A 576,716-nucleotide genomic window follows, 5' to 3' on the forward strand; every position below is an offset into this window, starting at 1 on the left:
GTCATCTCCCTTATATATAGTATACACCTGTATGTCATCTCCTGTATATAGTATATACCTGTATGTCATCTCCCCTGTATATAGTATATACCTGCTGTGTGTCATCTCCCCTGTATATAGTATATACCTGTATGTCATCTCCTCCTATATATAGTAAATACCTGTATGTCATCTCCTCCTATATATAGTATATACCTGTATGTCCTCTCCTCCTATATATAGTATATACCTGTATGTCATCTCCTTCTATATATAGTATATACCTGTATGTCATCTCCTCCTGTATATAGTATATACCTGTGTGTCATCTCCCCTGTATATAGTATATATCTGTGTGTCATCTCCTCCTGTATATAGTATATACCTGTATGTCATCTAATATATATAGCATATACCTGTATGTCATCTCCTCCTGTATATAGTATATACCTGTAGGTAATCTGCTCCTGTATATAGTATATACCTGTGTGTCATCTCCTCCTGTATATAGTATATACCTGTATGTCATCTCCTCCTGTATATAGTATGTACCTGTATGTCATCTCCTCCTCTATATAGTATATACCTGTGTGTCATCTCTCCTGTATATAGTATATATCTGTGTGTCATCTCCCCTGTATATAGTATATACCTGTGTGTCATCTCCTCCTGTATTAGACCTCGTTCACACGTTATTTGCTCAGTATTTTTACCTCAGTATTTGTAAGCTAAATTGGCAGCCTGATAAATCCCCAGCCAACAGGAAGCCCTCCCCCTGGCAGTATATATTAGCTCACACATACACATAATAGACAGGTCATGTGACTGGCAGCTGCTGTATTTCCTATATGGTACATTTGTTGCTCTTGTAGTTTGTCTGCTTATTAATCAGATTTTTATTTTTGAAGGTTAATACCAGACTTGTGTGTGTTTTAGGGCGAGTTTCGTCTGTCAAGTTGTGTGTGTTGAGTTGTGTGTGGCGACATGCATGTAGCGACTTTTGTGAGATGAGTTTTGTGTGGCAACATGCGTGTAGCAACTTTTTGTGTGTCGAGTTGCATGTAACAGGTTAGTGTAGCAAGTTGTGTGCAGCAAGTTTCGCGCATGGAGAGTTTTGCACGTGGTGAGTTTTATGTCTGGTGCCTTTTGAGTATGTGCAAGTTTTGTGTGAGGCAACTTTTGCATGTGTTGCAAATTTTGTGCATGTGGCAATATTTCCGCGTGTGCAAGTTTTGCGTGTGGCGAGTTTTCCATGAGGTGAGTTTTGCACTTGTGGCGAGTTTTGCGTGAGCCTAGTTTTTGCATGTGGCGAGTTTTGCGCGTGGTGAGTTTTGAGCGGCGACTTTTGTGTTTCGACTTTTATGTGGCGAGGTTGGTGTATGTGTGGTGAAATGTGTGCTGAGGGTGGTATATGTGTTCAAGCACGTGGTAGTGTGTGGCGCATTTTGTGTGTGTGTTCATATCCCCATGTGTGGTGAGTATCTCATGTCGGGGCCCCACCTTAGCAACTGATCGGTATATACTCTTTGGCGCCATCGCTCTCATTCTTTAAGTCCCCCTTGTTCACATCTGGCAGCTGTCAATTTGCCTCCAACACTTTTCCTTTCACTTTTCCCCATTATGTAGATAGGGGAAAAATAGTTTGGTGAATTGGAAAGTGCGGGGTTAAAATTTCACCTCACAACGTAGCCTATGACGCTCTCAGGGTCCAGACGTGTGACTGTGCAAAATTTTGTTTCTGTAGCTGCGACGCCTCCAACATTTTTCCTTTCACTTTTTTCCCCATTATGTGGATAGGGGCAAAATTGTTTGGTGAATTGGAAAGCGCGGGGTTAAAATTTCACCTCACAACGTAGCCTATGACGCTCTCAGGGTCCAGACGTGTGACTGTGCAAAATTTTGTGGCTGTAGCTTCGACGCCTCCAACACTTTTCCTTTCACCTTTTTCCCCATTATGTAGATAGGGGCAAAATTGTTTGGTGAATTGGAAAGCGCGGGGTTAAAATTTCACCTCACAACATAGCCTATGATGCTCTCAGGGTCCAGTCGTGTGACTGTGCAAAATTTTGTGGCTGTAGCTGCGACTCCTCCAACACTTTTCATTTCACTTTTTCTCCATTATGTAGATAGGGGCAAAATTGTTTGGTGAATTGGAAAGCGTGGGGTTAAAATTTCACCTCACAACGTAGCCTATGACGCTCTCAGGGTCCAGACGTGTGACTGTGCAAAATTTTGTGGCTGTAGCTGCGACGGTGCAGATGCCAATCCCGGACATACACACACACACACATACACACACACACATACACACATTCAGCTTTATATAGTAGATTTGGATTGGGGGCAGTACTGAGCCAAGTCGGGCCGGACGGCCAAGAACACCCGGTAGCTTATCTGTTATGATAAGGTAATTCAGTACCACAATGGACATAGAGGTCAGAGCACATACAGTGACCTGACAATAACCCAAAAACATAGAACGAGCTCTGAGACGTGGGAACTCTGCTGACCGCAATCCCTAATCCTCTCCAACCACACTAGAGGCAGCCGTGGATTGCGCCTAACGCTCCCTATGCAACTCGGCACAGCCTGAGAAACTAGCTAGCCTGAAGATAGAAAATAAGCCTACCTTGCCTCAGAGAAATACCCCAAAGGAAAAGGCAGCCCCCACATATAATGACTGTCAGTTAAGATGAAAAGACAAACGTAGAGATGAAATAGATTTAGCAAAGTGAGGCCAGACTTTCTGAACAGAGCGAGGATAGGAAAGGTAACTTTGCGGTCAACACAAAACCCTACAAAAACCACGCAAAGGGGGCAAAAAGACCCTCCGTACCGAACTAACGGAACGGAGGTACACCCTCTGCGTCCCAGAGCTTCCAGCAAGCAAGAAAAAACAAATAGACAAGCTGGACAGAAAAAACAGCAAACAAAATAGCAAAGCGGAACTTAGCTATGCAGAGCAGCAGGCCACAGGAACGATCCAGGAGGAAACAGGTCCAATACTAGAACATAGACTGGAGGCCAGGATCAAAGCACTAGGTGGAGTTAAATAGAGCAGCACCTAACGACTTCAGCACATCACCTGAGGAAGGAAACTCAGAAGCCGCAGTACCACTCTCCTCCACCAACGGAAGCTCACAGAGAGAATCAGCCGAAGTACCACTTGTGACCACAGGAGGGAGCTCTGCCACAGAATTCACAACAGTACCCCCCCCCCTTGAGGAGGGGTCACCGAACCCTCACCAGAGCCCCCAGGACGACCAGGATGAGCCATATGAAAGGCACGAACAAGATCGGGAGCATGGACATCAGAGGCAGACCCAGGAATTATCTTCCTGAGCATAACCCTTCCACTTAACCAGATACTGGAGTTTCCGTCTTGAAACACGAGAATCCAAAATCTTCTCCACAATATACTCCAACTCCCCCTCCACCAAAACCGGGGCAGGAGGATCAACAGATGGAACGATAGGTGCCACGTATCTCCGCAACAATGACCTATAGAATACGTTATGTATGGAAAAAGAATCTGGAAGGGTCAGACGAAAAGACACAGGATTAAGAACCTCAGAAATCCTATACGGACCAATGAAACGAGGTTTAAACTTAGGAGAGGAAACCTTCATAGGAATATGACGAGAAGATAACCAAACCAAATCCCCAACACGAAGTCGGGGACCCACACAGCGTCTGCGATTAGCGAAACGTTGAGCCTTCTCCTGGGACAAGGTCAAATTGTCCACTACATGAGTCCAAATCTGCTGCAACCTGTCCACCACAGTATCCACACCAGGACAGTCCGAAGACTCAACCTGCCCTGAAGAGAAACGAGGATGGAACCAAGAGTTGCAGAAAAACGGCGAAACTAAGGTAGCCGAGCTGGCCCGATTATTAAGGGCGAACTCAGCCAAAGGCAAAAAGGACACCCAGTTATCCTGATCAGCAGAAACAAAGCATCTCAGATATGTTTCCAAGGTCTGATTGGTTCGTTCGGTCTGGCCATTAGTCTGAGGATGGAAAGCCGAGGAAAAAGACAAGTCAATGCCCATCCTACCACAAAAGGCTCGCCAAAACCTCAAAACAAACTGGGAACCTCTGTCAGAAACGATATTCTCTGGAATGCCATGTAAATGAACCACATGCTGGAAGAACAATGGCACCAAATCAGAGGAGGAAGGTAATTTAGACAAGGGTACCAAATGGACCATCTTAGAGAAGCGATCACAGACCACCCAAATGACTGACATCTTTTGAGAGACGGGAAGATCTGAAATAAAATCCATTGAGATATGTGTCCAAGGCCTCTTCGGGACCGGCAAGGGCAAAAGCAACCCACTGGCACGAGAACAGCAGGGCTTAGCCCGAGCACAAATCCCACAGGACTGCACAAAAGAACGCACATCCCGCGACAGAGATGGCCACCAAAAGGATCTAGCCACTAACTCTCTGGTACCAAAGATTCCAGGATGACCAGCCAACACCGAACAATGAACCTCAGAGATAACTTTATTCGTCCACCTATCAGGGACAAACAGTTTCTCCGCTGGGCAACGATCAGGTTTATTAGCCTGAAATTTTTGCAGCACCCGCCGCAAATCAGGGGAGATGGCAGACACAATTACTCCCTCTTTGAGGATACCCGCCGGCTCAGATAAACCCGGAGAGTCGGGCACAAAACTCCTAGACAGAGCATCCGCCTTCACATTTTTAGAGCCCGGAAGGTACGAAATCACAAAGTCAAAACGGGCAAAAAACAGCGACCAACGAGCCTGTCTAGGATTCAACGGCTTGTGTCATGATCCCAATGGCAGGGGATCACAAAAGGACAAGCACAAAAAACAGAACAAGCTCTAGGGTGATGGAAACTGAGCTGACCGCGATCCTGAACCTAATTCACACAACTAGCAGTAGCTGGGGAACGTGCCTACGATGATTCCTAGACGTCTCGCGCCAGCCGAAGGACTAGCTTCCCCTATTAGAAGAAACACAGACCTCTCTTGCCTCCAGAGAAACACCCCACAGAAATAGCAGCCCCCCACATGTAATGACGGTGAAATGAGAGGAAAGCACATACGTAGTTATGAAAACAGATTCAGCAAAATGAGGCCCGCTAAAGCTAGATAGCAGAGGATACAAAAGTGAACTGCGCGGTCAGCGAAAAACCCTACAAAAAAACATCCTGAAATTACTTGAACTCATGTGCCAACTCATGGAACATGAGGAGTAATATCAGCCCACTAGAGCAACCAGCAACAAGGAATCACATAACTGCAAGCTGGACTAAAACAAAAATAAAGCAAAACGTGGAACAGGAAAATCAAAAACTTAGCTTGTCCTGAAGATTACCGAAGCGGAAAGCAGAGGTAACAAGACACACTGATTACATTGATCGCCGGCGAGGAAATGACAAGAAAGCCAGGTTAAATAGGAAACTCCCATATCCTGATAGAACAGGTGGACACCAGAGACCGCAGAGAACACAAGTCACCCAGTACCATCTGTAACCACCAGAGGGAGCCCAAAAACAGAATCCACAATACGCTTGGCAGACTCGAGATAAGTCAAGTTCTTATGATCAGTCAAGACCACCACGCGATGCTTAGCTCCTTCAAGCCAATGACGCCACTCCTCGAATGCCCACTTCATGGCCAGCAACTCTCGATTGCCCACATCATAATTTCGCTCAGCAGGCGAAAACTTCCTGGAAAAGAAGGCGCATGGTTTCATCACCGAGCAATCAGAACTTCTCTGCGACAAAACAGCCCCTGCTCCAATCTCAGAAGCATCAACCTCGACCTGGAATGGAAGCAAAATATCTGGTTGACACAACACAGGGGCAGAAGAAAAACGACGCTTCAACTCTTGAAAAGCTTCCACAGCAGCAGAAGACCAATTGACCACATCAGCACCCTTCTTGGTCAAATCGGTCAATGGTTTAGCAATACTAGAAAAATTGCAGATGAAGCGACGATAAAAATTAGCAAAGCCCAGGAACTTTTGCAGACTTTTCAGAGATGTCGGCTGAGTCCAATCATGGATGGCTTGGACCTTAACAGGGTCCATCTCGATAGTAGAAGGGAAAAAGATTAACCCCAAAAATGAAACCTTCTGAACACCAAAGAGACACTTTGATCCCTTCACAAACAAAGAATTAGCACGCAGGACCTGAAACACCGTTCTGACCTGCTTCACATGAGACTCCCAATCATCCAAGAAGATCAAAATGTCATCCAAGTACACAATCAGGAATTTATCCAGGTACTCTCGGAAGATGTCATGCATAAAGGACTGAAACACTGGTGGAGCATTGGCAAGTCCGAATGGCATTACTAGATACTCAAACTGGCCCTCGGGCGTATTAAATGCAGTTTTCCATTCATCGCCTCGCTTAATACGCACAAGATTATACGCACCATGAAGATCTATCTTGGTGAACCAACTAGCCCCCTTAATCCGAGCAAACAAATCAGATAACAACGGCAAGGGGTACTGAAATTTAACCGTGATCTTATTTAGAAGGCGGTAATCTATACAAGGTCTCAGCGAACCATCCTTCTTGGCTACAAAAAAGAACCCTGCTCCTAATGGCGACAATGACGGGCGAATATGCCCCTTCTCCAAGGACTCCTTCACATAACTCCGCATAGCGGCGTGCTCAGGCACAGATAAATTAAACAGTCGACCTTTTGGGAATTTACTACCAGGAATCAAATTGATAGCACAATCATAATCCCTATGCGGAGGTAGGGTATTGGACTTGGGCTCATCAAATACATCCCGGTAATCAGACAAGAACTCTGGAACCTCAGAAGGGGTGGATGACGAAATAGTCAGAAATGGGACATCACCATGTACCCCCTGACAACCCCAGCTGGACACAGACATGGATTTCCAATCTAATACTGGATTATGGACTTGTAGCCATGGCAACCCCAACACGACCACATCATGCAGATTATGCAACACCAGAAAGCGAATAACCTCCTGATGTGCAGGAGCCATGCACATGGTCAGCTGGGTCCAGTACTGAGGCTTATTCTTGGCCAAAGGCGTAGCATCAATTCCTCTCAATGGAATAGGACACTGCAAGGGCTCCAAGAAAAACCCACAACGCCTAGCATACTCCAAGTCCATCAAATTCAGGGCAGCGCCTGAATCCACAAATGCCATGACAGAATACGATGACAAAGAGCAGATCAAGGTAACGGACAGAAGAAATTTCGACTGTACCGTACCAATGGTGGCAGACCTAGCTAACCGCTTAGTGCGCTTAGGACAATCAGAGATAGCATGAGTTGAATCACCACAGTAGAAACACAGCCCATTCAGACGTCTGTGTTCTTGCCGTTCAACTCTGGTCAAAGTCCTATCGCACTGCATAGGCTCAGGTTTAAGCTCAGGTAATACCGCCAAATGGTGCACAGATTTACGCTCACGCAAGCGTCGACCGATCTGAATGGCCAAAGACATAAACTCATTCAGACCAGCAGGCATAGGAAATCCCACCATGACATCCTTAAGGGCTTCAGAGAGACCCTTTCTGAAAATAGCTGCGAGCGCACCTTCATTTCATTGAGTGAGTACGGACCACTTTCTAAATTTCTGACAATATACCTCTATCTCGTCCTGACCCTGACACAGAGCCAGCAAATTTTTCTCTGCCTGATCCACTGAATTAGGTTCATCGTACAGCAATCCGAGCGCCAGGAAAAACGCATCGATATTACTTAATGCAGGATCTCCTGACGCAAGAGAAAATGCCCAGTCCTGAGGGTCGCCACGTAAAAAAGAAATAATGATCCTAATTTGTTGAACTGGGTCACCAGAGGAGCGAGGTTTCAAAGCCAGAAATAGTTTACAATTATTTTTGAAACTCAGAAATTTAGTTCTATCTCCAGAAAACAAATCAGGAATAGGAATTCTCGGTTCTAACATAGAATTCTGAACCACAAAGTCTTGAATATTTTGTACTCTTGCCGTGAGCTGATCCACACATGAAGACAGACCTTTAATGTCCATCGCTACACCTGTGTCCTGAACCACCCAAATGTCTAGGGGAAAAAAAAGGCAAAACACAGTGCAGAGAAAAAAAAATGGTCTCAGAACTTCTTTTTTCCCTCTATTGAGAATCATTAGTACTTTGGGCCTCCAGTACTGTTATGATAAGGTAATTCAGTACCACAATGGACATAGAGGTCAGAGCACATACAGTGACCTGACAATAACCCAAAAACATAGAACGAGCTCTGAGACGTGGGAATTCTGCTGACCGCAATCCCTAATCCTCTCCAACCACACTAGAGGCAGCCGTGGATTGCGCCTAACGCTCCCTATGCAACTCGGCACGGCCTGAGAAACTAGCTAGCCTGAAGATAGAAAATAAGCCTACCTTGCCTCAGAGAAATACCCCAAAGGAAAAGGCAGCCCCCACATATAATGACTGTGAGTTAAGATGAAAAGACAAACGTAGAGATGAAATAGATTTAGCAAAGTGAGGCCCGACTTTCTGAACAGAGCGAGGATAGGAAAGGTAACTTTGCGGTCAACACAAAACCCTACAAAAACCACGCAAAGGGGGCAAAAAGACCCTCCGTACCGAACTAACGGCACGGAGGTACACCCTCTGCGTCCCAGAGCTTCCAGCAAGCAAGAAAAAACAAATAGACAAGCTGGACAGAAAAAACAGCAAACAAAATAGCAAAGCGGAACTTAGCTATGCAGAGCAGCAGGCCACAGGAACGATCCAGGAGGAAACAGGCCCAATACTAGAACATAGACTGGAGGCCAGGATCAAAGCACTAGGTGGAGTTAAATAGAGCAGCACCTAACGACTTCACCACATCACCTGAGGAAGGAAACTCAGAAATCGCAGTACCACTCTCCTCCACCAATGGCAGCTCACAGAGAGAATCAGCCGAAGTACCACTTGTGACCACAGGAGGGAGCTCTGCCACAGAATTCACAACACTTATCTGAGTCAGAAACTACTGCCCCGTGAAGTAAGCTATGCGGCCATCGAGAAGGAGTGCCTAGCGGTAGTATGGGCATTCAAAAAGTTACAACCATATTTGTATGGACGACAGTTTTCTCTCCTATTGGACCATAATCCCCTAGTCTGGCTTAATCTGGTCTCCGGAGACAACGCCAGATTTCTGCGGTGGAGTTTAGCCCTACAACCTCTGGACTTCACCATCCACTACAGACCCGGCAAACAAAACGGTAACACCGATGGACTAAGTCGACACACGGAACTTGTACCTACCCCATAAACTTCGGTCATCCCCAAACCGATCCATTAAGGATCAGACTGTGTATGCCGATCGCGTCGCTGAAAAGGGGAGCCATGTTACGGAACCCCACCGCACCAAGAATATGTTGTGCAGTTATATGTATGTATAATAGGTTCCAGGTGAGATTCATGTCCCTAATGCATCAGCCCACAGGCTGTGCCCCTGGGCAGAGTGGACCTCCTGAAACATGGGGTGGTACTGAAAGAGGTACTCCAGCACGGCAGACCCCGTTACATACAGTATGAAGCATCATGTGGTGCCATTATACAGTATTGAGCATCATATGTGGCCATTATACAGTATGGAGCATCATGTGGGGCCAATATACAGTATTGAGCATCATGTGTGGCCATCATACGGTATAGAGCATCATGTGGGGCCAATATACAGTATGGAGCACTGTGTGGCCATTATACAATATGGAGCATTGTTATGAAAGGTAATTCAGTACCACAATGGACATAGAGGTCAGCGCACATACAGTGACCTGGCAATAACCCAAAAAACAAGAACGAGCTCTGAGACGTGGGAACTCTGTTGACCGCAATCCCTAATCCTCTCCAACCACACTAAAGGCAGCCGTGGATTGCGCCTAACGCTCCCTATGCAACTCGGCACGGCCTGAGAAACTAGCTAGCCTGAAGATAGAAAATAAGCCTACCTTGCCTCAGAGAAATACCCCAAAGGAAAAGGCAGCCCCCACATATAATGACTGTGAGTTAAGATGAAAAGACAAACGTAGAGATGAAATAGATTTAGCAAAGTGAGGCCCAACTTTCTGAACAGAGCGAGGATAGGAAAGGTAACTTTGCGGTCAACACAAAACCCTACAAAAACCACGCAATCGGGCAAAAAGACCCTCCGTACCGAACTAACGGCACGGAGGTACACCCTCTGCGTCCCAGAGCTTCCAGCAAGCAGAAAAAAACAAATTGACAAGCTGGACAGAAAAAAACAGCAAACAAATAGCAAAGAGTAACTTAGCTATGCAGAGCAGCAGGCCACAGGAACGATCCAGGAGGAAACAGGTCCAATACTAGAACATTGACTGAAGGCCAGGATCAAAGGACTAGGTGGAGTTAAATAGAGCAGCACCTAACGACTTCACCACATCACCTGAGGAAGGAAACTCAGAAGCCGCAGTACCACTTTCCTCCACCAACGGAAGCTCACAGAGAGAACCAGCCGAAGTACCACTTGTGACCAGAGGAGGGAGCTCTGCCACAGAATTCACAACAGTACCCCCCCTACCCTCACCAGAGCTCCCAGGACGACCAGGATAAGCCATATGAAAGGCACGAACAAGATCGGGAGCATGGACATCAGAGGCAAAGACCCAGGAATTATCTTCCTGAGCATAACCCTTCCACTTAACCAGATACTGGAGTTTCCGCCTTGAAACACGAGAATCCAAAATCTTATCCACAATATACTCCAACTCCCCCTCCACCAAAACCGGGGCAGGAGGATCAACAGATGGAACCATAGGTGCCACGTATCTCCGCAACAATGACCTATGGAATACGTTATGTATGGAAAAAGAATCTGGAAGGGTCAGACGAAAAGACACAGGATTAAGAACCTCAGAAATCCTATATGGACCAATAAAACGAGGTTTAAACTTAGGAGAGGAAACCTTCATAGGAATATGACGAGAAGATAACCAAACCAAGTCCCCAACCCGAAGTCGAGGACCCACACAGCGTCTGCGATTAGCGAAATGTTGAGCCTTCTCCTGGGACAAAGTCAAATTGTCCACTACATGAGTCCAAATCTGCTGCAACCTGTCCACCACAGTATCCACACCAGGACAGTCCGAAGACTCAACCTGCCCTGAAGAGAAACGAGGATGGAACCCAGAGTTGCAAAAAAACGGTGAAACCAAGGTAGCCGAGCTGGCCCGATTATTAAGGGCGAACTCAGCCAAAGGCAAAAAGGACACCCAGTCATCCTGATCAGCAGAAACAAAGCATCTCAGATATGTTTCCAAGGTCTGATTGGTTCGTTCGGTCTGGCCATTAGTCTGAGGATGGAAAGCCGAGGAAAAAGACAAGTCAATGCCCATCCTACCACAAAAGGCTCGCCAAAACCTCGAAACCAACTGGGAACCTCTGTCAGAAACGATATTCTCTGGAATGCCATGTAAACGAACCACATGCTGGAAAAACAATGGCACCAAATCAGAGGAGGAAGGCAATTTAGACAAGGGTACCAAATGGACCATCTTAGAGAAGCGATCACAGACCACCCAAATGACTGACATCTTTTGAGAGACGGGAAGATCTGAAATAAAATCCATAGAGATATGTGTCCAAGGCCTCTTCGGGACCGGCAAGGGCAAAAGCAACCCACTGGCACGAGAACAGCAGGGCTTAGCCCGAGCACAAATCCCACAGGACTGCACAAAAGTACGCACATCCCGCGACAGAGATGGCCACCAAAAGGATCTAGCCACTAACTCTCTGGTATCAAAGATTCCAGGATGACCAGCCAATACCGAACAATGAACCTCAGAGATAACTTTATTCGTCCACCTATCAGGGACAAACAGTTTCTCCGCTGGGCAACGATCAGGTTTATTAGCCTGAGATTTTTGCAGCACCCGCCGCAAATCAGGGGAGATGGCAGACACAATTACTCCCTCTTTGAGGATACCCGCCGGCTCAGATACACCCGGAGAGTCGGGCACAAAACTCCTAGACAGAGCATCCGCCTTCACATTTTTAGAGTCCGGAAGGTATGAAATCACAAAGTCAAAACGGGCAAAAAACAACGACCAACGAGCTTGTCTAGGATTCAACCGCTTGGCGGACTCGAGATAAATCAAGTTCTTATGATCAGTCAAGACCACCACGCGATGCTTAGCTCCTTCAAGCCAATGACGCCACTCCTCGAATGCCCACTTCATGGCCAGCAACTCTCGATTGCCCACATCATAATTTCGCTCAGCAGGTGAAAACTTCCTGGAAAAGAAGGCGCATGGTTTCATCACCGAGCAATCAGAACTTCTCTGCGACAAAACAGCCCCTGCTCCAATCTCAGAAGCATCAACCTCGACCTGGAACGGAAGCGAAACATCTTGTTGACACAACACAGGGGCAGAAGAAAAACGACGCTTCAACTCTTGAAAAGCTTCCACCGCAGCAGAAGACCAATTGACCACATCAGCACCTTTCTTGGTCAAATCGGTCAATGGTTTAGCAATACTAGAAAAATTGCAGATGAAGCGACGATAAAAATTAGCAAAGCCCAGGAATTTTTGCAGACTTTTCAGAGATGTCGGCTGAGTCCAATTATGGATGGCTTGGACCTTAACAGGGTCCATCTCGATAGTAGAAGGGGAAAAGATGAACCCCAAAAATGAAACCTTCTGAACACCAAAGAGACACTTTGATCCCTTCACAAACAAAGAATTAGCATGCAGGACCTGAAACACCGTTCTGACCTGCTTCACATGAGACTCCCAATCATCCGAGAAGATCAAAATGCCATCTAAGTACACAATCAGGAATTTATCCAGGTACTCTCGGAAGATGTCATGCATAAAGGACTGAAACACTGATGGAGCATTGGCAAGTCCGAACGGCATTACTAGATACTCAAAATGGCCCTCGGGCGTATTAAATGCAGTTTTCCACTCATCGCCTCGCTTAATACGCACAAGATTATACGCACCACGAAGATCTATCTTGGTGAACCAACTAGCCCCCTTAATCCGAGCAAACAAATCAGATAACAATGGCAAGGGGTACTGAAATTTAACCGTGATCTTATTTAGAAGGCGATAATCTATACAAGGTCTCAGTGAACCATCCTTCTTGGCTACAAAAAAGAACCCTGCTCCTAATGGCGACGATGACGGGCGAATATGCCCCTTCTCTAAAGACTCCTTCACATAACTCCGCATAGCGGCGTGCTCAGGCACAGATAAATTAAACAGTCGACCTTTTGGGAATTTACTACCAGGAATCAAATCGATAGCACAATCACAATCCCTATGCGGAGGTAGGGTATCGGACTTGGGCTCATCAAATAAATCCCGGTAATCAGACAAGAACTCAGGAACCTCAGAAGAGGTGGATGACGAAATAGTCAGAAATGGGACATCACCATGTACCCCCTGACAACCCCAGCTGGACACAGACATGGATTTCCAATCTAATACTGGATTATGGACTTGTAGCCATGGCAACCCCAACACGACCACATCATGCAGATTATGCAACACCAGAAAGCGAATAACCTCCTGATGTGCAGGAGCCATGCACATGGTCAGCTGGGTCCAATACTGAGGCTTATTCTTGGCCAAAGGCGTAGCATCAATTCCTCTCAATGGAATAGGACACTGCAAGGGCTCCAAGAAAAACCCACAACGCCTAGCATACTCCAAGTCCATCAAATTCAGAGCAGCGCCTGAGTCCACAAATGCCATGACAGTATATGATGACAAAGAGCAGATCAAGGTAACAGACAGAAGAAATTTCGACTGTACCGTACCAATGGTGGCAGACCTAGCGAACGGCTTAGTGCGCTTAGGACAATCAGAGATAGCATGAGTGGAATCACCACAGTAGAAACACAGCCCATTCAGACGTCTGTGTTCTTGCCGTTCAACTCTGGTCAAAGTCCTATCGCACTGCATAGGCTCAGGTTTAAGCTCAGGTAATACCGCCAAATGGTGCACAGATTTACGCTTGCGCAAGCGTCGACCGATCTGAATGGCCAAAGACATAGACTCATTCAGACCAGCAGGCATAGGAAATCCCACCATGACATCCTTAAGGGCTTCAGAGAGACCTTTTCTGAAAATAGCTGCGAGCGCACCTTCATTCCACTGAGTGAGTACGGACCACTTTCTAAATTTCTGACAATATACCTCTATTTCATCCTGACCCTGACACAGAGCCAGCAAATTCTTCTCTGCCTGATCCACAGAATTAGGCTCATCGTACAGCAATCCGAGCGCCAGGAAAAATGCATCGATATTACTTAATGCAGGATCTCCTGACGCAAGAGAAAATGCCCAGTCCTGAGGGTCGCCACGCAAAAAAGAAATAACGATCCTAACTTGTTGAACTGGGTCACCAGAGGAGCGAGGTTTCAAAGCCAGAAATAGTTTACAATTATTTTTGAAACTAAGAAATTTAGTTCTATCTCCAAAAAACAAATCAGGAATAGGAATTCTCGGTTCTAACATAGAATTCTGAACCACAAAGTCTTGAATACTTTGTACTCTTGCCGTAAGCTGATCCACACATGAAGACAGACCTTTAATGTCCATTGCTACACCTGTGTCCTGAACCACCCAAATGTCTAGGGGAAAAAAAAGGCAAAACACAGTGCAAAGAAAAAAAAAAAATGGTCTCAGAACTTCTTTTTTCCCTCTATAGAGAGAATCATTAGTACTTTCGGCCTCCAGTACTGTTATGAAAGGTAATTCAGTACCACAATGGACATAGAGGTCAGCGCACATACAGTGACCTGGCAATAACCCAAAAAACAAGAACGAGATCTGAGACGTGGGAACTCTGTTGACCGCAATCCCTAATCCTCTCCAACCACACTAAAGGCAGCCGTGGATTGCGCCTAACGCTCCCTATGCACTCGGCACGGCCTGAGAAACTAGCTAGCCTGAAGATAGAAAATAAGCCTACCTTGCCTCAGAGAAATACCCCAAAGGAAAAGGCAGCCCCCACATATAATGACTGTGAGTTAAGATGAAAAGACAAACGTAGAGATGAAATAGATTTAGCAAAGTGAGGCCCAACTTTCTGAACAGAGCGAGGATAGGAAAGGTAACTTTGCGGTCAACACAAAACCCTACAAAAACCACGCAAAGGGGGTAAAAAGACCCTCCGCACCGAACTAACAGCACGGAGGTACACCCTCTGCGTCCCAGAGCTTCCAGCAAGCAGAAACAAACAAATTGACAAGCTGGACAGAAAAAAACAGCAAACAAATAGCAAAGAGTAACTTAGCTATACAGAGCAGCAGGCCACAGGAACGATCCAGGAGGAAACAGGTCCAATAGTAGAACATTGACTGAAGGCCAGAATCAAAGCACTAGGTGGAGTTAAATAGAGCAGCACCTAACGACTTCACCACATCACCTGAGGAAGGAAACTCAGAAGCCGCAGTACCACTTTCCTCCACCAACGGAAGCTCAGAGAGAGAACCAGCCGAAGTACCACTTGTGACCACAGGAGGGAGCTCTGCCACAGAATTCACAACAGAGCATCATGTGGGGCCAATTGTTATGAATAGGTAATTCAGAACCACAATGGACCTTGAAGTTCAGAGCACACAAGGTGACCTGACATTTACCAAAAACATAGAACAAGCTCTGAGACGTGGAAACTCTGCTGACCGCAATCCCTAATCCTAACACACCACACTAGAGGTAGCCGTGGATTGCGCCTAACGCTCCCTATGCAACTCGGCACAGCCTGAGAAACTAACTAGCCCTGAAGATAGAAAAATAAGCCTACCTTTCCTCAGAGAAATTCCCCAAAGGAAAAGGCAGCCCCCCACATATAATGACTGTGAGTAAGATGAAAATACAAACACAGAGATTTAATAGATTTAGCAAAGTGAGGCCCGACTTACTGAATAGACCGAGGATAGGAAAGATAGCTTTGCGGTCAACACAAAAACCTACAAACAACCACGCAGAGGGGCAAAAAGACCCTCCGCACCGACTAACGGTACGGAGGTGCTCCCTCTGCGTCTCAGAGCTTCCAGCAAGCAAGAAAAAACCAATATAGCAAGCTGGACAGAAAATATAGCAAGCAAAAATAACACAAGCAGAACTTAGCTTATGCAGGATAGAGAGGCCACAGGAACGATCCAGGAGGAAGCAAGACCAATACTAGAACATTGACTGGAGGCCAGGATCAAAGCACCAGGTGGAGTTAAATAGAGCAGCACCTAACGACTTAACCTCATCACCTGAGGAAGGAAACTCAGAAGCCGCAGTACCACTCTCATCCACCAAAGGAAGCTTATAGACAGAACCAGCCGCAGTACCACTCACGACCACAGGAGGGAGCTTGGCCACAGAATTCACAACAGCCAATATACAGTATTGAGCATCATGTTTGGCCATTATACGGTAAGGAGCATCATGTGGGGCCAATATACAGTATGGAGCGCTGTTTGGCTATTATACAGTATTGAGCATCATGTGTGGCATTTATACAGTGTGGAGCACTATGTGGCCATTATACAGTATGGAGCATCCTGTGGGGCCATTATACTTTACGCAGTATCATGTGGGGCCATTATATAGTATGGAGCACTGTGCGGCCATTACTGTATAATAATAATTTTTCTTTTTATATAGCGCTAACATTCTGCAGCGCTTTACAGTTTGCCCACATTATTATCGTTGTTCCCGATGGAGCTCACAATCTAAATTCCCTATCAGTATGTCTTGGGGAATGTGGGAGGAAACCGGAGAACCTGGAGGCAACCCACGCAAACACAGGAAGAACATACATACTCCTTGCAGATGTAGTCCTTGGTGGGATTTGAACCCAGGTCTCCAAGGCTGCAGTGCTAACCACTGAGCCACCGTAGTATTGAGCATCATGTGGGGCCATTATACAGTATGGAGCACTGTGTGGCCATTATACAATATTGAGCATCATGTGGGGCCATTACACAGTTTGGAGCACTGTGTGGCCATTATACAGTATTGAGCATCATGTGGGGCCATTATACAGTATTGAGCATCATGTGGGGCCATTATACAGTATGGAGCATTACGTGGGGCTATTATACTGTACGCAGCATCATGTGAGGCCATTTACAGTATGGATCACTTTGTGGCCATTACACAGTATGGAGCATCACATGGGGCCTTTATAATGTATGCAGCATCAAGTGGGGCCATTATACAGTATGGAGTACTGTGTGGCCATTATACAGTATTGAGCATCATGTGTGGCCATTAAACAGTATGGAGCATCACGTGTCACATGACTTACGCATGCGTCACTTGCGTGGTGATGTATGCAGTCATGTGACCCGGAAGGAGAACGCGGACGACGCGACCTGGGAAACCTCTGGTAAGTTGCAATTTAGCTTTAAACCTGTCTGCCCTGCACACTCGCAACATCCATGCCTTCCGATGATGCATGAAACATGCATTATCGGAAGGCATGGATATATCCGACAGATATCGGGATTATCCATATCCGTACAGCCAGTTATCCGCTCGGATAACTGGTCTGGACGGATCTATCCGCTTATTCCTAGTCACAATTACAGAATTACATAGTTTTGAAGTTGCGTATTTGCTTTAATTTATAATTTTTGAGAAGTATTTTGCAACATAAATGTTTTCTATTTGCATTTTCCTATTTGTCTTTGTTCATTTGCATTTGCATTTTGAAGAATAAAAATATTTCTAACGATTAAGGCCTTCATCAGAGTCGGAAATTGCATTTAGTTAACTTTTACCACCATCATCTGCTGGTCAGAGTCAGAATTCTGTGACTCAAAGTTACTTTTACCAACACATGCTGGTAAATGTAAAGATTTACCATTTCGCCCAGGTAAAAGTCCAAAATCGTTCATTTATATGGAATACATCTGACGTTTACCAACGCTGTTGAGAAATGTTAACATTTACCAAGACTTCACCGCTAAAAGTCCAATTTTACTTTTCATTTTGAGCTTTTACCGACGGCCTCGGTGAATGTCCAGATTGACCGGTAAATCCTAGGTTTTACCGTTCTTCTGACTTTTACAGTAACATATACACCTTCTACCTTGTTTTACAGTACCATATAACGGTTGTTATTTTGGTTAGATTTTCCAAAAAATAAAGAAGTCAGGTGGAAGAGCCCGTGGGCGGTGGTTGCCAGCTGGTACTGATGGTGGTGGTGGTGCATCTGGTGGTCGTTGCAAAAGCACTAACCTTCATTAAAATGAACCAATCATGGATTTCAAATTATTTTGCCCCACCTTCCCCTGCTGACACGTAGCTTGCCTGAAAAATGTCTTGCTTTTGGCCTCCCCTTCTCCAATTCCTCCATTTGCAGCTGCTGAATGTCCACCATAGGCCATTTTTATACATCCCTAAATGGGCTGACTCCCCCCACAGGGCCGTGGTCACCACCGGGTGTAAGCACCCGTGCGAGTGCCGTTTGCATGGACAGGTGGGTGGGCCCACTCTTGGGCGATGGCACTGGCACAGGGTCCCTCATAGTACAATGAAGTGTCTCTAACGGTGGTGGTGCACAACCAACGTCAGACACACCGTCGTAATATGAGGGGCCCTGTGCCAGTACCGCCGCCCATGAGAGAGTGTTCCCCCCCAGCTCGAACTGTGCTCTACTACTTGCAATACTTACCTCTCCCTGCTCCACCACTGTGTAGTCTGTGCTGTTAAATCCTTCAATGGCACTGCTAATAAAAATTTGTTGAGATGATAGATGATAGTTAAAATATACAGGGGCCCTGGCCTCCATTTAGACCAGTTAATACTTTGCGCCAACTACCACTGTCTGCTACTCAGCAGAGGAGCCCACCCCTGTACCTAGCTATGCCACCTGTTTATTCATGAACAATTTTTTGGCAGACATTTAGCCCACTTTATTATTTGGGCCTATTAACTGTCAGCCACTCATTACAGTTGTCCTCCACTGAATAAAGCAATGCCGCCTGTTTAGTCCTGTTACCAATTTTGAACTGCATTTAGCCTACTTACTTATTTGGGCCTAGTAAATGTGTCAGCCACTCCTTACAGTTGTCCTCTGCTGAACAAAGCACTGCCGCCAGTTTAGTCCTGTTAGCAATTTTGAACTGCATTTAGCCTACTTACTTATTTGGGCCTACTAACTGTGTCAGCCTCTCATTACAGTTGTCCTCCGCTGAACAAACCAATGCCGCCTTTTTAGTCCTGTTACCAATTTTGGACTGCATTTAGCCTACTTACTTATTTGGGCCTAGTGACTGTGTCAGCCGCTCCTTACAGTTGTCCTCCGCTGAACAAAGCAATGCCGCCTTTTTAGTCCTGTTACCAATTTTGAACTGCATTTAGCCTACTTACTTATTTGGGCCTAGTAACTGTGTCAGCCACTCCTTACAGTTGTCCTCTGCTGAACAAAGCAATGCCGCCAGTTTAGTCCTGTTAGCAATTTTGAACTGCATTTAGGCTACTTACTTATTTGGGCCTACTAACTGTGTCAGCCTCTCATTACAGTTGTCCTCCCCTGAACAAACCAATGCCGCCTTTTTAGTCCTGTTACCAATTTTGAACTGCATTTAGCCTACTTACTTATTTGGGCCTAGTAACTGTGTCAGCCACTCCTTACAATTGTCCTCTGAACAAAGCAATGCCGCCAGTTTAGTCCTGTTACCAATTTTGAACTGCATTTAGCCTACTTACTTATTTGGGCCTAGTAACTGTGTCTGCCACTCATTACAGTTTTCCTCCACTGAACAAAGCAATGCCGCCTGTTTAGTCCTGTTAGCTATTTTGAACTGCATTAACCTACTTACTTTTTTGGGCCTACTAACTGTGTCTGCCTCTCATTCCAGTTGTCCTCCACTGAACAAAGGAATGCCGCCTGTTTAGTCCTGTTACCAATTTTGAACTGGATTTAGCCTACTTTCTTATTTGGGCCTATATCTGTGTTTCCTCCTCATCCTGCCCATTGGCCAGCCACTGTCTGCTGGTACATTGACCCAGACCACTACATTCCCCTTGCACTCTACACAGCCAGAATCTGACCCTGCTGAAAGTCAGGTTCCCCTTCCCGCATACTATACCACCTTACACGGGGACAAAGAGGAAGGTGCAGATGAAAGTGCAGGTTCCTTTATCAGGTGGGGGGGCCATACTCGTTGGCGACATCACTGGCACAGGGCCCCTCATAGTAGGCAAAAGTGTCTCTACCGGTGGGAGGCGCCACCCGCCGTCAAACACACTGCCATACTATGAGGGGCCCTGTGCCAGTGATGTCGCCATACATTATATAGGTGATACTGCTGTATATAATCACTGTATCACCTATATAATGTATGTATAGCAGTCTATATAAATTATATAGTGAATAATGCTACTGATGTGTATATACGTTATATAGGTGATACTGCTGTGTGTATACCGTATATACTTGAGTATAAGCCGACCCGAGTATAAGCCGACCCCCCTAATTTTGCCACAAAAAACTGGGAAAACTTATTGACTCGAGTATAAGCCCAGGGTAGGAAATGCAGCAGCTACCGGTGATGTTGTGAGTTCTGTTTTTGGGCTCCCTCTGGTGGTTACTTATGGTACTGGGTGACTTGTCTTTCCTGGGTTTCTGGGTTCCACCTGTTCCATCAGCATATGGGAGTTTCCTATTTAACCTGGCTTTGCTGGCATTTCCTCGCCGGTTATCAATGTATCCAGTGTGTCTTGTTACCTCTGCTCCCTGCTCCTAGAACCTTCTGGACAAGCTAAGTTTGGATTTTCCTGTTTTGTGTTTTGCTTAATTTGGTTTTTAGTCCAGCCTGCAGTTATGTGATTCTCTGCTGCTGGTTGCTCTAGTGGGCTGAAATTGCTTTTCATGTACCATGAGTTGGCACATGAGTTCAAGTAATTTCAGGATGGTTTTTTGAAGGGTTTTTCGCTGACCGCGCAGTTCACTTTTGTATCCTCTGCTATCTAGCTTTAGCGGGCCTCATTTTGCTGAAACTGTTTTCATACTACGTATGTGCTTTCCTCTCATTTCACCGTCATTATATGTGGGGGGCTGCTATTTGCTGTGGGGTATTTCTCTGGAGGCAAGAGAGGTCTGTGTTTCTTCTGATAGGGGAAGTTAGATCTTCGGCTGGAGCGAGACGTCTAGGATCATCGTAGGCACGTTCCCCGGCTACTTTTATTTGTGTGTTAGGTTTAGGGTCGCGGTCAGCTCAGGTTCCATCGCCCTAGAGCTTGTTTGTATCTGTGCTTGTCATTTTTGTGATCCCCTGCCATTGGGATCATGACACGGTGAATTTCAAAAATAAAAAATGGATGCTCCATACCGTTCATTATTGCCCCATAGATGCTCCATATAAAGCTGTGCCCCATATAATGCTCTGCACCGTTCATTATGGCCCCTGTTATGACCTGGTGGTTAAGAGGCCACACTGAAATGACCTGGTGGCTAAAACGCAACATGGAACGAGCTCTGAGAAGGTGGTATCTCTACTGACCGCAGTCCCTAATCCTAACAACACAACTAGAAATAGCCGTGGGATGTTCCTGACACTCCCTAGACACCTCGTCACAGCCTCAGATATAGCTACCCCTAAAGAAGGAAATAGAAAGCTATCTTGCCTCAGAGAAACCCCCAAAAGGAAAGAAAGCCCCACACAAATATTGACTGTGAAAGGAGAGGGAAATGACGAACTCAGAAATGAAATTAGAATTCAGCAAAGGGAGGCCAAAACTAAACTAGATAGACAGAGAGCAAAGGATACTGTGCGGTCAGTATTAAAAACTACAAAATCCACGCAGAGTTTACAAAAATGAACTCCACACCAACTCACGGTGGGAGGGGCAAATCTGCTTTCCCAGAGCTTCCAGCTAGCCTGAATAAGACATAGTGACAAGCTGGACAAAAGAGACAAAAATGCAAAGCAATAGAGTCCAAACAAATGGACAAACAAAACTAGCAAAACTTATCTTTTGCAGACAAGGACTGGCCATATGAGAAATCCAAGGGAAGAATCAAATCCAACCAAGAACATTGACAGCAGGCATGGACTAAAGCCCAGAGCAGGTTTAAATAACAAACCCAGACAAGGCGATTAGTGAAGGCAGCTGCTACAGCCACCTAACGGAGCAGCAGTTCCACTCGAAACCACCAGAGGGAGTCCAAGGGCAGAACTCGCAAAAATACCATTAGCAACCACAGGAGGGAGCTCCAGAACGGAACTCACAACAGTACCCCCCCTTGAGGAGGGGTCACCGAACCCTCACCAGAGCTCCCAGGCCGATCAGGATGAGCCAAATGGAAAGCATGAACCAAATCGGGAGCATGAACATCGGAGGCAACAACCCAAGAATTATCCTCCTGGCCATAACCCTTCCACTTGACCAGATACTGAAGCTTCCGCCTCGAAAAACAAGAATCCAAAATCTTCTCTACCACATATTCCAATTCCCCCTCAACCAACACCGGAGCAGGAGGATCAACGGAGGGAACCATAGGTACCACATATCTCCGCAACAAGGATCTATGGAACACATTATGAATGGAAAAGGAAGCTGGAAGGGCCAAACGAAAAGACACTGGATTGACAATTTCAGAAATCTTATAAGGCCCAATAAAGCGAGGCTTGAACTTAGGGGAAGAAACCTTCATAGGAACATGACGAGAAGACAACCAGACCAAATCCCCAACACGAAGCCGGGGACCAACACACCGACAACGGTTAGCAAAACGCTGAGTCTTCTCCTGAGACAACGTCAAATTGTCCACCACATGAGTCCAAATTTGCTGCAACCTGTCCACCACGGAATCCACACCAGGACAGTCAGAAGGCTCAAGCTGCCCTGAAGAAAAACGAGAATGAAAACCAAAGTTACAAAAAAAAAGGCGAAACCAAGGTAGCCGAACTAGCCCGATTATTAAGGGCAAACTCGGCCAACGGCTAAAAGGTCACCCAATCATCCTGATCAGCAGATACGAAGCATCTCAAATAGGTTTCCAAGGTCTGATTGGTTCGCTCCGTTTGGCCATTTGTCTGAGGATGGAATGCAGAAGAAAAAGACAAATCAATGCCCATTCTAGCACAAAAGGACTGCCAAAACCTAGAAACGAACTGGGAACCTCTGTCAGACACAATATTCTCCGGAATACCATGCAAACGAACCACATACTGAAAAAATAATGGAACCAAATCAGAAGAGGAAGGCAACTTAGGCAACGGCACCAAATGGACCATCTTAGAAAACCGGTCACAAACCACCCAGATGACAGACATCTTCCGAGAAACAGGAAGATCAGAAATAAAATCCATGGAAATATGCGTCCAGGGCCTCTCAGGAATAGGCAAAGGCAAAAGCAACCCGCTGGCACGGGAACAGCAAGGCTTAGCCTGAGCACAGGTCCCACAGGACTGCACAAACGAACGCACATCCCGCGACAAGGAAGGCCACCAAAAGGACCTAGCCACCAAATCTCTGGTACCGAAAATCCCAGGGTGACCAGCCAACACCGAACAATGAACCTCAGAAATTACCCTACTAGTCCATCTATCAGGAACAAACAATTTCCCCACAGGACAGCGGTCAGGTTTATCAGCCTGAAACTCCTGAAGTACCCGCCGCAAATCAGGGGAGATGGCAGAAAGAATCACCCCCTCCTTGAGGATCCCAGTCGGCTCAAGAACTCCCGGAGAATCAGGCAAAAAACTCCTAGAAAGGGCATCAGCATTCACATTCTTAGATCCAGGAATATACGAGACCACAAAATCAAAACGTGAGAAAAACAAAGACCACCGAGCCTGTCTATGATTCAACCGCTTAGCAGACTCGAGGTAAATCAGATTCTTGTGATCAGTCAAGACCACCACGCGATGCTTGGCTCCCTCAAGCCAATGTCGCCACTCCTCAAATGCCCACTTCATAGCCAACAACTCCCGATTGCCGACATCATAATTACGCTCAGAAGACGAAAATTTTCTGGAAAAGAAGGCACAAGGTTTCATCAAAGAGCCATCAGAATTTCTCTGAGACAAAATGGCCCCTGCCCCAATCTCAGAAGCATCAACCTCAACCTGAAAAGGGAGAGAAACATCTGGCTGACGCAACACAGGGGCAGAAGTAAAATGACGTTTAACACTAGAAGTCCCAGAGACTGGTCATTTGACATTTCTACCTTTGAAACCCAGAGAAGGGTCAAATGACCTAAAGGATTTTATCTATAGCTTATCTTATTTTTTTATTTTATCTTATTATCTTTATTTTTTCTTATTCACTGTCTCTTGTTCTGTAATTAAGGCCATTACTGTTGCACCACAGGAGGTTGTTTGCTGTTTTCCATCCAGTTTACCCATGTAGTTTCAAGTTTCAAGTAATTAGTTCTGTTCAGTTTATTGTATTTGATAATATAAAGACTATACATATTGTATTTAGTTTAGTATTATTTGTGCAAAAAAGCGCTGAAACAATGAATCATTTTTTATATATTTTAAATAGAGAATTAGAAATTTTAGAGCAAGGTACAGCTGTGAGTAATGACCAGAAGCATTTGTATCTAAGGCTATGTGCACACTTTGCGGATTCCACTGCGGATTTTTCCGCAGCGGAATTCCAAAATCCGCAGTGAAAACCCGTTGCGGTTTTTACTGCGGATTTATCGCGTTTTTTACTGTGGTTTCTTCTGCGGATTTTCATCTGCAGTTTCCTATTGGAGCAGGTGAAAATCCGCAGAAAAGAAGTGACATGCTGCGGAATGTAATCCGCAGCGTTTCCGTGCGGATTTTTCCGCAGCATGTGCACAGCGTTTTTTGTTTCCCATAAGTTTACATTGTACTTTAAACTCAGGGGAAACTGCTGCGGATCCGCAGCGGTCAAAGGTACCGTTACATGTTACGATCTCGTCGACGATATAGTTAGAAATGTCACGTGATCACATCGTTCGTGCAATCAGTTTCACATCGTCCAAGAGGCGTCACATGCAACTATCTTGTTAACGATGTAAATTTTGGCTCCGCGTTAGCCTCGTTGCAAACGTTTGCAGAACGATTTTTCACAATGGCAGGAATAGGAGAATTTAGACCAAAATCGTTCATCTCAGCGTTACACTGAACGATGCTGCACATCTTCTGACACATAATTGGACGAGGATCGTCAGATTTGAGATCCTGACCTCAAATCTGCGATCAGCGATCCAACGATGTGTTTGTCCGATATCTTCACGTTACACGCAACGATGTGAAAACGACATTGCATGAACGACGTGATCATGTGACGTTTTCAAACGATATCGTCAACGAGATCGTAACCTGTAACTGTACCTTTAGGCCTCAATCACACCAGCGAAAAAAAATCGCAGCATGTTCATTCTTGTGCAAATTTGGCGCGCAAAAAATTGGCACAAGAGGACTGAAATTTTAGGGTGAAAAATATACAAAAGAATAACTGTTATTTGTTTTGATGCTTTTTATTTTTTTTTAAAAACCAATAAGATTTTTTTTTCACTAAAGGGTTATTTCACACCAACATCAAACAAATAGTCACATTTTCAAGATGAGCAGTGTATAAGCGGCATGGCCAAACAAATGCGATAAAACAGTGAACAAGAAAACAATATAATCAAATTATACAACAGGGAGGGATGTTGGTGGAGGAGTGGGAAGAGGGGAGGGGGAAAGGGTAAAGACAAATACATGGGGGTAGGGGAGTAAAGGAGCACGCATCAAAGGATGCTTTTTATTTTTGTTATAAAAATGTTAAAAAAATACAAGGAATAAAACAATTCCACACATATTTTCCATAGGCTGCAGTGGGGGGCTGTGTGTGTGTGAGTGGCATGTCCTTGTGTGACTAGCATTTCAGCACTCACTCAGCAGTCTGTCTGAACATGTCGGAACATACCTGGAACTGCCTGGGTATATCCCTGGTACATTTGCCACACGTGTATTTGTAGCAGTCAACACATCTCTCAGTTGCACAATTGTTCGTGCATCGATGGTTGACCTGACACTTCACCCTTTTGCCAGGGCTGGGTGTGGAAGGAAGTTGCCAAAGGAGTTTCTCCTTGCGTGCCTTCTTTTCAGTCACATGACGGCCACCTAACTCTTTTGCAAGCTCAACCAGGAAGTACACCCGTCTCTCCTGCACCCCAGTGCATGCCTGATAAAGAACATGAGCATTGAGTGCTGCCATGTCAATCATGTTGTAGAACACGGCGACTGGCCATCTCCGTGTTCCTGCACACACGCTGTACTCCCGCACCATTTGGTCCATTACATCCACACCGCACTTTGTGTGGTTGTATTGTGTGACAGTGTTTGGCTTCCTTTTGTTGGTATCCTCAGTCTCAACCACGCTGTGCATGCTGCTGAGAATGTAGACGGCCTTCTTTCGTTTGGGTGCATACACTGTCAGTGTGGCACCAGTGGTTGAAAACACCTGAGTGGTGAATTCAGTGCGGTCCATCTGTCTAGCGGATTGAGGAATTTCCCAGCGACTCTTGTTGACTGTGCCGAGGATAGTGGTTTCCCGGCTAAGCAGTCGTTGTGCAAGTGACAATGATGTAAAGAAATTGTCCGTGGTTACAGTTCTGCGGTTTCGGGTCATAGTGGCAATGATCCTTGGGTTTCCCAGGTTTGCTGACCAGCTGTCACGTAGTGATGGAACCTTGGTCACCCCCCGCAAGATAATGACTGAAATAAATGCCATTAGTTCCGGGAGACCCATGAACCAATCCACCTCCTCCGTGTGACGTGCATGTTGAGTAGTCCATTCTTCAATGCTACGAAGCATGTCAAGACTGATAAAACAGAGGAAGCTCTGAAGTCGACTCTGGACACTTCGTCTGGCTTTAGCACTTGGCTCTCCATCTGTAGGGTACGGTTCTATTGGGGTCAAATGGAGATGTTTCCCCACTTGTACTTCATGCCACACTGTGCCATCTTTTGCGGTCTCTGTCGGCTCACTCGCCAACCGAGCTCTCTTTTTTGGTAGAGGCGGAGTCTCCTCATCTGCAAGATAAATAATTTCAAGTAAGCATTTTGTTTTGGTTCAAAATAAAAAAGATAGTCAGGAAATAAAATAGGTAACTCACACTGCCTTTTTTGGCATCCTGTTCTGTCCGTTTTTGAAGCAAGCAGAACAGGATCCCTTTTGGCCCCCATGCACCGTGGGTGATCTTCGTGTGCTATCCGTCAATCCACAGATAGCGCTGTCTGCTGTCACCACATACTCACCTCCCTCCAGCGCCTCTTCTCCTCTCACTTCCGGTTCACTCTTGGGCTCAGTGAAGTGAATATTCATAGCCTAATGAGCGGCACCGGAAGTGAGAGGAACTGTCAGCGCTGGACTGAGGTGAATATGAAATTCTTTATTTTTAGGCTTTTCACTTTCCTCCGTGGTCCGTGCACACGGAAGTCACACGGATGACATCTGAGTGCATGGACGTTTTCGGCAAAAAGTGGTCCGTGCTTCCGCAAAACAACGGACATGTCTCTGTGTGGAGCAGACGGACACGCATGTGCTCCACACAGAGACACAGTTCGTGCAGAATGGGGCCATAGGGGAACATGTGTCCCGTATGTCCGTGCCTACGGCATGTGTCAGCACAGACCCCACATGTGCCGGTTGAAGGACTATGTCTTCTCCATCTGAGTCTGAAGGGTTTGTGTTGCTTAGAATCAGTTCCAATGCCTCTTCAATGGTGTGCCTTCTCTCCATTTTCTTTCCTGTGAACAAAATAGGTTTCTCCCCCACACTCAGGGAGAAACCAAAATAGGTTTTTCTTATGAGCAGCAACCCCCACACTCAGAAATAGCTTGCATTCTTCTGTTTACACACTCTTATCTTAGATAATCCCCCCTGCAGATTCCTCAGGCAAGAGCACATTTACAAATGAAAGGATGCTAATTAAGGTGTCAATATGGACTGCGGGTCATTTGACCCTCTCTCAGGACTTCAGGGGGGATCTTGAAATTCCCAGGACTTCTAGTGTTAAGCTCCTGAAAGGCCTCAACAGCCGCAGAGGACCAATTCACCACATCAGCGCCCTTCCTCGTCAAATCGGTCAGAGGCTTCACAACACTAGAAAAATTAGCAATAAAGCGGCGATAAAAATTGGCAAAGCCCAAAAATTTCTGAAGGCTCTTTACAGATGTAGGTTGAGTCCAATCATGAATGGACTGGACTTTAACAGGGTCCATTTCAATAGCTGAGGGAGAAAAAATGAAACCCAAAAAAGAAACCCTCTGAACTCCAAAGAGGCACTTAGACCCCTTCACAAACAACGCATTAGTACGAAGGACCTGAAACACCATCCTAACCTGCTTCACATGAGACTCCCAATCATCGGAGAAAACCAAAATATCATCCAAATACACAATCATAAATTTATCCAGATAATTCCGGAAGATATCATGCATAAAGGAATGAAATACCGATGGAGCATTAGAGAGCCCGAATGGCATTACAAGATATTCAAAATGGCCTTCAGGCGTATTAAATGCTGTTTTCCATTCATCACCTTGTTTAATACGCACAAGATTATACGCCCCTCGGAGGTCGATTTTAGTAAACCAACTAGCACCCTTAATCCGAGCAAACAAATCAGAAAGCAAAGGTAACGGATACTGGAATTTGACAGTGATCTTATTGAGAAGGCGATAATCTATACAGGGTCTCAAGGAGCCATCCTTCTTGGCAACAAAAAAAAATCCCGCTCCCAACGGTGACGAAGACGGGCGAATATGCCCTTTCTCCAAGGACTCCTTTACATAACTCCGCATAACGGCATGCTCTGGCACAGACAGATTGAAAAGTCGGCCCTTAGGGAACTTACAGCCAGGAATCAAATTAATGGCACAATCGCAGTCCCTATGAGGAGGTAGGGAACTGGACTTGGGCTCATCAAATACATCCTGGAAATCCGACAAAAACTCAGGAACTTCAGAAGAAGGGGACGAGGAAATGGACATCAAAGGAATATCACTATGTATCCCCTGACAACCCCAACCAGTCACAGACATAGATCTCCAATCCAGCACTGGATTATGTACCTGTAACCATGGAAAACACAGCACAACAACATCATGCAAATTATGCAACACCAAAAAACGAATATTTTCCTGATGTGCTGGAGCCATACACATGGTTAACTGTGTCCAGTACTGAGGTTTATTCTTGGCCAATGGCGTAGCATCAATCCCCCTTAAGGGAATAGGACTCTGCAAAGGTTCCAAGGAAAAACCACAGCGCTTGGCAAATTCTAAGTCCATTAAGTTCAGGGCAGCGCCAGAATCCACAAATGCCATAACAGAAAAGGACGACAATGAGCAAATCAGGGTAACAGACAAGAGAAATTTAGGCTGCACAGTACTAATGGTAACAGAGCTAGGGACCCTCCTAGTACGCTTAGGGCAATCAGAAATAGCATGAGCTGAATCACCACAGTAAAAACACAGGCCATTCTGACGTCTGAATTCCTGCCGTTCTGCTCTAGTCAAAATCCTATCACATTGCATAGGCTCAGGACTTTGCTCAGAGGACACTGCCATATGGTGCACCGCCTTGCGCTCACGCAAGCGCCGATCAATCTGAATGGCTAGAGACATAGACTCGCTCAAACCGGTAGGCGTAGGAAAGCCCACCATAACATCTTTAAGGGTTTCAGAAAGACCTTTTCTGAAAATAGCAGCCAGCGCTTCTTCATTCCATTTAGTGAGCACAGACCATTTTCTAAATTTTTGGCAATATAACTCTGCCGCTTCCTGACCCTGACACAGGGCCAACAGTGTTTTCTCAGCATGCTCTACAGAGTTAGGTTCGTCATACAACAATCCGAGCGCCTGAAAGAATGCATCTATATTCAATAATGCCGGATTCCCTGTTTCAAGAGCAAATGCCCAGTCTTGAGGATCACCATGCAGTAAGGATATGATGATTTTCACTTGCTGAATGGGATCACCAGAAGAACGGGGTTTCAAAGCAAAAAACAATTTGCAGCTATTTTTAAAGTTCAAAAACTTGGATCTGTCCCCAAAAAAACAAATCAGGAGTAGGAATTCTTGGCTCTAGAGCCAGAGTCTGAACAATATAATCTTGGATACTCTGGACTCTTGCAGCAAGTTGATCCACACGAGAAAACAAACCCTGAACCTCCATACCAGAGCATATATCCAGCACCACCCAGATATCAAGAGGAAAAAGAAGACAGAACAGAGCACAGAAAAAAAAATGGTTCAGAACTCTTTTTTTTTCCTTCTTTTGAGATGCATTTAATTCATTCTTGGCCTGTTGTACTGTTATGACCTGGTGGTTAAGAGGCCACACTGAAATGACCTGGTGGCTAAAACGCAACATGGAACGAGCTCTGAGAAGGTGGTATCTCTACTGACCGCAGTCCCTAATCCTAACAACACAACTAGAAATAGCCGTGGGATGTTCCTGACACTCCCTAGACACCTCGTCACAGCCTCAGATATAGCTACCCCTAAAGAAGGAAATAGAAAGCTATCTTGCCTCAGAGAAACCCCCAAAAGGAAAGATAGCCCCCCACAAATATTGACTGTTAAAGGAGAGGGAAATGACGAACTCAGAAAAGAAATTAGAATTCAGCAAAGGGAGGCCAAAACTAAACTAGATAGACAGAGAGCAAAGGATACTGTGCGGTCAGTATTAAAAACTACAAAATCCACGCAGAGTTTACAAAAATGAACTCCACACCGACTCATGGTGTGGAGGGGCAAATCTGCTTTCCCAGAGCTTCCAGCTAGCCTGAATAAGACATAGTGACAAGCTGGACAAAAGAGACAAAAATGCAAAGCAATAGAGTCCAAACAAATGGACAAACAAAACTAGCAAAACTTATCTTTTGCAGACAAGGACTGGCCATATGAGAAATCCAAGGGAAGAATCAAATCCAACCAAGAACATTGACAGCAGGCATGGACTAAAGCCCAGAGCAGGTTTAAATAACAAACCCAGGCAAGGCGATTAGTGAAGGCAGCTGCTACAGCCACCTAACGGAGCAGCAGTTCCACTCGAAACCACCAGAGGGAGCCCAAGGGCAGAACTCGCAAAAATACCATTAGCAACCACAGGAGGGAGCTCCAGAACGGAACTCACAACAGGCCCCATAGATGTTCCGTAGAAAGCTGTGCCATATAGAATGCTCTGCACTGTTCATTATTGCCCCATAGATGCTCCACATAAAGCTGTGCCATATATAATGCTGTGCACTGATCATTATGGCCCCATAGATGCTCCATATAAAGCTGTGCCATATATAATGCTCTGCACCATTCATTATGGCCCCATAGATGCTCCATATAAAACTGTGCCATATAGAATGCTCTGGACCGTTCATTATGGCCCCATAGATGCTCCATATAAAACTGTGCCATATAGAATGCTCTACACCGTTTATATGGAGCATCTATGGGGCCATAATGAAGCTGTGCCATATATAATGCTCTGCACCGTTGATTATTGCCCCATAGATGCTCCATATAAAGCTGTGCCACATATAACGCTCTGCACCATTCAGTATGGCCCCATAGATGCTCCACATAAAGCTGCGCCATATATAATGCTCTGCACCGTTGATTATTGCCCCATAGATGCTCCATATAAAGCTGTCCAATATATAATGCTGCAATAAAAAAAATCACATACTCACCTCTCTTGCTCAGGACGCCGGCGCTTTCAATATTTACCTGCTCCTCGTGCGGCTCCATCTCCAGCACTGACACTCAGCAGAGGGCACGCACTGACTACGTCACCGCGCCCTCTAACCTGAGCGTCACTGCCAGAGGACGCTGGAGACGGAGCTGCACCGGAGCGAGGTAAATATCGCGCAGCGCTCCCGTCCCCATATACTTACCTGCTCCTGACGCAGTCCCTGCTTCTCCCGGCGCTGCATCTTCCTGTATTGAGCGGTCACAGTTACCGCTCATTTTCAGTCATGAATATGCGGCTCCACCCCTATGGGAGGTGGAGCCGCATATTCATGACTGTAATGAGCGGTACCATGTGACCGCTCAATACAGGAAGAAGATGCAGCGCTGGAAGAAGCAGGGACTGCAGGGACTGCGCCGGAGCAGGTAAGTATAACTAGATACCCCCCGCTCCCCCTCCCCTGCCGACCCCCGGGTATGACTCGAGTATAAGCCGAGAGGGGGACTTTCAGCCCAAAAAATGGGCTGAAAATCTCGGCTTATACTCGAGTATATACGGTATGTACGGGTGTGTGTATATAAATATATATATATACACACACACACTGCAGTGTCACCTATATAATCTATATACATCAGTAGCAGCATTCCCTATATAATGTATATAGACTGCTATACATACATTATATAGGTGATACAGTGATTATATACAGCAGCATCACCTATATACTGTATATCTAGCAGTCTTTCCACATTATATAGGTGCAACTGCTGAAAATACACATTTAAAAAAAATCATCTTGGGACTTACCCAGGTCCCTGTGATGGGGAGCAAATCGGTAGGATAAAGGGCTGAGGTGGGTCGAGTCCCAGCATTGGCGGTAGAGGATCCCAGGCAGCATTGGTGAGAGCAGTCTTCTCTAACACTGGTTCAGGCCGACCAGCGTCACACACAGGTGGAGGCGCCCTATGCGCACCAGCCTTTTCAAATATTTCTGTGTGCACGCGGGATCTCCTGCTTGCCCAAGCTGGCAAGGGCAGCAGCAGCAGACGAGCACACTCAGCACACGCAGGAACAAGGACCGCGGCCGTGCTCATTGCTTCCGTGACCAGCACTGACGCCGGCCACCATGGCCCTTGTCAGTTCGGGCAACTAAACGTGCGCATACAGGACCATTTAAAGGGCTGGCTGGAGGGATGGTGCGCTATGTAGTAAAATCGCTGCCGGTCTTCCAGCGGCCCTGTGCAGCTGCTCAGGCACCGGCCCAGGGGGGCACATGCATTCCTGCCACCCGGCCTGCAGACCATTCCATCTAAGTCTGCATTCCAAACGGTGCTCTTTCCCTTCCAAGCTCTGCCATGCGCCCAAACAGTGGTTCCCCCCCCCCCACATATGGGGTATCAGCATACTCAGGACAAATTGGACAACAACTTTTGAGGTCCAATTTCTCCTTTTACCCTTTGGAAAATACAAAGCTGGGGGCTAAAAAATAATTTTTGTGGAGAAAAAAATAATTTTTATTTTCACGGCTCTGCGTTATAAACTGTAGTGAAACACTTGCGGGTTCAAAGTTCTCACAACACATCTAGATGAGTTCCTTGAGGGGTCTAGTTTCCAATATGGGGTCACTTGTGGTTGGTTTCTACTGTTTAGTGTCATGCCCCTGCCCCTGCCGCCGCTCTCCGCGCCCTGTCATACTTACCTGTCCTCGGCATCCCGGCGCGGCTTCTCTGCTAAAGCATCTTCTCTCCAGCGCTCGCCCCCGACTTCTGCAGCTCGTCGGGTGCGCGCGCACGTTGCATTCAGCTCTGCGCGTGCGCACCTCTAATTCCCCTGCTGGCGCTCCTTCCCGTCCTCTCTGTCATCCTGGAGGACTGTTACCCGGAAGTGTCTCCCACGCCGGTATGTAAGCTGCTTCCTGCTGCTCCTCAGTGCCTGTTGTTCATTTGTGCATTCAAGTGCTTCGGGCCGCCTGTGATCTCTGTGCGTTCCTTGTCCTCTGACCTTGGCTCTCTTCCTTTCTCTGCAGTGCCTTGCCAGTTCCTGTTTTCCTGCCGTGTTCCATCTGTTCCTGTTTCTCTGCGGAATCTGCCCTGCTCCTCTGTCCCTGCCTTGCTCCCGTCAGCCTGTGTCTCCGTATTTTTCTGCCAGTCTCTGTGTCACCGTAGCGTTCCTATCTACTCCCTCGTCTCTGTAGTACCTAGCCATTCCCTGTGTCTCTTCCCTGCTCCCTCGGTCCCTGTGTGTGTGCAGTGTACCTGCCAGGCCTCTGTCCCCGTTATACCCTCCAGTTCCTAGGCTCTGCAGTTCCCATCTACCCTGAGTTCCTGCTGTCATCTCCAGTCCCTAATTTTTTCCCTTTTTTCGTCTCGATCCTCCAGCTTCCGTGGCGATAGTCCCTCACAGGCCTGCCCCTAACGCTCCCTGTATAGGGGGCGGTCCATCTGGTCAGCTCGTCCGTGAGGGGTTCGTCGTCACGGTCCAGAGGGTTCACTTTTCATTTTTTATCTACGAAACGCCACAGTAACAACAAGCCATGGACCCCACTAGTGTCTCCACCACTCAAAAAGAGCTGCTCTTTTTGCGGGAAAACCAGACTAGGATCATGTCGTTTTTAAAAAATATGGAGTCTCGCCTAGTGGCCCTACAGCCTTCTGATCCTGGTATTGCCCCACAGTTGGCGGCCCTTCAGCAGGAGCTAGGTCAACAATGGGACACTCAGTCCCATATTTTGAATTTTATGGCCTCCGTAAATGATCAGCTTCTCTCCCTCCAGAATGTTGCCTCTGTTTCTACTCCAGCATCTGCACCACAACCCTCACCCCGACTTGCCAGACCTCCTCGGTATGGTGGGGACCCTAAATTATGCCACGGCTTTCTTAATCAGTGCCAGTTGCATTTTGAATTGTCTCCGCTACTTTACCCTACCGACCGAGCTAAGGTAGCTTTTGTAGTGTCCCATTTGGAGGGTGAGGCTTTGGCGTGGGTAAATCCCCTCTGGGAGCGTGATGATCCTTTGGTCTCCCAACTCAATCCATTCCTTGATACGTTTCGCAAGGTATTTGATGAACCTGGTCGTCTGGTCTCAAACACTGAATCCCTCTTTAACCTTTACCAGGGTATTCTCTCTGTAACCCAGTACGCCATCCGTTTCCGGACTCTGTCCTCAGATCTAGGGTGGAACAATGAGGCTTTGGTTGGAGTGTTTTGGCGTAGTTTATCTTCACGGATTAAAGATGAGCTGGCGGGACGAGACACTCCCACCTCTTTGGATGATCTCATCTCCTTGGCTATACGCATTGATCTGCGCTTTCAGGAGCGCACTCACGAGCTTGTCAGAGAAAGGAGACCTCTTCACCAGACCACTGTTACACGAGGGGCTTCTTCTTCCCAAGCAGCTCCGGTATCCTCTTCATCTTCTCTTGAACCCATGCAGGTTGATCGCCTTAAGTCCTCTGAGCAACGCCGCAAGGAAAGACTCGCACAAGGCCTTTGCTTTTATTGTGGCAGTGCCTCTCATCTCTTACGTGCCTGTCCTCAGAAGCTGGGAAACGCCTCGGCCTAGGACAGGTAAGAGAGGTCTTCCTTGGTGGTTATGATTCCTCTCCGCCTCTGCTTTTGTCAGTTATTCTACATTTGGGTTCCAGTCATTTTTCTCTGGAGGCTTATGTTGATTCAGGAGCAGCTGGGAACTTTGTTCAACTCGAGGTTGTTAACAGGCTTGGGATACCTGTTAGACCCTTGGAAACTCCTAGACAAATAGCTTCTGTTGATGGTCAGCCTTTGCGGGAGACCGTCAACTTTGTTAAGGAGGAAGTCGAACTTCTGATTGGAGCTTTACATCGTGAGAAACTGGCCTTTTATGCTTTACCTTCTTTGTCTCATTCTTTCCTTTTTGGTCTTCCTTGGTTAAGAAATCACGAACCCACTCTTTACTGGCGTACTGGAGACGTTTTACCGTGGGGACAGTCTTGTCTTAATCGGTGCCTGCTTCCCGTCAAGCCTGCAACTTCCTCTCGGCCTGCTCCGGAATCCGTGGGAATTCCTCCAGCCTATTGTGCTTTCTCGGATGTTTTTAACAAGAAGGAGGCGGAGATCTTGCCGCCGCACCGCTCTTATGACTGTCCGATAGACCTTGTTCCTGGTTCTATTCCACCTAGAGCTCGTATTTACCCTCTGTCTCCTACCGAGACACAAGCCATGTCCGAATATGTCCAAGAGAATATGGCCAGGGGCTTTATTTGAAAGTCTTCCTCACCTGCAGGAGCTGCGTTTTTCTTCGTTAAGTGATTTTGCACAAAACCTGAAAAAGTCAAAAAATCTAATACCCGGCCAAGCTAAAAATGGCTGATTTTCAGCCAAAAAATTTTTTTCCGCAAATCAAACACACAATTCCCCCTCTTTGGGAACTCTTTTGGGATGCTTTCCAACATAGTTTTAACACTCTAGATGTAGAAGTTGAAGAATTAAGTGATTTTTCACAATACCTGAAAACGTTAAAAAATCTAATACCCAGCCAAGTCAAAAATGGCTGATTTTCAGCCAAATTTTTTTTCCACAAATCATACACACACTATACCCCCTCTTTGCCAACTCTTTAGGGATGCTTTCCAACATAGTTTTAACACTCTAGATATAGAAGTTGGAGAATTAAGTGATTTTTCACAAAACCTGAAAACGTTAAAAAAAATCTAATACCCGGCCAAGTCAAAAATGGCTGATTTTCAGCCAAAAAATTTTTTTTTCCACAAATCATACACACACTATACCCCCTCTTTGGCAACTCTTTTGGGATGCTTTCCAACATAGTTTTAACCCTCTATATGTAGAAGTTGGAGAATTAAGTGATTTTTCACAAAACCTGAAAACGTTAAAAAAAATCTAATACCCGGCCTAGTCAAAAATGGCTGATTTTCAGCCAAAATTTTTTTTTCCACAAACCATACACACACTTGTTAGGTGTTGAGTTCCCGCCTCTGCACAGGGGGAATCTCAAACCATCTCTGCTGCGGTCTCCCATTCCTCTCCAGCCGCAGTGGAGTCTGCTCAGCGGAGATGTCGTTCCCAGCGTCTTGCTCAGTCTCACTCTGTGCATAGGATTACTGCTACTTTGCCTGCTTCTGCCATTGAAGCCAGTGCTGGGCAGCGGCGAGCAGACGCTTTTGGGATCTAAGTCCTGCTTTTTCCATTCTGAGCATGCCCAGGGTGAGATCTCCCATTGGAGATCGAGGGTCACATGCTCAGATGCTGCAGCGGTTCCCATTGGTCCTTTATTGGAAGGTCCTGAACGTGCTGCAGCTATATAAGCTGCGCATGACCACACGGCCATGCGCTAGTGTACATTTGTAAACGTGTGTGTGTTGTGAGTGAAAGTCGTTCATTAAAATCCCCTCCCTATTGGATGACTGTTCACGGAAGGTGGGTGATTGCTATCTAGCGCCCGACTTAGCTACCAGCACGTTACACACCATACATCGTCTATTGCTGTGACCGCCAGTGCGGCGCCGTGCGCTTTCACAGCGCTTTCCTGACCCAAGCCTGGGTGGTTAGTGGCGTCCGCCAGTGCGGCACCGCATGCACTCTCGTGCATCTGTTATTACTTTGGTTACGCTGACACCCCCTTAGCGGTGTCGAGCGCAAGTAGTCTAGTCAGACTCGGATCCCAAGTCTTGGGACTGAGCTTGGTGACTCCTTGCTTGCGCTCTTGTGTACGGTACCGCGGCCCTGTGACTTAACAGGGTTCGCTTCCTTCACACAGGGTGAAGTTAACCCATGTGTGTTTTCACATTGTACCGCCATATAGTCCGTCATTACTTGGCAGCAGGTTCCATCTCTGCACGGTGGACCCCGGGCTGCGAACACACCTTAATCTATCTTATTATTTGGTGCATTCCGCTAGCCCTAACATTACACTAGCGCCAGGGTCTGGCTAGTAATGACGGACATACAGCAATCCTTGCGGTATATCCAGCAGCTGGAGAGTAGGTTGGTGGCTCTCGAGAGCTCAACCTCAGCTGTGGATGTTACCGCAGTTGCTGTACAGGCTGCTAGCGTGGCTGCAGCAACCTTGTCCACTGCCACCCCTGTTCCGACATTATCTTGCCTCCCGCTGCCAGAAAATTTTTCTGGAGATAGCAAATCTTGTAGGGGATTTGTGAGTCAGTGCTCTATTCACCTCGAGCTCCTGGCTGCACGTTTTCTCACAGAGCGGGCTAAGGTGGGATTTATTGTCTCTCTTGTCGGACAGGGCGTTGGAATGGGCTACGCCACTGTGGGAGCGTGGCGATCATGTGGTGCAGAGTGCTCTGCTGTTTCTGAGCACTCTGAAACAGGTCTTTTTAGGACCTCAAGTCACCCATGATACTGCGCTCCAACTGCTGGCATTAACTCAGGGTGAGTCCTTGGTCAGCCATTTTGCCGTCCACTTCCGCACTTTAGCTTCTGAGCTGGAGTGGTCGGATAAAGCCCTTATCCCCATATTTTGGAAGGGGCTGGCTGATCACGTGAAGGACGCTCTGGCCACTAGGGAGATTCCTGCCACACTGGAGGAGTTAATAACTATCTCTACTCGTATTGACCTCCGTTTTAACGAGCGGAGGTTAGAACGAGCCCAGTGTAGGCAGAGGTTTCGGCTGGCTCCTACCTTCGCCAAACCTCTGGAATCTCCGATCCTGGTTCCTGAATCACATAAGGCCATGGAAGTGTCACGAGTGGGATCTAAGTCCCGGACTGCTTGTGCACTCAAGGTCTGTCATGTTTGCCAGCAGTCAGGACATCTTGCCACCAGATGTCCCCAGTGGTCGAGGAAACATCAGCGTCTAGTGGTAGTGGAAGGAAGTACACTAAACACGGCGACGTTTGCCTCCAAATTGTCCTTTAACACTAGAAGTCCCAGAGACAGGTCATTTGACATTTCTACCTTTGAAACCCAGAGAAGGGTCAAATGACCTAAAGGATTTTATCTATAGCTTATCTTATCTCTATTCACTGTCTTTTGTTCTGTAATTAAGGCCATTACTGTTGCACCACAGGAGGTTTTTTGCTGTTTTCCATCGAGTTTACCCATGTAGTTTCAAGTTTCAAGTTAGTTCTGTTCAGTTTATTGTATTTGATAATATAAAGACTATACATATTGTATTTAGTTTAGTTTTATTTGAGCAAAAAACCGCTGAAACAATGAATCATTTTTTATATATTTTAAATAGAGAATTAGAAATCTTAGAGCAAGGTACAGCTGTGAGTAATGACCAGAAGCATTTGTGTCTAAAGGTACCGTCACACTTAGCGACGCTGCAGCGATACCGACAACGATCCGGATTGCTGCAGCGTCGCAGGTTTCGTCGCTGGAGAGCTGTCACACAGACAGCTCTCGAGCAACCAACGATCCCGAGGTCCCCAGTAACCAGGGTAAACATCGGGTAACTAAGCGCAGGGCTGCTGGCCGTAAAGTGAAAGTGAAAGCACAGCACAGCGGTGAGTCACACAGCAGTCAGTGCAGGAACCAGACGGCAAGGGACAGACAGCTGAATGTAAGTATGTACTGTTTGTTTTTTTACGCTGGTAACCAGGGTATACATCGGGTTACTAAGCGCGGCCCTGCGCTTAGTTACCCGATGTTTACCCTGGTTACCAGTGAAGACATCGCTGAATCGGTGTCACACACGCCGATTCAGCGATGTCTACGGGGAGTCCAGCGACGAAATAAAGTTCTGGACTTTCTTCCCCGACCAGCGACATCACAGCAGGGGCCTGATCGCTGCTGCCTGTCACACTGGACGATATCGCTAGCGAGGACGCTGCAACGTCACGGATCGCTAGCGATATCGTCTAGTGTGACAGTACCTTTAGGCTATGTGCACACTTTGCGGATTTCACTGCGGATTTTTCCACAGCGGAATTCCAAAATCCGCAGTGAAAACCCGTTGCGGTTTTTACTGCGGATTTATCGCGTTTTTTACTGCGGTTTCTTCTGCGGATTTTCATCTGCAGTTTCCTATTGGAGTAGGTAAAAATCCGCAGAAAAGAAGTAACATAGTAACATAGTAACATAGTTAGTAAGGCCGAAAAAAGACATTTGTCCATCCAGTTCAGCCTATATTCCATCATAATAAATACCCAGATCTACGTCCTTCTACAGAACCTAATAATTGTATGATACAATATTGTTCTGCTCCAGGAAGACATCCAGGCCTCTCTTGAACCCCTCGACTGAGTTCGCCATCACCACCTCCTCAGGCAAGCAATTCCAGATTCTCACTGCCCTAACAGTAAAGAATCCTCTTCTATGTTGGTGGAAAAACCTTCTCTCCTCCAGACGCAAAGAATGCCCCCTTGTGCCCGTCACCTTCCTTGGTATAAACAGATCCTCAGCGAGATATTTGTATTGTCCCCTTATATAGTTATACATGGTTATTAGATCGCCCCTCAGTCGTCTTTTTTCTAGACTAAATAATCCTAATTTCGCTAATCTATCTGGGTATTGTAGTTCTCCCATCCCCTTTATTAATTTTGTTGCCCTCCTTTGTACTCTCTCTAGTTCCATTGTATCCTTCCTGAGCACCGGTGCCCAAAACTGGACACAGTACTCCATGTGCGGTCTAACTAGGGATTTGTACAGAGGCAGTATAATGCTCTCATCATGTGTATCCAGACCTCTTTTAATGCACCCCATGATCCTGTTTGCCTTGGCAGCTGCTGCCTGGCACTGGCTGCTCCAGGTAAGTTTATCATTAACTAGGATCCCCAAGTCCTTCTCCCTGTCAGATTTACCCAGTGGTTTCCCATTCAGTGTGTAATGGTGATATTGATTCCCTCTTCCCATGTGTATAACCTTACATTTATCATTGTTAAACCTCATCTGCCACCTTTCAGCCCAAGTTTCCAACTTATCCAGATCCATCTGTAGCAGAATACTATCTTCTCTTGTATTAACTGCTTTACATAGTTTTGTATCATCTGCAAATATCGATATTTTACTGTGTAAACCTTCTACCAGATCATTAATGAATATGTTGAAGAGAACAGGTCCCAATACTGACCCCTGCGGTACCCCACTGGTCACAGCGACCCAGTTAGAGACTATACCATTTATAACCACCCTCTGCTTTCTATCACTAAGCCAGTTACTAACCCATTTACACACATTTTCCCCCAGACCAAGCATTCTCATTTTGTGTACCAACCTCTTGTGCGGCACGGTATCAAACGCTTTGGAAAAATCGAGATATACCACGTCCAATGACTCACCGTGGTCCATTCTATAGCTTACCTCTTCATAAAAACTGATTAGATTGGTTTGACAGGAGCGATTTCTCATAAACCCATGCTGATATGGAGTTAAACAGTTATTCTCATTGAGATAATCCAGAATAACATCCCTCAGAAACCCTTCAAATATTTTACCAACAATAGAGGTTAGACTTACTGGCCTATAATTTCCAGGTTCACTTTTAGAGCCCTTTTTGAATATTGGCACCACATTTGCTATGCGCCAGTCCTGCGGAACAGACCCTGTCGCTATAGAGTCACTAAAAATAAGAAATAATGGTTTATCTATTACATTACTTAGTTCTCTTAGTACTCGTGGGTGTATGCCATCCGGACCCGGAGATTTATCTATTTTAATCTTATTTAGCCGGTTTCGCACCTCTTCTTGGGTTAGATTGGTGACCCTTAATATAGGGTTTTCATTGTTTCTTGGGATTTCACCTAGCATTTCATTTTCCACCGTGAATACCGTGGAGAAGAAGGTGTTTAATATGTTAGCTTTTTCCTCGTCATCTACAACCATTCTTTCCTCACTATTTTTTAAGGGGCCTACATTTTCAGTTTTTATTCTTTTACTATTGATATAGTTGAAGAACAGTTTGGGATTAGTTTTACTCTCCTTAGCAATGTGCTTCTCTGTTTCCTTTTTGGCAGCTTTAATTAGTTTTTTAGATAAAGTATTTTTCTCCCTATAGTTTTTTAGAGCTTCAATGGTGCCATCCTGCTTTAGTAGTGCAAATGCTTTCTTTTTACTGTTAATTGCCTGTCTTACTTCTTTGTTTAGCCACATTGGGTTTTTCCTATTTCTAGTCCTTTTATTCCCACAAGGTATAAACCACTTACACTGCCTATTTAGGATGTTCTTAAACATTTCCCATTTATTATCTGTATTCTCATTTCTGAGGATATTGTCCCAGTCTACCAGATTAAGGGCATCTCTAAGCTGTTCAAACTTTGCCTTCCTAAAGTTCAATGTTTTTGTGACTCCCTGACAAGTCCCCCTAGTGAAAGACAGGTGAAACTGCACAATATTGTGGTCACTATTTCCTAAATGCCCAACCACCTGCAGATTTGTTATTCTGTCAGGTCTATTAGATAGTATTAGGTCTAAAAGTGCTGCTCCTCTGGTTGGATTCTGCACCAATTGTGAAAGATAATTTTTCTTGGTTATTAGCAGAAACCTGTTGCCTTTATGGGTTTCACAGGTTTCTGTTTCCCAGTTAATATCCGGGTAGTTAAAGTCCCCCATAACCAGGACCTCATTATGGGTTGCAGCTTCATCTATCTGCTTTAGAAGTAGACTTTCCATGCTTTCTGTTATATTTGGGGGTTTGTAACAGACCCCAATGAGAATTTTGTTACCATTTTTCCCTCCATGAATTTCAACCCATATGGACTCGACATCCTCATTCCCTTCGCTAATATCCTCCCTTAAAGTGGACTTTAGACAAGACTTTACATAGAGACAAACCCCTCCTCCTCTCCGATTTTTACGATCCTTTCTAAACAGACTGTAACCCTGTAAGTTAACTGCCCAGTCATAGCTTTCATCTAACCATGTCTCGGTTATTCCCACTATGTCAAAGTTACCTGTAGATATTTCTGCTTCTAGTTCTTCCATCTTGTTTGTCAGGCTTCTGGCGTTTGCGAGCATGCAGTTTAGAGGATTTTGTTTTGTTCCAATCTCCTCACTGTGGATTGTTTTAGAAATGTTCTTACCTCCCTTCTGAGTATGTTTTCCTGGGTCGTCTTTGTTCGAGTCTAATGTTTTTCTTCCCGTCCCCTCTTCTTCTAGTTTAACGCCCTCCTGATGAGTGTAGCGAGTCTTCTGGCGAATGTGTGTTTCCCAGGTTTGTTGAGGTGTAGTCCGTCTCTGGCGAGGAGTCCATCATACCAGTAATTCACACCGTGGTCCAGGAATCCAAATCCTTGTTGTCTGCACCATCGTCTTAGCCAGTTGTTTGCATCAAGGATCCTGTTCCATCTCCTGGTGCCATGCCCGTCTACTGGAAGGATAGAAGAAAAAACTACCTGTGCATCCAGTTCCTTTACTTTCTTCCCCAACTCTTCAAAGTCCTTGCAGATTGTCGGTAGGTCCTTCCTTGCCGTGTCATTGGTGCCAACATGTATCAGAAGAAATGGGTGGACGTCCTTGGAGCTGAAGAGCTTTGGTATCCTATCGGTCACATCCTTGATCATCGCACCTGGAAGGCAGCATACTTCTCTTGCAGTTATGTCCGGTCTGCAGATGGCTGCTTCGGTGCCTCTCAGTAGTGAGTCTCCCACCACCACCACTCTTCGTTGCTTCTTGGCTGTACTTTTTGCTGTCACTTGTTGCTGTGTGCCCTTTTCTTTTTTGCTTGCTGGTATTGCTTCATTCTTAGGTGTGCCATCTTCATCCTCTACAAAGATTTGATATCGGTTCTTCAGTTGTGTGGTTGGTGATTTCTCCATGGTCTTCTTGCTTCTTTTGGTCACATGCTTCCACTCATCTGCTTTTGGAGGTTCTCTGACACTTTTTGCACCTTCTGTGACATGCTGCGGAATGTAATCCGCAGCGTTTCCGCGCGGATTTTTCCGCAGCATGTGCACAGCGTTTTTTGTTTCCCATAAGTTTACATTGTACTGTAAACTCAGGGGAAACTGCTGCGGATCCGCAGCGGTCAAAGGTACCGTTACATGTTACGATCTCGTCGACGATATAGTTAGAAATGTCACGTGATCACATCGTTCGTGCAATCAGTTTCACATCGTCCAAGAGGCGTCACATGCAACTATCTTGTTAACGATGTAAATTTTGGCTCCGCGTTAGCCTCATTGCAAACGTTTGCAGAACGATTTTTCACAATGGCAAGAATAGGAGAATTTAGACCGACATCGTTCATCTCAGCGTTACGCTGAACAATGCTGCACATCTTCTGACACATAATTGGACGAGGATCGTCAGATTTGAGATCCTGACCTCAAATCTGCGATCAGCAATCCAACGATGTGTTCGTCCGATATCTTCATGTTACACGCAACGATGTGAAAACGACATCGCATGAACGACGTGATCACGTGACGTTTTCAAACGATATCGTCAACGAGATCGTAACGTGTAACTGTACCTTTAGGCCTCAATCACACTAGCGAAAAAAAAAAAATCGCAACATGTTCATTCTTGTGCAAATTTGGTGCGAAAAAAATTCGCACAAGAGGACTGAAATTTTAGTGTGAAAAATATACAAAAGAACAACTATTATTTGTTTCGATGCTTTTTATTTTTTTTTAAAAACCAATAAGATTTTTTTTTTACTAAAGGGTTATTTCACACCAACATCAAACAAATAGTCACATTTTCAAGATGAGCAGTGTATAAGCGGCATGGCCAAACAAATGTGATAAAACAGTGAACACGAAAACAATATAATCAAATTATACACCAGGGAGGGATGTTGGTGGAGGAGTGGGAAGAGGGGAGGGGGGAAAGGGTAAAGGATGCTTTTTATTTTTGTTATAAAAATGTAAAAAAAAATACAAGGAATAAAACAATTCCACACATATTTTCAATAGGCTGCAGTGGGGGGCTGTGTGTGTGTGAGTGGCATGTCCTTGTGTGACTAGCATTTCAGCAGTCACTCAGCAGTCTGTCTGAACATGTCGGAACATACCTGGCACTGCCTGGGTATGTCCCTGGTACATTTGCCACACGTGTATTTGTAGTAGCAGTCAACACATCTCTCAGTTGCACAATTGTTCGTGCATCGATGGTTGACCTGACACTTCACCCTTTTGCCAGGGCTGGGTGTGGAAGGAAGTTGCCAAAGGAGTTTCTCCTTGCGTGCCTTCTTTTCAGTCACATGACGGCCACCTAACTCTTTTGCAAGCTCAACCAGGAAGTACACCCGTCTCTCCCGCACCCCAGTGCATGCCTGATACAGAACATGAGCATTGAGTGCTGCCATGTCAATCATGTTGTAGAACACGGCGACTGGCCATCTCTGTGTTCCTGCACGCACGCTGTACTCCCGCACCATTTGGTCCATTACATCCACACCGCACTTTGTGTGGTTGTATTGTGTGACCGTGTTTGGCTTCCTTTTGTTGGTATCCTCAGTCTCAACCACGCTGTGCATGCTGCAGAGAATGTAGACGGCCTTCTTTCGTTTGGGTGCATACACTGTCAGTGTGGCACCAGTGGTTGAAAACACCTGAGTGGTGAATTCAGTGCGGTCCATCTGTCTAGCGGATTGAGGAATTTCCCGGCGACTCTTGTTGACTGTGCCGAGGATAGTGGTTTCCCGGCTAAGCAGTCGTTGTGCAAGTGACAATGATGTAAAGAAATTGTCCGTGGTTACAGTTCTGCCCTTGTCCATGAATGGTTCCATCAGCCTCATCACTACAGTTTCGGACAGTCTCTCCCCGCTGGGACGACTGGGGTCCTTGCCAAGATATGGGAGGACATTACAGATGTTCTTTGATTTCAAGTCGCAAGCCACCCAAAACTTGATGCCAAACTTGTCTGGTTTTGTTGCAATGTATTGCAGAAAACAGCAGCGAGTCTTTGACGGGAAAAGCTGTTCATCAATAGTGATGTGTCGACCAGGGTTGTAGGATGCGATGCAGTTGGTGACAAACGATCTCCACACATCGGAGATTGCAGCAAACTTATCGGTCTCCACTCGCTCACTGCGCGTGAACATGTCATCAAAGCGTAGGTGTTGCATGATGTCTTGAAAGCGGTTTCGGGTCATAGTGGCAATGATCCTTGGGTTTCCCAGGTTTGCTGACCAGCTGTCACGTAGTGATGGAACCTTGGTCACCTCCCGCAAGATAATGACTGAAATAAATGCCATTAGTTCCGGGAGACCCATGAACCAATCCACCTGCTCCGTGTGATGTGAATGTTGAGTAGTCTATTCTTCAATGCTACAAAACATGTCAAGACTGATAAAAACAGAGGAAACTCTGAAGGCGACTCTGGACACTTCGTCTGGCCTTAGCACTTGGCTCTCCATCTGTAGGGTACGGTTCTATTGGGGTCAAATGGAGATGTTTCCCCACTTGTACTTCATGCCACACTGTGCCATCTTTTGCAGTCTCTGTCGGCTCACTCGCCAACCGAGCTCTCTTTTTTGGTAGAGGCGGAGTCTCCTCATCTGCAAGATAAATAATTTCAAATAAGCATTTTGTTTTGGTTCAAAATAAAAGATAGTCAGGAAATAAAATAGGTAACTCACACTGCCTTTTTTGGCATCCTGTTCTGTCCGTTTTTGAAACAAGCAGAACAGGATCCCTTTTGGCCCCCATGCACCGTGGGTGATGTCCGTGTGCTATCCGTGAATCCACAGATAGCGCTATCTGCTGTCACCACATACTCACCTCCCTCCAGCGCCTCTTCTCCTCTCACTTCCGGTTCACTCTTCGGCTCAGTGAAGTGAATATTCATAAGCCTAATGAGCGGCACCGGAAGTGAGAGGAACTGTCAGCGCTGGACTGAGGTGAATATGAAATTCTTTATTTTTAGGCTTTTCACTTTCCTCCGTGGTCCGTGCACACGGAAGTCACCGACCCTTATCTGCACCAACCCCTGCAAAACATAGGATCCAAATGAACAGGCAAAAAAGGGAGTGTGAAGCCAGCCTAACCTGAAAACAGCTCAGAGTCCGAATCCGGTTGAAGGACTATGTCTTCTCCATCTGAGTCAGAAGGGTTTGTGTTGCTCAGAATCAGTTCCAGTGTCTCTTCAATGGTGTGCCTTCTCTCCATTTTCTTTCCTGTGAACAAAATAGGTTTCTCCCCCACAGCACATAAAGCTGCATGCAAATTTGCTAATGCAATGCAGCTGGGGGGCTGGGCAGACACTCAGGAGCTCACTTTCTCACAAGCAACCCCCACACTCAGGAATAGCTTGCATTCTTCTGTTTACACACTCTTATCTTAGATAATTCCCCCTGCAGATTCCTCAGGGTACCGTCACACAGTGCCATTTTGATCGCTACGACGGTACGATTCGTGACGTTCCAGCGATATCCATACGATATCGCTGTGTCTGACACGCAGCAGCGATCAGGGATCCTGCTGAGAATCGTACGTCGTAGCAGATCGTTTGGAACATTCTTTCGTCGCTGGATCTCCCGCTGTCATCGCTGGATCGGTGTGTGTGACACCGATCTAGCGATGCGTTCGCTTGTAACCAGGGTAAACATCGGGTTACTAAGCGCAGGGCCGCGCTTAGTAACCCGATGTTTACCCTGGTTACCAGCGTAAATGTAAAAAAAACCAAACAGTACATACTTTCATTCCGGTGTCTGTCCCTTGCCGTCTGCTTCCCGCACTCACTGACTGCCGGCCGTAAAGTGAAAGCAGAGCAGCACAGCGGTGACGTCACCGCTGTGCTGGTGCTTTCACTTTACGGCCGGCAGTCAGTGAGTGCGGGAAGCAGACGGCAAGGGACAGACACCGGAATGAAAGTACCGTATGTACTGTTTTTTTTTTTTTACACTGGTAACCAGGGTAAACATCGGGTTACTAAGCGCGGTCCTGCGCTTAGTAACCCGATGTTTACCCTGGTTACCCGGGGACCTCGGCATCGTTGGTCGCTGGAGAGCTGTCTGTGTGACAGCTCTCCAGCGACCACACTACGACTTACCAACGATCACGGCCAGGTCGTATCGCTGGTCGTGATCGTTGGTAAATCGTATAGTGTGACAGTACCCTCAGGCAAGAGCACATTTACAAATAAAAGGATGCTAATTAAGGTGTCAATATGGACTGAGGGTCATTTGACCCTCTCTCAGGACTTCAGGGGGATCTTGAAATTCCCGGGACTTCTAGTGTTAAGGGGACAATTATTATAGGCTCACCCTCCCACTCGGTAGAGCTCTGCGTGGATTCTGGGGCGGAGGGCAATTTTATGTCTTCTGCCTTCGCCCAACGTCACGCAATACCCCTGGTTATGCTAGCTCAACCAGTAACGGTACGAGTGGTGAATGGGTCGACACTGCCCTCACAGATAACACACCAGACCATCCGTTTTACTCTGTCCATGTCGCCATCCCATCAGGAGATTATATCTCTGCTCGTCATTCCTGAGGGAATTGATGAGGTCCTGTTGGGAATACCTTGGCTGCGGTACCACTCTCCTCATATCGAGTGGTCCTCAGGCAGAATTCTGGGATGGGGTGAATCTTGTGGGGGTAGGTGTCAGAGGGAGTGCGTTCAGGTTGCTACTACAGAGGTACCCGCAGATCTTTCCTCTCTCCCCAAGCAATACTGGTCTTATGCAGACGTGTTCTCCAAAAAGGCGGCGGAGACCCTTCCGCCCCATCTCCCCTATGACTGTCCTATTGATCTCTTGCCTGGTGCTGAGCCTCCCCGGGGTCGAGTCTATCCGTTATCTCTCCCGGAGACGGAGGCAATGTCACAGTACATCCAGGAAAATCTGGCAAGAGGATTCATTAGGAAGTCAGTGTCACCTGCTGTGGTAGGGTTCTTCTTCGTGCAGAAGAAGAATGGGGAATTGCGTCCATGCATAAACTATAGGGGTCTTAACGCCATCACCGTTAAGAATAAGTATCCTTTGCCCTTGATATCTGAGCTCTTCGATAGGCTTCAGGGAGCAAGGGTATTTACTAAATTAGATCTGCGGGGTGCTTACAACCTGATTCGCATCCGTGCGGGGGACGAATGGAAGACGGCTTTTAACACCAGGGATGGGCACTATGAATATCTGGTGATGCCCTTCGGGCTCTGTAATCCCCCAGCCATCTTCCAAGACTTTGTGAACGACATCTTCCGGGTTATGCTCTCCACCTCAGTTGTAGTCTATCTGGATGATATTCTCATCTAATCTCCAGATATTGACTCCCACCAGAGAGATGTTTGCAAAGTCTTCGACCTCCTACAGGCAAACTCCCTCTATGCCAAGTTGGAGAAGTGTATGTTCGAGCAGGAGTCCTTACCTTTCCTGGGCTATATCATCTCCGCTCAGGGATTGGCTATGGATCCTGCCAAACTACAGGCTGTGATGGACTGGCAGGAACCCTATTCACTTAAAGCGGTGCAGCGCTTTATGGGGTTCATTAACTACTATCGCCAGTTCATCCCACACTTCTCAACTTTGGAAGCTCCCTTGGTTGCCCTCACCAAGAAGGGAGCAAATCCCAAGTTGTGGTCAGAGGAGGTCTCCAAGGCCTTTCTCTCGATTAAGTCACACTTCGCTAGCGCTCCCATCCTACATCGCCCCGATGTAGATAAGCCATTTGTCATGGAGGTGGATGCCTCTTCTGTTGGTGCTGGATCAGTCCTTTTCCAAAAGGATGCTCAAGGTCGGAAGCATCCTTGCTTCTTCTTCTCCAAGACCTTCACACCAGTGGAGAGGAATTATTCCATCGGGGACAGGGAGTTGCTAGCCATGAAGTTAGCTTTTTCAGAGTGGAGACACCTCTTGGAGGGAGCTCGCTTTCCCCTCCAAGTGTTCACTGACCACAAGAACTTGGTGTACCTGCAGACAGCCCAGCGGTTAAATTCTCGCCAGGCCAGATGGTCCTTGTTCTTCTCCCGGTTTCATTTCACCCTCCATTTTCTTTCTGGGCAGAAGAACATTCGGGCCGACGCTCTCTCTCGCTCCGTTGTGTCATCTGTGGAGGAGGAAGAGGAGCCTTGGCTTATTGTCCCCACCAAGAGCTTGAGAACTGTGGCCCCGGTTTCGCTAGAGTCTGTGCCTCCGGGCAAGACTTTTGTACCATCCAGTTTGCGACCGCAGGTTCTCTCTTGGGCACACTCGTCCAGGGTGGGTGGACATTTTGGTTCCAAAAGGACATCTGAGTTACTGGCGAGGACATACTGGTGGCCCGCATATGGCTCGTGATGTCTCAGAATATGTTCGGGCGTGTGTCTCTTGCGCCAAGAACAAGTCCCCTCGGCAACGGCCAACTGGTTTGCTTTACCCTCTGCCGGTGGCGGACAGGCCCTGGGAGATGGTCGGGATAGACTTTGTAGTGGGCTTACCCAAGTCTCGTAACTGCACCATTATCTGGGTGATCACCGACCATTTTTCCAAAATGGTGCACTTGGTGCCTCTTCCACGGCTACCTTCTGCACGGGCTCTGGCTGTGTTGTTCATCAAACACATCTTTCGCCTACACGGTATGCCAGACAAAATTGTTAGTGACCGGGGTCCCCAGTTTGTGTCTCGATTCTGGAGAGAGCTTTGTCGTCTACTCAGTATTGAGTTGAATCTCTCTTCGGCATATCATCCCGAGACAAATGGGTTGGTAGAGAGGGCCAACCAGACCTTGGTCACATATTTACGACATTTTGTCTCTGCCAGGCAGGAAGACTGGGCATCCTTGCTACTGTGGGCAGAGTTTGCGCTTAACAATGCCGTAGCTGACTCCACTGGTCAGACTCCATTCCTCCTAAATTACGGCCAGCATCCGCGTGTCCCTGTGCCCATGCCTGTGTCTTCCGCCGACTCCAGGGTGGCAGACTGGGCTGTGGAGGCACGGGACATTTGGGACCGCACTCAGGATGCCATTCGGGCCTCCAAGGAGAGAATGAGGTCCTCCGCCGATGCTCATCGGCGCCCCGCTACGACCTTTGCTCCTGGCGACTTAGTGTGGCTCTCTGTTATGAATAGGTACTTCAGAACCACAATGGATCTTGAAGTTCAGAGCACACAAGTGACCTGACAAAAACCACAAAACATAGGACGAGCTCTGAGACGTGGAAACTCTGCTGACCGCAATCCCTAAACCTATCAAACCACACTAGAGGTAGCCGTGGATTGCGCCTAACGCTCCCTATGCAACTCGGCACAGCCTGAGAAACTAGCTAGACCTGAAGATAGAAAAATAAACCTACCTTGCCTCAGAGAAATTCCCCAAAGGAAAAGGCAGCCCCCCACATATAATGACTGTGAGTAAGATGAAAATACAAACACAGAGATGAAATAGATTTAGCAAAGTGAGGCCCGACTTACTGAATAGACCGAGGATAGGAAAGATAGCTTTGCGGTCAACACAAAAACCTACAAACAACCACGCAGAGGGGCAAAAAGACCCTCCGCACCGACTAACGGTACGGAGGTGCTCCCTCTGCGTCTCAGAGCTTCCAGCAAGCAAGCAAAACCAAAAAAGCAAGCTGGACAGAAAATATAGCAAAAAGTAACACAAGCAGACTTAGCTTATGCTGAGCAGACAGGCCACAGGAACGATCCAGGAGGAAGCAAGACCAATACTAGAACATTGACTGGAGGCCAGGATCAAAGCACTAGGTGGAGTTAAATAGAGCAGCACCTAACGACTTAACCTCATCACCTGAGGAAGGAAGCTCAGAAGCCGCAGTACCACTCGTGACCACAGGAGGGAGCTTGATCACAGAATTCACAACAGTACCCCCCCCCTTGAGGAGGGGTCACCGAACCCTCACCAGAGCCCCCAGGCCGACCAGGATGAGCCATATGGAAGGCACGAACAAGATCGGCAGCATGGACATCAGAGGCAAAGACCCAGGAATTATCTTCCTGACCATAACCCTTCCACTTAACCAGATACTGGAGTTTCCGTCTCGAAACACGAGAATCCAAAATCTTCTCCACTATAAACTCCAACTCCCCCTCCACCAAAACCGGGGCAGGAGGATCAACAGATGGAACCACAGGCGCCACGTATCTCCGCAACAATGACCTATGGAATACGTTATGGATGGAAAAAGAATCTGGAAGGGTCAAACGAAAAGACACAGGATTAAGAACCTCAGAAATCCTATACGGACCAATGAAACGAGGCTTAAACTTAGGAGAGGAAACCTTCATAGGAATAAAACGAGATGACAACCAAACCAAATCCCCAACACGAAGTCGGGGACCCACACAGCGTCTGCGATTAGCGAAACGTTGAGCCTTCTCCTGGGACAAGGTCAAATTGTCCACTACATGAGTCCAAATCCACTGCAACCTGTCCACCACAGTATCCACACCAGGACAGTCCGAAGACTCAACCTGCCCTGAAGAGAAACGAGGATGGAACCCAGAATTGCAGAAAAACGGTGAAACCAAGGTAGCCGAGCTGGCCCGATTATTAAGAGCGAACTCAGCCAACGGCAAAAAGGACACCCAATCATCCTGATCAGCAGAAACAAAACATCTCAGATGTTTCCAAGGTCTGATTGGTTCGTTCAGTCTGGCCATTTGTCTGAGGATGGAAAGCTGAGGAAAAAGACAAATCAATGCCCATCCTAGCACAAAAGGCTCGCCAAAACCTCGAAACAAACTGGGAACCTCTGTCAGAAACGATGTTCTCTGGAATGCCATGTAAACGAACCACATGCTGAAAGAACAATAAGAACAATAGCAACAAATCGGAGGAGGAAGGCAATTTAGACAAGGGTACCAAATGGATCATCTTAGAGAAGCGATCACAAACTACCCAAATGACCGACATTTTTTGAGAGACGGGGAGATCCGAAATAAAATCCATAGAGATATGTGTCCAAGGCCTCTTCGGGACCAGCAAGGGCAAAAGCAACCCACTGGCACGAGAACAGCAGGGCTTAGCCCGAGCACAAATCCCACAGGACTGCACAAAAGAACGCACATCCCGCGACAGAGACGGCCACCAAAAGGATCTAGCCACCAAATCTCTGGTACCAAAGATTCCAGGATGACCAGCCAACACCGAACAATGAACCTCAGAGATAACTTTATTCGTCCACCTATCAGGGACAAACAGTTTCTCTGCTGGGCAACGATCAGGTTTATTAGCCTGAAATTTTTGCAGCACCCGCCGCAAATCAGGGGAGATGGCAGACACAATTACTCCCTCTTTGAGAATACCCGCCAACTCAGGCAAATCTGGAGAGTCGGGCACAAAACTCCTAAACAGGGCATCCGCCTTCACATTTTTAGAGCCCGGAAGGTACGAAACCACAAAGTCAAAACGGGAGAAAAACAGCGACCAACGAGCCTGTCTAGGATTCAACCGTTTGGAAGACTCGAGATAAGTCAAGTTCTTATGATCAGTCAAGACCACCACGCGATGCTTAGCTCCTTCAAGCCAATGACGCCACTCCTCGAATGCCCACTTCATGGCCAGCAACTCTCGATTGCCAACATCATAATTTCGCTCAGCAGGCGAAAACTTCCTGGAAAAGAAGGCGCATGGCTTCATCACCGAGCAATCAGCATCTCTTTGCGACAAAACAGCCCACGCTCCAATTTCTGAAGCATCAACCTCAACCTGGAACGGAAGCGAAACAACTGGTTGACACAACACAGGGGCAGAAGAAAAACGACGCTTTAACTCTTGAAAAGCTTCCACAGCAGCAGAAGACCAATTGACCACATCAGCACCCTTCTTGGTCAAATCGGTCAATGGTTTAGCAATACTAGAAAAATTACAAATGAAGCGACGATAAAAATTAGCAAAGCCTAGGAACTTTTGCAGACTCTTCAGAGATGTCGGCTGAGTCCAATCATAAATGGCCTGGACCTTAACAGGGTCCATCTCGATGGTAGAAGGGGAAAAAATGAACCCCAAAAATAAAACCTTCTGAACACCAAAGAGACACTTTGATCCCTTCACAAACAAAGAATTCACACGCAGGACCTGGAACACCATTCTGACCTGCTTCACATGAGATTTGTCATGATCCCAATAGCAGGGGATCACAAAAGGACAAGCACAGATACAAACAAGCTCTAGGGCGATGGAACCTGAGCTGACCGCGACCCTGAACCTAACACACAAATAAAAGTAGCCGGGGAACGTGCCTACGATGATCCTAGACGTCTCGCTCCAGCCGAAGATCTAACTTCCCCTATCAGAAGAAACACAGACCTCTCTTGCCTCCAGAGAAATACCCCACAGCAAATAGCAGCCCCCCACATATAATGACGGTGAAATGAGAGGAAAGCACATACGTAGTATGAAAACAGTTTCAGCAAAATGAGGCCCACTAAAGCTAGATAGCAGAGGATATAAAAGTGAACTGCGCGGTCAGCGAAAAACCCTTAAAAAAAACCATCCTGAAATTACTTGAACTCATGTGCCAACTCATGGTACATGAAAAGCAATTTCAGCCCACTAGAGCAACCAGCAGCAGAGAATCACATATCTGCAGGCTGGACTAAAAACCAAATTAAGCAAAACACAAAACAGGAAAATCCAAACTTAGCTTGTCCAGAAGGTTCTAGGAGCAGGGAGCAGAGGTAACAAGACACACTGGATACATTGATAACCGGCGAGGAAATGCCAGCAAAGCCAGGTTAAATAGGAAACTCCCATATGCTGATGGAACAGGTGGAACCCAGAAACCCAGGAAAGACAAGTCACCCAGTACCATCAGTAACCACCAGAGGGAGCCCAAAAACAGAACTCACAACAGTACCCCCCCCTTGAGGAGGGGTCACCGAACCCTCACGAGAACCACCAGGGCGACCAGGATGAGCCCTATGAAAAGCGCGAACCAAATCATCAGCATGAACATCCGAGGCAACCACCCAAGAATTATCCTCCTGACCATAACCCTTCCACTTGACCAAATACTGGAGTTTCCGTCTGGAAACACGAGAATCCAAGATCTTCTCCACAACATACTCCAATTCTCCCTCCACCAGCACTGGAGCAGGAGGCTCAAGAGAAGGAACAACAGGTACCTCATACTTCCGCAACAACGACCGATGAAACACATTATGAATAGCAAACGATGCCGGGAGATCCAAACGAAACGACACAGGGTTAAGAATTTCCAAGATCCTATAGGGACCGATGAACCGAGGCTTGAACTTAGGAGAAGAGACCTTCATAGGAACAAAACGAGAAGACAACCACACCAAGTCACCAACAAGAAGTCGAGGACCCACGCGGCGACGGCGATTAGCAAACTGCTGAGCCTTCTCCTGGGACAACTTCAAATTGTCCACCACATGACTCCAAATCCGATGCAACCTATCCACCACCATGTCCACTCCAGGACAATCAGAAGGTTCCACCTGACCAGAGGAAAAACGAGGATGAAACCCCGAATTACAAAAGAAAGGAGAAACCAAGGTAGCAGAACTAGCCCGATTATTAAGCGCAAACTCGGCCAGCGGCAAAAAGGTAACCCAGTCATCCTGATCAGCAGAAACAAAACACCTTAAATAAGTTTCCAAGGTCTGATTAGTTCGTTCAGTCTGGCCATTCGTCTGAGGATGGAATGCAGACGAAAAGGACAAATCAATGCCCATCTTAGCACAGAAAGTCCGCCAAAATCTAGACACAAACTGGGATCCCCTGTCAGAAACGATGTTCTCAGGAATCCCATGCAAACGAACCACATTCTGAAAAAACAGAGGGACCAACTCAGAGGAGGAAGGCAACTTAGGCAAGGGTACCAGATGAACCATTTTAGAAAAAAGATCACACACAACCCAGATGACGGACATTTTTTGAGAGACAGGGAGATCCGAAATAAAGTTCATGGAAATGTGCGTCCAAGGCCTCTTCGGGATAGGCAAAGGTGACAACAATCCACTGGCCTGAGAACAGCAAGGCTTAGCCCGAGCACAAACCTCACAAGACTGCACAAAAGAACGCACATCCCTCGACAAGGAAGGCCACCAAAAAGACCTGGCCACCAAGTCTCTAGTACCAAATATTCCAGGATGACCTGCCAACGCAGAAGAATGGACCTCGGAGATGACTCTACTGGTCCAATTATCCGGAACAAACAGTCTCTCAGGCGGACAACGATCAGGTTTAGCCACCTGAAACTCCTGCAAAGCACGTCGCAAGTCTGGGGAGACAGCAGACAAAATCACCCCATCCCTAAGGATACCAGAGGGCTCAGAATTTCCAAGGGAGTCAGGCACAAAACTCCTAGAAAGAGCATCCGCCTTCACATTCTTTGAACCTGGCAGGTATGAAACCACAAAATTGAAACGAGAGAAAAACAGTGACCAACGAGCCTGTCTAGGATTCAGACGCCTGGCAGACTCAAGGTAAATCAAATTTTTGTGATCAGTCAAGACCACCACACGATGTCTAGCACCCTCTAGCCAATGACGCCACTCCTCAAATGCCCACTTCATGGCCAAAAGTTCCCGATTACCAACATCATAATTCCGCTCAGCCGGCGAAAACTTTCTAGAAAAAAACGCGCATGGCTTCATCACTGAGCCATCGGAGCTTCTCTGTGACAAAACCGCCCCCGCTCCAATCTCGGAAGCATCAACCTCAACCTGAAAAGGGAGCGAAACATCTGGCTGACGCAACACAGGAGCAGAAGAAAACCGGCGCTTAAGTTCCTGAAAGGCCTCCACAGCCGCAGGAGACCAATTAGCAACATCAGCACCCTTCTTAGTCAAATCCGTCAAAGGCTTAACAACACTAGAAAAATTAGTTATAAAACGACGATAGAAATTAGCAAAGCCCAAGAACTTCTGTAGACTCTTAAGAGATGTAGGCTGCGTCCAGTCACAAATAGCCTGAACCTTGACGGGATCCATCTCAATAGTAGAAGGGGAAAAAATATACCCCAAGAAAGAAATCTTCTGGACTCCAAAGAGACACTTTGAGCCTTTTACAAACAAGGAATTGGCCCGCAGGACCTGAAACACCTTCCTGACCTGCTGAACATGAGACTCCCAGTCATCAGAAAAAACCAAAATATCATCCAAATACACAATCATAAATTTATCCAGATATTCACGGAAAATATCGTGCATAAAGGACTGGAAGACTGAAGGAGCATTAGAAAGTCCAAAAGGCATTACCAAATACTCAAAATGGCCCTCAGGCGTATTAAATGCGGTTTTCCACTCATCACCTTGCTTTATTCGTATAAGATTATACGCACCCCGAAGATCAATCTTAGTGAACCATTTAGCTCCCTTAATGCGAGCAAACAAATCAGTCAACAATGGCAAAGGATACTGATATTTTACGGTAATCTTATTCAAAAGACGATAATCTATACAAGGCCTCAAGGAACCATCTTTCTTGGCCACGAAAAAAAAACCTGCTCCCAAAGGGGACAAAGATGGACGGATATGTCCCTTTTCCAAGGACTCCTTAACATAATCCCGCATAGCAGTATGCTCTGGCACTGACAGATTGAACAAACGACCTTTAGGAAATTTACTGCCCGGAATTAAATTTATAGCACAATCGCAATCCCTGTGAGGAGGAAGCGAACTGAGCTTAGGCTCCTCAAAAACATCCCGATAGTCAGACAAAAACACAGGAATCTCAGAAGGAGTAGATGAAGCGATAGAAATCGGAGGTGCATCATCATGAACCCCCTGACAACCCCAGCTTAACACAGACACTGATTTCCAGTCAAGGACTGGATTATGAGTTTGTAACCATGGCAGACCAAGTACTAGAACATAATGCAAATTATACAGTACCAGGAAGCGAATCACCTCCTGATGAACGGGAGTCATACGCATGGTCACTTGTGTCCAGTACTGAGGTTTATTCATAGCCAAAGGTGTAGAGTCAATTCCCTTCAAAGGAATAGGGACTTCCAGAGGCTCCAGACTAAACCCACAGCGATTGGCAAATGACCAATCCATAAGACTCAGGGCAGCGCCTGAATCCACATAGGCATCGACGGAAATGGATGATAATGAACAAATCAGAGTCACAGACAGAATGAACTTAGACTGTAAAGTACTAATGGCAACAGACTTATCAACCTTTTTTGTGCGTTTAGAGCATGCTGATATAACATGAGCTGAATCACCACAATAAAAGCACAACCCTTTTTTCCGCCTATACTTTTGCCGTTCACTTCTGGACTGAATTCTATCACATTGCATTATCTCAGGTGACGGTTCAGACGACACCGCCAAATGATGCACAGGTTTGCGCTCCCGTAAACGCCGATCAATCTGAACAGCCATAGTCATAGACTCATTCAGACCAGCAGGCGCAGGGAACCCCACCATAACATCTTTAATGGCCTCAGAAAGGCCATCTCTAAACTTTGCAGCCAGAGCGCACTCATTCCACTGAGTAAGTACCGACCACTTCCGAAATTTTTGACAATAAATTTCTGCTTCATCTTGCCCCTGAGAGAGGGCCAACAAAGCTTTTTCAGCCTGAATCTCTTGGTTAGGTTCCTCATAGAGCAAACCCAATGCCAGAAAAAACGCATCTGCATTAAGCAACGCAGGGTCCCCTGGTGCCAATGCAAATGCCCAATCCTGAGGGTCACCCCGCAGGAAAGATATAATTATCTTGACTTGCTGAGCAGGGTCTCCAGAGGAGCGAGATTTCAAAGAAAGAAACAACTTGCAATTGTTCCTAAAATTCAGAAAACGAGATCTATCTCCAGAAAAAAACTCTGGGACAGGAATTCTAGGTTCAGACATAGGAGCATGTACAACAAAATCCTGTATATTTTGAACCTTAGTGGCAAGATTATTCAGGCTGGAAGCCAAACTCTGGACGTCCATGATAAACAGCTGAGATCAGAGCCATTCAAAGATTAAGAGGAGGAGGAAGTAGCCAGGCTGCAATAAGGCTAGGCAGCAAACTCTGAGGGGAAAAAAAAAAAAAAAAAAAACTTCCTCAGACTACTTATCCTCCTACTTCAGCCAATACAATTAACACTTTGTGGGCCGGTTATACTGTCATGATCCCAATGGCAGGGGATCACAAAAGGACAAGCACAGATACAAACAAGCTCTAGGGCGATGGAACCTGAGCTGACCGCGACCCTGAACCTAACACACAAATAAAAGTAGCCGGGGAACGTGCCTACGATGATCCTAGACGTCTCGCTCCAGCCGAAGATCTAACTTCCCCTATCAGAAGAAACACAGACCTCTCTTGCCTCCAGAGAAATACCCCACAGCAAATAGCAGCCCCCCACATATAATGACGGTGAAATGAGAGGAAAGCACATACGTAGTATGAAAACAGTTTCAGCAAAATGAGGCCCGCTAAAGCTAGATAGCAGAGGATACAAAAGTGAACTGCGCGGTCAGCGAAAAACCCTTCAAAAAAACCATCCTGAAATTACTTGAACTCATGTGCCAACTCATGGTACATGAAAAGCAATTTCAGCCCACTAGAGCAACCAGCAGCAGAGAATCACATATCTGCAGGCTGGACTAAAAACCAAATTAAGCAAAATACAAAACAGGAAAATCCAAACTTAGCTTGTCCAGAAGGTTCTAGGAGCAGGGAGCAGAGGTAACAAGACACACTGGATACATTGATAACCGGCGAGGAAATGCCAGCAAAGCCAGGTTAAATAGGAAACTCCCATATGCTGATGGAACAGGTGGAACCCAGAAACCCAGGAAAGACAAGTCACCCAGTACCATCAGTAACCACCAGAGGGAGCCCAAAAACAGAACTCACAACAGAGATTCCCAATCATCCGAGAAGACCAAAATATCATCCAAGTATACAATCAGGAATTTATCCAGGTACTCTCGGAAGATGTCATGCATAAAGGACTGAAATACTGATGGAGCATTGGCAAATCCGAATAGCATAACTAGGTACTCAAAATGGCCCTCGGGCGTATTAAATGCAGTTTTCCATTCATCGCCCCGTTTAATACGCACAAGATTATATGCACCACGAAGATCTATCTTGGTGAACCAACTAGCCCCCTTAATCCGAGCAAACAAATCAGATAGCAGCGGCAAGGGGTACTGAAATTTGACCGTGATTTTATTTAGAAAGCAGTAATCAATACAAGGTCTCAGAGAACCATCCTTCTTGGCCCAAAAAAAAAAACCCTGCTCCCAATGGCGACGACGACGGCCGAATATGACCCTTCTCCAAGGATTCCTTTACGTAACTCCGCATAGCGGCGTGCTCAGGTACAGATAAATTAAACAGTCGACCCTTAGGAAACTTACTACCAGGAATCAACTCGATAGCACAATCACAATCCCTATGCGGAGGTAGGGCATTGGACTTGGGCTCATCGAATACATCCCGGTAATCAGACAAAAACTCTGGGACCTCAGAAGGGGTGGATGATGAGATAGACAGAAATGGAACATCACCATGTACCCCCTGACAACCCCAGCTGGACACAGACATTGATTTCCAATCTAATACTGGGTTATGGGCTTGTAGCCATGGCAACCCCAACACGACCACATCATGCAGATTTTGCAACACCAGAAAGCGAATATCCTCCTGGTGCGCAGGAGCCATGCACATGGTCAGCTGGGTCCAATACTGAGGCTTATTCTTGGCCAAAGGCGTAGCATCAATTCCTCTCAATGGAATAAGACACTGCAAGGGCTCCAAGACAAACCCACAGCGCCTAGCAAACTCCAAGTCCATCAAATTCAGGGCAGCGCCTGAATCCACAAATGCCATGACAGAATAGGAAGACAAAGAGCAAATCAAAGTAACGGACAAAAGAAATTTCGACTGTACCGTACCAATGGTGGCAGACTTAGCGAACCGCTTAGTGCGCTTAGGACAATCGGAGATAGCATGAGTGGAATCACCACAGTAGAAACACAGCCCATTCTGACGTCTGTGTTCTTGCTTTTCAGCTCTGGTCAAAGTCCTATCGCACTGCATAGGCTCAGGTTTATGCTCAGATAATACCGCCAAATGGTGCACAGATTTACGCTCACGCAAGCGTCGACCGATCTGAATGGCCAAAGACATAGACTCATTCAGACCAGCAGGCATAGGAAATCCCACCATGACATCCTTAAGGGCTTCAGAGAGACCCTTTCTGAAGATTGCTGCCAAAGCACATTCATTCCATTGAGTGAGCACAGACCACCTTCTAAACTTCTGACAATAAATCTCTATCTCATCCTGACCCTGACACAGAGCCAGCAAATTTTTCTCTGCCTGATCCACTGAATTAGGTTCATCGTACAGTAATCCAAGCGCCAGAAAAAACGCATCAATATTACATAATGCAGGATCTCCTGGCGCAAGGGAAAATGCCCAGTCTTGAGGGTCGCCACGTAATAAAGAAATAATGATCTTAACTTGTTGAACTGGGTCACCAGAGGAGCGAGGTTTCAACGCCAGAAACAGTTTGCAATTATTTTTGAAACTCAGAAATTTAGCTCTATCTCCAGAAAACAAATCAGGAATAGGAATTCTTGGTTCTAACATAGAATTCTGAGCCACAAAGTCTTGAATATTTTGTCCTCTTGCAGTGAGAAGATCCACACATGAAGACAGACCTTTAATGTCCATCACCACACCTGTGTCCTGAACCACCCAAATGTCTAGGGGAAAAAAAAGGCAAAACACAGTGCAAAGAAAAAAAAATGGTCTCAGAACTTCTTTTTTCCCTCTATTGAGAAGCATAGTACTTTGGGCCTCCAGTACTGTTATGAATAGGTACTTCAGAACCACAATGGATCTTGAAGTTCAGAGCACACAAGTGACCTGACAAAAACCACAAAACATAGGACGAGCTCTGAGACGTGGAAACTCTGATGACCGCAATCCCTAAACCTATCAAACCACACTAGAGTTAGCCGTGGATTGCGCCTAACGCTCCCTATGCAATTCGGCACAGCCTGAGAAACTAGCTAGACCTGAAGATAGAAAAATAAGCCTACCTTGCCTCAGAGAAATTTCCCCAAGGAAAAGGCAGCCCCCCACATATAATGACTGTGAGTAAGATGAAAATACAAACACAGAGATTAAATAGATTTAGCAAAGTGAGGCCCGACTTACTGAATAGACCGAGGATAGGAAAGATAGCTTTGCGGTCAACACAAAAACCTACAAACAACCACGCAGAGGGGCAAAAAGACCCTCCACACCGACTAACGGTACGGAGGTTCTCCCTCTGCGTCTCAGAGCTTCCAGCAAGCAAGCAAAACCAAAAAAGAAAGCTGGACAGAAAATATAGCAAAAAGTAACACAAGCAGACTTAGCTTATGCTGAGCAGACAGGCCACAGGAACGATCCAGGAGGAAGCAAGACCAATACTAGAACATTGACTGGAGGCCAGGATCAAAGCACTAGGTGGAGTTAAATAGAGCAGCACCTAATGACTTAACCTCATTACCTGAGGAAGGAAACTCAGAAGCCGCAGTACCACTCGTGACCACAGGAGGGAGCTTGATCACAGAATTCACAACAGCTCTCCGCCCGTAACATCAGGCTGCGTGTTGAGTCCACTAAGTTTGCTGTCATGATTCCAATGGCAGGGAATCACAAAAGGACAAGCACCAACGAGCTCTAGGGTGATGGAACCTGAGCTGACCGCGACCCTAAACCTGAACACACAAATAACAATAGCCGGGGAACGTGCCTACGTTGATCCTAGACGTCTCGCACCAGCCGAAGATCTAACTTCCCCTATTAGAAGAAACACAGACCTCTCTTGCCTCCAGAGAAATACCCCACAGAAATAGCAGCCCCCCACATATAATGACGGTGAAATGAGAGGAAGGCACATACACAGTATGAAAACAGATTCAGCAAAATGAGGCCCGCTAAAACTAGATAGCAGAGGATACAAAAGTAAACTGCGCGGTCAGCAAAAAACCCTTCAAAAAACCATCCTGTAATTACTTGAACTCATGTTCCAACTCATGGAACATGAGGAGCAATTACAGCCCACTAGAGCAACCAGCAGCAAAGAAACAATTATATGCAAGCTGGACAAGACAAAAATAAAGCAAAACGTGGAACAAGAAAATCAAAAACTTAGCTAGTCCTGAAGATTACTGATGCCAGAAGCTGAGGTAACAAAACACTCTGATAACCTTGATAGCCGGCGGGGAAATGACAAGAAAGCCCGGTTAAATAGGAAACTCCCAAATCCTAATAGAACAGGTGGACATCAGAGACAGCAGAACACAAATCACCCAGTACCATCAGTAACCACCAGAGGGAGCCCAAAAACAGAACTCACAACAGTTTGCACCTCGCTACTTGGGTCCCTTCAAGGTCCTCGAACAGGTTAACCCTGTGGTCTACCGTCTGGCCCTTCCTCCACGCTTGGGTATCACCGACACCTTTCATGTGTCCCTCTTGAAACCCGTATACATGTCCAGGTTTTCCGAGTCATCTGCCGGGACATCGGGTTCGTCTACGGACGATTACGAGGTGAACGCTATTTTGGGGTGCAAGGTGGTACGTGGCAAAAAACTCTATTTGGTGGATTGGAAGGGTTATGGCCCAGAGGACAGGCCCTGGGAGCCAGTTGAACACATTCAAGCTCCACAGCTCATTGCTGCCTTTGAGCGTAGTGAGGTCCAAGGAGGGGGAGCCCTAGGAGGGGGGTAATGTTAGGTGTCGAGTTCCCGCCTCTGCACAGGGGGAATCTCGAATCATCTCTGCTGCGGTCTCCCATTCTTCTTCAGCCGCAGTGGAGTCTGCTCAGTGGAGACTTCGTTCCCAGCGTCTTGCTCAGTCTCACTCTGTGCATAGGATTACTGATACTTTGCCTGCTTCTGCCATTGAAGCCAGTGTTGGGCAGCGGCAAGCAGACGCTTTTGGGATCTAAATCAAAAACTTAGCTAGGCCTGAAGATTACTGAAGCCAGAAGCTGAGGTAACAAAACACTCTGATAACCTTGATAGCCGGCGGGGAAATTACAAGAAAGCCCGGTTAAATAGGAAACTCCCAAATCCTAATAGAACAGGTGGACACCAGAGACAGCAGAACACAAATCACCCAGTACCATCAGTAACCACCAGAGGGAGCCCAAAAACAGAACTCACAACAGTACCCCCCCCCCTTGAGGAGGGGTCACCGAACCCTCACGAGAACCACCAGGGCGACCAGGATGAGCCCTATGAAAAGCGCGGACCAAATCATCAGCATGAACATCAGAGGCAACCACCCAAGAATTATCCTCCTGACCATAACCCTTCCACTTGACCAAATATAGGAGTTTCCGTCTGGAAACACGAGAATCCAAGATCTTCTCCACAACATACTCCAATTCTTCCTCCACCAGCACCGGAGCAGGAGGCTCAAGCGAAGGAACAACAGGCACCTCATACCTCCGCAACAACGACCGATGGAACACATTATGAATAGCAAACGATGCCGGGAGATCCAAACGAAACGACACAGGGTTAAGAATTTCCAATATCCTATAGGGACCGATGAACCGAGGCTTGAACTTAGGAGAAGAGACCTTCATAGGAACAAAACGAGAAGACAACCACACCAAGTCCCCAACACGAAGACGAGGACCCACGCGGCGACGGCGATTAGCAAACTGCTGAGCCCTCTCCTGGGACAACTTCAAATTGTCCACCACATAACTCCAAATCTGATGCAACCTATCCACCACCATGTCCACTCCAGGACAATCAGAAGGCTCCACCTGACCAGAGGAAAAACGAGGATGAAACCCCGAATTACAAAAGAAGGGAGAAACCAAGGTAGCAGAACTAGCCCGATTATTATGGGCAAACTCGGCCAGCGGCAAAAAGGTAACCCAGTCATCCCGATCAGCAGAAACAAAACACCTCAAATAAGTTTCCAAGGTCTGATTAGTTCGCTCCGTCTGGCCATTCGTCTGAGGGTGGAATGCAGACGAAAAGGACAAATCAATGCCCATCTTAGCACAGAACGTCCGCCAAAATCTAGACACAAACTGGGATCCCCTGTCAGAAACGATGTTCTCCGGAATCCCATGCAAACGAACCACGTTCTGGAAAAACAGAGGGACCAACTCAGAGGAGGAAGGCAACTTAGGCAAGGGTACAAGATGAACCATTTTAGAAAAGCGGTCACACACAACCCAGATGACGGACATTTTTTGAGAGACAGGGAGATCCGAAATAAAGTCCATGGAAATGTGCGTCCAAGGCCTCTTTGGGATAGGCAAAGGTGACAACAATCCACTGGCTCGAGAACAGCAAGGCTTAGCCCGAGCACAAACCTCACAAGACTGCACAAAAGAACGCACATCCCTCGACAAGGAAGGCCACCAAAAAGACCTGGCCACCAAGTCTCTAGTACCAAATATTCCAGGATGACCTGCCAACGCAGAAGAATGGACCTCGGAGATGACTCTACTGGTCCAATTATCCGGAACAAACAGTCTCTCAGGCGGACAACGATCAGGTTTACCCGCCTGAAACTCCTGCAAAGCACGTCGCAAGTCTGGGAAGACGGCCGACAAAATCACCCCATCCCTAAGGATACCAGTGGGCTCAGAATTTCCAGGGGAGTCAGGCACAAAACTCCTAGAAAGAGCATCCGCCTTCACATTCTTTGAACCTGGCAGGTATGAAACCACGAAATTGAAACGAGAGAAAAACAGTGACCAACGAGCCTGTCTAGGATTCAGACGCCTGGCAGACTCAAGGTAAATCAGATTTTTGTGATTAGTCAAGACCACCACACGATGTCTAGCACCCTCCAGCCAATTACGCCACTCCTCAAATGCCCACTTCATGGCCAAAAGTTCCCGATTACCCACATCATAATTCCGCTCAGCGGGCGAAAATTTTCTAGAAAAGAACGCACATGGCTTCATCACCGAGCAATCGGAGCTTCTCTGTGACAAAACCGCCCCCGCTCCAATCTCGGAAGCATCAACCTCAACTTGGAAAGGAAGCGAAACATCAGGCTGACGCAACACAGGAGCAGAAGAAAACCGGCGTTTAAGTTCCTGAAAGGCCTCCACAGCCGCAGGAGACCAATCAGCAACATCAGCACCCTTCTTAGTCAAATCCGTGAAAGGCTTAACAACACTAGAAAAATTAGTTATAAAACGACGATAGAAATTAGCAAAGCCCAAGAACTTCTGCAGACTCTTAAGAGATGCAGGCTGCGTCCAGTCACAAATAGCCCGAACCTTGACGGGATCCAGCTCAATAGTAGAAGGGGAAAAAATATACCCCAAGAAAGAAATCTTCTGGACTCCAAAGAGACACTTTGAGCCCTTTACAAACAAGGAATTAGCCCGCAGGACCTGAAACACCTTCCTGACCTGCTGAACATGAGACTCCCAGTCATCAGAAAAAGCCAAAATATCATCCAAATACACAATCATAAATTTATCCAGATATTCACGGAAAATATCGTGCATAAAGGACTGGAAGACTGAAGGAGCATTAGAAAGTCCGAAAGGCATTACCAAATACTCAAAATGGCCCTCAGGCGTATTAAATGCGGTTTTCCACTTATCACCTTGCTTTATTCGTATAAGATTATACGCACCCCGAAGATCAATCTTAGTGAACCATTTAGCCCCCTTAATGCGAGCAAGCAAATCAGTCAACAAAGGCAAAGGATACTGATATTTTACGGTAATCTTATTCAAAAGACGATAATCTATACAAGGCCTCAAGGACCCATCTTTTTTGGCCACGAAAAAAAAACCTGCTCCCAAAGGGGACGAAGATGGACGGATATGTCCCTTTTCCAAGGACTCCTTAACATAATCCCGCATAGCAGTATGCTCTGGCACTGACAGATTGAACAAACGACCTTTAGGAAATTTACTACCAGGAATTAAATCTATAGCACAATCGCAATCCCTGTGAGGAGGAAGCGAACTGAGCTTAGGCTCCTCAAAAACATCCCGATAATCAGACAAAAATACAGGAACCTCAGAAGGAGTAGATGAAGCGATAGAAATCGGAGGTGCATCATCATGAGCCCCCTGACATCCCCAGTTTAACACAGACATTGTTTTCCAGTCAAGGACTGGATTATGAGTTTGTAACCATGGCAGACCAAGTACTAGAACATCATGTAAATTATACAATACCAGGAAGCGAATCACCTCCTGATGAACGGGAGTCATACGCATGGTCACTTGTGTCCAGTACTGAGGTTTATTCATAGCCAAAGGTGTAGAGTCAATTCCCTTCAAAGGAATAGGGACTTCCAGAGGCTCAAGACTAAACCCACATCGCTTGGCAAATGACCAATCCATAAGACTCAGGGCAGCGCCTGAATCTACATAGGCATCGACGGAAATGGATGATAATGAGCAAATCAGAGTCACAGACAGAATGAACTTAGACTGTAACGTACTAATGGCAACAGACTTAACCTTTTTTGTGCGTTTAGAGCATGCTGATATAACTTGAGCTGAATCACCACAATAAAAGCACAACCCATTTTTCCGCCTATAGTTTTGCCGTTCACTTCTAGACTGAACTCTATCACATTGCATTGTCTCAAGTGCCTGTTCAGAAGACACCGCCAAATGGTGCACAGGTTTGCGCTCCCGTAAACGCCGATCAATCTGAATAGCCATAGTCATAGACTCATTCAGACCCGTAGGCGCAGGGAACCCCACCATAACATCTTTAATGGCCTCAGAAAGGCCATCTCTGAACTTTGCAGCCAGGGCGCACTCATTCCACTGAGTAAGCACTGACCATTTCCGAAATTTTTGACAATATATTTCTGCTTCATCTTGCCCCTGAGAGAGAGCTAATAAAGCTTTTTCAGCCTGAATCTCCTGGTTAGGTTCCTCATAGAGCAAACCCAATGCCAGAAAAAACGCATCCACATTAAGCAACGCAGGATCCCCTGGTGCCAATGCAAATGCCCAATTTTGAGGGTCACCCCGCAGGAAAGATATAATAATCTTAACCTGCTGAGCAGGGTCTCCAGAAGAGCGAGATTTCAAAGAAAGGAACAGCTTGCAATTGTTCCTAAAATTCAGAAAACTAGATCTATCTCCAGCAAAGAACTCTGGAATAGGAATTCTAGGTTCAGACATAGGAGCATGTACAACAAAATCTTGTATATTTTGAACCTTAGCAGCAAGATTATTCAAGCTGGAAGCTAAACTCTGGACGTCCATGATAAACAACTAAGGTCAGAGCCATTCAAGGATTAAGAGGAGGAAAAAAAAAAAATCAGCCAGGCTGCAATTAAGGCTAGGCAGCAACCTCAGAGGAGAGGAAAAAAAAAAATCTTCCTCAGACTACTTTTCCTCCTACTTCAGCCCAAACATTTTTGGGCCAGCTATACTGTCATGATTCCAATGGCAGGGAATCACAAAAGGACAAGCACCAACGAGCTCTAGGGTGATGGAACCTGAGCTGACCGCGACCCTAAACCTGAACACACAAATAACAATAGCCGGGGAACGTGCCTACGTTGATCCTAGACGTCTCGCACCAGCCGAAGATCTAACTTCCCCTATTAGAAGAAACACATACCTCTCTTGCCTCCAGAGAAATACCCCACAGAAATAGCAGCCCCCCACATATAATGACGGTGAAATGAGAGGAAGGCACATACACAGTATGAAAACAGATTCAGCAAAATGAGTCCCGCTAAAACTAGATAGCAGAGGATACAAAAGTAAACTGCGCGGTCAGCAAAAAACCCTTCAAAAAACCATCCTGTAATTACTTGAACTCATGTTCCAACTCATGGAACATGAGGAGCAATTACAGCCCACTAGAGCAACCAGCAGCAAAGAAACAATTATATGCAAGCTGGACAAGACAAAAATAAAGCAAAACGTGGAACAAGAAAATCAAAAACTTAGCTAGTCCTGAAGATTACTGATGCCAGAAGCTGAGGTAACAAAACACTCTGATAACCTTGATAGCCGGCGGGGAAATGACAAGAAAGCCCGGTTAAATAGGAAACTCCCAAATCCTAATAGAACAGGTGGACATCAGAGACAGCAGAACACAAATCACCCAGTACCATCAGTAACCACCAGAGGGAGCCCAAAAACAGAACTCACAACAGTTTGCACCTCGCTACTTGGGTCCCTTCAAGGTCCTCGAACAGGTTAACCCTGTGGTCTACCGTCTGGCCCTTCCTCCACGCTTGGGTATCACCGACACCTTTCATGTGTCCCTCTTGAAACCCGTATACATGTCCCGGTTTTCCGAGTCATCTGCCGGGACATCGGGTTCGTCTACGGACGATTACGAGGTGAACGCTATTTTGGGGTGCAAGGTGGTACGTGGCAAAAAACTCTATTTGGTGGATTGGAAGGGTTATGGCCCAGAGGACAGGCCCTGGGAGCCAGTTGAACACATTCAAGCTCCACAGCTCATTGCTGCCTTTGAGCGTAGTGAGGTCCAAGGAGGGGGAGCCCTAGGAGGGGGGTAATGTTAGGTGTCGAGTTCCCGCCTCTGCACAGGGGGAATCTCGAATCATCTCTGCTGCGGTCTCCCATTCTTCTTCAGCCGCAGTGGAGTCTGCTCAGTGGAGACTTCGTTCCCAGCGTCTTGCTCAGTCTCACTCTGTGCATAGGATTACTGCTACTTTGCCTGCTTCTGCCATTGAAGCCAGTGTTGGGCAGCGGCAAGCAGACGCTTTTGGGATCTAAGTCCTGCTTTTTCCATTCTGAGCATGCCCAGGGTGAGATCTCCCATTGGAGATCGAGGGTCACATGCTCAGATGCTGCAGCGGTTCCCATTGGTCCTTTATTGGAAGGTCCTGAACGTGCTGCAGCTATATAAGCTGCGCATGACCGCACGGCCATGCGCTAGTGTACATTTGTAAACGTGTGTGTGTTGTGAGTGAAAGTCGTTCATCAAAATCCCCTCCCTATTGGATGACTGTTCGCAGAAGGTGGGTGATTGCTATATAGCGCCCGACTTAGCTACCAGCACGTTACACACCATACAGCGTCTATTGCTGTGACCGCCAGTGCGGTGCCGTGCGCTTTCACAGTGCTTTCCTGACCCAAGCCTGGGTGGTTAGTGGCGTCCACCAGTGCGGGACCGCATGCACTCTCATGCATCTGTTATTATTACTTTGGTTATGCTGACACCCCCTTAGCGGTGTCGAGCGCAAGTAGTCTAGTCGGACTCGGATCCCAAGTCTTGGGACTGAGCTTGGTGACTCCTTGCTTGCGCTCTTGTGTGCGGTACCGTGGCCCAGTGACTTAACAGGGTTCGCTTCCTTCACACAGGGTGAAGTTAACCCGTGTGTGTTTTCACATTGTACCGCCATATAGTCCGTCATTACTTGGCAGCAGGTTCCATCTGCACGGTGGACCCCGGGCTGCGAACGCACCTTAATCTATCTTATTATTTTGAGCGTTCCGCTAGCCCTAACAACACTATACCCCCTCTTTGGCAACTATTTTGGGATGCTTTCCAACATAGTTTTAACCCTCCAGATGTAGAAGTAGGAGAATTAAGGGATTTTTCACAAAACGTAAAAGCGTAAAAAATCTAATACCTGGCCAAGCCAAAAATGGCTGATTTTCAGCCAAAATTTTTTTTTCCACAAATCATACACACACTATACCCCCTCTTTGGCAACTCTTTTGGGATGATTTCCAACTTAGTTTTAACCCTCTAGATGTAGAAGTAGGAGAATTAAGGGATTTTTCACAAAACCTGAAAATGCCAAAAAATCTAATACCCAGCCAAGCCAAAAATGGCTGATTTTCAGCCTAAATTTTTTTTCCACAAATCATACACACACTATACCCCCTCTATGGGAACGCTTTTGGGATGCTTTCCAACATAGTTTTAACCTTCTAGATGTAAAAGTAGGAGAATTAAGTGATTTTTCAAAAAACCTGAAAACGTTAAAAAAAAAACTAATACCCGGCCAAGCCAAAAATGGCTGATTTTCAGCCAAAAATTTTTTTTCCACAAATCATACACGCACTATACCCCCTCTTTGGCAACTTTTCTGGGATGCTTCCCAACTTAGTTTTCACCCTCTACATGTAGAAGAAGGAGAATTAAGGGATTTTTCACAAAACCTGAAAACGTTAAAAAATCTAATACCTGGCCAAGCCAAAAATGGCCGATTTTCAGCCAAAATTTTTTTTCCATAATTCAAACACACAATATACCCCGTCTTTGGCAACTCTTTTAGGATGCTTTCCATCATAGTTTTAACCCTCTAGATGTAGAAGTTGGAGAATTAAGTGTTAGGAGTCGAGTTTCCTCTGCTGCACAGGGGGAATCTCGATCCGTCTCCACTGCGGTCTCCCATTCTCCTCCAGCCGCAGTGGAGTCTGCTCAGCAGGGACGTTGATCCCAGCGTCTCGCTCAGTCTGACTCTGTGAGAAGAGTTACTGCTGCTTCTCCAGCTTCTGCCTTTAAAGCCAATACTGGTCAGCAGCGAGCGGACTTCTCTGGGACTAAGTCCTTGTCTGCACACACTGAGCATGCCCAGGGCAAGATCTCCCGTTGGAGATCGAGGGTCATGTGCTCAGGCTCTGCGGCACATTCCATTGGTCCTCTTGGCAGGTCTTGGAAGGGCAAAAGTTCTGTGGCCACTTCCTGTGCTGCAACTATATAAACTGCGCATGACCGCACGGCCATGCGCTAGTATTGTCTCATAATGTTATATGTGTGTGTGTAGATGAATGTATGTCGATGGATGAAAGCTCCTAAATATCCCTCCCTAGAGTTGTTGTCTGCTCGCGGATGTTGGTAGCTATCTAGCGCCTGACTAATCATCTGCACGATACACACATTTCAGCGTCCTCTTGCTGTGTCCGCCTGTACGGCGCCGTGCGCTTGCCTAGCGCTTTCCATACCCAAGCCAGTGTGGTTGGTGGCGTCCCTCAGTGCGGCATTGCTCGCACTCCTGTGCATTTATATATTTATATTTAGTTTCCTTTCACACCCAGTTGCGGTGTAGTGCCAGCGAGGGTCTAATCGGACTTCAATCCCAGTTGGGGTTAAGTACGCTGACTACTCGCTCGCGCTTTAGGTGCGGTACCGCGATCCTGTGACACAACAGGATTGCTCCCTTCACGCTGGGTGAGGTTGAACCCACGTGTATATACTTTAGTGTACCGCCACATAGTCTGTATTTACTAGCAGCAGGTTTTCACCTGTGCGGTGGACCCCGGACTGCGAACGCATCTATATCACCTCTCTTGGTGCGTTCCGCCAGTCCTAACAGAATACTAGCGCCAGGGTCTGGCTAGTAAATGATGGACGATCAGCGTTCACAGCGGTACATCCAGCAGCTGGAGGGAAGGTTGGCGGCTCTTGAGCGTTCAACCTCAGCTGTGGATGTCACTGCTGTCGCTGTTCAGGCTGCTAGTGTTGCTGCAGCCACCTTGTCCACTGCCGCTCCTGTCCCGACTCTAACTCGCCTCCCGCTTCCAGAGAAATTCTCTGGTGACTGTAAGTCTTGTAGGGGTTTCGTGAGTCAGTGCTCTATCCAGCTCGAGCTTCTGGCCTCTCGTTTCCCAACAGAGCGGGCTAAGGTGGGATTTATAGTGTCTCTTCTGTCGGACAGAGCGTTGCAGTGGGCTACGCCGCTATGGGAGCGTAGCGATCATGTGGTGCAGAGTGCTCCGTTGTTTCTGAGCACTCTGAAACAGGTCTTTTTGGGACCTCGTGTCACCCATGATACGGCGCTCCAATTGTTGGCATGGACTCAGGGCTCGTCCTTGGTCAGTCATTTTGCCATCCACTTCCGCACCCTAGCATCTGAGCTGGAGTGGTCGGATAAAGCCCTCATTCCAATATTTTGGAGGGGGCTGGCTGACCACGTTAAGGACGCCCTGGCCACTAGGGAGATTCCCGCCACACTGGAGGAATTAATAACTCTATCCACTCGTATTGATCTCCGTTTTCACGAGCGGAGGTTAGAGCGAGCCCAGTGTAGGCAGAGGTTTCGGCTGGCTCCCACCTTCGCCAAACCTTTGGAATCTCCAGACCAGGCTCCTGAGCCCCATGAGCCTGTGGTAGAGTCTCGAGCAGGATCTATGTTGTGTGTTATGTAGGCAATCCAGTGACACAGTGTGCCAGCAATCAGAGCACATACAGTGATCTGACAATAACCCAAAAACAATAGAACGAGCTCTGAGACGTGGAATCTCTGTAGACCGCAATACCTGAACCTATCCTAACACAACTAAAGGCAGCTGTGGATTGCGCCTGTCACTACCTATGCAACTCGGCACAGCCTGAGGAGCTGACTAGCCTGAAGATAGAAAAACAAGCCTGACTTGCCTCAGAGAAATACCCCAAAGGAAAAGGCAGCCCCCCACATATAATGACTGTTAGCAAGATGAAAAGACAAACGTAGGGATGAAATAGATTCAGCAAAGTGAGGCCCGATATTCTAGATAGAGCGAGGATAGCAAAGAGAACTTTGCAGTCTACAAAAAACCCTAAAACAAAAAACCACGCAAAGGGGGCAAAAAGACCCACCGTGCCGAACTAACGGCACGGCGGTGCACCCTTTGCGTCTCAGGGCTTCCAGCAAAAACGAATAGACAAGCTGGACAAAAGAAGCAACAAAAGCAAAGAAGCACTTATCTAAGCAGAGCAGCAGGCCACAGGAAAGATCCAGAAGCTCAGGTCCAACACTGGAACATTGACAAGGAGCAAGGAAGACAGAATCAGGTGGAGTTAAATAACAAAGCAGCCAACGAGCTCACCAGAACACCTGAGGCAGGAAGCTCAGAAGCTGCAGTACCACTTGTGACCACAGGAGTGAATTCAGCCACAGAATTCACAACAGTACCCCCCCCTTGAGGAGGGGTCACCGAACCCTCACCAGAGCCCCCAGGCCGACCAGGATGAGCCACATGAAAGGCACGAACAAGATCTGGAGCATGGACATCAGAGGCAAAAACCCAGGAATTATCTTCCTGAGCATAACCCTTCCATTTAACCAGATACTGGAGTTTCCGTCTAGAAACACGAGAATCCAAAATTTTCTCCACAATATACTCCAATTCCCCCTCCACCAAAACCGGGGCAGGAGGCTCAACAGATGGAACCATAGGTGCCACGTATCTCCGCAACAACGACCTATGGAATACATTATGTATGGAAAAGGAGTCTGGGAGGGTCAGACGAAAAGACACAGAATTGAGAATCTCAGAAATCCTATATGGACCAATAAAACGAGGTTTAAATTTAGGAGAGGAAACCTTCATAGGAATATGACGAGAAGATAACCAAACCAGATCCCCAACACGAAGTCGGGGACCCACACGGCGTCTACGATTAGCGAAAAGTTGAGCCTTCTCCTGGGACAAGGTCAAATTGTCCACTACCTGAGTCCAGATCTGCTGCAACCTGTCCACCACAGAATCCACACCAGGACAGTCCGAAGACTCAACCTGTCCTGAAGAGAAACGAGGATGGAACCCAGAATTGCAGAAAAATGGAGAGACCAAGGTGGCCGAGCTGGCCCGATTATTAAGGGCGAACTCAGCCAACGGCAAAAAGGACACCCAATCATCCTGGTCTGCAGAAACAAAACATCTCAGATATGTCTCCAAGGTCTGATTGGTTCGTTCAGTCTGGCCATTAGTCTGAGGATGGAAAGCCGAGGAAAAAGACAGGTCAATGCCCATCCTACCACAAAAGGCTCGCCAAAACCTCGAAACAAACTGGGAACCTCTGTCAGAAACAATATTCTCAGGAATGCCATGCAAACGAACCACATGCTGGAAGAACAAAGGCACCAAATCAGAGGAGGAAGGCAATTTAACCAAGGGCACCAGATGGACCATTTTAGAAAAGCGATCACAGACCACCCAAATGACTGACATCTTTTGAGAAACGGGAAGGTCAGAAATGAAATCCATCGAAATATGTGTCCAAGCCCTCTTTGGGACCGGCAAGGGCAAAAGCAACCCACTGGCACGTGAACAGCAGGGCTTAGCCCTAGCACAAATCCCACAGGACTGCACAAAAGTACGTACATCCCGTGACAGAGATGGCCACCAGAAGGATCTAGCCACTAACTCTCTGGTACCAAATATTCCAGGATGACCAGCCAACACCGAACAATGAAGTTCAGAGATAACTTTAGTAGTCCACCTATCAGGGACGAACAATTTCTCCGCCGGACAACGATCAGGTTTATTCGCCTGAAATTTTTGCAACACTCGCCGCAAATCAGGGGAGATGGCAGACACAATGACTCCTTCCTTGAGGATACTCGCCGGCTCAGATGAACCCGGAGAGTCGGGCACAAAACTCCTAGACAGAGCATCCGCCTTCACATTTTTAGAGCCCGGAAGGTACGAAATCACAAAATCGAAGCGGGAAAAAAATAACGACCAACGGGCCTGTCTAGGATTCAAGCCCTTGGCAGACTCGAGATAAGTAAGGTTCTTATGATCAGTCAATACCACCACGCGATGCTTAGCTCCTTCAAGCCAATGACGCCATTCCTCGAATGCCCACTTCATGGCCAGCAACTCTCGATTGCCCACATCATAATTACGCTCAGCAGCCGAAAACTTCCTGGAAAAGAAAGCACATGGTTTCAACACTGAGCAACCAGAACCTCTCTGTGACAAAACCGCCCCTGCTCCAATCTCAGAAGCATCAACCTCGACCTGGAACGGAAGAGAAACATCTGGTTGACACAACACAGGGGCAGAACAAAAACGATGCTTCAACTCCTGAAAAGCTTCCACAGCAGCAGAAGACCAATTAACCAAATCAGCACCCTTCTTGGTCAAATCGGTCAATGGTTTGGCAATGCTAGAAAAATTACAGATGAAGCGACGATAAAAATTAGCAAAGCCCAGGAATTTTTGCAGACTTTTCAGAGATGTCGGCTGAGTCCAATCCTGGATGGCTTGGACCTTAACCGGATCCATCTCGATAGTAGAAGGGGAAAAGATGAACCCCAAAAATGAAACTTTCTGCACACCGAAGAGACACTTTGATCCCTTCACAAACAAAGAATTAGCACGCAGGACCTGGAAAACCATTCTGACCTGCTTCACATGAGAGTCCCAATCATCTGAGAAGATCAAAATGTCATCCAAGTAAACAATCAGGAATTTATCCAGATACTTACGGAAGATGTCATGCATAAAAGACTGAAACAGAGATGGAGCATTGGCAAGTCCGAACGGCATCACTAGATACTCAAAATGACCCTCGGGCGTATTAAATGCAGTTTTCCATTCATCTCCTTGCCTGATTCTCACCAGATTATACGCACCACGAAGATCTATCTTAGTGAACCAACTAGCCCCCTTAATCCGAGCAAACAAGTCAGATAACAATGGCAAGGGATACTGAAATTTAACAGTGATCTTATTAAGAAGGCGGTAATCAATACATGGTCTCAGCGAACCATCCTTCTTGGCTACAAAATAGAACCCTGCTCCCAGTGGTGATGACGATGGGCGAATATGTCCCTTCTCCAGGGATTCCTTCACATAACTGCGCATAGCGGCATGTTCAGGCACGGATAAATTAAATAATCGACCTTTAGGGAATTTACTACCAGGAATCAAATTGATAGTACAATCACAATCCCTATGCGGTGGTAGGGCATCGGACTTGGGCTCTTCAAATACATCCTGATAATCAGACAAGAACTCTGGGACCTCAGAAGGAGTGGATGACGAAATAGACAAAAATGGAACATCACCATGTACCCCCTGACAACCCCAGCTGGATACCGACATAGAGTTCCAATCCAATACTGGATTATGGGTTTGCAGCCATGGCAACCCCAACACGACCACATCATGCAGATTATGGAGCACCAGAAAGCGAATAACTTCCTGATGTGCAGGAGCCATGCACATGGTCAGCTGGGTCCAGTACTGAGGTTTATTCTTGGCCAAAGGTGTAGCATCAATTCCTCTCAAAGGAATAGGACACCGCAAAGGCTCCAAGAAAAACCCACAACGTTTAGCATACTCCAAATCCATCAGATTCAGGGCAGCGCCTGAATCCACAAACGCCATGACAGAATACGATGACAAAGAGCATATCAAGGTAATGGACAGAAGGAATTTGGATTGTACAGTACCAATGACGGCAGACCTATCGAACCGCTTAGTGCGCTTAGGACAATCAGAAATAGCATGAGTGGAATCACCACAGTAGAAACACAGACCATTCAGACGTCTGTGTTCTTGCCGTTCAACTCTGGTCATAGTCCTATCGCACTGCATAGGCTCAGGTTTAATCTTAGACAATACCGCCAAATGGTGCACAGATTTACGCTCGCGCAAGCGTCGACCGATCTGAATGGCCAAAGACATAGACTCATTCAAACCAGCAGGCATAGGAAAACCCACCATGACATCCTTAAGAGCCTCAGAGAGACCCTTTCTGAACAAAGCTGCCAGCGCAGATTCATTCCACAGAGTGAGTACTGACCACTTCCTAAATTTCTGACAATATACTTCTATATCATCCTGACCCTGGCACAAAGCCAGCAAATTTTTCTCAGCCTGATCCACTGAATTAGGCTCATCGTAAAGCAATCCGAGCGCCAGGAAAAACGCATCGACATTACTCAATGCAGGGTCTCCTGGCGCAAGAGAAAATGCCCAGTCCTGAGGGTCGCCGCGCAAAAAAGAAATAATAATCAAAACCTGTTGAATAGGATTACCAGAAGAATGAGGTTTCAAGGCCAGAAATAGCTTACAATTATTTTTGAAATTAAGAAACTTAGTTCTATCACCAAAAAACAAATCAGGAATAGGAATTCTTGGTTCTAACATAGATTTCTGATCAATAGTATCTTGAATCCTTTGTACATTTGTAACGAGATTATCCATTGAAGAGCACAGACCCTGAATATCCATGTCCACACCTGTGTCCTGAAACACCCAAATGTCTAGGGGAAAAAAAAGACTGAACACAGAGCTGAGAAAAAAAAATGATGTCAGAACTTCTTTTTTCCCTCTATTGAGAATCATTAGGTAGGGCTCCTTGTACTGTTGTGTGTTATGTAGGCAATCCAGTGACACAGTGTGCCAGCAATCAGAGCACATACAGTGATCTGACAATAACCCAAAAACAATAGAACGAGCTCTGAGACGTGGAATCTCTGTAGACCGCAATACCTGAACCTATCCTAACACAACTAAAGGCAGCTGTGGATTGCGCCTGTCACTACCTATGCAACTCGGCACAGCCTGAGGAGCTGACTAGCCTGAAGATAGAAAAACAAGCCTGACTTGCCTCAGAGAAATACCCCAAAGGAAAAGGCAGCCCCCCACATATAATGACTGTTAGCAAGATGAAAAGACAAACGTAGGGATGAAATAGATTCAGCAAAGTGAGGCCCGATATTCTAGATAGAGCGAGGATAGCAAAGAGAACTTTGCAGTCTACAAAAAACCCTAAAACAAAAAACCACGCAAAGGGGGCAAAAAGACCCACCGTGCCGAACTAACGGCACGGCGGTGCACCCTTTGCGTCTCAGAGCTTCCAGCAAAAACGAATAGACAAGCTGGACAAAAGAAGCAACAAAAGCAAAGAAGCACTTATCTAAGCAGAGCAGCAGGCCACAGGAAAGATCCAGAAGCTCAGGTCCAACACTGGAACATTGACAAGGAGCAAGGAAGACAGAATCAGGTGGAGTTAAATAACAAAGCAGCCAACGAGCTCACCAGAACACCTGAGGGAGGAAGCTCAGAAGCTGCAGTACCACTTGTGACCACAGGAGTGAATTCAGCCACAGAATTCACAACAGATCTAAGTCCCGGACCGCTCGTGCACTCCAGATTTGTCATCTTTGCCAACAGTCTGGACATCTTGGCTCCAGATGGCTCCAGCGGTCGAGGAAACGTCAGCGTCTAGTGGTAGTTGGTGGAGGTGCACTAGACACGGCGACGTTTGCCTCCAAATTGTCCTTTAAGGGGACAATAACATTGGGCTCATCCTCTCACTCGGTAGAACTCTGCGTGGATTCTGGGGCGGAGGGCAATTTTATGTCTTCAGCCTTCGCCCAACGTCACGCAATTCCTCTGGTCATGCTATCTCAACCAGTAACGGTACGAGTGGTGAATGGGTCGACACTGCCCACACAGATTACACATCAAACTATCCCTTTTACTCTGTCCATGTCACCATCTCATCAGGAGATTATATCTCTACTCGTCATTCCTGAGGGAATTGATGAGGTTCTCTTGGGGATACCTTGGTTACGGTACCACTCTCCTCACATCGAGTGGTCCTCAGGCAGAATTCTGGGATGGGGTGAATCTTGTGGGAACAGGTGTCATCGAGAGTGCGTTCAGGTTACTACTACAGAGGTACCCGCAGATCTCTCCTCTCTCCCCAAGCAATATTGGTCTTATGCAGACGTGTTCTCCAAAAAGGCAGCGGAGACTCTTCCGCCCCATTGCCCCTATGACTGTCCTATTGATCTCTTGCCTGGTGCTGAGCCTCCCCGGGGTCGAGTCTATCCATTATCTCTCCCGGAAACGGAGGCAATGTCTCAGTACATACAAGAGAATTTGGCAAGAGGGTTCATCAGGAAGTCAGTGTCACCTGCTGGGGCAGGGTTCTTTTTCGTGCAGAAGAAGAATGGAGAACTACGTCCATGCATAGACTACAGGGGTCTTAATGCTATCACAGTTAAGAACAAGTACCCTTTGCCGTTGATATCTGAGCTTTTCGATAGGCTTCGGGGAGCTAGAGTGTTTACTAAACTAGATCTGCGGGGTGCTTATAACCTGATTCGCATCCGTGAGGGGGACGAGTGGAAAACGGCATTTAACACCAGAGATGGGCACTATGAGTATCTGGTGATGCCCTTCGGGCTCTGTAATGCACCTGCCGTGTTCCAAGACTTTGTCAACGATATCTTTCGGGATATGCTTTCCACCTCGGTAGTAGTCTATCTGGATGATATTCTCATCTTTTCTCCAGATATTGACTCCCACCGGAGAGATGTTGGCAGAGTCTTCGATCTCCTACGGGCAAACTCTCTTTATGCAAAGTTGGAGAAGTGTGTGTTTGAGCAGGAGTCCTTACCTTTCCTGGGCTATATCATCTCCGCCCAGGGATTGGCTATGGATCCTGCCAAACTACAGGCTGTGATGGACTGGCAAGAGCCCCATTCTCTTAAAGCGGTGCAGCGCTTTATGGGGTTCATAAACTATTACCGCCAGTTCATTCCCCACTTCTCAACTCTGGTAGCTCCCTTGGTAGCCCTCACCAAGAAGGGAGCGAATCCCAAATTGTGGTCGGAAGAGGTCTCCAAGGCCTTCACTTCTATTAAGTCCCACTTTGCTAGCGCTCCCATCTTACATCGTCCCGATGTGGATAAGCCATTCCTAATGGAGGTGGATGCCTCGTCCGTTGGTGCTGGAGCAGTCCTCTACGAAAAGGATGCTCAAGGTCGGAAGCATCCATGCTTCTTCTTCTCTAAGACCTTCACACCAGCGGAGAGGAACTACTCCATCGGGAACAGGGAGTTGCTAGCAATTAAGTTAGCCTTTTCGGAGTGGAGACACCTTCTGGAGGGTGCGTGGTTTCCCTTCCAAGTTTACACGGACCACAAAAATTTGGTCTATTTGCAGACAGCCCAGCGGCTAAATTCTCGCCAGGCCAGATGGTCCCTGTTCTTCTCCCGGTTCCACTTTTCTCTTCATTATCTCGCCGGGGAGAAGAATATCCGTGCTGACGCTCTCTCTCACTCCCTTATGTCAACTGAGGAGGAGGAAGAGGAGCCTCGGCTTATTGTCCCTTCCGAGAGCCTGAGAACCGTGGCGCCGGTTTCACTAGAGTCTGTGCCTCCGGGCAAGACTTTTGTGCCCATTAATTTGCGACCGGAGGTTCTCTCTTGGGCTCATTCGTCCAGGGTGGGTGGACACTTTGGGACAAAGAGGACATCTGAGCTACTGGCGAGGACGTACTGGTGGCAGCATATGGTCCGGGATGTCAGGGATTATGTTCTGGCGTGTGTCTCCTGCGCCAAAAATAAATCTCCGCGTCAAAGGCCAGCTGGTTTGCTCTATCCCTTGCCGGTGGCAGATAGGCCCTGGGAGATGGTCGGGATGGACTTTGTTGTGGGTTTGCCCAAGTCTCGCGGCTGTACCATCATTTGGGTCATCACCGATCATTTCTCAAAAATGGTGCATTTGGTGCCGCTACCACGGTTACCTTCTGCACGGGCCTTGGCAGCGTTGTTCATTAGACATATCTTCCGCCTGCATGGTATGCCAGACAAAATTGTCAGTGACCGGGGTCCCCAGTTTGCGTCTCGGTTCTGGAGAGAGCTCTGTCGTCTTCTCAGTATTGAGTTGAATCTCTCTTCCGCTTATCATCCCGAGACGAATGGGTTGGTAGAGAGGGCCAACCAGACCTTGGTCACATACCTGCGACATTTTGTTTCAGCCAGGCAGGATGATTGGGCATCCTTGCTATCATGGGCAGAGTTTGCACTGAACAACGCCGTAGCCGACTCCACTGGACAAACCCCATTCCTCCTCAACTATGGTCAGCATCCACGGGTACCTGTGCCTATGCCCGTGTCTTCCGCCGACTCCAGGGTGGCAGACTGGGCTGTGGAGGCACGGGATATTTGGGACCGCACTCAGGATGCCATTCGGGCCTCTAAGGAGAGAATGAGGTCCTCCGCCGATGCTCATCGGCGCCCCGCTCCGACCTTTGCTCCTGGCGACTTGGTGTGGCCCTCCGCCCGTAACATCAGGCAGCGAGTTGAGTCCACTAAATTTGCTCCTCGCTACTTGGGTCCTTTCAAGGTCCTCGAGCAGGTTAATCCTGTGGTCTATCGTTTGGCCCTTCCGCCATGCCTGGGTATCACCGACACCTTTCATGTGTCCCTCTTGAAACCCGTGTATATGTCCCGGTTCTCCGAGTCATCTGCTGGGACATCGGGTTCGTCTTCGGACGATTATGAGGTGAACGCTATTTTGGGGTGCAAGGTGGTGCGTGGTGAAAAATTTTATTTGGTGGACTGGAAGGGTTATGGCCCCGAGGACAGGTCCTGGCAGCCTGTTGAGCACATTCGGGCTCCGCAGCTCATTGCTGCCTTCGAACGTAGTGAGGCCCAAGGAGGGGGGGGCCCTAGGAGGGGGGGTAATGTTAGGAGTCGAGTTTCCTCTGCTGCACAGGGGGAATCTCGATCCATCTCCGCTGCGGTCTTCCATTCTCCTCCAGCCGCAGTGGAGTCTGCTCAGCAGGGACGTCGATCCCAGCGTCTCGCTCAGTCTGACTGTGAGAAGAGTTACTGCTGCTTCTCCAGCTTCTGCCTTTAAAGCCAATACTGGTCAGCAGCGAGCGGACTTCTCTGGGACTAAGTCCTTGTCTGCACACACTGAGCATGCCCAGGGCAAGATCTCCCGTTGGAGATCGAGGGTCATGTGCTCAGGCTCTGCGGCATATTCCATTGGTCCTCTTGGCAGGTCTTGGAAGGGCAAAAGTTCTGTGGCCACTTCCTGTGCTGTAACTATATAAACTGCGCATGACCGCACGGCCATGCGCTAGTATTGTCTCAATGTTATATGTGTGTGTGTAGATGAATGTATGTCGATGGATGAAAGCTCCTAAATATCCCTCCCTAGAGTTGTTGTCTGCTCGCGGATGTTAGTAGCTATCTAGCGCCTGACTAATCATCTGCACGATACACACATTTCAGCGTCCTCTTGCTGTGTCCGCCTGTATGGCGCCGTGCGCTTGCCTAGCGCTTTCCATACCCAAGCCAGTGTGGTTGGTGGCATCCGTCAGTGCGGCATTGCTCGCACTCCTGTGCATTTATATATTTATATTTAGTTTCCTTTTACACCCAGTTGCGGTGTAGTGCCAGCGAGGGTCTAATCGGACTTCAATCCCAGTTGGGGTTAAGTACGCTGACTACTCGCTCGCGCTTTAGGTGCGGTACCGCGATCCTGTGACACAACAGGATTGCTCCCTTCACGCTGGGTGAGGTTGAACCCACGTGTATATACTTTAGTGTACCGCCACATAGTCTGTATTTACTAGCAGCAGGTTTTCACCTGTACGGTGGACCCCGGACTGCGAACGCATCTATATCACCTTTCTTGGTGCGTTCCGCCAGTCCTAACATTAAGTGATTTTTCACAAAACCCGAAAACTCCAATAAATCTAATACCCTGCCCAGTCAAAAATGGCTGATTTTCAGCCAAAATGTTTTTTACACAAATCATACACACACTATACCTTCTCTTTGGCAACTCTTTTGGGATGCTTTCCAGCATAGTTTTAACCCTCTAGATGTAGAAGTTGGAGAATTAAGTGATTTTTCAGAAAAGCCAAAAACGCCAAAAAATCTAATACCCTGCCCAGTCAAAAATGGCTGATTTTCAGCCCAAATTTTTTTTTCCACAAATCAGACAAACACTATACCCCGTTTTTGTCAACTCTTTTGGGATGCTTTCCAACATAGTTTTAACCCTCTAGATGTAGAAGGAGAATTGAGTGATTTTTCAAAAAACCTGAAAACATTAAAAAATCTAATACCCGGCCAAGTCAAAAATGGCTGATTTTCAGCCAAAAATGTAATTCCCACAAATCAAACACACACTATACCCCCTCTTTGGCAACTCTTTTGGGATGCTTTCCAACATAGTTTTAACCCTCTAGATGTAGAATTTGGAGAATAAAGTGATTAATCACAAAAATGGCTGATTTTCAGCCCAAATTTTTTGTTCCACAAATCAAACACACACTATACCCCGTCTTTGGCAACTATTTTAGGCCAGTCTCACACGTCCAGATAATTCCGGTATCGGAAAAATTGGTGCCGGAATTATCCTTGTCCGTGTGCTCACGTGGAACATCAGTGTGGCACACTTGCGGCATCCGTGTGCCGACTGTGTACCACACGCACCGTGCAGGAGACAGTGCTACAGTTAAGCGCTGTCCCTTAGCATCTGGTGCTGAAGCCGCCATTCATTTCTTCTCTCCAGCAGCGTTCGCTGGAGAGAAGGAATGAATAATTTTTTTTTTTGTTTATTTTTGTTTTTAAAATAAAGTTGCCGGTAATCTGCCCCCTTTCACCCCCTGTGCACCCGCCCGCTGGCATTAAAATACATACCCAGCTCCCTCGGCGCTTGCATCCTCTCAGTGTCGCTGGTTGTCCTGTATGTGCGGTCACGTGGTGCCGCTTATTACAGTAATGAATATGCGGCTCCACCGCTATGGGAGGTGGAGCCGCATATTCATCACTGTAATGTGCGGCACCACGTGACCGCTCATACAGGACAAGCAGCGACGCTGAGAGGATGCAAGCGCCGAGGGAGCTGGGTATGTATTTTAATGCCAGCGGGCGGGTGCACAGGGGGTGAGAGGGGGCAGATTACCGGCAACTTTATTTTAAAAACAAAAATAAACAAAAAAAAAAATTATTCATTCCTTCTCTCCAGCGAACGCTGCTGGAGAGAAGAAATGAATTGCGGCTTCAGCACCAGATGCTAAGGGACAGCGCTTAACTGTAGCACTGTCTCCTGCACGGTGCGTGTGGTACACAGTCGGCACACGGATGCCGCAAGTGTGCCACACTGATGTTCCACGTGAGCACACGGACAAGGATAATTCCGGCCGGGACCGGCCTTAGGATGCTTTCCAACATAGTTTTAACCCTCTAGATGTAGAAGTAGGAGAATTAAGTGATTTTTCACAAAACCTGAAAACGCCAAAAAATGTAATACCCGGCCAAGTCAAAAATGGCTGATTTTCAGCCAAAAATTTTTTTTACACAAATCATACACACACTATACCTTCTCTTTGGCAACTCTTTTGGGATGCTTTCCAACATAGTTTAAAACCTCTAGATGTAGAAGTAGGAGAATTAAGTGATTTTTCACAAAACCTGAAAACGCCAAAAAATGTAATACCCTGCCCACTCAAACATGGCTGATTTTCAGCCAAAATTTTTTTTTTCCACAAATCATACACACACTATACCCCGTTTTTGTCAACTCTTTTGGGATGCTTTCCAATACAGTTTTAATCCTCTAGATGTAGAAGTTGGAGAATTGAGTGATTTTTCACAAAACCCAAAAAACGTTAAAAAATCTAATACCCGGCCAAGTCAAAAATGGCTGATTTTTCAGCCCAAAATTTTTTTCCCACAAATCAAACACACACTATACCCCCTCTTTGGCAACTCTTTTGGGATGCTTTCCAACATAGTTTTAACCCTCTGGATGTAGAAGTTGGAGAATTAAGTGATTTTTCACAAAACCTGAAAACGTTAAAAAATCTAATACCTGGCCAAGCCAAAAATTGCTGATTTTCAGCCAAAATTTTTTTTTTCAATAAATCATACACACACTATACCACGTCTTTGGCAACTCTTTTAGGATGCTTTCCAATATAGTTTTAACCCTCTAGATGTAGAAGTTGGAGAATTAAGTGATTTTTCACAAAACCTGAAAACGTTAAAAAATCTAATACACGGCCAAGTTAAATATGGCTGATTTTCAGCCAAAAAATTTTTTCCCACAAACCATACACACACTATACCCCCTCTTTGGCAACTCTTTTGGGATACTTTCCAACATAGTTTTAACCCTTGTAAGACTCATGCTGGTGTGGTAGTTGGAGGCAGGTATATCTCGCCCAGGTGTTTGTCCTATGTGAATTAGGCCACTCAGTATCTTCAGGGTGCTAATGGGTTAATAAGTGCAGGAATAAAAGATGACCAGCTGGGGGTTTCCAGCGTCTGCCTGGGGCACACAGATTGCCTGTCTGTGTGAGACAAACGTGAGTGAGAGCTATATTCAAGAATTGTGTAATGTTAGTTGGGTGGGAGAAGCCCCCTCAGCTGTTGAGATAGCAACGTGTTGGTTTAGTTAGCGCCGGACAGGCTAGGATTTATTTTTATGTTTTGTTTTTCTATGTTGCTTTCACGTTAATAAATCTGACCTGAAGTCAGCTTGCTCAGAAACCTGCTGTATGCCTCAGATTCAATGCACAAACCACATGGCCTTTGACCCCAGCAAAGGCGATCCCAGACTGTTGTGTCACATTGTGGTGGAGAATGCGGGCATACCGTGGCACAGGCGACAGCATGGAAGACGTGGTGAAAGCCTTAGTACAGTCCACTGCCGTACAGCAGCAGGCCACTGCCGCACAGCACGAAGCTAATCGCTTGATGGCCGCACAGCTGAAGGAGTTAGTGGACATGACGGTTGCAGACCGCCAACTTCTGCAACAGGTGGCGCAGCGCCTGGTGAGCATGCCTGACGCTGACCCGGAAGCAGAGTCCAGAAGGATCCATGTGAGTCAATACTGGGAAAAGCTGACTGCAGAAGATGACGTCGAGGCATACCTGAAAACATTTGAGCGGACGGCATTGAAGGCACGGTGGCACGATGGGCCGATTTGATTGCCCCATTTCTCTCCGGCGAGGCCCAAAAAGCTTACCATGATTTGGGCCCGGAGGTCGCTCAGGACTTTGAGAAACTGAAAGCTGAGATCCTGGCCCGGCTAGGTGTGACGACGGCTGTCCGGGCACAGAGGGTACATCAGTGGACATACCAGCAAGATAAACCGGCGCGGTCTCAGATGTTCGACCTGATCTACTTGACAAAGAAATGGCTGCATTTACCCGAATGTGACAATACCCGAAATAATCCAGCGGGTTGTCCTGGACAAGTACCTGAGAATACTACACCCAGCGCTGAAAAGGTGGGTAAGCCAAGGAAATCCCACGACAGCGGATCAACTTGTGGAGTTGGTCGAGCGTTATTCCGTGGCAGAAGGACTTCCCGACGACACCGCCAACCCCCGGTCTGTGCCTCCTCCTCGTGGAACCGGTAAGACTGTTCCAGGGACCACGGGTGAAGGAAAATCGCTTAAAACTGTGGGGGAGGAGTCCGGGACTGCTCGCACTCCGAGATCAAGAGTATTGGACTGTGGTCTCAGTAGGGGACCTGTTAGGTGTTTCCGCTGCCATGAGAAGGGTCATGTTTCTGCGAACTGTCCTGTTACTGCTGAACCCATGCAGTGCGACGTTATAGACTCTAAAAAACGCATGTCTTTGGTTACACAGCTAGTGAGTGTGAATGCGGGTCAAAATGATACAGCGAAACACCTGTGTGAATTATCTGTTGATGGGAAAAATGTTGTGGCATTACTAGACTCTGGAAGTGTGGTGACTCTGGTGAAAGCTAGTCTGGTGGCACTTCCATCTGGTCCGGCTGACAAGTTTTCTGTGACGTGTGTGCATGGTGACACCTGCTCGTACTTAACAGCGGTCATATGGATTTCTACTCCCTATGGGTCAGTGCAGCACAAAGTTGGACTCGTACCCGCATTGTTACAGGATGTAATCCTGGGCAGGGATTTTCCCTATTTCTGGCAGTTGTGGGAGAATCAGTTGCTCCTTCACGGTAGCTGTACCCGTGAATCTTCTCCCATGCCATCTGGAGGTCCCGAGTCCCTAGAGGAGACCCCACAGGAAGATGTTGCTGGGGAGGTTAGTGAATCTAACCTTCAGTACCCCTTCTCCGTCATGGCGGGGGAAACGGAGGAAACTGAGGAACCTCAGCGAGAGGCGGAGGCAGACAGCCATCCGGCACCCTGCCTGCCAGATTTGGGAGTCCAGGTGGATGACTTCCACAGCGAGCAAATGAAAGATCCTACCCTGACTCCGGCTAGGAAAAATGTAAAAATGATAGATGGGGTACCCGTAGAACCTGACACTAGGCTAGCGTACCTGTATATGGTTCTTGAAAATGATTTGCTCTACCAGGTAGAAAAAAAAGGGGAAGACACAGTGCAACGGTTAGTGGTACCCAAACCTTATCGGCGGAAGGTACTGGATTTGGCCCACGGACATATAATGGGGGGACATCTGGGGGTACAGAAAACCACAGAAAGGATATTGCATTGTTTTGTGTGGCCTGGAATACATTATGATGTGCGTAACTATTGTGAGTCCTGTCCAGAGTGCCAAATCGCGGCCCCTAAATCTCGGTTCCGTAGCCCTTTGGTACCCCTTCCTATCATTGGGGTCCCTTTTGAGAGAATTGGGATGGATTTGGTTGGGCCCCTTCCCCGATCCGCACGTGGGCACCAACATATCCTCGTCATCGTGGACTATGCCACTCGTTACCCGGAAGCCGTCCCTTTGCGTAACACAGCTACCAAGACGATCGCCAAGGAATTGGTACAAGTGTTTAGTCGGGTGGGAATTCCAAAACAGATACTCACCGACCAGGGGACTCCCTTTATGTCGAGGGTAATGAAGGAGCTCTGCAGGCTCTTACAAATAGACCCGTTGCGTACGTCTGTCTATCACCCTCAAACAGATGGCCTGGTTGAGCGCTTCAACAAAACCTTAAAACAGATGCTCCGGAAGGCGATAGACAAAGATGGGAAGAACTGGGATTACTTGTTACCCTATTTGCTGTTTGCCATTAGGGAAGTTCCCCAGTCTTCCACAGGGTTTTCGCCTTTCGAACTGTTGTACGCCCGTCGTCCCCGGGGACTGCTGGACGTCGCAAAAGAAACCTGGGAAGGTCAAGTCACTCCCTTTAAAACGGTGATTGACCATGTAACACAAATGCAGGATCGTATTGCCGCTGTCATGCCCATTGTTAGGGACCATATGTTACAGGCCCAGGAAGCCCAGAGGCAAAGTTATGATAGAGGCGCTAAGGTCCGTACATTTGCACCCGGCGATAGGGTGTTGTTCCTAATCCCTACGGTGGATAGTAAATTCCTGGCGAAATGGCAGGGCCCATTTGAGGTCCGAGAAAGAGTTGGTGAAGTGAACTATAAAGTTTACCAGCCGGGTAAGAGAAAACCGGAACAGATTTATCATGTGAATCTGATAAAATCCTGGAAAGACCGCTCTGCCCTAACGGCGGATCTGCCCCGTCCGGTTTGTTCACCTACCGTACCGGAGGTGCAGGTTGCGGAGACTCTCTCAGAACGACAAAAATCTGAGGTTAAGCAATTTTTGTTACAGAACCGACAGTTTTTCTCCGAAAAACCTGGCCGGGCTAAGTTGGTGAAACATGAGATTGTCACAGAGCCTGGCGTCACTGTTCATGTGAAGCCCTACCGGATTCCGGAAGCCCGCCGTGAAGCCGTCTCCCGGGAAGTGATGGCAATGTTGGACTTAGGAGTCATTGAGGAGTCGCACAGCGCCTGGTCCAGTCCAATTGTGTTGATACCTAAACCGGATGGCTCCATCCGGTTTTGTAATGACTTTAGGAAACTGAATGCAGTTTCTAAATTTGATGCGTACCCTATGCCCCGGGTCGATGAGTTGATCGACCGGCTTGGTAAAGCCCGATACATTACGACCCTGGATTTAACAAAGGGGTACTGGCAGATTCCTCTGGCCGAGGCGGCCAGAGAGAAGACGGCATTTGCTACACTGGAAGGTCTGTTCCAGTATGTCTATATGCCATTTGGACTTCACGGAGCTCCCGCAACGTTCCAGAGATTGATGGATCGAGTCTTGAGGCCTCACAGACAGTACGCTTCTGCCTACCTGGATGACATCGTAATTTACAGAATGGACTGGGAAACTCATCTCCAGAAGGTACAAGCGGTGATTGATGACCTGCGAGATGCAGGTTCAACGGCAAACCCCAAGAAATGCCACATCGGGCTTGAAGAAGCCCGATACTTGGGCTACGTGATTGGCCGAGGAGTGGTTAAACCCCAGATCGACAAAATACAGGCAATTCAGGGCTGGCCACAACTAGTGAACAAAAAACAAGTACAGGCTTTCCTGGGGATTGCTGGCTATTATCGCCGGTTCATACCCAATTTTGCAGCCATGGCTACTCCCTTGACGGATCTTACCAAGGGGAAGTGTTCCGTCATGGTAAAATGGACCTCAGCTGCTGAAGAGGCCTTCCACAGCCTGAAACGGGCTTTGTGCTCTCAGCCCGTACTAGTGACTCCTGATTTCAGCAGCGAGTTTGTGGTACAAACTGATGCCTCTGATACTGGTGTCGGAGCTGTACTTTCCCAGGTGAGGGACGGAGTCGAACACCCGGTCCTCTACCTCAGTCGGAAACTGAATGTACATGAGCAGAGGTATGCGGTGGTTGAAAAAGAGTGCCTAGCCATTAAATGGGCTCTCGACTCCCTCAAGTATTACCTGGCCGGTAGGAAGTTTAGGCTGGTCACAGACCATGCCCCTCTCAAGTGGATGCACCTCCACAAAGACCGTAATAGTCGGGTAACCCGGTGGTTCCTTGCCCTGCAGGCTTACTCTTTTACGGTGGAGCACCGACCTGGGGTGCAGATGGGGAACGCCGATGCCCTATCCCGAGTGCACTGTTTCAAGAGTGTTCTTGCTTGACCGGAGTGGTCTGAGCAAAGGGGGGGGGATATGTAAGACTCATGCTGGTGTGGTAGTTGGAGGCAGGTATATCTCGCCCAGGTGTTTGTCCTATGTGAATTAGGCCACTCAGTATCTTCAGGGTGCTAATGGGTTAATAAGTGCAGGAATAAAAGATGACCAGCTGGGGGTTTCCAGCGTCTGCCTGGGGCACACAGATTGCCTATCTGTGTGAGACAAACGTGAGTGAGAGCTATGTTCAAGAATTGTGTAATGTTAGTTGGGTGGGAGAAGCCCCCTCAGCTGTTGAGATAGCAACGTGTTGGTTTAGTTAGCGCCGGAGAGGCTAGGATTTATTTTTATGTTTTGTTTTTCTATGTTGCTTTCACGTTAATAAATCTGACCTGAAGTCAGCTTGCTCAGAAACCTGCTGTACGCCTCAGATTCAATGCACAAACCACGTGGCCTTTGACCCCAGCAAAGGCGATCCCAGACTGTTGTGTCACACCTTCTAGATGTAGAAGTTGGAGAATTAAGTGATTTTTTCACAAAACCTGAAAACATTAAAAATCTAATACCCGGCCAAGTAAAAAATGGCTGATTTTCAGCCCAAATTTTTTTTCCTACAAATCAAACACACACTATACCCCCTCTTTGGCAACTCTTTTAGGATGCTTTCCAACATAGTTTTAACCCTCTGGATGTAGAAGTTGGAGAATTAAGTGATTTTTCACAAAACCTGAAAACGTTAAAAAATCTAATACCCCGCCAAGTCAAAAATGGCTGATTTTCAGCCAAACCTTTTTTTTCCATTAATCAAACACACACTATACCCTGTTTTTGACAACTCTTTTAGGATGCTTTCCAACATAGTTTTAACCCTCTAGATGTAGAAGTTGGGGATTTAAGTTATTTTTCACAAAACCTGAAAACGTTAAAAGATCTAATACCTGGCCAAGCCAAAAATTACTGATTTTCTGCCAAAATATTTTTTTCCACAAATCAAACACACACTATACCCCCTCTTTGGCAACTCTTTTAGGATGCTTTCCAACATAGTTTTAACCCTCTAGATGTAGAAGTTGGGGATTTAAGTTATTTTTCACAAAACCTGAAAACGTTAAAAGATCTAATACCTGGCCAAGCCAAAAATTACTGATTTTCTGCCAAAATATTTTTTTCCACAAATCAAACACACACTATACCCCGTCTTTGGCAACTCTTTTGGGATGCTTTCCAACATAGTTTTAACCCTTTGGATGTAGAAGTTGGAGAATTAAGTGATTTTTCACAAAAACCTGAAAACCTTAAAAACTCTAATACCTGGCCAAGCCAAAAATTGCTGATTTTCAGCCAAAATTTTTTTTTCCATAAATCATACACACACTATACCCCCTTTTTTTCAACTCTTTTGGTATGCTTTCCAACATAGTTTTAACCCTCTAGATGTAGAAGTTGGAGAATTAAGTGATATTTCACAAAACCTGAAAACGTTAAAAACTCTAATACCCGGCCAAGCCAAAAATGGCTGATTTTCAGCCAAAATTTTTTTTCAACAAATCAAACACACACTATATCCCGTCTTTGGCAACTCTTTTAGGATGCTTTCCAACATAGTTTTAACCCTCTAGATGTAGAAGTTGGAGAATTAAGTGATTTTTCACAAAACCTGAAAACGTTAAAAAATCTAATACCTGGCCAAGCCAAAAATTGCTGATTTTCAGCCAAAATTTTTTTTTCCATAAATCATACACACACTATACCCCCTTTTTTTCAACTCTTTTGGTATGCTTTCCAACATAGTTTTAACCCTCTAGATGTAGAAGTTGGAGAATTAAGTGATATTTCACAAAACCTGAAAACGTTAAAAAATCTAATACCCGGCCAAGTGAAAAATGGCTGATTTTCAGCCAAAATTTTTTTTTCCATAAATCAAACACACACTATACCACGTCTTTGGCAACTCTTTTAGGCCGGTTTCACATGTCAGTGGCTCCGGAACGTGAGGTGACAGTTTTCTCACGTACTGGAGACATTGACACACGTAGACACATTAAAATCAATGCATCTGAGTATTTTCAGAACAGCGGGGGGGGGGTAAATTTTGTTCAACATTTTTTGTGTTTATTTATAAAAAATATCAAAAATTTTAGAAAAATGTTAAAAAATTAGCAATTTTCTAAATTTGAATGATTATCCCTTTAATCCAGATAGTCATACAACAGCAAACCATTAATAAATAACATTTCCCACATGTCTGCTTTACATCAGCACCATTTGTAAAATGTTATTTTATTTTGTTAGCATTTTAGGAGGTTTAAAAATGTAGCAACAATTTTTCATTTTTTCAAAGAAATTTACAAAATTTATTTTTTTAGGGACTTATCCATGTTTGAAGTTACCTTAGAGGTCCCATATATTGGGAAGCCCACAAACGTGATACCATTTTAAAAACAGCACCCCTAAACATATTGAAAACTGCTGTCAGGTAGTTTATTAACCCTTCAGGTGCTTTACAGGAATTAATGCAAAGTGGTATGACAGAAATGAAAATGTGTATTTTTACCACCTAAATGTCGGTAACTTCTAAACAGATTACTACAGCCGTCAGACTCTAAGGCCACTATTTGGTCATGAATTGCCATGGCAAACATCAGGACAACAAAATCATGATCTGAGGGCACCAATTGTGACAAAGAAGAAGCCCCCACACACTGTTAACCATTTATAATGATGTAGTCACTATTGACAGCAGCATCTAAGGGGTTAAACAGATTTAGATGGTGCAAATACTGATCGTGGCTGGTACAGCAAGTTGTCAGCTATAGTGTACAGCCGACAGCTGCTGGATTGTCATCTGTATGGGGAGGCTATTCTCTTATATCTCAGGTCAGTTAAAAGACGTATTGGCGGTCATTAAGGGGTTAAAGCCTATCTGTATGCTGGTAGCACAAATGGTTAAATATGGAAGCACATTATACATCCCTGTGAATGCCAACCACTCCCATTAGCTCCTAATAGAGCCTGCATAGCATGCTGAAAAAGCTGAGAGCAATAGTGGAGTTAAAGGCTACCATATATCCCTGTGGACTCCAACCACTTCCACCTACTCCCAGATAGTTCAGCATGTGCACATACTAGACTTGTCAAATCATGCCAGCTACTGATGCAAGAAACATGAATAAAAAAATGGCACTGCAGTTAAACATAGTATTTACCCATAGCATGTTAGGCAGGTGTCCCGGGACTCACTCCCCAACGCACATTTCGGTGCGAGTCCACCTTCTTCAGGGGGCGTGGCTTTGGAGGCAACTCATCCCACCCTAAATACCCGGCATGTGTGGTCACATGGTACAAGCGATCCAATCGTAGTGATCGCATCAGCATTCACAGGGATGTATAATGTGCTGGCCCAATTGTGCAGGCAGGACCTACCGGCACTCACTTATTTGGAATTTTTGTCATGTAGCTCATATTGTTATAAACATCACTGATTTCTCCAAGAACTGTATGCACTGGCACACTAACAGTTCTTCTATTATGTATATGGATATTTAATAAAAGTTTTGTGTACGTTTGTATATTATGAGCTTCTGACTCGTTTTTTCTCCTGTATTATTATATATATTTGAGTCGCTCTGCCCTTTATAATATGCAATTTAGCATTAATGCTACTTCATGCATGGTATTTTTGTAGGAAGAATGTCTTTGGGATTATTTTTCAAATGATGTTTTCTGTGTTTCTCACAGCTTCCAGTTCCAAAGCAGCTATGGATTATAAAGCACGTGAGCAATCATGGCTGACACGTATTAATGAGGTGTTCAATGACAGTTCCAGGCCATCAACAGCAGATGGCAGTAGGGATACATATGAGACAACTAAGAAACTTCAAGATTTACTACATAGGCGCACTCGGATCTGGTGGAGGGTTGAGAGTCCAGGTGTTCCCGTCCTTCGAGGTGGAGGATATAGTGTTCAAACAGAAATGGGAGGAATATGCTACTACATGCTCAAAGGGCTTTATGGTACTATTAGCCCAATTATATAAAGATACCATAGACTCCCTGGACAAAGAAATTGAGATTGTGCAAAACTCACTTAAGCGAGAGCTATCTGAGGTAGAATTACAAGCACTTAATTGTGAAGTTGATAAAGAATTCCAGAAGTGGGAGAAGGAGATTTGTGCCACTAAGACAGCGAAGTTCCAGCGAGATGTTGGGGACAGACAGTCCAATATGATGTATAGGTGGAATCGGAAATCACGTAAACACATGAAGGGATCTAGGAGGAGATCTATACCTGCATCTATGACCTCATGCACATCAAGTGAGGAATCATCTATATCGCATTCGAAGGCTGTTGAACCTTATAAGATGTTCCCCAATAAGGATATTCAGGTGAAGCGTAAAGTGGGATATGCCAACAAACAAGATGAAAAGCACAAAACTAACCAACTAGAGGTAATTAATTTATCTGCACATGTTCTGACTCAGGCTCAGTTGGAGGTTCTGTCCATGGGTTTAACCTTCTCACCAACTAATAATTTTGATTCTTTTACAGCAATAAAGGATTTGTTTTTGTTTTCAAGAAAATTAATTCTTAAAAAATTACACAATAAAGGAAATGATGGGCAATCACATAATGAACAAGCAGAAATGGAAGCTCTTAGAGCCTTGGAGGAACTTCTAGCTGAGCAGGACTCAACATGTGCAGGTACGTTCCCACGTTTCATATATCCACGGTCCATTCGTTTCCCCCTCTTGTCGGTGTGTCCAGCTGTGGACATATTTACTAGGTTAGTTATGAATGATTTTCAACACATGTCCACCATTCGTAAAACCGATAATCTAACAGCACGGCAGAGACTAGCTCTGAGAGATCTCAGAGGCTATAGGGATATCGTTATCAAGCCAGCCGACAAGGGGGGAACATAGTGATATGGCCACAGTGGATGTATGAGAGGGAGGCCTATTGTTATGATCTGGTGGTTTAGGAGCAACATGGAACGAGCTCTGAAGGAAGTGGTATCTGTACTGACCGCAGTCCCTAAGCTCAACACAACACTAGAAGTAGCCGTGGAATGCTCCTAACTCTCCCTAGGCATCTCGTCACAGCCTAAGAGCTAACTACCCCTAAAGATAGACGCAGGAAAACTATCTTGCCTCAGAGAAAATCCCCAAAGGATAGATTAGCCCCCCACAAATAATGACTGTGAGTGGAGAGGTAAAGGACATACACAGAATGAAACCAGGATGAGCACAGGAGGCCAGTCTAGCTAGATAGATAGGACAGGATGGAATACTGTGCGGTCAGTATAAAACACTACAAAAATCCACGCAGAGATTACAAAAATCTCCACACCTGACTAAAGGTGTGGAGGGTAAATCTGCTTCCCAGAGCTTCCAGCAACACAGAGTTAATTCATACTGATAAGCTGGACAAACATAGAAAGCACAGAACGGATAAGTCCACAATCTGTGGACAGAAAAGAGCTAGCAAGAACTTAGCTTTGCTGAACTGGTCAGGAAAACAGGGAAATCCAAAGAGATGTGAATCCAACCAGGAACCATTTACAAGTGGCACTGGCTGAAGGAAAGAGCCAGACATAAATAGCCGAGCAGAAAAGACAATCAGTAGAAGCAGCTGAGGACAGCTAAATCCAAAAAGCAGCCATACCACTTGAAACCACAAGAGGGAGCCCAAGAGCAGAACTCACAAAAGTGCCACTTACAACCACCGGAGGGAGCCCAAGAGCGGAATTCACAACAGTACCCCCCCCCCTTGAGGAGGGGTCACCGAACCCTCACCAGAGCCCCCAGGCCGATCAGGACGAGCCAAGTGAAAAGAACAAACCAAATCGGTGGCATGGACATCGGAGGCAACAACCCAAGAATTATCCTCCTGGCCATAACCCTTCCACTTGACAAGATACTGAAGCCTCCGCCTCGAAAAACGAGAATCCAAAATCTTCTCAACCTCATATTCCAACTCTCCCTCAACCAACACCGGGGCAGGAGGGTCAACCAAGGGATCAACGGGCACCACATATCTCTGCAACAAAGATCTATGGAAAACATTATGAATGGCAAAAGAGGATGGAAGAGCCAAACGAAAAGACACCGGATTAATAATTTCAGAAATTTTATAAGGACCAATAAACCGAGGCTTAAACTTAGGGGAAGAAACCTTCATAGGAACATGACGAGAAGACAACCAAACCAAATCCCCCACACAAAGCCGGGGGCCAAGACACCGATGGCGGTTAGCAAAACATTGAGCCCTTTCCTGAGACAACGTCAAATTGTCCACCACATGAGTCCAAATCTGCTGCAGCCTGTCCACCACAGAATCAACACCAGGACAATCAGAAGGCTCAACCTGCCCAGAAGAAAAACGAGGATGAAAACCAAAATTACAAAAGAAAGTTGAAACCAAAGTAGCCGAACTAGCCCGATTATTAAGGGCAAACTCGGCCAACGGCAAGAAAGACACCCAATCATTCTGATCAGCAGTCACAAAGCATCTCAAATAGGTCTCCAAGGTCTGATTAGTTCGCTCAGTTTGGCCATTAGTCTGAGGTTGAAACACCGAAGAAAAAGATAAATCAATGCCCATCCTAGCACAAAAGGCCCGCCAAAACCTAGAGACAAACTGAGAACCTCTGATAGACACAATATTCTCCGGAATGCCATGCAAACGAACCACATGCTGAAAAAACAATGGAACCAGATCTGAGGAGGAAGGCAACTTAGGCAAAGGTACCAGATGGACCATTTTAGAGAACCGGTCACAAACAACCCAGATAACAGACATCTTCTGGGAAACAGGAAGATCCAAAATAAAATCCATGGAAATATGCGTCTAGGGCCTCTCAGGGACCGGCAAAGGCAAAAGCAACCCACTAGCGCGGGAACAGCAAGGCTTGGCTCGGGCGCAAGTCCCACAGGACTGCACAAAAGCACGGACATCGCGCGACAAGGAAGGCCACCAAAAGGACCTAGCAACCAAATCTCTGGTACCAAAAATCCCAGGATGACCAGCCAACACTGAACAATGAACCTCAGAAATCACCTTACTTGTCCATCCATCAGGAACAAACAGCTTCCCCACAGGACAGCGGTCAGGCCTATCAGCCTGAAATTCCTGAAGCACCCGCCGCAAATCAGGGGAGATGGCAGAAAGAATCACCCCTTCCTTAAGAATGCCAACCGGCTCAAGGACTCCAGGAGAATCAGGCGAAAAACTCCTAGAGAGGGCATCAGCCTTAACATTCTTAGATCCCGGAAGATACGAGACCACAAAATCAAAATGGGAGAAAAACAGGGACCATCGAGCCTGTCTAGGATTCAGCCGCTTGGCCGACTCGAGGTAAATCAGATTCTTATGATCAGTCAGGACCACAACGCGGTGCTTAGCTCCCTCAAGCCAATGTCGCCACTCCTTAAACGCCCACTTCATAGCCAACAACTCCCGATTGCCGACATCATAATTGCATTCCGCAGGCGAAAACTTTCTGGAAAAAAAAAGCACACGGTTTCATCAAAGAACCATCAGACTCCCTCTGAGACTAAACGGCCCCTGACCCAATCTCAGAAGCGTCGACCTCAACCTGAAAAGGAAGAGAAACACAGGGGCAGAAGTAAATCGGCGTTTAAGCTCCTGAAAGGCCTCAACAGCCTCAGAGGACCAATTCGTCAAATCAGTAAGGGGCTTAACCACACTGGAAAAGTTGGCAATGAAACGGCGATAGAAATTAGCAAAGCCCAAAAATTTTTGAAGGCCCTTCACAGATGTGAGTTGAATCCAGTCATGAATAGCTTGGACCTTAACAGGATCCATTTCTATAGACGAGGGAGAAAAAATAAAACCCAAAAAAGAGACGTTCTTAACTCCGAATAGGCACTTAGACCCCTTCACAAACAAAGCATTATCACGAAGGATCTGGAACACCATCCTGACCTGCTTCACATGAGACTCCCAATCATCGGAAAAAATCAAAATATCTAACAAATATAAAACCATGAATTTATCAAGATAATTGCAGAAAATATCATGAATGAAGGACTGGAACACAGATGGAGCATTAGAGAGCCCAAATGGCATCACAAGGTATTCAAAATGGCCTTCGGGCGTATTAAATGCAGTTTTCCATTCGTCACCCTGTTTAATACGAACAAGATTATATGCCCCTCGGAGGTCAATCTTAGTAAACCAACTAGGCCCCTTAATCTGAGCAAACAAATCAGTAAGCAAAGGCAAGGGGTATTGGAATTTGACCGTGATCTTATGAAGAAGACGATAATCTATACAGGGTCTCAAGGAGCCATCCTTCTTAGCAACAAAAAAGAAACCCGCTCCCAATGGTGACGAAGACGGCCGAATATGCCCTTTCTCCAAAGATTCCTTAACATACAGTGGGGCAAAAAAGTATTTAGTTAGTCAGCAATAGTGCAAGTTCCACCACTTAAAAAGATGAGAGGCGTCTGTAATTTACATCATAGGTAGACCTCAACTATGGGAGACAAACTGAGAAAAAAAAATCCAGAAAATCACATTGTCTGTTTTTTTATAATTTTATTTGCATATTATGGTGGAAAATAAATATTTGGTCAGAAACAAACAACCAAGATTTCTGGCTCTCACAGACCTGTAACTTCTTCTTTAAGAGTCTCCTCTTTCCTCCACTCATTAACTGTAGTAATGGCACCTGTTTAAACTTGTTATCAGTATAAAAAGACACCTGTGCACACCCTCAAACAGTCTGACTCCAAACTCCACTATGGTGAAGACCAAAGAGCTGTCAAAGGACACCAGAAACAAAATTGTAGCCCTGCACCAGGCTGGGAAGACTGAATCTGCAATAGCCAACCAGCTTGGAGTGAAGAAATCAACAGTGGGAGCAATTATTAGAAAATGGAAGACATACAAGACCACTGATAATCTCCCTCGATCTGGGGCTCCACGCAAAATCCCACCCCGTGGGGTCAGAATGATCACAAGAACGGTGAGCAAAAATCCCAGAACCACACGGGGGGACCTAGTGAATGAACTGCAGAGAGCTGGGACCAATGTAACAAGGCTTACCATAAGTAACACACTACGCCACCATGGACTCAGATCCTGCAGTGCCAGACGTGTCCCACTGCTTAAGCCAGTACATGTCCGGGCCGTCTGAAGTTTGCTAGAGAGCATTTGGATGATCCAGAGGAGTTTTGGGAGAATGTCCTATGGTCTGATGAAACCAAACTGGAACTGTTTGGTAGAAACACAACTTGTCGTGTTTGGAGGAAAAAGAATACTGAGTTGCATCCATCAAACACCATACCTACTGTAAAGCATGGTGGTGGAAACATCATGCTTTGAGGCTGTTTCTCTGCAAAGGGGCCAGGACTACTGATCCGGGTACATGAAAGAATGAATGGGGCCATGTATCGTGAGATTTTGAGTGCAAACCTCCTTCCATCAGCAAGGGCATTGAAGATGAAACGTGGCTGGGTCTTTCAACATGACAATGATCCAAAGCACACCGCCAGGGCAACGAAGGAGTGGCTTCGTAAGAAGCATTTCAAGGTCCTGGAGTGGCCTAGCCAGTCTCCAGATCTCAACCCTATAGAAAACCTTTGGAGGGAGTTGAAAGTCCGTGTTGCCAAGCGAAAAACCAAAAACATCACTGCTCTAGAGGAGATCTGCATGGAGGAATGGGCCAACATACCAACAACAGTGTGTGGCAACCTTGTGAAGACTTACAGAAAACGTTTGACCTCTGTCATTGCCAACAAAGGATATATTACAAAGTATTGAGATGAAATTTTGTTTCTGACCAAATACTTATTTTCCACCATAATATGCAAATAAAATGTTAAAAAAAAACAGACAATGTGATTTTCTGGATTTTTTTTTCTCAGTTTGTCTCCCATAGTTGAGGTCTACCTATGATGTAAATTACAGACGCCTCTCATCTTTTTAAATGGTGGAACTTGCACTATTGCTGACTGACTAAATACTTTTTTGCCCCACTGTAGCTCCGCATGGCAGCATGCTCTGGCACAGACAGATTGAAAAGTCGGCCTTTAGGGAACTTACAACCTGGAATCAAGTTAATAGCACAATCACAGTCCCTATGTGGAGGAAGGGAACTGGACTTGGGCTCATCAAATACATCCTGAAAATCCGACAAAAACTCAGGGACCTCAGAAGAGGGGGAAGAGGAAATTGACATCAAAGGAACGTCACTATGTACCCCTTGACAACCCCAACTAGTCACAGACATAGTTTTCCAATCCAGCACCGGATTATGTTCCTGTAACCATGAAAAACCCAGTACAACAACATCATGCAGGTTATGCAACACCAGAAAACGGCAATTTTCCTGATGTGCAGGAGCCATGAACATGGTCATCTGCGTCCAGTACTGAGGTTTATCCTTGGCCAATGGAGTAGCATCAATGCCCCTCAAAGGAATAGGGCTCTGTAAAGGCTGCAAGGAAAAACCACTGCGCCTGGCGAATTCTAAGTCCATTAGGTTCAGGGCAGCGCCTGAATCCACAAATGCCATGACAGAAAAGGATGACAATGAGCAAATCAGGGTCACAGATAAAAGAAATTTAGGCTGTACAGTACTAATGGTAACAGACCTAGCGACCCTCCTAGTACGTTTTGGGCAATCAGAAATAACATGAGCAGAATCACCACAGTAAAAACACAGCCTATTCTGACGTCTGAATTCCTGCCATCCTGTTTTAGTCAAAATCCTATCACATTGCATAGGTTCAGGACTCTGCTCAGAGGACACTGCCATATGGTGCATAGCTTTGCGCCTGCGCAAACGCCTATCAATCTGAATGGCTAGAGACATAGATTCGCTCAAACCAGTAGGCGTAGGGAAGCCCATCATAACATCTTTAAGGGCTTCAGAAAGACCCTTTCTGAAAATAGCAGCCAGAGCATCCTCATTCCATTTAGTAAGCACAGACCATTTCCTAAATTTCTGGCAGTATAATTCTGCCACTTCCTGACCTTGACACAAGGCCAACAGGGTTTTTTCTGCATGATCCACAGAGTTAGGTTCATCATACAATAATCCAAGCGCTTGAAAAAATGCGTCTACATTCAGCAATGCCGGATCCCCTGATTCAAGGGAGAATGCCCAGACCTGAGGGTCACCACGCAGCAAGGATATGATGATTTTTACTTGCTAAATGGGATCGCCAGAAGAACGGGGTTTCAAAGCAAAAAACAATTTGCAGTTATTTTTAAAGTTCAAAAACTTGGATCTGTCTTCAAAAAACAAATCAGGAGTAGGAATTTTAGGCTCCAAAGCCGGAGTCCGGACAACATAATCTTGGATACTCTGTACTCTTGCAGCAAGTTGATCCACATGAGAAAACAAACCCTGAACATCCATGCCAGAGCACAAATGCTGCACCACCCAAAGGTCAAGAGGAAAAAAAAAGACAAAAAGAGAGCACAGAAAAAAAAATGGCTCAGAATTTTTTCCTTCTTTTTGAGATGCATTTAATTCATTTATGGCCACTTGTACTGTTATGATCTGGTGGTTTAGGAGCAACATGGAACGAGCTCTGAAGGAAGTGGTATTTCTTGAACCAAAAATTTTTTTCTTTTTAAGGGTTTCCTCTACCTACAGCTCCAGGGCACCGCTATGGGTGCTTCTTTTGCGCCGGCGTATGCAAATTTATTCCTGGGGCTGTGGGAGAGGGACCTCTTTATGTCTGGACTCATGCCATCGATGGACCGCATCCCGTTGTGGGTGCGGTTCATAGATGACATATTTTTTATTTGGCAGGGTCCGGAGGATTCCCTGCATGATTTTATGGAACAGCTGAACAGCAATTCTCGGAATTTGCGTTTAACGTACAAATTTAATGCTAACGAGATGGAGTTCCTGGACGTACGCGTGTACAGGAACAATGATGATTGCCTCTCTAGTGACATCTTTCGGAAAACAACAGCCGTCAACTCCTTGTTACATGCAACGTTTTCCCATCCCCATGCATTGATTAACGCAATCCCGATTGGACAGTTCTTACGGCTGCGGAGAATATGTTCCAATGATATGGATTTTGAGGAACAGTCCGCAATATTAAAAGAAAGATTTGTAGAGAGGGGCTATAGCCGCCGGTCGATAAAAAGGGGCTATAATAGAGCAAAGAACACTACTCGGCACCAAGCACTTTATGGCAATAAACCGCCGAAAACAAGTCAGAAGGTGAGATTTATCACGCAATATAACGGGCAGACAGAAATGATGAGAGCCCAACTACTGAAATCTTGGGGCATTTTAAAAGCAGACCCAATACTGTCCCAATATGTGGGGGAAGGACCCAGTATAACATACCGGAGATCCAGAAATTTGAGTGACTACTTGATTAAGAGTCACTATAAATTTGAACCAACAATAACCTCGTTTCTGGACAATGGTAAACGTCCTTCTGGATGCAGAGAGTGCGGCAAATGCGTGGCTTGCCCAAATGTAAAGAGAGCGGACACATTTGTAAATTCTAGCAGGACCTGCACCTTCAAAATTAAACATGCCATAACGTGCGCATCAAAGGCCGTAATCTACTACGCAGTATGCCCATGTTCCTTAATTTATGTGGGCATGACGACTAGACAATTTAAGGTGCGGATCAGAGAACACGTGCGCGGAATAGAGGCTGCACAAGATGTAGAAGATATATCGGAACTAAAGACACTACCGAAACATTTTAAAATCCACCACAATTGCGATCCATCCGGTTTAAAATTCATAGGAATTGATACTATCATACTAGATGAGCGTGGTGGTGAAATTGGAATACCACTTGCCAAGATGGAGACTAAGTGGATTTGGACCTTGGATACGGTGTCACCTAAGGGACTTAATGAAAACTTGAGCTTTGTTCCCTTTTTATAACTTTTTAGAAATATTTTAGAAATATTTTTATAAATTTTATGAACTATTCTCCTTTCTGGTTTTAGTCATTGTCTATTTTAAAAATAGGGTTTTAATCAATTTTAGTTTTTCTTAACAATATACTTCGAATAATATAATTTACATTTATGATTACCACCAGTATATGTAACTAATTCTATATGCGCACGTGCACGTGTAGTAACACCTGTGCATATGGAAATATTGTAACAATTTTATTTGTGCTGTTGTACTTTTCATGCCTTTTATCTATATATATATATATATATATATATATATATTATTTTTCTAAATATTTTGTGGTTCTAACTTATACATTTTTTATCAATCTAGTGCCTACTTACCTTGTCATGCTGGTCATTCTTGACCTCTGCGTCGGAGCTCCAGGGACGGATGTTCGGATCTGGTTGTCTCGGATCTGGTCACTGCGGTTGGGGGGTTGGAGTCTTTTCCGGATCAAGCATGAATGTGCTGCATGAGAAATGATACACTTTGTTTATATATATTTAAGTGTTGAGTATATTCAATAGATATATGGCATATACATGTACACATTTATAGATTTTGGTGTATATGCATATGGGTGAACATGGATCTTATTTAGTCTGTCCATATTCGCTAACATGTCACCCAATATTTGCTCAGATGTGTGTCTATATGGTGATATTTTTTCTCCTTCCGTTCTTTCCCCTTCCAACCCCCCCTCCCCCCCGTTCCTCTTATTTTTGTTAGGTACATATACATTTCCACATTATAGTTTGGATAATTTGTACCATTTCATTTATACAGTGTTGTCATACTACTTTATAGATTTTATAATTAGAAGTATAGGTATGCGGTATTTTGTGACTTTAATTACATCCAGACAGGTCCCCAGTACATCACATATTAGAAGCGGCAGAGTTATTGTTTCAATAGGTTTGCTGGCTCTATTCACCTGCCTGAGACTCGGTCCTTGATGGTGCGCATGCCTGGTTGCTGTGAGGGAGCTCAGTCGCATGGCGTCTTTGTTGCTGTGGTGACGTCGGGTACTCTGCCCCGTACGTCCGGCTGCATGACGCGGGCGGCGGAAGCTCCGGATCGGTACAGCTGCGCATGCGCCGGTTACATCCGGGCCGCAGCGCTCGGTAAGGGAATCATATAAAAGGCTTTCTATTTGGTACAATGGCCACCCCCTGACGAAGGATTTAGATCCGAAACGCGCGTCGGGGTGCGCCATCTCGGGACCCGGGCTGACCCCCTTTGCACAGGTATATTATATATTCCACCCTTTACATTGCCATATTGGTATTTAGCTACTGTTGTGGGACTGTGGCTAGATACGACTTACAGAGCATTGCTCTACATTCAGTACTATCACTCTGGCACCTGGTGTTGTGCTATTCTGAAGCTCTCTAGCTACCTATAATCTTCCCCAGTTGCACCGTCTGCACACTACAAATTACAACCATAGCGGTCTATTATATCCTTTCTAGCTATTCATAGCACTTCCCTATTCGCGCTTATTGCACATTACCATTGCAGTTGCAGTTGCACTTTATTAATAATAGTTGCACTTATTTTTTATGCACTTTGGCAAGGTTGCTATAAGCTTCCAGGCTTCTCTGGACATTTCTGCACGTTGCACTTTATACATTATTTACACAAATATAGTGTGAGCAGCACTTGAGTGGCCGCATATATATTTTTATATATATTTTTCTGTATCCTTTATATATTTTTTTAGTAAATTGTTCCATCCACTGTTTTTACAAAAACATTTTTTGCAGTTATGCACACAATTTTAGTTTGTGTATAATCCTCTTTTACTATTTTTTTGCACAAAGTGTGGATAGGGTATAAGTTTACATACATATATAGTTGCTTCATATATACATATATATTTTTGGACCATATCTCTAATATAAATCTTTGTCATACATATTTTATATAATTTTCTTCTGGGTGTTATATGTACCTGATGCTTGATTGTTTTATATAAATTGGGTCAGCCTGTACCATCTCCCACATTGTTTTAATTATCTGTTATTATTGTCCTGATTGTGCGCACAATTGTTATATTTTGAATTTTTTTATCCTCATTTTGCCAATAAGATATAATAAAGGCATTTTTTGTATCTTAACTCTGCCTCGTAGCCTTTCTTGGGTCACTCTATATTGGCTGTGGTTGTCCTCTTCAGGAAGTGGTATCTGTACTGACCGCAGTCCCTAAGCTCAACACAACACTAGAAGTAGCCGTGGCATGCTCCTAACTCTCCCTAGGCATCTCGTCACAGCCTAAGAGCTAACTACCCCTAAAGATAGACGCAGGAAAACTATCTTGCCTCAGAGAAAATCCCCAAAGGATAGATTAGCCCCCCACAAATAATGACTGTGAGTGGAGAGGTAAAGGACATACACAGAATGAAACCAGGATGAGCACAGGAGGCCAGTCTAGCTAGATAGGACAGGACAGGATGGAATACTGTGCGGTCAGTATAAAACACTACAAAAATCCACGCAGAGATTACAAAAATCTCCACACCTGACTAAAGGTGTGGAGGGTAAATCTGCTTCCCAGAGCTTCCAGCAACACAGAGTTAATTCATACTGATAAGCTGGACAAACATAGAAAGCACAGAACGGATAAGTCCACAATCTGTGGACAGAAAAGAGCAAGCAAGAACTTAGCTTTGCTGAACTGGTCAGGAAAACAGGGAAATCCAAAGAGATGTGAATCCAACCAGGAGCCATTTACAAGTGGCACTGGCTGAAGGAAAGAGCCAGGCATAAATAGCCAAGCAGAAAAGACAATCAGTAGAAGCAGCTGAGGACAGCTAAATCCAAGGAGCAGCCATACCACTTGAAACCACAAGAGGGAGCCCAAGAGCAGAACTCACAAAAGTGCCACTTACAACCACCGGAGGGAGCCCAAGAGCGGAATTCACAACAGCCTATAGGCAATTGAAAGATAAAAAAACATACGATCGTCTTGATCATAATCCTATAATTACTTTTTCTGCAGAACTTGAATTAATTTTACAACAGGCCTTTGAGAAAGGCATTATCCCCAAAAAAGTAATGGAGGGTCTACTCACAAAAACCCCTAAAGTTCCGACCATCTATTTTACACCGAAAATTCACAAGGATTCTTCGAATCCACCCGGTCGGCCCATTGTGTCCGCCTTGGGTGGACTCTGTGAACCTATTTGTAAATTCATAGATTATTACCTTAAGCCGCTTGTGGAATCCTTATCCTCGTACGCACGGGACACAATGGATGTTCTGTCCAGAATTGACGGTATGCCCCTGGATTCGGATATGTTACTTGTGACGGCAGATATCGAATCACTGTACACATGCATCCGACACAGTGACGGTCTTCAAGCCTGTTGGTTTTTTCTTGATAACAGCAACTGGGATGGCCCTATGTGTGAGCTTATCCTGGAGCTGCTCCAGTACTTCCTGACCCACAATTTCTTTGTCTTTCACGATGTATTCTATCTACAGCGGTGCGGCACTGCCATGGGGGCGGCCTGTGCGCCCTCTTTCGCCAATCTCTTCCTAGGATTTTGGGAGAGGGAGATTTTTGGGGGAGAGGGCGTTCAGGCTGCGGACCATGTGCAGTGCTGGCTACGCTATATCGATGACGTTTTTATTGTGTGGCGGGGCGGCGAACAGCAGCTCCGTGATTTTATGGATGGCCTGAACTCCAATATGTATAATATCAAATTGACATATACATACAGCAGGACCGAGGTGGACTTTCTGGATGTCAAAATATTGGTGGATGAACACTTGCAGTTGCAGACTGACGTATACCGTAAGCCCACCTCGGTCAATGCTTTGTTACATGCGAGTTCGGGCCATCCTACAGCCACCATTAGGGCCATCCCAGTGGCCTAATTCCTCAGAATGAGACGTATTTGCTCGTCTGAGGAAAGATTTGAGGCTCAGGCGACGGATTTACGTGACAGGTTTCGGATGCGTGGGTACAGTGAACGTTGCATCAAGCGGGGATATGTGCGGGCAAAGAGGAGTAGCCGCTCCACCCTTTTACATGGCCAACTAAAAACCAAAAAAGGTGATGACCAAGTTAGATTCATATCCACCTATAATGGTCAGTGGATGCAGATGAGGGAGAGCCTAAAACGGCATTGGAACGTGTTACAGACGGATCCAATACTGTCAAAATACTTACCTAGGGATCCACTAATGACAGCAAGACGCAGCCAGAATTTGGGAGATCTGCTGGTAAGAAGTCACTACATACCAGATATCAAAAGCCCCTTTAATTCCCGAGGACCGCCACAGGGGTGCTTTCCCTGTGGTAGATGTGTAGCTTGTAAGACTATTTTAAGAACAAACACATTTACCTCATCGGATGGAACACGTAACTTTAATATCAGACAGCATATCACCTGTGCAACTGCACAGGTGATCTATTACGCTATGTGTGACTGCAATAAAATCTATATAGGGCTAACGTCACGCCAGCTCAAAACACGTACTCGTGAGCATGTGCGTGACATACTTGCAGCGGCATCGGTCACTGACTAAACTTTGATAAAGACCATACCTAGGCACTTTCGAAATTTCCACCAATGTGATCCGAAATCCTTTCTGGTCAGAGGGATTCAGCACATCCAACTGGGGATCCGTGGTGGGGACATTAAACGCTTACTTGCCCAAAAAGAATACAGATGGATTACCATCTTGGGCACTATGTCCCCCCACGGTCTCAATGAATCACAGGGGTTTGCTTCATTCCTCTGACCATTACTCACATGCGCTTTATGAGATAGTAGCTGTCTCTTTGTGTTTTCCCTGAGATTATCCTGCCTTCTGCTGTTGTATGTCTTTTAATGGCTTTTTGGCTTTTTTTAATGATTTTTATTATGTTTTGATATTTACGTTTTTTATTCTTATTTCTTTAGTGATCAGTCATATATAGCATATATGTTTCAACATCTGTTACATGCCCTTTTCAAGATGTATCCCCATACCCGGCAGATTACCTGGACGTTGATGGATATGAAGAGTGGTTCCAGAATACATCTAGTCTAATATCTATCGGGATGCTTTGAACTTCAATATGGACTTTATTTAACCACTTCTTTGATATTCTAAAGTACTGATGATCAGCATTTTGTCAACTGAAGTGTATCTAGTGATATTGCTGCGATGTCCCTTTTCTTGGGATATTTCAGCATAGTTATTATTATGGCTTTCTATACAATGGCGATCAAAAAAGAAAGGTATATTTCTGTATTCAAGGCTCATTGTACCCCTTCCATCTGCCCTGCTTGATTTGGTGCATGGTGGCGGTTTGGCGCCAGCCGCTTCATGTGACCTGTCTTGCGTTGCAGACGGATGTGTGGGCATGTTTTTATTTTTTTATCTGTTATGTCTGGCATTTTGCCTGATATTGGGCTCTCCTTGTGCCTTTATGGCACTGATCTCATTGTATGGTTGCTTCTATTCATGCATATACGGCACTTTGCTGCACTGATCTCATTGTATGGTTGCTTCTATTCATGCATATACGGTATGGCTGTTTCTATTCATGCATATACGGTATGGTTGCTTCTATTCATGCATATACGGTACTTTGCTGCACCTATGCTGACACATTATATCTAATGCCCATGGATGGTTGCTTCTATTCATGTATATACGGTACTTTGCTGCACTGATCTCATTGTATGGTTGCTTCTATTCATGCATATACGGTACTTTGCTGCACCTATGCTGCGCACTTGCGCCGATGCGATCACTACGATTGGATCGCTTGTACCATGTGACCACACATGCCGGGTATTTAGGGTGGGATGAGTTGCCTCCAAAGCCACGCCCCCTGAAGAAGGTGGACTCGCACCGAAACGTGCGTTGGGGAGTGAGTCCCGGGACACCTGCCTAACACGCTATGGGTAAATATTATGTTTAACTGCAGTGCCATTTTTTTATTCATGTTTCTTGCATCAGTAGCTGGCATGATTTGACAAGTCTAGTATGTGCACATGCTGAACTATCTGGGAGTAGGTGGAAGTGGTTGGAGTCCACAGGGATATATGGTAGCCTTTAACTCCACTATTGCTCTCAGCTTTTTCAGCATGCTATGCAGGCTCTATTAGGAGCTAATGGGAGTGGTTGGCATTCACAGGGATGTATAATGTGCTTCCATATTTAACCATTTGTGCTACCAGCATACAGAGAGGCTTTAAACTTATTGCTACTGCTGTGATATTTTTATAAATATATGACACTTTGATTTGGTATTCTTTGCTATATTGTGCTGGCCCATTTGTGCAGGCGGGACCTACCGGCATTCACTTATTTGGAATTTTTGTCATGTACCTCATATTGTTATAAACATCACTGATTGCTCCAAGAACTGTATGCACTGGCACACTAACAGTTCTAGTTTTATGTATATGGATATTTAATAAAAGTTTTGTGTACGTTTGTATATTATGAGCTTCTGACTCGTTTTTTCTCCTGTATTATTATAGTTTTAACCCTCTAGATGTAGGAGATATAAGTGATTTTTCACAAAACCTGAAAACGCCAAAAAATGTAATACCCGGCCAAGCCAAAAATGGCTGATTTTCAGGCAAAAATTTTTTTTTCCATAAATCAAACACACACTATACCCCCTCTTTGGGAACTCTTTTGGGATGCTTTCCAACATAGTTTTAACCCTCTAGATGTAGAAGTAGGAGAATTAATTGATTTTTCACAAAACCTGAAAACATTAAAAATCTAATACCCGGCCAAGTCAAAAATGGCTGATTTTCAGCCAATTTTTTTTTCCATAAATCAAACACACACTATACCACGTCTTTGGCAACTCTTTTAGGCCGGTTTCACATGTCAGTGGCTCCGGTACGAGAGGTGACAGTTTCCTCACGTACCGGAGCCACTGACACACGTAGACACATTAAAATCAATGCATCTGAGTATTTTCAGAACAGCGGGGGGGGGGGGATCTTTATTTTAAACACAATTATTCATATCTTCTATACAGCAAACGCTGCTGCAGGGAAGATATGAATCGCGGCTTCAGCAGCAGATGCTGGTACGTGTGGTACCCAGCACGGTGCGTGTGGTACCCAGTGGGCACACGGGCGGCACACGTGTGCCACACTGATGTGCCACAGAAACGTAGGGGCACACGGACACGGATAATTCCGGTACCGATTTTTTTTTTTTCCGGTACTAGAATTATCTGGACGTGTGAAACCGGCCTTAGGATGATTTCCAATATAGTTTTAACCCTCTACATGTAGAAGTTGGAGAATTACCGTATATACTCGAGTATAAGCCGAGATTTTCAGCCCAAATTTATGGGCTGAAAGTGCGCCTCTCGGCTTATACTCGAGTCACGGTATCGGTGGGGTCGGCGGGTGAGGGGGAGAGGGCGCTGAGGCATACTTGCCTAGTCCCGGCAATCCTGGCGCTCCCCCTGCCGTCCCACGGTCTTCGGGTGCTGTAGCTCTTCCCCTGTTCAGCGGTCACGTGGGAATGCTCATTAGAGAAATGAATATGGACTCCACTCCCATAGGGGTGGAGCCGCATATTCATTTCTCTAATGAGCGGTAACAGTGACCGCTGATAGAGGAAGAAGCTGGGGCACCTGAAGACCAGCTGTCCGGGAGAAGGAGCGGGACGCCGGGAGCAGGTAAGTATCGCATAGTCACCTGTCCCCGTTCCACACACCGGGCGTCGCTCCATCTTCCCGGCGTCGCTCCATCTTCACGGCGTCTCTCTGCTCTGACTGTGCAGGTCAGATGGCGCGATGACGCATATAGTGTGCCCAGCGCCCTCTGCCTGATCAGTCAGTGCGGAGAGACGCCGGGACGAGACGCCGGGAGCTGCAAGCAAGAGAGGTGAGTATGGCTTTTTTTTTTTTATTGCAGCATTATATATACCGGTAACACAGCTTTATAAGGAGCATCTATGGGGCACAAATGAACGGTGTAGAGCACTATATGGCAGAGCTTTATAAGGAGCATCTATAGGGCACAAATGAACGGTGCAGAGCACTATATGGCAGAGCTTTATAAGGAACATCTGTGGGGCACAAATGAACGGTGCAGAGCACTATATGGCAGAGCTTTATAAGGAGCATCTATGGGGCAGAAATGAACGGTGCAGAGCACTATATGGCAGAGCTTTATAAGGAGCATCTATGGGGCAATAATGAACAATATGGAGCATTATATATGGCACAGCTTTTTATGGAGCATCTATGGGGCAATAACGAACAATATGGAGCATTATATATGGCACAGCTTTATACAGAGCATCTATGGGGCAATAATGAACGGTATGCAGCATTATATGTGGCACAGCTTTATATGGAGCATCTTATGGGGCAACAATGAATGGTATGGAGCATCTATTTTTATTTTTGGAATTCACCGGTAGCTGATGCATTTTCCACCCTAGGCTTATACTCGAATCAATAAGTTTTCCCAGTTTTTTGTGGCAAAAGTAGAGGGGTCGGCTTATACTCGGGTCGGCTGATACTCGAGTATATACGATAAGTGATTTTTCACAAACCCTGAAAACATTAAAAATCTAATACCCGGCCACGTCAAAAATGGCTGATTTTCAGCCAAAATTTTTTTTGACACAAATCATACACACACACTATACTGTAGGGGTGTCAAACTGCATTCCTCGAGGGCTGCAAACAGGTCATGTTTTCAGGATTTCCTTGCATTGCACAGGTGATAATTTAATCACCTGCAGAGAATAATTCCAGCACCTTTGTGCAATGCTAAGGAAATCTTGAAAACACGCATGGTTTGAGGCCCTCGAGGAATGCAGTTTGACACCCCTGATATACCCCCTTTTTGTCAACTCTTTTGCGATGCTTTCCAACATAGTTTTAACCCTCTAGATGTAGAAGTTGGAGAATTAAGTGATTTTTCACAAAACCTGAAAATGCCAAAAAATGTAATACCCGGCCAAGCCAAAAATGGCTGATTTTCAGCCAAAATATTTTTTCCACAAATCAAACACACACTATACCCAGTCTTTGGCAACTTTTTTAGGCCAGTCTCACACGTCCAGATAATTCCGGTACCGGAAAAATCGGTACCGGAATTATCCGTGTCTGTGTGTCCGTGTGCTTACATTAAATATCAGTGTGGCACACGTGCGGCAGCCGTGTGCCGACTGAGGACCACACGGACCGTGCAGGAGACAGCGCTAGAGTTAAGCGCTGTCCCCTGTGTGCGGTGCTGAAGCCGGTATTCATCCCTTCTTCCCAGCAGCGTTCGCTGGAAAGAAGGAATGAATAATCATTTTTTTTAAATTTATTTTTGTTTTTAAAATAAAGTTGCCGGTAATCTGCCCTCTCCCACCTCCTGTGCGCCCCCCCCGCTGGCATTAAAATACTTATCCAGCTCCCTCGGCGCTTACATCCTCTCAGCGTCGCAGCTCTTCCTGTATGAGCGGTCTCGTGGTGCCGCTTATTACAGTAATGAATATGTGGCTCCACCCCTATGGGAGGAGGAGTTGCATATTCATTACTGTAATGTGCGGCACCACGTGACCGCTCATACAGGACAAGCAGCGACGCTGAGAGGATGTAAGCGCCGAGGGAGCTGGGTAAGTATTTTAATGCCAGCGGGGGGCTCAATGGGATAGATGAGGGGAAGATGGTGGGATGGAGCTGCAGTAGCAAGCTGGGTGACAGTTAGGAAGCGGGGTAGAGGGAAGAGTGCCAGGGAGGCTAGTCCTGATCTGGAACAACCCCAATAAGTTTGCTAAGTTGGCAGATGAGGGGGGTGCCAGTACGGGGGTAGCACTGCTGCAGCCAGGCATGTCCTCTGAAAGCCGGAGGAGTGACTGCTCCAGTAAGGAGGGAAATAGGAGAGCAGGGCAGGCCAGACAGGTGCTGGTAGTGGGCAACTCAATTATTAGGGGAACAGATAGGGCAATCTGTCACAAAGACAGGGATCGTCGAACGGTGTGCTGCCTACCTGGCGCTGGAAGGTCCTTAAAGATGATTTCTGGGAATTAGGCCACAAGCTGAAAGCAAGGACCTCCAGCGTGGTATTTTCCAAAATACTGCCTGTGCCACGCCAGAGAGGCAACGGGAGATTAGGGAGGTTAATAAGTGGCTCAAGAATTGGTGTAGGAAGGAGGGGTTTGGGTTCCTGCAGAACTGGGCCGACTTCTCAGTTGGCTACAGGCTCTACGCTAGGGACGGGTTGCACCTCAATGGGGAGGGTGCAGCTGTATTGGGGGAGAAAATGGCTAGAAGGTTGGAGGAGTGTTTAAACTAGGAATTGGGGGGAGGGTATTCATTTTATAGGAGGGGAAGATAGTGCAGATAGAGACCTGGGCACAAATAAGGAAGATGGGGGTGGCGGTGGCATGGGGGTGGGGTTAATAATTAAAGAAATAGAGATACAGAGAGGAACATCAAGTGCATGTATACTAATGCCAGAATCCTCGCCAACAAAATGGACAAAATAGAACTAATGTTGTTGGAGCATAATTATGACATGGTGGGGATATCTGAAACATGGCTGGATGAGAACCATGACTGGACTGTTAACTTGCAGGGCTATAGTCTGTTCAGAAATGACCGTACAGATAAGCGAGGGGGAAGGGTGTGTCTGTATGTAAAATCGTCCTTAAAACCCATCCTGCGTGATAATATAGGTGAATTTAATGAAAATGTAGAATCCCTGTGGGTGGAGATAAGGGGAGGGGGAAAAAATAATAAATTACTGATAGGGGTTTGTTATAATGGAAGCAATGGAGAATATCCTCGTAGAGCAAATAGATGAAGCTCTACGAGGATAGTCATAGGTGAGTCATTGGACGTGGTATATCTCGATTTTTCCAAAGCGTTTGATACCGTGCCGCACAAGAGGTTGGTACACAAAATGAGAATGCTTGGTCTGGGGGAAAATGTGTGTAAATGGGTTAGTAACTGGCTTAGTGATAGAAAGCAGAGGGTGGTTATAAATGGTATAGTCTCTAACTGGGTCGCTGTGACCAGTGGGGTACCGCAGGGGTCAGTATTGGGACCTGTTCTCTTCAACATATTCATTAATGATCTGGTAGAAGGTTTACACAGTAAAATATCGATATTTGCAGATGATACAAAACTATGTAAAGCAGTTAATACAAGAGAAGATAGTATTCTGCTACAGATGGATCTGGATAAGTTGGAAACTTGGGCTGAAAGGTGGCAGATGAGGTTTAACAATGATAAATGTAAGGTTATACACATGGGAAGAGGGAATCAATATCACCATTACACACTGAACGGGAAACCACTGGGTAAATCTGACAGGGAGAAGGACTTGGGGATCCTAGTTAATGATAAACTTACCTGGAGCAGCCAGTGCCAGGCAGCAGCTGCCAAGGCAAACAGGATCATGGGGTGCATTAAAAGAGGTCTGGATACACATGATGAGAGCATTATACTGCCTCTGTACAAATCCCTAGTTAGACCGCACATGGAGTACTGTGTCCAGTTTTGGGCACCGGTGCTCAGGAAGGATATAATGGAACTAGAGAGAGTACAAAGGAGGGCAACAAAATTAATAAAGGGGATGGGAGAACTACAATACCCAGATAGATTAGCGAAATTAGGATTATTTAGTCTAGAAAAAAGACGACTGAGGGGCGATCTAATAACCATGTATAAGTATATAAGGGGACAATACAAATATCTCGCTGAGGATCTGTTTATACCAAGGAAGGTGACGGGCACAAGGGGGCATTCTTTGCGTCTGGAGGAGAGAAGGTTTTTCCACCAACATAGAAGAGGATTCTTTACTGTTAGGGCAGTGAGAATCTGGAATTGCTTGCCTGAGGAGGTGGTGATGGCGAACTCAGTCGAGGGGTTCAAGAGAGGCCTGGATGTCTTCCTGGAGCAGAACAATATTGTATCATACAATTATTAGGTTCTGTAGAAGGACGTAGATCTGGGTATTTATTATGATGGAATATAGGCTGAACTGGATGGACAAATGTCTTTTTTCGGCCTTACTAACTATGTTACTATGTTACTATGAAGCTGCGACTCAAGGAGAAGTCCTTATTATGGGGGACTTCAACTACCCTGAAATAGATTGGGGAACAGAAACCTGCAGTTCCAGCAAAGGTAATCGGTTTTTGACAACTATGAGAGACAATTACCTTTCACAACTGGTTCAGGACCCAACAAGAAAGGGGGCACTGCTAGACCTAATATTAACCAACAGGCCAGACCGCATAGCAAATATAAGGGTTGGGGGTCACTTGGGAAATAGCGATCACAAAATAATAAGTTTTCATGTATCCTTTAAAAAGATGTGTAATAGAGGGTTTACAAGGACACTAAACTTCAGGAGGGCAAATTTCGAACGGATGAGAGAGGATCTTGGTGCAATTAACTGAGACGATATCCTGAGACACAAAAATACACAAAGAAAATGGGAGACTTTTATTAGCATCCTGGATAGGACCTGTGCACAGTATATACCGTATGGGAATAAACATACTAGAAATAGGAGGAAACCAATATGAGCTGTAAGGGGCGCAATAAGTGACAAAAAGGAAGTAGGTAGTGAAGAGGCATTAAATAAATACAAAAAATTAAATACATTCCGTAAAAAGCAAATCAAGGCAGCAAAGATTGAGACAGAGAGACTCATTGCCAGAGAGAGTAAAAATAATCCTAAAATATTCTTTAACTACATAAATAGTAAGAAACCAAAAAATGATAGTGTTGGCCCCCTTAAAAATAGTCTGGGTGAGATGGTGGATGAGAATGAGGAAAAAGCCAATATGCTAAATGACTTTTTTTTCATCAGTATTTACACAAGAAAATCCCATGGCAGACAAAATGACTATTGATAAAAATTCCCAATTAAATGTCACCTGCTTAAGGGTGGTTTCACATTTGCGTTTTTTTTTTGCGGTAAAAAACGCAAAAAAAGCATGCGTTTTTTCCCTACACTTAACATTAAAAACGCATGCGTTTTTTGCATGCGTTTTGACGCGTTTTTGCAACGCATGCGTTTTTTCACTACATGCGTTTTGTTGCAGAAATGCAACATGTAGTAATTTTAGCGGCGTTTAGCGGCTTTTTTTTTTTTTGCCGCGAAAATAAAACCGCATGCGTTTTTTCGCGGTAAAAAACCCCATTGATGTCTATGTAAACACATGCGTTTTTAAGCACATGCATGTTTGCATGCGTTTTTATAGAAAAACACAAGAATACACACTTATAAGCCATCCCCCAACCCTAACCCTAAAACCCAAACTGTAACCCTAACCCTAGGGATCCTAACCCTAACCCCTAGGGTTAGGGATAGGATCCCTAGGGTTAGGGTTACGGTTAGAGTTAGGGTTTGTGTTAGGGTTAGGATCCCTAGGGTTAGAGTTTGTGTTTTAGGGTTAGGATCTCTAGGGTTAGGGTTTGTGTTAGGGTTAGGATCCCTAGGGTTAGGGTTTGGGTTAGGGTTAGGGTTTGTGTTAGGGTTAGGATCCCTAGGGTTAGGGTTTGGGTTAGGGTTAGGGTTAGGGTTTGTGTTAGGGTTAGGATCTCTAGGGTTAGAGTTTGTGTTTTAGGGTTAGGATCTCTAGGGTTAGGGTTTGTGTTAGGGTTAGGATCCCTAGGGTTAGGGTTAGGATCCCTAGGGTTAGAGTTTGTGTTTTAGGGTTAGGGTTAGGGTTTGTGTTAGGGTTAGGATCTCTAGGGTTAGGGTTAGGGTTAGTTTGTTTTAGGGTTAGGATCCCTAGGGTTAGGGTTAGTTTGTGTTAGGGTTAGGATCCCTAGGGTTAGGGTAAGTTTGTGTTAGGGTTAGGATCCCTAGGGTTAGGGTAAGTTTGTGTTAGGGTTAGGATCCCTAGGGTTAGGGTTAGTTTGTTTTAGGGTTAGGATCCCTAGGGTTAGGGTTAGTTTGTGTTAGGGTTAGGATCCCTAGGGTTAGGGTTTGTGTTAGGGTTAGGATCCCTAGGGTTAGGGTTAGGGTTAGGGTTTGTGTTAGGGTTAGGGTTAGAGTTTGTGTTAGGGTTAGGATCCCTAGGGTTAGGGTTAGGGTTTGTGTTAGGGTTAGGATCCCTAGGGTTAGGGTTTGTGTTAGGGTTAGGATCCCTAGGGTTAGGGTTAGGGTTTGTGTTAGGGTTAGGGTTAGAGTTTGTGTTAGGGTTAGGATCCCTAGGGTTAGGGTTTGGGTTAGGGTTAGGGTTTGTGTTAGGGTTAGGATCTCTAGGGTTAGAGTTTGTGTTTTAGGGTTAGGATCTCTAGGGTTAGGGTTTGTGTTAGGGTTAGGATCCCTAGGGTTAGGGTTAGGGTTTGTGTTAGGGTTAGGATCCCTAGGGTTAGGGTTAGGGTGCGCAAAAAAACGCATGCGTTTTTTTCCCTATACTTAACATTAAAAACGCATGCGTTTTTTTTTGCATGCGTTTTGACGCGTTTTTGCAACGCATGTGTTTTTTCACTGCATGCGTTTTGTTGCAGAAATGCAACATGTAGTAATTTTAGCGGCGTTTTTTTTTTTGCCGCGAAAAAAACGCATGCATTTTTTCGCGGTAAAAAACCCATTGATGTCTATGTAAACGCATGCATTTTTAAGCACATGCATTTGCATGCGTTTTTATAGAAAAACACAAGAATACACACTTATAAGCCATCCCCCAACCCTAACCCTAAAACACAAACTGTAACACAAACTCTAACCCTAACCCTAGGGATCCTAACCCTAACCCTAACACACACCCTAACCCTAACCCTAAAACACAAACTGTAACACAAACTCTAACCCTAACCCTAGGGATCCTAACCCTAACCCTTAGGGTTAGGGATAGGATCCCTTAGGGTTAGGGTTTGTGTTAGGGTTAGGATCCCTAGGGTTTGTGTTAGGGTTTGCGTTAGGATCCCTAGGGTTAGGGTTTGTGTTGGGGTTAGGGTTAGGGTTTGTGTTAGGGTTAGGATCCCTAGGGTTAGGGTTTGTGTTAGGGTTAGGATCCCTAGGGTTAGGGTTAGAGTTTGTGTTAGAGTTTGTGTTAGGGTTTGGGTTAGAGTTTGTTTTACAGTTTGGGTTAGAGTTTAGGTTAGGGTTAGAGTTTGTTTTAGGGTTAGGGTTTGTGTTAGGATCCCTAGGGTTAGGGTTAGGGTTTGTGTTAGGGTTAGGATCCCTAGGGTTAGGGTTTGTGTTAGGGTTAGAGTTTGGGTTAGGGTTAGGATCTCTAGGGTTAGGGTTTGTGTTAGGGTTAGGATCCCTAGGGTTAGGGTTAGAGTTTGGGTTAGGATCCCTAGGGTTACTATGGATCCTAACCATAAGTATTTATGTTTATAGTGGGTTTTCTAGTTGATTTTGATGATTGGCAGCTGTCACACACTTCTCATCATGCGTTTAAAAAATGCAAACGCAGGAAAAACGCGTTTAAATGCCTCAAAACGCAAAAACGCATGCGCTTAAACGCTGCATTTAAACGCGTTTAAACGCATTTTTGCACCAAATGCGTTTGCGTTAAAAACACTGCGTTTTAAAACACAAGTGTGAAACCAGCCTAACCCCTTCATGACCCAGCCTATTTTGACCTTAATGACCTGGCCGTTTTTTGCAATTCTGACCAGTGTTCCTTTATGAGGTAATAACTCAGGAACGCTTCAATGGATCTTAGCGGTTCTGAGATTTTTTTTTGGTGACATATTGGGCTTCATGTTAGTGGTAAATTTAGGTCAATAAATTCTGCGTTTATTTGTGATAAAAACAGAAATTTGGTGAAAATTTCACATTTTGAATTTTTATTCTGTTAAACCAGAGTTATGTGACACAAAATGTTTAACCCCTTAGTGACAGAGCCAATTTGGTACTTAAAGGGATCCTGTCACCCCGAAAATCGCGGGTGAGGTAATCCCACCGGCATCAGGGGCTTATGTACAGCATTCTGTAATGCTGTAGATAAGCCCCCGATGTTACCTGAAAAAGGAGAAAAAGACATTAGATTATACTCACCCAGGGGCGGTCCCGCTGCTGGTCAGGTCGGATGGGCGTCTCCGGTCCGCTCCGGCGCCTCCTATCTTCTTTCCATGACATCCTCTTCTGATCTTCAGCCACGGCTCCGGTGCAGGCGTACTTTGCTCTGCCCTGTTGAGGGCAGACAAAGTACTGCAGTGCGCAGGCGCCGGGCCTCTGACCTTTCCGGCGCCTGCGCACTGCAGTACTATCCTCTGCCCTCAAGAGGGCAGAGCAAAGTACGCCTGCGCCGGAGCCGTGGCTGAAGATCAGAAGAGGACGTCATGGAAAGAAGATAGGAGGCGCCGGAGCGGACCGGAGACGCCCATCCGACCTGACCAACAGCGGGACCGCCCCTGGGTGAGTATAATCTAACGTCTTTTTCTCCTTTTTCTGATAACATCGGGGGCTTATCTACAGCATTACAGAATGCTGCAGATAAGCCCCTGATGCTGGTGGGATTACCTCACCCGCGATTTTCGGGGTGACAGGTTCCCTTTAATGACCGAGCCAATTTTTACAATTCTGACCACTGTCACTTTATGAGGTTATAACTCTGGAACGCTTCAACGGATCCCGCTGATTCTGAGACTGTTTTTTCGTCACATATTGTACTTCATGTTAGTGGTAACATTTCTTCGATATTACTTGCGATTATTTATGAAAAAAACGGAAATATGGCGAAAATGTTTAAAATTTTGCAATTTTCAAACTTTGTATTTTTATGCCCTTAAATCAGAGAGATATGTCACAAAAAAATAGTTAATAAATAACATTTCCCACATGTCTACTTTACATCAGCACAATTTTGGAAACAAAATTCTTTTTTGTTAGGGAGTTATAAAGGTTAAAAGTTGACCAGCAATTTCTCATTTTTACAACACCATTTTTTTTAGGGACCACATCACATTTGAAGTCATTTTGAGGAGTCTATATGATAGAAAATAATGAAGTGTGACACCATTCTAAAAACTACACCCCTCAAGGTTCTCAAAACAACATTCAAGAAGTTTATTAACCCTTTACGTGCTTCACAGGAACTGAAACAATGTGGAAGGAAAAAATGAACATTTAACTTTTTTTGCAAACCTCTTAATTCAGAACCATTTTTTTTATTTTCACATGTGTAAAAACAGAAATGTAACCATAAATGTTGTTATGCAATTTCTCCTGAATACGCCAATACCCCATATGTGGGGGTAAACCACTGTTTGGGCGCACCGCAGAACTTGGAAGTGAAGGAGCACAGTTTTACTTTTTCAATGCAGAATTGAGATCGGACGCCATGTTGCGTTTGCAGAGCCCCTGGTGTGCCTAAACAGTAGAAATCCCCCACAAATGACCCCATTTTGGAAACTAGACCCCCCAAGGAACTTATCTAGGTGTGTGGTGAGAACTTTGAATGCCCAAGTGCTTCACAGAAGTTTAGAATGCAGAGTCGTGAAAAAAAAATATTTTTTTTCCACAAAAAAGATATTGTAGCCCCCAAGTTTTTATTTTCACAAGGGAAACAGGAGAAATTGGACCCCAGAAGTTGTTGTCCAATTTGTCCTGAGTACGCTGATGCCCCATATGTGGGGGTAACCCACTGTTTGGGCGCACGGCAGAGCTCAGAAGGGAGGGAGCACCATTTGACTTTTTGAGCGCAAAATTGGCTGTCGTGTTTGGAGACCCCCTGATGTACCTAAACAGTGGAAACCCCCAAATTCTAGCTCCAACCCTAACCCCAACACACCCCTAACCCTAATCCGAACCATAATCCTAATCACTAACCCTAACGATAATCACAACCCTTACGCCAAAACAACCCTAATGTCAACCCTAACCATAACCCTAATCAAAACCCTAAATCCAACACACCCCTAATCCTAATCTCAACCCTAACCTCAAACCTAACCCTAATCCCAATACACCCCTAACCTTAACCCTAATCCAAACCCTAACCCTAATCCCAACTCTAACCCTAACTTTAGCCCCAACCCTAACGCTAGCCCTAAGGCTACTTTCACACTTGCGTCGTTTGGTGTTATGATGGCAATCCAGTGACACAGTGTGCCAGCAATCAGAGCACATACAGTGATCTGACAATAACCCAAAAACAATAGAACGAGCTCTGAGACGTGGAATCTCTGTAGACCGCAATACCTGAACCTATCCTAAACACAACTAAAGGCAGCTGTGGATTGCGCCTGACACTACCTATGCAACTCGGCACAGCCTGAGGAACTGACTAGCCTGAAGATAGAAATACAAGCTTGGCTTGCCTCAGAGAAATACCCCAAAGGAAAAGGCAGCCCCCCACAAATAATGACTGTTAGCAAGATGAAAAGACAAAACGTAGGGATGAAATAGATTCAGCAAAGTGAGGCCCGATATTCTAGATAGAGCGAGGATAGCAAAGAGAACTTTGCAGTCTACAAAAAACCCTAAAGCAAAAAACCACTCAAAGGGGGCAAAAAGACCCACCGTGCCGAACTAACGGCACGGCGGTACACCCTTTGCGTCTCAGAGCTTCCAGCAAAACGAATAGACAAGCTGGACAGACAAAATAGCAACAAAAGCAAAGAAGCACTTATCTAAGCAGAGCAGCAGGCCACAGGAAAGATCCAAAGCTCAGATCCAACACTGGAACATTGACAAGGAGCCAGGAAGACAGAATCAGGTGGAGTTAAATAACACAGCAGCCAACGAGCTCACCAGAACACCTGAGGGAGGAAGCTCAGAAGCTGCAGTACCACTTGTGACCACAGGAGTGAATTCAGCCACAGAATTCACAACAGTTTGGCATCCGTCGCAATCCGTCGTTTTGGACAAGAAACGGATCCTGCAAATGTGCCCGTAGGATGCGTATTTTGCCCATAGACTTGTATTGCCGACGGATTGTGACGGATGGCCACACGTCGCGTCCGTCGTGCACTAGATCAGTTGTGTTTTGGCGGACCGTCTGCACAAAAAAACGTTCAATGTAACGTTTTTTTGTACGTCGCATCCGCCATTTCCGACCGCGCATGCGTGGCCGTAACTCCGCCCCTCCTCCCCAGGACATAGATTGGGCAGCGGATGCGTTGAAAAACTACATCCGCTGCCCACGTTGTGCACAATTTTCACAACGTGCGTCGGTATGTCGGGCCGATGCATTGCGACGGCCCCGTACCGACTTAAGTGTGAAAGAAGCCTAACCCTAAGTTTAGCGCCAACCCTAAATTTAGCCCTAACCCTAACCCTAATTTTAGCCCCAACTGCTTTTCTCCTGCCGGCCAGCAGATGGAGACAAATCGCGGGCGCACTGCGCATGCGCCCGCCATTTTCTCTTCCCCAGAAGACGCCGGCGGCCAGGAGGAGCAGCAGGAGGACCCAGGGACACCGGTAAGTATAATAGGGTCCCCGAATCCCCCTATTTCTCTGTCCTCTGATGTGCGATCACATCAGAGGACAGAGAATTACACTTTGCTTTTTTTTTTTTTTTTTTTTTTTGCGGTCGTCGGTAAACAGTTAATTACCGGCGATCGCAAAACAGGGGTCGGTAAAACCGACCCCGATCATGCTCTTTGGGGTCTCGGCTACCCCTGATAGCCGAGACCCCAGAGATTCTCTCGGGGCCGGCCGGCGGGCGCACTGCGCATGCGCCCGCCATTTTGAAGATGGCGGCGCCCACCGGGAGCCACGAGGAGCACCGGGGGAGATAGGTGAGTATCGGGGGGCTACCTGGACCCCCTTTCTCTGTCCTCTGATGTCCTCACATCGGAGGACAGAGAAATTAAAAAGAAATCGCGTTTTTTTTGCGATTGCCGGTAAACGGTTAATTACCGGCGATCGCAAAAGCGGGGTGGGTAAAAAAAAAAAACCCAAATCATGTTCTCTGGTGTCTTGGCTACCCCCGGCAGCCGAGACCCCGGAAAAAATCCGACTCTGGGGGGCGCTATTTACTTTTTCCACAGCGCCATTAATTAACGGCGCTGTGGTTTAAGTACCCTTAGCGGCCGCCGTTAAAAGGCATATCGGCGGTCGCTAAGGGGTTAATAAATAACTTTTCCCACATGTATACTTTACATCAGCACAATTTTGGAAACAAATTTTTTTTTTTGCTAGGAAGTTATAAGGGTTAAAATTTGACCAGCGATTTGTCATTTTTACAACGAAATTTACAAAACCATTTTTTTTTAGGGACCACCTCACATTTGAAGTCAGTTTGAGGGGTATATATGGCTGAAAATACCCAAAAGTGACACCATTCTAAAAACTGCACCCCTCAAGGTGCACAAAACCACATTCAAGAAGTTTATTAACCCTTCAGGTGCTTCACAGCAGCAGAAGCAACATGGAAGGAAAAAATGAACATTTAACTTTTTAGTCACAAAAATGATCTTTTAGCAACAATTTTTTTATTTTCCCAATGGTAAAAGGAGAAACTGAACCACGTAAGTTGTTGTCCTGAGTACGCTGATACCTCATATGTGGGGGTAAACTACTGTTTGGGCGCACGGCAGGGCTTGGAAGGGAAGGAGCGCCATTTGACTTTTTGAATGAAATATTGGCTCCACTCTTTAGCGGACACCATGTCACATTTGGAGAGCCCCCGTGTGCCTAAAAATTGGAGCTCCCCCACAAGTGACCCCATTTTGGAAACTAGACGCCCCAAGGAACTTATCTAGATGCATAGTGAGCACTTTGAACCCCCAGGTGCTTCACAAATTGATCCGTAAAAATAAAAAAGTACTTTTTTTTCACAAAAAAATTCTTTTAGCCTCAATTTTTTCATTTTCACATGGGCAACAGGATAAAATGCATCCTAAAATGTGTTGGGCAATTTCTCCTGAGTACACCGATACCTCACATGTGGGGGTAAACCACTGTTTGGGCACATGGTAAGGCTCGGAAGGGAAGGAGCGCCATTTGACTTTTGAATGAAAAAATTAGCTCCAATCATTAGCGGACACCATGTCGCGTTTGGAGAGCCCCTGTGTGCCTAAACATTGGAGCTCCCCCACAAGTGACCCTATTTTGGAAGCTAGACCCCCCAAGAAACTTGTATAGATGCATATTGAGCACTTTAAACCCCCAGGTGCTTCACAGAAGTTTATAACGCAGAGCCATGAAAAGAAAAAATAATTTTTCTTTCCTCAAAAATGATTTTTTAGCCTGGAATTTCCTATTTTGCCAAGGGTAATAGGAGAAATTGGACCCCAAATGTTGTTGTCCAGTTTCTCCTGAGTACGCTGGTACCCCATATGTGGGGGTAAACCACTGTTTGGGCACATGCTGGGGCTCGGAAGTGAAGTAGTGACGTTTTGAAATGCAGACTTTGATCGAATGCTCTGCGTTGCGTTTGCAGAGCCCCTGATGTGGCTAAACAGTAGAAAAACCCCACAAGTAACCCCATTTTGGAAACTAGACCCCGAAACGAACTTATCTAGATGTGTGGTGAGCACTTTGAACCCCCAAGTGCTTCACAGAAGTTTATAACGCAGATCCGTGAAAATAAAAAATCATTTTTCTTTCCTCAAAAATGATGTTTTAGCAAGCATTTTTTTGTATTTTCACAAGGGTAACAGGAGAAATTGGACCCCAGTAATTGTTGCGCAGTTTGTCCTGAGTATGCTGGTACTCCATATGTGGGGGTAAACCACTGTTTGGGCACACGTCGGGGCTCGGAAATGAAGGAGCACCATTTGACTTTTTGAATACAAGATTGGCTGGAATCAATGGTGGCGCAATGTTGCGTTTGGAGACCCCTGATGTGCCTAAACAGTGGAAACCCCTCAATTCTACCTCCAACACTAACCCCCACACACCCCTAACCCTAATCCCAACTGTAGCCATAACCCTAATCACAACCCTAACCACAACCCTAATTCCAACCCTAACCCTAAGGCTATGTGCCCACGTTGCAGATTCGTGTGAGATTTTTCAGCATCATTTTTGAAAAATCCGTGGGTAAAAGGCGCTGCGTTTTACCTGCGGATTTACCACGGATTTCCAGTGTTTTTTGTGCGGATTTCACCTGTGGATTCCTATTGAGGAACAGGTGTAAAACGCTGCGGAATCCGCACAAAGAATTGACATGCTGCGGAAAATACAACGCAGCGTTTCCGCGCGGTATTTTACGCACCATGGGCACAGCGGATTTGGTTTTCCATAGGTTTACATGGTACTGTAAACCTGATGGAACACTGCAGCGAATCCGCAGCGGCCAATCCGCTGCGGATTCGCAGCCAAATCCGCACCGTGTGCACATAGCCTAATTCTAAAGGTATATGCACACGCTGCGGAAAACACTGCGGATCCGCAGCAGTTTCCCATGAGTTTACAGTTCAATGTAAACCTATGGGAAACAAAAATCGCTGTACACATGCTGTGGAAAAACTGCACGGAAACGCAGCGGTTTACATTCCGCAGCATGTCACTTCTTTCTGCGGATTCCGCAGCGGTTTTACAACTGCTCCAATAGAAAATCGCAGTTGTAAAACTGCAGTGAAATGCGCAGAAAAACCATGGTAAATCCGCCATAAATCCGCAGCGGTTTAACACTGCGGATTTATCAAATCCGCTGCGGAAAAATCTGAAGAGGACCAGAATACGTGTGCACATACCGAAACCCTAACCCTATTCTAACCTTAGTGGAAAAAAATAAATAAAAAAAAATTCTTTATTTTATTATTGTCCCTACCTATGGGGGTGACAAGGGGGGGGGTCATTTACTATTTTTTTTTTTTTTATTTTGACCACTGTGATAGGTTATATTACAGTGATCAAAATGCACTTTGGAACGAATCTGCTGGCCGGCAGATTCGGCGGGCGCACTGCGCATGCGCCCGCCATTTTGGAAGATGGCGGCGCCCATGGAGAAGACGGACGGACCCCGGGAGGATCGGTAAGTATGATGGGGTGGGGGGAGCATGGGGGGTGGATTGGAGCGCGGGGGGTGGATTGGAGCACGGGGGTGGATTGGAGCACGGGGGGGTAGATCGGAGCACGGGGGGAGCAGACAAGAGCACGGGGGGAGCGGAGCACAGGACGGAGCGGTGCATAGGACTGATCGGAGGACTGGGGGGGCGATCGGTGGGGTGGGGGCACATCAGTGTTTCCAGCCATGGCCGATGATATTGCAGCATCGGCCATGGCTGGATTGTAATATTTCACCAGTTTTAATAGGTGAAATATTACAAATCGCTCTGATTGGCAGTTTCACTTTCAACAGCGATCGTAGCCACGGGGGGGGTGAAGCCACCCCCCCTGGGCTGTAATACCACTCCCCCTGTCCCTGCAGATGGGCTGAAATTGGAGTTAACCCTTTCACCCGATCTGCAGGGACGCGATCTTTCATGGGTCGGATTGGCACCGACTTTCATGACGCCTACGTGGCGTCAAAGGTCGGGAACGGGTTAACCCAGCAGGAAGTGCGGCGGCATCTAAAAATCACTAAAATTGACAAATCTCCGGGCCCGGATGGGATACACCCTTGAGTACTGCAGGAATTAAGTACAGTCATTGATAGACCATTATTTTTAATCTTTAACCCCTTTCGCCATTAGACGTACTATTGCGTCCATGTGGGGTGGGCTTTACTTCCCAAGGACGCAATAGTACGTCATATGCGATCGGCAGCGCTCACGGGGGGAGCGCCGCCGATCGCGGCCGGGTGTCAGCTGCCTATCGCAGCTGACATCCGGCACTATGTGCCAGGAGCGGTCAAAGACCGCCCCCGGCACATTAACCCCCGGCACACCGCGATCAAAGATGATCGCGATGTGCCGGCGGTGCAGGGAAGCACCGCGCAGGGAGGGGGCTCCCTGCGGGCTACCCTGAGCCCCCCGCAGCAACGCGATGTGATCGCGTTGCTGCGAGGGTCTTACCTCCCTCCCTCCCTGCTCCAGGCCCGGATCCAAGATGGCCGCGGATCCGGGTCCTGCAGGGAGGGAGGTGGCTTCAGTCGGTGATCTGACAGAGTGCTGTGCAAACTGTCAGATCATCGATCTGTGATGTCCCCCCCTGGGACAAAGTAAAAAAGTAAAAAAAAATTTTTTCAAATGTGTAAAAAAAAATTAAAAAAAATATTCCAAAATAATGAAAAAAAAAAAATATTATTCCTATAAATACATTTCTTTATCTAAATAAAAAAAACAAAACAATAAAAGTACACATATTTAGTATCGCCGCGTCCGTAACGGCCCGACCTATAAAACTGGCCCACTAGTTAACCCCTTCAGTAAACACCGTAAGAAAAAAAAAAAAAAACGAGGCAAAAAACAACGCTTTATTATCATACCGCCGAACAAAAAGTGGAATAACACGCGATCAAAAAGATGGATATAAATAACCATGGTACCGCTGAAAGCGTCATCTAGTCCCGCAAAAAACGAGCCGCCATACAGCATCATCAGCAAAAACATAAAAAAGCTATAGTCCTGAGAATAAAGCGATGCAAAAATAATTATTTTTTCCGTAAAATAGTTTTTATCGTATAAAAGCGCCAAAACATAAAAAATGATATAAATGAGGTGTCGCTGTAATCGTACTGACCCGAAGAATAAAACTGCTTTATCAATTTTACCAAACGCGGAACGGTATAAACGCCTCCCCCAAAAGAAATTCATGAATAGCTGTTTTTTGGTCATTCTTCCTCACAAAAATCGGAATAAAAAGCGATCAAAAAATGTCACGTGCCTGAAAATGTTACCAATAAAATCGTCAACTCGTCCCGCAAAAAACAAGACCTCACATGACTCTGTGGACCAAAATATGGAAAAATTATAGCTCTCAAAATGTGGTAACGCAAAAAATATTTTTTGCAATAAAAAGCGTCTGGCAGCCGTCACACACTGAAAATCATAAAAATCCGCTAAAAAACCCGCTATAAAAGAAAATCAACCCCCCCTTCATCACCCCCTTAGTTAGGGAAAAATTAAAAAAATGTATTTATATCCATTTTCCCGTTAGGGCTAGGGTTAGGGTTAGGGCTAGGGTTAGGGTTGGGGCTACAGTTAGGGTTGGGGCTACAGTTAGGGTTAGGGTTTAGATTACATTTACAGTTGGGAATAGGGTTGGGATTAGGGGTGTGTCAGGGTTAGGGGTGTGGTTAGGGTTACCGTTGGAATTAGGGTTAGGGGTGTGTTTGGATTAGGGCTTCAGTTATAATTGGAGGGTTTCCACTGTTTAGGCACATCAGGGGCTCTCCAAACACGACATGGCGTCCGATCTCAATTCCAGCCAATTCTGCGTTGAAAAAGTAAAACAGTGCTCCTTCCCTTCCGAGCTCTCCCGTGTGCCCAAACAGGGGTTTGCCCCAACATATGGGGTATCAGCGTACTCAGGACAAATAGGACAACAACTTTTGGGGTCGAATTTCTCCTCTTACCCTCGGGAAAATACAAAACTTGGGGCTAAAAAATAATTTTTGTGGGAAAAAATTTTTGTTTTATTTTTACGGCTCTGCATTATAAACTTCTGTGAAGCCCTTGGTGGGTCAAAGCGCTCACCACACATCTAGATAAGTTCCTTAGGGGGTCTACTTTCCAAAATGGTGTCACTTGTGGGGGGTTTCTACTGTTTAGGTACATTAGGGGCTCTGCAAACGCAATGTGACACCTGCAGACCATTCCATCTAAGTCTGTATTCCAAATGGAGCTCCTTCCCTTCCGAGCCCCCCCATGCACCCAAACAGTGGTTCCCCCCCACTTATGGGGTATCAGCGCACTCAGGACAAATTGGACAACAAATTTTGGGGTCCAATTTCTCCTGTTACCCTCGGGAAAATACAAAACTGGGGGCTAAAAAATAATTTTTGTGAAAAAATATGATTTTTTATTTTTACGGTTCTCCATTATAAACTTCTGTGAAGCACTTGGTGGGTCAAAGTGCTCACCACACCTCTAGATAAGTTCCTTAGGGGGTCTACTTTCCAAAATGGTGTCACTTGTGGGGGGTTTCAATGTTTAGGCACATCAGTGGCTCTCCAAACGCAACATGGCGTCCCATCTCAATTCCTGTCAATTTTGCATTGAAAAATCAAACGGCGCTCCTTCCCTTCCGAGCTCTCCCATGCGCCCAAACAGTGGTTTACCCCCACATATGGGGTATCAGCGTACTCAGGACAAATTGTACAACAACTTTTGGGGTCCAATTTCTTCTCTTACCCTTGGGAAAATAAAAAAATGGGGGCGAAAAGATAATTTTTGTGAAAAAATATGATTTTTTTATTTTTACGGTTCTGCATTATAAAGTTCTGTGAAGCACTTGGTGGGTCAAAGTGCTCACCACACCTCTAGATAAGTTCCTTAGGGGGTCTACTTTCCAAAATGGTGTCACTTGTGGGGGGTTTCAATGTTTAGGCACATCAGGGGCTCTCCAAACGCAACATGGTGTCCCATCTCGATTCCAGTCAATTTTGCATTGAAAAGTCAAATGGCGCTCCTTCGCTTCCGAGCTCTGTCATGCGCCCAAACAGTGGTTTACCCCCACATATGGGGTATCGGTGTACTCAGGACAAATTGTACAACAACTTTTGCGGTCCATTTTCTCCTGTTACCCTTGGTAAAATAAAACAAATTGGAGCTGAATTAAATTTTTTGTGAAAAAAAGTTAAATGTTCATTTTTATTTAAACATTCCAAAAATTCTTGTGAAGCACCAGAAGGGTTAATAAACTTCTTGAATATGGTTTTGAGCATCATGAGGGGTGCAGTTTTTAGAATGGTGTCACACTTGGGTATTTTCTATCATATAGACCCCTCAAAATGACTTCAAATGAGATGTGGTCCCTAAAAAAAAAATGGTGTTGTAAAAATGACAAATTGCTGGTCAACTTTAAACCCTTATAACTCCCTAACAAAAAAAAATTTGTTCCAAAATTGTGCTGATGTAAAGTAGACATGTGGGAAATGTTACTTATTAAGTATTTTGTGGGACATATATCTGTGATTCAATTGCATAAAAATTCAAAGTTGGAAAATTGCGAAATTTTCATAATTTTCGCCAAATTTCCGTTTTTTTCACAAATAAACGCAAGTACTATCAAAGAATTTTTACCATTGTCATGAAGTACAATATGTTACGAGAAAACAATGTCAGAATCACTGGAATCCGTTGAAGCGTTCCAGAGTTATAACCTCATAAAGGGACAGTGGTCAGAATTGTAAAAATTGGCCCGGTCATTAACGTGCAAACCACCCTTGGGGGTAAAGGGGTTAAAGACTCCATAATAACAGGGTCTGTACCACAGGACTGGCATATAGCAAATGTGGTGCCAATATTCAAAAAGGGGACAAAAACTGAACTCGGAAATTATAGGCCAGTAAGCTTAACCTCTACTGTGGGTAAAATCCTGGAGGGCATTCTAAGGCAGAGGTGTCAAACTGCATTCCTCGAGGGCCGCAAACAGGTCATGTTTTCAGGATTTCCTCGTATTGCACAGGTGATAATTTAATCAGCTGCACAGAATGATTCCAGCACCTTGTGCAATACAAGGAAATACTGAAAACATGACCTGTTTGCGGCCCTCGAGGAATGCAGTTTGACACCTATGTTCTAAGGGATGCTATACTGGAGTATCTGAAGAGGAATAACCTAATGACCCAGTATCCGCACGGGTTTACTAGGGACCGTTCATGTCAGACTAATTTGATCAGTTTGATCAGTTATGAAGAGGTAAGTTCCGGATTGGACCAAGGGAACCCAGTGGATGTAATGTATATGGACTTTCCAAAAGCTTTTGATACGGTGCCACACAAAAGGTTGATACATAAAATGAGAATAATGGGGATAGGGGAAAATATGTGCAAGTGGGTTGAGAGCTGGCTCAGGGATAGGAAACAAAGGGTGGTTATTAATGGAGCACACTCGGACTGGGTAGCGGTTAGCAGTGGGGTACCACAGGGGTCAGTATTGGGCCCTCTTCTTTTTAACATATTTATTAATGACCCTGTAGAGGGCATTCAGAGTACAATTTCAATATTTGCAGATGACACTAAACTCTGCAGGGTAATCAATACAGAGGAGGACAATTTTATATTACAGGATGATTTATGTGAACTAGAAGCTTGGGCTGATAAATGGCAAATGAGCTTTAATGGGGTAGAAGTAATAAGATGTATAATTATGTGCTTAATTCTAAAACTCTGGGCAAAACCGTCAATGAAAAAGACCTGGGTGTATGGGTGGATGACAAACTCATATTCAGTGGCCAGTGTCAGGCAGCTGCTACAACGGCAAATAAAATAATGGGATGCATTAAAAGAGGCATAGATGCTCATGAGGAGAATATAATTTTACCTCTATACAAATCACTAGTTCGACCACACTTAGAATACTGTGCACAGTTCTGGTCTCCGGTGTTTAAAGGGACTCTGTCACCTGAATTTGGCGGGACTGGTTTTGGGTCATAGGGGCGGAGTTTTCGGGTGTTTGATTCACCCTTTCCTTACCCGCTGGCTGCATGCTGGCTGCAATATTGGATTGAAGTTCATTCTCTGTCCTCCGTAGTACATGCCTGCACAAGGCAATCTTTCCTTGCACAGGCGTGTACTATGGAGGACAGAGAATGAACTTCAATCCAATATTGCAGCCAGCGGGTAAGGAAAGGGTGAATCAAACACCCAAAAACTCTGCCCATATGACCCAAAACCAGTCCCGCCAAATTCAGGTGACAGGTTCCCTTTAAGAAAGACATAGCTGAACTGGAGCGGGTGCAGAGAAGAGCGACCAAGGTTATTAGAGGACTGGGGGGTCTGCAATACCAAGATAGGTTATTACACTTGGGGCTATTTAGTTTGGAAAAACAAAGACTAAGGGGTGATCTTATTTTAATGTATAAATATATGAGGGGACAGTACAAAGACCTTTCTGATGATCTTTTTAATCATAGACCTGAAACAGGGACAAGGGGGCATCCTCTGCATTTGGAGGAAAAAAGGTTTAAGCATAATAACAGACGCGGATTCTTTACTGTAAGAGCAGTGAGACTATGGAACTCTCTGCCGTATGATGTTGTAATGAGTGATTCATTACTTAAATTTAAGAGGGGACTGGATACCTTTCTGGAAAAGTATAATGTTACAGGGTACATACACTAGATTCCTTGATAGGGCGTTGATCCAGGGAACTAGTCTGATTGCCGTATGTGGAGTCGGGAAGGAATTTTTTTCCCCAATGTGGAGCTTACTCTTTGCCACATGGGTTTTTTTTTTTCCTTCCTCTGGATCAACATGTTAGGGCATGTTAGGTTAGGCTATGGGTTGAACTAGATGGACTTATAGTCTTCCTTCAACCTTAATAACTATGTAACTATATGTAACACACACTATGTGACGCTGTAAGAATCTGGCTGCACTCGGATGTCACCCAAGTGCAGTCCTATTAGAGCATGTAGATTCAAACAGTGAAAAACGAAGAGTGGACCGTGATGATGAACCCCTCTCGGACGAGCTGACCAGGTGGACCGCCCCCTATACAGGGAGAGTTAGGGGCAGGCCCGTGAGGGACTATCGCCACGGAAGCTGGAGGGTCGACTGAGATCAGATGGGTACACAGCAGGCACAAAGGGAAAGAGGGAACAGAAAGGAACTACTGAGACAAGGGAGAAGATGGGAACGCTACGGAGGCACGGAGGCTGGCAGGACAATATGGAGACACTGAGGCTGACGGGAGCAAGGAAAAGATATAGGAGCCGGGCAGATACCGCAGAGGAAAAGGAACTGAAGGAACAAGGCAGGAACACAGGAAACAGGCAGGCACTGCAGAGGGCGGAGGAGACCCAAAGTCAGAGAGCTAGGAACGCACAGAGACCACAGGTGGCCAGAAGCACTTGTAAACACAAATGAACATCCGGAACAGAGAAGCAGCAGGAAGCAGTTTACATAGCAGCATGGGAGCTACTTCCGGGTTACAGCCCTCCAGGATGACGGAGAGGACAGGAAAGAGCGCCAACAGAGGAATCAGATGTGCGCACGCGCAGAGCTGAATGCGACGCGCGCACGCACCTGGCGAGCTGCAGTGGGGAGAGGCGGTGGCAGCAACGGCATGACAGTACCCCCATCTTTACGCCCCTCCTTTTTAAGACTAGAAAGAAACCGGGACAAAATACGAGGAGCCCAAATGTTCTCTCGAGGCTCCCAGGACCTCTCCTCAGGACCAAAACCCTTCCAGTCAACCAAAAACAAAGTTCTCCCTCTAAGTTTTTTCATGGCTAAAATGTCCCTAACTTCAAAGACATCATCCTCGGAAACAGGCGAAGGAGAACAAAGGTTAGAAGAATGAAACTGATTAAAAACTACAGGTTTAAGGAGAGACACATGAAAAGAATTAGAAATACGCAGAGAGGCAGACAACTTAAGTTCGTAAGAAACGTCATTAATACGAGACAAAACTTCGAATGGACCGATATAGCGAGGACCCAGCTTATGTGAAGGGATTTTGAGACGGATAAATTTAGAAGAAACCCAAACCTTGTCCCCAGGATGGAATCTAGGAGAATCAAGACGTCTTTTGTCCGCATGTCTCTTCATCCTAACTTGAGCCAACTCAAGGGCGGACTTCGTCTCCTGCCAGACCCTGGAGAACTCTCTAGACAGAAGATCAGCCGCTGGTACAGTAGAGACAGGAGGAACCGGAAGAGGAAGACCAGGATGTTGACCGTAGATGATAAAAAATGGAGATTTGTTAGTGGCTTCGCTGGGATGGTTATTGTAAGAAAACTCAGCCCATGGCAGTAAGTCAGACCAATCATTCTGATGAGAATTGGAAAAATGACGGAGATAAGTTACCAAGGTCTGATTAGTACGTTCCACCTGGCCATTGGACTGTGGATGGTAGGCCGAAGAAAAATCAAGCGAAATGTTCATAGATTTGTAGAGGGATCTCCAGAAGCGGGCGGTGAATTGAACACCTCGGTCAGAAACAATATGTAAAGGAAGACCATGAAGACGAAAAATATGGTGAACAAAAATCTTTGCCAATTCGGGAGCACAAGGTAAACCTGGGAGAGCGATGAAATGAGCCATCTTGAAGAAACGGTCCATGACCACGAAGATGACGGTGGAACCAGAAGAATGAGGCAGATCAGTGATGAAATCCATAGATAAATGTTGCCACGGAGTGGAAGGTACTGGCAAAGGATGTAAAAGCCCAGAAGGTAGTTGCCTGGGAATCTTATTCTTGGCACAGGAAGGACAAGAGGCGACAAAACTTTGGACATCCTTAGACAACGTTGGCCACCAGTAAAAACAAGAGATCAAACGAAAGGTTTTTTTGAAACCAACATGTCCAGCCAGTTTGGAGGCGTGACCCCAAAGTAAGACACGTCTCCTGTTCCCTTCAGCGACAAAGGTCTTACCCGGAGGCAACGAAGTGAGAGAGACTGGAGCAACTGTGATGACTCTGGCAGGATCAATGATGTGTGCAGGCTCGTCCTCCAAATCCACCACCTGGAATGACCTAGACAGAGCGTCGGCTTTGGAGTTTTTATTTCCTGGCAAGAAACGAAGTTCGAAGTCAAACCTGGTGAAAAACAAGGCCCACCTGGCCTGCCGAGGATTAAGTCTTTGCGCAGAACGAATATACGCCAGATTCTTGTGATCGCTGTAGATTATAAAACGATGTAAAGCCCCTTCTAAGAGGTACCGCCACTCCTCTAATGCCAACCTGATTGCCAAAAGTTCTTTATCACCGATGGAATAATTTTTTTCTGAGGAGAAGATCTTTGAGAAAAAACCACAGGGCACAAGACGACCAGAAGAGGATTTCTGCGAGAGCACGGCTCCAGCTCCAATTGCAGAAGCATCTACTTCAAGGATGAAGGGTTTATTGGCCACTGGACGATGAAGAATAGGAGCTGAGGCAAAGGCTTGCTTGATGGACCGGAAAGCCTCTTCGGCCTCAGACGACCACAGATGAGGATTGGCACCCTTCCGAATCATGGAGGAGATTGGAGCTGAAAGAGAGGAAAAGTGAGGTATAAACTGCCGATAGTAGTTAGCAAATCCAAGAAATCGCTGAATTGCTTTCACTCCAAGAGGACGCGGCCAGTTGAGCACGGCAGAAACTTTTCCCGGATCCATACACAAACCAGCGTCGGAAATGATGAAACCCAAGAAGGGTAGAGATGACTGTTCGAAGACACATTTTTCCAGTTTTGCGTACAGCCGATTCTCTCTCAAACGCTGAAGTACTTGCCGTACATCTCTTCTGTGAGTAGACAGATCTGGAGAGAACACAAGGATATCGTCCAAGTACACTACAACACAGGTGTAAAGTAGATCCCGAAAAACATCATTTACGAACTCCTGGAAGACTGCGGGTGCATTGCATAAACCGAATGGCATAACCAAATATTCATAATGACCATCTCTGGTATTAAACGTAGTCTTCCACTCGTCACCAGAACGGATACGGATCAAATTATAAATAAAAAAAAGAATAAAGAAAGACGTGGCAACACTCACCAATCCTGTGAAGCAGATAATGTCCTTTATTTAAGCAATGGTGAAGCTGTGTTCACGGCACGGGGGAGCAAGAGACAAGAGGTGAGCGGGGAGAGGACAACAGCGCTAGAAGCGCCGGTGTAGGCGCGAAACGGCTTTTTTTGATTGACATTTGCTGTGTTTCAGACGTGAGCACCTCCCTATACCTTTTAGGCTCAGCGGTTCCTTCAGTGATTCCACTCTGTCTCTCGCTACCAGGCTGTGCTGCTTACTCCTTCTTTATTGTATATTGGATCAAATTATAAGCTTCTCTGAGATCCAATTTGGTAAAGATTCGTGCTCCACGTAGATGATCAAAGAGTTCTGGTATGAGAGGAAGTGGGTACTTGTTTTTGATCGTGATGGTGTTGAGACCCCGGTAGTCTATACATGGGCGAAGAGAACCGTCCTTCTTTTTAACGAAGAAGAACCCAGCTCCTGCAGGTGAGGAAGACTTTCGAATGAAGCCTCTGGCCAGATTCTCTTGAATATATTCGGACATGGCTTGAGTCTCGGTAGGAGACAATGGGTAAATACGACCCCTAGGTGGAGTAGAACCAGGAACAAGGTCTATCGGGCAGTCATAAGAGCGGTGCGGCGGCAAAATCTCCGCTTCCTTCTTGTTAAAGACGTCCGAGAAAGCGCAATAGGCTGGAGGAATTCCCACGGATTCCGAAGCAGACCGAGAGGAGGACGCAGGCTTGACGGGAAGCAGGCACCTGTTCAGACAAGACTGTCCCCACCGTAGAACATCTCCAGTACGCCAGTCCAGCGTGGGTTCGTGATCTCTCAACCAAGGAAGACCCAAAAGGAAAGAATGAGACAAAGAAGGTAAAACATAAAAGGCCAGTCTCTCACGATGAAGAGCTCCAATCTGAAGTTCGACTTCCTCCGTAACCAAGTTGACGGTCTCCCGCAAAGGCTGACCATCGACGGAAGCTATTTGTCTAGGAGTCTCCAAGGGTCTAACAGGTATCCCAAGCCTGTTAACAACCTCGAGCTGAACAAAGTTCCCAGCCGCTCCTGAATCAACATAAGCCTCCAGAGAAAAGTGACGGGAACCTAAATGTAGAATAACAGACAAAACCAGAGGCGGAGAGGAATCATAACCACCTAGGAAGGCCTCTCTTACCTGTCCTAGGCGGATGCGTTTCCCGGCTTCTGAGGACAAGCGCGTAAGAGATGAGAGGCACTGCCGCAGTAAAAACAAAGACCTTGTGCGAGTCTCTCCTTGCGGCGTTGCTCAGAAGACTTAAGGCGATCGACCTGCATGGGTTCAGGAGAAGATGAAGAAGCCACCGGGGCTGCTTGATAAAAATAAGTCCCTCGAGCAACAGTGGTCTGGTGAAGAGGTCTCCTCTCTCTGGCAAGCTCACGAGTGCGCTCCTGAAAGCGCAGATCAATGCATATGGCCAAGGAGATAAGATCATCCAAAGAGGTGGGAGTGTCCTGTCCCGCCAACTCATCCTTAATCCGTGAAGACAAACCACGCCAAAACGCTCCAACCAAAGCCTCATTATTCCACCCAAGGTCTGAGGACAGAGTCCGGAAACGGATGGCGTACTGGGCTACTGAGCGAGTACCCTGGTAAAGGTTAAAGAGGGACTCAGTGGTAGAGACCAGACGACCAGGTTCATCAAAAACCTTACGGAAGGTATCCAGGAACGGATTGAGTTGGGAGACCAAAGGATCATCACGCTCCCAGAGGGGATTAACCCACGCCAAAGCCTCACCCTTCAAATGGGATACTATAAAAGCAACCTTAGCTCGGTCGGTAGGATAAAGTAGCGGAGACAATTCAAAATGCAACTGGCATTGATTAAGAAAGCCGCGGCACGCTTTAGAATCCCCACCATACCGAAGAGGTCTAGCAAGTCGGGGCGAGGGTTGTGGCGCAGAGACAGGAGTGGAAACAGAGGCCACATTCTGGAGGGAGAGAAGCCGATCATTAATGGAGGCCATAAAATTTAAAATATGGGACCGAGTGTCCCATTGTTGACCTAGCTCCTGCTGAAGGGCAACCAACTGCGGAGCAATACCAGGATCAGAAGGCTGTAAAGCCGCTAGGCGAGACTCCATATTCTTTAAAAATGACATGATCCTAGTCTGGTTTTCACGCAAAAAGAGTAACTCCTTTTGAGTGGCGGAGACTCCAGCGGGGTCCATGGCCTGATGTTACTGTGACGCTGTAAGAATCTGGCTGCACTCGGATGTCACCCGAGTGCAGTCCTATTAGAGCATGTAGATTCAAACAGTGAAAAACGGAGAGTGGACCCACTGGACCGTGATGACGAACCCCTCTCGGACGAGCTGACCAGGTGGACCGCCCCCTATACAGGGAGAGTTAGGGGCAGGCCCGTGAGGGACTATCGCCACGGAAGCTGGAGGGTCGACTGAGATCAGATGGGTACACAGCAGGCACAAAGGGAAAGAGGGAACAGAAAGGAACTACTGAGACAAGGGAGAAGATGGGAACGCTACGGAGGCACGGAGGCTGGCAGGACAATATGGAGACACTGAGGCTGACGGGAGCAAGGAAAAGATATAGGAGCCGGGCAGGTACCGCAGAGGAAAAGGAACTGAAGGAACAAGGCAGGAACACAGGAAACAGGCAGGCACTGCAGAGGGCGGAGGAGACCCAAAGTCAGAGAGCTAGGAACGCACAGAGACCACAGGTGGCCAGAAGCACTTGTAAACACAAATGAAAATCAGGCACAGAGAAGCAGTTTACATAGCAGCATGGGAGCTACTTCCGGGTTACAATCCTCCAGGATGACGGAGAGGACAGGAAAGAGCGCCAACAGAGGAATCAGATGTGCGCACGCGCAGAGCTGAATGCGACGCGCGCGTGCACCCGGCGAGCTGCAGTGGGGAGAGGCGGCGGCAGCAACGGCATGACACACTATACCCCCTCTTTGGCAACTCTTTTTGCATGCTTTCCAACATAGTTTTAACCCTCTAGATGTAGAAGTTGGAGAATTAAGTGATTTTTCACGAAACCTGAAAATGCCAAAAAATGTAATACCCAGCCAAGCCAAAAATGGCTGATTTTCAGCCAAAACATTTTTTTCCACAAATCAAACAAACACTATACCCCCTCTTTGGCAACTCTTTAGGGATGCTTTCCAACATAGTTTCAACCCTCTAGACGTAGAAGTTGGATAATTAAGCGATTTTTCACAAAACCTGAAAACTTTAAAAAATCTAATAAGTCAAAAATGGCTGCATTTCAGGCAAAAAATTTTTTTCCCACAAATCAAACACACACTATACCCTGTTATGATACGGTGGTCTAGGAGCAACATGGAACGAGCTCTGAAGGAAGTGGTAACTGTACTGACCGCAGTCCCTAAGCTCAACACAACACTAGAAGTAGCCGTGGAATGCTCCTAACTCTCCCTAGGCATCTCGTCACAGCCTAAGAGCTAACTACCCCTAAAGAAAGAAGCAGGAAAGCTATCTTGCCTCAGAGAAAATCCCCAAAGGATAGATTAGCCCCCCACAAATAATGACTGTGAGTGGAGAGGGAAAAGACATACACAGAATGAAACCAGGATGAGCACAGGAGGCCAGTCTAGCTAAATAGATAGGACAGGATGGAATACTGTGCGGTCAGTATAAAACACTACAAAAATCCACGCAGAGATTACAAAAATCTCCACACCTGACTAAAGGTGTGGAGGGCAAATCTGCCTCCCAGAGCTTCCAGCAAGACAGAATTAATTCACACTGATAAGCTGGACAAACATAGAAAGCACAAAATGGATAAGTCCACAATCTATGGACAGAAAAGAGCAAGCAAAAACTTAGCTTTGCTCAACTGGTGTTGTGGATTCTGTTTTTGGGCTCCCTCTGGTGGTTACAGATGGTACTGGGTGACTTGTGTTCTCTGCGGTCTCTGGTGTCCACCTGTTCTATCACTATATGGGAGTTTCCTATTTAACCTGGCTTTCTTGTCATTTCCTCGCCGGCGATCAATGTAATCAGTGTGTCTTGTTACCTCTGCTTTCCGCTTCTGTAATCATCAGGACAAGCTAAGTTTTTGATTTTCCTGTTCCACGTTTTGCTTTATTTTTGTTTTAGTCCAGCTTGCAGTTATGTGATTCCTTGTTGCTGGTTGCTCTAGTGGGCTGATATTACTCCTCATGTTCCACGAGTTGGCACATGAGTTCAAGTAATTTCAGGATGGTTTTTTGTAGGGTTTTTCGCTGACCGCGAAGTTCACTTTTGTATCCTCTGCTATCTAGTTTTAGCGGGCCTCATTTTGCTGAATCTGTTTTCATTACTACGTATGTGCTTTCCTCTCATTTCACCGTCATTACATGTGGGGGGCTGCTATTTCTGTGGGGTGTTTCTCTGGAGGCAAGAGAGGTCTTTGTTTCTTCTAATAAGGGAAGCTAGTCCTTCGGCTGGCGCGAGACGTCTAGAATCATCGTAGGCACGTTCCCCGGCTACTGCTAGTGTTGTGAATTAGGTTCAGGATCGCGGTCAGCTCAGTTTCCATCACCCTAGAGCTTGTTCTGTTTTTTTTGTGCTTGTCCTTTTGTGATCCCCTGCCATTGGGATCATGACAACTGGTCAGGATAACAGGGAACTCCAAAGAGATGTGAATCCAACCAGGAACCATTTATAAGTGGCACTGGCTGAAGAAAGAGCCAGGCCTAAATAGCCGAGCAGAAGAGACGATAAGTGGAGGCAGCTGATGAAAGCTAACTCCAAGGAGCAGCCATACCACTAGAAACCACAAGAGGGAGCCCAAGAGCAAACTCACAAAAGTGCCACTTACAACCACCGGAGGGAGCCCAAGAGCGGAATTCACAACAATACCCCCTCTTTTGCAACTCGTTTGGGATGCTTAACCCTCTAGATGTAGAAGTTGGAGAATTAAGTGATTTTTCACAAAACCTGAAAACGTTAAAAAATCTAATACCTGGCCAAGCCAAAAATTGCTGATTTTCAGCCAAATTTTTTTCCCACAAATCAAACACACAATGTACCCCCTCTTTGGCAACTCTTTTAGGATGCTTTCCAACATAGTTTCAACCCTCTAGATGTAGAAGTTGGAGAACTAAGTGATTTTTCACAAAACCTGAAAACGTTAAATCTAATACCCGGCCAAGCCAAAAATTTCTGATTTTCAGCCAACATTTTTTTTTCAACAAATCAAACACACAATGTACCCCCTCTTTGGCAACTCTTTTTGCATGCTTTCCAACATAGTTTTAACCCTCTAGATGTAGAAGTTAGATTTTTTGACGTTTTCAGGTTTTGTGAAAAATCACTTAATTATCCAACACGAGGCCAAGCCAAAAATGTCTGATTTTTAGCCAAAATTTTTCTTCTACAAATTATGCAAACACTATACTCCTTCTTTGGGGACACTTTTGTCATGCTTTCTGACATAGTTTTAACCCTCCAGATGTAGAAGTAGGAGAATCAAGTGATTTTTCACAAAACCTGAAAACGTGAAGAAGTCTAATACCCGGCCAAGTCAAAAATGGCTGATTTTCAGCCAATTTATTTTCCACAAATCAAACACACAATGTACCCCCTCTTTGGCAACTCTTTTAGGATGCTTTCCAACATAGTTTCAACCCTCTAGATGTAGAAGTTGGAGAACTAAGTGATTTTTCACAAAACCTGAAAACGTTAAATCTAATACCCGGCCAAGCCAAAAATTTCTGATTTTCAGCCAACATTTTTTTTTCAACAAATCAAACACACAATGTACCCCCTCTTTGGCAACTCTTTTTGCATGCTTTCCAACATAGTTTTAACCCTCTAGATGTAGAAGTTAGATTTTTTGACGTTTTCAGGTTTTGTGAAAAATCACTTAATTATCCAACACGAGGCCAAGCCAAAAATGTCTGATTTTTAGCCAAAATTTTTCTTCTACAAATTATGCAAACACTATACTCCTTCTTTGGGGACACTTTTGTCATGCTTTCTGACATAGTTTTAACCCTCCAGATGTAGAAGTAGGAGAATCAAGTGATTTTTCACAAAACCTGAAAACGTGAAGAAGTCTAATACCCGGCCAAGTCAAAAATGGCTGATTTTCAGCCAATTTATTTTCCACAAATCAAACACACAATGTACCCCCTCTTTGGGAACTTTTTTGGGATACTTTCCGACATAGTTTTAACCCTCTAGATGTAAAAGTAGGGGAATAAAGTGATTTTTCACAAAACCTGAAAATGTCAAAAAATCTAACACCCGGACAAGCCAAAAATGGCTGATTTTCAGACAAAATTTTTTTCCCCACAAATTAAACACACTATACCCCCTCTCTGGGTATTCTTTTGGTATGCTTTCCAACATAGTATTAACCCTCTAGATGTAGAAGTATCAGAATTAAGTGATTTTTCACAAAACCTGAAAAGTAAACAAATCTAATACCCGACCAAGCCAAAATGGCAGATTTTCAGCCCCCCCAAAATTTCTACAATTAAACACACTATAACCCCACTTTGGGGACTCTATTGGTATGCTCTCCAACATATGTTTTACTCTCTAGATGTAGAAGTATCAGAATTAAGTGATTTTTTTTCCAAAAGCTGAAAAAGTTAAAAAAATCTAATACCCGACCAAGCCAAAAATGGCTGATTTTCAGCCAAACTTTTTTCCTCAAATCAAACACACTATACCCACTCTTTGGGAACTCTTTTGGGATGCTCTCTGTTGTGAGTTCTGCTCTTGGGCTCCCTCCGGTGGTTTTAAGTGGTATGGCTGCTCCTTGGATTTAGCAGTCTGCAGCTGCTTCCACTGATTGTCTTTCTGCTCGGCTATTTTTGCCTGGCTCTTCCCTTTAGCCAGTGCCACGTGTCAATGGTTCCTGGTTGGATTCACATCTCTCTTGGATTTCCCTGTTATCCTGACCAGTTCAGCAAAGTTAAGCCCTTGCTTGCTCTTTTCTGTCCACAGGTTGTGGACTTATTCGTTCTGTGCTTTCTATGTTTTGTCCAGCTTGTCAGTATGGATTAATTCAGTTAAGCTGGAAGCTCTGGGAAGCAGAGTTACCCTCCACACCTTTAGTCAGGTGTGGAGATTTTTGTAAACTGTGTGGATTTTTTGTAGTTTTTAATACTGACCGCACAGTATTCTATCCTGTCCTATCTATCTAGCTACACTGGCCTCCTGTGCTACATCCTGGTTTCATTCTGTGTATGTCTTTTCCCTCTCCACTCACAGTCATTACTTGTGGGGGGATATCTATCCTTTGGGGATTTTCTCTGAGGCAAGATAGTTTTCCTGCTTCTATCTTTAGGGGTAGTTAGTTCTCAGGCTGTGATGAGGTGCCTAGGGAGTGACAGGAGCATCCCACGGCTACTTCTAGTGTTGTGTTGAGCTTAGGGACTGAGGTCAGTACAGGTACCACCTCCTTCAGAGCTCGTCCCATGTTGCTCCTAAACCACCAGATCATAACAGTACAAGTGGCCAAAAATGAATTAAATGCATCTCAAAAGAAGGAAAAAAAAATTCTGAGCCATTTTTTTTTCTGTGCTCTGTTTTGTCTTTTTTTTTCCTCTTGATCTCTGGGTGGTTCAGGATTTATGCTCTGGCATCGATGTTCAGGGTTTGTTTTTTCGTGTGGATCAACTTGCTGCAAGAGTACAGAGTATCCAAAATGATGTTGTCCAGACTCCGGCTTTGGAGCCTAGAATTCCTACTCCTGATTTGTTTTTTTGGGGACAGATCCAAGTTTTTGAACTTTAAAAATAACTGCAAATTGTTTTTTGCTTTGAAACCCCGTTCTTCTGGTGATCCCATTCAGCAAGTTAAAACCATCATATCCTTGCTGCGTGGTGACCCTCAGGACTGGGCATTCTCCCTTGAATCAGGGGATCCGGCATTGCTGAATGTAGTCGCATTTTTTCAAGCGCTCGGATTATTGTATGACGAACCTAATTCTGTGGATCATGCAGAAAAAACCCTGTTGGCCCTGTGTCAAAGTCAGGAAGCGGAAGAATTATACTGCCAGAAATTTAGGAAATGGTCTGTGCTCACTAAATGGAATGAGGATGCTCTGGCTGCTATTTTCAGAAAAGGTCTTTCTGAAGCCCTTAAAGATGTTATGGTGGGCTTCCCTACGCCTACTGGTTTGAGCGAATCTATGTCTCTAGCCATTCAGATTGATCGGCGTCTGCGCGAGCGCAAAGCTGTGCACCATATGGCAGTGTCCTCTGAGCAGAGTCCTGAGCCTATGCAATGTGATAGGATTTTGACTAGAACAGAACGGCAGGAATTCAGACGTCAGAATAGGCTGTGTTTTTACTGTGGTGATTCTGCTCATGTTATTTCTGATTGCCCTAAGCGTACTAGGAGGGTCGCTAGATCTATTACCATCAGTACTGTACAGCCTAAATTTCTTTTATCTGTGACCCTGATTTGCTCATTGTCGTCCTTTTCTGTCATGGCATTTGTGGATTCAGGCACTGCCCTGAACTTAATGGACTTAGAATTCGCCAGGCGCTGTGGTTTTTCCTTGCAGCCTTTGCAGAGCCCTATTCCTTTGAGGGGCATTGATGCTACACCATTGGCCAAGGATAAACTTCAGTACTGGACGCAGATGACCATGTACATGGCTCCAGCACATCAGGAAGATTGCCGTTTTCTGGTATTGCATAACCTGCATGATGTTGTTGTACTGGGTTTTCCATGGTTACAGGAACATAATGCGGTGCTGGATTGGAAAACTATGTCTGTGACTAGTTGGGGTTGTCGAGGAGTACATAGTGACGTTCCTTTGATGTCAATTTCCTCTTCCCCCTCTTCTGAGGTCCCTGAGTTTTTGTCGGATTTCCAGGATGTATTTGATGAGCCCAAGTCCAGTTCCCTTCCTCCACATAGGGACTGTGATTGTGCTATTAACTTGATTCCAGGTTGTAAGTTAACTAAGGGCCGACTTTTCAATCTGTCTGTGCCAGAGCATGCCGCCATGCGGAGCTATGTTAAGGAATCTTTGGAGAAGGGGCATATTCGGCCGTCTTCGTCACCATTGGGAGCGGGTTTCTTTTTTGTTGCTAAGAAGGATGGCTGCTTGAGACCCTGTATAGATTATCGTCTTCTTAATAAGATCACAGTCAAATTCCAATACCCCTTGCTTTTGCTTTCTGATTTGTTTGCTCAGATTAAGGGGGCTAGTTGGTTTACTAAGATTGACCTCCGAGGGGCATATAATCTTGTTCGTATTAAACAGGGTGACGAATGGAAAACTGCATTTAATACGCCCGAAGGCCATTTTGAATACCTCGTGATGCCATTCGGGCTCTCTAATGCTCCATCTGTGTTCCAATCCTTCATGCATGATATTTTCCGCAATTATCTTGATAAATTCATGGTTGCCTATTCGGAGTTCAGAAGGTCTCTTTTTTGGGTTTTGTTTTTTCTCCCTCGTATATGGAAATGGATCCTGTTAAGGTCCAAGCTATTCATGACTGGATTCAACCCAATTCTGTGAAGAGCCTTCAAAAATTTTTGGGCTTTGCTAATTTCTATCGCCGTTTCATTGCCAACTTTTCCAGTGTGGTTAAGCCCCTTACTGATTTGACGAAGAAAGGCGCTGATGTGACGAATTGGTCCTCTGTGGCTGTTGAGGCCTTTCGGGAGCTTAAACGCCGATTTACTTCTGCCCCTGTGTTGCGTCAGCCGGATGATTCTCTTCCTTTTCAGGTTGAGGTCCACGCTTCTGAGATTGGGGCAGGGGCCGTTTTGTCTCAGAGGGATTCTGATGGTTCTTTGATGAAACCGTGTGCTTTTTTTTCCAGAAAGTTTTCGCCTGCGGAACGCAATTATGATGTCGGCAATCGGGAGTTGTTGGCTATGAAGTGGGCGTTTGAGGAGTGGCGACATTGGCTTGAGGGAGCTAAGCACCGCCTTGTGGTCCTGACTGATCATAAGAATCTGATTTACCTCGAGTCGGCCAAGCGGCTGAATCCTAGACAGGCTCGATGGTCCCTGTTTTTCTCCCGTTTTGATTTTGTGGTCTCGTATCTTCCGGGATCTAAGAATGTTAAGGCTGATGCCCTCTCTAGGAGTTTTTCGCCTAATTCTCCTGGAGTCCTTGAGCCGGTTGGCATTCTTAAGGAAGGGGTGATTCTTTTTGCCATCTCCCCTGATTTGCGGCGGGTGCTTCGGGAATTTCAGGCTGATAGGCCTGACCGCTGTCCAGTGGGGAAGCTGTTTGTTCCTGATAGATGGACAAGTGTTATGATAAGGTAATTCAGTACCACAATGGACATAGAGGTCAGAGCACATACAGTGACCTGACAATAACCCAAAAACATAGAACGAGCACTGAGACGTGGGAACTCTGCTGACCGCAATCCCTAATCCTCTCCAACCACACTAGAGGCAGCCGTGGATTGCGCCTAACGCTCCCTATGCAACTCAGCACAGCCTGAGAAACTAACTAGCCTGAAGATAGAAAATAAGCCTACCTTGCCTCAGAGAAATACCCCAAAGGAAAAGGCAGCCCCCACATATAATGACTGTGAGTTAAGATGAAAAGACAAACGTAGAGATTAAATAGATTTAGCAAAGTGAGGCCCGACTTTCTGAACAGAGAGAGGATAGGAAAGGTAACTTTGCGGTCAACACAAAACCCTACAAAAACCACGCAAAGGGGGCAAAAAGACCCTCCGTACCGAACTAACGGCACGGAGGTACACCCTCTGCGTCCCAAAGCTACCAGCAAGCAAGAAAAAACAAATAGACAAGCTGGACAGAAAAAACAGCAAACAAAATAGCAAAGCGGAACTTAGCTATGCAGAGCAGCAGGCCACAGGAACAATCCAGGAGGAAACAGGTCCAATACTAGAACATTGACTGGAGGCCAGGATCAAAGCACTAGGTGGAGTTAAATAGAGCAGCACCTAACGACTTCACCACATCACCTGAGGAAGGAAACTCAGAAGCCGCAGTACCACTCTCCTCCACCAACAGAAGCTCACAGAGAGAATCAGCCGAAGTACCACTTGTGACCACAGGAGGGAGCTCTGCCACAGAATTCACAACAGACAAGTAAGGTAATTTCTGAGGTTCATTGTTCAGTGTTGGCTGGCCATCCTGGGATTTTTGGTACCAGAGATTTGGTTGCTAGGTCCTTTTGGTGGCCTTCCTTGTCGCGCGATGTGCGTGCTTTTGTGCAGTCCTGTGGGACTTGCGCCCGTGCCAAGCCTTGCTGTTCCCGAGCTAGTGGGTTGCTTTTGCCTTTGCCGGTCCCTGAGAGGCCCTGGATGCATATTTCCATGGATTTTATTTCGGATCTTCCTGTTTCCCAGAAGATGTCTGTTATCTGGGTTGTTTGTGACCGGTTCTCTAAAATGGTCCATCTGGTACCTTTGCCTAAGTTGCCTTCCTCCTCAGATTTGGTTCCATTGTTTTTTCAGCATGTGGTTCGTTTGCATGGCATTCCAGAGAATATTGTGTCTGACAGAGGTTCTCAGTTTGTCTCTAGGTTTTGGCGGGCCTTTTGTGCTAGGATGGGCATTGATTTGTCTTTTTCTTCGGCGTTTCATCCTCAGACTAATGGCCAAACTGATCGAACTAATCAGACCTTGGAAACCTATTTGAGATGCTTTGTGTCTGCTGATCAGGATGATTGGGTGGCTTTCTTGCCGTTGGCCGAGTTTGCTCTTAATAATCGGGCTAGTTCGGCTACTTTGGTTTCACCTTTCTTTTGTAATTTTGGTTTTCATCCTCGTTTTTCTTCGGGGCAGGTTGAGCCTTCTGATTGTCCTGGTGTGGATTCTGTGGTGGACAGGCTGCAGCAGATTTGGACTCATGTGGTGGACAATTTGACGTTGTCTCAGGAAAGGGCTCAACGTTTTGCTAACTGCCGTCGGTGTGTTGGTCCCCGACTTCGTGTGGGGGATTTGGTTTGGTTGTCTTCTCGTCATGTTCCTATGAAGGTTTCTTCCCCTAAGTTTAAGCCTCGGTTTATTGGTCCTTATAAAATTTCTGAAATTATTAATCCGGTGTCTTTTCGTTTGGCTCTTCCAGCCTCTTTTGCCATTCATAATGTTTTCCATAGATCTTTGTTACGGAGATATGTGGTGCCCGTTGTTCCCTCGGTTGACCCTCCTGCCCCGGTGTTGGTTGAGGGAGAGTTGGAATATGAGGTTGAGAAGATTTTGGATTCTCGTTTTTCGAGGCGGAGGCTTCAGTATCTTGTCAAGTGGAAGGGGTATGGCCAGGAGGATAATTCTTGGGTTGTTGCCTCCGATGTCAATGCCGCCGATTTGGTTCGTGCTTTTCACTTGGCTCGTCCTGATCTGCCTGGGGGCTCTAGTGAGGGTTCGGTGACCCCTCCTCAAGGGGGGGGTAATGTTGTAAGTTCTGCTCTTGGGCTCCCTCCGGTGGTTTTAAGTGGTATGGCTGCTCCTTGGATTTAGCAGTCTGCAGCTGCTTCCACTGATTGTCTTTCTGCTCGGCTATTTTTGCCTGGCTCTTCCCTTCAGCCAGTGCCACGTGTCAATGGTTCCTGGTTGGATTCACATCTCTCTTGGATTTCCCTGTTATCCTGACCAGTTCAGCAAAGTTAAGCCCTTGCTTGCTCTTTTCTGTCCACAGGTTGTGGACTTATTCGTTCTGTGCTTTCTATGTTTTGTCCAGCTTGTCAGTATGGATTAATTCAGTTAAGCTGGAAGCTCTGGGAAGCAGAGTTACCCTCCACACCTTTAGTCAGGTGTGGAGATTTTTTGTAAACTCTGCGTGGATTTTTTGTAGTTTTTAATACTGACCGCACAGTATTCTATCCTGTCCTATCTATCTAGCTAGACTGGCCTCCTGTGCTACATCCTGGTTTCATTCTGTGTATGTATTTTCCCTCTCCACTCACAGTCATTACTTGTGGGGGGCTAATCTATCCTTTGGGGATTTTCTCTGAGGCAAGATAGTTTTCCTGCTACTGTCTTCAGGGGTAGTTAGCTCTTAGGCTGTGACGAGATGCCTAGGGAGAGTTAGGAGCATTCCACGGCTGCTTCTAGTGTTGTGTTGAGCTTAGGGTCTGCGGTCAGTACAGTTACCACTTCCCTCAGAGTTCGTTCAATGTTGCTCCTAGACCACCGCATCATAACATCGTCCCATGTTGCTCCTAAACCACCAGATCATAACAGCTCTCCAACATATTTTTAACTCACTAGCTGTAAAAGTAGGGGAATTAAGTGATTTTTCACAAAACCTGAAAACGTTAAAAAATCTAATACCCGGCCAAGCCAAAAATTGCTGATTTTCAGCCAACATTTTTTGTCCCACAAATCAAACACACACTATACCCCCTCTTTGGCAACTCTTTTAGGATGCTTTCCAAAATAGTTTTAACCCTCTAGATGTAGAAGTAGGAGAATTAAGTGATTTTTCACACAACCTGAAAAAGTAAAAAAACCGAATACCCGACTAAGCTAAAAATGGCTGATTTTTAGCCCAAAATTTTTTTTCCACAAATTAAGCAAACACTATACCCCTTCTTTGGGGACACTTTTGTTATGCTCTCCGACATAGTTTTAACCCTCCAGATGTAGAAGTAGGGGAATTAAGTGATTTTTCACAAAACCTGAAAACGTCAAAAAATCTAAAACCCGACCAACCCAAAAATGGCTGATTTTCAGTTAAAATTTTTTTTCCACAAATCACTATACTCTATACCCCCTCTTTGGGAACTTTTTTGGGATGCTTTCCGACATAGTTTTAACCCTTTAGATGTAAAAGTAGGAGAATCAAGTGATTTTTCACAAAACCTGAAACCGTCAAAAAATCTAACACCAGGCCAAGCCAAAAATGGCTGATTTTCTGCCAAATTTTTTTTCCCCAAATCAAACACACACTATACCCCCTCTTTGGGCACTCTATTGGTATGCTCTGCAACATATTTTTAACTCTCTAGATGTAGAAGTATCAGAATTAAGTGATTTTTTTTTTTTTTTCAAAAGCTGAAAAAGTAAAAAAAATCTGATGCCCGACCAAGCCAAAAATGGCTGATTTTCAGCTACATTTTTCCCCCCCAAATCAAAAACACACTATACCCACTCTTTGGGAACTCTTTTGGAATGCTCTCCAACATAGTTTTAACGCTCTAGATGTAGAAGTGTCAGAATTAAATGATTTTTCACAAAACCTGAAAAGCAAAAAAAAGCTAATACTAAGCTAAAAATGGCTGATTTTTAGCCAAAAAAATGTTTCCACAAATTTTGGAATGCTCTCCAACATAGTTTTATCCCTCTAGATGTATAAGTATCAGAAGCAAGTGATGTTTCACAAAACCTGGAAAAGTAAAAAAAATCTAATACCTGACCAAGCCAAAAATGGCTGATTTTCAGCCAAATTTTTTTTCCCCAAATCAAACCAACACTATATCCTCTTTGGGAACTCTTTTGGGATGCTTTCCAACATAGTTTTAACCCTCTAGATGTAGAAGTAGGAGAATTAAGAGATTTTTCACAAAACCTGAAAAAGTAAAAGAAATCTAATACTCGACCAAGCCAAAAATAGCAGATTTTTATCCAAAAAAAAATAAAACACACACTATACCCCCTGTAGCATGGCTAAAGGGTTTGTAGTCGATGGGAGGTATGTGCCACATAAGTGCCTGGTTGCTGTAATGTAGCCCGGAGTATTCCTTTCTTGCACATAATCTTGTATATGTGTTTCAGGACCTGTGGTAATGTCAGACCACATGGCTAATCATGTGATGGGTTACTGGGTGGGGTTAGCTCTTTATAAGATTGGCTAATCCTTTACACAGCAGATATGTGTGGAGGTGAAACCCTCCTGAGTGTGTTACGGCTTCAGGACTGAGCCGGATGAACTGGACACTTGCTTTTCTTTGCCTGAACCAAAGGCCCATTTTGCTTTCTGTTATTTGCCACATGGTTTATGAAGCAATAAACCCAGTGAACTTTAAAGGAACACGTCTCCTGAGTGTCAGCCGTCGCAGCTGAGTGAGTGAAATCCTTACAATTGGTGGTAGACGTGCGAGCAGCGTTCCCAGCGGAGACGTGAGTTTATTTTTAAATGTCCTGGGTCAAGGCTGTTGCAAGCCAGCAAGCATTGCCGGAGAAAATGGAGGACCTGCTGAAACACTTGGTCCAGATGCAGTCACAGCAGGAGAAAAGGCAGAGCCAGCAGGAGCAAAGGCAGCAAGAGACCAACAGGCTGTTGATGCAGCAGATACAACAGAGCCAGCAGGAGCAACGGCAGAGTCAGCAGGAGCAACGGCAGCAGATGCAGCAGAGCCAGCAGGAGCATCAGCAGCAGATGCAGCTTCTGGCAACCGCCATCCAGGGCAAGGCGAGCGCCCCAACCCCAGGTTTGGCTGATGACACCCACGTCCGGAAGACGGTAAGACGCGCATTGCAGAAAATGACTCCCGGGGATGATGTTGAGGCCTTCCTGACGGTGTTTGAGAGGGTCGCTGAGAGGGAAAAACTTCCGCCAGAGCAGTGGGCAGAGGTACTTGCGCCATACCTGACGGGAGAACCCCAGAAGGCGTACTATGATTTGACCTTGCAGGATGCCAAAGAGTATCACAAATTGAAAGCCGAGATTCTCGCACGTTTGGGGGTGACACTGACTGTCAGGGCACAGCGAGTTCACTCCTGGGGCTATCACCGGGACAAACCACCTCGTTCCCAAATGTTTGATCTGTTGCACCTGGTCCAGAAATGGCTGCAGCCAGAATCCTCTGCGCCTGCACAGATGGTAGAACGGGTGATGATGGATCGGTTTGTCCATTCCCTCCCGAGGCCTATACAGTCTTGGGTTGCCCAGGGTGATCCCCAGAATGCCGACGAGCTGATCGGACTGCTTGAGAGATACCAAGGGTTGGAAGGCTCCTTCGGGAGGCAGCCCATGCCGTACTGGGGGTCCCAGAAGGCAGCTGAGTCCCAAAAAGGGGTGGTGCGTCCAAGGTCACAAAGGGCGGGGGAGGTGGTGCCCAAGGTCCCCACGGGTGATATTATTTGTTGGAGGTGCCACAAGCCAGGACATATAGCTGCCCGTTGTTCCCAAACCACTGAGCAGATGGACTGCAGCATGGGACGCCGTTGTTCATACTATGCGTATCCAGCCTGTAGTGTGAACTCTCCATCCAACGAGGGACCTCAAGCGTGTCCCGTAAAGGTGAACGGTCGAGCAGTAACGGCACTGTTAGACTCGGGGAGCCTAGTGACCCTGGTGAGGGCCACTTTTCTTCTCCACCTGCTCCCAGGAAAGAAGGTCGGAGTGCGGTGCATACATGGTGATGCAAAGGACTACCCTATGGCCAGGGTGGACATTGAAACGGCATGTGGCACTGAGTCCCACATAGTCGGCGTGGTTCAGGACTTGTTGCACCCTATAATTATTGGCCGGGATTTCTGTTTGTTTTGGGATTTGTGGGGAAATGGTTCTGAGCTCCCTGGCAGGGAACCAGTGAACCCTGGAAGGGTATCGCCACACCCAGAGGCAGACAGTTTTCCTTTTTGTGTTCTGGTTGGGGATGAGGAGGAAGTATCCCCTACATCTGACATTCTGGAGTTAGAGGTTACCGGTGAAAATTTTGGGACTGCCCAACATAGGGACCCCACTCTGAGGGAAGCCTTTAATAATGTCACAGTTATTGACGGGGTGGTACAGGAGCCGGGGGCAGACACAAGATTTCCCCATTTTCTGTTGAGGGGGGAGTTGTTGTACCGTGTCACGAAAATACGGGAGGAGTTGGTAGAGCAGTTGATAGTGCCGGGTCCGTATAGACGGAAAGTGTTGGACATGGCCCATTCACACATCTTGGGTGGACACCTGGGGGTGGAAAAAACGCAGGAACGGGTTGTGCAGAGGTTCTATTGGCCTGGGTGTCACCGGGAAATAGTGAACTATTGCAGGTCCTGCCCTACATGTCAGCTAACTGCTCCTACTCCTCATTTCCGGAACCCCCTTGTGCCACTGCCCATTATTGAGGTACCGTTCGAGAGAATTGCCATGGACTTGGTCGGTCCCTTAGTTAAATCAGCTCGGGGCCATCAGTATATATTAGTCATCCTGGACTATGCCACACGCTATCCTGAGGCAATTCCCTTGAGAAATTCTTCCTCAAAAAGCATAGCCCGCGAGTTGTTCCATGTCTTTTCCCGGACAGGTCTGCCAAAGGAGATCCTGACTGACCAGGGTACACCTTTCATGAGCAAGGTGATGAGGGAGTTATGCAAAGCCCTGAAGATCTCCCAGTTGAGGACCTCGGTGTACCATCCCCAGTCAGATGGCCTTGTTGAGAGGTTTAACAAGACACTAAAGAGCATGCTGAGAAAAGCTATAGAGAAAGACGGTAGAGACTGGGATTGTCTCTTACCCTATCTGATGTTTTCCATTCGTGAAGTTCCACAGGCCTCCACAGGGTTCTCACCGTTTGAGCTTCTATATGGCCGACATCCACGAGGACTCCTGGATATAGCCAAGGAAACCTGGGAGGCCGAAGTCACACCCCACAGAAGCGTCATTGAGCATGTGGCCCTGATGCAGCAGAGGATTGCAAAGGTGATGCCTATCGTGAAAGAACACCTTCTCCAAGCACAAGAAGCTCAAGCCAGGGTCTACAACCGGTCTGCAAGAGTGAGGCAGTTCAATCCGGGAGACCGAGTTCTTGTGTTAGTTCCAACGGTGGAAAGCAAGTTCTTGGCCAAATGGCAAGGGCCATATGAGGTTGTCGAGAAACTTGGTGAGGTAAATTATAAAATTCACCAACCAGGAAGACGGAAACCATTCCAAGTTTACCATGTCAACCTCATCAAGCCATGGCAAGATAGAGAGCCGACAGCAACTCCATCATTGTTAAGCAACCCAGAAGGTGAGGTTGGAGCGGTTACTATAGCAGAGACGCTATCAAAGACCCAGAAACAGCAGTGCCGGGAGTTACTCCAGAAAAACAGGGACCTGTTTTCAGAATTGCCAGGATACACAAAGGTCATAGAGCACGAGGTCCTAACAGAGCCACATGTGCGGGTGAATGTGAAACCTTATCGTATTCCTGAGGCTCGTCGAGAAGTTATCTCCAAGGAAGTGGAGCGTATGTTGAGGCTTGGGGTCATTGAGGAATCCAAGAGCGGTTGGTCGAGCCCAATTGTCCTGGTCCCAAAACCTGATGGAGAGTGGAGGTTTTGCAACGACTATCGGAAGTTGAATGAAGTCTCCAAGTTCGACGCTTATCCCATGCCCCGTATTGATGAGCTCATCGAAAGGCTTGGGCACGCCAGATATATATCCACCTTGGATTTGACAAAGGGGTATTGGCAGATCCCCATGGCACAGGAAGCCAAGGAGAAGACGGCCTTTTCGACACCTGATGGATGCTTCCAATATGCCCGGATGCCGTTTGGCCTACAGGGACCTCCGGCGACCTTCCAGAGGGCTATGGATAGAGTTCTTGCACCCCATAAGGCCTACGCTGCTGCGTACCTAGATGATATCGTCATCTTTAGCCCGGACTGGGAGAGTCATCTGGAGAAAGTCCAAGCGGTGTTGGATGCTATAAGAGAGGCCGGATTTACTATAAACCCGAAGAAGTGCGCCTTGGGTAAAGAAGAAGCTAAGTACCTTGGATACATAGTGGGTCATGGAGAAATAAAACCCCAAATCAATAAAGTGGAGGCAATCCAAACATGGCCAAAACCAGTTTCCAAGAAACAAGTTAAAGCCTTCCTGGGAATCGTGGGATATTACAGGAGGTTCATCCCAAACTTCGCCACGATGGCTGCGCCTCTGACTGACCTGCTAAAAGGGACAAAACCAGTAATGGTTAAGTGGTCCGAAGAAACAGATTCAGCCTTCCAAGAAATGAAAAACGCTTTGTGTAAGCAACCCGTTCTAATGGCCCCAAACTTCAAGAAAGAGTTTATTCTTCAGACAGATGCCTCAGATGTTGGGGTGGGAGCAGTCCTTTCCCAAGAACTACATGGGGAGGAGCATCCTGTTCTCTATCTGAGTAGGAAGCTGTCCTCATCTGAAAAGAACTACTCAGTCGTTGAGAAGGAGTGCTTGGCCATAAAATGGGCAGTGGACACATTGCGGTACTATCTGCTGGGACGTAAATTTAGACTGGTATCTGACCATGCCCCGCTTAGGTGGATGAGAGAAACGAAAGGAAGAAATGCTAGAGTCACCCGTTGGTTCTTAGCCCTGCAGGACTTCAGTTTCCATGTGGAACATAGGGCCGGAAAGCTGCACGGTAATGCGGATGCCCTATCGAGAATCCCTTGTTTAGTGGGGGAAAGTGCCAAGCCCCACGGCTTTAGGCAGAGGGGGGAGGTATGTAGCATGGCTAAAGGGTTTGTAGTCGATGGGAGGTATGTGCCACATAAGTGCCTGGTTGCTGTAATGTAGCCCGGAGTATTCCTTTCTTGCACATAATCTTGTATATGTGTTTCAGGACCTGTGGTAATGTCAGACCACATGGCTAATCATGTGATGGGTTACTGGGTGGGGTTAGCTCTTTATAAGACTGGCTAATCCTTTACACAGCAGATGTGTGGAGGTGAAACCCTCCTGAGTGTGTTACGGCTTCAGGACTGAGCCGGATGAACTGGACACTTGCTTTTCTTTGCCTGAACCAAAGGCCCATTTTGCTTTCTGTTATTTGCCACATGGTTTATGAAGCAATAAACCCAGTGAACTTTAAAGGAACACGTCTCCTGAGTGTCAGCCGTCGCAGCTGAGTGAGTGAAATCCTTACACCCCTCTTTGGGGATGCTCTCCAACATATTTGTAACCCTCTAGATGTAGAAGTAGGATAATTAAGTTATTTTTCAAATGGCTATAGTAATGACATCTCCATGTGATGTCCTCCTGATAATCCAGCCGTAGAAATTACATCCCTATGCGGTATCATTCTGATAATCCAGCAGTACTAATGTCATCCCTATGCTGTTTCCTCCTGATAACCTGGCAGGAGTAATCACATCGCTATGCTGTTTCCTCCTTATAATCCGGCAGTCTTAATGACATCCCTATCCTGTATTCTCCTGATAATTCGGCTGTAGTAATTACATCCCTTTGCTGTGTCCTCCTGATAATCCAGTAGCAGTAATGACATCCCTATGCTGTGTCTGCCGGGTAATCTGGGTAATCAGCCGCACAGCCAGCTTTTCCCTCTCCTAGTGTACCCTCACCCACCCCCTGCAGACTGTGAGCCCTCGCGGGCAGGGTCCTCCCTCCTTATGTACTCGTGTGCCTTGTTATCTGCTCATGTTTAATGTATTTGTCTATATTTGCCCCGTATTCACATGTAAAGCGCCATGGAATAAATGGCGCTATAAAAATGTATAATAATAATAATAATATAGTAATGACATCCCTAGGCGGTGTCCTCCTGATAATGCGGCTGTCGTAATGACATCCCTATCCTGTGTCCTCCTGATAATCCGGCTGCAGTAATGATATCCCTATGCGATGTCCTCCTGATAATCATGACATCCCTATGCGGTGTCCTCCTGATAATCCGGCTATAGTAGTGATATCCCTACGCGGTGTCCTCCTGATAATCTGGCTAAAGTAATGACATCTCTATGCGGTGTCCGCCTGGTAGTCCGGCAGTAGTAATGACATCCTTATGCGGTGTCCTCCTGATAATCCGGCAGTAGTAATGACATCCTTATGCTGTATCCTCCTGATAACCTGGCAGTAATAATGAAATCCTAATTATGCTGTGCCTCCTGATAATCCGGCAGTCGTAATGACATCCCTATGCTGTATTCTCCTGATAATTCGGCTGTAGAAGTGACATCCCTATGTAGTGTCCTCCTGATAATCTGGCTATAGTAATGACATCCCTATGCTGTGTCCGCCTGATAATCTGGCTATAGTAATGACATCCCTATGCTGTGTCCTCCTGATAATCCAGCTGCAGTAATGATATCCCTATGCTGCATCCTTCTAATAATCCGACAGTAGCAATGACATCCCTATACGGTGTCCTCCTGATAATCCGGCTATAGTAGTGATATCCCTACACGGTGTCCTCCTGATAATCCGGCTATAATAATGACATCCCTATATGGTGTCCTCCTGATAATCTGGCTATAGTAATGACATGCCTATGCCGTGTCCTCCTGATAATCCGGCAGTAGTAATGACATCGGTACGCTGTGTTCTCCTGATAATCCAGCTGTAGTAATGACATCGCTTTGCGGTGTCCTCCTGATAATCCGTCTATAGTAATGACATCCCTATGCTGTGTCCTCCTGAATAATGCTGCAGTAGTAATGACATCGCGATGCAGTGTCCTCCTGATAAAACGGCTATAGTAATTACATCCCTATGCTGTGTCCTCCTGATAAACCGGCTATAGTAATTACATCCCTATGCGGTGTCCTCTTGATAATCCGGCTGTAGTAATGATATCTCTATTCTTCCTGATAATCCAGCATTAGTAATACCATCCCAATTATGCTGTGTCCTCCTGATAATCCAGCTATAGTAATGACATCCCTATGCTGTGTCCTCTTGATAATCCAGCTATAGTAATGACATCCCTATGCTGTGTCCTCCTGATAATCAGGCAGTAGTAATGACATCCCTAAGCTGTGTCCTCTTGATAATCCAGCAATAGTAATGACATCCCTATGCTGTGTCCTCCTGATAATCCGGCAGTCGTAATGACATCGCTATGCGGTGTCCTCCTGATAATGCAGCTGTAGTAATGACATCCCTATGCTGTGTCCTCCTGATAATCCGGCTGAAGTAGTGATATTCCTATGCGGTGTCCTCCTGATAATCCGGCAGTAGTAACGACATCCCTATGCTGTGTCCTCCTGATAATCCGGCAGTAGTAATGACATTCCTTTGCTATGTTCTCTTGATAATTCGGCTGTAGTAATGACATCCCTATGCTGTGTCCTCCTGATAATCCAGCAGCAGTAATGACATCCCTATGCTGTGTCCGCCTGGTAATCTGGCTATAGTAATGACATCCCTATGCGGTGATCTTCTGATAATCCAGCAGTAGTAAAGACATTCATATGCGGTGTCCTGATAATCTGGCAGTAGTAAAGACATCCCTATGCTCTGTCCTGATAATTCGGTAGTAGTATTGACATCCCAATGCTGCGTCCTCCTGATAATCCGGTAGTAGTAATGACATCTCTATGCGATGTCCTCCTGATAATCACGACATCCCTATGCGGTGTCCTCCTGATAATCCGGCTATAGTAGTGATATCCCTACGCGGTGTCCTCCTGATAATCTGGCTAGAGTAATGACATCTCTATGCGGTGTCCTACTGGTAGTCCGGCAGTAGTAATATCATCGCTGTTCGGTGTCCTCCTGATAATCCGGCAGTAGTAATGACATCGGTACGCTGTGTTCTCCTGATAATCCAGCTGTAGTAATGACATCGCTTTGCGGTGTCCTCCTGATAATCTGTCTATAGTAATGACATCCCTATGCTGTGTCCTCCTGAATAATGCTGCAGTAGTAATGACATCCCTATGCTGTGTCCTCCTGATAATCCTGCAGTAGTAATGACATCCCTATGCTGTGTCCTCCTGAATAATGCTGCAGTAGTAATGACATCCCTATGCTGTGTCCTCCTGATAATCCAGCAGCCGTAATGACATCCCTATGCTGTGTCCGCCTGGTAATCTGGCTATAGTAATGACATCCCTATGCTGTGTCCGCCTGGTAATCTGGCTATAGTAATGACATCCCTATGCTGTATCCTTCTGATAATCCGACAGTAGTAATGACATCCCTATGCTGTGTCCTCATGTTAATCATGCAGTAGTAATGGCATCCCTATGCGGTGATCTTCTGATAATCCAGCAGTAGTAAAGACATTCATATGCGGTGTCCTGATAATCTGGCAGTAGTAAAGACATCCCTATGCTCTGTCCTGATAATTCGGTAGTAGTATTGAAATCTCTATGCGATGTCCTCCTGATAATCATGACATCCCTATGCAGTGTCCTCCTGATAATCCGGCTATAGCATTGATATCCCTACGCGGTGTCCTCCCGATAATCTGGCTAGAGTAATGACATCTCTATGCGGTGTCCTCCTGGTAGTCCGGCAGTAGTAATGACTTCCCTATGCGGTGTCCTCCTGATAATCCGGCTATAGTAATGACATGCCTATGCCGTGTCCTCCTGATAATCCGGCAGTAGTAATGGCATCGGTACGCTGTGTTCTCCTGATAATTCAGCTGTAGTAATGACATCGCTTTGCGGTGTCCTCCTGATAATCCGTCTATAGTAATGACATCCCTATGCTGTGTCCTCCTGAATAATGCTGCAGTAGTAATGACATCGCGATGCAGTGTCCTCCTGATAATACGGCTATAATAATGACATCCCTATGCGGTGTCCTCTTGATAATCCGGCAGTAGTCATGAAATCCCTATGTGGTGTCCTCCTGATAATCCGGCTGTAGTAATGATATCCCTATTCTTCCTGATAATCCAGCATTACTAATACCATCCCAATTATGCTGTGTCCTCCTGATAATCCAGCTATAGTAATGACATCCCTATGCTGTGTCCTCCTGATAATTCGGCTGTAGTAGTGATATCCCTAAACTGTGTCCTCCTGATAATCTGGCAGTAGTAATGACATCCCTCTGCTGTGTCCTCCTGATAATCCAGCAATCGTAATGACATCCCTATGCTGTATTCTCCAGATAATTCGGCTGTAGTACTAACATCCCTATGCTGTGTCCTCCTGATAATTCGGCTGTAGTAGTGATATCCCTAAACTGTGTCCTCCTGATAATCTGGCAGTAGTAATGACATCCCTTTGCTGAGCCCTCCTGATAATCCGGCAATAGTAATGACATCCCTATGCTGTGTCCTCCTGATAATCCGGCAGTTGTAATGAAATCCCTATGCGGTGTCCCCCTGATAATGCAGCTGTAGTAATGACATCCCTATGCTGTGTCCTCCTGATAATCCGGCTGAAGTAGTGATATCCCTATGCGGTGTCCTCCTGAATAATCTGGCTATAGTACAGATATCCCTACGCTGTCTTCCTCCTAATCCGGCTATAATAATTACATCCTGACATCCCTATGTGGTGTCCTCCTGGTAGTCTGGGAGTAGTAATAACATCCCTATGCGATGTCCTCCTGGTAATCCGGCTATAGTAATGACAACCCTATGCAGTGTCCTCCTGATAATCCGGCAGTAGTAATGACTTCCCTATGCGGTGTCCTCCTGATAATCCGGCTATAGTAATGACATCCCTATGCTGTGTCCTCCTGATAATCCGGCTGAAGTAGTGATATCCCTATGCGGTGTCCTCCTGAATAATCTGGCTATAGTACAGATATCCCTACGCTGTCTTCCTCCTAATCCGGCTATAATAATTACATCCTGACATCCCTATGTGGTGTCCTCCTGGTAGTCCGGGAGTAGTAATGACATCCCTATGCGGTGTCCTCCTGGTAATCCGGCTATAGTAATGACATCTGTTGTGAATTCTGTTGTCGAGCTCCCTCCTGTGGTCGTGAATGGTACTTCGGCGAGTTCTGTCTATGGGCTCCCTCTGGTGGCTATGAGTGAAGCTGCGGCTTCTGAGGTTCCTTACACAGGTGACGTGGTTTATCCTTTGGTTGGCTGCTCTATTTAACTCCTCTCAGATCGTTACTCCATGCCAGCTGTCAATGTTTTTGCATTTGTTCAGTTCGCTCCTGGATCTCTCTGGTGACCTGCCTTCTCCTGCAGAAGCTAAGTTTCTGATAGTCATTATTTGTTCTTTGTTTTCTTGTCCAGCTGGTTATCATGATTTTGTCTTGCTAGCTGGAAGCTCTGGGATGCAGAGTGGTCCTTCCGCACCGTGAGTCGGTGCGGAGGTCTTTTTTGCACACTCTGTGTGGTCTTTTGTAGGTTTTTGTGCTGATCGCAAAGTTACCTTTCCTATCCTCTGTCTATTTAGTAAGTCTGGCCTCCCTTTGCTGAAACCTGTTTCATTTCTGCGTTTGTGACTTTCATCTTAACTCACAGTCAATATATGTGGGGGGCTTCCTTTACCTTTGGGGAATTTCTCTGAGGCAAGGTAGGCTTTATTTTCCATCTCTAGGGCTAGATAGTTCTTAGGCTGTGACGAGGCGCCTAGGTCTGGTCAGGAGCGCTCCACGGCTATTTCTAGTGTGTGTGATAGGATTAGGGCTTGCGGTCAGCAGAGTTCCTACATCCCAGAGCTTGTCCTGTATGAGGTTTAACTATCAGGTCATTCCGGGTGCTCCTAACCACCAGGTCATAACAGACATCCCTATGCTGTGTCCTCGTGATAATCCTGCTATAGTAATGCCATCCCTATGCTGTGTCCTCGTGATAATCCGGCTATAGTAATGACTTCCCTATGCGGTGTCCTCTTGATAATCCGGCTATAGTAATGACATCTCTTTGCTGTGTCCTCCTGATAATCTGGCTGTAGTAGTGACATCCCTATGCGGTGACCTCCTGATAATCCAGCAGTAGTAATGCCATCCCTATGCTGTGTCCGCCTGATAATCCGGCTATAGAAAACCAAAAACAAATGGACACTTGAGCTAAAAATAACACTTTTATTGAAGAGACTAAAAATATATAAATATACAACAATGAGAGCATAGAGTAAGAAGACACAATGAAAAAAGGGAGGCAACACTAGTGCCACGCACGGATGCTATGACCAGAAAAAATGCAAAAGTACAAATGTGTAAAATTCTATTCCAAACTATCTGGAGGAGCAAATCGTAAATTAAACATACAGAGAATATATATATATATATATATATATATATATATGTGTGTGTATATAATATATAATGTGTGGCGTGGTTACAATATATACATGCAAGAAATGGAAGGCTGTTATATCAATAAATAGCTGTACAAGACGGTAACCACATCAATAGATGAGCTCCACAGTGATATCTGGATAGAGGAAGGTTCCGATAGAAAAATATATAAATATAATAAAGTGCTTAATGCAATCCTAATGTCAAAAGATACCCAATATAACTCTTTAAGAGTAGTGCATAGCCGCAATTATCCTGGGAAGTCCCACACATATTGATAAATAGTCAGGGCTACACATGCATAGTAGCATGAGAAATATGGGAGGGACAAATAAGGAGACGAACTAACCTGCTACCGTGCGTGGAAGGAGGGGCCCCGACGCGCGTTTCGCAACTGTTGCTTCCTCTCCTTATTTGTCTCTCCCATATTTCTCATGCTACTATGCATGTGTAGCCCTGACTATTTATCAATATGTGTGGGACTTCCCAGGATAATTGCGGCTATGCACTACTCTTAAAGAGTTATATTGGGTATCTTTTGACATTAGGATTGCATTAAGCACTTTATTATATTTATATATTTTTCTATCGGAACCTTCCTCTATCCAGATATCACTGTGGAGCTCATCTATTGATGTGGTTACCGTCTTGTACAGCTATTTATTGATATAACAGCCTTCCATTTCTTGCATGTATATATTGTAACCACGCCACACATTATATATTATATACACACACATATATATATATATATATATATATATATATATATATATTCTCTGTATGTTTAATTTACGATTTGCTCCTCCAGATAGTTTGGAATAGAATTTTACACATTTGTACTTTTGCATTTTTTCTGGTCATAGCATCCGTGCGTGGCACTAGTGTTGCCTCCCTTTTTTCATTGTGTCTTCTTACTCTATGCTCTCATTGTTGTATATTTATATATTTTTAGTCTCTTCAATAAAAGTGTTATTTTTAGCTCAAGTGTCCATTTGTTTTTGGTTTTCTATATTCATATTATGGCGGAGCATTTACCTTGGTTGCCCTCCCTGTTGGTTTACTAATCCGGCTATAGTAATGACATCCCTATGCGGTGTCCACCTGATAATCTGGCAGTAGTAATGACATCCCTATGCGGTGTCCACCTGATAATCCGGCTATAGTAATGACATCCCTTTGCTGTGTCCTCCTGATAATCCAGCAGTAGTAATGACATCCCTTTGCTGTCTCCGCCTGATAATCCGGCTGTAGTAATGACATCCCTATGTGGTGTCCTCCTGATAATCCGGCTATAGTAATGACATCCCTATGTGGTGTCCTCCTGATAATCCGGCAGTAGTAATGACATCCCTATGCTGTGTCCACCTGATAATCTGGCAGTAGTAATGACATCCCTATGCGGTGTCCACCTGATAATCCGGCTATAGTAATGACATCCCTTTGCTGTGTCCTCCTGATAATCCAGCAGTAGTAATGACATCCCTTTGCTGTCTCCGCCTGATAATCCGGCTGTAGTAATGACATCCCTATGTGGTGTCCTCCTGATAATCCGGCTATAGTAATGACATCCCTATGTGGTGTCCTCCTGATAATCCGGCAGTAGTAATGACATCCCTATGCTGTGTCCACCTGATAATCTGGCAGTAGTAATGACATCCCTATGCGGTGTCCACCTGATAATCTGGCAGTAGTAATGACATCCCTATGCGGTGTCCACCTGATAATCCGGCAGTAGTAATGACATCCCTTTGCTGTGTCCACCTGATAATCCGGCAGTAGTAATGACATCCCTTTGCTGTGTCCTCCTGATAATCCAGCAGTAGTAATGACATCCCTTTGCTGTGTCCTCCTGATAATCCAGCAGTAGTAATGACATCCCATTGCTGTCTCCGCCTGATAATCCGGCTGTAGTAATGACATCCCTATGTGGTGTCCTCCTGATAATCCGGCAGTAGTAATGACATCCCTATGCTGTGTCCACCTGATAATCTGGCAGTAGTAATGACATCCCTTTGCTGTGTCCTCCTGATAATCCAGCAGTAGTAATGACATCCCATTGCTGTCTCCGCCTGATAATCCGGCTGTAGTAATGACATCCCTATGTGGTGTCCTCCTGATAATCCGGCTATAGTAATGACATCCCTATGTGGTGTCCTCCTGATAATCCGGCAGTAGTAATGACATCCCTATGTGGTGTCCTCCTGATAATCCGGCTGTAGTAGTGACATCCCTATGCTGTTTCCTCCTGATAATCCGGCAGTAGTAATGACATCCCTATGCTGTGTCCTCCTGATAATCCGGCAGTAGTAATGACATCCCTTTGCTGTCTCCGCCTGATAATCCGGCAGTAGTAATGACATCCCTTTGCTGTCTCCGACTGATAATCCGGCAGTAGTAATGACATCCCTATGCTGTGTCCTCCTGATAATCCGGCAGTAGTAATGACATCCCTTTGCTGTCTCCGCCTTATAATCCGGCTGAAGTAGTGATATCCCTATGCGGTGTCCTCCTGATAATCCGGCAGTAGTAATGACATCCCTATGTGGTGTCCTCCTGATAATCTGGCTATAGTAGTGATATCCCTACGCTGTGTCCTCTGATAATCCGGCTATAATAATGACATCCCTATGCTTTGTCCTCCTGATAATCCGGCAGTAGTAGTGACATCCCTATGCTTTGTCCTCCTGATAATCCGGCTGAAGTAGTGATATCCCTATGCGGTGTCCTCCTGATAATCCGGCTATAGTAATGACATCCCTATGCTTTGTCCTCCTGATAATCCGGCACTAGTAGTGACATCCCTATGCTTTGTCCTCCTGATAATCCGGCTGAAGTAGTGATATCCCTATGCGGTGTCCTCCTGATAATCCGGCTATAGTAATGACATCCCTATGCTTTGTCCTCCTGATAATCCGGCACTAGTAGTGACATCCCTATGCTTTGTCCTCCTGATAATCTGGCAGTAGTAATGACATCCCTATGCTGTGTCCTCCTGATAATCCGGCTGTAGTAATGACATCCCTATGCTGTGCCCTCCTGATAATCCGGCAGTAGTAATGACATCCCTATGCTGTGCCCTCCTGATAATCCGGCAGTAGTAATGACATCCCTATGCTGTGCCCTCCTGATAATCCGGCAGTAGTAATGACATCCCTATGCTTTGTCCTCCTGATAATCCGGCAGTAGTAATGACATCCCTATGCTGTGTCCTCCTGATAATCCGGCAGTAGTAATGACATCCCTATGCTGTGTCCTCCTGATAATCCGGCTGTAGTAATGACATCCCTATGCTGTGCCCCCCTGATAATCCGGCAGTAGTAATGACATCCCTATGCTGTGTCCTCCTGATAATCCGGCAATAGTAATGACATCCCTATGCTGTGCCCTCCTGATAATCCAGCAATAGTAATGACATCCCTATGCTGTGTCCTCCTGATAATCCAGCAATAGTAATGACATCCCTATGCTGTGTCCTCCTGATAATCCGGCTGTAGTAATGACATCCCTATGCTGTGCCCTCCTGATAATCCGGCTGTAGTAATGACATCCCTATGCTGTGCCCTCCTGATAATCCGGCTGTAGTAATGACATCCCTATGCTGTGTCCTCCTGATAATCCAGCAATAGTAATGACATCCCTATGCTGTGTCCTCCTGATAATCCGGCTGTAGTAATGACATCCCTATGCTGTGCCCTCCTGATAATCCGGCTGTAGTAGTGACATCCCTATGCTGTGCCCTCCTGATAATCCGGCTGTAGTAATGACATCCCTATGCTGTGCCCTCCTGATAATCCAGCAATAGTAATGACATCCCTATGCTGTGTCCTCCTGATAATCCGGCTGTAGTAATGACATCCCTATGCTGTGCCCTCCTGATAATCCGGCTGTAGTAATGACATCCCTATGCTGTGCCCTCCTGATAATCCGGCTGTAGTAATGACATCCCTATGCTGTGTCCTCCTGATAATCCAGCAATAGTAATGACATCCCTATGCTGTGTCCTCCTGATAATCCGGCTGTAGTAATGACATCCCTATGCTGTGCCCTCCTGATAATCCGGCTGTAGTAGTGACATCCCTATGCTGTGCCCTCCTGATAATCCGGCTGTAGTAATGACATCCCTATGCTGTACCCTCCTGATAATCCGGCAGTAGTAATGACATCCCTATGCTGTGTCCTCCTGATAATCCAGCAATAGTAATGACATCCCTATGCTGTGTCCTCCTGATAATCCGGCTGTAGTAATGACATCCCTATGCTGTGCCCTCCTGATAATCCGGCTGTAGTAGTGACATCCCTATGCTGTGCCCTCCTGATAATCCGGCTGTAGTAATGACATCCCTATGCTGTACCCTCCTGATAATCCGGCAGTAGTAATGACATCCCTATGCTGTGTCCTCCTGATAATCCGGCTGTAGTAATGACATCCCTATGCTGTGCCCTCCTGATAATCCGGCTATAATAATGACATCCCTATGCTGTGTCCTGATAATCCGGCACTAGTAGTGACGCCCCGCAGCTGCTTGCGGTCAGCGGTGTCTCGGTGAAGCATCTTGCGAGCTCCTCGGACATGACGTGTAATTCCGGGCGAGCCCGTCTTCTGAGGCGGGGAGCTGCTCACTTGTGCCCCGGCTCCTCCCCCCGTGTGCGCTGCCCGGTTCTGGTGTCCCCCTCTCCGGCACCTCCAGCCGAGTGCTGGGTATAGCGGCGCCAGCGCCCCCACTAGGACGGTTCCCCCGAAGTGTAGGAACTCTTTCAGACAGCGCAGAGAAGACAACACCCTGAGGTCTGTGCGGCTCGCCATGGCGTTTGTCAGCGATGAGACCACCCTGGAGCTGGACGAGATGTCCGAGGACGGGGAGATGATAGGTGAGTAGTCGCTGTCAGTGGCCAGTGCTGGCAGACGATGGGTTTTATAGTCCTCCTAAAACTTTAAAAGTCTGAGCCGACCTCTCCCATAACTTCTCCTCTGCAGCCTGGAGGAACCTGAGCTCATCTGTTTTGGGCACTGATCACTATGGAGGAGACCGAGCTGTGGGCACTGATCACTATGGAGGAGCCCCAGCTGTGGGCACTGATCACTATGGAGAAGCCCGAGCTGTGGGCACTGATCACTATGGAGGAGCCCGAGCTGTGGGCACTGATCACTATGGAGCAGCCCGAGCTGTGGGCACTGATCGCTATAGAGGAGCCCCAGCTGTGGGCACTGATCACTATAGAGAAGCCCCAGCTGTGGGCACTGATCACTATGGAGAAGCCCGAGCTGTGGGCACTGATCACTATGGAGGAGACCGAGCTGTGGGCACTGATCACTATGGAGAAGCCCGAGCTGTGGGCACTGATCACTATGGAGAAGCCCCAGCTGTGGGCACTGATCACTATGGAGAAGCCCCAGCTGTGGGCACTGATCACTATGGAGGAGCCCGAGCTGTGGGCACTGATCACTATGGAGGAGACCGAGCTGTGGGCACTGATCACTGTGGAGGTGCCTGAGCTGTGGGCACTGATCACTATGGAGAAGCCCCAGCTGTGGGCACTGATCACTATGGAGAAGCCCGAGCTGTGGGCACTGATCACTATGGAGGAGCCCGAGCTGTGGGCACTGATCACTATGGAGGAGCCCGAGCTGTGGGCACTGATCACTGTGGAGGTGCCTGAGCTGTGGGCACTGATCATTATGGAGGTGCCTGAGCTGTTGGCACTGATCACTCTATGGAGGAGCCCGAGTTGTGGGCACTGATCACTCTATGGACGAGCCCGAGCTGTGGGCACTGATCACTATGGAGGAGACCGAGCTGTGGGCACTGATCACTATGGAGGAGACCGAGCTGTGGGCACTGATCACTATGGAGAAGCCCGAGCTGTGGGCACTGATCACTATGGAGGAGCCCGAGCTGTGGGCACTGATCACTATGGAGGAGCCCGAGCTGTGGGCACTGATCACTGTGGAGGTGCCTGAGCTGTGGGCACTGATCATTATGGAGGTGCCTGAGCTGTGGGCACTGATCATTATGGAGGTGCCTGAGCTGTTGGCACTGATCACTCTATGGAGGAGCCCGAGTTGTGGGCACTGATCACTCTATGGACGAGCCCGAGTTGTGGGCACTGATCACTCTATGGACGAGCCCGAGCTGTGGGCACTGATCACTATGGAGGAGACCGAGCTGTGGGCACTGATCACTATGGAGGAGACCGAGCTGTGGGCACTGATCACTATGGAGAAGCCCGAGCTGTGGGCACTGATCACTATGGAGGAGCCCGAGCTGTGGGCACTGATCACTATGGAGGAGACCGAGCTGTGGGCACTAACTGATAGGTCTATGGAGAAGCCCGAGCTGTGGGCACTGATCACTATGGAGGAGCCCGAGCTGTGGGCACTGATCACTGTGGAGGTGCCTGAGCTGTGGGCACTGATCATTATGGAGGTGCCTGAGCTGTGGGCACTGATCATTATGGAGGTGCCTGAGCTGTTGGCACTGATCACTCTATGGAGGAGCCCGAGTTGTGGGCACTGATCACTCTATGGACGAGCCCGAGCTGTGGGCACTGATCACCCTAAGGAGGAGCCCGAGCTGTGGGCACTGATCACCCTAAGGAGGAGCCCGAGCTGTGGGCACTGATCACTATGGAGGAGACCGAGCTGTGGGCACTAACTGATAGGTCTATGGAGAAGCCCGAGCTGTGGGCACTGATCACTATGGAGGAGCCCAAGCTGTGGGCACTGATCACTGTGGAGGTGCCTGAGCTGTGGGCACTGATCATTATGGAGGTGCCTGAGCTGTTGGCACTGATCACTCTATGGAGGAGCCCGAGTTGTGGGCACTGATCACTCTATGGACGAGCCCGAGCTGTGGGCACTGATCACCCTAAGGAGGAGCCCGAGCTGTGGGCACTGATCACTCTATGGAGGTGCCTGAGCTGTGGGCACTAACTGATAGGTCTATGGAGGTGCCGGTATTACAAATCTGTCAACGATTGGTTTTATAATTGTGACAAGTATCATTGACTTTAACATCACTACAGTAATTGTGCAGATCCATCCACCATGGCATTGATCTGTCCATACCAGTGGCAGGGGGTGGTGAGCTATAGATTTATCTTAATGATGTGTGTGTACCAGCCCTCAGACTGACACCTTTACAATCTTTTCCATGTGAGAATACACATGAGGCTGCTGTGTGCCTGATTTTCTCACCTATCATTGCTGGGGACCAACCCCTGGCACCTTCACTGATCACAAGAAAGGTAATGTGAATGGAGTGGTAGTGTCCCTTTGTGACCAACTGATTTCTCACTTCCATGGGATTGATAGATTTTGACCCCTGGGATCGTACATTTATCACCTATACTCTGGCATGCTCTTGGATACTGTTGTAGACATGTTTTCCCTACTTTTGGGTAACCCTTAAAGGGAGTTGCCCATTACTGGACAAGCCTTAATAGCTCAACTGAGCTGTATAAAATTAGAGTACTACATACGTATTATCTCTCGGCCTGGTTCCAATTCTCCACTCTCTGCACTATCTCAGTGATCACAGCATAAACAATGACAGCATATCACAGGCTGCAGCCAATCTGTGGCTGCTGATTATCACATGACAGCTGTAGCCAATCAGAAGCCACCGATTGGCTGCAGCCTTTGCCATTCTGTCATTGTTTGTGTTGTGACCACCAATAGAGACAGTGCAGTGAGTGCAGCAGCGGCCCAATAGTTAAGTATGCACTTTTTTCTTGTGTTATGCTTTACAGTGGAACTATTAGGGCGGGATCACACACAGCGAGATACGGCTGAGTCTCGCTGGTTAAAACCAAGCTCTGGCACCGGCACTCCAGAGTGGAGCGTGTGGCCGCACAGCAATACATGGAGCCGCACGCTCCGCTCCGGAGGGTCGGTGCCAGAGCTTGGTTTTAACCAGCGAGACTCGGCCGTATCTCGCTGTAGTGTGACTCCGGCCTTAGGGTAAGTTCACACAAGGCATTTTTTTCAGCAGAAAAGAAGCTGCGGAGTTTTTGTGCATTTTATGGCAGTTTTGGTGTGCTATTTGTATCTCGTGCATGCTGATAAAGTTTCGTGTTGGAAAAAAAAAGTCGTATTCCAAAGAATCAGGTTTTGGCACAAAAAACCGCAGCAAAACCTTATACTTGCACTTTGGTGCGTTTTATTCACCACCCATTCAAGTCAATGGGTGAAAAACGTTGAAAGAAGTGACATGCTATATTGTGCAAAAAAAAACATGCAAAGCACAAAATACTGATGACAAAAACAATGCGTGTGCGTGAGATTTCTGAAATCTCAGGCTCTGCTGTTACTGTAAAACGCAGCTGAAAGTTAGCATAAAAAAAAACCAAAACGCCTAGTGTGAACTTAGCTATAAAAAGGTTGTCCAGGCCTGGGGAGTGGGGGAGTCTGCAGTCACACCATGGGACTACAGGCTACCAAACGGTGACAGAATACAGTGTGCTCCCTGTGGGGATTCCCGGTGTTCCCATGCTGGTCATTCTTCTCTGGCAATTCGCATCTATTGAGAGAGGTTGAACGAGTCTGGTCGGCACATGACTGCAAGTATGCAAATCTCATACATCTGGTCAGGTGGCACCAGCTCACACCGGTAATACCAGGGAACCGTGACAGCATTCGCAACACATGGCTTCTCAATTCTCCAACTACATCATATACTGCAGACTTCTGCCCCAAGCTTTTATGTCCCCTTTAAAAGGGGTTGTTCAGTGGTTAGGACAGCATTAGGGCCCTGGGTTCAAATCCCACCAAGGACAACATCTGCAAGGAGTTTGTATGTTCTCGTGTTTCTGTGGGTTTCCTCCTACACTCCATAGACTTGCAGATAGGGACTCTTGCCTGTGAGCCCCAATGGGGACAGCGATGATAATGTCTGTAAAGCTACTGTGGAATTAATGGTGAAATATCAGTGAGGAACATAGATACCGTAATTCCAAGTTGTAAGATAAAATCCTGTTGGACTGTGGATACCAGTTGGGTGGATTCAGCACTCAGTAGTTGAATAAGTGTCCATATGTAGAGGATACTGTTCTGGGAATGGATATTTGGGGGGTTATATTGTTGTGATCTCATTCACATAGATGTCCAGCTGGCTTTTCAGAAAACCCTGTGTAATCATGCTCAGAAATGTGATCGTACAGTCATGGCAATCTTTACTTACTAGTCCTACCACTTTTTTGGTCAGTTGGAATCTGACAAGGGGAGAAACATGTGAAATAAGCATATAATATTTCAAGAACTAACAATGGACAATAATAAATATTTTGTCTCTAGTAATCATACACCTACAAATGAGGTAAAGGTCATTACATGCCCTGTAGAGACATTGTTACATTTATATAACCCGTTAATTTCAATTATTGTATGTTAAAGGTTCTAAATGTTGTCATCCAAACGGCAGTGTCATTAAATAACCCCTGATCGGCAACATGTTTGGTGCTCGGTTTCTACCCTGTTTACACAGGCAGACTGCTCTTCAGATGTTTACATGACGGAGGCTGCAGATGAGTGATATATCAACCTGTTTGCCCTGCCATTTTTGTTTGTTGTTTTTTGAGTTAATGCCTTTTATGTGGTATTTGACTGGATAATGTATATATGATTATTTTCATCATGTTATTATTCTGTGATTTTTATCTACATTCACCTGATCCCCCCCATGTCCCACCTTAATAGCTTTTTTGTCTGCATGAGGGGTGTTCTCCTAAAAGCTACGCCAGGTGTTAAAAAAAAAAAAATCCCATTTTTTTTGTATGGCTCCCAGTTGTGCGTATTTTGATTGGTTTGCAAGACCCCAACTTCTTTTATTATGCCCTTAAAGAAGGATAGTATTTAATAGGATCTCTCAGGGTATGTGCACACGTTCAGGTTTTTTCGTATTTTTTTCGCGATAAAAACGCGATAAAACCGCATTCGAAACTGCAGACATATGCATCCTATCATTTAGAATGCATTCTGCAATTTTTGTGCACATGATGCGTTTTTTTCCACGAAAAAAATGCATCGTGGTAAAAAAAGCAGCATGTTCATTAATTTTGTGTTTTTCCCGCTATTCTATGCATTTGGGAAAAACGCAAGAAAAAACGCATCAAAAACGTGCAACAAACGCATGCGGATTTCTGGCAGAAATGTCAAGTTTTTGTCAGGAAAATTTGTGCCAGAAATCCTGACGTGTGCACATAGCCTCAGGGTTAGCTGTCGGGAGAGCGGGGCGGGCTCCAATTTGCGTTCCAGTGCCAACCTCCACAGCAAGGGACATAATTTAGGGATATTTAGGGTGAGAGAGGAGATGGCTTTAGTAATCATCGTTTTCTTTGGCATTAAACTATTTATCTGCCTATTTATCCTGTCATTTGTTTTTTTGTGTCTGCCCTTTTATTCCATATGTATAACTACTGTAGTATATATGATCACTTTTCTTATGTGATCATCCCATAAATATATCACACGCTACGTCCCATCTGGTTTAATGTTTGTTTTCCTGCCCTGTGGGGTGTTATCCCATTTTCTTTCATCTTTGATGGTTTACAGTATTGCAATTCTTTGATGGTCTGGAGGGTCAACCGCTGGTGAGCGGGGTGCCATCTTGCGTCAAGTTAGGGGTCAACCTCTGCGGCAAGATACTTACCCTCTACAGGGAATTGTTAGGGTGAAAGCGGTAACAGGTATATTTATTACCGGTTTTTGGGCATAAATATTTGTCTATTTTTGTGATATTTGTACTTAATTCACCATAGAGTCTCATTGGCACCTCCAAGTAGGAGGCGGTGTCGGTAAAATTGTACAAAAATCCATTACTAGTTACATTTTCTAGCACTAAACTTTATCATCATGAACAATAAACTACAAAAAACAGGTTTTGCTGCATTTTTGATAACCACTTCTTTACTGCCAAGTGAGCAGGTTTTGCCTGCAGAAAAAAATGCAACAAAAACTCAAAGTGTGAACATGGCCTTAGGCCAAATTCTGACCTCTGTGTAACAGACTGACCGCTGGTCTCCTAATCTTAATTTTACAGCCTCATATATATTACTATGGACTTCTGAATTTGGTCTTAGATTGCAAAGTACAGGCTCCCATGTGTTCAGGCAGTTTAAAGGGAACCTGTGTAACCCCCACAGCACCCCCCCCCCCCCCCCCCGGCGTTTTAAATAAAAGAGCCAACTTGTGCAGCACTAATGCTGCATTCTGTCAAGGTGGCTCTTTGATTTGGGGTCCCTTCCAACGCTGAACTATTCGTTTTTATAATTTGCCCCTCATACCTGTAGTCTGTCCGGGGGGCATGTCTTTCCCCCCTGGACACAAACGCCTTTCAGCCATCACTCAGCCCCTCTGTGCGCCAGGCGCCATCTCCACTTCCTTCATTAACGTCCCCGGCGCCTACGCTGAAAATTCCCATCATGTGATGTGAGTCGAAGGGCAGTGCAAACTGCGCGTGCCCGAAAAAAAATTACTGCGCAAGAGCCAGTGATGCAAATGAATGCAGAGGAGGCGGCACCCGGCGCACGTAGGGGCTGAGTCATGGCTAGGAGGCGTTTGTGCTCAGGGGGGAAAGACATCCCCCCGAGCACACAATAGGTATGGCGGGCAAATTATAAAAACGAATATTTCAGCGTTGGAAGGGACCCCAAATAAAAGAGCCTTGACAGAATGCAGCATCATTAGTGCTGCACAAGGTGGCTCTTTTAGATAAAAATGCCAGCGCGGAGTGACAGGTTCCCTTTAATGCTAGTAATTACTAAGGAAAAAACTTTTTTAATCAGTGAACTTCTTATATTTCTCATTCTGAATGAGAAACGCAAAAATGTTTCCTTGCCAATATTATAGACCATATGTTGCACTGTGGCACGTGACTATCATCACTTCTAGCATGCGTCTGCACTTCAAATCCCCACCAAGACATATTTTCGCATAATAACTTCACTCCTGAATTTTCCATAGTAATCCTCCCCTAAAGGCCCCATGTTCACACTAGCAGTATTTGGTCAGTATTTTACCTCAGTATGTGTAAGCCAGAACCAGAGGGTGATAAATACAGAAGTGGTGACGTGTTTCTATTATATTTTTCCCCTGTTTGTTCTACTTCTGTTTTGAATGTGTGAACATGGCCCTACTCTGCTTATCAGAAGAGGGTACTGCCATTGCACTTGCTAAGCTTTGACTCGGATATACATAGAAGGATCTGCAGCTTCAGAGGGGCCTGCTTACCACTCTATGCAGGCTCGGACTGACCCATAGGGGAACAGGGGAATTCCCAGGTGGGCCCCTGTGAAGAGCTGGGCACCCAACCCCGCTGTATGGGCAGTAATTGATTCACTCTGTACAGAAAAAAGTATCATCTCATCATTCATTAACCCAAACTACCCAGTTTATTATCGTATAGGTAAATTTGTGAACAAGGGTAGTGTAATATTTGTATGCAGGTGAAAAGTGGACCTCTCCAAAGTCAATGTTACTGGTGGGCCCCTGGCACCCCAGTCCGACACTGACCCCAGGGATACCATAAAATTGCCAGTGAGACCCTGCTGGAGAGAAGCCATGCATGGTTTTATATAAGAACAGCCGGTGGCGCAATAGTAGGCGTAGTTGAAAATCTCACAATCTAAGAAAGTTTTTAGAAAATTTTAATGCACAATATGTTTATAATTTGGTCCTTGCTTTAACAAAAAAATGGCCACTACTACAAATAGCTTGACAGCACGAATGTGGTTTGGCACATCTTGCCACAAGTTGAACACTTTCCATACCTACATACATTATTTGGTTTTATTTAGACCATTCATTTACGTCTAAACACAGTTCAATAATAGAAGCATACACATCTATTTGTCCTAATTAATTTTCGCAAAAAGTGCAGGTTTTTGGTTTTTAACCAGACTCTAGCAGATTTGTAGCACAACCAGGGAGAATATTCAGTGGCGCTATCAACAACTGACTTGCACAGCAGAGGCAAAAACTTGTATAAGGGCTCATACTCAGTTGCGAGAAAAAAAACGGTCTGTAATCTGGACCGAAAAAATTGGATGCAAACTATTCGATTGTCATGCGAGTTCAATGCGATTTTTTTTTTTTTTTTTTTTTTTTTTTTTTTTATTTTTTTTTTTTATTGCACCATCCGTTTTGCATCCGTATGCAATGCGTTTTTTTTCTCTGCAACTATTTTTTTACAATCATATACAAGACCATTTACAGCTTTCTATGCCACAGAATGGTAAGGTATCTGTAAAAAACGGATGGTCCGTATTCCGTGCGTTTTTTTATTGCACCCATTGACTTACATTGGCGAGACTCGCAGCAAATCGCAGCACGCTGCGATTTTTTTTTTTTTTTTTTTTTTTTTTTTTTTTTTTTTTTTTTTTTTATCGGATTGCACTCATCCGTTTTGCTCGCAAGTGAGTATGAGACCTAAGGAGGAAACTGGCAATAAAAGTCCGTCTTCTTTCAGGAATAACTTGTGATACCTCTTTTACTAGAACATACTAATATACACTGGATCTATCTGTTTTGTTCATCTGACCAGTATGACCAGTTTTTCTGACAAAGATCCGCTCTGATAGTAGAAAGTAAGAGATGACTGACCACCAAAATGCTTGTTATTCGAACTGAGCAATTCCTAATACTCGCACACTAGTTTCGAGTAAGGTGTATAAAGGGAGTCAAAGGGAAATTCAAGCATTTTTCCGGCATACCCTACAAAGAGGTCTGGGGGGCAGTGAAAATGTTGAAATGGATGGAAAAAGTGCTTAATGGAAGCAGAGCAGCATGGCGAAAGATCCCTGGAAGCATCTCCGACTCCCAGATCGCTGCTGAGAACGATGGTGTCACACTTTTACTCCACTTTAACAACTGACAATAAAACATTAAAAATCAACAAGAAATTAGCGTTTACAGGGAAAAAAAGGTTAAAGATTATTTCCTGTACTGGTGGTTGAAACCCTGATAGAAGTAGGGCCAGCCATCCTCGGTGTTGGTATCACATGTGCCGTGCCAGGGTGGGAATCTGCCCCAGCCTCCACAATGTTCACCCAGTATTCCGTCAGGGACATGTAGCGTCTCTGGCCACAAGCACTTGTCTGTGTGTCGGTTGTTAAGTGGGCAATCCCAGTAACCACGTTGGTAAGGGTACGGGTGATGTTCCTGGATACGTGCTGCTACAAAGTGGGGATGCCATAACGAGAAAAATAGTGGCGGCTTGGGACCGAGTACCAAGGAACCAAATTTGTACACCTGTAGCAGGCCAGTTTAGGTTTTTATTTCAAAGCAACAAAATTTCACACAAAGCATGTTCTATAGTGTATATGATAATTGGTCACTTTTTGGAACAAAAATATTTTGGAAACTGTACCAGGCCAAGCAGTTTTTAAAAAAATTAACCCACTGTAATTTTACACAAAGCACATTAAACTGTATGGAAGACTAATTAAATCCAGAAAAAAATGTTTGAACCTAAATATTTTGAAAGTGTAGGTGATGCACTCCTACACTCCTAAACATTTTACAGAAAGTGCAATACAAGGAAAAAATTATAAGGAGGGTAATGCAGTAATCCTTTTCAGGGGGACTGACTCCATCTGCTTGCTAGATCCCGATTCCAGGTGCCTGGTCTGTAAGTGACCTGGCTTCGGTTAGTGCTGGAGCCTCCGACACGTAGAAATGGGCTACAGCCCCCTGTGTCACCTGCACCATTGCCTCCTCCTGCATAGGAAGTGGGGACCCTCAAGGACAGTACGATCTCTTGGGGTGGTAGCCCCACCTCGAGGAACCTCTCCCAGGCACGTTCATTTCTCTAGAAGGGTTTATCCTGATCCTTTCCTTCTCGGACCACACCCACCGCATACCAGCGATATTGATCCTCCATTTTGATGAACATAACCTTCGTTCCAACCATCAGCAATTGCAGCCTTTGAGGCAAGTGTTCTGTCTTTACTGCCAGCTAGTTGAAAGAAATGTGATGCTTGGTCTCAAACTCTTCTATGGAGCCCCATCTTCGCTGCCAGTCATACGTAATGACCTCTCCCCATGATGCCAACTGTCGGTACCTTATGGCTAGCGGTCCCATTGGCATTTCTCAAGCCCTGGTCTTGGCTCGCCTCCTTCTCTCTTCCTAAAAGTCTTGACCCTCAGTCCGCTCACTAGTTGCTGGATCCTGGCTCTCCTGTCTACAGTCCACATGAACTCCATCTGTGGCCTGGGTTTGAGCCTTGGGAGGTCCTGGGAAAGTGACCTGTTCCGGACCACAGGCTTATGCCACCTCCACTGTTGCCCCAGCTTCCTCTGAGTCCGATATTTCTCTGGTCACTCCCTCGGGAGTCTCTGATTCTGCTATCTTTGTTGCCCACAGAGCACATAATATTCGATGGATGAGTAATTAAATACAGAGAAAATTTTCAACACTTTTTGGGAGTGTTCCATAACCCAGAAATGTACCATAAAGCACGTTAAGGATGACAATGTAGTAAATTTCACCCTTCCCCCCCCCCCCCCCCCCCCAGACTTTGCTATACTTTGCACACACAGGCCTGGACAAGCACTCTCCCCATCTAATAAGAACTGCCACAGAGCTGTGCAATGGCGTTGGTGTGCCCATGATAAGCCAGCCAATCACAGTAATACCACTACCAAGTTGGCTACGGCATTAGGCTGTGTGCCCACGTTGCGTTTTTATGCGTTTCTGCCGCAGCGGAAATGCTTAAACGCATTCCCATGCAATCCTATGGGATTCCGCAGTTGCTCTGCCCATGCTGTGGATTTTCCCGCTGCGGAATCGCATAGCGGCAAAATCCGCAGCATGTTCATTATTTCTGCGGAATCGCGGCAATTCCGCAGCCATAGGACTGCATTGAAACGCTCACTTTACGCATGTGTGTGGCTATGCCCACCATGCGTAAAGTGAATGCTTCATGTGCGCATGGTACCCAGGATCTGGAGGAGAGGAGACTCTCCTTCAGGCCCTGGGATCCATATTCATGTAAAAAAAAAAGAATAGTAATGTAAAATAAAAAACAGGGATATACTTACCTTCTGATGGCCCCCGGAGTCCTCCCGCCTCTCAGCGATGCACGCGGCGGCTTCTGTTCCCATGGATGCATTGCGCAAATCACCTGAGATGACGTCACAGTCACGCGATCGTGATGTCACAAAGGTCCTTCGCAAAGCATCCCTGGGAACAGAACATTTCGGGAGCGCCGTTGAGGAGATCGGGGGCCGTTGAAAGGTGAGACTAACCATATATTTTTTTTTTTTTTTAACATTCTATCTTTTACTATTGATGCTGCGTAGGCAGCATAAATAGTAAAAAGTTGGTGACACTTTTCAAGCACTATGCATGACAAGTGTGACCAACCTGTCAATCACTTTTCCAAGCGATGCTTGGAAAATGCAAGCATTCTGCAAGCTAACATCGCTTGCAAAACACTTGTGTTTTGTGGGAAAACGTATGCGAATTCCGCATGCGTTTTACCCGCTGCAGGGAGTTGCGGAAATTATGCGGACATTTCTGCAACGTGGGCATATAGCCTTACAGTGGCTCTCAGGCAATCCCCATATGTCTCCACTCCCCAGGTGGTCCTGTGTGTGTCCAGCAGCCCTTGGCTTTACTTTATATGCCGTGATTGAGCTTTGGTCATCTAGCCCCAGAGGCTCTGGTAACTGTGTGTATGTCTCTTCAGCATGGGAGTTTCTGCAGCTTTGGCACATTGAGTCTCGTACCTACTCTGCTAATAGATATATTAGTCTTTGAACCTGATTGTGCCCTCAGCTGGGCTGGCTATCTACATCTCTATGTATCTTTATTTATTTCTATGGCAGTTGGGGTTCATGTCTAGATGACTCATTTTTTCATGTGTTTATACCATGGATATTGCCTTCATTATAACATGGTGCATCTAGGCAATGTGGATCTCCTTACAAGTCATTGTGACACATGCTGAATGCGCTAGCTATATGACTATATGTGTACTTACCATTTAGCTCTCTTTAATCAATATCTTCAATATTTCTTTGTATGATAAAATAAGGTGCTGTTCACATAGACATCACACTCGGTAATAGTAAGGATGTTCTTTATATTTGTCATCTATTGATACTGGGGAGTTGGCTCGTACAGGGGGATGGCTCCATTTTGGGCTTAAGTTTACCATGTATAGGTCACATGGATGACCAATGTTTTTAATGTGTGCTCTATGTGGTTTTAACTGTGTCCGTCTATACACTTTTGATTAAATTTGCTCTTTTTACTTGATCCGTGCCTCCGGTGATCCCTGATTTTTGGTCTATTTCTTTCTCTTCTTTTTTGAAATGATTGGTCGTGGCAGCCATGACAGGCAGCTGGCGAGACCAATCAGCGACTTGGAATTCCATGACAGACAGAGAAGCCGTGACCAATGAATATCCGTAACAGACAGAAGGACAGAAAGACGCAAGTGCCCCTTAGACAATTATATAGTAGACTAGATTGTGGCCCGATTCTAACGCATCGGGTATTCTAGAATATGCATGTCCCCGTAGTATATGGACAATGATGATTCCAGAATTCGTGGCAGACTGTGCCCGTCGCTGATTGGTTGAGGCAACCTTTATGACATCATCGTCGCCATGGCAACCATTATGACATCATCGTCGCTGTGCCCGTCTCTGATTGGTCGAGGCCTGGCGGCCTCGACCAATCAGACGCGGGATGTCTACGTCCTTTATGACATCATTGTCGCTGTGCCCGTCGCTGATTGGTCGAGGCCTGGCGGCCTCGACCAATCAGAGGCGCGGGATTTCTACGTCGATACTGTGCCCATCGCTTATTGGTCGAGGCCTGGCGGCCTCGACCAATCAGAGACGTGGGATTTCCTAGACAGAAAGACAGACAGACAGACAGACGGAAAAACCCTTAGACCATTATATATATAGATGTTGCAAAAACGTTAAATGAATTGACATGTGATACTGCTTCAAATCTGCAAGGAAAGAAGAAGCTACACGTGCGTAAGATTTCAGGAATCTCGTTCACTTTGCTGGGACAATGAAGTGCTGCATTTTTCACAGGATAACACATGCCGTTCTGAAAATACCCCTAGAATTCATGACCACTTGTAGCTATATTTGCTTTTAATAGTGTACGACTGAGTAAACCTCACTAAAATCCACTTTTGTCATTCTTGATCTGTAACTGTACATTGCTCAACATTTTGCTGCTTGGTGGAATTTCAGGCTGCCGGGCTCCACCTCTGTACTTCGAGCTGGGCTGGGATTTTACGCAGGATCCCGTTATATTTCGGTCTGGGATTGTGCAATTGGCATTTTCTCTAGCCCTAGAGGCGAGTGTGAGCTGCAGTGCCGTGCTACTTTGCTAATGTGACAGACTTCTCCAGACTTGTCTGTGATTTGTGGTGTAACATGCCGATTATTCCGGTTGTGAGGACTCCGACACTTCCTGTAACGTGATAAAATTGCCATAGAGCTGTGGAACTGGTAGCGTAAAACCAGAAATATGACTGAGAAACAAAAGCTTTCAGTTCCCTGCTACACACAGTTCATTCGCTGGCTGTTAAACTGCCTGCAGATAGAAGGCCACATGCACATGTTCAATATTTGGTCAGTATTTTACCTCAGTATTTCTCAGCCAAAAACCAGGAGTTGAACAATCAGAGGAAAAGTATAATAAAAACATGTCGCCACTTCTGTATTGATCACCCACTTTTGGTTGTGGCTTACAAATGGGCTACGTGCTCACGATCCGAAATGGCAGGGTTTTGGACATTTCTCACCTGTGCTGTGTCCACAATGCTGCATTCTACATGAGAAGCACAGTGGATGGGAATGATAGAAATCCTATGCCCACTGTGCTTCTATTTACTGCTGCGTAAACTCACACGCGGTGCAGGTTTACAAGCCGTAGCATATCCATTGTCTGCATCGGTGATGCTTCATCCTGGTCGTGGGGACATAGCCATACTGAGGTAAAAAAAAATTCCCCAATTCCATGTGTGCCCGTGGCCTGAGGTAGAAAACTGCTGATGGCACTACAAACATACAAACATTCACAGACCAATGTAATAACAGGCAAAGCTGTACACCCCTGTTTACTATACATTGGACAACCAAATATACTGGTTTGGATAAGCTCTATGAATGTTCCCGTTACCTCCTATAAGTCAAATAAAGGGATGGACGTGTCTTATGTTGTATAAACGGTGATCACATGTATTGTGTGCACAGTATTAGCAATGTAACTGACCTCAATGTACCCCACGATCTGTTCTGTGCAGATTTCCTTCAATAGACCAAATGTGTTAATAAGCCAGAATTCAGTGCCACTACACGGTAATGTCCCTGGCTTATTTGCCTTCAATGGGCTGCATCATGTACCAAAAAGTCTAGCAAACTTCTGTATGGACCACCAGCATTGCGTTTCTTTGCACTGTCTTATAAAGCAAACTGTACAGCTGATCTCACCAGCAGGGCGACTCCTTGCTGTTGGTGAAGCACAGCTGCTGAGGGAGTTTTCATAAAGTGACCAAGTGCTGCACAGTAATATCGAATTTAGCAACCTAATTCGCCCATGTTCCACTTATTTTAATGGGATGTAGGGTGTAATAAACAAAGGGGAAATCAGAGAAATATTTTTAATTTTATCATGAACTGCCACTATAGATGGCAAGTACCTGGCATTATCTTGATCTGGAAGGTGAGTCCTCAGGAAAAATAATAATAATAAATAATTTATTTATATAGCGCCAACATATTCCGCAGCGCTTTACAAATTATAGAGGGGTCTTGTACAGACAATAGACATTACAGCATAACAGAAATCACAGTTCAAAATAGATACCAAGAGGAATGAGGGCCCTGCTCGCAAGCTTACAAACTATGAGGAAAAGGGGAGACACGAGAGGTGGATGGTAACAATTGCTATAGTTATTCGGACCAGCCATAGTGTAAGAATCGGGTGTTCATGTAAAGCTGCATGAACCAGTTAACTGCCTAATTATGTAGCAGTACAGACATAAAGGGCTATTAACTGTATACAGTGTATGAGAACATGATGCGAGGAACCTGATTATGGTTTAATTTTTTATTTTTTTTTTTTGAATGGGTCACACAGGGACAGTTAGGTTAATGCGTTGAGGCAGTAGGCCAGTCTGAACAAATGAGTTTTTAGGGCATGCTTAAAACTGTGGGGATTGGGGATTAATCGTATTAACCTGGGTAGTGCATTCCAAAGAATTGGCGCAGCACGTGTAAAGTCTTGGAGACGGGAGTGGGAGGTTCTGATTATTGAGGATGCTAACCTGAGGTCATTAGCGGAGCGGAGGGCACGGGTAGGATGGTAGACTGAGACCAGAGAGGAGATGTAGGGTGGTGCTGAGCCATGGAGAGTTTTGTGGATGAGGGTAGGAGTAGTTTTGTACTGGATTCTGGAGTGGATGGGTAGCCAGTGTAATTACTGGCACAAGGTAGAGACATCGATGTGACGGTTGGTGAGGAATATGATCCTGGCAGCAGCAATCAGGACAGATTGGTGCGGGGAGAGTTTGGTAAGAGGGAGTCCTTTTAGGAGAGAGTTACAATGGTCCAAACGAGAATGAATAAGTGAAACAGTAAGAGTTTTTGCAGAGTCGAAGGTAAGAAAAGGGCGAATTCTAGAAATGTTTTTTGACATGCAGATAAGAAGAGCGAGCCAGTGATCGGATGTGGGGGGTGAATGAAAGCTCGGAATCAAGTATGACCCCAAGGCATCAGGCATGTTGCTTTGGAGTAATGGTGGAACCGCACACGGAGATGGCAATGTCAGGCAAAGGTAGGTTAGTAGAGGGAGAAAACAAGAGGAGTTCAGTTTTTGACAGGTTCAGTTTCAGATAGAGGGAGGACATGATGTTAGAGACAGCGGTAAGACAATCACTGGTGTTTTCTAGAAAGGTCGGCGTGATATCAGGAGAAGAAGTGTATAATTTGGTGTCATCAGCATTGAGATGGTACTGGAAACCAAATCTACTGATTGTTTGTCCAATAGGGGCGGTATACAAAGAGAAGAGGAGGGGGCCTAGAACTGATCCTTGAGGAACCCCTACAGTAAGGGGAAGGTGAGAGGAGGAGGAACCAGCAAAAGATACAATGAAGGATCGGTCAGAGAGATAGGAGGAGAACCAGGAGAGAATGGTGTCCTTGAGGCTGATGGAGCAGAGCATAGTGAGGAGGAGCTGATGATCCACAGTGTTGAATGCTGCGGAGAGATCCAAGAGAATTAGCATGGAAAAGTGACCATTAGATTTAGCTGTTAGTAGGTCATTAGAGACTTTAGTGAGGGCAGTTTCAGTAGAGTGTAAAGAGCGGAAACCAGATTGAAGAGTGTCGAGAAGAGAGTTTTCTGAGAGATAGTGGGTAAGACGGGAGTGAACCAGGCGTTTGAGGAGTTTAGAGATGAAGGGAAGATTAGAGACAGGTCTATAATTAGCGGCACAGTTTTGATCGAGGGATGGTTTTCTAAGTAATGGATGTATGATAGCATGCTTAAATGAGGAGGGAAAAATACCGGAAGTGAGAGAAAGGTTGAATATTTTTGTTAGGTGAGAGGTGACAGCCGGGGAAAGGGACTGGAGGAGATGTGATGGAATAAGGTCACTGGTGCAAGTGGTTGGGCGAGAAGATGCAAGGAGCCTGATTACTTCTTCTTCTGTAACTGCTTCAAAGTCAGAGAGTGAACTAGATGCAGTGGGGGAGGGAGGACAGTGCATGATATGAAGGGATTGGGAGATAATTTCCTGTCAAATGTGGTCAATTTTTTCTTTGAAGTAATTGGTCAGATCGTCAGCGCGGAGATCCGTGGTTGGGGCCTGCACTCTTGGGTTGAGTAGGGACTAGAAAGTGTCAAAGAGACGTTTAGGGTTATTGGACAGCGAGGTGATGAGGGTGTTGAAATAGATTTGTTTGGCGAGGTGAAGGGCAGAGTTGTATGTTTTTAGCATGAACTTATAATGGATGAAATCTTTGGGTAGATTAGATTTTCTCCACAGACGTTCGGCGCACCTGGAGCACCGCTGCAGGAAACGTGTTTGCAGCATGTGCCACGGTTGTCGCCATCTGTGCGGAGTTGTTCTATGTATAGGTGGTGCAGCTTCATCCAGGGCACTTTGCAGGGTTTCATTGTAATGCTTTAGAGCAGAATCAGGACATGAGATGGAGGAGATTGGAGCCAATGAGGACTGCAAGTTCTTCATAAGTTTCTGGGGGTTAATGGCCTGTATATTTCTATAAGTGTGGAAAGTGGGGGTGACCTTAGGGGGATGGCAGTTCTTGATAGAGAATGAAAGAAGGTTGTGGTCAGGGAGAGGGGAGTTTGTGAAATCATCCACTGAGCAAAGCTGGGAGAAGACCAAGTCGAGGGAGTTTCCATCTTCATGCGTTGAAGAGTTAGTATGCTGCGAGAGGCCGAAAGAGGAGGTTAGAGATAAAAGGTGAGAAGCAGATGGGGAGAAGCAATGGGGATGTTGAAATCACCCATGATGAGGGTGGGGGTGTCACAGGAGAGAAAGTGTGGAAGCCAGGTGGCAAAGTGATCCAGGAACTGATGAGAGGGGCCGGGAGGACAATACACCACCGCCACTCGCATGGAGAAGGGGATGTAGAGTCTGACAGCATGGACCTCAAAGGAAGGGAAGACAAGTGAGGGTACTTGGGGCATAACTTGGAAGGTACATTTGGGTGAAAGGAGCAGACCAATGCCTCCACCTGCTCTGTTGTCCGATCTTGGGGTATGAGAAAAGTGTAGTCCACCATATGAAAGAGCAGCAGCAGTGGTGGTGTCTGACTGCTGGATCCAGGTTTCTGTAAGAGCCAGGAGATTAAGAGAATTAGAAAGGAAGAAGTCATGGATGAAGGACAGTTTATTACACACAGAGCGAGAATTCCAAAGGGCACAATTGAAGGAGGCAGAAGGCATGCAGGGAATATTAATAAGGTTAAAGGGGTTTCTGAGTGTAGCAGTTGGGAGGATTGACTGCCTATAACATGGGGGGCCGGGGTTGGGAGAGATGTCTCCAGCGACTAGGAGAAGTAGGATAGAAAGAGTGAGCAGATGGTTAAGTGATTTGTGAGAAGGTCTCTTGTGTTGGATGGTGGGACTGAATGGATCTGCGCTGTTAAGCAGTGTGAACAGAGCGTGAGTGCTATACATAGGAGAGGCAAGGACAGAGGGGCTGATATGGATGGAGTGTAAAAATGCACCCCTGCAGGAATGCATCCCCAAAGTATGTCTACATTTATAGAAGGCTAGCTCTTAGATCTCACCTTTTTTTTTTTTTTTTTTCCTCTCGTTTTTTTTACAAACCCTATTGAAATGCATATTCTGTAATTGAATGCAGCTCTGTGGCATACAGTTGCATGTGAGTACAAGTCTGCGTATGGAGTGCAGGATGAATATAGCTGTAGATAGGTTAATAGTTTATTCTCCTCTCCCTAATAAAATATATGTGCACTATTAACAAATACCCCTGATAACAGCTTAAGGGTATGTGCACATGTTGCGGATTCCATTGCGGATTTTTCCGCACGGATTTTTCCAAATCCGCAGGTAAAACACCCTGCGTTTTACCTGTGGATTCCACACGGTTTTACTGCTTATTTTGTGCGTTTTTTGCAGATTTCGCCTGCGTTTTTACACCTGCGGATTTCTATTATGCAATAGGTGTAAAACGATGCCGAATTCGCACAAAAAATTGACATGCTGCAGAAAATAAACCGCTACGTTTCTGCGTGGAATTTTACGCAGCATGTGCATTTGGTTTTCCATAGGTTAACATGCTACTGTACAGCGCATGGTAAACTGCTGCAGATCTGCAGGGTCAAATCCGCTGTGGATCCGCAGCCCAATCCGCAACATGTGCACATACCCTAAGGGTATGTGCACACGTAGGAAATGTGGTGCAGAATTTTCTGCACAAATTCCGCATCTCCTGGCAGAATCCACAGCTGCGGATTTGCCGCGGATTGCAACTTTTTTTTTTTTACCCATTAATTAACATTGTACTGTACATCACAGTGCAGATCTGCAGCATTTCTGCATGGAAAAATCCGCTGCGGATCCGCAGGAAATCCGCATCGTGTGCACATAGCCTAAAATGGACTCTGTCCGTACAGAATAACTATTCAAGCTAAGTACAGGCGCTCGGTGCACCCTTGGCATGTCTAAACATTTAAGTGCACTTTCGCACACTAGTTTTTCCTCTATCACACCAACCCCTTATTTTGTTTCATTGACCGCTCTGATTTTATAGAGCCAGGGAGGGAAGGGTTAAAATTAGGAGAACAAGTAGGTGGAACGGTGCACTTGAATGTTAGTCCACGCCACTGTGCACCGAGCGCCTTTACATGGTTTGAACAGTCACTCTGTACTGACAGTCACTTTAAAGGGAAAAAAAGATCAGGCATGCTAAAATCCAACATGTACAATCCTCTGGGCCCATTCTTGAACTCTGTTGACAAAAGACGAAAAGGCTACAGGAGAACCTGCTTTTTGTTTCCATAAATCAGTAGTACATGTCAACACATGAAACATTCTCAGAAATCCAAATCTCCAGAGAGAGGCTAAAATGGCCTTAAAATGAGGGAACCTTTTATAAAATTTGTAGACATAGGACACATTACATGGAACTGAATGATACCATACTGATGGCCTTCAGATGCCGTTAGCGATGGCATGACCGTGAACTGCATACTGTTTTCCATTGAGTAAAATGTACAGTGTGTGATAGCCTCCTATTATATATACCCCATGCTCTCACTATGCAGCAGTTTGTGGTGACAAAGATCGACTACAAACTTTTGTCCCAGGCCTGGACAACTCCTTTAAAGGGGATGACCCATGAACAAAGTACATTTTTTTCAATAGATCTTGGAATAAAAATACTGTAACTTCCACTATTTGATGTGTTTAAAAAATGTTCCTGTGCTGAGATAATCTTATAAATGTGCCTCTGCTATGTGCTATGCAATGGCCGTGTCTGACCGTGCAGGAACATGGCCTAATCATACAACAGCTCGTGGGCAGGACAGCATGGAATCACAAATAATTATTTCGTTGAGGTTAAACATTTTTCAAAGACCGTAAGGGAAATGCTTTTTCTCACCGTGGTCCCATACTGTGCTATCTGTACACTCTTTTGCTTTTGGTGTGAGCGCTGCCCCCAGAGGCTCCACAGTTTGGCCTTAAAGGAAGTCAATGCTTACTCTTCAAGTGGCATACTGGTATACAAGACTTGACAAAGAATGCAATAAGAGTATGTGTACACAAGGGTTCTCCCACTTGAAAAAGCAATCAAGTTTTTTTTCTTTTTTTTTTTTTGTGTCCCGAGAGCTTCTGTGAAGTTTGTGACCATCTCCATTTATTTATTTTTTTTTTTTAAAGGGAACCTGTCACCCCATTTTTATCTATTTAACTGGCCCGAGTGTGTTGATAGTGATGCACTAACATGTTTTTGTCAAAGAAAAGTTCCAGGTATTAGGTTTAAAACCACTTTATATCATTAGAGGATTCAATCATATACCGTATATACTCGAGTATAAGCCAACCCCCCCTAATTTTGCCACAAAAAACTGGGAAAACTTAATGACTCGAGTATAAGCCTAGGGTGTAAAATGCAGCAGCTACCGGTAAATTTCAAAAATAAAAATAGATACCAATAAAAGTAAAATTAATTTAGACATCAGTAGGTTAAGTGTTTTTGAATATCCATATTGAATCAGGAGCGCCGTATAATGCTCCACACAGTTTATGATGCCCCCATAAGATGCTCCATATTAAAATATGCCCCATATAATGCTGCACAAATGTTGATTATGACCCCATAAGATGCTCCATACAGACATTTGCCCCGTTGTTGTGAATTCTGTTGTCGGGCTCCCTCCTGTGGTCATGAATGGTACTTCGGCTGGTTCTGTCCATGAACTTCCTCTGGTGGGTGTTTCTGAGTTTCCTTCCACAGGTGACGAGGTTAATTCGTTAGCTGGCTGCTCTATTTAACTCCACTTAGATCTTTGCTCCATGCCACCTGTCAATGTTCCAGTATTGGTCTAATTCTCTTCTGGATCGTTCTTGTGACCTGTCTTCCCAGCAGAAGCTAAGTTCCAGCTTGTATTTCTTTGGTTTGCTATTTTTCTGTCCAGCTTGCTATTTTTATTGTTGTCTTGCTTGCTGGAAGCTCTGGGACGCAGAGGGAGCGCCTCCGCACCGTGAGTCGGTGCGGAGGGTCTTTTTTGCGCCCTCTGCGTGGTCTTTTTGTAGGTTTTTGTGCTGACCGCAAAGTAACCTTTCCTATCCTCGGTCTGTTCAGTAAGTCGGGCCTCACTTTGCTAAATCTATTTCAGCTCTGTGTTTGTATTTTCATCTTTACTCACAGTCATTATATGTGGGGGGCTGCCTTTTCCTTTGGGGAATTTCTCTAAGGCAAGGTAGGCTTTATTTTTCTATCTTCAGGGCTAGCTAGTTCCTTAGGCTGTGCCGAGTTGCATAGGGAGCGTTAGGCGCAATCCACAGCTATTTTTAGTGTGTTTGATAGGATTAGGGATTGCGGTCAGCAGAGTTCCCACGTCCCAGAGCTCGTCCTTTATTATCAGTAACTATCAGGTCATTCCGTGTGCTCTTAATCACCAGGTCCATTATTGTCCTGACCACCAGGTCATAACACCCCGTATAATGCTCCACAAATGTGGATTATGGCCCCATAAAATGCTCCATACAGATAATTGCCCCATATAATGCTGCACATGGCCACATAAGATGCTCCATACAGACATTTGCCCCCATATAATGCTGCAGATGGCCCCATAAGATGCTCCATACAGATATTTGCCCCGTATAATGCTCCACAAATGATGATTATGACCACATAAGATGCCCCATACAGATATTTGCCCCATATAATGCTGCATATGGCCTCATACAGATGCCGCAAACTTTGTGAAAACTAAAATTTACATCATTCTCAAAATTTTTGGCAAAGTTTAATCAAGTCTTACAATGCTTGTTTACTGGCCTGTTTCCTTGTGACATGTTGCTCCATCATTATGGAAACAACCATTGTTCATCACCAAATTGCTCTTGGATTGTTGTGAGAAGTTGTTCTTGGAGGATGTTTAGATACCATTATTTATTGATTGTACTATTGTTAGGAAAAATTGAGACTGAACCTACTTTCCTGGATGAAAAGTAACCCCACAAATGAATAGTCTCAGGGTGCTTTATCATTGTTATGACACTCAGGATTAATACCAGCACTCACCTTTTATTCTCCTCCAACCATTCTTCAAGATGTCCGACACAGTCTGAAAGGAGTTTCATTAGAGAAAAAAAATCTTTGGCCTGATCCTCAGTAGTCCAATCCCTGTATTTCCTGCAGAATGTCAGTCTGTCATTAATATTTTTCTTGGAGAGAAGTGGATTCTTTCTGTCCTTCTTGACACCCGACCTGCCTCCAAAAGCCTTTGCCTTAGGCCGGCCTCACACTAGCGAGTTTGACGGATGTATGAGAGGTGCAGAAAAAACGGATTGCATATGGTACAATGATTCTTTATGGCCCAGCTCCTATCTGCCATATTTTACTGATCTGTATTATACGGTCTTCTACGGCCGTAGAAAATCGCAGCATGCTGCGTTTGTCACCATAATGCGCAAAAAATATGCCAATGAAAGTCTATGGGGGCGAGAAAAATACGGATTACACACGGACCAACAGTGTGACTTGCAAGAAATATGCAGCGGTGTTCTATAGAAAAGCCGGCAATTCAGTGCGGTGTACAGTAAAATCACACTGACAGGTTAGAATAGAATAGCTAAAATAAATGTCTACACATAGTATAGGGGTATATATATATCTATATATGTCAGTGAGACACATATATGTATATATTATTTCATACAGCGCTAGGTAGCTTAAAAGCCGGTAATTCTATTACCGGCTTTTCCTATCTCCTTCTCAAACCCGACATGATATGAGACATGGTTTACATACAGTAAACCTTCTCATATCCCTTTTTGTTTTACATATTCCACACTACTAATGTTAGTAGTGTGTATGTGCAAAATTTGGGCGCTCTAGCTATTAAATTAAAGGGTTAAATGACGGAAAAAATTGGCGTGGGCTCCCGCGCAATTTTCTCCGCCAGAATGGTAAAGCCAGTGACTGAGGGCAGATATTAATAGCCTGGAGAGGGTCCATGGTTATTGCCCCCCCCCCCCGGCTAAAAACATCTGCCCCCAGCCACCCCAGAAAAGGCACATCTGGAAGATGCGCCTATTCTGGCACTTGGCCACTCTCTTCCCATTCCCGTGTAGCGGTGGGATATGGAATAATGAAGGGTTAATGTCACCTTGCTATTGTAACGTGACATTAAGCCAGATTAATAATGGAGAGGCGTCAATTATGACACCTATCCATTATTAATCCAATAGTATGAAATGGTTAAAAAAACACACACATTATTACAAAGTATTTTAATGAAATAAATACACAGGTTGTTGTAATATTTTATTATACTGGTAATCCACCTGAAGACCCTTGTCACCTGGAATAAATGTAAAAAAACCCCAAACAACAATATTCCATACCTTCCGTCGTTCTGTCATGTCCCACGCTGTAAATCCATCTGAAGGGGTTAACTAATTTTACAAGCAGAAGCTCTGCTAATGCAGCTGTGCTCCTGCCTGTAAAACCCCAGGGAATGAATGGAATGTAGGTCAATGACCTGTATTTACCTTCAGTTGTGGTGATGCGCCCTCTGCTGGATGTCCTCATATGAACTCGAGCCTGGGAACTTTTCAGAATATTTTCCCACGCTCGAGTTCATATGAGGACATCCAGCAGAGGGCGCATCACCGCAACTCGAGGTAACTACAGGTCATTCACCTACATTCCATTCATTCGCCGGGTTTTTATAGGCAGGGGCGACTGCATTAGCAGGCTTCTGCCTGTAAAATTAGTTAACCGTTTCAGATGGATTTACAGCGTGGGACGAGACTGATCGTCGGAAGGTATGGAATATTGTTATTTTTTTTTTTTACATTTGTTCCAGGTGACAAGGGTCTTCAGGTGGATTACCAGTATAATAAAATATTACAACAACATGTGTATTTATTTCATTAAAATACTTTGTAATCATGAGTGTGTTTTTTTTTTTAACCATTTCATACTATTGGATTAATAATGGATAGGTGTCATAATTGATGCCTCTCCATTATTAATCTGGCTTAATGTCACCTTACAATAGCAAGGTTACATTAACCCTTCATTACCCCATATCCCACCGCTACACAGGAATGGGAAGAGTGGCCAAGTGCCAGAATATATATATATATATGTGTGTCTCACTGATAGTATATATCTTTTTATGATTATTTGAGCCCATGGATCCATTGTACATCCGTATGTCGGTTTTGCAAGCCTGCGAGAAAATCTTGCAGTGCCGATGCCATACGGATTACATACGAAGGATGCCATGCGCAAAATACGCTGATACACCCTGCCTACGGATGACATACGGATCACTATTTTGGGGACTTTTCTGCGTATTACGGCCGTAAATAACGGACCGTATTTTTATACGCTGAGTGTGAGGCCGGCCTTACAGATGCACTGAAACCTGTTGCCATTCCTCATCAAGCTTTCTGGATTGATCCCATAACTGCGTCCTTTTTCTGTGGTCCTGGCACTTGCTGGAAATTTTTGGGTGTCCTGAAGCCTTCTACACAGCATTTGAACCTCTCACTTTGAAGTTCTTAATGATCTGATGAATGGTTGATTTAGACCTCATTCAGACGTCCGATGTTTTCACACGATTGTGGTCTATAGTTTTCAGGGATATCCATCATAACTGTTAACAGTCTATGGCTCAACTTGCACATCCATGATTTTGATGAGGGAAAATCGCAAAGACCCTTCCAATTTTGATCTGCACATCGGATTAAAATTGGCAGTGCAAATCTATCATGGACTGTTTAAGGTACCGTCACACTAAGCGACGCTGCAGCGATACCGACAACGATCCGGATCGCTGCAGCGTCGCTGTTTGGTCGCTGGAGAGCTGTCACACAGACAGCTCTCCAGCGACCAACGATCCCGAGGTCCCTGGTAACCAGGGTAAACATCGGGTTACTAAGCGCTTAGTAACCCGATGTTTACCCTGGTTACCATCCTAAAAGTAAAAAAAACAACCGCTACATACTTACCTACCGCTGTCTGTCCTCGGCGCTCTGCTTCTCTGGTCTGGCTGTGAGCGCCGGGCAGCCGGAAAGCAGAGCGGTGACGTCACCGCTCTGCTTTCCGGCCGCTGTGCTCACAGCCAGACCAGAGAAGCAGAGCGCCGAGGACAGACAGCGGTAGGTAAGTATGTAGCGGTTGTTTTTTTAACTTTAACTATGGTAACCAGGGTAAACATCGGGTTACTAAGCGCGGCCCTGCGCTTAGTAACCCGATGTTTACCCTGGTTACCGGGGACCTCGGGATCGTTGTTCGCTGGAGAGCTGTCTGTGTGTTTACCCTGGTTACCAGCGAAGACATCGCTGAATCGGTGTCACACGCCGATTCAGCGATGTCTACGGGGAGTCCAGCGACGAAACAAAGTTCTGGACTGTCTTCCCCGACCAGCGACAGCACAGCAGGGGCCTGATCGCTGCTGCCTGTCACACTGGACGATATCGCTAGCGAGGACGCTGCAACGTCACGGATCGCTAGCGATATCGTCTAGTGTGACGGTACCTTTAGAAAGGAGAAGGCGGTGAAAACTTTTTTTATTATTTTTCTCCATGTACAAGAAAAACTGATGACAATCTGACCACACTCTGATCGAACTTTGATCGAAGTCTGATCAATAAATTGGTCTGTTTTTCTCGTGTATGAAAGCATATGTATAATTGAGGCTTTCTGGTAAAACTTACATGCAGCAATGTCCTTGCATGTAAAGCGCTTTTGATGCATGGCAATTATGACTTCACGCATTTCCTTGGAGGTTATCATCATCAACAGAAGAAGACATTAATTTCAAGCACCTGTCCCTTAGGGTACCGTCACACACTGCCATTTCGATCGCTACGACGGTACGATTCGTGACGTTCCAGCGATATTGTTTCGATATCGCTGTGTCTGACACGCAGCAGCGATCAGGGATCCTGCTGAGAATCGTACGTCGTAGCAGATCGTTTGGAACTTTGTTTCGTCGCTGGATCTCCCGCTGTCATCGCTAGATCGGTGTGTGTGACACCGATCTAGCGATGCGATGCGTTCGCTTGTAACCAGGATAATCATCGGGTAACTAAGCGCAGGGCCGCGCTTAGTAACCCGATGTTTACCCTGGTTACCAGCGTAAATGTAAAAAAAATCAAACAGCACATACTTACATTCCGGTGTCCGTCAGGTCCCTTGCCGTCTGCTTCCCGCACTGTGACTGCCGGCCGTAAAGTGAAAGCAGAGCAGAGCGGTGACGTCACCGCTGTGCTGTGCTTTCACTTTACGGCCGGCAGTCAGTGAGTGCGGGAAGCAGACGGCAAGGAACCTGACGGACACCGGAATGTAAGTATGTGGTGTTTGATTTTTTTTACGCTGGTAACCAGGGTAAACATCGGGTTACTAAGCGCGGTCCTGCGCTTAGTAACCCGATATTTACCCTGGTTACCCGGGGACCTCGGCATCGTTGGTCGCTGGAGAGCTGTCTGTGTGACAGCTCCCCAGCGACCACACTACGACTTACCTACGATCACGGCCAGGTCGTATCGCTGGTCGTGATCATAGGTAAATCGTATAGTGTGACGGTACCCTTAGTAAAGCAACTAGTTTGTTCATGTAATTCAATCAGTATGACAGAGTACTATCAGATGCCTTGTCCTGGATAAGGCTTTCTCCTGAGCTAACGAGAAGATCACTGAAATGATGTAAGCAGGTCATTTTGTGGCATGGCTGAAAATTAGTGGCATTGGGATTTTTGTGATTGTTAATTTTTATGGCAAGCAATGACTTTGCATTATTTTGAAGTCCTCTTACCACTTTTCATAACAATCAAGCGTTAATGCATATTGCCACTATAAAAACTGAAGTGGCAAACTTTGTCAAAATCAAAATTTATGTCTGTTTTAAAACTTTTGCCCTCTATAGTCGATCATCACTCTTTACTTCCATGAAAGTGGGGAGTAATTGGACCGGTAGGAAATATTTTATCATTTACGTTTGGTGTTAAACTCTTCTGTAATTTTAGCTAATTTTTGGTTCCTCCACTTTCTTAATTACCCTTTGTTGTACTACTTTATAAACAAGAAATGCATTGGTGTCATCCTGGCTTTCCTCAGGGAAATCGCCACATCTAATGAATATACTTTAGGGCTCATCTCCACTTGTGAGGAAAACGGATGAGTGCAATCCGATAAAAAATCGGATTGCACTCGGACCAATGTTAATCAATAGGTGACACTCCATTTGCGATTTTTTTTTTTTTTTTTTTTTTTTTTTTTTTTTTTTTTTTTTTTTCCCAGCCGAAATTGGATGAGGAAATTGGCTGAGAAAAAAATCGCAGCATGCTGCTTATTGCTGAGATTCTCGGACGAGACTCGCCAATGCAAGTCAATGGGTGCGAGAAAAAAAACGCATGGAATACGGACCATCCGTATTCCATCCGTTTTTTACGGATACCTTACCATTCTGTGGCACAGAACACTGTAAATAGTCCTGTAAATGACTGTATAAAAATATTTGCAGAGAAAAAAAACGGATTGCATACGGATGTCATACGGATGTAAAAACGGATGATGCGATTAAAAATCGCATGACACTCGCATGACAATCGCACACGTTACATCAGTTTTTTCGGTCCGTAAATCGGACCGTTTTTTTCTCACACAAGTGGAGATGAGCCCTTATAAAGATGACTTTTAGTGCATAAACAAAGGTGCGTGTATAGCAAGTTCTGTGTATTCCTATGGGGAGAGACTTGATCTAGCCTATTTACTTTGCACACATTAGTCCTATGATGTATCAGTTACAGAGGCTTTCTTAGAAGTTCACACCATCCTTTATGTGGTGAGTATCTCGCTATTTGCTTTACTCATTGGGATATTGAGCACTTTTTGCAAGTATTTAAGAGGGCAAATGTTCTCTTTTTTTTTTTTTTTGTGAAACAAATTATATTTTATCTAAAAAAATATATATATTTATTTTAAAAAGTAGCTTTGGGTTTTTCAGACCATTTGTATCAGTATTATTTCTTGTATCTGGAAACAGTTGTGCACGCACTACTTGTCTTATCGTTATCTTTTGCTTTCATCATAGGAACGATTGCAAGATTAGAAACAATACATCCCTTTATGGGAGTGTAATTTTGTGTGTATGTTGAATGTGTGTAAAAATGTCAATGTTCATCTTTAACCTATATAGTATTTCATTGGTGATATAATAGAATGTATGTGATCAGTTATGGCTTTGTTTTATTTAAAGGGATTGTCCACTACTCAGACAACCAATTCTCAATCCGTGTTTCCCCCTTATAAAATAACTCTTCTGCTGCTCTCTCACCTCCTCCGGTTGTATGTGATACGTCCAAAAGCGATGATAGTGAAGCAGCTCTGATTGGCCACATGGATCACGTGACATTACAATGTTCACGAGCCGTCACTACTGGAACAGCGCTGGCACCGGACGGGAGTATAGCTCTTATTATTTTAAAGGGAAAACCTATGGATTGAAAAGGGGTTGTCCGAGAGTAGTGGGTAACCCATTTAATGCTAAACAGATCTCAGGAGTCCTATACAAATTTGCCTATATATACGCTGCTGCTGGCACCCAACTTTTTAGTTGTGTATTTTGTTTTTTTATGTCTGTGAAGATTTTGACAGCACACTCAGATTAACCCCTGGAGTCTACAGACTGACTAACGCTATGTGCACACATTGCGGATTTTGCTGCGGATCTGCAGCGGATTGGCCGCTGCGGATTCGCAGCTGTTTCGCATGCGGTTTACAGTACCATGTAAACCTATGGAAAACCAAATCCGCATTGCCCATGGTGCGGAAAATACCATGCGGAAACGCTGTGTTATATTTTCCGCAGTTTGTCAATTCTTTGTGCGGATTCCGTAACGTTTTACACCTGCTCCTCAATAGGAATCCGCAGGTGTAAAACCACAGGAATTCTGCAGTAAATCCGCAGGTAAAACGCAGTTTGTTTTACCTGCGGATTTTTCAAAAATGGTGCAGAAAAATCCGCACACCAATCTGCAATGTGTGGATATAGCCTAAGGATATGTGCACACGTTGCGGATTCTCTGCGGATCCGCAGCGTTTTTTGCAGTGCAGAAACGCTGCAGATCCGCACAGTACAATGTAAATCAATGAGAAAAAAAAATGCTGTGCACACTTTGCGGAAAATCCGCTGCGGAAACGCTGTGGTTTAAAAGAAGTAGCATGTCACTACTTTTTTGTGAATCTGCAGCGTTTTTGTACCCATTCTATTATACAAAACCGCAGGGGTAAAAACCGCAGCAAATCCGCAAGAAAACCGCAGCAAAAAATGCTGCGGAACCGCACAAAAAACGCGACAAATCCGCAGGTGCGTTTTCTGCCAGGAGAGGCTGAATCCACACCAGAAATTCCTAAGCCTAATCCGCAACGTGTGCATATAGCCTTAAGGCTATGTTCACACTTTGCGGATTTTGCTGCGGATCCGCAGCGGATTTGACCGCTGCGGATCCGCAGCAGTTTCCCATGAGTATACAGTACAATGTAAACTTATGGGAAACAAAAAACGCTGTGCACATGCTGCAGAAAAATCCGCGCGGAAACGCTGCGGATTACATTCCGCAGCATGTCACTTCTTTTCTGCGGATTTTCACCTGCTGCAATAGGAAACTGCAGATGAAAATCTGCAGAAGAAACCGCAGTAAAAACCGCGATAAATCCGCAGTAAAAACTGCGACGGGTTTTCACTGCAGATTTTGGAATTCTGCTGCGGAAAAATCCGCAGTGGAATCCGCAAAGTGTGAACATAGCCTAAGGCTTCAGCAGTGTTCTACAACCAGTGTTACAATTGTAGGTTCAATTAGAGGCATCTGTCACCAGATATCACAAAACAAATGGCACAATTTATTTAATAGATCTCTTAGGACTAGTGTTGAGTGATATCTTCTGATATCGGGAAATATCGGGATCGGATTGGATCGGCCAATATCCCAAAAATATCGGATATCGCCGATACCGGAAACCAATGCAAGTCAATGGGACACAAATATCGGAATGAAAATAAACCCTTTCTTTATTCGGACTCCCATGACAGCACTACGAGAGAGGGGATCCGCCCTTCAGGAACAGGAAACCTACAGATACAAAAGGGCGGTACCTCTCCCCATGCATCAGTTGGTTTCCTGTTCCTGGAGGGACAGGATCCTACAGATTTCATCTCGTAAGGAAGCCCAGGCCGGCCGGTCGAATCTGGTAGCGGGGGGGTCTCCTACCTCGACCGGTGCGGAAAGTCCTGGAGACGCCACGGTGGTCCAGGCTGGACTGCACGTCAGTGGCGTTGGCAGCAGGGAGCAGGGTCCGGAGGATTCCTTGTCTCCGGAAGCCGGCATTGGTATGTTTCATTCCCCCCCCTGGGTCAGGCGGCGGCGGTGAGGTGCGGTGGTACAGTTGCGGCGTCGGAAGTGGAGCGCCGTCCGGAGCACTGCTGGGCATTCCCGGCGTCCTGCATCGCTCCCTGAGCGTTTCCGGAACGCTGGGGCGCCGGGGGGTGGAGCCGGCAGGCGCTTCCGGTTTGCGGAGGGCTGCGCATGCGCGGTCTTTTCCAAAATGGCGGCGCCCATGGTCCGGTCGCCGGTTTCTTCTGCATTACCACCGCTAACATCCCAGCTGCAGCCTGATCATCAGGAACCAAGGGGGAACACGCCAGGTGGCCTGCTGACCGGAATACAGGGGATATAAGCAGGTGTTGGCGATAGAACCCTGCTTTTGGCCACAGTCTCATCATGGCAGATGATGGTGAGCAGCAGCCTCAGCTTCTGGATAAAGTGCGGCAGGAAGCCGTGGGAAAGGTGCATATCAGAAGTGACCAGTCCAGCCGTAAAAGCTCGTCCAGGCAAGGATCTAGAGCTTCGACTGGCAAGGAGCCCCCTCGTGTTCCGGTACCTTTTTCTTTGGCGTACACTGGTAAGTGATCTACGTGAATGTTCACTCAGTGACGCGGGCCCCTTATACTTTGTCATTCTAGGGGAAGAGAAGTGCAAAGTCGAAACATAAGGAGTGTGCCCTATGTGAAGTTCCTTTACCAGATTCCTACCCTAAAAAATTGTGTGCCTCCTGTATACAACAGACGGTGAGGTCTACAGGAGTGGAGGGGTTGAGTGACATCAGGCTAGATAGATGGTATCTCCCTTATTGTCCTCCCCTAGGTAGCGGAAGAATCTGCTTCTACGGCTAGTCTAAAGGAGATGATCCGTATGGAAGTTAAGGAATCCCTGCGGTCTTTGTCCCAGGCGGGAAGTTCAAAACAAAGAGCTTCGGTGATCTCAGACTCTTCGGAGGAAGATAAAGAGGAGGGTTCTTATGGCTCGATTCTCTCTTCCTCGTCATCAGAAGAGGACTCTGGCCGATTCTGTCTGCCTCTAGACCGGGTGGATAAACTAGTCAAGTCGGTCAGAGGCACGATGGGCCTAGAAGAGCCTAAGACTCAGCCTTCCCGTCAGGAGCTAATGTTCAGCGGCTTGGAACACAAGAAACGCAGATCTTTCCCGGTGAATGATAAAATTCAAGACCTGATTCTCCGGGAATGGAAAAAACCGGAGAAGAAAGGTTCTTTGCCACCGGCTTTAAAGCGCAGGTATCCCTTTGAAGATGCGGCTGTGGATACCTGGGACAAGGCCCCTAAATTAGATGCTGCGGTGGCGAAAGCATCTAAGAAAGCAGCATTACCTTTCGAGGACATGGGTTCCCTTAAAGACCCCCTTGACAGGAAGGCGGATACCTTCCTTAAAGGTACCTGGGAGATGGCAGCCGGATCTTTGAGGCCAGCAGTGGCTGCGACTTGTACAGCCAGATCCCTAATGGTCTGGCTGGAACAGTTGGAATCCCAGCTTAAAGAAGGCGCTTCCAGGAATTCTATTCTAGGTGCGCTTCCAGTGATTCAGGATGCTGCGGCTTTCCTGTCGGATGCATCGGTGGACTCGGTCAGAATGGCAGCCAGAGCAGCAGGACTCTCCAACGCGGCTCGTAGAGCCTTATGGTTGAAGTGTTGGTCGGGGGATATCCAGTCAAGATCCAAGTTATGCGCTATCCCATGTAAAGGGGAATATCTCTTTGGGCCAACTTTGGATGAGCTGCTCGAAAAGGCTGGGGATGATGAGAAAAAATTCCCTAATTTGTCATCAGCTTCTTACCGGCGTCCATTCAACAGGAGGATATTTGGTCGTGGAAGGAAGCGCGCGTCCTCACCCTCTAGAGAAAATTTTAGATGGGAGGATAGACGCAGGAAAGGTACGGGTTACATGTTTCGCCGTTCCTCAAAAGAACGTAAGAAACCAGACCAATGACTAGCAATCCCTGTGGGAGGGAGATTGTCAACCTTCTCTTCCGCATGGACTAACATCACGAATAGTGACTGGGTCCGAGGTATTATATCGGAAGGCCTAAAATTGGAATTTGTTCACTGGCCTCGGGATAAGTTTATGCTAACCCCCATGCGTTCCTCCACTATTGAGCAGACGGCCCTAGAGTCAGAGGTCATGACTTTATGCCGTAAAAATGTACTGATTGAGGTTCCGGAGTCAGAAAGAGGAAGAGGATTCTACTCTCCTCTTTTTCTGATTCAAAAACCAGACAAGTCATTCAGGACTATTATCAATCTTAAATCCCTTAATGAATACCTGGTTAATACCACGTTTAAAATGGAGTCAATCAGTTCTGCAATAAAGATGTTGTTTAAACACTGCTTCATGGTAGTTGTGGACTTAAAGGATGCATACTATCATGTTCCTATCCACGAAAACTTTCAGAGGTTTCTACGTGTGGCGGTGTCTATGGGAGGTATTGTTCGCCATTTTCAATTTAGAGCCCTTCCCTTCGGCCTCTCAGCATCTCCCCGGGTATTTACTAAAGTAGTTGCGGAGGTTATGGCGCACTTACGTGAATCCGATATCCTCATTGTCCCGTATCTGGATGATTTCCTAATAGTGGGGAACTCAGTAGACCATTGCCTGGCTCAGGTTAAAACAGCTATATTTAAACTGGAAAATCTGGGCTGGATCGTAAATTACGATAAGTCCCGTTTACAACCCCTAAAGACCCAGAGGTTCCTAGGGCTGCTGTTAAATTCCGAGTCTCAACAATGCTGTCTTCCACCTGATAAATTACTTCATATCCAACAACAGGTGTTAAAAGCAATTAATAAACCATCCATGACCCTTAGACAGGCTGTCTTTGTTAGGTTCCCTAACTTCCTGTATTCCCGCCGTCCGTTGGGCCCAATTCCACTCCAGGCCTTTACAGTTTGACGTACTACATTATGATAGAGTCTTACAGGGTTCCTTGCAGGGTCAGATGACATTGAGTTCAGGGGTTCTTGCATCTCTTAGATGGTGGCTAGAGGAAGACAATCTATCAGCAGGAGTTCCCTGGGTGACTCAGGTGACTCGGGTAATCACAACAGACGCCAGCCCCACGGGGTGGGGGGCACACATGGGTGACGTTGTAGTCCAGGGTCTATGGGACTCCCAAACATCGGCCTCTTCCAATCAGAAGGAGTTGATGGCAATTGAATTCTCAATTAAGGAACTCCTCGTGTATCTACAGGGTCACCATGTCAAAATCCTCTCCGACAATCAGGTGGCAGTTGCCTACGTGAATCACCAAGGTGGAACACGCTCCGAGTCCCTGATGGAAATAGCCGCCTGCTCCAGATAGCGGAAAACCATTTTCTATCTTTAACAGCATTACATATAAAAGGGAAGGAAAATATAAGGTGCTTCCATGGTGTAATGGTTAGCACTCTGGACTCTGAATCCAGCGATCTGAGTTCAGATCTCAGTGGAACCTGGGCAGCTCTTTGTACATATGTTTCAGTTTAGGCGGACTTTCTAAGTCGAAACACCTTAAGACAAGGAGAATGGTCTCTGAACACAAAAATCTTCGACCAGATTGTTCGCAGGTGGGGTCATCCAGAGGTGGACTTATTTGCCAACAAGGACAACAGAAAAGTGAAAAAATTCTGTTCCTTAAATCCCAGGGAATATCCGCTGGCAGTGGATGCCTTCCTGATCAGATGGGATTTCCGGTTGGCTTATGCGTTTCCCCCGCTAAACCTGTTGCCTCTGGTGGTCAGAAAGATAAGGGAGGATCAAGCGAGAATCATACTGATCGCTCCGTTCTGGCCCCGAAGGGCTTGGTTCTCCTGGCTCAGGACCATGTCGGTGGAAGACCCCTGGATACTGCCGGACATCCCGGACCTACTTCATCAAGGTCCGATCAACCATCCACAAGTGAAAGGTCTCCATTTGACGGCATGGTCTTTGAGAGGTCACTGTTAAAAAACAGAGGTTTTTCTCCAAATCTCATTGATACCCTTATGAAGAGTAGAAAACTCATAACAACTAAGATCTACTCTAGAACTTGGAGGAAGTTTCTGGCCTCTTCAAATTTTAATATCGAAGAGGGTTTACCAATTAACCAGATTCTAGAATTCCTGCAGAGGGGGCTAGAGCTAAATCTATCCACAAGTACTCTAAAAGTACAAGTCTCAGCCCTGGGGGCTCTATTTTCTTGTAACATTGCTGGTAATTATTGGGTATCAAGGTTCATCAAAGCAGCTAGTAGATCCAGACCTATACACAGGAATAGGTCAATGCCTTGGGATCTCAATCTAGTCCTCTCAGCCTTGACTAAAGAACCGTTTGAGCCCTTACATTCAGCCTCACTTAAATTACTATCCCTCAAAACAGCATTCTTGGTGGCAATTACATCTGCTCGTAGGGTAGGAGACATACAGGCTCTTTCTAGGCTCTCCCCCTATACAGAGTTTCTACAGGACAGAGTAGTCCTCAGACCAGATCCAGCTTATTTACCTAAAGTGGCCTCAGATTTTCATAGATCTCAGGAGATAGTTCTACCATCATTTCTCCCTAATCCTTCTAATTCCAAAGAGGAGTTACTCCATACGTTAGATGTTAGGAGATGTCTATTAGAATATATATCAGTCACTGATGCTTGGAAGAGAGAGGATGCGTTGTTTCTATCCTTCCAAGGTCCCAGGAAAGGTCTTAGAGTGTCAAAGTGCACGTTAGCAAAGTGGATTAGGGAGGCTATCTCTCTGGCTTATACTGCAGGTGGAGGTCCAGCTCCGCAGAATCTGAGGGCACATTCCACCCGGGCCATGGCTACATCCTGGGCGGAAAGATCTGGCGTCTCCATCGACCAGATATGTAAGGCGGCTACGTGGTCGTCCCCTTCCACCTTTTTCAAACACTATAGGTTGGACTTGGGGTTCTCTTCTGATCTCACCTTTGGGTTAAGGGTGCTGCAGGCTATAGTCCCTCCCTAAGGTAGTTTACATCTCTGTAATTCTCTCGTAGTGCTGTCAAGGGAGTCCGAATAAAGCATTAAGCTACTTACTGGTAGCGGCATTTTTCGGAGGCCCATGACAGCACCCTTAGTTCCCTCCCTATTCACGTGGGGGTTGCACTTCCTATAGCATATATAATGAGATAGATAGATCTCACGTGTGGTATATCGTTCAATATGATGGATTATTTTTGTACATAAACTGGATATAATGTATATTTGTGTGCTACTAACCGCGGTAGTCCTCTCAGGCTCTAATATACAACTGATGCATGGGGAGAGGTACCGCCCTTTTGTATCTGTAGGTTTCCTGTTCCTGAAGGGCGGATCCCCTCTCTCGTAGTGCTGTCATGGGCCTCCGAAAAATGCCGCTACCAGTAAGTAGCTTAATGCTTTCCTTGCACATCCAGTGCCGGAGGGGGGGGGGGGAAGAGTGTGGGCGGTGCGTGGGCGGAGACTGCGTGTCTGTGACGGGCCTGCCGGGGGTCTGTACGGCCTCTCGGGGGGGGGGGGGTCTGTGCGGCCTCTCGGGGGTCTGTGCGGCCTGCTGGGGGTCTGTGCGGCCTGCCCGGGGGTCTGTATGGGCCTCTCGGGGGTCTTTCTGTTTGTGTGCAAGCATCGTCCGATGGGACTACAAATCCTATCGGGCTATGCTTGCTACAATGGCTGTGATTGACAAATTAGCCAATGATGGGACAGTAGTAGTCCCATCATCCGGCTAATGTGTTGAATGTAAAAAAAAACAAAACACAAACATACATACTACATACATACATACATACATACATACATACATACATACATACATACTACATATATACTACATACATACAACATACTACATACATACTACATCTATACATACATATATACTACATACATACTACATACATACATACAACATAGATACAACAAACCACATACATACAACATACTACATACTTACTACATACATAAAACATACATACCCCCTGAAGAAGTGTCCAGCGTGGACACGAAACGCGCGTCGGGCTTCTCACCATCTAGAGAGGGTCTTTGCACACAGCGGTAAACATTGCGGATACTATCTCAGTATGCGCCTTGTGTTATTTTCTCATATCTGCTCCGCAGCATTTCATAGCATGGCATAGTGTGTCTTTTTTTTTTTTCCCATTTGGGCTGCACCTGGCTTTGTGCCGGATCTCACTTGTTACTCTTGCCGCTCCTCGCAGATTACAGCCATAACTATAAGAATATTTCACTGGCGATGTGGATATTGTTGTAAGCGCTCTCTATATGTCAACTTACATGCACTATTTATTATATAGAGCCCTGTAGCATAGTACAGCGTGTATTGAGTTTACGCCCACCTGGGCTGTATCCAGCTATATATTGGAATTTACCTGCCTCTCTTGCCGCTGTTTACAAACTATAGCCACAACCATAAAATTTAACCCGTGTCAGCATTTTATACATAACTGCTATGACCTAATATTGTGCTGTGGTTATTAAGGCTGGGCTCTATATTATTGCATGACATGCACTTATTTTTATATGTATCCGCCGCATTATTTATGTTGCTCTTAAAGGGCTGAAGTTATATGTATAATTATATCTTGACATATAACTACTGTTAAAACTTTGTTATTGGCCTGCTGTGTGCACATTACCATATACTGCATATCCTGAAACCTTATCATATCTTGTGTTTTTAAAAAAATATTTGTTTAAAGAAATTTGTACTTTTTTCTATATATTATGATTCGAGTCACTCCTCTATTTTGCTCCTGAGTCCTATAGTATCTATGGAGTCTGAATCGTTCTTCATTAGTGTTGAGCGATACCGTCCGATACTTGAAAGTATCGGTATCGGATAGTACCGGCCGATACCCGAAAAGTATCAGATATCGCCGATGCCGATACCCGATACCAATACAAGTCAATGGGACACCAAGTATCGGAAGGTATCCTGACGGTTCCCAGGGTCTGAAGGAGAGGAAACTCTCCTTCAGGCCCTGGGATCCATATTAATGTGTAAAATAAAGAATTAAAATAAAAAATATTGATATACTTACCTCTCCGGAGGCCCCTGGACATCACCGCTGGTAACCGGCAGCCTTCTGTGCTTAAAATGCGCGCGTTTAGGGACTTCCATGACGTCACGGCTTCTGATTGGTCGCGTGCCGCTCATGTGACCGCCACGCGACCAATCACAAGCCGCGACGTCATTCTCCGGCCCTAAACTCCTCATTCTAGGAATTTAGGACCTGTGAATGACGTCGCGGCTTCTGATTGGTCGCGTGGCGGTCACGTGAGCGGCACGCGACCAATGAGAAGCTGCGACGTCATTCTCAGGTCCTAAATTCCTAGAATGAGGAGTTTAGGGCCTGAGAATGACGTCGCGGCTTGTGATTGGTCGCGTGGCGGTCACATGAGCGGCACGCGACCAATCAGAAGCCGTGACGTCATGGAAGTCCCTAAACGCGCGCATTTTAAGCACAGAAGGCTGCCGGTTACCAGCGGTGATGTCCAGGTGCCTCCGGAGAGGTGAGTATGTCAATACTTTTTATTTTAATTCTTTATTTTACACGTTAATATGGATCCGATACAGATTCCCGATACCACAAAAGTATCGGAATTTCGATACCGCAAGTATCAGCCGATACTTGCGGTATCGGAATGCTCAACACTACTCTTCATGTGTTGGGCTACTACTTAGTACCCCCACTCAATGGCATCTATTATGCACCTGGGTTCGTTTGTATACTACATACATACATACATACATACATACAACATACTACATATATACTACATACATATATACTACATAAATACATACATACATACCGTATATACTCGAGTATAAGCCGACCCGAGTATAAGCCGACCCCCCTAATTTTGCCACAAAAAACTGGGAAAACTTATTGACTCGAGTATAAGCCTAGGGTGGAAATGCAGCATTTACCGGTGAATTTCAAAAATAAAAATAGATCATTATTTCCCCATAGCTGTGCCATATAGTGCTCTGCACCGTTCATATTTCCCCATAGCTGTGCCCCATATACAGTGCTCTGCACCGTTCATTGTGCCCAATAGATGTGCCATATACGGTGCTCTGCACCGTTCATTGTGCCCCATAGCTGTGCCCCATATACAGTGCTCTGCACCGTTCATTGTGCCCCATAGCTGTGCCATATACGGTGCTCTGCACCGTTCACTGTGCCCCATAGATGTGCCATATACGGTGCTCTGCACCGTTCATTGTGCCCCATAGATGTGCCATATACGGTGCCCTGCACCGTTCACTGTGCCCCATAGATGTGCCATATACGGTGCTCTGCACCGTTCACTGTGCCCCATAGATGTGCCATATACGGTGCTCTGCACCGTTCATTGTGCCCCATAGCTGTGCCATATACGGTGCTCTGCACCGTTCACTGTGCCCCATAGCTGTGCCATATACGGTGCCCTGCACCGTTCACTGTGCCCCATAGATGTGCCATATACGGTGCTCTGCACCGTTCACTGTGCCCCATAGATGTGCCATATACGGTGCTCTGCACCGTTCACTGTGCCCCATAGATGCTCCACATAAATCTCTGCCGCCGCTGCTGCTGCTGCAATAAAAAAAAAAACCACATACTCACCTCCCTTGATTGCAGCTCCCGGCGTCTCGTTCCGGCGCCTCCATCTTCCCGGCGTCTCTGCTCTGACTGATCAGGCAGAGGGCGCCGCGCACACTATATGCGTCATCGCGCCCCCTGCCTGAACAGTCAGAGCGCAGACGCCGGGAAGATGGAGGCGCCGGCCGGGAAGATGGAGCGACGCTCGGCGGCTGGAACGAGGACAGGTGAATATGCTATACTTACCTAGTCCTGGCGATCCTCGCGCTGTCCCTCTGCCTGGTCTTCGGTGCCGCAGCTTCTTTCTCTATCAGCGGTCACCGGCACCGCTGATTAGAGGAATGAATAGGCGGCTCCACCCCTATGGGAGGTGGAGCCGCTTATTCATTTCTGTAATGAGCGGTCCCACGTGACTGCTGAAGAGGGGAAGAAGCTGCAGCACAGAAGACCGTGGGACGGCAGGGACAGCGCGAGGATCGCTGGGACTAGGTAAGTATACCTCGGCGCCCTCACCCCCTCACCCGCCGACCCTGCCACCTACCTTGACTCGAGTATAAGCCGAGAGGGGCACTTTCAGCCCAAAATTTTGGGCTGAAAATCTCGGCTTATACTCGAGTATATACGGTACATACATGCATACATACATACATACATACATACATACATACATACATACAACAAACCACATACATACAACATACATACTACATACTTACTACATACATAAAACATACATACAACATACTACATACAGTACAGACCAAAAGTTTGGACACACCTTCTCATTTAAAGATTTTTTTCTGTATTTTCATGACTATGAAAATTGTAAATTCACACTGAAGGCATCAAAACTATGAAATAACACAATTGGAATTATATACTTAACAAAAAAGTGTGAAACAACTGAAAATATGTCTTATATTCTAGGTTCTTCAAAGTAGCCACCTTTTGCTTTGATGACTGCTTTGCACACTCTTGGCATTCTCTTGATGAGCTTCAAGAGGTAATCATCGGAAACGGTTTTCCAACAATCTTGAAGGAGTTCCCAGAGATGCTTAGCACTTGTTGGCCCTTTTGCCTTCACTCTGCGGTCCAGCTCACCCCAAACCATCTCGATTGGGTTCAGGTCTGGTGACTTGGAGGCCAGGTCATCTGGCGTAGCACCCCATCACTCTCCTTTTTGGTCAAATAGTCCTTACACAACCTGGAGGTGCGTTTGGGGTCATTCCTCTATGAGGAAAAAAACAGATCCGGCGGAAAGAAACGGATCCTGCAAATGTGCTCGCAGGATGGGCTTTTTTACCCATAGACTTGTATTAGCGACGGATGGCCACACGTCGCGTCCGTCGTGCAACGGATCCGTCATGTTTTGGCGGACCGACGGCACGAAAAAACGTTCAACTGAACGTTTTTTTGTCCATTGCGTCCGCCATTTTCTACCGCGCATGCGCGGCCGAAACTCCGACCTCTCCTCCCCGGACTTCAGAATGGGCAGCGGATGCTTTGAAAATCTGCGTCCGCTACCCACGTCATGCACAAAGTTCACAACTTGCGTCGGTACGTCGGCCCGATGCATAGCAACGGACTCATACCGACGCAAGTGTGAAAGAGGCTTTAATGACCGTTTAATTTAAAAAAAAAAGAAAGGAAAAAAACGGCGTGGGCTCCCGCGCAATTTTCTTCGCCAGAGGGGGAAAGCCGACAGCCGGGGGCCAATATTTGTAGCCTGCTATGAATATCAGCCCGCAGCTGTCTGCGTAGCCTTTACTGGCTATTAAAATAGGTGGACCCCCCTATATATTTTATAGCCAGAAAGACTGCGCAGACAGCTGCGGGCTGAAATTCATAGCCTAGAGAGGGGCCATGGATATTGGCCCCACCGGCTACAAATACCAATCCGCAGCCGTCCCAGAAATGGCGCATCTGTAAGATGCGCCAATTCCAGCGCTTAGCCCCTCTTTTCCCACTCCCGTGTAGCGGTGGGATATGGGGTAATAAGGGATTAATGTCACCTTGCTATTGTAAGGTGACATTAAGTTGGGTTAATAATGGAGAGGCGTCAATAAGAGGCCTATCGATTATTAATCCTAGTGTAGTGAGAGTTTAAAAAAAATAAATAAAGACACAGACCGGAAACAAAAAGTATTTTAATATTCTTCATTTAACCATACTTGCCATACTTCAGCCCTTGCAAAAAAAAGTAAAATAATAAACCGTGTACTCCCTGTCCGACGCAGTCCAATTAATAACGAGTGTCCTACGACGATCTCCCCTATAGAACAGTGACATCGGATGATGTCACTGCTCTATAGGACCTTCAGTGACACACTGACAGGAGACAATGGCTCCTGCAGTGCATCACTGAGAGGTTACTATAGTTCAGAGTCTTACTTTATGGCAATTGCTGCGTGGGAAATTTCTCACACAGCAATGCCAAAAGTGAGACTAGGGACTATTTTTTTTTTTCTGTGGATCAGGGAGTATATTGGTTATTTTCATATTTTTTACAGATGACACTGGCTTCGGGGAACAAAGTGACAAGTGATGGTGAATATGTACTCTGTTATATGTACTGTATGTCTGTATGTATGTATTGTATGTAATGTATGACTGTATTGTATGTAGTATGTATGTAATATGTATGTAGTACATATGTAGTATGTTGTATGTATGTAGTATGTTATATGTATAGTATGTAGTATGTTGTATGTATGTAGTATGTATGTAGTGTGTTGTATGTATGTAGTATTAATGTATGTAGTATAATGTATGTAGTATAATGTATGTAGTATGTATGTAGTATGTTGTATGTATGTAGGTAGTATGTATGCATGTGTATAGTATGTATGTAGTATGATGTATGTATGTAGTATGTATTTTGTATGTATGTAGTATGTTGTATGTAGTATGTATGACAACCCATCGGCGCCCTGTGATCACATCACTGGCGCGCCGATGGGAGAGTTAAACGACGCATGCACCTGTCGGCAGTTGTTAAGCGCCACTGTCAGAGATTGAGAGCAGGATTTATTAGGTTAACAAATGGCCATGAGCTCCACTCCTCTCCACCTGCGGCTGTTAGGTCAAGTTCACACGTTCAGTATTCTGTCTGTTTTATATCCGTATTTGTAAGTCAAAACGAGGAGTAGAACAATCAGAGGCAAAGTATAATAGAAACGCGTCACCACTTCTGTATTTATCACCCACTCCTAGGTTTTGGCTTACAAATACTGATGTAAAATACTGAACGTGGCCTTCGAAGACGACTGATTAAATCATCATGGTTCCACACCACTGACTGACAGCTTTCTGTGTACACTGTAAATTGGCAGAAAGTTGCCAATCAATGGTGGGGACAGGGTTACACAGAGCAGGAGGACAACATGACAGTAAATAACTGGTCCTCTAGTCATGATCCCTTGCTGATAAAATACTGATTTTATTGAAACTGTAACAAGCAGCTTAGTTGGTGACACATCCTTGGAATCAAGGTCTCTGCCCCTACAATATGCTGCTCTCCTTAAATAGCTAAAAGCTGCTGACCGATTTTCTTTTTGTGGCTGTGTTTAGACCAGCTGAGCTCGTTTCTGTAACCATAGAGCGATCTTTAACATCATGTTATCAGCAGGAAACGTGCTGTACTGCTGTTGCAAAAAGTGATGTGCTTCTGTTAATAATGAAATAAGTGAGGGAAAGAGGAGGAAATTGTCAGCTCACCCGTAGACACAGCACCTTGTTCTATAGATGGATCGCCCTCAGTCTTGGATGTCAGAAGAAGCGGATAAGGAGACATAAGTCAGATGCGGTTAGTCTAAAAAATGTTGGAGTTTCTGCTGTTTCTAAACATTTTTCATTAATACATGGGGGAGACATTAGTCCTCTAGTTTTTTATGCTATAGAAAGGGTGTATAGACCTAAGAGGGGAGGTGATCTAAAACTAAAGCTACTTAATCGTAAATCGTTCTGGATTTTTAAATTGCAGACTAGGGTACCCTATGTTATGAATTTAAGGCAAGATTTAAGGCAATTATTTTGTTTTGCCCTTTTTCTGTGTCAAATGGTTATTTAACCCTCCGTCACATACAATATTCGGACTAACGAGTTCACATACAATGTGCCTGTCAGGCGCCTGCTGGAAAAATACCTATAATATCTAATGTTTGCAATTTCAGTGCTCTAAAAGTGATCAGTGACCTTCATAGGGATGTAATAAAAGAGACTACACATAATCAGTTGCAAAAAAAAACATTTACTTAACATAAAACTAATAACTATGAAATACAAACTTTTCAAAACTCCCGCCAAATAGTCCCCAGTTCAACTCTCTCAAAAAAATGTACAAAGAAAATTTTTGAACACAAACTTAATTTTAAGGTACCTTAAGTACTATTAAAAACATATTCAATCAGAAGTAGATGCTGAGGTTTCCCCAGAAAAGTCACACTTGCAGAGCAAATAGCAAGAATTACACACCATTTTTGCATGTGTCAGGCAAATTGCTTTATGACATTTGAGACATTCATAATTTGAAAGCCTTCTGGTTCCGCTTTCCGTTTGGCAGGTGGTGCATCTCCTTCTTTTGTGAGGTGGTGCAGATGGTGACTTTTCACCATCATCTTCTGGGCGGAACCTTTTGAGCTGAACTTGAAGGCGAGAGGGGATACCGATTGTTTTCACGCTTCTCCTGCGTAGCTCTCCAAGTACTAGTTCATGGGCCAATTTTTTCAGATACAATCGTCTACGGAGTGGTTCAAGCTTGTTTTCAAGATAAATTACTTGTGAATTTATACCACCCAAATTCAACATAGCAAAAAATATGACCATTGGCCAGCGTTTGATGTTTCTGCTGACGTTGAAAGTGGAGCACATCTGATCTGCTGTATCCACACCCCCTTTGGTGGCATTGTAAAATGTAATTATCTCCGGGGTTTTTTCTGCCCCAGTCCCAGGATCGATGGCAGCATCATCATGAAGTGTTGATAGAAGAAGTACGATTTTTTTGGCATGTGGTACATAGGAAACTAAAGCCTTTCCATTATGGAATGCAAACATACTGCTGTACTGTTGTCTCTCTTTCACACTTACAAACTGTGGCGGCAATTCCCTTTTGTTTTTTCTTACAGTTCCCACATATGACAGCTTCTGAATTTTCAGATAATCAATCAGATCACAACTTGTAAACCAATTGTCAGCTGTAATATTGCGACCCGATCCAAATAAGGGTTCAGCCAGTCTTTTTACAACATCAATGGGTTTGTTGCTCACACAGTAAGGACCTTCTGGTTGTTTTCCTGCATAAACTTCCAGGTTGTAAGTGTAGGTCTTACTGGCATCAACAAGGGCATAAATTTTTATCCCATATTTGTTTGGCTTTGATGGAATATATTGACGAAAGGCACATCTACCACGAAAACCAGGGAGCATTTCGTCAATAGTGAGATTTTCTCCAGGGTAATAACTTTGTTTACAGTTTACAACAAATCTTTGAAATATATCACGAATTGGAGCAAGTCGGTCATGTGTTTTGCGTTCGGTTTGGGTAGTTCTGTCGTCAAACCGAAGGCAACGAATTAGAATCTTGAATCTGTTTATGGACATAACAAGGCTAAATTTTTCAACTCCATCCCCATCTTTACCCCAAAGTTCCTCCAAACTTTGTCTATTTGCCCTATAAGCTCCTGCAAGGTACAGTAATCCAAAAAAAGCACGCAGTTCTATTTCATCTGTGGGCTTGATGGTTCTGTTGCAGATGTACTTGTCCTTTATAATGTCTATATATTGGTTGGTATATTTGACAATAGAGTCCAGAATGTCATCTGTAAATATACAGTTCCAGCATTCAAGTGCAGTTTTTGCATTACGTGCAGTTCCTATTACTGCAGGAAGGTGAGTAATAATGTTTAAAGGTTCCCTACATTTTTTCTGGAATGGCTTCTTGTTCCATTTAGTATTTTTATCTTTTCCAATATAATATGATCCAACTTCTTCATCCTCACCACTGTCACCATCTTGCTCTGTTTCAGAATCCAGGACACATTCTTCCACCTCATCATGAGAATCAATCTCACTTTCCTCTCCTAAATCCTCATTCAGTGTGAGGTCTCTATCATCTAACAGCATGTTTGTTACTTCCTCAACATCAAGTTGTTTGGATAAATTGTACATTTTCCTCTCCATTTCAGCAGATAATCTGAAGCAAGAGAAGGAATATGTTAGGGAACTACTGTATATGCCTGAGCAGCACACTTTCTTTTATAAAATCTCCCTTATTTCTATGAAATATCCTCACATTTTGTGCTATATATTCATAAAACAAGCTAAATAAACTATTGTGATGAATAAAAACATAAAATACCAACCTTACTGAATGTGACGTATTCACATACAATGAGCCTGAGAGATCTGTGCAGCTATATCCTCTCCCCTGAAGCTCTGAAATCCAACTGTGATATCAGGTTTCACAGACCTTCAAGAGACAGAAGACTACCTGGAGGGAGGGGGTTTCCTCACAATCTGGTGAGGAAGGAGAAATGAAAGTAAAAGAGAAGCGCCTGTCAGATCAGTTGTATGTGACGGAGGGTTAATTGTTTTTTCTTTTTAATTTTTTTCTCCTACTTCGTTTTCTTTTTGTTTTCTCACGGGGATTTTTAATGATTTATTTGCTCTGTACTCCTAAGAGTAAATTTTTGGAGGTTCCGTTAATTGCTTGATTTTCTCACATGTGCCAAGTGTTCTAACTCTCTTTAAAAACTCTTACCTGTGATACCTATGCATACCATGATTAAGGCTGCTTGCTGAAACGCGTTGGTTTGTCTATCCAGGTGTCGGCTGGTGTCTTTGCACAAGTGCCAATAAGGTATTTAGGTTTTTTGCTGGGTTTCGTTGGTTTCATCGCTCAAGGAAATCCTTTTCTCTTTTTCCCATTCTGTTAATAATGATTTTAATGTCTGCTTAAAAATCATCTCATTTGACAATCAAGTGTTTTTCTCGTCTGGCAAGTGATTGCTGGCCTATTTAAAAAGGTTGATAATTAGGAATACTCGTTCCTGATTATCCTCCTTTTATAATGAGCCTTTAGACTTAATGAGGCCGGTGTACTAACTCTGTAAAGCCATGTCAAAATGGTTATATAGGGCCACATTCACACCTTCAGTATTTGGTCAGTATTTTACATGTGAACGTGGCCTAATCCTGATATTAAAATAAGAAGTTAGTGCTGGACTAATAAATGAGAATTAGGATAAGATATTTAAAAAAGCTAAAACAGCCATTCTGACTTTTAATTTTCAAAGTACACCAATAGATCTATTCAATAATGTATGCAGTGTAACTATGTAAAGGGATCTGTCACCTTTTTTCACAATACAAAGGTTGAAAAATTAACGACCGTGGGTACGGAAAGTATTCATACATAACTTTTCACTCTTTGTTTCATTGCAGCCATTTGGTAAATTCAAAAAAGTTCATTTTTTTTCTTATTAATGTACACTCTGCACCCCATCTTGAATGAAAAAAACAGAAATGTAGAAATTTTTGCAAATTTATTAAAAGAGAAAAACTGAAATATCACATGGTCATAAGTATTCAGACCCATCGCTCAGTATTGGGTAGAAGCACCCTTTCGAGCTAGTACAGCAATGAGTCTTCTTGGGAATGATGCAACAAGTTTTTCACACCTAGATTAGATCCTCTGCCATTCTTCCTTGCAGATCCTCTCCAGTTCCATCAGGTTGGATGGTGAACGTTGGTGGACAGCCATTTTCAGGTCTCTCCAGAGATGCTCAATTGGGTTTAGGTCAGGGCTCTGGCTGGGCCAGTCAAGGATGATCACAGAATTGTTCTGAAGCCACTCCTTTTTTATTTTAGCTGTGTGTTTATGGTCATTGTCTTGTTGGAAGGTGAACCTTCGGCCAAGTCTGAGGTCCAGAGCACTCTGGAAGAGGTTTTCATCCAGGACATCTCTGTACTTGACCGCATTCATGTTTCCTTCAATGACAACAAGTCGTCCTGTCCCTGCAGCTGAAAAACACCCCCATAGCATGATGCTGCCACCATCATATTTCACTGTTGGGATTGTATTGGACAGGTAATGAGCAGTGCCTGGTTTTCTCCACACATAGCGCTTTGAATTATCACCAAAAAGGTCCAACTTCGTCTCATCAGACCAGAGAATCTTATTTATCATAGTCTGGGAGTCCTTCATGTGTTTTTTAGCAAACTCTATGCGGGCTTTGATATGTCTTGCACTGAGGAGAGGCTTGCGTCGGGCCACTCTGCCATAAAGGCACATCTGGTGGAGGGCTGCAGTGATTGTTGACTTTGTGCAACTTTCTCCCATCTCCCTACTGCATCTCTGGAGCTCAGCCACAGTGATCTTGGGATTCTTCTTTACCTCTCTCACCAAGGCTCTTCTCCCACAATTGCTCAGTTTGGCTGGACAGCCAGGTCTAGGAAGACTTCTGGTGGTCCCAAACTTCTTCCATTTAAGGATTATGGTGGCCACTGTGCTCTTAGGAACCTTGAGTACGGCAGAAATTCTGTTGTAACTTTGGCCAGATCTGTACCTTGCCACAATTCTGTCTCTGAGCTGCTTGGCCAGTTCCTTTGACCTCATGATTCTTATTTGGTCTGACATGCACTGTGAGCTGTGAGGTCTTTTATATACAGGTGTGTGCCTTTCCAAATCAAGTCCTATCAGTTTAATTAAACACAGCTGGACGCCAATGAAGGAGTAGAACCATCTCAAGGAGGATCACAAGGAAATGGACAGCATGTGACTTAAATATGAGTGTCTGAGCAAAGGGTCTGGATACTTATGACATGTGATATTTCAGTTTTTCTTATTAAATTTGCAAAAATGTCTACATTTCTGCTTTTTTCAGTTAAGATGGGGTACAGAGTGTACATTAATGTGAAAAAATGAACTTTTTTGAATTTACCAAATGACTGTAATGAAACAGTGAAAAATTTAAAGGGTTCTGACTACTTTCTGTACCCACTGTAGGTCCATCAAGTTCTATCTTTCTCCACCAATTAAGGAAGTTAATGCCTTTTTAATAATTAAATCTAGAGCTAGAACTAAACTATTTGCAGATTTGAAATTATTATTAGTCTCTGCCTGCTCTTCCATCGGGATTATATGACGGGCAGGTGGCACTACAATACTGAAGGATAATTTGCATCAGCTCAATAGCTGTCATTTGTGATTTTTCACACTAAATTTGAATATACCGTTTAGTTTTTCTTTTTTAATTTATTCTGAAATATAAATATATAAACAATTACGATCACCCCCTGGACAAATGTAAGCTATTAGTGAAGGGCATACAGGTAATAGAATGGTTAAACCAGACTTACCTATATGCCTCATACCTGTGGTGTAGATGTTGAGAAAAGCAGTTTTAATGTTACATATTAATGATTTTTTCCAGGCTCCGGGGAGTGTGGGTGCCATTATAATGAAGTCAGGAGGCAGGGATTTCTTCCAGACACCACACGCCCTTTAGCTTGGAAGAAATCATTAACATATAGCATTAAAGCGACCTTTCTCAGCGTCTACACCGCAGCTATGTGGCATACAGGTATGGTAAGGCTATGTGCACATGGTGCATTTTTTTATGCATTTTCTCCATGCGAAATTGGGCCAAAAAACGCTATGGAATCCTTATACAAGCTAATTAAATGACAATCTTGAAGTGTTGTGCACATGATCAGTTATTTTCCTTGAGTATTTGCAGTTCATTTTTTTTCTGCAGCATGTCAATTCTTTGTGCGTTTCTGCAGCATTTTTCACCCATTGACTTCAACTGAGTCAATCAAATCCGCAGCAAAAACACAGGTATAAAAATGTTTGCGGATTTGCTGAGTTTTGATTTTTACCAGCTTCCTTTGGTGTTTCCCACACTGTCATAAAAAGCTTACCGCAGGTCAGCTGTTTTGGGCTGATGAGACTACTGCTCCCATCGGGCTATGTCTGTTGTCGCTGATAAGTGACAGGAGGTGCCGCTGATAGGAGACTTAGTCTCATCTGCCAGTGCCTGTGCTCACAGTTGGGAAAAAAGTAAAATAGTTACATACACATTCAAATAAAAATAAAAACCCATTATACTCTCCTAACACCAAATCCCCGACCCTCTCGTCTCCTAGAAATAATGTAAAACAAACCACCATGTAATCACCTGTCCGCCGTAGTCCACGTAATCCCGAGTGTCCCACGGCGATCTAATATGTACACTGACAGGAATTAATCGCTCCCGCAATATCCATGGCCCCTTCCTAGGCTATTAATATCAGCCCGCAGTTGTCTGCCTAGCCTTTACTGGTTATATTTTATAGGGGGACCCTATGTCAATTTTTTTCTGGGGTCCCCCTGTAAACTAGCCAGTAAAGGCTAAGCAAACAGCTGTGAGCTGGTATTAATAGCCAGGGAACTTGTATGGCTATTGGCTCCTTCCCATAATATTAACATCAACGGCTTTTCCTGCGGCTGTTAGGCCACGAGAGTTTTTATCAACACTTGTTCATGATTATACTGCAGCGTAAATGCAGCTTAAGGCCTCCTTCACACTTCTGTGTTTCCAGTACGAGTGTCATCTGTTTTATTCATGGATCCCACACGTACCCATTTAAACCTATGCCATGTCAAGGGCCAATACAAGTCTAGGGGTCCGTGAAAAACACGTACAGCACACAGATGGTATCGTATGCTGTATGTGTTTAACATTGCAAAGAAGCTTTGCCATTTATTTCTTTGTTTATCCATCCCAGAAAAACACTTATGGTAAAAACGACCACACAGATGATAGTTTTGGTAAAAACGGACACACAATCCAGACACTGACGTTAAAAACGGACAGACAATCCGTACACTGACGGTAAAAATGGACACACAATTCGTACACTGACGGTAAAAATGGACACACAATCCATACACTGATGGTAAAAAGTGACACACAATCCGTACACTGACCGTAAAAATGGACACACAATCCGTACACTGACAGTAAAAATGGACACACAATCCGTACTGATGGTAAAAATGGACACACAATCCGTACACTGATGGTAAAAATGGACCACAATCCGTATACTGACAGTAAAAATGGACACATAATCTGTACACTGATGGTAAAAATGGACACACAATCCGTATACTGACAGTAAAAATGGACACACAATCCGTACACTGACAGTAAAAATGGACCACAATCCGTATACTGACAGTAAAAATGGACACATAATCTGTACACTGATGGTAAAAATGGACACACAATCCGTACACTGACAGTAAAAACGGACACACAATCCGTATACTGACGGTAAAAACGGACACACGGATTACACTGATGGTAAAAATGGACACACTGATCCAAAATATTAACAGTAAAAATGGACACACGGACCATACACTGATAACACACTGATTCAAAACACATTTATAGCAGATTATCTCTGCACAGGAGCATTTTTTTTACACATCCAATTGTGAAACTTCTAATTATTTCAAGATCTATTGATTAAAATTTGCTTTGTTCATGCGTAAACCACTTTAAACATTTCTAATTAAAGGGCATAAATGTATAAATACATTGAGTAGATTAATTTGAAAAGACCGTACAAGACAGCTGAATTTTCCATAATTATGGTTCCTATTTTGATGTAATTGTATGAGCTGCTTGTCTGGTACAAAATCTAACCTTATAAACGTCAATTAGAAAGGCAAAAATTGCATTAGGAGTATCCTCCAGGAGATGGTAGGACATGTTCTTCTCCAACTCACATAATGGAGTATATTTGGTTATACAGATGGAATGACAAATGTTTGCATTTCCACTTGAGGGTGTAACTGTACGTGGCTGCAATAGAAGAAAGGATATAATGCAAGCACCCTGCACTTTGTTATATACCTCATAGGAATCTAGGCACAATACTACAGGAATACTCCACTCTGGGCCATGGAAAACCATGTAATATGTAAGTATTCATTCTGTATATTAAATTACTTTCTCTGTATTGCTTTTGCCAGCTTCCATTGTGTTGCTATAGACTAGACTTGTGCGAAAAGTATGGATAAATCTGGAATGTATTGTTCAAGAAGACAAATAAATAGCCAGATCAATTTTTCAACATGATAAATGTAGAATTTTGGCAATTTTAAACCTGCTATGCAGCCCCGTTGAATACTTATAGATCTGCTAATAGTAGGAAAAAGAATAAACTAACTTTTGAACAGCATAGCCAAACATAATGTTAACTTTGTAAGAGTATTCACCTGTTATCCAGTATGAAAAGATCCAGTGATGCCTCCCTATCCTATATGATACCTCTTTTTATTACTTGTGTGACTTCACACAACAAATTTTGTTATCATTTTTTCTGTTGGCATAGATTACATTTTGTGCAGCAGGGTGGTGCTTAAGGTATGGAGTATTTTGTTTCTTTTGTGTTTTTGTTTCTGTATCTCTTCTGTTTACTATGTACGATGTACTGATTTTTGTGACAATAGTTGTCCTATTGTTTTTCTGTATCGATGAATTTCATATTAATGTACTGCTGCACACACAAGTTGCATTATAACGTTACATCATCAGTTTTTTTTTTTTTCTGTTTTGTGCATATATTGGGGGCTGACGTCCAAAAGAGAAACAGACCAAATGCCTTTTCATTGCAAACTAAAGGAATCTATGCTGTCGTTCATACTGTTGCAGATTTTTCCCCTACTGTTTCCTCACCCAACTGATTTGTGCAGAGAACTGTTGAAGTTTAGACTGAAAATCCACTGCAGAATCCTGTGCACCAACCTCTACATCTGTCACAAATTTAGTTGCAAATTTTATGTCCGTTTTCCAACTTGAGAGTTTATGTACCCTATTAGTCAGAATTTCCTTGTGCACATTAAAAGAATCAAACATAATGAATACAGCCTTCTGTCATCACCAGTGTTTTCTTCAGTGTGGACCTGTAGTGGTCTTCAGTGTGGACCTGTAGTGGTCTTCAGTGTGGACCTGTATTGGTCTTCAGTGTGGACCTGTAGTGGTCTTCAGTGTGGACCTGTAGTGGTCTTCAGTGTGGACCTGTAGTGGTCTTCAGTGTGGGCCTGGAGTGGTCTTCAGTGTGGGCCTGGAGTGGTCTTCAGTGTGGGCCTGGAGTGGTCTTCAGTGTGGGCCTGGAGTGGTCTTCAGTGTGGGCCTGGAGTGGTCTTCAGTGTGGGCCTGGAGTGGTCTTCAGTGTGGGCCTGGAGTGGTCTTCAGTGTGGGCCTGGAGTGGTCTTCAGTGTGGGCCTGGAGTGGTCTTCAGTGTGGGCCTGGAGTGGTCTTCAGTGTGGACCTGGCGTGTGGTCTTCAGTGTGGACCTGGAGTGGCTTATAACAATGTATAACTATGAGGATATCAATGTGAGTTTTGCATTTGGAATGTGAGTTCCAGTCCACACAAAAGAAGCTGTGTAAACCGGCTGTTCAGAACTTGGTCTCGTGGTACAGGAGAGGAGCAGAAAGATGCTGAGAATGGAGGAAGGCACAATTTCTGTATCCAGTTGGGTAAAACACGTTAGGTGGGCGGCACTGCTGGAGTAAGTAAATTCTTCAAGAATTTTGATGATGAAAAGATTTATTAATATAATGTGTTTCAACGCCTTATTGGCGTTCTTACCAAGTGAAAAAAGAAAACAAATGTATTTTAATACTTGCAATGTGCACAGCATAATTATGACTAAAGTTTAGAGTGCTGCTGTACAAACCTCTGTGTGAACGTACCTTTAAATTGATTTTGCAACTTTATGAACAGTATGTATGTCACTTGTTATATTTCTCTGTGTGCCATTTTGGTATTGTACTTTAAGTGAAACCATTTTAATTGCTTTACTTGAGACGTAATAAGATATGTTAAGTCAGTTAACAGAATAAGTGGCACCTAAGGATCCTTTTGTCTAAAAAAATCTTACATTTAAGATTATTAATACCTGTAGGTTGAAAAAGATTTGGATGGTAACTGACATATCCTTACAAACCTGTTAGCGAGGGCTGCCTTGCAGATTAAGGGTTTTCTATGACTTTAGATATTGATCAATAAGGTTAGCTTCTCGCTTCTGATTCACTTCAATAGGAGCGGAGCAGCAGCACCCGAGAGTGGCCACTGCCCAGTGTACGACGTTGTGCTGTTCCTGCTCTATTCTGTGTACTTACACCCACCATGTCACCTGCAAAGAATACGCGGTGTTTAGAGCCAACACAACGCCTTTACACTATGATGTTGCTGTTCCCGAGATTAGTCATTTCAGCAGTGAATCGGCTGCAAACATCAGATGTGGGGGTGCGGAATGTCAGACCACTGATTTTAGATTTTGAGAACTTCTCCTAAAGGCCCCATACACTTTAGACTAACATGAGATGGCAGCCTAGTGTGTTAAGGTGCCTCTCCATTCTGCTTGTGAAAACTAATGTTGGATGAGTGAAGGCTCCATAACCTCAGATTCTAGACTCTCCGATCCTTTTGTTTTCCAGAAATTAAAGAGTAATCGTTTTAATTTTCACAAATCAATAATACACTTAAAAATAAGAAACATTCCAATATATCTTTATCAGCGAAATCTGCTTCTTTCTCTTTCAGGATTGATCATTAATTTGGAAAATTATTAATTCCCATGTAAAATCTGTATTCAGTGAAGACTTATTTTTACATAACTTGGGATAGGAGTAGTATAATACCTGTAGCGTGCCCAAGCTCCGGGCACCCCCGGAAGAAGAATAGGCGAAACGCGCGTCGGGGTGGGAAGCCACAGGAGCTTGGGCACACTACAGGTATTATACTAATCACATGCACACAGTTTCATGGTCTCATGATATTTATCTCTTAGTAGATGATTATGATTAGCAGTCTCACATTAGCTATTGTTGCCAAGGTTGTGATAGTGACAACTTGGACTACTATCTAATTGCACTAAAGATTTACATTGCTTCGATCATCGTTAATTTATACAAAGCTGCAGTGAGTATCATTGATGCCATGTAGTGTTTATTGGATTTATTATAGCTGCCTTATGGCTTTTACTGTTGCCCCTTGTCTCTAGTTTCAATTCTGAGGTACCTGTACACATTGACATGATTTTGTATGGATTTTTTCTGTGAATAAAATTATTGTTTTTCTTACACTCCATGTGCCATCAATTTACTTGTTTTGGCTTTGAGTATATATAGTTCTATACTGGATGTGACCTACAGTATGTTGTTTAGGTTATAAGGACTAATATGTATGCAAGGATACCTTTTATAGAAGTTTTGCAACATGGCAGGAACATGCTATGATTGTCAAATAGGAGCATGCTAGTCATGAGTGAACCACATACCAAGTGCATCGGTGTCTTTTGAAAATATGTATTTCTTGTTTAACAAGTTTTACTTTTATTTTAGTAACTGAAGAAATGGAGCAAACGATATTACCAACCTATGGAACCATGCAAGATGATGTACCCAGAGTTAATACTGCAGAAATGGTAAATCCATGCATTTGGAAGTAGCACAGACTCTGAACAATACAATACTTCTCTAATGATGTAATTAAACATTAGTAATGTGTTTTGTTAGACTTGTGTATTAGTGATACCATTCACCTAGAAAGCTTCAAACAGTGGACTGTATTAGTAATCATTAGTCTACTAAATGGAGGCCCGATGCTATCACATCGGGAGGGCGGTAATGTTACGATGTGGGCAGGCATGCAGCTCTGTTGTTGCCTAATGACATCCTGTGATAATCTAATGACTTTTGCATCAGGGGACTCATGTGCTTGACGCCTACTCTTATATGCATTGTTTTTTTCCCAGCGACGCTTTTGCTCTTCAAGAGTCTCAGTTGCCCTTTGTCGTCTTCGACATTGTGCCTTTGCTGCTTTCCTTTCATTTTCATTGGCATACTTTTTAGGAGGAGCCATGTTGGCGTTGATATTTGCTTTTTAATGGTGATTTCCCACGAACAAAAGTTAATTTTAAAAATGATCGGTGTCTGACCATGTACAGAACATACCACAGCCCCTGGTCACGGGAGGAAGCAAAAGACAATACCGACATTACAGCAGGAGATCGCAGAGGATACATTTTGTGAAGTAAAATATTTTTTAAAAACAGTCAGTGAAATATTTTACTTCACAAAATGAATCCACTGTAATCCCCTGTGTAATGTCAGTATTATATTTTGCTTCCTCCCCTGCCCAGGAGATGTGGTATGCTCCGTACACGGTCAGACACAGTCAATTTTTAAAATGAAATTTCATTCGTGGGAAAACCCCTTTAGGCTTCCTCTGCCTGTAGACATGTCGGGCATCTGCCGCCGGGATCAGCCGAATTATTCACTGCACCTGCGCGTAATTTACGCAGGCGCAGTAAATAAGACCGCCGCCATGTTTGTGCAGACAGATAGCGGTGGTCACATTAAAACTGCGCAGGCACTCCTCCTGTACAAAGATGGTGGCAGTCACTGAATCATTCGGCTGATCCCGGTGGCTGTGTGTTCGTGACGGTGTTCCACTGGTGGTACCGCGGAAGAGTGTACGTGAGTGTGTGATGCGTACAGCGTATAGAGTGTCCCAATATGGCAGTCGGTGAACTGTCTTCACTTGGAATTCTGGGATACAGTGACATCTGGACAGAACAGGAAATGAAAACATTGCAAGGCAATTATATAAATAGATATTGTGTAATTCCAGAGCCTGCCTGTTTATAGGGGTTGTTGACTCATTTTCAATCTTCAGGAGCGCACCTCTCCTCCTCTGCGATGTGTCTTCCTGCTTCTGCTCCTGCTGATTGACAGCTTGGCCAGTGGCATGGCTGAGCTGTCAGTATGAGCTAGTCGCTCTTTGATCCTGCTTGCAGAGGTAGCTTTACATCTGTAGCATCAGAGGAGTGCAGGAAACCTGAAGCTGGCTGGATCCAGCGATCTGACTAACTCCATGGCAAACCGCTTACAAACGTGCTCTCTTTGCCTAGGAAACTGGCCACCACTGAGGTGTCCTGTAACCTTAACGATAAGCTTGTAAACTAGAGGAACTTTACTAAGAGGCAAATTACAAAGTTGTTTGTTTTTACAAGCACTTTGCACATTTGTTAATTTACTGAGATGATACATCCTCTTTTTATAATAGCCTACAATTTCACTTAACTAAGGCTTTTTATACTTATCTGTGAGGTTGGATTTGCTACTGTGGATATGGCATACTTACTTAAAAGGATTTTTCACTGATAATGATGGTCTATCCTTTTGATAGGTCATCAATAACAGACTGGTTCAGAGCCGACATCTGGCAACCCCAAAGAACAGCCCCACCACCAGTTGGATGTAAATAGTGTGCGGAGAGCAAGAGGAGCTGGGCTGCAGTACCCAGGAGCGGCTTCTTTATGGAGTGAAACCCCACTGCTGTCACACCATTAACTGTTTACATCCACTTTCCTGGGAGTAATAGCTGATCATTTGGGGGGCTGTGTTTTGGACCCTCAACAATCTGATATTGATGACTTAGAGGGAGGCTATCAGTATCATAGTAGTTGATGGGAATACCGCTTGCATTTTAAGCATCTGGTTTCAATTTGTCATGAAAACATATGTAATGGATCAGCAATTTTTCTGTTGCTTTTCTGTATTTAGAATATTCCTATGTAAAGAAAAAGAGAAATCTTGAACACTGAAGGCAGGTTTAAATTGACCCCAGCATTTTTTTTAGCTATCATTATTTCCAATAAGGTGTGAATGAACATTAGTGTGTACATTATATGGACTTTCATCTGTTTTACATGAAATGATTAGGACTGTATTGCGCAACTAGTAATGCTCGTTTTTTCTCGTGTTTCTCTATTACTATACCGGTGAGTAAAGTGTATAGCAATGTGCACATCCACGTATTCATCGAGGAAAGTGTAAAGGGACTGTTTTACAGGTGCATTTCCCAAATTTAGAATATCATCAAAAAGTTAATTTATTTCAGTTCTTCAGTACAAAAAGTGAAACTCATATATTATATAAAGTCATTACAAACAGAGTGATCTATTTCAAGTGCAAGCGGTGGTGGTACGGCAGTGAGCGGTGACCCTGCAGCGGCGGCATATGGTGGCTGCCATTCTTCTTCCTGGTCCGGCGTCCTGCTTCCGGCTTCTCAGTCAGGGCAGGCGCAGATGGAGGAAATCCGAGAACTCCATCCACGCCTGCCTCTACATGATGTCTCCAGGAAAATGGCCGCGGATGCGGCACAGGCACAGATGGATCTCTTGGCCCGGCCTCGATGATGTCACTGCTGGAGCTCATTCACCAGTGGTTTTCAGCCTGGACGGTCGCATCTTGGCACCATCCAGGTTCAAAACTGTTTCTCCCCCAGACATGAATTACGGCGTGGGACAGAACAACCGACAGTTATGGTATATTGTTGTTTTTTTATTTTACTTATATTACAGGAGATCGAGGGCTTCTGTGGAATTAGGCAAGGTTGTAAGTATGATTTAATTGAGATTATTAAAGGAGTCTGTGTCATTTTTTCAATTAAAGGACTTTTTTTCTGGCTGTGTCTTTATTTACAATACAGCTGTAGAATTAGTGATGGAGAGGTGTCTTATAGACACCTCTCCATTACTAAGCCTTGGGCTTGATGTCACCTGACAATACAAAGGTGACATTAACTCCACAAATATGAACCCCACTTGCCATCGCTATAGGGCAAGTGGGAAGAGCCATCTAATAGATGCGCCTTTTCTGGGCAGCTGCGGGCTGCTATTTTTAGGCTGGGGAGGGGGGCAATATCCCTGGCCCCTTACCAGCCTAAGAATATCAGCCTCCAGCTGTGAGCTTTATCACGGCTGGTTGCCAAAAGTGGGGTGGGGGGATCCCATGGTGTTTTTTTTTTTTTTATTTAAATAATTAAAAATAAGACATGGGGACCCCCTTATTCTTGATAACCAACCTTGCTGAAGCTGACATCTGAGGGTTGCAGCCCCCAGCTGTAAGTTTTGCCTGGCTGGTTATAGAAAATATGTGGGAAACTATGTCGGGTTTTTCATTCATTTAGTTATATCGCAGGTGGTGAGTGAGGAATATCCTCATTATCCACTCCTGCTGTCACTGTTATTAGCGGCAGCAGGCATAGGTTGATGGGAGTAATAGTCCAAAAAGCCCCCACCTGCTGTCATTGTTCTGACTTGAATATAAATCTCATCATTTTCCTCTTCTCCCACCGATCGCTGGCATAGCAGAGGAGAATGATGAGAGCTGTCTTCAGCACCCGGCGCAGAGAACAGCGCTTACTGTAGTGCTTCTTCCCCGGCGCCGATGCGTGTCACATGGATGACATCCATGTGTGTTATCCATGTGCACGCGTGCTGGACGTTTTGCTGCCCGTGCTGGCAGTAAAAAGCAGACATGTCTGTGTGGGGCACACGGACACACTGTCCGTGGAAACACATTGGCATGTGCACAGGCCGTTTCATGTGAATGGGTATACGTGTGTCAGTGTCTCCGGTACAAGTGAAAACTGTCACCACAAGTACCAGAGACACAGATGTGTGAAAGAGGCCTAAGGTTATGTGCACACGTTCAGGATTTTTTGTGTTTTTTCACGACAAAACCACAAAAAAAACGCATACAGCATCCTATTATTAGAATGCAATCCGCAATTTTTGTGCACGTTGCGTTTTTTTCCGCGGCGGAATCGCATTCTGGAAAAAAATGCAACATGTTCATTCCTTGTGCGGAATCGCGGGGATTCCGCACACATAGGAATGCATTGATCCACTTACTTTCCACATGTGGCTATGCCCACCATGCGGGAAGTAAGCGGATCATGTGCGGTTGGTACCCAGGGTGGAGGAGAGGAGACTCTCCTCCAGGCCCTGGGAACCATATAATTGTAAAAAAAAAAACAAAAAAAAACTATTCGTGAGATTCTCACCTTCCGGCGTCCCTCGCAGTGTTCCCGCTCCTTGCGAAGCTTCCTTTCCCAGTGATGCTTTGTGGCAATGACCTGTGATGACGTGGGTCTTGCAAGACCGCTACGTCATCTGAGGTCATTGCCTCTAGGCATTGTTGGGAACGGGAGCACAGCGAGGAGCGGGAAGACTGCCGGGGATGCCGGAAGGTGAGAATATCACAATTTATTATTTTTTTTAATTATTTTTAACATTAGATAGGCAGCATCAATAGTTAAAAGTTGGTCACACTTGTCAAACACTATGTTTTGACAAGTGTGATCAACCTGTCAATCAGTTTTCCAAGCGATGCTACAGATCACTTGTAAAACGCTAGCATTCTGCAAGCTAATTTCGCTTGTAAAACGCTAGTGTTTAGCGGGAAAACGCATGCCAATTCCGCATGCGTTTTACCGGCGGCACAGTTGTGGAATTGCCGCGGCAATTCCGGAAGCGTGCACATAGCCTAAAGCTGAGGAGGGAGAGAAGAGCGATTCTCCTCCTCCTCTGTATGGATGGATAGTGATTGGTGGAGGGAACTGTTGCTGAGCTGCCTCCACCAATCACATATCTGTCTCTGCACATCAAAAAGTTAATTTATTTCAGTTCTTCAATGCAAAAAGTGAAACTCATTATATAGAGTCATTAGAAACAGAGTGATGTATTTCAAGTGGGGTTAAGGTCAGGCGAGTTTGCTGGCCAATCAAGCACAATGATACTGTTGTTTTTAAACCAGGTATTGGTACTTTTGGCAGAGTGGACAGGTGCCAATTCCTGCTGGAGAATGAAATTTCCGTCTCCAACAAACTTGTCGGCAGAGGGAAACATAAAATTCTCTAAAATTTCCTGGTCGATGGCTGTGCTGACTTTGGTCTTGGTAAAACACAGTGGATCTACACCAGCAGATGACATGGCTCCCGAAACCATCATTGATTGTGGATGCTTCACAGACCCATCAATGCAGATGAGCTGAAGGCTGCTAGCAAAGCAACCTGGGCTTCCATAACACCTCCGCAGTGCCACATGCTGATCACCTCCACGCTATGCCACATTGATGCAGTAATTGATACAAAAGGAGCCCCTACCAAGTATTGAGAGCTTTTACTGAATATACTTTTGAGTAGGCCAAAATTACGGATTTTAAAATCATTTTTTCAAGTTGGTGATATAAAGTATTCTAATTTACTGAGATAATGACTTTTGGGTTTTCATTGGCCATAATCAAACATAAACAGAAGTAACCACTTGAAATAGATCACTCTGTTTGTTTGTAATGACTCTATATACCATATGAGTTGCACTTTTTTGTATTGAAAAACTGAAATAAATTAACATTTTTTATGATATTCTAATTTTGTGAGATGCACCTGTAGAATGAGCCCCACACAGCCTCCCTATATATTTGAGCTCAAACATAGCCAACTTTTATATACAGTATGAGCCCCCACATGGCCTCCTAAATACAGCATGAGTCCCCACATATCCTCCTATATACATGTAAACATCCCATACACATACTTCGTTCCCCTGGTGGCCCCGTCCTCCACCAATCCATCCTGAGGATGCGAATAGCAATCACGGCAGAGAGCTTGGTGCGGCCCGTGGGCCACTGTTTTCAGCCCCCCTGGCTGTCTGTCTGTGGGCTGCACTTTGCCCAACTCTGCTATATACCAATGATTCGATAATATAAATAAAAGGCTAATTTTTCTGTTCACCCTAAATCCTGTAAAGCTTGGAGTACAAGGCTGCATTTACTAGTCAGTTGCAGTTTCTCCTCACACGTATGTGACCTTCTAGAGAATGAGAGAATCTTTCCGGATGTTGCCCTCATTATGCTAAAATGAAAGTAAAAGCTGTGTCGCTGCAATGATGAAGATCATTTGGTTTGCTAATGATGTATATTCGAGAAAAGTATTAGAATATCATCTACTGCGCGGGAGGCACACAAAACACAAATGCTTATACTTCCGTCATTTCTGTCGCTAAATTACCACAACCTCAGATCCTAAACCATTCACAATGTAAACATTATGGGGCCAATTTATTAAGGTGTTAACACCAGAATTCTGGCATACAACATCTTAATAAGTTGCAATATTTTTGCGCAACTTGGAATTTGAGCAAAAATATTGCGACTTTTGGCGTTTTTACTCTAGTCCCAGCCAGCTACGGCATTATACTATGAAAGGAAGCAAGAGCTTTGGTCCAATCTAAAACACACATTGTTACCTTATGCAGAATTTACTATCCGAACGTTTTTACTGGTATTTTACATTTCTACCAGAAGAATATGAATAATACAGAGTTTATTTTTACTGTGAAAAGGTCAGGAAGTGATCACTTTCCCAACCTTGTAGTGAGTTCCTGTTTTTGTCATTAGTGTGACTGTTTCGTAGGGGTTAGTAGCTTCTCCTATGAAAAATAGTGCGTCTTTCCAGCATAATGTTAGATATTTAGTAACAGAAATAATATCATCATACTTTTATCATCCTTTTTGCTGTCCTGGAGATTAAGTGTTTTATATTTTGATTTTATTTTTACGTTTCCCAGGTTGAGTTCAATCAAAACTCAGAATCGTTGTTTTTCAATGATGATCAACGGCGGATTGATTATATCTTAGTTTATGAAGATGAGCTCCAAAAGGAGCAGATCAAGCACACAAAAAAGAACCTTCTCCTAAAGCAGAAGGTACGTAAATGTTCTAGAATTTGGGACTGTCCCTGAAATGCAGATATGGCACTCTCCTCAAGCCATCGCATAGTGCCATGTGCAGGTCGTGGCAGCAAGAAAGAATCAATATCATGAAGAAAACTTCCAGAGCAGGATAAATATCTCGCTTTAGTCCCTTGTTTTGGTTCTGTATAATATAGAATTGTACTGAAATGTCCCTTTTTAGCACTGTAAGACTTTATTTTTTTTAACTTTTCTGCGGATATATGAGAATTTTCTTTTTGTTGGAAAAAACAGCAATTCATTCGTTGCGCTGTGTTTAGTTATTATGGCATTCACTGTGTGGTAAAATAGATATTTTAATTATTATTCTGTGGCAAAATATGATTCTGGTTAAGTTGTGTCAAGGTTATTGGATCCATCAACGTGAAAAAATGTTTATTTTTTTTTAAGGACTTCTCTGGCAGAGAGCCAGATAGCAAGTAAGTAGAGTTGCAGTGCTGTAGAATCCACTGGATCGTTTATTTCTGTGCTGAGGTTCCCTGTTGGTAGTTATGGTTGGACCACAGTCACTTCATCAAGCGCAGATTTGTTAGGGCAATGTTGCTGGCCATTCTACTTTATCAAGGGTTGTCCACTACTAGGACAACCCTTTCTTAAACTAAATGTTCGGCTCCGATAAAATAAATAAACCTATACTTCCCTCTCGTGCCGACTCTATTCCCACGGTGTCGGTGCTCGCGGTCCTCGGGCTGTGATGCGGTGAAATGACACGTGATGCCCGGCGTCCAATCAGCGCTGGCATCCCTGTCTCCACCTCCTATCTAAATGAACATGTCCAAAGTGATGTCGGGGCTGATTGGGCGCAGGGCATCATGTGTAATTTCACCGCATCACAGCCCCAGGACCGCGAGTGCCATCTCTGATGGAATGGAGCCTGCGTGGGAGGTGAGAATAGGTTTTATTATTTTATATGGGCCAAACATTTAGTTTAGGCAAAGGTTGTCCTACGAGTGGACAACCCCTTTAAGTATGATTATGGCAATACCACATTTTATATTATTTTTGTTTGTTTTACTACTTCTAAAAAGTAAAGGACAATTGGTTTGTGTATTCATGTGTATCCATTTGTGAGTGGAGCTATGTGAATGCTTAATTTTATGAGGTGAGCTATAGTTATCATTGGCATTTTATGGTACATACTACGGTACTTTTGTTTTTTGTTTTTGTTTTGAAAAGCGAGGTGAAATTTTTTTTTTCACATGTATATGCAGAGATTTTTTTTTCAACATTATAAAAAAAAAAATTATTTAAACCTGCAGTCATTAAATCACACTGTATTGCAGCAAACTCTTGTTACGTCCTTCAAGGGATCTCTACCATAAAGATAGCTTTTCAATGCACTAGAGTAGGAACGGCTGAAGCTGGGTTTACATATATCTGCATGATTTCTCAAATAGCCAAAGCAATAATCTTGCTTTCTTGTGGACCCAGCAGAGAACACGGGGCCTGAAAGTATTACTTTACTCTCGGAACCATATGAACCTTAAGGAAAATGCTCCTGCAGGATTTCATAATGGCTGAAAGTGTTGATATAAAGGCACAGATGATTGGCCTCGGGGAGACCAAAACATCCAACACCGCGGAGACACCATCACGTGTTTCTCAACGCAGTGATTCCAGAACACTGCCCCCATCCCTTATGGGAAATATGCAGATGCAACCCCGAAACAGCTGTCTGTGGATGGATACCATGCTTGGCATAGGTGGCTTTCCTTCATAGGATGCTGCCCTTCCCGTGGTTGTTCCTTCCCGGGGAAAGGCCTGGCTATTCACTGCTTGCGTCGAGAAACACGTGATGGTGTCTCCGCAGCTTCTTTACTTGCATCTGCATATTTCCCATAAGGGATGGGGGCAGTGTTCTGGAATCACTGCGTTGAGAAACACGTGATGGTGTCTCCGCGGTGTTGGATGTTTTGGTCTCCCCGAGGCCAATCATCTGTGCCTTTATAGCCTTTTTACTAGGCACTGCTCCTAATAGCCAGATTCCTACTCCACACTGATGAGGGGCAAAAACCCCGAAACAGCTGTCTGTGGATGGATACCATGCTTGGCATAGGTGGCTTTCCTTCATAGGATGCTGCCCTTCCCGTGGTTGTTCCTTCCCGGGGAAAGGCCTGGCTATTCACTGCTTGCGTCGAGAAACACGTGATGGTGTCTCCGCAGCTTCTTTACTTGCATCTGAAAGTGTTGATACATATAAGAAAGGGTTAGATTTAGGCAGGGTATTAATGGTTGCTATCATAGTGTTATACTGACAGGCATATTACTCTGAAAAACTGAAGTATCGCCGAGCATTATACAAGTGTTCTGGCTCAACCAAGTGAGCTATCCCTAGGGCAATTTATCACTATCAGATTGGTGGTACTGCAAACCTGACACCCCTGTCAATCAGTTATTACTAGGTCATGCGGAATGCCACAGTGAATGGAGCCAAAACACCCCAACTCTGTATACTGCGTAGTGGTCCTTTCTGGGTCCTGCATTTCACCTCCTACTTACTGCAATAGACCTCCTGAACCCGAGAAAAGCAACTACGCAGACTACAGAATTGGGGTGTTCTTGTTCTATTCACTGAGTCAACGGCAGGTATGTCAGACCAACCCCTTATTTCTCTAAAAACTACACCCACCCAAACCTTTGTAGACGTCCTGATCTCTGAGATGTTATGGTCTCCTAATCCAGCTTCTACTCCAAATGAAGGTCAAATTCTCCTATATTGAGTTACACTGGCTCTGTGCTCCTGAGGCTTGCCAACATGCCTGTGTAATGGAATAAACACACAGCGGATGCCACATCCTACTAGTGGGATATTTCCTGCAGCAGATGTGTTGCTAGGACGTTCCTCTTTTTTTTTTTTTTTCCTTTTTATTATTATTGTGTTTTTACTTTCCGTTCCAAGTGTAACTTCACAGGCCTTGTAGTGAAGGAATATGCTTAATAAATGTACAGCTTATTGAAAATGTCAACGCTGAATGTTTTCTTCAAATTTGTTTTCCCTTCCAACATAATAGTGGAGCACACAGCAGCGAGATTCTTATTTGACAGTGTCTAATACTGTATATGTTCATGTTTTTTCAATTTAAATCTGCATGTGTAGAATGCGTGAGGCATATAGTTTATGGGAATTTTCCAGTTTTACAATTCCTTGGAGAGGGAAAGAGCCAGGAGGAGGAGGTGGAGGTTTAATTTTCACATTCTTTCTAAGCAAGTAGATGGGGAAAACATATTTTTTTAAGGATGCATTACCATGTAATTGATTGCATTTTGTAAAGGTCTGACTGTTCGAGCCCTCTAAAGGAGGGCTGTAGAGTCCGTAAGCCAAACCTCCGACTCCAACTGCTCAATTTCCATAACACCGACTCCGACTCCCTCATACATGCCTCATGTTTAAGTGATAAATTTACTGTAGTAAAATGGTAACATCAAGCTTTTAATCTTTATTATGACACAATAATCAAGCCATTTAGATAGAACATAAAATATATTTATTGGAATACAACTTTAGAACAACATTTTTTTTTTTGCATATTTACAATTTATTATACCCTCTGCAGTAAGTGGAAAAAAACAGTTATCAACAAAAATGTACTGAACAGCATTTGTGCAGTCTATGAATTTGTTCTGAGAAATAGTATCGCCTCCATCAGATCCTCCTTCATAGATGACATCAAATCTGACCTAATTACTTTAAGACTAGAGAACAGCCTCTCTACACTAACTTGGGTGGGTGGCAAAGCGGTAACCATATGGGCAACATCTCTAATAATTTCAGGATGTAAAGAAATTGCCTTGTGCACAGTCCGTTTTGATGAACGATTGAACGCTTCTACTTCTTTGAGAGCAAGTGAAACATTTTGCTGAAATATGGTCAAACCTATCCATTACAGTAAATGGCTGCCTACTCTCCCCAGTCGCACAAGCTCGCTGCCTGGGGGTAATCCTTGACGCTGATCTTTCCTTCAAACCACATATCCAAGCCCTTTCCACTTCCTGCCGTCTTCAACTCAAAAATATTTCACGAATCCGTTCATTCCTCAACCAAGAATCTGCAAAAACCCTAGTCCATGCCCTCATCCTCTCTCGCCTTGACTACTGCAACCTCCTGCTCTGTGGCCTCCCCTCGAACACTCTCGCACCCCTCCAATCTATTCTAAACTCTACTGCCCGACTAATCCACCTTTCCCCCCGCTATTCCCCAGCTTCTCCCCTCTGTCAATCCCTTCACTGGCTCCCCATTGCCCAGAGACTCAAGTACAAAACCCTAACCATGACGTACAAAGCCATCCACAACCTGTCTCCTCCATACATTTGTGACCTCGTCTCCCGGTACTTACCTACACGCAACCTCCAATCCTCACAAGATCTCCTTCTCTACTCCCCTCTTATCTCCTCTTCACACAATCGTATACAAGATTTATCTCACGTATCACCCCTACTCTGGAACCCTCTACCACAACACATCAGACTCTTGCCTACCATCAAAATCTTCAAAAAGAGCCTGAAGACCCACCTCTTCCGACAAGCCTATAACCTGCAGTAACCACCGATCAACCAAACCGCTGCATGACCAGCTCTACCCTCGCCTACTGTATTCTCACCCATCCCTTGTAGATTGTGAGCCTTCGCGGGCAGGGTCCTCTCTCCTCCTGTACCAGATATGACTTGTATTGTTTCATATTATTGTACTTGTTTTTATTATGTATACCCCTCCTTACATGTAAAGCGCCATGGAATAAATGGCGCTATAACAATAAATAATAATAATAATAATAACGGTTTTCTATGAAGTGGAATCTTTTTCCCTGCGGCAATGCTTTGCCTGCTCCATGTCGACCAAATACTTGTCGAAATCAAACTCCTCATCTGACGAGGATGAAAGAACGGCAGCAGCAGCACTGGCAGGACCCGAATCCTCTTGCTCTTGGCCATCCTATAGCCCACTCATCCTAACTGCTACCTCAGTCAGAGCTTCTTTTCCTTTGTTCATCATCCAGCAATATACGGTGACTCGGGTCCACATAAGCAGCTGCCAGAAGAATTTTATTTTCTAATAGCAGTGTCACTCTCATTTTCATTGAAGCAGCAATGCCATCTGCAATTAAACCTCCTCTTTGGGACAGGCAAAACAACAAGTTCTTCCACTCCTTTATAAAAATGGCAGGAGTTAAATCCTCAGCTTGTAACTTTTTAGTCACTGTAAATGGGTGATGAAGCAATTCCTTCAATTCAGCCACCTGTGTCCACTGACCTTCATGTAGTGTTGCCTGAGGGTTGGCCATATCTACAAGGAAGGGTTTCAGCTCAAGCAGTCGCTGAATCATTAAATAGGTGCTGCCCCACAGAGTGGTTTGAGACACAATTGCCCTGTTTCAGCACCTCTCTTCAAGATGGAATCAATTTTAGGGGTTCTGGCAGCAATAGCTAATTTCCTCACTTTGCTATCAGAGTTCCAGCATGTCCCTCTTCTAGACTATCTTTTATTGCCAGGTGCAGCATGTGTACAACACAGCGCATGTGACAAATAGGAAAGAGGTGTGAAGCAGCTTCAACAAGATCATCTAATTGTAAAGTATAATGTTGCTGTTCTTCTGTAGTAATATCTGTTTGTTACTCCGTTATGAGAACAGGACTGTGGCCTTCCATCTCCAACATACTGAATATGGAATGTTCTTCTAGCTGCTGTTCACCTTCATTATTCTCATTCATCAGTTTAATTGTACTTACCTTATTTGAATCATTATCAGTTACAATAGCAAGAACCTGTTCTTTTTTTGAGTTCATAATCTTGCAGAATGTTTTCCACTAAGGTCTGGAGAAACTGGCTGCTGTGATGAGCTTTAGTATCTTTTACTGCCAGTGTCTTAGTAACAATTTTTTGTTGTCACAAACATATCGAACATTGTTAGCAAAATAGTTCTCTGTGTTGTGTGCAGGCATCCATATTAAGAAATCCAAAGCGTCTCTTGAGAATCTTTTTAAGATCTTCCTTTTGGTGAAGGGCTTCTTCGATCACTAATTTTCTAATACTTTCTCTTTCCAGAGAAACACCAAGTTTGCGAGCCATTTCACCATTATGAGCTGTAAAAGCTGGTCTTGCAAATAATGATAATGGTGCACAGTCCTTCACAACAAGCTCGATGAGCTGTCTTTTAAACACATCTGCTGTCCTTGTTACTGTAACTTTGTCTTGAAGTATCTTGTAACTGACGTTTGAGATGCTCCAATGTTAAAGATAGGGACGCAGGCAGAAGTAGGCAGGGCATAATGGATGACGTACGCAGCCTTTCACAAAGCCCCTGAACTCAAATGTGATCTTAGCCTTAATGCTTCACATCATATTTCTTCACAGTCTATGAAGAAGGGAGGAAGGAGGGAGCATGTTTGTACTTAATCATATTCCAGAGCACACACATACATATGTCCTCATCGATCCAGTTGCTGTATTTCCGAGTTTTAGATGTTACAATACATTTTTTCTCCTTATATTCTATGAATAGTGTATATAAGTCATCAGAGCATGTAATTTATCCAAATATGAGCTAAGAGGAAAAACAAACTAAAACATGAGGCATACAGAGACCACATATACTGGACTATTGATTTATGCACAGTTTATTGAAAGTTTTATATATGCTTTAGGAAGTACTTCTTTAATCCTGCTTTCCTGTTCACTCCAGAAATTCTGAGATGAATGTAGGCTTTCCTTCCCTGCGTGTTTATTTTTTCCCCTTATCTGTAGAGGAGGAGCTTCACTACTTACCATGAACATAAACTGCAGCACAGATTCATCTCCGCTAAAAGTCTAGAACTTAGATCAGAAATAGGACAGATATTTATAGGTCATTTCATAACTTTCCCAAATTCTCATGAAAAAATATTCCCCACAAACTGCATTGAACTACTGTACCCAATTTATTATATACTAGATGGTGGCCCGATTCTAACGCATCGGGTATTCTATAATATGCATGTCCACGTAGTATATTGCACAGCCCACGTAGTACATTGCACAGCCCACGTAGTACATTGCCCAGCCAAGTAGTATATTGCCCAGTCATGTAGTATATTGCCCAGTGACGTAGTATATTTCCCAGCAACGTAGTATATTGCACAGCCCACATAGTATATTGCCCAACCACGTAGTATATTGCCCAGGAACATATATTGCCCAGTCATGTAGTATATAGGACAGTCACGTAGTATATTGCCCAGTTACATAGTATATTGCCCAGTGACGTAGTATATTGCCCAGTAACATAGTATATTGCCCAATGACGTAGTATCTTGCCCAGCCACGTAGTATATTGCCCAGTCACGTAGTATATTGCCCAACCGCATAGTATATTGCCAAGCCACATAGTATATTGCCCAGTGACGTAGTATATTGCCCAGTTGCGTAGTATATTGCCCAGTCGCATAGTATATTGCCCAGCCGCGTAGTATATTGCCCAGCCACCTAGTATATTGCACAGCAATGTAGTATACAGCACAGAGCCACGTAGTATACAGCACAGACACGTAGTATACTGCCCAGCCACGTAGTATATTGCCCAGCCACGTAGTATATTGCCCAGCCACGTAGTATATTGCCCAGTGACGTAGTATATTGCCCAGCCACCTAGTATATTGCCCAGCCACCTAGTATATTGCACAGCGAAGTAGTATACATCACAGAGCCACGTAGTATACAGCACAGACACGTAGTATATTGGCCAGTCATGTAGTATATTGCCCAGCTACGTAGTATATTGCCCAGCCACGTATGTAACAGGTTAAAAAAGAAAAAAGAAACATATACTCACCCTCCGAATGCTCCTTGTAGTCCTGTCGCTTGTGTGTGGTGCACGCAGCAGCTTCCGGTCCCAGGGTTGGTATGAGCGCAGAACCTGTGATGACGTCGCGGTCCGTGACGTCATGGAAGGTCCTTCTCACATAGCATCTTTGGAACCGGAACCTGCCGCTTGCACTGCCGAGAACAGCACGTCGGAGGGTGAGAATAACCTTTTTTTTTTTTAATTATTATTATTTTGAACAATAGATCGTTTTACTATTGATGCTGCATACGCAGCATCAATAGTAAAATGTTGGTCACACAGGGTTAATATATGCATAACCGGAGTGCGTTACACCGCGCTCCGGTAACACTGGCATTAACCCTGTGTGAGGGATGACTGGAGGGGAGTATGGAGTGGGCATTGACTGCGGGGAGGATAGAGCGGCCATATTGCCGCCGAACTATGGCCGTCGCTGATTGGTCGTGGCAATGGTCGTGGGTGTTTTGCCGCGACCAATCAGCGACTTGGATTCCATGACAGACAGAGGTCGCGACCAATGAATATCCGTGACAGAAAGAAAGACGGAAGGACACACAGAAAGACGGAAGTGACCCTTAGACAATTATATAGTAGATTTTAGGAGTCGGTCCATTTTATACCAACTCCGACTCCACCAAAATGGGCTCTGTCACCGACTCCATGACTCCGACTCCATGACTCCGACTCCACAGCCCTGCTCTAAAGTCCTGAGAATGAATGATCTCGAGTGCACATTCAGCACATTTACATTTTTTTTTTTTTATCTACAGCATATTTTACCTGGCCACCTTTGTGCAGGAAAGTGCACCTCCATTTATGTGAATTGGGTGAGTTGCATTTAGCACAGCTCTGGCCAGAAGCTGCACAGAGGGAAAATGGAGAAGGGGAAGCGGAGCTTTAGTCCCTTCATTCTCAAGAATGTGATGATCCAGGTATCAGACCCCCATTTTTTTTATAAAGCAATGGCATATTCTATTGTTATGCAATCGCTTTATGTGATGATGTCCATCTACATCTTTTGTTATCTAACTGATTTAACTGATCAGTCTTCTGAAGTGTCTATTTGGGATTTAAATATAATTATTTTAGAATGAACACTGCAGCTTTATTTACATTTGTAACACACTATACATTTCTGCAATATACTAAAGGTAATTGTAATATCAATACAATCCAATATTTGTGTATCTTTGCAAGCACATTTTTAAATGACAGTGTAAGATAGTCCAACACTAAATACTTCAGAACAGATGCTATTCATCAGAATTAATTATACTCCACATAGTATAATGCACCCCATAGTCCTCTGTATAGTATAATGCTCCCAATAGTACCCTGTATAGTATATGCACCCCATAGTCCTCTGTATAGTATAATGCACCCCATAGTCCTCTTTATAGTATAATGCACTTCCTAGTCCTCCGTATAGAATAGTGCTCCCTCCATACTCTTCCATATATAATTGACCCCCATAGTCCTCTTTATAGTATAATGCACAGCAGCCCATAGTCCTCCATATAGTAAAATGCACAGTCCTTAGTCCTCCATATAGTTTAATAACCAGCAGTCCTCCATATAGTTTAATAACCAGCCCATAGTTCTTCTTATGGTATGCATCCGCCAATGTCCTCCATATAGTATAATGCACCTCCATATAAAATGCATAGCCCATAGCCCTCCATATTAGTATAACACACAGCTCATATCCTTCATATAATGCATAGCCCATATTCATCATATAATGCTCAGACCATAGTCATTCATGTAGTAGTTTGGCCACTGTTTACTCACTGATTTTAAAAATAAATACTGCTCTTCAGTCCCTCGCTGCTTCGATCTCGGCAGAGAGTGTTCTAAAGCTGTGTTTGGGCTGCTCCGCACTGCAGGCATAATGAAGTGATGTTATTGCATGAGTTGGGCTGAGCTGTCAGATCTGTCGCATGGGAGAATAATGGAGGAGGGAGCAGAGCGTTCTTTCTTTGATCATTGCTTTCAACTGTTTCAGCATCTACGATGCAGATACATTTGAAAATGTGATGCCAGGCGAGAGGGCCTGGTATCACTGCTGTCACTGGGCCCCCCTGAGTCACGGGCCCCATAGCGGCGGCATGGTCTGCTGCCATTGACGATAAGTCACTACCTAGAACCAAGATGAGTTGAACGATTTTTATTTCCACAACGTGTTTCAACTCTGTACTAGCATCTTTTTTAAAGGGGTGGTCCGGTCAAAACCGATAAGTCTGCAGTCACTTTGTGTGAATCCGGTTTTAGACCTGAGAACGGAGGCTATGTATCAGTTATATATACTCCTGGTCAATGGGCGCGGCCTCGCTCTTCATATACTTGTATGGAGCAAGGTTGGGCCCCCTAGCCAGACACGCCCACCGGCCGCCCACATCACCAGATGGGCGCGGAGTCACAGCTCATTACAAGTGTATGGTTCAAGGCTGCGCCCACCGGCCGGGGGTATGTATAACTCACATGTGCTCTCCAGTCCCGGGTCTGAAACTGGTGAATCCTCGCAGTGCACGATGCGTGCGCTGGGGGTTCATAAGTCTGCAGTTACGCAGAGTGACTGCAGTCTTGCTGGTTTTGACCGGACAACCCCTATTAGTGATAAAAACAATTGCATTGCCATTGTCAAAATAAACGTTCATCTTATATTGATCCTAAGGATTCTAAGTTACAGCAGCGCAGCCCGATAACGTGTTATTGCCCAAGTTGGTCAAGAGTAGTTTCTAATCCGTTTTCTAATTGCTCTTGGTGAAGAAAAATATTAGATGGACAGTTACTTTCTTACTGTATAAAGCAGTACTCCAGCATTTTATTCTCTTAGTATAGTGTAGCGGAGTATATACAAATGGTATCGATGCTTTTGTGTATGATTTGTGTTCTAGTAGATCTCCACCATTTATAGTTACTGTCCCACGATTTTTTTGCCCTCTCATATGGTTCGTCTGATGCAGAGTGCGTTTCCCATGATCCCGCTATCTTGGCAGAGGAGACTGTCTCATTGCACTGCATTAGCTCTGCTCTGAGTCCTACCTAATGCAGTGACATAGAATTCTTTCACTTGACTCCTCACTCTGGTGTCAGTGTATTCCTTTTATGCATCTTCAGACTATGTCCCCTGCCTCCTGATTGTTAAAGGTTTCTCCCTGTCACCTTTTACATGCAGCAGGCGGTGGGGGTGGTGGAACACGGGCTGAAAATTATTCTCACAGGATTAACTGGGTACGGATAGTATAGACCGTCATCATACTGTAACTCCCCTAATCTAAAGACGTCGGCCACTTACTCTTGTTAGTAAATCTTTCCTCACAAATGTAGCAGCATTGCTGTCCATAAAAAGGCTACTGATAGATGAGCAAGTGACTAGACTAGTCTTTCTGCCTCCTCCAATTGTAAAACAAAACTCACATAGGAAACCCTGATTTTCTATTGGAGAAGGCACCAATGGGTTAATACGGCAACCAGGGGCTTGCTGACGGTCTTCTTGCTGCCATCTTGGTACTCCTGATCTTATTGTCTATACAGTCATCGGCTCAGGTTGCCAAATTCAAACCCTCACAAAGCTTGATTGACAGAAAAATAAAAACATTATGGACCTCTGATAATGGCACCACAAACCAAACATTTAATTTTTAACTCCATGTAAACTGACCTGCGGTGTGTGTTTCAAATCCGCAACACGTACATTTTCTTGCAAGTTTGCTGAGTTTTATGTATGGATTTTCCCCATAGACTTGCAATGTGGAAGATTCGCAAGTTAAAAAAAAAAAAAAGGTGTTTTTTATTCGGACTCCCATGACAGCACACGAGAGAGGGGATCCGCCCTTCAGGAACAGGAAACCAACAGATACAAAAGGGCGGCACCTCTCCCCATGCATCAGTTGGTTTCCTGTTCCTGGAGGGACTGGATCCTACAAGAAGATTGCTAGCAGATTCCAGGCCGGCCGGACCGATTCGGGTAGCGAGGGGGTCTCCTACCTCGGCCGGTGCGGAGTACCTGAAGCAGACACGGTGGCTCTGGCAGGGCTGCACGGCAGTGTCTGATCAGCGTGGAGCGGTCGCCAGGGGGTGTCCTGTCTCCGGAAGCCGCGCGTGGTATGTATAAAGGTCCTCCTCCCTTGAGGCGCTGGGGGGGCTCTGGGGGGTCGGCGGCATTGTGGGGGCGCCCTCGGAGTCTCCCGGCATGGTCTCGGCGTCCCACGCTGTTCACAGCGCTGACAGGAAGCGCTGTGGACTAGGGGTGACGTCGGGGGGCGGAGCCAGCGGTGACTTCCGGGTCGCGGAGCTTCTGCGCATGCGCAGGGGCTCCAAGATGGCGGCGCCCACTGGTAAATGTGCGCCGATCACCCTCAGGTGCAGGAGGGGGGGGGGTGGAAAGTGGCTACAAGCGCGGCATAATTACGCTGGCCGAAGGAGGGGCTATATATCGGCTCCAGGAGCGCGATCCTTGCTCCTGGTCTCCTAACTGAAGATGGAGTCTGTTCAGGATCAGCAGCCTCTGCTGCTGGATGAAGTGCCTCAGAAATCCATGGAGAAGGATCGTGAGAAAAAGAGCGATGGGTCTGGCCGCAGAAGCTCCTCCAGACAGGGGTCTGGAGCGTCAGCCAGAAAAGATCCCCCTCGTACTTCGGTATCTTCTGGGTGTGGGGCAGCCACTGGTAAGTGACCTTCGAGAAAGTTCACTTAGTGACTAGTGTCCCCTCATATGTTTTATGCAGGGAAGGAAAAACGTCAGTAAGGCGAAGCATAGGGAATGTGCCATCTGCGGGGTTCCCTTGCCTGACTCGCACCCTAAAAAACTATGTGACCCCTGTATCCAGCAGACGGTGAGGTTCTGGAAGGAGGGGAGGGGGTATAGCATGTAGATCTTACACTCTAGTCTACCTTACTTATCCCCGTAGGTAGCCGAAGAATCCTCCTCTATTACGGCCAGTCTCAAAGAGATGATTAGAATGGAGGTTAAGGAGTCCTTTAAAAACCTTTCACAGTCAGGAGGTTCTAGGCAGAGAACTGAGTGGGCATCTGATTCATCTGTGGAAAAGGACAAGTCTGAAGAATCGGACGATTCAGCAGCATCATCCTCCTCTTCGGAAGAAGACGCTGCTCGGTTTTGCCTACCCCTAGAAAGAATAGACAAATTGGTAAAGGCGGTCAGAGGCACAATGGGTATATCGGAACCCAAGCCTCAACTATCCAAAGAACAAATGATGTTCAGTGGATTGGAGCAGAAAAAGCGCAGAGTGTTTCCTTTAAATGAGAAAATACAAGATCTTATTAATAGGGAGTGGAGAAAACCGGAGAGAAAAGGCTCCTTACCACCTGCGCAAAAACGTCGGTACCCTTTTGATGACCCAGCAGTAGGTAACTGGGAGAAAGCACCAAAGCTGGATGCAGCAATTGCCAAGGTAGCTAAACGATCTTCTCTCCCATTTGAAGATATGGGAACACTTAAAGACCCCCTGGATAGGAAAGTGGATACCTTCCTAAAGGGGACCTGGGAAATGGCAGCTGGCTCCTTAAGACCTGCGGTAGCTTCAACCTGCACGGCAAGGTCAATGATGGTCTGGCTGGACCAGTTGGAGACCCAATTAAAGCAAGGGGCCTCTAGAGATTCCATACTCGCAGCATTACCTGTAATCCAGGAGGGGGCGGCTTTTTTATCAGACTCCTCAATTGACTCCGTAAAGTTGGCAGCTAGAGCAGCAGGACTTTCTAATGCTGCAAGGAGAGCCCTATGGCTGAAATGCTGGCCGGGGGATATGCAGGCAAAAGCAAAGCTCTGCGCTATCCCTTGTAAAGGCGAGTATTTATTTGGGCCTACCCTGGATGAACTCCTGGAGAAAGCAGGAGATGATAAGAAAAAGTTTCCCAACCTGTTCAATCCATACCGTCGTCCCTTCAACAAAAGAAGGTTCAACCGGGGAGGAAAGCGCGCCTTTTCACCAGGGAGAGATCGTCCCAGATGGGAGGATAGGCGAAAACGAGGTACAGGTCTCATGTTTCGCCGTAACCAGACGGAAAATAAAAAACAAGACCAATGACTGGCAATTCCAGTGGGAGGGAGACTATTGCAATTCTCGGCAGAGTGGTCGAAAATCACAAACAGCGTTTGGATAAAAGACTGTTTCCCATGGTCTCAAGCTGGAATTTGTTCATATTCCACAGGACAAATTTAGTTTAACACCCTGGCGCTCATCTCCCACTGAACAATTCGCCCTAGAAGAGGAAGTGAGGACTCTTTGCTCCAAAAATGTTTTGGTAGAAGTGCCGTATTCTCAGGCAGGGAAAGGGTTTTACTCTCCCCTGTTCCTAATCCAGAAGCCTGATAAATCTTACAGGACCATTATAAATCTTAAGGGTCTCAATAAGTTTTTGGTGAAACATACTTTCAAAATGGAGTCCATCAATTCGGCAATAAAAATGCTTTTCAACAACTGTTTCATGGTAGTAGTGGATTTGAAAGATGCCTACTATCATGTACCCATTCATGCTGATTTCCAACGGTACCTGAGGGTAGCGATACTAATGGGGGGTAGGATTCAACATTTTCAATTCAGAGCGCTCCCTTTTGGGATCACCTCGGCACCTAGGGTGTTTACTAAAATAATTGCGGAAGTCATGGCGCATTTAAGGGAGTCAAATGTCCTTATAATCCCCTACTTAGACGATTTCCTCATTGTAGGTAACTCGGTAGATCATTGTCTGTCACAATGGGAGATTGCTAAAACCAAACTAGAACGGTTGGGTTGGATCATAAACTTTGAAAAATCGAAATTACAGCCCTTAAATGTTCAAAAATTCCTGGGGTTAATGTTGAATTCAGTGACACAGCAGTGTCTCCTCCCTATAGAGAAAATAGACCAAATTCAGAGTTTTGTATTAAGAGCAATCAATACACCTTCCATGACACTTAGACAAGCAATGTCTCTACTTGGGTCACTCACATCTTGCATTCCAGCAGTTAAGTGGGCTCAGTTCCACACCAGGTCCCTGCAAAAAGAAGTCCTGTTCCATGACAGAGCCTTAGGAGGCGCATTGAATGGGAAATTGACGTTGAGGCCGATAACATTGAATTCCCTTAGATGGTGGCTAGGTAAACAGAATTTATCAGCAGGGGTTCCCTGGATGGTGGATGTCACCCACGTGATAACCACGGAGCCAGCTCTTCAGGGTGGGGAGCCTATATGGGGGACATGGTGGTCCAGGGACAGTGGGAACCCTTCACAACATTCTCATCAAATCAAAGAGAGTTGTTGGCGGTTGAATTAGCTGTTAAAAAATTCCTCGTATATCTGCAGGGCCAGCACGTCAGAATTCTGTCGGACAACAGAGTGGCGGTCGCTTACATAAACCGGCAAGGGGGAACTCGTTCCGAAACTTTAATGCAGATCACGGATCGGTTGTTCCAGGTGGCAGAGCTCAATTTTCTATCTTTGACAGCTCTTCACATCAAAGGAAAAGAAAATGTGGCAGCAGATTTCCTCAGCCGAAATGTGTTAAAACAGGGAGAGTGGTCTCTCAACGAGGACATTTTCAATCTTGTCGTCCGCAGATGGGGTCAACCAGTGGTGGATCTATTCGCCACCAGAAACAACAGAAAAGTAAAACTTTTTTGCTCCCTAAATCCCAGGGAGAATCCCCTGGCGGTGGACACGTTTCTGATAAAATGGGATTTTCCACTGGCCTATGCTTTCCCACCACTGAACCTGATACCTCTAGTGGTGAGGAAATTCAGGGAGGATCGAGCGAAAGTCATCCTTATCGCCCCCTTTTGGCCCAGAAGAACCTGGTTTGCCTGGCTCAAGACAATGTCCGTAGCGGTCCCCTAGGTACTGCCAGAGATCCCGAACTTACTTTCTCAGGGACCGATCTCCCATCCACAAGTGGCGGGGCTCCATTTGACGGCATGGAGTTTGAACGGTCACTATTAGTGGGGAAAGGCTTCTCTCCAAACTTAGTAAAGACACTCCTAAAGAGTAGAAAGCAAATAACTATGAGAATCTACTCTAGGACTTGGAGAAAGTTCTTGACTTGTTCAAAATTTAACATCCAAGACGGGGTGCCAATACAACAAATCTTAGAGTTCCTACAAAAGTGGTTTGAGTTAAAACTCTCTCCTAGTACCCTTAGAGTACAGGTCTCAGCTTTAGGTGCCCTGTTTTCCTGTAATATAGCTAATAACTACTGGATAGCAAGGTTTATTAAGGCAGTTAGTAGATCCACACCAGTGCATAAAGACAGAACAGTTCCATGGGATTTAAATTTAGTTCTGTCCTCTCTCACTAAACCCCCCTTTGAACCTCTGCAGGAGGCCTCGATCAAAATGTTGACACTCAAAACAGCCTTCCTGATTGCCATAATCTCAGCTCGCAGGATAGGGGATATACAGGCGCTTTCCAGAGCTCCTCCATACACTGAAATCTTGTCAGACAGAGTAGTCCTTAGACCAGACCCAGCATATCTACCAAAGGTGGCGACACGTTTCCATAGATCACAGGAGATAGTTTTGCCGTCCTTTATTCCTAATCCCTCTAATCCTAAAGAGCAGGAGCTTCATACGTTAGACGTCAGGAGATCTCTTCTTCAGTATATTTCAGCTACTGATAATTGGAAGAAAGATGGGGCTCTGCTTCTTTCCTTCCAGGGTCCAAAGAAAGGGTTAAGAGTATCAAAATATTTACTGGCTAAATGGATTAGGGAAACTATCTCTCTAGCTTATACAGCAGGTGGGGGGCCAGCTCCGCAGAATCTAAAGGCACATTCCACCCGGGCCATGGCGTCATCCTGGGCGAAAGATCTGGAGTGTCAGTGGAGCAGATATGTAAGGCGGCCACATGGTCATCCCCTTCCACTTTCTTTAAACACTATCGGTTGGATTTGGGGTCCTCCTCTGATCTTTCCTTTGGGTTAAGGGTGCCACAATCTATAGTCCCTCCCTAAGGTAGCTTACATCTCTGTAAATCTCTCGTGTGCTGTCATGGGAGTCCGAATAAAGCATTAAGCTACTTACTGGTAGCGGCATTTTTCGGAGGCCCATGACAGCACCCTTAGTTCCCTCCCTATTCACGTGGGGGTAGCACTTCCTATAGTGTATATAATGATAGATTTCACGAGTGGTATCTAGTTCGATACAATAGGATTGTTTTGTATATAAACTGTATATAATGTATATTTGTGTACCACTAACCGCGGTAGTCCTCTCAAGCTCTGAAATACAACTGATGCATGGGGAGAGGTGCCGCCCTTTTGTATCTGTAGGTTTCCTGTTCCTGAAGGGCGGATCCCCTCTCTCGTGTGCTGTCATGGGCCTCCGAAAAATGCCGCTACCAGTAAGTAGCTTAATGCTTTTCCACTGGGGAAACCCACTAAAAATGCTTGTAATTTGCACATGAAGTTTTGTTAAAGCCCAAGTACCAGGAAATCTCAAAAATAAAAGCAGCTTTATTTAAAATAGTAAATGGCAAAAAAGAGGCAACGAATGAAGCTTCAGAAACAAAATCGCAATTAAAAAAATGCAAGTACGGTAACCTAATTTACTTAATAGGTGCATAAAATCTGCAACATGAAATGTCATCATGGGAAAGTAGCTTTAAATATAAAAAATGTGTGATGTGTGCTATAACCGCACTTCTCTGGAGAATGTTTCCATGTCATTTTTACCAAACCATACATGCCATAAAAACAAAACCAAGAAATACAATGGCGGAATGTTTTTTTTTTTTTCTTTCAACATTTCATCTTGCTTGCAATTTTTTCCCCCAGTCTTCAGTACTTTACTTGGTAAAATGCATGGTGTCATTCAAAACTACAACTCATCCTGCAAAAAACAGCTCTTGTTCGATTATTTCCTGGGAATATTGAAACATTTATCTTAGAAAAGGGTTGGGTAAAATGAAAATGTGGAAAAAAATGAATATTACCTGTGTTTTAAGTCCTTCCATATATATTTAGCATTTGATAGCTAGCAGCAGTGGTGACCTCTTAAGAACCTCGGGGCATAAAACCCTCAAATATTTTATCTTCAAGATGTAACTTGTCTGCACGGGCTTATACAGTCAAAATCTGCTTTCTCACAACTTGAGAAAATCTCTCATTGAAAGATGTGGCTGCCAACCATGGGTATATTTAGCTTTAATTATAGCATTGTTCTTACAGTGCGGCGTACAGCAGAATACATCAGAGAGTTTTGTTGCTGTTGGTTTGTGTCTCAGTAGTATAATTATGGCCAAAGGGTTGTGCCTTTACTACCAACTAAAACAAAATTATGCTCTTGCCGCTTGTTGCTACCATCTCTAGAGCACAGAAGCTTTTATACTTTACACTGTGGCTTTTAGATATACATAGAATGGGATTAAGGTGCCGCATGTCTTGGTATAGTTGGATAGAAATCATCTTAGGAAAAGTATTAACAGATTTTTTTTTTTTTTTTAGCTGACTACAGCATAGGGCAGTGATGGCAAACATTTTAGAGATAAAGTGCCCAAACTGCAATCCAAAACCCACTTATTTTTCGCAAAGTGCCCTGAATACTGAGGTTTTAGATTAGAAAGACAACAAATTAGCGCACGATAGGGTCAATGTCAAAGAGCTTGTAAGCACTGCACTCCAAGCATAACATACTAGCCACCAATTGTAGTGAAGGCCTGTTCTTGAAAATGGAGGGGATGTTTAATCAAAAGTAAAAATGGAAATTTGTTTGTTTTTACAACCTCTTTGCAATTGTAACCCTTTATCATGATGAGAACAAACCTTTAAGGCAGGGATATCAAACTGAAATACACAGAGGGACAAAGTTAAAAGCTTGCAGAAAGTTGCAGGCCAACCTTGATATTTGTTAAAAAAAATGTCTACAATTGAGGAAGTTTCTCCTTATCAAATAAAACGATTAACTTTTTGAATTATAGTGGATTTATATAATGTTATGTAACAGCTGTAAAAAGCATATGGCCCAATGGCCTAATTTAAATATGTAATAACAAAGGATAAAAAAAAACTTTGAATAAAACAAATAATAAAGTATGATGCAAACAAAAGTGCTCCCAAACACAGTATGATACCCCCACAGTGAACTCCTCCACACGCACAGTATGATGACTCTTCTGTACCCCCCTCAGTTCCCCCAACAAAGAATGGTGACCCCATCACAGTATGATTCTCCAACTGTAATCCCCACACAGCTCGCCATACAGTATAACGGGGACATAAAGTCCTCCATACAGTACAATGGCTTCACATAGATCTCAATAAAGTATTATGGCTCCACATAGTGCTCCATGTAGAATAATGGCCCCACATGATGCCCCATACTATAAAATGGCCCCACATAGTGCTCCATACTGTATAATGGCCCCACACAGTGCTCTATACTCCATAATGGCCCCACACAGCGCTCCATACTTTATAATGGCCTCACATAATGCTCCGTACTGCATACGTATACTCGTGTATAAACCAACCCGAGTATAAGCCGAAGCACCTAATTTTGCCATGAGAAACCTGAAAAACTTATTGACTATAGTGTAAGCTAGGTATGCATTGTCCCCTAATCCCTATTCTGGTATGCATGGCTCCTTATCCTCATCCTTGTCTGCATGGCTCTTCATCCCTATCCTTGTATGCATGGCTCCATATCCCCTTCCTTGTTTGCATGTCTCCTCATCCCCATCCTTGTCTGCATGGCTCCTCATCCCCATCCTTGTCTGCATGGCACCTTATTCCCATCCTTGTATGCATGGCTCCTTATTTCCATCCTTGTATGCATGGCTCCTCATCCCCATCCTTGTCTGCATGGCTCCTCATCCCCATCTTTGTCTGCATTGCTCCTCATCCCCATCCTCGTATGGATGGCTCCTTATCCTTGTCTTTGTATGCATGGTTCCTCATCCCTATCTTTGTATGTATGGACCGCATGAGAAAAGCATGAAAACATCCTACTTAACTCTCTGCGTGCCATCACAGCATCTTGTTCCTGTGCCAGCAGCATCTGCTGCCGAGCGATCACGTGTCCCCTCTCATTAAGATAATGAATATTCACCTCTCTCCACACCTATGTTAGTGGAGAGAGGTGAATATTCATTACCTTAATGAGCAGGCACCCATGATAGCCCGGCAGCTGCTGGAGCTGTAACTGTGCGCGCTATAAGAGAAATGAATATTCACTATCACTGCAGTTTCATTTCTCTTTAGCAGCGGGCACAGGCTTTAGCCTCGGGCACAGGCTTTAGCTGCAGCCGCCGGCTCCTGCCTCCTGTGACGTGATGGGATGGCGCCCGTGCATAAGAGAGTGGCCACAGTGCTAGTGATGAGGGAGATGGTGAGGGGGCTGAGAAGAGTGGTGGCGGCACTAGTCCTGAGGAGATGGCGTGTGTGCCCACCAGGAGGGCTCTGTGTGCCCCTTCTGACACCCGTGCCATAAGTTCGCCGCTTCTGGCATAGGGCATGCAAGTTGAGCTGGATTCCCTCAGACCTTCTCTATTTAAAAGAAACATCTTGGCCCCGACTCATTAAGGCTGGGTTTACATTTGCAGATGGAGCTGCTGTGGAGGGCTGCGTACATCCTCCGTGAAGCTCCGACCACCGCCACACCTCCTCCGGTCAGCTCCGCCTACGTCGGCATGCAGCGTGCGTACCCTATCTTTGCCATTATGTACACAGGCCATGCCGATGTATGTGGATGCCTCCGCATTCATCATTTTGACGTTACGGTGAGCGGCGCCGAACGCAACAAGTTGCATTTTGGTGCGGTCGCCGCATCGTCAAAATGACACATTCGGAGGCATCCGCACACATCGGCATGGCCTGCATACCTAATGATAAAGATAGGGTACGCACGCCGCATGCTGACGTAGGCGGAGCTGACCGGAGGAGGTGCGGCGGTGGGTGGAGCTTCATGGAGGACCTACGCAGCCCTCCCCAGCACCTCCATCCGCAAATGTGAAACCAGCCTAAGACCTGCATTTTTCATGCCGATTCAGTGAGGAGCAGTGATTTAGTCAGACACTCCTGATTCATTGAGAGACACATGAAACCAGCACGTTGGAAAAGTGGCCTGGGCCTCGGGGACTGGAGTAAGATTTGTGATGTAAAGAACGCTGTTGCTTGTCATGAATTTGCTGAGTAGTGGTTGCCATGCCCCGTCCAACCCCAGGTCTGCTAACTTTGTCAGAGTTGGGCTGAAATGGTGTGAGACCATGAAGTCACAACATTTTAGTGCAGCCTCAAGATGCAAAAAAAATGTGCAACTTTCAAAGCTTTTTACGACAGGATTCTGGTGTAAAATCTTTGGTGAATTGGCGCCTATTTGTTTTCTTTCTAGAGCCATGAAGTTTTTTTTTTCTACTTCACAAGTTATTTTGTTTTTGTAACTGAATGTTCTCTTTTTCACTTTGTTGAAATGATCCTTTTTACAAATAATGATTACGGTATCTAAAAAGAGGTATGTTTGCAAATCACAATTTGTTACATTGAAGGGGTTCTTCGGAAAATATTTATTTTAGAGAGAACCTGTCACCTTGTAAAATGCTATTTACCTGCAGATATAGAGTTAATTTGCAGTTAAAAGGATCCTGTCACCAGGTCTGTCCAGTATGGAATAAGACCAGCACCTTTCAGCCCTGATATTAAGCATTCTATTATGCTGTATATACAGGGCCGTATTTAGAGTTTATGCTGCCCTAGGCACTTTCGTGCTGCCTCCCCCATTGGTGAGTATGACTTAGGCTCCTTTCACACTAGCGTCGGAATCTCCCCGTCGCAATGCGTCGGGGAGAGATTCCGACGCTAGCGTTTGCTGCATTGCACAATGGGTGCAGCGGATGCATTTTTCCGGCGCATCCGCTGCCCCATTGTAAGGTGCGGGGAGGTGGGGGCGGAGTTCCGGCCGCGCATACGCGGTCGGAAAAAGCGGTCCGTGAGGAGAAAAAAACGTTACATGTAGGGTTTTTTTTCTCCCGACGGTCCGCCAAAGCACAACGCATCCGTCGCAAGACGGATGCGAAGTGTGGCAATCCGTCGCAAATGCGTCGTCAATAGAAGTCTATGGGGAAAAAAACGCATCCTGCAAGCACTTTTGCAGGATGCGTTTTTTCTGCAAAACGACGCATTGTGACGGATTTAAAAAAACGCTAGTGTGAAAGTACCCTAATGCAGACACTGTCGGCAGTGACTTAGGCTACTTTCACATCAGCAATTTTTGCCATTTGCGGCAGATCCGGCAGTTTTTCCTCATCTGCCGCGCAACGGATCACTTACGGCAACACTGCATTCGGCCTCATTCATTTCCTATGGGACTTGTGGACATGTGTGGCACTTGCGGTTTTGCCGCGATCCTGCAAATGCGGTACTTGCAGAAATGGAAAAAAATGCTGCTGGCGGTTTTTTTGTCTCACCACAAGTGCAAAACCGCAAGTGCTGCACATGTCCGCAAGTCCCATAGGGAATGAATGAGGCCAAATCTATGTATATGCCCATGTAGCTCTATATTTTTATTTTTTTTTCGTGCTGACAGTGGTCATTTAACTAGAGCTTCCGTCACGCAGCCGTAAATACTTGCAGCGCTGACCCCGTCACGTGATCGGGCATCAGTGCTGCGTTGCCATAACAACCTGAGGTATGCTCTAGACCTCTGTGGTTGTTGATGCCAGATTGCTATAAGTGCCACCGTGTGCAATGCTGTAATTCTACTACATAGGGGTGATCTATGCATCACCTCTATGTAGCAGAGCCGATCAGACTATGCCAGCTTCTAGCCTCCTATGGAGGCTACTGAAGCATGTCAAAAGTAAAAAAAAAGTGTTTAAAAATAAAAAAAAAAATAAAAAAACATAAAAGTTTAAAATCACCCCCCTTTCATCCAAATCAAAATGAAAAATAAAAATCAAACCTACACATATTTGGTAACGCTGTGTTCAGAATTACCCGATCTATCAATAAAAAAGAAAAATGAATTAACCTGATCGCTAAACAGCATAGTGGAAAAAAAAAATCAAAACACCAGAATTACTTTTTATGGTTGCCGCGACATTGCATTAAAATGCAATAATGGGCGATAAAAAGATCGTATCTGCACAAAAGTGGTATCACTAAAAACGTCGGCTCGGCACGCAAAAAAATAAGCCCTAACCCAACCCGAGATCACGAAAAATGGAGACGCTACAGGTCTCAGAAAACGGCGCATTTTTTTAAATTTTTTTAACAAACTTTGTACGTTTTTTTTCACCACTTAGATAAAAGAGAACCTTGACATGTTTGGTGTCTATGAACTCGTAATGACCTGGAGAATCATAATGGCAGGTCAGGTTTAGCCTTTAGTGAACCTAGCAAAAAAGCCAAACAAAAAACAAGGGTGGGATTGCACTTCTTTTGCAATTTCACCACACATGGACTTTTTTTCCCCCCCGTTTTCGAGTACACAATATGGTAAAACCAATGGTGTCATTCAAATGTACAACTAGTTCTGCAAAAAAATAAGCCCTCACATGGCCATAGTGATGGAAAAATAAAAAAGTTATTGCTTTGGGAAGAAGGGGAGTGGAAAACGAAAAAAGCTGCAGTCATGAAGGGGTTAATATAATCAAACAAGTCCCATTGTATTGATAAAGGAGATTCTTAGACTTGTAGTTCCACTAACTGCTGAGCCCCGTCCTCTTTTAGAGGGGGGAAATGGGACACATCAGAGGTGGATAGCTGCACATAACTGTAAACCACCAGATGTAGCAGAGCTGAAGCGGTCATGTTGCCCTGTATGTGCTGGGTATTAGACCAGCAGCCCCCGGGGTTATGTCAGAACATCACAGGGAACATAATGGGACATTAGTACAAGACGTAATGTGAGCAGAGGCGTCTGATGCCCAATAAATGTCGTATATAAGAAACCACAATACGATTCCCCCAGATAACACACGACTCCCTCAGCTCTGCTACATCCACTGATGCCGCCGCTGTCCGGTCTCCTAGTAACAATTTTGCACAAGTCGACTCTTGACACCTGGAGATCAGTCACATTGTGCAGTAATTCTGTGTTACATTTAGTAAGAACATAGGCTTCTCACTAGATTTTTAATGCACAGAGCCGATTTGCACCATCCACTAAGTTGCGGCTCTGCAGTGTGTGCTGGGACCTGTAGTTCCACTCTAGCTGCACAGCTAGTAAGTAACCCCTACCCTGGGGCTGCATATCCCACCTGTAGCTTCTGAAACTCCCAGCACAAAGTCTGCCTCCCATTCTCCACGCAATAAGTAAAACAACTGCAGTCCGCCCTCCTTCCCCCACACCAGCTGCAGTGAGCGGAGTCACGGACTGAGGAGTCAGACCGGACACACAGCACTGACCTGCTGGAGGTCACTCAGCAGCGCAGGGAGCCTGGCTGCATCTGCATCGGAGAATAACTAGGAAGTTCGGAACCACAGGCAGGTCACATGACTCGTCCCTGCAACATCTCCGCTCTGAAGACTCAGACTGACCGTCCGACGCCAGACTAAGAACCCGCACTAAAAAAAAACAAAAAAAAAACAAAACACCTTGCTCGGGTGCCGCCCCCCCCAGCATGCCACCGCCCCAGGCACGTGCCCTCAAGTGCCTAATGGCAAATACGGCCCTGTGTATATATTCCGCCATCCAGGCCAGCAAGACAAGAAAAAGACCTTTTTAATACTCATTGGGCGATTGGGTGCGATGGGCGTTGCTGGTCTAGGTCCGGTGTCTCATCTCTTCTGGCGATGCCATCCTCTTCCTTGCTTTGTGTGAATAGCATTTTTACATCATCCACACAGTGTCCACGGCATAGCGCTCCAGCGCAGGTGTTCTTCTCTCTGCTCTGACCAGGGCGGAGTAAAGTACTGCAGTGCATCGGGGCTGTTTGACTTCTCCTGGCACATTCTCACTGCAGTACTTGTTTGCTCTGCTCTCAACATGGCAGAGAAGTACGCCTGCGCAGGAGTCTGGGCCACTGTGTGGATGACCTAGGACGCGTCATCCATACAAAGCAAGAGGAGAGGAGGATCCAGAGAGCGAAGCCCATCGGACCCGACTGTCCCGTAGTTGAGTATTATAAAAGGTATTTTTCTTATCTTGCAGGCCGAATTGGGGGCTTATATACAGCAAATTTATAATTCTTAGAAAAGCAGAAAAAACAATGATCAACAGTCCCAGATATAAGTGAAAAATGCAAAAAGTTTTTATTGGTAAGAAAAAAAAAAGTTGAAAAATCAGGTTTGGCGGAGAGGGAGACAAACATCCATGTGATGGAAAAGAGACAAGGATGCCCAAAACTGGAGCATACGCTAAAATATATTTTCAATATACCACATAATGGAAGATGATGGCACAGAAATATAACTCCTAGTCAAATTCCTTACATAGCAACATATAATCAGGTGTCAAAGGTGTCATCTGATTGGCACTAATAATTGTATAGGACAAAATTATACAAAGCACTACAAAAAAAGTTAAGCTGTGTATTACCTAATGTTGACACTGATATATGCAGAGGCTCCTGAATGCATGTGCATTAGTGATGAGCGAGTATACTCGTTACTCGGGTTTTCCAAGTATGCTCGGGTGGTCTCTGAGTATTTAGGGAGTGCTAGGAGATCTAGTTTTTGTCGCCGCAGCGGCATGATTTGCGACTGCTAGATAGCTTGAATACATGTGGGGGTTGCCTGTTTGTTAGGGAATTCCCACATGTGTTCAGCCTGTCCAGCAGCCGCAAATCATGCAGCTGCAGTGACGAAAACTAAATATCCGAGCAGTCACAAATACTCGGAGATCACCCGAGCGTGCTCGGGGAAATCCAATTAACGAGTATTCTCGCTCATCACTAGTGTGCATCCGTCCCGACTCTCGTTTTGGACCAGTCTTTGTCAGTGGGCAGGACTATGCAAGTGTGAGGGGGTTTAAAAAAGACCCGAGCCAATCCTGTGAACTGCTGTCCATCTGAACTGCTGCTGAAATACCAAGAACATGCTCTCTAACGTGAACTTTTAATTGGTGTGTAGTCAAACAAAAATAAATCAATGCACATGGGCAGGTGGCATAGAAAGATTACATTTTTAGAGGTACATTAGATGTGTTTTTTTTTTTATTTTATAAATCTTGGAAGTGTTGGAGTCGCAAAACAAATCACAGCATTCAATGTTGGAACAAGCAAGGCATCGGCCACATGGGACACATCCACATCTAGCAGTAAAGTTATTGAGAAAGGTGGTCTTAGGTTCGCCCAGATAGTGACTGCGATTAAGGTGGTCGCAGAGGTTTCTAGAACATCGTATAGTAATACCCACTTTGTAAGGTAAAAACTTGGAAATTATGGAATCAGTTTTTGGAATCATCCATGATCTATTAAGGGCATCCCTCTTAAGGGAAAATTGGAATTGAAAATTAGTGAAGAATCTCACTTAGATTTATATAAAAGCCCATGCCATGATGCATGTTTCGCCCTATGGAAAAAGAGAAATTTTTTTCAGCTCACCTTTAGTTGGTTCCCAGTGAATTTGGTGGGATGAAGCATGGGATTGCGTCACCGCCAGACGCCAAGTCAAAATGCTTGTGTGTAGAGAAAGATTCAGCTTTAGCAGATAAAATCAAAATTCTTTATTAGATCTATTGGAATAAAAATTTGCTATTGCGACATGAGTAACGGTATTACTGAAGGAAGGTTGCCATAAAAATAGATAACTGGACGTGTTTTGAACACACCGTGTTCTTAAACTCAGTTTAGTACAGAGGGAGAACAGAAAGTAAGCTATAAAGTGAGCCAAAGGAAACTTGGCATAATACTTGGATACTTGGAATGCATGTGAGTTTGGTTGTAAGAGCAATACAGTTAAAATCACACACAAAAAAATCAACCTATCAAAAAAATCTTCAAACACGCTCCAAAATCATTATTAAAATGTTAGATAAGGGGTTCGGTAGTAGTTATGAATGAAGCAGATTATGTTTCACTTCTCACTTTTCAAATTCTTGCAAGTGTATTATACAGAAAGGCTTTTCTCAGGGCTTTTTCACAAAAAAAAAACAATTGAAATACCTTTTTGTGTACAATCCCACAATTCCCATCCTGCATGCGCTACCTGAAATGCATAAGAATATCTGTCGTCCCCCATGTGTCCTCTAGTTTCTGAAATTGGTTTCCTGGGTGAACGCCTTTGCCAGTGGCTGGATACTGCCCAACAGCCCCTGGTTCGACGTATCCCAAGTTATCTGAAAGATTCTAAATAAGTACTCAATATGTTTCAAAATATTAATTGGAATCCTAAATGGACATGGTTAACTTGAGAGGTAGTTGCGTTATATACCTGCATACCATACCCAAATCTCTATTGTTGCCATTGAATTTCATCTCACCAAATATAGTTCATATGCCACAAATTTAAAATATTACATCAAATCTGTTTTATCTTCTTTGCTTTCTCACAATTATTTTTTTGTCTAATAGGAAGGTTTTTCTCCAGAATGGTATTTCAATGGGAGCGAAATTCCCCCCTTTAGTAGCCAATTTGGTAACGTCATGGTGGGAGGAACAACATATCTATAGTATTAATAATCCTTTTTTTTGGCTCTATAAAGTGGTACTCCAGATATACAGTATAGCCGACCTGTTACTTGTTTGGAATGGTGACATCTCACTCATTCCCTCTTTCATAAATTACATCAATGATAATCAATTTAATTTGAAATACACAATGTACTTTCATCCAGATGCCATCTGCTTTTTGGATCTGTGCCTAACTGGTAAATCGGCCAAACCCATTACTAGCTGTACCTATAGAAAAAAATCTGTGGGTAATTACTTACTCCACGCACAAAGTTTTCACCCTTCCCACACCATTAAATCCATTACTGTAGGCAAAATCATCAGGGCTAAAAGAAACTGCAATGAGGCATCATCATACAGTTAAGAAACCCAACTAATTAAGCACCTTTTGAACAGAAGATTCAGAACAGAAATCGTGCTTCTAAAATAGTAGACACTAAATCAAGGGAAAATGTCTTAACTCCTGTCAAAAAGCAAAGTAACATAAAACTATGAAACCAACCAACCTTAGTCCTAACTTACAGTTCTCTTTAAATCTATTGCGGACATAGTGAATACCAATTTAAATATTCTAAGAAATGACGATACTATGGATACCATCTTAAAAAATGGTATTAAAATTGTTTAAAGAGGAGTAACAACCATAGGCAGCTCTCTGTCTCCAAGTCTGTACAACTCCAATAAAACACTGCAATCTCATCATTGGCTATCCATTACGGGCTATCATAATTGTGGACAAATCCCTTGCAAAACATGCACCCCCAAAAAACACTCTCATTTCTATATGTTCTAGCAATATTAAAACTTTCAAAATCAAAGAATTTCTAAATTGTAATTCAGAATATGTAGTATATATGATTGAATATCTGGTTTGCAGCCTGAAATATATAGGTTCTACAACTAGAAAATTAAAGAATAGAATACGTGAACAATTTATATGACATTTTACAGCCAAGTATACCAAGTACAGCCGTAGTATATCAAGTATTTCAAATCAAATGCGCATAACAGAGAAACCACATATTGCAATGTCTTTGCTATCGAACATATATAGAAACATGTATGAGATGGAGAGAAAGGTCACCATGTGACAGAGAAACTTTTTGGATATACTGTACTTGCTGATTACATGAGTCCCAGCAGGTTTAAATCCAAAGAGGGAAATAATGATGCATCTACTATATACGGTAATTGTCTAAGGGTCACTTCCGTCTTCCTGTCCTTCTGTCTGTCTGTCACGGATATTCATTGGTCGCGGCCTCTGTCTGTCATGGAATCCAAGTCGCTGATTGGTCTCGCCAGCTGCCTGTCATGGCTGCTGCGACCAATCAGTGACGGGCACAGTCCGGCGGAAAAATGGCCGTTCTTTCTTCCTCGCAGTCAGTGCCCGCTCCGTACTCCCCTCCAGTCAGCGCTCACACAGGGTTAATGGCAGCGTTGACCGCGGTGTAACGCACCCGGTTAACGCTATTAACCCTGTGTGACCAACTTTTTACTATTCACGCTGCCTATGCAGCATGAATAGTAAAAAGATCTAATGTTAGAAATAATTAAAAAAATTAAAAATAGTTAAATACTCACCTTCTGGAGCCCCCGGATCGAAGCTGCCGGTTACCGATGCTCCTTGCGACGCCCCGGTGACCGCTCCATGCATTGCGGTCTCGCGAGACCGCTACGTCATCATCTCACGAGACCGCAATGCACTCTTCAGACCGGAGCGCGCGATGAGCATCGGTAACCGGCCGCTTCGATCTGCTCCGGAAGTTGAGTATGTAACTATTTTTTATTTTAATTATTTTTTTTTAACAGGGATATGGTGCATACTACGTGACTGGGCAATATACTACGTGACTAGGCAATATACTACGTGACTGGGCAATATACTGTGTGGCTGGGCAATATACTGTGTGGCTGGGCAATATACTGTGTGGCTGGGCAATATACTGTGTGGCTGGGCAATATACTGTGTGGCTGGGCAATATACTATGTGTCTGTGCTGTATACTACGTGGCTCTGTGCTGTATACTATATGGCTGGGCAATATACTATGTGGCTGGGCAATATACTATGTGGCTGGGCAATATACTATGTGGTTGGGCAATATACTATGTGGTTGGGCAATATACTACGTGGCTGGGCAATATACTACATGGACATGCAGAACACAGCTGTCAAGCAGTCTACTACCAGTGTAATTGAGGGGTTTGGCCTACAGTCTAATAATAAAGTTGTGGCATACATATTACACACATGGGGCACACAAATTATAATACATCAGAACTAATAACAACACTATTGTACCATGTGCGTATGCTAGGACAAAATAGGGACAACTGTAAAACAGAAACACTCCACAGAAAAACACAGTCAATAGGTCCCATAAAAAATAGCTTTATTAAATATGTATTAAAAAACAACAACACGGAGGGAAAAGGTACATAGGAAAAAGTGGGGCTAGTGAAACTCTATACGGCAATACCAATAGTACACATAGGGCTACTAGGTACCACCCACCGCATCAACATACCGCATATTACTGGCATAAACCACACAGAGTGGATGGAAACATAAGAAAACACACACACACACCGGTAACTTTGCATAAGGCCGATAAGCAGTATATTATATATAATGCAAGTGCACAGGAAAAATGCAATCACTGAATATCAGCCATTTACCGCGGTGGTACATGGTATAGGAATAATAAATAAAAATGTATACACACTAGGAAGGTGAATACACACCCGCACTACGTCCTACGTTGCTACCAGGAAATAACACTACTGTTGTAAAAATTATTATTATTATTACCTGCTTTAACAGATTGAATGAGATGAATAATTTTGATAGTGGCGCAGGTCAGATTGAAAAAATGATGCGGATATATTCGCTAGAAAAGAAAAGTAAGGACATGAACGTAGATGTTTTAAAGCTACAGCATTCATATTTATAGTGTCTACTGGATAAAATAGTGCACTCAGGATAGCAGCTTGACGAAAAAAGGTAACCTATATGTCACCATTAATTAATAGCACAGTCTCTTGCAGTTATACAGTAATCAATTTTACATACCTATTCCGTTTTAATACAGAATCCACAGGTCATATGCGGTTTATATGCCTGTAAAGTATAGCCCAGAAAAGTGCTATTAATTAATGGTGACATATAGGTTACCTTTTTTCGTCAAGCTGCTATCCTGAGTGCACTATTTTATCCAGTAGACACTATAAATATGAATGCTGTAGCTTTAAAACATCTACGTTAATGTCCTTACTTTTCTCTTCTAGCGAATATATCCGCATCATTTTTTCAATCTGACCTGCGCCACTATCAAAATTATTCACCCCATTCAATCTGTTAAAGCAGGTAATAATAATAATAATTTTTACAACAGTAGTGTTATTTCCTGGTAGCAACGTAGGACGTAGCGCGGGTGTGTATTCACCTTCCTAGTGTGTATACATTTTTCTTTATTATTTGCCGTTTACCCTATTTGTGATATAGGGCTTTCACCTGCTGCAGTCCATTTTTTCCACCTGTAACAGCGCCGCTATCCTTTACTATTTTTTATGCTTTACACTGTATCACACCATTAGCTGGCAGCAGTACAAACGTGCTACTAAGTTCCCACTACTTTTTAAGTGCATATATACCAGCAAACCCCTAAAATGAGTATCCTACGTGAAGATAGGAAAGAACGCATTCAGTATATTGAATCTTTTTTTAATTTGGGGAAATCACGAGCTTCTATGGATATTTGTGATAGTAATGTATGCACCATCAAGGAAAAATTGAAACGATTAGAACAACTACTACTAAAGGAAATGAGAGACCTCTGGGAGGTAGTCACCCTAGAACGTTATCTGGCATTTGATTGCATCCCAAAAGGATTGATAATACAGAAATCCCTGTCTGGGGATATAGGTGATGAAGACACACCCTAAAAGAATGGGATTTGTTATTAAAATCTTTTTCAAAACAAGCAGTGTCATTCATCATAAATAAACGAAGGGACCAATTATTAATAAGTAAAAATGAAATATCCAAACTTTTTAAAGAGATTGATCCATTTAAAAACCATCCAGAAATTCGGAATCTCTCAACTAGCATAAAAAATCGCATAAATAATAAAGAGAAGGAAATTATCGAAAAAAAGAAGCGAAAATTCGGACGCGACATGATCCCATCCTTTGAATCCAGAATCAGACAAGATTTTGAGATAATAGATCAGGTAGATGGAAGCCAATCCTCTATATCAGAAGAGGATTTTTCCATACACTTGTCACCAAATCCCAGCACTCTAATGAGTCAGTCTGGTTGTCGTGAAGTTATGATAACAACAGAAACTAGATGCGAACCCAATGATAATATCCAGACTACACCCCCAATTTTAATTCAAAACCGCTTTGAAACATTGGATAGATTAGAAGAATCGTCAATGCCAAATACGAATACACCAGAACCTCAGACTAGTACAACTGCAAGGCCAGGTAGAATATTGAATACCAATAGACAGCAGCTAGTAGGAAGACACAAAACTATCAATCAGTTTTTTCAATTAGATCAAAGAAAAAACACTACAGGGGCTGCAGAGGGGGGAAACTCTCCCAAAAAAAGAAAAAACACAAAGAAATAAATGAAGACACCCAAAAGATCTTTAATTTGAGTTCATATAAACTAAAAGGCAATGAAATAACTCTTTTAAAGAAAGGACTAAAGTTTTCCCCAGCATCAAAATTTAATAAATTCGAAGCATTCATAGGCATTAAACAATTTATGCGGAAGCTAGCCTTGAAAAAGTACTTCATTAAGAAAAACCCTATTGGTGAGGCACCACAAATACAACATGGTGAGCCACAATTGGGAAATTTTACCAACTTACGTGCTAAATCTAAATTTAATCCACTTAATGAATACTCAGAATCATTTGAAGCATTCCAAAGGAATGTGATCCACGATTTGAAAAAAATCAGTAATAAGAAATGCAACAAAGTTAGACACAACCTCACTAAAAAAGAAAAAAGTGCTATTCAGTCATTACAACAGAAAGAGGATATCATCATCCGCCCCGCCGATAAGGGGGGTGGGATCGTTATCCTGGATCAATCTAAATATGAGAAGGAATCATTGCGGCTTCTTAATGATACAAGAACATACAAGAAATTATTAAGTGACCCTACTGTAAAATTCACGAATGAATTAAAGAAATTATTGACTAAAGGGCTAGACAATGGATTCATCAACAAACAAGAATTTGAATATATATATATACACCACATTCAAGAATGTCTGTATTTTACCATTTGCCGAAAATCCATAAGGACGCCACAAATCCACCAGGTCGGCCAATTATCTCAGGAATCGGCAATTTAACTTCTAACCTATCTCATTATGTGGACAGTTTTCTGCAGGAACTAGTGCCCTCCTTACCAGCATACCTCAAAGACAGTAAACATGTCCTACAGATACTGGATAAACTACAATGGAAGAGTGACTATATTATGGGTACCCTCGACATCACATCGCTGTATACAGTAATCCAACATGATAGAGGTATAGAAGCTATGGGTCACTTTTTAAATGCTTCACAATCTCTCTCTTCAGAGAAGGTGACTTTTATTCAAGATTGTGCTCATTTTATTCTTACGCACAATTGTTTTAAATACAAGGAGTACTACTATACCCAGCAGTGGGGTACAGCCATGGGGACCAGATTCGTGCCCAGCTACGCAAACCTGTACGTGGGTCGATGGGAGACTACCCACATCTATCCGGATGGCGAGCTGCGCGCGGGTCTGGCCCTATGGCTGCATTTAATTGATGATGTCTTTTTTATTTGGAATGGCAATGACGACTCTCTACATCAGTTTTTAATCGATATAAATAAAAATGACTTTTTTCTAGAATTTACAGCTATAACAAGTAGAGAGAACGTACATTTTTTAGATCTTAATATTTTTATTTCAGAGGACCGCATTCAGACATGCACTTATATAAAACCGACGGATTCTAACAGCTTTATATCCGTAAACAGTTGTCATCTTCCAACATGGCTGCTGAACGTGCCCCGTAGCCAATTTGTTAGGTCACACCGTAATTGTACCAGCTCCCTGGATTATACTAGGGAAACATAACCTTTATTCAAAAATTTTTTTATTAAAATGTCTGACCATCAATTTATAATTGAAGCAAGGGACAACGTGCAGGAAATACCAAGGAAAGATCTTCTATGTAATAAAGTTGTGGTGAATAACGAAATTCCCTCTACACAACAGGATCAGATTTCTATACCAATCATCACCCAGTATAATTCTAATATCGGATTATTAAAAAAGATTGTGAACAAGCATTGGGATCTTTTAAAAGATGACAAGATAATTGGGGACAAAATATCAACACAACCTAAATTCGTTTTCAGAAAAGCACGCAATTTGGGACTAACAATAGCACCAACAGTAAAAAATCCCAAACTACAAAATATCATAAAGGGACCATTCAATCAGATATTGAAAGGCTTTTTCCCATGCAAAAAATGCAAAATGTGTAAATCCGTAGCCCCAACCAAACAGGAATTCGTGTTATCCCATAGCGATACACAAATTAACATCACAGATTTTATAACATGTACGACACAAGGTGTAATCTATATGATCTAATGTCCATGTAAAAAACAGTATGTGGGTCGAACGAAACGGCCCCTACATAAACGGATTAATGAACATCTACGTAACATTCGTAACAAATATGATCTACATCCTTTGTCCAGACACTTCTTAAAGTATCACAAAGGATCTACGCTGGGAGTGAAAATAACAGGTATTAACCCCTTCAAGTCACGGCCCTTTTTCATTTTTGCGTGTTCGTTTTTCGCTTCCCTCCTTCCCAGAGCCATAACTTTTTTATTTTTCCGTCAATATGGTCATGTGAGGGCTTATTTTTTGCGGGACAAGTTGTACTTTTGAACGACACCATTGGTTTTACCATGTCTTTTACTAGAAAACGGGAAAAAAATTCCAAGTGCGGTGAAATTGCAAAAAAAGTGCAATCCCACACTTGTTTTTTGTTTGGCTTTTTTGCTAGGTTCACTAAATGCTAAAACTAACCTGCCATTATGATTCTCCAGGTCATTACGAGTTCATAGACACCTAACATGACTAGGTTATTTTTTATCTAAGTGGTGAAAACAAATTCCAAACTTTGCTAAAAAAAAAAAAAGTGCCATTTTACGATACCCGTAGCGTCTCCATTTTTCGTGATCTGGGGTCGGGTGAGGGCTTATTTTTTGCGTGCCGAGTTGATGTTTTTAATGATACCATTTTTGCGCAGATACGTTCTTTTGATCGCCCGTTATTGCATTTTAATGCAATGTTGCGGCGACCAAAAAAACGTAATTCTGGCGTTTCGGATTTTTTTCTCGCTACGCCGTTTAGCGATCAGGTTAATGGTTTTTTAATTGATAGATCGGGCGATTCTGAACACGGCGATACCAAATACGTGTAGGTTTGGGTTTTTTTTTATTGTTTTATTTAGGATGGGGCGAAAGGGGGGTGATTTAAACTTTTATATTTTTTATATTTTTTTCATATTTTTAAAAACATTTTTTTTTTACTTGTGCCATGCTTCAATAGCCTCCATGGGAGGCTAGAAGCTGGCATAGCCTGATCGGCTCTGCTACATAGCAGCGATCATCAGATCGCTGCTATGTAGCAGAAATGCAGGTGTGCTGTGAGCGCCGACCACAGGGGGACGCTCACAGCAGACCTGCATCAGTAACCATAGAGGTCTCAAGGACCTCTATGGTTACCTTCCTAATGCATCGCCGACCCCCGATCATGTGACGGGGGTCGGCGATGACGTCATATCCGGCCGCCCGGCCGGATGCGGTAGTTAAATGCCGCTGTCTGTGTTTGACAGCGGCATTTAACAGGTTAATAGCGGCGGGTGAATAGCGATTTCACCCGCCGCTATTGCGCGCACATGTCAGCTGTACAAAACAGCTGACATGTCGCGACTTTGATGTGGGCTCACCACCAGAGCCCACATCAAAGGGGGATTCACGACATGCGCAGTAGATGTACGGCGCATGTCGTGAAGGGGTTAAAGTGGTCAAAAAAGACTGGCGGAATGGCGATTTCATTAAGCGTATGTCACGAGAAGAAACTCGCATGATCTTTGAATTAGATACTCTTAAGACCGAAAGGTTTGAATAATGAGGTGGAGCTATTTGCCTTTGAATAAATTATACTAATAAGCACATATGTATTTAAGCATGACCAGCGCGTGTGTGAGCCAACCCTGATGAAGGAATCCGTAGTAATTCCGAAACGCGTTGGTTTTTTGACTCCCACCACGCTCCGTACTTTCTGAGAGAAGCATCACATGACTGATCATCACGTGATCTGGTTACCTGGATACCAAAGGTCTTTTCCGAAGGTCCTTCTCTACTTCCGGTGAAGACTTGTGGAGTAACGCGCACACCTGTCACCGGCCGGGACAGCGCGCGCAGAAGATATCCTAGGCATAACAACTTAAGAAAACAGCAGGAACCCGCCAGCTAAGTACCTTTGCTCTGATTCGTTATCGTTCCATTATCTATTCTCTCAGCGCTGTCTGAGACCTCTGACTTTTCTGGGCTATACTATACAGGCATATAAACCGCATATGACCTGTGGATTCTGTATTAAAACGCAATAGGAATAGGTATGTAAAATTGATTACTGTATAACTGCAAGAGACTGTGCTATTAATTAATGGTGACATATAGGTTACCTTTTTTCGTCAAGCTGCTATCCTGAGTGCACTATTTTATCCAGTAGACACTATAAATATGAATGCTGTAGCTTTAAAACATCTACGTTAATGTCCTTACTTTTCTCTTCTAGCGAATATATCCGCATCATTTTTTCAATCTGACCTGCGCCACTATCAAAATTATTCACCCCATTCAATCTGTTAAAGCAGGTAATAATAATAATAATTTTTACAACAGTAGTGTTATTTCCTGGTAGCAACGTAGGATGTAGCGCGGGTGTGTATTCACCTTCCTAGTGTGTATACATTTTTCTTTATTATTTGCCATTTACCCTATTTGTGATATAGGGCTTTCACCTGCTGCAGTCCATTTTTTCCACCTGTAACAGCGCCGCTATCCTTTACTATTTTTTATGGTATAGGAATATTACCTGGTGTGCGCTAACGGTGGGGGACCCTGAGCCCACCCCGACGCGCGTTTCGGAGCACAGCAAGGCTCCTTCCTCAGGCATTTTTCCTGTATTGATGCGGTGGGTGGTACCTTGTAGCCCTATGTGTACAATTGGTATTGCCGTATAGTGTTTCACTAGCCCCACTTTTTCCTATGTACCTTTTCCTTCCGTGTTGTTGTTTTTTAATACATATTTAATAAAGCTATTTTTTATGGGACCTATTGACTGTGTTTCTCTGTGGAGTGTTAGAGTCCAATGTGTTGTGAATTCTGTTGTCGGGCTCCCTCCTGTGGTCATGAATGGTACTTCGGCTGGTTCTGTCCGTGGACTTCCTCTGGTGGGTGTTTCTGAGTTTCCTTCCTCAGGTGACGAGGTTAATTCGTTAGCTGGCTGCTCTATTTAACTCCACTTAGATCTTTGCTCCATGCCACCTGTCAATGTTCCAGTATTGGTCTAGTTCACTCCTGGATTGTTCTTGTGACCTGTCTTCCCAGCAGAAGCTAAGTTCCAGCTTGTATTTCTTTGGTTTGCTATTTTTCTGTCCAGCTTGCTATTTTTATTGTTGTCTTGCTTGCTGGAAGCTCTGGGACGCAGAGGGAGCGCCTCCGCACCGTGAGTCGGTGCGGAGGGTCTTTTTTTGCGCCCTCTGCGTGGTCTTTTTGTAGGTTTTTGTGCTGACCGCAAAGTAACCTTTCCTATCCACGGTCTGTTCAGTAAGTCGTGCCTCACTTTGCTAAATCTATTTCATCTCTGTGTTTGTATTTTCATCTTTACTCACAGTCATTATATGTGGGGAGCTGCCTTTTCCTTTGGGGAATGTGTCTGTGGATCCCAGGCAAATGATTGTCAAGGAGATGCCGATTGAGCATGTCAAATTTTACACAACTGATCACTTTGTTCTCCACGATATAACAGCAAAATCTATCTGGTAACTGCTCTAATACAGACACTTGTTCGGCTGAGTGCTCTTGTGCTTGTGTATGGGAGAGCCAACCGAGATGGCTTTCATCCAAACCACATTTGAAGACAGTGGATGTGTTTATTTGGTATATTTGAGATGAAAGATTGGTTGATTTGGTGGAGAAATATAATTATTTCCTACAAATGTTGGCCTCTAAGTGACAATGTTAAATTACATTGATTAAACCCTGATAAGTTGTGAACTCCAGGTAATCAGATGGACATGTTGGTAAATTTTAAATGAATTCTGCAAACCTGACTAATCCCTACATCTATGTAGGGTCAATATGTACAAATAATTATTTTAGAAGCGGTCAACCACAATACTTATGTTTAGTTCTAAGGTGTGTGCCATCTGTACGTCATTTTCTTCTTCAGCTATTTGCAACACAAAGTGGTTTTATGAAAATCTTGGAAAACTCGTTTGCCTACTTTTGTAATGTTACTGTGTACATACTGACAAGTCCTCTTGAACATAGTGGATCTATAAACAATTTTGTTCATAGATACTCATTACTTAAAGAAAGAATAAAATACAATGCTGGCCACAGACAATAAAATAACTCTTGGACGAACACTCACTCGGCTCAGTTATTTTTCACACCTTTACTAGCCTCTGCTCACCGGAATAAAAGCCACCAACCATATTAGCTAGCTGTCAACCGAATGATCCTCTGGTCGCCAGCTATCTCTCGTCACTGCTCCATGCAAAGGAACACGCGACTTGGTTGTGCTATCTTGTGGCAGAGGCTTATCTTACAAAATGATCAGTTGTTGAGTTCCTTCTTTCGCCAGACATCATCTCTTTGGGAAGAGTCGGGAGGCTCCAATACACATTAATGTCTACCGGGGTGGGGCGGTAGACTGTCAACGGATTTGTTTTGTCTAATATGTATGAGATCCTTATATAGAATCTGTCATCGAGATTTTGTACCCCAAACTGGTGGCCTGTATGTAGGGGTGTTTGCGTGCTGATTAACCCCTTAATGACCGCCAATACGCCTTTTAACTGACCTGAGATATAAGAGAATATCATCCCCATACAGGTGACAATCCAGGAGCTGTAGGCTGTACACTATAGCTGACAACCTGCTGCATTAGCCACGATCAGTGTTTGCACCGTCCAAATCTGTTTAACCCTTTAGATGCTGCTGTCAATAGTGACTACATCATATAAATGGTTAACAGAGTGTGGGGGCTTCCTCTTTATCCCCATGGGCACTCTGAGATCATGATTGTGAGGTCCTAATGTTTGTCTTGGCAATTCATGGCCAAATAGAGGCCTTAGTGTCTGATGGCTGTTGTAACCTGTTCAGAAGTCAGCAACATTTAGGTGGTAAAAATACACTTTTTCATTTCTGTCATGCCACTTTGCATTAATTCCTGAAAATTACCTGAAGGGTTAATAAACTATTTGATAGAAGTTTTCAATATGTCAGGGGTGCTGTTTTTAACATGGTATAACTTTTGGGGGTTTACCACTATATGGGACCCTTAAAGTCACTTCAAACATGGATAGGTCCTTCCCTAAAAAAAGAAATTTTGAAAATTTCTTTGAAAAAATGAAAAATTACTGATACATTTTTAAACCTCCTAAAATGATGACAAAATAACAGAACATTTTACAAATGGTGCTGATGTAAAGCAGATAGAGATGATAGAAATGTTATTTATTAATGTTTTGCTGTGGTATGACTATCTGAATTAAAGGGATAATCATTCAAAGTTTGAAAATTGCAAATTTGTTAACATTTTTCTCAAATTTCTAATATTTTTTTATAAATAAGCACAAAACATATTGACCTAGATTTACCATTATCATAAAGTATAATGTATCACGAAAAAAAAAGTTTCAAAATCACTGGGATTTGTTGAAGCGTTCCAGAGTTATTACTACATAAAGGGACACTCCTCAGATTTCAAAAATTTGGCTCTGTCACTAAGGGGTTAAATACTTACCTTGCTTATAGAAGTCTGTTTTGCTGTTTTTGAGAAATCTTAGTTGAAATTGTATGCTGATGAGTTGCAAGAGCAGTGGGCTATGCACTGGAATTAACCCTAGTCCCCATTTTTTGGATCACCGCAATACCTTAAAAAATGCTGTAAGAAGCAATAAAAATCTCATATCTGTTCCATATATTATCAATAAAAATGACATCTTGCACAGCAAAAATGCCCATCGACAGAAAAATATTAATGTTATGGGTCTCGGATAATGGCAGCACGTAAAAAATAAATAAAAATATATATTTACAAATTCCTGTTTTGTTTTTTTTCATCAATAAAATAATTTTAAAAAACTGGACAAGTTTATCGCCACAATCGTACTGATGAGCAGAATCATATTGCTGGGTCTGTTTTGCCATACAATGCACGCCATGAAAACAATTCTCAAAAATAATTGCAATTTTTTCGCATTTTCACTGCACATGGAATCTTTTTGCCTTTTTCCAGTACACTATGTGGTAGAATGAATGGTGTTATTCAGAAGTACAATTTGTCAGATGCTGATGCTGCGGACCTCCAAGCAGGGACTTACATCTACGGTATATGCAAGGTAGTATCAGTTCATATACATAAGCAAATAGGAATCGCCATATATTAACATCATGAATTGGCATACATTTATTCACCTTATTCAGTGCAATAAGTCAATATCGATATAAGAGTAACACTTACATGAAAAGATTCCCTGCATGTTTGGGGCGGCGGTAACATCATACATGTAGAGAATAAGGGGAATAAGTGTATCCCAATTTATGATTATATATGGTGATACCTACGGTATATCCTTATGTATGTATATGAACTGATACTACCTTGCATATACAGTGGGTACGGAAAGTATTCAGACCCCTTTACATTTTTCACTCTTTTTTTCATTGCAGCCATATGATAATTTCAAAAAAGTTCATTTTTTTTTCTCATTAATGTACACTCTGCACCCCATCTTGACTGAAAATAACAGAAATGTAGACATTTTTGCAAATTTATTAAAAAAGAAAAACTGAAATATCACATGGTCATAAGTATTCAGAACATTTTCTCAGACACTCCTATTTAAGTCACATTCTGTTCATTTCCTTGTGATCCTTCTTGAGATGGTTCTACTCCTTCATTGGAGTCTAGCAGTGTTTAATTAAACTGATCTTCCGTTTTAACCACCCATAACACCAGCTTTGCGCTCCTGTGAAGTCGTTCGTCATTTTCTTTTTCTCTATAATTAAACTGATAGGACTTTATTTAAAAAAAAGCTGTCTGTATAAGACCTTACAGCTCACAGTGCATATCAGACCAAATGAGAATCATGAGGTCAAAGGAACTGGCCAATGAGCTCAGAGACAGAATTGTGGCAAGGCACATACAGTGGGGGAAAAAAGTATTTAGTCAGCCACCAATTGTGCAAGTTCTCCCACTTAAAAATATGAGAAAGGCCTGTAATTGGCATCATAGGTAGATGACAACTATGAGAGTTAAAATGAGAAAATAAATTCAGAAACTCACCTTGTCTGATTTTGTAAGATTTATTGACCTGTACCGTCTTCTTTAAGAGGCTCCTCTGTCCTCCACTCATTACCTGTAATAATGGCACCTGTTTGAACTTATCTGTATAGAAGACACTTGTCCACAACCTCAAACTGTCACACTCCAAACTGCACTATGGTGAAGACCAAAGAGCTGTCGAAGGACACCACATGTCAGTCTCTGCTTGTAGGTCAGAAGTCTCTGCATTACTTTCCTTCTTTGTTTAAGTAAAAAGTGTTTTTATTGGGCAATATATACCCTCTTGGGCTTTTGTTGGCTCTTTTTATTTTTGTATGCTAGGTTCTTGAGTTTTGCCCCACTGTTATATATTCTGTTGATGGGCACCTTGCTGTAGTTATGAGCAGAAACTATGTTCAGCATGATTGCAGCCAACTATGTTTTACTCTGAAATGCTGCAGCGTTTTGGAGAAAATATAGGCCATTTTCTTCGTAAACCTGGAGTGTCTGACATGTGGTGTGCTCCTTTGTGTACTACGCCAGAAATCTCACTCCAGTCCGGTAATAGGGTGAGATTTCTGGCTTGAAAAACTCTACAACTCGTCATAAATTAGCCTTGTTCTTATGTCCCTCCCTGACGCATCCCTCTCCTGCCCTAGCTCATTTTGCTGAAACTGGCATTGAAAACGCCAAAAGATGCAGTTGTACCTTAATTTTGTGACTTTTCAAAGCTTTTACATCATAATTCTGACTTCAAAGCTTTGATGAATCAGGCTATAGTTTAAAAAAATAGCCTGGGACTATAAGGCGAGACTTAACTAGTCCGCCATGACCCCTGGACGGCTTCATCCCATCCCATCCCAAAGTCATGTACCTGGCTGTAATTACACTGCCAGGCTCAGATTCATGCTGCTAGTGATTCGGGCAGCATATGTCTAATGAGCGGTTCCCTTTGACGAACTGTATTGGGTTGTGTATGTGAACAACAGTTCAATATTAATTGGTTTCTTAGAACAACTTACTGTAGGTTTTTCTTCATATTAACTGTGCCCGGGGGCCTGATGTACATTTGTATTGAAGAGCCAAGCCTTAATTCTCTTGATGAAGTCACTATTGTCTCTTATTAAATGAATGGAGGATTCATCATAATTCTGCATTATTTCCAAATGAGGACACTGCAGTGTCAGTTGTTAACTAAAATAGGCAATGGCTGCCTCTGAGTCGGGTATTCTGTCCAAAATCCTGGAGGCCTCATGTGCACACATCATGAATCACTGCTGAACTTGTGGCTGCAGTGATGGTAGCACAGTACCACACTGGAAATTCATAAATCTATTGCAACATATGAGTCATTTTGTCAATACAAAATGTTTTTATTCTAAAAAAAAAAGATTGAAAAGTCAAACTCTGTTACTAACCACACCCTTTCTCTTTATTGTGTTGCAGTGGAAGTCAGAAACTGACTAACAATACATTTTTCGTACATATTTTCCAATTTGACTCATCTGTACAGCCTAGTAAAGTTAACCATTTAGTCATCATTACATATCCCTGAGCTACACATTAACTATAGCAGGTGACATACTGTACATTTCTAATTGTTGTCAGTATACATTAAATCTAAAAACTTTAGAAAGTAATGTACGGTAATCAAAAAGATGAGCACTCCCTCCCACAACATGCTGAATGGGTAGTTAGTGGTGCAGCAGTAAAAACTGAATCTTGTAAAGGAAAAAAAACAGTACCACCTCAGATAAAATGCTTATAGGTTACTTCTAGACAGAGCGCTTCATCAGTGTCTCGTGGTGGTGACGTGAATAAGGTGAGCGGAGTTCATAGCCGATAAACTCTGCTCACATCACTGACATCACCACTAGCGTGAGAAAATAATGAGGGTTTTTTTTATAGATGCCTTTCTATTACTAACCCCTGGGCTTGATGTCAGCTGCTAATACAAAGCTCACATCAACCCCAGTACTAATACCCCACTTGCCACTCCACAAAGGCAAGTGGAAAGAGCGGAGGCTAAGCACCAGAATTGGCACATCTTATGGATGTGCCATTTCCAGGGCTGATGAGAGCTGATGGTTTTAATCTGGGAGGGGGCCAATATGCATGGACCCTTTCTATCCTATTAATATCAGTCCACAGCTGCCTGCCTAGCCTTTGCTAATTATTAATTATAGGGAGCCTCACGTTATTTTTTTGGGGGTCCCCCATTTAAATAACCAGTAAAGGCAAAGTATTATTATTATTTATTTATATAGCACCATTGATTCCATGGTGCTGTACATGAGAGTATACAGCTGTGAGCTGATATTAATAGTCTGGGAAGCTCCATTTTTATTACCCCCTTCCCAGGTTATAAACATCTGCCCCCTGTTGTCGGCCTTACCTCAGCTAGTTGTAAAACTGTTGAGGGACCCCACACCATTTTTTTTTTCTTTTATTACTTAAATACATGTACAGCAAGCTACACGCCCAAAGCAATCATTTGTATATCTCACTCACATAATTCTATCTACCGGTATTTATCTATCGAAGAATATTTTTTTAGAAAACTATGTTTAAATGGCATAGATAATTCCTCTATGCAAAAGCTAATATTAAAATTGCATTGCATATAGATTGCATATGCATGTCATTCGGATCTCCTGCGGATTCTAGGTGAAAATAATTGCATCGCATGATACTTATATGACAACTTTCCAGGGACAACATCGGACCGATTTTATTAACACTGATGGGTGTGAACCCTTAGGCTATGTTCACACTTTGCGGATTCCACTGCGGATTTTTCCGCAGCAGAATTCCAAAATCCGCAGTGAAAACCCGTTGCGGTTTTTACTGCGGATTTATCGCGGTTTTTACTGCGTTTTCTTCTGTGGATTTTCATCTGCAGTTTTCTATTGGAGCAGGTGAAAATCCGCAGAAAAGAAGTGACATGCTGCGGAATGTAATCCGCAGCGTTTCCGCGCGGATTTTTCTGCAGCATGTGCACAGCGTTTTTTGTTTCCCATAGGTTTACATTGTAATGTAAACTCATGGGAAACTGCTGCGGATCCGCAGCGGTCAAATCCGCTGCGGATCCGCAGCAAAATCCGCAAAGTGTGAACATAGCCTTAGGGTAAGGCTAGGCAAAGATGTCATTTTGCATTCTTGGTGCATGCAACAAGTTTTTAATAGAAAATTAGTCTGTATTCACAAATAGCTGGCAAGTCGTATTTTTATTTTTGCACAGTAGAGTCACAATATTTTTAAGCAATTTGCAAAAAATTAAAAAAATCATAACGATACTGACCGTACTGACGATGCCTCCAATGAAAACAATACCGACAATATAAAGACAGTACTAATAATATCAACAAAACCAACTATGCTAACAATGCCAACTATTCAGATGGTATTGACAATACCAAATATACCGACAATAACAATACCGAGAAAACCATCTACACAGTCAATACCAACAACACAGAGAATTTCTCCAGATCTGCCTGATTTCAATTTTTTTGCAGGAGACCAGAATACCAGAAACATTAGCAGTGCCTATTATTAGGGTTTTCTGTGAGTTTAAGGCTAGGTTCCCATTGCATTAATGGGAACGCGCTAACGGACAGCGTTGCACAGCGAAATTAACGCCATGCAACGCGTCCGTTAGCGCGCCCATTCACGGCAATGGGAACGCGCAGCACTAGCACGTGCCATGTTCTCGAGGATCTGCGAGAGCGGGGACGTTACCGCGACCCCGGGACGCGGCCCCATTAAAAACATTGCGTTAGCGCAATCCGCTAGCGCTAAACGGATTGCACTAACGCAATGTGACCCTAGCCTAACACATTAAGATAATATTGGATGTGAATAAAATAATAACAATAACTCACATGTTAAATCCTCCACTACTCCAGAGCCGATACTCTGGTGGTCCCTTAGGTCTTAGTATGGCACAAAACATCTGAGGCCAGTGATTGTCAGAAGCAGTCACTATGTAAGTACACAGAAACAAACATTGATGATGCTACCGGAGGTTGGATTCTAACAGGAGAGTAATGTTGTTTTTTTAATTTTTTTCTATTGTTATCCTAATTTTTGACACGTCATAAATGCACTTGCAGGGTGCATCCACATAAGGTACCAAAATTTATATGACATTGTATGGATTTTGCTGCAGATTTACTGGAGAGTTCATCCTGTATATTGCAAAGGTTGAACACTGCGTTACAAAGCCACAGAATAATTGCATACTGTGGATGGCAAATTCTACTGCAGATTATCCCCAAAGCACGTGGTGCCACTCATACTGTAATAAGCAAAGGATTTTCTACCTGCAAAATCCAGACAGAACTGCTGTGTCTGACGTATGTCAATACTTCAGTGTTTTCTGACACATGGAATATACACTGCTCAAAAAAATAGAGGAAACACTGAAACAACAGAATATAACTCCAAGTAAATCAAACTTCTGTGAAACCAAACTGTCCACTTAGGAATCAATGTAGAGGAGCATGCGGAGACACCATCACGTGTTTCTCAACGCAGGCAGTGAATAGCCAGGCCTTTCCCCGGGAAGGAACAACCAAGGGAAGGGCAGCATCCAATAAAGGAAAACATCCAATAAAGGAAAACCACCTATGCCAAGCATGGTATCCATCCACAGACAGCTGTTTCGGGGTTTTTGCCCCTCATCAGTGTGGAGTAGGAAACTGGCTATCAGGAGCAGTGCCTAGTAGAAAGTCTATAAAGGCACGGATGATTGACCTCGTGGAGACCAAAACATCCAACACCGCGGAGACACCATCACGTGTTTCTCAACGCAGTGATCCAGAACACTGCCCCCAAATATGCAAATGCATGTAGAGGAGCTGCGGAGACACCATCACGTGTTTCTCAACGCAGGCAGTGAATAGCCAGGCTTTTCCCCTGCCTATTCACTCCTGATAGCCAGTTTCCTTGGAGGGCCGCACAGCCCTCCATGTGCTCACCAGAGGTAGCCTGACTGCCATTAGGTACCGAGATGAAATCCTCAGACCCCTTGTGAGACCATATGCTGGTGCGGTCGGCCCTGGGTTCCTCCTAGTGCAGGACAATGCCAGACCTCATGTGGCTGGAGTATGTCAGCAGTTCCTGCAAGATGAAGACATTGAAGCTATGGACTGGCCCGCCCATTCCCCAGACCTGAATCCGATTGAACACATCTGGGACATCATGTCTTGCACCATACACCAACGTCACATTGCACCACAGACTGTCCAGGAGTTGGCGGATGCCTTAGACCAGTTCTGGGAGGAGATCCCTCAGGAGACCATCTGCCGCCTCATCAGGAGCATGCCTGCACAATGTAGAGAGGTCATACAGGCACATGGAGGCCACACGCACACTACTGAGCATCATTTCCCTTGTCTTGAGGCATTTCCATTGAAGATGGATCAGCCTGTAATTGGATTTTCCACTTTGATTTTAAGTGGAATTCCAAATCCAGACCTCCATTGGTTAATAAATTTGATTTCCATTGATGATTTTTGTGTGATTTTGTCAGCACATTCAACTTTGTACAGAACAAAGTATTCAATAAGAATATTTTATTCAGATCTAGGATGTGTTATGAGTGTTCCCTTTATTTTTTTGAGCAGTGTATATATTATACTTCATAATAACATACATAGATTTATACATTATATTTATTCTCTCAAAAAATCTGCTATATACTACATATATAATGCAAATGTTAAATATTGTACTGTGTTCTTCTAGGTTCACACATTCAGTGTGCACCAGAGGGAAGCTCCTGACATACACACATGGGTGGGAATTCATCAAGCGTAGCATTTTATATGCTAGCCTTAAAGGGATAGTCTCAGGTTTTGAAATTGCTTTAAAGAGTAGGAGTTGTTTTTAATTTTTATTTTATAAATGAATAGTACACATGAAAATAAGAAACTATTATTTCATGTCAGAGAAATCTACTTTTTTTTTCTCTTCCTGGACTGATAATTCATTTTCAGAAATCTCAATTCCTGGGTAAAATCTGTATTCAGTAAAGCAGAGGTCCCCAACCTTTCTGACCTTGAGAGCCACATCCAGCTATGAAAGAGGATCGCGAGCCACAACCAGCTCCTTCCTCACTCACAGTAGTGACACCGAGAGCCTCCATTAGTGGTATAATGACAATCAAAGCTTTTCCACTGAAATGACACCAAGGTAGTGTGCCAAGCCCAACGGTTTCCTATCTCGCCTCCATTCAGATCTGCTCTTCTGTACAGGGCTACACAAAAAAGTCACCATTTAGAGATCTGTTCTTAATAGTTATTTACAACTTGTGTTAATGCACCAAGCTGGCAAGCAGCCGCGAGCCACAGATCACGGGCTCGCGAGCCACATTTGGCTCCCGAGCTACAGGTTGGGGGCCCCTGCAGTAAAGAATGATTGTTACATTACTGAGATGGGAGATGACAGTTGGTGCTGATAAGGTTATATGTAGTTGGGAGGAGGAGGGTGGAGTTCAGTGCACACTTCAGAACAAACAAGTGATAGTGAAATGCGTTATATCAAAACTTGTGCTGGGCTTTATAGTTCTACCATTCACCAGAGCTGTCAGTCCATTAAGATAGTCCGCCCTGCTATAAACCAGCAAGTGAAAGGGACTGGAGAGCTGTTCACTGCTTAAGAGACCATTTTAACGCCTTAGTGGCAGAGCCAAATTTTTTAAATCTGACCAGTGTCGCTTTGTGGTAATAACTCTCCAACACTTCAACAAATCCCAGTGATTTTGAGATTGTTTTTTCGTGACACATTATATTTTATGATAATGGTAAATTTAGGTCAATATGTTTGTGTTTATTTATAAAAAAAAATCAAAAATTTGAGAAAAATGTTAAAAAATTTGCTATTTTCAAAATTTGAACGATTATCCCTTTAATCCAGATGGTCATACCACAGCAAACCATTAATAAATAACATTTCCCACATGTCTGCTTTACATCAGCACCATTTGTAAAACATTATTGTATTTTGTTAGCATTTTAGGAGGATTAAAAATGTAGCAGTAATTTTTCATTTTTTCAAGGAAATTTACAAAATTAATTTTTTAGGGGACTATCCAGGTTTGAAGTGACTTTAGGGGTCTCATATATTGGGAAACCCCAAACGTGATACTATTTTAAAAACCGCACCCCCTGACATTGAAAACTGCTGTCACGTAGTTTAATAACCCTTCAGGTGATTTTTTTAGGAAATAATGCAAAGTGGCATGACAGAAATGAAAAAGTGTATGTTTACCACATAAATGCTGCTAACTTCTGAACAGACTACTACAGCCGGCAGACTCTAAGGCCGCTATTTGGTCGTGAATTGCCATCGCAAACATCAGGACCACACAATAATGATCTGAGGGCACCAATTGTGATAAAGAGGAAGCCCCCACTCTCTGTTAACCATTTATAATGATGTAGTCACTATTGACAGCAACATCAAAGGCTATGCGCACACGTATTCTGGTCCACTGCGGATTTTTGCGCAGTAGACTTGATAAATCTGCAGGGCAAAAACGCTGTGTTTTTGCTGCAGATTTATTGCGGATTTACCGCAGTTTTTCTGTGGTTTTCACTGCGGTTTTACAACTGCGGTTTTCCATAGGAGCAGCTGTAAAACCGCTGCAGAATCCGCAGAAAGATGTGACATGCTGCGGAATGTAAACCGCTGCGTTTCCACGCGTTTTTTTCTGCAGCATGTGCACAGCATTTTTTGGTTCACATAGGTTTGCATTGTAATGTAAACTCATGGGAAACTGCTGCGGACCTGCAGCTGCAGAAACTCTGTGGATCCGCAGCGTTTTTCGCATCGTGTGCACATACCCTAAGGGGTTAAACCGATATGGACTGTGCAAACACTGATCGTGGCTAATGCAGCAAGTTGTCAGCTATAGTATACAGCTGACAGCACCCGGATTGTCACCTGTATGGGGATACTATTCTCTTATATCTCAGGTCAGTTAAAAGACGTATTGGCGGTCATTAAGGGGTTAAAATGCCAAGAATAGTCACTCGAGTAAGATGTGCCAAATTCACTTTTAATGAACTTGCCACATCTTTTGGTCTGCCAGAGTCTATAGATGTTCTTCTGTTATAATTTGCACCAATTTTTAGCATAAATGACAGAGAATCTGTCAAGTAGTCAAAATATACAGTGGGGCAAAAAAGTATTTAGTCAGTCAGCAATAGTGCAAGTTCCACCACTTAAAAAGATGAGAGGCGTCTGTAATTTACATCATAGGTAGACCTCAACTATGGGAGACAAACTGAGAAAAAAAAATCCAGAAAATCACATTGTCTGTTTTTTTAACATTTTATTTGCATATTATGGTGGAAAATAAGTATTTGGTCAGAAACAAAATTTCATCTCAATACTTTGTAATATATCCTTTGTTGGCAATGACAGAGGTCAAACGTTTTCTGTAAGTCTTCACAAGGTTGCCACACACTGTTGTTGGTATGTTGGCCCATTCCTCCATGCAGATCTCCTCTAGAGCAGTGATATTTTTGGCTTTTCGCTTGGCAACACGGACTTTCAACTCCCTCCAAAGGTTTTCTATAGGGTTGAGATCTGGAGACTGGCTAGGCCACTCCAGGACCTTGAAATGCTTCTTACGAAGCCACTCCTTCGTTGCCCTGGCGGTGTGCTTTGGATCATTGTCATGTTGAAAGACCCAGCCACGTTTCATCTTCAATGCCCTTGCTGATGGAAGGAGGTTTGCACTCAAAATCTCACGATACATGGCCCCATTCATTCTTTCATGTACCCGGATCAGTCGTCCTGGCCCCTTTGCAGAGAAACAGCCCCAAAGCATGATGTTTCCACCACCATGCTTTACAGTAGGTATGGTGTTTGATGGATGCAACTCAGTATTCTTTTTCCTCCAAACACGACAAGTTGTGTTTCTACCAAACAGTTCCAGTTTGGTTTCATCAGACCATAGGACATTCTCCCAAAACTCCTCTGGATCATCCAAATGCTCTCTAGCAAACTTCAGACGGGCCCGGACATGTACTGGCTTAAGCAGTGGGACACGTCTGGCACTGCAGGATCTGAGTCCATGGTGGCGTAGTGTGTTACTTATGGTAGGCCTTGTTACATTGGCCCCAGCTCTCTGCAGTTCATTCACTAGGTCCCCCCGCGTGGTTCTGGGATTTTTGCTCACCGTTCTTGTGATCATTCTGACCCCACGGGGTGGGATTTTGCGTGGAGCCCCAGATCGAGGGAGATTATCAGTGGTCTTGTATGTCTTCCATTTTCTAATTATTGCTCCCACTGTTGATTTCTTCACTCCAAGCTGGTTGGCTATTGCAGATTCAGTCTTCCCAGCCTGGTGCAGGGCTACAATTTTGTTTCTGGTGTCCTTTGACAGCTCTTTGGTCTTCACCATAGTGGAGTTTGGAGTCAGACTGTTTGAGGGTGTGCACAGGTGTCTTTTTATACTGATAACAAGTTTAACCAGGTGCCATTACTACAGGTAATGAGTGGAGGAAAGAGGAGACTCTTAAAGAAGAAGTTACAGGTCTGTGAGAGCCAGAAATCTTGATTGTTTGTTTCTGACCAAATACTTATTTTCCACCATAATATGCAAATAAAATGTTAAAAAAACAGACAATGTGATTTTCTGGATTTTTTTTTCTCAGTTTGTCTCCCATAGTTGAGGTCTACCTATGATGTAAATTACAGACGCCTCTCATCTTTTTAAGTGGTGGAACTTGCACTATTGCTGAAAGACTAAATACTTTTTTGCCCCACTGTACATGCCCGCTCCATGGAATATATAGCGAACTGGAGCAAAAATTCTCTAAATGTGTCTATAGGGATACATGATCTGGAAGGAGGACATTAAAATACAGTGACTGTTGTTTTTCTCATGTTGGGATTGCAAAGGCATGTGATATATACACTGTGCACAATTATTAGGTATATGAGTATTTTTTACCATATCATCATTTTATGCAGTGTTAAAGGGACGGGTTTTCCTCCACAAAGTATTCAACTTATAGTTACCAAAAGGGAGAAACCTCTCTACACCTCTATTGAGGTCCGATATTAACTATTATCGCCAAACTTGACTGTTAATAATTAATATCCACTTAATACGCCTCAACGTTATCTTTTCCTTATGCTATATACTAACTGAGACAAAACAGTGTAACAATAAAGGGTATTTATGACAGTCTGCAGTCTATAACATACATATATATTTATACCCAAGCTGGCGACTATAAATATATGTATATACAAATATACAGATATACAACTCTTACACAGGAATATCACTACAGCATACAGTGATATCCCAACAATATCACACAGTAATAACCCACAATAACCAGTAATATCACAACAATATCACACAATATAAAAACCCACAATTAACTGCCCGATTACCCAAATTACACATACAATATCAGCCCTCCCACCTATGGCTAGCTTACCCTAATGAATAGTACTGGGCCTATCAGAAAAGGGGGTACAGAGTATACTTAAGCCATGTGGGTCCATCATCATCTCAGGCAATGCAAAAGAGGCAGAGCACATGTGTCTTGTGCCTTTTATGTCCAGCTAGAAGAGGTGTGTCCAGCCCCAGGTGTGTGGGGATGAGGTCACAAATCTATTGTCCACTGGCCTAAGTGCTAAATGAACCCTGATATACCAGCTCATGGCAGCTTTGTTTTACAGCAGGCTGGAGGGGGGGCTTTGCTCCATGTGGTATACATGTGGGGGATATACCCAAAACATGCTCTAAACACATCTCTATATAAAGATATACATTTTGGGTGCCCTTCCCTTCTACATGCAGTCTTTCCCTCCAAGATGTATAAACGTGAATGCTTATTGGATGAAGCAGATCAGGTGCTATCTCTCTGATTTCTTTTTTTTTTTCAGCCCAATGATAGTCTTTTTCACTTCCCTTGAGAGCTCCTTAGAACACATGTTATAGGTTCACAGCAGCAGCTTCTAAATGCAAATGCCACACCTGGAATCAGCTTCAGACTTTCTTGATGATGGATAAACGAGGGAATAGCCCATGCAACCCATTAAAGAGCTTTTGAGATACCTGTCATATTACTTTTGGTCCCTTTTAAAAAGAGGCAGCTACATATTAAAAAGCTGTAATTCCTTAGCTCTGATTCTAATTAGGATGTGAGTACCCTCAAATTAAAGCATATTTATTATATATCCGGTATCCTGCATATGTTTTGGTAAACTGCGAAAATGCCAAAACTTGTGTCACTGTCCAAATGTTTCTGGACCTAACTGTATATGATGGATCTGCCACCCGGGTTTGCAGATCCCCCAAATCCCAGAAGAACTATGGAGTGGTCAGGAACAGAGATTAGGAGCAATCTCCAGACATCAGGGATGTTGTGCTGATTTAACTCTCAAGTCTGCATGCCTTGAATTGTCCCCCACCCTTTCTGCTGTGCCTGATATTAGAGGTTAGTTTCTGAGAGGCGCACTAGGTGTTCAGTAACAATCACCTGTTGTGGACCGGTATGTCATTCCCGCCACCCTCCCTGCTATCCGTGCTGGCCACGCATGCCTCACCTTCCAACACCTCGTTATGCCCTTTGGGTTAGACCCTTTTCAAATGGTGTTTAGCAGATGTGTGTTTACTACTGTAAAGATGGACACTTTCAGAAAAAAAACATAACCGGCAGGTCAGAATCCCGTTTTTAGAGGGACGCAGACAGAATTCCCGAGCACGCTGCAGAAACATTGTGAATATACCTTACAGAATCTTACACTTAACTTTCCAGTACCATATGTGCCACCAGTTAGCCTTTTTTTCTTTTTTTTTTAATTTTACTTTCTGCCTTGGTAAAATGATTTTAAAGGGGTTCTCCATGAATATTATTTATGACCTATCTGCAGGTGAAACAAAGTATGGATTGGAACAGCGCAACTCCATGCAATTAGTGGCCTTTTGCTGGAATTTATCCCCGATTTTTATGTTCTGCTCCATACATTGCTTGCAGCTGGTCTGTGGGGGGTGCCAGATGTCGGTTTGCTGTCTGGAACAACATTTTTGTGCTAAACTTAATCATCATCAGTATTGCAGTGCAGCCCCATTCACATAAGATAAGTTGAGCTACAATTTGCAAGTGCTGTTACTGATTGAAAGGAGGTATGCTTTCCTAATCCATGAGAGCCGTTTTAAAAAGAACCTGTCAGCACGTTTTTATAATGTAATGTAAAGACACGGCTGTAATGGCCCTGTAATACTGATTACATTGATACCTTTGGTGAAGAAACCCGCTTTGTGGTTCTTCTTTAATCACCATCTGGGTCATTCCATGGTAGCTTGCGTTACATTCACAAGCCAAAAACTGGCTACAGACTGTTCTTTGAAGGCAGGCACAAAATAGAGTGAATGTATATTGTGCATTAAACTATTCTCAAAAGATTTCAACGCAGTTTGATTTTTCAACAATAAAATGAAATACAAAATGCAGTGTTAATACTTGGTAACTTACGTAGCAAAAAAAAAAGGAAAGGCATTTGTCCTTCATGAGTCTGCCACATTTTCTGCTCTGGTAAACAGGGGAGAAGCACTATTTTTATTGTATTAAAAAACCATAGTCCCAGCAACTATGTATTTCAAGCTCTCAAGTGAAGAGCAACAGTTTTTTATTACGAAATATAGATAACTTAAGTTACAGCACAGTATAGTAACTTACGTTACTAAGCTGATGGTAACTTACGTTACAGTAAGTTACCATCCATTGGATTAAACTTATTGTAAGGTAAGTTACCATCATCTTTGTAACGTTACTATATTGTGTTGTGACGTAAGCTACCATGGAGTGACCCATCTGATGTTTTCGACTATTTAGATGTGGGTGCCTAGAGTCTGGACTGTTCTCTGGGTCTGCTCCTCCCTGTCTGTGATACCCGACCCCTCTGCCTGCCTCCATTCTTTGAATGAAAGGTCACTGCTGAGAATGCAAACAGAGGAGGCAGATTATTCACAGACCAGAGGCAAGCGGAGGGGCAACCACAGATGGTGAGGAGATGACCCAGTGTACAGTTCGGGACATGTGCACCAAAATCTAAGTAGCAGAAAACTTCAAATGGTGATTAAAGAAGACCCACAAAGTAAATTTCTTCTTTAAGGGTATCAATGTAATCCGTATTACAGCCATGTCTAAACGCTACAGAATTTTGCTGACAGGTTCTCTTTAAAAAACAGATTTTCTTCAGTACACCATAGGCAATGTTCAATAGATATTTTAGCTTGGTAATGTCTTAAGATGGCTGCTGTTCCCATGTATTGAAATTTTCCTTTTTTATGTTCTCTTTGTAGAAAAAGCGTCAAGCCTACGAATCTGGTCTTATGAGAAATGGCTTACAGCTTGAGGCAACAAAATCTGTAAGTTTCTAAATTCCATTTGCTGCATTCCATTCATTAAAGAGTAGCTAAACTTTCTTCCTGAATGTTCACATTTAGCAGGCAATTGAATTACCTGCCACTCAATGAGGTTCCAGGTCCTGAGGACCACACCCCTGCTTTATATGATAAATCAGGCAGTAAGTTTAGTTATTCCTTAAGTTTCTGGTATCAAAAAGATTTTTATTTGTATCTGGCCACTTTATTTAAGTGGTCTTCCTATCATTAAATATCATATCCATTACATAGATTTAAAACAAATTGAGCACAAGTTATCTGCAGCATCACGGTGGACTCATAGAATCAAAACCTGATGAAAAAATGAATTATTATTATTATTTTATTATTATTATAGAAAGTATGAATCACTTTAATGTTTATATGAACGGCCTTTCAAGATAGTAAAATGTTTTATGTAATAGCTCCTTTTAATGTGCTTCTGCAATAAAAAGAAAAGATGCGATCGTATTAGTTGTCCTCTTGTAGTATTTTAGAATAGGAACAATAAGGGTATTTTGTAGAAGCTTGAAATTTGATACAAATGAAAAACGAAATGGACATTACTTTGTAGTTTTGTATTTTACGCTATTTGCAGAATCTATAGCGTTTTCCCATATCCATCATAGAACAGATACTCGCCACGTATCTGTATTCTACTTTGTAACTTTGTGCGCAATAATTCTGTATATGTTCTAAATCTCTATTTAGGTTTCTGATGATGGACTAGTGTTTGTGAAGGTACATGCGCCATGGGAAGTTCTCTGTACATATGCTGAAGTAATGCATATCAAACTGCCTATACAGCCCAATGATCTAAGGCAAAGAAGTTCAGCATTTAATTGGTTTACAAAGATTTTTACCATAAGTGAGGATGTAATAAAGCCTGAACGAGAATATTTCACTGCTCCATTTGAAAAGGATCGCATATCAAACTTTCACATAGAAAGCAATGATACCTTCTTTACTCCAGCTACTCGAAGCCGCATTGTAAGTAAACTTTAAATTGTGGTTTCAGTAATGCATGAAAAGGTTATACTGTTATTTTCAGTTATCCCCTATACATATCTTCCATAATTTATTGATCACTGTGGGTGTGATATATGGAACACCAAAAAAATTTTGAGAATAAGGCCCTGCTAGGTTTTTCCTGACTGAAGTGGAGATTATCCATATCTCTGCTCCATTCATTGTCTGTGGACTGCCGATGTTAAGGTACCTTCACACTGAGCGACTTTAGAACGATAACGATAGCGATCCGTGACGTTGCAGCGTCCTGGATAGCGATATCGTTGTGTTTGGCACGCAGCAGCGATCAGGATCCTGCTGTGAGATCGCTGGTCGGAGTTAGAAGGCCAGAACTTTATTTCGTCGCTGGATCACCTGCTGACATCGCTGAATCGGTGTGTGTGACGCCGATTCAGCGATGTCTTCACTTGTAACCAGGGTAAACATCGGGTTACTAAGCGCAGGGCCGCACTTAGTAACCCGATATTTACCCTGGTTACCATTGTAAATGTAAAAAAACCAAACACTACATACTTACATTCCGGTGTCTGTCGCGTCCCCCGCTTTCAGCTTCCCTGCACTGTGTAAGCGCCGGCCGTAAAGCAGAGCGGTGACGTCACCGCTGTGCTCTGCCTTACGGCTGGCCGGCGCTGACACAGTGCAGGGAAGCTGACGCCGGGGGACGCGACAGACACCGGATTGTAAGTATGTACTGTTTTTTTTTTTTTTTTTACATTTACAATGGTAACCAGGGTAAACATTGGGTTACTAAGCGCGGCCCTGCGCTTAATAACCCGATGTTTACCCTGGTTACCAGGGGACTTCGGCATCGTTGGTCGCTGGAGAGCTGTCTGTGTGACAGCGACGCTGCAGCGATCGGCATCGTTGTCTATATCGCTGCAGCGTCGCTTAATGTGACCTTAATGGTACCTTTAGCCAAGTTCACAGAGCCACTGATGTTTCCCTCAGCTTTGTGGACTTTGAAAGAAGTGGTGGCCATTGCACTCAATTTCCTTATTGTCGTTGTTATCAGTGAAGAGGGACAGATCCCCATAATAAGCAGTTTGGCACCTAAGGTACCTTCACACATAACGATATTGTTAACGATATCGTTGCTTTTTGTGACGTAGCAACGATATCATTAAGGAAATCGTTATGTGTGACAGCGACCAACGATCAGGCCCCTGCTGGGAGATCGTTGGTCGCTGAAGAAAGTCCAGAACTTTATTTCGTCGCTGGATCCACCGCGGACATCGCTTTATCGGCGTGTGTGACACCGATCCAGCGATGTCTTCACTGGTAACCAGGGTAAACATCGGGTTACTAAGCGCAGGGCCACGCTTAGTAACCCGATGTTTACCCTGGTTACCAGCGTAAAAGTAAAAAAAAAAAAACACTACATACTTACCTACCGCTGTCTGTCCCCGGCGCTCAGCTGCTCTGCACTCCTCCTGCACTGACTGTGAGCACAGCGGCCGGAAAGCAGAGCGGTGACGTCACCGCTCTGCTTTCCGGCTGACCGACGCTCACAGCCAGTACAGGAGGAGTGCAGAGCAGCTGAGCGCCGGGGACAGACAGCGGAATGTAAGTATGTAGTGTTTGTTTTTTTTACTTTTAGGATGGTAACCAGGGTAAACATCGGGTTACTAAGCGCGGCCCTGTGCTTAGTAACCCGATGTTTACCCTGGTTACCGGCATCGTTGGTCGCTGGAGAGCTGTCTGTGTGACAGCTCTCCAGCGACCAAACAGCGACGCTGCAGCGATCCGGATCGTTGTCGGTATCGCTGCAGCGTCGCTTAATGTGAAGGGGCCTCTAGTGTCTTTCAAAGAATACAAATGACTCCCGGGGCTTTCCCAACTTGTTTGGCCTTTCTCCACTAATCCTTACTAGTTTTCTTGTTGAGCCCTTTATCCTAAAATAATGTTCAGTGAGAACAGAGGACTGATGACCCCCATACTAGTGATTGCAGAAGATATCTTTAGATAGGTGTAAATGCTCATAAAATGCAGTTGGAAGGAAAAGACAATTCATGGTTTTGTGCTGCTCTACACGGAAGTGAAGATCATTGATCCAATAATCTAAAGGAGCTGTGTTTATTCCACAACTTGTTTCCATGCCAGACTATTGTCTTTTTAAAGTGTAGAAACCAACTGCACTCTTTTTACACTTGAAAAGACAGAATTCAATAATAGACCTGGGGGACTGGAGTGAACTTGCACCAAATTTTGCGACAAAACACAAACAGCAGATCTAAAATAGACTTACAGATAGATGGACTAGAATAATGAATTTGGTGCAAACAAAAAAAACCTGAAAAACACTCAAAACTAGAATTAAAAAACCTACGTTTTCCCCACTCAGGTCTCCATATGTATATTGGAAGAGATTAATCACTCAAAAGGAAAGCTATCACTCAAACTGCCTCTTGGACTACTTACCTGTGCTGCTTGGTTCCAGGCAGTGTTCATTTCCCTAAAATGCCAATTAATTTTTACTATGGACCTAAGAACTAACAGCTCAGCTCAGGTCTTTGCCATGAGTGGGCAGTCACAGACCGCTCCTGCGGCTTTCGCTGACATCACGAAACAGAGCAGCGGATTCTCTTTCGCTCTGTTCTGCTGATGGGGTATGACTGCTGACATTGTGATGATAGACATCCAGCGCCCCGCTGCTTAACAGTGGCCAGCCGGCTGTGAATCGGCATGACGTCGTCAATCACGCCCCTTCGACAGAGCAGCCCAAAAGAGGAAGAACTCTGTTGACGCAGATGAGCTGTGAATCACTGGCAGGAATGGTTGGAGATCGCTCTGAGCCAACGCCTAATAGAACAGGCAGGTAGTTAGGAACTTCTTGCCTGTTAGATTTTTGGTTCATAGTAAAAATATAATATATTCCTGGATAACCCCTTTAAACATATACTATTGAAATAACTGAGCCACACTCCGATTTATGAATCAGCTGCCTAATTCGCTTTAAGTATGACACGTTTTGTTGCTAATATTTGTCGACAGATTTAAAAAAAAAATATTGCCGTTTCATGTTAGCTAGTGACATTTAAGTGTTATTGAATGCTGAAAAAGTTGTGGTACTTCTCTTATGAGTCTGGAATCATACCATCATATGGCACCAGATGCGAGATCATTGGATGTGATATTGTACTGATCCTCGGCTCCAGCTCTGCTGCGAGTGTCTGTGCTCTGTGCTGCGTTTCTCTCATATGAAAGAATCGCAGCACAGGTGTGGAGGAGACGGAGAAAGTAATTTCTCCATCTCCTCCATGGCCTGACTCGCTGTATATCGGACTGCACTGGCATGATACACGAATGCAGTCCGATGTTCCACTCTCACCCATAGACTTGTATGAGTGCGAGTGAGCCATGCTGCAATTGTTCTCTTATGCCGAATCGGCATGAGAAAATAATCGCAGAGCTGAGCTGCCCCATAGAGTAACACTGGGCCAAGCGCTATGCAATGTTTTGTCGCATAGCCATGTTATACGGTAGTGCGAATCCGGCCTAATTATTTTGTGTTGAAAAAAAAAATTCCCATCACATTTATCTCTAAAAGTGTAACATTGTTATACTCCCCACTTAAGAGTGCCTACCTAATTTTGAGGTACATGTCTATTACTGGTTTGCTCATAGGTAATTTCTAGAAGCAATGTTTTATATATTTTCATAACTGTGAGATTTCATATTTACAGGTTAATTTCATTCTGTCTCGTGTTGAATATGCAGTGAAGGATAATGTTAAAAAATTTGGCATCAACAAATTGCTGGATTCTGGTATTTACAAGGCAGCATTTCCTCTCCATGATGTAAGACATTTTAATAAGATGGTAGATTTTCTCCTACATCTTTATAGACTGCACTTCTGTTGATAAGGTTTTACAAATACCGGTAGTTTTCTAGACCCTCAATATCTTGTTAAAACAAATAATATATAATACATACGTAATAGCAAGTGTAATATGTAAACACTAGTGATAAGCGAATATACTCGTTACTCGAGATTTCCCGAGCATGCTCGGGTGTCATCCGAGTATTTTTTAGTGCTTGGAGATTTAGTTTTTCTTGCCGCAGCTGAATGATTTACAACTGTTAGCCTGCTTGATTACATGTGGGGATTCCCTAGCAACCAGGCGCAACCCCCACATGTACTTATGCTGGCTAACAGATGTAAGGCTATGTGCACACGTTCAGGATTTCTTGCAGAAAATTCCTGAGAAAATCTGAAATTTTCTGCAGGAAATCTGCAAGAAATCTGCATGCGTTTTTTGCGCGTTTTTGCCACGTTTTTGATGCGTTTTTTTCCAGACATTTCCCAATGCGTTTTATAGTGGGAAATCCGCAAAATAACTGCAAAATTAATGAACATGCTGCGTTTTTTCCCGCGATGCATTTTTTTCGTGGAAAAAAAAACGCATCATGTGCACAAAACATGCAGAATTCATTAAAAATGATGGGATGCATATTGTATGCTTTTTTTAGCGGTTTCATAGCGTTTTTATCACAAAAAAAGGCGAGAAAACCGCAAAAAATCAGCAACGTGTGCACACAGCCTAAATCATTCAGCTGCAGCGATAAAAACTAAATCTCCGAGCACTAACAAATACTCGGAGGACCCCCGAGCGTGCTTGGGAAATCTCGAGTAACGAGTATATTCGCTCATCACTAGTAAACACATATGTATATGTAGACATTTCTATTGCTTAAAAGAGAATCTGTCATTTAGGTTTATGTCACTTAATTTGAGAGCAGCATGATGTACAGACAGAAACCCCGATTTCTGAAATGTCACTTACTCAGTTTCTTGTAGGTCTGATAATCAGATTATCACTAGAGAAATCGTAACCAGCACTGATTGACTGGTTTCTGCCTATGCATAATTTGCAGAAAAAGCTGACAATCAGTGGTGTGGGCAGGGTTATACAGAGTGCAGCATTCAGAGAACTGGTACATCTGCAGTAGAAACCCAAAACTTCATTTATAGATGTATGAATTGAAGGCTAATTCATTTGATGTGATGTTACAGTAGTGTTGCTAAAGCACAGATCTCTAAACCAAAAGCTAATGTGAAAGGTTTCAGACCACACAGTGCTTAATATTTTGCAATGTATGGGGCATTGTAACCACAGACTGGGATGGGTGCTCAGGGTGGCCCCAGTCAGTGTGTGGAGAAAAGTATTGGGACACATGCATTGATCAATGAATTTGGGTTCTTAATTCAGTCTCATTAGCACAGGTGTAGGAAATTCATAACCTAGCCTTTACTAGCATTTGTGAAAGAATGAATCGTACTAAAGAGTTCACTGAATTTGAGCTTGTTTTAAGCAAATTTAGTTGAAATTTCTAATTTCCTAAATATTTCACAATTCACTGTGAGTGGTAATATTGAAATCTGGAAGTCTTTAGGAACAACGGGAACTCAGCCATGAAGTGACAAAACACATAAAATTACAGAACGGGTTTGTCAAGCGCTGAGACACATAGGGCCCGATTCGTCAAGCCTGGCGTTCTCTCCATGAATCTGGATCACCTGACGAGTGGTGTTCTCGTCTGTGCGCTACTCCAGAAATTTCATACCAGTCAGGTACTGGAATGAATTTTCTTGTGTAGGGAATGAATTAGACAAGCTGTGGTGTCCCACTGCACCCCTGCCCTAGCTTTGCCCATTTCACCTGAGCTAAGAGAACAAAAAAAGTCGCTAAATTTAGGCATGCCTACATTTTACAACTTTTTAAAATTTTTAATACCAGAATTCTGGCATGAGAGCTTTGATCAATCTGATTCGGAGTGCATAAAAATCAGCAACATTCTACTGACGTAATAACTGCAGAGATCAAAATTTCCTCTGCCATCAGCACTTAAACTGTGCTTTGGGATCTTCATGGCATGGGTTTCCTTGGCCACTTCACTATATGATGGATGAGTTTGGGTTTCGATAATGCTGAAAGATCTTTAACTTACCTTCATTGTGCCGACTGTACATTTTGGTGGAGGCGTCTATGAAGTTGTTCTCTCCTGGTTGGCGCAGGACTTTTTGTTCCAGAGAAGGGAAATATTAATGCTTCAACATATGAAGACATTTTGGAACATTAAATGCATCCAAACTTCATAGGAAAGTTTGGGTAAGGCCCATATCTCTTCTAGCAATATTTTGCCCCAGAGCACAAGCAGGATCTGTAAAGGCATGGCTTGGTGGTGGAGGATAACTACGTTGTACAATGGAGATTGCGGTTCAGACCCTTTTGTCCAACATTAATGTCTGACCTCATCAATGATTTTCTGTATGAGTTGATGAAAATTCCAACAGATGCTCCAAAGCTTGCAGAAAGTCCATATTAACTCCTTCATGGCTCCTTTTTTACTCCTCTTCTTTCCAGAGCCATAACTTTACTGACTGTGTGCACTTAACTTAATAGCTCCCTTTAGGAGACTTGAAGCAGCGATGATCTGATCGCTTGTGCTACAGATAGGGCTTCTATGTGTAATAGAAATTATCTCCTATGAATGATGGCTAATGGCCAGCGTTCATTAGTGATCTGCAGTGACAAACACAAGGTAGTCTTCTGCAAATTTCCGTCTGTTGTGACAACCCATCGGCGCTCACGATCATGTGGCTGGCACAGATGGCCGTGTCTTGTGATGCACTTCTGCTGGGCGCAAGTTAAATGCCGCTGTCAGAGATTTAACATGTAAACAGTAGTGGGTGGGTCTCGATTTAACCCACGGCTGTTAAAGCCACATGGCACATGATCCAATCAGCTGTCATGTGCCGTGAAAGATGTGTGCTCAGCACCAAACCCTGCATCATATACAAGGACACTTGTGATGTACCTGTACTTCATAGGTCGTGAAGGGGTTAATGCCTGTGGATTAGAATGGGTTGTTATAAAATCTCCTGTTCATGAAATGTGTAGGTGTCCTAATACTTTTGTCCATATACTGTATATATCATTCACACATGCATGCATATGCATATAGCTTTGCTCTCAATGATCACATTTATACTGGATTGAATACCAAATTGTTTCTTTTTCAAAAAGCATTTATTTGTCCTACGTTATTGTTGTATCAACTTGATCCTTCTTGAGCATTTTGAGCTCTTTAGCTATTTGATTATTAACTTTCTTACATCGTTATGTTCTATAGTTGCAAAAGACCAATGGCCCTATTCATTGTTGCATTTCTGCTAGTTTTTTTTATGCCAATAACTCTCAATTAGAGACTTTTGGATTTGATACAAAGTCATCAATTTGCAAAAATTACACGTTGGCAATGAAAAAAGAATTGGGTGCCCAAGTGTTTTACCTAATTACCTGATCTGCATTGTCTCTTTTATTTTGTAGTGTAGGTTTAATGTCAAGTCTGAAGATCACAGATGCCCGAATGAAAGATATCTGTTGTACAGAGAATGGGCCCACCCTTTTAGTTTTTACAAGCTACAGCCATTGGATCTTGTAAGGTAGGAGAACTAGTGGATTACTTCAAGCAGAGAGTCATGTAAATTTCATATTTTGGTTTCTACGGTAAAAATAGATTACGGGAATAAAAACTTTTGGTGCCTCTCTACGATTTATATAATTTGTCTTTAAATTTTGTTTTTATATTTTTTTTGCATTTGCTTCATGCTGCATTTGGATTTCACATCATTCACAATTAGAGTTGAGCGAATTTGTTCGGATTCGGTCGCCGAACCTGAATTTGCCATATTCGTGCAATTATGGTACCCTATTCGTGCCAAGTGTATGTTTGATGTTCAGTTCCAAACGTATTCGGTAATTTCTACTCCCATTAACTCTAATGACATTCAGCTGTGTTCGATGAATATTGCAAAAACAATATTCACTGGCGATCGTATTCGGAACCGAATCCCAACAAATTCACTCATCTCTATTCACAAGTCATAATCCTGTCTATACATATAAGAAAATCAGCCAAATCTGCAAATTAAAGTGGTATGTGCCATAGCTCTCAAGTCTTGTGTGCAGAATCTTCCGGCCTCAGTGCAAGTTAGAGTAACTTCAGAATGTCTCTGTCTGTCACTAGTTCTTCGTCCTACTTCCTCCTCTCTCCATAGAATTTTATGAACAGCAACTATCTTCTCATAGCCTACTAGTGTGAAAATCAATATGCACAGAAAACAGATTTTACCAGTGAACTGAGAGTGAATGATCAAAGTTTCTTATTTTCACTTTACTTTTGATTTCTAAAAATAAATAAATAAAATAAGTTGTTCTTTAAGGCCCCCACAAATATTTGGTTAAGGTCTTCCACATCCGTTGATCTTGGTGGGTTCTGCCTACTGTCTGACATGAGTTGAAGTCTGTCAACTCTTCCTTGACAGAAGATGTTGGGGGACCGAAAAATCAGAAAAACACTTGATCATTTTGTTCTGTGAGATAATGGGTGTCTGGCAATGGCTTGCTTTGATTATTGAGCAAATTTGTCAGCAAGATTTCACACACCAAACTATTTATATTTGAACGTAGCTATTTCGAAGACAAGTCCAGTAATACTTTTACATGGCCAGTCCTTTTCTCCATTACTGAAAAATCAGGGTTTGAATTGATATGCAAATGGTTATGGTAGATCTGAAGCCTCTGTCACTCCAGCTCTATTCCCCGCCCAGTGCCACCTCCTCCTGCTTGACTAACTTACAGAAGACATAAACACTTGGCCGAGGCGAGCTTTCATAAGTTGGTGAAGTTTGTAGAGAAAGATGTTTACCAATCAAGTGTGTTTGGTTTCCAGAGCTAGTGACTAAATGTATAAGCTATTAACAACTGTTTATGATATACGTTTTAACAACAAATACACTGAGTAACTTGCCCCTGGGTAGGAAATCTGGATGACACTGCCATTTACAACCTATTTTGCATACCTATGAGAAGTGTGCAAAGTCATTATGACTATGCTAGATTTTTTTTCTGTCTGCAGTTTCAGTTTCTAGCCAATGCAAAAATTGTTCTTAATCATATCTGCTTTTATTTTTTACAGTGTCATACAGAAAAATGAGCAGTGTCCAGCTCTGCTGTCTGGTTACCCTCCCTTGAAGAGATCCATAGTCTTTAGTCCTTCTGTTTCAATAAGGCGTTGTTCATGTAATGAATGTGGATGAGGCATTCAAGTGCTTCTCACTAAATTAGAATATCAGCAAAACATTTATTTATTTCAGTTCTTTAATACAAAAAGGGAATCTCATATATTAGGTAGAGTCATTTACAAACAGAGTGATCTATTTCAAGTGTTTTTCTGTTAATGTTGATGATTATGGCTTACAGCCAATGAAAATCCAAAAGTCATTATCTCAGTAAATTAGACTTTGTAAGACCAGCTTAAAAAATTATTTTAAAATACGAAATGTTGGCCTACTGAAATGTATGTTCAGTAAATGCACTCAATGCTTGGTTGCGGCTCCATTTGCATCAATTACTGCATCAATGCAGTGTGGCATGGAAGCAATCAACCTGTGGCACTGCTTAGGTGTTTTGAATGCTCAGGTTGCTTTGATAGCAGCCTTCAGCTCATCTGCATTGTTGGGTCTGGTGTCTCTCATCTTCTTCTTCAAAACACCCCATAGATTCTCTATGGGGTTAAGGTCAGGTGAGTTTGCTGGCCAATCAAGCACAGTGATACTGTTGTTTTACACCAAGTATTGGTACTTTTGGCAGAGTGGACAGGTGCCAAGTCCTGCTGGAGAATTAAATTTCCATCTCCAAAAAGCTCGTTGGTAGAGGGAAGCATGAAGTGCCTATGTCCTGGATACATCTGTGTGTGGTGGCTCTTGAAGCAATGAAACCAGCAGCTGTCCGCTCCTTGTGAATCTCCACAAAATATTTGAATTGCTTTTTTTTTTAACAATCCTTTCAAGGCTTCGGTTGTCCCAGTTGCTTGTGCACCTTTGTCTACCAAACTTTTTACTTCGACTTTCCATTAATATTCTTGGATACAGCACTCTGTGAACAGCCGGCTTCTTTAGCAATGACCTTTTGTGGCTTACCCTCCTTGTGGAGTATGTCAATAACTGCCTTCTGGACATCTTTCAAGTCTGCAGTCTTCTCCATGATTGTGGAGCCTACTGAAACAGACTAAGGGATCTTTTTAAATGCTTAGGAGGCCTTTGCAGGTTTTTTGTTAATTATTCTAATTTACTGAGAAAATTACATTTGGGTTTTCATTGGCTGCAAGCCATAATCATCAACATAAGCAGAAATAAACACTTGAAATAGATCACTCTGTCTGTAATGATGCTATATAATGAGTTTTACTTTTTGTATTGAAGAACTAAAATACATTAAATTTTTGATTATATTTTAATTTACTGAAACGCACTTGTAGTTGTCTCTGAAGTCTAAGTACAAACTACATACCAGTCTTATTGTACAGTGGAGATTTTGACTTTGCACTTAATCATAAATTATAAATAATTATTTAACATGCCACACAATTACTTCTCAAATGATAAGTTATGGCTAGGCATCTTTTACATTGCAAATATGAATACTTTTTTCAGAAATTGGTTTATACAGATGAGGAATAAAATCCTTATTGCTGTTAATTATTATTATTTATTATTATTTATTTATATAGCGCCATTAATTCCATGGTGCTGTACATGAGAAAAGGGGTTACAGTAAATAAATTTACAGTGACAGACTGGTGCAGAGGGGAGAGGACCCTGTCCTTATGGACTTACATTCTTCTAAGTAACCAAAGGCAATAATTACCCATTTGTGACGGAGGTCTGGACGGGAATTAACCACACAAATGGGTAATTATTGCCTTTGGTTACTTATATTTATGTAGGATTTACAGGCTCACTACATTACTACAAATGAGGTGATGGTACTTTGACCAAAATAGCGCATTTGCGGGTATTTGTGATTATATACAACTGGCCATGTGTACCTATCACTAGACCAATAGGAATAGACACAATACAGGTGTCTGTCTTTCTTTTTCCAAGTCTTTTCCTCGGCTATTCTTTACACCTATGGATTTTGTCACTTGTTTGCACACATGAAACCCATGCAAATGATATGTATTCTTAATAAAATTTCATCTATTTTTAGGTACGTTTTGACTCTGTGTTCTCCTTATTACGCAATGATTTAGGAGTCACCGCCTACGTGGGTGCATGTGATTAATTTGCTGGTATTTTCTAGTGAGGGTAAAGGTAGTATCTTATGACGGAATCCTTTTGGATTGGTTGGAATGATAGTTTTCAGACGGTACAGACTTTTTAGTGAGCACATTTGCAATCACATTCATGCAATCTTTCATCAATAGTAACTTTTTTATTTTCAAAAAATTTGCTAAAAATCCAAGTTTTATAATCAAACCTAGGAGTAAAATCTAAGGTGTGAGGAGTATTAGTAATTGTTTAGGCCTATAAAGGCATACAGTGGAAAATCGTGTTTCATATTCATCTATAGGACCCCCCCCCACCATGTATTTCCTTTTATTTAACAGAAGGGATGATCTTTTTTCTCACTGTCGCCCTAGGGTTTATTCAGAAGCTGCTTGTTGGAATTGTCAGTTTTCTTGTATTGAGATCACAACTGTACTTAATAGATTTGGCCACTTCCATTAAAATGTTCAAGACCAAAATTGGAGTACTAGTTACCGTATATTACTGACTAGGATTATATATTAATGGTGGGAAAACATTTCAAGAGTTGTAAGAGAAATTTCTGTTCTATCTAATAAAGGCCTTTAAACAAATCCCTTTTCTTTTTCTTCCATAGGAAATACTATGGCGAGAAAGTTGGAATTTATTTCGCTTGGCTTGGTTTCTACACACGAATGTTGCTGCTGGCAGCAATAGTTGGCCTTTGCTGTTTCCTATATGGCTATAAATCTCAAGAATCCTGCACCTGGAGGTAAGATTTTATCAAAGAGAACACGGGATTTACGTGGAGCAGTCAGTGCAAGCTTTGTGATTACATACCTATTGATATTATCAGCCACAAATGGTTCATGATTTGTTCTTTCCTTTTCCTTGTAATAGCTCTTGTTTCATAAACCGTGAACCTAGTTGTGTACTGAGGCATTTCAGGCACTTGCTAAATATCATACATCTAATGCATGAAAACTGTATAATAAACAGTCTGCCTTGCCCTTAGCAATAATGTAAGATCACCACTTTTATTTTTACAGTTCAAGATTAAAAAATGTATTGATTTCTACAAGTAATCCTCTTGGTTATTTTGCAGCCTTACCAAATGGGTTATCTGGGACTTGAACATTGATTGGCTATATTTAGGATAGGTTAGCACTGTCTGATCAGTGGAGGTGCGACACTCAGCAACCCCTAGTGGTCAGCTGTTCTCGGTGTTGGCGGCAGCCGAAACTGCTTAGTTACAAAGCTGCACTGCACAGCTCTGTCGATTGTATAGTGGCCGCAGCTGGGTATTACACATCCACCACCTCTTCAAGTTAATAGATGGCGGATATGCAGTACCTGGCCATGGCTACTATGCTACATAGTCGATGGAGCTGTGCAGCTCCCTAACTGAGCACTTCCGAACATCGGGGACAGCCATTCGGCAGGGGTGCCAAGTGGCGCATCCAGGGGTGGGATTCAGCCGCTTCTCCTCGGTTCCCATTTTTCCCGTATCCCGCTGGGGAGTCCCAATTCGAGAGTGCCCCGTGGTCCAGCACTGCAGAGCTGCATCCCTCCACTCGCAGAGAGCAGCACATCACATGTATGGCTGCTGCTGCTCTGTGTGCACAGGACCTGTGATGAGGTCACAGGAGGGGAGGAGTCAGGAGTCACATGATCAGGGGCCTCCGTGTATTGCATGACTCTGCTGTGCTGTCATGGTGCTGGACGGTAAGCTTATATGTGGGTTCAGCCAGGAGTTGTTTACAGTGTGGATGTATGTTGTGAATTCTGTGGCAGAGCTCCCTCCTGTGGTCACAAGTGGTACTTCGGCTGATTCTCTCTGTGAGCTTCCGTTGGTGGAGGAAAGTGGTACTGCGGCTTCTGAGTTTCCTTCCTCAGGTGTTGTGGTGAAGTCGTTAGGTGCTGCTCTATTTAACTCCACCTAGTGCTTTGATCCTGGCTTCCAGTCAATGTTCTAGTATTGGACCTGTTTCCTCCTGGATCGTTCCTGTGGCCTGCTGCTCTGCATAGCTAAGTTTCACTTTGCTATTTTGTTTGCTGTTTTTTTCTGTCCAGCTTGTCTATTTGTTTTTTCCTGCTTGCTGGAAGCTCTGGGACGCAGAGGGTGTACCTCCGTGCCGTTAGTTCGGTACGGAGGGTCTTTTTGCCCCCTTTGCGTGGTTTTTGTAGGGTTTTGTGTTGACCGCAAAGTTACCTTTCCTATCCTCGGTCTGTTCAGAAAGTCGGGCCTCACTTTGCTAAATCTATTTCATCTCTACGTTTGTCTTTTCATCTTAACTCACAGTCATTACATGTGGGGGCTGCCTTTTCCTTTGGGGTATTTCTCTGAGGCTAGGTAGGCTTATTTTCTATCTTCAGGCTAGCTAGTTTCTCAGGCTGTGCCGAGTTGCATAGGGAGCGTTAGGCGCAATCCACGGCTGCCTCTAGTGTGGTTGGAGAGGATTAGGGATTGCGGTCAGCAGAGTTCCCACGTCTCAGAGCTCGTTCTATGTTTTTGGGTTATTGTCAGGTCACTGTATGTGCTCTGACCTCTATGTCCATTGTGGTACTGAATTACCTTATCATAACAGTACTGGAAGCCAAAAGTACTAATGATTCTCAATAGAGGGAAAAAAGAAGTTCTGAGACCATTTTTTTTTCTCTGCACTGTGTTTTGCCTTTTTTTTCCCCTAGACATTTGGGTGGTTCAGGACACAGGTGTAGCAATGGACATTAAAGGTCTGTCTTCATGTGTGGATCAGCTCACGGCAAGAGTACAAAATATTCAAGACTTTGTGGTTCAGAATTCTATGTTAGAACCGAGAATTCCTATTCCTGATTTGTTTTTTGGAGATAGAACTAAATTTCTGAGTTTCAAAAATAATTGTAAACTATTTCTGGCCTTGAAACCTCGCTCCTCTGGTGACCCAGTTCAACAAGTTAGGATCATTATTTCTTTTTTACGTGGCGACCCTCAGGACTGAGCATTTTTTCTTGTGTCAGGAGATCCTGCATTAAGTAATATCGATGCGTTTTTCCTGGCGCTCGGATTGCTGTACGATGAACCTAATTCAGTGGATCAGGCAGAGAAAAATTTGCTGGCTCTGTGTCAGGGTCAGGATGAGATAGAGGTATATTGTCAGAAATTTAGAAAGTGGTCCGTACTCACTCAATGGAATGAAGGGGCGCTCGCAGCTATTTTCAGAAAAGGTCTCTCTGAAACTTTTAAGGATGTCATGGTGGGATTTCCTATGCCTGCTGGTCTGAATGAGTCTATGTCTTTGGCCATTCAGATCGGTCGATGCTTGCGTGAGCGTAAATCTGTGAATCATTTGGCGGTATTACCTGAGCTTAAACCTGAGCCTATGCAGTGCGATAGGACTTTGACCAGAGTTGAATGGCAAGAACACAGACGTCTGAATGGGCTGTGTTTCTACTGTGGTGATTCCACTCATGCTATCTCTGATTGTCCTAAGCGCACTAAGCGGTTCGCTAGGTCTGCCACCATTGGTACGGTACAGTCAAAATTTCTTCTGTCCGTTACCTTGATCTGCTCTTTGTCATCGTATTCTGTCATGGTATTTGTGGATTCAGGCGCTGCCCTGAATTTGATGGACTTGGAGTATGCTAGGCGTTGTGGGTTTTTCTTGGAGCCCTTGCAGTGTCCTATTCCATTGAGAGGAATTGATGCTACGCCTTTGGCCAAGAATAAGCCTCAGTACTGGACCCAGCTGACCATGTGCATGGCTCCTGCACATCAGGAGGTTATTCGCTTTCTGGTGTTGCATAATCTGCATGATATGGTTGTGTTGGGGTTGCCATGGCTACAAGTCCATAATCCAGTATTAGATTGGAAATCCATGTCTGTGTCCAGCTGGGGTTGTCAGGGGGTACATGGTGATGTCCCATTTCTGACTATTTCGTCATCCACCCCTTCTGAGGTTCCAGAGTTCTTGTCTGATTACCGGGATGTATTTGATGAGCCCAAGTCCGATACCCTACCTCCGCATAGGGATTGTGACTGTGCTATCGATTTGATTCCTGGTAGTAAATTCCCAAAAGGTCGACTGTTTAATTTATCTGTGCCTGAGCACGCCGCTATGCGGAGTTATGTGAAGGAGTCCTTGGAGAAGGGGCATATTCGCCCGTCATCGTCGCCATTAGGAGCAGGGTTCTTTTTTGTAGCCAAGAAGGATGGTTCACTGAGACCTTGTATAGATTACCGCCTTCTAAATAAGATCACGGTTAAATTTCAGTACCCCTTGCCGTTGTTATCTGATTTGTTTGCTCGGATTAAGGGGGCTAGTTGGTTCACCAAGATAGATCTTCGTGGTGCGTATAATCTTGTGCGTATTAAGCGAGGCGATGAATGGAAAACTGCATTTAATACGCCCGAGGGCCATTTTGAGTATCTAGTAATGCCATTAGGACTTGCCAATGCTGCATCAGTGTTTCAGTCCTTTATGCATGACATCTTCCGAGAGTACCTGGATAAATTCCTGATTGTGTACTTGGATGACATTTTGATCTTCTCGGATGATTGGGAGTCTCATGTGAAGCAGGTCAGAACGGTGTTTCAGGTCCTGCGTGCTAATTCTTTGTTTGTGAAGGGATCAAAGTGTCTCTTTGGTGTTCAGAAGGTTTCATTTTTGGGGTTCATCTTTTCCCCTTCTACTATCGAGATGGACCCTGTTAAGGTCCATGCCATCCATGATTGGACTCAGCCGACATCTCTGAAAAGTCTGCAAAAGTTCCTGGGCTTTGCTAATTTTTATCGTCGCTTCATCTGCAATTTTTCTAGTATTGCTAAACCATTGACCGATTTGACCAAGAAGGGTGCTGATGTGGTCAATTGGTCTTCTGCTGCTGTGGAAGCTTTTCAAGAGTTGAAGCGTCGTTTTTCTTCTGCCCCTGTGTTGTGCCAACCAGATGTTTCGCTTCCGTTCCAGGTCGAGGTTGATGCTTCTGAGATTGGAGCAGGGGCTGTTTTGTCGCAGAGAAGTTCTGATTGCTCGGTGATGAAACCATGCGCCTTCTTTTCCAGGAAGTTTTCGCCTGCTGAGCGAAATTATGATGTGGGCAATCGAGAGTTGCTGGCCATGAAGTGGGCATTCGAGGAGTGGCGTCATTGGCTTGAAGGAGCTAAGCATCGCGTGGTGGTCTTGACTGATCATAAGAACTTGATTTATCTCGAGTCCGCCAAGCGGTTGAATCCTAGACAAGCTCGTTGGTCGTTGTATTTTGCCCGTTTTGACTTTGTGATTTCATACCTTCCGGGCTCTAAAAATGTGAAGGCGGATGCTCTGTCTAGGAGTTTTGTGCCCGACTCTCCGGGTGTATCTGAGCCGGCGGGTATCCTCAAAGAGGGAGTAATTGTGTCTGCCATCTCCCCTGATTTGCGGCGGGTGCTGCAAAAATTTCAGGCTAATAAACCTGATCGTTGCCCAGCGGAGAAACTGTTTGTCCCTGATAGGTGGACGAATAAAGTTATCTCTGAGGTTCATTGTTCGGTGTTGGCTGGTCATCCTGGAATCTTTGGTACCAGAGAGTTAGTGGCTAGATCGTTTTGGTAGCCATCTCTGTCGCGGGATGTGCGTTCTTTTGTGCAGTCCTGTGGGATTTGTGCTCGGGCTAAGCCCTGCTGTTCTCGTGCCAGTGGGTTGCTTTTGCCCTTGCCGGTCCCGAAGAGGCCTTGGACACATATCTCTATGGATTTTATTTCAGATCTTCCCATCTCTCAAAAGATGTCAGTCATTTGGGTGGTCTGTGATCGCTTCTCTAAGATGGTCCATTTGGTACCCTTGTCTAAATTACCTTCCTCCTCTGATTTGGTGCCATTGTTCTTCCAGCATGTGGTTCGTTTACATGGCATTCCAGAGAATATCGTTTCTGACAGAGGTTCCCAGTTTGTTTCGAGGTTTTGGCGAGCCTTTTGTGGTAGGATGGGCATTGACTTGCCTTTTTCCTCGGCTTTCCATCCTCAGACTAATGGCCAGACCGAACAAACCAATCAGACCTTGGAAACATATCTGAGATGCTTTGTTTCTGCTGATCAGGATGACTGGGTGTCCTTTTTGCCTTTGGCTGAGTTCGCCCTTAATAATCGGGCCAGCTCGGCTACCTTGGTTTCGCCGTTTTTCTGCAACTCTGGGTTTCATCCTCGTTTCTCTTCAGGGCAGGTTGAGTCTTCGGACTGTCCTGGTGTTGATACTGTGGTGGACAGGTTGCAGCAGATTTGGACTCATGTAGTGGACAATTTGACCTTGTCCCAGGAGAAGGCTCGACGTTTCGCTAATCGCAGACGCTGTGTGGGTCCCCGACTTCGTGTTGGGGATTTGGTTTGGTTATCTTCTCGTCATATTCCTATGAAGGTTTCCTCTCCTAAGTTTAAACCTCGTTTCATTGGTCCGTATAGGATTTCTGAGGTTCTTAATCCTGTGTCTTTTCGTCTGACCCTTCCAGATTCTTTTTCCATACATAACGTATTCCATAGGTCATTGTTGCGGAGATACGTGGCACCTATGGTTCCATCTGTTGATCCTCCTGCCCCGGTTTTGGTGGAGGGGGAATTGGAGTATATTGTGGAGAAGATTTTGGATTCTCGTGTTTCAAGACGGAAACTCCAGTATCTGGTTAAGTGGAAGAGTTATGCTCAGGAAGATAATTCCTGGGTCTTTGCCTCTGATGTCCATGCTCCCGATCTTGTTCGTGCCTTTCATATGGCTCATCCTGGTCGTCCTGGGGGCTCTGGTGAGGGTTCAGTGACCCCTCCTCAAGGGGGGGGTACTGTTGTGAATTCTGTGGCAGAGCTCCCTCCTGTGGTCACAAGTGGTACTTCGGCTGATTCTCTCTGTGAGCTTCCGTTGGTGGAGGTGAGTGGTACTGCGGCTTCTGAGTTTCCTTCCTCAGGTGATGTGGTCGTTAGGTGCTGCTCTATTTAACTCCACCTAGTGCTTTGATCCTGGCTTCTAGTCAATGTTCTAGTATTGGACCTGTTTCCTCCTGGATCGTTCCTGTGGCCTGCTGCTCTGCATAGCTAAGTTTCGCTTTGCTATTTTGTTTGCTGTTTTTTTCTGTCCAGCTTGTCTATTTGTTTTTTCCTGCTTGCTGGAAGCTCTGGGACGCAGAGGGTGTACCTCCGTGCCGTTAGTTCGGTACGGAGGGTCTTTTTGCCCCCTTTGCGTGGTTTTTGTAGGGTTTTGTGTTGACCGCAAAGTTACCTTTCCTATCCTCGCTCTGTTCAGAAAGTTGGGCCTCACTTTGCTAAATCTATTTCATCTCTACGTTTGTCTTTTCATCTTAACTCACAGTCATTATATGTGGGGGCTGCCTTTTCCTTTGGGGTATTTCTCTGAGGCAAGGTAGGCTAATTTTCTATCTTCAGGCTAGCTAGTTTCTCAGGCTGTGCCGAGTTGCATAGGGAGCGTTAGGCGCAATCCACGGCTGCCTCTAGTGTGGTTGGAGAGGATTAGGGATTGCGGTCAGCAGAGTTCCCACGTCTTAGGGCTCGTTCTATGTTTTTGGGTTATTGTCAGGTCACTGTATGTGCTCTGACCTCTATGTCCATTGTGGTACTGAATTACCTTATCATAACAGATGTAGCAGAGTCGTGTGTGTGTATGAGGTCTACGGAGCAGAGCCGTGTGTGTATGAGGTGTACTGAGCGGAGCCGTGTGTGTATAAGGTGCATGAAGCGGAGCCATGTGTGTATGAGGTGTACAGAGCGGAGCCGTGTGTGTAGGAGGTGTACAGAGCGGAGCCGTGTGTGTATGAGGTGTACAGAGCAGAGCCGTGTGTGCAAGGTGTACGGAGCGGAGCCACGTGTGTAGGAGTAACTGTGTGGCCATTATACTGTATGCAGTATCATGTGTGGCCATTATACAGTATGGAGCATCATGTGTGGCCATTATACAGTATTGAGCATCATGTGCGGCCATTATACTGTACGCAGTATCATGTGTGGCCATTATACAGTATGGAGCATCATATGTGGTCATTATATAGTATTGAGCATCATGTGTGGCCATTATACTGTACGCAGTATCATGTGTGGCCATTATACAGTATGTAGTATCATGTGTGGCCATTATACAGTATGTAGCATTATGTGTGGCCATTATACAGAATGGAGCACTATGTGGCCATCATACAGTTTGTATAATGGCCTCACATGATGCTACAAACTGTATGATGGCCACATAGTGCTCCATTCTGTATAATGGCCACACATGATGCTACATACTGTATAATGGCCACACATGATACTACATACTGTATAATGGCCACACATAGTGCTCCATACTGTATAATGGCCACACATAGTGCTCCATACTGTATAATGGCCACACATGATGCTACAGTATGGAGCACTATGTGTGGCCATTATACAGTATGGAGCACTATGTGTGGCCATTATACAGTATGTAGCATCATGTGTGGCCATTATACAGTATGGAGCACTATGTGGCCATCATACTGTATGTAGCATCATGTGTGGCCATTATACAGTATGGAGCACTATGTGTGGCCATTATACAGTATGGAGCATCATGTGTGGCCAAATTTTTTTGTTTATAATTATTGTTTATGAAACCGTGTGATCAGCAATTCTAAATGGGTGTGGTTGGGATGTGGATATGGGTGTGACTAGTCGTGAAATGGGTGTGGTCAGAGGTGTGGCCTAAAATTTGCCGCAACGCGCGCAAACTTTACCCCTCTTTCCCTTCTTCAAAAGTTGGGAGATGGTTTAACTGCGCCCCTACTTGTATACTTTATGTATGCTGCATAACAACTGTAAACGTTCCAGACAGATACATACTTTGTATTGTTTGTTTGCTTTTTTTAATGAGGAGAAAAACGCTAATACTTTAGTGTATAGATTTGATGCTCTTCTGAGTAGTGTAGTGATCTCTTAAATGGAGTGTGTCACCCCCAATACTGAAATTAAACAATTTATACATTCATATACAGACTCCGTTTAGAATATGTCTGCATTATAGATTTTTATCTTCATAGAAAAGGATATTTTATATTATTGCCTTTTTATATTTAAATTATATACTTTCTTTCAGCAAAGAAGTCTGTGACCCAAACATTGGTGGAAGCATTATTATGTGTCCACAATGTGACAAGGAGTGTACATATTGGTACCTTAATATCACTTGTGAATCATCAAAGGTTAGTGGTGGCCTTGTGTAAAATTATTTATCGTTTTTACTCTCATTACATTTGCTGCTGTTCTTTAAATCTTAGATGCCCACGGCCAATGACAGCAGTGTTATAGCATGAACATACAGGTGCTTGTCACTTGAAATAGATCACTCTGTTTGTAATGACTCTATATAATATACTAGCTGTTTCCAGCCAGCTAACGCTCGGCACGCTCATTGCTATCTAATTAACGCTGCTGGTGATTAAACTAAAGTAAATAATGACAACATTCAATAGCGCTTACGCAGGTGGTAAATTAAAATGAACTTAAAATGAAGTTAATAACAATAATAATCATTAAAAATCTGAATAATACTAGTAATACATTTTATTCACAGCGTAAAATCAAAAACAAACTGGATTCAGTAAGATGTGCGTTTTTTATTCAATCCAGCAGCTAAACAAATTTCATAACGAAACATAAATTAAGTTAAAATTTCTCTGTAAACACAATCACATGTGTGAGGACAGAGCCTCGTGTGATAATGTGTGGGGACGGAGCCTCGTGTGGTAATGTGTGGGGACAGAGCCTCGTGTGGTAATGTGCGGGGACGGAGCCTCGTGTGGTAATGTGCGGGGACGGAGCCTCGTTTGGTAATGTGTGGGGACGGAGCCTCGTGTGGTAATGTGTGGGGACGGAGCCTCGTTTGGTAATGTGTGGGGACGGAGCCTCATGTGGTAATGTGGGGGGATGGAGCATCGTGTGGTAATGTGTGGGGACGGAGCCTCGTGTGGTAATGTGTGGGGACGGAGCCTCGTGTGGTAATGGGTGGGGACGAAGCCTCGTTTGGTAATGTGTGGGGACGGAGCCTTGTGTGGTAATGTAGGGGGGCGTGATTATGTGTGGTAATGTGGTGGGGGGCGGGATTATATGTGGTAATGTGGTGGGGGCGGATTATGTGTGGTAATGTGGTGGGGGGCGGGATTATATGTGGTGGGGGGCGGGATTATGTGTGGTAATGTGGTGGGGGCGAGATTATCTGTGGTAATGTGGTTGGGGTGGCGGGATTATGTGTGGTGATGTGGTGGGGACGGGATTATGTGGTGATGTGGTGGGGGCGGGATTATGTATGGTAATGTGGTGGGGGTGGAATTATGTGTGGTGATGTGGGGGCGGGATTATCTGTGGTAATATGTTGGGGGCAGGATTATGTCGGGTGATGTGTTGGGCAGGCGGGATTATGTGTGGTGGTGGGGCGGGATTATGTATGGTAATGTGGTGGGGGGCGGGATTATGTATGGTAAGGTGGTGGGGGGCGGAATTATGTGTGGTGATGTGGGGGCGGGATTATCTGTGGCAATGTGTTGGGGGGGAGGATTATGTGGGATGATGTGTTGGGCAGGCGGGATTATGTGTGGTGATGTGGTGGGGGCGGTATTATGTGTGGTGATGTGGTGCTGATTGTGTGGTAATGTGGTGGGGGCGGGATTGTGTGTGGTAATGGGGTGGGGGTGGGATTATGTGTGATGATGTGGTGGGGCGGATCTACTGTGCAAGGGGCGGGATTAGCGAGTAATCACGATGCCTCTTATATATATATAGATGTGTTTCACTTTTTGTGTTGAAGAACTGAAATAAATTAACTTTTGATTAATATTCTAATTTTGTGAGAAACACCTGTACAATACAGAAAAAATCTTTTCAACTCACAGTTTATACAACAGGCATTCTGCAAAAAAAGTTATTTTCTGGGGCTCTCTTTTTACTATGATCAATCAATACTCCTGTTTTCTTTAACCATTCTGTACATGAAAGTGCTGTATTAACCCCTTCCCAACCTTGGGCGTATAGATAAGTCATATCTTTAATGCGGCACCTCGACCTCAGTCACAGTGATCGCATTAAAATGCCAGTGCCATCTTACAGCAGGGCACATGATGTTTCAGGCAATCCGATCACGCAACTTTTTTTTGCCTGTCTATTCCCCCCTCCCCTTTGCACAATTCTGTCTGTGCGTCGTACATCCGCTGAACCGCTTTTCAGACGTACACCACTGATTTCCACCCGTGCTCGCTTTTTTTTTTCCTATTTTTTTTCTTATCCCCTTTTTGCACCACATCAGTGAGTGCGTCCTGCAGCTGTCATTCACTGGTCGGTGACTAACATCACTGACAGGCCTCCGGTTGTTGTTTTTTTGTGAAAAAAATTTAGATTAGTTGATGGGATTAGAATAGGGACAGCATAAATATACTGTAGTAATCGACGTCTACTACCGTATTTGTTAGTGACAGATAGTGAAGAGTAAAAAAAATAATTTAGATTAAGGACAGTAAAAATATACCGTACTATTCGTTGTCTATTACAGTATTTTTTATTGAATTGAGTTAGGGTTAGTGTCAGCGAGGAAAAAAAGAATCTCATTTATGAGTCCTAGAGCCGTTGAGCACTGATTGCTGAAGCACATCAGTGATCGGCCTTCGGTTGTTGCTTTTTTTTTTCTGGTAGTGTAAAAAAAAAGAAAATGTAGAATCATTGATCGGATTAGATTAGGAACATTAAAAATATAGTGCAGCAATTATCATCTACTACAGTATTTTATACCAAACTGAATTAGGGTTAGTGACAGTGCGGGAAAAAATAATCACATTCGTGGGTGCTTACTACAGCTGTCGAGAGCTGATCGTTGACGCATGTCAGTTATCTGCCTCCGGTTGTTACTTTTTTTTAGATTGGGGAAAAAAAGAATAAAAAAGATTTTTGGGTAGTTGATCAGATTAGATTAGGTATAGTATAAAGTGATTGTCTACTACAGTATTTTTTACTGAATTGAGTTAGTTAGTGTCAGATTGTTGCAGGTGCTCAGTAATTTTATTTATTTTTACTGACCTCCATTTAGTAATTTTGTATTTTATTTTACTAAATTTGTAATTTTTGTTTTTTCTATTCTAATTAAAAAAAAAGTCTACACACAACTGAATAAAATTTGGTACACAAACACCACATACATTAAAAAAAATGTCTTCGAGCTCGTCTCAAACACGGTATTCAGCGGAGGCATATGCTTTCTTTGCCTCTGACACGGACAGTGAGGGAGATGATGCCTCCTTTATTTTTCCACTTCTTCAAGTGCCGAACCGCCAATCAGATGCCACAGGACAGGAAATGAATCAGCACCCACCATTACTGACCATGTATGGACCTTACCCCCCGAAGATTATGAGCCACTGTTCCTGATTTTATGGCACAATCAGAAATCCAATTTTACACCACCAACCTTACAGAAATAGAATTTTTCAAAGTCTTTTTCTCTGAAGATTTTGTAAATCTCATAGTGGCTCAGATAAATTTGTACACCCAGCAATTTTTGGCACAAAACAGTCCATCACCATTTTTTAACTGGACCCCTGTGGACGCAGTTGAAATGATGACATTTTGGGGCCTTTTCTTTCACATGGGGTTAATGAGGAATCTAGAGCTTCGGCAATATTGGAGTGCTGACATTTTGTATAAGCACTCCAGTGTTCCACATGGCTATGACTCGTAAACTACTTGAGGCAAACCACAAATTTTATGATAATTTTATTATAATGCACAATGTCTTCTGCAAATTAATCCCAACTTTGGCTGACTTTTCAAAGTTCTGACAATCATTGATCACTTCAGCAACAAGCTGAGGTGTACGTGCCCCATAGGAACATTTGCGTGGATGAGTTCCTTACTGCCCAGTAAGAGGGCCAGGTGCGGAATTAAGCTCAACAATCTGTGTGAGAGTACCTCATGGTACACCCACAGGTTAAAGGTACCGTCATACTGAACGATATCGCTAGCGATCCGTGACGTTGCAGCGTCCTGGCTAGCGATATCGTTCAGTTTGACACGCAGCAGCGATCAGGATCCTGCTGTGATGTCGTTGGTCGCTGCAGAAAGTCCAGCACTTTACTTCGTCGCTGGACTCCCTGCAGACATCGCTGAATCGGCGTGTGTGACGCCGATTCAGCGATGTCTTCACTGGTAACCAGGGTAAACATCGGGTTACTAAGCGCAGAGCCGCGCTTAGTAACCTGTTGTGAATTCCGCTCTTGGGCTCCCTCCGGTGGTTGGAAGTGGCACTTTTGTGTGTTCTGCTCTTGGGCTCCCTCTTGTGGTTTCGAGTGGTATGGCTGCTCCTTGGAGTTGGCTGTCAGCAGCTGCCTCCACTGATCGTCTCTTCTGCTCGGCTATTTAGGCCTGGCTCTTTCCTTCAGCCAGTGCCACCTGTAAATGGTTCCTGGTTGGATTCACATCTCTTTGGATTTCCCTGTTATCCTGACCAGTTCAGCAAAGCTAAGTTTTTGCTTGCTCTTTTCTGTCCATAGTTTGTGGACTTATTCGTTCTGTGCTTTCTATGTTTGTCCAGCTTATCAGTATGAATTAATTCTGTCTTGCTGGAAGCTCTGGGAAGCAGATTTACCCTCCACACCTTTAGTCAGGTGTGAGATTTTTTGTAAGCTCTGCGTGGATTTTTGTAGTGTTTTATACTGACCGCACAGTATTCCATCCTGTCCTATTTAGCTAGACTGGCCTCCTGTGCTCATCCTGGTTTCATTCTGTGTATGTATTTTCCCTCTCCACTCAGTCATTATTTGTGGGGGCTAATCTATCCTTTGGGGATTTTCTCTGAGGCAAGATAGCTCTCCTGCTTCTATCTTTAGGGGTAGTTAGATCTTAGGCTGTGACGAGGTGCCTAGGGAGCGTTAGGAGCGTCCCTCGGCTACTTCTAGTGTTGTGTTTTGAACTTAGGGACTGCGGTCAGTACAGTTACCACGTGCTTCAGAGCTCGTTCCATGTTGCTCCTGGACCACCGTATCATAACAGTACAAGTGGCCAAAAATGAATTAAATGCATTTCAAAAGAAGGAAAAGAAAGTTCTGAACCATTTTTTTTTCTGTGCTCTGGTTTGTCTTTTTTTTCCTCTTGATATCTGGGTGGTTCAGGATATATGCTTTGGCATGGATGTTCAGGGTTTGTTTTCTCGTGTGGATCAACTTGCTGCAAGAGTACAGAGTATCCAGGACTATGTTGTCCAGACTCCGGCTTTAGAGCCTAGAATTCCTACTCCTGATTTGTTTTTTGCGGACAGATCCAAGTTTTTGAACTTTAAAAATAACTGCAAATTGTTTTTTGCTTTGAAACCCCGTTCTTCTGGTAATCCCATTCAGCAAGTAAAATTCATCATATCCTTGCTGCGTGGTGACCCTCAAGACTGGGCTTTTTCTCTTGAAACAGGGGATCCGGCATTATTGAATGTAGATGCATTTTTTCAAGCGCTCGGATTATTGTATGATGAACCTAATTCTGTGGATCATGCAGAAAAAACCCTGTTGGCCTTGTGTCAAGGTCAGGAAGCGGCAGAGTTATACTGCCAGAAATTTAGAAAATGGTCTGTGCTCACTAAATGGAATGAAGAGGCTCTGGCTGCTATTTTCAGAAAAGGTCTTTCTGAAGCCCTTAAAGATGTTATGGTGGGCTTTCCTACGCCTGCCGGTTTGAGCGAATCTATGTCTCTAGCCATTCAGATTGCTCGGCGTCTGCGCGAGCGCAAAGCTGTGCACCATATGGCAGTATCCCCTAAGCAGAGTCCTGAATCTATGCAATGTGATAGGATTTTGACTAGAACAGAACGGCAGGAATTCAGACGTCAGAATAGGCTGTGTTTTTACTGTGGTGATTCTGCTCATGTTACCTCTGATTGCCCTAAGCGTACTAAGAGAGTCGCTAGGTCTGTTACCATTAGTACTATACAGCCTAAATTTCTCTTATCTGTGACCCTGATTTGCTCATTGTCGTCCTTTTCTGTCATGGCATTTGTGGATTCAGGCGCTGCCCTGAACTTGATGGACTTAGAGTTCGCCAGGCGCTGTGGTTTTTCCTTGCAGCCTTTGCAGAGCCCTATTCCTTTGAGGGGTATTGATGCTACACCCTTGGCCAAGGATAAACCTCATACACAGATGACTATGTACATGGCTCCAGCACATCAGGAAGATTGCCGTTTTCTGGTGTTGCATAACCTGCATGATGTTGTTGTACTGGGTTTTCCATGGTTACAGGAACATAATCCGGTGCTGGATTGGAAAACTACAGTGCCTACAAGTAGTATTCAACCCCCTGCAGATTTAGCAGGTTTAATAAGATGCAAAAAAAGTTAGAGCCTTCAAACTTCAAACAAGAACAGGATTTATTACCAGACGCATAAATCTTACAAACCAAAAAGTTTTGTTGCTCAGTTAAGTTTTTATAAATTTTAAACCTAAAAGTGTGGGTCAGTTATTATTCAACCCCTAGGTTTAATATTTTGTGGAATTACCTTTGTTTGCAATTACAGCTAATAATCGTTTTTTATAAGACCTGATCAGGCCGGCACAGGTCTCTGGAGTTATCTTGGCCCACTCCTCCGTGCAGATCTTCTCCAAGTTATCTAGGTTCTTTGGGTGTCTCATGTGGACTTTAATCTTGAGCTCCTTCCACAAGTTTTCAATTGGGTTAAGGTCAGGAGACTGACTAGGCCACTGCAACACCTTGATTTTTTGCCTCTTGAACCAGGCCTTGGTTTTCTTGGCTGTGTGCTTTGGGTCGTTGTCTTGTTGGAAGATGAAATGACGACCCATCTTAAGATCCTTGATGGAGGAGCGGAGGTTCTTGGCCAAAATCTCCAGGTAGACCGTGCTATACATCTTCCCATGGATGCGGACCAGATGGCCAGGCCCCTTGGCTGAGAAACAGCCCCACAGCATGATGCTGCCGCCACCATGCTTGACTGTAGGGATGGTATTCTTGGGGTCGTATGCAGTGCCATCCAGTCTCCAAACGTCACACGTGTGGTTGGCACCAAAGATCTCGATCTTGGTCTCATCAGACCAGAGAACCTTGAACCAGTCAGTCTCAGAGTCCTCCAAGTGATCATGAGCAAACTGTAGACGAGCCTTGACATGACGCTTTGAAAGTAAAGGTACCTTACGGGCTCGTCTGGAACGGAGACCATTGCGGTGGAGTACGTTACTTATGGTATTGACTGAAACCAATGTCCCCACTGCCATGAGATCTTCCCGGAGCTCCTTCCTTGTTGTCCTTGGGTTAGCCTTGACTCTTTGGACAAGCCGGCCTCGGCATGGGAGGAAACTTTCAAAGGCTTTCCAGGCCGTTGAAGGCTAACAGTAGTTCCATAAGCCTTCCACTTCCGGATGATGCTCCCAGCAGTGGAGACAGGTAGGCCCAACTCCTTGGAAAGGGTTTTGTACCCCTTGCCAGCCTTGTGACCCTCCACGATCTTGTCTCTGATGGCCTTGGAATGCTCCTTTGTCTTTCCCATGTTGACCATGTATGAGTGCTATTCACAAGTTTGGGGAGGGTCTTAAATAGTCAGAAAAGGCTGAAAAAAGAGATAATTAATCCAAACATGTGAAGCTCATTGTTCTTTGTGCCTGAACTACTTCTTAATACTTTAGGGGAACCAAACAGAATTCTGGTGGGTTGAGGGGTTGAATAATAAATAACCCTCTGAAAAGACTTTTCACAATTTAAAAAAAAAAATAAACAAAGAAATAACATTCTTTGTTGCTGCAGTGCTTTTCACACTTCCAGGCTGATCTACAGTCCAAATGTCACAATGCCAAGTTAATTCCAAATGTGTAAACCTGCTAAATCTGCAGGGGGTTGAATACTACTTATAGGCACTGTATGTCGGTGACTAGTTGGGGTTGTCAAGGGGTACATAGTGACGTTCCTTTGATGTCAATTTCCTCTTCCCCCTCTTCTGATGTCCCTGAGTTTTTGTCGGATTTCCAGGATGAATTTGATGAGCCCAAGTCCAGTTCCCTTCCTCCGCACAGGGACTGTGATTGTGCTATTAACTTGATTCCTGGTTGCAAGTTCCCTAAGGGCCGACTTTTCAATCTGTCTGTGCCAGAGCATGCCGCCATGCGGAGTTATGTCAAGGAGTCTTTGGAGAAGGGGCATATTCGGCCCTCTTCGTCACCATTGGGAGCGGGTTTCTTTTTTGCTGCTAAGAAGGATGGCTCCTTGAGACCCTATAAAAAAAAAAACACCAGTATACAGGCAAAGATGCTTACCTGTTCAAGGCCTCCAACAACTGCACTAACCAGGGTGCAGCGGACGCAAGTTAAGATGGCAAATACACAGGTGCAATAATACCGATAATGCAGCCACCCTACAATGACGAATTGGCCGCTTGGTGCACCTGTGCAAACAAATAGTCTGTATGTGGCGTGTTCACACAGGAATGCAAAGTATATGGCTCAAAGCCTATTAATGACGCCATATAGCGGGCTTACCATAATGCATCCTGTGCGAACAGAGGCCACAGTGTACAGAGCCATCTAGGGCCCAGCCGCACCCTGGAAAAAATATACAGTGCACCAAAAACATAACAATGTATGCAAGGTATTGGTCGATATTATGGCCACAATATTTAAGCTGCCAACCCACGTCAAGGGTCCTTACATATTGGCAGTCCTAATCTAAAAAAACACCATAAGAGGAAAGACCTCCACTATTCTAAACAAAAAAACACCAGTATACAGGCAAAGATGCTTACCTGTTCAAGGCCTCCAACAACTGCACTAACCAGGGTGCAGCGGACCCAAGTTAAGATGGCAAATACACAGGTGCAATAATACCGATAATGCAGCCACCCTACAATGAGGAATTGTTTTTTTAGATTAGGACTGCCAATATGTAAGGACCCTTGACGTGGGTTGGCAGCTTAAATATTGTGGCCATAATATCGACCAATACCTTGCATACATTGTTATGTTTTTGGTGCACTGTATATTTTTTCCAGGGTGCGGCTGGGCCCTAGATGGCTCTGTACACTGTGGCCTCTGTTCGCACAGGATGCATTATGGTAAGCCCGCTATATGGCGTCATTAATAGGCTTTGAGCCATATACTTTGCATTCCTGTGTGAACACGCCACATACAGACTATTTGTTTGCACATGTGCACCAAGCGGCCAATTCGTCATTGTAGGGTGGCTGCATTATCGGTATTATTGCACCTGTGTATTTGCCATCTTAACTTGGGTCCGCTGTACCCTGGTTAGTGCAGTTGTTGGAGGCCTTGAACAGGTAAGCATCTTTGCCTGTATACTGGTGTTTTTTGTTTAGAATAGTGGAGGTCTTTCCTCTTATGGTGTTTTTCTCCTTGAGACCCTGTATTGATTATCGTCTTCTTAATAAGATCACGGTCAAATTCCAATACCACTTGCCTTTGCTTACTGATTTGTTTGCTCAGATTAAGGGGGCTAGTTGGTTTACCAAGATTGACCTCCGAGGGGCATATAATCTTGTTCGTATTAAACAGGGTGACGAATGGAAAACTGCATTTAATACGCCCGAAGGCCATTTTGAATACCTTTTGATGCCATTTGGGCTCTCTAATGCTCCATCTGTGTTCCAGTCTTTCATGCATGATATTTTCCGCAATTATCTTGATAAATTCATGGTCGTATATTTGGATGATATTTAGATTTTTTCCGATGATTGGGAGTCTCATGTGAAGCAGGTCAGGATGGTGTTCCAGATCCTTCGTGATAATGCTTTGTTTGTGAAGGGGTCTAAGTGCCTATTCGGAGTTCAGAAGGTCTCTTTTTTGGGTTTTATTTTTTCTCCCTCGTCTATAGAAATGGATCCTGTTAAGGTCCAAGCTATTCATGGCTGGATCCAACCCACATCTGTGAAGGGCCTTCAAAAATTTTTGGGCTTTGCTAATTTCTATCGCCGTTTCATTGCCAACTTTTCCAGTGTGGTTAAGCCCCTTACTGATTTGACGAAGAAAGGCGCTGATGTGATGAATTGGTCCTCTGCGCCTGTTGAGGCCTTTCGGGAGCTTAAACGCTGATTTACTTCTGCCCCTGTGTTGCGTCAGCCGGATGTTTCTCTTCCTTTTCAGGTTGAGGTTGACGCTTCTGAGATTGGGGCAGGGGCCGTTTTGTCTCAGAGGGAGTCTGATGGTTCTTTGATGAAACCGTGTGCTTTTTTTTCCAGAAAGTTTTCGCCTGCGGAACGCAATTATGATGTCGGCAATCGGGAGTTGTTGGCTATGAAGTGGGCGTTTGAGGAGTGGCGACATTGGCTTGAGGGAGCTAAGCACCGCGTTGTGGTCCTGACTGATCATAAGAATCTGATTTACCTCGAGTCGGCCAAGCGGCTGAATCCTAGACAGGCTCGATGGTCCCTGTTTTTCTCCCGCTTTGATTTTGTGGTCTCGTATCTTCCGGGATCTAAGAATGTTAAGGCTGATGCCCTCTCTAGGAGTTTTTCGCCTGATTCTTAAGGAGGGGGTGATTCTTTCTGCTATCTCCCCTGATTTGCGGCGGGTGCTTCAGGAATTTCAGGCTGATAGGCCTGACCGCTGTCCAGTGGGGAAGCTGTTTGTTCCTGATAGATGGACAAGTAAGGTAATTTCTCAGGTTCATTGTTCAGTGTTGGCTGGTCATCCTGGGATTTTTGGTACCAGAGATTTGGTTGCTAGGTCCTTTTGGTGGCCTTCCTTGTCGCGCGATGTGCGTGCTTTTGTGCAGTCCTGTGGGACTTGCGCCCGGGCCAAGCCTTGCTGTTCCCGTGCTAGTGGGTTGCTTTTGCCTTTGCCGGTCCCTGAGAGGCCCTGGACGCATATTTGTCATGGATTTTATTTCGAATCTTCCTGTTTCCCAGAAGATGTCTGTTATCTGGGTTGTTTGTGACCGGTTCTCTAAAATGGTCCATCTGGTACCTTTGCCTAAGTTGCCTTCCTCCTCAGATCTGGTTCCATTGTTTTTTCAGCATGTGGTTCGTTTGCATGGCATTCCGGAGAATATTGTGTCTGACAGAGGTTCTCAGTTTGTCTCTAGATTTTGGCGGGCCTTTTGTGCTAGGATGGGCAATGATTTGTCTTTTTCTTCGGCGTTTCATCCTCAGACTAATGGCCAAACTGAGCGAACTAATCAGACCTTGGAGACCTATTTGAGATGCTTTGTGTCTGCTGATCAGGATGATTGGGTGTCTTTCTTGCCGTTGGCCGAGTTTGCCCTTAATAATCGGGCTAGTTCGGCTACTTTGGTTTCACCTTTCTTTTGTAATTTTGGTTTTCATCCTCGTTTTTCTTCTGGGCAGGTTGAGCCTTCTGATTGTCCTGGTGTTGATTCTGTGGTGGACAGGCTGCAGCAGATTTGGACTCATGTGGTGGACAATTTGACGTTGTCTCAGGAAAGGGCTCAACGTTTTGCTAACCGCCGTTGGTGTGTTGGTCCCCGGCTTCGTGTGAAGGTTTCTTCCCCTAAGTTTTAGCCTCGGTTTATTGGTCCTTATAAAATTTCTGAAATAATTAATCCGGTGTCTTTTCGTTTGGCTCTTCCAGCCTCTTTTGCCATTCATAATGTTTTTCATAGATCTTTGTTGCGGAGATATGTGGTGCCCGTTGTTCCCTCGGTTGATCCTCCTGCCCCGGTGTTGGTTGAGGGAGAGTTGGAATATGAGGTTGAGAAGATTTTGGATTCTCGTTTTTCGAGGCGAAGGGTTATGGCCAGGAGGATAATTCTTGGGTTGTTGCCTCCGATGTCCATGCCGCCGATTTGGTTCGTGCTTTTCACCTGGCTCGTCCTGATCGACCTGGGGGCTCTGGTGAGGGTTCGGTGACCCCTCCTCAAGGGGGGGGGGGTACTGTTGTGAATTCCGCTCTTGAGCTCCCTCCGGTGGTTGTAAGTGGCAGTTTTGTGTGTTCTGCTCTTGGGCTCCCTCTTGTGGTTTCGAGTGGTATGGCTGCTCCTTGGAGTTGGCTGTCAGCAGCTGCCTCCACTGATCGTCTCTTCTGCTCGGCTATTTAGGCCTGGCTCTTTCCTTCAGCCAGTGCCACTTGTAAATATTTCCTGTTTGGATTCACATCTCTTTGGATTTCCCTGTTATCCTGACCAGTTCAGCAAAGCTAAGTTTTTGCTTGCTCTTTTCTGTCCATAGTTTGTGGACTTATTCGTTCTGTGCTTTCTATGTTTGTCCAGCTTATCAGTATGAATTAATTCTGTCTTGCTGGAATCTCTGGGAAGCAGATTTACCCTCCACACCTTTAGTCAGGTGTGGAGATTTTTTGTAAGCTCTGCGTGGATTTTTGTATTTTATACTGACCGCAAAAATATTCCATCCTGTCCTATTTAGCTAGACTGGCCTCCTGTGCTCATCCTGGTTTCATTCTGTGTATGTCTTTTCCCTCTCCACTCAGTCATTATTTGTGGGGGGCTAATCTATCCTTTGGGGATTTTCTCTGAGGCAAGATAGCTCTCCTGCTTCTATCTTTAGGGGTAGTTAGATCTTAGGCTGTGACGAGGTGCCTAGGGAGAGTTAGGAGCATCCCACGGCTACTTCTAGTGTTGTGTTGAGCTTAGGGACTGCGGTCAGTACAGTTACCACGTCCTTCAGAGCTCGTTCCATGTTGCTCCTGGACCACCGTATCATAACAGTAACCCGCTATTTACCCTGGTTACCAGCGTAAAAGTTAAAAAAAAACAAACACTACATACTTACCTTCCGCTGTCTGTCCCCGGCGCTGTGCTTCTCTGCACTGGCTGTGAGCGCCGGCCAGCCGGAAAGCACAGCGGTGACGTCACCGCTATGCTTTCCGGCCGCTGTGCTCACAGTCAGTGCAGGAAAGCACAGCGCCGGGGACAGACAGCGGAAGGTAAATATGTAGTGTTTGTTTTTTTTAACTTTTACGCTGGTAACCAGGGTAAACTATCGGGTTACTAAGTGTGGCCCTGCGCTTAGTAACCCGATGTTTACCTTGGTTACCGGCATCGTTGGTCGCTGGAGAGCGGTCTGTGTGACAGCTCTCCAGCGACCAAACAGCGACGCTGCAGCGATCGACATCGTTGTCAGTATCACTGCAGCGTCGCTGAGTGTGAAGGTACCTTTAGAGTTTATGAAGGGATGTACCCCCTGAAAGCCTCCCTGTCTTGGGAGTCAGTGGGGAAATTGTTTGGGATTTGATGCACCCACTGCTGGATCAAGGTTATCACTTCTATGTAGATACCTTTTATACCAGAATACCATGCTTTAAGTACCTCTCTGCGCGAGCCACCGCAGCCTGCGGTACTGTCCTCAAATATCAAAGAGACCTCCCTAAGAGGCTGATTGGGCAGTTGCTCAGAAAGGGTGAGAGCAGAGCCCAATGTAGCAACAACATGCTGATGCATGGACAAGTGGTGCAAGGACAAGATGGATGTTTTTTTCTTGACCACTATACATGGTGATGGCAGCACCCCCACCGCTGTACAAGGTAACTCTACACAGGTCACCAAACCAGACTGTGTACTGGGGTACAACAAGAACATGAGCGAGTTGATCTATCTGATCAAGTCCTCCAGCCATACAATGTCATGAGAAAAACCAAGGTGTGCTACAAGAAGCTGGCCGTTCACATCATACAGATGGCAATGTGCAACACTTTTGTGTTATTACAATATGCAGGCCAGACTGATATGTACCTTCTCTTCCAGGAGGTAGTAATCAAGGCCCTAATCTTTGGAGATCAGGAAAGAGCATGCACCAGTACTTCCGGAACTGAAAGTGCTCGTGTCGTACCTGGCCAACATTTCCCCGGTGAGGTCCCTCAAAGCACAAAAAAAGGAAGGTTGCAAAAGAGGTGCCAAGTGTGTTACCGAAGGGGGATACGCAAGGACACCACTTATCAATGCGAAACCAGCCCCGTCAAACATCTCCTGTGTATAAAAGAATGCTACCAACTGTACCACAAATCCATGGACTACTAAATTAATTTCTGACTTGCACAACTCGCGTATGCCAACGTGACGTACACTGCACAACTCACGTATCCTAACCTGACGTACACTACACAACTCACATATGCCACCCTGAAATACGCTACATAACTCACGTGTACCAACCTGATGCACTCTAGACAACTTGCATATGCTACCACATTATAAAATTCACATACCAGGACACACTAGATCAATTCCAATGTAGGGTCAATTGTGGCAGGTTTCCACTGTTTAAGTACATCGGGGGCTCTCCAAATGCAACATGACACCCACAGACCATTCTATCAAACTCTGCATTCCAAAACATCACTCCTTTCCTTCTGAGCCCTTCCATGCGCCCAAACAGTAGTTTTCCTCTACATATAGTAACAGTAACATAGTTATTAAGGTTGAAGGAAGACTTTAAGTCCATCTAGTTCAACCCATAGCCTAACTTAACATGCCCTAACATGTTGATCCAGAGGAAGGCAAAAAAAACCCATGTGGCTAAAAGTAAGCTCCATATTGGGGAAAAAAATTCCTTCCCGACTCCACATACGGCAATCAGACTAGTTCCCTGGATCAACGCCCTATCAGGAATCTAATATATATAACCTGTAACATTATACTTTTCAAGAAAGGCATCCAGTCCCCTCTTAAATTTAAGTAATGAATCACTCATTACAACATCATATGGCAGAGTTCCATAGTCTCACTGCTCTTACAGTAAAGAATCCGCATCTGTTATTATGCTTAAACCTTCTTTCCTCCAGACGTAGAGGATGCCCCCTTGTCCCTGTCTCAGTTCTATGATTAAAAAGATCATCAGAAAGGTCTTTGTACTGTCCCCTCATATACTTATACATTAAAATAAGATCACCCCTTAGCCTTCGTTTTTCCAAACTAAATAGCCCCAAGTGTAATAACCTATCTTGGTATTACAGACCCCCCTGTCCTCTAGTAACCTTGGTCGCTCTTCTCTGCACCCGCTGTAGTTCAGCTATGTCTTTCTTATACATCGGAGACCAGAACTGTACACAGTATTCTAAGTGTGGTCGAACTAGTGATTTGTATAGAGGTAAAATTATATTCTCCTCATGAGCATCTATGCCTCTTTTAATGCATCCCATTATTTTATTTGCCTTTGTAGCAGCTGCCTGACACTGGCCACTAAATGTGAGGTTGTCATCCACCCATACACCCAGGTCTTTTTCATTGACGGTTTTACCCAGAGTTTTAGAATTAAGCACATAATTATACATCTTATTACTTCTACCCAAGTGCATGACCTTGCATTTATCCTCATTAAAGCTCATGTGCTATTTTTCAGCCCAAGCTTCTAGTTTACATAAATCATCCTGTAATATAAAATTGTCCTCCTCTGTATTGATTACCCTGCAGAGTTTAGTGTCATCTACAAATATTGAAATTCTGCTCTGTATGCCCCCTGCAAGGTCATTAATAAATATGTTAAGAAGAAGAGGGCCCAATACTGACCCCTGTGGTACCCCACTGCTAACCGCGACCCAGTCCAAGTGTGCACCATTAATATCCACCCTTTATTTCCTATTCCTGAGCCAGCTCTTAACCCACTTACACATATTTTTCCCTATCCCCATTATTCTCATTTTATGTATGAACCTTTTGTGTGGAACCGTATTAAAGGCTTTTGAAAAGTCCATAAACACTACGTCCACTGCGTTCCCTTGGTCCAGTCCGAAACTTACCTCTTCATAGAAATTGATCAGATTTGTCTGACAGGAACGGTCCCTAGTAAACCCATGTTGATATTGGGTCATGAGGTTATTCCTCTTCAGATACTCCAGTATAGCATCCCTTAGAATTCCCTTCAGGATTTTACCCACAGTAGAGGTTAAGCTTACTGGCCTTTAATTACAGAGTTCAGTTTTTGTCCCCTTTTTGAATATTGGCACCACATTTGCTATACGCCAGTCCTGTGGTACAGATCCTGCTATTATGGAGTCTTTAAAGATTAAAAATAATGGTCTATCAATGACTGTACCTAATTCCTGCAGTACTCAGGGGTGTATCACATCCAGGCCCGGAGATTTGTCAATTTTAGTGATTTTTAGACGCCGCTGTACTTCATGCTGGGTTAAGCAGGTGACATTTAATGGGGAATTTTTGTTATCACTGATCTTATTGTCTGCCATGGAATTTTCTTGAGTAAATACTAATGAAAAAAAGTAATTAAGCATATTGGCTTTTTCCTCATCCTCATCCACCATTTCACCCAGACTATTTTTAAGGGGGCCAACACTATCATTTTTTAGTTTCTTACTATTTACGTAGTTAAAAAGAATATTTTGGGATTATTTTTACTCTCTCTGGCAAGGAGTCTCTCTGTCTCAATTTTTGCTTTTTATAGAATTTATTTAATTTTCTTTATTTATTTAATGCCTCATCACTACCTACTTGCTTTAATTCTCTAAATGCTTTCTTTTTGTCCCTTATTGCGCCCCTTATATCTCTATTTAGCCATATTGGTTTCCTCCTATTTCTTTTAGTATGTTTATTCTAATACGGTATATACTGTGCACAGGTCCTATCCAGGATGCTAATAAACGTCTCCCATTTTCTTTGTGTATTTTTATGTCTCAGGATATACAGTTAGGGCCAGAAATATTTGGACAGTGACACAAGTTTTGTTATTTTAGCTGTTTACAAAAACATGTTCAGAAATACAATTATATATATATAATATGGGCTGAAAGTACACACTCCCAGCTGCAATATGATAGTTTCCACATCCAAATCGGAGAAAGGGTTTAGGAATCATAGCTCTGTAATGCATAGCGTCCTCTTTTTCAAGGGACCAAAAGTAATTGGACAATGGACTCTAAGGGCTGCAATTAACTCTGAAGGCGTCTCCCTCGTTAACCTGTAATCAATGAAGTAGTTAAAAGGTCAGGGGTGGATTCCAGGTGTGTGGTTTTGCATTTGGAAGCTGTTGCTGTGAGCAGACAACATGCGGTCAAAGGAACTCTCAATTGAGGTGAAGCAGAACATCCTGAGGCTGAAAAAAAAGAAAAAATCCATCAGAGAGATAGCAGACATGCTTGGAGTAGCAAAATCAACAGTTGGGTACATTCTGAGAAAAAAGGAATTGACTGGTGAGCTTGGGAACTCAAAAAGGCCTGGGCGTCCACGGATGACAACAGTGGTGGATGATCGCCGCATACTTAATTTGGTGAAGAAGAACCCGTTCACAACATCAACTGAAGTCCAGAACACTCTCAGTGAAGTAGGTGTATCTGTCTCTAAGTCAACAGTAAAGAGAAGACTCCATGACCGTAAATACAAAGGGTTCACATCTAGATGCAAACCATTCATCAATACCAAAAATAGACAGGCCAGAGTTAAATTTGCAGAAAAACACCTCAAGAAGCCAGCTCAGTTCTGGAAAAGTATTCTATGGACAGATGAGACAAAGATCAACCTGTACCAGAATGATGGGAAGAAAAAAGTTTGGAGAAGAAAGGGAACGGCACATGATCCAAGGCACACCACATCCTCTGTAAAACATGGTGGAGGCAACGTGATGGCATGGGCATGCATGGCTTTCAATGGCACTGGGTCACTTGTGTTTATTGATGACATAAGAGCAGACAAGAGTAGCCGGATGAATTCTGAAGTGTACCGGGATATACTTTCAGCCCAGATTCAGCCAAATGCTGCAAAGTTGATTGGACGGCGCTTCATAGTACAGATGGACAATGACCCCAAGCATACAGCCAAAGCTACCCAGGAGTTCATGAGTGCCAAAAAGTGGAACATTCTGCAATGGCCAAGTCAATCTCCAGATCTAAACCCAATTGAGCATGCATTTCACTTGCTGAAATCCAGACTTAAGACGGAAAGACCCACAAACAAGCAAGACCTGAAGGCTGCGGCTGTAAAGGCCTGGCAAAGCATTAAGAAGGAGGAAACCCAGCGTTTGGTGATGTCCATGGGTTCCAGACTTAAGGCAGTGATTGCCTCCAAAGGATTTGCAACAAAATATTGAAAATAAAAATATTTTGTTTGGGTTATGTTTATTTGTCCAATTACTTTTGACCTCCTAAAATGTGGAGTGTTTGTAAAGAAATGTGTACAATTCCTACATTTTCTATCAGATATTTTTGTTCAACCCTTCAAATTAAACGTTACAATCTGCACTTGAATTCTGTTGTAGAGGTTTCATTTCAAATCCAATGTGGTGGCATGCAGAGCCCAACTCGCGAAAATTGTGTCACTGTCCAAATATTTCTGGCCCTAACTGTACATATGGGGTGTCAGCATAGTCAAAAGAAATTGCACAACAGATTTGGGGTCCATTTTCTCTTCTTTACCCTTGTGAAAATAGAAAAATTGGGGCTAAAATAACATTTTTGTTGTGAAAATAAAAAAGTTAATTTTTTTAAACTCAACTTTATAATTTTCTGTGAAGCGCCTGGGTGCTTACCATACATCTAAAAAAAATTCCTTGGGGGTATTTTTTCCAAAAAGGGGTCAGTTTGGGTTAATTTCCACTACTTAGGCACATCAGAGGCTCTTGAAACTCGACCTGGCATCCACTCTTGATTCCAGCCAATATTGTGTTCAAAAAGTCAAACATCGCTCCTTCCCTTCTGAGTTCTGTTGTGCAGCCAAACAGTGATTTTCCCCCACATATGAGATATCTGCGTACTGAGGAGAAATTGCACAACAATTTTTTGTCCATTTTCTCCTATTACCTTTGTGAAAATAAAAAAATGGGGGATAAAAGTTCATTTTTTGTGGAAAAAGAATAGATTTTTTTTGTATTTTTTTTTTATGTTATAAACTTCTGGTGGTTCAAGGTGCTTACCACACATTTAGATACATTCTTTGAGGGTCTAGTTTCCAAAATGGGGTCATTTGTGAGGGGCTTTCACTGTTTAGGCACATCAGGGGCTCTCCGAATGCGACATGTCATCCGTTCTCAATTTTAGCAATTTTGCATTCAAAAAGTCAAACTGTGCACCTTCCCTTCCGAGCGCTGCCATGCACCCAAACAGTGGTTTTCCCCCACATATGGGATATCGGTGTACTCAAGAGAAATTGCACAACATTTTTTGGTGTCCATTTTCTCCTGTTACCCTTGTGAAAATAAAAAAATGGGTCTAAAGTAAAATGTGAAAAAAGTTATTTTTGTCCTTCCACATTGCTTTTGTTCCTGTGAAGCACCTGAAGGGTTAATAAGCTCCTTGTTTGTAGTTTGGAGCACCTTGAGTGGTGCAGTTTTTAGAATGGTTTCAGTTTGGGGTATTTTCTGTCATATAGGACCCTCAAACTCACTTCAAATGTGATATGGTCCCTATAAAAATGGTTTTTAAATGTTTTTGGAAAAATGAGAAATTGCTAGTCAACTTTTATTCCATTATAACTTCCTAAAATAAAATTGGTTTAAAAATTGTGCTGATGTAAAGTTGACATGTTGTAAAGGTTAATTATTAACTATTTTGTGAGACATTTCTTTGTGATTTAAGGTCATAAAAATTAAAAGTTTAAAATTGCAACATTTTCGGCAAATTTCCTATTTTTTTTATTTTTTTTACAAAGAAACACAAGTCATATCGAAGAAATGTTATCACTATCTTAAAGTGCAATATGTCAAGAAACACCGTCTCGGAATCCGTGGAATTCGTTGAAGCGTTTCATAGCTATTACCACAAAGTGACACTGGTCAGAATTGTAAAATTTGGCCTGGTCATGAAGGTGAAAACAGGCTTGAGGGATAAAGAAATTTCACCTTGTATAAAAATAAAAAAATCTGTCCTGACGTTATAAAAAGTTGTTTATTTATATGTGCCTAGCTGAATTGTATTATCTTTGTATACTGAACAATTTTTTTTCTGTTGCAGAAACTTTGTATATTTGACAGTTTTGGAACACTTGTGTTTGCTGTGTTTATGGGAATATGGGGTAAGAGTTTTCTAGTTCACTAAAGGTTTCTTCATTTCATTAAAGTGTTTTTTTCATTAATTCTTAGAAACCACTGCTCCCCTGCCTCCCGCTTTCCTGCTTGCTGAGGAATAGTTTGCATGACTGAATGATTGACATTTCCAATCAGCGGCATGGTTGCGCCGCTGGTCCAAAATGTCCAAGATGCATAGGTAGAGCGGATTCTGTTTGCCGCATCGGAAGAGCATAGGGGTACTGAAGCTGGTCAGATTCAGCGAACCTGCCGCTTCAGAACAGCTTTTACAACCCTTATTGGAAAGAGCTTGTAAGCTCTGCACTCCTTGCCTAGAGTACCAGCCACCACTGATACACTGGAGAGGTAGCCGGTAACCTAGGAAATGAGCAGTAAACAATAAAATGTAATTTCCCTGTGATCTTCAGAATGGAGTGTATTTTAAATTAAAATTAAAGTGCAAAGTTGCTTGTTTTTACATGCGTGTATAAATTTTAACCTTTAAAAATTGAGAATAACCATTTTAAGTACTAAACTGTTTAACCCCTTAATGACCACCGATACTCCTTTTAACAGTGGCAGTTAAGGGTACTTATTTCTCAGCGTCGCTTTTTAACAGTGCTGAGAAATAAGGTTATCGCGCCCCCCAGCATCGTAAAAGCTCCAGGATCTCAGCTACCGGGTGTAGCTGAGACCCCAGAGAACATGATTCGGGTTGGTTTTTACCGTCCCCAGTCTCGTGATGAGAGTTATTCATGGCATAACGGCGATAGCAAAAAAAGTCAGATTTCCCATTACGGTAATTTCTCTCTCCTCTGATATGATCTAGCATACCAGGGGAGAGAGAAATGGGGTGGCCTGGACCCTCCGGCTCTGTCCTCAGGCCCTCTGCGTCTTCTTCCAGGAAGAAAATGTTGGACACATGCTCAGTGCGCCCACTGAGATCTTCCAACCAGCACTCGGCAACAATGGGAGATCTTTCCTATTGGTTCATTATGATCACTGTGTAGACATGATCACAGTGATCAAAATAAAAAAAAATAGTATATCAAACCCCCCTTTATCACCCCCTTTGTTAGGTAAAAATAATAAAATGATAAAAAATGTATTTATTTCCATTTTTCCATTAGGGTTGGGGCTAAGGTTATGGTTGGGGTTAGAGTTAGGGTTGTGGTTGGAGCTAGGGTTAGAGTTGGGGCTTGGGTTAGGGTTGTGTTGGGGTTACGGTTATGGTGTGGGGTTACGGTTGTGATGCTGGGTTAGGGTTGTGTTGGGGTTACGGTTGTGTTGAGGTTACGGCTGTTTTGGGGTTACGGTTGTGTTGGCATTATGGTTGGGGTGTTGAGGTTAGGGTGATGTTGGGGTTAAGGTTGTGGTTAGGGTTGAGATTGGGGTCAGGGGTAGGGATGTGTTAGGGTTAGAGTTAGAATTGGGGGTTTCCACTATTTAGGTACATCAGGGGGTATCCAAACGCGGCATGGCGCCCGCCATTGATTCCAGCCAATTTTGGGTTCAAAAAGTCAAGCGGTGCTGCCTCCCTTCTGCGCCCTGCCATGCGCCCAAACGTTGGCTTTCCCCACATACGGGGTATTGGTGTACTCAGGAGAAATTGCACAACAAATTTTGTGGTCTATTTTCTCTTGTCACCCTTGTGAAAATAAAAATGTTTGGGTCTAAATAAATTTTTTTGTGAAAAAAGTAAAATGTTAATTTTTCCTTCCACATTGCTTTAGTTCTGGTGAAGCACCTAAAGGGTTAATTAACTTACTAAATGTGGTTTTGAGCACCTTTAGGGATGCAGTTTTTAGAATGATGTCACTTTGGGGTATTTTCTGTCATATTGACCCCCCAAACTCACTTAAAATGTGAGGTGGTCCCTAAAAAAATTGTTTTGTAAATTTTGTTGGAAAAATGAGAAATTGCCGGCCAATTTTTAACCCTTCTAACGTCTTAACAAAAAAAAAAAATTGTTTCCAAAATTGTGCTGATGTAAAGTAGACATGTGGGAAATGTTATTAACTATTTTGTACAATATGACTCCCTGATTTAAGGGCACAAAAATTTAAAATTTTGAAAATTGCTAAATTTTCCAAATTTTTTCCAAATTTCCGCTTTTTTTGCATAGATAAACGCCTAAAGTCCTATCGAATAAATTTTACCACTAACATGAAATGCAATATGTCACGAAAAAACCGTCTCAGAATTAGTGGGATCCGTTAAAGCGTTCCAGAGCTATAACCTCATAAAGTGACCGTGGTCAGAAGTGTAAAAATTGGCTTGGCCATTAAGTACAAAATTGCCTCTGTCACTAAGGGGTTCATATAGTTATCATATAGCGAACAGCTAAGATATTCAAAAAGTAGTTTTTCAATCTGGGAAAACCATCCATTCTAAAATTGAAGCCTGACAGCTATCAGCTGATCACTGCGGGTCTAGCTAGCCTTTCTAGCTTGTGGTGGGCTGTCAGGAAAATCTCCATGCATTAGTAATTTTTTGTTGCAAGCAAAAAAAAAGCAGGATGGCACCATTGAAGCTCTAAAAAACTATAGGGAGAAAAATACTTTATCTAAAAAACTAATTAAAGCTGCCAAAAAGGAAACAGAGAAGCACATTGCTAAGGAGAGTAAAACTAATCCCAAACTGTTCAACTATATCAATAGTAAAAGAATAAAAACTGAAAATGTAGGGCCCTTAAAAAATAGTGAGGAAAGAATGGTTGTAGATGACGAGGAAAAAGCTAACATATTAAACACCTTCTTCTCCACGGTATTCATGGTGGAAAATGAAATGCTAGGTGAAATCCCAAGAAACAATGAAAACCCTATGTTAAGGGTCACCAATCTAACCCAAGAAGAGGTGCGAAACCGGCTAAATAAGATTAAAATAGATAAATCTCCGGGTCCGGATGGCATACACCCACGAGTACTAAGAGAACTAAGTAATGTAATAGATAAACCATTATTTCTTATTTTTAGGGACTCTATAGCGACGGGGTCTGTTCCGCAGGACTGGCGCATAGCAAATGTGGTGCCAATATTCAAAAAGGGCTCTAAAAGTGAACCTGGAAATTATAGGCCAGTAAGTCTAACCTCTATTGTTGGTAAAATATTTGAAGGGTTTCTGAGGGATGTTATTCTGGATTATCTCAATGAGAATAACTGTTTAACTCCATATCAGCATGGGTTTATGAGAAATCGCTCCTGTCAAACCAATCTAATCAGTTTTTATGAAGAGGTAAGCTATAGGCTGGACCACGGTGAGTCATTGGACGTGGTATATCTCGATTTTTCCAAAGCGTTTGATACCGTGCCGCACAAGAGGTTGGTACACAAAATGAGAATGCTTGGTCTGGGGGAAAATGTGTGTAAATGGGTTAGTAACTGGCTTCGTGATAGAAAGCAGAGGGTGGTTATAAATGGTATAGTCTCTAACTGGGTCGCTGTGACCAGTGGGGTACCGCAGGGGTCGGTATTGGGACCTGTTCTCTTCAACATATTCATTAATGATCTGGTAGAAGGTTTACACAGTAAAATATCAATATTTGCAGATGATACAAAACTATGTAAAGCAGTTAATACAAGAGAAGATAGTATTCTGCTACAGATGGATCTGGATAAGTTGGAAACTTGGGCTGAAAGGTGGCAGATGAGGTTTAACAATGATAAATGTAAGGTTATACACATGGGAAGAAGGAATCAATATCACCATTACACACTGAATGGGAAACCACTGGGTAAATCTGACAGGGAGAAGGACTTGGGGATCCTAGTTAATGATAAACTTACCTGGAGCAGCCAGTGCCAGGCAGCAGCTGCCAAGGCAAACAGGATCATGGGGTGCATTAAAAGAGGTCTGGATACACATGATGAGAGCATTATACTGCCTCTGTACAAATCCCTAGTTAGACCGCACATGGAGTACTGTGTCCAGTTTTGGGCACCGGTGCTCAGGAAGGATATAATGGAACTAGAGAGAGTACAAAGGAGGGCAACAAAATTAATAAAGGGGATGGGAGAACTACAATACCCAGATAGATTAGCGAAATTAGGATTATTTAGTCTAGAAAAAAGACGACTGAGGGGCGATCTAATAACCATGTATAAGTATATAAGGGGACAATACAAATATCTCGCTGAGGATCTGTTTATACCAAGGAAGGTGACGGGCACAAGGGGGCATTCTTTGCGTCTGGAGGAGAGAAGGTTTTTCCACCAACATAGAAGAGGATTCTTTACTGTTAGGGCAGTGAGAATCTGGAATTGCTTGCCTGAGGAGGTGGTGATGGCGAACTCAGTCAAGGGGTTCAAGAGAGGCCTGGATGTCTTCCTGGAGCAGAACAATATTGTATCATACAATTAGGTTCTGTAGAAGGACGTAGATCTGGGGATTTATTATGATGGAATATAGGCTGAACTGGATGGACAAATGTCTTTTTTCGGCCTTACTAACTATGTTACTATGTTATATATTATTGCAAAACGACTGTATTTTAAATTGTAACACATAATTGCATCGTCTATAGTAGCTGAAGAAACCCTTTATAACAACTCTCCAATTTTTTTACAGTGTGACTGTTGCAAATGTACATATGCATTTATAGAGCTTTAGCAGCTTCTTTTCAATATTTTAGGCTTTTTTTTTCTATTGACAGTACGTTGGGTTAGTTTGGATAAATTCTCAGCAGAAGAGTCTCTAAATAGTATGCATAACATTTGTAATAAAAATAAATAAAATGTAGCTTTCAATTCATATAAATAAAAGAGCTGAGCTCAGAACAAGCACTCTATATTAACACACACAGATCTATACATAAATCATCATAATAAAGTGTTCAATGGTAGCAGTGCCCAGAAAAAAATTGGATCTCACCTACCGTAGTTCCTTGTAGTTACTCACCGTCCTATATGGGACCAGGAGAAAAGGCCACAAAGAAGATAAATCATCGGCGTATAAACCCCTGTCATATCCAGTATGGCTCCCACCCTTACAAGTGCAGTACCCAAATGTATAGCCTATACCGTATTTTTCGGACTTTAAGACGCACCCCAAATTTTCAGAAGGAAAATAGGGGGAAAAAAATGTGTCAAATGAGGCTCCGTCTTACAGTCCGAATTCAGCTTACCATGGAAGGGATCGGCGCAGGTGGAGGAGTGGTCACTGGGGTTGTTTGGTGGTCCAGGCTGGTGCCGTGGCTTCTGGGAAATCCAATCCCAGGCTGGTGCAGTGGCAGTGCTCTGTGCGGTGGCGGAGTTCTGTATTGCAGCAGTGCTCTGTGCGGTGGCTATGCTCTGTGGCGTGGCTGTGCTCTGTGGGGGACTGTGCTCTGTGGGGTGGCTGCTCTGTGGGGTGACAGCCCTCTGTGCTGGGGCGGCAGTGCTCTGTGCTGGGGTGGCAGTGCTGTGTTCTGGGGCGGCACCAGGGCTCTGTGCTGTGTGGGAGGCTCTGCCTGCATTTCGTCAAAGCCCGGAGGCCCCCCGCAGCTCCGTTGCTGCGATGCGGTGGCCTCCGGTAAAATGGCCGCCGGGGGTGACGCATGCTCAGATTAAGATCTCAGCAACGAGATCTCATCTCCCGAGATCTGAATATGAGCATGCACTTCCCCCGGTCGCCATTTTCCCAGAGGCCACTGCATCGCAGCAACAGAGCTGCTGGCGCCTCCGGGCTTTGATGAAATGCCGGTGGAGCCCTCCACGCAGCACAGAGCCCCGCCAGAGCCACACAACAGAGCACTGCCACCACCGCACCAGCCTGGGAAGGGAGGCTGCATCGGGACTGCCATTTGTAAGTATATTCCTACTATAAGACGCACCCTCATTTTCCCCAAAAATATTGGGGAGGGAGTGCGTCCTATGGTCGGAAAAATATGGTAATTTTAATAAAATATACACCTACAAATAAATTCCTCCATACGCGTTTATGCCTCATTCATGCAGTCTCATTAGGGGAAAAATGGGATACATCAGATCCACCTAAAACAACCTGGGATATAGTGGGACCTGCAGTGTAATCGCCCAAAACAGAATGTATGAAGTGTGCAGCTTGCCAAAAAGTTGGGGTGATAAGTTTTGTTCAATTTGCCTTTTTCATGTTGTTCCAATACACACAAAGAATATAAACATATGTTTACAAAACTGTATTTGGAGGATGGAAGACTGTAAAGATTGAAAAAAATTGTTATTTATAAAGGTCAAAAAGGATGTGTAGAATAGATTGAGGTACCGTATTTTTTTTTTTTTAACTATAAGACTCACCTTACCAAAAGACGAACCCCAAATTTTGTGAAGGAAAATGGGGGAAAAAAAAGATTTTTTTTTTCTAAAATGGGTGTTCGTCTTGTAGTTTGAATTTAAGGTATCTTACCTGGGGGTGGGGGCACGTTGGAGCAGGCTCACAGGAGCCATGGTCCCTTCCTCAGGAAGCCAGAAGTGGGGAAATACTGCAGGCACTGGTTGGGAGAAGTGGATGCCGCAGTGCAATGCTGCGAGCCCGGTGTCTGCGGTGAGGCAGAGCAGATTGCATTCATTTCCCGGGTACCATTTTTCTTTAAATCTTGAGCAGCTGGAGGCAGCGTATGTTCAGACTGGGATCTCGGCCTGAGCGAAGGCCATAATCCGCACAAGTGCTGTGCCGTGAGCTTCAGGGAAATTTCTGCCAGTGGAGGCACCTGCGCAAACTGAAATCACATCCGTGCTGACATCCCAGGCTGCTTATACCACGCCTCTGGCTGTTCGTTGCTTCAAGAAAATGGCCACCAGGAAGGCAATGCACTCCACTCTGCCTCACCGCCGACAGCAGGCCCGCAGCATTACACTGCTTCTGCCGCCGGCTTCCTGAGGAAGGGACCCTGCCTCCTGTGATTTTGTGATCCTGCTCGACCACCACCACACCCCTTCCCCGGTAAGCTACATTCGGACTACAAGACACACCTTTTAATATCATTTTTATGGTACTAAGTCTAGCTAAGTCAAGCAGATATTTTCACAATCCCATATGGAAAAGTTAATTATTTCTACTGTTGTTCATAATCTTCATGGAGAATTTTTTTGGACTACAAAAAACTAATTTTGTCAGTATATTGAGGTTTTTTTAAGCAATGTATTTTTAGTAAAACTTCCATTTTCATGTTTTAACAGTTACTTTGTTCCTTGAGTTTTGGAAGCGCAGACAAGCTGAGCTGGAATATGAATGGGACACGGTTGAGTTTTTAGAGCAAGAAGAACAGCCTCTTCCAGAATATGAAGCAAAATGTACCCATGTGGTTGTGAATCCCATCACTCAGGTAAATTGTACCATAATTTAATATTGGAGAAAAGAAATCATCCAGCAAAGACACAAGGAATGCATTAAAACTACACATTTTTTTCATGAATTGAAATATGGCAGTGCCTCCATGCACAAGAGCAAACATGTTTCAGCTACAAACCCTTAATCATGGAACCCTGTCCACGATTGTAATGTTGAAAGAAAATATTGAGATTGGAAAAGCCTAAACCTATTAGGATAAAAAAATGATAAAATCAAGAACAAGAGGAAAGAAGGTTTAGGCATAATAACAGACGCGGGTTCTTTACTGTAAGAGCAGTGAGACTATGGAACTCTTTGCCGTATGATGTTGTAATGAGTGATTCATTACTTAAATTTAAGAGGGGACTGGATACCTTTCCTGAAAAGTATAATGTTGCAGGTTATATATAGTAGATTCCTTAATAGGGCATTGATCCAGGGAACTAGTCTGATTGCCGTATGTGGAGTCGGGAAGGAATTTTTTTCCCCAAAGTGGAGCTTACTATTTGCCACATGGGATTTTTTTGCCTTCCTCTGGATCAACATGTTAGGGCATGTTAGGTTAGGATATGGGTAGAACTAGATGGACTTAACGTCTTCCTTCAACCTTAATAACTATGTTACTATGTAACATTTGCTGTCACCCACCATAGCCACAAGACTACTGGAGCCAGTGATAGGCTTCAGCAGTTCGGTTGTCTGAAGTGTGCATTATCAGATTTTTTTCTGATGACATGCTATTGCTATCACCTTATCACTGCAGGGTATTACAGGACGCAGTAGTCCTGTTCCTGGTGACCATAGTCATGTCCTTACTTTTGAAATAACACCAAAAAAAAGAATTACTGTACTTAAAGGGAACCCATCAGCAGGATTGAGCATGGTATCCTACACACAGTATCAGGTCGGAGCCGTTATACTGAATATAATGATACCTTGGTTGATGAAATCCGTCTTGTTGTTTCTTAACCCCTTTCTGCCATCTGACTAACTATTCCGTCCATGTGACCTGGGACTTAAATCCCATGGATGGAATAGTAGGTCACGTGCGATCAGCCGTGCTTACGGGGGAAGCGTGGCCGATCGCGGCCGGGTGTCAGCTGATTCTTACAGCTGACATCTGGTGCCAGGAGCGGTCTCGGACTGCTCCCGGCATTTAAACCCCCAGAACACTGCGATCAAACAAGATAACAGCGTTCAGGTGGCATAGAGAAGCATCGCGCATGGAGGGGGCTCCCTCCGTGCCTCCCTCAGACCCTTAGAACTATGAGATTTGATCGTGTTGTTCCGAGGGTCTCCTATTTGCAGGCCCCCGCATCCAAGATGGCCGCGGGGTCGTTCTGGGTCCTGCAGGGAAGTGGCTTCTCAGTGCCTGCTGAGAGCACGCGCTGAGAAGCCTCCAACACTGCCTGTCAGATCGGTGATCTGACACAGTGCTGTGTCTTTATACAGTGACTAGCTGAAGAGCCCGGCGTTGCCTGGGCATAGTAAATATCTGTGGTTAGTTATAGCACGTCACTTCTCTTATTTTCCCATCACGCCTCTCATTTTCCCAATCACATCTCTCATTTTCTCCCTCACACCTCTCATTTTCTCCCTCACTCCTCTCATTCCCGCCTAGCACTTGTCATTTCGACCTCACATCTTTCATTTTCCGATCACTACACTATTTTCCCTCACTCCTCTCATTTTGCACTCACACCTTTTCATTTTCACCTCACACCTCTCATTTTCACCTCAGTATATACATGTTTGTCATCTCCCTTATATATAGTATACACCTGTATTTCATCTCCTGTATATAGTATATACCTGTATGTCATCTCCTCTGTATATAGTATATACCTGCTGTGTCATCTCCCCTGTATATAGTATATACCTGTATGTCATCTCCTCCTATATATAGTATATACCTGTATGTCATCTCCTTCTATATATAGTATATACCTGTATGTCATCTCCTCCTATATATAGTATATACCTGTATGTAATCTCCTTCTATATATAGTATATACCTGTATGTCATCTCCTCCTGTATATAGTATATACCTGTGTGTCATCTCCCCTGTATATAGTATATACCTGTATGTCATCTTCTATATATAGCATATACCTGTATGTCATCTCCTCCTGTATATAGTATATACCTGTATGTCATCTCCTCCTGTATATAGTATGTACCTGTATGTCATCTCCTCCTTTATTTAGTATATTCCTGTGTGTCATCTCTCCTGTATATAGTATATATCTGTGTGTCATCTCCCCTGTATATAGTATATACCTGTGTGATCTTCTGTATTAGACCTCGTTCACACGTTATTTGCTCAGTATTTTTAAGTCAGTATTTGTAAGCTAAATTGGCAGCCTGATAAATCCCCAGGCAACAGGAAGCCCTCCCCCTGGCAGTATATATTAGCTCACACATACACATAATAGACAGGTCATGTGACTGACAGCTGCCGTATTTCCTATATGGTACATTTGTTGCTCTTGTAGTTTGTCTGCTTATTAATCAGATTTTTATTTTTGAAGGCTAATACCAGACTTGTGTGTGTTTTAGGGCGAGTTTCGTTTGTAAAGTTGTGTGTGTTGAGTTGTGTGTGGCGACATGCATGTAGCAACTTTTTGTGTGTCGAGTTGCATGTGACAGGTTAGTGTAGCAAGTTGTGTGCAGCAAGTTTTGCGCATGGCGAGTTTTGCGCGTGGTGAGTTATATGTCTGGTGCCTTTTGAGTATGTGCAAGTTTTGTGTGAGGCAACTTTTGCATGTGTTGCAAATTTTGTGCATGTGGCAATTTTTCCATGAGGTGAGTTTTGCACTTGTGGCGAGTTTTGCGTGAGCCTATTTTTTGCATGTGGCGAGTTTTGCGCGTGGTGAGTTTTGAGCGGCGACTTTTGTGTTTCGACTTTTGTGGCGAGGTTGGTGTATGTGTGGTGAAATGTGTGCTGAGGGTGGTATATGTGTTCAAGCACGTGGTAGTGTGTGGCGCATTTTGTGTGTGTGTTCATATCCCCGTGTGTGGTGAGTATCCCATGTCGGGGTCCCACCTTAGCAACTGTACGGTATATACTCTTTGGCGCCATCGCTCTCACTCTTTAAGTCCCCCTTGTTCACATCTGGCAGCTGTCAATTTGCCTCCAACATTTTTCCTTTCACTTTTCCCCATTATGTAGATAGGGGAAAAATAGTTTGGTGAACTGGAAAGCGCGGAGTTAAAATTTCACCTCACAACATAGCCTATGACGCTCTCAGGGTCCAGACGTGTGACTGTGCAAAATTTTGTTTATGTAGCTGCGACGCCTCCAACACTTTTCCTTTCACTTTTTTCCCCATTATGTAGATAGGGGCAAAATTGTTTGGTGAATAGGAACGCGCGGGGTTAAAATTTCGCCTCACAATATAGCCTATGACGCTCTCGGGGTCCAGACGTGTGACTGTGCAAAATTTTGTGGCTGTAGCTGCGACGGTGCAGATGCCAATCCCGGACATACACACACACACACACACACACACACACACACACACACACATACACACACACACACACATACACACATTCAGCTTTATATAGTAGATGTCCCACCCTGGGACAATGTAAAAAAGTAAAAAAATAAAATTATACTGTTTAAAAATATTTTTTTCAAAAATTCCTAACTAAAGAAAAATTAATAAATATTGTTCCATTAAATACATTTATGTAAATAAAAAAACAATAAAAGTACACATATTTAGTATCGCCACATACGTAACGACCCAACCTATAAAACTGTCACATTAGTTAACCCCTTCAGTGAACACCGTAAAAAAAACCCAATAATAATAATAAATAAAAATAATAAAACAATGTGGAATAGCGCGATCAAAAAGACGAGCATAAATAAACATGGTACCGCTGAGAACTTCATCTTGTCCCGCAAAAATTGACCCGCCATATTTTTATATAAAATAGTTTTTATTGTATAAAAGTACCAAAACATAAAAAAAATATATGAATGAGGTATCGCTGTAATCATACTGACCCAAAGAATAAAACTGCCTTATCAATTTTACCACACGCGGAACGGTATAAGCGACCCACCCAAAAGAAATTAATGAATTGCTGGTTTTTGTTCATTCTGTCTCACAAAAATCATAATAAAAAGCAATCAAAAAATGTCACGTGAACGAAAATGGTACCAATAAAAACGTCAACTCGTCCCGCAAAAAATCAAGACCTCACATGACTCTGTGGGCCACAATATGGATAAATTATAACTCTCAAAATGTGGTGATTCAAAAACTATTTTTTGCAATAAAAAGCGTCTTTAAGCGTGTGACAGCTGCCAAACCTAAAAATCCACTGTAAAACCCGCTATAAATAGTAAATCAAACCCCCCTTTATCAACCTGTCACGGGGCTACCACGACAGAGAGGTTCCAGAGAACCGCAGCGCTCTGGGCCTCGTTCACACACAGTGAACAGAAGTTCTTCACCTGTATTCTGACCTGGTTGCTTTGTGCCAGCAGTGCAGGAGTTAAGCTTATTGCTGAGAGCTGGATCTCTCTCAGCTGAAGTGGATTTTGTAATCTGATCCTCTATATAGATCCAGTCCTGACTTCAGCTATTGTCAGTGATCAGTTCTACTGCCTGGCTTGGAGGTTGAAGGAGCGTAGTGTTGGTGTTGGAGGTTTATTTACAGAGATTGGTGTCTGCTGTTTTGGTTGCATGTTAAACCTGTTTTCCTTCCTAGTTTATTCCATCTCTTCCCTTCTCTGTGTTTCCTCTGTGGTTGTGTGAGCATTTTGTGAGTTTGAGACTTTTAGTTACCTTGTCTGTATACCCTGTTATTTGTTGTATTATTACACTGGTGCAGTTCACCTCCTTTGGGGGGAGAGGGGGCCACTCATAGGGCCTGCACAGGAGACAGGGATACGCTGGCGGCTCGGGCCTCCTAACCATCATAGGTACCCCCGAAATAAGGGAAAGCCAGGGCCCCATTAAAGTGGTAGGGACAGGTGCGGGTCCCAGTACGCCGTCCTGCCCCTTTATCGCCGCTTACGGCATGACACAACACCTTAGTTAGGGAAAATAATAAAATGAAAAAATGTATTTATTTCCATTTTCTCATTAGGGTTAAGGTTGGGGCTAAAGTTAGGGTTAGGGTTGGAGCTAAATTTAGGGTTAGGGCTAAAGTTAGGGTTTGGAATAGGGTTAGGGTTGGGATTACGTTTACGGTTGGAATTAGGGTTAGGGGTGTGTTGGAGTTATGGGCGTGTGGGCTTAGGGTTGTGATTAGGGTTAGGGGTGTGTTTGGTTTAGGGGTGTGGTTATGGTTAGGGTTGGATTTAGGGGGGTTCCACTGTTTAGACACATCAGGGCTCTCCAAACGCGACATGGCGTCCGATCTCAATTTCTGACAATTTTGCATTGAAAAGTCAAATGGTGCTCCTTCCCTCCCGAGCTCTGCCGTGCACCCAAACGGGTTTACCCCAACATTTGCGGTATCAGCGTACTCAAGACAAATTGTCAACAACTTTTGCGGTCCAATTTCTTCTGTTACCCTTGGGAAAATATAAAATTGGGGCTAAAAAATCATTTTTGTGGAAAAAAAATATTTTTTTATTTTCATGGCTCTACATTATATACTATATACTGTGAAACAATTGGGGGTTCAAAGTGCTTACCACACATCTAGATAAGTTCCTTTGGTGGTCTAGTTTCCAAAATGGGGTCACTTGTGGGGGGTTTCCACTGTTTAGGCACATCAGAGGCTCTCCAAACGTGACATGGCGTCCGATCTCAATTCCAGCCAATTCTGCGTTGAAACAATGCCCCTTCCCTTCCGAGCTCTGCCATGCACCCAAACAGTCGTTTACTCCCACATACGAGGTTTCAGCATACTCAGGACAAATTGCACAACAACCTTTGGGGTCCAATTTCTCCTGTTACACTTGGGAAAATTAAAAATTGTTGGTGAAAAGACCATTTTTGTGGAATAAGTATGATTTTTTATTTTCACGGCTATACGTGATAAACTTCTGTCAAGCATTTGAGGGTTCAAAGTGTTCCAATTTCTCCTGTTACCCTTGGTAAAATAAAACAAATTGGATCTGAAGTAAATTTTTTTGTGAAAAAAAAGTTAAATGTTCATTTTTTTTTTTTTAAACATTCCAAAATTTCCTGCGAAGCACCTGAAGGATTAATAAACTTCTTGAATGTGGTTTTGAGCACTTTGAGAGGTGTAGTTTTAAAAATGGTGTCGCTTTTGGGTAGACCCCTCAAAGTGACTTCAAATGTGATGTGGTCCTTAAAAAAAAATGGTGGTGTAAAATGATAAAATCGCTCGTCAACTTTTAACCCTTGTAACTCCCAAACAAAAAACAAATTTTGGTTCCAAAATTGTGCTGATGTAAAGTAGACATGTGGGAAATGTTACTTATTAAGTATTTTGTGTGACATATCTCTGTGATTTAAGGGCATGAAAATTCAAAGTAATAGGATATCGGGTTCACCACGGTATCTAATATATAATTGCCTAGAATACTACTTCCTGCAATTTGTGCCAACTTCCGTGGCTTTGTCCGGAGCTAATGTCCGGAGCTAATGTCCGGAGCTAATGTCCGGAGCTAATGTCCGGAGCTTAATTGCCTAGAATACTACTTCCTGCAATTTGTGCCAACTTCCGTGGCTTTGTCCGGAGCTAATGTCCGGAGCTAATGTCCGGAGCTAATGTCCGGAGATAAGTGACGTCAACAGTGTCCAGTGTCTGATTGGTCGCTCGCAGCAGGCGGCAACCAATCAGAAATGTGCCGTACTGTGACACACTCCGCCCGCCATTTTGGTGTGATTTTTGAATTTTTACCTCAAAGCAAGTTTCTACTGCGTGGAGGCGGGCCCAGTGACGTTGCTCTTCAAGCTCCTGCCGAATTTCGTCAAAAAAATGATAATACCATTTACCAAAACTATATATATTTAGTTGTGAAGTGGTTCAGTGACATTTTATTCGGACTCCCATGACAGCACTACGAGAGAGAGGGGATCCGCCCTTCAGGAACAGGAAACCTACAGATACAAAAGGGCGGTACCTCTCCCCATGCATCAGTTGGTTTCCTGTTCCTGGAGGGGCAGGATCCTACAGATGAATCTCGTAGATGGATCCCAGGCCGGCCGGTCGAATCAGGTAGCGGGGGGGTCTCCTACCTCGACCGGTGCGGAAGCTCCTGGAAGACATCACGGTGGTCCTGGCTGGACTGCACGTCAGTGATGTAGACAGCAGGGAGCAGAGTCCAGAGGATTCCTGATCTCCGTTAGCGCCGGCGCCGGTAAGTATATCGCTCCTTCGGTGTGGTGGTGCAGCACGGTGGTGATGTAGCGGTGCCAGGAGGGGAACGCTATCCGGAACGCTGCTGCGTGCTCTTCGGCGTCCTGCATCGCTCTCAGCGTTAGCTGGAGCGTTTCCGGTGCAGTGACGTCGAGGGGGCGGAGTCAGCAGGCGTTTCCGGTCTCTGGGTGACTGCGCATGCGCAGTTCATCCAAGATGGCGGCGCCCATCGATCCTGAACGCCGGTCTCCTCACACACTGCGCTGACCCCCCAGATGTAGTCTCATCAGCCGGAACCAATAGGAGTGGCGCCAGGCAGCCTGCTGACCGGATCTGAGGGGGATTTAAGCAGGAGCTGGGAATAGAGCTCTGCCTTTGGTCACATCCACATCATGGAGAGTGATGGTGAGCGGCAGCTTCAGTTGCCGGAGGACGTGCGACAAAAGCCCACGGAGAAGGAGCATGCCAGAAGTGACCAGTCCAGCCGTAAAAGCTCGTCCAAGCAGGGATCCAGAGCATCGACTGGCAAAGAACCCCCTCGTGTTCCGGTACCTTTTTTGGCGTACACTGGTAAGAGATCTACGTGAATGCTCACTCAGTGACGCGGGCCCCTTATACTTTGTCATTTTAGGGAAAGAAAAGTGCAAAGTCGAAACATAAGGAGTGTGCCCTGTGTGAAGTCCCGTTACCAGATTCTTATATTAAAAAATTATGCGCCTCCTGTATACAACAGACGGTGAGGTCTACAGGAGTGGAGGGGTTGAGTGACATCAGGCTAGATAGATGGTATCACCCTTATTGTCCTCCCCTAGGTAGCGGAAGAATCTGCTTCTACGGCTAATCTGCGTGAGATGATCCGTACAGAAGTAAGGGAATCCCTGCGGTCTATGTCCCAGGCGGGGAGTTCAAAACAGAGAACCTCGGTGATCTCTGATTCATCAGAGGAAGATAAGGATGAAGGTTCCTATGGCTCAAATCTCTCTTCCTCGTCATCAGAAGAGGAATCTGGCCGATTCTGTCTGCCTCTGGACCGAGTAGATAAATTAGTTAAGTCGGTCAGAGGTACGATGGGCCTAGAAGAACCTAAGACTCCGCTTTCCCGTCAGCAACTAATGTTCAGTGGTTTGGAACACAAGAAGCGTAGGTCCTTCCCGGTGAATGATAAAATTCAAGACCTGATTCTCCGGGAATGGAAGAAACCGGAGAAGAAAGGCTCATTACCACCAGCCTTAAAACGCAGATATCCCTTTGAGGATACGACTGTGGATACCTGGGACAAGGCCCCTAAATTAGATGCTGCGGTAGCAAAGGCATCAAAAAAGGCCGCATTACCTTTCGAAGATATGGGATCCCTTAAAGACCCCCTTGACAGGAAGGCGGATACCTTCCTTAAAGGTACCTGGGAGATGGCAGCCGGATCGTTGAGGCCAGCGGTGGCTGCGACTTGTACAGCCAGATCCCTAATGGTCTGGCTGGAACAGTTGGAATCCCAGCTTAAGGAAGGCGCTTCCAGAAGTTCCATTCTAAGTGCGCTTCCGGTGATTCAAGATGCTGCGGCTTTCCTGTCGGACGCGTCGGTCGATTCGGTCAGGATGGCGGCCAGAGCAGCAGGACTCTCCAACGCGGCTCGTAGAGCCCTGTGGTTGAAATGTTGGTCGGGTGACATTCAATCAAGGTCCAAATTATGCGCTATCCCATGCAAAGGGGAATACCTCTTCGGACCAACCTTGGATGACCTGCTTGAAAAGGCTGGAGATGACAAGAAAAAATTCCCGAGTTTGTCATCATCTTCTTATCGGCGTCCATTCAACAGGAGGAGATTTGGTCGCGGAAGGAAGCGCGCATCCTCACCCACTAGAGAGAATTTTAGATGGGAGGATAGACGCAGGAGAGGTACGGGTTACATGTTCCGCCGTTCCTCAAAAGAACGTAAGAAACCGGACCAATGACTAGCGATCCCTGTGGGAGGGAGATTGTCAGCCTTCTCTTCCGCATGGTCTAACATCTCAAATAGTGACTGGGTCCGAGGTATTATTTCAGAAGGTCTGAAATTAGAATTTATTCACTGGCCTCGGGATAAATTTGTGTTAACCCCCTTACGTTCCTCCACTATTGAACAGACGGCTTTGGAGGCAGAAGTTGTGAGTTTATGCCTCAAAAACGTGCTGATTGAAGTTCCAGAGTCAGAAAGAGGGAGTGGATTCTACTCTCCCCTTTTTCTGATCCAGAAACCAGACAGATCATTTAGGACTATCATTAACCTTAAATCCCTGAATGAATACCTGGTTAAAGCCACATTTAAAATGGAGTCAATCAGCTCTGCAATTAAAATGTTGTTCAAACACTGCTTCATGGTAGTTGTGGACTTAAAAGATGCGTATTATCATGTTCCTATCCATGAAAACTTTCAGAGGTTTCTACGTGTGGCGGTGTCTATGGGGGGTATTGTTCGACATTTTCAATTTAGAGCCCTTCCCTTCGGCCTCTCAACGTCTCCCCGAGTATTCACTAAAGTAGTTGCGGAGGTCATGGCGCATTTACGTGAATCTGATATCCTCATAATCCCTTATCTGGATGATTTCCTGATAGTTGGGAACTCAGCAGACCATTGCCTTGCTCAGGTAAAAACAGCTATATCTAAGCTAGAGAATCTGGGCTGGATCGTGAATTATGAAAAATCCCGATTACAACCCCTAAAAAACCAGAGATTCCTAGGTCTGCTGTTAGATTCCGAGTCCCAACAATGCTGTCTTCCAACTGATAAACTGCGCCATATCCAACAACAGGTATTAAAAGCAATTAAAGAACCAACCATGACTCTTAGACAGGCTATGTCCTTGTTAGGTTCCCTAACTTCCTGTATTCCCGCCGTCCGTTGGGCCCAGTTCCACTCCAGACCTTTACAGTTTGACGTACTGAATTATGACAGAGTCTTACAGGGTTCCTTGCAGGGTCAGATGACATTGAGTCCAGAGGTTCTGACATCTCTTAGATGGTGGCTAAGGGAAGACAATCTGTCAGCAGGAGTTCCCTGGGTGACTCAAGTGACTCGGGTAGTTACGACGGACGCCAGCCCCACAGGGTGGGGGGCACACATGGGTGACGTGGTAGTCCAGGGTCTATGGGACCCCCAAACATCAGCCTCTTCTAATCAAAAGGAGTTGTTGGCGATTGAATTATCAATTAAGGAACTCCTCGTGTATCTACAGGGTCACCATGTCAAAATCCTCTCCGACAATCAGGTGGCAGTGGCCTACGTGAATCACCAAGGTGGAACACGCTCCGAGTCCCTGATGGAAATAGCGGACCGCCTGCTCCAGATAGCGGAAAATCATTTTCTATCTTTAGCAGCAGTACATATAAAAGGGAAGGAAAATATAAAGGCGGACTTTCTAAGTCGAAACACCTTAAGACAAGGAGAGTGGTCTCTGAACACAAAAATCTTCAACCAGATTGTCCGCAGGTGGGGTCATCCAGAGGTGGACCTATTTGCCAACAAGGACAACAGAAAAACGAAAAAATTCTGTTCCTTGAATCCCAGGGAATATCCGCTGGTAGTGGATGCCTTCCTGATCAGATGGGATTTCCGGTTGGCTTATGCATTTCCCCCGCTAAACCTGTTGCCTCTGGTGGTCAGAAAGATAAGGGAGGATCAAGCGAGAATCATACTGATCGCTCCGTTCTGGCCCCGAAGGGCTTGGTTCTCCTGGCTCAGGACCATGTCGGTGGAAGACCCCTGGGTACTGCCAGACATCCCGGACCTACTTCATCAAGGTCCGATCAACCATCCACAAGTGAAGGGTCTACATTTGACGGCATGGTCTTTGAAAGGTCACTGTTAAAAAACAGAGGATTTTCTCCAAATCTCATTGATACCCTTATGAAGAGTAGAAAACTCATAACAACTAAGATCTACTCTAGAACTTGGAGGAAGTTTCTGGCCTCTTCAAATTTTAATATCGAAGAGGGTTTACCAATCAACCAGATTCTAGAATTCCTGCAGAGAGGGCTAGAGCTAAATCTATCCACGAGTACGCTAAAAGTACAAGTCTCAGCCCTAGGGGCCTTATTTTCTTGCAACATTGCTGGTAATTATTGGGTATCAAGGTTCATCAAAGCAGCTAGTAGATCCAGACCTATACACAGGAATAGGTCAATGCCTTGGGATCTTAACCTAGTCCTCTCAGCCTTGACTAAAGAACCGTTTGAGCCTTTACATTCAGCCTCACTTAAATTACTATCCCTCAAAACAGCATTTTTGGTGGCAATTACATCTGCTCGTAGGGTAGGAGACATACAGGCTCTTTCTAGGCTGTCCCCCTATACAGAGTTTCTACAGGACAGGGTAGTCCTCAGACCAGATCCAGCTTACTTACCAAAAGTGGCCTCAGAATTTCATAGATCTCAGGAGATAGTTCTACCATCATTTCTCCCTAATCCTTCTAATTCCAAAGAGGAGTTACTCCATACGTTAGATGTTAGGAGATGTCTCTTAGAATATATATCAGTCACTGATGCTTGGAAGAGAGAGGAGGCGTTGTTTCTATCTTTCCAAGGTCCCAGGAAAGGTCTTAGAGTGTCGAAGTACACGCTAGCGAAGTGGATTAGGGAGGCTATCTCTCTGGCTTATACTGCAGGTGGAGGTCCAGCTCCGCAGAATCTGAGGGCACATTCCACTCGGGCCATGGCTGCATCCTGGGCTGAGAGATCTGGAGTTTCCATCGACCAGATATGTAAGGCAGCTACGTGGTCATCCCCTTCCACCTTTTTCAAGCACTATAGGTTGGACTTGGGGTTCTCTTCTGATCTCACCTTCGGGTTAAGGGTGCTACAGGCTATAGTCCCTCCCTAAGGTAGTTTACATCTCTGTAATTCTCTCGTAGTGCTGTCATGGGAGTCCGAATAAAGCATTAAGCTACTTACTGGTAGCGGCATTTTTCGGAGGCCCATGACAGCACCCTTAGTTCCCTCCCTATTCACGTGGGGGTTGCACTTCCCATAATGTATATAATGAGATAGATAGATCTCACGTGTGGTATATAGTTCATTATGATTGATTATTTTTGGACATAAACTGTATATAATGTATGTTTGTGTGCTACTAACCGCGGTAGTCCTCTCAGGCTCTAATATACAACTGATGCATGGGGAGAGGTACCGCCCTTTTGTATCTGTAGGTTTCCTGTTCCTGAAGGGCGGATCCCCTCTCTCTCGTAGTGCTGTCATGGGCCTCCGAAAAATGCCGCTACCAGTAAGTAGCTTAATGCTTTCACACCAATTTTGAACTTTTGTTTGGTGTTTTCTCCATATACTGCCTATTATTTTTGTTCTTTCTTACTATTATTTATTAATTGTACAGGTCCTTCTCAAAAAATTAGCATATAGTGTTAAATTTCATTATTTACCATAATGTAATGATTACAATTAAACTTTCATATATTATAGATTCATTATCCACCAACTGAAATTTGTCAGGTCTTTTATTGTTTTAATACTGATGATTTTGGCATACAACTCCTGATAACCCAAAAAACCTGTCTCAATAAATTAGCATATTTCACCCATCCAATCAAATAAAAGTGTTTTTTAATAACAAGCAAAAAAACCAACAAATAATAATGTTCAGTTATGCACTCAATACTTGGTCGGGAATCCTTTGGCAGAAATGACTGCTTCAATGCGGCGTGGCATGGAGGCAATCAGCCTGTGACACTGCTGAGATGTTATGGAGGCCCAGGATGCTTCAATAGCGGCCTTAAGCTCATCCAGAGTGTTGGGTCTTGCGTCTCTCAACTTTCTCTTCACAATATCCCACAGATTCTCTATGGGGTTCAGGTCAGGAGAGTTGGCAGGCCAATTGAGCACAGTAATACCATGGTCAGTAAACCATTTACCAGTGGTTTTGGCACTGTGAGCAGGTGCCAGGTCGTGCTGAAAAATGAAATCTTCATCTCCATAAAGCATTTCAGCCGATGGAAGCATGAAGTGCTCCAAAATCTCCTGATAGCTAGCTGCATTGACCCTGCCCTTGATGAAACACAGTGGACCAACACCAGCAGCTGACATGGCACCCCACACCATCACTGACTGTGGGTACTTGACACTGGACTTCAGGCATTTTGGCATTTTCTTCTCCCCAGTCTTCCTCCAGACTCTGGCACCTTGATTTCCGAATGACATGCAAAATTTGCTTTCATCAGAAAAAAGTACTTGGGACCACTTAGCAACAGTCCAGTGCTGCTTCTCTGTAGCTCAAAAGTGGCTTTACCTGGGGAATGCGGCACCTGTAGCCCATTTCCTGCACACGCCTGTGCACGGTGGCTCTGGATGTTTCCACACCAGACTCAGTCCACTGCTTCCTCAGGTTCCCCAAGGTCTGGAATCGGTCCTTCTCCACAATCTTCCTCAGGGTCCGGTCTCCTCTTCTCGTTGTACAGCGTTTTCTGCCACATTGTTTCCTTCCAACAGACTTACCATTGAGGTGCCTTGATACAGCACTCTGGGAACAGCCTATTTGTTGAGAAATTTCTTTCTGGGTCTTACCCTCTTGCTTGAGGGTGTCAATGATGGCCTTCTTGACATCTGTCAGGTCGCTAGTCTTACCCATGATGGGGGTTTTGAGTAATGAACCAGGCAGGGAGTTTATAAAAGCCTCAGGTATCTTTTGCATGTGTTTAGAGTTAATTAGTTGATTCAGAAGATTAGGGTAATAGGTCGTTTAGAGAACCTTTTCTTGATATGCTAATTTATTGAGACAGGTTTTTTGGGTTATCAGGAGTTGTATGCCAAAATCATCAGTATTAAAACAATAAAAGACCTGACAAATTTCAGTTGGTGGATAATGAATCTATAATATATGAAAGTTTAATTGTAATCATTACATTATGGTAAATAATGAAATTTAACACTATATGCTAATTTTTTGAGAAGGACCTGTATTATTCTTACATTTGAATAAATAAAGTATATATGGATTCTAGACTCCCGATTCTTTAGAATCGGGCTGCCATCTAGTAATAAATAATGCTACTCAGGGTGCTATACAAGATGCATGGGAGGAGAATGCATAAGGGAGAAGAAGACCAATGCATAAAGACCTGTGCATACCTGCAATATATCAAATTACAAACTTTATTAACAAAAGACGCAAAAGGGTTAAAAACAGACTAAAAACAGACTAAAATCATGGCAGTAACATCCTTCCCCATGTGGGGACAGCCAACATGTTGGACTGCCCTGTATATTTACATCAAATCCCAACAATGGCACTACAATACAAAGGTACTATCATACAATATGATACCCCAAGTCACTGTACATGCGTCATCAAAATACAATGATCCCAAGACATCTTGTAACTAATCACATATACAAAATAGTAGACCAGATTCCACTGTACAGATGTGGATATAAAACAATCAACAGACAATCAATCTCTTATGACAGGTGTCATAGACAATAATGGGCGTCCTCAAAAATGCTTTTATAATGTCTAATAGTAAAGCGAGCATATGGAAAGTGGGTGAGCTGAGCACCTAACTGAATCCCTGCTATGTAAAAAGACGGATGTATGCAATTAAAGCAGAGAAAGATAGAGGTTGTTGCAGTGGGGTTTGCACTATGAATATATAATCAGAGCACCACATACATGAACCCCACTATAGGGCACAAGAATCTCATTAACCCGAAACAACAACAACAAAACGGATTTTATCAACCAAGATCTCATTTTATTCAGTATAACTGCGTGGACCTGACACCGTTTGTAGGTTACTATGCACAATCCTGCTGACAGGTTCCCTTTAAGGCCCTAAATAGCTGTGTATTTAAGAGGCTAGGGTATAAAATACATGTGGTATTAGGAGATTAAAGGGGTTATCCAGTGAAAACAAGTTATCCCCTTTCCATAGGATAGCCTGACTGTTGATTTATTCATTCTCTGTGAGGCTGCTAGAAAAATCTGAGCACAGAGGTTGGCAGCCCCATAGGAAATGAATGCAGCACATGTTATATATGCGCAATGCCTCTTCATTCTAGTGGGGATTTAAGTTCCAAGTTCTGCTGATCAGTGTGGGGCCCAGAGTTCGACCTCCGCCAATCAATAAGTTATCATCTTTCCAGCAGTTAGATGGCAATTTGTTTTCAGCAGATAACCCCTTTAAGTGACTCTCGTGACTTGAACTTACTGTTTGCCCAGCATCGCTTGTTGTTGCATCGGGAGGTGACATGAGCTGATGGCATCACATTTACCCATACCTGGTGGGACGCATGTTTGCCAGGTATTATTCACATGTCTTATTAGACAGGCTATGAGTTTGTGGAGATACTGGTAGTATCATAATGTGAGTGCAGAATTTGGGACCCAACTATTATTTTTTCTGCATGGCCACACTTTGTCTAAAACTAGCCGTGATTCCCGTAAAGCACCAGTAGGTAAACAAACTTATTGAATGCAATTTTGAATACGTTAATGGATGTAGTTTTGAAAAGGCATCACTTTTTTATAGGTTTTCCTGTAAAAAATCACTTTAAAAATTGAATAAGGCCTTAAAAAATATTTGTTGCTAAACTTTTAATTTCTATCAAAGCAACAAAAGGAAAGTAGGTTTGAAAAATTATACTGATGTAAAGTAGTCATATGGTAAATATTATTAACTAATGTGTGTGGTCTGACTATTTTTTTTTTTTAATCCAATATAACAAACATTGTTGTTATTAAACAAACATTTCTTACTGATTACACTCACAGAATTCCAGGATAATTTTCCCTTTATTTTATTTATTTATTTTTTTTAAACCCCAACTTCCCCCGTCCCCCCTTTGCCCATCTAAATTTGCATAATTTATCGTACCAATACAGTACATTGACCAAATGCATATGGAAAACAGTGACATTTCTGTTGTCTGACTATTATAGAAAAAGTGTATTGAAAATAACGTCTCTTCCAGCACTACCATTGGGCATTTAATCCAATGACTCCACTGTTTCCCAAATTTAGCAGGGAATCCTTATGCCAGCAAAGTCGATGAGAATCTTGAAGTGTGCATATGATCAGTAATTTTCCTTTCTGGATTTGTGCTGCTTTTATATCCACAGCATATCAATTCTTTGTGTGTGTTTTGCCACGTTTTACACCATTTTATTTCAATTGAGTCAGTCAAATATGCAGCAAAAATTCAAGTATAAAAATGTTTGCGGATTTGCTGAGTTTTTTCTTGCGTTTTTACGGACTTCATATCTGGGGTTTTGCACGCTGTCATCTCTGCAAATTGTCACGCAGCAGAGATTCCGTAAGTGAGATCTCCGGGGCTCATCAGCTGATGAACTCCTGTGAACCTTCTCACCGCAGCTCAGCTCTACACACTGCAGGAGTGATTACACTTTCCTGAGTGTTAGGGTACCGTCACACAGTGCAATTTTCATCGCTACGACGGTACGATCCGTGACGCTCCAGCGTCGTAACAATATCGCTCCAGCGTCAGCCTCCTGTCCTTGAGAAAATCAATGACTGCTCTCAAGTTATCAGGATCGTCGTGGGATATTATGGATTATGTCCTCACTTCGGACAGGTGAGGGATATTGTTGTTTATTATTTTAATTAATTTACAGGAGACTGCATCTGTGGATTGGGCGATGACGGGAGTATGGTTTTAGATTCTGTGTCATTACTTCAAATAAAGGAATTTATTCTGGGTGTGTGTTTGTTTTTTTTTATAAAATATCACAATAGAGTTAATAGTGGGGGATGCCTCTCCATTACTAACCTGTGGGCTTGATGCCACCTGACAATACAAAGGTGACATCAAACCCCCAAGTATCACCACACTTGTCAAAGCACCAGGGCAAGTGGAAACAGCAAGGCTAAGCGCCTTTTCTGGGTCAACTGAGATCTGATGTTTTTAGCCTGGGATGGGGCCAATATTCATGGCCCCTTCCCAAACTGGTAATATCAGCCCATAGATGTCTGCCTAGCCTCTGCTGGTTAATAAATATAGGAACCCTGCGTAATTTTTTGGGAGGAGTCCCCCATTTTAGTAACGAAGAAAGACTGAGTATACAGCTCTGAGCTGATGTTAATAGTTGGAATGCTCCATGGGTATTACCCCCTTCCCATGCTATTAAACATCTGCCTCCAGCCCTCCTCTTTCCCTCTGCTGGTTCTGAAAATGGTTCAGGAGCCAATGCCATTTTTTTCAGAAAAATAAAACTTATTAATTAAATACATGTACAGTAAGCTGCGCAAGCACTGTACTTATCTATGTGATTGACATCTGTATATCTATTTATTCTATGTGTATATGTCTATGCTGTCTATTCTGTTGGGTCACACTGTGATTTTACGGTACGTGGCAGATGAAATGTTGGGTTTTTAAGGACATGGGTATGTAAAAATCGGACAACACTCGCATTGTCCAAGTAATGTGCTTTTTTTTTTCTTGCAAGAATTGCATTGACGAGCTTGGTACTATATACAAGGACAATTACAGCATGCTACGCTGTTTTCTCAGTCCGAATTCAGCTGAGAAAAAAAATTGCGGATGAGCAGGGACTCATAGATTAACATTGATCAGAGTGCAATCCGATTTTCTTATTGGATTGCTCTTGTCTGTTTTTCTTGCAGGTGAGTGTGAGCCCTAATAACCCCATGTGTGTCACTGCCACCAGGTATTGCGGTGTGCGCCGAGTTCTGCCAGTTGCTGTTTGGGGCAGCACGGTGGCGCAGTGGATAGCACTGCAGCCTTGCAGCGCTGGAGTCCTGGGTTCAAGCTCCACCCTGGACAACATCTGCAAAGAGTTTGTATGTTCTCCCCGTGTTTGCGTGGGTTTCTTCCGGGTTCTCCAGTTTCCTCCCACATTCCAAAGACATACTGATAGGGGATTTAGATTGTGAGCCCCATTGGGGACAGCGATGATAATGTGTGCAAACTGTAAAGAGCTGCAGAATATGTTAGCGCTATATATAAAAAAATAAATAAAGATTATTATTAAGATTATTTGGTTATAGCCTATCTAGGTTCATTCTGTGAATGCTACTACATAGGCTGATGCAAATCAATCATGTGGTTACTCCAGCTCCAATAAAATGGTAAAATTCTTTATTTATCCAAATGAAAAGCATTTTCTTTTTGGAGGTGCTCCATATTTGCAAGTAACCAACGAGTGGTCTCTCCCTCCTCAAAAAAAAATGGTGTTTTAAAAACATACATTTATTGTCGGCTTGCTCCATTTGAAAATACTTACCATAAGTTGCTTTTGAGACATCCTTCCACTGTGTTAAATTTTCAGGGCTATTATTCAAAATGAATGATACCTCAGTTTCCTAGACTTATTTTCTAAGTCTACGAATATATATATATCGTATACCCTTCTGTTATGAATTATCTTTAACAATCTTTATCGCTATAATCAATAATCAGAAAGGCCTTCCGGGCATCCCATACCACATTGATTGGAGCCAAACCCAAATATAATAGAAAATAAAAATGAATCAAATCTCCCTCTAACATTATTACAATCTATCATTTTCCACGAGAATGGATTTACATTCCAACCTTGCGAAAATGTAGGAATTATCGGGTCCACTTGCATCTTAAACAACAAAGGAGAGTGGACTTATAAAGATCTAGGGGAGATACATAACAATAGGTCAATTCTGGAAAGAGAGTGATAGGTCGATGAGATGCAGGAGTAAACGTTTGAGTTGGGAAATGTCTCCCTCCAGATGTCAACGAAGCCTGCCTCCAGTAAAAGGCTGCCAAATGGGGAGTCAAATATTATTAAAGTCTCCCATGATTGTTAAAGGGATATCTGGACAATTCACTATTATTAAAATTTTCTTGAATGCGACAAACGAGAAAAGAGGAGGGAACATATACTATAACAATGGCACATTCAAAATAGGAAATTAAAGGAGCACCTACAAATCTCCCGTCATAATCCCTAAAAGAATCTATACATTTAAAGGGAATCCTTTTGTGCACTATAAAACTAACACCTCTGGAGTAATTGATATGCAGAGTGTCCAAGCTAAACCCCATCCAAGATCTATGCATCAAACCAACATAATCTCTTGTCATATGCACCTCCTGTAACTGCTAGATTGACCTTTTTTACATATTCAAAAATTGCATGCTTTTTTGAATTTGCCTTCAGACTTTTAAAGGGAACCAGTCAACAGGATTGTGCACAGTAACCTACAAACACTGTCAGGTCGGCAACGTTATACTGATTAAAATATCTTGATTAATGAAATCCGTCTTGTGGTTGTTGTTTAATCTTTATTTTCAGTTTTGAGTTAATGAGATTCTTGTGCTTCGGGGTGGCCTGGGGGGGGGGGGGGGAGGGGAAGTCTTCATGTGGTGCTCTGCTTATGAATTTATAAGTATGGGCTTATTGCAGGTCACTCATCTGTGACCTGCCCCCTAGTTTACACGATGAATATTATATACAAATCTTTAAAAATATATATATATCCCCTTCTGCAGACAGGCGGTGGTGGTGGCACCTGGGCTGCAACATAATCGCATGTATAATGTGTATGAAACTCATTTCTTTGATGTTATCCTTAAGTTCCTAAAAAAAAAAAAAAAAAAAAACAGCTTGAAAATGGCAATCTGATAGCCGCTACTGCGCAGTCGCTAGCAGCACCATCTTGCTAGAGAAAAAAAAATCATCCTCCAAGATTGCGCCGCCTGCGCAGTAGCAACTATCGGATCGGCACAACCGGCGCCATTTTCAAACTGATTTTTTTTTTTAATGAATTTAAAGATAACATCTAAGAAATGAGTAACATACACATTATATACTGTATGTGATAATTCTGCAGCGCAGGTGCCTGCCTGCAGAAGGTGTTTTTTTTTTTAATTTTAATAATGAATATTCTATATATTTATGTAAACTAGGGGGCAAGTCACTAAGGGATCAGTGACCTGTCAGAAGCCGTACAGATGAATACAAAATCAGGGCACCACATGGAGACACCCCTCCCCACAGGCCTATACATAAATAATAATAATTATAATGCTGTAGCAATGAGAGAAGTAAATAAAAATACCTACATTTTTACTCCATTTCAGCTCCCACTGCAGTAAAACCAGAGCGGATATCTTGGGCACAGACTAGGTTAACCCTGCTGTTCTGTTCGGTCTGGGGAGACCTATTTTGAACTTTGGTATTTTTTGGGGTGTTCAAGATGCGGTTCTGAAACTTGTGGTTGATTGACTTAAATGAGGATGGGTCGGTCGGCCACGGGTTTCAGAGCCACATCTTGAATATTTTAAAGAATATTGAAGTTCAAAGTCGGTCATTTTTGACCAACAGAACAGCAGGGTTAAACAAATCACATATTGAAGACAAAATTCCACATTATACCTGTCAGTAGAAAAAATTTAAAGACCTTTATATTTAAAGCACTCAATATTGGAACCACAGAGCCAGTGTTGCCCAAAGAGGCTTGACGTCTCACACTGCCTCATATCAAATATGGCATTCATGAGTGACCAGCCATCTCAAGGCTTTCTTAGGAGATTAAAAAAAAGTAGGTAGAACCAAGGGCAATCACTCTGTTTTGCAGGGTATATTAGAGAGCATTGCACTCCTAGCGCCCTCAAATTTCTCTTTATGTCCAAGAACTGGAATCTTTGGACTGGACTTCCACTGAAAAGTCTGGAAAAAAGGATCTCTTCTGTCCTCCAAGCAAAATGTATGTTCTGCTTTTTCCTGGCTTTCCTCAGGAAGTCACAGTCCTTAGTGTAAAATCTTTATCAGAATGGGTCTAGAAAATCTAACTACTGGGCCAGGTTGCGTGGGGACCCTGTGGGCCCTTTCAACAGCAAACAAAGGAGTAAGAGCTTCCTTGCCAAATATAATCCCTAGCCATTTTTTTTTTATCTGGATCTCTCCCATCCACCTTCTCAGGGACTTTCACCAGCCTGATATTATTACACCTCTGGCGATTTTCAAGATCATCAACTTTGGCCAGTAAGGCGGCCATTCATTAAGTGTGAGTCTGAATGTCTCTATGGATCAAAGGAAGGGCATCCTACACCTCACTGACTCTCCTCTGAAATGCAGTGGTATGTTCCACCACTTTTGTACATTATGCCAGACTATCAATATGATCTCTTGAATATAGCCTACTTGGCTGGTTAGTGTAGCCAGTTTAGTATTGCATTTGTTAACAGCTTTTAGAACATCCAATAGAGAAGGGAAGTCCCACAGGGTATTTTCACAAGGGACAACACTTCAAGTGCCAGTGCTGCAAACAGGGACTCTCTTAGGAACATCTCCTTGCTCCTCCACTTGTCTGTCATTGACCTCTGGATCTGAGAGTGTTTCTCTATGAGCGTATTGTTCCAGTCTGACAGCAGCTTCTCCTCAAACATTAACTCTGTCTCCAGCCACGGGTCTCGCGAATGCCATCTTCGATTTCTGATTACGCCACATCATCCACTCTGCAGATCTTCCTGCCTCTCGTCATTTCACTATCGTAGCCCAAAAATAGTGCTCACAGCCTCCTGATATCTTCAGGCACCGTGTAGGTAGCTTTCTGCACTTTAATTGCATCCCAGGATGGTGTTTACCGGATGAATACAACGGGAGCTCTCCAGAGTGATGTCCTCACTGCATGCCCACCAGGCCATGCCTCCATGTTGTTACTGTTTAAACCCAATACTGACATAGGACATACTCCTGTCTTTTGTCGGGTGCCTGTGTCTTGAGTAGGTTAAGCAGCTGAGCCCATACTGTACCCACCAGTAACCATCTGTTATACACAGCTGGCACCTTCCTGTAACAATAGTAATCAGAGCTAAGCTCAAGTTACTGTGGATTACCTCTTAACCCCATCCCGACATTTGCAGTATACATTTGTCATGTTCGGGAAGTACTTCCCGACTGAAGACGTATACGGTATATACGTCATGGCGATCGCCTGCGCACAGGAGGCTGTCAACAGGCGATCGCCTCTGGATGTTCAGTTGATATGACAGATGACAACCCAGCAGTGACCACACTGCTCCCGACATTTTAACCCACTAAATGCTGCAGTCAATATTCCTCTGCCCTCAAATTGACACCCCCACAACGTTATCGTGAAGGGCCGATTGTTGCCTTGGTGACCCGATGTTGTCAAGGAGAAATTGCACGACAAATTTTGGGGTCCACTTTCTCCTGCTATGCTTGTGAAAATGAAAAAAAATTGAGGCTAAAATAACATTTTTGTTAGAAAAATATTTTTTTTCTCATTTTCACAGATGAACGTTGTAAAATGCTGTGAAATACTTGTGGGTTCAAGATGCTCACCACACATTTAGATAAGTTCCTTGAGGGGGTCTAGTTTCCAAAATAAGGTCACTTTCACTGTTTAGGCACATTGGGCCTTTTTAAATGTGACATGGCATCCACTCGATTCCAGCCCATTTTGCGTTCAAAAAGTCAAACTGTGCTCCAACCATTCCAAGCCCTGTCGTGCGCCCAAGCTGTGGTTTTCCCAACATGTGGGGTATCCGCATACTCAAGAGAAATTGCAGAACAATTTTTGGGGTCCATTTTCTCCTGTTTCCCATGTCAAAATAAAAAATTGGGGCTAAATAAAAAAAATTTGTGAGAACATTTGAACTCGTTTTTTTATTTTCACGGCTCAACATTATAAACCTCTGAAGCATCTGGGAGGTTCAAGCTGCTCACCACACATCTAGATAAGTTCCTCGAGGGGTCTAGTTTCCAAAATTGTGTCACTTGTGGGGGATTTATACTGTTTAGGCACATCAGGCGGGCTCTCTAAACGCAACATGGTGTCCGCTAATTAATCTAGCAAATTTTGCATTCATAAACACAAATGGAGCTATTTCCCTTTTTGAGCCCTGCTGTGCACCCAAACAGTAGTCCTCCCCCCCCCCCTTCACATATGGGGTATCAGCGTTCTCTGAAGAAAATGCACAACAAATTTTGGGGTCCATTTTCTCATTTTACCCTTGTGAAAATAAAAAAAAGTTGGTCTAAACTAAATTTTTTGTTAAAAAGTTAAATGTGTATCATTTCCTTCCATATTCCATTAATTCCTGCACCTGAAGGGTTAATGAACTTCTTGAATGTGGTTTTGAGTACCTTGAGGGGTGCATTCATGAATGGTGTCCCTTTTGGGTATTTTCTGTCATATGGACCTCTCAAAACCACTTCAAATGTGATGTGGTCCCTAAAAAGTAATGGTTTTTAAATTTTGCTGTAAAAACGAGAAATTGCTGGTCAACTTTTATCCCTTCTAACTTCCTAACTGAAAGAATAGTTTTAAAACTCGTGCTGATGTAAAGTAGACATGTTGGAAATGTTATTTATCAACTATTTTGTGACATATAGATCTCTGATTTAAGAGCATAAAAATTAAACGTTTCAAAATTACGAAATTTTTGCCAATTTTCTGATATTTTTTACAAATAAACACAAGTCATATCAAAATTTTTTTACCACTATCATGAAGTATAATGTCAGGAAAAAAATATTCTCAGAATCAATGGGATACGTTGAACTGTTCCAGAGTTATTACCACTAGGGATGAGAGAATATATTTGGATAACTCTTTATCCAAATAGCTATAGCGCTTACTGAATAGCTGCATTGGGAACTCGGATACCTGGAGCGCTCCTGATGGCTGTTCGGTGCCGCAGCTGCATGTGTCGCGGCTGTGTGACAGTCACAACACATGCATGGAGAGCCTGATTGTTGGCTCTCCATGCAAGTGTTGTGACTATCACACAGTCGTACATATGCAGATGCGACGCTGAACAGCTGATTATCGGGAGCACTCCAGGTATCCGAGTTCCCGATGCAGCTATTCGGTAAGTGCTATAACTATTCGGATAAGGAGTTATCCACAGCTATTCACTGATCCCTAATTGCCACATAAAGTGACACTGGTCAGAATTGTAAAATTTGGCCTGTTCATGAAGGTGAAAATGGATTCGAGGATGAAGGCAACACTGTCAATCTCAGAAATTTGAAGGAAGGGCTCCATTCCATTCACTCATTGCCCCTTCAAGAAGCAATAGTGGGGTGCCTTGGCAACAGGAGGAGTGTTGAAGGTCCCCATAGCTACAATATTAGTACTTTTGTGGGAGTAGGCAGGACTTCATACAAGACTGTGATCTTCGCTATATATCACAATGCTGTGGTATTGCAGTATATAGGACAAGCATTTAGACAATCACAGGTTCCAGTCCCCCAAGGGGGCTAAAAATACAATAAAAAAAATATCACTCCCTTGTTCGCCTTTAAAAATAAAAACACATATATTTCATGTGCCTCATTTGTAAAAGTCTGATCTATTAAAGTGTGAAATAAATTACCCATACAGTAAAAGTTAATTACTAACATTAACTACAGTGTCCCGAAAAAAAACAGTTTTAGAATCACAGGGATCCGAAGAAGCATTTCAAGGTTATTACCACATAAAGTAACATTTGTTAGATTTGAAAAATGGATTGTCATGAAAGTTAAAACTGTCCTTGTTTGCAAAGAAGCAGGCTTGAAATCATGAGCTCAATCTTTTTCATGTATTTTTTTTGCAGCAAGAAGAACATGTTCCTTACACAGCCTTTGGGAAGTGTGTGAGGATGGCATTCTGTACAAGTGCAGTGTTGTTCTGGGTAAGGTTCTTCATCTATACATTTCTGACTTGAGGCTGACTTAGAGTTACATTCCACAGTTTCCACCCATCCCCTATACTGTTACTTACGTATGTGGTCCCTATGATCATAAAAACTTGTCAAAAATAAGTCACTTATCTTGGTGCTTATGTATATTAGTAGCAATGCAAGATCTCAGGCTGGTCATGCCAAGGTGGTCTTAATTTACAGTAGAGGCATGCTGTGTAAGTGAGCCACAAGAAGACTCCTTTGGGTCTTCTGATTAATAGGAACCAGTTAGGTAAGACTTCGAGCGTGGCATGGATGCCTGCAATGAAAATTCAACTTTTGCCTGGTGTCACTTTAAAGGAACCCAAGTCCTGCTGATGTTGTTCAAGCCATATGCATTTAAATGTTTTCAGAGTTCTGGATTTCTAGTAATTAAGTTGAATATAACTACAGACAGCTTAAAGACAAATTGTGTTCCACTACAGTTCAAATTTATATAAAATACATTTTAGTTTTAGTGTCCCTTTAAAACACTTGTGAATTAAATCTGTAACAAAAGACTCCAGGCTAATTTAAATACATTCAAATATGGTAATCTTTAAAAATGTACTTGGTCTTTTATGGCAACTGAGTAACAAAATACCTAAAAACAAATAGACTGCATTAACATGGCAGATTTTCCTTATGGATAAAAGTTACATGAACTTGCAGTAGAATTTATGGCAGAAGCCTGAGGCAAGTTTGACACGGCTTTAATAAGTGACATGTCACGGATTTCAAATCTGCAGCCGAAAAATCAGTGCCCTATTCTCCGCCATTTAGGAAGAAAGGACATAGGCACATTTCACACAGAAAGTGCGCTGGAAAACCACATGCACTTTCCTCTCTATCAATGTACTCATAACAAAATTCTTATTACTCAGATCAATTTTATTGATATTTGGTTTTTTTTTTATTTTCACAGATTTTGCTGATAATTGCGTCTGTAGTTGGGATTATTGTTTATCGACTTTCTGTCTTCTTGGTGTTTTCTGCAACACTGCCAAAGCACATTAATGGAACAGAAGCAATTCAAAAATACTTAACTCCACAGACTGCCACTACAGTCACTGCATCCATCATCAGCTTCATCATTATCATGCTGTTGAACATGGTCTATGAAAAGGTGGCCATAATGATTACCGATTATGGTAAGAATAATGTACCGTATTTGGTAGTGATGAGCAAACATGCTTGATAAGACATTATCTGACTATGCCCGCGTGCTAACAGAGTGTCTTCGGCATGCTCAAAAAATATGTTTGAGTCCCCGTGGTTGCATGACTCGTGGCTGTTCGACGATAAGATAACACCTTATCCAAGCAAGTTTGCTCATTACTAGTATTTGGCTTTTCAAATATTGTAAAAAAAAAAGTAAGAATGAAAACTAAAGCTATGTTTACACCATGTTTTATTCCTGGAGTTTCATGAGCAGGTCTGCTTTGAAAAACACTAACAAAACACCCAAAAACCTCTTCATATTAATTTTAATGAAAAATACCTTTCTCGGTCTCTTCATTGGAGGACACAGGAACCATTGGATTAGTCTTCTGCCACCTGGAGGTTGACAGAAACAATACAGCTTAACAAAAAAAAAGTCGACTCCTCCCCAGCAAGACTCTGTTTAGCCTGCTAACACCATTCTCGTCAGTACAGCTAAGCATATCCCTCAAGCAGTCCAAGTAGCCCTGCTCCAACTTTCTGTCTTGAAGAGGATATCTCCTTTTTGGTTGATGATTTCAACCTTCAGCAGGAACATTTTTTTCTGATTCTAGAGGCAGAGGTGACTGACTCACCCAGGAAATAATTTGTGTCTCTCAGTGCGGGATGTACGAGGGTCACACTCACATAGGCTTCTTCAGCCAATAGAAGACCATTGATGATCAGATACAGAAGGATTGATGCTTCCTGAGCCCTAGAGTCAGGTCACTTTACATCCCCTTAACCTTCATACCTATAGGCTTCTTTTTTTTTCACGGCAGTCCTTCAACCTCTGCTCTTGGGACAAATTGTCCCCGAGTGCCTTGGGACGCATTGAGTGGCTTTTGAAGCCTCCCTTTGAGGCGGCTAGTTTAATGCTTTGGTTGATCCCTATGCTATATCGGCCCCCAAGGTGTTCTCCACCTTATCCTAGTCGTTGTTACCTACAGTCCTTGATGGCTGGGTTTGAGAATGCTAGCAGTGCTTTCATCTTTTCACCTCCTGCGCTAGCGCTGGCCAGGTCTGTCTCATTTAGGTGTTAAAGCAGTTTGTTCCGATTTACGATTTACTTCTGTTGTGTTGCCTAGACCACTAGGGCATTTGGAGATTTTGCCTCTTATAGGCTTCTTTGGAAACCATCTGCTCCACTACAGTTTCCCCTGGTAGATAACTAGTTTGAGTAGAGGTTTGCGATCTTCTACATGCCGAAGAAATCTTGGTCTTTGCCTAACAGAACAGGATTCTCCTTCCCCAGCTTGGGATGAAGATATTGAATGTCTGCTAAAATCAGAATTCTACAGATTCAGTTCAGAGGAGCTCCTTTTCTTTGTGGCTGATGTCCAAGGCACCACCCAGAGCATCCAGATAGTCCTTTCCCAATGGTCTCCTCTTCTACCCAGTTTTTTAGTACCGTATATACTCGAGTATAAGCCGAGATTTTCAGCCCATTTTTTTAGGCTGAAAGTGCCCCTCTCGGCTTATACTCGAGTCATAGTCCCAGGGGGGCCAGCGGGGGAGGGGGAGCGGCGGCTGTGACATACTCACCTGCTCCTGGCATGGTCCCTGCATCTCCAGTCTCCGGGCACTGACAGCTTCTTCCAGCGTTGAGCCGTCACATGGTACCGCTCATTACAGTAATGAATATGGACTCAACTTATTCATTACTGTAATGAGCGGTAACGGTGACCGATCAACGCTCGAAGTAGCTGTCAGCGCCCGGAGACCAGAGATGCAGGGACCGCGCCAAGAGCAGGTGAGTATAATGGGGAGGGGGAGCACTGCGCGATATTCACCTTTCCTCGCTCCAGGTGCCACTCCGTCTTCCGCGTCCTCTGCAGTGACGCTCAGGTCAGAGGGCGCGATGACGTGGTTAGTCCACGCCCTCTGCCTGAACGTTAGTGCAGAGGACGCGGAAGACGCAGCGGCGCCGGAACAAGGACAGGTGAGTATTGCAAGTGCCAGGGGCCTGAGCGATGAGAGGTGAGTATGTCATTTTATTTTTTTTTTTATCGCAGCAACAGCATATGGGGCATAATATCTCTATGTGGCATCTTATGGGGCCATTGTCAGCATTTGTGGAGCACTGTATGGGGCAAATATCTCTATGGGGCATCTTATTGGGCCATAATCAACGTTTGTGCAGCACTATATGGGGCAAATATCTCTATGGAGCATCTTATGGGGCCATAATCAATGTTTGTGCGCATTATATGGGGCAAATATCTCTATGGAGCATCGTATGGGCCATATTCAACGTTTGTGCAGCACTATATGGGGCAAATATCTTTATGGAGCATCTTATGGGGCCATAATCAACGTTTGTGCAGCACTATATGGGGCAAATATCTCTATGCAGCATCTTATGGGGCCATATTCAACGTTTGTGCTGCATTATATGGGGCAAATATCTCTATGGAGCATCTTATGGGGCCATATTCAACGTTTGTGCAGCACTATATGGGGCAAATATCTTTATGGAGCATCTTATTGGGCCATAATCAGCGTTTGTGCAGCACTATATTGGGCAAATATCGTTATGGAGCATCTTATGGGGCCATAATCCACATTTCTGCAGCATTATATGGGGCAAACATACGGGGCTACTGTATTCACGCACTTAATCTTTTACACCTTAATCAGGTCCTGGATGCTGTTCAGTTCCTTTTTGGTGCCAATCGGAGCTATCTCTCCATTTTGGCTTTATAGCAGAGGGATTTTTGTTTTCTCTAGTGTTTCTCTGGTTTCAATCTGCTAAAGTGGAAGATCGGACTAAGCTAGTGTGGCCCTGCCATGGTACGATTCTTATTTTTACATTTAGGGATACAAGTCTTAATAGAAGAGCACTACAAGCGGCTGTAGTAGACTGAGGAATTTCTATTCTTTCTTCTGCAGTTCTAGTAATAGTTTTCCCATCCCAGGGAAAGCTTTTGGACATCCCATGGTCCCTGTGTCCCCCAATGAAGCAACTGTAGATTTTGGTACTCACTGTAAAATCTTTCTCATAGCCTTCAGTGGGAATCTGGCGCCTGCGCAGTGGAGCGGGTCACCGTGCTCCTCGATAGAAGTGCTAAAGTCTTGCGAGGCTTCACAAATCTCGTGAGACATCGGCACTATCTTCAATGAAGCACGGTGACCCGCTCCACTGTGCAGGCGCCATATTCCCAGCCCCGCACTGTGAATACATCATAACACACTGTGAGGTGGGATCTGGGGCCTCCGCTACACGCAGGCGCAGGCACCTGATGCAAGTTCACGGGCAGCGTGCACGGCGCGTGCCCGAGAACTTATTGCAGAGTGCAGGCTCCGGGCATGTAAAAGGAACACAGGAGGCGGTGCACAGACGAAAGAGGAAGATGATTGACGGTTCTGAGGCGGGTGACACTGGGGGAGAAAACATACCTCCGGGACACAATAGAGGTATGGCTGGAAATTTAGAAAAGTCATTATTTCCGCGTTCCTAGGGATAAGAAACATAACAGCCACCTTCACAGAATGCAGCCTTAGTGCTGCTGAAGATGGCTCTTTTACTTAAAATGTCCTGGGGGTGTGTTGTGAATTTTGTTGTCAGGCTCCCTCCTGTGGTCATGAATGGTACTTCGGCTGGTTCTGTCCATGGACTTTCTCTGGTGCCTGTGGGTGTTTCTGAGTTTCCTTCCACAGGTGACGAGGCTAATTCGTTAGTGGGCTGCTCTATTTAACTCCACTTAGATCTTTGCCCCATGCCAGCTCTAAATGTTGTACTATGGCTCTAGTTCGCTCCTGGATCGTTCTGAGTTCCTGTTGCTCCAGCAGAAGCTAAGTTCCTCTGTGCTATTTTGCTTGTTTGCTATTTTTTCTGTCCAGCTTGCTTTTGTCAATATTGCCTTGCTTGCTGGAAGCTCTGGGACGCAGAGGGGCGCCTCCCGCACCGTGAGTCGGTGCGGAAGGTATTTTTCCCTGCACTCTCTGCGTGGTCTTTTGTAGGTTTTTGTGCTGACCGCAAAGTAACCTTTTCTATCCTCGGTCTGTTCAGTAAGTCGGGCCTCACTTTGCTAAATCTATTTCATCTCTGTGTTTGTATTTTCATCTTTACTCACAGTCATTATATGTGGGGGCTGCCTTTTCCTTTGGGGAATTTCTCTGAGGCAAGGTAGGCTTTATTTTTCTATCTTCAGGGCTAGCTAGTTTCTTAGGCTGTGCCGAGTTGCATAGGGAGCATTAGGCGCAATCCACGGCTATTTCTAGTGTGTTTTGATAGGTTTAGGGATTGCGGTCAGCAGAGTTCCCACGTCCCAGAGCTCGTCCTTATTATCAGTAACTATCAGGTCCATTATTTGTCCTAACCACCGGATCATAACAGGGGTGACAGGTTCCCTTTAAGATATACTGTTAGCGGAAACCTCCAGATGGCAGCAAACTAACCCCTATATCCCCCAGTGAAGGCTACGAGAAAGAAATTTTATGGTGAGTATCAACAGTCTACATTTCTGTTTGAATGTTGAGGCTTTTAAGCGTCTTTTAAATGCTTCAAGTGTTCAATAAAATGAAGTGCTTAACCCCTTAACGACCAGAGTTATTTTTGGTTTTGCATCTAAATTTTTTACTCCCCTTCTTCCCAGAGTCATAACTTTTTTTTTTTTTGTCAAAATGGCCATGTGAGGGCTTTTCTTTTACAGGACGAGTTGTCCTTTTGAATGACACCATTGATTTTAACATATTGTGTACTGAAAAACGGGGGGAAAAAATCCAAGTGCACGGAAATTGCAAAAACAGTGCAATCACACAATTGTTTTTGGGTTTTTTTCACCATGTTCACTAAAAAACATAAATAAATGTTTTCGCAAAAATAAGCTCTTACCTGGCCGAAGGTCCCGAAAAATGGAGACACTACGGGGATCGGAAAATGGCAACTTTTTTTTTTCTTTTTTTTATACAAACTTTGGATTTTTTTCACCACTTAAATAAAAAAGAACCTAGACATGTTTGATGTCCATGAAATCATAATGACCTGGAGAATCATAATGGCAGGTCAGGTTTAGCATTTAGTCAACATGGTAACAAAAAAATGAAAAAAAAAAAAAACTATTGTGGAATTGCACTTTTTTTGCAATTTCGCTGCACTTGGAATTTTTTTCCCATTTTACAGTACACGATATGGTAAAATCAATGGTTCCATTCAAAAGTACAGCTCGTTCCATAAAAAACAAGCCCTCATATGGCCATGTTGGTGGAAACTTAAAAACATTATGGCTGTGGGAAGAAGGGAAGCAAGAACGGGAAATACCCCTGGTCCTCAAGGGGTTAAAAAAAAGCAAAACATTTGGTCGCTGCTGTACACACCTTTTCTGAAAGGTCACAGAATATGCAACGCCATAAAGAAAGAGACACCACTAACCAACCAACACCATGAAAACCAAGGAGATCTCCAACAAGTCAATCACTAAGTTTTTCAGAAGTCAAGCTTAGGTTATCAAAAAATATCAAAATCTCTGATAATCCCCTGAAGCACCATCAAATCCATTATCATCAAATGGAAAGAAGAAGGTACCACAACAAATCTGCCAAGAGATGGCCACTCACCAAAACTCTCAGCCCGGGCAAGAAGAGCATTAATCAGAGGGGCAGCACAGAGACCAAAGTTAAAGCTGAAAGAGCAGCAGAGTTCCCAACAGAGACTGAAGTATCTGTTCATACAACCACAATAAACCGTACACGCCATACAGGTAGCCTTTATGGAAGAGTGAGCAGAAAAAAAGCCTTTACTTGCATACAAAAATTATAAGGCTCGTTTTGAGTTTGCCAAAAGACATGTGGGAGACTCACCAAATGTATGGAGGAAAGTGCTGTGGCCATATGAAAACAATTTAAACCTTTTGGCCGCAAAGTAAACGCTATGTCTGGTGCCAAACCAACACCGCTCACCACCCCAAGAACACCATATCCACAGTGAAACATGCTGGTGGCAGCATCATGCTGTAGGGATGGTTTCTCGTCAGCAGGGAAAGTGAAAATGGTCCAAGTCGGGAAGATGGATGGTGCAAAATACCAGGATATTCTTGAGCAAAACCTATTTGTCTGTCAGTGACTTGAGACTGGAACAATGGTTCACCTTCCAACTAGACAGTGACCCAAAGCATACTGCTAACTCGAGTGGTTTAAGGGGAAACATGTAAATCTTTTAGAGTTGCCTAGTCAAAACCCAGACCTTAATCCAACTGAGATTCTGTGGTCAGACTTGAAAATTGCAGTTCATTAGAGGAAACAATCTAACTTGAAGGAGCTGGAGCAATTTTGCCTTGAGGGATTTTTTTCAAAAATCCCAGTTGCAAACTCCGAGACTTGCAGCTGTAATTGCTACAAAAGGAGGCTCTCAGAGTATTGATTTTAGGGGGTGAATAGTTATACACTCTGAAGTTTTCAGTTATTTTGTCCTATTTGTTGCTTGCTTCACAATAAAAAGAAAGCCAAATGTTCATAGTTGTAGGCATGTTCTTTACATGAACTGATGCAAACCCTAAAAAAACAGTGAAATCCAGGTTGTCTGATAGAAAAACATAAAACACCCCAGGGGGGTGAATACTTTTGCAAGCCACTGTAGATTTCAGAGAACAAACTACAATGACACACTGCTACAGAAAGGAAGAGAGCCCTGCCCTTGCGGACTTCCAGTCTACAGGATAGTAGGGAAGGAAACAGTAGGTTGAGAGGTTTGTATCACTTGTATGGTGCGAAGCCAAGCTGTCTAGTCTGTCACACCCACTGGTCGGCCATGTCACTAGACAGGGCACAGCCTTGCTCTATACAGGTGTTTGACACAAGGCCACTGGCCGGGAGTATGTATAACTCATACATTCCCTCCGCTCCCATGTCTGAAACCGGCGAATCTCTGCAGCGCACAGTGCGTCCGCTGGGGGGATTCATAAGTCTGCAGCCACACAGCGTGACTGCAGCGTGAAAGCGTTTGATACCGTGCCGCACAAGAGGTTGGTACACAAAATGAGAATGCTTGGTCTGGGGGAAAATGTGTGTAAATGGGTTAGTAACTGGCTTAGTGATAGAAAGCAGAGGGTGGTTATAAATGGTATAGTCTCTAACTGGGTCGCTGTGACCAGTGGGGTACCGCAGGGGTCAGTATTGGGACCTGTTCTCTTCAACATATTCATTAATGATCTGGTAGAAGGTTTACACAGTAAAATATCGATATTTGCAGATGATACAAAACTATGTAAAGCAGTTAATACAAGAGAAGATAGTATTCTGCTACAGATGGATCTGGATAAGTTGGAAACTTGGGCTGAAAGGTGGCAGATGAGGTTTAACAATGATAAATGTAAGGTTATACACATGGGAAGAGGGAATCAATATCACCATTACACACTGAACGGGAAACCACTGGGTAAATCTGACAGGGAGAAGGACTTGGGGATCCTAGTTAATGATAAACTTACCTGGAGCAGCCAGTGCCAGGCAGCAGCTGCCAAGGCAAACAGGATCATGGGGTGCATTAAAAGAGGTCTGGATACACATGATGAGCGCATTATACTGCCTCTGTACAAATCCCTAGTTAGACCGCACATGGAGTACTGTGTCCAGTTTTGGGCACCGGTGCTCAGGAAGGATATAATGGAACTAGAGAGAGTACAAAGGAGGGCAACAAAATTAATAAAGGGGATGGGAGAACTACAATACCCAGATAGATTAGCGAAATTAGGATTATTTAGTCTAGAAAAAAGACGACTGAGGGGCGATCTAATAACCATGTATAAGTATATAAGGGGACAATACAAATATCTCGCTGAGGATCTGTTTATACCAAGGAAGGTGACGGGCACAAGGGGGCATTCTTTGCGTCTGGAGGAGAGAAGGTTTTTCCACCAACATAGAAGAGGATTCTTTACTGTTAGGGCAGTGAGAATCTGGAATTGCTTGCCTGAGGAGGTGGTGATGGCGAACTCAGTCGAGGGGTTCAAGAGAGGCCTGGATGTCTTCCTGGAGCAGAACAATATTGTATCATACAATTATTAGGTTCTGTAGAAGGACGTAGATCTGGGTATTTATTATGATGGAATATAGGCTGAACTGGATGGACAAATGTCTTTTTTCGGCCTTACTAACTATGTTACTATGTTACTATGACTGAATACCTTATCTGTTTGGACCAGACAACCCCTTTAAACCTTTCTGTATTGTGTGAATGTTCAAGAAGTGTGCCTCTTATGGCTTAACAACCAGAAAAGTTTGTTTGTAAAGAACAAAAAATAGGTACATTACAAGAAAAAACAAAACAAAGCAAATGCATTTTATTTCTCTTCTACAAACTTGTATCTAATAAATGAAACAAAACTGAATGACATGGCAGTGTATAACACTAACCACTTAATTTACAATAGACTAGTTTGGTGTGCGCTCTTCATAGCTTTTACATTCAAAGCTAAACAACATTCAGCCCACTCCAATTACTTCCCTGGACAGAAATACAATAAACAATGAAAATTAAAAAATGACCAAGAAATATGTCTATAAAGTGCAGCATTGTTTGAGCCCCTTCATCCCGAGTGATTTATCATTCTGACACTGACTTTTAAAGCCAATCATACAATTGTCTGCCTTTTTTATTTGTAGTCTCTCTTCACTGTTAGTATCTGTTTTTCACAGAGCTGCCTCGAACAAAGACAGACTATGAAAATAGTCTTACCACAAAGATGTTTTTGTTCCAGTTTGTCAATTACTACTCGTCTTGCTTCTACATTGCCTTTTTCAAGGGGAAAGTTGTGGGCTATCCTGGAGATCCAGTATATTGGTTTGGAAGATATCGTAATGAGGAAGTAAGTTGTTTTGAACTCTCTATTATATCACTAGGTTCACAAGATATTTTTTACAGAATGCTGTAGATAAGCCCCTTGTGCCGGTGGGCTTAGCTCACCCTCGATTTTGGGGGTGACCGGTTCCCTTTAAAAAGAAGCCAACTGCTGCTGGCTCATGGTGGAGGGGGGGATGCTCCAGATAAAAGGCCGCACAGCTGGAATGAAATTGTTTGCTGTGAAAATTGTAGCCAAGGGTACTTTTATTGCATTACTCATTTAGTAGTCATTCTGGTGAGGTGCTAAGATCTATGTACCGCACATAGATCTTAGCAGCTCATTTACATATTAAGAAAAACATGAGTTTTTCTGCAATAAGACATCAGATTGCAGATATCAAGGTATCAGTTTATTCAGCTTCCTGTGACCAACATGATCATATAAATGGCTTAGGAGGGTTGATTCCACTGACAGATTCCCTTTAAAGGGTTAATCTTAATGTGCTGCCCACATGAAATAGACAAGGACTTTTAACATGAGATCATAAAGACAACAAGTACAATAAAAATGAGCTTACTGAATAACAGATTGGTATAAAAGGAGAGCGTACGCTTCTTACATTTCTCAATATATCAACAGAAAGGAAAAAGTTCCCACGGTATTTGTTGCACTTTTCTGTGCATATTTTTGAATCCGAAGCATGCAGCATATTACAGTTCAAGGAAAGTGTATGGGATTTATGTACATGGCTTTTTTAGGCTGCTGAAACTGATTTATGGTGCAGTTTTAAAATCTGCAACACGTACGTTTTTCTTGCTGTAAATGTTTTTATTTGCAGATTATCTCGATAGACTTGAATTGCATAAATAAAATTCACAAATGAAAAACACAGGTGTTTTTTTTGCTAATTGCATGCAATCTGTAAAAATTCATGTAAAAAGCACACTTAAAAATGCAATAAAAAATACAAGTAACCTAATTTTGCTTATTGATGCAGAAATGCTGCAGAAAATCTGTGGTATCAAAAATGCACCAAATTCTCATTGTGGGAGCTTAGCCTAACACAGGCACAAGTGCTTTTATTGGTCCATTTTCAAACGATTCCAACAATGTCAGACAAAACTAATTGATATACAATAGTGTTCAAAATAATGGCAGTCCAATATGGCTAAGCAGATTTATCACTGTTTTTGGTATAAATTATATTACCACATGTCAAACAGTTTACCAGTTGGTGCAGTAGATTCTAAGTAAGCCAACAGACTCCGCATTCATGATCTGCATGTTTTTGCGTCTGTGTATTATTATAATTAATTGAAAGGTGGTGTGCTCAAAACAATAGCAGAGTGGAGGTCAATTAGTGAGGTCAATCATTCTGTGAAGAAATAGGTGTGAATCAGGTGGCCCTTATTTAATGATGAAGCCAGGACATGTTGTACATGCATTTCCCCTGGAAAGCCTGAGAGATATGAGTCTTTCGAGACATTGCTCAGAAGAGCAGCGTACTTTGATTAAAAAGTTGATTAGAGAGGGTAAAACCTATAAAGTAGTGCAGACAATGATAGGCTGTTCCGTTAAAATGATCTCCATTGCTTTAAGATGGAATGCCAAACCAGAGACGTGGCAGAAAACGGAAGACTACCATTTGAATGGATGGAAGAATAGCCAGAATGGCAAAGGCTCGGCCAATGATCAGCTCCAGGATGAGCAAACACAGTCTCAATTTATTGTATCTGTGAGAACTGTGACAGTTAGAAGGCCCTGTGTGAAGCTCATCTCTTAAGGTACCGTCACATTTAGCGACGCTGCAGCGATCCAGACAACGATCCCGATCGCTGCAGCGTCGCTGTTTGGTCGCTGGAGAGCTGTCACACAGACAGCTCTCCAGCGACCAACGATGCCGGTCCCCTGGTAACCAGGGTGAACATCGGGTTACTAAGCGCAGGGCCGCGCTTAGTAACCCGATGTTTACCCTGGTTACCAGCGTAAAAGTAAAAAAAAAAAAAAACACTACATACAGTTAGGGCCAGAAATATTTGGACAGTGACACAAGTTTTGTTATTTTAGCTGTTTACAAAAACATGTTCAGAAATACAATTATATATATAATATGGGCTGAAAGTGCACACTCCCAGCTGCAATATGATAGTTTCCACATCCAAATCGGAGAAAGGGTTTAGGAATCATAGCTCTGTAATGCATAGCGTCCTCTTTTTCAAGGGACCAAAAGTAATTGGACAATGGACTCTAAGGGCTGCAATTAACTCTGAAGGCGTCTCCCTCGTTAACCTGTAATCAATGAAGTAGTTAAAAGGTCAGGGGTGGATTCCAGGTGTGTGGTTTTGCATTTGGAAGCTGTTGCTGTGAGCAGACAACATGCGGTCAAAGGAACTCTCAATTGAGGTGAAGCAGAACATCCTGAGGCTGAAAAAAAAGAAAAAATCCATCAGAGAGATAGCAGACATGCTTGGAGTAGCAAAATCAACAGTTGGGTACATTCTGAGAAAAAAGGAATTGACTGGTGAGCTTGGGAACTCAAAAAGGCCTGGGCGTCCACGGATGACAACAGTGGTGGATGATCGCCGCATACTTAATTTGGTGAAGAAGAACCCGTTCACAACATCAACTGAAGTCCAGAACACTCTCAGTGAAGTAGGTGTATCTGTCTCTAAGTCAACAGTAAAGAGAAGACTCCATGACCGTAAATACAAAGGGTTCACATCTAGATGCAAACCATTCATCAATACCAAAAATAGACAGGCCAGAGTTAAATTTGCAGAAAAACACCTCAAGAAGCCAGCTCAGTTCTGGAAAAGTATTCTATGGACAGATGAGACAAAGATCAACCTGTACCAGAATGATGGGAAGAAAAAAGTTTGGAGAAGAAAGGGAACGGCACATGATCCAAGGCACACCACATCCTCTGTAAAACATGGTGGAGGCAACGTGATGGCATGGGCATGCATGGCTTTCAATGGCACTGGGTCACTTGTGTTTATTGATGACATAAGAGCAGACAAGAGTAGCCGGATGAATTCTGAAGTGTACCGGGATATACTTTCAGCCCAGATTCAGCCAAATGCTGCAAAGTTGATTGGACGGCGCTTCATAGTACAGATGGACAATGACCCCAAGCATACGTCCAAAGCTACCCAGGAGTTCATGAGTGCCAAAATGTGGAACATTCTGCAATGGCCAAGTCAATCTCCAGATCTAAACCCAATTGAGCATGCATTTCACTTGCTCAAATCCAGACTTAAGACGGAAAGACCCACAAACAAGCAAGGCCTGAAGGCTGCGGCTGTAAAGGCCTGGCAAAGCATTAAGAAGGAGGAAACCCAGCGTTTGGTGATGTCCATGGGTTCCAGACTTAAAGCAGTGATTGCCTCCAAAGGATTTGCAACAAAATATTGAAAATAAAAATATTTTGTTTGGGTTATGTTTATTTGTCCAATTACTTTTGACCTCCTAAAATGTGGAGTGTTTGTAAAGAAATGTGTACAATTCCTACATTTTCTATCAGATATTTTTGTTCAACCCTTCAAATTAAACGTTACAATCTGCACTTGAATTCTGTTGTAGAGGTTTCATTTCAAATCCAATGTGGTGGCATGCAGAGCCCAACTCGCGAAAATTGTGTCACTGTCCAAATATTTCTGGCCCTAACTGTACTTACCTTCCAGTGTCTGTCCCCCGGCGCTGTGCTTTCCTGCACTGACTGTGAGCGCCAGCCGGAAAGCACAGCGGTGACGTCATCGCTGTGCTCTGCTTTCCGGCTGGCCGGCGTTCACAGTGCAGAGAAGCACAGCGCCGGTGACGTCACCGCTCTGCTTTCCGGCTGACCGACACTCACAGCCAGTACAGGAGGAGAGCAGAGCACAGCGCTGGAGGACAGACAGCGGAAGATAAGTATGTAGTGTTTTTTTTTTTTTACTTTTACGCTGGTAACCAGGTTAAACATCGGGTTACTAAGTGCGGCCCTGCGCTTAGTAACCCGATGTTTACCCTGGTTACCAGTGAAGACATCGCTGAATCGGCGTCACACACGCCAATTCAGCGATGTCTGCAGGGAGTCCAGCGACTAAATAAAGTTCTGGATTTTCTGCACCCACCAATGATGGCACAGCAGGATCCAGATCGTTGCTGCCTGTCAAACTGAACGATATCGCTAGCCAGGACGCTGCAACGTCACGGATCGCTAGCGATATCGTTCAGTGTGACGGTACCTTTAGCAAGAAGTCCTCGCAAAGTCTCACTGTTAAAAAAATAAATAAATAAAATGTACTGAAGTGGATACAATTTGCTGAAGAACACATCATCTGGCCTAAAGAAAAATGGACCTAATTACAGCCTACCCTGGATCATGGACCAGTTTGCATATATTAAAATGCTTGAAGAGGTCAGCTTGCCTTATGCTGAAGAGGATATGCCCTGGAAATTGGTGTTTCAACAAGATAACGACCTCAAACACACCAGTAAACTATCAAAATCTTGCTTCCAGTCCAACATAATTGAGGTTATGAAGTGGCCAGCCCAATCCCGGGCCTTAATCCGATAGAAAACTTGTGGGGTGAAATTAAAAATGCCATTTCTATGGCGACTTGAATGGCAGGTGCCAGAAGATGGTTGACTCTATGCAACACAGATGTGAAGCCTTTCTAAAAACTGTGGGTATACAACTAAATATTAGGTTAGAGATTCGCAGGAATGCTAAATCCACAAAAAAGTACATATTGTGAGTTTGTGAAGAGAAATGCAGACACTGCTATTTTTCGGATAGCCCAATGTTCATTTTTTGTTATTTTCTGTAGGGTAGTTAAACATTATATACACTTCTCTTCATGTTTTGAATTATAAATCCATGTGCAATGTTCCCAATGCATGGAAATAAAAACTAGTATAAAGATTTTGTGATTAACTCTTGTTTTTGAACATACTGCTATTATTTTGAACACTACTGTACAAGGGTGATGTCGGATATTTTTTTACAGTAAGAAAATGGTGATGAATCCTAGCAGCAATGAGAACGGAGCTTAATTCTGATTTTATTTTTATTCTTTATCATAAAAATCTGAAAGCCTTGTATGGTATGTACATTTTATTTTTCCAGTGTGATCCTGGTGGTTGTCTTCTTGAACTGACAACACAGCTGACAATTATAATGGGAGGCAAAGCTATCTGGAATAATATTCAAGAAATTTTCTTGCCGTAAGTATTGTTACTATTGTAATCTTTTCATAAGTTATTTTCATAATTTACTGTACTAGAAAGAAGGGTTGTGCTCTCAGTTCACCTTCCTGTTTGTATGATGCTAGCAACTACATACGGCTCTTGGTGGACTGCATGCATTTATAAGTCAATGATCACACTTTGGACTAAACATGTATTTCATCAGTGCCTCTATTTTATTGTAGATTGCTGAACCCTGACACTGTGCAATATGCAAACTATCAGGACTTAGTTCTGCTGCCAGCTTGAGCAATCTTCAGGTGACTGAGAGTATGCAAATTGTATATTTACTGTCACAGGCCATATAGCTTCTCTATAGAATATTGAGAGAAACTGCAAAAGTTGCTAGTCTGCAAGTGATCACAAGAATGCAAGTCGTATACTTGCAGTCAAAAAATTGTCCACTTGAGCTGGCAGAAGAGCAGAAACCTGAAAGTGTGCACATTGCACATTATCGGGATTTGGCAATCTGCACTAAGATAGAGGTACTAAAGAAATGTTTGATTAGACCAGAACCCTCCTTTAAAGGGACACCATTAGCGCTGAAATTTCCTGCAAAGCATAGATAAGTTTAAATGACCTTACAATAATGTGTGTAATAAGAGACTATCAAAACTCTAGGAAAAATATTACCCCATATACTCAAGTATAAGCAGAGACCCCTACTTTTGCCACAAATACTGGGAAAACTTATTGACTCGAGTATAAGCTGCATGTGGGAATTGCAGCAGCTAATGGTAAATTTCAAAAATAAAAAGAGATACCAATAAAAGTAAAATGAATTGAGACATCAGTAGGTTAAATGTTTTTGAATATCCATATTGAATCAGGAGCCCCAAATATTGCTCCATACAGTTCATGATGGGCCCCGTAAGATGCTCCATACAAAAATATGCCCCATATAATGCTGCACAAAGGTTAATAATTGCCCCATAAGATGCTCCATATTAAAATATGCCCCATGTAATGCTGCATAAAAGGTTAATGATGGCCCCATAAGATGCTCCATAGAGTAATATACCCCATATAATGCTCCATAAAAGATGATGGCCCCATAAGATGCCACATAGAATAATATACCTCATATGCTGCTCCATAAAGCTTGATGGCCCCATAAGATGCTCCATAGAATAATATGCCCCATATGCTGCTGCAATAAAAAAAAATGACATCCTCACCTCTCATCGCTGGGGGCCAGGTGCCAGTTTCCAGAGCAGGCGGGGATACTGGCGTGCTATGGGGGCCAGGTGCTGGTGTCACTACTGGCTCAGGCCCCCGGCACTTGCAATATTCTCCTGTCCCCGTTCCACCTCCGCATGCTGCTGTATCTTCCGGCTCTCTGCAGTGACTGTTCAGTCAGAGGGTACGTACTAAATATGTCATCGCGCCCTCTGACCTGAACGTCACAGCCAGAGGACGTGGAAGACAGAGCCCGGCGATGGGACAGGTTAATATCACACCCTCTCCCGTCATACTCACCCCCTCCTGGCACGGTCTCTGCATGTCCCTGCTTCTCAGATGGTCTCCGTCGCCGGAAGCTTGTTCCTGTGTACAGCGGTCACATGGTACTTCTCATTAAAGTAATGAACATGCACTCCACGCCTATGGGCGTGGAGTCGCGTGCATATTCATTACTTTAATGAGTGGTACCCTGTGATCATTGAACAAAGGAAGAGCTGCAGGTGCCGGAGACCATCTGAGAAGCAGGGACGTGCAGAGACCGCACCAGGAGGTGGTGAATATGATGTGACTGCCGCCACTCCTGCCGCTTCCCCTCCCCCGCTGACCCCCTGGGACAATGACTCGAGTAAAAGCTGGGAGGGGGCAATTAATGCCTAAAAAAGGGCTGAAAATCTCGGCTTATACTATAGTATATACTGTATGTTTTATAGCAGTTTTCTTCCATTACAAGATATTTGTGGGGATTAATTTAAAATGCATACCTAGCAGTGAAGGGGAAGCCATATCTGACTATATGGATTGTATTACACAATTTGCTTGATTATACTGGCATTTGAAAGGTTAGATGAAACATTTTACTAATATACAGTGGGGGAAATAAGTATTTGATCCCTTGCTGATTTTGTAAGTTTGACCACTGACAAAGACATGAACAGTCTATAATTTTAAGGGCAGGTTCATTTCAACATTGAGAGATAGAATTTCAAAAATAAAATCCAGAAAATCACATTGTATAAATTACCGTATATACTCAAATATAAGCCGACTCAAGTATAAGACAAGGCATCTAATTTTACCACGAAAAACTGGGAAAACTTATTGAATCGAGTATAAGCCGGGTATGCATTGTCCCCTCATCCCTATCCTGGTATACATGGCTCCCCATCCCCGTCCTTGTTTCCATGGCTCCCCGTCCTTGTACGCATGGCTTCCCATCCCTCTATGACTGACTCCTTATCCCCATCTTTGTATGCATGGCTCCTTATCCCCTATCCTTGTATGCATGGTTCATATAAAAAAACAAAAAAAAAACATCCTACTTACCATACCTGCGTGCCCTCGCTGCATCTCGTTCCGGCACCAGCAGCTCTTCCGGCCAAGCGATCATGTGTCCCCGCTCATTAAAGTAATGAATATTCACTCCACGCCTATGGGAGTGGTGAGGGGTGTACATTCATTACCTTAATGAGTGGGGGACATGTGGTCGCTCGGCCGGAAGACTGGCACCAGAAAGAGATGCAGCTAGGGTGTGCAGGAAAGGTATGTAGGCTGCGGCTGTAACTGTGCGCGCTATAAGAGCAATGAATATTCACTGTCAGCGCACAGTGGCAGCCACCGACTCCTGCCTCTGTGACCCACTTCTCCGCGGCTCCCCCTCCCCCACCGTCTTTCTCGGACAATGACTCATGTATAAGCCGAGGGGGGGTGTTTTGAGCACAAAAAAAAATTGCTGAAAAACTCGACTTATACACGAGTATATACGGTATATAAATTTATTTGGATTTTGCAGTGAGAAATAAGTATTTGATCCCTCTGGCAAACAAGACTTAATACTTGGTGGCAAAACCCTTGCTGGCAAGCACAGCAGTCAGATGTTTTATTGGAGTTGTAATTAGGTTTGCGCACATGTCAGGAGGAATTTTGGTCCACTCCTCTTTGCAGATCATCTCTAAATCATTAAGATTTTGAGGCTGTCGCTTGGCAACTCAGAACTTCATCTCCCTCCATAAGTTTTCTATGGGATTAATGTCTGGAGAATGGCTAGGTACCTCCATGACCTTAATGTGCTTCTTTTTGAGCCACTCCTTTGTTTCCTTGGCTGTATGTTTTGGGTCATTGTCTTGCTGGAAGTCCCAGCCACGACATTTTTAATGTCCTGGTGGAGGGAAGGAGGTTTTTCACTCAGAATTTTATGGTACTTGACTCCATCCATTCTCCCATTGATGCGGTGAAGTAGTCCTGTGCCCTTAAAAACACTCCCAAAACATAATGTTTTCACCTCCATGCTTGACAGTGGGGACGGTGTTCTTTGGGTCATAGGTAGCATTTCTCTTCCTCCAAACATGGCAAGTTGAGTTAATGCCAAAGACCTCGATTTTTGTCTCGTCTGGCCACAGCACCTTCTCCCAATCACTCACAGAGTCATCCAGGTGTTCGTTGGCATATTCAGACGGGCCTTTACATGTGCCTTCTTGAGCATGGGGACCTTGGGGCACTGCAGGATTTTAAACCTTTACGGCATAATGTGTTACCAATGGTTTTCTTGGTGACTGTGGTCCCAGCTGCCTTGAGATCATTACAAGTTTCCCCAGTGTAGTTTTAGGCTGATCTCTCACCTTCCTCATGATCAAGGATACCCCACAAAGTGAGATTTTGCATGGTGCCCCAGATCGATGTTGATTGACAGTCATTTTGTATTTCTTCCATTTTCTTACTGTTGCACCAATAGTTGTCTCCTTCTCACCCAGCGTCTTACTTATGGTTCAGCTTTATGCAGGTCTATGATCTTGTCCCTGACATCCTTATAAAGCTCTTTGGTCTTGCCCATGTTGTAGAGGTTAGAGTCTGACTGATAAATTGAGTCTGTGTACAGGAGTCTTTTATAAAGGTGACTATGTAAGACAGCTGTCTTTAATGCAGGTAACGAGTTGATTAGGAGCGGCTAACTGGTTTGGAGGAGCCAGAATTCTTAATGGTTGGTAGGTGATCAAATACTTATTTCTCACTGCAAAATGCAAATAAATTTATATAATTTATACAATGTAATTTTCTGGATTTTATTTTTGATATTCTATCTCTAATGTTAAGATTTACCTACCCTTAAAATTATAGATTGTTCACATCTTTGTCAGTGTTACCCACTGACAAAGATGTGAATAATCTATAATTTTAAGGGTAGGTTAATTTTAACTTACAAAACCAGCAAGGGATCAAATACTTATTTCCCCCACTCTATATCCTATAAAATAAGAGAGAAGTGATCTAGAAATGTAAATCATATCCTGCTCATCATAACGGACACTCACTGCACTTGACTTGAGGAGCTTTAGATTTTCTACTACTTGCCTTTTGTTTCTCTGTGTATTTGAAAAACTTTTAATATGAAAAGGATAAATGTTGTTAGCCAGTGATGATATGAAATTTCCTTACATTGCAGTTGGATCAAAAATCTTATCGCAAGATGTCGTTCCACCGGGATAGAAACAATAAAGCCTAGATGGGAACAGGATTACCGTCTGCAGCCTTTGGGAAAATTGGGATTATTTTATGAGTATCTTGAAATGGGTAGGTTCACATGTATCAGGTTGTTTTTGGATTACCAAAAGTTTCAGATTGCTCCAAGTACAATGGGGGAAATAAGTATTGAACATGTCACCAATTTTCTAAGTAAGTATATTTCTAAAGGTGCTATAGACATGAAATTCTCACCAGATGTTGGTAACAATCCATAAAGATAAAAGTAATCAAACCATAGATGTCCATAATTTAAAGGGAGGGTTCCGTGATTTTAGTTTTTGTATTAATAATTATTGATTATATAATCAATTATTTTTAATACAAAAGTAAATGTAGTACTTTAATTCTTTTTTATTTATTCATTTTTACTTTTGCCACTGGAGGCCGCCATTTTCATTAGTGTGGGTGTAAGTGTCTGGGCACGACACTTGCACTCCTCACTTACGGCAGCCATGGGCATAGGAGCCAACAGTCGGGCTCCGACCGCTTCTCCTGCCTCTCAGCTGTGACTTGGGCACGCCCACTGGGCTGCTACGTCACAGCTGTGAGAGGAGATCGCGGCCATTTTGTTTTGTTTTTTTCCTCTGTCATCGCACACACAGCTCAGTGTGTGCGATCATAGCAGGAGCTGCCAGGGAGAAGCTGCTGCTGGGAGCGAGGTTCGGGGTGAGTATCTGCAGCCAGGAGCTGTGATTGCAGCCTGTACTTATTATTACAGCACAGGCTGCAATCACTGCTCACTGCCGACCTGTTCACAGCAGAGCAGGGAGATCGTCACACTGCTCTGCCCTGAACATGACTCAGCACTTCCTGGAAGAGGACTGAAGGTAAGTACAGAGTTTTTATTTTCTTATGCATCTACCACTGCTACTAGCCCCTATATACCACTGCTACCTGCTCCTATATACCACTGCTACATGCCCCTATATACCACTGCTACTAGCCCCTATATACCACTGCTACCTGCTCCTATATACCACTGCTACCTGCTCCTATATACCACTGCTACCTGCCCCTATATACCACTGCTACCTGCTCCTATATACCACTGCTACCTGCTCCTATATACCACTGCTACCTGCCCCTATATACCACTGCTACCTGCTCCTATATACCACTGCTACCTGCCCCTATATACCACTGCTACCTGCCCCTATATACCACTGCTACCTGCTCCTATATACCACTGCTACCTGCCCCTATATACCACTGCTACCTGCTCCTATATACCACTGCTACCTGCTCCTATATACCACTGCTACCTGCCCCTATATACCACTGCTACCTGCCCCTATGTACCACTGCTACCTGCCCCTATGTACCACTGCTACCTGCTCCTATATACCACTGCTACCTGCTCCTATATACCACTACCTGCCCCTATATACCACCACTACCAGCCCCTATATACCACCGCTACCTGCCCCTATATACCACCGCTACCTGCCCCTATATACCACCGCTACCTGCCCCTGTATACCACCGCTACCTGCCCCTATATACCACCGCTACCTGCCCCTGTATACCACCGCTACCAGCCCCTGTATACCACCGCTACCTGCCTCTGTATACCACCGCTACCTGCCTCTGTATACCACCGCTACCTGCCTCTGCATACCACCGCTACCTGCCTCTGCATACCACCGCTACCTGCCTCTGCATACCCTCGCTACCTGCCTCTATATACCACCGCTACCTGCCTCTGCATACCACCGCTACCTGCCTCTGTATACCACCGCTACCTGCCTCTGTATACCACCTACCACTGCTGCCTGCCTCTATATACCATCTACTACTGCTGCCTGCCTCTGTATACCACCGCTACCTGCCTCTGTATACCACCTAACAGTGCTGCCTGCCTCTATATACCATCTACCACCGCTACCTGCCTCTGTATAGCACCGCTACCTGCCTCTGTATAGCACCGCTACCTGCCTCTGTATACCACCTACCACTGCTGCCTGCCTCTATATACCATCTACTACTGCTGCCTGCCTCTATATACCATCTACCACTGCTGCCTGTCTCTATATACCATCTACCACTGCTGCCTACCTCTATATACCATCTACCACTGCTACCTCTGTCCTGTGTAGCTAATCTAGTCCTGTGTAGCTAATCCTGTCCTGTGTACAGTATCACACAAGATAGGATTAGATACACGGCGCAGCACAGTATCACACAGGACAGGATTAGATACACGGCTCAGCAGTCAGTATCTAATCCTCTCCTATGCACTCCTCTCCCCCCTGCGTGTCTTTCCCCATTGTGGTTTATTATTTTTGTTGTGGGAGATGAGGGAGTCGAGGATTATGCGTTCGGTATGGTATAAAAAAGATTAATAAAGGACTTTATTCTGGCCGATTCTTTATTTACAATACATGTGAGATCTATGTGGCGGCATTATGGGTGATCTATATGGCGGTATTATGTGAGAAGTATATGGTGGTATGTGAGAACACTGGCGGTATTATGTGTGATCTATATGGCGGTATGTGAGAACACTGGCGGTATTATGTGTGATCTATATGGCGGTATGTGAGAACACTGGCGGTATTATGTGTGATCTATATGGCGGTATGTGAGAACACTGGCGGTATTATGTGTGATCTATATGGCGGTATGTGAGAACACTGGCGGTATTATGTGTGATCTATATGGCGGTATGTGAGAACACTGGCGGTATTATGTGTGATCTATATGGCGGTATGTGAGAACACTGGCGGTATTATGTGTGATCTATATGGCGGTATGTGAGAACACTGGCGGTATTATGTGTGATCTATATGGTGGTATTGTGTGTGATCTATATGGCGGTATTATGTGAGAACACTATGGCAGTATTATCTTCAGAAAGCGGACCCATTCTATGGTGGTTCTGGCTGAGTACCTGCACGCGGGTCTGGGGTAATAGAGGGGACAGCGTGACCTCCAGTTAGGTGCAGTCAGGTGAGGCAGCTGAAGAGAGGGGTCTCATTTTTATCGTTACTATATGGCTACATTTCCTTCCCAGCGTCACCCCGTACTTCGCCTGTCGCCTCGCTTTCACACATTGCCAGGACAGGATGGAGAAAACAGGATCTGAGGAGGGGAATGGGGTCTGCATGCAAAGTCTGGATCAGACCAGGCCATCAATCCGCAGAAATGTTTCCTGGATTTCTGTGGAGCAGACTATCCATCCATGTGTATAAAAGACAGCGCTCTATGTACAATCCCTGGCTGCTCCGCGCACCAAACAGGGGGCCCCCATAGACCTGCACACTGCTCTCCTGAAATACTCTGTGCTGCTGTCACCCTGCTTCCTCCACCACATATCTCCCAGAATCCTTGCTGCCTGCCATCCTCGGTGACTGTCTACTTGTCAATATAAGGCTGCCTTCACACTATCATTTGGTCAGTATTTTACATCAGTATTTGTAAGCCAAAACCAGGAGTGGGTGATAAATCCAGAAGTGGTGCATATGTTTCTATTATACTTTTCCTCTATTTGTTCCACTCCTGGTTTTGGCTTACAAATACTGAGGTAAAATACTGACCAAATACTGCTAGTGTGACGGCAGCCATACTCTGCAGTCACCAACAAAATGGCTGCTCACTGGGTCCCTGAATATCATCCTCTCTAATCCCTTAGCAAACACCCAGAAGGGGAGGAGAGGAGACATCACACAGGTCAGCAGACTCCGCCCATATTTACTGCAGTGCAGTAATGTGAGCTAGTTGTACACTAGGTTTTTCTGAAATTTCAGCAGCTGCTCCCCCTAGTGTTGAAAAGTGGAAATTCCAAAACTTTTCAAATAATTTTTCATATTTTACTAAATTGTAAACAAATGATAATATTTTTTAAGAAAATGTAATCATTAATTCTTTACATTTTTACAATTTCTGAAAAACATTTTTTTTTTTATGGCACCTTCCCTTTAAGTTGTTTTATAATGAAAAATAACACAGGGAAAAAGTATTGAACACATGAAGAGAGGTACAAAAAGCCATGGAAATTCATGACATCAGCTGAAATTTATCAATAATTAGAAAACAGTCCTGCCACTTAGTGAAAAATAATATCAGCTGGTTCAACTGACGGTCTAAAAAAGGTGTCTTATTATCAAGGTGCCACACAAGAAACATCACATGATGTGCAAAACCAATGAGCTATCTCAAGACCTTAACCCCTTAGCGACCGCCGATACGCCTTTTAACGGCGGCCGCTAAGGGTACTTAAACCACAGCGCCGTTAATTAACGGCGCTGTGGAAAAAGTCCATAGCGCCCCCCAGAGGCCGATTTTCTCCGGGGTCTCGGCTGCCGAGGGTAGCCGAGACTCCAGAGAACATGATTCGGGGGGTTTTTAACCCACCCCGCATTTGCGATCGCCGGTAGTTAACCGTTTACCGGCGATCGCAAAAAAAAAAAAAAAAAGCGATCTTTTTAATTTCTCTGTCCTCCGATGTGATCGCACATCGGAGGACAGAGAAAAGGGGTCCCAGGTGGCCCCCCAATACTCACCTAGCTCCCCCGATGCTCCTCGTGTCTCCCGGTGGGCGCCGCCATCTTCAAAATGGCGGGCGCATGCGCAGTGCGCCCGCCGGCCGGCACCGGGAGAATCTTTGGGGTCTCGGCTGCCAGGGGTAGCCGAGACCCCAAAGAGCACGATCGGGGTCGGTATTACCGACCCCTGTTTTGCGATCGCCGGTAATTAACTGTTTACCGGCGACCGCAAAAAAAAAAAAAAGTAAAGTGTAATTCTCTGTCCTCTGATGTGATCGCACATCAGAGGACAGAGAAATAGGGGGATTCGGGGACCCTAGCATACTCACCTAGGTCCCTGGATCCTCTTGCTTTTCCTCCTGGCCGCCGGCAGCAGAGCATGGCGGACGCATGCCCAGTGCGCCCGCCATCTGTCTCCATCTGCCGGCCGGCAGGAGAACAGCAGTTGGGGCTAAAATTAGGGGTAGGGGTAGGGTTAGGGGTAGGGTTAGGGGAAGGGTTAGGAGTAGGGGTAGGGTTAGGGGTAGGGTTAGGGCTAGGGTTGGGGCTAAATTTAGGGTTAGGGTTGGGGCTAAATTTAGGGTTAGGGTTGGGGCTAAACTTAGGGTTAGGCTTCTTTCACACTTACGTCGGTACGGGGCCGTCGCAATGCGTCGGCCCGACATACCGACGCACGTTGTGAAAATTGTGCACAACGTGGGCAGCAGCTGTAGTTTTTCAACACATCCGCTGCCCAATCTATGTCCTGGGGAGGAGGGGGCGGAGTTACGGCCACGCATGCGCGGTCAGAAATGGCGGATGCGACGTACAAAAAAACGTTTCATTGAACGTTTTTTTGTGCCGACGCTCCGCCAAAACACAACTGATCCAGTGCACGACGGACGCGACGTGTGGCCATCCGTCACGATCCGTCGGCAATACAAGTCTATGGGCAAAAAACGCATCCTGCGGGCACATTTGCAGGATCCATTTCTTGTCCAAAACGACGGATTGCGACGGAATGCCAAACGACGCAAGTGTGAAAGTAGCCTTAGGGCTAGGGTTAGGGTTGGGGCTAAAGTTAGGGCTAGGGTTGGGGCTAAAGTTAGGGTTAGAGCTGGGATTAGGGTTAGGGTTTGGATTAGGGTTTGTATTAGGGTTAGGGTTGGCATTAGGGTTACGCTTGGGATTAGGGTTAGGTTTGGGATTAGGGTTAAGGTTAGGGTTGTGATTAGGGGTGTATTGGGATTAGGGTTAGGTTTGAGGTTAGGGTTGAGATTAGGATTATGGGTGTGTTGGATTTAGGGTTTTGATTAGGGTTATGGTTAGGGTTGACATTAGGGTTGTTTTGGGGTAAGGGTTGTGATTATGGTTAGGGTTAGTGATTAAGATTATGGATCAGGTTGGGATTAGGGTTAGGGGTGTGTTGGGGTTGGGGTTGGAGCTAGAATTGGGGGGTTTCCACTGTTTAGGTACATCAGGGGGTCTCCAAACACGACAGCCAATTTTGCGCTCAAAAAGTCAAATGGTGCTCCCTCCCTTCTGAGCTCTGCCGTGCGCCCAAACAGTGGGTTACCCCCACATATGGGGCATCAGCGTACTCGGGATAAATTGGACAACAACTTCTGGGGTCCAATTTCTCTTGTTACCCTTGTGAAAATAAAAACTTGGGGGCTACAAAATCCTTTTTGTGGAAAAATATATATATATTTTATTTTATGACTCTGCATTCTAAACTTCTGTGAAGCACTTGGGCATTCAAAGTTCTCACCACACATCTAGATAAGTTCCTTGGGGGGTCTAGTTTCCAAAATGGGGTCACTTGTGGGGGGTTACTACAGTTTAGGTACATCAGGGGCTCTGCAATCGCAACATAATGCCCACAGACCATTCTATCAAAGTCTGCATTCCAAAAAGGCGCTCCTTCCCTTCCGAGCTCTGCCGTGCGCCCAAACAGTGGTTTACCCCCACATATGGCGCATCAGCGTACTCGGGATAAATTGGACAACAACTATTGCAGTCCAATTTCTCCTGTTACCCTTGTGAAAATAAAAACTTGGGGGCTACAATATCTTTTTTGTGGAAAAAAAAATATTTTTTATTTTCACGACTCTGCATTCTAAACTTCTGTGAAGCACTTGGGCATTCAAGGTTCTCACCACACATCTAGATAAGTTCCATGGGGGGTCTAGTTTCCAAAATGGGGTCACTTGTGGGGGATTTCTACTGTTTAGGCACATCAGGGGCTCTCCAAACGCGACATGGCGTCCGATCTCAATTCCAGCCAATTCTACATTGAAAAAGTAAAACGGCACTCTTTCTCTTCCAAGCTCTGCGGTGCGCCCAAACAGTGGTTTACCCCCACATATTGGGTATCGACGTACTCAGGAGAAATTGCACAACAACTTTAGTGGTCGAATTTCTCCTGTTACCCTTGTGAAAATAAGAATTTGTGGGCGAAAAGATCATTTTTGTGTAAACAAAAGCGATTTTTTATTTTCACGGCTCTACGTTATAAACTTCTGTGAAGCACTTGGGGGTTCAAAGTGCTCACCACACATCTAGATAAGTTCCTTAAGGGGTCTAGTTTCCAAAATGGTGTCACTTGTGGGGAGTTTCCACTGTTTAGGTACATCAGGGGCTCTCTAAATGTGACATGGTGTCCGATCTCAATTCCAGCCAATTCTGCATTGAAAAAGTCAAACGGCGCTCCTTCACTTCTAAGTTCTGCGGTGCGCCCTAACAGTGGTTTACCCCCACATATGGGGTATTGGCGTATTCAGGAGAAATTGCATAACAAAATTTATGGTTACATTTCTGTTTTTACACTTGTGAAAATAAAAAAAATGGTTCTGAATTAAGATGTTTGCAAAAAAAAGTTAAATGTTCATTTTTTCCTTCCACATTGTTTCAGTTCCTGTGAAGCACGTAAAGGGTTAATAAACTTCTTGAATGTGGTTTTGAGAACCTTGAGGGGTGTAGTTTTTAGAATGGTGTCACACTTCATTATTTTCTATCATATAGACCCCTCAAAATGACTTCAAATGTGATGTGGTCCCTAAAAAAAAATGGTGTTGTAAAAATGAGAAATTGCTGGTCAACTTTTAACCCTTATAACTCCCTAACAAAAAAAATTTTTGTTTCCAAAATTGTGCTGATGTAAAGTAGACATGTGGGAAATGTTATTTATTAACTATTTTTCATGACATATCTCTCTGATTTAAGGGCATAAAAATACAAAGTTTGAAAATTGCAAAATTTTAAAAATTTTCGCCATATTTCCGTTTTTTTCATAAATAATCGCAAGTAATATCGAAGAAATGTTACCACTAACATGAAGTACAATATGTCACGAAAAAACAGTCTCAGAATCAGCGGGATCCGTTGAAGCGTTCCAGAGTTATAACCTCATAAAGTGACAGTGGTCAGAATTGCAAAAATTGGCCTGGTCATTAAGTACCAAATTGACTCTGTCACTAAGGGGTTAATAGTCTTATTGTTTCAAAACATACTGATGGCATTGGTTACAGAAGAATTTGTAAACTAAGGTTCCAGTGAGCACTGTTGAGGCCGTAAGCCGAAAGTCGAAAGAACATAATTTCTCCATTTGCCGGCTATGACCAGGTGCTCCCTGCAATATTTCAGACAGAGGAGTAAAAAATTATTATCAGAAGAGTTTTCCTAGAGCCAGGGAAAACCTGTGAAGAGCTACAGAAAGACCTGGAATCAACAGGTACAATTGTTTCAAAGAAAACTAAGTAACTCCATGGCCTGTATGTACCCTCACTATGCAAGACTCCATTGCTAAGCAAAAAGTATGTTTAAGCGCATTTAAAGTTTGCCCAACAACATTTAGATAAGCCTGTGAAATACTGGAATAATATTGTGTAGTTAGCTGAGTGTAAATTTGAACTTTTTTGGATGCCATAATATATACCTTGTTAGGAGGTCAAAAGGCACTGCATATCACCCCAAAAACACCATACCAACAGTGAAGTTTTGAGGTGGAAACATCATGGGATTTGGCTGGTTTTCAGCATAAGGCACTGGCAAACTTCATAATTTAGGGAAGAATGAATGGACAAATGTACCGAGACATTCTCGATAAAAATCTGCTGCCATCTACCAGAATAATGAAGATGAAACAAGAAGTTTGCATTTCAGCAACACAATCCCAAACACACAGCCAAGGAAATTCTCAATTTGTTTCAGAGAAAGAAAACAAAGCTGCTAGAATGGCCCAGCCAGTCACCTGACCTGAATCCAATAGAAAATTTATGGAAGGAACTAAAGTTCACAGTTCATAGGAGTGCACTGAATCTTCAGGTTTTTGTAGAGTGTTTGTGTGGAAGAATGGGACAAATTCACACCTGCGCAATGCATACGCCTATTTCCTACATACAGTAGGCTTCTTGAAGCTGCCATCACCAACAAAGGCTTTGGTACGAAGTAGTAATTAAATTTCAGTAAGAGTGTTCAATTCTTTTTCCCTTTGTCATTTCTCATTATTACACATAACTTTATAGACATTTTTGGTTTGATTTATTTACCTGTGTGGATTGGATGGGTTGTTCATGACATCTGGTGAGCATTTCATTTCAATAGCACCTTTAGAAATATATTTACTTAGAAAATTGGTGACTTGTTCAGTTCTTTTTTCATGTATATTATTTAGTCGTGTCAAATGTTTTCATTGATGGGTTTTACGCTTTGAGACTCCTACTATTCTCTTGAACAGAATGGCTAAAGCTCTCATTACTGCATATCAGCTATCTTGCAAATCTGAGGGCTGTCTTCAGCTCTTTCATGTAAAACCAGGAAAATTGACAAAAGCTAAAGCCACTATGAATACTGACATTTTAGCACCTTTAAGCAACAGCAGACTGAATGGCACTATGAACACGGCTGACAATGGAGGAAATTTTTTTCAATTCACGCCCTTTTTTTTCCAAATTTCCTGGTGACATGCGGCGTTACGCCCCACTGGTGAACTGGTGCTCAGCATATATATATATATAGAATAACTCAGTCTTCAAATCCACAACAAAAGAAAGGAACATATTTCGGCACTCACCCAGCTTCCGTGAAACTGTTGTCTTTAATAGTGCTATAGGCTGGTTACAATCATTGCATACAGTTCGGCAGAAAACGGTGAGGGTGCGGGGGGGGGGGGGGTGGGAAGGATGGGACGACGGCCGTTTCACGCGGTATGCGCTTCTATGGGTACATGTGAAGTTAAAATGATGTCACTTCCTTTATATAAGGTCTGAACATCAACAAGGGTTAATATTATTGCTACAAAAATTTTTTCAAAATACTTTTCACAATAAACAACAAATTCTATTTATGCCGATTGCATCAATGTAAAGAATTACGAAAATTACAAAAATATAGCCATATCTAACTTGTCATTCAGACCTATAGGTCCTTGAGCATTTGTGTTCATTATCCATTTTGCTTCATGTCTAAGAAGCAGGCTGTTGTGATTACCTCCCTGGGGAGGGAATTTAACAATTTCAAGCCCGGCAAACTGAAATAGCTCTGGATTTCCATTGTGTTTTTCTTGCATGTGTTTTATTAAGCGCATGCAGCCTTTGCCTGTTAGTATGGAATTGTAATGTTTGCGAAATCTAGTTATTAGGGGTCGAATGGTTTTCTCTATATAGTAATATTCGCAGGGACAAAATAATACATAGACAACGAATTTACTCTTGCGGGTAATAAAATCCTGAATTATGTGATTTATCGGTCCAATTTTTATTGGATTATTTCATTTATGCAGATGACAGAAATTACAATTGCCACATTTAAAATTGCCTTTTGGCATGTCTTTATTTAACCAATTGCTTTGTGTTGGCAATAGTCTGTTTTGTACTAAAAGATCACTCAGATTTTTTGTACGTGTATGTTTTTTTTTTTTTTCAGTAATGGTTTTAGGAGCCATTTTTTAAATCGCAGCAACAGCATATGGGGCAAATGTCTGTATGGAGCATCTTATGGGGCCATGTGCAGCATTATATGGGGCAAATATTTGTATGAAGCATCTTATGGGGCCATGTGCAGCATTATATGGGGCAAATATCTATATGGGGCCATGTGCAGCATTATATGGGGCAAATATCTATATGGGGCCATGTGCAGCATTATATGGGGCAAATATCTATATGGAGCATCTTATGGGGCCATGTGCAGCATTATATGGGGCAAATATCTGTATGGGGCCATGTGCAGCATTATATGGGGCAAATATCTTGTATGGAGCATCTTACTGAGCCGTGTGCAGCATTATATGGGGGAAATATCTGTATGGGGCCATGTGCAGCATTATATGGGGCAAATATCTATATGGGAGCATCTTATGGGGCCATAATCGGCATTTGTGCAGTATTATATAGGGCAAATGTGTCTATGGAGCATCTTATACAGTTGTGGCCAAAAGTATTGACACCCCAGCAATTCTGTCAGATAATACTCAGTTTCTTCCTGAAAATGATTGCAAACACAAATTATTTGGTATTATTATCTTCATTTAATTTGTCTTAAATTAAAAAACACAAAAAGAATTGTCCTAAAGCCAAATTGGATATAATTTCACACCAAACATAAAAAAGGGGGTGGACAAAAGTATTGGCACTGCTCGAAAAATCATGTGATGCTTCTCTAATTTGTGTAACAGCACCTGTAACTTACCTATGGCACCTAACAGGTGTTGGCAATAACTAAATCACACTTGCAGCCAGTTGACTCAACCTCTGTCCTGTGTCCTTGTGTGTACCACACTGAGCATGGAGAAAAGAAAGAAGACCAAAGAACTGTCTGAGGACTTGAGAAACCAAATTGTGAGGAAGCATGAGCAATCTCAAGGCTACAAGTCCATCTCCAAAGACCTGAATGTTCCTGTGTCTACCGTGCGCAGTGTCATCAAGAAGATTAAAGCCCATGGCACTGTGGCTATCCTCCCTAGATGTGGACAGAAAAGAAAAATTGACAAGAGACTTCAATGCAAGATTGTGCGGATGTTGGATAAAGAACCTCGACTAACATCCAAACAAGTTCAAGCTGCCCTGCAGTCCGAGGGTACAACAGTGTCAACCCGTACTATCCGTCGGCATCTGAATGAAAAGGGACTGTATGGTAGGAGACCCTGTAAGACCCCACTTCTTACCCCGAGACATAATAAAGCCAGGCTGGAGTTTGCCAAAACTTAGCTGAAAAAGCCTAAAACATTTTGAAAGAATGTTATCTGGTCAGATGCATGTAGAAAAGCAGCGGAGACACCATCACGTGTTTCTCAACGCAAGCAATAAATAGCCAGGTCTTTCACCGGGAAGGAACAACCATGGGAAGGGCAGCATGCAAAAAGGAAAACCACCTATGCCAAAACATGGTATCCATCCACAGACAGCTGTTTCAGGGTATTTGCACCTCATCAGTGTGGAGTAGGAAACTGGCTATTAGGAGCAGTGCCTAGTAAAAGGACTATGAACATACAGTCATGGCCAAAAGTATTGACACCCCTGCAATTCTGTCAGATAATACTCATTTTCTTCCTGAAAATGATTGCAAACACAAATTATTTGGTAGTATTATCTTCACTTAATTTGTCTTAAATGAAAAAACACAAAAAGAATTGTCCTAAAGCCAAATAGGATATAATTCCACACCAAACATAAAAAAGGGGGTGGACAAAAGTATTGACACTGTACGAAAAATCATTTGATGCTTCTCTAATTTGTGTAATTAACAGCACCTGTAACTTACCTGTGGCACCTAACAGGTGTTTGCAATAACTAAATCACACTTGCAGCCAGTTGACATGGATTAAAGTTGACTCAACCTGTGTCCTGTGTCCTTGTGTGTGCCACACTGAGCATGGAGAAAAGAAAGAAGACCAAAGAACTGTCTGAGGACTTGAGAAATCAAATTGTGAGGAAGCATGAGCAATCTCAAGGCTACAAGTCGATCTCCAAAGACCTGAATGTTCCTGTGTCTACAGTGCGCAGTGTCATCAAGAAGTTTAAAGCCCATGGCTCTGTGGCTAACCTCCCTTGATGTGGACGGAAAAGAAAAATTGACAAGAGATTTCAATGCAAGATTGTGCGGATGTGCGGGAAGGAACATGGTATCCATCCACATCTCCCTGAGGTCATTCATCCTTATGTTCATAGTCCTTTTATTAGGCACTGCTCCTAATAGCCAGTTTCCTACTCCACACTGATGAGGGGCAAATACCCCGAAACAGCTGTCTGTGGATGGATACTATGTTTTGGCATAGGTGGTTTTCCTTTTTGGATGCTGCCCTTCCCTTGGTTGTTCCTTCCCAGTGAAAGACCTGGCTATTTATTGCTTGCGTTGAGAAACACGTGATGGTGTCTCCGCGGCTTTTCTACATGCATTTGCATATTTCCCATAAGGGATGGGAGCAGTGTTCTGGATCACTGCGTTGAGAAACACGTGATGGTGTCTCCGCGGCTTTTCTACATGCATTTGCATATTTCCCATAAGGGATGGGAGCAGTGTTCTGGATCACTGCGTTGAGAAACACGTGATGGTGTCTCCGCGGTGTTGGATGTTTTGATTTCCCTGAGGTCATTCATCCTTATGTTCATTGTTCTCTGGTCAGATGAGACAAAAGTAGAGCTTTTTGGGCAAAGGCATCAACATAGAGTTTACAGAACAAAAGAGGCATTCAAAGAAAAGAACACGGTCCCTACAATCAAACATGGTGGAGGTTCCCTGATGTTTTGGGGTTGCTTTGCTGTCTCTGGCACTGGACTGCTTGACCGTGTGCATGGCATTATGAAGTCTAAACACTACCAACAAATTTTGCTGCATAATGTAGGGCCCAGTGTGAGAAAGCTGGGTCTCCCTCAGAGGTCATGGGTCTTCCAGCAGGACAATGACCCAAAACACACTTCAAAAAGCATTAGAAAATGGTTTAAGAGAAAGCACTGGAGACTTCTAAGGTGGCCAGCAATGAGTCCAGACCTGAATCCCTTAGAACATCTGTGGAGAGATCTAAAAATGGCAGTTTGGAGAAGGCACTCTTCAAATATCAGGGACCTGGAGCAGTTTGCCAAAGAAGAATGGTCTAAAATTCCAGCAGATCATTGTAAGAGACTCATTGATGGTTACCGGAAGCGGTTGGTCGCAGTTATTTTGGCTAAAGGTTGTGTAACCAAGTATTAGGCTGAGGGTGCCAATACTTTTGTCTGGCCCATTTTTGGAGTTTTGTGTGAAATGATCAATGTTTTGCTTTTTGCTTCATTCTCTTTTGTGTTTTTTCATTTAAGACAAATTAAATGAAGATAATAATACCAAAGAATTTGTGATTGCAATCATTTTCAGGAAGAAACTGAGTATTATCTGACAGAATTGCAGGGGTGTCAATACTTTTGGCCACAACTGTAGGGCCATAATCAGCATTTGTGGAGCATTATATGGGGCAAATGTCTGTATGGAGCATCTTATGGGGCCATGATCAACATTTGTGCAGCATTATTTGGGACATATTTTAATATGGAGCATCTTATGGGGCCCATCATGAACTGTATGGCGCATTATATGGGGCTCCTGATTCAATATGGATATTCAAATACATTTAACCTACTGATGTCTCAATTAATTTTACTTTTATTGGTACCTACTGTATTTTTATTTTTGAAATTTACCAGTAGCTGCTGCATTTTCCACCCTAGGCTTATACTTGTGTCATTACGTTTTCCCAGTTTTTTGTGGCAAAATTAGGGGTCTCGGCTTCTACTCGGGTCGGCTTCTACTCGAGTATATACAGTACTTTTTTCAGGGTGGTACATTGATGAGTATAAAACCTCTGTGTTCACAAACTGTGTTGTCAGGTTTACCACAATAGACCCAAAGGTTTATTCTTTGTTAGCAGATAAACAATGGCGATGTTATTGCAACACTGTGAGAAATATTTCTAACAAAAATCCACAACTCTATGGGTAGGAGCTTTTAAAATGTTATTCACTGTATTTTAACATCCATCTGTGGTAAAATACTGCAGCATCACAATTTATGCAAAACCCATAACTGCAAAATGCCCTAATTTGCACAGACACACATTTACAATTGTGAGATACTTCCACCCTTTTGATGCCAAGTTAAATTTACAACTTTAAATGGAACATATCCTGGTAGGATTTTTTTTTTTCAAATTACTTTGTTTCTTCCTGTAACATTCATGAATAGTTGGTGGAGGGGGTGGGCTTTACACGGTGTTTTGCAACAACACAATTTCAGGTTTTAATGCAGTGTTTTGGGGCTAAAAACAGTATTGGACCTAGTTAGAAGTGGATCCAGCAAGTAGAAGGCCAATCTTTATACTTCACATTTTTTTTCTCCATCGTCTCATTGGGGGACACAGGACTGTGGGTGTATGCTACTGCCGCCAGGAGGCTGACACTAAGTAGGTATAAAAAAAAAAGTTAGCTCCTCCTCCATAGTATACACCTTGCCACTGGCCGTGACAGCTCCAGTTTATGCTTAGTGTCCGTAGGAGGCACATCTCTGGGTTTTCCCAGATGCTTTTTTTTTTTTTTTTTTCTCTTTCTCTGAAGATAAGACAGGGGCGACGGACCCTTTTGAAGGGGTCCGATCTCCCCAAACCAACAACGGGCGAGCACGTGGAGTGTCGCCTCCACGTATCCTCTCCCGCGACGTGGGATTTTTTTGCCGGACTAAGAACCTGACCACCCTGAGCTAACGGAACCCTAGGTTGTACAGGCATTCATTCCTTGTCCGTGCACCCTCCACTTCATCACCAATGCACGGCTACGGTGTTTAAAGGAGGCAGACGGTCCCTCTCCTCGCCTTCTGAAGGGTGTAAGGAGTTAGGGTGCCTGCACCGTCTTTTTTATATATGTATATATATTTATATGTGGATTTTTTTGGTCTAACCTCATCCGCTGTCAGAGGGCTGCACAGGGGGCTCCTGCTTCATCGCGCGTTCTGCTGGTACTGCACAGGTGGCGACTATTATCCGGCGCTGTGCTGGTTTCCAGCGTTATTCCCCACAAGCAAACTTCAGCAGGGGCATGGGCGGAAGTCCCGCCCCTTTTTTCGGCGGTTTCCTGTTCTCTAGGCAGCCTGAGGCATTATGGATCTTGTAGTCTGAGCATGGGCGGAAGTCCCGCCCCTTTTTCGGCGGCTTCCGGTTTTCTGTACGGCCTGTGGCATTATGGGTCTTGTAGTCTGGGGGAAGTCCCGCCTCCATCGGCGGCGGTTTACTTCCGGTTTCGAGCACCCAGCTTTCCCGGGAGAGCAGGGGAAGGAGTGAAATCTAGTTCCCTGCTTCGGCCTAAACCGGGTCCATGCGCGGTAACTCCTCCCACTTTTTCAAGCATCCGCCCTGTAATTTAGTATATATGTGTGATTTGCACAGGAAACATGGTTCAGTGTTTGAGAGCATACGGGACACAGGACTGGGGTAAGTGCTACTTCCCTCAGCCTGACAACAGTATTTGTTCTAGACCTAGTAGCTCATAAGGAGATACGGAGCATAGCGGCTTTAGAGTCATCATGTCTAGAAACCCTAAGACTCACTCAGTTCTGTATTCCTCATGCATTACCTGTCGGTCTGCTTTTCCGCATGCACAAAGTAACCATCTCTGTGAGGCTTGTGATTCAGAGCGCGTGCAGGAGCCCCCGTCTGCTACCCTGCCTGTTACCCCGCCGGCTATCCTGCCGGGTGTGCCTGTACCTGGGTCGGCAGTGTCTCCTACTGAGTGGGTCATATCATTAACGCAGTCTATGGCGTCTCTAACAAAGGCGGTTGAGTCCCTTCAAGCCCCTGTCAGGGACATTCATCCGCCTGTTTTGGAAAGATCCTCCGATTTTCAGGATCCTCCGGCCTGCAGGGGCCGTACTCCCTCTAGGCAGACACAGGGGAAACGATCCCACACAGCGTCTCCCGGTCCGTCAGGTGCATCAGCATCTTTGAATCTCGTCTCTCGATCTCCCTCTCCTGCGGAATTGAGTGAACACGGTTCGGACTATGACTCAGAGGGGTCTTTTGATTTAGAAGCTCCTGGTTATCAGGAATCTGTTGACAGTCTCATTGAGGCCGTTAACCAGACTTTGGGAGTAGAGGATGTGGCCACCTTACCTTCTGGTCATAAGGTGTCCTTTAAAAAATTCAAGCAACCTCATAAGGTGTTTTCTACTCATCCTGAGTTTGAGGATCTAGTCCAACGTCACATGGAGCGACCAGATAAGCGTTTCTTAGGCCAGAAGGCCCTAGGTGCAAGGTATCCTTTCGCTCCAGAGCTTTGTAAAAAGTAGGCAGAATCCCCTTCAGTGGATCCTCCCGTGTCCCGTTTGGCCTCCAGTACGTTGCTGTCTCTTCCTAATGGGTCGTCTATTAAGGATCCGACTGATCGGCTCCTAGAGAGTCTAGCTCGGTCTCTGTTTGAGGCTTCAGGGTCAGCCCTCGCGCCGTCTTTTGCGGCCACATGGGTTGCCAAAGCTATGATAGCTTGGTCAGAGTCCGTAACCAAGGCTCTTCAGGATAAGGGGTTTCCTGTAGAGGTGATAGAGATGTCAAATCAGATATCTTTAGCAGGAAATTATCTGATTAATGCATCCTTGGATGCGGCAAATTGTTCAGCATTGGCTGCGGCAAATGCTATTGCTATCAGAAGGGCCCTATGGCTAAAGGCCCCTTCACATTAAGCGACGCTGCAGCGATACCGACAACGATCCGGATCGCTGCAGCGTAGCTGTTTGGTCGCTGGAGAGCTGTCACACAGACAGCTCTCCAGCGACCAACGATGCCGGTAACCAGGGTAAACATCGGGTAACTAAGCGCAGGGCCGCGCTTAGTAACCCGATGTTTACCCTGGTTACCATCCTAAAAGTAAAAAAAAACAAACACTACATACTTACCTACAGCCGTCTGTCCTCCAGCGCTGTGCTCTGCACTCCTCCTGTACTGTCTGTGTGAGCACAGCGGCCGGAAAGCAGAGCGGTGACGTCACCGCTCTGCTTTCCGGCTGACCGACGCTCACAGCCAGTACAGGAGGAGAGCAGAGCACAGCGCTGGAGGACAGACGGCTTTAGGTAAGTATGTAGTGTTTGTTTTTTTTACTTTTAGGATGGTAACCAGGGTAAACATCGGGTTACTAAGCGCGGCCCTGCGCTTAGTTACCCGATGTTTACCCTGGTTACCAGTGAAGACATCGCTGGATCGGTGTCACACACGCCGATCCAGCGATGTCAGGAGGAGTCCAGCGACGAAATAAAGTTCTGGACTTTATTCAGCGACCAACGAGCTCCCAGCAGGGGCCTGATCGTTGGTCGCTGTCACACATAACGATTTCATTAACGATATCGTTGCTACGTCACAAAAAGCAACGATATCGTTAACAATATCGTTGTGTGAAGGTACCTTAAGAAATTGGCGGGCGGACTCTACTTCAAAAAAGTCCCTTACATCCCTCCCTTATCAAGGTGTCCGTCTTTTTGGCGAAAAACTGGATCAGCTTATATCTGATACTACGGGAGGTAAAAGTAATTTCCTTCCTCAACAAAAGGTGAAGCAACCTTTTCGTCGCCAATTTGAAGCAAGATTTAAATCCTTTCGTAACTCCCGGTGGTCTGCGGCACCAAGCGCAGGTCCCCCAAGTCGGCCTGTCCAAGACAGGGAGCACCAGGTCTCCTATAGGGCTAATCCATTGGCAAGAATGCGGTATCAACCATCAAGATCTAGGGGATCTAGATATCCTCGATCTTCGGCTAAATGACTGGAGGCAGCCTCTTGTCGCTTTCAACAGGGTAGGCGGTCGCCTACTACTGTTCCATCAGTCCTGGCTGTCAGTTGTTCAAGACAGATGGGTAAGAAACCTGGTGGTTTCAGGGTACAAAATAGAGTTTTCCTACCTCCCTCCAGGCCGGTTTTTTCCATCCAGTCTTCCCAGTTCAAAAACCCGTCTAAGAGCTTTATTCAGAGCAGTCGAGTCTCTTCAGTCCAACGGGGTCATTGTCCCTGTTCCAAAGGAAGAAAGGTTCAAAGGGTTTTATTCAAAGCTGTTTACGGTTCCCAAAAAGAATGGGACCGTGAGACCCATTCTGGACCTAAAGTGTCTAAACAAATTCATCAGCACTCGTCGCTTCCGTATGGAATCTCTCCGCTCGGTCATTGCGGCTATGGAAAGGGGAGAATTCCTGGCTTCCATAGATATTCAAGACGCCTATCTGCACGTTCCTATATTTCCTCCTCATCAAAAATTTCTACGGTTTTCCATAGGCGAGCGACACTTCCAATTCACTGCATTACCTTTCGGGCTCGCCACTGCTCCCAGGGTGTTCACGGAGGTGATGGCAACAGTGGTGTCAATCCTGCACTCTCGAGGCATAGTCATTTTGCCTTACTTAGACGATCTCTTAGTCAAAGAACCAAATTTTCAGGCATGCAGGGACAACATCAACATCTCTTTGGACACCCTAGCTCGTCTAGGGTGGCTGGTCAATTTAAAGAAGTCATCTCTAGTACCATCTCGGAAGATCTCTTTTTTAGGAATGATCTTCGACACCTCTCGGGGGCTAACTATTTTACCCCAGGACAAGGTGCTTTGTCTCCGGCAGGAGGTAAAAATTCTTTGGCAGCCGAGTTTCCATTCAATCCGGTTCTGCATGAAGGTCTTGGGCAGGATGGTAGCAGCTATAGAAGCGGGTGCATTCGCCCAATTCCATCTTCGTCCACTCCAACAGGCACTTCTGTCAGCCTGAGACAGGAGTCCTTTGTCTCTCAACCTCAGGTGTCGTCTGTCTCCTGGGGTCAGGCAATCCCTGATATGGTGGATGAGGAGTTCATCCCTACTTCAGGGGAAAGCCTTTCCTCCAGTTCATTGGCTGGTAGTCACTACGGACGCCAGTCTTCTCGGTTGGGGAGCAGTGTTTCTCCAGCACACGGCTCAGGGTCGTTGGTCCCCAAGGGAATCAACCCTTCCAATCAATCTGTTGGAGATCAGGGCAATTTGGCTTGCCTTGCAGCACTTTCACCATCTTCTGGCGGGTCGCCCGGTGCGGATCCAATCGGACAATGCCACGGCCGTGGCCTACGTAAATCATCAGGGGGGCACTCGCAGCAGATCAGCCATGCGCGAGGTAGGACAAGTCCTCCGCTGGGCCGAGAACAATCACTCTGTGATCTCGGCAGTTTACATCCCGGGCAAGGAGAACTGGGCAGCGGACTTTCTGAGCCGACAGGGTCTTGCGCCCGGGGAATGGCCTCTTCACCCCGATGTTTTTCGGCAGATATGTCTACGCTGGGGAATCCCGGACGTGGATCTAATGGCCACCGGGTCGAATACCAAAGTACCCAGGTTCATTGCACGGTTTCGAGATCCAGGAGCAATTGCCGTAGACGCACTAGTCCTATCTTGGAACCAATTTAGTCTTCCATATCTGTTTCCCCCTCTGGCGCTGCTTCCAAAGGTCGTCAGGAAGATCAAGCTAGAGGGAGTTCCGGCAATTCTAGTCGCCCCAGATTGGCCTCGGAGGTCATGGTACGCAGACCTAGTTCAGCTGATCGCCGGGGTTCCTTGGCAGCTACCAATGCAGCCAGATCTTCTGTCGCAGGGGCCGATATTCCACCAGAACTTAGAGGCCCTGCGTTTGACGGCTTGGCCGTTGAATCTTGGATTCTGACCCAGGCCGGTTTTTCTCAGAAAGTAGCCTCAACTATGGTTAATGCTCGAAAGACAGCTTCAGCACGCATTTACCACCACACCTGGAAAGTCTTTCTTTCATGGTGCAGGAAGAAGGGTCTTCCTCCTCTTCGGTTTTCCATTCCTAATGTCCTAGCTTTTCTCCAATCTGGTCTAGACTCAGGTCTCGCTCCAAGTACCCTTAGGAGGCAAATATCCGCCTTATCGGTTCTTTTCCAGCGCAGGATCACTACCAATCTGCAAGTAAAAACTTTTTTGCAGGGAGTCTCTCATATAGTCCCTCCTTACAAAGCTCCGATAGAAGCTTGGGACCTTAATTTGGTCTTGAGTGCTCTTCAGGAACCTCCATTTGAACCCCTCCAAGATGTTCCTTTAAGGTACCTTTCTTGGAAGGTTTTGTTTCTGGTAGCTATAACATCCATTAGGCGGGTATCGGAATTAGCGGCCTTGTCCTGTCAGGCGCCGTTTCTACAATTTCATCAGGATAAGGTGGTGCTGATACCAGCACCTTCCTTTCTGCCAAAAGTAGTCTCCTCATTCCACATTAATGAGGACATTGTCTTGCCTTCTTTTTGTCCTGCGCCTACACACCGGGTGGAAAAAGCTCTCCATACTCTAGATTTGGTGAGAGCTCTGAGAAGATACGTTTCCCGGACCGCTTCTTTTCGAAAGACGGATGTTCTGTTCGTTCTTCCTGCGGGTCATAAAAAGGGACTCGCAGCCTCTAGATCGACCTTAGCCAGATGGATAAGAACCACTATTCAGGAGGCCTACCGTATCAAGGGTGCAGCCATCCCGGCTGGGATCAGGGCACACTCTACTCGGGCGGTAGGGGCTTCCTGGGCGCTTCGGCACCAAACTTCAGCAGAGCAGGTTTGCAAAGCGGCCACTTGGTCCAGCCTGCACACTTTCTCTAAACATTATAATATCCACACTCAGGCCTCTGCTGATGCAAGTTTGGGAAGGAAAATTCTTCAGGCTGCGGTATCACACCTATAGGCGGTAAGTGCCTAGGGGTTTTCTTCCAGTGAGTCTTCTTCCCACCCTGGGACTGCTTTGGGACATCCCACAGTCCTGTGTCCCCCAATGAGACGATGGAGAAACAGGGATTTTTGTGTTACTCACCGTAAAATTCTTTTCTCCGAGTCGTTCATTGGGGGACACAGCTCCCTCCCTATTCATTTTATTTGTCTATGGGGTTGTTCAGACTGTAGTATTATTCTAGACATGTTGTCTTTGCTCTAATGCTGTTTTGTTTTCTCTATCTCCTACTGCTTGTGCACCAAACTGGAGCTGTCAGGGCCAGTGGCAAGGTGTATACTATGGAGGAGGAGCTAACTTTTTTTTTTTATACCTACTTAGTGTCAGCCTCCTGGCGGCAGTAGCATACACCCACAGTCCTGTGTCCCCCAATGAACGACTCGGAGAAAAGGATTTTACGGTGAGTAACACAAAAATCCCTGTTTCATAACCACTGTGAACCACCCTAAGGCCGGGATCACACATGCGAGAAACACGTCCGTGTCTCGCATGTGAAATCCAAGCTCTGGCGCTGGCACTCCAGAGCGGAGCGTGTGGCTCCATGTGTTGCTATGCGGCCGCACGCTCTGCTCTGGAGTGCCGGCGCCGGAGCTTGGATTTCACATGCGAGACACGGACATGTTTCTCACATGTGTGAACCACCCTAAGATGTACTATTGCTCTGCAACTATTGGAACTTACATGCTCATGAGGTCGCGCTGATGCACTTGTCACAGCAATCTTTTATAGGTTTCTGATAACGTAGAACATTATTTTCTTTTGCATTCATATAGATTCTTGAATGAGGAAGGCTTTAGGAACAAAGTGAATTTGCAACAAATGTTTCCATTGTAAGTGCAGTCTTTTAGGCTGTGTAATAATGCAAGATATAGTTTTCAAGATTAAATACCAAGATGGATATTTGTGGAAACTTTGTTGCCTCTAGTTAGTTGCTGGAGAATAGTAAGGCATATATCCATACTCACCATCCTTCATTAGTCTGCGTCCTGAAAGACTTTTGCTATTCTGTATAAAGGTATATGCATGCTTCATTATTTGCTGCAGACTTTTCTGCACCAATTTTGCATGCCTTGACAGGAAACACTCAACGTAAAATACACACATTTTTTATTTTTGTTTTTTTTATGGGTGTCTGGTGCTGATTTTTCCCAACTCATTAGCATGGGTGAAATCTGCATCAAAAACGTTAAAAGAATTGTCATTATGCAGATTGAAACCTGCACCGCTGATTTGGTTACAAATACGTAAGATGTGCCAGAGACTTCAGGAATACTAGTTGGAATATAAAATATAGGATATAATCAGAATATAATTTGCTGATACTAGGAAACTCTTCAGGTTTTGTGACAAAACTTCGCAGAAACACGTCACCAAAAATGCAACATGTGCACAGGCCCTAGCACTTTATTACAAGATGCATGTATTTTTATTTGCATTTTCATTAATACCATACATTATAACCCACACTGCGGTTACCTCTTTCTCTCTTTTGACAGTGATTCAGTTTGGATTTGTTACTTTGTTTGTGGCATCCTTTCCTCTTGCTCCTGTTTTGGCCCTTGTAAATAATTTACTAGAGATTCGAGTGGATGCCTGGAAGCTTACCACTCAGTTCAGGCGCATGGTACCTGAGAAGGCACAGCACATTGGAGCCTGGCAGCCAATCATGCAAGGAGTGGCATTACTCGCGGTGGTAACAAATGTAAGTGTGGTAATTCTAGATCAGACACAATTTGCCAAATCTGTACCCAGTGTTTTGGCGTTCAATGCCCCATCCAAAAAGTTTTAGAACTAAAATAACTGTTCTATATAGAGGTTTGAAAATTACTTTGAAATCCCATTCGAAAATGTCTGTATAATTGATATATTAAAATGAGCAATTTGTGAGTCCAGCTAAACAGTGAGAGCTCTCATTAGTTTAAGTGTATTCAGTCTTCGCACACCCAGCTTGACCGGCAGCTGCAGTTGATGCTGAGCAGTGTGAGGTTTTAGCGGTAGCAGGGAGTAGTGGCACAGAAAAGTGATCAATTTAACTAGGTGGGTGGAAATTGAATTTAAACTTTCAAGAAACTTTTTGCAGCCATTCTGATATGGATTTTCAAGTCAGTACACCAGTATCATATGGCCTAAAATATCTATTTAGTAATGCATGTCATTTGCATTGGGAAATCTTCAGACAGACCTCCTTTAATATAAATCCATTATTCAAAAACCACATCATTAGGCCATGTTCACACAGTGCGTTTTTTACCGCGGTTCCGCAGCTGTTTTCCATGCAGGGTACAGTACACTGTACCCTATGGAAAACAGGACACACTGTGCACATGGTCCGGAAATTGTAAAAAAAAAGCCGCGCTGAATAGCTCCCGGAAAAAAGAAGGAGCATGTCAATTCTTCTTCCTGAACCGCAGCGGTTCTGCACCCATAGACCTCCATTGTGAGGTCAAAATCGCAGTAAAACCCGCAGATCAAAAATATATCTGCGGGTTTTACTGCGATTTGATGTGCAGAACCGCTGCAGCAGGAAGTGCGGGGGAGCGGGCGGAAGTGCGTGGGCGGAGTGTGGCTGCCCCCCCGTGCTCCGATCCCGCCCCCCCATGCTCCGATGCCCCCCCCGTGCTCCGATGCCCCCCCCCCAGTGCTCCGATGCCCCCCCCCGTGCCCTAATCTCCCCCCCTTATACTTACCCGGCGTCCCGGTGTCCGTCCGGCCGTCTTCTCCCTGGACGCCGCCATCTTGCAAAATGGCGGGCGCATGCGCAGTGCGCCCGCCGAATCTGCCGGTCGGCAGATTCGCTCCAAAGTGCATTTTGATCACTGAGATAGGTTATATCTCAGTGATCAAAATAAAAAAATAGTAAATGACACCCCCCCCACTTTGTCACCCCCATAGGTAGGGACAATAAAAAAATTAAGAATTTTTTTTTTTTTTTTTTCACTAAGGTTAGAGTAGGGTTAGGGGTAGGGTTAGGGGTAGGGTTAGGGGTAGGGTTAGGGGTAGGGGTAGGGTTAGGGGTAGGGTTAGGGGTAGGGGTAGGGTTAGGGGTAGGGTTAGGGGTAGGGGTAGGGTTAGGGGTAGGGTTAGGGTATTTTCAGCCATTTTAGCCCTAAAAAGCTTCCTAGGAAACACACAGTAAAAAAAGGATAAAAAAACGCATAAAAAAAGCATCAAAAAACGCATCAAAAACGCATCAAAAAAGGACAAAAAAAGGACCTGCGTTTTCTGCCAAGAGCTGCAGTTTTTTAAAAAAACTGTCCTGAAAAAAAAAAAGGATGGAAATCCTGAACGTGTGAACATACCCTTAGTCTGTTAGGGTCAGGAATTACGTCAACATATAGCATGGTCTCCCCATAGTAAATAAGAGATATATGTGTGGACTACTCCCAAAGACATCAATCAAGAAGAAACAACGGAGTAGCCATAAACCACCAAGAAAATTAAAAACAAATAATTTTTTATTTATAAATAATCATAAAATATCAGGTACACAATACTGTAGAGGTCATGAGGACAACAAGAAGAAACAACCAAAATGCTGGGACAGACCGTAATTGTACTCAGGGTAGAAAAGAGGCACCCAGTGTGGATCAATAATACAGAGTGCCCACTTTTTGGATATAACTGGATGAATATAAATGGAGAAAGTGCTTGTGCATGGAGAGTAAAGTCTGAGCAATAAATCACATATATCGCAAGGGTAACCTAATCAATTCAAGTAATAATAATAATTTTAATTTATATAGTGCCAACATATTGCGCAGCACTTTACAATTAAGCGGGGACATATACAGACAATAAATTCAATACAAGTTAAGACAATTTAAACAGTGACATTAGGAGTGAGGTCCCTGCTCGCAAGCTTACAATCTACAAGGAAATGGGGGGACACAATAGGTGAAAAGTGCTTGTTATTTCAGGTCTGGCAATTATAGTAAATAGGGATTTTCATATAAAGCTGCATGATCCGGTCATCAGCCCGTGTGTTTAAGTGCAATAGCCAAGTATCAAGTTCAGTTATCATGTGCATGGAGGGTGTGGAGACAGATGAATAGTAGGGTGCAGATTCACATGCAGATAATATTTGGAAGGAGGGAACAGGACAAAGTTAGTTTACTGAGTAGTTGATGTGGTAGGCTTGTTTGAAGAGATAGGTTTTTAAAGCGCGCTTGAATAGGTCGGGGCTAGGTATCAGTCTGATCGTCTGGGGAAGTGCATTCCAGAGAGCTGGCGCAGCACGAGAGAAGTCTTGGAGACGGAGGTGCGAGGTTCTGATTACGGGGGATGTTAGTCTAAGGTCATTTGTAGAACGGAGGGCACGTGTAGGGTGATAGACGGAGATGAGAGAGGAGATATAAGGCTGTGCAGAACTGTGGAGATCTTTGTGGGTGAGAGAGATGAGTTTATACTGGACCCTGTAGCAAATGGGTAGCCAGTGTAATGACTGGCACAAGATGGAGGCATCGGTGAAGCGGCTGGACAGATATATGACCCTGACTGCTGAATTTAAGATGTATTGGAAAGGAGAAAGTTTGGTAAGAGAGAGACCGATCAGAAGAGACAAGAATGAATGAGAGCGACAGTAAGAGTCTTAGCAGTTTTAAAGGTGAGAAAAGGTAGGATTCTGGAGATGTTTTTAAGATGCAGGTGACAGGAGCGAGTGAGTGATCAGATATAGGGAGTAAAGGAAAGTTTGGTGTTGAATATGACCCCAAGACAGCGAGCATGCTGCTTGGGAGTTATGGTTGAACCCTCCAGGGTAATTTTGATTTTAGGTAGAGTGAGGTTAGTAGAGGGGAGAAAAACAAGAAGTTCAGTTTTGGAGAAATGTAGTTTCAGATAGAGTGAGGACATGTTGTTAGAGACATTAGGCAGTAAGCATATATAACTGCATGTTTCTTCCCGAAGTAGATCTCTGACATGTCACATAAGCACAATCTGCCACTTACCCATGTCAAAGTGAAATGGAGCGCCCCACGCAAACCCGACGCGCGTTTCACCACAGCTTTCTCAAGGGGAGTTGTTTGTAATGTGCATACCAGATGGAGTATATACATACAGAGTCTCAGGTGGAACCGTGCATGTTTGTTTTTAATTTTCTTGGTGGTTTATGGCTACTCCGTTGTTTCTTCTTGATAGAACCCTCTTTAATGCACGAATATAATTGTACATGGAGGAAAGTTACATTAGGCTGCCAAAACATGTGCCTACATTCTCTAAATTCTATTTGGTATGGCATGTTAACATCACTGGCTCTGTTCATTCGATAACTTTCAGTGAAGAAGGGGAGACATTCTAGGGTTTATTACAGCACAAGTCTTGATCAGAGAAGCGATTATTTATTAAAAGTCCTTTTTCAAATGATAAGACTGTTGGGCATTTACAATCTACGTACTTATTTTTATTGTTAAAACCTATTTACACTATGATTGCCTTTTTTGTGTCCCATATACTGATCTAAGACTGTGGATTTGGCTCTGTTCATGACCTGTATCAACCCAGAAACAATACATCTGAGTTGATTTAATTATGTAACTCTTCTCCTGTTTCTCATTCCTTATTTTTTCTCATGCTGCAGGCTATGATTATTGCCTTTACATCTGATATGATACCACGTTTGGTTTATTACTGGTCTTTCTCTGTACTACCCTATGGGACCCATACATCCAACACTATGCAAGGATACATTAATAGTACACTTTCAGTCTTCAGAGTATCGGATTTCAAAAATGAAAGCAAACCAGTTCCACCAGCTTGGTTTGGCACTGAAACTACTTGCAGGCAAGTACAAACGGAATTTTCCTTTAGCTAACGTTACTGTTGAGCCTTTCAGCATCCTTCATGGTAGGTTTTTAAAAGTCTCAATGATAATCCAAATTGTGATTTTTGGTAGCAAGATTTGGTCATCTATATTATGTAAATACTTTTATAAAAAAAAGTCCTGATTGCCCTGATTTATCATTTGTGGATGGGGGTTAATAGTCACTTTCTTTTTTGTATTGTGATATTAGTTGTCATTTTTGGCACCAAATTCTTCAAAATCAAGGAGAGCACTATGCATCAGCCACTGACCAGACGAGTCTTTGGTGGTGGTGTTGTGGCAGGTGTGTCTAGTCAATACAGAACTGCCCTACACTTTGTGAATAGTTCAAAAATTAAGTCCAAAAAACACAATTAAGGTGCTAAACACTCCAAAAATACAGTTTAGTCCATATATATTTGGACAGAGACAATATTTTTCTAATTTTGGTTATAGACATTACCACAATGAATTTTAAACAAAACCGTTCAGATGCAGTTGAAGTTCAGACTTTCAGCTTTCATTTGAGGGTATCCACATTAAAACTGGATGAAGAGTTTAGGAGTTTCAGCTCCATAACATGTGCCACCCTGTTTTTAAAGGGACCAAAAGGAATTGGACAGATGAAATAATTTTAAATAAAATGTTCATTTCTAGTATTTGGTTGAAAACCCTTTGTTGGCAATGACTGCCTGAAGTCTTGAACTCATGGACATCACCAGACGCTGTGTTTCCTCCTTTTTGATGCTCTGCCAGGCCTTCACTGCGGTGGTTTTCAGATGCTGTTTGTTCGTGGTCCTTTCTGTCTGAAGTTTAGTCTTTAACAAGTGAAATGCATGCTCAATTGGGTTGAGATCAGGTGACTGACTTGGCCGTTCAAGAATATTCCACTTCTTTGCTTTAATAAACTCCAGGGTTGCTTTGGCTTTATGTTTTGGGTCATTGGTCGTCGTTTCATACTACAGATGGACAATCAGTTTGGCTGCATTTGGCTGGATCTGAGCACACAGAATGTCTCTGAATACCTCAGAATTCATTTGGATGCTTCTGTCCTGTGTCACATCATCAATAAACACGAGTGACCCGGTGCCACTGGCAGCCTGCATGCCCAAGCCATCACACTGCCTCTGCCATGTTTTACAGATGATGTGGTATGCTTTGGATCATGAGCTGTATCACGCCTTCGCCATACTTTTCTCTTTCCATTATTCTGGTAGAGCTTGATTTTGGTTTCATCTGCCAAAGAATGTTCTTCCAGAACTGTGCTGGCTTTTTTAAATGTTTTTTAGCAAAGTCCAGTCTAGCCTTTTTTTTAATTTTTTTTAAACTGTTTATTTTTTAAAGATTTTCCTTTTTCTCGTACAAATATCATAATAAACATAAGTATAGTTGTAACAAAATTATGCAAAACATTTTAGATGTTTCTTCCAGTGGCACAGTGCGCAGCACTGCTGCTCTTACTAAACCTAGGGCAAACATCTAATGCATCATCTAAGAGTAGGTGGGGTACAGGGAAGGGATAGGGAAAAAGTCAGGGAGGGGAAAAGACACAAAAAGAAAAAAGGTTCATAACATCAGTTGGTTAGCTTAGTTACATAGTCATCCCATGGAGCCCAGATGCGATTGAACAAATCAAGTTATTAATACAGGCCGTAAAATTCTCCATACGTCTCATTTCTTTAATCTTCATCCGGAGTTTTTTCATGGAGGGAGCTGATTTTTTTCTTCCAGTACGAGGCTAATAGACACTTCACTGATGTTAGGATATGGAGGAGCAGCCTGGCAGGGCCCTTTTCATGGGTACGGGGGGAACATTAAGCAAAAAAGTCACAGGATCCAGAGGAATCTCTACATCTAACACCTGAGAAATCAACCCCTGTACATTCTTCCAGAATGGGAATATAGTCTGGCAATCCAAGAATATATGTGGCAATGAACCCACAGCTCCCAGGCATCTCCAGCATTTTTCTGATGTGGCAGGGTAAATATTATGTAAAACCTCCGGCGTATGATACCAATGCATCAGTATCTTGTACTGATTTTCCTTTTGTGTTATGCATGGTGACGATTTAGCTGCCTTAGACCATATGACCTGCCAGATAGGAAGCGGTAGTTCCCTCCCCAGGTATCTCTCCCACTTTATCATGTAAGCATGTTTAGGAGGGGAGTCTGATGGCGGAGTGAACAGTATGCTATAAATGTCCGTGATCAAACCCTTTGTAGAGGGATTCCCTTTACAGAGTCGCTCAAAGGGAGTGGGGGTGGAGAACGTTGTGTTTTTATATAAAGTTAAGGCCAGTGGCAGATTTGTAAGTATGAGAAGTAGGTCCTAAGTGGGAGTTTAAACCGCTCTCTAAGAGTCTGAAAAGGAAGAACATTTCTATTAAAGGGGTCTACAATATCCGCGTAATAAATTAATTGTGCTTGAAGCCATGGTTCTGTCAAAGCTGCAGTAAGACTATCAGGTATGGAGGGTGTAAAAAGGAAGGAGATCATAGGGGACTTGGGGGAGATCAATGGAAAGGCCTTGCTGCTTATCCTCCAAATTTTCATTGTAAATGCCATAGAGCCCAGCAGAGGCATCGAGGGCCATGTACTCCCATCTCCCCATTGCAATGAATTGGGATGCGCTGGAGCCATCCAAAGTTTCTCGATTTCTACCCATTTGCTATGAGCCCGCAAGGAGGCCCAAGCTGGTATCCTTCTAAGGTGCACGGCCAAGTAATATCTCCAGATGTCTGGAAAGGCAATACCCCTCTGCGTTTTTGGAGATGTGAGGACTGATTTAGCTATTCGATGTCGTCTCTGACCCCCAAAAAAATTAAGAAGCATAGTCTGAAACCTCCTCAACACCGCTCGTGCGATCGGCACCAACAAAACCTCCACCATGTATAGGAACTTAGGTATAATAGACATCTTTATCGCATTTGCTCTGCCAAAAAGTGAGAGAGGAAGTTTAGACATCTAGAAAGTAACCCATTAATCTATTGAAACAAGGCCGAGAAATTATGTCTATAAAAGGAGTCGTAAGAGCCAGTCAGGAAAATACCCAAATATTTAATTTTAGTGTCCTTCCAAGCAAATTTAAACTTTGATTTCAGAGCGTCCACCATTGCGCATGGTAAGTTAATTGGGAGAACTTCAGTCTTGGTTGTATTTACCTTGTACCCTGAGAGTAGTCCATATTCTGTCAAGGTCGATTGAAGATTAGGGAGGGAAATGTGTGTCCTGTGTCTTTTCCATTCCCGCCTGTCTTTTGTCTCTGCCCTACCCCGCCAGTCCAGTGTCTCTTGCTCATCTGCTTTCCCAGGGTCTCCGTGAGTCACTCTCTATTCCACCCTGGTCTCCCAGTTGCCGAGGCGATAGTCCCCCACAGGCCTGCCTCTAACTCTCCCTGTATAGGGGGCGGTCCATCTGGTCATCTCGTCCGTGGGTGGTTCGTCGTCACGGTCTAGTGGGTCCACTTTTTATTTTTTGAGTCATCACAGTATTGCTTGGCTGTCGGGTTCGAGGTGCGCCACAGGTCATATAGGCCATGCTTTCGAATTAGCGCATGGAACGCCTTCGTTTGTCTGGTCAAAGTCAATGGGGTTGGGGCGCCACTTACAGAAAGCTTGTCCCTTAATGCTGAAAAAAATCAAATTAAAATCACCCCCCAAATATAGCGCATGTGATGGGGTTTGAGGTAATTTGGCTAATACCTGATTTAGGAAAAGTAACTGTCCAGAATTGGGGACATACAGTTATATGAAAAAGTTTGGGCACCCCTATTAATCTTAAGCTTAATGTTTTATAAAAATTGTTTTTTTTTTGCAACAGCTATTTCAGTTTCATATATCTAATAACTGTTGGACACAGTAATGTTTCTGCCTTGAAATGAGGTTTATTGTACTAACAGAAAATGTGCAATCTGCATTCAAACAAAATTTGACAAGTGCATAAGTATGGGCACCCTTATCATTTTCTTGTTTTAAATACTCCTACCTACTTTTTACTGACTTACTAAAGCACTTTTTTTGGTTTTCTAACCTCAATTGAGCTTTGAACTTCATAGCCAGGTGTATGCAATCATGAGAAAAGCTACTTAAAGTGGCCATTTGCAAGTTGTTCTCCTGTTTGAATCTCCTCTGAAGAGTGGCATCATGGGCTCCTCAAAACAACTGTCTAATGATCTGAATAAAAAGATTATTCAACATAGCTGTTCAGGGGAAGGATACAAAAAGCTGTCTCAGAGATTTAACCTGTCAATTTCCACTGTGAGGAACATAGTAAGGAAATGGAAGAACACAGGTACAGTTCTTGTTAAGGCCAGAAGTGGCAGGCCAAGAAAAACATCAGAAAGGCAGAGAAGAAGAATGGTGAGATCAGTCAAGGACAATCCTCAGACCACCTCCAGAGAGCTGCAGCATCAACTTGCTGCAGATGGTGTCACTGTGCATCGGTCAACTATACAACGCACTTTGCACAAGGAGAAGCTGTATGGGAGAGTGATGCGAAAGAAGCCGTTTCTGCAAGCACGCCACAGTCGGCTGAGTTATGCAAAAGCACATTTGGAGAAGCCAATTTCTTTTTCGAAGAGAGTCCTGTGGACTGATGAAGCCAAGATTGAGTTGTTTGGTCATACAAAAAGGCGTTATGCATGGCGGCCAAAAAACACAGCATTTCAAGAAAAACACTTGCTACCCACAGTAAAATTTGGTGGAGGTTCCATCGTGGTTTGGGGCTGTGTGGCCAATGCCAGCATCGGGAATCTTGTTAAAGTTGAGGGATGCATGGATTCCTCTCAGTATCAGCAGATTTTTGACAATAATGTTCATGAATCAGTGACAAAGTTGAAGTTACGCAGGGGATGGATCTTTCAGCAAGACAATGATCCAAAACACCACTCCAAATCTACTCAGGCATTCATGCAAAGGAACAATTACACTGTTCTGGAATGGCCATCCCAGTCCCCAGACCTGAATATCATTGAACATCTGTGGGATCATTTGAAGAGGGCTGTCCATGCTCGGCGACCATCAAACTTAACTGAACTGGAATTGTTTTGTAAAGAGGAATGGTCAAAAATACCTTCATCCAGGATCACATTAAAAGCTACAGGAAGCGACTAAAGGCTGTTATTTTTGCAAAAGGAGGATCTACTAAATATTAATGTCACTTTTCTGGTGGGGTGCCCATACTTATGCACCAGTCAAATTTTGTTTGAATTCAGATTGCACATTTTCTGTTAGTACAATAAACCTCATTTCAAGGCAGAAACATTACTGTGTCCAACAGTTATTAGATATATGAAACTGAAATAGCTGTTTAAAAAAAAGCAATTTTTATAAAACATTAAGCTTAAGATTAATAGGGGTGCCCAAACTTTTTCATATAACTGTATATGTTACATAGTATCACAGGGACTCCCTTCAAAGTTCCCGTTAGGATCAAGTATTATCCATTATGGTCTGAGTCCAAGCTAATTACCTGGAAAGGGCAATTTTGAGCTATCATAATCGCCACTCCCGCTTTTTTCCTATTTTGGGTGGCTGTATATACTATTGGGAATCTTCCCCTAGCAAAGTTGAAGGATCCTGTTCCATCATGCTGCGTCTCCTGCAGAAACACAATATCTGCCTTTGAAGACTTCAATTCTCGTAGAAGGAGGCGTCTCTTAACATCCGAGTTGAGCCCCTTAACATTTAATGACACGAGACGCACCATGATAGAGCCATTGTCTCAAAAAAAAAAAAAACAATATATACGAGATGAAGCAATATATCTCACCCCCTTCCAGGTCCACTGGCCCCCTCTCTTGACCAAGTAGTGGCCCACCAAGCTGCCCACTCCATACTGGGATAGACACATGATGCCGTTACCTAGGAGAAGAAATAGAAAAGAAGGAAGACAAGAAGGGAGGAGGGGGAAGGGAAGGTAGGGAACAAACAAACTATTGGTCACGTTACGTTACCAAGTGTGATCCCATTCGAAATTAGACTCCAAAAACAAGTCCAGAGCCTGATTACATTGTGAACCTTGGACAAAATCCTACATTGACCATATTCTTTCTCTGATGCCCGAACTGACATCAGGAAACTGGAAATGTCAATACGGGGGTAAAAAACAGGTAAAAAAAAAAAAAAAAACAACTAGAAGATTCTGTAGATTTCAACTAGTCTGAGCCGTTAGAGTGCCTTCTTGCACTCCCTGCCAGCCTTGCAGTTGAGGCAGTATTATCTTATGCGGTCATATTTCTGTAGATATAAGATGATCCGTAGTGCAAGTCCCAGGGTCTGTTCATGTTGACGACACAGGCAAAATAATCCTCTTAATTTTCCATCAGCGCCTAGGAGGGTGGTGGTTTTTCTCCTGAGATAGGACCGGGGGAGGCACGCCGTTTTTTAGCTGAAACTTGCTGCCAAGCTGGGGACGGCGGTGGAGCAGGGGGGGTCAGTTCCCAGTTTGGTAGTTTGGGGACCGGAATTTCTAAGGCTGAGCAAAACAGTCTAGCTTTTTTATTCTTGTTGCTTATGAGTGGCTTGCACAGTGCAGTGAACCCTCTGTATTTACTTTCATGCAGTCTTCTCTTTATGGTAGATTTGGATATTGATATGCCGACCTCCTGGAGAGTGTTGGTCACTTGGTCGGCTGTTGTGAAGGGGTTTCTCTTCACCATAGAGATTATTCTGCGATCATCCACAACTGTTGTCTTCCGTAGGCGCCCAGGTCTTTTTGCATTGATGAGCTCACCAGTGCTTTCTTTCTCAGGATGTACCAAACTGTAGATTTTGCCACTCCTAATATTGTAGCAATTTCTCGGATGGTTTTTTTTTGTTTTCGCAGCTTAAGGATGGAGAGCTCCTTTGACCGCATGTTTACTTCACAGCAAAACCTTCCAAATGCAAGCACCACACCTCAAATCAACTCCAGGCCTTTTATCTGCTTAATTGAGAATGACATAACGAAGGGATTGCCCACACCTGTCCATGAAATTGCCTTGGAGTCAATTGTCCAATTACTTTTGGTCCCTTTAACAACAGGATGGCACATGTTAAGGAGCTGAAACTCCTAAACTCTTCATCCAATTTTAATGTGGATCCCCTCAAATGAAAGCTGAAAGTCTGAACTTCATCTGCATCTGAATTGTTTTGTTTAAAATTCATTGTGGTAATGTCTATAACCAAAATTAGATAAATGTTGTCTCTGTCCAAATACAGTATATATGGACTTAACTGTAGTTAGAATCCACATTACCCAACGTAACTGTATAATACCATTTAGGGATATAAAGTGATTTCAGCCACAATATAACATTTCATAATTTATTGTAATATAAATTAAAAGAACAAAACATCAAACATAGAACAGAAATATAAAAAACAGGGTGGGAACAACCTCCAAATGGGGATGTGCAAATGGACGACAATGCTCCAGCTCCTTGAGATGGCATCATCAGGGAACGGCTGCTGGAGCCTGGGGTATCTCACATGGAGTGGCCTACACTTTCTCCAGACCTGAATCCTATAGAAAACCTATGGGATCAGCTGAGTCACCGTGTAGCAGAGTGGAACACCATTCCTCAGCAGACATTATCTCGACTTGTGAATAGTATGAGACGTCGTTTTCGAGCTGTAAGTGATGCTCAAGGCGACATGACAAGTTATTGAGACATTGACATTTTTTATTGGGGTATACCCAATTGGCTTTTGGTTCAATAAATTGTTTTGGATGAGGAAATCACGATTGCATGCTTCTACTTAAATGCCATATTCTTATGTTAAAATATAGCTGCAGCATGAACTTTTTACGTTTTCCATAAATTTTGCCCAAAAACCAAACATCCCTAGCTTCTTGTGAGTAGTATATGAGTATCTAGAGGTCTTGATAGATATAGTATTGGTCTAAGGTTTGGACACACCTGTTTATGCAGTGTTTTTTCTTGTTCTTTTTGGAATGTTCACATTGTAAACTCAGATTGATGGCAACAATCAAAACTATGAAGGAACACACATGAAAACAAAAAATAAAGAAACATGTGAAACAAATTAGAATGTGATCATTTTAGTACTCCCTTTTACTCTGATGACCGTTTTACCCAACCACAGAACTCTCTGAAGCAGATTTATCAAGTAGTCACCTGGAATGGTTTTCTAATAGTGTTGAAGGAGTTCCCAGGTGCTGAGCACTTTTTGGCTGCTTTTCCTTGTCATCTGACTGCTTCAATCTGATTCTGCATTGTGCCCATTCCAAAATTGGAAAAAAAGGAAAGCTTTGAACTGGTGTGTTCATACTATTGACTAGTGCTGTATACATGTATGTTTGCATGTGTATATATGCTCATATGCATATACAGTCAAATAGTCAGGGGTTATCATGGCCTCTTAGTGTCGTTTTCTGGAATTAGTAATTTCGCTTACTGGTATCTGACTTTTTTCTTACAATCTAATGAAATAGATTTTTAATTATACTTTGCTGTGTGTGTTTCATGATTAGACAACGTAGTCACAGCAGACTGTCAGATTTTGCCGAACGGATTATACTAAGTTTACAACTCTTTTCTGTCAGAAATTATATATCACCTACTAGGGTTGAGCGAAACGGGTCGTTCATTTTCAAAAGTCGCCGACTTTTGGCAAAGTCGGGTTTCATGAAACCCGATCCGACCCCTGTGCGGGGTCGGCCATGCGGTACGCGACTTTCGCGCCAAAGTCGCATTTCAATGACGCGAAAAGCGCCATTTTTCAGCCAATGAAGGTAAACGCAGAGTGTGGGCAGCGTGATGACATAGGTCCTGGTCCCCACCATCTTAGAGAAGGGCATTGCAGTGATTGGCTTGCTGTCCGCGGCGTCACAGGGGCTATAAAGGGGCGTTCCCGCCGACCGCCATGTTACTGCTGCTGATCTGAGCTTAGGGAGAGGTTGCTGCCGCTTCGTCAGAAGCAGGGATAGCGTTAGGCAGGGTCCATTAACCACCAAACCGCTTGTGCTGTAGCGATTTCCACTGCCCAACACCACCTTCGGTGTGCAGGGATAGTGGAAGCTACATTTTTTTTTTTTTCCTCAGCGCTGTAGCTCATTGGGCTGCCCTAGAAGGCTCCCTGATAGCTGCATTGCTGTGTGTACGCCGCTGTGCAAACCAACTGCTTTTTTCAAAGCACAAATCCTCTTGTTCCTTCCTTTCTGCACAGCTATCTTGTTTGTTTGTCCACACTTTTTATTTAATTTGTGCATCAGTCCACTCCTTATTGCTGCCTGCCATACCTGGCTGAGATTACTGTAGGGAGATAGTAATTGAAGGACAGTTCCTTTTTTTTTTTTTTTGTGGGAGATTAAGATTGACATTTCTGCTAGAGTGCCATCCCTGTCTGTGTCATCTCTCACTCAGTGGGCCATAGAAAGCCTATTTATTTTTTTGCTTGATTTGGGTTCTAAAATCTACCTGAAAAAATCACTACATCAATCAGTGGGAGAAAAATATTGGCCTCAGGGCTTGTGTGCCACTCCTTACTCCTGTGTGTGCCATCTCTCACTCAGTGGGCCATAGAAAGCCTATTAATTTTTTTGCTTGATTTGGGTTCTAAATTCTACCTGAAAAAATCAATAAATCAATCAGTGGGAGATTAATATTGGCCTTTGGGCTTGTGTGCCAGTCCTAAGCGTGCCATCTCTCTCTCTCAGATAGTGGGCCATAGAAAGCCTATTTATTATTTTTTTTATTGGGTTTATAAATTTTCCCTGGAAAAAAAAAAAAAAAAGTGGGAGATTAATATTGGCCTCTGGGCTTGTGTGCCAGTCCTGAGCGTGCCATCTCTCTCACAAATAGTGGGCCATAGAAAGCCTATTTATTTTTTGGGTTGATTTGGGTTCTAAATTCTACCTGAAAAAATCAATAAATCAATCAGTGGGAGATAAATATTGGTCTCTGGGCTTGTGTGCCACTCCTGACTCCTGTGTGCGTCATCTCTCACTCAGTGGGCCCTAGATAGCCTATTTTTTGTTTTATTTGTTTTCTAAATTCTCCCTGAAACAATCATTTTATTTTGTTTCTAAATTCTTCCTGAAAAATTCATTTTTTTGTATTTTTTTTTTCTAAAGTCTCCCTGAAAAAAAAAAAAAAAATCAAATCAGTGGGAGATTAATATTGCCCTTTCTGCTTGTGTGCCAGTCTTGACTCCTGGGTGTGCCATCTCTCTCTCTCTCTCTCTCCAATTGTGGGCCATAGAAAGCCTATTTATTTTTTTGCTTGATTTGGGTTCCAAAATCTACCTGAAAAAATCACTAAATCAATCAGTGGGAGATAAATATTGGCCTCTGGGCTTGTGTGCCACTCCTGACTCCTGTGTGCGTCATCTCTCACTCAGTGGGCCCTAGAAAGCCTATTTTTTGTTTTATTTGTTTTCTAAATTCTCCCTGAAAAAATCATTTTATTTTATTTGGTTTCTAAATTATTCCTGAAAAATTCATTTTTTTGTATTTTTTTTTTTCTAAAGTCTCCCTGAAAAAAAAAAAAAAAATCAAATCAGTGGGAGATTAATATTGCCCTTTCTGCTTGTGTGCCAGTCTTGACTCCTGGGTGTGCCATCTCTCTCTCTCTCTCCAATTGTGGGCCATAGAAAGCCTATTTATTTTTTTGCTTGATTTGGGTTCCAAAATCTACCTGAAAAAATCACTAAATCAATCAGTGGGAGATAAATATTGGCCTCTGGGCTTGTGTGCCACTCCTGACTCCTGTGTGCGTCCTCTCTCACTCAGTGGGCCCTAGAAAGCCTATTTTTTGTTTTATTTGTTTTCTAAATTCTCCCTGAAACAATCATTTCATTTTATTTGGTTTATAAATTCTTCCTTAAAAAATCATTTTTTTTATTATTTTTTTTTTCTAAAGTCTCCCTGTTAAAAAAAAAAAAAAAAAAACAAATCAGTGGGAGATTAATATTTACATTTGCGCTTCAGTGACAGTCCTGCGTGTGTGGCATCTCTCTCATTTGTTGCCACCAACAACAGAGTGTGTAACATTGTGCCTGATTTTCGTTGTGGTCTCACCCACCTGTAAAGGGGTAGCTAAATCATACTGAAGTTATAGCTCACCGTGTAAGTTGTGTGACAGCAACAAATACCGTTAGTTTGGTAACGTTTTTAAAACAATGAGGAAGTCTGGTGGAAGAGGTCGTGGCCGGGGGCGTTCATTGTCAGCTGGTAATGAGGGTAGTGGTAGTGGTGGAGCATCAGGTGGTCGTGGGAAAAAAAATATTGCACCTAAGTCTGGAGCTGTGGAGCCAGGTTTGTCGTCTGGCTACACAAGGCCTCGAACGCTCCCTTTTCTGGGAGTAGGAAAACCGCTTTTAAAGCCGGAGCAGCAAGAGCAAGTTTTGGCTTATCTTGCTGACTCAGCCTCTAGCTCTTTTGCCTCCTCTCGTGAAACTGGTAAAAGTAAAAGCAGCGCGTCGTTAGTGGATGTTCACGGTCAGGGACAAGTCGCTTCCTTGTCCTCTTCAGCAAAAACAACAACAGAGAAGAATGCAGCAGGCGACACAACTGGTTACTCCATGGAGCTCTTTACACATACCGTCCCTGGCTTAGAAAGTGAAGCAGTTAACAGTCCATGCCCATTACAAGTTGAATCTGACATGGAGTGCACTGATGCACAGCCACAGCCAGACTACTATGCTGTTCCTTTGACTCAGACCACAACATTGCCTTCGCAGGGTGCTGATCAAGAATCAGACCCTGATGAGACTATGTTGCCCCATCACGAACGCTATACCACCGACCGACACGGTGACACAGACGAAGTTGCACACGAGCTACAAGAAGAGGTAATAGATGACCCAGTTCTTGACCCCGATTGGCAGCCATTGGGGGAACAGGGTGCAGGCGGCAGCAGTTCTGAAGCGGAGGAGGAGGGGCCGCAGCAGGCATCAACATCGCAACAGGTTCCATCTGCCGGGCCCGTATCTTGCCCAAAACGCGTGGCAAAGTCAAAACCTGTTGGAGTACAGCGTGGCCATCCGGTTAAAGCTCAGTCTGCAATGCCTGAAAAGGTATCCGATGCTAGAAAGAGTGCAGTCTGGCATTTTTTTAAACAACATCCAATTGATCAGTGCAAAGTCATCTGTCAAAAATGTTCAACTACCTTAAGCAGAGGGCAGAATCTGAAAAGTCTCAATACAAGTTGCATGCATAGACATTTAACCACCATGCATTTGCAAGCTTGGACTAACTACCAAACGTCCCTTAAGGTTGTAGCACCCTCGGCCAATGAAGCTAGTCATCAACGCAACATCCCTTCCGGCAGTGTAGGGCCACCATTTTCTGCACCACCTGCAGTATCTGTGCAGGTTTCTTTGCCAGGCCAAAGCAGTCAGGGTCAGGGAATCACCAGTTTCGTAGTAGGAAACACTGCATCTAGGGCACCGGCGGCAACAATACCATCTCCCACCGTCTCTCAGTCTGCCATGTCCACCGGCACCCCCGCTAGTTCCACGATCTCCAGCTCTCCAGCCCAGCTCACGCTACATGAGACTATGGTTAGAAAAAGGAAGTACTTAGCCTCGCATCCGCGTACACAGGGTTTGAACGCCCACATAGCTAGACTAATCTCGTTAGAGATGATGCCCTACCGGTTAGTTGAAAGCGAAGCTTTCAAAGCCCTGATGGACTACGCTGTACCACGCTACGAGCTACCCAGTCGACACTTTTTTTCCAGAAAAGCCATCCCAGCCCTCCATCAGCATGTTAAAGAGCGCATCGTCCATGCACTCAGGCAATCTGTGAGCACAAAGGTGCACCTGACAACAGATGCATGGACCAGTAGGCATGGCCAGGGACGTTACGTGTCCATCACGGCACACTGGGTAAATGTGGTGGATGCAGGGTCCACAGGGGACAGCAAGTTTGGGACAGTTCTGCCTAGCCCACGGTCTAGGAAACAGTTGGCTGTAGCCGTTCGCACCCCCTCCTCCTCCTCCTCGTCCTCCTGCAGAAGCGAGACCTCGTCCACAGACCGCAGTCGCACAACCACTCCATCCGCAGCTGCCACTGTTGCACACCAGGTCTCCCATTATGGGGCAGCTACTGGCAAACGTCAGCAGGCTGTATTGGCTATGAAGTGTTTGGGCGACAACAGACACACCGCTGAAGTTCTGTCCGAGTTCTTGCAGAAAGAAACGCAGTCGTGGCTGGGCACTGTAGATCTTGAGGCAGGCAAGGTAGTGAGTGATAACGGAAGGAATTTCATGGCTGCCATCTCCCTTTCCCAACTGAAACACATTCCTTGCCTGGCTCACACCTTAAACCTGGTGGTGCAGTGCTTCCTGAAAAGTTATCCGGGGTTATCCGACCTGCTCCTCAAAGTGCGCGGACTTTGCTCACATATCCGCCGTTCGCCCGTACACTCCAGCCGTATGCAGACCTATCAGCGTTCTTTGAACCTTCCCCAGCATCGCCTAATCATAGACGTTGCAACAAGGTGGAACTCAACACTGCACATGCTTCAGAGACTGTGTGAACAGAGGCAGGCTGTTATGTTTTTGTGGGAGGATACACATACACGGGCAGGCAGTAGGATGGCAGACATGGAGTTGTCAGGTGTGCAGTGGTCGAAGATTCAAGACATGTGTCAAGTCCTTCAGTGTTTTGAGGAATGCACACGGCTGGTTAGTGCAGACAACGCCATAATAAGCATGAGCATCCCCCTAATGCGTCTGCTGATGCAAAGTTTGACACACATAAAGGATCAGGCGTCTGCAGCTGAGGAAGAGGAAAGCCTTGATGACAGTCAGCCATTGTCTGGCCAAGGCAGTGTACAGGACGAGGTAGCGGGCGAACAGGAGGAGGAGGACGAGGAGGATGATGGGAATGATTATATTTTTAATGAGGAAGCTTTTCCGGGGCCAGTGGAAATTGTTGGCGCGGCAAGGCCGGGTTCTGGTTTTTGGAGGGACACAAGTGACGTGGATTTGCCTGAAACTGCCCCTCAACCAAGCACAACCACAGATTTGAGAACTGGAACTTTGGGCCACATGGCGGATTATGCCTTACGTATCCTCAAAAGGGACACACGCATAACAAAAATGATGAACGATGACGATTACTGGTTGGCCTGCCTCCTTGATCCTCGCTATAAAGGCAAATTGCAAAATATAATGCCACATGAGAACTTGGAACTAATATTAGCAACCAAACAATCAACTCTTATTGACCGTTTGCTTCTGGCATTCCCTGCACACAGCGCCCGTGATCGTTCTAACACGAGCTGCAGGGGCCAGCAGACCAGAGGTGTTAGAGGGGCAGAAATCAGAAGTGGCGTTGGCCAGAGGGGTTTTCTGACCAGGTTGTGGAGTGATTTTGCTATGACCGCAGACAGGACAGGTACTGCAGCATCAATTCAAAGTGACAGGAGACAACATTTGTCCAGTATGGTTACTAACTATTTTTCATCCTTTATCGACGTTCTCCCTCAACCGTCATTCCCATTTGATTACTGGGCATCAAAATTAGACACCTGGCCAGAATTGGCAGAATATGCATTGCAGGAGCTTGCTTGCCCGGCAGCTAGTGTCCTATCAGAAAGAGTATTCAGTGCTGCAGGTTCAATATTAACCGAAAAAAGGACTCGTCTGGCTACCCAAAATGTAGATGATCTAACCTTCATTAAAATGAACCACAACTGGATTTCGAAATCTTTTGCCCCACCTTGCCCGGCTGACACCTAGCTTTCCTATGTAAAGGTCTTGCCTGTGGACTATTCTGAACGACTTTTCCAATCTCGTAATTTGCAGCACCTGATTGTCCAGCATCCGACATGTTAACACCTCCCTAAATGGCCAAAGTCCCCACACGGGGCCGTGGTATCGCCACTTGGCGCCAGCACCCGTGAGAGTACTGTTTGTCTGAAGAGGTGGGTGTGCCCACTTTTGGTCGACGGCACTGCCACTAGGTCCCTCATAGTACAATAAAGTGTCTGGCGGTGGTGGTGCGCACCCAACGTCAGACACACCGTTGTAATATGAGGGGCCCTGGGCCTGTACCGCCGGCCACAAGACAGTCCCCCCCCAGGTCAAACAGTGCTCTACCACTTGCAAAATTTTCTCTCACAGCTCCACCAATGTTTAGTCTATGCGCTGACATCCTTCAATGCCTGGCACTGTCAATACCATTGTATTTACATTTTTCTTATGTTAGGCCTTCGAAGCCTGTCTGTGGTCACTCCTTCCACTAGGCCTCCACTGACCTGTCTACTGCTGCCCGTGTTCCCCTGGAACCAATTTTAAATTGCCTACAGCCAGCCCAATTTATTATGTTAGGGCTTCGAAGCCGGTCTGCGGTCCCTCCTTCCACTAGGCCTCCACTGACCTGTCTACTGCCGCCCGTGTTCCCCTGGAACCAATTTTAAATTGCCTACAGCCCAATTTTTGTTATGTTAGGCCTTCGAAGCCTGTCTGCGGCCCGTTCTTTCCACTACTACTACACTGACCTGGCTACTGCCGCCCGTGTTCCCCTAGAACCAATTTTAAATTGCCTACAGCCAGCCCAATTTATTATGTTAGGGCTTCGAAGCCTGTCTGCGGTCCCTCCTTCCACTAGGCCTCCACTGACCTGTCTACTGCTGCCCGTGTTCCCCTGGAACCAATTTTAAATTGCCTACAGCCAGCCCAATTTATTATGTTAGGGCTTCAAAGCCTGTCTGCGGTCCCTCCTTCCACTAGGCCTCCACTGACCTGTCTACTGCCGCCCGTGTTCCCCTGGAACCAATTTTAAATTGCCTACAGCCCAATTTTTGTTATGTTAGGCCTTCAAAGCCTGTCTGCGGCCCGTTCTTTCCACTACTACTACACTGACCTGGCTACTGCCGCCCGTGTTCCCCTGGAACCAATTTTAAATTGCCTACAGCCAGCCCAATTTATTATGTTAGGGCTTCGAAGCCTGTCTGCGGTCCCTCCTTCCACTAGGCCTCCACTGACCTGTCTACTGCTGCCCGTGTTCCCCTGGAACCAATTTTAAATTGCCTACAGCCAGCCCAATTTATTATGTTAGGGCTTCGAAGCCTGTCTGCGGTCCCTCCTTCCACTAGGCCTCCACTGACCTGTCTACTGCCGCCCGTGTTCCCCTGGAACCAATTTTAAATTGCCTACAGCCAGCCCAATTTATTATGTTAGGGCGTCGAAGCCGGTCTGCGGTCCCTCCTTCCACTAGGCCTTCACTGACCTGTCTACTGCCGCCCGTGTTCCCCTGGAACCAATTTTAAATTGCCTACAGCCCAATTTTTGTTATGTTAGGCCTTCGAAGCCTGTCTGCGGCCCGTTCTTTCCACTACTACTACACTGACCTGGCTACTGCCGCCCGTGTTCCCCTGGAACCAATTTTAAATTGCCTACAGCCAGCCCAATTTATTATGGTAGGGCTTCGAAGCCTGTCTGCGGTCCCTCCTTCCACTAGGCCTCCACTGACCTGTCTACTGCTGCCCGTGTTCCCCTGGAACCAATTTTAAATAGCCTACAGCCAGCCCAATTTATTATGTTAGGGCTTCGAAGCCTGTCTGCGGTCCCTCCTTCCACTAGGCCTCCACTGACCTGTCTACTGCCGCCCGTGTTCCCCTGGAACCAATTTTAAATTGCCTACAGCCAGCCCAATTTATTATGTTAGGGCTTCGAAGCCTGTCTGCGGTCCCTCCTTCCACTAGGCCTCCACTGACCTGTCTACTGCTGCCCAGGTTCCCCTGGAACCAATTTTAAATTGCCTACAGCCAGCCCAATTTATTATGTTAGGGCTTCGAAGCCTGTCTGCGGTCCCTCCTTCCACTAGGCCTCCACTGACCTGTCTACTGCTGTCCGTGTTCCCCTGGAACCAATTGTAAATTGCCTACAGCCAGCCCAATTTATTATGTTAGGGCTTCGAAGCCTGTCTGCGGTCCCTCCTTCCACTAGGCCTCCACTGACCTGTCTACTGCTGCCCGGGTTCCCCTGGAACCAATTTTAAATTGCCTACAGCCAGCCCAATTTATTATGTTAGGGCTTCGAAGCCTGTCTGCGGTCCCTCCTTCCACTAGGCCTCCACTGACCTGTCTACTGCTGTCCGTGTTCCCCTGGAACCAATTGTAAATTGCCTACATCCCAATTTTTGTTATGTAAGGCCTTCGAAGCCTGTCTGCGGCCCGTTCTTTCCACTACTACTACACTGACCAGGCCACTGCTGCCCGTGTTCCCCTGGAACCAATTTTAAATTGCCTACAGCCAGCCCAATTTATTATGTTAGGGCTTCGAAGCCTGTCTGCGGTCCCTCCTTCCACTAGGCCTCCACTGACCTGTCTACTGCTGCCCGGGTTCCCCTGGAACCAATTTTAAATTGCCTACAGCCAGCCCAATTTATTATGTTAGGGCTTCGAAGCCTGTCTGCGGTCCCTCCTTCCACTAGGCCTCCACTGACCTGTCTACTGCTGTCCGTGTTCCCCTGGAACCCATTGTAAATTGCCTACATCCCAATTTTTGTTATGTTAGGCCTTCGAAGCCTGTCTGCGGCCCGTTCTTTCCACTACTACTACACTGACCAGGCCACTGCTGCCCGTGTTCCCCTGGAACCAATTTTAAATTGCCTACAGCCAGCCCAATTTATTATGTTAGGCCTTCAAAGCCTGTCTGCGGTCCCTCCTTCCACTAGGCCTCCACTGACCTGTCTACTGCCGCCCGTGTTCCCCTGGAACCAATTTTAAATTGCCTACAGCCAGCCCAATTTATTATGTTAGGGCTTCGAAGCCTGTCTGCGGTCCCTCCTTCCACTAGGCCTCCACTGACCTGTCTACTGCTGTCCGTGTTCCCCTGGAACCAATTGTAAATTGCCTACATCCCAATTTTTGTTATGTTAGGCCTTCGAAGCCTGTCTGCGGCCCGTTCTTTCCACTACTACTACACTGACCAGGCCACTGCTGCCCGTGTTCCCCTGGAACCAATTTTAAATTGCCTACAGCCAGCCCAATTTATTATGTTAGGCCTTCAAAGCCTGTCTGCGGTCCCTCCTTCCACTAGGCCTCCACTGACCTGTCTACTGCTGCCCGTGTACCCCTTGAACCAACATCAGAAAATATAAAAATAAGTATTTTGCTTATAAAAAAGAAAATACTGGAGAGATATCAAATGCAGACATTTTAACATTAAAAACAAACACATACAACAAAAATCTGGTACAGTACTAAAAATGGCCACCAGCTACAATAACTTTCTCCTGCAAGTAGTTAACTGAAAGGTTTTTTTTAATTTAAAACACAGATATGGCATCCACCGAGTGTTGTCCTGTCGCGTCTTCTTTATATTATTGCCAAGAAGATGCAAAACAATGAAAATAATAAAATCATTATTTACCAAAAAAATAGAGTAAGTCAAAACCACATTGCAAATAAACATTCATTACAAATAAAGAAGCAGGGCGCGTCCGAGGGTGAGTATATACCTAATAAGAATATAATCACCCTCGGACGCGCCCTGCTTCTTTCCGACAGCCTTCCTTCCTAAGAATCAGCCCTTCCGTGGTGTAGAGAGAGGGTGTGTTACACTCCAAGGTGTTCCCCAGGTTGCCTTTCCTAAGCTTCGATCTTCATGCTCTCGTTTAGTAGTTGTCGGAAAGTAGGCTGCATTAGGCCTACAAATTGGGTATGGGGTGGAGAGAGATGGTGTGTTACACTCCAAGGTGTTCCCCAGGTTTCCTTGCCATTGCTTCGGTCTTCCGACTCTCGTTTAGTAGTTGTAGAAAACTACACTGCATTAGGCCTACAAATTGGGTATCGGGTAGAGAGAGATGGTGTGTTACACTCCAAGGTGTTCCCCAGGTTTCCTTGCCATTGCTTCGGTCTTCCGACTCTCGTTTAGTAGTTGTAGAAAACTACACTGCATTAGGCCTACAAATTGGGTATCGGGTGGAGAGAGATGGTGTGTTACACTCCAAGGTGTTCCCCAGGTTTCCCTGCCATTGCTTCGGTCTTCCGACTCTCGTTTAGTAGTTGTAGAAAACTACACTGCATTAGGCCTACAAAATGGGTATCGGGTGGAGAGAGATGGTGTGTTACACTCCAAGGTGTTCCCCAGGTTTCCTTGCCATTGCTTCGGTCTTCCGACTCTCGTTTAGTAGTTGTAGAAAACTACACTGCATTAGGCCTACAAATTGGGTATCGAGTGGAGAGAGATGGTGTGTTACACTCCAAGGTGTTCCCCAGGTTTCCTTGCCATTGCTTCGGTCTTCCGACTCGTTTAGTAGTTGTAGAAAACTACACTGCATTAGGCCTACAAAATGGGTATCGGGTGGAGAGAGATGGTGTTACACTCCAAGGTGTTCCCCAGGTTTCCTTGCCATTGCTTCGGTCTTCCGACTCTCGTTTAGTAGTTGTAGAAAACTACTGCATTAGGCCTACAAAATGGGTATGGGGTGGAGAGAGATGGTGTGTTCCACTCCAAGGTGTTCTCCAGGTTGCCTTTCCTGAGCTTCTATCTTCAGGCTCTCGTTAAATTGTGGTTAAATGGAACAACTGCATTTGGCGTACTAGTTGGTTTGGGGCCTACTAACAGTGTCTGCCGCTCCTTGCTGTTCTCCTGGTTTCCTGTCCTGAAATTCCGTTTTCAGGCGCTCGTTAAGTAGTTGTTAATGTTAGACTGCATTTGGCCTACTAGTTGGGTTGGGGCCTACTATCGGTGTCTGCCACTCCTTGCTGTTCTCCTCCACTGAACAAAGCTGTGCCGCCTGTTTACTACGGTTGCCAATTTTGAACTGCATTTCGACTACTTACTGATTTGGGCCTACTCTCTGTGTCAGCCTCTCATTCCAGTTGTCCTCCACTGCAATGCCCCCTGGTTATTCCTGTGTTACCAATTTTGAACTGCATTTAGCCAACTTTATTCTTTGGGCCTATATCTGTGTTTCCTCCTCATCCTGCCCATTGCCCAGCCAGTGATAGATGAGTCTGCTGGTATATTGACCCATAACGCAACATTCCCCGTGCACGCTACACAACAACATTGTGACCCTGCTGAAAGTCAGGTTGCTCTTCCCGCATACCATACCACCTTACACGGGGACAAAGAGGAAGGTGCAGATGAAAGTGCAGGTTCCTTCATCAGGTGGGGGGAGGAATACTAGTTGGCGACGTCACTGGCACAGGGCCTCTCATAGTACGCAAAAGTGTTGCTGCCGGTGGGAGGCGCCCCTGCCGTGCAAACACACCGCCGTACTTTGAGTGGCCCTGTGCCAGTGCCAATGCCAACGAGTGGGCCCCCCCTGCTTGCTCAGGTTCACAGCACTTGCAAAGTTGAAATACTTACCTCTCCCTGCTCCACTGCCGTGACGTGGTCCAGATTTCCTGGGCCCACTAATTACTTGAACCAGCCCTACCCACCACAACTTTAGCCAAATGACCCCCAATTTCAAATGCCTTCCAATTATTATAAGGTAAATTACGCTTGACAAGCTTCATTAAGAAGAATGGATGGTTTTGACATTAAAATGGGCACTCTAGGTGTTTTCCTGGCCCCCACTCACTGCCGACTATGCTGCCCCATTGACTTGCATTGGGTTTCGTGTTTCGGTCGATCCCGACTTTACGTCATAATCGGCCGATTTCACTCGACCCGACTTTTGAGATAGTCGGGTTTCGCGAAACCCGGCTCGACTCTAAAAAGGTCAAGGTCGCTCAACTCTATCACCTACATGTGGCATATCAGTATTAAAGCTCTTATAGGCAGGAAACGTTAATTACACCTAATCTAGTAACAGATTTCCTCCACCTTCTGGTTACTGCATGTCATTACATGTAACTAAATGTTTGTAACAATCCTTAGGTACCGTGATTTCCGATATCCACCTGGCCATGAACACCAGTATGAATACAGCATGTTTTATTGGCATGTAATTGCTGCTAAGCTATCTTTCCTCATTGTTATGGAGGTAAGTCATTAAAAAATTTTTTTGTATGTTTGGGAATGGTTGTAAAACAATATATTTCAATCTACAGAACATCAGATTGGCATTTTGCATTTGCAAGTAGTAATTGAATTTTGCAATATATCTTGTTTCCACTAGAGATGAGTGAATCAATTCACAAGACGCTGGTCCAGCAGCCACGTCAGTATAACATAGCTGCTTGACTGGAGCCCTGCAAATTGCTGCAATCTCTGGCCTCTTCTAATTTTTAGGCCCAGCGCAATATCATCATTGTGGCCTGCTGAGACTCTCACTGGGTGCTGGAAATCTATTTGCTTATCTCTAGTTGCCACTATAAAAATGCCGTATTTGTTACACATTTCAAAAGACTGACCGTCACTTCCAAACATAGACTGAGTGTGAACAGGTGCTGAACCTAGAGTCGCCAACTCATGTATAGTCAAGTAAATAAGGCAGCACACTGCAGCGCTAAAACATGCAAACACGAAACACGAAAATTGAACTGCATTACTGCACTAGAAATATGAAAAATGAGAGCGTTTAGCGCATAAAAATGGCCAATTTTATGTGTACCTGGTAGCCACTTTACGGCATCTCTCTTATACCAGGTCCTATACTTGCCTTACCTCGCTGAGAATAAACGTCTCCATCTGAATGGGTACCTGTGAAACCTCTTCTTAGACTAAAATTCTCTCTCTCTATGGAGGGGTAATGGACCTGCTGTAATTAAAACACCTGTGACTAGGAGGCGGAGTGCTCAGTCAGAAGGCTAAAGAATACATTTCAAAAGACTGACCGTCACTTCCATACATAGACTGAGTGTGAACAGGTGCTGAACCTAGAGTCGCCAACTCATGTATAGTCAAGTAAATAAGGCAGCACAGTGCAGCGCTAAAACATGCAAACACGAAACACGAAAATTGAACTGCATTACTGCACTAGAAATATGAAAAATGAGAGCGTTTAGCGCATAAAAATGGCCACTTTTATGTGTACCTGGTAGGCACTTTACGGCATCTCTCTTATACCAGGTCCTAAACTTGCCTTACCTCGCTGAGAATAAACGTCTCCATCTGAATGGGTACCTGTTACACAGTGGGGAAAAAAGTATTTAGTCAGCCACCAATTGTGCAAGTTTACCCACTCAGATTGTTTGAGGTTGTGGACAGGTGTCTTTTATACTGATAACAAGTTCAAACAGGTGCCATTACTACAAGTAATGAGTGGAGGACAGAGGAGCCTCTTAGGGTATGTGCACACGTCAGGTTTTTTTCCTGACAAAATCCTGAGAATTCTGCCAGAAATCCGCGTCTTTTTTCGCGCGGATTTCTCGCGGAATTTGCGTGTTTTTTGCGCGGATTTTTTGTGCTTTTTTTTTTTTTTTTTTCCGGAATGTCCTTTTTGACATGGAATCCGCAAAAAATCCGCAAAAAGAATGAGCATGTCCGTTCTTTTTGCGGAATGCGTTTTATTTGCGGAAAAGAACGCTAACATATGCACAAAAAATGCGGAATGCATTCTAAAAGATAGGATGCATAATGTTAGCGTTTTTTTCCCGGATTTATAGCGTTTTTATAGCGAAATTCCGCAAAAAAACCGCTAAAAATCCGGACGTGTGCACATACCCTTAAAGGAAGAAGTTACAGGTCTGTGAGAGCCTGAAATCTTGCATGATTTCAGGTGACCAAGTTCTTTTTTCCACCATAATTTGCAAAATAAATCTGACAAGGTGATTTTCTGGTTTTGTTTTCTCATTTTGACTCTCATAGTTGTGGTCTACCTATGATGTCAATTACAGGCCTCTCTCATCTTTTTAAGTGGGAGAACTTGCACAATTGGTGGCTAATTAAATACTTTTTTCCCCCCACTGTACCTCAAGATGTGCAGTGTACCCATTTGTTATCTGTTCCTTATTTACCTTTTTCTTTTTCTGAGACCTATCCAGAATTAAAGCACCAATCTTGTGTGGGGGATTTTTCCGATTCCTTTGTTAGGGGTCACTTATGTAAGTGGAATGCATGTCATTACATACTCACCTGTATCCATCTTCAGCAAATCTCAGCCCTGTTCTGGCACCACGTGACTGCAGTTGTGACAAGCCAAACCACACAGTGGTTGCTGTGTGAAGCCGAAGTCACTTTTTCAAATCTTCTAAATGCACTATAGTCTCGTTCTGAGACCCATAGATTTGTATTGAGAAAATGATCTTCTATAACACAGAGTGATCTGGAGGGTTATAAAAGCAGTTGTGGTGCTGGAGCAATGGGAGCGGGTTTGAAAACAGAGGAAAATGCCGGCTTGTTAATATGTACCATATTTTTCGCTTTGTAAGACGCACCCCCAAATTTGGTGAAGAAAAATCGAAAAAAATTATTTTCTATGTTAAATGGGGGTCTGTTTTATAATGCTAGTGTCCGTATTACAAATCATATATATGTCCCTCATCCTGGTATCTACCGTATATACTCGAGTATAAGCCGAGATTTTCAGCCCAAATTTTAGGGCTGAAAGTGCCCCCCTCGGCTTATACTCGAGTCACGGTAGCGGTGGGGTCGGCAGGTGAGGGCGCTGGGGTATACTTACCTAGTCCCAGCGATCCTCGCGCTGTCCCTGCAGTCCCACGGGCTTCGGCGCTGCAGCTTCTTCCTCTCTTCAGCGGTCACGTGGGACCGCTCATTACAGAAATGAATAAGCGGCTCCACCTCCCATAGGGGCGGAGCCGCTTATTCATTTCTCTAATCAGCGGTGCCGGTGACCGCTGATAGAGAAAGAAGCTGCAGCGCCGAAGACCAGGCAGAGGGACAGCGCGAGGATCGCCAGGACTAGGTGAGTATGTTATAGTCACCTGTCCTCGTTCCAGCCGCCGGGCGCCGATCCATCTTCCCGGCCGGCGCCTCCATCTTCCCGGCGTCTGCGCTCTCTGACTGATCAGGCAGAGGGCGCGATGACGCATATAGTGTGCGCGGCGCCCTCTGCCTGATCAGTCAGAGCAGAGACGCCGGGAAGATGGAGGCGCCGGAACGAGACGCCGGGAGCTGCAATCAAGGGAGGTGAGTATGTGGTTTTTTTTTTTTATTGCAGCAGTAGCGGCGGCAGCACAGATTAATGTGGAGCATCTATGGGGCACAGTGAACGGTGCAGAGCACCGTATAAGGCACAGCTAGGGGGCACAATGAACGGTGCAGAGCACCGTATAAGGCACAGCTAGGGGGCACAATGAACGGTGCAGAGCACCGTATAAGGCACAGCTAGGGGGCACAATGAACGGTGCAGAGCACTATATGGCACAGCTAGGGGGCACAGTGAACGGTGCGGAGCACCGTATAAGGCACAGCTAGGGGGCACAATGAACGGTGCAGAGCACCGTATAAGGCACAGCTAGGGGGCACAGTGAACGGTGCAGAGCACCGTATAAGGCACAGCTAGGGGGCACAGTGAACGGTGCGGAGCACCGTATAAGGCACAGCTAGGGGGCACAATGAACGGTGCAGAGCACCGTATAAGGCACAGCTAGGGGGCACAATGAACGGTGCAGAGCACTATATGGCACAGCTAGGGGGCACAGTGAACGGTGCGGAGCACCGTATAAGGCACAGCTAGGGGGCACAGTGAACGGTGCAGAGCACCGTATAAGGCACAGCTAGGGGGCACAATGAACGGTGCGGAGCACCGTATAAGGCACAGCTAGGGGGCACAATGAACGGTGCGGAGCACCGTATAAGGCACAGCTAGGGGGCACAATGAACGGTGCAGAGCACCGTATAAGGCACAGCTAGGGGGCACAATGAACGGTGCAGAGCACCGTATAAGGCACAGCTAGGGGGCACAATGAACGGTGCAGAGCACTATATGGCACAGCTAGGGGGCACAGTGAACGGTGCGGAGCACCGTATAAGGCACAGCTAGGGGGCACAGTGAACGGTGCAGAGCACCGTATAAGGCACAGCTAGGGGGCACAATGAACGGTGCGGAGCACCGTATAAGGCACAGCTAGGGGGCACAGTGAACGGTGCAGAGCACCGTATAAGGCACAGCTAGGGGGCACAATGAACGGTGCGGAGCACCGTATAAGGCACAGCTAGGGGGCACAGTGAACGGTGCAGAGCACCGTATAAGGCACAGCTAGGGGGCACAGTGAACGGTGCAGAGCACCGTATAAGGCACAGCTAGGGGGCACAGTGAACGGTGCAGAGCACCGTATATGGCACAGCTAGGGGGCACAATGAACGGTGCAGAGCACCGTATATGGCACAGCTATGGGGCACAGTGAACGGTGCAGAGCACTGTATATGGCACAGCTATGGGGCACAGTGAACGGTGCAGAGCACTGTATATGGCACAGCTAGGGGGCACAGTGAACGGTGCAGAGCACTATATGGGGCACAGCTATGGGGAAATATGAATGGTGTAGAGCACTATATGGCACAGCTATGGGGAAATAATGATCTATTTTTATTTTTGAAATTCACCGGTAGTTGCTGCATTTCCACCCTAGGCTTATACTCGAGTCAATAAGTTTTCCCAGTTTTTTGTGGCAAAATTAGGGGGGTCGGCTTATACTCGGGTCGGCTTATACTCGAGTATATACGGTATATCACCTGTTGTGAATTCTGTGGCAGAGCTCCCTCCTGTGGTCACAAGTGGTACTTCGGCTGGTTCTCTCTGTGAGCTTCCGTTGGTGGAGGAAAGTGGTACTGCGGCTTCTGAGTTTCCTTCCTCAGGTGATGTGGTGAAGTCGTTAGGTGCTTCTCTATTTAACTCCACCTAGTGCTTTGATCCTGGCTTCCAGTCAATGTTCTAGTATTGGACCTGTTTCCTCCTGGATCGTTCCTGTGGCCTGCTGCTCTGCATAGCTTAGTTCTTCTTTGCTATTTGTTTGCTGTTTTTTTCTGTCCAGCTTGTCAATTTGTTTTTTTCTGCTTGCTGGAAGCTCTGGGACGCAGAGGGTGTACCTCCGTGCCGTTAGTTCGGTACGGAGGGTCTTTTTGCCCCCCTTTGCGTGGTTTTTGTAGGGTTTTGTGTTGACCGCAAAGTTACCTTTCCTATCCTCTCTCTGTTCAGAAAGTTGGGCCTCACTTTGCTAAATCTATTTCATCTCTACGTTTGTCTTTTCATCTTAACTCACAGTCATTATATGTGGGGGCTGCCTTTTCCTTTGGGGTATTTCTCTGAGGCAAGGTAGGCTTATTTTCTATCTTCAGGCTAGCTAGTTTCTCAGGCCGTGCCGAGTTGCATAGGCAGCGTTAGGCGCAATCCACGGCTGCCTTTAGTGTGGTTGGAGAGGATTAGGGATTGCGGTCAACAGAGTTCCCACGTCTCCGAGCTCGTTCTTGTTTTTTGGGTTATTGCCAGGTCACTGTATGTGCGCTGACCTCTATGTCCATTGTGGTACTGAATTACCTTTCATAACAATAACCCCCATCCTGGCACATTGTCCTCCTGTGCAGCTGGCACACCACTGCCTCCCTGTGCTGTTGGCACACCACTGCCCCCCCCTGTGCTGCTGGCACACCACTGCCCCCCACATGATTAAATAACAAACACTTAACTCACCTTCCGATGATGGCTCCGTGCTCCCAGCTCCTCAGTTGTGCTTCCTGTTTCCTGGGCATCCGATCATGTGACCTGGGCACATAGTGATGACATCACTGTGCTGTGCCGATCATATGATCGGATGTCGGCACAGACACAGGAAGAGCCACGGGGGAGCTGGGAGCACGGAGCCATCATCGGAAGGTGAGTTAAGTGTTTGTTATTTTATCATGTGCGTGCAAGCAGGGGGGCATATAGACTGACTGGGAGGGAGCATATATAGTGACCGGGGGAACATATTCATGATGGGGGGGGGAGTGCAGGCACATGTAATATGCGTCGCTCCCCTGTCAACCAAATCAGCGCGGCTTCAGCACCGAGGTGATGGACAACGGGTGAATATTACATGGGGCTAATGAGCGGGAGCACTTAACCTCCCGCTGTCTCTGCAGCCCGCAGCCAGCCCACCCAAGTCCCCTGACACCATTCCAGGGCCGCCCCACCTCTACAGCACTGCACACATTCGGATTTTAAGACGCACCCCCCCCTCCCACTTTCCCCCAAAATTTAGGGCAATAAAAGTGCATCTTATAATCCGAAAAATATGATAACTAAATGCATCAAAGGGATTGGAAAAAAATTGCTTGAGTGGTGCTTTAAGGGTGTTTGGTCAGACTAGCTTGTTCACTTCCTTTCCCTTGCAGTTCAAAGGTGTTATCCAGTCACCTAAACTATGCCTGTTGATAAAAAAAACAGTCTACAGTATTGTAAAATGAGATAAAAGAAATAATCGCCTACCAAATTCCCCGCTATTCCTGTGGTGTTGCTTCATCTTAGTCTCACACTGATTTCTCTTTCTTCTGCTCAAAGAAGCCCTCCCATCAAAGTTTTTATCCTCTTATTATATTGCAATCATCATATTATATAGCACTGTGTACTTGTAATTGCTAGTTTTGCCTTTCTACCCAGTCAATTCTTCTCTTTTCTCTTCTCTGTGTAGAAACAGTAAGCATTTTGTCCCTGCCTTTATCATTCCCCTCTTCAACTCCTGACCCATCTGCTCCCATCCTTCCCCATCAGTGATTTTGCAGTGACTTATGACTCGTGTAGGAAAAATTGACCTCCAGTTTCTACATAGAGCTTAGAAGGATTCAACTAGTCAGTTTTTAATCTCGTGATATCATAGACCTAATGGAAAACAGAAGAATTAGCTGGGTAGAAAGGGAAGATAAGCAATTGTAAGTACACAGTGCTATCTAATATGTTGACTGTAATATATTAAGAGGAGAAAAGCTTTGATGGGAGTGTTTCCTCAAGTGATAAGTTGTCAAAGTGAGATGTCACCACTACAGCCGATCTGTAGCAGCAGTTGTCACTTCAGTAGAATCAGCCTTGGAGCGATGTAATATTGGGAAGGTAAGTATGACATTTTTTTTGTTTTAAATTAATTACAGGGTTGTTTTTTTTTAACAGGTGGCTGGACAACCTCTTTGAACACTTTATACATTAGCTTTAGCATAATATCAGATACATTAAAATGCTCATCGTGTAATTCTATTGTGACCAACTGTATTCTCTTCCCTTTTTCAGCATGTTGTGTACTTTATTAAGTTCATTATATCTTACATTATACCTGACATTTCCAATGAAACCAAAGACAAAATCAAGAGAGAGCGCTACCTCACACAGAAGCTTTTACATGAGAAACATCTGAAGTTGGTGAAAAAACAGATGGGAAGTTTCGCTAATAAAATTCTAAAAGGTGTGGACAATGTGATTGTGGACAAGTTAGATTAGACCTCCTTGGGTTTTTTTCAGGACACAAGACGTTGTTCTTAAAGGTTTCTGGGAATACCCTGGAATGAAAAATGACACCAGTATGCATTATACAATATTTCACATATACATTTTGTAACTATACAAATAAAGAATTTACACTTTTAAATGAAGGCACCATATTTTTTTTTAGAAAATATTGTGTTCTTCATACACAAATGTTTTTTTATGGAGATTTACATTTATGTTTTATATCAGTATGTGTTATATTCTTTGGTGTTTGTATATGTAAAGTCTGTGTGTTCATCGCTATACATACATAGACATGTTGGTTGAAAGTATGTCATAATCTAATTATGGTATCCATGTAGAACCACAACCCTGTCCATAACAGCCTCTCGACGCACTATGAAAAATGTCCTAAATGCATAACGCAAGTTTCACAAAAAATAACGGTCATGCCGAACTGTTATACTCTTGTCAAACAATAGAATAACTCCGTTTACGAGAATGGTTAGTTCTATGCTGATGAAGTAAGTTTTCTCTTCACTGGAGAGAAGCCTTAACCACCTTCTTCTCCGAAACAGTTTTTTAAACAATGAAACATGACTCATCACTCCAAAAAACACCATAGATGGTAATGTGTGTTTTAATGGTGAGGGAACTTCCTGTGAAACTTTTTCCTCCAAACCCAGTTTTGAAGTTAAAGGGAACCTGTCACCCCAAAAATCGCGGGTGAGGTAAGCCCACCGGCATCAGGGGCTTATCTACAGCATTCTGTAATGCTGTAGATAAGCCCCCGATGTTACCTGAAAGAGGAGAAAAAGACGTTAGATTATACTCACCCAGGGGCGGTCCCGCTTCTGGTCCGGTCGGATGGGCGTCTCTGGTCCGCTGCGGCGCCTCCCATCTTCATTCCAAGACGTCCTCTTCTGATCTTTAGCCACGGCTCCGGCGCAGGCGTACTTTGTCTGCCCTGTTGAGGGTAGAGCAAAGTACTGCAGTGCGCAGGCGCCGGGCCTCTCTGACCTTTCCGGCGCCTGCGCACTGCAGTACTTTGTTCTGCCCTCAACAGGGCAGACAAAGCACGCCTGCGCCAGAGCTATGGCTGAAGATCAGAAGAGGACGTCTTGGAATGAAGATGGGAGGCGCCGCAGCGGACCAGAGACGCCCATCCGACCGGACCAGCAGCAGGACCGCCCCTGGGTGAGTATAATCTAACGTCTTTTTCTCCTCTTTCAGGTAACATCGGGGGCTTATCTACAGCATTACAGAATGCTGTAGATAAGCCCCTGATGCCAGTGGGTTTACCTCACCCGCGATTTTCGGGGTGACAGGTTCCCTTTAAGTTGCAACTGAAGACCATTTTTATACACTACTCATTTGAGTACTTGAGGCTCGTATTTTCTATACATGTGTGGCTTTAACAGAACGGATCAACTGTTACTACTTCCAGATGTTTCCACCTTTCCATAGTGCCACTGGACTTGTTAGTAATGGAGGTGGCTGAAAGGGCCATACCCCTATGTAGAACGTGTGTCCATACAAGATACATAATATACCATATAAATTTGCACTTGTTATATTCTCCTGCAACTGTGAAATACAAAACAGTTAAACAATGCATCTATGCATCAAAAGGGAAAAAGCCACTTTTGCACCAAGCGGCATTGTGACAAGATAGAGTACCTATAATACAGCTCTTTTGCAAATAAATCTTTGTGCCACTATATTCTATGCAATGTCAAGGCTGGATCTCTAGTGTGACTCAACAGACTTTTGACTACTACACATTTCTATAACCAGTGCCAAATATTTTTTATATACATATATAGATCATAAATGTTTTTGTCTACTACATGTTATCAAGCATGTTACTGGATATCGTCTTAAGCCATATTCAGCAGTGAATGATGGATGGATTATCCACATCCATTCTGGCAAGTTCTGTTTTAAAGGGAATGTTGCATCACAAAATTGTCTTTTAATCAGGTTTTTATGCAAAATGGGAACTGTACTTTCAACAAACATTGCATAAATCATAGTACAATTTAATACAATAATCATAACACAATCAGATAGAAGAAGCTTTTCATATATCTTCTTCCCTACCGCGCCTCCTAAACTTGACATCCTCTCTGAAAATAACACTGACCTCTGTCTTGCTTAAGACACTAGACTGCCAGGACACTGAGGTGTCACGTTACTCCTCCTATTCTATTCGGGGAGGAGAAAGAGCGAGGAGCAGTGTGAGAGAACAGGCAGAGGGAAACAAAGAAAAATTGTGCTGAGCTTTATAAAACTCTTTTACCACTTTCCAGAGCTGGATTCACATCTACAATGCTTAGTACTTCTGTATAGTTTCTTCCATGCTACTGCCATTTTTCTGTTCGCTAACTCTGCAATAAAGGGTAGGAATCTGTCCCTGTATGCTGTGATGCGTATGAAAGAGATCATAGTAGGTAATTTCCCACCAATTCAGCCAATTGCAGATCGAGAGAGAGAGCTTGCCAAGTGGAAAACTGGTGAAAAATGCAGAATAAAAGTTATATAATGGCCAGAAATAGTGACAGTCCTCATGCACACATCACAACTTTTTATGAAAAATTATTTGAAAATACAGTAAGTCTATAAATTATTTTTTTGTAATTTTTTTTTTATTTTTCATATCACTATATTGAAAAAAAAGTTTTTGCAATCTTGAACTGGCATCTAAGCATAAAATTAGATGTCTACTCCCTGTTGGGCACAGGGACTCTACTAAAGTGAATTTATTTAATAAGCATGTTCTCAGCAAGGCAGAGGTCTTGTGCTTAGGTGAATGGCGTGTATAGAGATTCCACCTTTCATTGTGTGTGATGATAGAGACTGTGGAAAAGTTTTCTGTACAGAAAAAGGAAGTGTCTAATATTAGACCTAGTGAGCAGCATGAAAATTTCAAGATTTCTGACATAAATGGTGATATGGAAAAAAATCTTGTTAAAATATACATTTAACATCAACCTGAATTAAACATATCATTTTTGATGACACATTCCCTTTAAGAACATGTCTGAGAAATTGAAATGTCCTTTCTCACTGCCAACTTGTTAAATATTTGATGGACTATTAATACACCACATAAATAAAGGGCTTTGCGTCTTCTAGATATAAATTGTAATGTTAAAAAAAGTGCCTTATTTCGCTCAACTTTTAATCATTGTAATTTGTCTTTATTTTATTTTCGCTTAATGTATTTTATTCTGGAAACCACTGTTTAAAAATTACCAATTGATTCCATATCAAAAGTTTCTGGAAATATTCTAACATAAGCCATATTGTAGATCTTTGCATTGTGCCTGCAGACTGCTACATGACCCATTCTGGAATATGTGTGCCCTAAATTTTATGCGAGGCCACTGAAAAGTTTTGTTCTGATGGATTCTTTATGAATCAACAAGTCAAACATATGGCATGATGTATTACCGAGGTGAATTCCACTAAAAGCAATGAAATCCATATGGCATTGTAATACACATCCATATGAACGTTAAGGGCTCAGTGCCTTTATAATATAAATGCTCAGTATAGGAATGTATTTCTTCTGAGATGAAAAACCTACCGTCCATAATGAGAAATGGTGCACAATGATGTTCAGGATGCAGTCCATCAACTCGGTCCGTAATCTCTGGGGAGCTGCGAGAGATGCCTCTTACCTGATGGAATCCGGACTCCTCTTTTGATTAGCTCGCATGGTGCCACTTCATATTTGCGTCATGATGCACATGTGATAACTCACCAGGCCAGCCGATCAAGGAAAAGTGTGTGTGTATATATATATATATATATATATGTATATATATATATATATATCTCACCATACAATGTTAATACTATATTGCGGCTGCACAGTAACAGTAACAACATGGACTAGGCTGATGAGACTCTCCAACATAAGCTGCCATTACAATACTTCCTCTCCAGTCGGATCCAGCTAAGTCTGCAGGGTTGTTTAGCCTTAGCATTTCATGTATATATTTAAGTTGGGTTTTCCCACACACAAAGTTAATTTTAATCAATAGATCTTGAAATAAGTTCCACAATTGGATGTGTGTAAAAAAAAAAAAAAATTCCTGTGCTGAGAATCTTATAAATGTGCCCCTGCTGTGTACTGTGTAATGGCCGAGTCTGACTGTATGAGGACATGATCTGATCATACTATATCTCTATGGCAGGGGGTAAGCAAAAGAGGATACAGACAGGACAGCAGAGGATATCAGCTGATGCTTTCTGTGAGGTAAAACATTTCACTGCCTGTTTTTAAACAATGTTTTACCTCATAGAAAGAATCATCTTCAATCCCATATTGTTCTGACTGTATCATCTTTAACTTCTCCACAGCCCAGGAGCTATGATATGATCAGACCATGTTCCTGCACGGTCAGACACAGCCATTACACAGTACAAAGCAGGGGCACATGTATAAGATTATCTCAGCACAAGAAAATTTTTTAAAACATCTAATTGTGAAACTTATTTTATTGATTTACATGAACTTTGGGGGGAAACCCTTTTTTTTTTTTTAAGTGCCTACCATCTAAAGATGAGCCAAATCGTATTACAGAATATTTGCACAAGGTCTGGTTGTGACATTAAAGAAAATGCACTAGTTACTGTTTGTTACTTTCGGGCAATAATGAGGGGGTCATGAAATAAATAAATTTATATTTAGTTTTTTTATACCACTTTATTAACTGCACAATTGTGTTTAGTTTCAAACCTTGAAGTGTAATTTAAACAGTGGAGGAATTTACACTTATGTATCCTTAGTAAATTAAAATTACTTTCTTAATCCAATATGTTGTCCTTGTCGTTATGTTTTTTTTATACTGTGACTAAAAAAATATTGCTTTCTAACTTTTATGAAAAGAATCCTTTAAAAGTAATCTGTCAGTAGGATCAACCCTTCTAAGCCGTTTATATGACCATTAGTGTTGAGCATGCAAGTATCGGGTATCGGCCGATATTTGCTGTATCGGAATTCCGATACAGAGTTCCGATATTTTTGTGACATTGCGGTCAGGTGAGCTGTCACTTGAGCGGTCAGGTGACCGGTCACCTGACCGCGACGTCATTGAAGGTCCTTCACTCTCTGCAATTCTCAGGAACGGAGGCGGACGCTTGCAGCGGTGACAGCCAGGGTCATTCGGAGGGGTGAGTATAGCCATATTTTTTATTTTTATTCTTTATTTTTTACATTGATATGGATCCCAGGGCCTGAAAGAGAGTTTCCTCTCCTTCAGACCCTGGGAACCATCCAGGATACATTCCGATATTTGTGTCCCATTGACTTGTATTAGTATCAGGTATCGGCGAGATCCGATATTTTGCCGGTATCGGCCGATACCATCCAATACCGATACTTTAAAATATCGGAAGGTATCGCTCAACTCTAATGACCATGTAGGTCATAGGAAACCGAATAAGATGATACCGTGATATCTGTGATCTTATGTCTAATGGTACCTTCACACTGAGCAACTTTAGAACGATAAAGATAGCGATCCGTGACGTTGCAGCGTCCTGGATAGCGATATCGTTGTGTTTGACACGCAGCAGCGATCAGGATCCTGCTGTGACATCGCTATTCGGAGCTAGAAGGCGAGAACTTTATTTCGTCGCTGGATCACCCGCTGACATCGCTGAATCGGCGTGTGTGACGCCGATCCAGCGATGTCTTCACTTGTAACCAGGGTAAACATTGGGTTACTAAGCGCAGGGCCGCGCTTAGTAACCCGATGCTTACCCTGGTTACCATTGTAAATGTAAAAAAAAACACTACATACTTACATTCCGGTGTCTGTCGCGTCCCCCGGCGTCAGCTTCCCTGCACTGTGTCAGCGCCGGCCAGCCGTAAAGCAGAGCACAGCGGTGATGTCACCGCTCTGCTTTACGGCCGGCACTGACACAGTGCAGGGAAGCTGACGCCGGGGGACGCGACAGACACCGGAATGTAAGTATGTAGTGTTTTGGGTTTTTTTTACAATGGTAACCAGGGTAAACATCGGGTTACTAAGCGTGGCCCTGCGCTTAGTAACCCGATGTTTACCCTGGTTACCCAGGGACTTCGGCATCATAGGTCGCTGGAGAGCTGTCTGTGTGACAGCTCTCCAGCAACCATACAACGACTAAACAGCAACGCTGCAGCGATCGGCATCGTTGTCTATATATCGCTGCAGCGTCGCTTAATGTGACGGTACCTTTATTCCAGAGAAATCTACATTTTTCATTTATGTAAATAGTCTTTTATGGGCTTCTGTAGTATAAGAAACTGTAAAACGGTCCTGTAAAAGATTAATAGCTGAGTAAGCAAAACGGATTGCATACGGATGACAAGTGAGAAAAAAATCACACCAATCTCCTGGATGAGAAAGGGGTTGATTTATACATACAGTGGGTATGGAAAATATTCAGACACCTTTACATTTTCCACTCTTTGTTTCATTGCAGCCATTTGGTAAATTCAAAAAAAAGTTCATTTTTTTCACATTAATGTAAACTCTGTACCCCATCTTGACTGAAAAAAAACTGAAATGTAGAAATTTTTGCAAATTTATTAAGAGAAACTGTAATATCACATGGTCATAAGTATTCAGACCCTTTGCTCAAACACTCATATTTAAGTCACATGCCGTCCATTTCCTTGTGATCCTCCTTGAGATGGTTCTTCATTGGAGTTCAGCTGTGTTTAATTAAACTGATTGGACTTGATTTGGAAAGGCACACACCTGTCTATATAAGACCCCACAGCTCAAAGTGCATGTCATACCAAATGAGAATCATGAGGTCAAAGGAACTGGCCAAGGAGTTCAGAGACAGAATTGTGGCAAGCACAGATCTGGCCAAGGTTACAACAGAATTTCTGCAGTACTCAAAGTTCCTAAAAGCACAGTAGCCTCCATAATCCTTAAATGGAAGACGTTTGGGACCAAAAGAAGTCTTCCTAGACCTGGCCGTCCAGTCAAATTGAGCAATCGTGGGAGAAGAGCCTTGGTGAGAGAGGTAAAGAAGAACTCTGAGCTCCAGAGATGCAGTAGAGGATGGGAGAAAGTTATTATTATTATTATTATTATACATTTTTATAGCGCCATTTATTCCATGGCGCTTTACATGTGAATACGGGGCAAATATAGACAAATACATTAAACATGAGCAGATAACAAGGCACACGAGTACATAAGGAGGGAGGACCCTGCCCGCGAGGGCTCACAGTCTGCAGGGGGTGGGCGAGGATACACTAGGAGAAACAAAGTAATCTATCACTGCAGCCCTCCACCAAACGGGCCTTTATGGCAGAGTGGCCTTATGGAAGCCTTTCCTCAATACATATGAAAACCGGCAAAAAGTTTGCTAAAAACACATGGACTCCCAGACTATGAGAAATAAGATTCTCTGGTCTGATGAGATGAAGATAGACCTTTTTGGTGATAATTCTAAGCGTTATGTGTGGAGAAAACCAGGCACTGCTCATCACCTGCCCAATACATTCCCAACGGTGATGGCACCATCATGCTATGGGGACGTTTTTCAGCTGCAGGGACAGGAAGACTGGTTGTCATTGAAGGAAACATGAATGCGGGCAAGTACAGAGATATCCTGGACGAAAACCTTCCAGAGTGCTCTGGACCTCAGACTTGGCCAAGGGTTCACCTTCCAACAAGACAGCACACAGCTTAAATAACATAGGAGTGGCTTCAGAACAACTCTGCGACCCTTGTTTACTGGCCCAGCCAGAGCCCTGACCTAAACCCAATTGAGCATCTCTGGAGAGACCTGAAAATGGCTGTCCGACAATGTTCACCATCCACCCTGACAGAACTGGAGAGGATCTGCAAGGATGAATGGCAGAGGATCCCCATATCCAGGTGTGAAAAACTTGTTGCATTATTCCCAAGAAGACTCATAGCTGTACGAACTCAAAAGGGTGCTTCTACTCAATACTGAGCAAAGGGCCTGAATACTTATGATCATTTAATATTTTTCTTTTTTTTAATAAATGTGCAAAAATTACTGCATTACTGTTTTGTTCCAGTCAAGATGGGGTACAGAGTGTATATTAATGAGAAAAAAATGAACTTTTTTGAATTTACCAAATGGCTGCGATGAAACAAAGAGTGAAAAATTTAAAGGTGTCTGAATACTTTCCTTGCCCACTGTATTTCTGTGACTAGATGATAGGGGGCTACACAGAATGTCATATCAGGCAACGTCGAGCACTCCTGCTTTAACCCCTTTATGACATTTGTTGTAATAGTACATCCCTGTGCCCTGGGCCTATCTGACCAGGGACATATTACTGCATGGCGATCACCCGCGCACACGGGCTGTGCACAGGCAATCGCCGCTGGGTGTTAGCTGATGCTGCTGCATCCCCATACTATACAGCCTATGATATTCCCATAGTGCGACAAAGTAAAAATGTTAAAACAAAAAGCTTAAATAATTGGAAAAATATTTTAAAAACTGTGAGGCAGTGACTGGTGTTATATGCGAGGGTCGCTATGTGTTCCCCAGAATGTGAAAAGAGCACATGGAGGCCAGGGGAGTGCATTGCAGTCACAGGCATAGCTGTGATTGCAATGCAAAATAAAATTGAGTTTTGGTCTTGGGCATTCTATGTGTCTAGGGTAGATTTAAGAAAACCTGTTGGGGTTTTATTTTTGAAACTGACTACAGGATGGTAATGGGCCAGTCCGTTTCCTCACCCCCAGTCCGGGTTTTCGTGTAGCCTATGGCCACAGATTCAAGGTAAAAACCCTGCAGTAAAGGGTTTCGGTGTGTCAGTTTTGGTATTGCAAGCAGGCAGAGCAGAAGGCTCTGCAGAGTTCAACTGTGTGAGTCAACACAGGGCCAAGTGGAGCCAAAACGCCTGGCACCTTCATCATACACGGTGGTGCAGTCGCCCATGGCAACCAGTCATGTACTGTCTTTTTTTTTTCACAGCTGCGATCCGCAGGATCTGATTTACTTTCTGTTTGTGAGTACACTGTTCATTAAAAGAGACTTTACTTTGAACTTTTCCTGGGTCACTGCTTCATCACTGCACAGGGTGGACACCGCTGGACTACAAAACATATAAAAAAAATAATAAAAGCATCAAAAGATATTGTATCTTTATATATTTCGAATGTTACTAGCAAAACCCCATAATCACAGTGTTCAGTTAAAAAAAGACATAATTACATATTTAAATCATATATATGATATACAGTTAGTGCCAGAAATATTTGGACAGTGACACAAGTTTTGTTATTTTAGCTGTTTACAAAAACATGTTCAGAAATAAAATTATATATGTAATATGGGCTGAAAGTGCACACTCCCAGCTGCAATATGATAGTTTCCACATCCAAATCGGAGAAAGGGTTTAGGAATCATAGCTCTGTAATGCATAGCGTCCTCTTTTTCAAGGGACCAAAAGTAATTGGACAATGGACTCTAAGGGCTGCAATTAACTCTGAAGGCGTCTCCCTCGTTAAACTGTAATCAATGAAGTAGTTAAAAGGTCAGGGGTGGATTCCAGGTGTGTGGTTTTGCATTTGGAATCTGTTGCTGTGAGCAGACAACATGCGGTCAAAGGAACTCTCAATTGAGGTGAAGCAGAACATCCTGAGGCTGAAAAAAAAAAGAAAAAATCCATCAGAGAGATAGCAGACATGCTTGGAGTAGCAAAATCAACAGTTGGGTACATTCTGAGAAAAAAGGAATTGACTGGTGAGCTTGGGAACTCAAAAAGGCCTGGGCGTCCACGGATGACAACAGTGGCGGATGATCGCCGCATACTTAATTTGGTGAAGAAGAACCCGTTCACAACATCAACTGAAGTCCAGAACACTCTCAGTGAAGTAGGTGTATCTGTCTCTAAGTCAACAGTAAAGAGAAGACTCCATGACAGTAAATACAAAGGGTTCACATCTAGATGCAAACCATTCATCAATAACAAAAATAGACAGGCCAGAGATAAATTTGCAGAAAAACACCTCAAGAAGCCAGCTCAGTTCTGGAAAAGTATTCTATGGACAGATGAGACAAAGATCAACCTGTACCAGAATGATGGGAAGAAAAAAGTTTGGAGAAGAAAGGGAACGGCACATGATCCAAGGCACACCACATCCTCTGTAAAACATGGTGGAGGCAACGTGATGGCATGGGCATGCATGGCTTTCAATGGCACTGGGTCACTTGTGTTTATTGATGACATAAGAGCAGACAAGAGTAGCCGGATGAATTCTGAAGTGTACCGGGATATACTTGCAGCCCAGATTCAGCCAAATGCTGCAAAGTTGATTGGACGGCGCTTCATAGTACAGATGGACAATGACCCCAAGCATACAGCCAAAGCTACCCAGGAGTTCATGAGTGCCAAAAAGTGGAACATTCTGCAATGGCCAAGTCAATCTCCAGATCTAAACCCAATTGAGCATGCATTTCACTTGCTCAAATCCAGACTTAAGACGGAAAGACCCACAAACAAGCAAGACCTGAAGGCTGCGGCTGTAAAGGCCTGGCAAAGCATTAAGAAGGAGGAAACCCAGCGTTTGGTGATGTCCATGGGTTCCAGACTTAAGGCAGTGATTGCCTCCAAAGGATTTGCAACAAAATATTGAAAATAAAAATATTTTGTTTGGGTTATGTTTATTTGTCCAATTACTTTTGACCTCCTAAAATGTGGAGTGTTTGTAAAGAAATGTGTACAATTCCTACATTTTCTATCAGATATTTTTGTTCAACCCTTCAAATTAAACGTTACAATCTGCACTTGAATTCTGTTGTAGAGGTTTCATTTCAAATCCAATGTGGTGGCATGCAGAGCCCAACTCGCGAAAATTGTGTCACTGTGCAAATATTTCTGGCCCTACCTGTACATGTAGAAATATATCATATATACAGGATTATTAGAATATATTTGTCCGGTAAAACACCTGAAATTTTTCCTCAAATTCACAAATTATTCTGCTACACGGAGGTCGTGAAAGTCAGTGTACTATTCTAGGTACTGGTCGCCCAAGGGGGTATAAAATACAGAGTGACAGTAAGGGGAGAAAAAAAGACGATGTGTGGCAGTTGTTAGTTGTCTCCCTCTACGTTGTCAGCCTCCTCGCTCTGGTGTTCTGAAGTCCATAGTGTAAGATTGTCCCTTAGTAGCTGCATGATAAGAGTGCTGTCTTTATAGGACTCCTTATTCAATGTGTCCAGTTCAGGTATCGCCTCATCAAATGCGGATTTTGCTAGACTGCAGGCTTTTTATGGAGAGTTGAGGATTTCATAGTAGAAGACTGAGAAGTTGAGGGCCAGTCCAAGTCGAATAGGATGTGTCGGCTGCATCTCGCTCTTACTAATTTCAAAAGCTTCTTGGTAGGCCTGCTGGGAGTTGGCTACAGTACCTTGTTTCTGATCTCCGCTGGCTACTTCTGAAAGGTATCAGTAATAATCCCCTTTCATTTTCAGATAGAAAACCTTGCTTTCTGGTGGAGTTGCAGGTCCAAAACATCTGTGCAGATCTCTGTCAGCTCAGCCACAATCTTCTCACGATATTCACGTGCCATCTGCTGCTTTTTATCATTTCCTTCAGTCTTCGTTTCGATGCTGGAGACCACTCGCCAAGAGGAACGGCGGGCACCTACAACACTTTTGTAGGCAACAGAGAGCAGGTTCCTCTCCTCGTTCGAGAGCTCGCCTCCCTGCTCAGTCACAGCTTTCATGGCGGCAGCCATGTCGTCGTAGCGCTTGGCCTGCTCAGCCAGCTTAGCCTTCTGTACCATTTCACTCTTGTCCATGATGAAATCTGAGAACCGCTGTCAGGTGATAATGTGCCGATAGTAATCCGAGCCAGCTCAGCTTCCTCACATCTTTATATATTTGTATGAAAAAAATATAAACAATAAAAGTAAACATATTTGGTATTTCTGAGTCCGCAATGACCCGACCTATAAAACTTCCACTAGTTACCCCCTTCAGTGAACACCATAAAAATTAAAAACAAAGCAAAAAACAATGCTTTATCATCATACTGCCGAACAAAGTAGTGGAACAAAATGCAATCAAAAAGACGGATCTAAATAAACCTGGTACCGTTGAAAATGTTATCTTATCCCGCAAAAAAACAAGCCACCATACTGCTCCATCAGCGGAAGAATAAAGTTATAGCTCTCAGAATAAAGCAATGCCAAAATAATAATTTTTTTCTATAAAATATTTTATTGTGTAAAAGCGCCAATACCTTAAAAAAAATCTAAATGAGGTATCGCTGCAATCGTACTAACCTGAAGAATTAAACTGCCAGTTCAATTTTACCACAGATGGAACAGTATAATCGCCCCCTCCCAAAAAAAAAATCCTGAATAGCTGGTTTGTGTTTTTTTCTACCTCCCAAAAACTGGTCTAGAAAGCGATAAAAAATGTCATGTGCCTGAAAATGGTACCAAAAAAAAAAATCCTGAATAGCTGGTTTGTGTTTTTTTCTACCTCCCAAAAACTGGACTAGATAGCGATAAATGTCATGTGCCTGAAAATGGTACCAAAAAAAAAAAAATCCTGAATAGCTGGTTTGTGTTTTTTTCTACCTCCCAAAAACTGGACTAGAAAGCGATAAAAAATGTCATGTGCCTGAAAATGGTACCAATAAAAACGTCAACTCATCCAGCAAAAAAAAAACCTCATATGACTCTGTTAGCCAAAATAGAGAAAAGTGATATCTCTAAAAATGCGTCTTTTAGTGTGTGACAGCAGCCAAACCTTAAAACCGTTAAAGATCTAGTATTGCTGTAATTGCAGCGACCCGAAGAATAAAGTATCCTAATCATTTATACTGCACGAGGAACAGCGTAAAAAATAAATAAAACTAATTCTTCACATGCTGTTGATTTTTTCATTCTGCCTCCCAAAGATTGCAGTAAGGCTTGGCACACATTTATCCTGCGCTCTATACTGAGCACTTGCACCGTGGTTTCCATGTAAATCACTGAAATACGTGATTCAGACGGAACCTCTTATAATGAGGCAGATGGAGGCACTGTGGACGCCATAGAACATGAGATCCAGCGGTGTCCGTCTTTTTAGGATTACATAAAAGTGCTGTTGGCCACAGTTTTGTGCACTTCTGAAAAGGACACTGCTGAACAGAGGCCAGACGGAGTCCAGAGTAACTGCTGCCTCATTTTAGTGAATAGATCCCTCAGGGGTTTCATCTGAACCATGTCACTCAGATATTTAGATGGACACCCCAAAGTAAATGGTCAGCTTAGAGCGTCGTATAAATGTGATCCCAAATGTTATGCAAAAATGTTCCCAATAAAAGCTTCAACTTAATCCACAAAAAAAGCAAGCCCTCACTCAGGTCTATCATCTGGTAGCACAAAATCTCTACAAAAGCAAAATGGCTCCTCACCCACCAAAAGAAATTCAGCATATTCTCTGCTCCCAAATCCTAATACCCCGCCTTTCTGAGCTCCACAGTGTACCTAAGCCACATATTGCGTCTAAGTTTGGCATTTCTGAAGCAATGAGAGCCCGCCTAACTTACGGGTGCACGCTTCCAGAAGCACAGACTAGGCATAATGTACTGGTCACTACAACAGCAGTTTTCTATTTTCACATTCATTGCTGCTTGTTTCTGGAAAATACCCATGAAGCCAAAATCGTCACTACACCTGCAGATAAATTCCACAAGGGGTATATTTTTCAATACGGGGTCATTTGAAGCTGGGGTGGGCACTGACAGTTTGGGGCCCCTGTGCAAGAAACGTGCCTGGGCCCCCTCCGTTTATGGTGACAAAGATATATATATATATATATATATATATATATATATATATATATATATACCGTATATACTCGAGTATAAGCCGACCCGAGTATAAGCCGACCCCCCTAATTTTGCCACAAAAAACTGGGAAAACTTATTGACTCGAGTATAAGCCTAGGGTGGAAATGCAGCATTTATCGGTGAATTTCAAAAATAAAAATAGATCATTATTTCCCCATAGCTATGCCATACAGTGCTCTGCACCGTTCATATTTCCCCATAGCTGTGCCATATACGGTGCTCTGCACCGTTCACTGTGCCCCATAGATGTGCCATATACGGTGCTCTGCACCGTTCACTGTGCCCCATAGATGTGCCATATACGGTGCTCTGCACCATTCACTGTGCCCCATAGATGTGCCATATACGGTGCCCTGCACCGTTCACTGTGCCCCATAGATGTGCCATATACGGTGCTCTGCACCGTTCACTGTGCCCCATAGATGTGCCATATACGGTGCCCTGCACCGTTCACTGTGCCCCATAGATGTGCCATATACGGTGCTCTGCACCGTTCACTGTGCCCCATAGATGTGCCATATACGGTGCTCTGCACCGTTCACTGTGCCCCATAGATGTGCCATATACGGTGCTCTGCACCGTTCACTGTGCCCCATAGATGTGCCATATACGGTGCTCTGCACCGTTCACTGTGCCCCATAGATGTGCCATATACGGTGCCCTGCACCGTTCACTGTGCCCCATAGATGTGCCATATACGGTGCCCTGCACCGTTCACTGTGCCCCATAGATGTGCCATATACGGTGCCCTGCACCGTTCACTGTGCCCCATAGATGCTCCACATAAATCTCTGCCGCTGCTGCTGCAATAAAAAAAAAAAACACATACTCACCTCCCTTGATTGCAGCTCCCGGCGTCTCGTTCCGGCGCCTCCATCTTCCCGGCGTCTCTGCTCTGACTGATCAGGCAGAGGGCGCCGCGCACACTATATGCTTCATCGCGCCCTCTGCCTGAACAGTCAGAGCGCAGACGCCGGGAAGATGGAGGCGCCGGCCGGGAAGATGGAGCGACGCTCGGCGGCTGGAACGAGGACAGGTGAATATGCTATACTTACCTAGTCCTGGCGTTCAGAGTTCAGAAATCAATATTTTGTGGAATAACCATGATTTTTAATCACAGCTTTCATGCGTCTATAGGTTGCATTGGTTGTTCTGGACCCCTTGCCTTTCCCAGTTTAACATACAGGTCCTTCTCAAAAAATTAGCATATAGTGTTAAATTTCATTATTTACCATAATGTAATGATTACAATTAAACTTCCATATATTATAGATTCATTATCCACCAACTGAAATTTGTCAGGTCTTTTATTGTTTTAATACTGATGATTTTGGCATACAACTCCTGATAACCCAAAAAACCTGTCTCAATAAATTAGCATATCAAGAAAAGGTTCTCTAAACGACCTATTACCCTAATCTTCTGAATCAACTAATTAACTCTAAACACATGCAAAAGATACCTGAGGCTTTTATAAACTCCCTGCCTGGTTCATTACTCAAAACCCCCATCATGGGTAAGACTAGCGACCTGACAGATGTCAAGAAGGCCATCATTGACACCCTCAAGCAAGAGGGTAAGACCCAGAAAGAAATTTCTCAACAAATAGGCTGTTCCCAGAGTGCTGTATCAAGGCACCTCAATGGTAAGTCTGTTGGAAGGAAACAATGTGGCAGAAAACGCTGTACAACGAGAAGAGGAGACCGGACCCTGAGGAAGATTGTGGAGAAGGACCGATTCCAGACCTTGGGGAACCTGAGGAAGCAGTGGACTGAGTCTGGTGTGGAAACATCCAGAGCCACCGTGCACAGGCGTGTGCAGGAAATGGGCTACAGGTGCCGCATTCCCCAGGTAAAGCCACTTTTGAACCATAAACAGCGGCAGAGGCGCCTGACCTGGGCTACAGAGAAGCAGCACTGGACTGTTGCTAAGTGGTCCCAAGTACTTTTTTCTGATGAAAGCAAATTTTGCATGTCATTCGGAAATCAAGGTGCCAGAGTCTGGAGGAAGACTGGGGAGAAGGAAATGCCAAAATGCCTGAAGTCCAGTGTCAAGTACCCACAGTCAGTGATGGTGTGGGGTGCCATGTCAGCTGCTGGTGTTGGTCCACTGTGTTTCATCAAGGGCAGGGTCAATGCAGCTAGCTATCAGGAGATTTTGGAGCACTTCATGCTTCCATCGGCTGAAATGCTTTATGGAGATGAAGATTTAATTTTTCAGCACGACCTGGCACCTGCTCACAGTGCCAAAACCACTGGTAAATGGTTTACTAACCATGGTATTACTGTGCTCAATTGGCCTGCCAACTCTCCTGACCTGAACCCCATAGAGAATCTGTGGGATATTGTGAAGAGAAAGTTGAGAGACGCAAGACCCAACACTCTGGATGAGCTTAAGGCCGCTATTGAAGCATCCTGGGCCTCCATAACATCTCAGCAGTGTCACAGGCTGATTGCCTCCATGCCACGCCGCATTGAAGCAGTCATTTCTGCCAAAGGATTCCCGACCAAGTATTGAGTGCATAACTGAACATTATTATTTGTTGGTTTTTTTGTTTGTTATTAAAAAACACTATTATTTGATTGGATGGGTGAAATATGCTAATTTATTGAGACAGGTTTTTTGGGTTATCAGGAGTTGTATGCCAAAATCATCAGTATTAAAACAATAAAAGACCTGACAAATTTCAGTTGGTGGATAATGAATCTATAATATATGAAAGTTTAATTGTAATCATTACATTATGGTAAATAATGAAATTTAACACTATATGCTAATTTTTTGAGAAGGACCTGTATGTGTAAGTGTGTATGTATATATTATATATACAGTAGAGACTAAAAGTTTGGACACATCTTCTCATTTAAAGATTTCTGTATTTTCATGACTATGAAAATTGTACATTCACACTGAAGGCATCAAAACTATGAATTAACACATGTGGAATTATATACTTAACAAAAAAGTGTGAAACTGACATTATTTCTTATATTCTAGGTTCTTCAAAGTAGCCTCCTTTTGCTTTGATGACTGCTTTGCACACTGTTGGCATTCTCTTGATGAGCTTCAAGGGGTAGTCACCGGAAATGGTTTTCACTTCACAGGTGTGCCCTGTCAGGTTTAATAAGTGGGATTTCTTGCCTTATAAATGGGGTTTGGACTATCAGTTGTGTTGTGCAGAAGTCTGGTGGATACACAGCTGATAGTCCTACTGAATAGACTGTTAGAATTTGTATTATGGCAAGAAGAAAGTAGCCAAGTAAAGAAAAATGAGTGGCCATCATTACTTTAAGAAATTAAGGTCAGTCAGTCCGAAAAATTGGGAAATCTTTGAAAGTGTCCCCAAGTGCAGTTGCCAAAAAACATCAAGCGCTACAAAGAAACTGGCTCACATGAGGACCGCCCCAGGAAAGGAAGACCAAGAGTCACCTCTGCTTCTGAGGATAAGTTTATCTGAGTCACCAGCCTCAGAAATCGCAGGTTAACAGCAGCTCAGATTAGAGACCAGGTCAATGCCACACAGAGTTCTAGCAGCAGATACATCTGTTGTGAATTCTGTGGCAGAGTTCACTCCTGTGGTCACAAGTGGTACTGCAGCTTCTGAGTTTCCTCCCTCAGGTGATCTGGTGAGGTCGTTAGCTGCTTCTCTACTTAACTCCACCTGATGCTTTGATCCATGCTTCCTGTCAATGTTCCAGTGTTGGACTTGTGTTTCTCTGGATCATTCCTGTGGCCTGCTGCTCTGCATAGCTAAGTGCTTCTTTGCTATTTGTTGCTATTTTTTCTGTCCAGCTTGTCTATTTGTTTTGCTGGAAGCTCTGGGACGCAAAGGGTGTACCTCCGTGCCGTTAGTTCGGTACGGAGGGTCTTTTTGCCCCCTTTGCGTGGTTTTCTGTAGGGTTTTGTGTAGACCGCAAAGTTATCTTTCCTATCCTCGTTCTGTCTAGAATATCGGGCCTCACTTTGCTGAATCTATTTCATCCCTACGTTTGTCTTTTCATCTTACTCACAGTCATTATATGTGGGGGGCTGCCTTTTCCTTTGGGGTATTTCTCTGAGGCAAGGTAGGCTTATTTTTCTATCTTCAGGCTAGTTAGTTTCTCAGGCTGTGCCGAGTTGCATAGGGAGCGTTAGGCGCAATCCACAGCTGCCTCTAGTTGTGTTTGGAGAGGATCAGGAATTGCGGTCTACAGAGTTTCCACGTCTCAGAGCTCGTTCTATTATTTTGGGTTATTGTCAGATCACTGTATGTGCTCTGATCGCTATGTACATTGCGTTACTGAATTGCCTAACACAACAGTACAGGAAGCCAAAAGTACTAATGATTCTCAATAGAGGGAAAAGAGAAGTTCTGAGACCATTTTTTTTCCTTTGCACTGTGATTTGTCTTTTTTTCCCCTAGACATTTGGGTGGTTCAGGACACAGGTGTTACAATGGACATTAAAGGTCTGTCTTCATGTGTAGATCAGCTCACGGCAAGAGTTCAAGATATTCAAAATTTTGTGGTTCAGAATTCTTTGTTAGAACCGAGAATTCCTATTCCAGATTTGATTTTTGGAGATAGAACTAAATTTCTGAGTTTCAAGAATAATTGTAAACTGTTTCTGGCTTTGAAACCTCGCTCTTCTGGTGACCCAGCGCAACAGGTTAGGATCGTCATTTCTTTTTTGCGTGGCGACCCTCAGGACTGGGCATTTTCTCTTGCGTCAGGAGATCCTGCATTGAGTGATATCGATGCGTTTTTCCTGGCGCTTGGATTGCTGTACGATGAGCCTAATTCAGTAGATCAGGCAGAAAAAAATTTGCTGGCTCTTTGTCAGGCTCAGGATGAGATAGAGCTATATTGCCAGAAATTTAGAAAATGGTCCGTGCTCACTCAATGGAATGAATCTGCGCTTGCAGCCATTTTCAGAAAGGGTCTCTCTGAAGCCATTAAGGATGTCATGGTGGGATTTCCTATGCCCGCTGGTTTGAGTGAGTCTGTCTTTGGCCATTCAGATCGGTCGACGCTTGCGTGAGCGTAAATCTGTGTACCATTTGGCGGTATTACCTGAGATTAAACCTGAGCCTTTGCAGTGTGATAGGACTATGACCAGAGTTGAACGGCAAGAACACAGACGTCTGAATGGGCTGTGTTTCTACTGTGGTGATTCCACTCATGCTATCTCTGATTGTCCTAAGAGCACTAAGCGGTTCGCTAGGTCTGCCGCCATTGGTACTGTACAGTCAAAATTTCTTCTGTCCGTTACCTTGATATGCTCCTTGTCGTCGTATTCTGTCATGGCGTTTGTGGATTCAGGCGCTGCCCTGAATTTGATGGACTTGGATTATGCTAAACATTGTGGGTTTTTATTGGAGCCCTTGCAGTGTCCTATTCCATTGAGAGGAATTGATGCTACACCTTTGGCCAAGAATAAGCCTCAATACTGGACCCAGCTGACCATGTGCATGGCTCCTGCACATCAGGAGGTAATTCACTTTCTGGTGTTGCATAATCTGCATGATGTGGTCGTGTTGGGGTTGCCATGGCTACAAGCCCATAATCCAGTATTGGATTGGAATTCCATGTTGGTGTCCAGCTGGGGTTGTCAGGGGGTACATGGTGATGTTCCATTTCTGTCAATTTCGTCATCCACCCCTTCTGAGGTTCCAGAGTTCTTGTCTGATTACCGGGATGTATTTGATGAGCCCAAGTCCGATGCCCTGCCTCCGCATAGGGATTGTGATTGTGCTATCAATTTGATTCCTGGTAGTAAATTCCTAAAAAGTCGACTGTTTAATTTATCCGTGCCTGAGCACACCGCTATGCGCAGTTATGTGAAGGAATCCCTGGAGAAGGGGCATATTCGCCCGTCATCGTCGCCATTAGGAGCAGGGTTCTTTTTTGTAGCCAAGAAGGATGGTTCGCTGAGACCGTGTATAGATTACCGCCTTCTTAATAAGATCATTGTTAAATTTCAGTACCCCTTGCCATTGTTATCTGATTTGTTTGCTCGGATTAAGGGGGCTAGTTGGTTCACTAAGATAGGTCTTCGTGGTGCGTATAATCTGGTGAGAATCAGGCAAGGCGATGAATGGAAAACTGCATTTAATACGCCCGAGGGTCATTTTGAGTATCTAGTGATGCCGTTCGGACTTGCCAATGCTCCGTCAGTGTTTCAATCCTTTATGCATGACATCTTCCGTGAGTACCTGGATAAATTCCTGATTGTGTACTTGGATGACATTTTGATCTTCTCGGATGATTGGGAGTCTCATGTGAAGCAGGTCAGAACGGTTTTTCAGGTCCTGCGTGCTAATTCTTTGTTTGTGAAGGGATCAAAGTGTCTCTTTGGTGTGCAGAAGGTTTCATTTTTGGGGTTCATCTTTTCCCCTTCTACTATCGAGATGGATCCGGTTAAGGTCCAAGCCATCCATGATTGGACTCAGCCGACATCTCTGAAAAGTCTGCAAAAGTTCCTGGGCTTTGCTAATTTTTATCGTCGCTTCATCTGCAATTTTTCTAGTGTTGCCAAACCATTGACCGATTTGACCAAGAAGGGTGCTGATTTGGTCAATTGGTCTTCTGCTGCTGTGGAAGCTTTTCAAGAGTTGAAGCGTCGTTTTTCTTCTGCCCCTGTGTTGTGTCAACCAGATGTTTCTCTTCCGTTCCAGGTCGAGGTTGATGCTTCTGAGATTGGAGCAGGGGCTGTTTTGTCACAGAGAGGTTCTGGTTGCTCAGTGATGAAACCATGCGCTTTCTTTTCCAGGAAGTTTTCGCCTGCTGAGCGAAATTATGATGTGGGCAACCGAGAGTTGCTGGCCATGAAGTGGGCATTCGAGGAGTGGCGTCATTGGCTTGAAGGAGCTAAGCATCGCGTGGTGGTATTGACTGATCATAAGAACTTGACTTATCTCGAGTCTGCCAAGCGCTTGAATCCTAGACAAGCTCGTTGGTCGTTGTTTTTTGCCCGTTTTGACTTTGTGATTTCGTACCTTCCGGGCTCTAAAAATGTGAAGGCGGATGCTCTGTCTAGGAGTTTTGTGCCCGACTCTCCGGGTTTATCTGAGCCAGCGGGTATCCTCAAGGAAGGAGTAATTGTGTCTGCCATCTCCCCTGATTTGCGGCGGGTGCTGCAAAAATTTCAGGCTAATAAACCTGATCGTTGCCCAGCGGAGAAACTGTTTGTCCCTGATAGGTGGACGAATAGAATTATCTCTGAACTTCATTGTTCGGTGTTGGCTGGTCATCCTGGAATCTTTGGTACCAGAGAGTTAGTGGCTAGATCCTTTTGGTGGCCCACTCTGTCGCAGGATGTGCGTACTTTTGTGCAGTCCTGTGGGATTTGTGCTCGGGCTAAGCCCTGCTGTTCTCGTGCCAGTGGGTTGCTTTTGCCCTTGCCGGTCCCGAAGAGGCCTTGGACACATATCTCTATGGATTTTATTTCTGACCTTCCCGTTTCTCAAAAGATGTCAGTCATTTGGGTGGTCTGTGATCGCTTTTCTAAGATGGTCCATCTGGTACCCTTGTCTAAATTGCCTTCCTCCTCTGATTTGGTGCCTTTGTTCTTCCAGCATGTGGTTCGCTTGCATGGCATTCCAGAGAATATTGTTTCTGACAGAGGTTCCCAGTTTGTTTCGAGGTTTTGGCGAGCCTTTTGTGGTAGGATGGGCATTGACTTGTCTTTTTCTTCGGCTTTCCATCCTCAGACTAATGGCCAGACCGAACGAACCAATCAGACCTTGGAAACATATCTGAGATGCTTTGTTTCTGCTGATCAGGATGACTGGGTGTCCTTTTTGCCTTTGGCTGAGTTCGCCCTTAATAATCGGGCCAGCTTGGCTACCTTGGTTTCGCCGTTTTTCTGCAATTCTGGGTTCCATCCTCGTTTCTCTTCAGGACAGGTTGAGTCTTCGGACTGTCCTGGTGTGGATACTGTGGTGGACAGGTTGCAGCAGATTTGGACTCAGGTAGTGGACAATTTGACCTTGTCCCAGGAGAAGGCTCAACTTTTCGCTAATCGCAGACGCCGTGTGGGTCCCCGACTTCGTGTTGGGGATCTGGTTTGGTTATCTTCTCGTCATATTCCTATGAAGGTTTCCTCTCCTAAGTTTAAACCTCGTTTTATTGGTCCGTATAGGATTTCTGAGGTTCTTAATCCTGTGTCTTTTCGTCTGACCCTTCCAGATTCTTTTTCCATACATAACGTATTCCATAGGTCATTGTTGCGGAGATACATGGCACCTATGGTCCCATCTGTTGAGCCTCCTGCCCCGGTTTTGGTGGAGGGGGAATTGGAGTATATTGTGGAGAAGATTTTGGATTCTCGTGTTTCAAGACGGAAACTCCAGTATCTGGTTAAATGGAAGGGTTATGCTCAGGAAGATAATTCCTGGGTTTTTGCCTCTGATGTCCATGCTCCCGATCTTGTTCGTGCCTTTCATGTGGCTCATCCTGGTCGGCCTGGGGGCTCTGGTGAGGGTTCGGTGACCCCTCCTCAAGGGGGGGGTACTGTTGTGAATTCTGTGGCAGAGTTCACTCCTGTGGTCACAAGTGGTACTGCAGCTTCTGAGTTTCCTCCCTCAGGTGATCTGGTGAGGTCGTTAGCTGCTTCTCTACTTAACTCCACCTGATGCTTTGATCCATGCTTCCTGTCAATGTTCCAGTGTTGGACTTGTGTTTCTCTGGATCATTCCTGTGGCCTGCTGCTCTGCATAGCTAAGTGCTTCTTTGCTATTTGTTGCTATTTTTTCTGTCCAGCTTGTCTATTTGTTTTGCTGGAAGCTCTGGGACGCAAAGGGTGTACCTCCGTGCCGTTAGTTCGGTACGGAGGGTCTTTTTGCCCCCTTTGCGTGGTTTTCTTTAGGGTTTTGTGTAGACCGCAAAGTTATCTTTCCTATCCTCGTTCTGTCTAGAATATCGGGCCTCACTTTGCTGAATCTATTTCATCCCTACGTTTGTCTTTTCATCTTACTCACAGTCATTATATGTGGTGGGCTGCCTTTTCCTTTGAGGTATTTCTCTGAGGCAAGGTAGGCTTATTTTTCTATCTTCAGGCTAGTTAGTTTCTCAGGCTGTGCCGATTTGCATAGGGAGCGTTAGGCGCAATCCACAGCTGCCTCTAGTTGTGTTTGGAGAGGATCAGGAATTGCGGTCTACAGAGTTTCCACATCTCAGAGCTCGTTCTATTATTTTGGGTTATTGTCAGATCACTGTATGTGCTCTGATCGCTATGTACATTGCGTTACTGAATTGCCTAACACAACATACATCTCTACAATTCATCGCTAAGATGAATTTCAGGAGAGTATAGTTGATTCACAGTGACCCCAAACACACCTCCAGGCTGTGTAAGGGCTATGTGTAAGGGCTATTTGACCAAGAAGGAGAGTGATGGGGTGCTACACCAGATGACCTGGCCTCCAGTCACCAGACCTGAACCCAATCAAAATGGTTTGGGGTGAGCTGCACCGCAGAGTGAAGGCAAAAGGGCCAACAAGTGCTAAGCATCTCTGGGAACTCCTTCAAGATTGTTGGAAGACCATTTCCGGTGACTACCTCTTGAAGCTCATCAAGAGAATGCCAAGAGTGTGCAAAGTAGTCATCAAAGCAAAAGATGGCTACTTTGAAGAACCTAGAATATAAGACATAATTTCAGTCATTTCACACTTTTTTGTTAAGTATATAATTCCACATGTGTTAATTCATAATTTTGATGCCTTCTGTGTGAATGTACAATTTTCATAGTCATGAAAATAAAGAAAAATCTTTAAATGAGATGTGTCCAAACTTTTGGTCTGTACTGTATATATGCCCAGTACTGTTGTTAAGATGTATATTTAATGCTGTTTATACATATATAGATATTGTACATATGTATTTTAATGTTCCTGTGGCTGTACTATATCTATTGTATGCAGGGAGAGCGCCATAAACGTATTGGGCCACTAGATGGGTCATTTTGGTACAACTAGGTTAGCATGGTTGTGGATCAGTGTAAATAGTTAAATTGTAGGCGGGGTCATTGTAGTAAGAGGAAGGGAGCTTCCTGATTTCTGGCAGACGGGCCTGGGTGCATATAAGGCTCAGAAGGGCTTAAGTGCCCAGAAATAAAATAAATACCCCGTGATGTTCAGTTCAAGGAAAGGGCCCAGCCATCCACAGTAGTGGAACAGCATAGTTGCAGCTACAGAAGCACTAGAAGTGTGAGCTACAGGAGAAGTCACGGCAGGAAAGATGGGCAGGACGCTCGCCATGTGGCAGATGTTTGCGTGGGCTGATGCTCTCAGTGCTGGGGTGAAACGACTGTTGAGGGAACCCTCACATGAGGCAAGAAATCTGGACAGGGAGGACGCGGAAATGCCGTGTGAGATGGTAGGACCTGGGTTTGAGCCGTGTGAGGAAGAGAGGATTAGAGGGAAAGCTTTAGGCCATGTTCACACGTTCCTGATTTCCCTGCTGTTTTTTCTGCACTAAAAACCGCAGCTCTTGGCAGAAAACGCAGGTGCGTTTTTGGTGCGTTTTTTGATGCGTTTTTTTATGCGGTTTTTATTGCGGTTTTTTATGCAGTTTTCTCTGCAGAGTCTGTGTGTTTTCTAGGAAGTTTTTTTAGGGTTAAAATGGCTGAAAATACCCTAACCCTAACCCTACTCCTAACCCTAACCCTAGTTCTAACTGTAGTGGGGGGAAAAAAAATAAATAAATTCTTTATTTTATTATTGTTACTACCTATGGGGGTGATAAAGGGGGGGTCATTTACCTATTTTTTTTATTTTGATCACTGTGAGGTTATCACAGTGATCAAAATGTGCCTGGAACGAATCTGCCGGCCGGCAGATTCGGCGGGCGCACTGCGCATGCGCCCGCCATTTTGGAAGATGGCGGAAACCAGGGAGAAGACAGCAGGAGTGACACCGGGAGGCCCGGTAAGTATAAGGGGGGGAGATGAGGGCACGGGGGGGGGGTGGGCGTCGGAGCACGGGGGGGTGGCATCGGAGCATGGGGGGGTGGGATTGGAGCACGGGGGGGGCAGCCACACACCGCCCACGCACTTCCTGCTGCAGCGGTTCTGCACCACAAACCGCAGAAAACCCGCAGATATTTTTTCCGTCTGCGGGTTTTACTGCGGGTTTGACCTCACAATGGAGGTCTATGGGTGCAGAACCGCTGCAGTTCTGCACAAAGAAGTGACATGGTACTTCTTTTTTACCGCAGCTATTCAGCGCGGCTTTTTTAGTGCATTTCCGCATCATGTGAACAGTGGTTCCTGTTTTCCATAGGGTACATTGTACTGTACCCTGCATGGAAAACAGCTGCGGACCCGCAGCGGCAAAATCGCGGCGGTTCCGCAGTTAAAAACGCACTGTGTGAACATGGCCTAAATGATGTGCTCTGTGAAATCTGATGTAACTGCTGTATTGGAACTGGATGAGCTGCGAAGATGTGAAAGTAAAGTGTTGTTTGAAGTTATACTGTACTTGCAGTTATTCCCAAAGGGACTGGAGCAGTCCGATAGGAGCCGAGTAGAAGGCCTGCCAGCGCAGAGAGTGGAGCGGCAGGTGAGCTGACAAGAGAACATGATTTTTATGTGGAGGGAGGCCAGGGCATGCAAAGCCTGCGTAGCTCAGCCATGACTACAGACCTGGCCTGCTTCTACACGTCTTGGCATGCTTTCCACCAGTCTTTCACACTACTTCTGGCGCAAAAATTTAAGCAGTCCTTCTTTGTTTGATGGCTTATGACTATCCATCACTTTTTACACAGAACCCTTTCTTGTTATGTACAGCACCGTCCCTTACATATCGGAGTACATAGAGCCCTGTCTTTATTACATACCGTCCAGTCTTGTTAGACATATAATGTAATGATGGCTGATGGAGCATGAGAAAGCCTCTTTTCTAATGGAGGAGCTGATTGATTGGTCATCTGGTCACAGCTGCCCCATCAGCAGTCATTTTATATCTAACAAGAGAGGGGACTATGTAATAAGAGGACACTGAATAACAAAAATATCAAGAATACATTATGTAAGAGACCGTGCTGTACATAACAGCAGAGGAAGCTATATAATAAGGGATGGCACCATACATAACTAGAGAGGATGGTAAATAATAAGGGACGATGTTATACATAATAGAGGAAACTGTAACTAAGGATGGTGTTATACATAATACGTGAGTACACTATATACTAAGGGACTGTGCTATACATAATAAGTTAGTACACTACTGTATATACTTAGGGACAGTGCTGTACATAATAAGGCTCTATTCCTGTATCTGTGTCTTGTGTCCAGTGTCTGTGTGCTGCCTGCTTTTACAGAACAGGACATTCTCTGACCCTCATGGATCTCTTTCTCGTGTATGTGTGAATGGACCTATAAAACCCTACGAGTCCGTTTCTATCCGATAAAAAAACCTGAAAGCACATGGACATTTCACATATATGTTAGAGGGTAGAATAAGGGATTTTACAAAAAAATCACTCCACGTCACACAGTGCAGATACAGAATAATATCTACATCCAGGCACTTACCACTGACATATCGTCTGATTAGAGCCATTTTCCCCTGTTTCTTCTCTATCCGGTCAGACCTTCATGTCAACATCTCCCAGCCACAACTCATCTTGTCACGATGATTTTCGCAGCCCTGAAAATAACAAGGTCACATACATTATATACATACATATCTCCCCTTCCCCCCCCCCCGAATACAGATATGTACCCACCATTAATATACTACTGACCAAGTACCATTAACAATATAAAGTGATAAGCAGCACTGTGCCCCCCATCGCTAATAATCTCTGCCACCCAATAATCTAAACTATTCAGTCTGTGACTCTCCCCAATTACCTGTAAGGCTAACTGCACACGGAATATATGTAAGGTTTTACAGTACAAGCAAAGTGAATGAGATCCCTGAAGTCTCACGCACACATTGCTTATTTTTTTCTTGCAGATTTGCAGCAGATTAAAATCTGCATAATGTCAATTCTTATACCAAAAAACATGATACTTTTATTAGACAAAAAAACATTTAAAACAAGACAATGAATTTCAGAAAAATTACTGATGGAAAAAAACACACAAGGAAAAAAGGAAATGGACAAAGCTGCAAAACACTATAGCACCTTCTAAATCTTTACATATATTTATGGGAACCAGCCCTATAAAAAATAAATAAAGTGGCATGTGCACGCAATATCTATTGCTAGAAAAACCAGGGTTACTGATGGACACACAGGAAAGGACACACATATATGTGAGTAAAATAGGTTTTTAGCTGCTATTGCTCATTGTTACATCTGCTTGTCACTTTTTGCACTAAGCACCTTCAGCTTGTTTTAGGCGGTGCAAGCACTTTGTTTTGTGAGTATTGAAACTCCTGCAAATAGGTTCTCTGCTGCCTGCTACTGCTCTTTATTATATTTCTGTGTTATTTTTGCACTAGGCACTTTCGGCCTTTTTTAGGCAGTGCAAGCACATTAATATTTTGTCTTGTGAATATTGAAACTATCATGGAAATGATTTTCTTATAACCGCAATAGTTTAGCACTAGACACTTTGTAGATTGATTTATAGAGGCAAACATATATGCCCTACTAAATATGCGTAGGTTTGTCTATAACGTAGTCATTATATATTGCTTTTAATACAGAGATGCGGTTTTTCTAGCAATAGATATTGCGTGCACATGCCACTTTATTTATTTATTTTTTATAGGGCTGGTAAATGTATTTATTACATTTGCTTATGCCTCTTTTTCGCCTATTATTGTTTGGGTGTTTTTTGGTATGATAATGTATATTTGGAGGTGGTGAGTCCACTTTTTGGATTTTGGTTATGTATAATGTCAATTCTTTAGCAACTTATAAGAGGTTTCTGCATGGTACACAATACCCAAATTATCATATAAGGTACCCGGATGCATATAGGACTAGGTGACCTATCATCACTATAAGTATAACACACACGCAAAAAGATTATATATTGGTCCAAATTAATTTAAAAAATGAACAAACTTTCTTGTTAAAATTCACAGACACTGATGAAGGAAAGTGAAGATACAGAACCAAGAGCTTTATATGTGCTGTACACAAGAAGGGCATCACCCTGAGCACCTATCAATGGACTTAAAATGGTCCCTAGCCCCTATAGAGTATCAAAATATAAACATGTTAATACATGGTAAAAAGAGGCAGGAATACAGATAAGAGTCTACTGCTAATTCATTAACGGTAAAGTCCACCATCGTCCCTTATCAGGATCCAATATCCCCTGAGATATATATGGAGGAGTATAAGCATAAAGCTGATGGTAATTACCAGTAAATAGAAGCAGTCTAGGTATCCAGGGGGCACGCCTCCACCCCAACACGCGTTTCGGAGAAACACCTTTGTCAGGGGACGTGACGAAGGTACTTCACCGAAATGCACGTTGGGATGGAGTCCTGCCCCCTGGATACCTAGACTGCCTCTTTTTACCATGTATTAACATGTTTATATTTTGATACTCTATAGAGGCTAGGGACCATTTTATGTCCATTGATAGGTGCTCAGGGTGATGCGCTTCTTGTGTACAGCACATATGGTTCTGTATCTTCACTTTCCTTCACCAGTGTCTGTGAATTTTAACAATAAAGTTTGTTTATTTTTTTTATTAATTTGGACCAAAATATCATCTTTTTGTGTGTGTGTGTGTTAAAATGTCAATTCTTGTAGCGTATTTCACCCATACTAATGGGGAACAATACATAACAAAAGCATGGCAAAAATGTGGAAAGAAATAAATGTATTTTACTCAACTTTCTTCCTGTCAACACATTAGGAGATGCAGAAACACAAAAAACACAGTAAAACCAAAAATACTCTGTTGCATAAAATATCAGTAAATAGCAAGTGCTAGTGAAAAGATGGAAAAACGCAGGATATTTGGTTAATGTTTTTTGCAAAAAAAAAAATGCATATTAAGCCGCTCTACCAAACAACAAGGTATACCCGTATTAGAGCAGTCCTAACTAATGTATGCAATCCCTATCTGATGTGTTTAAAAACCTGGTCGTGTATATTACCTGTATGAGCGGGATTCAGAAAAGAAATGTCCAATGTGGACACATAACATAGAACGATTTTTATGTGCACGGCTCACAAGGAGGGGTGAGAACCTCCCTAGTCTTGGAGAAACAAGAAAACAATTGGTTAAAACAACCACATGAGCCATGCACACAGTGAACAGGCCTGTAGGGACACCGTTCACACCACCAAGAAACTGAAACACAAAAAAGGTAAAGTAAAACCAAAAAATACTCTGTTGCAGAAAACATCAGTAAACATAGTAAAAAGATGGAAAAACACAGGGTATTTGGTTAATACATTTTTTGCAAAAAATATTTATTAAGCCACTCTACCAAACTTCCAGACAGGAAGCGCGGGCAGGAAGCAGGACGGATCCCTGCAGCTCCGCTCAGCTGCCATTTTCTCCTGTAGGCAGTGGACCTGTGGGGATCGCTCCCTACCCGCCACATGAGGGCACTCTGGCCAGGGACTCCCCGGAGCCAGATTAACAGGACAGATTGCCCTCAGTGTTAGCTGCCTTTCAGGGGCCCCCCTCCACCTCCAGGCCTTGCTGCAGCCACAACGAAGGCACATGCGGTATGTCCGCACCTGATTTGAGGGGGGATTCTGCTCTTCAAGCAATTAAGGGGCTCTGTATATAGAGTCTGCAAACTACTGTGGTGTCAATATGATCACTGCACCCCTAGATGAATTCATTGGGGAGTGTAGTTTGTAAAATTTAACATATAGGGGGTTTCTGTTGTTCTGGCACCTCAGGGGCTCTGCCAATGTGACATGACACCCTCAAACCATTCCAGCAAAATCTAAACTCCAATATGGTGCCTCTTCCCTTCTGAGCTTTGCACTGTGCCTCAAAAGTAGTATTCCCCCACATATGTGGTGTTGGCATACTCAGGAGAAATTGCACAACAAACTGTTTGGCGCAATTTATCCTATTACCCTTATGAAAATGCAAAGTTTGGGGCCAAAATAACATTTTTGTGGGGAAAATTTGATTTTTTTTATTTTCATGGCCCCACGTTCTAAACTTCATTGAATCATCTGGGGGTTCAAGGTGCTCACCATACCTAAATACATTCCTTGAGGGGTCTAGTTTCCAACATGGAGTCACTTGTGGGGAGTTTCCTCTGCTTAAGCACATCAGAGGGTCTCTAAACGTGGCATGGCGTTTATTCCAACAAATCTTGCTGGCCCCTGGTGGGCCAAGCCATCAACATTGCCATGCTCTGGCTTCATGGTGCCCCCGCCTATCCGGTACCCCAGGCAGTGGACCTCACTCATGCCCATCTGGCACTTTCCCAGCTTGATAGTCAGTCCAGCTCGGTGAATTCACCTGAGCACCTCGAGATGCTGCAGATGTTCCTTCTAGGAGGAACTGAAGATGGCAATGTCATCCAAGTACACCACGGCGTACTTTTCCAGTCCCTGAAGCAGGAGGTTGACCACCCGCTGGAAAGTGGCAGGGGCATTCTTCATGCCGAAGGGCATGACCGTGGACTCGTACAGTCCAAAGGGTGTGATAAAGACAGACTTCTCCTGCACCTCGGGGCTCAGGGGAATCTGCCAGTATCCTCTACTCAGATCCATTATTGTCAGGTATTTTGCGCCACCTAACCTCTCAAGCAGCTCCTCGATGCGTGGCATTGGGTGTGCGTCAGAGGCTTTGATGGCATTGAGCCCCCTGTAGTCCACGCAGAACCGGGTGGTCCGATCCTTCTTTGGTACGAGAACTACAGGTGAAGCCCACACACTCTTTGACCGTCGAATCACCCCCAGCTGTAACATCTAAACGATCTCCTGGCGCATAACCTGCTGCACCTGGTCGGAGATTCGATAAGGTGTTTGCCGTAGTGGGGCATGATTCCCAGTGTCCACCTCGTGGACTGCTAACTCAGTCCTTCCAGGTCGGTTAGAGAAAATGGCCCAGAAGGGATCCAGCTTGGTACGCAACTGCGACCGCTGGGGTTCGGTTAGTGAGGCGCTTACCTCCACATCCTCGATGGACCCACCGGCCTTGGCTTGGGCCAGCATGTCCAGGAGGGTGTCTTCCTCCCCGTCTTCGGGCAAGCTGCAGACCGGTAGGACAAAAGGTTCATGTTCGTGATGAGCCTTCATCATGTTGACGTGAAAGGCCTTTCGCCTACCCCGAGCATGGTCAAGTGTGACCATGTAAGTGACCGGGTTGAGCTGTTGGTGAGCGACATACGGGCCCTCCCAGCCTGCCTGAAGCTTATCCGTTGGCATGGGAACCAGCACCCACACCTTTTGACTCACGTGGTAAGTCCGCTCCCGGGCGTTCTGGTCGTACCAGTGCTTCTGGTCAGCCTGAACCTGCGTCATTGTCATGCACCAATCTGCATCTTGTCACGGAAATGCATGACATACTCCACTATGGACACTTCAGAAGGGTTTGGCTCCTCTTCCCAGGATTCTCTGACCAACCCAAGGGGTCCCCGGACTCGCCTGCCATACAGGAGCTCGAAGGGGGAGAACCCTGTCGAGGCCTGCAGAACCTCTTGGTAAGCGAATAGCAGGTGTGGGAGGTACCGCTCCCAGTCGCGCCCTTGGGTCTCAACCAGCATGCTTAGCATCTGTTTGAGGGTACCATTGAAGCGTTCACACAAGCCATTGGTCTGTGGGTGATACACACTCGATACCAGGTGCTTCACCTGCATTCTCTTACAGAGAGCCTCCATTAGGTGAGACATGATTTGGGTCCCTTGATCAGTAAGCATCTCCCTGGGAAATCCTACACGTGAAAAGATAGCCAACAGGGCATCCGCCACCTTATCTGCCCTAGTTGACGACAGAGCTACTGCCTCTGGGTACCAGGTAGCGTAGTCTACCACAGTAAGGATGTATTGCTTTCCAGAGCTGCTGGGGACGGCCAGCGGGCCCACAATGTCCACCACGATCCTCTGGAAAGGCTCCTCTATCACTGGCAAAGGGATCAGGGGAGCCTTAAGAGTAGCCCCCGCCTTCCCCACTCTTTGACAGGTGATACAGGAGCGGCAGTAGTTTAACACATCTGTCCCCATCTTAGACCAATAGAAGTGTTGAGACAGCCGGGCCTTTGTTTTGCTGATCCCCAAGTGTCCAGCTAGCGGGATCTCATGGGCAATCCGTAACAACTTACCCCGGAATTGCTGCGGGACGACCAGCTGTCTTTCCCTCAACCACTCCTTTTGCGATTCTCTGGGTACTGTCTCCCGGTATAACCTTCCTCGTTTCCAGAACACCCTCTTATCAGTCACGGAGGTGGATATCTTGGCGAGTTGTCTCAAACTCTCTAGGCTCGCATCTGCGTGCAGAGTGGCCTCAAACTCCTGGCTAGGGGAAGCCAGAAGCGACGTCAAGGTCCCTTCCCCACGGGAACCCTCTGGGACCTGCTCTGGGTCCACCTCTGGTTCAGTCACAATGATGACTGAGGAGGGTCCGGAAGGCAGACAGTTATCTGCGTTCCGGGCACTCTGACTACGGGTGACAGCAGCTACGTAGGCTGTCTCCCCGGGGATTTCTACAGACCCATCAGCCGGCACTGCTATGGGCTCTACCTCCCCATCCACCCCCAACACTCCAGGGGCAGTGCTACTTATTGGCCAGTTACCTTCCTCTGTGGCACTGGTCAATTTCATGGCATCACCTTTCTCACGGTTTCCATGCTTCTCCCCATTTCCTGTAGCACCGACACTTGCCCCGTCTAGGGGTTCCTCAGCCGTCTCACTCCGCAGAGCGACATGGCTGAGCAAGCCTGTACCTATGGACGCATTAACCTTTGCAGAAAACACATCAGGTTCAGTTGTCACAGGTACAACATTTCCACCATCGATCCTGAGGAAAAAATGGTTATTAGATGCATCATTACAAAATAAACATAAGGATGAATGACCTCGGGGAGATCAAAACATCCAACACTGCGGAGACACCATCACGTGTTTCTCAACGCAGTGATCCAGAACACTGCCCCCATCCCTTATGGGAAATATGCAAATGCATGTAGAAAAGCCGCGAACGTCACGTGTTTCTCAACGCAAGCAATAAATAGCCAGGTCTTTTACCGGGAAGGAACAACCACGGGAAGAGCAGCATCCAAAAAGGAAAACCACCTATGCCAAAACATGGTATCCATCCACAGACAGCTGTTTTGGGGTATTTGCCCCTCATCAGTGTGGAGTAGGAAACTGGCTATTAGGAGCAGTGCCTGGTACAAGGACTATAAACATAAGGATGAATGACCTCGGGGAGATCAAAACATCCAACACGGCGGAGACACAATCACGTGTTTCTCAATGCAGTGATCCAGAACACTGCCCCCATCCCTTATGGGAAATATGTAAATGCATGTAGAAATGCCATGGAGACACCATCACGTGTTTCCCATAAGGGATGGGGGCAGTGTTCTGGATACCATGTTTTGGCATAGGTGGTTTTCCTTTTTGGATGCTGCTCTTCCCGTGGTTGTTCCTTCCCGGTGAAAGACCTGGCTATTTATGGCTTGCGTTGAGAAACACGTGATGGTGTCTCCGCGGCTTGTCTACATGCATTTGTATATTTCCCATAAGGGATGGGGGCAGTGTTCTGGATCACTGCGTTGAGAAACACGTGATGGTGTCTCCACAGTGTTGGATGTTTTGATCTCCCCGAGGTCATTCATCCTTATGTTTATAGTCCTTGTACCAGGCACTGCTCCTAATGCCAGTTTCCTACTCCACACTGATGAGGGGCAAATACCCCGAAACAGCTGTCTGTGGATGGATACCATGTTTTGGCATAGGTGGTTTTCCTTTTTGGATGCTGCTCTTCCCGTGGTTGTTCCTTCCCGGTGAAAGACCTGGCTATTTATTGCTTGCGTTGAGAAACACGTGATGGTGTCTCCGTGGCTTTTCTACAGTCATTACAAAATAAAGCATGGTCAGGTAACACATGTGATTTCCCATCATCATCATCCTCAGGGTGAACGTTACCATTATTAGCAGATTGGGGAGGGGTGTCAGGGACGTAGTATGCAACCATCCTCCCCAAATCAGTCCCCAACAAAACATCAGTGGGCAAATTTTCAGACGTTCTCACACACACTCTCAGCCACCCCACCCACCAAAAGAACTGCTGCATTAGGCCCTGGGGCCTTGGCTGGGGGGTTCTTCTGCTTGCCTGGACAGTAGGGACTGATATGACTAGTCCGCTTGCAGAAGAAACACTGGCGAGGTTCGGTGGTAGGTCTGGTGCTGTTGGCCACAGGGACAGGACCTCTGGTGTGTTGGCTGGCAGGGGTACTGACGTTGGTTGCAGGCTTAACCCCTCTCCAGCTGGTGGTGACTGGCTTCCACACTTCCGATCTACGGTTGGCCTCATAGGCATCGGTAATCTGTGCTGCTTTCATCACGTCTTTCGGTTCTCTGTCCATCACGAACTGTCGCACCTCAGCTGGGCAAAGATGTAAGAACTGGCCTTTGATCATCAGGTCTTGCAGCTGTGCAAAGGTGGTCACTGACAGTCCTTGGGTCCACTGGTCAAAGTGGGTCCCCAGTCCATGTGCCACATCGCTGTAAGTGTCGTGTGGGCCACGTTGGAGGTTCCGGAACTTTCTACGGTACACCTCGGGTGTAAGCTGGTACTTGGCTATCAGAGCCTGCTTGATGGCCTCATAGTCACCATCTTGTTCTTGAGGGAGGGCAGCAAACGCCTCCAGAGCTTTGCCTCGCAGCCCTCGTGTCAGGTATTGTGCCCATTCATCTGTAGGCAGCTGGTACTGTCTGCAGGCTTTCTCAAAGGCCCGCAGAAAAGTGTCCAAGTCCCCGTCCTTTTCCATAACAGGAAAGTGATCGGGCCGGGGCTTCGGTATCTGAGCGTTGCTGGGCTCACGGCTGGACCGGGATGACCCCTGCATTTGCAGTTGGGCTAACTGCAGCTGGTACTCCCGCTCCGCTTGGCGCTCGGTTCGGGCCTCCTGCCGGTATTGCTGAATCAGCTGCAGACGTCCATCATGGTCGTCAGTGAGGAGTTCCTCCAATGCCGCCTGCAGGTGGGGGTCAAATTTGCCCTGGTTGCTAGTAGGGCCAGTATTCAGTGGTTGGACCTCTATTGCAGCACCATGTTTGCTTGTGCTGGCTTCTGCGGCTACTGGGCTCTGTGGCCTGGCTTGGTCTAGAGCGGCTTCCCATTGCACCAGATCGGAGACCAGTTGGGCTTTGTTTTTGCCTGCAAAGTCAATGTGCTGTGACCTGCATAAGGCAATAATGGTATCTTTGGTCTGCTGCTAATATAAGGTTTCTCCCACCACAACCATGGTTGCCAAATAAAAGATAGGAGAGAAAAACAAAGAGAAGGGTAGGGGATAATTACCAGTACACACAATTGTCTCAGGACTAATAAACACTGAGTTCGTTCTCCAAACTTATTTGTGCAGAGTTCTCGCAAGAACTTTGCAAGTTTTTAGTGAGAGGAATGATCACTCAAACCAAATCACTAATGCTCTAAGATATCCCACCGCCTTGCCACCAATATGTCACGATTCACACTGTGACCGTCGCCCCTACGTCACGGATCGGGGTGACTTTAGGCCAACAGACGGCTATCACATGTGCAGGGGGTTTATCTTAGTTATCCCGCCACTGCAACAATGTGATGAAAAAACACACACAAAGCTATTGACCTCTTAGTTTACAGCAGGGGCTTATTTTAATTATCCCGCTGCTCTTCAATATACCACGAACTGCAGGGATGTATGTATATCCCGTTTTACAGTTCCTCTTGAACTTGCAGCACTCAGGTGCCCCCTTACCCTCAGGTCAGATTAGGTACTGCACCTAGGGTAATTAGTCGCCAGAAAGGCTGCCTGCTATGTACTGGCTTTTGGGCACGCTGCAGCGAGGTGATTTAACTACTCCCACTCAGGCAGGAACAATAATTATCAACGCCGCAGTTGCTACAACGACTTCCAAAGGCACAGCACATGGTGTGCTACCACCAGCTTTGATTAAACTGGTCCGAAGCTAACCCAAAACAGTAGCGTAATTCCCTTCAGAAGACTTAGGGTATGTTTTAGAACAGGAAGAACGAAACTAGTAATTTATATATTTTACTCCGAAAGATTAGTCAGTGTTTATAGAAAATATTACAAGGATGTTACAATGTGAGACATTTGAAAATATGTACAAGGGTAATTATAAAATACCGGGTTAAATGAGAAATCAACACTTACATGTGTTCAGATCATGGCAGGCAGAACGAGGCTAGTGGGCGGAGCTCCCAAATGTCCCAATGCATCAGGTCTGGCAGTGAGGGCTCCTCTGGTAAGGCTCAGACTAAGACAACTCTGAAGGCTGGGTAAAGTGGAGTCACTTAAATAACCACAGCCTTGTGAAATCTCTAACAGGGCTGGTTTCCTCAAACCCTCCTATCTCTTCAATCTTACTAAATTTCACACAGGTTTGTCTAATGCCTGTATCTCCGCTACAGAACATGTCAGAATCATAACACACCCAGCATTCATCTTGTATTAACAATGGCGTTCTAATGAGACCAAATTTGGGTTTGATGTGATGCATAGTTCCAGAGAAATCCATACTCTGTTCCTTTTGGAACTAGAAGCCCGCGCTTACCGTGGCTGATAGATGCGTCGATGGAGATTCACAAACTAGACTTATTATTTTCCTAGCCTAAACCGTTGGCCCAGAATCTTACAAGACTAAGACAAAGAGCCTCATGTTTTAAAAGGGAGCTCAGACCAGTTTCTGCTGGAGGAAGGTTTGAGACACAAGCGATCGTAAAAATTCTTTTGGGAGGGGCATGAGGGGTTTGGGACCTGAAAGTCAGGAATTTGCAGCAAGAAGCAATAAAAGCTCTTCTACACCCATTGAAAAGAAAAGCTAAACCCTGAAGTAAAGGGGGGTCAACGCCCACCCTATAGGTGCTGGCAATGAGAGACTAAAGTATATTATACATTACCCTCACACTCTGCAACTAAGAATGACAGAGGATCCCCAAGCCCAGGGGTGAAAAACTTGTTGCATCATTCCCAAGAAGATTCATGGTTGTACCAGCTAAAAAGGGTGCTTCTTCTCAATACTGAGCAAAGGGCCTGAATACTTATGACCATGTGATATTTCAGTTTCTAAATTTTAATACATTTGCAAAAATTACTACATTTCTATTTTTTTTTTTCAGGCAAGATTTATCAAATGGCTGCCATGAAACAAAGAGTGAAAAATTTAAAGGGGTATGAATACTTTCCGTACCTACTGTATACACATAGAATACATAGATATATAGCTGTCAGTAGCACACACATATATATGTCTCTATAATACATAGATAGAAGAAAAGCCGACAATTCAGCAGCCGTGTACTGTAAAATCACAGCAGGAGCCGACAGGATGGAATAGATGTATTACATAAAGTAAATACAAATGTAATAGTTAGATATATAGATGTCAGTGACAAATACAATTAGTACAGTGTGTGTGAAAGTTACTGGACATGTATTTAATTAATAAAAGATTATTTTTTGAAAAATATGTCGTGGGCTCCTGCGCAATTTATGTAACCAGCAGAGGGACAGGCGATGGCTGGGGGGCAGATGTTCACAGCCTGGGAAGGGGGTAATACCCATGGAGCTTCCCAGGCAATTAATATCAGCTCAAAGCTGTATAATTAGCCTTTACTGGCCAGTAAAATTGGGGACCCTAAAAAATGATGCAGATGCTGATATTAATAGCCTAGGAAGGGGCCATGGATACTGCCCCCAGGCTAAAAACATCTCTCAGCCATCCTTGAAAAGGCTCATCTGTAACATGCACCATTTCTGGCGCTTAGCCTCACTCTTCCCACTTGCCCTGTAGTGGTGGCAAGTGGGGTGATAGTTGTGGGGTTAATGAAAGAATGACACAGACCCCTTTAATATTCTTAATTAAACTATACTTACAAGCTCAACCACTCCCCCAATGCACTCTTCTTCTGCAAAAGAGGTAAAAAAACAAGCAACAGTATTCCTCACCTTTCCACAGAGATACATTTAATCCATTTACATAGTAACATAGTTAGCAAGGCCGAAAAAAGACATTTATCCATCCAGTTCAGCCTATATTCCTTCAGAAGAAATCCATCTATGTCCTTCTAAAGAACCTAATAACTGTAAGATACAATATTGTTACACTCCAGGAAGAGGCCTCTCTTGAACCCCTCGACTGAGTTGCCATCACCACCTCCTCAGGCAAGGAATTCCAGATTCTCTCTGCCTAAACAGTAAAGAATCCTCTCCTATGTTGGTGGAGAAACCTTCTCTTCTCCAGACGCAGAGAATGCCCCCTTGTGACCATCACATTCCTTGGTATAAACAGATCATCGGAGAGATATTTGTATTGTCTCTTTATATACTTATACATGGTTAATAGATTGCCCCTCAGTCATCTTTTTTCTAGACTGAATAATCCTAATTTTGCTAATCTATCTGGATATTGTAGTTTCCCCATGCCCTTTATTAATTTTGTTGCCCTCCTTTGTACTTGCTCTAGTTCCATCATATCCTTCCTGAGCATTGGTGCCAAAAACCGTACACAGTACTCGATGTGCGATTCGTACAGAGGCATTACAATACTGTCATCATGTGTATCCAGACCTCTTTTAATGTACCCCATGATCCTGTTTGCCTTGGCAGCTGCTGCCTGGCACTGGCTGCTCCAGGTAAGTTTATCATTAACTAGGATCCCCAAGTCCTTCTCCATGTCAGATTTACCCAATGGTTTCCAGTTCAGTGTGTAATGGTGATATTAATACCCTCTTCCCATGTGTATAACCTTACATTTATCTGCCACCTTTCGGCCCAAGTTTCCAACTTATTCAGATCCATCTGTAGCAGAATACTATCTTGTATTGACTGCTTTACATAGTTTTGTATCATCTGCAAATATCGATATTTTACTGTGTAAACCTTCTACCAGATCATTAATAAATATGTTTAAGAGAATAGGTCCCAACACCGACCCCTGAGGTACCCCACTGGTCACATCGACCCAGTTAGAGAATATACCATTTATAACCACCCTCTGCTTTCTATCACTAAGCTAGTTACTTACCCATTTACACACATTTTCTCCCAGACCCAGCATTCTCATTTTGTGTACCAACCTCTTGTGTGGCACGATATCAAAAGCTTTGGAAAAATCAAGATATACCACGTCCAATGACTTATCTTTGTCCAGTCTATAGCTTACCTCTTCATAAAAACTGATTAGTTTGGTTTGACATGATAGATTCCTCATAAACCCATGCTGATATGGAGGTAGGGCCTTATTTGCCACTAGGTACTTAAGGCAAATGGGCCGCCTGCCCACCCATTCAGCTCCCCACCTTCTTGGAGACATCATACTCACCCTCCTCCAGCAATGCCTGCAACTCTGATGGTCTCAGCACCAGCAGCTCTCCCTGTGCTCAGCGGTCACATGGTACTGCTCATTAAGGTGATGAATATGGAAGCTACTTCACTCCGATAGGCGTGGAGCGCATATTCATTACTTTAATGAGCGGTACCATGTGACCGCTCAACACTGGAAGGAGCTGCAAGCCCTGGGACAAAGGGAACTGCAGAGACCTTGCCAGGAGGGTGAGTATAACGGGGGAGGGTGAACCATGCGATATTAACCTGTCCCCTTTCCACCGCTGGGCTGTGTCTTCCGGGTCCTCTGGCTGTGACGTTCAGGTCAGAGAGTGTGATGACCTGTTTAGTGCGCGCCCTCTGCCTGAACAGTTACTGCAGAGACCCAGAAGACACAGCAGCAGCGGCAGTGGAACGGGGACAGGTGAATATCGCAAGTGGCGGGGATCTGAGCCAGCAACAACTACGATACCTGGCCCCCTGGCCAGGTGAGTATGTCATTTTCTTTTAATCGCAGCAGCATACGGGGCATATTATTCTATGGAGCATCTTATGGGGCCATCAACCTTTATGAAGCATTATATGGGGCATATTTTTTGTATGGAGCATCTTTTGGGGTCCATCATGAACTTTATGGAGCATTATATGGGGCAAATTTTGTATGGAGCATCTTATGGGGCTCCTGATTGAATATGGATATTCAAAAACATTTAACCTACTGATGTCTCAATTAATTTTACTTTTATTGGTATCAATTTTTATTTTTGAAATGTACCAGTAGCTGCTGCATTTCCCACCCTAGGCTTAAACTTGAGTCAATAAGTTTTCCCAGTTTTTTTGTGGCAAAATTAGGGGTCTCGGCTTATACTCGGGTCGGCATATACTCGAGTATATACGGTAATTCTCATGTTTTTATTTATGTTAGGAGCATTAAAGGGGATATCCAGGTTTGTAATGAGTCTGCAGTTATTCTTTGTGACTGCAGACTTCTGAATTCTCACAGTGCGCCCTGCATGCTGTCAGGATTCTCTCGTGCTGGCGATTTACATACATGCAGTCATGCGCTGAATAGACATGTGTGGCCTCACTCAATGAAAAGGAACTGAGGCAGACACGTCTAGTTGGAATGTGGTCAGAGGTATACAAATCACATGCTTGTGCTGACATGACTGTCCACCAGCAATGGAGAATCCTAAAAGTGTGCTGTGCATTGGTTGTGAGAATTTAGAAGCCTGCAATATCAGGATTCAGCTCTGCAGGTTCCAGTAGTCGTCACATGGACACTTCACTCATATTCGATTTTCACACTTGTGGTCCTGTGACAACGACCTTCTCTTCCTGCTTCTCTCTGTTTTTCACTGAACATTGAGAGCATTAGGGAGAGGAGCTCGCCGGTACATGCCTTAGTGTGCAAATCGCATATGTCCTGGGGGGGGGGGGGGTAAGGGCCGGCAAAATGTATTCTTTCCCCGGGTGTCAGAAAACCGACATACACCTCTGCCGGTATGCTAGTGCGAGCGGTGATTACCGGGTCTGTTGGAGGGATGTCTGTGCACAGGCAGTGAGGCAGGGACTGAGGGTGTGCACAGCGAGAGAATGGAGACCCAGAGACTGCCCGTCCCATTCCACGCCGTAGCCTGGAGACCTCATTATCATAGAAATATGTCAGTTAATAAATTGTTTTTCTAAAGCTTTATAGTGTAGTTTTAGGTCAGAGAGGGATGGTTAGGGATGAGCTAGCAAGGTGCAAGGACAGGTAGTGATGGCTACATGCGGACATGCGTGGCACTTGCGGTTTTGCACTTGTGGTGAGACAAAAAAACACTGCTCATTGCATTCATACTCATACTTGCATTCATTGCTGCAAGTCCCGCACATGTCCGCAAGTCCCATAGGGAATGAATGAGGCCGAACGCAGTGTTGCCGTAAGTGATCCGTTACGCGGCAGATGCTGAAAAACTGCTGTATCTGCTGCAAAAGGCTACTTTCACATCAGCGATTTTTGCCAAAGTCACTGCCAATAGTGTCATACTAACCAATGAGGGAGGCAGCACTAAAAGTGCCTAGGGCAGCATAAACTCTAAATACGACCCTGTACAGAGTTAAACAGTTATTCTCATTGAGATAATCCAGAATAACAACCCTCAAAAACCCTTCAAATATTTTACCAACAATAGAGGTTAGACTTACTGGCCTATAATTTCCAGGTTCAAATTTGTCCCACCACAGGTCCAGCTCTGCTACATCTAGATGGCAGGCTGCATGATGTATCATAGTATCATAGTTATTAAGGTTTAAGGAAGACTTTAAATCCATGTAGTTCAACCCATGGCCTAACCTAACATGCCCTAACATGTTGATCCAGAGGAAGGCAAAAAAAAAACATGTGGCAAAGAGTAAGCTCCACATTGGGTAAAAAAAATTCCTTCCTGACTCCACATACGACAATCAGACTAGTTCCTTGGATCAACGCCCTATCAAGGAATCTAGTGTATATATAACCTGTAACATTATACTTTTCAAGAAAGGCATCCAGTCCCCTCTTAAATTTAAATAATGAATCACTCATTACAACATCATACGGCAGAGAGTTCCATAGTTCACTGCTCTTACAGTAAAGAATCTGCATCTGTTATTATGCTTAAACCTTCTTTCCTCCAGACGTAGAGGATGCCCCCTTGTCCCTGTCTCAGGTCTATGATTAAAAAGATCATCAGAAAGGTCTTTGTACTGTCCCCTCATATATTTATACATTAAAAGATCACCCCTTGGCCTTCGTTTTTCCAAACTAAATAGCCTCAAGTGTAATAACCTGTCTTGGTATTGCAGACCCCCCAGTCCTCTAATAACCTTGGTCGCTCTTCTCTGCACCCGCTCTAGTTCAGCTAACTCTTTCTTATACACCAGAGACCAGAACTCTACAAAGTATTCTAAGTGTGGTTGAAGTGACTTGTATAGAGGTAAAATTATGTTCCAAGTCCAAAAAAAGAAGAAACAAAATATACCCGCACTGCTGTCATACGCGATCACCTATCGGCGTGCTACAATATGCTGTACCAGCCCCTATACCTCCTACTCAATGCATGGGCATAAGGGGTGCTAAACCAAAAAGATATATAATTCAAAAGCAAAAGAAAAAAAGTGGTTAGCACTCACCAAATCCGATGCTGTAAAAAAGTCTTTATTTGAACATGGACATGGATTCTGTGAAAGCGCATGTAGCGCGAAACAGCTGTCATCCTCCAGACATCATGTTCTCCATGTCCATGTCCAAAAAAATACTTTTTTAGAGCATCGGGTTTGGTGAGTGCTAACCACTTTTTTTCTTTTGCTTTGTAAAATTATCTTCTCATGGGTATCGTTTCTCCTTATGGAGAGTGACATACCATCTCTGGCTTGTCAAGGTAAGGAGGCTTATTCGCCGTGCAATGCTCCCCTGGGAAATATAATATGCAAATTGCCTCTTCTGAGGCAGCAAAGATATCTTTCTGTGGAAACCCCCTGAAGAAGAAGCCATGAGCTTCGAAACGCGTTGAATAAACCACCCGAACATCTTATAACTATATCTGGATCCATAATTTGTTGCAGCAGCACGGATTTTATCCACATTCATCTATTATAATGATTCTTTCATTAAAGGACTTTTTTTCTGGGTGTCTGTGTTTTCTTACAATGTGACTATGGGGTTCAGGCCAGTAAGTCTAACCTCTATTGTTGGTAAAATATTTGAAGGGTTTTTGAGGGATGTCATATTGATGCCTCTCCATTACTAACCTCTGGACTTGATATCACCTGACAATACAAAGGTGACATCAACCCAACATCTATAACCCCACTTGCTACCGCTACAGGGCAAGTGGGAAGAGCGAGGCTAAGAGCCAGAATTGGCACATCTTAAAAGATGCACCTTTTCTGGGAAGACTCAGAGCTGATGTTTTTAGCCTGGAGGGCAGTATCCATGGCCCCTTCCTAGGCTATTATTATCAGCCTGCAGCTGTCTGCATAGCCTTTGCTGGTTATTAACTATAGGGGGAGCCTACGTCATTTTTTTTACGGTTCCCCATTTTAATAACAAGCAAAGGCTAATTATACAGCTATTAGCTGATATTAATAGCCTGGGAAGCTCCATGGGTATTACCCCCTTCCCAGGCTATAAACATCTGCCCCCAGCTGTCGGCTTTCCCTCTGCTGGTTTTGAAAATTGCATGGGAGCCTGTTATGATCAGGTGACCTTGTAGCAGCATTTTCTGAATTTCTGACAATACAATTCTGCCGCCTCTTGACCCTGAGACAGGGCCAACAAGGTCTTCTCAGCTTGATCCACAGAATTAGGTTCGTCATATAACAATCCCAAAGCCTGAAAAAAGGAGTCTACATCAAGCAAAGCCGGATTTCCAGATTCCAGGGAAAATGCCCAATCCTGCGGGTCGCCACGCAGCAGGGAGATGACAACTTTTACCCGCTGAATGGAATCACCGGAGGATCGAGGTCTCAAAGCAAAAAACAGTTTACAGTTGTTTTTAAAACTCAAAAATTTTGACCTGTCACCAAAAAACAAATCAGGAGTAGGAATCTTCGGTTCTAAAACAGGAGTCTGAACAATATAATCAGAAATACCCCGTACCCTAGCAGCAAGCTGGTCTACATGAGAAGCTAATTCCTGAACATTCATGCTAGCACAAGGCTCCTCAGCCACCCAGAGATAAAGAGGGAGGAGAAGACAAAGTAGACTGAAGAAAAAAAATGGCTCAAGACCTTTCTTCCCTTCTTCTGAGATGCATTTAACTCATTATTGGCCAGTTGTACTGTTATGATCAGGTGACCTTGGAGCAGCATGAAAACTTTCACTGGAGTAGGTGGTAACTATACAGACCGCAAACCCTGATCTTATCACCGCAACTAGAAGTAGCCGTGGGGTGTGCCTAACAAAACCTAGACACCTCGACACAGCCGGAGGACTAAATACCCCTATAGATGGAAATAGGAATATCTACCTTGCCTCAGAGCAGACCCCCAAAGGATAGGCAGCCCCCCACAAATATTGACTGTGAGTAGCAGAGGAAAAGACACACGCAGGAAGGAAACAGGATTTAGCAAATGAGGCACACACTAGCTAAATAGGAAAGGATAGGACAGGATACTAAGCGGTCAGTATTAAAAATCCTTCCAAAAATATCCACGGCAGAAAATACAAAAACTCCACAATCTAACTAAAGATGTTGAGCGTATATCTGCATCTCCAGCGAATCCAACAAGACTGAGAAAACACTGACACAGTCTAAGCAGGACAAGAGAAAAACAACAGAATAACACAGAATATAAGCACACTGCATGTGTGCCACAGAAACAAAAACCAGACACTTATCTTTGCTGAATTGGCAGCGAAGCAGGAGAAGCCAGAAAGTGAACCAACACTTCAGAAGAAACATTGACAACTGGAAAGGACTAATGAATCCTGCACACCTAAATATCCCAGCCAGAACCGCAATCGGCAGATACACCTGGCCAGGACTGTGACTCAGAGACAACTGCATTCCCACCTACAACCACTGGAGGGAACCCAAGAGCAGAATTCACAACAGGAGCCCACACCATTTTTTCCCTAAAATAATCTTTTATTAATTAAATACATGTCCAGTAATTTGCACACACACTGTACTAATTGTATTTGTCACTGACATCTACACTCCCTGACAGAAGTTATGTCGCTTATTCATGTTATGTAAATAAAAGCTTATAACCGGATGTTAAACTCATCCTTTGGTTGTATAAATTATTCTTTGAAAGCTGAAACCCCCCCAAAATGTGGTTTAGGTTAAGAAAAGAAATTGGCATCAATGCAGAAATATTGATCAGTTAATGGACACAGAATGGTCATATTTTGGCAAGACAAAAGTTTTGTTGCCGGGTCATATAATGCACCCAATCCTAGTTTACATCCTCACCTGTGCTCAGTAAATGATCAGTTAATTAGTGTGTGTGTGTATAAAAAGAAACCCAGCACCGCAGACCTTCACTTGAACTGCAACTTGAGCTCTGACAACATGCAAAAAATCTACCCTGTGACCAAAGCCTGGATTATCAAGAGGCTGGAGACCAGATCCAATGCAGAGGTGGCTGTCACCTTTAATGTGTCTCAGCGTCAAGTACAAAGAATTTAAAAAAAAGATTTGAAGAGACTGAAGATGTGTTTGACAATCCCAGGTCCGGGAGACCCCGCAAAAGAACTGCTCAGGAGGAACATTTGTTGGTTAGAAAATCCAAAGCAAGCCCCTCTTCCACTGCAGCAGAGCTCCAACAGGCCTGGTCACCTCAAGTCCCTGAGTCAACTAGAACAGTTTGTAGGATTCTGTCTCAAAATTGCCTCCATGGTCGAATCAGTGCCCAGAAGTCAGCACTAAACAAAAGTCAAATAAAAAACCATGTGGCATTTGCAAAGTCCCACAGCCTGCTAAACAGATGGATGCTGGAAAAGTGTCAGAAGGTGGATTTCTCTGATGAACCTTCAGTAGAAGTACACCACAGCGGCTGCAAATACTGCAGGAGACCTACTGGAGCCCATATGGATCCAATATACACCCAGAAAACAGTTACATTTGGTGGTGGAAAGATCATGGTCTGGGGTTACATTCAATATAGGGGTGTGCGAAACATTTGCAAGGTGGAAGGCAATATCAATAGCCTAAAATATCAAGAAGTATTAGCTACCTCTGTTCTGTCCCCGCATCTGGCGAATGGAGGTGTGGTTGACTAATAGGTGCTGTGAGAGATTCGTACCTTCAGTTTTCCTCAATGCAGGGCAGACAGGACCAATGCTGCTCAGCGTCCAGAGAGATAATGCACACCAGGGATTGTGCAATCCAGACTTATTTGGAAATCTGGACATACAGTGTAGAATGGTATACAGTAACTTCTCCATAGTTGATCCAAGTACAGCAAGTGTATTAGTGACAGCAAGTGAGCAGCAAGAGGTCAAAAGACTGATGCCTTCCTAAGCCCAGTTCAAGCATGTCCTCTCACAACAGCATGTAAACTAAAAATGAAATGGCTGCCAGAGGAAGAGAAGACTTGACCCCTGAACTGGAAGTGGAAGACATGCCCACAAGAATTAATTAATAACAAGCTGCCATATGGAAAAAGGCCATTGGGTGGCAGCAGAGCAGAAATGTAAGAACATACATAGCATGAAAACACACATAAAAACTGAAGAAACTCATCTTCGGATCAGAGATGCCGCACTAGGCCAAATTATCTCCGACCCAACTGCAATCCAATGGGCAAGTACTAGTGCAGTGTTCTGTTCATAGTTTATGCTACCGGAAAGTCCTGGATCGGTAGTACCAATACGAGCTCGTGGATTGGCCTCTGAAATGTCTTAGGTTCACCTTTCCTAAGGACCGTCAGCTCCACCTTCTGGACCTTACCATCTTCACTAGGGAAAGTCTTTGTAATGATTCCTATAGGCCAGTCGATCCTTTGAGCTTGTTGTTCCTTCATTCACACGATATCTCCTTCTTTCAAGTTCGGTTTACTCTGTCGCCATTTTTTTCTTCCTTGCAGAACCACAAGATATTCCTTTCTCCACTGGTTCCAGAAGTAATCGGCGAGGTCCTGTACGCGTTTCCACTGCTTCTGGTAGGAGTTAGCATGAGTAAACTCCACTGACTGTTAGCGGGTTCCCGATCTTTTGGGTAAGAAGAATAGCTGGCGTAAGAATGGTTGGCATTTCAGGATCCATTGACACTGGGACAAGGGGTCTTGAGTTGATTATGGCAGAAACTTCAGCCAGAAGAGTAACCAAGGTCTCATGCGTAGGTCTTGAAGAGTTTGTCCATAAGCATAGAGTTCAAGATGTTGCGTGAGATCCCAATCATCCTTTCCCAGGAACCTCCCATGTGAGAACTATGCGGAGGATTGAAGATCCAGGTGCAACCTCTTTCTGCCAGTTGATCCCAAATTGGCATGATGTCGATATCCAGCTCATGCTGTATAAAGTCTGCGAGTTCTACTGCAAGCACCGTCCCAGAGAGTTCAAGCCTGGGAATAGTGTGGTCAGGCTTGGGAGCCAACTTAGCCTTGCCAAAAAAGGAATCCAACATGATCTCTATTGTCAGATCCCATCACCTTCAGATAGGCAACAGCTGCAATGGCCTCCGTAGATGCATCCGAGAACACATGGAGTTCCGTCCTGGTGCTAGTAGCAAGTGAGATTCTGGCATAACATCTTGGTATGTGAATTTCATCCAAAGCACACAAAGATTGCTTCCAGGTTTCCCATTTTGGTTCCTTATCAGGAGGGAGCGGGGCATCCTAGTCCTTGACTGTTTTGGAAAGCTGTCTCAGAAGGGATTTACCTTGTATGGTAATTGGTGCTATGAATCCCAGTGGGTCATATAAGCTATTTACCACTGACAGGACACCACGTTTAGTGACTGGTTTGTCTGCACAGTTGATTTGGAAACCGAAGGCGTCGGCTGACAGGTTCCACCTCATGCCTAAGCTTCTCTGCACAGGTGGACGGTCTGGTCCCAGGTCTATGTCCCTGAATCCAGGTGCGTGGTCACTTGACTCAACAGCCAGGCTGTTTGAAGCAATTTTGTGCAGTCTAAGCTTAGCTCGGCACAGCAAACCTTGGGTGCTTTTAAGTAGGTCAATTGCCGCTTCTTCTGTGGGTAGAGATTTTAGTCCATCATCTACGTAGAAGTCTTTCTCTACTCATACTTGGACTCTCCTTCGAGTGCGGTTCTCCGCAGGCCATAGGTTGCCACTGCGGGTGAAGGGCTGTTCCTGAATACGTGCACCCGCATGCGATACTCCACCATCTTTTTGCTGGGGTCAATGTCCTTGTACCACAGGATATAATAGATCTACCGCACTCCCTAAGTGGAATATCTTATGCAGAAATGTAGTTTTCAGAATGCTAATTTATTTTGACTTGTACCACAGGAACCTGAGGAAATTCCAGTGGTCCTCACTGACTATGAAACAGTGGAACATCTGTTCAATGTCGGCGGTGATGGCAATGGGCTCTTTCCTGAACCTCATCAACACTCCTACTAGGTTGTTTGTCAGATTAGGACCTGTGAGGAGGACATCATTGAGAGATACGCCTTGATGTTTGGCGCTTGAATCAAAGACCACTCTAATTTACTTAGGTTTTCAAGGGTGATATACTCCTAATGAGGGTAGGTACCAGCACTCCTCATTTTCATTTAAGGGAGGCGCTGGCTCCGCATAGTTATTATGGAATATTTTACCCATAAAGGTGACGATGTGTTCTTTCATTTCCAGTTTGTTGCTTAGTGTGCGCTGGAGAGAGTTGAATCTGGACAAGGCTTGTTCACGATTGTTCGGGAGCCTTACCCTGGTACCTCGGAAGGGTAAGGGGAAAACCCAGTGATTAGTCTCGTCCTTAAGGAGCTCATTGTCCATTATCCTGACGAATTCCTTGTTTTCCATAGACGGGGCTACTTTATTGTCATCCTTAGTGGTACAAAACACCGATCTTCCCAAGTCATCTGCATTGGGAGAAGGGATAACATCAAGAAGCTGTACGGGATCTGGAGGCTTTTCCTTCACCTCATAGTAATGAGGACATGGTTTGCAGAAAGTAGTGTGTCCGTCCTTGCGTACGTAGGTCTTAAAGAAATAGACACCTGTTCTGTCCAAGCATACATTTCCTATGACTACCCATCTCTGCACGGTGGACCCCGGGCTGTGAACGCACCTTATTCTGTCTTTCTTATTATTTGGTGCATTCCGCTAGCCCTAACATTATACTAGCGCCAGGGTCTGGCTAGTAATGATGGACAAACAGCAATCCTTGCGGTACATCCAGCAGCTGGAGAGAAGGTTGGCAGCTCTCAAGCGCACAGCCTCAGCTGTGGATGTAACCGCAGTTGCTGTTCAGGCTGCTAGCGTGGCTGCAGCCACCTTGTCCACTGCCACCCCTGTACCGACTCTATCTCGCCTCCCGCTGCCAGAAAAAATTTCTGGTGATAGTAAGTCTTGTACTGGTTTCGTGAGTCAGTGCTCTATACATCTTGAGTTTCTGGCCTCTCGTTTCCCTACATAGCGGGCCAAGGTGGGGTTTATTGTGTCTCTCCTGTCGGACAGGGTGTTAGAGTGGGCTACGCCACTGTGGGAGCGTGGCGATCATGTGGTGCAGAGTGCTTCGTTGTTCCTGAGCACTCTGAAACAGGTCTTTTCAGGACCTCGTGTCACCCATGATATGGCGCTCCAACTGTTGGCATTGACTCAGGGCTCGTCCTTGGTCAGCCATTTTGCCATCCACTTCCGCACCCTAGCATCTGAGCTGGAGTGGTCGGATAAAGCCCTAATTCCGATATTTTGGAGGGGGCTGGCTGACCACGTGAAGGACGCCCTGGCCACTAGGGAGATTCCCGCCACACTGGAGGAGTTAATAGCAGTGTCTACTTGTATTGACCTCCGTTTTCACGAGCAAAGGTTAGAGCGAGCCCAGTGTAGGCAGAGGTTTCGGCTGGCTCCCACCTTCGCCAAACCTTTGGAATCTCCAGTCCAGGCCCCTGAGTCACATGAGGCCATGGAAGTGTCACGAGCAGGATCTAAGTCCCGAACCGCTCGTGCACTCCAGGTTTGTCATGTTTGCCAGCAGTCAGGACATCTTGCCACCAGATGTCCCCAGCAGTCGAGGAAACGTCAGCGTCTAGTGGTAGTAGGTGGAGGTACACTAGACATGGCGACGTTTGCCTCCAAATTGTCCTTTAAGGGGACAATAACAATAGGCTCCGTCACTCACTCGGTAGAGCTCTGCGTGGATTTTGGGGTGCAGGGCAATTTTATGTCTTCTGCCTTTGCCCAACGTCACGCAATACCACTGGTTATGCTAGCTCAAACAGTAACGGTACGAGTGGTGAATGGGTCGACACTGCCCTCACAGATAACACACCAGGTCATCCCTTTTACTCTGTCCATGTCGCCAACCCATCAGGAGATTATATCTCTGCTCATCATTCCTGAGGGAATTGATGAGGTCCTGTTGGGGATACCTTGGCTACGGTACCACTCTCCTCATATCGAGTGGTCCTCAGGCAGAATTCTGGGATGGGGTGAATCTTGTGGGGGTAGGTGTCAGAGGGAATGCCTTCAGGTTGCTACTACAGAGGTACCCACAGATCTATCCTCTCTCCCCAAGCAATATTGGTCCTATGCGGACGTGTTCTCCAAAAAGGCGGCGGAGACCCTTCCGCCCCATCGCCCCTATGACTGTCCTATTGATCTCTTGCCTGGTGCTGAGCCTCCCCGGGGTTGAGTCTATCCGTTATCTCTCCTGGAGACGGAGGCAATGTCTCAGTACATTCAAGAGAATCTGGCAAGAGGGTTCATCAGGAAGTCAGTGTCACCTGCTGGGGCAGGGTTCTTTTTCGTGCAGAAGAAGAATGGGGAACTACGTCCATGCATAGATTATAGGGGTCTTAACGCCATCACCGTTAAGAATAAGTATCCTTTGCCCCTGATATCTGAGCTTTTTGATAGGCTACGGGGAGCAAGGGTATTTACTAAATTAGATCTGCGGGGTGCTTACAACCTGATTCGCATCCGTGAGGGGGACGAATGGAAGATGGCTTTTAACACCAGGGATGGGCACTGTTATGACCTGGTGGTTAGGAGCACCCGACCTGATAGTTAAACTCATACAGGACGAGCTCTGGGATGTGGGAGCTCTGCTGACCGCAAGCCCTAATCCTATCGCACACACTAGAAATAGCCGTGGAGCGCTCCTGACACTCCCTAGGCGCCTCGTCACAGCCTAAGAGCTAGCTAGCCCTAGAGAAGAAAATAAAGCCTACCTTGCCTCAGAGAAATTCCCAAAGGAATAGGCAGCCCCCCACATGTAATGACTGTGAGTAAAGATGAAAGACACAAACGCAGAAATGAAATAGGTTTCAGCAAAGGGAGGCACGACTTACTAAATAGACAGAGGATAGGAAAGGAATCTTTGCGGTCAGCACAAAAACCTACAAAAGACCACGCAGAGTGTGCAAAAGGGTCCTCCGCACCGACTCACGGTGCGGGGGTGCCACCCTGCATCCCAGAGCTTCCAGCTAGCAAGACAAAATCAAGATAACCAGCTGGACAAAGATACAAGAACAATAATAACAATCAGGAACTTAGCTTCTGCAGGAGAAGACAGGACACCAGACAGATCCAGGAGCGAACTGAACCAATGCTAAAACATTGACAGCTGGCATGGAGTAACGATCTGAGTGGAGTTAAATAGAGAAGCCAAACAAAGGATAAACCACGTCACCTGTGTAAGGAACCTCAGAAGCAGCAGCTCCACTCACAGCCACCAGAGGGAGCCCACGGACCGAACTCACTGAAGTACCATTCACGACCACAGGAGGGAGCTCGACAACAGAATTCACAACAGTACCCCCCCTTGAGGAGGGGTCACCGAACCCTCACCAGAGCCCCCAGGCCGATCAGGATGAGCCAAATGAAAGGCACGAACCAGATCGGCAGCATGAACATCAGAGGCAAAAACCCAGGAATTATCCTCCTGACCATAACCCTTCCACTTGACCAGGTACTGGAGTTTCCGTCTCGAAACACAAGAATCCAAGATCTTCTCCAAGACCAACACCGGGGCAGGAGGATCAACGGAGGGAACCATAGGCGCCACGTATCTCCGCAACAATGACCTATGGAACACATTATGGATGGCAAAAGAAGCTGGAAGGTCCAAACGAAATGACACAGAATTAAGAATTTCAGAAATCTTATATGGCCCAATGAAACGAGGCTTAAACTTAGGAGAGGAAACCTTCATAGGAACATGACGAGATGACAACCAAACCAAATCCCTAACCCGAAGTCGGGGACCAACACAGCGCCGGCGGTTAGCGAAACGTTGAGCCTTCTCCTGGGACAATGTCAAATTGTCCACCACATGAGTCCAAATCCGCTGCAACCTGTCCACCACAGTATCCACACCAGGACAGTCCGAAGGCTCAACCTGCCCTGAAGAGAAACGAGGATGGAAACTAGAATTGCAGGAGAAACCAAAGTAGCCGAGCTGGCTCGATTATTAAGGGCGAACTCAGCCAAAGGCAAAAAGGACACCCAATCATCCTGATCAGCAGAAACAAAGCATCTCAGATATGTCTCCAAAGTCTGATTAGTTCGTTCGGTTTGGCCATTAGTCTGAGGATGGAAAGCCGAAGAAAAAGACAAATCAATGCCCATCTTAGCACAAAAGGACCGCCAAAACCTTGAAACAAACTGGGAACCCCTGTCCGAGACGATGTTCTCCGGAATGCCATGCAAACGAACCACATGCTGGAAAAACAATGGCACCAAATCAGAGGAGGAAGGCAATTTAGACAAGGGTACCAAATGGACCATCTTAGAGAAGCGATCACAAACCACCCAAATGACCGACATCCTTTGAGAAACAGGGAGATCAGAAATAAAATCCATGGGAATATGCGCCAGGGCCTCTTCGGGACTGGCAAGGGCAAAAACAACCCACTGGCACGAGAACAGCAGGGCTTAGCCCGAGCACATGTCCCAAAGGACTGCACAAAAGAACGCACATCCCGTGACAAAGAAGGCCACCAAAAGGATCTAGCCACCAAATCTCTGGTACTAAAGATTCCAGGATGACCAGCCAACACCGAACAATGAACCTCAGAGATAACTCTACTAGTCCATCTATCAGGGACAAACAGTTTCTACGTAGGACAACGGTCAGGTCTATCAGCCTGAAACTTCTGCAGCACGCGCCGCAAATCAGGGGAGATGGCAGACAAAATTACCCCCTCTTTAAGAATACCCGCCGGCTCCGGAACACCCGGAGAGTCAGGCACAAAACTCCTTGACAGGGCATCAGCCTTCACATTCTTAGATCCCGAAAGGTATGAAACCACAAAATCAAAATGGGAGAAAAAGAGCGACCATCGAACCTGTCTAGGATTCAACCGTTTGGCAGACTCGAGATAAGTCAAATTCTTGTGATCCGTCAAGACCACCACGCGATGTTTAGCTTCTTCAAGCCAATGTCGCCACTTCTCGAATGCCCATTTCATGGCCAACAACTCTCGATTGCCAACATCATAATTGCGCTCAGCAGGCGAGAATTTTCTAGAAATGAAGGCACATGGTTTCATCACCGAGCCATCAGAACTTCTTTGCGACAAAACAGCCCATGCTCCAATCTCAGAAGCATCAACCTTGACCTGAAACGGAAGCGAAACATCTGGCTGGCACAGCACAGGGGCAGAAGAAAAATGACGCTTCAACTCCTGAAAAGCCTCTACAGCCGCAGAGGACCAATTGACCACATCAGCACCTTTCTTGGTCAAATCAGTCAACGGTTTAGCAACACTAGAAAAATTAGCGATGAAGCGACGATAAAAATTAGCAAAGCCCAGGAACTTCTGTAGGCTCTTCACAGATGTCGGCTGAGTCCAATCATAAATGGCCTGGACCTTAACAGGGTCCATCTCGATAGTAGAAGGGGAAAAAATGAAACCCAAAAATGAAACCTTCTGAACTCCAAAGAGACACTTAGACCCCTTCACAAACAAGTAATTAGCACGAAGAACCTGGAACACCATTCTGACCTGCTTCACATGAGACTCCCAATCATCTGAAAAGACCAAAATGTCATCCAAATATACAATCATGAATCTATCCAGGTACTCTCGGAAGATGTCATGCATAAAGGACTGAAACACAGATGGAGCATTAGAAAGCCCGAATGGCATAACCAGGTACTCAAAATGGCCCTCGGGCGTATTAAATGCTGTTTTCCATTCATCGCCCTGTTTAATTCGCACCAGATTATACGCACCCCGAAGATCAATCTTAGTGAACCATTTAGCCCCCTTAATGCGAGCGAACAAATCAGTCAACAATGGCAAAGGATACTGATATTTGACTGTAATCTTATTCAAAAGACGATAATCTATGCAAGGCCTCAAGGAACCATCTTTTTTGGCCACGAAAAAAAACCTGCTCCCAAAGGGGACGAAGATGGACGGATATGTCCCTTTTCCAAGGACTCCTTAACATAATTCTGCATAGCAGTATGATGTGGCACTGACAGATTGAACAAACGACCTTTAGGGAATTTACTGCCAGGAATCAAATCTATAGCACAATCGCAATCCCTGTGAGGAGGAAGCGAACTGAGCTTAGGCTCCTCAAAAACCTCCCGATAATCAGACAAAAATACCGGAACCTCTGAAGGAGTAGATGAAGCGATAGAAATCGGAGATGCATCATCATGAACCCCCTGACATCCCCAGCTTAACACAGACATTGTTTTCCAGTCTAGGACTGGGTTATGAGTTTGTAACCATGGCAGACCAAGCACTAAGACATCATGTAAATTATACAGTACCAGGAAGCGAATCACCTCCTGATGAACGGGAGTCATACGCATGGTCACTTGTGTCCAGTACTGAGGTTTATTCATAGCCAAAGGTGTAGAGTCAATTCCTTTCAAAGGAATAGGAACTTCCAGAGGTTCCAGACTAAACCCACAGCGATTGGCAAATGACCAATCCATAAGACTCAGGGCAGCGCCTGAATCCACATAGGCATCGACGGAAATGGATGATAATGAACAAATCAGAGTCACAGACAGAATGAACTTAGACTGTAAAGTACCAATGGCAACAGACTTATCAACCTTTTTTGTGCGTTTAGAGCATGCTGATATAACATGAGCTGAATCACCACAATAAAAACACAATCCATTTTTCCGCCTATAATTTTGTCGTTCACTTCTGGACTGAATTCTATCACATTGCATTATCTCAGGTGCCTGTTCAGAAGACACCGCCAAATGGTGCACAGGTTTGCGCTCCCGTAAACGCCGATCAATCTGAATAGCCATAGTCATGGACTCATTCAGACCTGTAGGCGCCGGGAACCCCACCATAACATCTTTAATGGCCTCAGAAAGGCCATCTCTAAATTTTGCAGCCAGAGCGCACTCATTCCACTGAGTAAGCACCGACCATTTCCGAAATTTCTGACAATATATTTCTGCTTCATCTTGCCCCTGAGAGAGAGCCAATAAAGCTTTTTCAGCCTGAATCTCTAGGTTAGGTTCCTCATAGAGCAAACCCAATGCCAGAAAAAACGCATCCACATTGAGCAACGCAGGATCCCCTGGTGCCAATGCAAATGCCCAATTCTGAGGGTCACCCCGCAGGAAAGATATAACAATCTTGACCTGCTGAGCAGGGTCTCCAGAGGAGCGAGATTTCAAAGAAAGAAACAACTTGCAATTGTTCCTAAAATTCAGAAAACTAGATCTATCTCCAGAAAAAAACTCTGGGATAGGAATTCTAGGTTCAGACATAGGAGCATGTACAACAAAATCTTGTATATTTTGAACCTTAGCAGCAAGATTATTCAGGCTAGAAGCCAAACTCTGGACGTCCATGATAAACAGCTGAGGTCAGAGCCATTCAAGGATTAAGAGGAGGAAAAAAAAACAGCCAAGCTGCAATTAAGGCTAGGCAGCAAACACTGAGGAGGGGAAAACAAAAAAAAAAAAAAAAACTTCCTCAGACTACTTTTCCTCCTACTTCAGCCAAAACGATGACCAATTTTTTAGGGCCGGCTATACTGTCATGATCCCAATGGCAGGGGATCACAAAAGGACAAGCACAAAAACAAAACAAGCTCTAGGGTGATGGAACCTGAGCTGACCGCGATCCTGAACCTAAACACACAACTAGCAGTAGCCGGGGAATGTGCCTACGATGATTCCTAGGCGTCTCGCGCCAGCCGAAGGATTAACTTCCCCTATTAGAAGAAACACAGACCTCACTTGCCTCCAGAGAAACACCCCACAGAAATAGCAGCCCCCCACATGTAATAACGGTGAAATGAGAGGAAAGCACATACGGTACGTAGTTATGAAAATAGAATCAGCAAAAATGAGGCCCGCTAAAGCTAGATAGCAGAGGATACAAAAGTGAACTGCGCGGTCAGCGAAAAACCCTTCAAAAAACCATCCTGAAATTACTTGAACTCATGTGCCAACTCATAGAACATGAGGAGTAATTTCAGCCCACTAGAGCAACCAGCATCAAGGAATCACATATCAGCAAGCTGGACTAAGACAAAAATAAAGCAAAACGTGGAACAGGAAAATCAAAACTTAGCTTGTCCTGAAGATAACAGACGCAGGGAGCAGAGGTAAAAAGACACGCTGATTACATTGATAGCCGGCGAGGAAATGACAAAAAGGCCAGGTTAAATGGGAAACTCCCATAACCTGATGGAACAGGTGGACACCAGAGACCGCAGAGAACACAAGTCACCCAGTACCATCAGTAACCACCAGAGGGAGCCCAAAAACAGAACTCACAACAATGACCCTTCTCCAAGGATTCCTTTATATAACTCCGCATAGCAGCGTGCTCTGGCACAGATAGATTAAAGAGTCGGCCCTTAGGAAACTTACTACCGGGAATCAAATTAATAGCACAATCGCAGTCCCTATGAGGAGGTAGGGCACCGGATTTGGGCTCCTCAAATACATCCCGGTAATCTGATAAAAACTCAGGGACTTCAGAAGGAGTGGAAGGCGAAATTCACAACAATGGAACATCACCATGTACCCCTTGACAACCCCAGCTGGACACAGACATAGATTTCCAATCCAACACTGGATTATGGACCTGTAGCCATGGCAACCCCAAAACGACCACATCATGCAGATTATGCAACACCAAAAAGCGAATATCCTCCTGATGTGCAGGAGCCATGCACATGGTCAATTGAGTCCAGTACTGAGGCTTATTCTTGGCCAAAGGCGTAGCATCAATTCCTCTCAATGGAATAGGATGCTGCAAGGGCTCCAAGGAAAAACCACAGCGCCTGGCAAACTCCAAGTCCATCAAATTCAGGGCAGCGCCTGAATCCACAAATGCCATTACAGAATATGACGACAGAGAGCAAATCAGAGTAACGGACAAAAGAAATTTTGACTGTACCGTACCAATGGTGGCAGACCTAGCGAACCGCTTAGTGCGCTTAGGACAATCAGAGATAGCATGAGTGGAGTCACCACAGTAAAAACACAGTCCACTCCGACGTCTGTGGACTTGCCGTTCAGCTCTGGTCCAAGTTCTATCACACTGCATAGGCTCAGGCCTATTCTCAGAGAATACCGCCAGATGGTGCACAGCTTTGCGCTCACGCAAGCGCCGATCGATCTGAATGGCCAATGACATAGACTCATTCAGACCAGCAGGCGTGGGAAATCCCACCATGACATCCTTAAGGGCTTCAGAAAGACCGTTTCTGAAAATTGCCGCCAGGGCACATTCATTCCACTGAGTAAGCACAGACCACTTTCTAAACTTCTGACAGTACACCTCCGCCTCATCCTGACCCTGACACAAAGCCAGCAAGATTTTCTCTGCCTGATCCACTGAATTTGGTTCATCATAAAGCAATCCTAGCGCCAGAAAAAACGCATCAACATCACGCAATGCAGGATCTCCTGGCGCAAGGGAAAATGCCCAGTCTTGAGGGTCACCACGTAATAAAGAAATAATGATTTTTACTTGTTGAGCGGGGTCACCAGAGGAGAGTGGTTTCAAAGCTAGAAACAGTTTACAATTATTTTTGAAATTCAGAAACTTAGATCTATTTCCAGAAAATAAATCAGGAGTAGGAATTCTAGGCTCTAACATCGGATTCTGAACCACAAAATCTTGAATGTTTTGTACCCTTGCAGTGAGATGATCCACACAAGAGGACAGACCTTGAATGTCCATCTCTACACCTGTGTCCTGAACCACCCAAAGGTCTAGGGGAAAAGAAAGACAAAACACAGTGCAAAGAAAAAAAAATGGTCTCAGAACTTCTCTTATCCCTCTATTGAGATGCATTAATACTTTTGGCCAGCTGTACTGTTATGACCTGGTGGTTAGGAGCACCCGACCTGATAGTTAAACTCATACAGGATGAGCTCTGGGATGTGGGAGCTCTGCTGACCGCAAGCCCTAATCCTATCGCACACACTAGAAATAGCCGTGGAGCGCTCCTGACGCTCCCTAGGCACCTCGTCACAGCCTAAGAGCTAGCTAGCCCTAGAGAAGAAAATAAAGCCTACCTTGCCTCAGAGAAATTCCCCAAAGGAATAGGCAGCCCCCCACATGTAATGACTGTGAGTAAAGATGAAAGACACAAACGCAGAAATGAAATAGGTTTCAGCAAAGGGAGGCACGACTTACTAAATAGACAGAGGATAGGAAAGGAATCTTTGCGGTCAGCACAAAAACCTACAAAAGACCACGCAGAGTGTGCAAAAGGGTCCTCCGCACCGACTCACGGTGCGGGGGTGCCACCCTGCATCCCAGAGCTTCCAGCTAGCAAGACAAAATCAAGATAACCAGCTGGACAAAGAAATAACAATAATAACAATCAGGAACTTAGCTTCTGCAGGAGAAGACAGGACACCAGACAGATCCAGGAGCGAACTGAACCAATGCTAAAACATTGACAGCTGGCATGGAGTAACGATCTGAGTGGAGTTAAATAGAGAAGCCAACCAAAGGATAAACCACGTCACCTGTGTAAGGAACCTCAGAAGCAGCAGCTCCACTCACAGCCACCAGAGGGAGCCCACGGACCGAACTCACTGAAGTACCATTCACGACCACAGGAGGGAGCTCGACAACAGAATTCACAACAGGGCACTATGAATATCTGGTGATGCCCTTCGTGCTCTGTAATGCCCCAGCCGTTTTCCAAGACTTTGTAAACGACATCTTCCTGGATATGCTTTCCACCTCGGTCGTAGTTTATCTGGATGATATTCTCATCTACTCTCCAGATATAGACTCCCATCGGAGAGATGTTTGCAAGGTCTTCGACCTCCTACGGGCTAACTTCCTCTATGCTAAGTTGGAGAAGTGTGTGTTTGAGCAGGAGTCCTTGCCTTTCCTTGGCTATATCATCTCTGCCCAGGGATTGGCTATGGATCCTGCCAAGCTACAGACTATGATGGACTGGCAGGAACCCCATTCTCTCAAAGCGGTGCAGCGCTTTATGGGGTTCATTAATAACTATCGCCAGTTCATTCCCCACTTCTCAACTTTGGTAGCTCCCTTGGTTGCCCTCACCAAGAAGGGGGCAAATCCCAAGTTGTGGTCGGAGGAGGTCTCCAAGGCCTTTCTCTTGATTAATTCACACTTCGCTAGCGCTCCCATCCTGCATCGCCCCGATGTAGATAGGCCATTTATTATGGAGGTGGATGCCTCATCCGTTGGTGCTGGAGCAGTCCTCTTCCAAAAGGATGCTCAAGGTAGGAAGCATCCTTGCTTTTTCTCTAAGACCTTTTCACCAGCGGAGAGGAATTATTCCATCGGGGACAGGGAGTTGCTAGCTATGAAATTGGCTTTCTCAGAGTGGAGACATCTTCTGGAGGGAGCTCGCTTTCCCTTCCAGGTGTTGACAGACCACAAGAACTTGGTGTATTTACAGACAGCCCAGTGGCTAAACTCTCGTCAGGTTAGATGGTCCCTGTTCTTCTCCCGGCTCCATTTCACCCTCCATTTTCTTTCTGGGGAGAAGAACGTTTGTGCCGACGCTCTCTCTCGCTCTGTAGTATCATCAGAGGAGGAGGAGCCTCGGCTTATTGTCCCTTCAGAGAGCCTAAGAACGGTGGCTCCGGTTTCGCTAGAGTCTGTGCCCCCAGGCAAGACTTTCGTTCCATCTAATTTGCGACCGGAGGTTCTTTCTTGGGCTCACTCGTCCATGGTGAGTGGACACTTTGGGACCAAGAGGACATCTGAGCTCTTGACGAGGACGTACTGGTGGCCGCATATGGCTCATGACGTCGCAGACTATGTTCGGGCATGTGTCTCCTGTGCCAAGAACAAGTCTCCTCGGCAACGGCCAGCTGGGTTGCTTTACCCCATGCCGGTGGCGGACAGGCCCTGGGAGATGGTCGGGATGGATTTTGTGGTGGGCTTACCCAAGTCTCGTAACTGCACCATTATCTGGGTGATCACCGACCATTTTTCCAAAATAGTGCACTTGGTGCCTCTTCCATGGCTACCTTCTGCACAGGCTCTGGCTGTGTTGTTCATCAAACATATCTTTCGCCTACACGGTATGCCAGACAAAATTGTTAGTGACCGGGGTCCCCAGTTTGAGTCTCGATTCTGGAGAGAGCTTTGTCGTTCACACAGTATTGAGTTGAATCTCTCTTCGGCATATCATCCCGAGACGAATGGGTTGGTAGAGAGGGCCAACCAGACCCTGGTCACATATTTACAGTGGGGCAAAAAAGTATTTAGTCAGTCAGCAATAGTGCAAGTTCCACCACTTAAAAAGATGAGAGGCGTCTGTAATTTACATCACAGGTAGACCTCAACTATGGGAGACAAACTGAGAAAAAAAAATCCAGAAAATCACATTGTCTGTTTTTTTAACATTTTATTTGCATATTATGGTGGAAAATAAGTATTTGGTCAGAAACAAAATTTCATCTCAATACTTTGTAATATATCCTTTGTTGGCAATGACAGAGGTCAAACATTTTCTGTAAGTCTTCACAAGGTTGCCACACACTGTTGTTGGTATGTTGGCCCATTCCTCCATGCAGATCTCCTCTAGAGCAGTGATGTTTTTGGCTTTTCGCTTGGCAACACGGACTTTCAACTCCCTCCAAAGGTTTTCTATAGGGTTGAGATCTGGAGACTGGCTAGGCCACTCCAGGACCTTTAAATGCTTCTTACGAAGCCACTCCTTCGTTGCCCTGGCGGTGTGCTTTGGATCATTGTCATGTTGAAAGACCCAGCCACGTTTCATCTTCAATGCCCTTGCTGATGGAAGGAGGTTTGCACTCAAAATCTCACGATACATGGCCCCATTCATTCTTTCATGTACCCGGATCAGTCGTCCTGGCCCCTTTGCAGAGAAACAGCCCCAAAGCATGATGTTTCCACCACCATGCTTTACAGTAGGTATGGTGTTTGATGGATGCAACTCAGTATTCTTTTTCCTCCAAACACGACAAGTTGTGTTTCTACCAAACAGTTCCAGTTTGGTTTCATCAGACCATAGGACATTCTCCCAAAACTCCTCTGGATCATCCAAATGCTCTCTAGCAAACTTCAGATGGGCCCGGACATGTACTGGCTTAAGCAGTGGGACACGTCTGGCACTGCAGGATCTGAGTCCATGGTGGCGTAGTGTGTTACTTATGGTAGGCCTTGTTACATTGGTCCCAGCTCTCTGCAGTTCATTCACTAGGTCCCCCCGAGTGGTTCTGGGATTTTTGCTCACCGTTCTTGTGATCATTCTGACCCCACGGGTGGGATTTTGCGTGGAGCCCCAGATCGAGGGAGATTATCAGTGGTCTTGTATGTCTTCCATTTTCTAATTATTGCTCCCACTGTTGATTTCTTCACTCCAAGCTGGTTGGCTATTGCAGATTCAGTCTTCCCAGCCTGGTGCAGGGCTACAATTTTGTTTCTGGTGTCCTTTGACAGCTCTTTGGTCTTCACCATAGTGGAGTTTGGAGTCAGACTGTTTGAGGGTGTGCACAGGTGTCTTTTTATACTGATAACAAGTTTAAACAGGTGCCATTACTACAGGTAATGAGTGGAGGAAAGAGGAGACTCTTAAAGAAGAAGTTACAGGTCTGTGAGAGCCAGAAATCTTGATTGTTTGTTTCTGACCAAATACTTATTTTCCACCATAAAATGCAAAAAAAATGATAAAAAAACAGACAATGTGATTTTCTGGATTTTTTTTTCTCAGTTTGTCTCCCATAGTTGAGATCTACCTATGATGTAAATTACAGACGCCTCTCATCTTTTTAAGTGGTGGAACTTGCACTATTGCTGACTGACTAAATACTTTTTTGCCCCACTGTATGACATTGTTTCTGCCAGGCAGGATGACTGGGCATCCTTGCTACCGTGGGCAGAGTTTGTGCTTAACAACGCCATAGCCGACTCCACCGGTCAGACTCCATTCCTCCTAAATTACGGCCAGCATCCTCGTGTCCCTGTGCCTATGCCCGTGTCTTCCGCCGACTCCAGGGTGGCAGACTGGGCTGTGGAGGCACTGGACATTTGGGACCACACTCAGGATGTCATTCGGGCCTCCAAGGAGAGAATGAGGTCCTCCGCCGATGCTCATCGGTGCCCCGCTCCGACCTTTGCTCCTGGCGACTTAGTGTGGCTCTCCGCCCGTAACATCAGGCTGCGTGTTGAGTCCACTAAGTTTGCACCTCGCTACTTGGGTCCCTTCAAGGTCCTCGAACAGGTTAACCCTGTGGTCTACCGTCTGGCCCTTCCTCCACGCTTGGGTATCACCGACACCTTTCATGTGTCCCTCTTGAAACCCATATACATGTCCCGGTTTTCCGAGTCATCTGCCGTGACATTGGGTTCGTCTACGGACGATTACAAGGTGAATGCTATTTTGGGGTGCAAGGTGGTATGTAGCAAAAAATTATATTTGGTGGATTGGAAGGGTTATGGCCCAGAGGACAGGTCCTGGGAGCCTGCTGAACACATTCGATCTCCACAGCTCATTGCTGCCTTCGAGCGTAGCGTGGTCCAAGGAGGTGGGGCCCTAGGAGGGGGGGTAATGTTAGGTGTCAAGTTTCCGCCTCTGCAGAGGGGGAATCTTGAACCATCTCTGCTGCGGTCTCCCATTTCTTCTCCAGCCGCAGTGGAGTCTGCTCAGCAGAGACGTGGGTCCCAGCGTCTTGCTCAGTCTCACTCTGTGCATAGGGTTACTGCTGCTTTTCCAGCTTCTGCCATTGAGGCTAGTGCTGGTCAGCGGCGAGCAGACGCTTTTGGGACTAAGTCCTGCTTTTCCCCTTCTGAGCATGCCCAGGGCAAGATCTCCCGTTGGAGATCGAGGGTCACATGCTCAGATACTGCAGCAGATCCCATTGGTCCTCCAGGAAGGTCCTGAAGGTGCTCAACTTCTGTGGCAGCCTCCCATTGGTCCTTCTGGGAAGGTCATGTACATGCTGCAGCTATATAAGGTTCGCATGACCGCACGGCCATGCGCTAGTATACAATTGTTATTGTGTGTCTGTTGATGAGTGCAAGTCGTTACTTAAAAAACCCATCCCTTGTGTATGACTGTTCGCGTAAGGTGTATGGCTGCAATCTAGCGCCCGGCTGAACTCACAGCATTAACACACAAAACAGCATCTACTGCTGTGATCGCCAGTACGGCGCCATGCGCCTTTAGAGCACTTCTTTAGCCCAAGTCTGGGTGCTTAGTGGCGTCCGCCAGTACGGCACAGCTTGCACTCTCGTGCATCTTTAATTATTAGTTTGGTTACGCTGACACCCTATTAGCGGTGTCGAGCGCAAGTAGTCTTGGGACTGAGCTCGGTGACTCCTTGCTTGCACTCTTGTGTGCAGTACCGCGGCCCTGTTACTTAACAGGGTTTGCTTCCTTCACACAGGGTGAAGTTAACCCGTGTGTGTATTCACGTTGTACCGCCATATAGTCCGTCATTACTTGGCACCAGGTTCCATCTCTGCATGGTGGACCCCGGGCTGCGAATGCACCTTATTCTGTCTTTCTTATTATTTGGTGCGTTCCGCTAGCCCTAACACTGTTTATCGACAGCTACTGCAGGTGATGGCAGGTTAGTCTTTCAGACGTTTACACTGTTCCTCGAGTCCTTGTGTCTATGTGCGACGCTTTCATACCTTGACGAAGGTGTTGCTGGAGTCTGAGATGCAGTGTTAGTCTCCAGGAAGTCGAGGCTAGGGTCGTTTCTCATTTGGGGTTGTTCATCAATGAACTTGCAGAACTGAATGAACGGAGGAAAGGTGATATCATGTGACCTTTCATACCTGGAGACGCACACTGCCCACTTCTCTTGCAGACTATGTGGCAGCTTTAAGACAATTGGGTTCACCCATGGGCAGTGTCCAGGTAGCACAGTCCAGAGAGACGAGGGTCTCTTTTAGCAAGCTCCAGCTCCATAAGCAGATCACTTAAGTCCAGAAGTTTGTGGGCTTCCTTAAGGTTGATCGGTGGAACATTCTGCAATCTCTTGAATAGGGACTTTTCTATGGCTTCGGCAATGCCATAGGTTCTTTCGAGTCTCTGCCAGGCCGCAGCGAGACCTGCTTCAGCTTGCCCCACATAGACAGTCCTAAGACTCTTGATACGGTTTTCAGGACGAAACCATTTTACAATGAGGTCGAGCTCCTGCTCCGCGGGTAAGTTGAGATCAGCAATGGCGGCCTTGAGGGTTGCTTTCCAGGCTTTGTAGTTCTCTGCACAGTCGTCGAATTTTGAGAGGTTAGTGTTGATTAGCTCCCTGCTCACCATGAACCTGGCAAACTCGGACATGTTGGATCCTTCACTCCTTGTTACCGTATTAGCTTGTGATGCTCCTCGGGCGTATAAGCTGTGTGGCATGGGTGAATTGTTCCCGGGTAAGATGATATTGCTAAAGGGTTGAGCTGTGGTTTAATCTCTGGAGATTCTGATGACTGCTGCTTGAACTGTGGATGTGGGCTGGAGTGTGCCTTGTGGTCGTCTTGTGGTGATAACTGCTCCTGAGGGGACACATCACATGGCGTTGGTATTGGAACTCCATGGGAGCTGTGGGTGACACTGGCACCATTAGTTGGGCTGACTTGGATGTTTCCGCAATGCTGGGTTGAATGTCATTGGAGAAGGTGTTTGCTGCAGGTATCTGTTTCTGCACGTAGTCACTGGTACGAACAGCTGGGTCGTCTTCTTCCTGTGGTGGTAGGCATATTGGGTCGAGGCTATGCTTTTAATGCTTGCTCGAGTATTTTTATTTCGGCTAATAAGATTTCTTCCTCCATTTCTGTTTAAAGAATCTTAGCTTTAGCCTCTGCTTCTGCTTTCTTTTCTGTGTATGAACATCTTAGCTTGGACCGCTCTGCGTTTAAATGGGCCTCTAGAATTCTGTCGCGGAGGGCTGAAGTTCTTGAGCAAGATGATTTGTATGATCGAATAGAGTGTTTAGACGAGGCTGACCTGTGCAATCTAGTTTTTTGCAGATGGGCGATATGAAGCTCCGCTTTATCTTTGGCATCTTGCACGGCGGCGTCCCTTTCTCTGTCTGTGGAATCTGCCTTGCTTAACTCTGATAATGCTTCATCGATTTTAGAGTCTTTTAGGAAGGTGGCATACTTTGCGGACAGTCTCTTGTATCTGCCGTGGGCCATGTCTAGCTGTCTTCTAGTGTCCTGTAAACTCACTGCATCATCTTTGTGGTGTTCGATGCTTGACATGAGGGAGGCAACTCGTTCCCATAGGTCATCCAGGTTGTCATTGAACTCATCCCTTGTGGAACGGTAATTTTCGAGGACCTTTAGTGTTGGTTTGAGGGAGCGTACTGGTCATGCATCTGGGTCTGCTGCTTAAGTGGCTCTGCTTCCCCATCTTCATAAAGGACCGCTTCGGGTTGCATTTGCTCTGTTTCAGCATTGGGGGACTGCATAAGGTCCTTTTCAGCCATTTTGATTTAAGGTGCGCTGTCTCTTTAACCCCTTAATCCCATATGACGTACTATCCCGTCAAGGTGACCTGGGACTTAATTCCCAGTGATGGGATAGTACGTCATAGTCGATCGGCCGTGCTCACGAGGGGAGAGCGGCCGATCACCGCCGTGCGTCAGCTGATTACTACAGCTGACATCCGGCACTATGTGCCAGGAGCGGTCACAGACCGCACCCGCACATTAACCCCCGGAGCACTGCGATCAAACATGATTGGGGGGTTTCAACTGTTTAGGCACACCATAAGCTCTCCAAATGCGACATGGCGTCATTTCTTAACCAGCCAATTCAGCGTTGAAAAAGTAAAACAGTGCTCCTTCCCTTCCGAGCTCTCCCGTGTGCCCAAACAGGGTTTACCCCAACATATGGGGTATCAGCGTACTCAGGACAACTTAGACAATACCATTTAGGGTTCAATTTCTCCTGTTACCCTTGGGAAAATACAAAACTAGGGGCTAAGAAATAATTTTTGTGGAAAAAAAAAAAGATTTGTTTATTTTCATGGCTCTGCGTTATAAACTGTAGTGAAACACTTGGGGGTTCAAAGTTCTCACAACACATCTAGATAAGTTCCTTGGGGGGGTCTAGTTTCCAATATAGGGTCACTTGTAGGGGGTTTCTACTATTTAGGTACATCAGGGGCTCTGCAAACGCAATGTGACGCCTGCAGACCATTCCATCTAAGTCTGCATTCCAAATGGCGCTCCTTCCCTTCTGAGCTCTGCCATGCGCCCAAACGGTGGTTACCCTCTACATCTGGGGTATCAGCATACTCAGAACAAATTGTACAACAACTCTTGAGGCCCAATTTCTCCTGCTACCCTTGGGAAAATACAAAACTAGGGGCTGAAAAAGAATTTTTGTGGAAAAAAATTTTTTTTATTTTCACGGCTCTGTGTTATAAACTTCTGTGAAACACTTGGTGGGTTAAAGTGCTCACCACACATCTAGATAAGTTCGTTAGGGGGTCTACTTTCCAAAATGGTGTCACTTGTGGGGGGTTTCAATGTTTAGGCACATTTGCATTGAAAAGTCAAACGGCGCTCCTTCCCTTCCGAACTCTGCCATGCGCCCAAACAGTAGTTTACCCCCACATATGGGGTATCAGCGTACTCAGGACAAATTGCACAACAACTTTTGGGGTCCAATTTCTTCTGTTACCCTTGGTAAAAAAAAAATTGGAGCTTAAGTAAATTTTTTCTGAGAAAAAGTTAAATGTTCATTTTTTTTTTTAAACATTCCAAAAATTCCTGTGAAACACCTGAAGGGTTAATAAACTTCTTGAATGTGGTTTTGAGCACCTTGAGGGGTGCGGTTTTTAGAATGGTGACACACTTGGTTATTTTCTATCATATATATATATATATATACAGTGGGGCAAAAAAGTATTTAGTCAGTCAGCAATAGTGCAAGTTCCACCACTTAAAAAGATGAGAGGCGTCTGTAATTTACATCATAGGTAGACCTCAACTATGGGAGACAAACTGAGAAAAAAAAATCCAGAAAATCACATTATCTGTTTTTTTATCATTTTATTTGCGTATTATGGTGGAAAATAAGTATTTGGTCAGAAACAAACAATCAAGATTTCTGGCTCTCACAGACCTGTAACTTCTTCTTTAAGAGTCTCCTCTTTCCTCCACTCATTACCTGTAGTAATGGCACCTGTTTAAACTTGTTATCAGTATAAAAAGACACCTGTGCACACCCTCAAACAGTCTGACTCCAAACTCCACTATGGTGAAGACCAAAGAGCTGTCAAAGGACACCAGAAACAAAATTGTAGCCCTGCACCAGGCTGGGAAGACTGAATCTGCAATAGCCAACCAGCTTGGAGTGAAGAAATCAACAGTGGGAGCAATAATTAGAAAATGGAAGACATACAAGACCACTGATAATCTCCCTCGATCTGGGGCTCCACGCAAAATCCCACCCCGTGGGGTCAGAATGATCACAAGAACGGTGAGCAAAAATCCCAGAACCACGTGGGGGGACCTAGTGAATGAACTGCAGAGAGCTGGGACCAATGTAACAAGGCCTACCATAAGTAACACACTACGCCACCATGGATCAGATCCTGCAGTGCCAGACGTGTCCCACTGCTTAAGCCAGTAGATGTACGGTCCCGTCTGAAGTTTGCTAGAGAGCATTTGGATGATCCAGAGGAGTTTTGGGAGAATGTCCTATGGTCTGATGAAACCAAACTGGAACTGTTTGGTAGAAACACAACTTGTCGTGTTTGGAGGAAAAAGAATACTGAGTTGCATTGATCAAACACCATACCTACTGTAAAGCATAGTGGTGGAAACATCATGCTTTGGGGCTGTTTCTCTGCAAAGGGGCCAGGACGACTGATCCGGGTACATGAAAGAATGAATGGGGCCATGTATCGTGAGATTTTGAGTGCAAACCTCCTTCCATCAGCAAGGGCATTGAAGATGAAACGTGGCTGGGTCTTTCAACATGACAATGATCCAAAGCACACCGCCAGGGCAACGAAGGAGTGGCTTCGTAAGAAGCATTTCAAGGTCCTGGAGTGGCCTAGCCAGTCTCTAGATCTCAACCCTATAGAAAACCTTTGGAGGGAGTTGAAAGTCCGTGTTGCCAAGCGAAAAGCCAAAAACATCACTGCTCTAGAGGAGATCTGCATGGAGGAATGGGCCAACATACCAACAACAGTGTGTGGCAACCTTGTGAAGACTTACAGAAAACGTTTGACCTCTGTCATTGCCAACAAAGGATATATTACAAAGTATTGAGATGAAATTTTGTTTCTGACCAAATACTTATTTTCCACCATAATACGCAAATAAAATGATAAAAAAACAGACAATGTGATTTTCTGGATTTTTTTTTCTCAGTTTGTCTCCCATAGTTGAGGTCTACCTGTGATGTAAATTACAGACGCCTCTCATCTTTTTAAGTGGTGGAACTTGCACTATTGCTGACTGACTAAATACTTTTTTGCCCCACTGTATATATCTATATATATACAGTACAGACCAAAAGTTTGAACACACCTTCTCATTTACAGATTTTTCTGTATTTTCATGACTATGAAAATTGTACATTCACACTGAAGGCATCAAAACTATGAATTAAGACATGTGGAATTATATACTTAAAAAAAAAAAAGTGTGAAGCAACTGAAATTATGTCTTATATTCTAGGTTCTTCAGAGTAGCCGCCTTTTGCTTTGATCACTGCTTTGCATACTCTTGGCATTCTCTTGATGAGCTTCAAGAGGTAGTCACTGGGAATGGTCTTCCAACAATCTTGAAGGAGTTCCCAGAGATGCTTAGCACTTGTTGGCCCTTTTGCCTTCACTCTGCAGTCCAGCTCACCCCATACCATATCGAATGGGTTCAGGTCTGGTGACTGTGGAAGCCAGGTCATCTGGCGTAGCACCCCATCACTCTCCTTCTTGGTCAAATAGCCCTAATACAGCCTGGAGGTATGTTTGGGGTCATTGTCCTGTTGAAAAATAAGTGATGGTCCAACTAAACGCAAACCGGATGGAATATCATGCCACTGCAAGATGCTGTGGTAGCCATGGTGCTTCAGTATGCCTTCAATTTTGAATAAATGCCCAACAGTGTCACCAGCAAAGCACCCCCACACCATCACACCTCCTCCTCCATGCTTCATGGTGGGAACCAGGCATATAGAGTCCATCTGTTCAACTTTTCTGCGTCGCACAAAGACACGGTGGTTGAACCAAAGATCTCAAATTTGGACTCATCAGACCAAAGCACAGATTTCCACTGGTCTAATGTCCATTCCTTGTGCTCTTTAGCCCAAACAAGTCTCTTCTGCTTGTTACCTGTCCTTAGCAATGGTTTCCTAGCAGCTATTTTACTATGAAGGCCTGCTGCACAAAGTCTCCTCTTAACAGTTGTTGTAGAGATGTGTCTGCTGCTAGAACTCTGTGTGGCATTGACCTGGTCTCTAATCTGAGCTGCTGTTAACCTGCAATTTCTGAGGCTGGTGACTCGGATAAACTTATCCTCAGAAGCAGAGGTGACTCTTGGTCTTCCTTTCCTGGGGCGGTCCTCATGTGAGCCAGTTTCTTTGTAGCGTTTGATGTTTTTTGCAACTGCACTTGGGGACACTTTCAAATTTTTCGGACTGACATACCTTCATTTCTTAAAGTAATGATGGCCACTCATTTTTCTTTACTTAACTGCTTTTTTCTTGCCATAATACAAATTCTAACAGTCTATTCAGCAGGACTATCAGCTGTGTATCTACCAGACTTCTGCACAACACAACTGATAGTCCCAACCCCATTTATAAGGCAAGAAATCCCACTTATTAAACCTGACAGGGCACACCTGTGAAGTGAAAACCATTCCCGGTGACTACCTCTTGAAGCTCATTAAGAGAATGCCAAGAGTGTGCAATATGCAAATTGCCTCTTCAGAGAAAAGGAGGACTTAAACTCTATAGCGCAACCTGTTGGAAGTAGCGATCCTACATGTCACAATCAACTCTTTATCGAGTCGTGCAATTGACTTAGGATAAGAGCCAAATCAGTATCTCAATTCGCAGACACTGTGTTTCGGGCTGTTGGCCCTCGTCAGTGCAAAGCATGAGAACTGATTTGGCTAGGTGAGAGGCTCTGGAGTGGGGTCTAAGGGGTAAAAGAGTGTGCAAATCAGTCATCAAAGCAAAAGGTGGCTACTTTGAAGAACCTAGAATATAAGACGCAATTTCAGTTGTTTCACACTTTTTTGTTAAGTATATAATTCCACATGTGTTAATTCATAGTTTTGATACCTTCAATGTGAATATACAATTTTTATAGTCATGAAAATACAGAAAAATCTTTAAATGAGAAGGTGTGTCCAAACTTTTGGTCTGTACTCTATATATAATATATACATACACACTTACACATATGTTAAACTGGGAAAGGCAAGGGGTCCAGAACAACCAATGCAACCCCCCTACAGACGCATGAAAGCTGTGATTAAAAATCATGGTTATTCCACAAAATATTGACTTGTTTTCTTTGCATTATTTGAGGTCTGTGTGTGTCACTGACATAGAATATATATATATATATATATATATATATATATATATATTTTCTGTCTATATATCTATTCTCTCTATTCTATTCTAACCTGTCAGTGTGATTTTGCTGTACGCGCACTTGAATTGCCGGCATTTCAAAGGACACCGGTGCGTAAAAATCAGACAGCACTCGTATGGGCCGAGTGCTGTGCAATTTTTTCTCCCACCCACAGGCTTGCATTGATGAGTTTCGGCCAAGTCTTGGTGACAATCGCAGCATGCTGCAATTTTACACGCACGTAGAATACGCCAGAGAAAAAATATGGTAATGTGAGCTGCCCCGTAGATTAACACTGGTCCAAGAGCTATGCGATGCTTTCTTACATACATGGAAACAGGACAGTATCTTACATACAGTATCACTCATCCGTATTCTACGCTACTGTGACCCCGGCAAGACTACAGAGTTTAGACCACAAATGTGGTTTATAGAGAACTTTTTGCAAACTAATTTTTTTTCCAACTAATACTTTAATAAAATTAAAACTGTACCAATAAAACTGCTCGCCACCCAGGCGTAGAACGGGATCAGTAGTTAGTAGGAATATGATAGGAGAGTGGAAATTACAAAAATTTAATGTTAGAAACTGCTACAGGTCTTACAGCATTCCTACCACTAGATGTCATTCAATATCATGTATAAATTTGAAATAGTTGGGATCTCTGTAAAAAAAAAAAAAAAAAAGAATGTATATTATAAAATACAAAACATGTAATGGCCAATTTCACCTCTACCTTGTTTTATCACACCATTCTACCCTTGCAGTGTCTTGAGTTGTCATAAAAAAATACCATCGATAAATATTATGCAAAAGTTTGCATCTATGTATCATATGTTAAAAATGTGTGATTATGCACCACTTTAGGGTAACTAAAATGAGAGGGCCCTGCATGGGACTACAGATTATGATAAAATAAAGGGCCTTGTCCAGTCATAATACAGTGTGTCCGTAAACTAATGGTGCACTTTTGACCAGTCACTGGAAAGCAACAAAAGATGATAGAAATATGAAATCTGCTCCAAATAAAAGAAAAACTCTCCTGGTTTCATACCTATTCAGGGCAGTTTGATGTGGCCTCTGTTTGTTGCCCTACACACATACAAATGTGTTATGATCTGGTGGCCTAGGAGCAGCATGAGGCGTACTCTGGAGAAGGTGGTACCCAGGGCCGTATTTAGAGTTTCTGCTGCCCTAGACACTTTTAGCGCTGCCTCCCCCTCTGGTGAGTATGACACTATCGGCAGTGACTTTGGGAAGAATCACTGATGTGAAAGTTGCCGTTTGCAGCAGATCAGGCAGTTTTTCTGCATCTGCCACGTAACGGATCACTTACGGCAACACTGCGTTTGGTTTCATTCATTCCTTATGGGATTTGCGGTACTTGATGTGATCTGGGAAATGCGGTGCCATACCTCCCAACTTTTGAAGGGAAAAAGGTCTAAAGGTTGCGGCGCACGTAGTGCGCCGCGGCAAATTTTAGGCCACGCCTCTGACCACACCCATTTCACAACTAATCACACCCATATCCAAGTCCCAACCACACCCATTTAGCACTGCTGATCACACTGTTTCATATACATTAAAACAAAAAAAAAATATGGCCATGCAGTGCTTCATACTGTACAATGGCTATGCAGTGCTCCACATACTGTATAATGGCCCTACATGATGTTCCATACTGTATAATGGCCACACAGTGCTCCATACTGTATAATGGCCACGTCTGTCCTGTGTCCTTGTGTGTACCACATTGAGAATGGAGAAAAGAAAGAAGACCAAAGAACTGTCTAAGGACTTGAGAAACCAAATTGTGAGGAAGCATGAGCAATCTCAAGGCTACAAGTCCATCTCCAAAGACCTGAATGTTCCTGTGTCTACCATGCGCAGTGTCATCAAGAAGTTTAAAGCCCATGGCACTGTGGCTAACCTCCCTAGATGTGGATGGAAAAGAAAAATTGACAAGAGATTTCAACGCAAGATTGTGCGGATGTTGGATAAAGAACCTCGACTAACATCCAAACAAGTTCTAGCTGCCCTGCAGTCCGAGGGTACAACAGTGTCAACCCGTACTATCCGTCGGCGTCTGAATGAAAAGGGACTGTATGGTAGGAGACCCAGGAAGACCCCACTTCTTACCCCGAGACATAAAAAAGCCAGGCTGGAGTTTGCCAAAACTTACCTAAAAAAGCCTAAAACGTTTTGGAAGAATGTTCTCTGGTCAGATGAGACAAAAGTAGAGCTTTTTGGGCAAAGGCATCAACATAGAGTTTACAGGAGAAAAAAAAGAGGCATTCAAAGAGAAGAACACGGTCCCTACAGTCAAACATGGCGGAAGTTCCCTGATGTTTTGGGGGTGCTTTGCTGCCTCTGGCACTGGCCGTGTGCATGGCATTATGAAGTCTGAAGACTACCAACAAATTTTGCAGCAGAATGTAGGGCCCAGTGTGAGAAAGCTGGGTCTCCCTCAAAGGTCATGGGTCTTCCAGCAGGACAATGACCCAAAACACACTTCAAAAAGCACTAGAAAATGGTTTGAGAGGAAGCACTGGAGACTTCTAAGGTGGCCAGCAATGAGTCCAGACCTGAATCCCATAGGACACCTGCGGAGAGATCTAAAAATGGCAGTTTGGAGAAGGCACCCTTCAAATATCAGGGACCTGGAGCAGTTTGCCAAAGAAGAATGGTCTAAAATTCCAGCAGAGCATTGGAAGCAACTCATTGATGGTTACCGGAAGCGGTTGGTCGCAGTTATTTTGGCTAAAGGTTGTGCAACCAAGTATTAGGCTGAGGGTGCCAATACTTTTGTCTGGCCCAATTTTGGAGTTTTGTGTGAAATGATCAATGTTTTGCTTTTTGCTTCATTCTCTTTTGTGTTTCTTCATTTAAGACAAATTAAATGAAGATAATAATACCAAAGAATTTGTGTTTGCAATCATTTTCAGGAAGAAACTGAGTATTATCTGACAGAATTGCAGGGGTGTCAATACTTTTGACCATGACTGTACTGAGCCCGAGTGACGGGCGAGACACCACATGCACTGAGCCCGAGTGACGGGCGAGACACCCCATGTACTGAGCCCGGGTGACACTGTAATATGTAAGTAACATCAGACTGTATTGTGAGGACCATTCACTTCTATGGGAGGGTGTTAAAGGGAACCTGTCACCCCCAAAATCGCGGGTGAGGTAAGCCCACCGGCATCAGGGGCTTATCTACAGCATTCTGGAATGCTGTAGATAAACCCCCGATGTAACCTAAAAGATGAGAAAAAGACGTTATATTATACTCACCCAGGTGCGTTCCCGCTGTTGGTCCGGGTCCGGCGCCTCCCATCTTCATCAGATGATGTCCTCTTCTGGTCTTCACACCGCAGCTCCGGCGCAGGCGTACTTTGCCTGCCCTGTTGAAGGCAGAACAAAGTACAGCATTGTGCAGGCGCCGGGCCTCTCTGACCTTTCCCGGCACCTGCGCAATGCAGTACTTTACTCTGCCCTCAACAGGGCAGGCAAAGTACGCCTGCGCCGGAGCTGCGGCGTGAAGACCAGAAGAGGACGTCATCTGATGAAGATGGGAGGCGCCAGACCCGGACCAACAGTGGGAACGCCCCTGGGTGAGTATAATATAACGTCTTTTTCTCATGTTTTAGGATACATCAGGGGCTTATCTACAGCATTCCAGAATGCTGTAGATAAGCCCCTGATGCCGATGTGCCTACCTCACCCGCGATTTTGGCGGTGACAGGTTCCCTTTAAGGAGGAGGAGGAGGTGAGCTGTGACATCTCCTATTGTGACTGTTGGATCTGGTTGCCGGGGTCTACCTTCCTGTGGTTGTTACAAGTATCCTCCGCTCACCTTTCGGGGTGTTGCGCTCCTCGTCCACTTGTCTCAGGAGATTCGGTTGAACGCTCGGTCCGGCGCTGACATCCTGCAATATAATGGAAATGGCGGCTGAAGTTGCAGCACAAGGAGACACCGGAGAACGGCGGGGACAGAGCGCTCTGTAGCCGTGGACACGTGCAGTATAGCACGCGGCTGCCGGTCATGTGACGCCTGCACTCACTTTCACCAGAGGAGCGGCGCTATAGGTCAGAATATCAGAGTAGAAGCCTCGCTGTCTGATCACCGGATATTTCCGCGGGAGGACGGCGCTGATCCGCGCGGGTGACACCGGCACAAGCGACTGCGGACGCGGGATCTCCCAGTGTGGACGGGACTCCGCGGAGGATGGGGGTCGTCTGCCGTTATCTGCTCCATCTGCGCCCAACAGAGAAGACAAACATTTCCGATAACTCTACAGGACCGTGACAGCTGCAGAACATCGCCCCCCCCCTCCCTCCCTCCCTGCAGAGCTTCATCGCCCCCCCTCTCTCCCTCCCTGCAGAGCTTCATCGCCCCCCCTCCCTCCCTGCAGAGCTTCATCGCCCCCCCTCCCTCCCTGCAGAGCTTCATCATCGCCCCCCTCCCTCCCTGCAGAGCTTCATCATCGCCCCCCCTCCCTCCCTGCAGAGCTTCATCATCGCCCCCCCTCCCTCCCTGCAGAGCTTCATCATCGCCCCCCCTCCCTCCCTGCAGAGCTTCATCATCGCCCCCCCTCCCTCCCTGCAGAGCTTCATCATCGCCCCCCCTCCCTCCCTGCAGAGCTTCATCATCGCCCCCCCTCCCTCCCTCCCTGCAGAGCTTCATCATCGCCCCCCCTCCCTCCCTGCAGAGCTTCATCATCGCCCCCCTCCCTCCCTCCCTCCCTGCAGAGCTTTATCATCGCCCCCCCTCCCTCCCTCCCTGCAGAGCTTCATCATCGCCCCCCCTCCCTCCCTCCCTGTAGCTTCATCATCGCCCCCCCTCCCTCCCTCCCTGCAGAGCTTCATCATCGCCCCCCCTCCCTCCCTGCAGAGCTTCATCATCGCCCCCCCTCCCTCCCTCCCTGCAGCTTCATCATCGCCCCCCCTCCCTCCCTCCCTGCAGAGCTTCATCATCGCCCCCCCTCCCTCCCTGCAGAGCTTCATCATCGCCCCCCCTCCCTCCCTGCAGAGCTTCATCATCGCCCCCCCCTCCCTCCCTGCAGAGCTTCATCGCCCCCCCTCCCTCCCTCCCTGCAGAGCTTCATCGCCCCCCCTCCCTGCAGAACATCGCCCCCGTCCGTCCTCATACTCACCTGTCACTCAGCTCAGCTGCCTGTCCCACACACTGCGCGCGCCGCAGCCGCCGACATCCCTCTGGCGCTCTGTCCCGCCGCAGCGCCTTCTTCCTGACTGAGTGAGCGGTCATGTGATACTGCTCAATAAGGTCATGAATATGCGCATATTCATGACCTTAATGACCGGTACCATGTGACCGCTCACTCAGGACGCGCTACAGACGGTGAGAACAGGCATCGCTGGAGGCTGGAGCAGGAGGTGAGTATCGTCTCTCTTCATGGAGGGTGGGTGGGATGCGGAGGCGGGGAGGGGCGCGGGGAGGCAGGCGGGGGGGCGGGGTTTTGCGTCGGTCGCGTTTGTGACTTAAAAAAAAAAAATCCTTGCCCAGGTGCCGCCCCCCCGCAATGTCGCCGCCCTAGGCACGTGCCCTCGAGTGCCTAGTGGCAAATACGGCCCTGGTGGTACCTGTACTGACCGCGGACCCTGAACTTAACACCGCAACTAGAAGCAGCCGTGGGATGTACCTAACTCTCCCTAGACACCTCGACACAGCCTGAGGACTAAATACCCCTAAAGATAGAAACGGGAAAACTATCTTGCCTCAGAGAAAATTCCCAAAGGATAGACAGCCCCCCACAAATATTGACTGTGAGAGGAGAGGGAAATGACATACGCAGACTGAAATCAGGATTTAGCATAGGAGGCCATTATAGCTAGAAAGAAACTATAGGACAGAGTACTAAGCGGTCAGTATTAAAACACTAGAAAATATCCATCACAGACCATACAAAATCTCCACATCTGACTAAAGACAGGGAGGGTATATCTGCATCTCCAGAGATACAGCTTGGCTGGATAAATCCTTACACAGACCAAGCTGGACAAGACAAAACATATAAATGCACTGAACAATAAGGCCCACAGCATGTGGACAGCAAAAACAAAGCCAGAACTTATCTTTGTTGAAATGAAGAGCAAAAACAGGAGAGACCAGGCAGGATGTGAATCCTCCAAAAACAATGGACAACTGGCACTGACTAAAGAAACAAGCAAGACTAAATAGCCCAGTCAAAGCACTAAGTGGACACACCTGATGAATGCTGCGATCCAAAGACAGCAGCACTACCACTCATAACCACCGGAGGGAGCCCAAGAGCAGAATTCACAACAGTACCCCCCTTAAGGAGGGGTCACCAAACCCTCACCAGAGCCCCCAGGCCGATCAGTACGAGCCAAATGAAAGGCACGAACCAAATCGTCAACATGAACATCGGAGGCAACAACCCAAGAATTATCTTCCTGGCCATAACCCTTCCATTTGACAAGATACTGAAGCTTCCACCTCGAAAAACGAGAATCCAAAATCTTCTCAACCACATACTCCAACTCCCCATCAATCAACACCGGGGCCAGAGGATCAACAGAGGGGATAACGGGCATCACATATTTCCGCAACAAAAATCTATGGAAAACATTTTGGATGGAGAAAGAGGCTGGAAGGGCCAAACGAAAAGACACAGGATTGATAATCTCAGAAATCCTATAAGGACCAATAAGGCTTGAACTTAGGGGAAGAAACCTTCATAGGAACATGACGGGAAGACAACCAGACCAAATCCCCAACCTGAAGCCGGGAACCCACACACCGACGACGGTTAGCAAAACGCTGAGCTTCCTCCTGAGACAACACCAAATTGTCCACCACATGAGCCCAAATTTGCTGCAACCTGTCAACCACAGAATCCACACCACGACAATCAGAAGGCTCAACCTGCCCTGAAAAAAACGAGGAAGAAAACCAAAATTACAAAAAAAAGGCGAAACCAAGGTAGCAGAACTAGCCCGATTATTAAGGGCAAACTCGGCCAATAGCAAGAAAGCCACCCAATCATCCTGATCAGCAGACACAAAGCATCTCAAATAAGTTTCCAAAGTCTGATTAGTTCGCTCGGTTTGGCCATTTGTCTGAGGATGAAATGCGGAAGAAAAAGACAAATCAATGCCCAGCCTAGCACAAAAGGCCCGCCAAAATCTAGAAACAAACTGGGAACCTCTATCGGACACAATATTCTCCGGAATGCCATGCAAACGAACCACATGCTGAAAAAACAACGGAACCAAATCAGAAGAGGAAGGCAATTTAGGCAAAGGTACCAAATGAACCATCTTAGAAAACCGGTCACAAACCACCCAGATAACCGACATCCTCTGGGAAACTGGAAGATCTGAAATAAAATCCATAGAAATATGCGTCCAAAGCCTCTCAGGGACCGGCAAAGGCCAAAGCAACCCACTAGCGCGGGAACAGCAAGGCTTGGCCCGCGCACAAGTTCCACAGGACTGCACAAAAGAACGCACATCCCGCGACAAAGAAGGCCACCAAAAGGATCTACCAACCAAATCTCTGGTACCAAAAATTCCATGATGGCCAGCCAACACAGAACAATGAACCTCAGAAATCACTTTACTAGTTCATCTATCAGGAACAAACAGTTTCCCCACTGGACAGCGGTCAGGTTTATTAGCCTGAAATTTCTGAAGAACCCGTCGTAAATCAGGGGAGATGGCAGAAGGAATCACCCCTTCCTTCAGAATGCCGACCGGCTCAAGGACCCCCGGGGAATCAGTCAAAAAACTCCTAGAGAGGGCATTAGCCTTAACATTCTTAGAACCCAGAAGATACGAGACCACAAAATAAAAACGGGAGAAAAACAGGGACCATCTGTTGTGAATTCTGTTATCGAACTCCCTCCTGTGGTAATGAATGGTACTTCGGCGAGTTCGGTCCATGGACTCCCTCTGGTGGCTGTGAGTGGAGCTGCTGCTTCTGAGGTTCCTTCCACAGGTGACTTAGTTTATTCTTTGGCTGGCTGCTCTATTTAACTCCACTCAGATCGTTACTCCATGCCAGCTGTCAATGTTCTTGTACTGGTTCAGTTCGCTCTTGGATCTTTCTGGTGACCTGTCTACTCCAGCAGAAGCTAAGTCCCTGCTAGTTAATTGTTTGTTCATTGTTTTCTTGTCCAGCTTGCTATCATGATTTTGCCTTGCTAGCTGGAAGCTCTGGGATGCAGAGTGGCACCTCCGCACCGTGAGTCGGTGCGGAGGTCTTTTTGCACACTCTGCCTGGTCTTTTTTTAGTTTTTTGTGCTGACCGCAAAGATACCTTTCCTATCCTCTGTCTGTTTAGTAAGTCTGGCCTCCCTTTCCTGAAACCTGTTTCATTTCTGTGTTTGTGACTTTCATCTTATCTCACAATCAATATATGTGGGAGGCTGCCTTTTTCTTTGGGGAATTTCTCTGAGGCAAGGTAGGCTTTATTTTCTATCTCTAGGGCTAGTTAGCTCTTAGGCTGTGAAGAGGCGTCTAGGTAGAGTTAGGTACGCTCCACGGCTATTTCTAGTTGTGTGATAGGATTAGGGGTTGCGGTCAGCAGAGCTCCCTCTTCCCAGAGCTTGTCCTGTGTTAGATTAACCATCAGGTCGTTCCGGGTGCTCCTAACCACCAGGTCCATAGCAGTACAGCTGGCCAAAAGTGTTAATGCATCTCAATAGAGGGATAGGAGGAGTTCTGAGACCATTTTTTTTTCTCTGCAGTGTGTTTTGTCTTTCTTTTCCCCTAAACCTCTGGGTGGTTCAGGACACAGGTGTAGATATGGACATTCAAGGCATGTCCTCTTGTGTGGATCATCTCACTGCAAGGGTACAAAACATTCAAGATTTTGTGGTTCAGAATCCGATGTTAGAGCCTAGAATTCCAATTCCTGACTTGTTTTCTGGGGATAGATCTAAGTTCCTGAATTTCAAAAATAATTGTAAACTGTTTCTAGCTTTAAAACCCCGCTCCTCTGGTGACCCCGTTCAACAAGTAAAAATCATTATTTCTTTGTTGCGTGGCGACCCTCAAGACTGGGCATTTTCCCTTGCGCCAGGAGATCCTGCATTGCGTGATGTGATGCGTTTTTCTGGCGCTTGGATTGCTTTATGATGAACCAAATTCAGTGGATCAGGCAGAGAAAATCTTGCTGGCTTTGTGTCAGGGTCAGGATGAAGCGGAGGTATATTGTCAGAAGTTTAGAAAGTGGTCTGTGCTTACTCAGTGGAATGAGTGTGCCCTGGCAGCAATTTTCAGAAAGGGTCTTTCTGAAGCCCTTAAGGATGTCATGGTGGGATTTCCCACGCCTGCTGGTCTGAATGAGTCTATGTCCTTGGCCATTCAGATCGATAGGCGCTTGCGAGAGCGCAAAGCTGTGCACCATTTGGCGGTATTTTCTGAGCATAGGCCTGAGCCTATGCAATGTGATAGGACTTTAACCAGAGCTGAACGGCAAGAACACAGACGTCGGAATGGGCTGTGTTTTTACTGTGGTGAGTCCACTCATGCTATCTCCGATTGTCCTAAGAGCACTAAGCGGTTCGCTAGGTCTGCCACCATTGGTACGGTACAGTCTAAATTTCTTTTGTCCGTTACTCTGATTTGCTCTTTGTCGTCCTATTCTGTTATGGCATTTGTGGATTCAGGCGCTGCCCTGAATTTGATGGACTTGGAGTTTGCCAGGTGCTGTGGTTTTTTCTTGGAGCCCTTGCAGTATCCTATTCCATTGAGAGGAATTGATGCTACGCCTTTGGCCAAGAATAAACCTCAGTACTGGACTCAATTGACCATGTGCATGGCTCCTGCGCATCAGGAGGATATTCGCTTTTTGGTGTTGCATAATTTGCATGATGTGGTCGTTTTGGGGTTGCCATGGCTACAGGTCCATAATCCAGTATTAGATTGGAAATCTATGTCTGTGTCCAGCTGGGGTTGTCAGGGGGTACATGGTGATGTTCCATTGCTGTCAATTTCGCCTTCCACTCCTTCTGAAGTCCCTGAGTTTTTGTCGGATTACCGGGATGTATTTGATGAGCCCAAATCCAGTGCCCTACCTCCTCATAGGGATTGCGATTGTGCTATTAATTTGATTCCTGGTAGTAAGTTTCCTAAGGGCCGACTGTTCAATTTATCTGTGCCAGAGCACGCCGCTATGCGGAGTTATATAAAGGAATCCTTGGAGAAAGGTCATATTCGCCCGTCGTCATCACCGTTGGGAGCAGGGTTCTTTTTTGTGGCCAAGAAGGATGGTTCCTTTGAGACCTTGTATTGATTACAGGCCTTCTTAATAAGATCACAGTCAAATTTCAGTACCCCTTGCCGCTGCTGTCTGATTTGTTTGCTCGGATTAAGGGGGCTAGTTGGTTCACCAAGATAGATCTTCAAGGGGCGTATAATCTTGTGCGTATTAAACAGGGCGATGAATGGAAAACAGCATTTAATACACCCGAGGGCCATTTTGAGTACCTGGTTATGCCATTCGGGCTTTCTAATGCTCCATCTGTGTTTCAGTCCTTTATGCATGACATCTTCCGAGAGTACCTGGATAGATTCATGATTGTATATTTGGATGATATTTTGGTCTTTTCGGATGATTGGGAGTCTCATGTGAAGCAGGTCAGAATGGTGTTCCAGGTCCTTCGCGCAAATTCCTTGTTTGTGAAGGGGTCAAAGTGTCTCTTTGGTGTTCAGAAGGTTTCATTTTTGGGTTTCATTTTTTCCCTTTCTACTATCGAGATGGACCCTGTTAAAGTTCAGGCCATTTATGATTGGACTCAGCCGACATCTGTGAAGAGCCTGCAGAAGTTCCTGGGCTTTGCTAATTTTTACCGTCTCTTCATCGCTAATTATTCTAGTGTTGCTAAACCGTTGACTGATTTGACCAAGAAAGGTGCTGATGTGGTCAATTGGTCCTCTGCGGCTGTAAGAGGCTTTTCAGGAGTTGAAGCGTTGTTTTTCTTCTGCCCCTGTGTTGTGCCAGCCGGATGTTTCGCTCCCGTTTCAGGTCGAGGTTAATGCTTCTGAGATTGGAGCAGGGGCTGTTTTGTCGCAAAGAAGTTCTGATGGCTCGGTGATGAAACCATGTGCCTTCTTTTCTAGAAAGTTCTCGCCTGCTGAGCGCAATTATGATGTTGGCAATTGAGAGTTGTTAGCCATGAAGTGGGCATTCGAGGAGTGGCGACATTGGCTGGAAGGAGCCAAGCATCGCGTGGTGGTCTTGACGGATCACAAGAATTTGACTTATCTAGAGTCTGCCAAATGGTTGAATCCTAGACAGGCTTGATGGTCGCTGTTTTTCTCCCGTTTTGATTTTGTGGTTTCGTACCTTCCTGGCTCTAAGAATGTGAAGGCTGATGCCCTGTCAAGGAGTTTTGTGCCTGACTCTCCGGGTGTTCCTGAGCCGGCGGGTATTCTCAAAGAGGGGGTAATTTTGTCTGCCATCTCCCCTGATTTGCGGCTAGTGCTGCAGAAGTTTCAGGCTGATAGACCTGACTGTTGTCCAGCGGAGAAACTGTTTGTCCCTGATAGATGGACTAGTAGAGTTATCTCTGAGGTTCATTGTTCGGTGTTGGCTGGTCATCCTGGAATCTTTGGTAACAGAGATTTGGTGGCTAGATCCTTTTGGTGGCCTTCTTTGTCACGGGATGTGCGTTCTTTTGTGCAGTCCTGTGGGACTTGTGCTCGGGCTAAGCCCTGCTGTTCTCGTGCCAGTGGGTTGCTATTGCCCTTGCCGGTCCCGAAGAGGCCCTGGATGCATATTTCCATGGATTTTATTTCAGATCTCCCTGTCTCTCAAAGGATGTGTTGTCATTTGGGTGGTTTGTGATCGCTTTTCTAAGATGGTCCATTTGGTACCCTTGTCTAAATTGCCGTCCTCCTCAGATTTGGTGCCATTGTTTTTCCAGCATGTGGTTCGTTTGCATGGCATTCCGGAGAACATCGTCTCGGACAGAGGTTCCCAGTTTGTTTCGAGGTTTTGGCGGTCCTTTTGTGCTAAGATGGGCATTGATTTGTCTTTTTCTTCAGCTTTCCATCCTCAGACAAATGGACAAACCGAACGAACTAATCAGACTTTGGAGACATATCTGAGATGCTTTGTTTCTGCTGATCAGGATGATTGGGTGTCCTTCTTGCCTTTGGCTGAGATCGCCCTTAATAATCGGGCCAGCTCGGCTACTTTGGTTTCGCCTTTTTTCTGTAATTCTGGTTTCCATCCTCGTTTCTCTTCAGGGCAGGTTGAGCCTTCGGACTGTCCTGGTGTGGATACTGTGGTGGACAGGTTGCAGCAGATTTGGACTCATGTGGTGGACAATTTGACATTGCTAACTTGCAGGCGCTGTGTTGGTCCCCGACTTTGTGTTGGGGATTTGGTTTGGTTGTCATCTCGTTATGTTCCTATGAAGGCTTCCTCTCCTAAGTTTAAGCCTCGTTTCATTGGTCCGTATAAGATTTCTGAAGTTCTCAATCCTGTGTCATTTCGTTTGGACCTTCCAGCTTTTTTTGCCATCCATAATGTGTTCCATAGGTCGTTATTGTGATACGTGGCGCCTATGGTTCCCTCCGTTGATCCTCCTGCCCCGGTGTTGGTCGAGGGGGAGTTGGAGTATGTGGTGGAGAAGATTTTGGATTCTCGTATTTCAAGACGGAAACTCCAGTACCTGGTCAAGTGGAAGGGTTATGGTCAGGAAGATAATTCCTGGGTTTTTGCCTCTGATGTTCATGCTGCCGATCTGGTTCGTGCCTTTCATTTGGCTCGTCCTGATCGGCCTAGGGGCTCTGGTGAGGGTTCAGTGACCCCTCCTCAAGGGGGGGTACTGTTGTGAATTCTGTTATCGAACTCCCTCCTGTGGTCATGAATGGTACTTCGGCGAGTTCGGTCCATGGACTCCCTCTGGTGGCTGTGAGTGGAGCTGCTGCTTCTGAGGTTCCTTCCACAGGTCACTTAGTTTATTCTTTGGCTGGCTGCTCTATTTAACTCCACTCAGATCGTTACTCCATGCCAGCTGTCAATGTTCTTGTACTGGTTCAGTTCGCTCTTGGATCTTTCTGGTGACCTGTCTACTCCAGCAGAAGCTAAGTCCCTGCTAGTTAATTATTTGTTCATTGTTTTCTTGTCCAGCTTGCTATCATGATTTTGCCTTGCTAGCTGGAAGCTCTGGGATGCAGAGTGGCACCTCCGCACCGTGAGTCGGTGCGGAGGTCTTTTTGCACACTCTGCCTGGTCTTTTTTTAGTTTTTTGTGCTGACCGCAAAGATAACTTTCCTATCCTCTGTCTGTTTAGTAAGTCTGGCCTCCCTTTGCTGAAACCTGTTTCATTTCTGTGTTTGTGACTTTCATATTATCTCACTGTCAATATATGTGGGGGGCTGCCTTTTTCTTTGGGGAATTTCTCTGAGGCAAGGTAGGCTTTTTTTCTATCTCTAGGGCTAGTTAGCTCTTAGGCTGTGAAGAGGCGTCTAGGTAGAGTTAGGTACGCTCCACGGCTATTTCTAGTTTTGTGATAGGATTAGGGGTTGCGGTCAGCAGAGCTCCCACTTCCCAGAGCTTGTCCTGTGTTAGTTTAACCATCAGGTCGTTCCGGGTGCTCCTAACCACCAGGTCCATAACACCATCGAGCCTGTCTAGGATTCAACCGTTTGGCAGACTCGAGGTAAATCAGATTCTTATGATCGGTCAGGACCACAATACGGTGCTTGGCCCCCTCAAGCCAATGTCGCCACTCCTCAAATGCCCACTTCATAGCCAACAACTCCCGATTGCCAACATCATAATTGTGTTCCGCAGGCGAAAACTTCAGAGAAAAGAAGGCACACGGTTTCATCAAGGAACCATCAGAATTCCTCTGAGACAAAACGGCCCCTGCCCCAATCTCAGACGCGTCAACCTCAAACTGAAATGGAAGAGAAACATCCGGCTGACGCAACACAGGGGCAGAAGTAAATCGGCGTTTAAGCTCCTGAAAGGCAGAAACAGCCGCGGAGGACCAATTCGTCACATCAGCACCCTTCTTCGTCAAATCGGTCAGGGGTTTAACCACACTGGAGAAGTTGGCAATGAAACGGCGATAAAAATTAGCAAAGCCCAAAAATTTCTGAAGGCTCTTCACAGATGTGGGCTGAATCCAATCATGAATGGCCTGAACCTTAACCGGATCCATTTCTATAGATGAGGGAGAAAAAATGAAGCCCAAAAAAGAAACCTTCTGCACTCCAAAGAGACACTTAGACCCCTTCACAAATAAAGCATTATCACGAAGGATCTGAAATACCATCCTGACCTGTTTCACATGAGACTCCCAATCATCGGAAAAAATCAAAATATCATCCAAATATAGAATCATGAATTTATCAAGATAACTCCGAAAGATATCATGCATGATGGACTGGAACACAGATGGAGCATTAGAGAGTCCAAATGGCATCACAAGGTATTCAAAATGGCCTTCGGGCGTATTAAATGCAGTTTTCCATTCGTCACCCTGCTTAATACGAACAAGATTATATGCCCCTCGAAGGTCAATCTTAGTAAACCAACTAGCCCCTTTAATCCTAGCAAACAAATCAGAAAGCAAAGGCAAAGGGTATTGAAATTTGACCGTTATCTTATTCAAAAGGCGATAATCAATACAAGGTCTCAGGGAGCCATCCTTCTTGGCAACAAAAAAAAACCCTGCTCCCAATGGTGAAGAAGATGGCCGAATATGCCCTTTCTCCAAAGACTCCTTAATATAGCTCCGCATTGCGGTATGTTCTGGCACAGACAGGTTGAAAAGTCAGCCCTTAGGGAACTTACAACCTGGAATCAAGTCAATAGCACAATCACAGTCCCTATGCGGTGGAAGGGAACTGGATTTGGGCTCATCGAATACATCCTGGAAATCTGACAAAACCTCAGGAATTTCGGAAGAGGGGGAAGAAGAAATTGACATCAAAGGAACATGACCATGCACCCCCTGACAACCCCAACTAGTCACAGACATAGATTTCCAATCTAACACCGGATTATGTACTTGTAACCATGGAAAACCCAGCACAATAGCATCATGCAAATTATGCAACCCCAGAAAACGACAATCTTCCTGATAGGCGGGCGCCATGCACATGGTCAGCTGTGTCCAAAACTGAGGTTTATTTTTAGCCAAGGGTGTAGCATCAATGCCCCTTAAAGGAATAGGGTTCTGCAAAGGCTGCAAGGGGAAACCACAACGTCTGGCAAATTCTAAGTCCATTAAGTTCAAAGCGCCGCCTGAATCCACAAATGCCATGACAGAAAATGACGATAATGAGCAGATCAAGGTCACAGATAACAGAAATTTAGGTTGTACAGTACTGATGGTAACAGAACTAGCGATTCTCTTTGGACGCTTAGGGCAATCAGAAATAACATGAGCAGAATCGCCGCAGTAAAAACACAACCTATTCTGACGCCTGTATCCTTGTCGTTCAGCTCTAGACAAAATCCTATCACACTGCATAGGCTCAGGACTCCGCTCGGAGGACAACGCCACAGTGTGCACAACTCTGCGCTCACGCAAGCGCCGATCAATCTGAATGGCCAGAGACATAGAATCACTCAGACCAGCAGGCGTGGGGAACCCCACCATAACATCTTTAACGGATTCAGACAGGCCCTTTCTGAAAATTGCCGCCAAGGCATCCTCATTCCATTTAGTCAACACAGACCATTTTCTACATTTCTGGCAATACGATTCTGCCGCTTCTTGACCCTGACACAGGGCCAACAAGGTCTTCTCTGCATGATCCACTGAATTAGGTTCATCATACAATAACCCTAGCGCCTGAAAAAAGGTGTCTACATTAAGCAAAGCAGGATTCCCAGATTCCAGGGAAAATGCCCAATCCTGAGGATCACCACGCAGCAGGGAAATAACAATCTTAACCTGCTGAGTGGGATCACCAGAAGAACGGGGTTTCAGAGCAAAAAACAGTTTACAGTTATTTTTAAAGCTCAAAAATTTGGACCTGTCCCCAAAAAACAAATCAGGAGCAGGAATTCTAGGCTCCAAAACAGGAGTCTGAATGATATAATCAGAAATACCCTGTACTCTAGCAGCAAGTTGGTCCACACGAGAAACCAATTCCTGAACCTCCATGCCAGTGCCCAACTCCTGAGCCACCCAGAGGAAAAGAGGGAAGGAAAGACACAACAGACTACAGAAAAAAAAATGGCTCAGCACTTTTCTTCCCTTCTTCTGAGATGCGTTTAACTCATTGTTGGCCAGTTGTACTGTTATGATCTGGTGGCCTAGGAGCAGCATGAGACGTACTCTGGAGAAGGTGGTACCTGTACTGACCGCGGACCCTGAACTTAACACCGCAACTAGAAGCAGCCGTGGGATGTACCTAACTCTCCCTAGACACCTCGACACAGCCTGAGGACTAAATACCCCCTAAAGATAGAAACGGGAAAACTATCTTGCCTCAGAGAAAATTCCCAAAGGATAGACAGCCCCCCACAAATACTGACTGTGAGAGGAGAGGGAAATGACATACGCAGACTGAAATCAGGATTTAGCATAGGAGGCCATTCTAGCTAGAAAGAAAGTATAGGACAGAGTACTAAGCGGTCAGTTTTAAAACACTAGAAAATATCCACCACAGACCATACAAAATCTCCACATCTGACTAAAGACATGGAGGGTATATCTGCATCTCCAGAGATACAGCTTGGCTGGATAAATCCTTACACAGACCAAGCTGGACAAGACAAAACATATAAATGCACTGAACAATAAGGCCCACAGCATGTGGACAGCAAAAACAAAGCCAGAACTTATCTTTGTTGAAATGAACAGCAAAAACAGGAGAGACCAGGCAGGATGTGAATCCTCCAAAAACAATGGACAACTGGCACTGACTAAAGAAACAAGCAAGACTAAATAGCCCAGTCAAAGCACTAAGTGGACACACCTGATGAATGCTGCGATCCAAAGACAGCAGCACTACCACTCATAACCACCTGAGGGAGCCCAAGAGCAGAATTCACAACACAAATGATAGTGAAGTTCTTGCCACACGCGGGTAAGGACGTCTGGTGTAACAGAGTGAATAACGTCTGTGATTCTCTGTTTTAAGTAATTACTGTCGTTGATACATTCAATGTACACATGTTGCTTCACATAACCCGAAAAAGTAAAAGTCTAAGGACATCAGATCCGGGGATCGTGGTGGCCATGGCTTGACAGAACCCCAGCCTATTCACCGCCGGGGGAATGTTCTATCCAGAATCTCACGAACAATGGTGGCGTAGTGTGGAGGAGCACCGTCCTGTTGAAAGATGACACCTTCTGGAAATTGTGGCACTGCATACAATTCCAACATGTCAAGATATGTGTTTGCCGACACAGACTGCCTCGCGAAAAAAAATGGGCCTATCACCTTATCATGCATCAGGCCACCCCACACGTTCACTTTAGGGGTGATACGTTCGTACTCAACATAGGCATGAGGATGTTCAGCAGCCCATATTCGGACATTATGGTGATGAACATGTCCACAGATATGGAAGGTTGCCTCTTCGCTAAACACAATCTTCTGCAAAAATCTTGCATCATTGTCGATCTCATGAAGCACATCTGTAGCAAAAGCGCATCGTTTGGGTCTATCCGTCAGTTTGATAGCGTGCAACAGCCGCAATTTGTACCCCGTAAAACAGAGACGTTTCTTTAACACCTTATGAACTGTAGTCTTGCATAGGTGTAATTGTCGAGCACACGCACAGATTTTTTAGAAATCCTTAGGTAGCTATCCTATATAGCCTCTAGAGACTCGTCACTGACTGATGGCCTATCAGATAGGGGTTTCACCACCAAACTGCCGGTTTCCTTCAACTGCTTATCCCTCCGAGTAATGTTATTCCTATGTGGTGGCGCTTCGTTATAAATGCACTGATATTCACATAGCACTTTGGTCACGAATTCGAATTTAGCGAGCCACAGAACACACTGAACTTTCCTTTGTACTGTCCACATCTTGACTGGCATAGAAAACCACACTGCTGGCTTAAGCTTGTGGTTGCATGATGTCACAAACCTGGCAGTGTATTAATCAGCGTTCAGTTTATCTGGGGTTAATCAATGGGGGCTCAGCAACAGCTTAAATGAGTTTGTGTTTGATTGGTTCTTGTTATCGCTCCTCATGAACAGTTCTGATATGATTGGGCAAGATAAAGGGCACCAAAATGTAAAGTATAAAAGTGCACCATGACTTTACAGACACACTGTATAGTGATTAACATAAGATAGGTCATCAACATGAGATCATTGGTGATCGACTCTGGGCACCTCCTCCAATCAGCTATTTGCTCTGACAGAGGTCATATGTGTAGTATGGTGATGTTTTTCTATCATAAACAGTGATGATGCAGTGATTTAATCCTGATGTTTTCTGTTCTAAACAATGTTGGTGCAGTAACTTTGTTCAGCCACCGGAGGTCACCCTTGAGTAATAGACAAGATAATTACAATGTTGTTGCAGTAATTTTGTCTACCCACCAGAGGTCACCCTTGAGTTACGAACAAGAAAATTCTGGAAACAGGAGAGTTACCTCAGAGAGTTTCTGGGTGTTTGAGGAGAAGCAGCGCAGTGATGGAGAGAGAGGAATCCAGATCTTGAGGCATTCCTGTTTTGGGACTGTGTGATTTCAAGAAAGCTACTCTTGTGAGTAAACAGAGAAGTGTGACTGGTCACCGACTGTGTAGTTAGCTAGGGATAGCCAGATAGGAGACACAGCCTATTTAACCCCTTAGTGACAGAGCCAATTTGGTACTTAATGACCAGGCCAATTTTTGCAATTCTGACCACTGTCACTTTATGAGGTTATAACTCTGGAACGCTTCAACGGATCCCGCTGATTCTGAGATTGTTTTTTCGTGACATATTGTACTTCATGTTAGTGGTAACATTTCTTCGATATTACTTGCGATTATTTATTAAAAAAACGGAAATATGGCGAAAATTTTTAAAATTTTGCAATTTTCAAAATTTGAATTTTTATGCCTTTAAATCAGAGACATATGTCACAAAAATAGTTAATAAATAACATTTCCCACATGTCTACTTTACATCAGCACAATTTTGGAAACAAAATTTTTTTTGTTAGGGAGTTATAAGGGTTAAAAGTTGACCAGCAATTTCTCATTTTTACAACACCTTTTTTTTTAGGGACCACATCACATTTGAAGTCATTTTGATGGGTCTATATGATAGAAAATAACGAAGTGTGACACCATTCTAAAAACTACACCCCTCAAGGTTCTCAAAACCATATTCAAGAAGTTTATTAACCCTTTACGTGCTTCACAGGAACTGAAACAATGTGGAAGGAAAAAATTAACATTTAACTTTTTTTTGCAAACATTTTAATTCAGAACCATTTTTTTTTATTTTCACAAGTGTAAAAACAGAAATGTAACCATAAATTTTGTTATGCAATTTCTCCTGAATACGCCAATACCTCATATGTGGGGGTAAACCACTGTTTGGGTGCACCGCAGAACTTGGAAGTGAAGGAGTGCCGTTTTACTTTTTCACTGTAGAATTGTCTGGAATTGAGATCGGACGCCATGTCGCATTTGGAGAGCCCCTGATGTGCCTAAACAGTGGAAACCCCCCACAAGTGACCCCATTTTGGAAACTAGACCCCCATGGAACTTATCTAGATGTGTGGTGAGAACTTTGAATGCCCAAGTGCTTCACAGAAGTTTAGAATGCAGAGTTGTGAAAATAAAAAATATTTTTTTTTCCACAAAAAAGATATTGTAGCCCCCAAGTTTTTATTTTCACAAGGGTAACAGGAGAAATTGGACCGCAATAGTTGTTGTCCAATTTATCCCGAGTACACTGATGTGCCATATGTGGGGGTAAACCACTGTTTGGGCGCACGGCAGAGCTCGGAGGGGAAGGAGCGCTGTTTTGGAATGCAGACTTATATAGAATGGTCTGTGGGCATTATGTTGCGTTTGCAGAGCCCCTGATGAACCTAAACAGTAGTAACCCCCACAAGTGACCCCATTTTGAAAACTAGACCCCCCAAGGAACTTATCTAGATGTGTGGTGAGAACTTTGAATGCCCAAGTGCGTCACAGAAGTTTAGAATGCAGAGTCGTGAAAATAAAAAAAATATTTTTTTTCCACAAAAAAGATTTTGTAGCCCCCAAGTTTTTATTTTCACAAGGGTAACAGGAGAAATTGGACCCCAAAAGTTGTTGTCCAATTTATCCCGAGTACGCTGATGCCCCATATGTGGGGGTAACCCACTGTTTGGGCGTACGGCAGAGCTCAGAAGGGAGGGAGCACCATTTGACTAATTGGCTGTCGTGTGTGGAGACCCCCTGATGTAACTAAACAGTGGAAACCCCCCAATTCTAGCTCCAACCCTAACCCCCAACTCACCCCTAACCCTAATCCCAACCCGATCCATAATCCTAATCACCAACCCTAACGATAATCGCAACCCTTACCCCAAAACAACCCTAATGTCAACCCTAACCATAACTTTAATCTAATCAAAACCCTAAATCCAACACACCCCTAATCCTAATCTCAACCCTAACCTCAAACCTAACCCTAATCCCAATACACCCCTAATCACAACCCTAACCTTAACCCTAGTCCCAAACCTAACCCTATTCCCAAGCGTAACCCTAATGCCAACCCTAACCCTAATACCAACTCTAATCCAAACCTTAACCCCAAATCTAACCCTAACTTTAGCCCCAACCCTAACCCTAGCCCTAAGGCTACTTTCACACTTGCGCATGCGCCCGCCATTTTCTTTTCCCCGGCAGCCAGGAGCAGCAGCAGGAGGATCCAGGGACACCGGTAAGTATAATAGGGTCCCTGAATCCCCCTATTTCTCTGTCCTCTGATGTGCGATCACATCAGAGGACAGAGAATTACTTTGATTTTTTTTTTTTTGCGGTCGCCGGTAAACAGTTAATTACTGGCGATCGCAAAACAGGGGTCGGTAGAACCGACCCCGATCATGTTCTTTGGGGTCTCGGCTACCCCCGGCAGCCGAGACCCCAAAGATTTTCCCGGTGCAGGCCGGCGGGCGCACTGCGCATGCGCCCGCCATTTTGAAGATGGCGGCGCCCACCGAGAGCCACGAGGAGCACCGGGGGAGATAGGTGAGTATCGGGGGGCTATCTGGGACCCCTTTTCCCTGTCCTCTGATGTGCGATCACATCGGAGGACAGAGAAATTAAAAAGAGATCACGTTTTTGTTTTTTTTTTGCGATCGCCGGTGAACGGTTAATAACCGGCGATCGCAAATGCGGGTCGGTAAAAAAAAACCCGAATCATGTTCTCTGGGAGAAAATCTGACTCTGGGGGGCGCTATTTACTTTTTCCACAGCGCCGTTAATTAACGGCGCTGTGGTTTAAGTACCCTTAGCGGCCGCCGTTAAAAGGCGTATCGGCGGTCGCTAAGGGGTTAAGGACAGTCTTGTATTAAGAATTGCATGGGAACTAATAGAGACTGTGTGGATAACTGTGCTTCATGATCCTGGCTGTGGGATATTCCTGGAATTATTTGTGAACTTTATCTGGACCTGCCTCAGAAGATTTGGTGACTCAAAAAGCTATTTAATCCGATGCTACACATTCTGTATAACAAATTAAGTTATTTACTGTTGAAGCACATATTGTGAAGGAGTACACTCTGAGCACTCAACAATAAGACAGTGCACTGCGTATACATTGTGTTTATACTGTGATCATATATATATACTAGATGGTGACCCGATTCTAACGCATCGGGTATTCTACAATATGCATGTCCACGTAGTATATTGCCCAGCCACGTAGTATATTGCACAGCCCACGTAGTATATTGACCAGCCACGTAATATATTGCCCAACCACGTGGTATATTGCCCAGTCACGTACTATACTGCCCAGTCACGTACTATACTGCCCAGCCATGTACTATATTGCCCAGCCACGTAGTATATTGCCCAGTCATGTAGTATATTGCCCAGCCACATAGTATATTGCCCAGCCACGTAGTATATTGCCCAGCCACGTAGTATATTGCCCAGTCACGTACTATATTGCCCAGCCATGTACAATATTGCCCAGCCACATAGTATATTGCCCAGTCACGTAGTATATTGCCCAGTCACGTACTATATTGCCCAGCTATGTACTATATTGCCCAGCCACGTAGTATATTGCCCAGCCACAGGGGTGGATTAAGGGTAGCCAGGGCCCCGGGCTGTTCAGACACTGTGGGCCCCCCGGTCATGTGATGGGGTCATGTGATGGGGTCATGTGAAGGGGTCATCATATACCTGAACTAGATTTTTCCAGAAAAATAGTTGCTGTGTGAAACTATAACCTGTCAAACGTCCATTGATCTAGTTAATTTACCCTTCAGTTAAGTATATAGTATACAGTGTATAGTGTCAGTGTATAGATAACACTAACTCACCAGTGACGTCTCTAGATGCAGTCCTTCATCTTTCATCCAGCACAGACCGCCGTCACTTCATTCAGCCAGGACTCGTCTCTGCAGGAAATAACACAGTTATCTCGAGCTCCGCTTGTAGAACACATTACTTAATTTTTCCCAACTTCTACATTACACTACATAAAGAAAAAGAGGTGACATAGTATCGCTCTACACAGTATCAAGACCGCCCCCCCATTTAAAACAGTGTCCTCAAAAAATAAAATAAATACATCACTGCAGTAATAATATCCCTTAATTAGGCCCTATGGTAATAATAATATCCCCCATCCTTGCCCCGTGTATCTCATTCCTGGCTCCAGCCATATGTTCTCCCATCCTGCCCTCATGAGTATCCATCCTGTTGTGAATTCTGCTCTTGGGCTCCCTCCGGTGGTTGTTGATGGTAATGCAGTTATTCCTGAGCAGCAGTCTTGGACAGGTGTTTCTGCTAATTGCAATTCGGACTGGGGTATTTAGCTGTGCAGGACTCATTAGTCCTTGCCAGTAGTCAATGTTCCTTTGGAAGTGTTGGTCCTCTGCCTGGCCCCTCCAGCTTGCTGCCAATTCGGCTAAGATAAGTGTTTTCTTCATTTTTTTTAGACACACTGCTGTGTGTTTATTTTCTGTGCTTATCTTGTTTCTATTTTGTTCCTGCTAGACTGTGCCTGTTGTTTTTCTCAGTCTAGTTGGACTCGCTGGAGTCGCAGATATACTCTCCACATCTTTAGTTAGGTGGTGGAGTTTTTGTATTTTTCTGCTGTGGATATTTTGTGGTGTTTTATGCTGACCGCATAGTATCCTGTACTATCCTTTCCTATCTAGGTAGAAGTGACCTCCTTTGCTTATCCCTGTTTTCTGTCTGCGTGTGTTTTTTCCTCTCCTACTCACAGTCATTATTTGTGGGGGGCTACCTATCCTTTGGGGGTCTACTCTGAGGCAAGAGAGTTTTCCTATTTCCATCTTTAGGGATATTTAGTCCTTAGGCTGTGTCGAGGTGTCTAGGTCTGGTTAGGCACACCCCACGGCTACTTCTAGTTGCGGTGATGGGATCAGGGGTTGCGGTCAGTAAAGTTACCACTGCTCCAGCGAAGGTCATTTCATGCTGCTCCAAGGCCACCTGATCATAACACCATCCTGCCCCATATGGTCTCCCCATCCTGCCCCATAAGTCTCCATCGTATCCATCCTGCCCCATGATCCTGCACGATCTGTCTTCAATCCTGCAACATGTCTTTCATTCTGCCCTGTGTCTCCAATCATGCCCTGTCTCTATATTCTGCCCATGTCTCCAATCCTGCCCCCAGTGTGTCCAGCATCTCTGCCCCAGTGTGTCCAGCATCTCTGCCCCAGTGTGTCCAGCATCTCTGCCCCAGTGTGTCCAGCATCTCTGCCCCAGTGTGTCCAGCATCTCTGCCCCAGTGTGTCCAGCATCTCTGCCCCAGTGTGTCCAGCATCTCTGCCCCAGTGTGTCCAGCATCTCTGCCCCCAGTGTGTCCAGCATCTCTGCCCCAGTGTGTCCAGCATCTCTGCCCCCAGTGCCTCCAGCATCCTGCCCCAGTGTCTCCAGCATATTACCCCCAGTGTTCCCAGCATATTGTCCACAGTGTGTCCAGCATATTGCCCCAGTGTCTCCAGCATTCTGCCCCAGTGTGTCCAGCATCCTGCCCCCAGTGTGTCCAGCATTATGCCCCAGTGTCTCTAGCATCCTACCCCCAGTGTGTCCAGCATATTGCCCCAGTGTGTCCAGCATATTGCCCCCAGTGTCTCCAGCATAATGCCCTCTGTGTGTCCAGCATTCTGCCCCAGTGTGTCCAGCATTCAGCCCCCAATGTGTCCAGCATATTGCCCCCAGTGTGTCCAGCATTCTGCCCCAGTGACTCCAGCATATTGCCCCCAGTGTGTCCAGCATATTGCCCCCAGTGTGGCCAGCATTATGCCCCAGTGTCTCCAGCATATTGCCCCCAGTGTGTCCAGCATATTGCCCCCAGTGTCTCCAGCATATTGCCCCCAGTGTCTCCAGCATTCAGCCCCCAGTGTGTCCAGCATTCAGCCCCCAGTGTGTCCAGCAATCTGCCCCAGTGTCTCCAGCATATTGCCCCCAGTGTGTCCAGCATCTCTGCCCCCAGTGTCCAGCATACTGGCCCGGGCCCCCCGGATTGCCGCCCATTCGCAAAAAAAAAAAAAAAAGAGTTCTCCTTACCTGCCCACGCTCCTTCGGCGAAGCTTACTCCTCACAGCTGAAGCGCGCACTCGCCGGCGACTGACAATGACATCAGACGCCGGCGACGTGCGTGCTGCGGCTGATGTCAGCTGCCAGCACATCAATAGCGTTTAACTGCCGCAGCGCCGGTAGGGGCTCGGAGAGCAGATGAGACGGGGCCAGATGCAGGCCCTCTCTGCCCAGCGGTAGCCCAGGGCCCCCCCACACCACAAGGCCCTGGGCTACCGCCCAGACTGACCCTGTTATAATCCGCCCCTGCTCCTGAGTCTCGCTGTATGGCTACGCAATACCATACAGCAACATATGGGGTATTTCCACATACAACAGAAATTGTTGGACAAATTTTGATGCCAGTTTTACCCATTTTCTAGTGAAAAATGTAAAATCTGCTGCTAAAACCAAATTTTGGTAGTAAAAATGTAATTATTTTTCTTCACTGTCCAATGGTATAAAATTCTGTGAAACGCCTGCATGCCAATATAATCACTACACCAATAGATGAATTCATTGAGAGGTGTAATTTGTAAAATGGAGCCACTTATAAGTCTTCCACTGTTCTGGCACTTCCAGGGCTCTACCAATGTGACATGGTACCCTCAAACCAATACAGCAAAACCTGAACTCCAATATGGCGTTTCTACCATTCTGAGCTTTGCACTGTGCCTTCAAAAAGCAGTTTTTGGCCACATTTGGGGTATTGGTGTACTCAGGAGATATTGCAGAGCAAATATTGAGGTTCATTTTCCCTTGGTTACCTTGTAAAAATATAACATTTGGGGCTAAAAACATTTTTGTGGTAAAATGTTTTTTCTATTTTCGTGATTAACTTCTGTGAAGCACTTGAGGGTGCTTGCTACAAATCTAGATACATTGCATGAGGGATCTAGTCTCCGAATGGGGTCACATGTGGGGGGGTTTAGGCACATCTGGGGCTCTCTAAATGTGACATGACGCCTGCAAAACATTCCATCAAAATCGGCACTCTAAAACGTCACTCCATCATTTTTGAGCCCGGCCATGCGCCCAAACAATATTTTCCTCCTACATATGGGGTACCAAGAAGAAATTGCACAACAAATTTTGGCGTCCCTTTATTCTTGATAAATTTTAATATAGTATGTAAGACTTTGGGATACTTAAATAGAGTAATCATAAAACGCCCAAAACTTTATTAGTATACAATCTCTAAAATGCCACCAACCTGTGGCTACACCAAAAAAACAACAACAAAACACACCGTGAAAAAAACTAGTGTAAGGGGAAGAGAGAAACCCTATAGATACCTATGCTGGTGTCTGCCTATCAGCGGGGGTTGGCGCCCTAGGGGGAACGTTGTGGCGCCCCCGCTCCACGAAGGCTAGCCCTGGGGTCCCTATAAGGCCCTAATACAGCCAATGGGTCCCTCTACCCACACAGTAATTGTAAACTAAGGGTACCCCTCAAATGCTATACATATGACACTCCTATATTAAGGGAATCCTCAGCCCCAGCACCGTGAAGATAAAAACAAATGAGAACATGTAGAGGGCTGATGGGAGGTATGGAGCGTGCACAATAAACGCCTAATGACTATATCTCAAAGCAGGCATTATTGTTATATATAGACTGATGATAGCACGCAGAAAGCAGCAAAACAGTGGATCACAGGCAACCATATAACCCCTGGAAAAAATTATAAGTCTCTCAATGGGTATCTGCCCGATAGACAGTAAACTACATTGCCTAGGCAAGTGCCAATGTTATAGCCAAAGACCCACTATCATAGTAGATTGAAAAATACAACTGCACAATTGGTACTCATCGTTAGGTGCCGTGTCCCTCCATCAACCCGCTATCATTAATCGCCTCGACGCGTTTCGCCCCTCTGGCTCATCAGGAGGCTGGATGGGTCTGTCATGTGTCTCGATGATAAAAGATAGGAGTGAGTTGTGATATCTGTTACCTCCGTTTAAATAAGCCGCCACCGTAAGATCCTAGCGTGTGCATACTTCCTGTTTCAAAGCCGGAAGTTGTCGCACACATGACGGACAGGAGGAGGTCTTATTCTGCGCCTGCGCTCGGTGGCACGCACAGGAGAGATATCCTGTCCCCGCTGCGTGTAACTCAAGCGCACAGTAACATGGCAACCGCTGAGCCTGCGCAGAAAGGCAGAAATAAGAGTGTGAAAATGCCACCCCAGGGTGATACTGGCAACATTGATATTTTCCTGCAACTTGTAGAAAGGGATCTTAGAAAGATTAGATTTTTGGATGCCGGTACAAGTTATAACCTTAGTGAAAATGAAAGAGGTGCATTGGAGGCACTTAAACGTAATGACCAGCTGGTCATAAAGGCATCCGACAAAGGTGGTAACCTGGTCATTATGGACCATAAGACATATTGTAATATGTGTATGAACATTTTGCAGGACAGGAGCACTTATGAAATCTTGAGCTCTGACCCCTTGGGGATGTATAAAGCTGAACTCCAAGTGATTGTGGATGGGGCCTTCGCTAGGGGTCTTATATCTAGATCCGAATCTGACTTTCTGCTTCCTAAATTTCCTCTGCAGGCTACCTTTTACACCCTACCTAAAATACATAAGGGTTTAAACCCTTTAAAGGGGCGCCCCATTGTATCTGGGGTGGACTCCCTTACCCAAAATTGTGGCCTATATGTTGAAGAAATCCTTCGGCCATTTGTGGTTTCCATCCCTTCCTATTTAAGGGATACCACGGATTTACTACAGAAAATAGAGGGCCTGCAGCTAGACAACGGCACTCTATTAGCATCAATTGACGTCGAGGCCCTTTATAGTAGTATACCACATGAGGCTGGACTTAAGGGAGTTCATCATTACCTACAACAAAGGTCGGTAGCCTGCAGAGACCACAATTCTTTTGTTGTTTCTTTACTGGACTTTATACTTACCCACAACACGTTCAAGTTTAGCGGCAGACACTACCACCAGCTCAGGGGCACTGCGATGGGGTGTCCCTGTGCCCCATCGTATGCAAATTTGTTCCTGGGCTGGTGGGAGGAGACGATAGTGTTTGGGTGTGACACCAACTGGTGGAATGAGTTTGTAGCCATGTGGCTCAGATTCATCGATGATGTTTTTGTCATTTGGACGGGTACCGAGGAACAGTTCAAAATCTTCATTACGGAGCTTAACATCAATGACATCAGCCTTAAATTCACCTCGGAAGTTCAGAAAGAAGAACTGGCCTTTTTGGATGTGAGGATAAGAAGGGCACCTAATGGGTATCTTACTACCAGTATCTACCGCAAACCTACAAGTACTAACAGCCTTCTTAATTGGCATAGTCATCATCCCACCCCTCTCAAAAAGGGCATCCCAAAGGGCCAGTTCTTGCGACTGAGGCGAAATTGCTCCGACATAAGGACGTTCCATGGTCAGGCTGGGGATATGTTCAATAGGTTCAGGGAGAAAAACTATCCGTCCCATATCCTCAATTCGGCATATAACAATGCGGCGAATGCAGATAGGCAACAGCTACTGCACAAGAATAAGACCAAAAAAGAGGATGAAACGATAAGGATTATAGGGACTTTTGATTCCCAACACCAGAAGGTCAGGGAAGTGTTAAATAAACACTGGGATATACTCAGAATGGACCTAGACCTTAGGGACCTTTTGGGGGCACACCCTGACATCACCTTTAGGAAAGGGAGGTCTCTTAAAGATTCGTTAGTACATAGCCACTATATGAAACCGAAGGAAAGTGGGACGTGGTTGGAGAGGAGACCGTGTGGCTTTTTCAGATGTGGTGGCTGCCAATTCTGCAAGTGGATGAAACCCAATAAGTCCTTCACTAGTTCTTCCACTGGGAAGGTATTCTTTCAACGTGATTATTCAAATTGTAAATCAACGGGGGTTGTATATTTGGCCTCTTGCTCCTGTCCCAAAGATTACATCGGGAAGACAATCAGGGAGCTTCGTAGAAGAGTAGGTGAACATCTAGGGGATATAAGACACAATAGGGACACTACTCTGGCCAGACACATGCGGTCACAACACCCTGATAATGTGACAGATTTAAGGTTCACAGTGATTGAAGTGGTGAAACCCAACCCAAGGGGAGGGAATTTTGATAGAACTATCCTTCAAAGAGAATGTGAGTGGACCTTTAGAATGGACTCAATGACCCCAAAGGGGCTGAATGAGGTACAATCATTCTCGTGTTTTCTCTAGTATTTATACCTGTCCTTGAGATGTTGTCCATATAAACCATTTATTTATTTATTTATTTATTTATTTATTTGTTTAATTGGACTATGCTACAATCTATAGGGAACCATAGAACAAGATGGCTTATTTCCGTGTTCCGTTTCTTTGGTTATCTCCTCCTTTATAGGGGGTACTTACACAGATTGATGTGTTTCTAATCTTTTGATATAAAAAATGCCTCATGTTTAATAAGCCGCTGGTTAGAGATGTGGTGCGCCTAGGTTATGGAATGGCTGATCTATATGGATGGAGCCTTTTAAGGGTGGCTAAAAACATGTAGCCAATAGGATTTGGTTTGGTGCCACGTTTTGGCACCTCCAATAGGGTATTTTTAATATGCAGTACCTGTATTTAGATTACGTATTTTATACGCTTTTGACGGTGGTAGTACTGCCGTATGTGTGCTCCCTAGCGAAGGCTCAGCGGTTACCTAGATACAGCCGATGTTGTATAGTTAGTTGGTTTAAAGATATGAATGTGAAAAAGCTTCTTTGAATTTCATCTATTTAAAATTTTCAAAAATTTGGCATTCTACAGGCAATCTGCAATTGCAGTTAAGTTCCAAGCTCTCTAGTGGATACACGCGCTGTGAATACTCTTGCACAAACCCTGCGTGTTTGACAATACAGGAGCGATTTTTCTAATGGCCGAGTGTTTTACGCAACTATGGGTATCCGTCTGTAGTTTACGTATCTCTTACGCAGTTGACAGTGGGAGGGTAGTCGGATGAGTGCCTTTCTGCGCAGGCTCAGCGGTTGCCATGTTACTGTGCGCTTGAGTTACACGCAGCGGGGACAGGATATCTCTCCTGTGCGTGCCACCGAGCGCAGGCGCAGAATAAGACCTCCTCCTGTCCGTCATGTGTGCGACAACTTCCGGCTTTGAAACAGGAAGTATGCACACGCTAGGATCTTACGGTGGCGGCTTATTTAAACGGAGGTAACAGATATCACAACTCACTCCTATCTTTTATCATCGAGACACATGACAGACCCATCCAGCCTCCTGATGAGCCAGAGGGGCGAAACGTGTCGAGGCGATTAATGATAGCGGGTTGATGGAGGGACACGGCACCTAACGATGAGTACCAATTGTGCAGTTGTATTTTTCAATCTACTATGATAGTGGGTCTTTGGCTATAACATTGGCACTTGCCTAGGTAATGTAGTTTACTGTCTATCGGGCAGATACCCATTGAGAGACTTATAATTTTTTCCAGGGGTTATATGGTTGCCTGTGATCCACTGTTTTGCTGCTTTCTGCGTGCTATCATCAGTCTATATATAACAATAATGCCTGCTTTGAGATATAGTCATTAGGCGTTTATTGTGCACGCTCCATACCTCCCATCAGCCCTCTACATGTTCTCATTTGTTTTTATCTTCACGGTGCTGGGGCTGAGGATTCCCTTAATATAGGAGTGTCATATGTATAGCATTTGAGGGGTACCCTTAGTTTACAATTACTGTGTGGGTAGAGGGACCCATTGGCTGTATTAGGGCCTTATAGGGACCCCAGGGCTAGCCTTCGTGGAGCGGGGGCGCCACAACGTTCCCCCTAGGGCGCCAAACCCCGCTGATAGGCAGACACCAGCATAGGTATCTATAGGGTTTCTCTCTTCCCCTTACACTAGTTTTTTTCACGGTGTGTTTTGTTGTTGTCCCTTTATTCTTGCTACCGTTTTGAAAATCTAAAAATTTGGGGCTAAAAAACATTTTTGTGGGGAAAATGTGATTTTTTTTTATTTATTATTTTATTATTACCGCACAACTTTCTCACGCAGCGGTAGTGCCATAAGTAATATCACGGGAGCTCATCAGCTGATGAACTCATATGACGTCTCTAATGGCAGCTCAGCGCTATACACTGTGGGAGCAATAACGCTCCTGACAGTGTGTAGCTGGTCAGTTAGAGCAGTCACATCTCATGTTCTATAAGTGAGATCGCTGTGGGACTGGATTACATGGACAGCGGCAAAAAGCAGAGTATATGGTTGTTTATTATTATTGAGTGTTTATGGGGACATGGGCATTGGATTTGTGCGTTAAGGTGAGTATATGTTGTTTTTTTGTTTTTTTTATTTTAAACTTTTTGAAGGAGACAAGGGCATTAAGGATTTGATGTTAGGTGAGTATAATGTGTTTATTATTATTATTTGAATGTGTATTTAATTATTTAAAATGTTTTTGTTTTTATTTAAGTTTGAACACAGGCACCGGCGGCTGACGGAAGACTAGTCCTCCCTTCAGCGGCGCATGGTATCACTTATCAGATGCAGCAGGCGTATCCTGATGGGAGTAGTAGTCTCTCATCAGCCAATGCTGGTGACCTGCGGTACACTTTTTACTGCAGGTCACAACTGCGGGGTCATGCTGTCAGATGTCTGACCGACAGTAACGATCTTACCGCCGGTAATATTACGGCCGATGTTTCTTGTGCTGTCACTCAGATGACAGCGTGGGAAACACCATAGGAAGTCTGTTAAAACGCAAGCATAAACTCAGCTAATCTGCAGCAAATCCGCAAACATTTTTATTCCTGCGTTTTTGCTGTGGATTTGACTGACTCAGTTTAAGTCATTGGGTGAAAAACTCTAAAAATCCACACAAAATATTGACATGCTGCAGAATAAAACACACTGCAAAATACTCAAAGGAAAATTATCGATCATGGATCAGCATTCTCATTGAATAAGGGTATGTGCACATGTTGCGTATTCTCTGCGGATCCCCAGCGTTTTTTGCAGTGCAAAAACGCTGCAGATCCGCAATTGATTTACAGTACAATGTAAATCAATGAGAAAAAAAAGTGCTGGTCACACTTTGCGGAAAATCCACTGTGGAAACGCTGCGGTTTAAAAGAAGTAGCATGTCACTTCTTTTTTGTGAATCTGCAGCTGTTTTGTAACCATTCCATTATAGAAATCTGCAGGGGTAAAAAACGCAGCAAATCCGCAAGAAAACAGCAGCAAAAACGCACAAAAAACGCTGCGGAATGGCACAAAAAGCGCAACAAATCCGCAGGTGTGTTTTCTGCCAGGAGAGGCAGAATCTGCACCAGAAATTCCTAAGCCTAATCCACAACGTGTGCACATAGCCTAAGCTGGCATAAAAATTCCTTAAGAGTTTTTCACACAATTCTGGGTGGAAAAAATGTCGCAAAAATGCCCCATGTGCACACAGCCTAATAGTGCCCAATAATTCTTCACACAGATATTCTCCTTAAAAAGACAAAACCTTACTTTTACTTACCTAAATATTCAGTCTTCAGGTTTACTAAACTTTTGGATTTCCCGACAACAATGTAGTTGTCCAGTAATAAAATTAATCATCAAAAATACAATTGCTGGGCTTTATTATAGCAGCTTTGGAGTGGCGACTTCTTCTTGGCTGAGTTTCCCTTCACGACAATATAAGACATATTTTACTATTTCTAAAGATACTTTTGTACAATTATTTGTTGAGCATCTTCACAACATATTTTGAAGTTGCTCTTCTTTGGATTAATTAGTATATTTCATGTGCATTAAGTCTGTTCATCTCTAGGCCATAAAACATGTCTCCTTCCTGAACAAGTTGATGACCGGATGGTCAGCAGGGGGCAGCACTGGTGTCACTGACTGTTCCTATTCCTGCCTTTTGCTGATGATTCATTTAAGGGTGGTTCTAGAAGCAGACAATGACACCAGCGCTGCCCCACAGCTTCTAGCACCTCTCTCAAATGAATCATCATCTGGACAGCACTGATGTAATTTACTACTTGCATCACCACCCCTGCTGATTATTCATTTGAGAGCGGTGCTAGAAGTTGTAATGTGGTACTGGTGTCACTCACAGCTTGTATCATCCCCTCAAACCCACCTGAAGAGGTATTCTTTCATAGAAGCTAGGGATGCAGCAGAGGCAAAAGCAGCGTGTCGGCCTAGCACTCGCATCTCCCACAGCGTCCATCACCAAGGATCCAGGACGTTTTTTTTGGGGGGGCATCGATGCATGAAACTAGTAAGTAACTGCAGCACTGCCCTCTATGACATCCTGTTCCAGGAGAGACGATGGACTCTACAGGGAGTGAGTGCAGCCCCAGCTTCCTGTGATGTCAAATTTGAGATTCCTCTCCAATTAAATGGCAGAGGATATACAGTAAAAAAAACATTTAGGTATTAAATAGATAGGGAAAAGTGTTATGTAGGGTATTGTGTGATAAAACAAATTACAAATGTGGTCAAGGTGGAAAGATAGATATTTAGAAAATACATTTTAGGTGCCTGACCACCCCTTTAACCTATAGTTTATTGACATGGAACCTGTGCAGAGGATAAGTATGCGTTTTAATCACTACATTCTAAGGTGCATGACCACAAGTGTGCGATTTGCATACATGCAGTCATGTGCCGACTAGATGTGTACGGCATTTCTCAGTTTTAATGAATTGAGCAAGACCAGACACATCTAGTCAGAATGCAAATTTTCTTTTTTTATGCATCCTATTGTTGTTACACACCTACTGATGAGAAATTAAACAGTAATATATGATTTCTGTGGGATTTTGTTTGGAACAAAACTGCACTGTAGAGGTTATTGCAGAATCAACAAAAATCGTCCATGAAAGCTACATGTTATCTAGATGTGAAAATTGAATATTAGAGATGAGCAGATCTGCCAGAATTTGAATTAGGCAAACGGGGTAGATTTTAACGGTGAATTTGATTTTCATTGGAATTATTGTCTGCAAATATTATTCTCTAAAATTATTATTATGCTCTTATCAGGCCCAGAACTTAAAATTGTAGGATGTAAAAAACAAAAGACATAAAAATAAAATAAATAACACTCACCTCACTGCTCATCTATTCTGTCATCCCCGTGGCCCACCATCCGGCCATCAGTGCCTCTTTTTTTCTCCTTTCCCTTTTATGCGCATTCTCTTTACATTCATACTCTTTACTCCAGACATTGACTTCCAGCTGCAAAGACAGCAGGACAGATGAGCAATGAGGTCAGTATTATTAGTTTTTTTAAACCACTTGTGAATCTTTCAACGTTGCAACAAAATTGGGGTCACAACTGGAAGCCATAATGCTGAATTTGCGCAGAGTAAATAATAAAAAATCCATCTTCTGAAGAATACAAGTTTTTGTAAAAATCATCAGCTGACATGTGCCCCTAACAGCCGCAGGTGGAATTGCGACCCACCGACAGCTGTTAACATGTTAAATACCACGTCACAAGCCCTGCCCATCGGTGTCCGTGTCACATGACCATGAAGCGATGGCCGGGGGACCACCACAGTGCAGGAAGACTACTGTAAACAAGGTGCAAACAACAAAGGGTAGATTTATTGGAAGGCAAGGAATGAAGTGGATGAGGAAGATGCAAACAGGGGTATGCAATGGCAGAAAATAATTTACAAAAGTTATATTCTTTAGCTTGTCCATAAAATAGCACAGTGCTCCAATCTGTTACAGACTCAATATACGTCACACAAGTAAATGTAAACAATAAACAAAGAATGATGCTACTCTACGTATAACCTCCCTGGCCTTTACTAAGTAGTCCTCACGGCTGCCGTGTTCTGACTATTGAAGCCTAAACTAGGCACTGACATGTGCACTAAACAGGAACAAAATCATGGTAATGTTGGGGACTCAGATCCAGTCCCAGGGGCCCCCAACAGTCTAGTACGGTGGTGCGCACGGCTTTCTGTCAGCTCCATGAAATGTGGTCTTCTCCTTGCTTCTGGGTCCTGGAGGTGCTCCTTGAAATCCCTTTCTCGGTATCTTCGTGGCTCCTCGAACTAACACAGGACAGCCAACCTCGCTGCACCAGGAAAAGTATGTAAAATCTCACAAGTTCACTCCATTACAGGCTGGGGGTCCACTCTTGCAGCTATATCAGGACACAGTTCTCCTCTCTTGCAGCTATCAGCACAAAGATCTCTCTGCAGCAGCCTCAGCTCACACGTTGTTCAGGCTCCACCCCTGCTATCTGCACAGTCCAGTTCATTCACACAGTCTATTGCAGGGGAGAAGCAGAACATTCCATCCTGCCAGACAAGGGGGTGCAGTCTCTTAAAGTAACAGCGTGTTCCTTACTGTCTATAACAGCACCAACCTCCTACAACCATGGGAGACCCCTGTGGTTGTCAGTGCCAGATAGCTATCGGCACCATTCAGCAGCCGGCACTCATAGCAGATAATCATTTTAGCTACGCACAGCAGGGCTGAAGCCCTGCTCTCTAGCACAAGAAATCAGAAGATCACAGCTTCTAGTCTCCCATGGAGACTATTGAAACTACTAAAAAGTAAAAAAAAAATGTTTTATTTTTTTAAAATAATAATAAAAGTTTTAATTTCACCCTATTCAAAGTAAAACAATAATTAAAAAAAATACACATATTTGGTATCACTGCATTCAGAATCGCCTGATCTATTAATATATAAATAAAATTAATCCGATCAGTGAACGGTGTAACGAGGAAAAAAAATCATTAAAATGCAATAACGCGTGATTAAAAGATCGTATCTGCACCAAAGTGGTATTAATAAAAACGTAAGCTCGGCACGCAAAAAATAAGCCCTCAACCAGCCCTTACCAGATCATGAAAAATCGAGATGCTACAGGTCTCGCAAAATTGTGACTTTTTTTTTATACAAACTTTGGATTTTTTTCACCACTTAAAAATAAAAAAAACTATACATGTTGGGTATCTACAAACTCGGAATGACATGGAGAATCATAATAGCAGTTCAGTTTTAGCATTTAGTGAGCATGGTACAAAAAAAAACAATTGTGGAATTGCACTTTTCCCTCCTTTTCCCATTTTCCAGTACACTATATGGTGTTCAAAAGTACAACTCATCCCACAAAAAACAAGCCCTCAAATGGCCATATTTTTTTTCAATAGGAAACATGCACACGGGGATAGGGAATAAGGAGGCATGCATACAGGGACAGGACTGGGGAGGCATTCATACCAGGACAGGGAAGGGGGAGGCATGCATACAGGGACTGAACGGGAAGGCATGCATACAGGGACTGGGGAGGCATTCATACCAGGACAGAGAAGGGGAAGGGGAAGGCATGCATACAGGGACTGAACGGGGGAAGCATGCATACAGGGACTGGGGAGGCATTCATACCAAGACAGGGAAGGGGGAGGCATGCATACAGGGATGGGAAGGGGGAGGCATTCATACCAGGACAGGGAAGAGGGAGGCATGCAGACAGGGGCAGAGACAGGAGGCATTCATACAAGGACAGGGAAGGGGGAACGCATGCATACAATGACAGGGACAGGGGAGGCATGCAGACAGGGATGGGGAGGCATTCATACCAGGACAGGATGGGGGATCTGTGCATAGCAGGACAGGGATGAGTTGACCATGCATACCCGGCTTATACTCTAGTCAATGAGCTTACTCAGTTTTCGGTGGCAAAAGTAGGTGCCTCGGCTTAAACTCGGGTCGGCTTATACTCGAGTATATACGCTAAATAGAAAGTGAGCAAAAAGTCACATGTAAAAAAGTATATATGAAAACGCCAAACCACCAAACCATACCACAAAAAACAAGCCCTAATGTGGCTCATTTGGCAAAAAAATAAAAAAAATTATTGCCCTTAGAATATGACAATGCAAAATCAAATAATTTTTTTGTAAAATATTGTTTCTAGTGTGTAAAAATAGGAAAGCATAAAAAAAATTATCTGGTATCTCCCTAATTGTACTGATCCGACGAACAAAATCGGTCTCATCACTTTTACTGTGAAAAAAAAAATAAAAACAATAACTGAATTGCTGGTTTATGTTCATTCTGTGTCTGAAAAATCTGAATAATAAGTGATCAAAAATATTATGTACCCCAAAATTGTACCAAAAAATCTACAACTCATCCCACAAAAAAATAAGCCCTCATACAGCTCTGTTTTCCAAAAAATAAAAAAAGTTACAGCTCCCAGAAAATGATGATGAAAAACTACTTTTTAAAAAAAACATTTTTACTGTGTGATAGCAGCAAAACTTTTAAAACTGTATCAATCTTGTATCGTTGTGATAGCACTGACCCGAAGAATAAATTCATCACTTATACCGCACAGTGAACAGCGCAAAAATAAAACTAAGAACTATTCTTGTACTGCTGCCTGTTTGTTCATTCTACTTCCCAAAAATCAGAATAAGGCTCTCCTCACATTTATCCTGCGCTCTCAGCTGAGTGTTTACGTCAAGGTTTTTTGCGGTTCATTTATGAGGCAAATGGAGTCACTTTGGACTGGTCTGTGTCCCATCATTTTAGGTGTCTTTTTAGTGCACAAGCGTGAGCAACCACAGATCTGTGCACATCTAGATAGATGGATGCAAGCGGAGCAGACACCAAATGGTCTTTAAAGTGTCTCCATTTGCCTAATTATGGTGGGTGGTTCTGTTGGGGGTTTCATCTGAATCCCATCTTTGCGGGATTAACACGGAAACTCCAATGTAAGTGCACAGCATAGAACACAAGAATGTGATCCCAGCCTTATACTAAAAAAAATTATGTACCCCAAAATGTTACCAATATAAATTCTAATTTATCCCACACAAAACCATCTCCCACTCAGGTCTGTCATTTGTTACTGGAACTATTCAAGGTTCCCATGTTACCGATAGAACAAAGACTCTGGAAGAGAGCCATGGCTCCCGCCCCCTCAAATAAAAGCCAATGAATTCTGCTCTCCTAAATCCAAATAACCCCTCCTTCTAAGCCCTACTGTGCCTAAACCACATGTTTGGCATTATTGTAATGGGGAGACAACACTTAACAATTTACGGGGTGTGTGTTGCCAGAAGCACAAGCTGGACACAATGTATGGGGGTGCTATACTGTATGGGGACTGTTATGATCTGGTGGTTTAGGAACAACATGAGACAAGCTCTGAAGGAGGTGGTATATGTACTGACTGCAAACCCTGAACCTAGCAGCGCAACTAAAAATAGCTGTGGGGGGTACCTGACGCTCCCTAGACCCCTCGGCACAGCCTAAGATCTAACTTCCCCTAAAGATGGAAACAGGAAACCTATCTTGCCTCAGAGAAAATACCCAAAGGAAAGATAGCCCCCCACAAATATTGACGGTGAGAGGAGGGGAAAATAACATACGCAGAAATGAAATCAGATTTTAGCATAGGAGGCCAGTCTAGCTTGATAGATAGGACAGGAAAGGATACTGTGCGGTCAGTATAAAAACTACAAAACAATCCACACAGAGTTTACAAAATCTCCACACCTGACTAAAGGTGTGGAGGGTAAATCTGCTTCCCAGAGCTTCCAGCTAACAGAAATAATCCATACTGACAAGCTGGACAAATATAGAATGCACAGAACAGTAAGTCCACAACATGTGGACTGAAATGAGCAAAGCCAGAACTTATCTTTGCAGAACTGGTCAGGAAACCAGGAGAATCCAAGCAGAGATGTGAATCCAGCCAGGATACATTGACAAGTGGAACAGGCTGAAGAAAGAGCCAGACTTAAATAGCGGAGCAGAAGAGACGATAAGTGGAGGCAGCTGATGACCGCTAACTCCAAGGAGCAGCCATACCACTAGAAACCACAAGAGGGAGCCCAAGAGCAGAACTCACAAAAGTGCCACTTACAACCACCGGAGGGAGCCCAAGAGCGGAATTCACAACACCCCTTGAGGAGGGGTCACCAAACCCTCACCAGAGCCCCCAGGCCGATCAGGACGAGCCAAGTGAAAAGCACGAACCAAATCGGCAGCATGGACATCGGAGGCAACAACCCAAGAATTATCCTCCTGGCCATAACCTGTTGTGAATTCTGTTGTCGAACTCCCTCCTGTGGTCGGGAATGGTACTTTGGCGAGTCCTGTCTATGGGCTCCCTCTGGTGGCTGTGAGTGAAGCTGCTGCTTCTGAGGTTCCTTACACAGGTGACGTGGTTCATCCTTTGGTTGACTGCTCTATTTAACTCCTCTCAGATCGTTACTCCATGCCAGCTGTCAATGTTTTTGCATTGGTTCAGTTCGCTCCTGGATCTCTCTGGTGACCTGCCTCCTCCTGCAGAAGCTAAGTTCCTGATAGTCATTATTTGTTCACTGTTTTCTTGTCCAGCTGGTTTTCATGATTTTGCCTTGCTAGTTGGAAGTTCTAGATGCAGAGTGGCCCCTCCGCACCGTGAGTCGGTGCAGAGGTCTTTTTTGCACACTCTGCGTGGTCTTTTGTAGGTTTTTGTGTTGATCGCAAAGTTACCTTTCCTATCCTCTGTCTATTTAGTAAGTCTGGCCTACCTTTGCTGAAACCTGTTTCATTTCTGCGTTTGTGACTTTCATCTTTACTCACAGTCAATATATGTGGGGGGCTTCCTTTACCTTTGGGGAATTTCTCTGAGGCAAGGTAGGCTTTATTTTCTATCTCTAGGGCTAGATAGTTCTTAGGCTGTGACGAGGCGCCTAGGTCTGGTCAGGAGCGCTCCACGGCTATTTCTAGTGTGTGTGATAGGATTAGGGCTTGCGGTCAGCAGAGCTCCCACATCCCAGAGCTCGTCCTGTATGAGGTTTAACTATCAGGTCATTCCAATAACCCTTCCACTTGACAAGATACTGAAGCCTCCGCCTCGAAAAACGAGAATCCAAAATCTTCTCAACCTCATATTCCAACTCTCCCTCAACCAACACCGAGGCAGGAGGGTCAACCGAGGGAACAACGGGCACCACATATCTCCGCAACAAAGATCTATGGAAAACATCATGAATGGCAAAAGAGGCAGGAAGAGCCAAACGAAAAGACACCGGATTAATAATTTCAGAAATTTGAACCAGGGATTCAAGCTTGAGGAGGCTAATTTGCATATTCCAGGTGCCTTCTGGGAAAGCGAAGAGTCTCTCTAAGCTAGAAGATCGTTGGGTACAGCCGGGACCAGCTGCTTGGAAAGAATCATCAAACCAGGGATTCAAGCTTGAGGAGGCTAATTTGCATATTCCAGGTGCCTTCTGGGAAAGCGAAGAGTCTCCCTAAGCTAGAAGATCGTTGGGTACAGCCGGGACCAGCTGCTTGGAAAGAATCACCAAACCGCGCGCCGTAAATTTTTGCCTGTAGGACATTATTGCAAGAGAGCTTGGCTGAGTAGATTACACAAGAAGGAAAACACACAGCAAGTCAGCAGGATCTAGGAGCAACATGGCAGATGTGACAACCTACATGGTGAGCTGCAGCATGTGCTACATGTTCACAGATCGACCAGAAGAAGAATTAAATTTCACCTGTCAGAAGTGTAGACTAGTGGCCCTTTTAGAAGAAAAGGTGCGGGGTCTGGAAGAAAGAATAGCAACCTTGAAACTCATCAAAGAGAATGAAGACTATCTAGACAGAACAGAAGCATCTCTACTGGTCACAGAAGGTGAAAAAAGTGTCAGAGAACCTCCAAAAGCAGATGAGTGGAAGCATGTGACCAAAAGAAGCAAGAAGACCATGGAGAAATCACCAACCACACAACTGAAGAACCGATATCAAATCTTTGTAGAGGATGAAGATGGCACACCTAAGGATGAAGCAATACCAGCAAGCAAAAAAGAAAAGGGCACACAGCAACAAGTGACAGCAAAAAGTACAGCCAAGAAGCAACGAAGAGTGGTGGTGGTGGGAGACTCACTACTGAGAGGCACAGAAGCAGCCATCTGCAGACCGGACATAACTGCAAGAGAAGTATGCTGCCTTCCAGGTGCGATGATCAAGGATGTGACCGATAGGATACCAAAGCTCTTCAACTCCAAGGACGTCCACCCATTTCTTCTGATACATGTTGGCACCAATGACACGGCAAGGAAGGACCTACCGACAATCTGCAAAGACTTTGAAGAGTTGGGGAAGAAAGTAAAGGAACTGGATGCACAGGTAGTTTTTTCTTCTATCCTTCCAGTAGATGGGCATGGCACCAGGAGATGGAACAGGATCCTTGATGCAAACAACTGGCTAAGACGATGGTGCAGACAACAAGGATTCGTGTTGTGAGTTCTGTTTTTGGGCTCCCTCTGGTGGTTACTGATGGTACTGGGTGACTTGTCTTTCCTGGGTTTCTGGGTTCCACCTGTTCCATCAGCATATGGGAGTTTCCTATTTAACCTGGCTTTGCTGGCATTTCCTCGCCGGTTATCAATGTATCCAGTGTGTCTTGTTACCTCTGCTCCCTGCTCCTAGAACCTTCTGGACAAGCTAAGTTTGGATTTTCCTGTTTTGTGTTTTGCTTAATTTGGTTTTTAGTCCAGCCTGCAGATATGTGATTCTCTGCTGCTGGTTGCTCTAGTGGGCTGAAATTGCTTTTCATGTACCATGAGTTGGCACATGAGTTCAAGTAATTTCAGGATGGTTTTTTGAAGGGTTTTTCGCTGACCGCGCAGTTCACTTTTGTATCCTCTGCTATCTAGCTTTAGCGGGCCTCATTTTGCTGAAACTGTTTTCATACTACGTATGTGCTTTCCTCTCATTTCACCGTCATTATATGTGGGGGGCTGCTATTTGCTGTGGGGTATTTCTCTGGAGGCAAGAGAGGTCTGTGTTTCTTCTGATAGGGGAAGTTAGATCTTCGGCTGGAGCGAGACGTCTAGGATCATCGTAGGCACGTTCCCCGGCTACTTTTATTTGTGTGTTAGGTTCAGGGTCGCGGTCAGCTCAGGTTCCATCGCCCTAGAGCTTGTTTGTATCTGTGCTTGTCCTTTTTGTGATCCCCTGCCATTGGGATCATGACAGTATAACCGGCCCACAAAGTGTTAATTGTATTGGCTGAAGTAGGAGGATAAGTAGTCTGAGGAAGTTTTTTTTTTTTTTCCCCTCAGAGTTTGCTGCCTAGCTTTATTGCAGCCTGGCTACTTCCTCCTCCTCTTAATCTTTGAATGGCTCTGATCTCAGCTGTTTATCATGGACGTCCAGAGTTTGGCTTCCAGCCTGAATAATCTTGCCACTAAGATTCAAAATATACAGGATTTTGTTGTACATGCTCCTATGTCTGAACCTAGAATTCCTGTCCCAGAGTTTTTTTCTGGAGATAGATCTCGTTTTCTGAATTTTAGGAACAGTTGCAAGTTGTTTCTTTCTTTGAAATCTCGCTCCTCTGGAGACCCTGCTCAGCAAGTCAAGATAATTATATCTTTCCTGCGGGGTGACCCTCAGGATTGGGCATTTGCATTGGCACCAGGGGACCCTGCGTTGCTTAATGCAGATGCGTTTTTTCTGGCATTGGGTTTGCTCTATGAGGAACCTAACCAAGAGATTCAGGCTGAAAAAGCTTTGTTGGCCCTCTCTCAGGGGCAAGATGAAGCAGAAATTTATTGTCAAAAATTTCAGAAGTGGTCGGTACTTACTCAGTGGAATGAGTGCGCTCTGGCTGCAAAGTTTAGAGATGGCCTTTCTGAGGCCATTAAAGATGTTATGGTGGGGTTCCCTGCGCCTGCTGGTCTGAATGAGTCTATGACTATGGCTGTTCAGATTGATCGGCGTTTACGGGAGCGCAAACCTGTGCATCATTTGGCGGTGTCGTCTGAACCGTCACCTGAGATAACGCAATGTGATAGAATTCAGTCCAGAAGTGAACGGCAAAAGTATAGGCGGAAAAAAGGGTTTTGCTTTTATTGTGGTGATTCAGCTCATGTTATATCAGCATGCTCTAAACGCACAAAAAAGGTTGATAAGTCTGTTGCCATTAGTACTTTACAGTCTAAGTTCATTCTGTCTGTGACTCTGATTTGTTCATTATCATCCATTTCCGTCGATGCCTATGTGGATTCAGGCGCTGCCCTGAGTCTTATGGATTGGTCATTTGCCAATCGCTGTGGGTTTAGTCTGGAGCCTCTGGAAGTCCCTATTCCTTTGAAGGGAATTGACTCTACACCTTTGGCTATGAATAAACCTCAGTACTGGACACAAGTGACCATGCGTATGACTCCCGTTCATCAGGAGGTGATTCGCTTCCTGGTACTGTATAATTTGCATGATGTTCTAGTACTTGGTCTGCCATGGTTACAAACTCATAATCCAGTCCTTGACTGGAAATCAGTGTCTGTGTTAAGCTGGGGTTGTCAGGGGGTTCATGATGATGCACCTCCGATTTCTATCGCTTCATCTACTCCATCTGAGATTCCTGTGTTTTTGTCTGACTATCGGGATATTTTTGAGGAGCCTAAGCTCAGTTCGCTTCCTCCTCACAGGGATTGCGATTGTGCTATAAATTTAATTCCGGGCAGTAAATTTCCTAAAGGTCGTTTGTTCAATCTGTCAGTGCCAGAGCATACTGCTATGCGGGATTATGTTAAGGAGTCCTTGGAAAAGGGACATATCCGTCCATCTTTGTCCCCTTTGGGAGCAGGTTTTTTTTTCGTGGCCAAGAAAGATGGTTCCTTGAGGCCTTGTATAGATTATCGTCTTTTGAATAAGATTACCGTAAAATATCAGTATCCTTTGCCATTGTTGACTGATTTGTTTGCTCGCATTAAGGGGGCTAAATGGTTCACTAAGATTGATCTTCGGGGTGCGTATAATCTTATACGAATAAAGCAAGGTGATGAGTGGAAAACCGCATTTAATACGCCTGAGGGCCATTTTGAGTATTTGGTAATGCCTTTTGGACTTTCTAATGCTCCTTCAGTCTTCCAGTCCTTTATGCACGATATTTTCCGTGAATATCTGGATAAATTTATGATTGTGTATTTGGATGATATTTTGGTTTTTTCTGATGACTGGGAGTCTCATGTTCAGCAGGTCAGGAAGGTGTTTCAGGTCCTGCGGGCCAATTCCTTGTTTGTAAAAGGCTCAAAGTGTCTCTTTGGAGTCCAGAAGATTTCTTTCTTGGGGTATATTTTTTCCCCTTCTACTATTGAGATGGATCCCGTCAAGGTTCAGGCTATTTGTGACTGGACGCAGCCTACATCTCTTAAGAGTCTACAGAAGTTCTTGGGCTTTGCTAATTTCTATCGTCGTTTTATAACTAATTTTTCTAGTGTTGTTAAGCCTTTGACGGATTTGACTAAGAAGGGTGCTGATGTTGCTAATTGGTCTCCTGCGGCTGTGGAGGCCTTTCAGGAACTTAAGCGCCGGTTTTCTTCTGCTCCTGTGTTGCGTCAGCCAGATGTTTCGCTCCCTTTTCAGGTTGAGGTTGATGCTTCTGAGATTGGAGCGGGGGCGGTTTTGTCACAGAGAAGCTCCGATGGCTCAGTGATGAAGCCATGCGCTTTTTTTTCTAGAAAGTTTTCGCCGGCTGAGCGGAATTATGATGTTGGTAATCGGGAACTTTTGGCCATGAAGTGGGCATTTGAGGAGTGGCGTCATTGGCTAGAGGGTGCTAGACATCGTGTGGTGGTCTTGACTGATCACAAAAATTTGATTTACCTTGAGTCTGCCAGGCGTCTGAATCCTAGACAGGCTCGTTGGTCACTGTTTTTCTCTCGTTTCAATTTTGTGGTTTCATACCTGCCAGGTTCAAAGAATGTGAAGGCGGATGCTCTTTCTAGGAGTTTTGTGCCTGACTCCCTTGGAAATTCTGAGCCCTCTGGTATCCTTAGGGATGGGGTGATTTTGTCTGCTGTCTCCCCAGACTTGCGACGTGCGTTGCAGGAGTTTCAGGTGGCTAAACCTGATCGTTGTCCGCCTGAGAGACTGTTTGTTCCGGATAGTTGGACCAGTAGAGTCATCTCCGAGGTCCATTCTTCTGCGTTGGCAGGTCATCCTGGAATATTTGGTACTAGAGACTTGGTGGCCAGGTCTTTTTGGTGGCCTTCCTTGTCGAGGGATGTGCGTTCTTTTGTGCAGTCTTGTGAGGTTTGTGCTCGGGCTAAGCCTTGCTGTTCTCGGGCCAGTGGATTGTTGTCACCTTTGCCTATCCCGAAGAGGCCTTGGACGCACATTTCCATGGACTTTATTTCGGATCTCCCTGTCTCTCAAAAAATGTCCGTCATCTGGGTTGTGTGTGATCGCTTTTCTAAAATGGTTCATCTGGTACCCTTGCCTAAGTTGCCTTCCTCCTCTGAGTTGGTCCCTCTGTTTTTTCAGAATGTGGTTCGTTTGCATGGGATTCCTGAGAACATCGTTTCTGACAGGGGATCCCAGTTTGTGTCTAGATTTTGGCGGACTTTCTGTGCTAAGATGGGCATTGATTTGTCCTTTTCGTCTGCATTCCATCCTCAGACGAATGGCCAGACTGAACGAACTAATCAGACCTTGGAAACTTATTTAAGGTGTTTTGTTTCTGCTGATCAGGATGACTGGGTTACCTTTTTGCCGCTGGCCGAGTTTGCGCTTAATAATCGGGCTAGTTCTGCTACCTTGGTTTCTCCTTTCTTTTGTAATTCGGGGTTTCATCCTCATTTTTCCTCTGGTCAGGTGGAACCTTCTGATTGTCCTGGAGTGGACATGGTGGTGGATAGGTTGCATCGGATTTGGAGTCATGTGGTGGACAATTTGAAGTTGTCCCAGGAGAAGGCTCAGCAGTTTGCTAATCGCCGTCGCCGCGTGGGTCCTCGACTTCTTGTTGGTGACTTGGTGTGGTTGTCTTCTCGTTTTGTTCCTATGAAGGTCTCTTCTCCTAAGTTCAAGCCTCGGTTCATCGGTCCCTATAGGATCTTGGAAATTCTTAACCCTGTGTCGTTTCGTTTGGATCTCCCGGCATCGTTTGCTATTCATAATGTGTTTCATCGGTCGTTGTTGCGGAAGTATGAGGTACCAGTTGTTCCTTCTCTTGAGCCTCCTGCTCCAGTGCTGGTGGAGGGAGAATTGGAGTATGTTGTGGAGAAGATCTTGGATTCTCGTGTTTCCAGATGGAAACTCCAGTATTTGGTCAAGTGGAAGGGTTATGGTCAGGAGGATAATTCTTGGGTGGTTGCCTCGGATGTTCATGCTGATGATTTGGTTCGCGCTTTTCATAGGGCTCATCCTGGTCGCCCTGGTGGTTCTCGTGAGGGTTCGGTGACCCCTCCTCAAGGGGGGGGTACTGTTGTGAGTTCTGTTTTTGGGCTCCCTCTGGTGGTTACTGATGGTACTGGGTGACTTGTCTTTCCTGGGTTTCTGGGTTCCACCTGTTCCATCAGCATATGGGAGTTTCCTATTTAACCTGGCTTTGCTGGCATTTCCTCGCCGGTTATCAATGTATCCAGTGTGTCTTGTTACCTCTGCTCCCTGCTCCTAGAACCTTCTGAACAAGCTAAGTTTGGATTTTCCTGTTTTGTGTTTTGCTTAATTTGGTTTTTAGTCCAGCCTGCAGATATGTGATTCTCTGCTGCTGGTTGCTCTAGTGGGCTGAAATTGCTCCTCATGTACCATGAGTTGGCACATGAGTTCAAGTAATTTCAGGATGGTTTTTTGAAGGGTTTTTCGCTGACCGCGCAGTTCACTTTTGTATCCTCTGCTATCTAGCTTTAGCGGGCCTCATTTTGCTGAAACTGTTTTCATACTACGTATGTGCTTTCCTCTCATTTCACCGTCATTATATGTGGGGGGCTGCTATTTGCTGTGGGGTATTTCTCTGGAGGCAAGAGAGGTCTGTGTTTCTTCTGATAGGGAAAGTTAGATCTTCGGCTGGAGCGAGACGTCTAGGATCATCGTAGGCACGTTCCCCGGCTACTTTTATTTGTGTGTTAGGTTCAGGGTCGCGGTCAGCTCAGGTTCCATCGCCCTAGAGCTTGTTTGTATCTGTGCTTGTCCTTTTTGTGATCCCCTGCCATTGGGATCATGACAGATTCGGATTCCTGGACCATGGTGTGAATTAATTGTACGATGGACTCCTCGCCAGAGACGGACTACACCTCAACAAACCTGGGAAACACACATTCGCCAGAAGACTCGCTACACTCATCAGGAGGGCGTTAAACTAGAAGAAGAGGGGACGGGAAGAAAAACATTAGACTTGAACAAAGAAGATCCAGGAAAACATACTCAGAAGGGAGGTAAGAACATTTCTAAAACAATCCACAGCGAGGAGATTGGAACAAAACAAAATCCTCTAAACTGCATGCTTGCAAACGCCAGAAGCCTGACAAACAAGATGGAAGAACTAGAAGCAGAAATATCTACAGGTAACTTTGACATAGTGGGAATAACCGAGACATGGTTAGATGAAAGCTATGACTGGGCAGTTAACTTACAGGGTTACAGTCTGTTTAGAAAGGATCGTAAAAATCGGAGAGGAGGAGGGGTTTGTCTCTATGTAAAGTCTTGTCTAAAGTCCACTTTAAGGGAGGATATTAGCGAAGGAAATGAGGATGTCGAGTCCATATGGGTCGAAATTCATGGAGGGAAAAATGGTAACAAAATTCTCATTGGGGTCTGTTACAAACCCCCAAATATAACAGAAACCATGGAAAGTCTACTTCTAAAGCAGATAGATGAAGCTGCAACCCATAATGAGGTCCTGGTTATGGGGGACTTTAACTACCCGGATATTAACTGGGAAACAGAAACCTGTGAAACCCATAAAGGCAACAGGTTTCTGCTAATAACCAAGAAAAATTATCTTTCACAATTGGTGCAGAATCCAACCAGAGGAGCAGCACTTTTAGACCTAATACTATCTAATAGACCTGACAGAATAACAAATCTGCAGGTGGTCGGGCATCTAGGAAATAGCGACCACAATATTGTACAGTTTCACCTGTCTTTCACTAGGGGGACTTGTCAGGGAGTCACAAAAACACTGAACTTTAGGAAGGCAAAGTTTGACCAGCTTAGAGATGCCCATAATCTGGTAGACTGGGACAATATCCTCAGAACTAATAATACAGATAATAAATGGGAAATGTTTAAGAACATCCTAAATAGGCAGTGTAAGCGGTTTATACCTTGTGGGAATAAAAGGACTAGAAATAGGAAAAACCCAATGTGGCTAAACAAAGAAGTAAGACAGGCAATTAACAGTAAAAAGAAAGCATTTGCACTACTAAAGCAGGATGGCACCATTGAAGCTCTAAAAAACTATAGGGAGAAAAATACTTTATCTAAAAAACTAATTAAAGCTGCCAAAAAGGAAACAGAGAAGCACATTGCTAAGGAGAGTAAAACTAATCCCAAACTGTTCTTCAACTATATCAATAGTAAAAGAATAAAAACTGAAAATGTAGGCCCCTTAAAAAATAGTGAGGAAAGAATGGTTGTAGATGACGAGGAAAAAGCTAACATATTAAACACCTTCTTCTCCACGGTATTCACGGTGGAAATGAAATGCTAGGTGAAATCCCAAGAAACAATGAAAACCCTATATTAAGGGTCACCAATCTAACCCAAGAAGAGGTGCGAAACCGGCTAAATAAGATTAAAATAGATAAATCTCCGGGTCCGGATGGCATACACCCACGAGTACTAAGAGAACTAAGTAATGTAATAGATAAACCATTATTTCTTATTTTTAGGGACTCTATAGCGACAGGGTCTGTTCCGCAGGATTGGCGCATAGCAAATGTGGTGCCAATATTCAAAAAGGGCTCTAAAAGTGAACCTGGAAATTATAGGCCAGTAAGTCTAACCTCTATTGTTGGTAAAATATTTGAAGGGTTTCTGAGGGATGTTATTCTGGATTATCTCAATGAGAATAACTGTTTAACTCCATATCAGCATGGGTTTATGAGAAATCGCTCCTGTCAAACCAATCTAATCAGTTTTTATGAAGAGGTAACATAGTAACATACATAGTAACATAGTTAGTAAGGCCGAAAAAAGACATTTGTCCATCCAGTTCAGCCTATATTCCGTCATAATAAATCCCCAGATCTACGTCCTTTTACAGAACCTAATAATTGTATGATACAATATTGTTCTGCTCCAGGAAGACATCCAGGCCTCTCTTGAACCCCTCGACTGAGTTCGCCATCACCACCTCCTCAGGCAAGCAATTCCAGATTCTCACTGCCCTAACAGTAAAGAATCCTCTTCTATGTTGGTGGAAAAACCTTCTCTCCTCCAGACGCAAAGAATGCCCCCTTGTGCCCGTCACCTTCCTTGGTATAAACAGATCCTCAGCGAGATATTTGTATTGTCCCCTTATATACTTATACATGGTTATTAGATCGCCCCTCAGTCGTCTTTTTTCTAGACTAAATAATCCTAATTTCGCTAATCTATCTGGGTATTGTAGTTCTCCCATCCCCTTTATTAATTTTGTTGCCCTCCTTTGTACTCTCTCTAGTTCCATTATATCCTTCCTGAGCACCGGTGCCCAAAACTGGACACAGTACTCCATGTGCGGTCTAACTAGGGATTTGTACAGAGGCAGTATAATGCTCTCATCATGTGTATCCAGACCTCTTTTAATGCACCCCATGATCCTGTTTGCCTTGGCAGCTGCTGCCTGGCACTGGCTGCTCCAGGTAAGTTTATCATTAACTAGGATCCCCAAGTCCTTCTCCCTGTCAGATTTACCCAGTGGTTTCCCGTTCAGTGTGTAATGGTGATATTGATTCCTTCTTCCCATGTGTATAACCTTACATTTATCATTGTTAAACCTCATCTGCCACCTTTCAGCCCAAGTTTCCAACTTATCCAGATCCATCTGTAGCAGAATACTATCTTCTCTTGTATTAACTGCTTTACATAGTTTTGTATCATCTGCAAATATCGATATTTTACTGTGTAAACCTTCTACCAGATCATTAATGAATATGTTGAAGAGAACAGGTCCCAATACTGACCCCTGCGGTACCCCACTGGTCACAGCGACCCAGTTAGAGACTATACCATTTATAACCACCCTCTGCTTTCTATCACTAAGCCAGTTACTAACCCATTTACACACAATTTCCCCCAGACCAAGCATTCTCATTTTGTGTACCAACCTCTTGTGTGGCACGGTATCAAACGCTTTGGAAAAATCGAGATATACCACGTCCAATAAGCTATAAGGTAAGCTATAGGCTGGACCACGGTGAGTCATTGGACGTGGTATATCTCGATTTTTCCAAAGCATTTGATACCGTGCCGCACAAGAGGTTGGTACACAAAATGAGAATGCTTGGTCTGGGGGAAATTGTGTGTAAATGGGTTAGTAACTGGCTTAGTGATAGAAAGCAGAGGGTGGTTATAAATGGTATAGTCTCTAACTGGGTCGCTGTGACCAGTGGGGTACCGCAGGGGTCAGTATTGGGACCTGTTCTCTTCAACATATTCATTAATGATCTGGTAGAAGGTTTACACAGTAAAATATCGATATTTGCAGATGATACAAAACTATGTAAAGCAGTTAATACAAGAGAAGATAGTATTCTGCTACAGATGGATCTGGATAAGTTGGAAACTTGGGTTGAAAGGTGGCAGATGAGGTTTAACAATGATAAATGTAAGGTTATACACATGGGAAGAAGGAATCAATGTCACCATTACACACTGAATGGGAAACCACTGGGTAAATCTGACAGGGAGAAGGACTTGGGGATCCTAGTTAATGATAAACTTACCTGGAGCAGCCAGTGCCAGGCAGCAGCTGCCAAGGCAAACAGGATCATGGGGTGCATTAAAAGAGGTCTGGATACACATGATGAGAGCATTATACTGCCTCTGTACAAATCCCTAGTTAGACCGCACATGGAGTACTGTGTCCAGTTTTGGGCACCGGTGCTCAGGAAGGATATAATGGAACTAGAGAGAGTACAAAGGAGGGCAACAAAATTAATAAAGGGGATGGGAGAACTACAATACCCAGATAGATTAGCAAAATTAGGATTATTTAGTCTAGAAAAAAGACGACTGAGGGGCGATCTAATAACCATGTATAAGTATATAAGGGGACAATACAAATATCTCGCTGAGGATCTGTTTATACCAAGGAAGGTGACGGGCACAAGGGGGCATTCTTTGCGTCTGGAGGAGAGAAGGTTTTTCCACCAACATAGAAGAGGATTCTTTACTGTTAGGGCAGTGAGAATCTGGAATTGCTTGCCTGAGGAGGTGGTGATGGCGAACTCAGTCGAGGGGTTCAAGAGAGGCCTGGATGTCTTCCTGGAGCAGAACAATATTGTATCATACAATTAGGTTCTGTAGAAGGACGTAGATCTGGGGATTTATTATGATGAAATATAGGCTTAACTGGATGGACAAATGTCTTTTTTCGGCCTTACTGACTATGTTACTATGTTTATGTTATGTTATAAGGACCAATAAACCGAGGCTTAAACTTAGGAGAAGAAACCTTCATAGGAACATGACGAGAAGACAACCAAACCAAATCCCCCACACGAAGCCGGGGACCAACACGCCGACGGCGGTTAGCAAAACGTTGAGCCCTTTCCTGAGACAACGTCAAATTGTCCACCACATGAGTCCAAATCTGCTGCAGCCTATCCACCACAGAATTAACACCAGGACAATCAGAAGGCTCAACCTGCCCAGAAGAAAAACGAGGATGAAAACCAAAATTACAAAAGAAAGGTGAAACCAAAGTAGCCGAACTAGCCCGATTATTAAGGGCAAACTCGGCCAACGGCAAGAAAGACACCCAATCATCCTGATCAGCAGACACAAAGCATCTCAAATAGGTCTCCAAGGTCTGATTAGTTCGCTCAGTTTGGCCATTAGTCTGAGGATGAAACGCCGAAGAAAAAGATAAATCAATGCCCATCCTAGCACAAAAGGCCCGCCAAAATCTAGAGACAAACTGAGAACCTCTGTCAGACACAATATTCTCCGGAATGCCATGCAAACGAACCACATGCTGAAAAAACAATGGAACCAGATCTGAGGAGGAAGGCAACTTAGGCAAAGGTACCAGATGGACCATTTTAGAGAACCGGTCACAAACAACCCAGATAACAGACATCTTCTGGGAAACAGGAAGATCCGAAATAAAATCCATGGAAATATGCGTCCAGGGCCTCTCAGGGACCGGCAAAGGCAAAAGCAACCCACTAGCGCGGGAACAGCAAGGCCTGGCCCGGGCGCAAGTCCCACAGGACTGCACAAAAGCACGCACATCGCGAGACAAGGAAGGCCACCAAAAGGACCTAGCAACCAAATCTCTGGTACCAAAAATCCCAGGATGACCAGCCAACACTGAACAATGAACCTCAGAAATTACCTTACTTGTCCATCTATCAGGAACAAACAGCTTCCCCACTGGACAGCGGTCAGGCCTATCAGCCTGAAATTCCTGAAGCACCAGCCGCAAATCAGGGGAGATAGCAGAAAGAATCACCCCCTCCTTAAGAATGCCAACCGGCTCCAGGACTCCAGGAGAATCAGGCGAAAAACTCCTAGAGAGGGCATCAGCCTTAACATTCTTAGATCCCGGAAGATACGAGACCACAAAATCAAAACGGGAGAAAAACAGGGACCATCGAGCCTGTCTAGGATTCAGCCGCTTGGCCGACTCGAGGTAAATCAGATTCTTATGATTGGTCAGGACCACAACACGGTGTTTAGCTCCCTCAAGCCAATGTCGCCACTCCTCAAACGCCCACTTCATAGCCAACAACTCCCGATTGCCGACATCATAATTGCGTTCCGCAGGCGAAAACTTTCTGGAAAAAAAAAGCACACGGTTTCATCAAAGAACCATCAGACTCCCTCTGAGACAAAACGGCCCCTGCCCCAATCTCAGAAGCGTTGACCTCAACCTGAAAAGGAAGAGAAACATCCAGTTGACGCAACACAGGGGCAGAAGTAAATCGGCGTTTAAGCTCCTGAAAGGCCTCAACAGCCTCAGAGGACCAATTCGTCACATCAGCGCCTTTCTTCGTCAAATCAGTAAGGGGCTTAACCACACTGGAAAAGTTGGCAATGAAACGGCGATAGAAATTAGCAAAGCCCAAAAATTTTTGAAGACCCTTCACAGATGTGGGTTGGATCTAGTCATGAATAGCTTGGACCTTAACAGGATCCATTTCTATAGACGAGGGAGAAAAAATAAAACCCAAAAAAGAGACTTTCTGAACTCCGAATAGGCACTTAGACCCCTTCACAAATAATGCATTATCACGAAGGATCTGGAACACCATCCTGACCTGCTTCACATGAGACTCCCAATCATTGGAAAAAATCAAAATATCATCCAAATATACGACCATGAATTTATCAAGATAATTGCGGAAAATATCATGCATGAAAGACTGGAACACAGATGGAGCATTAGAGAGCCCAAATGGCATCACAAGGTATTCAAAATGGCCTTCGGGCGTATTAAATGCAGTTTTCCATTCGTCACCCTGTTTAATGCGAACAAGATTATATGCCCCTCGGAGGTCAATCTTAGTAAACCAACTAGCCCCCTTAATCTGAGCAAACAAATCAGTAAGCAAAGGCAAGGGGTATTGGAATTTGACCGTGATCTTATTAAGAAGACGATAATCAATACAGGGTCTCAAATAGCCATCCTTCTTAGCAACAAAAAAGAAACCCGCTCCCAATGGTGACGAAGAGGGCCGAATATGCCCTTTCTCCAAAGATTCCTTAACATAGCTCCGCATGGCGGCATGCTCTGGCACAGACAGATTGAAAAGTCGGCCCTTAGGGAACTTACAAACAGGAATCAAGTTAATAGCACAATCACAGTCCCTATGTGGAGGAAGGGAACTGGACTTGGGCTCATCAAATACATCCTGGAAATCCGACAAAAACTCAGGGACCTCAGAAGAGGGGGAAGAGGAAATTGACATCAAAGGAACGTCACTATGTACTCCTCGACAACCCCAACTAGTAACATAGTAACATAGTAACATAGTTAGTAAGGCCGAAAAAAGACATTTGTCCATCCAGTTCAGCCTATATTCCATCATAATAAATACCCAGATCTACGTCCTTCTACAGAACCTAATAATTGTATGATACAATATTGTTCTGCTCCAGGAAGACATCCAGGCCTCTCTTGAACCCCTGGACTGAGTTCGCCATCACCACCTCCTCAGGCAAGCAATTCCAGATTCTCACTGCCCTAACAGTAAAGAATCCTCTTCTATGTTGGTGGAAAAACCTTCTCTCCTCCAGACGCAAAGAATGCCCTCTTGTGCCCGTCACCTTCCTTGGTATAAACAGATCCTCAGCGAGATATTTGTATTGTCCCCTTATATACTTATACATGGTTATTAGATCGCCCCTCAGTCGTCTTTTTTCTAGACTAAATAATCCTAATTTCGCTAATCTATCTGGGTATTGTAGTTCTCCCATCCCCTTTATTAATTTTGTTGCCCTCCTTTGTACTCTCTCTAGTTCCATTATATCCTTCCTGAGCACCGGTGCCCAAAACTGGACACAGTACTCCATGTGCGGTCTAACTAGGGATTTGTACAGAGGCAGTATAATGCTCTCATCATGTGTATCCAGACCTCTTTTAATGCACCCCATGATCCTGTTTGCCTTGGCAGCTGCTGCCTGGCACTGGCTGCTCCAGGTAAGTTTATCATTAACTAGGATTCCCAAGTCCTTCTCCCTGTCAGATTTACCTAGTGGTTTCCCGTTCAGTGTGTAATGGTGATATTGATTCCCTCTTCCCATGTGTATAACCTTACATTTATCATTGTTAAACCTCATCTGCCACCTTTCAGCCTAGTCACCAACATAGTTTTCCAATCCAGCACCGGATTATGTTCCTGTAACCATGGAAATCCCAGTACAACAACATCATGCAGGTTATGCAACACCAGAAAACGGTGATCCTGATGTGCAGGAGCCATGTACATAGTCATCTGTGTCCAGTACTGAGGTTTATCCTTGGCCAAGGGTGTAGCATCAATGCCCCTCAAAGGAATAGGGCTCTGAAAAGGCTGCAAGGAAAAACCACAGCGCCTGGTGAATTCTAAGTCCATTAAGTTCAGGGCAGCGCCTGAATCCACAAATGCCATGACAGAAAAGGACGACAATGAGCAAATCAGGGTCACAGATAAGAGAAATTTAGGCTGTATAGTACTAATGGTAACAGACCTAGCGACTCTCTTAGTACGCTTAGGGCAATCAGAGATAACATGAGCCGAATCACCACAGTAAAAACACAGCCTATTCTGACGTCTGAATTCCTGCCGCTCTATTCTAGTCAAAATCCTATCACATTGCATAGGTTCAGGACTATGCTCAGAGGATATTGCCATATGGTGCACAGCTTTGCGCTCGCGCAGACGCCGATCAATCTGAATGGCTAGAGACATAGATTCGCTCAAACCGGCAGGCGTTGTAAAGCCCACCATAACATCTTTAAGGGTTTCAGAAAGACCTTTTCTGAAAATAGCAGCCAGAGCCTCTTCATTCCATTTAGTGAGCACAGACCATTTTCTAAATTTCTGGCAGTATAACTCTGCCGCTTCCTGACCTTGACACAAGGCCAACAGGGTTTTTTCTGCATGATCCACAGAATTAGGTTCGTCATACAATAATCCGAGCGCTTGAAAAAATGCATCTACATTCAATAATGCCGGATCCCCTGTTTCAAAAGAAAAAGCCCAGTCTTGAGGGTCACCACGCAGCAAGGATATGATGATTTTTACCTGCTGAATGGGATCACCAGAAGAACGGGGTTTCAAAGCAAAAAACAATTTGCAGTTATTTTTAAAGTTCAAAAACTTGGATCTGTCCCCAAAAAACAAATCAGGAGTAGGAATTCTGGGCTCTAAAGCCGGAGTCTGGACAACATAGTCCTGGATACTCTGTACTCTTGCAGCAAGTTGATCCACACGAGAAAACAAACCCTGAACATCCATGCCAAAACATATATCCTGAACCACCCAGATATCAAGAGGAAAAAAAAAAAAGACAAACCAAAGCACAGAAAAAAAAATGGTTCAGAACTTTCTTTTCCTTCTTTTGAGATGCATTGTCACCACCTCGCAGTCTGGGGCGCCTTCTTTCTCTTCCCCGCCTGCTCTTACCTCTTCTGGTCCTGTCCTTAGCCAGCAGGGTCACGCTCCGGTCATCCGCCGGCGCTCAGGGGTCCGTCCCTGCAGACATGCTGCCCGGGTCCTTGCTCCCATGTCTGCTGCACTTCCTCCTTTGTCTCCCTCTCCTAGGGAGTGCATAGGGGGCGGTCAGGTGAGCTCTCTGGCTTCTTAAAGGGTCATCCCCTCCCTACTCACTGCCCCTCCTCCCAGCCTATCACCTGGAGGCTGGAGGTATATAAGGATCTCAGTCACTCCTGGACGCCGCCTGGGCAACTTCTATTATCCTGAAGTTGCTGCTCCAGGTCTTATCCTGCTAGGCTTATCAGTCCTATTTGCCTGTCTTACTCTGTGTTCCTTTTTTCCCTAGGATCTAGTCTGGTCTCCACAGCATCCTGAGTCCAGTATCCTGTGTGGTTCCCTGCAGTCTTCTTCCTGCTTCCAAGTTCCACATTCAGCCCTGTTTTGTTTATTCATTTCTTCCTACCTCCTAGGTCGGTTTAACACAGGTGTCTGCCTCATCGGACCCTCTATTGGTGGTCTAGGGGAAATCCCTGTATAGGGGTCACTCCAAGCCTTGGTCTCCTTAGAGGTTTTCTGGTGTTGTGGCCCTGTGGCCTTCCTTTGGGGTGTCTCCCCTAGTGTTTGTATTACTGTACAATAAAGCGTTTGAACCTGCTTTCCTGGTCTGGTTCTCCCTTCCTGGTATCAGTAACCGCTGTATTTGCGGTCCAGTGGGTCCACCCGATAGACACGTCTGTAGGGCGTGACAGATTTTGCCCAGGCCATGGACCCCGCTGATGCCAGGTTCGATGCTCAGAGGGAGCTCGCTAGTCTCCGCCAGAGCCAGGAACAGGTAGTTGCGTTCATGCGTACCCTTGAGGCCCGTCTAGCTTCCCCTCAGGGGGTGGATGCATCTTTCTCCTCTCATCTTGCAGATCTCCATCAGGAGTTGGATCAACAAGGACGGATGCAGACCCAGATGATGAGTTACATGACGTCTGTGGATGAGCGGCTTTCGAATCTGCAGCGATCTCCTTCTGCTCCGGTTGCCGCACCCGTGTTGGATCCCAGTGCCGTAGGAGGCGTCTACTCTTCCCCTCGCCTCTGCAAACCTACCAGGTACTCTAGGGATCCAAAGATGTGCAGGGGTTTCATCAACCAATGCCAGCTGCATTTCAGGCTTCTTCCTCATCAATACCCTACGGATGTGGCGAAAGTGGCCTTTCTGGCATCACACCTGGAGGGCGAGGCCTTGGCCTGGTTCAACCCACTACTGGAGAGAGAAGACCCCATTGTATCCGATTTGCGGGCCTTCTTGGACACCTTCCGGAAGATCTTTGATGAGCCAGGTCGGGTGGCTTCTGCCACGGAGGAGTTGTTCAACTTACAGCAAGGTACTCTGTCGGTTGGCCAATACGCCATACAGTTTCGCAATTTGGCTTCTGAGCTTCGCTGGTCTGACGAGCCCCTGATCGGTGTCTTCTGGAGAGGGTTATCCAGTCACCTGAAGGACGAGCTCGCCGTACGAGATCTTCCCGGTACCCTGGATGAATACATCTCCCTTGCCGTCCGGATAGATCGCCGCCGCCTACAAGAACGCACCAAGGAGAGAACCCAGGAGAAAAGACCACCTCGATTGGCACCCTCTTTTCAGAGGCCCCTGTTACCAGGTAACGCTTCTTCTGCTGAAGCACCCGAACCCATGGAGGTGGATCGTCTCCGGCTGAGTCCCCGGGAGCGTGAGGAGAGAGTCGCCCGGAGGTTGTGTCTCTATTGTGGTGGCTCCAACCATTTCTGCCGGCAATGTCCCAGAAGACCGGAAAACTCCTCCACCTAGGACAGGTAAGAGAGGCCATCCTAGGTGAGAGTGATACCTCTCTACCGTTAACTGTTTCCATACAGGTGAAAGTCGGTGACAGGCGATTCTCAGAGTTGGCGTATTTGGACTCGGGATCTGCAAGTAACTTTATTCAGTGAGACATGGCTCTCCGCCTCGGCATTCCTATACACCCCCTGCAGCATCCCCGCATCATCACCACCATAGACGGGAGACCCCTACTAGATTCCGTTGAGGGTATTACCAGTGAGGTGGAGCTTCAGATCGGAGCTCTCCATGCTGAGAGGATTGCCTTTTACGTGCTAAACACTCTCTCTCCGCCTTTCATGCTCGGTCTGCCATGGCTGCGTACGCATGAGCCAGTCATTGACTGGCGAAGTGGGGAGGTCCTGCGTTGGGGTTCGGCCTGCCATAGCCGTTGCCTGCTGTCCGTCCGGCCTATCCGTTTGCCTCCCTCACCTACGTACTTGCCTGGACTTCCGGAGGCCTACTGGGCATTTGCGGATGTCTTCGATAAACGAGAAGCAGAGGTCTTGCCCCCGCACAGGCCTTATGATTGTCCCATCGATTTGGTTCCAGGTGCTTCTTTTCCTACAGGACGAATCTACAATCTGTCCCCTGCTGAGACTCAGGCGATGTCAGAATACGTCACAGACAGTTTGGCCCGGGGATTCATCCAGAGGTCCACATCCCCTGTGGGAGCCGTGTTTTTCTTCGTGAAAAAGAAGGATGGGTCCTTGCGTCCTTGCATTGACTACCGCGGATTAAACGCTATCACGGTAAAGAATAAGTACCCACTGCCTCTTATTCCAGAACTCTTCGATTGGCTCCGGGGAGCCCGGATCTTCACCAAGCTGGACCTGCGAGGGGCTTACAATCTTGTCCGCATCCGTGCCGGTGACGAGTGGAAAACCGCCTTTAACACCCGTGATGGTCACTTCGAGTACCGGGTGATGCCCTTCGGACTGTGCAACGCACCAGCCGTTTTCCAGGAGGTCGTGAACGACGTCTTCCGTGACATGCTGTACGTATGTGTAGTGGTATACCTGGATGACATCTTGGTTTTCTCCCCAGACCTACCCACACACAGAAGAGACGTCCGACGAGTTCTCCTTCGATTACGGGAGAATCGCTTGTATGCCAAGTATGAGAAATGCCTCTTCGAGCAGTCTTCTCTGCCATTCCTTGGATACATCGTCTCTGACTCTGGGCTGGAGATGGATCCTAACAAGGTGTCGGCCATCATGAACTAGCCTCGGCCGGTCGGGATCAAAGCCATCCAGCGGTTCATAGGATTCGCCAACTACTACCGGCAGTTTATCCAGCACTTCTCGGATCTGATCAAGCCTCTCACAGCACTCACACGCAAGGGAATACCTGCTAATGGATGGACTCCAGAGGCCGAGTGTTCTTTCCAGGCACTCAAACGGGCCTTCTCCTCCGCACCAGCCCTGCACAGGCCCGTCGCTGAGAAGCAGTTCTTTCTGGAGGTGGACGCATCCTCCACAGGTGCCGGGGCTGTCCTCACGCAGAAAGCCGCCACCGGACGCATGGTCTCTCGCGGCTTCTTTTCGAAGGTCTTTACCCCCTGTGAGCGGAATTACTCCATTGGTGACCGTGAGTTGCTTGCCATCAAGATGGCCTTGGAGGAGTGGCGTTACCTCCTAGAGGGAGCGGTGCACCCGGTGGTGATCTACACCGACCACAAGAACTTGGCCTGTCTCCAGTCTGCCCAGAGGCTCAATCCTCGTCAGGCCCGTTGGTCTTTATTCTTTGCTCGGTTTGACTACCGTCTTCATTTTCGTCCCGCAGATAAGAATATCAAGGCTGACGCCCTCTCCCGGTCTTTTCTTACCAACGATCAGGAGAAGGAACCTCGTCCTATCATCGATCCATCCAAGGTGATCATGGTTGCACCGCTTTGACTCTCGCAGGTACCTCCTGGTAAGACGCTGGTGCCCGAACTGAGTCGAGAACGCATCCTTCGCTGGGGACATTCCTCCTTACTAGCCGGCCACGCAGGTCTGACAAAGACTCTACAGTTGATCGGTCGGTACTACTGGTGGCCTGGGATGCGTCAAGAGGTGTCAGACTACGTCTCAGCCTGTTCTTCCTGTGCCCGCAACAAGACCCCCAAACGGCTTCCCACCGGTCAACTCTTGCCCTTGCCTATACCATCAAAACCATGGCAACACATTGCGATGGACTTCATCACGGATCTCCCTGCCTCCTCCGGGAATACTGTCATCTGGGTCGTGGTGGACAGATTTTCCAAGATGAGTCACTTCGTTTCTCTGCCTGGTCTTCCTTCGGCACTCAAGCTGGCCGAGTTGTTTGTTCAACATATCCTCCGGTTGCATGGGTTACCCTCCAACATTGTTTCCGATAGGGGAGTACAATTCGTGTCCCGATTCTGGCGGTCTCTCTGCAGGAAACTCGATATTGCCTTGGACTTCTCTTCGGCTTATCATCCATAGTCTAACGGACAGGTGGAACGGGTAAACCAGGTGTTGGCAGGTTTTCTACGACACTTTGTCAACGCACACCACGACAACTGGACGTCCCTACTGCCTTGGGCGGAGTTCTCGTACAATAATCATGTTGGTGAGTCCTCTCGTAACACTCCATTTTTTATTGTATATGGGCAACACCCGAGGATCCCGACTCCCTTGGACATCGCGACTCCCAATCCTGCAGCAGAGACCGTGGCTCGCGACTTCACCAACATCTGGAACAAGACTCGTGAGGCTCTTGTGAAAGCACCCCAGCGCATGAAGGACCATGCCGACAAGAGAAGACTTGATGCCCAGATGTTTCAACCGGTAGACAAGGTATGGTTATCAGCCAAGTACGTCCACCTTAAGGTGCCCTCCTTCAAGCTCGGACCTCGGTACATCGGACCGTTCGAGGTGTCCCGGAGACTCAACGATGTGTGCTATCGGCTACTACTGCCTCCTTCTCTGCGAATACATAATTCTTTCCACCGTTCCCTCCTCAAACCTGTGATCCTCAGCCGCTTCTCCCAGGATCCGGGAGAGCGTCCTCCTCCGATTTCGGCCAATGACGAGTATGAGGTCAGTGCCATCCTGGACGTGAAGAAGAGAGGGCGTGCCACATGTTACCTGGTCGAATGGAAGGGGTTTGGTCCTGAGGAGAGGTCCTGGGAGCCGGAGGGCAACGTCCATGCTCCTCGTCTCCTACGGCGGTTCTTTGCCAGTCGCCGCCCGGAGGGGGGGTACTGTCACCACCTCGCAGTCTGGGGCGCCTTCTTTCTCTTCCCCGCCTGCTCTTACCTCTTCTGGTCCTGTCCTTAGCCAGCAGGGTCACGCTCCGGTCATCCGCCGGCGCTCCGGGGTCCGTCCCTGCAGACATGCTGCCCGGGTCCTTGCTCCCATGTCTGCTGCACTTCCTCCTTTGTCTCCCTCTCCTAGGGAGTGCATAGGGGGCGGTCAGGTGAGCTCTCTGGCTTCTTAAAGGGTCAGCCCCTCCCTACTCACTGCCCCTCCTCCCAGCCTATCACCTGGAGGCTGGAGGTATATAAGGATCTCAGTCACTCCTGGACGCCGCCTGGGCAACTTCTATTATCCTGAAGTTGCTACTCCAGGTCTTATCCTGCTAGGCTTATCAGTCCTATTTGCCTGTCTTACTCTGTGTTCCTTTTTTCCCTAGGAAAGGACAGGAAAGGATACTGTGCGGTCAGTATAAAAACTACAAAACAATCCACACAGAGTTTACAAAATCTCCACACCTGACTAAAGGTGTGGAGGGTAAATCTGCTTCCCAGAGCTTCCAGCTAACAGAAATAATCCATACTGACAAGCTGGACAGATATAGAATGCACAGAACAGTAAGTCCACAACATGTGGACTGAAATGAGCAAAGCCAGAACTTATCTTTGCAGAACTGGTCAGGAAACCAGGAGAATCCAAGCAGAGATGTGAATCCAGCCAGGAAACATTGACAAGTTGCACAGGCTGAAGAAAGAGCCAGACTTAAATAGCGGAGCAGAAGAGACGATAAGTGGAGGCAGCTGATGACAGCTAACTCCAAGGAGCAGCCATACCACTAGAAACCACAAGAGGGAGCCCAAGAGCAGAACTCACAAAAGTGCCACTTACAACCACCGGAGGGAGCCCAAGAGCGGAATTCACAACAGGGGACACAATATATGGGCACTAAACTGGCATATTTGCAATTTTCAAAAAAAAAAGCTTGGTGTTTATGTTAAAACATAGTCACTGCAACCATAGGTGAATTCATTGAGAAGTGCATTTTCTACAATTGGGTCACTTTTGGGGTTTTTGTGCTGTTGTGGCACCTTTTGAGGTTAAAAGTGCTCAGCAGACCCCTAGATGAATTTCTTGAGGAGTCTAGTTTCCAAAATGGAGTCATTCGTGGAGAGTTTCTGCTGTTTTTCACATGTCAATGGCTCTTTAAATGCAACATGACGTTCACACTCTATTCCAGACAAATAGCATTCTTTCTTTTCCTAGCCCTGCCATGTGCTCAAATAGACGTTTTTGACCTCATATGGGGTATCATCACATTCGGGAGAAATTGCGTAACAAATTATGGGGACCATTTTCTTTTATTATCCATTGTGAAAATTACAAATTTGGGGCTAGCAAAAAAATAAAAATTTTCAATATGACGACCTAATGTTATCAAATTCTGTGTAGTACATGTGGGTTCAAAATGTTCACTATACGACTGAATAAAATCATTAAGGAGTGCAATTTCCAAAGTGGGATCACTTGTGGGAGGTTTCCACTGTTTAGACACATCAGGAGATCTCCAAACAAGACATGACGCCCGCAGACGTTTCCATGAAAGCCTGTGTTCCAAAATGTCACTCCTTCCTTTCTGAGTCTAGCTGTGTGCTCAAACAGTAGTTTTTCCCTACATATGGGGCATCGGCGTACTTAGGAGATATTGCACTGCAAATTTGGGGTCTATTTTCTTTTGTTACCTTTGTTAAAATAAAAAATTGGAGGTTAAAGTAAAATTTTGGTGAAAAATGTAAAATGTTAATTTTTTCCTTCCATGTTGCTTTCATTCCTGTAAAGCACCTGAAGGGCCAATATACTTTATGGATGTGGTTTTGATTACTTTGAGAAGTGCCGTTTTAAGAATGGTGTCACTTTTGTGTACTTTCTGTCATACAGGCACTCCAAAGTCAAAATGGTTTTGTAAATTTTGTTGGAGAAATTGTTGGTAAACTTTTAACCCTTCTAGCTTCCTAACAAAAAATGATTACCATATATACTCGAGTATAAGCCGACCCGAGTATAAGCCGAGACACCTAATTTTGCCAGGTAAAACTGGGTAAGCTTATTGATTCGAGTATGCATTGTCCCCTCGTCCCTGTCTTCTATGTGTGGCTTCCCCGGTCTTATAGTTGTATGCATGACTCAGCGTCCTCCCCATTGTATGCATGGCTTGGCATCCTCCCCCATTCTACCCCTTGTATGCAGGGCTCGGCATCCTCCCCCGTCCTCCCCCTTGTATGCATGGCTCGGTGTCCTCCCCCTTGTATTCATGGCTTGGTGTCCTCCCCATCCTCCCCCTTGTATGCATGGCTCAGCGTCCTCCCCGTCCTCCCCTGTGTATGCATGGCTCGGTGTCCTCCCCCTTGTATTCATGGCTTGGCATCCTCCCCCTTGTATGCATGGCTCGGCGTCCTCCCCCTTGAATGCATGGCTCGGTGGCATCCTCCCCCTTGTATGCATGGCTCGCCATTCTTCCCTGCCCTCCCCCTTGTATACATGGCTCGGCATCCCCCGTCCTCCCTCTTGTATGTATGCTCAGCATCCTCTCCCCTGGTATGCATGGGTTGGCGTCCTCCCCCTTGTATGCATGGCTAGGCGTCCTCCCCCTTGTACGCATGGCTCGGTGTCCTCCCCTGTCATACTCACCCTCCTCGCGCAGTCGCCTCACGTCCCTGCATCTCTGTTGTCCCGGCGCAGCAGCTCTTCCTGTGCTGAGCGGTCACGCCATTAAGGTAATGAATATGTACTCCATGTCCTATGGAAGTGGAGACTCTTGCATATTCATTACCTTAATGAGTGGTACCACGTGACCGCTGAGCACAGGAAGAGCTGCCGCACTGAGACAACAGAGATGTAGGGACGTGCAGCGACCGCACGAGGAGGGTGAGTATGATGTCACAGCCGCCCGCTCCTGCCGCAGCTCTGCCACTTCCCCTCCCCCACTGGCATTCTGGACAATGACTCATGTATAAGCCGAGGGGGGCGTTTTCAGCACGCTTATACACGTGTATATATGGTATATTTAAAAAATGATGCAGATGTATGCAGATGTAAAGTAGACGTGTGGTTAATTTTTTTTATAACTATTTTGTGAGACATAACTCTCTGGTTAAGGGCATAAGAATTAAAAGTTTGAAAATTGGCAAATTCCCAAACCAATATCATGAAGAGGGATAGGGAATTTAGATTATGAGCCCCATTGAGGACAGCGATGATAATGTGTGCAAACTGTGAAGCGCTGCGGAATATGTTAGCGCTATATGAAAATAAAGATTATTATTAAATAAAGATTATTATTATTATTATTATTATTATGACCACTATCGTGCAGTTCAATTTATCTTAAGAAAACAGTCTCAGATAAAGTGACACTGGTCAGATTTAAAAAATGTGGCCTAGTCATTAGGGTTAAAATTGGCTAGGTCACTAGAGGGTTAAAGGATGCATATAAAAATCCAAACACTTTAGCAGCTAAAGTGTTAATAAAAAATGACAACAAAAAATATAGTTTGAAATTGTAATAAACCAGACGGTTAGCTGAAACCTATGCGTGAATAAAAGAAGTCACCTTTTTTTTTTACTACCCATGTAAGTAGTAAATAGAATATTCACTAAGAAAGTGTCTAACATCAAAATCACAATAACTGTAGCCTGCTGTATTCGACACTGTGCTGTTTACTGAGCACCCAGCAGAGGGAAGGCCTAACCCATGAAGAAAGTCTGTTCCAAGGAAAACCACCAGGAAGCAGGCGTCATCTGTTACAGTCAAATCGGCGCTATATTCTCAGAGAAGAAGTTGGAAAGGATAGTTGTGTTACACGCTATTGTTTGGAAAGCTAGCACAATATGACACATAGTGCTATTGTGTTCTCAAAAGAGCAGCACGTTACAGAAAGCATGTAAGATTATAACTTTATAAAGCTATACAATGCATTTCCAGTATGCCGTGTACATCTACACAGTAGGAGGAGAAGTGTAAAGGGACAGGTTTTTGTTTTGCCACTTCAAAAAATGACCCCCAAAAAGATGATGTCTGTATGTCTCTATAATTATCTTGCTACTGTAAAAACTCACATATAGTTCTTATAAAGTTTCAATATTATTTATTTTCCATTAAAGTAAGGCTTTATTCAGATGGCCGTTTATGTACATGTTCAATTTGTATTTTTCCCCCAACAGAGCACGTATCCATGAAAGACTATGGTGTTATTCACATGACCGTTTTTTGTGGACAATGTGTCCCCCTTAAAATCAAGGAGACATGTCTGTTTTTGATGAGTCATGTATCAAAATTTCTCATACAAGTCTATGGCACCGATTCATTAAGAAGTACACGCTTAGGCCAGTTTCACATGTCAGTGGCTCCGGTACGTGACGTGACAGTTTCCTCACGTACCGGAGACACTGACTCACGTAGACACATTAAAATCAATGTGTCTCTGCACATGTCAGCGTGTTTTCATGGATCGTGTGTCCGTTTGAAAAACACAGAGACATGTCAGTGTTCGTGGGAGTGCACGGATCACACGGACCCATTAAAGTCAATGGGTCCATGTAAAACAGGTACCGCACACAGATGCTGTCCATGTGCAGTCCGTGTGCCATCCAGGAGACAGCGCTACAGTAAGCGCTGTTCCCCCAGCTTGTGGTGCTGAAGCCCCATTCATTTCTTCTCTCCAGCAGCGTTCGCTGGAGCGAAGGAATGAAAAATCAGGTTTTTTTTGTTTTTTTTTTGTTAAAATAAAGTTCCCAGTAATCTCCCCCCTCCCTACCCCTGTGCGCCCGCCCGCTGGCATTAAAATACTTACCCAGCTCCCTCGATGCTTCCTCTCAGCGTCGCAGCTCTTCCTGTATGAGCGGTCACGTGGTGCCGGTTATTACAGTGATGAATATGCGGCTCCACCTCCCATAGGGTGGAACTCCACCCCCTCCTCCCCGCAACTCACAATGGGGCAGCGGATGCGTTGGAAAACTGCATCCGCTGCCCCCGTTGTGCTGCGTTGTCACAGGATGCGTCGGTACCTCTGCCTGACGCACTGCAATGGACCGACGCTAGTGTGAAAGTAGCCTTAAGTAACATTTCTGGCATAAGAAATGCCTCCACTTTTAATGAATTTAACAGATGCGCTTAGTTACGCCCTGTCACCCAGCTCCATCCACTTTGATGGAGCTGCTTTAAAGTGGCAAGAAAGCTGTAAGGCCGGGGTCACACTAGTGTATAGTATTTGATGAGAGAGTACGAGGTGTGATATGCTAATTACCTCGGCTCCTGCTCTGCTGCAAGCGTGAGCGGAGTGTCAGTGCTCTGTGCTCCAATGCTCTCGCATGGGAGAATCAAATTAATTTCTCCATCTCCTTTATTGCCGGCGTCTGCAAGTTTCGCACTGCACTCGAGTGACATCTGAGTGCAGCCCAATGTTTCACACGCACCCATAGACTTGTATCCAAGTCTCGCTGCCACTCACAGCATGCTGCGATGGTTTTCTAATGTCGAATTGACATGAGAAAATAATCGCAGATTTGAACTACCCTATAGAGTAACAATGGGCCAAGTGCAATTCAATTTTTATCGGAGTGCATTCGTCTTATTTATTAGCTCGTGTGAGTGAGCTCTAAAAGTCGCAAAATTTGTGCGCAACTCTGCATTGTATAAAAATGTTGCAACTATTAAAAGTGTGTTATACCTGTTTTCTAGTGTATACGCTTTCATGTGTCAGCCCCTATTGGTCCATGAAAATTATAGACAGCACATGATTAGCATCACTGAGCAGTCCATGTACTGTCCATGACTAACATTGCAATGTATAGAAAACACTGATGGTAAAAACTGACGCTGACCAAATGCTGATAAAACTTGGATCCAAAATACTGAAGCAACTCAGACTATTTTTTTTACATGTGAAATAAATCAGGAATGTCTGAAAGAGCATATACTCACTGATTCTGCTGTCTAAGGCTACTTTCACACTAGCGTCATGTGACGGACGTCACAATGCGTTGTTTTTTCTCCATTCACTTGCATTAGCAACACATGGCCACACGTCGCATCCGTCGTGCGACGGATGCGTCGTGTTTTTGGCGGCCGCGACACACAAAAATACGTTCAATGTACCTTTTTTCGTGAGTCGGGTCCGCCATTTTCGACCGCACATGCGCGGCCGAAACTCTGCCCTCACCTCCCCGGAACTAACAATAGGCAGCGGATGCGTTGTAAAACTGCATCCGCTGCCCCCGTTGTGCTACATTAACACACTGTCCGTCGGTATGTCGGGCTGACAGTTTGCGACGGCCCGTACCGATGGACTAGTGTGAAAGTAGCCTTACCCCTGTCAAGGGTAAACATCTCTTCCTGAGAATGCATGATTTCATTTTTGGTATATGGGAATTATTCTTGTGCTTGTTTCTAGTGTTCAAAGTTATCTCAATTATTAGATCTTTTATGGTGTTTTCCATCCAGCATGAGTATTTGTTTATATATGCATAATATTGCCTTCTGTTCCAGATAGTTAATAGATAATGTAACTAGCTAAATTGGGCCTAGATCTTAGCAGATACAGGTGCTTCTCACTAAATTAGAATATCATCAAAAAGTTAATTTATTTCAGTTCTTCAATACAAAAAGTGAAACTCATATATTATATAGTCATTACAAACAGAGTGATCTATTTCAAGTGTTTATCTCTGTTAATGTTGATTATTATGGCTTACAGCCAATGAAGACGCAAAAGTCATTATCTCAGTAAATTAGAAAACTGTATAATACCAACTTGAAAAATGATTTCAAAATCTGAAATGTTGGCATACTGAAATGTATGTTCAGTAAATGCACTCAATACTTGGTCGGGGCTCCTTTTGCATCAATTACTGCATCAATGGGTCGTGGCATGGAGGCGATCACCCTGTGGCACTGCTGAGGTGTTATAGAAGCCCAGGTTGCTTTGATAGCAGCTTTCAGCTCGTCTGCATTGTTGGGTCTGGTGTCTCTCATCTTCCTCTTGACAATACCCAATAGATTCTCTATGGGGTTAAGGTCAGGTAAGTTTGCTGGCCAATCAAGCACAGTGATACTGTTGTTTTAAAACCAGGTATAGGTACCTTTGACAGTATGGACAGGTGCCACGTCCTGCTGGAGAATGAAATTTCCATCTCCAAAAGCTTGTCATCTGAGGGAAGCGTGAAGTGCTCTAAAATTTCCTGGTAGATGGCTGCACTGATTTTGGACCGACACCAGCAAATGACACGGCTCCCCAAACCATCAATGATTGTGGAAACTTCACACTAGATCTCAAGCAGCTTGGATTGTGGCCTCTCCACTCTTCCTCCAGACTCTGGGACCTTGATTTCTAAATGAAATGCAAAATTTACTTACATCTGAAAACAACACCTTGGACCACTGAGCAACAGTCCAGTTCTTTTTCTCCTTGGCACAGGTAAGACGCTTCTTGTGTTGTCTATTGGTCATGAGTGACTTGACACAAGGAATGCGACACTTGTAGTCCATGTCCTGGATACGTCTGTGTGTGGTGGCTCATGAAGCAATGACTCCAGCAGCAGTCCACTCCTTGTGAATCTCCCCCAAATCTTTGAATGGCCTTTTCTTATCAATCCTTTCAAGGCTGCGGTTATCCCAGTTGCTTGTTCACCTTTTTCTACCATACTTTTTCCTTCCACTCAACTTTTCATTAATATGCTTGGATACAGCACTCTGTGAACAGCCAGTTTCTTTAGCAATGACCTTCTGTGATACCTTTCTCTTGGATGAGAAAATCGTAGCACAAGTGAGAAAATGGAGAATGTAATTTCTCCATCTTTTCCGTTGTCTGAGTAAACGGATGTCAGACTGCACGCGCATGATATCAGTTTGTTGGTTTCTTGTTGGGCCTGCTGTTGCTGCTGCTGCTATTGCTGCTGCAGTTTGCCCTGGATCAGTTGCTTAACAAGCTCCTCCATACTTTAAGACTCTTATTGCAACACTGTAGCTGCCTTTAATTACCTGTACTTTTTGGGACTTCTGACTGCGTTTTCTACCAATTCTAAGGATCCATGCTCTCAGGTAGGCATTAATGGTCATAATGCAGTGCAATGCAATCTAGTCCAAACGTACAGTTTTAATGCTTTCATAAAGTTCTGAGGGATTCAAAACAAAACAGCCTCTTCTGGGCTCTTCTTTTGTTAACATACGTATTCTTTCCTCATCCTGTTTTCTATATGCAGACAACAAGATCCATGTGCCTTGTCACAATTCTATCTCTGAGCTCCTTGGCCAGTTCCTTTGACCTCATGATTCTCATTTGGTCTGACGTGCACTGTGAGCTGTGACGTCTAAGGCTACTTTCACACTTGCATCGGTACGGGTACGTCGCTAAGCATCGGCGTGACGTACTGATGCACGTTGTAAAAATTACCGTATTTTTCGGACTACAAGATGCACTTTTTCCCCCCCAAAAAAGGGGGGAAAATTGGGGGTGCGTCTAATAGTCGCAATGCAGGCTTACCATGGCGGCAGAGGTGCGGGGATGAGGAGGCGCAGTAAGCGGGGTCCCTTTCTCCGGTGAGGTGATGCAGCAGCCCGGTAAGCAGCAGAGCTGGGTGAATCCTGTTGTTATCGGTGGGGGCGGCCATCTTCCTGAAGCCGTGCGTGCGCAGATAAAGCGCTCTGCTTCCCGGGGCTTCAGGAAAATGGCCGCCGCGATCTCCATCTGCGCACGCGCGGCCTCCTGCGGCCATTTTCCTGAAGCCCCGGGAAGCAGAGCGCTTCATCTGCGCACGCGCGGCTTCAGGAAGATGGCCGCCCCCACCGATAACAACAGGATTCACCCGGCTCTGCTGCTTACCGGGCTGCTGCATCACCTCTGTTGTGAATTCAGCTTTTGGGCTCCCTCTGGTGGTTGTAGAGGGTAATGCAGTTGTGCCTGGACTGCAGGATTGGACAGGTGTATCTACTAATTGCAAAACTGACTGGGGTATATAGCTTTGCAGGACTCTTTAGTCCCTGCCAGTTGTCCATTGTTTTTGGAGGATTCACATCCCTTCTGGTCTCTCCTGTTCGCTGTGCTTTTCTTCAAAGATAAGTCCTGGCTTTGTTTTTGCTGTCCACCTGCTGTGGACCTTATAGTTCTGTGCATTTCCATGTTTTGTCTTGTCCAGCTTTGTCTGTGAAGTATTTTTTGCAGCCTTGCTGTGTCTCTGGAGATGCAGATATACCCTCCATGTCTTTAGTCAGATGTGGTGTTTTGTATTTTCTGTGGTGGATATTTTCTAGTGTTTTAATACTGACCGCATAGTACTCTGTTCTATTCTTTCTATTTAACTAGTATGGCTTCCTATGCTAAATCCTGATTTCATGTTTGCGTGTGTTTTTTCCCTCTCCTCTCACAGTCAATATTTGTGGGGGCTATCTGCCCTTTGGGGATTTCCTCTGAGGCAAGATAGGTTTCCTGTTTCTGTCTTTAGGGGTAGTTAGTTTCTTAGGCTGTGTCGAGGGGTCTAGGGAGTGTTAGGTACCCCCCACGGCTACTTCTAGTTGTGCTGCTAGGTTCAGGATTTGCGGTCAGTACAGGTGCCACCTTCTCCAGAGTACGTCTCATGCTGCTCCAAGGCCACCAGATCATAACAGTATAACTGGCCAACAATGAGTTAATTGCATCTCAGAAGAAGGGAGGGAAGGTTTTGAGCCTTTTTTTTTTTTTAGCCTGTTCCTCCCTCTTAATCTCTGGGTGGCTGCGGAACCTAGTAATAACATGAGTGTTCAGGAGTTAGTTTCTCGTGTGGATCAGCTTGCTGCTAGGGTACAGGGTTTTTCAGATTATATTGTTCAGACTCCTGCCTTAGAACCTAGGATTCCCACTCCTGATTTATTCTTTGGTGACAGATCCAAATTTTTGAGTTTCAAAAATAACTGTAAACTGTTTTTTTGCATTGAGACCCCGGTCTTCTGGTGATCCCATTCAGCAGGTTAAAATTATCATATCCCTGCTGCGTGGTGACCCACAGGATTGGGCATTTTCCCTGGAAACTGGCAACCCTGCTTTGCTTAATGTTGATTCTTTCTTTCAAGCATTGGGTTATTGTATGATGAGCCTAATTCTGTGGATCAAGCTGAGAAGATCTTGTTGGCCCTGTGTCAGGGTCAAAAAGCGGCAGAATCGTATTGCCAGAAATTTAGAAAATGGTCTGTACTGACTAAATGGAATGAGGATGCCTTGGCGGTAATTTTCAGAAAGGGTCTTTCTGAATCCGTTAAAGATGTTATGGTGGGGTTCCCCATGCCTGCTGGTCTGAGTGATTCTATGTCTCTGGCCATTCAGATTGATCGGCGCTTGCGCGAGCGCAGAATTGTGCACACTGTGGCATTATCCTCCGAGCGGAGCCTATGCAGTGTGATAGGATTTTGTCTAGAGCTGAACGTCTAAGATTCAGTCGCCAGAATAGGTTGTGTTTTTACTGCGGCGATTCTGCTCATGTTATTTCTGATTGCCCTAAGCGTACAAAGAGAATCGCTAGTTCTGTTACTATCAGTACTGCGCAACCTAAATTTCTGTTATCTGTGACCTTGATCTGCTCATTGTCGTCATTTTCTGTCATGGCATTTGTGGATTCAGGCGCCGCTCTGAACTTAATGGACTTAAAATTTGCCAGACGTTGTGGTTTCCCCTTGCAGCCTTTGCAGAATCCTATTCCTTTAAGGGGCATTGATGCTACACCGTTGGCTAAAAATAAACCTCAGTTTTGGCTGCTGATCCCACCGGGGACCAGAACATAGACAGGCAAGCGAGCACGGCTGGCACTCTGGCAGACAGGTGGGCATGGCTGGGACCCAGGCAGACTGGTACAACAAAGATACTGGCAGGTAGACTGGCACGGCTGGCTCTCTGGTAGGCAGGCAGGTATGGCTGGCTCTCTGGCAGGACAGGCGGACAAGGCTGGTACACTGGAAGAATCGGTAGGGACCGGTCTGTAGGCAAATATGTAAAACAGGTGAGAACCTGTTCAGACAGGCGGACTTATGAATAGGTAGAGAATGACTGCAAGAGTGGATGCAAAGCGAAAGCACAGGAGCTAGAGCCAAGAACAGGAATGCAGGAGGCGGAGCCAAGAGCAGGAGGTGGAGCCAAATGCAGAAACGCAGGAGGCGGAGCCAAGTGCAGAAACGCAGGAGGTGGAGCCAAATGCAGAAATGCAGGAGGCGGAGCCAAGTGCAGAAACGCAGGAGGCGGAGCCAAGAGCTGGAGGCAGAGAACTGCAAGGCGCAGAGCGAGAGCTGAGCGGACCCACAGAGCAAGTCCACAGAGTGAAGAGCAGAGCAGTCAGAGTGCAGAACTGAGTTCAGAGCAAAGCTACATAGAGCAGAGCCAAGAGCAAAGCCACAGAGTGCAGAGCAAGGTCACAGAATGCAGAGCAAGGAGAAAAGCAAGGTCGCAGAGAGCAGAGCCGAAAACAGAGCTAAGCAAGAGTGCAGAGCTGAAGGCAGAGCAAAGCCACAGAGTGCAGAGCAAGGAACAAAGCAAGGTCACAGAGAGCAGAGCCGAAAGCAGAGCAAAGCAAGACAAGGACATAAACGGACACAGGAACAGGAGTAGACTAAGACAGAGTCAGGAACGGGACAAGGCACAGAGACACGGACACAAGGGTACAATGCCCCACTGGGTGGTGGACATAGGCCAGGGTACGAAGCCCTACTGGATGGCAAACACAGGACACAGACCAGGGTACAGAGCAATACAAAGAAAAAAAACCACCGCACCGCTGCTATCTAGTTAGATTCTAAAAATGCAACAACCCAAACTGATCAGAGAGCCAAATACCTTACGGGGTGCAGCTTCCAAAGTGCAACATAATAGTCCAACAAAAGAAAAAAATGAAGTGCACTTACCCGTATATGCTGGTCACAATACTTTATTCGGACATGGTACAAAAAGTGCAGGGAGGGATGTGAAAAAAGTGGACAACGATCGTTTCGTGCCTAAGCACTTCAACGGGTCCAAAAAACCCGAGTTTTTTGGACCCGTTGAAGTGCTGAGGCACGAAACGATCGTTGTCCGCTTTTTTCACATCCCTCCCTGCACTTTTTGTACCATGTCCGAATAAAGTATTGTGACCAGCATATACGGGTAAGTGCACTTCATTTTTTTCTTTTGTTGGACAGACCAGGGTACAACGCCCCCCTGGTTGGCGGACACAAGATTAACAGAGTCAGGGCCTGGCACCTCAGCAGCTAAGAACTGACTGAGGGAGTAAGTTGCACAGGCCCCCACCAATGGGTGGGGATGTCTTAAATACAGGAAGCCTCATGGCAATTGGCCGGGGACACCTTAGCAAGGTGCACACAGTCTCAATAAGACACAGTAGTTGCCAGCGCCACCCCCCTACGCATGGACAGAGCAAGCAGCAGACATGAGGCACACAGCATGGAGCTGGCAGCAGAAAGAAGTCACAACATGGCCCAGAGAAGTAAGAGCATTTGAGTGAAATCCAGGTGGGGGATGGGAGGCCATGCAGTGATGCCAGCAGGGTTGTTACAACCTCCAACGTCCTCTGAAGTAAATTACACTACTGATTGGGTTGGATCCTGACCTGCTATTAGTCATAGGAATAGGAGCTGGTGGCAGCAGATCGTACTGAGCTTGTTGGGTAACACTGGTTCATGTCAAAGTCTGAATACTTTCCGTACCCACTGTACATTTAGTACAATGCGTGTGCAGCTTGCTGTTAATGTATTTAATTATTAAAACATTTTTCAGAAGAAAATGGCGTGGGCTCCTGTGTAATTTTCTTAACCAGCAGAGGGAAAGCTGACGGCTGGGGGCAGATCTTTAGAGCCTGGGAAGGGGGTAATACCCATGGAGCTTCCCAGGCTATTAATATCAGTTATACATATTAGTCCATTAACCGATTCACAAAGAACACATTCAATATTAATGATTCAAAAAAGGGGCCTCCCAAGCTATTAAGTAAGCCACAGAATGTTTAGTTCAAAAATATAAATTTATTTATAACAAATAAATAAAAACATCATTCAACATATACAATCATATAAATGTGCAAATACCTCCAATCCAAAAAACTAATCCTATATGATTAAACGGATGCCAGAATGGTGACCTCTATATACGGATTACTACGGTAAGCCACAAATAGCCTATTCCATGCCTATTATCATACCAATTTGCCGGTTATATGTCCAATGAGTTGCCTGAAGAAAAAAACTCTATTTTAAAGTGCCAGTGTGCATAGATATAAGGCTAGCTGCCTATTATAGCCCTTATGACATGGGAAAAATAAGTGCAATAGTATTGTTTTTTTTAAGAAGCACATAGGCTTTTCAGTAACAAATATAATAATTTACTTCATGATACAATGACCTAAATAGAAACTTTTAAGAAAAGTGCCTTAGTGCATGCATTATTAACGGGTTTGGACTAACTATGGCATAATCATCGGAACATATTTACCTCCGTGGATTACACTAGTCCTGTGTTGACAGCCAATCCTTTGATTGGCTGTCAACAAACAACCGGTGTTTAGGCAGCCAATCAAAGTAATGCCACACCAAAGATAATGCCAACATTACTGTGATTGGAAAGCAAATAAAGTGCCAAACATGCTGGGCGGGTCACCCGAATATACCGAATATACCGAATAGCGTACTATTCATGTGAGTAACAAATAGTGGCAAATGTATTCCCTCACTACTACACAATAGCCAAATAAAATGTTGAAATAAAGTTTCATTCTAAGGGTATGTGGACACGTTCAGGTTTTTTCGCGTTTTTCACGATAAAAACGCATCAGAAAACGCCTACATATGCATCCTATCATTTAGAATGCATTCTGAAATTTTTGTGCACATGATGCGTTTTTTTCCGGAAAAAAACGCATTGCGGTAAAAAAAAGCAGCATGTTCATTAATTTTGCGGATTTTCTGCATTTTTCCCACTATTCTATGCATTTGGAAAAAATGCAAGAAAAAACGCATCAAAAAAGCATAACAACGTGCAAAAAACGCATCAAAACCGCGGAAAAAAAACGTGAATAAAACACATGCGGATTTCTGGCAGAAATGTCAGGTTTTTGTCAGGAAAATTTCTGCCAGAAATCCTGACGTGTGCACATACCCGACTTCATAGATTTAAAATCTTACACTGGCTAAAAGAAAACTAAAAATGAAGTCCCTGAGTGGTTTTAAACCAACTGTTCAAGAACAATGGAACCTTTGTTAAAATAAACATTGGCTAGTGAGTACTAGCCCATGGAAACCTTGAAAATACTGGTATATGGTGAAACTTGTTGGGAGTGAGAGGAGGGGGATTTATAATTTACATTTTAACAATGGCTCTGTTATTTGTGAACAATTAGTGGTGTTCATTGCTAGTAGTGATGAAAACAAACCATCCAGACATATTTATAGCTACATATAATGGTAGAATTGTAAATAATCTAACATTTCTATTATTATTTCATGTGACTAAGCTAA

General features: G+C 44.5%; 1 protein-coding gene, 1 long non-coding RNA gene and 1 pseudogene across 4 annotated transcripts; 1 reads left to right on the plus strand and 2 right to left on the minus strand.

Annotated features, from left to right (window-relative positions):
* The first annotated feature begins 165,448 nt into the window (after positions 1-165,448).
* Positions 165,449-467,749, plus strand: ANO6 (anoctamin 6). Of its 3 annotated transcripts, none has more exons than XM_069764476.1 (21): positions 165,449-165,700; positions 220,420-220,502; positions 227,499-227,636; positions 282,031-282,096; positions 282,823-283,101; positions 286,824-286,937; positions 290,472-290,587; positions 294,873-295,007; positions 303,304-303,409; positions 323,051-323,111; positions 330,237-330,382; positions 355,253-355,330; positions 356,283-356,508; positions 365,192-365,361; positions 370,448-370,545; positions 375,185-375,312; positions 397,954-398,159; positions 402,033-402,235; positions 423,050-423,155; positions 455,789-455,863; positions 467,550-467,749. In XM_069764476.1, the coding sequence occupies exons 1-21, from the start codon at positions 165,634-165,636 to the stop codon at positions 467,574-467,576; spliced, it is 2,628 nt and encodes an 875-aa protein (XP_069620577.1). In that variant the 5' UTR covers positions 165,449-165,633; the 3' UTR covers positions 467,577-467,749. The 3 variants fall into 3 exon arrangements, with proteins under 3 accessions (XP_069620577.1, XP_069620576.1, XP_069620575.1); XM_069764475.1 differs by lacking the exons at positions 455,789-455,863; positions 467,550-467,749 and adding exons at positions 216,927-216,986; positions 430,275-431,190 and having other exon boundaries at positions 165,451-165,700; XM_069764474.1 differs by lacking the exons at positions 455,789-455,863; positions 467,550-467,749 and adding an exon at positions 430,275-431,190 and having other exon boundaries at positions 165,451-165,700.
* On the minus strand, positions 441,546-442,340 carry LOC138675873 (14-3-3 protein beta/alpha-B-like; annotated as a pseudogene).
* Positions 467,750-505,185: 37,436 nt separating the features above from the next.
* On the minus strand, positions 505,186-506,786 carry LOC138674055 (uncharacterized). Its single transcript, XR_011320453.1, has 3 exons — positions 506,542-506,786; positions 505,450-505,643; positions 505,186-505,314 (listed from the first exon to the last, which is right to left on the minus strand). It is a non-coding gene; the product is annotated as an uncharacterized lncRNA (long non-coding RNA).
* Positions 506,787-576,716: the final 69,930 nt, after the last annotated feature.

This window comes from Ranitomeya imitator, chromosome 4 (assembly GCF_032444005.1).
Source record: "Ranitomeya imitator isolate aRanImi1 chromosome 4, aRanImi1.pri, whole genome shotgun sequence".
Taxonomy (NCBI): domain Eukaryota; kingdom Metazoa; phylum Chordata; class Amphibia; order Anura; family Dendrobatidae; genus Ranitomeya; species Ranitomeya imitator.

Coding starts and splice junctions, on each gene's coding strand:
- ANO6 (XM_069764474.1), top strand. CDS start 165,634: ATGGCGTTTGTCAGCGATGAGACCACCCTGGAGCTGGACGAGATGTCC. Junction 283,102..286,823: donor CAGCTACTCGAAGCCGCATT/GTAAGTAAACTT, acceptor TCATATTTACAG/GTTAATTTCATTCTGTCTCG. Junction 330,383..355,252: donor TTGTGAATCCCATCACTCAG/GTAAATTGTACC, acceptor TTTTTTTTGCAG/CAAGAAGAACATGTTCCTTA.